The 576,716-nt window shown below is 40.4% G+C and overlaps 9 protein-coding genes across 33 annotated transcripts in view; 6 read left to right on the plus strand and 3 right to left on the minus strand.

Annotated features, from left to right (window-relative positions):
• The window catches only part of LOC105482767 (uncharacterized), a 158,058-nt gene extending 146,264 nt beyond the window's left edge, over nt 1-11,794 (minus strand). For 6 of the 8 annotated variants that reach the window (XR_011617997.1, XR_011618003.1, XR_011617934.1 and 3 more), the window contains exons 1-2: nt 11,372-11,794; nt 10,722-10,861 (exon numbers count right to left, since the gene is read on the minus strand). Coding sequence is in view for 4 of the 8 variants with exons in the window: in XM_071088200.1 (XP_070944301.1) it covers nt 10,757-10,861; nt 11,372-11,794 (528 nt within the window). In the remaining 4 variants the exon portion in view is untranslated. Of the gene's footprint in view, nt 10,512-10,721; nt 10,862-11,371 lie in introns of all 8 variants that reach the window. The other 2 variants (XR_011617964.1, XM_071088074.1) reach the window with 1 other exon arrangement.
• On the plus strand, nt 11,737-22,637 carry LOC105482764 (BCL10 immune signaling adaptor). Its single transcript, XM_011743077.3, has 3 exons — nt 11,737-11,865; nt 17,303-17,591; nt 20,240-22,637. Exons 1-3 carry the CDS (start codon nt 11,809-11,811, stop codon nt 20,593-20,595), a joined length of 702 nt encoding a protein of 233 aa, XP_011741379.1. The 5' UTR covers nt 11,737-11,808; the 3' UTR covers nt 20,596-22,637.
• Nucleotides 22,638-28,199: 5,562 nt separating this feature from the next.
• On the plus strand, nt 28,200-35,883 carry C1H1orf52 (chromosome 1 C1orf52 homolog). Of its 2 annotated transcripts, none has more exons than XM_071087980.1 (3): nt 28,200-28,779; nt 29,412-29,610; nt 33,625-33,686. In XM_071087980.1, the coding sequence occupies exons 1-3, from the start codon at nt 28,504-28,506 to the stop codon at nt 33,645-33,647; spliced, it is 498 nt and encodes a 165-aa protein (XP_070944081.1). In that variant the 5' UTR covers nt 28,200-28,503; the 3' UTR covers nt 33,648-33,686. The 2 variants fall into 2 exon arrangements, with proteins under 2 accessions (XP_070944081.1, XP_011741378.1); XM_011743076.3 differs by lacking the exon at nt 33,625-33,686 and adding an exon at nt 35,157-35,883 and having other exon boundaries at nt 28,449-28,779.
• Nucleotides 35,884-85,870: 49,987 nt separating this feature from the next.
• On the plus strand, nt 85,871-127,436 carry LOC105482762 (synapse defective Rho GTPase homolog 2). 2 transcript variants are annotated; one of them, XM_011743075.3, is made up of 8 exons: nt 85,871-87,307; nt 97,166-97,858; nt 102,091-103,193; nt 106,529-106,655; nt 115,534-115,715; nt 120,031-120,262; nt 124,967-125,010; nt 125,581-125,668. In XM_011743075.3, exons 1-7 carry the CDS (start codon nt 85,987-85,989, stop codon nt 124,975-124,977), a joined length of 3,669 nt encoding a protein of 1,222 aa, XP_011741377.2. In that variant the 5' UTR covers nt 85,871-85,986; the 3' UTR covers nt 124,978-125,010; nt 125,581-125,668. The 2 variants fall into 2 exon arrangements, with proteins under 2 accessions (XP_011741377.2, XP_011741375.2); XM_011743073.3 differs by lacking the exon at nt 124,967-125,010 and having other exon boundaries at nt 85,872-87,307; nt 125,581-127,436.
• A 24,226-nt stretch (nt 127,437-151,662) lies between these two features.
• DNAI3 (dynein axonemal intermediate chain 3) lies at nt 151,663-240,770 on the minus strand. Of its 2 annotated transcripts, none has more exons than XM_071088356.1 (23): nt 240,489-240,770; nt 216,206-216,283; nt 215,440-215,478; nt 205,735-205,916; nt 204,743-204,847; nt 202,550-202,699; nt 201,208-201,407; nt 196,677-196,793; nt 193,269-193,459; nt 192,365-192,489; nt 190,899-190,988; nt 189,303-189,389; nt 188,289-188,417; nt 184,190-184,263; nt 178,687-178,831; nt 176,780-176,867; nt 169,235-169,365; nt 165,267-165,330; nt 160,845-160,975; nt 158,333-158,537; nt 156,286-156,377; nt 154,678-154,800; nt 151,663-151,961 (listed from the first exon to the last, which is right to left on the minus strand). In XM_071088356.1, the coding sequence occupies exons 2-23, from the start codon at nt 216,267-216,269 to the stop codon at nt 151,818-151,820; spliced, it is 2,676 nt and encodes an 891-aa protein (XP_070944457.1). In that variant the 5' UTR covers nt 216,270-216,283; nt 240,489-240,770; the 3' UTR covers nt 151,663-151,817. The 2 variants fall into 2 exon arrangements, with proteins under 2 accessions (XP_070944457.1, XP_070944469.1); XM_071088368.1 differs by lacking the exon at nt 240,489-240,770 and adding an exon at nt 226,352-226,583.
• On the plus strand, nt 240,770-274,313 carry LOC105482761 (mucolipin TRP cation channel 3). Of its 5 annotated transcripts, none has more exons than XM_011743066.3 (13): nt 240,770-240,942; nt 244,751-244,980; nt 249,325-249,492; nt 256,578-256,731; nt 257,850-257,934; nt 258,014-258,110; nt 261,271-261,370; nt 264,594-264,706; nt 264,790-264,939; nt 268,487-268,588; nt 268,695-268,817; nt 269,606-269,812; nt 271,627-274,313. In XM_011743066.3, exons 2-13 carry the CDS (start codon nt 244,753-244,755, stop codon nt 271,759-271,761), a joined length of 1,662 nt encoding a protein of 553 aa, XP_011741368.1. In that variant the 5' UTR covers nt 240,770-240,942; nt 244,751-244,752; the 3' UTR covers nt 271,762-274,313. The 5 variants fall into 5 exon arrangements, with proteins under 5 accessions (XP_011741368.1, XP_011741367.1, XP_011741374.1 ...); XM_011743065.2 differs by lacking the exon at nt 240,770-240,942 and adding an exon at nt 241,106-241,156; XM_011743068.3 differs by lacking the exon at nt 240,770-240,942 and adding an exon at nt 241,758-241,774.
• Nucleotides 274,314-289,553: 15,240 nt separating this feature from the next.
• LOC139356136 (uncharacterized) lies at nt 289,554-294,055 on the minus strand. The gene is made up of 3 exons (XM_071068875.1): nt 293,965-294,055; nt 293,557-293,688; nt 289,554-293,458 (listed from the first exon to the last, which is right to left on the minus strand). The coding sequence occupies exons 1-3, from the start codon at nt 294,053-294,055 to the stop codon at nt 292,818-292,820; spliced, it is 864 nt and encodes a 287-aa protein (XP_070924976.1). The 3' UTR covers nt 289,554-292,817.
• Nucleotides 293,814-367,407, plus strand: LOC105482758 (mucolipin TRP cation channel 2). 3 transcript variants are annotated; one of them, XM_011743056.2, is made up of 14 exons: nt 293,814-294,130; nt 323,170-323,329; nt 329,873-330,046; nt 332,306-332,459; nt 339,771-339,855; nt 339,960-340,056; nt 345,442-345,541; nt 351,358-351,470; nt 352,645-352,794; nt 354,264-354,365; nt 354,473-354,595; nt 360,775-360,981; nt 362,658-362,779; nt 365,611-367,407. In XM_011743056.2, exons 1-14 carry the CDS (start codon nt 294,054-294,056, stop codon nt 365,645-365,647), a joined length of 1,701 nt encoding a protein of 566 aa, XP_011741358.2. In that variant the 5' UTR covers nt 293,814-294,053; the 3' UTR covers nt 365,648-367,407. The 3 variants fall into 3 exon arrangements, 2 of the variants coding, with proteins under 2 accessions (XP_011741358.2, XP_011741359.2); XR_987855.2 differs by lacking the exons at nt 362,658-362,779; nt 365,611-367,407 and adding an exon at nt 354,757-359,220 and having other exon boundaries at nt 293,926-294,130; nt 360,775-360,910; XM_011743057.2 differs by lacking the exons at nt 360,775-360,981; nt 362,658-362,779; nt 365,611-367,407 and adding an exon at nt 354,757-360,767 and having other exon boundaries at nt 293,926-294,130.
• Nucleotides 367,408-375,171: 7,764 nt separating this feature from the next.
• Nucleotides 375,172-482,317, plus strand: LOC105482759 (lysophosphatidic acid receptor 3). 9 transcript variants are annotated; one of them, XM_071088821.1, is made up of 5 exons: nt 393,020-393,135; nt 393,513-393,568; nt 398,116-398,216; nt 426,399-427,155; nt 479,787-482,317. In XM_071088821.1, the coding sequence occupies exons 4-5, from the start codon at nt 426,420-426,422 to the stop codon at nt 480,110-480,112; spliced, it is 1,062 nt and encodes a 353-aa protein (XP_070944922.1). In that variant the 5' UTR covers nt 393,020-393,135; nt 393,513-393,568; nt 398,116-398,216; nt 426,399-426,419; the 3' UTR covers nt 480,113-482,317. The 9 variants fall into 9 exon arrangements, with proteins under 9 accessions (XP_024648834.1, XP_070944752.1, XP_070944922.1 ...); XM_071088651.1 differs by lacking the exon at nt 398,116-398,216 and having other exon boundaries at nt 392,810-393,135; XM_011743059.2 differs by lacking the exons at nt 393,020-393,135; nt 393,513-393,568; nt 398,116-398,216 and adding exons at nt 401,675-401,948; nt 420,631-420,768.
• Nucleotides 482,318-576,716: the final 94,399 nt, after the last annotated feature.

Raw genomic sequence — 576,716 nt, forward strand, 5'->3', positions numbered from 1 at the left:
GCCAGGAGGTCGAGGCTGCAGTGAGCCTTATTCACACCACTGCACTCCAGCCTGGGTGACAGAGTGAGACCTTGTCTCAAAGAAAAATAAAAATCACTAGGCCAATCACATCACCTTCTGGTTTTGGGGGGGTTTTTTAAGAGACAGAGTCTTGCCCTGTAGCCCAGGTGGGAGTGCAGTGGCACAATCATAATCACGGTAGCCTTTAACTCCTAGGCTCAAGGAACCTTCCCGCTTCAGCCTACCAAGTAGCTAGGACTACAGGTGCAGATAGGGTCTCATTATGTTGCCAAGGCTGGTCTCAAACTCCTGGCCTCAAGTGATTCTCCTGCCTTGGCCTCCCAAAGCACTGGGATTACAGGCATGAGCCACTATGCCCAGCCAACTTCTCATTTTTTAATTACCTTCTATGACTCCCTCACCAAAAAAAAAAAAAAAAAAATACACACACACACACACATATATATACATACACACACACATACCCACACACATATATATAGAGTTTGGGTTATGCTTGCTTGAATACCTTGCAGGAAAGAAACATTACTTCCCAATGCAGCTCACTCTAGAGAAGTTTAGGTTTGGTTTGGTTTTGTTAACCTTATACTGACTCTGACATTAAATTTTTTTATAACTTAGGTGATAGGTCAACAGGTGCAGCAAACCACCATGGCACATGTTTACCTATGTAACAAACCTACACATTTGGCACATGTATCCTGGAACTTAAAATAAAATTAATTTTTAAAAAATCATTTTATATTTTCAGTTTGGGGTTATCCACAAATTAATAAAAATGCTTTCTGGATAAGTGGCTTTCAAACAATGCTCTGTAAAGCCCTTGGTGCTTTGAGGAAGTTGCTCAGAAGTACTGGGGCAAGGTGGGTGGGCAAGAGAGAAAACTTCTACCGACCCAGTAGACAGGGCCTTGAGTTTAGTTTCCACAGAGAATTTTATTGGAAGAAAGGGTTGCATAGTTAGAAAAACATTTGAAAACCCCTGTTCCAGATATTCATCCCACAAGTCACTATTATAAATGTTGAATCGAATAGAGTTGAGAGCAGAGCATTAAGATACATTTCCCTGCATGCGGATGGCAATCACTGTGTCTTGGGTATGGCAGGAAAGCCAGGTGCCAATCAATCTCATTGTTCCACATGGACCCCCAAGGCTTATGAAAGACCCTGTAAATGTCTCCCTGAAGCTGTCAGAGTGTGCCCTTTTAAGTTTCATCATTCATCGGGATCATTGCTTTTCAGCCCTGGCTCTGCATTAGAATCAACTGGGAAGTTTTAAAACTACCACTGCTCCTCAAGAAATTAAATATCGTTACCACGCAACCCAGCCATTTCACTCCTAGATATATACCCAAGAAAAATGAAAACCCAAGTTCAAATGTCTGAAGGCCACATCCCTATATACCAGCTGGTGAATACTGGGGGAGGGATTAGATGTCCCAATTTGCAAATGAATTTTTATAATATTATTCATAACAGCCATATAGCCATACGAATAGCATTATTCATAATGGCCAAAATATGTGGAAATAATCCAAATGTCTCTCAAATGATGATTGCATAAATAAAATGTGACATATTTATACAATGGAATATTATTCAGTCATAAAAAGAAATGAAGTACTGATTTGTGCTATAGCATGGATGAACCTTGAAAACATTGTTAAGTGAAAGAAGCCAGACACAAAAGGCCACATATTGTATCATTCCATTTATATTAAATGTTCAGTATGGCAAATCTATAGCAATAAAAAGTAGACTAATGGTTGTCTAGGGCTAAGAAAGATGAGAGGATTAGGGGTGGCTACAGATACAACTATCCTTTTGGAGTGATTAAATATTCTGAAATTGATTGTGGTGATGGTTGTAGAACTGTGAATATACTTAAAACCACTGAATTGTATACTTTAAATTGTATATGTATAAACATATACTTAAATTGTATGGTATGTATATTATACCTCAATAAAACTGTTACCACAAAGATAGTAACTACCACTGCTTTGGCATCCACAGAATTTTTGTTAGGTAAAGTATTTTATTAAAGAACAATTTAAATATATATAAAACAAGTGTTATGGTTTGAATAGGTAGCCTTCAAAATTCAGGTGTTGCCAATATGACAGTATTAAGAGGTGGGGCTTTTAAAAGGTGATTAGGCCATGAGGGCTCCTCACTTAGCAATAGAACTGGTGCTTTTATAGAATGGCTTCATGTAAGGAATTCATTCCTCTTGCTCTTCTACCTTCCACCATATGAAAACTTAGCATTTCTCCTCTCTGAAGAATGCTGGCAATAAGGCATCATCTTAGAAGCAGAGCGCAGCCCTCATCAGACACCAAATGCTGGTGCTTTGATCTTGGACTTCCAGCCTTCAGAACTGCTTGAAGAAATTTTCTCTGACCCCACACCCTTGGGGCTAGTCTGGAATATAGGCCTTTCCTTCATATTTCCAAGACACAGCTCTGTTTGCTTCTGTGATCTTTGAGAGTGGAGGCACCTTTTCTTATTCATATTCATATTCCATTCTTGGTCTCTCTATATACAGTGTCCCCTTGGCAGTAAATACCTCCTTTAAATAGAGGAAATTCTCTAGCACATACACTAAAATCATGGCTTCTCCCTAGTGAGAGGGATGGACTCTGGAAAGCAATAGAGACGATGGTGGAAATAACAGCTCAGTACTCCTCCCATTCACTTTGGATTTTTCCAAAGAATTGTTTTAATTGCTCTAGGTGGGACTTGGATGTCCATTCCCAAGTGATTCTATTAAATAGCCTAGACTGAGGACCACTGACTCCAGTCATGGGAATGGGAAGGGAAATGACTGATTTTGAGGGATGTCACCCGCAAAGAATATTAAAGGAGTAAGTAGCTCCTGAAAGCCTAGACGCTCCCACTCTAGGCTTTCAAGAGCTGCTCCTTCAATATTCTTTTCTGAGGCTGGGCACGGTGGCTCATGCCTGTAATCCCAGCACTTTGAGGGACCAAGGCAGATGGATCACTTGAGCCCAAGAGTTCAAGACTAGCCTGGGCAATATGGTGAAACCCCATCTCTACAAAAAATACAAAAATTAGCTGGGCATGGTGGTGCATGCCTGTAGTCCCAGCACCTTGGGAGGCTGAGGCAGGAGGATCACTTGAGCCCAGGAGGTTGAAGCTGCAGTGAGCTGATGTCATGGGGTGGGTGTCACTTCACCAGCCAGAAACCTGTGTGGCCAGTGGGGCTTTTGTCTGAGCTTTTACTCGGGCCTGCTGGGCTTGTCCCACCCAATCAGCCTGGCAGGCTGTGCACAGCTTGCACTACTGGCCTGAATCTCATGCCTGCCAAGGGGCAGCCAGGCAGGCACAGAGCAGCGAGGGGTGTGTGAGTGAGCAAGTATGGGGCCCAGCCACTGAGCACAGCCAGGCACACTGGCTGCGGTGGGGCAGGCAGCTCCAAGCACCAGCACAGGTGCCAGCTCCCTGTGAGGCTGTGATGGGACCAGGTGTACTACAGGCATTTTCCATGGCTGGCACTGAGGAATGCAGTGGCACCCGGAAGCCTGGAGATGCCAGGAACCACAGAGTCCCATAGAGGGTGTCACAGCCCTGGCTTGGGGAGCTCCTAGGTCTGGGCTCCCAGAAGGGCTGCAGCTCTTCTCTCCTTCTTGTTGCCCACAACATGGTGAGCAAGGGGCGTATTTCAGACCCATTTGTGTTACAGCTTTTTTAGCCCAGGCATTCAGCATGTCCCAAGTTCTTGTCCTGTGTCTAGGAAGAATGAGGTACACAGACAGGTGGAGGGTGAGCAAGTCAAAGAGGAGCTTTACTGAGTGACAGAACAGCTTAGAGGAAACCACAGTGGGTAGCTCCTCTCCACAGGCAGATTGTCCCAACAGTGTTCAGCTCTCAGCAGAGGAGACCCTAGAGTGGGCAGCTCCTCTCTGCAGCTGGTAGTCCCAACTTATGCCCAGCTCTCAGCAGAGAGGAAATCCTGGAGCACATAGCTCCTCTCCAAAGGTAGGTCATCTGGTCATCGGAGTCTGGCTGAATCTAGGGATTTTTATGGGCTTCAGAGGGGAGGAAGTACATGCTGATTGGTTCATGGGTGGCCATGGGCGGGCCTGAAAACAGCACCCTAAGTTCCCATTCTGGCCCATCAGCCCCACCACCAGGCTTTAGGCCATCCCTGGCTTGAAGGTGAGGCTTCACCAGGGACCTGCCCCTTTCTGCCCAGGAGCCTGTTTGCCTCCTGCCACTGCCCAAGCTATTTGTGCTGAGGGGTGCCTGCAGGCCCACGCTGAGCCACCCTCAGTGCTCCCTCAGTCTCCCTCCTATGCTCATCAGTGCCCAAAGCCTGGAGGGGAGGCAAGGCGGCAGGGGGCTGGCATCTCAGTGCTGCTCTGAGCATGCGTACACCCAGCTGGGTTGCAACAGGGCCTGGGCTTGGCCTCAACTTTGCTCTAAAATCAGAGTGGGCACCAGGAGTTGGGGAGAAGCCAGGCAGCAGGAGCAGGCACTTCTGAGCCTGCAGGGGCAGGGTCAGAAGTCATCCCCCAAGAGATGCCTGGGTCCACAGCCGTGGCTGGATGGCTGCAGCTGTGCCTGGGAGGGCAGGGGACCTGCCTGATTCTGGCCCCCAAGAGCACAGGGATGTCCAGGTTTGGAGCTGTGCCTGGGCAGCTGAAGCTGCACTGGGGGAGCAAAAGGCTCCCACCCTGCCAGCTCAGAAGTGGGCAGGGCTTCCACAGTTCCCGGCTCCTCCCAGCTCTGTCGAGCTCGCAGCCCTGGCCACGCCCCTCCCCACCCCAGCCACTGCAGCCAGTGTCATGACAGCAGTCACTCCAGATGGGCCACCCATGCCATCACTAAGATTGCAACACTGCACTCCAGCCTGGGCAACAGAGCAAGACCCTGTCTCAAAAAAAAAAAAAAAAAAAGTTATTTTCTGGAATTATGCTTGCCATCAAACCCCACCTGGAGTTTGCAAATATCATCTTCCTCTTTCTGAGACTTGCATTAGTTAACATTGCCGGTCTTCAGCTACTCTCATTGTTGCACATTGCCCTTCATGAATCCTAAGCTGGAGCAGATACACCCATTTGTGAGGCTCAGGATATAATGATTCAGAGAATGCTCAAGCATCCTAGCTTCTTCTGAATCATTATGTCCTGAAGCACTTAGCTCAGTCTACAGCTAATAATTAAGAACACTGGCCTTATTATCAAGGCTGAACTGGAATCCCAGTTCTGCTACTTGGTGGGAGAAGGAACTTGGGCAAATCTTGTTTCTAAGCTTCAGATTTCTCATCTCTAAAGTGAGGATAATAAAGCCTACCTGTAAGGACTGTTATAGGCATTAAATTCCCACCACAGATGTAAAGCGCTTGGCTCAGAGTGAATGTGAAATAAACTGCTAGTGATTATTTCTTCCCAGGGAGTTGTAAGACTGGGAGATCTAGCCCCTCCTCCAATATCCCCCTGCTGGTATATTGGTATACAACCTCCAAACATTCAGGATTCATAGCAGGTGCCTGCCTGCACTCTTCAAACTAGTCTTCTAGGGGGAAGGCAAAGGGAATGATCACTTATCTCTGGTTCCCTCATCAGCCCCAGCAATGTCCTAGTGATGGGATGCACTAGCAAATATTGTCAGAGCATTTTCTCAGGTCCACGCCCACCACCCTACACTTTCCTGGTCTTTCCTTCCTAAGCCGAGAGCCATTCCTAGAGACAGGACCCCCAGGAGTCTTCACAAAGTCCCTGTGCTGAACATCTGAATTTCACCACATAGTATCTTGCCATTAAAACCTAAGAGTGTCTGTCTCGGAATTGGCCACTTTTTTCTTCCAACCATTTACAGAAAATGGATAATCCATAATTTACAATTCCACAACCACCTGGAATAGAATTTGTTGCTCAATACAGCATCTGACATCTGACAGGAAGTATGGAATAAATAATCAACAAGCAGTTAAAGCTCCACGTGTTAAAATCCTCCCACCCAGCTTAAATACTGGGTGAACTCCTCTTTCATGTTGTTTTATCAGTCAGAATGGTTTCCTCTTCCCTACCTCTGAATTCTTATTATCACTATCTTTATTGCATACTTACTAATTGATCCAAGATCCTACAGCTAATAATCGGCAAATGTAGAATTCAGCTGTACTGACTTGAATAGCATCTCCCCAAAATTCACATCTACTGGAACCTGGAATGTGAACTTATTTCAAAATAGTCTTTGGCTGGCATGGTGGCTTATGCCTATAATCCCAGCAATTTGGGAGGCTGAGGCAGGAGGATCATTTGAGCCCAGGAATTGGAAACCAGCCTGGCCAACATAACAAGACACTGTCTCTACAAAAGTAAAAATTAAAAAAAAAAATAGCTGAGCATGGTGGCACATGTCTGTATTCTCAGCTACTTGGGAGGCTAAGGAGGAGGACTGCTTGAGCCCAGAAATTTGAGGCTTCCATGAGCCATGACTGTGCCATTGTACTCCAGTCTGGGTGACAGAGAAAGACCGTCTCAAAAGAATAAAAAAATGTGTCTTTACAGATGTAATCAAGTTAAGGTAAGGTCATACTGAATTAGGGTGGGCCCTAAATCCAGTGACTGGCGTTTTAAAAAGAAGGAAACGTGGACACAGAAACACAGGAGGAGACACAGAGAGGAAGGTCATGTGAAGATGGAGGCTGGGGTGGGAGTGATGCCACCACAAGCTGAGGAATGCCAAGGATTTCCAGAAGCCACCAGAAGTGAGGAAGAGGCAAGGAAAGAATCCTCCCTCGTGGCTTCAGAGAGAGCATGGCACTGCCAATTTTGGACTTCCAGCCTCCAGAACTGTGAGGGAATAAATATCTGTTAAGCCACCTTGTTTTTGGTAATTTGGTATGATGGCCCTAGGAAACTAATACACTGTCTGTCAGGGATCAGACATCCTCATTCTTAATGATATCTCATCTGTACCACGATGTTATGCAGCCTTATGCTTGTAGCACCTAAACCGTATCCCTCATAGCACATTTCTCAGGTGCCTTCTATTTCACAGTAGCAGGCAGATGGAGTACCTAGAAGTTGAGGTGGTATGGAGGCTGTGTTAAGGGATGAGGAAGAAGTAGGATTATTGCAAGGTAGTGGATGGGCAGGGCTGTTTTCTTGAAACTATGCCCAAACTTCATTGTTAGACAGACCCTGTGATTTAGCAGAAAGAGGAAAATTAGTTTACTAATGAAAGAATTGTGATGCATTAGAAAGCAAGAAGGATGGGGAGTTGCAAAGCCTGCCACAAACGAGCTCTGTGATTAAGCACGTGGTATTCAGATGTGGCTTTTTAAGCTAGGCAATCCATCTTGGGAACATTGACACATAGTCTGAAAAGCAAAATATTACTCTTTCAGCTATAAAAAAACTCCTGTAATCCTCATTCAGTCCCACCCAATCCCTGATCCTCATTCTGTAACTCCCAATTCTTACACAGAGCAGACACTTAACTTTTTAGTTGACTAAATAAATAAGGGAATGAATACTGAGAATAGAAAAGGGTTGGAGGTGTCAGAAATGAAATGATGGTCAAGGAAAGAGAAAGACTCAGATGTATAGTAAGGGCATGGAAGAATGTTCATGAATCAAAGATGTCTGCCACTAACATTTGATAATCAAAAGCCATAACAAGCAAATGTGGCAATATATCAATATCTGTTCAATCTTGGCAGTGAGCGTAGGGTGTTTGTAATATTCTTTATAGTTTGGTGGGCTTAAAATGTTTCCTTTAAAAAAGAACTACAGTGCAGTAGCAACCTCAAAATGAGTGCATTAAACTGGCAGCATTCAATTCACTTGCTTTGATGAGTGAACCCTCTCCTTCATCAGCAGAACTGATCTGACTGTGGTAAAAACAGTTCATTCCCACACACAGATAGACCAACACAACCCTTTTGGAGAGCACCTGCAAAAATATATACGAAAAGCCATAAAATATTCATTTCCTTGGGCTTTGTACTCCTGGTTCTGGGAACTTATGCAAAGGCAATGATAATTTGAAAGGAAAACTGATGAAAATATGTAAATTCTATGACAATTTTTTAGTAACAATGAACACTTGGGAACAATTTAAGGTGTCAGTGGGGAGTGCTCACCACTGCCCCAACCCCGGTCACGCCACCCTAAGCTGTGCCTGGATGGCTGTGTGTAAGGAACATGGCTGTGGTTTGGTCAAGGACAGGCCAAGGTAAACATCCACAGGGACTCAGCGAGTTTACAGCGCAGGCGTATAACTCCACTTGTTATCAGAGCTATGCAGTCATTACATGGGAAGGCCATCCCTTGGCTCTAAGCCACTATTGTCTGTAAAAGGTATAATTGCCCATTGACACTGTGCAGACGTGCTGGCACCCAGAGAGAGAAAGAGAGCCAGAGCTGTCCATCTTGGAGACTGACAGTGGGGAGCCAGGACACAGCTCGGCTTGCTTGTGCCCAGAGGGAGAAAGAGTTAAGCTGCTGACCCTGAAGGCAAGGGAGAGTCAGCCACGCAGCTGTGTAGGGGAGCCGCCAGACTAAGCAGCTGAGACAAGGTGGACAGTGTAGAGAGCTAGTGTAAGAAAGCTGTTGACGAGAGCTGCTGCTGAGTAAAATCATCTTTCACCTGCCTATAGTCCCCTGAGTGTTCTTTCTGCTCATCCACCCACTCCCCTTAGACCTCAGCATGGGCTGGAACCTGACCCCAAGCATGACATTTGGTGCAGTCATGAACCTGACATTGTGGTAGCCTCCACCCAGTCTCTGGTTCTGCCCTTGCCCCTGCCATCTACTCTCCACTTAGCAACCAGGGTGATCCTTTCAAAATGAAATCAAACTGCTTCCTTGCTTCATTTCAAAATGCTCCCACCACCCTCACTGCTCCACCCTGGTCTGAACCACAACCTCTGGGGCCTGGATAAAGCAATAACTCCCTAAATGGTTTTCCCTCTTCCATCTTTTTTCCCCTTAGCACAAAAGTAAAAGTGCTTCCTTTCAAATCACAAATCAGATCATGTCACTCTGCTCAGAACCTTCCAGTGGCTTCCCGTCTGACTCAGCACACTCATGACTCAGCACACAAGGAGTTCATCTCCTTCCAGTTACACTGAGCATTTTTGTTGGTTGCCGGCTGTACTCATAATGCTCTCTCCTTATATCCACACAGCTTACTCCCTCACTTCCTTTAAGCATAAATGAAATCCCTTATCTTGGTATTGACAAGCCGAGAGCAGACTCTCCCAAAGTGAGCAGTGAGGTCATGACCACTCTAGTTTAAATTTTAACCAATCCATACAGTCTCATCCTGCTTCCCTGTTTTATTTTTTCCTCTTAGCATTTATCATCTTCTAATAAATTAAATAACTTACATATAGGCAAGCATGGGGGATCACGCCTGTAATCCCAGCACTTTGGGAGGCTGAGGTGGGCAGATCACCTGAGGTCAGGAGTTTAAAACAAACTTGGCCAACGTGATGAAACCTCATCTCTACTAAAAGTACAACAATTAGCCGGATGTGGTGGCATGCGCCTGTAGTCCCAGCTACTCAAGAGGCTGAAGCAGGAGAATTGCTTGAACCCGGGAGGCAGAGGTTGCAGTAAGCCGAGATGGTGCCATTGCACTCCAGCCTGGGCAACAGAGTGAGGCTCCGTCTCAAAACAATAAATTAATTAATTTTTTAAAATAACTTAGATATAGCCGGGCGTGGTGGCACATGCCTGTAATCCCAGCTACTCGGGAGGCTGAGGCAGGAGAATCACTTGAACCTGGGAGGCAGAGGTTGCAGTGAGCCGAGATCGTGCCACTGCACTCCAGCCTGTGTGACAGAGTGAGATTCTGTCTCCAAATAAATAAATAAATAAACTTAGATAAAATTTTTCAAGTGCCTACCTCTTCTGCCCCAAACACACATACGCTAGAATATAAATTCCATGAGGAAAGGGATTTTTATTGGTTTTGTTCACAGCTGTTTTCCTAGCACCTAGAACAGTGTCTGGCACATAGTGGACATTCAAAAAACATTTGTTAAATGAAAGGATGAATGGTTAAGCAAATCAGATGGAAGATGATGAACAATTAAGCAATCAGAAAAAATACTGTCCTTGTATAATGTGTCAACATGGAAACAGGACATAATGTAAACATCAGAATCCCTGTGCTGTGATTCCAGTTTTTGTGGCTCTGGTTACATTGTGTGTGTGTGTGTGTGTGTGTGTGTGTGTGTGTGTGTGTGTGTGTGTTTTTGCTTTCCCTTTCCTTAAACATTGGCTTTCCCAAGTTTGTCCTTGGTCCTCCTGTCATTGTTATCTACTCTTGTGGCTTCAAATACCATCGAGTTTATTTATAGTTTATTTAGCATGTTGTCCAAGCGACCATCTTGGGCCCAGGGCCCTACCTGTAGCTTGTCATCCACACTTCTCAGGTTGCTTTTTACACAGCACCATAGTAGTTAGAATATGGTCTGGGGATAGTCGTGTCTTCATCAGTCTCCCCCTATAAAATGGAGGACTCATAGTATAAGTTGCCTAGAACATATTAGTGAGGACTCAATAAATGTTTGAGTAGGATGAGCCGGGTGGCTTATGCCTATAGTCCCTGCACTTTGGGAAGCCAAGGCGGGTGGATGGCTTAAGCCCAGGAGTTTGAGACCAGCCTGGGCAACATGGCGAAACTCCATCTCTATAAAAAATACAAAAAAATTACCTGGGCTGGTTGGTGGTGCACGCCTGGAGTCCCTGCTACTTGGTGGCTGAGGTGGAAGGATCGCTTGAGCCGTGGAAGCGGAGGCTGCAGTGAGCCGAGATCGCACCACTACACTCCAGGCTGGGCAACAGAGTGAGATCCTGTCTCCATAAATAAATAAATAATCAGTTGAGTGCATACTGTATGCCAACTACCTTTAAGAACTTTATATATGATCCCAGCAGCCCTAAAATGTAAGCATATCTATCTCCATTACACAGATTAACTAATGAGGAAAAATTACGTTTACAATGAACAGTGACCAAAAAGTATGCAAACATTAAACTAGGTGTTAAAGTGGTGGGATTGTAGGTGCTTTCTTTTTTTCTTTCAAAAATTTCTTTAGTAGTTAGGCTGTTTGTGTGTATGCATGTGTATGTGTATATGAGTGCGTTCGTGTGTGACCGAAACAGTAACCGGCAAACATAGCAACAGGACATTGTAGGGCAGGGTCTGGGAAAAGGGGAGGAACCCGAAGGTACTGACAAGCCCAGACCAGACTCCCCCGAAGTGAGCAGGCAGCAAAGGCTGAAAGTGCCAGCTGCCTGGGCACTCACGGACCCCACCCACGGAAACGATGCCTTATGAGGAAGCTAACCTGGGCCACTTACCGACGACCTGCGCAGGCGTGGCTTGAGGAAACGCCCATTGCGGGTGGAGCCACCCGAAAGGCTCCGATCGGAGGCGGGAACAGGATCGGCCCGCGGGCTGGCGCCAATAGGCTGCCGCAGAGACAGGGCGGGCTCTGCCAAGGGACGCGCTGCGGGGCGGTCCTGCGCCTGAGGCTCTAAGAGAGGGAAGGAACACTCCTCCGAGCTCCGCGTCGCGACGCGTAGGTTTGCGGCGCCGTCGACCCCAGGGGCGGGGCCGGAAGCGCTACGTTTTGACCCCCCGAGTCCCTCTGTTCCCGAAAGGGCTGCTGTCTTTCTCCCGACCCGCTCTGCCTCCTCTTTTCCCCCATTACCGGGAGACCGAAGCCCCCAGCCAGGGCGGGGCGGCGCAGCTCGAGCTCCCGGACCCGGAAGAAGCGCCATCTCCCGCCTCCACCATGGAGCCCACCGCGCCGTCCCTCACCGAGGAGGACCTCACTGAAGTGAAGAAGGACGTGAGTAACGCAACTGTGCCCAGGGTGGGCGGGTGCGGGCTGCAGCCCAGCGGGCGAGGGAAGCGGAAGCCTGGAGTCCGAGGACAAAGAGGATCCTCCAGGTCCGAGGAGCGGAAAGTCCTAGCACAGGAAGACTGTGGCGAGCCCTGTATCCGAGGGACCTTGGTGGCAGTGGTCCTCCAGTGACCTGTCAATCCAGGTTTTACGTCGCTAAACGCAGAGCTTGGGCTTTGTTGCCCAGTGGAGTTTTGATTCTTGCCCACTCCTCACCCATCCCCTCCTGCTTTTCCCCACACTGTGTTCTTGGAGCTGCTTCGTCATGGACCGGTGGCTCAGATTCATCCTTGAGTCAGGCTGCCTAGGCTGCTCTCTCAGCCTGGAGCGAAGGCTGTACCAGGTGAAGGATCCCAAGCAGTGGACCAAAAATGTGAAGCTCTTTTGCATAGGGGGCTTGAGGAAGCTCAACAGCTGAAAGCACAACCTGGAATTCCCCTAGTAAGCAGACGCCCACATATTTAAATTGGGGTTGGGGGAGTGAATACACGTAGCTGAGAATTAATGTACAGGTAAACGTCGAAAATACTCAGCTAAATTATGCTCTTCTCGGATGGTGCAGAACTACATAAACCTTCATATTTATTTGTAACGAATGGCTTTGTTGAGATAGGACATTCTTTTTCCTTTGCGTTTACTTGTTTTACCAGATGAGACCTGTATGAGTATCACTAAAATACTTTATGTGAATTCAAATTAAAAACAGAAACTCAACATGAAACGTGTTCTTACTGAACACTGCAGTACTTTCACAAAGTCATTTTGGTGAACTGGGCAGGATGGCAACTTTTTAAATGTTCATCCACTTCAAATCCCTTCCTCTTCCCTGTAAGCTTTATTACACTGTACTCACAATTGGTGTGACTCACCAGCAGAAGGAAACTGGATGTGACTGGGAGTTGTGCTTAGTTTCCTTATTCAACAGAGATTTATGGAGCACTTACTATATGGAAAGCACTGGCCTTGGGTCTGGAAGGATACAGAAAAATGAAGATCAGTTTCCTACTTTACATTCTAGTAGAGATAAGAATGGAACATAAATAACTACTGTAGAATAAATGTTGTCTTATTCATGGTGAGTGCCAGTAGAACCTTGAACTTCCAATAGCTAGTCCTCCTATGTTCCAGATGCTGTGTCACACAGTTTACAATGTTCCCACTTAACCTTCACAACAACCTCTAAAGAAGATAATTGCCATTCCCATTTTACAGCTAATAAAACAGGAACTGAGAAATTACAAGTGGAAGGAAATAAGATCTGTATATAAGTACAGATGTGAAGAGGGGCTTCCAGGTCTTTGTTTTTCTCTGTCAGTTCATTGATGTTATCTGTCTTCAGGATTTCATTTTACGCCTATATTAGAAATGCGTAACCTTGAGGAAACCATGGATGGGTTTCAAAAGGTCTATAAAAAAAAAACTACGTGCATGCTTTTTTCTTTGAGATTTTTTTCATGATATTTTCAAAATGTTTTCTGATCTTAGTTTTAAAATTATCCACATATTTGGACTTCTCTCTCTCTCCACTCTAGGTCCTTATTTCCAAATGTCTACCGGAAATCTACTTTTACATCCTACAGATTGCTCACCTTGTCAAAAAATTGAGTTTTTTATTATCCTTTTCCCAAAGTTGCTTGCTATTGCTGCTGCATTGCCTTTCCTGATGAATGGTGTGCTACCACCCTTCGCCTTGGGACCTCCCACTTCTTTAGTGTCTCCCCCTTCTATCTAGTTATTTGTCTCATTGTGTTGGTTGGATTTAGTTCAGTTTAATAAATATGGATTACATGCTACTGTGAAGCTGATACTGTGGTTGGTTCTAACAGTTCAAAAATTAAAAATGAAGACACAATCCTAACTTGAAAAGAGCTCAGTTTCTTGAGGGGAATCGTTTTAAATCACAAAATAAGTGCAGTGAGTTTTACATTCATCTGAAACATTAACCGCTTGGTGCTCTGGTAAGTACGGAATATACAGTGTTGGCTAAAACATACCTCGTAGCTGTCTGCTTCAGAGATGTTAGAGTTTAAAACAAATAAATATATTTGTTTTTATTATGGCAATTACTATGAAGGAATCAAACAGTGCTAAGACAATAGTAGGGGAAATCGACTTGAGATGGGATGGTCAGGAGAGGTTACATTTAAACTGATTCCTGAAAGATTTGACAGAACTGAGGGAAGAGCATTCTAGGCAGAATAGAATTTGTCAAGGACCTAAGACATACAAGACCTTGGTGACTTGGGGAAATCGGAGGAAGGCAGAGGGTAATCTGAAGTGAAGTTAGGAAGGTGGGCTAGAGCCATTTTCATGAAGAGCCTTTTAGTAAATAAAGTATTTGGCGTTCCCCCCCCCCCCCCCCCGGCCAAGTAATGTAGAGACATGTTGAAGAATTATGTTGTTTAAAGATCCCTCTGCCTGTTTCATGGACTGAGGAGAACAAGAATAAGAACAGGGAAGCCAGTGAGCAGGCTTTTGGAATCTATAGAGATGAAAGATGATGATGATTTGGATCAGGGTGAAGGTAGTGGAGATGGATGGAGCAGGAGAATTCCAGATGCAATTTCTGAACTAGAAAGGATAGGACCTGGTGATGGATTGAACGTGGGAGTTGAGGAAGAGGATATAATTAGATTAGTACATGGAAATGTCCTATCAGCAATTACATCTGCAAAGTTAAAGATCAGAAGAGAGATCTGAGCTAGAAATGTAAGTGTGGGATGGAATGATTTTACCTAGAAAGCTGAGAGCTAGAAGAGAAAAATGATTTAAAAACCTTTAAAGAAAAGAGTTTAAAAAAGTGAATTGTTAGCTTGAAAGTAGGGTAACAAAAAAGAAGAAGAGAAAGTGATTGAAAACTTGTGTCCACAGAGATAGGAAGAAAACCAGGAGAGTGTGGTATTCATGTAACAATTTTATTGTTTCAGGGAGGGAGTAGTCAACTGTGTTTATGCAGCTGAAAAATAAAATGCAGATGGAAAAGATTTGTCAATAAGGGGGTCATTGGTGACTTCAAGAATAATACTGGGGCAGGATAGAAGTATCTGGAAATGAATTTTGAGATAAGGTGAAATAAGTGGAGTCCTGGTGTATAGAAAGGTGAAATGTATACACAAGGTGCTACAAGGACAGAGGAGGGGGTGCCTAACTCATTCTGGGAAGTTAGGTAAACCTTTCCAAAGAAGATGACCGCTGACCTAAATCTTAAAGGATGAATAGGGGCTTTAGGGTCTGATAAAAGAAAAGAAGACAAAAAATACCTAAGGAAATGTAGAGAGACAGATAGTTTTAGGTAGAGTATAAATTTTCAAGACAAAGGTAATGATAGATTAAGTTGGAGAGGTAGGCAGGAGCCATATTATCAATGAACCTTGTCTTCACTAATTAGTTATTATTACTTACTGTGTACAGAGACTATGCGTGACCTTCATATATAGTATTTGCATTTAGTCCTCCTTGATGTCCTGTGAGTTAAGTTTTTAATTCTTATTTTATCAATAACATACCTGAAGCTTGGAGTGGTGAAGTAACTTGGGCCAGCTCTCACAAGGGTGAGTACTAGATTCAAGATTTGAACTGAGGTTGGTCCAACTTTAGAGCCATGCTCTTAACTTCTCTACTATTCTGCCACGTAAAGGAACTTTATCCTTTAAGACAGGGCAGAACATTATTTTTAAAATTGTTTTTAAATTAACAAAATTTCAATATTAGAATTTGCTGGGCACAGTGGTCCACCCGTGTAATCCCAACAACTCAGGAGGATAAGGTGGGAGGATCACTTAAGGCCAGGAGTTCAAGACCAGCCTAGGTAATGTAGCAAAGATCCCTCCTCTACAAAAAAATAAAAATAAAAATTAGCTGGGCATGGTAGCTCACACCTTTAGTCCTAGCTACTCAAGAGGCTGAGATGGGGATCACTTGAGTCTAGGGATTCCAGGCTGCAGTGAGCTATGATCAAGCCACTGCTCTCCAGCCTAGGTGACAGAGTGAGATCCTTAAAACAAATTTAGTAAAATTCATATAATACTCCAGATTTCCATTTTCTCTTGAAGGAGAAATGTTGAGGAGGGGGAAGGAGGTAGTAAGTGCAGCTAGGTTTCTATTGTTAATAATCCATGCCAGATATGATAAGGACCAGGTCCTGGACATAGTTATTTGCTTACTCTGTGCTTTTCCAGTATTTGACCTACAATCTTTTTTTTCTGGGCCCTGTCTCGTTGTTTTATAATTATTGCCTGTGATATTTATCGTTTTCCCACCTAGACCATGAGCCCTTTGCATGTAGGATTCAAATCTTGTTCATCTTTGTATACTCAGTGCTCAACACTCGGCATATTAGGAGTTAAGATATGTAAAATGTTTGTCATGTGAACAAACAAGTAAATGTTGAACTTCAGTAGACCAAGAACCACAGGAACCCTTCACCTAGCCTACTTTCCTGACATCATGTACTAGGGTACTTGGCCTTCCATTACCTTTGTCATCATTACTAACATATATTGATCACTTACTGTGTACCAAGCACTTTTCTAAGCACTTTGCCTATCTTTATTCCTCATATAACAGTCAGCGGAGGAAACAAGCACAGAGGAGTTAATTACCTGCCCAAGATCGTATATCTAGTCAATCGAGGAGCTCAAATACAGTCACCGATATCAAGTTATTAATGCCATTTATTGAGATCAACATGGGTTTTCTGCTAATTAAGCTCTCAGGCACTTCTCAAGTCTAGGTTTGCTTTTTTGTGGTGTCCTTTTTCTTTATTTCTTTCATTTTTCCAACACTCACTATTCCCCACACATCTTTCCATCTCCCTTCCACCAAGGCCGGTTCACTGAGTTAGAGTGTAGTCTTTCCAGCGGACTCCAAAGACAGATACATATGGGCTCTTTCAGTTTAGGGTTTTGTTTTTTGTTTTTAATAGTTTTACTCTAAGGAAATGGAGTAATTAATAACAAACATGAGAAAGTTACAGACTGTGAGACCTCTCACTAAGTTATTGGTCCTGACTAATTCTGGACTCGTTGCTAACTGATAGCTAAAATGTATAGTAGTCGTTGCCCTCATCTTTACTCCCGAAGATGGCCCTCAGCAGACCTCCCTGTTTCCAAGGACCCAGGCCCTCTAGATTCAGCCGGTCCCTCCTCACAACAGCCTGGTCTTGGTTTTTAGGTTTGAAGGTGAGATCAAAGCAGTGAGGAATGTCTAGGACCTACTTGTGTCTACTTGGACCTTCATCTTAATTAGCATGCATTTTAGAAGGCCTGAGCCGCCTGACTTTAGAACATTATCTCACACCAGTTAAGATTGCCAACTAATAGTCACCTATGTGATTTTCTTAGATGTTATAAAATAACATTGAACCATATTTTATGTCTTTTAGGCCTTAGAAAATTTACGTGTATACTTGTGTGAGAAAATCATAGCTGAGAGACATTTTGATCATCTACGTGCAAAAAAAATACTCAGTAGAGAAGACACTGAAGAAATTTCTTGTCGAACATCAAGTAGAAAAAGGGCTGGAAAATTGTTAGACTACTTACAGGAAAACCCAAAAGGTCTAGACACCCTTGTTGAATCTATTCGGCGAGAAAAAACACAGAACTTCCTGATACAGAAGATTACAGATGAAGTGCTGAAACTTAGAAATATAAAACTAGAACATCTGAAAGGTAAGATATCTTACTTATCTAAGAGTTAATTTAAATGTAACAATGCTTTTTAAAAATGCAGAGCAGGCCAGGTGCCTACATTTTAGGAGGCCAAGGCGGGAGGATTGCTTGAGGTCAGGAGTTTGAGACCAGCCTGGACAACATAGCGAGACCTTGTCTCTACAAAAAATAAAAAAAATTTGCCAGGCATGGTGGTGCATACCTGTGTTTCCAGCTACTCAGGAGGCTGAGGTGGGAGGATCACTTGAGTCTGGGACATTGAGGCTATAGTGAGCCATGATTGTGCTACTACACTCCAGTCTGGGCAACAGAGCAAGACCCTGTCTCAAAAAAGCAAAACAAAAAAAAACAGAAATGATCATTTGGCTTTCAAAGAGTTTAAACTTCAAAATTATATTCAATTTGCATTTATTTTACCTTATATGACCTTACTACATTGAAAAAGTGGAATATCTGTCAATATACTGCATTTGTATTCATTTAATACCATTTATGGAAAACGTAACTATTATGAAATCCCTGTATACATAAGGATTTGTTTCTAAAGTCAGCAGAATATAAAATTATTCAAGAGTAACCTCTGAAAATACTGTACATCGCACATAAAGAACAGTATTTAGGCAAAGTATTTTAAAAGTCCAACTCTGCTAGTTTTTCTTGTGATCACCAGTTGATCGATCACAAGATGAAGTAATTGGCACTTGTTTATAGGAATCACGTTGCATAAAATATTCGTGACTTGAAACTAGTCTGGCAGGATGTGAAAGCATGGAAACATTAAGAGAATAGCAAATTCACCTGTCCCATTTGACTCTCACTCCAGAATATACACTCATTGATTGGAATATTGTGTGGAATTGCCTACACAATTTAAATCCCCAACCCCCTCCTTTCTCTGTTCCTTGCTGTCTCTCTCTCTCTCTCCAGAACACATAAATGTGCATGTGACGTTCTACAGCTGTTCTAGGCATTAGGGATACAGAAAAGAATAATTTAGGGTTCTGCCCTTAAGGAACTCATAGTCTGTAAGTGTCCCCTTGCTGGGACACATTACAAGTTTTCCCTTTTGAGCCATATCTAAGAAAGTAGTTTCTATAGCATGGAATAGACATGCTGACTGTAAGGTTGAAAAACTAGTGGAAGAAGTGACATGTAAGTGTCCTTTATAGACTATGCAGGTTTTACCTAAAAATTGTCAACTCAGGGTTTCTGTGCCTGTAGGTTGAATATTTGCTAAGCCTAACAGAAGGGTAAATTGTATTTGTGTTTATTCTTTCAATCCTGTGGATAATGGTTAACTATACCCCTTGGATGTGATAAAATTCTTTGATGGTATCTAAGTTGTTTTCTGCTGTAGCAATACCTGAGACTGGGTAACTCATAAAGAAAAGAAATGTATTCATTTCTTACAGTTCTGGAGGCTGGTTAAGTCCAAGTCCATGGTGCCAGCATCTGGCAGGGTCATCCATGGTGGAAGGGCAGAAGATGGAAGAGTGAGGGAGGGCAAGAGTGTGAAAGGGAAGAAAAAGGAGTCGAACTCCCAAAATAAGTAACCCATTCCCATGATAATGGCATTAGTCCAGGGCAGAGCCCTCATGACCCTGTTGCCTCCCAAAGGCCTCAGCTCCTAACACTGCTGCAGTGGCAACCAAGTTTCCAACATGTGAAATTTTGGCAGATACATTCATACCATAGCTGTTGGGAACAACCACTGTCATTTGAGTAAACTATGAGGTTGAGAAACAGGACATTATCTATTGAATTGTAGTTCTCAATTTCCCACAAAGTAGTCCTGGAATGTTGGACATGACTTAACTGTCCTGTGCCTTTTTTTTTTTTTCTGTTTTTTTTTTTTTTAAAGACCGTCTTGCTCTTGTTGCCCAGGCTGGAGTGCGATGGCACGATCTAGGCTCACTGCAACCTCCACCTCCCAGGTTCAAGCGATTCTCCTGTTTCAGCCTCCAGAGTAGCTGGGATTACAGGCACCTGCCAACACGCCTGGCTAATTTTTGTATTTTTAGTAGAGACGGGGTTTCGCCGTGTTGGCCAGGCTGATCTCGAACTCCTGACCTCATGTTCCGCCCACCTCGGCCTCCCAAAGTGCTGGGATTACAACTGTGAGCCACCATGCTCCGCCCTTTTTTCTCATTTTTAATAATAAGAGACTATCCTAGGTGACCTCTGAAATTCCTTTTAGTTCTAATATCCTATTATTCAAGAACTAGCCATTGCCATTGATCAACAGATAGAATTTTAGCATCTGCCCTGTTTACATTTTGTTTTTATTGGCTAATATTTTTTGTACCAGAATACTAAAGAATATTTATTGTGAAAGCTATTTCTTATTTTATAAAAAATTTTAGATGGTTAAGTTTATATGTACACTGTACCTTAAATAAGAATTATAACATGTCGTTTAACTTCCATGAGACTATTTTCTTATCTAGAAAATGCAAATAATAGTATACTTCATGGTTGTTGAGAAAAGCAAATTAGATTTGAAATAGATTATGACAGAAATTATAAATTGCTATTTAAATTTTGATTGTGGGGTAACTAGCTTGTAATCTTTAACAAGTCACAAGATGGACAGTGACTCCATTTTTTTTAGTTACTTTTTCATTTACATATGAATAATTTTATTGTAGGACTAAAATGTAGCAGCTGTGAACCTTTTCCAGATGGAGCCACGAACAACCTCTCCAGATCAAATTCAAATGAGAGTAATTTCTCTGAAAAACTGAGGGCATCCACTGTCATGTACCATCCAGAAGGAGAATCTAGCACGACGCCCTTTTTTTCCACTAATTCTTCTCTGAATTTGCCTGTTCTAGAAGTAGGCAGAACTGAAAATACCATCTTCTCTTCAACTACACTTCCCAGACCTGGGGACCCAGGGGCTCCTCCTTTGCCGCCAGACCTGCAGTTAGAAGAAGAAGGAACTTGTGGAAACTCTAGTGAGATGTTTCTTCCCTTAAGATCACGTACTGTTTCACGACAATGACACTTTATTGCCTTTTAATTTTTAATGATGACAAAAAATGTTTTAAAAAATATGAATCTTTTTATAAAATGGCTGTAATGATTTGTTTACATTTGATACATGTCTTTTAAAATGCGATGTAAGCATACTTTGTAAATAGGATTTTTAGAATTAAAAAAGCATGCTTTTAAGATAGCTAATTGTAAATCATGTTGATCATGTACTTTTTAGTAATTTCTTTTTTTCCTTTTTAAGGTCTTTCACTATTTTTTAAAATATTTTCTATTTTAAGACTGATTTTAATAGGGAATATATCTCTATTTGAGAATAGACTCTTACTGGGAAGAACATTTTTTCCTCAGTGCATTTGTGCTTGAAATTTTCAGTCTAATAGTCTTTGCCAGTCATTCAGCAGCAAATTTTCAGCATTAAGCTGTTCCTGTTCAGTAATAAAACCAATCACTGATGGGAAAACTTCCAATATAGAAAAATAAAAATAAAAAAATCTCTTTTCCACTCCATTGTCTTATAGGCACTTAAACAGCCTTTTTTTGAGACCGGAGGAACACTTGATGGAGTATGAGCCACCTCAGATCTCAGTTTGCCAACATTCATTTCTAATTAACATTACTAATTATACTACTTTGTTAGGATTTTCACATTCTTGGTTTAATCATTTTCATTCTTAAAGACAAATATCTTGGCCTAAACCTCAGTTATTAGATGTAATTTGATGAGGTATTTTTCTCTCTCTTTTTTTTTTTTTTTCTTTTTTGAGACAGAGTCTTGCCCTATCGCCCAGGCTGGAGTGCAGTGGCTCAACCTGGGCTCACTTCAACTTCTGCCTCCCATGCTCACGTGATCCTCCCTCCTCAGCCTCTCAAGTAATATAGCTGGGACTACAAGTGCGTGCCACCATGCCTTACTAATTTTTGTGTTTTTTTATAGAGATGGGGTTTTGCCATGTTGTCCAGGCTGGTCTTGAACTCCTGGGCTCAAGAAATCTACCCAGCTTGGCCTCCCAAAGTCCTGGGATTACAGACTTGAGCCACCTCGCCTAGCCTGATGAGATTTTTAAAAAAATATTTTCTCTGTACTTTTCATTCTCTTTTAATGAGGACCAGTGTACAGTTGAAATAACTAGAATAAATTATTTTTGGTGTGTGTGACAATTCTGTTTTTAATGCTATAAGTGGGCCATTAGCCAGATTTGTCTTTTTGTTATATAACAAAATTTGACTAATTTTACACATTTATAAATCTTATGTTCTCACTGTTTTTATTTAAATTACAATTTATCTGTTTCCTGGCATCTGTCTCCTATATATTTCCATTATTAATTGCAAAAATGTAGAAATTGAAATTTTCCTATTAACAATAAAATTTTTTTAAAGTAGTGCTATTTTGGAGTTACAAATTTTCAATAGGAAGTATCTAAAAGTTTTTTTAATATGTGCCAATATTTATAGAAAACATTACTTAAGATTGTGAGATCGAGTTCTATTTCTGGATGGACTGATGAATTTATCCATCATGAAGAAGATTGGCATATTAGCTTTAAAATTTTTTAAAGATTGGGTTTTTTTAGTGTAAGCATTTTCTAAGGATTATAGAGAAATGTTTCACCTCCAATGCATAGCAAAAATAGTGGTGTTAGAAAGAAAATAGGTTACATTTAAGGAAGGTGATTTAAAAAGCAGAAGCAGACTTTAAAATTCAATTCCTGGACACCTTTTTAAAAATTGAATCAAAGATTATAATTTAGATATACAATAACACCTATATATAGATTAGTTTTAACACTGAGTTTTCTTTCAGACTGTTTTCTAACTACATAGACAATAAGATTAAGGTTGGCATAAAGCTAGGTTTGTGGGTTTTTGACTTCTACAAAATCTTCTTTTTTTCCTTTTAGCCCTGAAAACTAGCCATTGCCAAAAGTGTGTAATTTAGGATAACTGACGGGATGCAATTTGTTAACTAAGTTCATTAATGCAGCAGTGAAAAAGTTACTTTTCAGGGATACCATATTTATCATAATACAAAAATGTTATGTATATGTATATATTATTAATACTTTATTTTTGGAGCAGTTGTAGGTTTATAAAAAAGCAGAAAATACAGAGTGTTTCCAAATACCCCTTTCTCCGTCAGTTTCCCATATTATCTTGCACTGATGTGGCACATTTGTTATAATTGATGAGTCAGTCTTTTTGTTTGTTTGTTTGTTTGTTTTGGAGACGGAGTCTCACTCTGTCACCCAGGCTGGAGTGCAGTGGCGTGATCTCGGCTCACTGCAAGCTCCATCTCCCAGGTTCATGCCATTCTCCTGCCTCAGCCTCCCAAGTAGCTAGGACTACAGGCACCCGCCACCACGCCCGGCTAATTTTTTGTATTTTTAGTGGAGACAGGGTTTCACTGTGTTAGCCAGGATGGTCTCGATCTCCTGATGTCATGATCCACCCACCTCGGCCTCCCAAAGTGCTGGGATTACAGGCATGAGCCACCAATCTTTTTTTTTTTTTTTTTTTTTGAGATGGAGTCTGGCTGTCACCCAGGCTGGAGTGCAGTGGTGCAATGTCAGCTCACTGCAACCTCCACTTCCCGGGTTCAAGGGATTCTCCTGCCTTAGCCTCCAAAGTAGCTGGGATTATAGGCGTGTGCTCCCACGCCTGGCTAATTTTTGTATTTTTAGTGGAGACAGGGTTTCACCATGTTGGCCAGGCTGGTCTTGAACTCCTGACCTCAGGTGATCCACCCGCCTCAGCCTCCCAAACTGCTAGGATTACAGTTGTGTGCCACCACGCCCAGCCTGATGAGTGAATCTTGATACTATTGTTAACCCAAAGTCCATTGTTCATATTAGGGTTCACTCTTTGTGTTATACAGTCCTGTGGGTTTTGACAAATGTGTAATATCATGTATCTGCCATTATGCAGAATAATTTCACTGCCTTCAAAAGCTCATGTGCTCTGCATATTCATACCTTCCTCCCTCTCGTCTCACTCCCAACCCTGGCAACCACTGATCTTTTTATTGTCTCTGTAGTTTCATCTTTCCCAGAATGTTATACAGTTGGAATCAAAGTATGTAGCTTTTTTCAGACTGGCTTCTTTGTCTTATCAGTGTGCATCAGAATTCTTCCAGGTCTTTTCATGATGAGTTCACTTTGTTTGTTTACTTTTAAAAACTTGCCAAGTTCACTGGTGAGAGGGGGAGAAAGAGTAGAGCAAGGACTGTGACTGCCTGTGACTGAACAATCAATTGAGATAATTCACTACTTTCAGGGGAGGGAGAGTTCACTTTTGAAGAGGTGATTTGTCTTTAGTCAGCATATCACTCATTGTGTGCAATGTCAAACACTGGTAAAATACGGGCAGGCCAAGATAATGGCAGTTTTTTGTTTATTTGTTTTCATAGATAGTTTTTTATTTTAAATCCAATTTATCACATTTTTTTCTCATGGCTAGTGATTTTTGTTTCTTGTTTAAGAAATTTTTGCCATCTCAACATCCTGATAATATTCTACGCTTTCTTTTGGAAGTTGTTTTAGTTCCTCATTTAGCGCTATAATCCATTTCAAAGTAATTTTTGTGTATGGTATGAGGTAGAAGTCAAGTCTTAACAGCTACCATCTTTTTACCTAAGCAATGTAAAAAAGAGGTGGAAGTTTCACACTCTAGTATTATATTGTATCACTGGATAAATATATCCACTGTTGACTTTGGAGAAAAAGCAAACCAAGAAGCAAACTCATCTACAGTTTTTAAATGTAATCTTATGAGGGCTTTCTGAAAGGAGAACTGAATTTAAGGACAGATAATATGCAAAAAGCTTGAGTGCTGCGGCTAAAATCTTCATACTGAATTTACCATACTATTTAATTACCAGAAATAGTTCTTTATTGCAATGGCTCCCAAATTTTGTTGTCCATTTTAGAATCAACTGAGGAGCACTTAAAGATCCCAATCTCCAGCCATACCCAATAAATCACAATGTTTGGTTGTGGAAGCCAGGCATCAGATTTCCGGGTGATTTTCAGCAGGCAACAAAGTTTGGAATCCACAGCCTTACTAGATGCCAAATAATGAGTTTAGTGTTTCCACATGTGTGATCTTGTTTCTTGTTTTTTAATCCTAATAACAACCTGCAAGGAAGGTTTTATTGTCTTTTTTTTTTTTTTTTTACAGATGAGATACTCAAGATAAAGTCAATGATTTAAAATCACACAGCTCTTTAGGATTAAAATCCAGGGCTGTTTGACTCTTAAGCCTGTGTTCTTACACAACACATGTGGGAGAGTCCAAAAATAAAGAAAATGAAGATAATTCTAGTTACCATGGAGACAAAATAAGGCATGAGGTAAAAAGTAACTTGGAAGATACTTGATAATAATATTGTAGAAGGCTTCTCAGAGCAGGTGAGGCTTTGAGCAGAGACCTAACTCATAAAAAGGAGCCAGCCATGGGAAGTTCTAAAGGGAAGAGTTCCAGGCAGAAGTAACATTGAGGTCAGAAGCCCTGAGGTAGGAATGAATTAGTGAGATAATCTGGAAACATTAACATCTTATTAGCAATGAGCTCACCTAGCACCCAGACCTTGGCTTCTAAATACCATTCTCCATTAAAAGGAATCAAAGTTCCTTGGAAATGGCTAATTTCAATGCAAAGTATAAGATGAGCCTGAAACATCTTGTTTCAGGAAGCAGACCAAGTGATCAAAGAATCTTGGGGAGGACATGTCCAAAGAATGCAGAAGCCTGCTTGAAGGGGCTCCCACTGGCCAAATCAGAGAGAATTTCAACATCAAAATAAATAATAATGGATTATAACTCATTTGATAAGAAACCATTAGTTAATGCTAATATAAATAAATGAACAGACTGGGCATAGTGGCTCATGCATGTAATCCCAACGCTTTGGGAGGCTGAGGTGGGCAGATCACTTGAGCCCAGGAGTTCGAGACCAGCTTGGCCAACATGGGGAAACCCTGTCTCTACTAAAAATACAAAAATTAGCCAGGCGTGGTGGCAGGTGCCTTAATCTCAGCTACTCAAGAGGCTGAGGCACAAGAATCATTTGAACCTGGGAGGTGGAGGTTGCAGTGAGCTGAGATTGTGATACTGCACTCCAGCTGAGTGATGGAGTGATACTCTGTCTCAAGCAAAATGAATAAATAGACAAATAATTTGGAGGAGAATGTGATGTTGACAAAGTCTCTAAATACCTCACTACAAAAATACAAAGGAGGAAAAAAGTAACTACAGTGGAGAAGCCTGGGAGATACAACCTTAAACAAATCAAAGGTAAAGTCATCAGTGCCAGGACAAACTGAAATCATGTGCCTTCTGGTAGAAGGCAGTGAGAAGACCATAATACCACTTTCATAATATTCTTGCCAAAGATTCATAACCTGACTCAAATCATTAGGAAACATGAGACAAGAGGAATTGTTGGCAGCTATCTTTGTAGATATTCTGCTACAAAAATGCTAAGTTTAAGGAGCTTATGAGACATTGAAGTAGGAAACTGCATATAGGAGTTTGGTGTTCAGGAAGACTTTTGGACCAGTTATGTAAATGTGGGAGTTATTAGCATAAACTAGTATTTAAAACCTTGGAACTTGGTGAGTTTGCCTTGAAATGGAGGGTAGACAAAAAAGAGGAAGGCTCAGAAGTGAGCCTGAGATGCTTCTGCATCTAGAGGTGATACAGAGAAGACAACAGAGAAAACTGAAAAGGGCCCTGTGAAATAGGAAGAGAACTAAAGTGTATGATCTAGTGAAAGGCAAGAGAAAAGCATTTCAAGAAGGCAAGTATCTTGTTGAAAGGTCAAGTAAGAAGTGGTCTTTGGACCAAGTCTCACAGAGACCACCGATGGTTTGATAACAAGGACTCATGTTGCTCAAACTGAGTACCTCAGTCTCCGAGGCATTCAACAGTGAGTCCGTTTTAAAAGTCACTCAGAGTGTCAGTTTTACTCAGTAATAAGTAATTCTAAATATTTTTGTCTATTAAAAGAAAGCTTTATTAAACACAACCATGCAAAATTTCCATACATTTTCAAGATCTTGTATTAAAAAAAAATACATATGCCCATGGGACTTTGGGCCACAAGTATCAGCTCAGTTTCTGGAGGAACTGGAGACCCAGGTCACTCTTGGGCAATTAACTGTGTCTATATGGCCAAGCCCCAATAAAAACTCTGGACAACAAAGCTCCGGTGAGTTTCTCTGGATGGCAGTATTCCATGCATACCATCACGTGTCTCTGCCAGGAGAAGTGCATACTGTTCACAATTCCACTAGGAGAGGACAACTGGAAGCTTTGAATGTGGAACTCTGCACTATATGCCTCTTCCCTTGGCTGTTTGGTTCCCCCCCCCCCCGCCCCGTGTTCTTTTGCTGTAATAAACTGTAACCATGAGTATAATGGCTTGCAGTGAGTTCTGTGAGTCCTTCTAGTAAATTACCAAACCTGAGGGTAGTCTGAAGTTTGCAAAACCTGAAATTGGTGTCAGGAGTGAGGATGGTTTTGGGGACTCCCAAACTTTGCACTTTGAGACCATCATTTTCCTCTGCCAACATAGGAACCTGGATGAGAAAACTTGAGAAACACTTATCTAGAACCACACCATCATAAATTATTATAATCAAAAAATATTTATTAACCACCTGCTCTGTGACAAGCACTGCGCTGCGTACTAGGAATCTAAAAATGAGCAAAGCACGGTCCAGCTTCTCCCCTCAAGGAGCTCGTAGACATTGTACCACAGGAAAGAGGGAGTGAACAAGATAGTTATATAACTCTGCCCTGGAGCCTACTTCCAGGGAGGAATGGCAAGTTATGTGTACGTGTGAGTATCTAAACGGGCAGGCATCCTTAAGTGAAATCTAAATTTTTACACTGATAACTTCATTTGGGTATCATTCCTATTTAGTTCACCAGAAGGAGTCAAAGAGTTCTAGTTTCCCTGAATACTAGTCATATGGTTACACGATTTACCAAAAGAAGGAACAAAAATGCAGAGAAAAATTATATGAAAAGACAGGTTACGGTTCCAGTAAGTGGTTGTTTGAGGCCCCAGAAAGATACCATATGGAAAATTTAAGATCCACATGGTGGTCGGGTCTAGAATTTGGGTGGAAAGATTGGGGTTGAACACTCAGATTTGGGAATCATAGCATAGTTAATGCGGTGGAAAGGGATGGGCTGAGTTGCAACTTTGTAACGCCCTTTAAAATGTTAGAAGCATCACCGAAAGATAGTACAATATGTTGGGAAACACCAACATTTAAGGGCCATATGGAGCAAAGCAGGCGGAGAAGAGGCTGACAATGAGAAGCCAGAGAGTTTGGATGACCCAAGTGGTGGGCTATGATCCAAGAGTTTTATCAAAGCTGTTCAGAGCTCACTTGAATGAGGTCAAGCAGGAAAGGATTTAGTTCTTGGCTTGGGGAAGTCCACCACCCCTAGAGGTCTTCCATGACAACCTAAGGAATCACACTGAGAGTAATTTTTATTTGGAAGACGAGATGCAGTGGATCAGGAAAAAATCCTACCCTCTCTGGGCAAGGGCTAAAGTGGAGTGACAGCGAAAAGACAAAATTCTTAGCTTTTCTATGCCTTTAGTAAATGCTATCGAATGCGGGAAGTTTGGCTGGGATCCCTGGCTCATGAGCATACTTCGTCTCTTCTCAGAGCTCTTCAGAAATGAGCAAAAGCAGCCCCGCCCCTGCTTGGCAACGTGCCGGGCCCGCCTCCAGCCTCAGCCCCTTCGCTAGGAAACAGGAGCGAGGCGCAGCCGCCAGGGGGCGCAGAGAGCAGGCTTATTTGTAAGACTTGGGGCGGGGCCACGCGCTGGGCGGGCCCTGGCTTGACTTCCGGTTTCCGGCTTCCGGCGGAGTGCTGGGTCGTCGCTGGCAGCCGTCATGGCAGCGGAGGAGAAGGACCCTCTGAGTTATTTCGCGGCATACGGGAGCAGCAGCTCAGACTCCTCGGACGAGGAGGATAACATCGAGCCGGAGGAGACGAGTCGCAGAACCCCGGATCTGGCGAAGTCGGCGGGCGGCTGTAGGAACAAGGCGGAGAAGCGGCTCCCGGGACCCGACGAGCTGTTTAGGAGCGTGACTCGCCCGGCCTTTCTCTACAATCCGCTCAACAAGCAGATAGACTGGGAGAGGCACGTCGTCAAGGCGCCTGAGGAGGTGAGGTCCCCGACCCCGTTTCCCGGTCTCGGCCCCGGCCTGCGCCCCCTTCCTCCTGAGCCCTCTGCTGGGGACCTGCTGTCCGTTCCCCCACACGCAGTCACCCCCGCGGGATGCCGCACCACCCCCTTCCACCTCAAGCCCTGGGAAACCTGGCCCCCTCCCCCAGCCTGGTGGGTGTCAGACCGGACCCGCAGCCCCGCCCCCTTGTGAGGAGACCCAAACCTCCGCGCTCGGTGCCCCGACCCCGCGCGGCGAGGACTAACGGTGGTGACTCCCCCGCCCCCCCGCTGCAGCTTCTCCCTGAGACCCCTTCCCTTTGACGCCGAAGTGCCTGCGGTGCTGCCTCCAAGACAGTGTCTGCTGCAGCCTCCTGAAGGGGTCAGCCTTGGCGTAGTATCTCTGAGACTGGATTCTTCTTTGGTAACTAAAAGTTATTAGCTTTATTCATATAGGGAACCCTTTGGCTTTTCACTTAACAGTATTGTGATTTTGATGGAAAAATGTGTCTTTCAACCTTAAAGAAAAAAAAAAGCCTGAACGATAAGCGAACGGCAGGGAGTTGCATGTGCCCACGTCCATCATAGGAACCTCGGTTCGTCACAGTGCTTCTTAATGTGCTTGCTTAACAGCCTCCAAAGGAATTCAAAATATGGAAGTCAAATTATGTACCACCTCCTGAGACCTACACCACTGAGAAGAAGCCTCCTCCTCCAGAGCTTGACATGGCAATAAAATGGTCTAACATATATGAGGACAATGGTGATGATGCCCCACAGAATGCTAAGAAAGCTAGGCTTCTACCGGAAGGGGAGGAGACGTTGGAATCAGGTAAGGAAAGTCAGAATCCCGTGGTAATCTATTTTGATCCCCGTGATGGGCTTTAAAAAATGAGATATTTAATGAATGAAAATTAAATCTAGCAAATTAGCAAACTAATTTGATGGTCTTTGGATACTTCTTGCTCTTTTTTTGAGAAAGATCATATATATTTGGCTTTAACATGAAGTCTCTGATAGCTAATAGTTGCTGTGTTATTAATGAAAGATCATAATGTTCAGGCTTTAAAGTGAAATATCTGGTATCTCATCCAGTAGTCTGTGTTTTATGAGGCCTTATTATTAGAACACAAATCAATTCATGGTTTCTTGTGACTGGCTGCAAAGTGCCGAAGGCTTAATTTTCTTTCTTTTTTTTTTTTTTTTTTTTTGCGTCAGCGTTTCGCTCTTGTTGCCCAGGCTGGAGTGCAGTGTCGCGATCTCGGCTCACTGCACTCTCCACCTCCCAAGTTCAAGTGATTCTTCTGCCTCAGCCTCCAAGCAGCTAGGATTACAGGCGCCTGCCACCATTCCTGGCTTTTTTTTTTTTTTTTTTTTTTTCTGGGTGGGGGGGTTAGAGATGGGGTTTTACCATGTTGGTCAGGCTGGTCTTGAATTCCTGACTTCATGTGATCCATCTGCCTCGGCCTCCTAAAGTGTTGGGATTACAGGCGTGAGCCACCGCACCCGGCCGAAAGCTTCATTTTCTATTAAAGCAGTTGTGCTTCAGAGCTAAAATTATTATGACAAAATGAATTTAACTGAGCATTACTACATAGTAATAGGAAGATAATGACTTAGTTGTTTTACTTTAGTTCGTAACAGCATAATTTTATCTCTTACTTGGACTATCACAGTAATCTTTGCCTACACACTCTTATCCAATCTGTTCCATCCTTCACACTGCAGCTAGTGTTGAGTTTCTAAAAGTCATATCTGATTATATAACTTGCCTCCTTAAAACCCTTCAATGGGATAGAGTCAAGGCCTTCTATTGATAGGCCCTTTCTCCCTGTCCACAGTCATTTTTAATGGCCCCTTTCTAGCGCTGGAAGATCTTGAAATCCAGAACTGAATTTTATGGTTCCCTGCCTTTCAGTATATATTGCACCTTATTCTGGAGTGTTCTTTCTTATCTCTGGCTAGTAAACTCATTCATCTTTCAAAATCCAACTCAAAAGAAGAAATCTCAGGTATCACCTCTAATAATTATTTGCTCCTCTGTACCTTGTTTATGCTAATGCTGTTGATTGCCCTCATCACTTGTATGTGGTTTTTTAAAAGTCTGTCTGCTTTATGATGAGTTCCTCAAACAGCAGGATTTGAAGTGTTTATGTTTGTATCAAGTACATTGTAAGTATTCAGTAGATAATTGTTGAATCGAACTAATGTTTTGGACCATTATTTTTAAGAAAGAGTATGCCATTTTTGTTAAACAGATTTCTGATCTTCTAACAATACAGGGGCTACTTAGCCCCTTTTTACAGTCATGCAGGGAGTGATGTTTTAAGAGAAAGGAGAACTGACTAGCGGGAGTTCTTTCTTTAATTTTGATTCTACCTAACTTTTCCATTACTCTTGCTGACTTTCAATATGTATTAGAAGTCAACAATGAAGGAGCCTCTTCAGTAAGTGGCATCTTTTTGCAGACCTAAAATGATGTGAACATTTATAATACCTCACATTGTACAATCTTTTTCTTTTTCTTTTTTTTTTTTTTTTTTTTGAGAGGAGTCTCGCTTGGTCGCCCAGGCTGGAGTGCAGTGGCACTCCATCTTGGCTCACTGCAAGCTCCGCCTTCTGGGTTCACACCGTTCTCCCACCTCAGCCTCCCAAGTTGCTAGGACTATAGGCGCCCACCACCACGCCTGGCTAATTTTTTTGTATGTTTAGTGGAGACGGGGTTTCACCATGTTAGCCAGGGTGGTCTCCATCTCCTGACCTCATGATCTGTCCGCCTTGGCCTATCAAAGTGCTGGGATTACAGATGTGAGCCACCGTGCCCAGCCAATCTTTTTCATAATTAGTAAAAATATATTTGCTTAAGTAATCTGTAATTATTACAACACCTTGTGAAATAAGAGAAATGTGGAAATGATAGCTTACATCACTTGTCCAAGGTCACAAAACTAGAAAATGCCAAGTTCTAAAATACACACTTTCTCACAGTTTTCTTATTACTCCCAGCAACCTGATACAGAAGTGCTACATGACTCATTATTACTATTTTACAGATGATAGAACAATCTCAAATTAGAGAATTTTCCCAAATTCATTCACACAGCTAAAAAAGAGGCAGAGTAGTAGGCATTCAAATCCAGACCTTTAAATATAAATTATGCCTTATTAAACTGGTATTTGGTCTCCTGATGAATAGCTATTTCTCAACAGTGTTTGAGATACAGATATTCTTCTGTAGGGAGAATGGCAGTAAAGATACTAGGGTTGATACTCAAACTAGATTTCCATAGGCTGGTGCTCTCACATTTTTGTCATTATGTGGAAAAAACCAGGATTATACACCAGGGCAAGCAAGCAAGAATTATCTTTCTTCCAGCTTAGCTTTTAAGTTAGAAGGAGTTCCAAATATATGATAAGTAACACTGCTATTTACATAGATAATTTCTGTCTTTTTGATCACATGATGGTCCTTTGTCAGAAAACAAATACAGGCAACATCAAATGACAAAAAGACCCACTTTTAGAAGTGATTTTTGCCATTTCAGATTCCTATATCATAAACCCACTGTAAAATCAATTTATGTCATAATTTTTTAGCCTTTTTTTTTCATTCATAAAATATGTATCAGAAACTCTACACTCTAATCCAAATTTTAGATTATCAAGTTACTTTTTTATTTTGCTTCCCCATTCTGCCCTTTGGCCTTTTATTGCTGGTTAACATCTGTCTTCCAGTTACGTTAGAGGAAGAGCTGGGAAAGGTTCAGAACTCATCACTGAGTCTTGCTGCTTATCAGCACTTCTGGTTTTAGTGGTTGTAAAACGTAAGTAAGCAAAGCTTAGTTATTAGTTGTAGCTTTGTTGACATGTATAATTAATTGTAAAAGCATAATTAATAGTGATTTTTAGTTTACGTTTTTAGAATTTAGAAAGTTTGTTTATTGATAAGTTAAACTTACTTAACTTGAGTGATTTGAGTTCCATAATAAAAAAAACTGTTTCCTCACCAGTACATCTATACTATATGAGACGGAGTAAAAAAGCTCAGTAAAGTTGATAAATGAACATTGCTCAGATTTTTTCCCCCTACTCTAGTTTATAAAGCAATGCCTTGTCATGACACTAGATGGCATAGCACTTCTGCTCAAATCACTGATAGCCAGTTATTTTTCAACTTCAGTAGTTTGTGGTTTTGTTATTCAGTTAATTTATTTGTAATAAGTGGCAAATTAAAAGCAAAAATATCTCAGTATCTTCTAAATGTATGTTAATGCATAGTGAATATTGTAAACTTAATACTTTCCATTTCTATATTATCACTACTGAAAATCTCAAAGGACGAGCTTAGTGATAATTCACTCCAGTTAAAAAGCAAAAGGTGCTGGGTGCGGTGGCTCACGCCTGTAATCCAGCACTTTGGGAGGCCAGGGCGGGTGGATCACGAGGTCAGGAGATCGAGACCATCCTGGCTAACACGGTGAAACCCCGTCTCTACTACAAATACAAAAAATTAACTGGGCGTGATGGCAGGTACCTGTAGTCCCAGCTACTTGAGAGGCTGAGGCAGGAGAATGGCGTGAAGCTGGGAGGCGGAGCTTGCAGTGAGCCGAGATTGCGCCACTGTCCTCCAGCCTGGGCAACAGAGCGAGACTGCGTCTCAAAAAAAAAAAAGTAAAAGGTTTGGCTTGTTTTAGTGGTATACTATGTTACTTGGTTTGTAGAGCCAGTGCTTTTGTGTGAACATGATAAACTACTGATTAAAACTTTGATTTGTAAATTCCTGGGGTGCGTTGTTGATCTGAATTGTATTTTATTATTTTATTACACTGCCTACGTAAATCCATAGTGCTCTGTGAAGCATATGAATAACATCACCATGCTGTGCTTGAAGAAGAGTGAAGATGAATGGTACTGATTGTTATCTGTGTCAATAAATGAGATATTCTGATTATGGTACAGTTAGCAGAAGGGAATTAAAGGCTTAAGACTTTAAGTATATTTCCTTCAAGGAATGTGTGATTTGATGTCAGTAGTTCCCCACATTTTTTAATATGAAGGCCCCTTTCAATATCAAAATATTTTATAAATCTCCACTTGAGGACCTGTTGAACTTTTTGAGTATCTGTTGATCAAGAAAATAAAGTCAAAAGCAACAATTAATTAGTAATGTGCTCAAAATAAATTTGTATTTTATAAATCATGACATCTTTTCCATGTTACTCTGTCTATTTGGAGTTCTTAATACCACACATTTGTTTAGGGAGATGGAATTAGCAACTAGTCTGTGCTACCCTGTATTTTTTTTTAACCATGTAGTTGGATATTTTAAAACATTGGATTAAAAAAAATTTTTTATTCTATTTTAATTTTTTAAATACTAGTTTTAAATATTCGTTTTAAAATACTAATAAGATTTTGGAAAGGTGTAAAGGACATTGTTTTAATGTAAGGCTCTTCTCTAACCTCCCTCCCCTCTCCAAATTCTCCATAATATGAAGTAGGAAGATACATATTTTTCTGTTGCTGTTAGAATGTTCTGGCTGTCCTAGGAATGGGAGGGGGAGGGGGGCGGAAATTAGAACTTAGTACGTGATAAAATTCCAAATAGAGATTTGGAGAAACCTGTTTGTGAGTGCTTTTTAACCTCAAAATAAGGATTTGGGGTGGGTGGAGAAGGTGATGGGGAAAAAAGTTGTTTTTGGAGGAGAGAAAGCAGATTGAAAGGAGAAGGACAGCTGATAGCCACTTAAATAATGTCATGGTTAGATTGATACCTATTTTTTGTAAAAAGAAAACAATATGTTCCATTATTACAAAGCATTGATTGTATTTGAATATACACAATGTAAATACTATTATGTAGTGGTATCCAAGGGAGAGAATACAGTCATGAGTTCTTAGTTTCTGTTTTTGGTTTGGCCAATAAAGCCCCTTCATCATCCTCCTTTTCTGCTTATCACTAGAGACAGAAACTAAAAACCATGGCTTCAGGCTGCTAAAAGCCTAAAACAAAACAGCACAACAACAACAACAACAAATAAGGCAGGTTGGACAAGCTTGCTGAGTATTTGGGAGCCTTTTTCAAAAGTCTGATTTGGGGGAAGTCAAGTCACTTATTTTAAGCTACCTTAATATAGTGCTAAAGAGTCACTTTGTGAATTTTGTATGGCTGCAATTGAAAAAAAAAAATTGCTCACTTTCATTTGCATTTAAAAATCAGAGCTCTAAAAGTTAATTCTTGTTTTTTATTGGGAAACTCTGAGAGAAACATTAGTTGATGAGGGTAATAATTTTGGTATAAAGCCAGTGAAATTTTAATGCTTAACATGTTGGGTTTTTTTAAATTACTGATCGAAACTCTTCCTTTTCTATTTAAAGATGATGAAAAAGATGAGCATACTTCTAAAAAGCGCAAAGTAGAGCCAGGAGAACCAGCAAAGAAGAAAAAGTAGAAACAAATGACCAGAATTTCTGGACTGCTAAACTTGTTGAAATGTTTCTTTGGACAGATTAAGTTGATATTGTGGGTTATTATGCCACATCTCCATGAAAGTGCATACGTTAATGAACTAATAAGTATTGCCTCAAGAACTTTCCACTGTAGAATTCTTTTTTAATTTAAAACATGTATGTATTTAAAACTCAAATGGTGACTTGTGATTGTGAAATTGATAACACTTGGATGCATTCTTGCTCTCACAGAATTGGTGACATGCTTTTGAGAGTTTTGTCACATGTTGACATGCCAATGTTCTATAAACCTTTTATAAAGGAATATCTTTTTAAAGTAAATATATTGTAATGTACTGTGAACTTGTAGGGTGCTTTTCAACAGTCTTTGTACAGTGTAAATAGATCATGGAAATAAAATTACTTATTCAATATTACTATTACTGCATAACATTAACATTTGAATGTTTGTCTGTGACAAGTACCCTATTTGTTATGTGACATTTTAAGTTGTAATAAGTATTACCATTTAAAGAGTGCCTCCCGTGTTCCAGGTGCTTTGTGCATATGTTTTCTCTGATCCTTAAACCTAGCAAGGTATTATTAGTATTCTCATTTTTTAATAAAGAGTGCTTAAGTAGCTTGTCTAATGTTACACAGCTAGTGAGTGATTCATTTGGAATTTAACTTGGGACACTTGACCTCCAAAATCCTCACATTAAACCACCTGTCCATCAGTCAAAATGTAGTCATCTTTCAAGAATGACATCAGTTATCATCTCTTCCAGGTACCTTTCTGTTGTACCTGGAGATCTGTTAGTGGAGGTCTTTTCCTCTCCTGATTGTATGACTGTACTTGTCATCTGTGCTTTATGGTTATTCATTAATTTCTTTATTAAATTGTAAGTTTACAGGACATTCAGTTAAATTTGAATTTCAGATAATGTTTTAGTGTGTTTAGTATTCAGGACATATACAAAAAATGGGTTTATCTGAAATTCAAATTTCAGTGAACATCTTTTATTTGGTAACCCTACTTCTGCATGTTTTCTCTACCCAGCTTCTTCTATTTTAATGCTTTGAGTATAGTAATAATAAAATGAACAAGAAGTAGTTGGGAAGGTGTAATCTTTTGAGTTCCAAAATGCAGTTATCTGTAGCATTTTGAACAATAAAAAGGTTACACACTGCATCAATCTTTCCATGTATCTTAAGCCCTTAAGAGAGAAGAATTACAGAACACTGCACATTCAGTGTATAAGAACAAGACAGCCAAGCACGGTGGCTTATGCTTGTAATCCCAGCACTTTGGGAGGGCAAGGTGGGAGGATAGCTTGAGGCCAAGAGTTTGAGACCAGCCTGGACAACATGACAAGACCCCATCTCTACAAAAAATGAAAATTTAGAAAAAGAAAAATACATAATCAGTATTTTTTTAAACTGTTTTTCCCCATTGTGGAAGACAAAATTTGAACAATTGTGCAAGATTTGTTTACTTAGGCATGTGTATCAAGTAGATTAAAATTTATAAAAGTCATTAAGAGTGATTGCAGCAGTCATGGTGCTTTGTGGAATGAAGAAGGTCCGTAACAGTATGATGGCTTCCAGTACATGTTGAGTTTAGAAAAACCAATTCTATAGCTGCCCATCCTCCAGGTTTGCAAATACATGAATCGCAAAATTGAAGTAATTGCTAAAGCAAGAGTATGTTTTTTTAAGATTGTAGTCTTCGTAATGAATTTGGAAATTTGTGGTATCATACACTAGGGAGTGGCATCAAGTGATAAAGCAAGACCCTAGTATGACATGACACCAAACCAAGTTATATTTGTGAAGTTGTAATTCCCAGGCTCTGGAGAAATCTAAAATTTGGATGCATGTGTTGGTGGAGAAATATCTCAGAAGTTAACTGAAAACATTGCAAGGTTCTTAAGTTAGCATGAAAGCAAACTTCTTTCTTTCCTGGAAGACGTGCAGAGTATGTTTTATGAGGGGGAAGACAGGACTTAGGAGGGAAGAGGCTAAATATTTTGGAGCAAGTCTGATGCAGCCATTTGTATCTCCTGGTTGGAAAATGGACTTTCATATCACTCTATGTTCATCATCACATTAGAGAATAGATTATTTTCCCCTTTAGAGATGTCCTGGGAGCGTGTTTGCACAAGCGTCCCTGTGGGTACTGAGGTAAAGTTTGGTTGAGCTAGTGGAAACCTAGTGGGGAAAAGTCTTAAAAATCCATATACATAAGAAAAATCGGCCGGGCGCGGTGGCTCACGCCTGTAATCCCAGCACTTTGGGAGGCCGAGGCGGGCGGATCACAAGGTCAGGAGATCGAGACCACGGTGAAACCCCGTCTCTACTAAAAATACAAAAAAAATGAGCCGGGCGCAGTGGCGGGCACCTGTAGTCCCAGCTACTCGGGAGGCTGGGGCAGGAGAATGGCGTGAACCCAGGAGGCGGAGCTTGCAGTGAGCCAGGATCGCGCCACTGCACTCCAGCTTGGGCGACAGAGCAAGACTCCGTCTCAAAAAAAAAAAAAAAAAAAAAAGAAAAATCATCCATCCAAGTATCTTTCATTTTAGAGAATCGAGTCAGTTGCTATTTCTGATTGTTTCCTCCTGTTTAAGGAAGTTAAGCCTGGGCAACATGTTGTGATCCTGATCTGGTTTGGCTGTGTCCCCACCCAAATCTCATCTTGAATTTTAATTCCCACAATTCCCATGTGTCATGGGTGGTGACTGAATTATGGGAGTGGGTCTTTCCTGTGCTGTTCTCATGATAGTGAATAAGTCTTATGAGATCTGATGGTTTTAAAAACCATCAGCGCCGGGAGTGACCCTGCACAAGCTCTCTTTGCCTGCTGCCCTTCACGTAAGATGTGTCTTGCACCTCCTTGCCTTCTGCCATGATTGTGAGACTTCCCCAGCCACATGGAACCGTAAGTCCAATTAAACCTGTTTCTTTTGCAAAGTGCCCAGTCTCTGGTATGTCTTTATCAGCAGCATGAAAATGGACTAATACAGTTAATTGGTACCGGTAGAGTGGGGTGCTGCTGAAAAGATACCTAAAAATGTGGAAGTGACTTTAGAATTGAGTAACAGGCAGAGGTTGGAACGTTTGGAGGGCTCAGAAGAAGACAGGAAAATGTGGGACAGTTTGGAACTCCCTAGAGAATTGTTGAATGGCTTTGACCAAAATGCTGATAATGATATGGACAATGAAATCCAGGCTGAGGTGGTCTCAGATGGAGATGAGGAACTTGTTGAGAACTAGAGCAAAGATGACTCTTGTTATGTTTTAGCAAAGAGACTAGTGGCATTTTGCCCCTGCCCTAGAGATTTGTGGAACTTTGAACTTGAGAGAGATAATTTAGGGTATTTGGTGGAGGAAATTTTTAAGCAGCAAAGCATTGAAGAAGTAATTTGCATGCAGTTAAAGGCATTCAGTTTTATAAGGGAAGCAGAGCATGAAAGTTCAGAAAATTTGCAGCCTGACAATGTGATAGAAAAGAAAATCCCATTTTCTGAGAAGAAATTTAACCTGGCTGCAGAAATTTGCTTAAGTAATGAAAAGTCAAATGTTAATCCCCAAGACAATGGGGAAAATGTCTCCAGGACAGGTTAGAGGTCTTCACAGCAGCCCCTCCCATTACAGGCCCAGAGGTCTAGGAGGAAAAAGTGGTTTTGTGGGCTGGACCCAGGATTCCTGTGCTGTGTGCAGCCTAGGGACTTGGTGCCCTGTGTCCCAGCCACTCCAGCCATGGCTGAAAGGGGCCAACGTAGCACCCAGGCCATGGCTTCAGAGCGTGCAAGCCCCAAGCCTTGGCAGCTTCCACATGGTGTTGAGCCTGCAGGTACACAGAAGTCAAGAATTGGGCTTTGGGAACCTTGCCTAGATTTCAAAAGATGTATAGAAACAACTGGATTCCCAGGCAGAAGTTTGTTGCAGGGATGGGGCCCTCATGGAGAACCTCTGATAGAGCAGTGCAGAAGGGAAATGTGGAGTTGAAACCCCCACATAGAGTCCCTGCTGTGGCACCACCTAGTGGAGCTGTTAAGAAAAAGGCCACCATCCTCCAGACCCCAGAATGGTAGATCTACTGGCAGCTTGCATCATGCGCCTGGAAAAGTCACTGACAACACCAGCCTATTAAGGCAGCGGGGAGGGAGGCTGTACCCTGCAAGGCCACAGGGGCAGAGCTGCCCAAGACCATGGGAACCCACCTCTTGCATTAGCGTGACCCAAATGAGAGACATGGAGTCAAAGGAGATCATTTTGGAGCTTTAAGATTTGACTGCCTTGCTGGATTACAGACCTGCATGGGGCCTGTAGCCCCTTTGTTTTGGTCAAATCTCCCATTTGGAATGGCTGTATTTACCCAATACCTGTACACCCATTGTATCTAGGAAGTAAATAACTTGCTTTTGATTCTACAGGCTCATAGATGGAAGGGACTTGCCTTGTCTCAGATACATGGGACTGGACTTTTGGGTTAATGCTGAAGTGCGCTAACACTTTGGGGGACTGTTGGGAAGACATGACTGGTTTTGAAACGTGAGGACATGAGATTTGGGAGGGGCCAGGGGTGGAATGATATGGTTTGGCTGTGTCCCCACCCAAATTTCATCTTGAATTGTAACTCCCACAATTCCCATGTGTCATGGGAGGAACCCATTGGGAGGTGACTGAATTATGAGGGCAGATCTTTCCTGTGCTGTTCTCATTATAGTGAATGAGTCTCACGAGACCTGATGGTTTTAAAAATGGGGGTTGCCCTGCACAAGCTCTTTTTGTCTGCTGCCATCCACATAAGATGTGACTTGCTCCTTCTTGCCTTATGCTATGATTGTGAGGTTTCCCCAGCCACATGGAACTATATGGCCAATTCAACCTCTTTCTTTTGTTAATTGCCCAGTTTTGGGTATGTCTTTATCAGCAGCATGAAAATGGACTAATACAGAACTCATCTCTACAAAAAAATTTAAAAAATTAGCCAGGCATGGTGGTGCACTAGCTACTGGGAAAGGCTGAAGCAGGAGGATCGCTTGAGCCCAGGAGTTAAAGGGTGCAGTGAGCTATGATGCACCACTGTACCCTGGCATGGGTGACAGAGCAAGATCCAGTCTCTAAAAAAAAGAAATAAACTATATCAGGCATGAATGGCTTTTTGTACAGGGTAATTTGAGAAAAGAACTAAGCATATGGGGGCCATGTTTTAAAATTTGAAGTGCAAATAGCTTCATAGAGTTTTATGGGAAACATTCCAACTGGAATCAGAAAAATATTACTGAGTCAACTGCTTTGGCCAAAAAAAATTACTGAGAAAATTGGCAATGCATTTTCACCATTAAAACAGTAAGATTCTGGACTCAGTTGTAAACTTGCAACTTTCTAATCTTAAAATTTAATGCTGTGTAGTGCTTTTGAATTCACAAAGTTTAGTCACATAATATTTTAGTTTCCAAAAATCCAATTAGGTAGGTTTCATCATTTTCAAATTGTGAAATGGAAAATAGGCCCAGTGAGCTGACACAGTTTACCCATGGATGTACAGTGTGTTAGCTTCAGAGAAGAGAGGGATGGAGAAACTGGTAGTGCTTAGTTGGATATAATGGCTGAGCATGAGGCTTTCATTGCAAATTATATTTTTAAATTTAAAACATGAACAGATTAATACAGGTTTGAACATAATCTACATATAAAATATGTCACACAAGTTAGGTACAAAGCTCTACCAGAGACATTTGAAACCTCTAAGTATTTTTACAGGTCTATATAATCTGAATAAACTCCACAACTCAGTTTGATTAAGTCAAAAACTGACTAATCTGAATTCATAACTGGACTTGAAAACATATGATGGGTGGTATTTTGGATTTTTAGAATTTTTACCACACTGAACTGCTTCCCTATGTCACCCCTCCATTTCGTAATAGTACAGAAGTTTCACATATTCCTACAAAATCGTGTTAAAATTCCCATCAAATGTTTTGGAATTTTCATTACATTCTAAAGTTTTCTCTCTTCATCTTCCTCCACATAGATAATTTTCCAAATTTTTTGAAGCATTGCATTTCAATGAAAAGAGAGTGGGGAGACACCAAGAGGCACTTATGTGTTCTGTCCACAGACGAGGGACTTTTTGCCTGTTTTTTTCATTGACTAGAACAATGCCTGGCACATAGTAGGCACTCAATATGACTGCTAAATGTTGCAGGTAAGCTGAATTCCTCATGTCATTTGTCTTGGTATAATGCTATCCCCCCATCCAGAGGCTTATGTTTTCAGTTATATGGGCCAATATGTCTTATTAACAATGTAAACAAGTTTGAATTGGGTTTTCTGTCATTTTCCACTAAAACCATCAATTAGTGCAAAACTGATTTTATTCCTTTGGTTTCTTCCGGGGCTCCATGCTATTCTGGTTCTATTTTCTCTGCTTCCTTCTCTTCCAACTGCCCCTGGTTGCCAGTGTAGTCTACATTGTTATTCTTCTCATTCTCTACCCTTATTCTTGAAGATTTCAGTCAAGTTCATGGCTACCACAATCAGTAACACTTTGATGATCCCTTACACTGTATGGCTTGCCAAAGTGCTCTTATAAAGGCTAGATTTGTGTATCCAATTGTACATCTCCACTTGGGTCTTAAAGGTCCCTACCATACTGTATGTCCAAACACATTGTGTCAAAGGTCACACCATGTACCATATTTTGTTTCTGATTGATGGCATCACCATAAACCCAGAAACCTGCCCTACCTCACTTCCCATCACATAGGTTTAGTCAGTAAATCCTGTGGTTTCTACTCCCTCATTCCCATGTGCCTCTATTTTTTCTCTCTCTTTTTAAAAATCTTTGCTTTTGAATGGCAGCAGCATATGTCACATGCCTCTTAATCTAGCTCTAACGAATCATTTACAATTCCCCAGATATGCTATTTAGTTTCGTAGCTCTGTGCCTTCACTCACATCATTTGCTTGACCTGGCCCTTTTTTGTCTTCCACGTGAACTCCATGTTTTCTCCAAGAACCAGTTCGAATATTCCGTCTTTAATGCACTTTGTTTTATCTCCATATCCACTTCTACATTGCTTTCCCTCATACTCGGCACTAAATGAATAGCCAACGTTTATTGAATGCTTGCTATGTGCCTGGTATTTTTCTAGGTGCTTTACATGTATTGACTCATTTAGTTTGATGAGGTAGGTGCTATTACTAACCCTACTTCTCAGGGGAGAGAACTGGTACAGAGAGGTTAAGTAATTTGTTCAAGGCACCGGAGCTGGGAAACCCAGGCATTCTGACTCCAGGGCCAGTACACTAAGCTGGAGGAGGGAGGAATGCCTGCATTAACCAATAGATTGGCTTAGTTCTTTGTGTGTGTTTGTTTCAAAGAATGTCTTAGCCTTAGAACGCACTCAGAATACAAATATTTGGAGAATTAATGAATCCAAAACCATTTCACTAATCAGAGGAGCAGCATTGGTTGAATACACCAGAAACATCTTTTACGTGGATTAAAGTCAATATGCAAATGTTTTAGGACGATCAATACATATTTTAAGGACTTAGTAACTTATTACATATTTGGAGTATCTATAATTGAAAGCCTTAAAAGATAGTAATAGGTCTGAGAATATTACTTCTTTCCCCCAAAATATATTTTTTACCTTTTCAGTTTCTTTTAAAAATTTTTGCTGCTTATAAAGAACAGTTTTTCAACGTCTACATTTTTTAAAGCAAAATGAGTTTTAAGCTACAAATTTTGCCTCAAATTCCATTGACTATCCTCTAACATTACATTTTATGGCTCGAGTTTAGGATCATAGCACCTGGCATGGAAAGGCCTCCAGAGGTCCTCCAGTACAGCCAGCCCCAAACAGGAAAGTCTTCAGTGTGATCTTTGTCTCGCTTTTCTAGAGCCACAGACAAGCCCACAAAATGACAGGTTTACAGCCTGGATTTGAAGAGTCATTTCCTGTGTGTCTGTAATATTTTGGTATGCAGGGTCTGGAACTCCTCTTTCTTTCCCTTGTTTACCATTTTCTGAAAGGGAGAAACAGAGGATTTGGTGCATGGCATTGAAGTAAAAGTGTAGCCCTTTTCCTGGTATAATTACCTGTCTCTGTTCCTAAATGGGACCCAGATCCTAGCAACCTTCCCTCGCATAACATGCTAGGAAGTTTGCATTCACATTTTAAATTTAGAATTCCTCAGGGAAACTGCAGTGAATTAACAGAGCAATCACTTCCAACTGAGGAGGTGACTTATCTGCCAGAAAATCTCCAAACAAGCCAACTCAGAAATCACTCCTCCAAGGCCTTCCCCCGACACCCCCAGCCTAGGGGCATTTTAAGACCCTGCTGCTAGTTTTCAGTTTGGAGATATATACCGGTACACATACATACACCCTGAAGTGTTCGGTAACCATCAATAGGATATTTCCCTCATTTTTTAGCCTGTTTTGCCTTGAGGCCTTCCTTCCAACCCTATCCTTAACTACAAAAAGTGGCCTAAAAGCCTTAGCAGTAAAATTTCTTCCATAACATCTGGAATCCATATGTCAAATCTGTAAGGCATAAGCTCTTTTTTCTTTTCTTTTTATTTTGGCTTAATTATTTGAGCTCCAAATCCCCTACTCCAGCCTCTTTTCATACCAAACTAATTAGGGCAATTATCTGAGCCATCCGTGGCTACAGATCAGTTAAACCCTGTTATTGAGGTTAACAAATGAGAGGGTTAATTTTTCTTGACTGCTCCATAGTTGGTGAAGAAAGATAATAAGCCCTTATATTTGTCGGGTGCTTTTGAGTTTTCAAACTCTCTATTCTCTACACCAAGCTGCCACGCGGGAAAAGGGCTTACTTTGGGGTTCCAGACTGTCTGGAACCCTGAGGTAAATGATTTAATTCTGAATGAAGCACTGGAATTTCCTGCTCTACATGAAAGCGGCCCCTCCAGCTTTGCTGCTGCTCAATACGTAAAAAAAATTTGATGCTGTTCTAAAGAAACAGGATTGCCATTTCTTTAATGCCTCTGGCATCAACTTGGAAATGTTTACTTAAAATCTTAGACAGTAAAGTGGCTTTTTCTAGATAATAGGACAATGTCTTCTGTGTTTCTAACTTACTTAGAAGTTGCTGAATTCATCCAATTGCTCTGGCTAATTATGAACTACTTAGGTTTTTCTATTCTTTTTCCACTTTTGTTTCCATTGCAAAAGTAAGAAGACTATCCTGTCAGTCTTGCTGGGCAGCAAACCAGTCCCTAATTTAATCTTTTGCCCTGGAGGTTTATTTTAGATCATGCAGCCCAGCATTGAATGTTTTTTTTAAGCCCAGGAGAGTAGGTGAAGGAGGATTAGGGTTTCTTAGCATTACCATGATTTCAACTAGTTTTTCCAAGTGGGATTTGTGAAAATTTGGTAAACAGTGATGGAGAACAGCTTTTCAGTTGCCTCACAGAAATGCCAACGGTAAGCCATATGTCATAGAAGCACAGAAAAAAAAAAAAAAAAAAACTCTACATGCTTTTATTACTACAAATATACTTAGCCTTTTCAAGGACAGGATCAATGTTTACAACAAAAACACAGTAACAATTCATTCTACTTAAGTCACATTGTTTTAATTCTCATAACATCAGTGTTATATAGTTACATATAAGTTATTTGTAAAAGTAATACTCATTAAATTTTTTTCTGATGATGAAGATAAGATACATTCTTACTATAGAAGTTCTGAAAGAAAAATTTAAAAATAGAAATCATTATTAGTAGAGAAATCCACTGTTAACATGTTAATAGTATTTTCTTATAGTGTTTTTTTCTATGCACATGTATACATATTCTAAACAATATAGATAAGAATCAAAGGCTGGGCGCGGTGGCTCACGCCTGTAATCCCAGCACTTTGGGAGGCCGAAGCAGGTGGATCACGAGGCCAGGAGATCGAGACCATCCTGGCCAACGTGGCGAAACTCCGTCTCTACTAAAAATACAAAAAATTAGCCGGGCGTGGTGGTGCCCGCTTGTAGTCCTACCTACTCGGGGGGCTGAGGCAGGGGAATCGCTTGAACCCAGGGGTGAAGATTGCAGTGAGCCGAGATTGCACCACTGCACTCCAGCCTGGTGACAGAGTGAGACTCCGTCTCAAAAAAAAAAAAAAAAAAAAAAAAAAATTCTTGGCCGGGTATGGCGTCTCATGTCTGTAATCCCAGCACTTTAGGAGGCCGAGGTGGGCGGATCACCTCAGGTCAGGAGTTCGAGACCAGCCTGGCCAACATGGTGAAACCCCATCTCTACAAAAGTATAGAAATCAGCCGGGCATGATGGCAGGTGACTGTAATCCCAGCTATGCGAGAGGCTGAGGCGGAAGAATCACTTGAACCTGGGAGACGGCGGTCGCAGTGAGCTGAGTTCATGCCATTTCACTGCAGCCTGGTCGGGGGTGAGTGAGACTCCACCTCAAAAAAAAAAAAAAAAAAAAAGAATTCTTTAAAAACCCAATTTTTGGCCTGGCACGATGGCTCACACCTGTAATCCTAGTGCTTGGGAGGTTGAGGCAAGAAGATCCCTTGAGGCCAGGAGTTCAAGACCAGCCTGGGCAACGTAGTGAGAGCCCATTTCTACAAAAAAAAAAAAGAAAAAATTAGCCAGGTGTTGGCCAACGTGGTGAAACCCCGTCTCTACTGAAAATACAAAAAATTAGCTGGGCGTGGTGGCACGTGCCTGTAATCCCAGCTACTCGGGAGGCTGAGGCAGGACAGTAGCTTGAATCAGGGAGTCGGAGGTTGCAGTGAGCCGAGATCATGCCACTACACTCCAGCCTGGCGACAGAGCAAGAGACTATCACACACACACACACACACACACACACACACACACACACACACACAAAACAATTAGTCAGGTGTTATAGTGCTTGCCTGTAATCCCAGCTACTTAGGAGGCCGATGTGAGAGAATCACTTGTGCCTAGGACTTCGAGGGTACAGTGAGCTATGACTGTACCATTGCACTCCAGCTGGGTGACTGTGTTAGGCCTTGTTTTGTTGCTATAAAGAAATACCTGAGATTGGGTAATTTATAAAGAAGAGTTTAATTGGTTCACGGTTCTTTAAGCTCTACGGGGAGCATGGTGCTGGCATCTGCCTGGCTTTTGGGGAGGCCTCGGGAAGCCCATAATCATGGCAGAAGACAAAGTGGGAGCGGGCATGTCACATGGCAAGAGCAGGAGCAAGAGAGAGGAGGGAGGTAAAGTGCCACACACTTTTAAACAACCAGATCTCACAATAACTCCTTCATTATCATGAGGACAGCACCAAGGAGATGGTGCTAAACGATTCATGAAATATTATCCTTCATGATCCAATCACCTCCCATCAGGCCCCACCTCCAACACAGGGGATTATATTTCAATATGAGATTTGGGGGGACAAATATCCAAACTATATCAGTGACAGAATGAGACTTTGTCCTTCATAATTTTTATGCCTGTTTGACTTTATTTAATCAACAATTTATCCACTGGACATTAAAATGGTTTTCAAATTTTTCACCACTATAAATAATGTTGAGACAAACATCTTCGTAAATAAGCATTTGGATGTAGTATTTGATTATAAAACTACTTTTTGTGAGTAAGATTTCAAGATGAAGTCGTGTGCACTTAAAGTTTATCTAGTTGGCTTGACCTGCTTCTAACTTCTTGAGATCATATTTAAACAAGAACTTTCAAAACATTTCTACATATCCTTGAAGTCCGAATTGTTCAGTCCCTTGCCAGAAGCCAGCTCTTTATAACAGCAATTTGGCATTTCTAATATGTCCTCTTTTTAGCTGCTGTCAAAAACCACATTTCTTTTTAGACTGCTCCAAGAAACTACTCATCAGTGCTCAAATTGAGAACCTACTTATTTTGCCTTCTGCAAAAGGAATTTGTGGCCACAATGCACTAAAGACAAATTTGGAGGTGAAAAGAGGACTGGGACAAAAAAATAAAGCAGACTGGGCCTTTTCTCCCTCATTTATATATTATCGACAAGATTATTGCAATTAGCAGAGATACACCTTAGGTGGAGCTAAAGGCTACTGAAGCATTACACATGGTGGCCCGGCAGGCAGCCCTCTCTGATGCCCCAAAGTAGCTGGCTGGCCTCACTGTGGCAGTCACCCAGAGCCAACTATAAGGGAACACCTGCTCACCCAAAAAAGAAAAGAAGGAAAATTCCTCCTTATCTTTGCTTGTAGAATTGAGGAAATTCCACAACTGGAGTTCCCAATAAAGCATTAACCAGAGGGTTAAAAAGCAGACTCTCAAGAGATGAGCTACTGGGGAGAAGTAACATTATTCTAAGTCTCATCTTGCTACTTAATCACACTTACATTGTTAGCTCACTGCTGGGCATATTTTACCCTCCTAAGGAGATCAGGGGCTGCTGGAGAGTGCACTGGAGCCTTATATTTCTTCTGGGACTACCTCAGGGACCCAGCACAAAGCAGTAAAGTTAGAAATTGTTCAATAAGTAACAATTTGTTCAATTGAGCAAATGAACAAACACCATCTTAGAGCAAATGAGTTTTCAGGTCTTTTCCTGCCAGCTTGTTTGTGATAGGGGCACTAAGCAAACCAGCCAAGGAGAAAAGAGGCCTAAGACACAGCAGTTTGCCCATGTCTTGATTTCCTTGGGCTGGCCCTGAGCGACGCTAATCAAGGCTGGATTCTGACTCCTGTACCTCAGGTAATCCAACTAATAAAAACCTTCCATTAACCAAGATCCTCCCCTTTTCTCTATTATTAGAAAAAAAAAAAACAAGTTATGAGAAAACAATAGGGATTTTATCTTAAATAAAATGACTTCGCAGGCTTGGCCTTTAACTGGGTATAAATTCAACCCAACCTCCCAAACCTTCTCAATCAATGTTTCCCAAAATGTGTTCCAGGGAAAAAATGGAAGAGTCTCTGAGAAAAGGGTCCATTAAAGTCCAAAATTCTCCCCTCCTAGCGATCCATTTTAAAAAAAAAGAAAAGTTTTAAAAGCTTTGAGGAGTCATTAAATAAAGAAGCCTCTTTAACTTCTTGGCAAAGTGTCCCAGTGTCTCAAACTTCGTAAAATTTGCAGAACAAACTCTGAGACATGCTACTGTCCACCAATGATAATATTCTTTCCTGTGGAATGGCAATGCTCACTTGGGCTTACACAGGTGGGGATGAGAAACTGATCATTGATTATTCAAAGGGTTAGTGTCTTCTGTAGGGTGTATTTTCTTTCTTTCTTTCTCTCTTTTTTTAGAGACGATGTGTTACTCTGTCGCTCTGTCACCCAGTCTGGAGTTCAGTGGCATGGTCATGGCTCACTACAGCCTTGAATTTCTGGGCTCCAGTGATCCTACTACCTCAGTCTCCAGAGTAGCTGGGACTACAGGTGCACCACTACACCTGCCTAATTTTTTTTTTTTTTTGTACTGACAGGGTCTTGCTATGTTGCCCAGGCTGGTCTTGAACTCCTGGCCTCAAGAGATCCTCCTGTCTTGGTACTCTGGGAAGCCAAGGCAGGAGGATCCCCTGAAGGATCTCTTACAGGCATGAGCCACTGCACCTGGCTATTTTCTAAATTAGTTTTCACAATAGTTGAATCAAATATATACTTTTATGAGAAGTACAAATTAAAACTACTTATAAATGGTATTTCTTATCAACTGGGGATTAGAAAAATTCCACTTAGCAACATACTCTGTTGGTAAGGCTACGGGAACACAGCATGCCCTTACAATGTGGGTAGGAAGACAAAATAGTCCAACCCATAAAGAGAGCAATTTGACAATATCTATAGAAATTACAAATATATTGACTCTTTGATCCACCAATCTCACTTCTGGGAATGTATCCTGGAGCTATGCCTGTCCGTGTAGGATATAGGTACCAGGTTGTTAACTGAAACATTGTTTATAATAGCAAAATACTGGAAGAAATTCAAGTGTTATAGGGGACTGGTTAAATAACTATGGTACAATGGAACACTACACAGTGGGGAAAATGAGGAAAATAAAAAAGTCTCCATATGATTGTGGAAAGATATCCAGTATATACAATAAAACGAACTGAGGAAGTTGGAGAAGATATATTTACTTATACTACTCTTTGTGGAAGAAAGGGGAAGATAAGAATATATATTCATACTTGCATTTGTATTAGGAAATACTGTCACCATGAAAGAAACCAATAAAAATATTCACGTATAGAGGGCAGGAGGAGTTTGGGGTAGACACTGACAATATCAAACTTTAAGCCCTGTGCTTCCAGAAAACAATGAAGGTTAAGAAATTCCCAACCCACTAGGCGCAGTGGTTTACACCTGTAATCCCAGCACTTTGGGAGGCTGAGGCAGGCGGATCACCTGAGGTCAGAAGTTCAAGACCAGCCTGGCCAACATGGTGAAACCCTGTCTCTACTAAAAATACAAAAGTTAGCCAGGTGTAGTGGTGGGCACCTGTAGTTTCAGCTACTCGGGAGGCTGAGACAGGAGAATTGCTTGAACCCGGGAGATGGAGGTTGCAGTGAGCCGAGATCGCACCACTACACTCCAGCTTGGGTGACAGAGAGAAACTCCATCTAACGTAATAATTAAAAAAAGGAAATCCCCCATTCTTTGTGTGCCAGGAACCAGCGAAGAGCACCTGCTGTCTGAGGTGAGATCCAATTCTGTCCCTCTTGGGACTCTCATGAGCCCCATGTATGGTGATGCCCTTGCTTATCTGCCCCTTGCCTTCTCTTAGAAACATTCCTTATTGATACACATTCTCACTATTACAGTAGCCAGAATAAAATCATCTCCTTAATTGACCAGTGCATTTTCACAACAGGATTGGGAACAAGGGTGTGTTCCCCGATACACATCTCTGTGTTTATCTTTTAATATCATTTTAATTTCTATGTGAAATTAAACTATGTGACTGCATCGTCTACTTTTAAAAATTTACTTAAAAATACAAAACAAGCAAAATAATTTTCTGATTAATGGCTTTATTGAAAGTTCCATTAACCAGAAAACCTCAGTCCCAGCATCCCGGTTAACCTTGTCAGGATAAAAGCACATCCCACTTTTCAGTGCTCCTTTTCTATGGAGGGATGAAGTGCTGGCTCACTGACATGCACCAGCCTTTCCCTTCCTCGTACGTACACTTGTAATAACAGGAGGCAGACAGAAAGAAAAAAGAGGGAAAAGACATGAAGCAGTTTGTTCTGTGGTGTACATTTTTTAACCCCTGGCTGATAAAATTCTCTACTTTCAGCCCATAATATCACCTTCTACCACAAAAACAAAGGAATGTCATGTTCTCTTTTCACCATTTATTCCTGCCCTTTGGGGCTTCTTTCTCCTTCCCCCTTCCGTTTTCATTAAGGTTTTGGAAGCCTGAGCCTAGATGTACCTCGTGCACGCTCTCTTCCTGCTTCTTGCTGGCTGGAACTTGCCATGGTGGCCTCGCTTTGATGACAAAGCCCTATGAGAGGGCACAGCAATTTCCTAAAAGGAATCTCAGTCCTTGAGTGGTCATGAGGAGCAAATCTACCCTGCAGACCTAGACCATTCACACTAAAACTGAGATATAGAGGAAAAAAAAACTTCTTTTCCAGGTGGCATGGCTTAACTTCATCCTAACATAGTTTCTTTTGAAGAAAATAGAAAGAGTTGTACTACATGATCTCTAAGAAGCTTTCTAGTACCAACTTATGTGAATCAAAGCATGATATTGTCACTGTAAAGGGATAGAGAGGCTTCAAATCATAGCTTTGTTTATAGAGCATGTCACTGGTCACAGCTGTGATACATTTGCTACTCTGTGCCATAGTGGGTAAGACCTGGATCTTGGGTTCAGCCCTCTTGAATTCAATTCCTGCCCCTGTTCCTTACTACCTGTGACCTTGGGCCAATTGCTTAAGCTATCTGAACCTCATTTTCTTATCCATAACATTAAGATAATACTAGGAATAATTTCTCAGCATGAGATAATCCAGGAAAAGTCTTTGACTAATAATTAGTTCTCAATAAATTATAGTGATTTTTTTGTCACTATCATTGTTATTGTTGATACGACCTTTGTCAAAAATATAATCCCCAACTGTAATACTCTTTGTATGGACAACTTTTGTCCAATTCTGATTATATGCTTTATATCATCATTTTAGAGAATGACTGGATAAAAAACATCACAACAGATTGAAATCACCTTGAAGAATGAGTTGAATAGATGTGACAGATATATCACTTCTTGCATATATCTGGTTCTCCTCTCTTTCCTGGGAATACAGGAAGACCATATTTCCCAGCCCCTTTGCAATAAGCCAAGGCCTCATGGCTAGTTCTCATCAAGGGACAGTAAGTCAAAGAAATGTAGACAACATCTGGTGCAAAGCATTTCAGATTGGATGTGAATCTCCCTGATTTTTCTCCTCTTGAAGCCACTGGGAAACCCCATTCACCTGGGTCCTTGAATGACTAACTGGAGCAGGTGCACCTCTCAACCACCACTAATTCAAACTGGACATGTGGAATGAGAAATAAACCTTTGTTGTATTGACATTCAATATACAATGACATTATCTGTCCTTTTCTAATACAATGAGTAATGACCAAGTTACCATAATATCCAGAATATGTAAGCCTTTGAATTGACTTGAAGGACAAAGTACTCACTATCTGTCTGTTATGATGGGCCCTTGCTGGAAATTTTCATGACAAAAATCATAATAATAATAGCTAATGCTTATATAGGACTTACTATGTGTCAAGTATGTTCTAAGAGCTTTATATGTATAAATTCACTTAATCCTTTTTTAAAAATAAATTTAATTGGGAGGCCATTAGGTTGAGATAGCTCCAGTACCCTGGGTTGCTATATAAGCAAACCAAAGCCCATGCAAACAGTACAAAAAACCTAAGCTTTGAGGCAGGTGGATTACTTGAGGTCAGGAGTTCGAGATTAGCCTGGCCAACATGGTGAAAACCCATCTCTACTAAAAATGCAAAAATTAGCTGGGCGTGGTGGCTCATGCCTGTAATCCCAGCTGCTCCCAAGGCCGAGGCAGGAGAATCACTTGAACCCAGGAGGCAGAGGTTGGAGCGAGCTGAGATCGTGCCACTGCATACCAGCCTTGGTGACAGAGTGAGACTCCATCTCTAAAACAAAAAGCAAAAAAACAAAAAAAACCTAAGCTTGACTAATCAGAAACCTCTAGCCTCTAACCAGAGACATTCTATTTTAGCCGAATGCATATATACACATACATATATACATATATGCCTATTTTTATGTATGTGTGTATATATATATTTGTTGTTGTTGTTATTGTTGTTGTTGTTGTAGAGATGAGGTCTCTTTATGTTGCCCAGGCTGCTCTTGGGCTCCTGGGCTTAAACAATCCTCCCACCTCAGCCTCCCAAAGTACTGGGATTACAAGTGTAAGCCACTGTGCCCAGCCCAAAATACATTTTGTTTTGCTTCCATGAACACCTTATAAAAGTCTCCTTTCTCACCACCCCCCACCCAGTGGAGTGCTAAACTGCTTGTGGTCTGGTGCTGCCCAATCATTGACTGCTCAAACAAGTGCTTTATATTTTTAATGTATCTAAGTTTATCTTTTTAACACCTCATGACAACTCTATAAGTGAGGTGTATCAAACCATTTTGCAAATGAGGAAACTGAGGGCCAGAGAAATTAAGAAACTCACCCAAAGTAAGAAGTTAAGTCAGGATTCAAACCCAGGTAGTCGGACTGTGGAGTCAGTTAGAGTACTCTTTAACCACTATGCAATAAATATGAATTTAAAAATTGGCTGGGTGTGGTGGCTCATGCCTGTAATCCCAGCACTTTGGAAGGCTGAGACGGGTGGATCACTTGAGGGCAGGAGTCAAGACCAGCCTGACCAACATGGCAAAACTGTGTCTCTACTAAAAATACAAAAATTAGCTGGGCATGGTGGCGCACGCCTCTAACCCCAGCTACTTGGGAGGCCAAGGCAGGAGAACTGCTTGAATCCAGGAAGTGGAGGCTGCAGTGAGCCAAGATCACACCACTGCACTCCAGCCTGGGGTGACAGAGTGAGACTCCATCTCAAAAAAAAAAAAAGTCCTCTTGTCAGGCACAGTGGCACATGCCTGTAGTCCCAGCTACTCAGGAGGCTGAGGTGCGAGGGTTGTTTGAGCCCAGGAGCTCAAGGCTGCAGTGTGCTATGATCCTGGCTGTGAATAGCCACTGCACTGCAGCCTGGGCAACATAAGGAGACTCTGTCTCTTAAAAAAAAGAAAAAACAAAAACAAAAACAAATAATCTCAGTACACTCTGTAAAGAACTATAATTTCTAAAGGAAACTTCAGGCTGAACACAAATGCAAAAATCCTTAACAAAATACTAGCAAACCAAATCCAGCAGCCCATCAAAAAGTTAATACAGGTCAGAAGTGGTGGCTCAAGCCAGTAATTCCAGACTTTGGGAGGATTGCTTGAATCCAGGAGTTCAAGACCAGTCTGGGCAATATAATAAGACCTCATCTCTACAATAGATTTAAAAATTAGCCAAGCATGGTGGCATGTGCCTGTAGTCCCAGCTACTTGGATGCTTAGGTGAGAGAATCACTTGAGCCTGGGAAGTGGAGGTTGTAGTGAGTTGAAATTGCACCCCTGCACTACAGAGCAAGATCCTGTCTCAGAAAAAAAAGAAATGTTAATACGTGACAATCAAATAGGCTTTATTTCTGGAATGCAAGGCTGGTTCAACATATGTGAATCAATAAACATATGTGAATCAATAAATGTGATTCATCACATAAAATTAAAAACAAAAACCATACAGTCATCTCAATAGATGCAGAAAAAGCTTTCAATAAAATTCTACATCTCTCATGATAAAAACCATCAGCAAACTAGGCCTCAGAGGAACATACCTCAAAATAATAAGAGCCATTGTTGACAAGCCCACAGCCAGCATTGTACAAAATGGGCAAAAGCTGGAACCCTTCCCTGTGAGAACTGGAACAAGACAAAAATGCCCATTCTCACCATTCCTATTCAACATAGTACTGGAAGTCCTAGCAAGAGCAGTCAAGCAAGAGAAAGAAATAAAAGGCATCCACGTAGGAAAAGAAGTCAAACTATCTCTCTTTGCTGATGATATGATTCCTTACCTAGAAAACCTTAAGCACTCCACCAAAAGGCTACTAGAACTGATAAATGATTTTAGTAAGGTTTTAGGATACAAAATCAATATGGAAAAATCAGTAGCATTTCTATACACCAATAATGTCCAGGCTGAGAGTCAAATAAAAAACACACTCCCATTTACAATAGCCACAAAGAAAATGAAATACCTGGGAACACAGCTAACCTAGGAGGTAAAACATGTTATCTACAAGAACTACAAAACGCTTCTGAAAGAAATCAGAGATGACACAAATAAATGGAAAAACATTCCATGCTCATGTATTGGAAGAATCAGTATCATTAAAATGACCATACTGCCCAAAGCAATTTACAGATTCAATGCTACTCTTATCAAACTACCAACGTCATTCTTCACTGAATTAGAAAAACCTACTCTAAAATTCACTTTGAAAAAACAGAGCCTGAATAGCCAAAGGAATCCTAAGCAAAAAGAACAAAGCCAGAGGCATCACACTACCTGACTTCAAACTATACTACAAGGATATAGTAACTAAACAGCATTGTACTGGTACAAAAACAGACACGTAGACCAATGGAACAGAATAGAGAGCCCAGAAATAAAGCTGCACACCTACAACCATCTGATCTTTGACAATGTCTACAAAAACAAGCAATGGGGAAAGGACACTCTATTTAATAAATAGCACTGGGCTAACTGGCTAGCCATATGCAGAATGAAACTGGACCCTTATCTTTCACCATATACAAAAATTAATTCAAGATGGATTAAAGATTTAAATGTAAGACTTTAAACTATAAAATCCCTAAAAGAAAACCTAGGAAATACCCTTCTTGACATCAGCCTGGGCAAAGAATTTTTGGCAAAGTCTCCAGAGGCAATTGAGACAAAATCAGAAATTGACAGTGGGAACTAATGAAACTAAAGAGCTTATGCAAAGCAAAAGAAACTAACAATTAAGTAAACAGACAATCTACAGAATGAGAGAAAATATTTGCAAACTATGCATGTGATAAAGGTCCAACATCCAGAATCTATAAGGAACTTAAATCAACAAGCAAAAAACAGCCCTATTAACAAATAGGCAAAGGATATGAACAGACACTTCTCAATAGAAGATATACATGCGGTCAACAAGCATATGAATAAATATCCATCATCATTAATCAACAGAGAAATGCAAATCAAAGCCACAGTGAATTTCACACCACTCAGAATGGCTATTATTAAAAAGTCAAAAAAACAGGTCGGGCGCAGTGGCTCATGCCTGTAATCCCAGCACTTTGGGAGGCCAAGGTGGGCAGATCATTTAAGGTCAGGAGTTTGAGAACAGCCTGACCAACATGGTGAAACCCCATCTTTACTAAAAATACAAAAAAAATTAGCTGGGCATGTTGGCACATGCTTGTAGTCTCAGCTACTCAGGAGGCTGAGGCAGGAGAATAGTTTGAACCCTGGAGATGGAGGTTGCAGTGAGCCGAGATCGTGCCACTGCACTCCAACCTGGGCAACAGAGTGAGACTCCGTCTCAAAACAAACAAACAAAAACAAAAAACAATGGATACTGGCAAGGCTGCAGAGAAAAGGGAATGCTTAACACTGTTGGTAGGGATGTAAATTAGTTCAGCCAGTGTGAAAAGCAGTTTGGAGATTTCTCAAACAACTTTAAACAGAGATCCATTTGACCCAGCAATCCCATTACCGGGTATATACCCAAAGGAAAATAGATCATTTTACCAAAAAGACACATACACTCATATGTTCATTGTTGCACATTCAAAATATCAAAGACATGGAATCAATGTAGGTGCCCATCAATGAGGGACTGGATAAAGAAAATGTGGTACATATATACCACGGAATACTATGCAGTCATAAGAAAGAATGAAATCATGTCCTTTGCAGCAGCATGGATGGAGCTGGTGGCCATAATCCTAAGTGAATTAACACAGAAACAGAAAACCAAATACTGCATGTTCTCTCTTATAAGTAGGAGCTAAACATCGAGCATCCATGGACATAAATATGGGAACAAAAGATAGGGGTCTGAGTTAAAAAACTACTGGTTGAGTAGTATGCTCACTACCTGAGTGCAATATACCCATGTAACACATTTCCACATGTACTCCCTGTATCTAAAATAAAAACTGAAACAAAAATAAAAACAAATAAACCACTATAATTTCTTTTCGCTATAGTGAAAATAACCAGGAGCTATGATCATGCCACTGCACTCAGCTTGGGTGACAGGGCAAGAGCCTGTCTTAAGAAAATAAAAACAAAACTAAAAAGTAAAAATAATCACTAAGAAATGGAAATGGGAAAATATTTTATTTGCAGTAGTGAAATAATTATAAATTATTTCTAAATAAATTTAACATGAACAGTATGAGACCCATATGAAGAAAATGATAAGATTTTTTTGAGAGATACAAAAAAAGATCTCAACGTGTTCCAGGATGGGATAATTTAATATCACAAAAAGGTTAATTATTGTATATTAGGGCATATTCATACTAACAGTGGTTTAAACAACCTAGAAGCTTATTTTTCCCTATGTAAAAGTCTGGGTAGGCCCTTCAAGAGCTGGTAAGGTGCTCTGAATGCCACAGCCTCAGGCTTCTTTTCCCTTGATGCTTTGCCATGTCTTCACCCAGCCAGTAGGAGGAGAGACCATGCCCTTTCCCTTTAAGGATACATCTAAGGTGGGTTCCAGGGGAATAGACTCTGAGCCAGAGATTGACAGCAGGAAGTTTACTGCGAAGTGATCCTGGGATCAATATCTGGGGGAAGAGTTATTGGGCAAAGAGTTACAACAAAATTTGCAGCAAAGGCCTCAGCCAATTCCTTGAGGAGTTCTAGAAGTGTGGTAGCTCTTTAGCACTGATTTCCCTTAAAGCAAGGGGACTGGACTGACCAGTCATTGGAGGTGGGTTGATGGGCAGCCCTGGGAAGAGGAAGCAATGTTAGGCGAGGTGGCTCCCTACAGCTGATGGCAGTTCTTGAAGCAGGATGCAGCTGAGAGCCAACAGCTGAGGGAATGAGTTCAGCAGCTATGAAGTAGTGTCTGCGCAGTGCCCTAAAGCAGCACTCCCCAACCTTTTTGACATCAGGGACTGGTTTCGTGGAAGAAACCAGTCACTGGTGCCAAAAGCACCTCGGTTTTTCCATGAACCAAGGCAGGGGGTATGGTTTTGGAATAATTCAACTACATTACATTTATTGTGCACTTTATTTCTATTATTATTACATTGTAATATATAATGAAATAATTATACAAACCACCATAATGTAGAATCAGAGGGAGCCCTGAGCTTGTTTTTTTGCAACTAGACGGCTGCATCTGGGGGTGATGGGAGACAGTGACAGATCATCAGGCATTAGATTCTCATGAGGAGCCACACCTAGATCCCTCACATGCACAGTTCACAATAGGGTTCATGCTCCTATGAGAATCTAATGCCACTGCTGATCTGACAGGAGGTGGAGCTCAGGTGGCAATGTGAGTGATGGGGAGGGGCTGTAAAAACAAATGAAGCTTTGTTTGCTCACTGCTCGCCTCCTGCTGTGTGGCCCTGCTCTAAAGTATTACTATAAAGCACTTCCTGAAAGTTACATATATTAATTCTGCTAACATCTCATTGGCTAGAACTTAGTCACATGCATACTGGTACCTGAAAAGAAGGCTAGGAAATGGAGCCTTTATTCTAGTGGATTATATGCCTTGCCTAAACTTTGTTTTTGACTCCACTCTGTCATCCAGACTGGAGTTCAGTGGTGCAATTATAGCTCATTGCAGCCTTGAACTCCTCCTGGGCTCAAGCAATCTTTCTGCCTCAGCCTCTCAAAAAGCTTGTGCTAGAGGCATGCACCACCATGCCCAGCTATTTTTGAAACCTTTGTTTCAAACTCACTGTGTTACCCAGTCTGGCCTCAAACTCCTGGTCTCAAGTGATCTTCTGCCTCAGTCTCCCAAAGTGTTGAGATTACAGGCGTGAGCCACTGCAACTGGCCAAAACATTTACTGGGAAGGAAGAAGAGGAGAATAGTAAAGAGAAATTGTAGTTTCTGTAACATCTTCCAAAACTGATATAATGTTATCACAGTTTATTTACACAAGAATAGTTTATTTTGGGAGCTGGATAAACAGAACTTATAATTCACGTGTACAAACAAATGTCCAAGAACAGCCAGATAAGTTGTGAAAAAAAATAACATGTGGGACATGCTTGCTCAGACGTTAAAATACTTCAAAAATGACTGAAATTAGAAAAATATGATCGTGGCATAGGAATAGACAAGTATGTCATTGAAACAGAATAGAGAACCCAGAAATAGATTCAAGGCAGGACTGCTATCCTCTTAGTTTGCACGATATCCCTGTTGCAGTGGTTTACAGACAGCGTCTGTTCTGACTGGTCTGTGCCCATACTGTTTTAATTGTTTATATTTTGGAGGTACCCCTGGTCCCAGGACATATGGTAACTTAGTAAATGCAAAATGTCATACTTCGATTCAGTGGTTAAGAATTATTTGCTTCACATATTTAGCTGATAAATGCCTCTCTCTATAGGTTAGACTAAAAAGTGAGACTCTTACCTCATACTATATAAACAAATTTCAGATGGACTTGAGTTATAAATGTTAAAAATGTAACAATGGGGCCGGGTGTGGTGGCTCACACCTGTAATCCCAGCACTTTGGGAGGCTGAAGTGGGAGGACTGCTTGAATTTGAGACAGGAATTTGAGACCAGCCTGGGCAACATAGTGAGATCCTGTTTCTACAAAAATATAATTTAAAAATTAGCTGGGTGTGGTGGTGCATAACTATAGTCCCAGCTACTCAGGAGGCTGAGATGAGAAGATTACTTGAGCCCAGGAGCTCGAGTCTACAGTGAGCTACGATCCCACCACTGCATTCCTGGGTGGCAGAACAAGACTCTGTCTCTTTAAAAAAAAAAAAGTAACAATGAAAATTTAGCCCCACAAAATTTCAGTTAGATAGCAGGAATAAGTTCAATAAATCTATTGTACAACATGGTGACTATAGTAAATAACTGCATTATATTCTTGAGAATCACTAAGAGAGTAGATTTTAAGTATTCTGATCACAAAAAATAAAAAATATGTGAGATAATGTATATGTTAATTAGCTCAATTGAGTCATTCCATAATGTATACATATTTCAAAACATCATGTCATATGTGATAAATATATGCCATTTTTATTTGTCAGTATAAGAAAATATAAAAAAGAAAATTTGCCCTAGATGTTGGAGGGGTTTTTTTTAAGATGGAGTTTCACTCTTGTCACCCAGCTGGTGTGGAATGGTGCGATCTCGGCTCACTGCAACCTCCACCTCCCAGGTTCAAGTGATTCTCCTGCCTCAGCCTCCTGAGTAGCTGAGATTACAGGCATCCACCACCACACTCGGCTTTTATATTTTTAGTAGAGACAGTGTTTCACCATGTTGGCCAGGCTGGTCTCGAACTGCTGACCTCAAGTGATCCACCTGCCTCAGCCTCCCAAAGTGCTGGGATTACAGGAGTGAACCACCATGCCCGGCCAATGTTGGAGGGCAGGAAACCCAGAAGCTGTAAAAGTAAAACGAGAGAACTACTCAAATATAAAAAATATTATTGTGTGGAAAAAAATACCACAGACGAATTAAAAAGACAAATAACAAATTAGGAAAAATATTTGCAGTGCATGTGAAAAATAAAGGGTTAAGAGTTTTACTGTACAAAAGGCTAAGAAGGTCACATAACTAAAAAACAGTCGAAGGACGTAAACGGGCAATTCACGTGAGAGCAAGTCCAAGATGGCCTCTAAACATAGAAAAAGATGCCAAAACGATTAATCTCATGAGGAGTCAGGGAACTGCAAATTAAAGAAACAAGTGAGTTATCCCTCTACAGACATCACATTGGCAAAAATGAAAAAGGGATAACAGCTACTGCTTTCAGGAATATGTGGAAAAGGCTATTCTCACACATTGCTAATGGAAATGTGAATTGTTATAGTATTTTGGAAAGCAAAATTAAAATTGAAAAGATATATACTCTTTTGCTCAACAATCTATTCATAGGAAGAATTTTCCTGCTTATGTAAAAGCATCAGTAAGAAAAGCTATACATAGAAAGATGTTTACTGCATCCTGGTGTGCCATTGGGGAAAAAAAAAGTTAAAAAGTGTTAGGTTGAAAAACGATTAAATAGGTTATGGTTCATGCATGCAATAGAAAAATTATGCAACTATTAAAAAGAATGATTTAGAACTATCCAAGGTTTTTGGAGGGGAATCCATGACAGTTTAGATGAGAGAGGCGAAATGCCTAGAATCCCTATTACGCACAGACACACAGGAAATATATGTATGATTTCATAAGCATGTGGTAGGAAAAGAACATACTTATACCATATTTTGATATTGATTCCCAAAGATGAAGAAAACAACCAACCAAGCAATATTTTAAAAATTAAGCGCCATAATAAGAATAGCGTGCATGTTACTCTCTTTATATAAATGTGTATACGGAGATGTATGATGTATGAAAAGATGGTTGCCAAAATGTTAACAGTGGTTATCACAGGTGATGAGGTTTCAGGACATTTTTACTTTCTTTCTGTCTATAACTTGTTTTTGAATGTTTTAAAAACTCATTACTTATGTAGTCAGAAAAGCACAAAGCTGTTTACATTACTGGGGAAATAAATAAGTGAATTAAAATCCCCAATAAACTTCTTGTTAAATTAGATATTAATTTAGGAAGAAACTTGAAATGTCATGAAAATACTTAGGCAATAATGAATTGTCTCTTCATTTATTTAAACTTGATTTAAAACAATAAAAATATTTAAGCACTTTTAAGTGTTTCTTTCCAGTTTGCTACTTTAAGTAATAAAATTTAGCAAACCTCAGTTACATCTGACTAAGATTTTGTTATTGAGAGAGAAACTTTTCACTGTGATTCAAAAGAACAAAATTTGTTAAAAGGTTTATATTCTTTTGATATTTTTTATGAACTCCTTTAATTTTTTTCTTCAATGGCCCACAACCTCATATTCTGAGACATGCTATTTCATGGTTTATTCCCTCACTCTGTTTCTTTAAATCTGATAGAACTTTGTGGTTATCAACTTACTATAACAAACTTATTATTAGAACACTTTGGTTCTCTACAGCCTCAACACAGAATTTATAGTGTTTTTTGTTATTTCCTTGTGAGTCCATTCATATGTATGTGCAACTTCTTTTAAACAAGTGAAAAGCTGTTTACAAAAGAAGAGCTAAGTCATAACTGTGGAAGGAACTCTACCTCTTACACTATGAAGTGGTATTAAAGGGAAAAGACAGCAGTGAAAGCTCTAACAGCATAAACTGTGACTGGTTAGACACAGAGAGATAGGGCACTGTTTCAAGCAGCTTCGTCAGATACATAAACACATTTTTCTCTTTTCTGACTCCCCTGGGCTTCTACATTCTAGCCCTCTTGTCACTGTCTACCCACGCAGTCTTTTTCTTCTTTCTCTGACTGAAACATCTTCATGGTCTTTTTGAGTATTGTGTTCCAGTAACTTTTCTTTTATTTCACAATGAGAGGCTTACTGGTATCTAGTTTTAATAAATGTATTCTCTCTTCAGTAACCAGGTTTTTGAAAAGCAAAAAGGATAGACCCAGCAGAATTTCAAGAACATTCCATATTCCCTGAGTGAGTCACCTTAGTATGTAGCCCCGGCTCCAGAGTGCTAAACAGCTTCATTCCTCCTCTGGCTAAAAGCCTCACTTTGTTATGGGTTGTAGGTAGGGCACTCATTTGCCACTTGACCTAGACCAGTTCTGCTTTTCTAGAGGCAATAAAATTCATGCTAATGTAAAAAATGTGATCTTGCAATACCTAACCAATAGGGAAATTATGAAACAGCCATGTTTTAATAGCTCTTTCCAACCCACTGCTGAAAGAGCTGTGGAAATCCAATGTTAGTCTTGTTTTTATAGCTAGTATGACTTACTTTGCTTCAGTGATGCAATAGGTGAGCAAACAATGGTTGCTTATGATCAAGGTAAGATTCGAGATTTACATATGACACCTATTGTGTCATATGTAAAGAAGTGTCATCTATCTTTCCTTAACAAAAATCTTACTCAACTGGCTCTCTGTAATGACTGGGTATCAGCACAAATCAGATAATGTGTTTTGATGTTTTAGAAAATTCCAGTTGCTCTTGAGGCTTCATTATTGACAAGGGCTATCAGGCTTTCCAAGAGGGTCTTATCTGCAAGCAGCAGCAGTTACTGCATGAGCTGCCAAACAGGTTCAGTGGGATTACACAGCTGCCTTGGAGCTGGAGGCCAGGCTGGGTGAACTCCCTGCTTTCTCTTTTCAAGGCCTGCAGGCTTTGACCTGTAAATAGGTGCCTAAACAGGGTCTAATCTGTCACACAAATATGCCTTAGCAAAAGTGGTAATGTCCCTTATTACCTGGTTTAGCAACAATTCCAGGACATATATTTAGAGAAGTACTTGTATAAATTGCTACACTTGAAGCTATGCCTGGTGTTTCTATAAAACTCTCTTAAGAGATGATATAATGGTTCACATTTTATTTATAGCAGCCAATGGAAACAAGGCCTTTCCTATAACCCCAGCTCTCAAGAGCAGTTCTAAAATAACAAACCAACATGTGCACTTTGAAGATATGCCCTTTAGGCTGAGCTCAAGTGTTCTGTTCTTGGGGGATTGTGTTTTACCCTTTTGAGATGACTTTTCCCCTCTGCCTGCCATGATTTATGATCTTAATTTTCCATTAAAAAACAGATTTCAATTTTTAGCTTTTTCTTGATAGTTCAGAGAACTGTTTTCAATCTGTAAAAGTTAAAAAAAAAAAAACCTCCTTAAAATTGTTGTAATCTTTGACATTCACAGTTGAAAAGTAAATTCCTAGCTAAGATTTGCTGTTTTATTCCTAAAAATCAGGACAGATTGGGTAAAAAATGCAAACAGCTATTTAAATGTAAGTTATTTTGAAGGCTGTTTGGCAGGATGCTTGGAGAAAAATGTAATTAGAAGAGAGATTAGGACTTCCACTCACCAAATAATGTAAATATTTAAAATATCTCAGGCAGTTAGCACTTAATAATAACAAAAATCCTTATCAGAATAGCATTCTTCTTTTGAAGCGGGGAAGAATAACAACTGGTCATTCTGTTCTACTGTAGCAAGTCAAAACTTGTTATTGGGAATGATGTAGCCTATTAAAACATTATCTTTCTTAATGTGCATTTCATTAATTAACTTTTCAATGTTAGTATTCTATAAAGCAAAACAGAAGTTATATATACAATTATTTAAATCATATTCATAACTACTGGTTATTTAAAGCATATTTAGCATTTAATATATATGGCAAGGTACTCTTTTCTTAAGTGATATACTTTAATAGAACTGGCTCCGTGGTGGCAGACAACAGTTAAGTAGCCGATGTTAAACAATGACTTATTTTACCCTTCCTTTTTTGTTAGGATAGTCATTTTGAAGATATCATTTTGTAGCATATATTCAAGTCTGAAGAACTTTTCAACTTTATTTGCTCCCATAATTAGCTCTGTGATATGAAGGTGGCAAGAATTGCCAGGTTTTCTGATTTAAAATATTGCCACAATTTTAATGAACAACTTTGAGGCAATTTATTTTCTAACAACCTGAACTAATGTGAGGCAGAAATAATACAGGGCGGCTGCAGGAGAATAGAGAATTCCAGGCAGCAGTTTCACACGACTAGCAAAAGGAAACTGTTGAAATACCTGCAGAAGCTAGGGGCTTATAAGATCCCCAAAACTAGGATGTAGATCCAACTGGCTAAGACCCCACTGGACCCAATATGGTGCTAGATTTGACCTAAGTTTCACCTAGGACCTTATTATATACTCATAAACATGCTAAATCACCCACCAGTGCCATGACAGTTCCAGGGACACCCATATTTAATGGTTGACACAACAGTTCTGAGAAATCTCTATCTTTTTCTAGGAATCTTCATGAATATTCTACCCCTTAGTTAAAGAAAACCCTAAAGGTAGTCACCTCAAACCCCCATGCACATGACTCTCTCTTATGTATGCCTGCACTCCCCTTTCTTGAGTGTGAATTTTTTGCTTGCAGTAAATCTTCGTACTTTCACTACTTTCTGACTCATCATTGAATTCCTTCTTACCATGTTGTCAAGAACCGGCACACTAGCCAGGGTTGAGGTCCCATCAGCGTTCAGGACCTCACCTATCCCGCCAATATCAAATTGACACCCTGTTTATTTAACCTAAAGCAAATAATTACAGGGTCTATAAATGATACTATATTATTGACACCAAGGATTTTGTGGAGTATCTCAGTTTCAGAAATACTTTTTTTGCACAACCTCAGTCTGATTTACACGTCTGCTTTAAGGCCGCTGCCTTTTGCCTCACTCCTTTTCCATTCATTCATTCATTTATCCATTCATCCAGCCATCAACTACTGACTATATGCCAGGCCCTGCATATATGAAGAACAATATTTGAGCTGACACTTGAAGGATAAGTTGGGTTGTACCTGTGCTTCTTCCCTGCCCTCATGGAGTTTACATCCTAGTGGGAGAGACAGACAGTAAATAAGTAAAATATATCAACAAAGAAGATAATTACAGTTCATGATATAGGTTATGACCAGAAACTCTTTGTTACAAGGACATTTAAGCTTAGACCAGAAGGCTGAACAAGAGCCAGGAATTCTCTGCAAAAAGGAACTATTGTGCAAAGTCCCTGAGCAGGAAATCTTTGGCAGGTTTGGGAAACAAAAAGGTGATCAGCATAGTGGGAGGGTGAGGGGGAGAGTGGTATGAAGTGAATGCTATGATTTGAATATTTGTGTCCACTGCCAACCCGCCATATGTTGAAATGCTAACTCCCAAAGTGGTAGTATTAAGAGATGAGACCTTTGAATGGGATTAGTGCCCTTATAAAGGAGGCCCAAGAGAGGTCTCTTGCCCCATTTACTATGTGAGGACACAGTGAGAAGGTGCTATCTATGAACCAGAAAGTGGGCCTTCACCAGACACCAAATCTACTACCACCTTGATGTTGGACTGCCCAGCCTCCAGAACTGCAATAAATACATTTCTGTTGTTTATATGCCACTAGTTTATGGTATTTTGTTGTAGCAGCTGGAACAGACTAAGACAGTGAAGATATAAAGGCAGGTAGAAGTCACATCATGCAGGCCCTTGTAGGCTGAGGAAGGGGGTTTTGAATGTATTCTATAAGCAATAAGGCCCTGAAGGGCTTAAGCAGCTGAGAGTTGGGGATGTGAAGGGGAGCAGTGTTCAGGATCAAGTGTGTCACATGCAAAAATGTGGAGATATGAAAAAGTGTGGCTGGGAATGGTGGCTCACACCTGTAATCCCAGCACTTTGGAAGACCAAGGCAGGAGGATTGCTTGAGCCCAGAAGTTTGAGACCAGCCTGGGCAATATAGTGAGACCTCATTGTTACAAAAAATAGGAAAAAAATCAGCCACACATGGTGGCACACACCTGTAGTCTCAGCTACTTATGAGGCTGAGGCAGGAGTATTGCTTCAGCCCAAGGTTAAGGCTGAAGTGAGTCAAGATCACACCACTGCACTCCAGCCTGGGTGACAGAGCAAGATCCTATCTCTAAAAAGAGAAGGAAATAAAAACTATGGTGAAATTCTTAAAATTTAGGAAAGAGTTCCTCGTTTACAATTTTGAATGGAAATAGATATGATAAATAACTTGAGCAATTTTCTGCACTAAAATTTTGTCAGTAGTCAAAAGTTAAATGACAGCCCCTAAAGTCCAAAGCTTTAGAACATTTCACTATGCCAATGAAATTAAGCATGTTTTCTAAATGGATTTATCATGCTCTGAGGACACATTAAATGAACTAAATGAGAAACTTTGATCCATTGCTGGTCTTTCAAAGGACACAGAACAGTATCATTTCCTCCTTCCTTTTCTCTGGCCATAGGTAATCAGAAATCGTTGGTGATTCTTATTTTTATTGATTCAGAAATCACTGCCTTTCTAAAGGGTGCAGGGAAATAATTTATGGTGAAAGTGTCTATTTCTGGCCGGGCACGGTGGCTCAAGCCTGTAATCCCAGCACTTTGGGAGGCCGAGACGGGCGGATCATGAGGTCAGGAGATTGAGACCATCCTGGCTAACACAGTGAAACCCCGTCTCTACTAAAAAATACAAAAAACTAGCCAGGCGAGGTGGCGGGCGCCTGTAGTCCTAGCTACTCAGGAGGCTGAGGCAGGAGAATGACCTAAACCCGGGAAGTGGAGCTTGCAGTGAGCTGAGATCCAGCCACTGCACTCCAGCCTGGGCGACAGAGCGAGACGAGACTCCGTCTCAAAAAAAAAAAAAAAAAAAAAAAAAGAAAGTGTCTATTTCCATGAATAAGAATTACATTAACAGGATGGAATTTTATATTCATAGGATATTTGTGTTTGGGCAGAACTCCATTATGAATTTCTAAAAAAAACCTTTCATTAAATTATGAATTCAATTTCAGCCTTTGCATTTCTTGCTTATGTTGATGGCTATCTTTTCCATGTCTTCCCAAAGGGAGATTTCTGGCAGGCTCTTCCATTGGTAAGCTTTCCAGTTATAACTAATCTTTCTGATCCCTCTTTGCCTTTCCATCTTGGCCTGTAATTGACCTCATTCACGCATTTCTTTAGCATACCAAATACTCTGTGTTTCTCCAGCAGTAGTTCTGGAATGTTTACACGGAGAATTAGTTTATAGTTTGGCTTATTCGTTTGTTAACATAATGCTATGGAATGAAATCCTTGCTTTCCTTCAGCCTTGACAGGCCTTGGCAGTAACTGCTACTTCACTGTGATTTCCTTTTGGGGAAAAAGCACTCATTCCTCTTTCACACACGACCTCACCGCAGTCATTTCCCTGAATGGAATGTTAAACCTCTTCTCCCTGTTCCAAGTCTTACCTAGGAGTTGATCCCATGTTCTTATTGAAGCAGATCCCTTGCTATTCCCAAGTACACAGTGTACTTTCCCACCTCTCTGCCTTTGTTCATGCTGTTCCACAAGGGTGGATGCCTTCCCACTCATCTCTACCAGCCAACATTTGGCTCCTGCCTCCTTCACTGAATCTTTTTGGAAACCTTTAATCAAAAGTCTTTGTTTGACTTCTCAATGAGCATTTTGCCTAAGACTATGAAATGACCTGATCAGATTTTCCAAAGACAACAGCTAGAACTCAAGATTCAGTAAACAAAGGGATAAGCCTGTGGCTAGAGTGGGGCATAAAAGAACTAGGTATTTGGGGAATGAGTAAGATACAGAAGGAAACTTTTAGTTTTCAAATCAGATTTTTTTTTTCATGTGAATTCTAAAAGTCAGTTACCACTTCTGTGATCCTGGATGACTTACTTTCCCTCCCTGAGCCTGTGAAGTTGAGATAGCAAGTCCTATTTCTCAGAGTTATGAGGATAAATGAGATGATATATGATTTAGTGCTTGGCACGGGTTTGGATCTCCAGAAATGTTAGTTTTGCATCACTAGATTCTATACGGGAAGAGATCAGGGAGGGATCAGGGAGCTCTGCCCCAGTCAGCAGCTATCCAAAGAAATGGAATGCCAGTTAGTATCAAGTATATATAGTAGGTTTGAGAAAGACTGAAGTCAGCCCATAGGAACTAGTTAGAAATTCAAAGCACAGGAATTAGAAAAGTTGAATATATGTATCCTTGGCCTTGGTCTTGTGGCTTTCATTGGTCAATGGAATGCAGCAGAAATGACATGCCAGTTCCAAGCCTAAGCCTTTAGAGGCATGTCACAGGTAGCCACTGCTCCTTCAGCCAGGCAGCAGAGTGAGGCATGTGTAGCCAAGCTGACCTGTAGTCTGATAGCAGAGCTGCCCCAACTGATCTGCAGACCCATTAGCAAAAAGTACATATTCATCGTTGTATGCCCCTTATATTTTGTGGTTGCTTTTATTATACAGTTATTATTGCACCAATAGCTGACTAATTTACCTTTCTTCTTATCTGTTACTTCAATGGCATGAGGAGCCCAAAATTACCAGGTGATAGTTTCAAATTATAATTCAATGAGATATTTTTGTGTTCCTTGATGGATGCATTGTTTTCATGGGGATTAAGGCCTCTAAGCCAACAGAGCACAAAGTTTCAGGGACAGGAAGCACAAATTCTGTGAGAGAGTTGAGAGATGATAATGAGAAGAAACCTCTACCCCCTAATGCTACACTTTGATTCTGGGACTCCTATATTGTTGCTACTGTGATCCCATATCGGTTGCTGATACAAAGCACATACTGCATTTTGTAAAACAGAACATTATCCTTTCACAGGAGGTTGTCTCCCAGTTGGCACCATAACTAAGCCTTCAGGAGGTCATTCAACCATTTCTTACTTTTTTTTCCTTTTGAGACAAGGTCTCGCGCTGTTACCCAGGCTGGAGTGCAGTGGCACGATCTTGGATCACTGCAGCCTCCGCCTCTCAGGCGTAAGCAATCCTTTCCTCCTCAGCCTCCTGAGTAGCTGGGCCCACAGGCGCACACCACTGCACCCAGCTACTTTCCACCATTTCTAGCAGGTTATCTGCTTCTGGGTGATGGGATAAGTGTTAAGACCATGAAATCTGAGCACATATCCTATGCTATCTGTCTTTTATTGAATTCCTTGAACAGAATCAAAGTTATGACAGAGAATAAGGCATTCTGTAAAGTCCACAGATGATGGTACTGGCAGATGTGCTGTAGGAAAGAAAAGCAAATTTATATTATGAATATGTTTCTAGTCCAGGGAGAACAAATTCCCTCCATGTTGGAAGGGATCCAGAACCATCAACCTGCTACCAAGGTGCTAGGCTCCTCCATATGAAGGCAGCTGTTCTATAGTCTCAGTCTATGGACTATGGACTATAGTCTATGGACTAGGCTGATGGCAGATTAGACTCTCAGCAGTTGTTAACCAGGTCAGTCTTGTTAAGAAGAAAAACATGCACTTCATTCTACCAAATACTTTCACTGAAGAAATGAAGGAGGAGCAATGGAAGTGGTAAATATTTAGGTAAACATAGTAAACTAGTATTTACCTTTTAAGTTCCTCAAAATATATTTGATGGCTGACAGGAAAACTTCTGAGGCTGGGCACGGTGGCTCATGCCTGTAATCCCAGCACTTTGGGAGGCCGAGGTGGGCGGATCACCTGAAGTCAGGAGTTTGAGACCTGCCTGGACAACATGGTGAAATGCTATCTCTACTAAAAGTACAAAAATTAGCCGGGCGTGATGGTGGGTGCCTGTAATCCCAGGTATTTGGGAGGCTGAGGCAGGAGAATCACTTGAACCCAGGAGGCGGAGGTTGCAGTGAGCTGAGATTGTGCCATTGCACTCCAGCCTGGGTGGCAAGAGAGAAACTCCACCTCAAAAAAAAAAAAAAAAAAAAAAAAAGCAAAATTTTAACATTCTCTGACAGGGTTTCAATATACATAGATATAAGATAAGACTATTATAAAGCCAGGAGGGTAAGAGGACCGGTATGTTGGGAGGTTTCTATATTCTACTTGAAGTGGTAAAATACTGATTTTAAGTGGACTGTGGAAAGTTAAGTATGTATATTATTCCCCAAACTAATTTAAAAAAAAAACTGTATAAAGAGATAGAGTCCAAATTGCCATAAATCAAAATGGAGTATGAAAAATTATTCAAAAACCCCAAAGAATAGAGAAAACAGGAAACAATAACAGAGAGAGAACACACAGAAAACAAATAATAAAAGGGTAGACCTAAATCCAAACATATCAATAATTTTCTTTCTTTTTTTTTTTTTTCTTTTTTTTTTTTTTTGAGACAGAATCTTCCTCTGCTGCCCAGGCTGGAGTGAAGTGGTGTGATCAGAGCTAACTGCAGTCTCTGCCTCCTGGGCTCAACTGATCCTCCCACCTCAGCCTCCTGAGTAACTGGGGCAACAGGCACAAGCCACAATGCCCAGCTAAGTTTTGTATTTTTTGTAGAGACAGAGTTTCACCATGTTGCCCACACTGGTCTCAAACTCCTGGGCTCAAGTGATCCACCTGCCTCTGCCTCCCAAAGTGTTGGGATTACAGGCGTGAGCCACCACCCCTGGATGAAACATATCAATAATTTTACTACATTTGAACGGATTGCACACTCCAATCAAATTTATTTCTAGTGTCATTTCTCTTTTAGCTGAAGAACTTTATTTAAAGTTCTTTTAGAGCTGGTCTACTGGCAATGAATTATCTTAGTTTTCTTTCCTCTATTTTTATTTCACTTTATTCCCGAAAGAGAGCAAGGACAGTATATAATTCTGAGTTTCCAGCTCTTTTCTTTCAACATTTCCTTCCAATCTCCAAGACTCAAATCTGCAGTCATTGAAATCACTGTCCCTCTTATAGGTATGCATCATTTTTTTCTAGCTGCTTTTAAGATTATTTTTCTTCGTCTTTAGTTTTTAGTAAGTTGATTATAGTTTCTGGGCATGGATTTCTTTGGCTTTATCTTGTTCAGAGTTCACTGAATTTTTTAAAATCTCTATGTTTATGTCTTCTGCTAAACTTGTGAAGTTTTCAGTCATTATGTCTTCAAATATTTTTTCAGTACCATACTCTTTTTCCTTTTGGAACTCTAATTACATATGTTAGCCTTTGTTTTTTGTTTTGTTGTTGTTGTTGTTGCTGTTTGAGACAGGGTCTCACTCTGTCACTCAGGCTGGAGTGCAGTGGTATGATCACAGCTCACTGCAGCCTCAACCTCCAAGGCTCAAGTGATCCTCCTGCCTCCTGAGCAGCTGGGACTACAGGCACACACCACCATATCCAGCAAATATTTGTATTTTTTCTAGAGATGAGGTTTTCCATGTTGCTCAGGCTGGGAAAGTTAGACTTTTTTTTAGTAACTCACAGGTCGCTAAGGCTGCATTCATTTTTTAAAAGGTATTTTTTTCTCTGTTGTTAAGATTAAAAGCTTTCTCTCTCTCTTTTTTCTTTCTTTCTCTTTCTTTCCTTTCTTTCTTTCCTTTCTTTTTCTTTCTCTCTCTCTCTTTCCTTTATTTCTTTCTTTTCCTTTCTCTTTCTCTCTCCTTCCTTCCTTCCTTTTCTTTCTTTCTTTTCTTTCTTTCTTTCTTTTCTTTCTTTCTTTCTTTCTTTCTTTCTTTCTTTCTTTCTTTCTTTCTTTCTTTCTTTCTCTTTCTTTCTTTCTTTCTTTCTTTTCTTTCTTTCTTTCTTTCTTTCTTTCTTTCTTTCTTTCTTTCTTTCTTTCTTTTTCTTTCTTTCTTTCTCTTTCTTTTTCTCTCTTTTTGTTTTTTTTGGACAAAGGTCTCATTATGTTGCCCAGGATGGTCACAAGCTCCTGAGCTTAAATGAGCCTCCCACTTCAGCCTTCCAAAGTGCTGGAATTACAGATGTGAGTCACTGCCCAGCCCAGATTGGAAAATTTATATTGACATATCTTTAAGTTCATTGATTCTTTCCTCTGTCATTTCCATCTTTTTTTTTTTTTTTGAGCCTATTGAGTAAAGGTTTTTGTTTTGTTTTGTTTTGTTTTGTTTTGTTTTTTGGCCATTGTACTTTTCAGTTCTAATATTTTCATTTGGTTCTTCTTTATATCTTTTTTTTCCTGAGACTTTCTATTTTTCCATTTGTTTTAAGAGTGTTCACAAGTGTTTGGTAAAGCATTTATATAATAGCTGTTTTAAAGTCTGTCAGATAATTCCAACATCTGTGTTATGTTTGTATTGGTGTCTATTATCATTTCCCAGGCAAGTTAAGATTTTCCTGGTTCCTTGTACTCCAAGTAATTTTTAAATTATTATTATTTGTAGAGATGAGGTCTTGCTATGGTGCCCAGGCTAGTCTTGAACTCCTAACCTCAAGTGACCTCCCACTTAAGTCTTCCAAAGTGCTGGGATTACAGGTATGAGCCATCATGCCTGACTACCTCCAAGTAATTTTGGATTGTCTCTTGGACATACTGAATACCATATTCTGAATCTCTGGGTCTTATTTACATTCTATGGTGAATGTTGATTTTTTTTGGTTTGTTTTTTCAGCAGACAATTAACCTGGTTAGGTTAAGGCTGCAAGTTTCAACCCACTTTCTGTGAGCTGTGGTTCTAATGTCAGCTCAGCTTTTTAAGCCTCTGTTGTGCTATTCAGATCTGTCCCACATATAGGTTATCTGGTGGCCATTTTGGGCCCTGGATGGTGGCACGTTTGTTAGTTTGGTTTTCAAAGTCTTTGGTGTGCTCATTAGAATCAGATTCATGTTTGCAGAGCTCGCTGATGAGTTCAGGAATTCATAATCCATCTCCCCAGTTTCTATAGTTCTTTCCAGTCCCCTGGTGCTCCCTGTTTTTGTTTTTTGGCTACCAAGCTGAGGCTTTAGTTACCCATCTCTGCTGCACCCTCCTATAACTGTGCTTGCATACAGGGCCAAGTAGCAGAAGGATGAAGAGAGAGAAAAAAAAGGCAATGGGGGCCTGCTCCACTCTCTTGGGGCCACAGTTCCACCATTCAGAGACAAAGGTTCCCTTCTCTTAGAGTGTTGGTTCCTGCAGGCTCCTATTGTGGTCCCCACCATCACCCCTACAAGACTGCTTGAGAATTGGAACCCAAGACAGCAGAGAGAAGAAAAAACCCCGAGGACTTCTGTACTTTCTCTGAGCATTAGGAGTTCCTATCCAGCTCTGTAACAGAAACCTAGAGGGTTTCTCCTGGAGCTCTCCCTTTTTGGGCCCCAGTGCCCACTTCCAGGTTTAAGGTTGCATTGCATTCAGGTCAAGAGATACTGGAAGAAAAAGAAAAAAAGAAGTAAACTCATCATCATTTTGGTCATCCATTGACTTCTAATCTTCCACAATCCACCTGCTACTATTCACTTTCAGAGTCTTCAAACAGGTGTGGTGCTGCATGCATTATGTCCACATTTTAAAATTAGAAATGTAACACTCAAAACCCAGAACCAGAACACCCAAAACCTTGGTTTGCTTTTTGGCTTTGCAGTTATTTTATATTGTATTTGTTATGACTGCATTCTGGGGAGAAGTATCCAGACTTGTGGGTGTATGTTCGCTTTTTATTAAGAAATTTTATCTGAAAAAGAATTCTCTTGTTTCTCCTTGTCTATAATATGTGAACCAAATATAACTGTGATTCATGTATTAAATACGCATTTATTTAATTTACTTCTAGGGTAAACAGAGACATAAAACTTCTCATGCCTCGGGGCAGTCTTGACTCAGGCATTGAACTCTGTTACAAGCTTTGTTCCCTTTTTATTTGAACAATCTTCAGGCACTTAATTATGAGGTTGCTGACTGGCGTGCATGGTGAAAAAAAAGTTTTCAGGTTAGTGAGCCTATTCTACATTTAAAGAAAAACATTTACCACCAATGTAATTTCACAGAGATCCTGGTAGAAATGACATTCCTACTGGGTCATTTGATGTTTTCATTGTAAAATAAGTTTTTAACTTTTTTCTTCCTCACATGTTACATCCAATATACTAGCAAGCACCAATGCTGTTTACAATAAAATATCACACTCTAAGATAATTGTTGTGTATTACCAGAATATTATTTTAGTACTACTTATCAAGTTGAAATATTGAAAAACATGGTTTCCAGCAACTACTCTTCACATGAAGTTGAAAACAATTCCATTTTAATAATTGTGGCTGTGGGAGTGGTTACATGAGATTTTTCTTCTTGTTTATCTTTGCTTTTCTATGTTTTTAAGTTATCTTTTTTTTAAAAGAAAGCATCACTTTCATCAGAAAAAACATGCTTTACAAATGAGGATACTTGTACTAGAAGCTTGGACAACTAGGGTTGCATCCTCCTCAAACCTGAATAAACATGACTAAAATGGCTTGTCCCTTCTGGGTCTCAGCTATCTCATCTGAATGTGGTTACGATCATCTCTATTCTGCTTATTTATTTCCAAAGGTTTTAGGTAAGAATCAGACTAAGAGGTAAAGTAAAAACAGTTTACTACTCATAAAATTCTGTGCAAATATGAGGTTCCTGCTGATACTGAGATTATAATGATGAAAAATAAGGCAAGAGGGAAGTTTTATCATTACCATAGACCTTAACCCTTTTCGTAATTAGGCTAATGGTAGATTATTTAAAATTATGATATTATGCATTCCTTTCTTCTGGAAACAATTTTTGTGTGTTGTTCCCTGAAGATCAGAGGTCGAAAGCTGGCAACCAGCACGTGTGTTTGGTTGACCCACCCAGAGTTAGCCTATGTAGTATATTTTAAAATGTGAAACTCACTTCCTTAGCCAAAGTGGGGAAGAAAGGAACACAGGAAAAGGGTGAGGGAATGATTCTTTGTAGTTCTCCATTCTTTCAGCTGAGAAAGTACTTACTCTTTTTTACTAAGTCCTCTGGTTATGTCTAGATTTGAACACTCATTGACAGGACCTACCTGGCCCCAGCAGGCACTGAGTTTGGAACCCTGTTGTAGATGTGTAAAATCAAGTTGTCTTTGCATGAATTCTACATTAGATTTTTCTTTTCAGAGCAATTACTGAGCTTCTATAGGGTACTGACCTCTCCAGTGACCATCACAGTGTTGCTGATGACTCTACAGGCTCCTCTTATCTCTTAATTAAGAAGCCACTGTATTTATTTGTTTAATATGTAGACTTGAGGACTCTATTAAAAAACTAGAATATAGCAAGTGAAAGCATTTCTGACAGTGATTATGCAATGAAACATAGCTTTCAAGCTGCTCTTCTCTTGGAAAATTGTCATGTTTCTTTCTTTCTTTTTTTTTTTTTTTTCTTGAGACAGAGTCTTGCTCCGTTGCCCAGGCTGGAGTGCAGTGGTGCCAGTGCATCCAAGAACACCTGGGCTCAACTAGTGATTCCCCCAGCCACAGCCTCCCAAGTAGCTGGGACTGCAGGTGCACACCAAAATGCTAATGTGTTTGTTTGTTTGTTTTATGTTGTGTAGGGACAGAGTCTTGCTACGTTTGCTAGGCTGGTCTTGAACTCCTGGGCTCAAGCTGTCCTGCCTTGGCCTCCCAAAGTGGTGGGATTACAGGCATGAGCCACTGCACCTGGCCTATGCTTCATCTCAAATGAGTCAGAGATGGTGATTTTGTCTACTCTGATGACAAAATAGATAGTTCTATTCGTCATCTTGAATTCAGTGTTAGTGTGTGAAATAACTTTGTTAACTCTTGGATGACTTGTTTAGTAAAAATGCTAAGAAGGTGACAGGAACGTGACTCGAGACTGATGTCCAGACTTTAAAAGATAGGAAGAGGCATGCAGTGGCTGGGCCCAATGGATTCAATGAATAACACATGATGTCAGCCTTCAAGGAAAGTATACTAATGCAGAAAAGAATTTGACAATTACTGTCTTATCTTGTGATGAGTAATTGGAGGGAGAACTCTTCAGAGCAAAGAAACTATCCTAAATTCCTGATGTGATTTATCAGTATTTATCTCAAATATACAAAAAAGCGAAATCTATCACTGCTTTGATAACCTTTTAAAAACATGTTACCTTAAAAACTTGCTTGTTTTGAAAGAATATACTTTCTTTTTTTTTGAGACAGAGTCTCGCTCTGTTGCCCAGGCTGGAGTGCAATAACACAATTTTGGTTCACTGAAACCTCTGCCTCCTGGGTTCAAGTGATTCTCCTGCCTCAGCCTCCCGAGTAGCTGGGATTACAGGCGCCTGCCACCATGCCCAGCTATTTTTTTTTTATTTTTAATAGAGACGGGGTTTCACCAGGTTAGCCAGGACTGTCTTGAACTCCTGACCTAAGAATTCACTTGAAATATGTTTCTTGGAATGTACCGTTTCTACACTGAATGGACTTATCTGGCCTTGTATACACTATGTCTCACTTTCTTGTGTGTGCCATAATTGCGTGCATGCACTACACTTTAAAACAGCAACTGAGGGCCGGGCATGGTGGCTCACACCTGTAATCCCAGCACTTTGGGAGGCCGAGGCGGGCGGATCATGAGGTCAGAAGGTTGAGACCATTCTGGCTAACATGGTGAAACCCCATCTCTACTAAAAATACAAAAAATTAGCCAGGCGTGGTGGCAGGTGCCTGTAGTCCCAGCTACTCGAGAGGCTGAGGCAGGAGAATGGCGTGAACCAGTTGCAGTGAGCCGAGATCGCGCCACTGCACACCAGCCTGGACAACAGAGTGAAACTCCATCTCAAAACAAAAACAAAAACAAAAACACCAAAAAACAGCAACTGGGATAAAATCGAGGTGTTTCTACAGTAAAATTATAGAGTCATTAATAATTGTATGTGTTCTTATGAAAATGAGGCTGGTAGGAAAATAACTGATTTTTTATGGTAAAAATAATGCAGCTTCCTCTGGACCACCAAAAACAGTTAATAAATATGTGTGTACCTACAGTTCCCTCTTTACATATAATTGAATTGTTGGAAGATAATTTTAATCAGGAAAGAAGTTAACGGGTAGTTTTGGTTTGTGTTTTTCCCCTTAATTGGTTTTCTGCTATTTCTAAAATGTTACATAATATATAGCTCCTTACCCTCTACCTTAGGGAAAATTGTCCAGTAAAAGAATACAAAAGGCTAAAGATGTGTTTACTTACCTATATTTTTCAGTGTAATTATGGTTTTTCCAGGTAATTTTTTGCTTATAAGGGTAATGTTCTTTGGTTTTGTTTACATGAAAGAACCATGAGTTTCCAGCAGGAAATGAAAGTAGGCTGTTATTTCTAAATGCTGAAAAACGTTTTTGTTTTCTTGGTGGAAGTGAGAGATTGAGGGGGCCAGAAGTCTTGTTTAATTTTGTAAGTCTGTATATGAATTCTTTGGTAGTTGATAGAGAAAAGTGAACTTTAAGAAGTCATTTGTATTCATTTGTTGAGTAGATAATTGGTCCTCCATATCTGTGGGTTCTGCATCCATGAATTCAACCAACCTCAGATTTAAAATATTTTCAAAAAAATTTCCACAAAGTTCCAAAAACCAAAACTCAAATTTGCCATCCACTGAGTACTGTGTTGAATCCACTTGAATGAAGTGATACGTAGGCATTGTATTAGGTATTATAAGTAATCTGGAGATGATTTATAGTAGACAGAAGGATGTGCCTAGGTTACATGAAAATGCTATGCCATTTTATATAAGGGATTTGAGCATCTGTGAATTTTGGTATCTGAGTGGGATTCTAGAACCAATCCACCCAGGATACTGAACGAAAACTCTATAGAATCAAAGGTTTTATGAAAAACCAGCATTTGGAAATGTGACAGTATTTCTGACAACAATTACCCAATGAAGTATCTTTCAAGCTATTTGTATCTCCAATATTCTCTTAAAAGTTCCAATAAAACATTTTCTTTTTTGTTAAGATTTTCCATGAATATTAGTTGGGAGGAGAGCTAATGACAAAAAGGCAGGGAGTTTCGCCAGCCTGGCCAATGTGGTGAAACCCTGTCTCTACTACTCTACTAGAAAAATACAAAAATCGGCTGGGTGTGGTGGCAGGCGCCTATAGTCCTAGCTACTCAAGAGGTTGAAGCAGGAGAATTGCTTGAACCCTGGAGGCAGAAGTTGCAGTGAGCCGACATCGTGCCACTGCACTCCAGCCTGAGTAAGAGAGCGAGACTCCATCTCAAACTACTACTACTACTACTACTACTACTACTACTACTACTACTACTAATAATAATAATAATGCAAGAAAATAGTCCTCTTTTTAAAAATTGAGATAAAATTTGCATACTATAAAATTCACCATGTTAAAGTCTAGCATATTGACAAGTTTGTGCAATAATTATCACAATCTAATTCCAGAGCATTTTCATCACGCTAGGAAGAAACCCCATGTCCTTTAGAAATCATTCATTATTTCCTTCTTCCCCCAGCCTTGAGCAGCTACTAATCTACTTTCTGCCTCTACGGATGTGCCTATCTGGACAGTTCATATAAATGGAATCATACTATGTGATCTTTTGTGTCTGGCCTCTTTCACTTAGTGTAATGTTTTTGTTTTTTATTTTTTTGAGACAGGGTCTTGCTCTGTCATCCAGGCTGGAGGGCAGTGGCACAATCTAGCCTCACTGAAGCCTCAACCACCGACACTCAGGTGATCCTCCCACCTCAGCCTCCCGAGTAGCTGGGACTACAGGCACAGGCCATATCTCTAGCTAATTCTTTGTATTTTTTATAAAGACAGAATCCCACTATGTTGCCAAGGTTGGTCTCGAACTTCACTTGCCTTGGCCTCGAAAAATGCTGGGATTACAGGCGTGAGCCACCAGGCTTGGCTGGAACATAATGTTTTCAAGGTTCATCTACCTTGACTGTTACCTCTTTTAATTCTCTTAACAACACCCTGTGAAACAATGGCAAACCAATTTTACCATGAAGGAAATGGAAACATATATTTACTTGTTCTTGGGCACAACAATCACACTTTCATTCAACAAACATGTATGGGGCACCTATGCCTGACAGAAATATTCTGCAAAGTGAGGTTCTGGCATTTAGAAGGTGGCAATACCACAAATAAATGGACATCCAATATAATGTTAAATAGTAATAAGTATAATAAAGAAAAATAAAGCAAAATGAGGTGGATAGGAAATGCAAAGGGTATTATTTTAGATGGTGGGGGAGTCAGGGAAGGTCTCTCTGAGGAGATAACATTTGAAATGAGACCTGAATGGAAGGAGGTAGTAGGTCATGAAGAAATCATTTCAGGCAGAGGAAACAGCAGATGCAAAGGTCTTGAGGCAGGAGTGCATTTAGTGAGCAATGAGGAAGCCAGTGTGAATGGATGGCAGTGAGAGGAGAGGGGTGAGGAGAGAGGTAGAAGCAGCCAGAGATTTGGCCTCGGTTAGGGGCAGGGGCAGCCCTATTGTAACAGGGCAGCAGGCACATGGCAGAGTATCAGAGTACAGATAAAACATGCTGGTAGAGCTGGTGGTGGAAGGATAAGGAAACTCTCTCCTGAGTGTCTATCTCAGTGTAACAAGAAGAAGAGTGATAACTGAGAGTGAGGAGAGGGTGGTGGTGTCAGAAACTTGAGAAGAGAGTGAATGGACCAGGGATATTTGGTGAAGTTATCTAGCAACACCTGGGGACTCTTTGTGATGTGATTTTCTTCAGCCACATTTAAGCCTTCCAAGTGCCAATGCAGAGTATGAAGGAAAATCAGTTTCAACCAGGGCTGAGGTTGTGCCAAGTGAGTAGGACAATGGGAGAGACAACAGGCTGGGTGCAGTGGCTCACGCCTGTAATTCCAGCATTTTGGGAGGCAGAAGAGGGAGGATCACTGAGGACAGAAGTTCGAGACCAACCTGGGATATATAGTGAGACCCCATCTCTACAAAAAGGCAAAACGAAGACTTCTATCAAGAGGGACAACAGAGCATGGTGATATATGCAAGGGAGTGATTCCACAAGGACCATGCAATCTCAACAGAGAAAGCAGGGAGGAAAGGACAGAAGGGGAATGATAAAGACTGTAGGTTAGTGGGATGGAGTTAATGGAGTCTGACTGCCACAGGGAGGGAGCTGGAAAATAGGAAGTGATATTTTGAGAGTTTGTAGTTATTGGTTATGACAAAGTCTAAAGTAAGACTCTAGGACCGTGTGGCTGAGGTGGGTGGAGGTTAAGATTATTAGAGAAGAGAAACTTAAGAAAATAAGAGACCAGGGTACTGGATGGACCCTTTTGTGAATAATGAAATCACCAAGAGGATGACAAGAAAAATGGTGAAGAAAAGGAAATAATGAGGGAGACACTAGAATGAATGGAGGGAAGTTCGTGGATAACTACAAAAAGCAGATGACTATAAACAGCAAAAAGCAGTAGTATCGTTTAATGTCATGTATTTCAAAAGAGCTGCAGACTTTTAGAAAAGGGGAATAATGGTCTGGAATTAGCAAAGATGAGCAAGAGTTCATTTCCCTGATCAGTGGTTTTGGTGTATATGACTGATAAAGTTAGGATTTAAACTAGTTCTGTCTGATTTCCAGTCATTTCCATTATACCACCTCAGGTCTGGATTGGAATTATAGTTCTTGGACCTAGATTTCAACATTCTCTTACCATCTCTGCATTTGGCTGCCCTCAAAGTTGTGTTGCTTTAAACAGTTGCCAGGATCTATTATAAAAGTCTGATTCATGTTAAGATTTTAAAAATATATTCTGGAAAATTTCAAACATGTACAGAAAACAATCCCCCATGTAGCCATCACCCAATTTCAGTACTTACCAGCCCAAAACTCACCCTCATTCTTCCACATCCTCAGTCTCCTTCCTCTGCAATTACTTTGAAAAAAATCCCTGGCTTTATATCTTGTCATCCATATTTCAACATTTACCTCTAAAAGATAAAGTGCTATTTGTCAAAAAATCACATCTAAAATTACAATAATTCTTCAATATAATCAAATATCGAGTTCAAATCTTCCTGTTTTTTTTTAAACAGATGTTTGTTCAGATCAGACTCCAAATAAAGTCCATTCACTACAATTGGTTAATATGTTGAAGAAACTGCGGCCTTTGTCCTGTAGCTTCCCACAGTCTGGGTTTTGTTGATTGCATCCCCATGGTGTTATTTAACATGCTTCTTTGTTTTCTATAATTCCTGGAAATTGGTAATCAAATCTTGAGACTGGTCAGACACAGGTTTTATTTTTCTAAGAACTCTAACATGAATAAAATCATAGGTGGTGGTGTATACTTGATCAGAGGTCAGGTCAGGTTGTCTGTCTCTGTGATGTTAGAAGCCACTGGTGATTTTTGCCTAGATCCATTATTTCAAAATGGCAACCTTGTATCAATTTTTCTTCATTTATTAGATTGACAACTTTGAAACAGAGCAAGTTCCCTTCATGAACTAATTTGTTACCCTGAAGTCCAATGATGTGATTTAGGAAAGGGCAGCCTACACTTTCCCTTTTCTCACTGCCTATTTACTTTGGAAACAGGCTTATCTGAGTGCATATTTTGTCTTTAATGCATTTAAAGCTTGTCCTATGTTTAAAACCAAAGTACATTTCAGAATGCACTTTTGCACTGTGGTGTAATATGAATAGATTTATCATTAAATGGAAATAAAGGATTTAGTTCTAACACCCTTGAGTTGGACTGTACTGAGAAGCATTAAAATGTTTAACAAGCAGCTTCCCAATGTTCAGATGCATTTCACAAAAGCTCATAAACTATTAAACTCTTTTCTGAAAGGTGACCAACTAAATAATTTATAAAAACAAAGGTTCAAGCCAGTGCAAGGATTATTACATCAACTGTCTAGTCTCTTTTTCTATTCAAAGAAATAACACAGGAGTGTAGTGTCTATGGAATCAGACAGATGGGATTTGAATTCTTCTTTACTTGCTATGGTGAGCTTGGGCAAGTTACTCTATAATCCCAAATATATTAATATAATAAGAGATTCTGAAATATCAGTGACTATTCTAAAGCATACATTTCTAAAACATCAGAAATACATGTGCATTTAGCAAAAGCAAAAGTCTCTTTTTTACAACTTTGTTTTTCTTTGCATTTTGAGGCAGAGTGTTGTTCTGTCACCCAGGCTGCAGTGCAGTGGCACCATCTTGGCTCACTGCAACCTCTACCTCCTGGGCTCAAGTGAATCTCGTGACTCGCCCTCCTAAGTAGCTGGGGTTACAGGTGTGAGCCATCACGCCCAGCTAATTTTTGTAATTTTAGTAGAGATACAGTTTCTATGCTGGCCAGGCTGGTCTCGAACTCCCAGCTTCAAGTGATCCACCCACCTTAGCCTCCCAAAGAGCTGGGATTACAGGCATGAGTCACCAGACCCAGCCTATCTTTTTTATTACTTTGGTTGGGGTGGGGATGGGTTAAGCAATATTGCAAACTGCCAGATATTATTAATTATGAAACAGTAAAAATTGCTGTACTGAGAACATGTCATCCTTGATTCTCAGTGCAGTGTTAGTGTGGTCAGCTTTAGACTGAAGTACATTTTACTTCATACTAACGGAGTTGCATGGCAGACCAGGGAGGTCTACTCCAGGGCATCCCTTTAAAGCAGTTTAGGGAGAGAGTACTAGACAAATGGTAGAGCTAAATTTGCCTTTGGTTCTGCTAAGAGTATAATGGAAGACTGAACATGAGTGAGACGGATATGCACTCTAAATTGACTAGAAAACAACCATAACACAACTAAACACTTCCCTTCCATTACTGTTAAATCTAGCCCTCTGCCTCAACTTGCCCTGCTTTTTTCCCCCTTCTCCCAGATTGAGTCAGTGCTACTACATCCTTAGTTTAGATCCCTGCCTTACTGGAGCCCTGTTATCTCATAGTTGTTGTATCTTTTGTGACAGTGCCAACACATAGTTGTTAATTCATGGGGCATCAAGATGATTTCCAAGTCACTAAGAAACAAACATAAACACTGAAAAATGATTCCCATCCCCTAATTTTCATGGGAATCTATGAATTAGAAAGATATGAAAATTGAGATAAGTAGGGGAACAGTATACAAATTGTTAAAAAAGATTTTACAAAGTATAGTTTATGTTCATATCTTGTCATTACCTTAATTATATTAGGCATAATATAAGTTTTGTGGGCACTGTCTCTTTAGAATTACATTTTTACCAACTTTTTATTGATGTGTAATGCACATACAGAAAAGTGGAATTTACATTATTAAGGTCTTTAAATAGTGTCACATGGCCATGACTGCCTTATTAATTTCTGTTGTGAAACAAAATATGATTAAAATTGTGAATTCATGTGTTAGAACATTCTCAACTTTAAAGTAGCATTAAGTTCAGTTGTGGTATGCTGCATCAAACTTAGTTCTGAGTAACGCCTAGAACAATGCACAGTATTTTATATTGGCCAATAACCAATGTTTTATAACTCCTGAACAAGTGGATAAACTGAATTCAGTATGAAGTTCAATCTAGATCTTCAAGGTTATATTTTTCTACTCATATATATCTATCTGCATATAGATATATATGCAGCGAATAGTGTTCTTAACAACTATGTTAACTACAAAGAATAAAAAGATTTTGCAACAGAGTTGGAATGGAAACAATTTCTGAGATAGAGATCAAATTGTGTTTAGAGAACCATTATTGGCAACTTTGCTATCGGTCATTTCCTGTGGGAATATTTCACTGGGACATAGTTTTATGCTCTGACTATTCATTAAATAGCCTGGGGCCCATGGAATGAAAATATTGTAGAACTATAAATATCAATATATGCAAATTAGAGTGTAACATTTCATCACATTTCATTGCATTTTCTTAGGTACGAATTAAGATTATTTAACAAACTGTGTCTCTTACTCATCGCGGAAAGAATTTTAAAACAACACTAATATAGCATGGTCTAGTGGAGAGTTAGGCAATAGACTGGAACTAAAGCCACTTGTTCTAAATTAAAATTGATACTAATTCAAAAATGTTTATTCATCATGTACAATATATAAGATGCTAAATTTATACTCCTGTAAAGAATATAAAAGTCAATTATAAACAGTTTCCGCCCTTAGGGAGTTTATGAATTTTCTTGTGAAGGAGAAAGAGCATGTATACAAATTGTATAAAACAAAAAACAGTAACTATACTATGAGTGGGTGGGAGTAAAGTACTATTGAAGTTTAGAAGAACTTGAGTTCCTGTCTGGAGATCCGAGATGACTTCATAAAGAATGTGGTTGAGCCAAGTTTTATTATTTTATTTTTATTTTTTTGAGACAGAGTCTCCCTCAGTCATCCAGGCTGGAATGAAGGGGCTTGATCTCGGTTCACTACAGCTTCAACCTCACAGGTTCAAGCGATCCTCCCACCGCGGCCTCTAGAGTAGCTAGGACCAGAGGTGCACACCACCACATCTGGCCCTTTTTTTTGTTTGTTTTGTTTTTGTTTTCGTTTCTCATAGAGACCAGGTTGTGCCATGTTGTCCAGACTGGTCTTGAACTCCTGGGCTCAAGCAATCTGCCCATCTCGGCCTCTCAAAGTGCTAAGATTACAGGCATGAGCCACCCCATCTGGCCTAGAGCAGAGTTTTATAGAGTGGGTAAGATTTCTGCAAATCTTCTCTCTTATCTGCAAATCTCAGATGCAGATACAATTATTCCAGGAAGCGGAGACTAGGTACTAATAAAAGTAGTATAGTCAAAGCACATTCAGAGATTGGAGCCATTGGACAACAAAACTGACATAGGAAAATATACTGCAGCTGGAAATAAGGTAAATTAAGGCAAAATTACTTCATTTTATTCAGTAATGCAAGCATTTATTTCTTCAACAAATTTTTCTTAAGTATTTGAGTATCTACTAAGTGCAGGTACTGTGCTAGGTGTTAGTACATTTGTAACTCAGAAAAAGGCCCTTTCTACTATGTAAACACTAAAAAAAGTAACTCAAATCAGGGATGATAGCACGACTGATTCTTGTCAATCACTGAATCAATTAATCTCTGGCAATGAGGGGTACTTTAGTTTGCAACTGCTACCCAGAACCTGGAATTTAATGTTTTTGGGAGATGGCTGGTATTTCCAGATTACACTGTGTCTCAATTTCAATTCAATTGCTTCTCAACTCACTATTTAAATTAAAATGAAGTGTTAGCTTTTTTATATCAGAAAGCTGCAAACCTGATAGTCTTGTAGGTAGGGTGATGGGGGACATTATGTTCGTGGCTTCATTTTACAAGTTTTGGCTGATGTAAGAATTAATTTTGTTAGTATGCATTAATTGAAAGAAATAAGGAAAAACAGATTTAAAAGCGACATCGGTGGGTGGGTTTTGCTTTGTTTTTAATAAAAGGACTCTTATAGAAAAGGAATCGCTGCAAATTTCTTTTAAATAGCTAGCTCTCTGGGCAATTAAAATGATTGATACATTTCTAGAACACACACACCGAGATACACCTGCACTCATACTTTGTCCGTCAAAACAATCTTTGTTTTCTCTCAAGCTAGGACTTGCTATGCCTAAGACACACCTCGTGCAGGGGTGGCGGTGAAGGTGCTGGGGTGACAGCCAGGAGGGCACTTTCCCTTTCTCCGGCTCCCTAACCAAAACTTTGCAGGCACCAGCCCAGACTCATGTTCCCGCTCGTTCTTCTTTCCTCTGCCTCAACTCTCTCCGCACCCTTCGCGCTCTGTGAGCCCACCCCTGCTTCCGTCGGTCAGCTTCAGCCGACCTACTACCCACCTCCCGGCCTGCGACCTCAGCCTCCACCTGCACCACTCGCCCACCCCGGGAACCCACCTCTGCGGCCCCCGGCCTGCGCGTCCCGTCGCGGCCCGGGGCTCCGGGGCATGCGCGTTGCGGCTCCACAGCCCTCCCCCACGCCTTCCCGCGGCAGAGTTATGCCAAGTATGTGAGGAGCCGGCGAGGGCCAGCGCCGGTCATGGGGAGCCGCCGCCGCCTCCGCCTCCGCGAGCGCGGTTTTCTCCGCAGCGGGTCTCCGATCTCTCCCCACGGCTGGGGTGAGCCTCGCGGCTAAGGCAGAGGAGATGGCGGACCCTCTGAGGAGGACGCTGTCCAGGCTCCGGGGAAGGCGGGGTCCCCGCGGCGCCGGGGGGCTAGGGCTCCGGGCAGCAGCGGCAGCTGCGGTGGCGGCCTCTTCGGCAGCCGCAGGAGACGCCTGGGGTGCCGCAGACACCCCCCAACGTGAGCACGCCGGGGGAGCCGGGCCGAGCCTACAGCAGCCCCTGCCGTCACCTGCGGCGTGGGGTCCCGGCGCGCGGGTCCCCAGAGGGCACCCGGAGCAGTCGGGGGCCCTCGGCACTCGGCCGCGCTGCGGGCAGGAGGCCGCCCCCTGGAGCCATGCCTCTCTGCACGCCCCCGAGGGCTCCGAGGGCAGCGGAGAGGAGGAAGTGGACGAGGACGAAGACGACTACGACGCCGACTACTACGAAAACCTGCCCGGCGGCTCGCAGCCTGCGCCCGAGCCTGAGGGGGCGGAGGCGGAACGGCGTCCCCCGCCTCCCCCAGCGGCGGGCTCCTCCCTGGGGGCGGAGGGCGGCCGCCTGGAGACAGGCAGGCTGCGGACCCAGTTGCGAGAGGCCTATTATCTGCTGATCCAGGCCATGCACGACCTGCCCCCTGACTCGGGCGCGCGGCGGGGCGGCGGGGGCTTGGCGGATCACGGCTTCCCCGCGGGAGCCCGGGCTCCGGGCCAGCCGCCTTCCCGCGGCGCTGCGGACCGCCGAGCCTGTCCCCGAGACGGGGAGAGGCGAGGCGGCGGACGGCCTCTGCAGCAGGTGTCCCCGCCCCGGTCGCCTCAGAGGGAGTCGGGGGGAGGCCAGCTGCGGACTCCTCGGATGCGGCTGTCCTGCAGCAGAAGCCTCGAGAGCCTCCGGGTGGGTGCCAAGCCGCTTCCCTTCCAGCGGTGGCCAAGCGACAGCTGGATCAGGTGCGGCGGGCACGGGGACTGGGACGAGCCCCCGCCACGTGGAGGCAGGATGGACGGCTGGAGTGGGGACCGCGCCCGGGCGGCTGCACCCACCGGCCTCCAGCCTCCAGGCTCCAAGGACCACGGCTGCTCCTTGGGAAGCCCTTTCAGGGATCCAGCGGGGTCCTCTGTGATACGCAGCGGCAAAGGAGACCGCCGGGAAGGCCCCTCCTTCCTCAAGCCGCCTGCAGTGACAGTCAAGAAGCTGCAGAAGTGGATGTACAAAGGGCGTCTGCTGTCCCTGGGAATGAAGGGTCGTGCCCGTGGGACGGCCCCCAAAGTCACAGGAACGCAGGCAGCCTCCCCAAATGTGGGCGCTTTGAAAGTGCGTGAAAACAGTGTCCTGTCGGTGCCCCCAGACCAAAGGATTACGCTGACAGGTAGGATACTTTGCGATCAAATAGCTAGCACCGCGAGCTTTACTGTTTATCGACTGGGCTTCTGTCTTAAAAGCCAAGAAAAAGGTATGTTTTTGCAGACAGGTACGTTACCGGGCCAAAGTAAGTGTCATGTAAGTGGCAGCTTAAAGTAATTTCGAGGTTACTTAATATAATGCATTTACTCGTTTTGCTTTTTGTTTTGTTTTTTAATCAGACAGTGGCATGAAGAATTGGGGTTGTGTTTCTTCTCGAAAAACCAGTGTGCCTATTCCCTAAGTATTAGTGAATGAGTAAAGGTTAAGTTTAACACACTTTTAGTAGGTTTACAGATGGGAGGTACTGTCTTGATTTTTTATTCTTTGTAGCTCTAGGCAAATCCATAGACTTTTGTGGAGTTTGTGAATTTGAATTTGATTCAAGGTAGATTTTATAGGTTTCATAAACTGTCATTTTACTCATTACAACTTTTTTTTGGTCTGTCCCAGGCACGCACACACATGCATACATACACACAACCAAAACCCCAAACAAATCAAACAAAAAAACCCTACCATAAGTAGAATTTTTTAGTCAGGTAGTATTTCGCATACACCATCTCTCCACCTGCCTACCTTCACCAAAGAAACCCCAACAAAGTAAGTAATCTTTTTATTGTGAAAAATCAAGGACACTAACATTTTCATCAAAAGAAAAATGTCCCTCAGGTACTTTTTTTTGTTTTAAAAGCAGTCATTTGCAAACTTAAAATCTATTTATATGAGAAGTAAATTAGTTTTTTAAAAAGTATATTGATCTTATAATAGGATTATGCTCCCTATTTTGTATGTGCATGATTTTTAACTATCACTGAAGGTTTAGGTTATCAATGCTAGAAACCTGTGAATTATGTTGTAAATATCAAAATATCTTTCCTGAAAGGAGTATAATATCTTCAAAGTGAGCCAAAACAACATGGTCTTTTGAATACTCTTACATATAAAAATTTTTAGTGAGCATAAAGACTTACAAGTCAGGAATAATTTTGAAAACCTTAAATCCTGAAATGTAAAAGGTATTCACAGTACTTGGCTGTTTCTCTGTTAGTAATTACAAATCATACAGGACTGGATTTATACACATTAACTTTGTTTAACCAATAAACACACAACAGTGGGGAGAAACAAAGTTCACAAAACTTCTTATCAAACAATGAAGACAAATCAAATGATTCATTCAAAGTGTGTGCCAACTTGCAAAGTTTTTTCCTGTCTATACAGCGCTAATACATACCTGTCAAATTTTATTCTCAAGGTTAAATATTCCATTGCACTTGAACAAGAGGATAGTAGAATATAAATTCTTTAAGAGAGGTGTACTTTATACTAAGTTCATATTCAACATGCATTTCCAGGAGTAAAGTAATTTGCAATCATTTATTATATTTTATTGCCACAATATTTATACCTCCTCGACTTTGGCTTAGTTTTAACTCTTGGTACCATAGTTGAATTTCATCCATAACAAAAAAGAGTCAAATATTTTTCACCCTTTTGTTGCAGTGCTAAAACGTTTACCATGTGATGGCTTTTAATGCCCTCAGTAGTAAACATTCAAGGATTTTTAAAGTAATAAATATAGTTCCTTTAAGAATGAATTTGATTTTTGCATTAAGCAACTAAATGAAACTGCTTAGAAATTAAAATGAAACAGAATTATATGATAGTATTTTAGATATTTTATGAGAAATCTAAGCCAAAGCTACCATAATCTCTGGTTTAAACAACTCTCAGATGTTCCTTCCTTTTAAATCACTAATTCATCTTTCAGGAGAGATGAAAATAATTTGTGCAGTGTTTACGTATCTAGTATAGATTTGGAGAGCTTTTAAAAAAATTATTTTTAATAAAGTGTAGTTGGTCTTATTAAGACCATTCTGGATACATTAGGTGGTTCTCATATAATTTTTATAGCCCCAAAATGGAGATATGCTGTCATTTAATAACAACAACAAGAAAAAGAACAGAGAGATTAAGCAGTTTGCCCAAGATCACTCAATTGGTACCTGTATATGGATTCAGACTACTATGTGGATTCAAACTCAAGGTGTCATGAGTTTGAAAAAAGCCCCTATTTATATCAGATCAGAGACTCGAGAGTTCTTTAAAGGTCTGATCCAATTAATTCTATTAAATTGCTTGGATTGAGGATATGGGTGAATTTCAACAAGGCATAAGGGGTAAGTAACTTCCTCAAAGTTGCAAAGAAGATGGGAGACTCTTAGGCTAGGTTTAAGGATATTTTAAAAAGTAATTGCTGTTTCCATTTTAAACTTTTACCTTTAAATATTTACTTATTTCAAATTGATGTTACTTGACTTCTACTTTTAAATCACGTTTTCTGCAAAACTTACTTGGAGCGGTCTAGATGAACCAGTACATTCTTGTTTATGTAAAGATGTTAAATATCCGAAATGGTTTATAGCACATTTTTCTGTACAATATTATTCATAGGACATTTTCTGTCAAAATAAAATTATATTTAGAATTTGTAATACCGAATAATTATTCAGTGAAATGGAGATACTTAATCTATATAGGTATTGTGAAAATTTTTGAGACTATATGACAAATGGAAACACAAATGATTTTCTATTTTGATTTCTGGCTCCTACTAAGAACTTTTGATAGTATTATAATGCCAAATGATTTGATGCAGTTAAGTATGTAGTGTTCACAGATTGGCCGATTTGTTCTTAATTGAGATGATGATTTAAGAAATCTAAAGTCATTACACATAGTAAAAATTGTCAAGTTTCTGCAAGCCTTAAAATTACAAAGGAATCTTAATGTGTTTGCCAACTATACATCATTATAAATCTTTATAAATAAGTTTTAATTAGCATATCGTTTTCAGAAACAAATTCAAAAGCACCTTTTATTGCTTTAAAAAATAATTAGCCTACTTTGACTCCACTTTTCCTGCTACATGGTCTGTGAAAGAAAAAACTTGACTGTATAACTTAGTATTTTGTCTAAAATTTTTAGACAATTATTTTAAGGTAGTATTAATTAGTTTGGTATGATCTTTAACCATCTTAAAGTGAAGTTGACACTATGACTTGATTCCCACCTACTTTTCTCAAGTATTTGTAAACTCTGATTTTTTTATCTTTATGAATTACATAATCTTTATGAGTTTTTCCAACAACTTTTTTCTGTATTGGCCCACTTCAAGATGGGTAGCAATAGGTATATAGTTTTTTTTCAGTCTTCTAGTTTTAAATCTCTGCCTGAGAGATTCTGCTGTTGTGGTGCTAGAAAGCAAGTGCAGTTGCTTTTTTTTTTTTTTTTTTTTTTTTTCTTTCCTTTTTTCTGGAAGAGTGCCATGGAACATTGGAGTTGCTGGTGGCTGGAAAACTTTGAGAATTACAAATTCAGCAGAAAATAGTGGTGTGTTGATTTGAAAGTCCTACATTTCTAGACCAGTGGCTCCCAAGAAATGTTGTGTTTATTTTTTAAGAAGGCTGTTTGCTAGACCTTTGCCACTCAAAAATGTGGTTCACTGTTTTAGAGCAGTGCTTTTCAAACTTAGTGTCCATATGAATTCCCTGGAAATTTTGTTGAAATGCAGATTCTATAGGTGTAGGGTGGCTGAGATTCTGCTTCCAGTGTAGATGCTGCTTTCTGGTGGACAATACTTTTGAATAGTAAGCTTCTAGAGCTCTCACATCCCTGAAGTTTTTTTAAAAAAAATTCTACCTTATTCTGATACTTGGTACTTAAACTACCTCTATTAGAGCAAAGCAGTTGGGCTTTTTTTTGCTTCAGTTTTATGTATATGAGTTAATGTACTTACTACTTATATATTACAAATTTGAGCAGTTCCCTCCATATTGGTCTCATCTTGCACTAACAAATATTAGTGAGATTTTGGAATCTGCAAGAGAGGAGGCCATATAGTACAATGGTTAACAGAATAGAGATTCTGGGTTTCTGGTCAGACTCTACCACTTACCAGACTTGTGACCTTGGATAAGTTACTCAACCTTGTGTAGCCTCAGTCCTCAGGTTGCTGTGAGGATGAAAAAAGATAATCCATTTGGTACTGTACCTGGTACTTACTTATTATCAAGGGGAAGGCAACCAGGCTTTGTGAGAATGCTGCTTTGCCTCAGATCATTAGGATTCTAGATGGAGAGTGAAAAGATCGAAGTTGAGGAGTACTGCCTTAGGAGCACTGGGAATTGAGCTAGAGGACACCTTTTTGGGGTATTTATTTATTCTGCTCATCTTTTGTGCTTCTTTCTCTTGCTGCTCCCTGTTACTTTTGTGGAACTGAAAACAGTCTCAGAGTTTTCTTCTCTACTTTCCCCTCTCAAAAGCTAACACACAGCTTTTTTTTTTTTTCTTTAGGGTTTTTATTGCTAGTCACAAGGGAAGAAAAATAAAAGAAAAAAGATGTTTCTTTCCTTTTCATTCTATCCCTCTCCCCCTTTAGATTTGTCCAGGAAAGATAAAGATACACACACACATAAACACACACAGAAACTTAAGACTTAAGTTTATTCTAGTAATTTCATTTGGACTGCCAAGTTTGTAAGCAGGGGATACTTGTACTCATTTAGAAACAGGATTTTAATAAATATTAAAATGTTTAATGCTTTTAAAACATAGATTAAAACATCTAATACAGTGTTCATAAGATACTTTTATTTGGGATTTTTAAAAAGATGTAAGGAAAAGCAGGAGTTTATTTCTGCAGAATTTTTAAAATGATGAAAGTTGTCTCTAGAGAGACATCACTAGAGAGATCTAGTACCTAGAGAGACATCTTTCATCATTAAAATTTTTTTTTTTTTTTTTTTTTTTTAGATGGAGTGTAGCTCTGTCACCCAGGCTGGCGTGCAGTGGTGTGATCTTGGCTCACTGCAAGCTCCCCCTCTCGGGTTCACACCATTCTCCTGCCTCAGCCTCCCGAGTGGCAGGGACTACAGGCGCCCATCACCATGCCCAGCTAATTTTTTGTATTTTTAGTAGAGACAGGGTTTCACGGTGTTAGCCAGGATGGTCTCGATCTGCTGACCTCGTGATCCGTCCGCCTAGGCCTCCCAAGGTACTGGGATTACAGGCATGAGCCACCGTGCCTGGCCAGTACTACACATTTTCAGTGAGGGTTGAAATATACAATTTATTGGAAAATTTGCTGATGCATTTGAGCTGGGCGCACTAGTTAAATGTTCAGTAATAGTAAGTAATCTAGATTTATTATGAAATAATAGTTGAGAAAACAGATTTGACTTGGGTAGTTCACCACTGTGTGGAATATTTTTCTGAGTGAAAAACTTTTAATTGCCACTTCTGTTTTCTCTTACAGATTCAAAGTAAAACAACTTTAATTAGAATCTGAAAATTATCTCATAACATGCATAGTTGCAAGAGACTAAGGACTTTTTTGCCTTGTAACTTTGCATACTTATTTTTATATTTTTACTTGGACCTTCTTTCTTTTTTTTTTGAGACGGAGTCTCGCTCTGTCGCCCGGGCTAGAGTGCAGTGGCCGGATCTCAGCTCACTGCAAGCTCCATCTCCTGGGTTCACGCCATTCTCCTGCCTCAGCCTCCCGAGTAGCTAGGACTACAGGTGCCCGCCACCTCGCCCGGCTGGTTTTTTTTTTTGTATTTTTTAGTAGAGACGGGGTTTCACCATGTTAGCCAGGATGGTCTCGATCTCCTGACCTCGTGATCCGCCCATCTCGGCCTCCCAAAGTGCTGGGATTACAGGCTTGAGCCACGCGCCTGACTGGACCTTCTTTCAATGTGTGTGTGTGTGTGTGTGTGTGTGTGTATATAATGTATATGTTATATTTTTATATATAAAATATATTTTATTATATATTGTATATATTTTATATATAATATATAGGCAACAGTGAGACCCTGTCTCTTCAAAAAAATTTATAATTTGTAAATAATATATATTTTACATATATATGAAGCTAAAACTCCTAAATTTATGCTAATATGGTTAAACATTAATTATTGCATTAAATGGGAGGGAAGATTGCAAATAGCTTTCCATATCTATGAATTTACATTCATATGGATCCATTTAATTTAAGTGAGATAAAAATGTTTTAAATAATTTATAAATAATTGCTCAAGTAAAGTTTATTATCTTGAACAATGTGTTGATTAATTCAGTTTAATAAATTTATTTGGCCTTTGTAATATTATATATTTATAATACATAACATAAATTGTAATAACGTGCCATTTATCTATAAGTTTAAAGTTCAGCATCATTTATTTTAAAATATTCGGCAATAGCAGAGTGAATGGATTCAAGCTTTTGTGGTTTGTAATTTCATTGAAAATAGTGGCTAGACATGGTGGCTCACACCATAATTCCAGCACTTTGGAGGCGGGGAAGCAGTAGGATCACGTGAGCCTGGGAGTTCCAGACCAGCCTAGGCAACATAGTGAGACCCTGTCTCTACCAAAAGAAAAAAAATTAGTCAGTTGTGGTGGTGCAAGCCTGTAGTCCTAGCTTCTGGGGTGGCTGAGGTGGGAGGATCACTTGAACCTGGGAGGTTGAGGTTGCCGCAAGCCATAATAGTGCCACTGTGCTCCAGCGTGGGTGACAGGGTGAGACCCCATCTAGTAAAAAAAAAAAATTCCTTTTAATATTATACTTTCATTAAATGATTATATCAATGGAAGTATCAACTTGCTTAAATATGGGATACTGGTAGCTTTATTTTTCTCATTGCAGTTCCTTGCAATGTAGTAGAAGCACGTTTAAAGACTCATTTATAGTGTACGTCGGAAAACTACACTAAGATTTAAAATAATGAATGTGTCTAGCTATATAAAAATTTGGAATTTCTAAGAGATGTCTGAGAAAAAGATAAAATAAGATGTGGCTCATAGCCATTATGAGTAATGTAATTTTATACTGTTTGCTTCAAACTTAAATTGGGTCAAACTATAATATCCTGTGATGGTCTGAAATACTGTTAAGTAATACTGGATTTGAACTTAAATGTGAAATAGATTTAGATTTCAGTGCACCTGGCAAAATCATGTGATCACTGAAAACCCAGAAAGCCCAGTGATTGCTGAGTATGTTTTGATTTTTCAGTTGTTAATTTTAAGTGTAATGGAGATAGAACCAAAGAAAGACTCTTGAATTTCCCTTATAGTAGGCTAGGTATATCACCACAAACTTTGGAGTCAGAATGAGTTTGAGTGCTGCCTTTCCCATTTACCAACAAGGTGCTCTTGAACAAGTTATTTGACGTTTTTGAATAGAACTTTATAGTTTTTCAAGTGTTTTGAACATTATTTCACTTAGTCCTTACCAGCAACCACTTTAATTTATAAGATAAATTGAGATGAATACCCCCATGTTCAGAGAGGGTTGCCTGCTTCTGTACTGTTTGTGGGTAGCATGGTATGGGTAGCATGGTGTGGTTTGTGGGTAGCATGGTGAACGGAGCATGGGTTTTAAGGTTAGATAGGCTTAAATTTGAATCCTGGGCTAGCGACTTGACCGTATTTCTCATATTCTTTGAGGCTGATGATGGTAATCATACCTGTTTCATAGGATTGTTCTAGAGGTTACATGAGGTTGGGGGCCTCCTTACTGCTTTCTCTCTCATGCCTGCCGCATAATAGTCACTCATTTGTGGAGTAAATCAATGCCTGGCATAGTAGGTATTCATGGGAGCTTCTTTCCCTTCTGATTTCTAGTCTAATTCCTGCATCTGGAATTGAATGTGACTTGCAATTTGTGTTTAAGATTTATTTATTTATTTATTACAAATCTGCTTGTTTGGGTACATGTTTAGGATTTTTTTGAAAGAAAAATTAATTTTTTTTTTTTTTTTTAAGAAACAGGGTCTCACTCTGTTGCCCAGGCTAGAGCACAATCATAGCTCACAGTGGCACAATCATAGCTCACTGCAGCCTCACATTCCTGGGCTCAGGCAGTCTTCCCAACTTAGCCTGCAAAGTAGCAAGGATGACAGGTGTGTGCCACCACACCTGGCTAATTTTTAAATTTGTTGTAGAGATAGGGTCTTGCCATGTTGCCCAGGCTGGACATTCAGATTTTGCCATGTTGCCCAGGCTGGACATTTAGATTTCTTTAGAAGGGAGGTTATTGAAAACCTTGATTACACATAAATCTGATTTTTTGGTTGTTATTAAGCTCCTTGTAGCTTAGTGTGTTTTATCACTCTATTTTTAGACCATTATTATTTTTATTTTTTAATTTTTTTAAGAGATGGAGTCTCGCTGTGTTGCCCAGGCTAGAGTGCAGTGGCGCGATCTCAACTCTCTGCAAGCTTGGCCTCCCGGGTTCACGCCATTCTCCTGCCTCAGCCTCCCAAGTAGCTGGGACTACAGGTGCCCGTCACCATGCCTGGCTAATTTTTATATTTTTAAAGTAGAAATGGGGTTTCACCGTGTTAGCCAGGATGGTCTCGATCTCCTGACTTTGTGATCTGCCTACCTCGGCCTCCCAAAGTACTGGGATTGTAGGTGTGAGCCACCGCGCCCGGCCTAGACCATTATATTTTACTTGCTGTGCCAATAAGATGAGTTGACCATATAATTCCATAATTTAGAAACCTGAGATGATCTTAGATTTTTACAAATGTGGTTTTAATTATGTATGGTGAATTATTATTCTGATGATAGTTATATACTTAGCTTATGGATTGTCATTGAAGCCTGCTTTACAACTCTGGAAACACAAAATATTTTCCTCTTTATATGAAATTAATGTTATGTATACATTTGTAGAGTCTTACTTAAGATATGCATATATCTAAGCATTTGAGGTCTCCCATTGGACTATGAATTTCTTTTTTTTTTTGAGACAGAGTCTCACTCTGTTGCCCAGGCTGGAGTGCAGTGGTGGGATCTCAGCTCACCATAACCTCCGCCTCCTGGGTTCAAGCTATTCTCCTGCCTCAGCCTCCTGAGTAGCTGGGACTACAGGCGCGTGCCACCATGACCAGCTAATTTTCGTATTTTTAATAGAAACGGGGTTTCACTACGTTGGTCAGGCTGGTCTCAAACTCCTGACTTCGTGATCCACCCACCTGGGCCTCCCAAAGTGCTGGGATTACAGGCATGAGCCATCGTGCAGGGCTTGGACTGTGAATTTCTTAAGGGAAGGGATTGTTTTGTTCATTCTTATTTCCCTGCTGCTTAAGTTTGCGCCTGGCCAAAAGAAATAATAGCTGTGTAGTGCATATTGTGAGACAGCATACCTGCTTCTAATCTGGGGCCTTCTGAAGGGATTTTTGTTTTTAGTTCTGCCCTAGATATTTAGAACTTAAACCCTACATAAAGTGCTATTGTGTTATATGGATAGGAAGCCAATGTTATGTTGACATTTTAATGTCAGTAAGGCATACTTTCTTGTTAGGTTTGAAAGTTAATCTTTGTGTGAAAAGGTAGGAGGAATATTATATTTTTAAGGACTTGTGGTCCTTGTAATAATGAATGGAAACATATTCAAATATTGATTAGAGGTATGCTATGTATAAAGCATTCTATATAAGCTTTTTATAAGGTATGTTTTACTTAGGGTAAGGCTTTGTTAGCACTGTAGTTTTTAAAAAGGCAGTCTTCGAGTTTGTATATCCTTTTTCTTAGAATTCTTTGACACTTATACTAGCAGTTTGATTTCTAAATAATATAAATCATATTTATATGTAAAATTCAATTTTTTTCTAGTTCAATTTTAGTCTCTGTGATTGTTGTTACTTTTTGTTTAAAAAATTTTTTTTAAATAACTGGGCTGAAGTGACGTGTCTTTCTGATATACCAGACATTGTATTCTACCTTCTATTCTATCTTTGCAACAGATTTATTTGAAAATGCCTATGGGTCTTCAATGAAGAGAAGAGAACTTGAAGATCTGAAGGATAATATTGAATTCAGAGGTCATAAGCCACTTAACAGCATCACTGTTTCAAAGAAACGCAATTGGCTATATCAGAGTACTCTGAGATCTCTTAATCTGGAAGAAGAAAATAAGAAATGCCAAGATAGAAGTCATTTATCCATCTCACCTGTGTCTCTACCTAAACATCAGCTATCACAGTCTTTCCTCAAATCATCTAAAGAGTACTGTACATATGTGGTATGTAACGCTACAAACTCTTCATTATCGAAAAACTGTGCTTTAGATTTTAATGAGGAAAATGATGCAGATGATGAAGGAGAAATATGGTACAACCCCATTCCTGAGGATGATGACCTTGGTATGTCAAGTGCCTTGAGGTTTGGTGAGGTTGACTCTGCTGTTCTGAAGCTCCCTGCTGTCAATTTAAGCATGTTGTCTGGCAGTGACCTGATGAAAGCAGAGCAGCATACTGAAGACTCGCTGTGCTCTTCCGAACATACAGGTGATATTCAGAGCACATGGTCAAATGGAATGAATCCTATGGATCCTGCCCGTTCCACAGAATTTGTGCAGCAGTACAAGCAAAGGCTAGGACACAAGACACAAGAAGGTATAATGGTAGAGGACAGTCCTATGTTGAAATCTTTTGCAGGTAAAAATGATCATATATCTGTCTTTTCTTTCTTCTTCCATTTTTCAATTATTTGATAGTAGCTAAAACTAAATATAAAAGATGTTTGTTATACTTTTTCTTGTGAATATATTTTCATGAAAATAAAACTTAAAAAGGTTTATAAACATTTTAACGTACATGCTGGTTTAATTATTACTATCACAGACTTGATCTTTGTTTTATTTTATTTTTTAAGAAAAGGTCTCACTCTGCCACCCAGGCTAGAGTGCAGTGGCACAATCATGGCACACCGCAGCCTTGATGTCCAGGCTCAGGTGATCCTCCCACCATAGCCTCCTGAGTAGCTAGGACTATAGGTGCCTGCCACCATGCCCAGACAATTTTTGTATTCTTTTGTAGAGACAGGGTTTTGCTTTGTTGACCAGGCTGGTCTAGAACTCCTGACCTCAAGCCATCCACCCACCTTGGCCTCCCAAAGTGCTGGGATTATAAGCGTGAACCATTGTGCCTGGCCACAGACTGGACTTTATAGTCCAGTGTGCTTTAATATGCCAATCCTTTGAGATAGTAATTGCTTGTCTATTAGTTGGAAGCAAGAAATCATAGGGAGTTGAAGAAAAAGTAAGTCTTATTTTGCTTCATTCATTCATTCATTCATTCATTCATTCATTTACACCTGGCCTGGCTGCAGCTGAAAAGTTTTATTTTTAGTGTATCAGTGGTCATTAGTTTGTGTTTGTTATGCCTAAGTTTCCTCATGAGCAAAAGAAAGAGAGAAGAGAGAAAGAAATGAGAAGTAGAAGTAAGGCCCTTGCAAATAGGTGCTACAGTAGTTATGGAACTGAAAAATGAAGTAATTGAAGTTTTATGTAGATTAAGTTGACCCATGTGAAAATAAGTGCTACAGTAGTTATGGAACTGAAAAAATGAAATAATTGAAGTTTTATGTATATTAGGTTAACCCATTTGAAATTGCAGATATTCAAAAGTTTTTGATCTGCAAAAATTGCCTTTAATTTTCTGATATGCTTCTTTTAGTCCCTGACACAGTACGCAGGAAACAGAACGTAAGGCACATTTGCTTGCAAATATCAAGTGTAGAATAGAAAGCAGTTCTGTTTTATATCAAGTCATTTTAATTTACAGAATTTGAAATGATGCAGAATATTTAAAGATGTGGGGTATAGGAGATGCTGTCAGTGCTTTGTCTTATATCCCTTGGGTTTTATTACTTACTTTTTAAATGGGAGAAGCTTATTTCCAGCCACCAACATCTTCATCTCTGCTTAAGGACTTTCTCTGAAGTCTTAGAGAATCTCTCTGCAGGGCAGCCTGGGCGTGCCTCTCAACCAGTGCCTGACAAGTGCTGGTATAGAACCACCTCAGCTCCCTCAACCCTTGGGCAGAATAATTCTGAGTTCATATTCTATGTTGTTTTCCAGAGTTTTCTCATGAGGTCAAGCTCCAGTTGCCCATAGTGATAGCAGGCTTAATAATTCAGCTTGAATTTTCCGCTGAATTTTCTCAACTCCCTCGCTGTCGTTTCTGTATTTTGCAAATAAACTACTTACATTTGAAACCTTTTCTCAGGGACATAGAAAGGTAGAGTAAATGTATATTAAGAGAAAAAGCAAGTTCCAAAACAATGTGTACTATATGATGGCAATTTTGAAAGAAAAGCTGAAAGCTATCCTGGAAATGTTAAGTGTTTTTTTGTTTATTTGTTTTTATTTTTTTCTGAGTGTTGAGATTGAAGGTAATTAAATTTTTTCTTTGTGCATTTCTAATTATAGGATAATTCTCCAGAGCGAATGTGTGCTTCTTTTGTAGTCCGGACGGGGAGATAAATAAATACTATATAAAATAGTAATTTGGAATGCAGATTGTGATCCGGGTGGAGTGATAGGGAAGGCTATAGTATCACAGTGATGGATATGGAATAGTTCAGAGAAGGCAAGAGAGTGTAAGGATAAAAGCAAAGATAGAAAGTTGGTGTTCATGAAGTGACACACACCTTGATTTAAGTGACTATCCTTAAACTTTTTTTTTTTTAATGTTTGTGGCAAATTGTGAACCCGGAAAGACTAACATTTTTTAAAAAAAATATAACTTAAAAGTATGGTATATCTGCTTTTTTTACTATCTCCTTTTTTACTGTCATTCTTCTCATATATATATAATTAAAATATATTTATAATTATAAAATAAATATTATAAATATTAAATATTTCGTTTAATATTGTAAAATATATGATTATAATATATAATTAAAATATTTTTTGGTCAAAAATCCTAAATTGACCAAAGGAAATATATAGACAGTTTATTTATAAGTTGTCTTTTTTTGTTGTTTTATTTCGGTGGAAAAACCATTACCTAAAGTGATCTGTTTCTTAGCAATATTGGCAGAAAGCTCTTGAGAAATTGGCAAAGAAAATGGTTGAATTTCAAAATAATTTTTGATCAGAGAATTGGAAAGCTAATTCATCCTAATACAATTATGACTTGTTTTTTCCTGATTAACTTCCAGATATATATGGTTTTTTTTTTTTTTTTTTTTAAAGACAGGGTTTTGCCGTGTTTTGCAGGGTGGAGCACAATGGCACAATCACGGCTTGCTAGCCTCCCAGCCTGGGAAACACTGGACCTTCCCGGCTCAACCAGTCTTCCCACCTTGGCTTCCCTAGTAGCTGGGACTATAGCTCACCACCACACCTGCTAATTTTTTTGTATCTTTGGAGACGTGGGGTTTTGCCATGTTGTCCAGGCTGGTCTTGAACTCCCATCTGCCTCAGCCTCCCAAAGTAGTGGGATAACAGTGAGCCACCATGACATATATGTATCTTTTATGTAGTTGCAATCATAGTGGACTTTATTTTTTTATTTTTGCTATTTTTACATGGTACCTTCATCTTGCATTGTTACATGTAGAGTAGTATTGTTTCTCAAGCATTGTAGTACAGTATTTAGCTGGGTTGATGTGCCCTAATCTATTTGACTGTTTCCTTAATGTTAGGTGTTGATAGATTGTTTCCGGTGCTGTTGCAGTGATCTTCATAATAATATTTTTTACTTCATTCAGAACAATTACCAGGATCATTACTTGGTGTTTATGGCTGGTAATTATTATTGTTAATTTCTATATTGCATTTTCTACAAAGTTTGCCAGTTTACAAGGCAACTAACAATTGGTTATTCATTTATTCACTAAATATTGAGTTCCTGCTATGTACCAGTTACTGTTCTAGGTGCTGAAGGAGTATGCCAGTTTCACTCGACTCTAGCCTAGTTCATAAATTTATATTTAAAGATTTTTACTTTGTACCTTCTTTTTAAAGATAGTATGTGATTTGATTAGTATAGTTGTAGTTTAATTTTAAGCGACTGTGGAATTTGGTAATATTTTGGCTCTTGGGGTTTATAAAAACAAAGCATTTGGTTTTAATAAATTCAGTCTTATCTGCAGTAGAAGTTGCTATCATGTATAGTATTTCATTTTAATAATTAGTTAAGGACTTCAGTAGAAATTACTTACAATATGTTAAAAAGAGTCAAATTTTTTAATGTGATAATGTATTTAATCTAAAGCAATTTAATATATTGGATAGCTTTTCTAGGCTGTGATAAAATAGACAGATTGATGTTTATAGACTAAAGCAGGACCCTGATTAACTCTAGAATGTTTCAGACTATTAAGCCAGTAGAATTGTACTATAATTTTAGTACAAGGGGATGCTTTATCCAGTTTATCAAACACTCCATTTTCTATTATCTTCTTACTAGAAAAGCCCTGTAGGCATACTTAAAATAGGTTTTTCTCTATAAAGAAACTACTTATTTGTCATTGGGACACATAGGGGTGGAGGGAGAATATTAGTAATTTTTAAAGAAAGATCATTTGTTGATTTTTAAAATGAATAAATACTTTTTCTCATTTTAATTGTGAAATATTGTGTTACATACATTAGTTTTTGATGTGAGGTTATTAGATCTTTCTCTATAAGGAATAGACAAAGTATGAAAAATTAACTTCAATTTTAAATAATTGGGATAATGCAGTATTCTGCTTGAGTATCACGATGGAAGTTGAGCTGAACTTCTAATGAAATCTCCCCATTAAGATGAATAAGAGAAGAATTTCTGCCTATGTGGGAGCTTGTTTAGTTGATGGTTTATAAAATAAGAATAAAAGTAGAAATCAAAACATACTGCTTTATAATATATTTTTCTTTCTTTCTTTTTTTTTCAAGGTTCAGGGATTCTGGCTGCTACAAATAGTACTGAATTGGGAATTATAGAACCATCTTCTCCAAATCCGAGCCCTGTGAAAAAAGGCAGTTCAATTAATTGGTCTTTGCCAGATAAAATAAAATCTCCAAGAACTGTGAGGAAACTTTCCATGAAAATGAAAAAGTTGCCAGAATTTAGCCGAAAGCTAAGTGTTAAGGGAACATTGAATTATATAAACAGTCCAGATAACACTCCTTCTTTGTCTAAATATAACTGCCGAGAAATTCATCATACTGATGTTCTGCCCTCTGGGAACACAACCACAGCTGCTAAGAGAAATGTTATAAGCCGATACCATCTTGATACCAGTGTATCCTCCCAGCACAACTACCAGAAGAAAAACTCTATGAGTTCTAAGTATTCCTGCAAAGGTGGTTACCTTAGTGATGGAGACTCACCTGAACTTATAACTAAAGCTAGCAAACATGGATCTGAAAACAAATTTGGAAGAGGAAAAGAAATAATTTCAAATAGTTGTAGCAAGAATGAAATAGACATTGATGCTTTTAGGCATTATAGCTTTTCTGATCAACCTAAGTGTTCACAGTACATATCTGGGCTCATGAGTGTACATTTCTATGGTGCTGAGGATTTAAAACCACCTCGGATAGATTCAAAAGATGTCTTTTGTGCAATTCAGGTAGATTCAGTAAACAAAGCAAGAACAGCTTTGCTCACATGTCGAACAACATTTTTAGACATGGATCACACTTTCAACATAGAAATTGAAAATGCACAACATTTGAAACTAGTAGTATTCAGTTGGGAACCCACTCCAAGAAAAAATCGAGTTTGTTGTCATGGAACTGTTGTTCTTCCCGCCTTATTTAGAGTGACAAAGACTCATCAATTGGCTGTCAAACTTGAACCTAGAGGTCTTATTTATGTGAAAGTGACTCTTATGGAACAGTGGGAGAATTCTCTTCATGGACTAGACATAAACCAAGAACCAATAATATTTGGAGTTGATATTCAAAAAGTTGTAGAGAAAGAAAATATAGGACTGATGGTACCCCTTCTGATACAGAAATGTATTATGGAAATTGAAAAGAGAGGCTGTCAGGTATTATCTTACTATGGTTCTCTACTACTTCCTTTATTGATTGATTAATTGTAAGTCTTGGGGGAAGGAATTCAAGGTAATGTAAAAAAATCAAATTTAGATATTTTACAATTCCTATTCTTTATTCCATTACTGTTTAGGGTATAATTTTTAAGTTGACTCATGTTGTCCATTATTGAGAGCATGCTAGATGAGTCCACAAATTTATATTGCAACACAGAGCCTCATGGGTCTTATAATTAGAAATCAGGATTGCTTCAAAATGGCATTAAAAGGAAAAGTCAGAGCTGATAAACATAGGCAAAGGATATTAATATCAGGTATAAGTAATTGTTTATACTAATTTTTGTGATACATATTAAGACTAAAAATCATTACATTATTTCTGCTTTAGTACTATCCAAATTTATAATATTGGTTAAAAAGGTAAGTTAAAAGACAATGAGTAAATATTATAAAATCTGAAATATTTAATAAAATTAAGCTTAACATGGAAACTCAAGAAACAACATAAGTTAATGGAATTTTGCATTAAGATGCAGAACACCTGGATTCTGGTTTCTTCTCCATTATTACTTAGCTGTGTCATGTTGGGCAAGTCACTTAATCTCTGTGGGTCTTACTTGCTTGTATCTATAAAAATAGATGGAGTGGTCGGGCATGGTGGCTAATGCCTGTAATCCCAGCACTTTGGGAGGCTGAGGTGGATGGATCACCTGAGGTCAGGAGTTCAAGACCAGCCTGGCCAACATGGTGAAAACTGTCTCTACTAAAAATACAGAAATTAGTTTGGTATGGTGGCACATGCCTGTAATCCCAGCTACTTGGGAGGCTGATGCAGGAGAATCGTTTGAACCACTTTAAGTGCCAAGAAAACATTTTTAGCAGTACTTTTCATTTTTATTTAGAACTGTACTTTTTTTTTTTTGAGATGGAGTCTTGCTGTGTCGCCCACACTGGAGTGCAGTGGTGCAATCTCAGTTTACTGCGACCTCCACCTCCCGGGTTCAAGCAGTTCTGCCTAAGCCTCCCAGTTAGCTGGGATTACAGGTGCACGCCATCATGCCTGGCTAATTTTTGTATTTTTTTTTAGTAGAGATGGGGTTTCACCATGTTAGCCAGGCTGGTCTGAAACTCCTGACCTTGTGATCTGCCTGCCTCGGCTTCCCAAAGTGCTGGGATTACAGGTGGGAGCCATGGCTCCCGGCCTAGAACTGTACTTTTTAAAGACGTTTTTGTTTTGTCTCACCTGCTTCTTTCTCCTCCACTTGCCCTCCCCTGTCCCCTGCCCCCAGTAGAGAGAGGCTTATCGTGCATGTATAAAGACTGGCATACTGCTTAAATTTTGTTTACCCTTTTAGTCAGGAATTATTCTTCTTTTGTTGGGTTTTTATTGTAAACATGAAAATAGGCTTTGATAGTCATATGCAAAGAGTTTGTGGCATGGGTCTTTGCATCTTCCAAATGCTTTGAATGCTACTCCCACCCATCTCCTGCTTAAAATGGGAAAAATTGCTATGGAGATCATACTCATGGTCTGCCTTTCATAGAGGCATCGAGCATGTACTTCAAGGATTTGATTCAGGATCTCAGCATCTGAAAGTAGGGATATATCCTAAAATATCTTTTCCTTGAAGTACCTGTATTAGATCTTTCTTTCTTTCTTCATCTTTTAAAAAATTATATTTGTGATTTCAACTTTTGGGGGTAAAATATCCCATTAATTTATTGTGTACTAGTTAAGTAGTACTTCCTTTAAGTTGTTGTAGGCTCATCTTCTTCTCAAGTTTAAGGGATACATCGTTTTTATGGTACTTTATGACACTTACATGTGCTCACACCAGCAGGGCTATGATCAAGTTCGTTTTTTCTATTGTGGTAGCATTTCCTTTGATCCTGTTTAGTATTTTAGTTTCATTTTCTGGACTGTCTGCATTTCTACTGTGTCTTTCTTGAGATGATGTGACCAGTGTAACTCATGCTATTCTCAATGTGGATGCATCATGAATGTGGGTAAGAGTAGGAAATTTGAATTTTTTTCCTAGTGTATTTCTTGGTTTCCCATATTATCTTGATCTTTTCGAATGTAGCAGCACCTTGCATTATCATGTCTTGGAAATAGTTTTAGGTTCTTTACTATCTTTCAATTAATACATATAGCTTATCATCTCAAATATTTTAGATAATATTTCCCTGTATCTGTTTTGACACTTTCTCATATTGAGACCCACCTTATAATGTATTCTATCAGTTTTTTAATGAGTCAGAAGAGATTAGTGTCATAAGTAAACCTGGAAATTTCATTTGTATACTTCTTCCTCTAGATCATTTATTGCATTTTACAGTGATTCCTAGTTCAAATCCTGGAAGATTACTTTTACTTTCTCTCTTTAAATAGTTTCTTTCTCCATAATTCTTCCTTCAATTCAAAGTGACTGAACTTTCTAAATAATCTTAGATGTGGAAGTATGGCTGACAACCACTTATTCTCCTTAAGTTTTTTTGAAGGTTTATTCTTTCAAAGACCTTTGATAGCTTAATTGGGCGTGTTTTGTCTTCACAGAGATCATGTTTATTTCTTCTCGGTAAATTTATAGTGAATAACTTAAGACTCAATATTTAGAACCTGTATAACAGTGTTTAAAGACAAATCTTTTCAATGTAGGTTGGTGGGATGGGTAGTGTCTGTCCATCTTATATAAATTTTGAAGTAGAGGTTTTATTTTACCTTTAATATATTATTTTAAATTTCCTCCATCACTTTATAATCAATTAATTTGACAACAACAAAAAACCCTAGGTTTGCTTCTGTGTCTTCCTGAGAATCTTTTTTCTTAAAAAGCTTTATATACTAGAACCTTATTTCAACTATATTGTTATCTTAAGGATCAAAGAAACTGAGTTTTAAAGAGATTAAATAACTTGCCCAAATTCATGAAGCAAGGAGTGGGGCATTATGACTCTAAAATCCTTGTTCACTGTCTGCGCTGTACTACTTCAGTCTGGAACAAAAGTTGTGAAAGGGCGCACATTCCTGGGGCATGGAGATCTTGATTGAGCATATAAAACTGAAAAGAAGGGATTGCGTTTTGCTTAAGATAGGTAGCCAGCATTACCGAACTGACAGTGTATTGTTTGAATTTAAATGAAAGAATAGGATATTTTTATTAAACTAATCAACATAGTATATAATGAGATTTCAAAAGCTATATTTGAGGTATTTTAAATTAAATTACATCGGAACATATTTGATTGCAAAGTTCATGTGATCTATAATGTAATTATATTTTCCCTTTATCAAATTTACCATAATGTGGCCATAATTTTATTCCTAGGTAGTAGGCCTGTATCGATTATGTGGTTCGGCAGCAGTCAAGAAAGAACTGCGAGAGGCTTTTGAGAGAGATAGCAAAGCTGTTGGTCTGTGTGAAAACCTGTACCCAGATATAAATGTAATAACAGGTAATACATAGATTTTATTTTATGTACTCTTTCTGGAAAGATTACATCTGCAAGAAAGATAACTGAAATACGTTTGTAGCTGAAATTTAATTTGTTTTTCTGAAGTCTTTTCTTCCTTCACAAACATTACTTACTGTGTTATTTTCTATGGGAAGGTATTAAGCTATGGTCCCTTGCCCGCCAACAGCTGACATGATGAAGGGAAGTAAGACCTACTTTCAATTAGCTATAGTAGCTAGCAGAAAGAAAAAGGTACCTTCATAGAGGGATAAATAAAATGCCTTGGGAGTTGAGTTTGACTGGTACTTAGGTGATATAGAGGGTATTGACTCTCTGGTTAGAGAATTTAAATTTATTTACTAGCCAGAGGGGATCCATTAGAATTTTTTGAGTAGGGGAGTGATATCATTAGAAATTGTTTTCAGGAATATTAATCTGGCAACTGTATGTGATGAATTGAAATTAGAAGAGACCAGAGGAAGGAAAACCAATTAGAAAGCCTTGGCAATAGTCCAAGCAAAGAGGTAGTAAGAGCTGAAGGGGCTTGTAGCAGTAGAAATAGGAAGAAGTAGAATTGAAAGGAGGTGGAGAAAGAGGGAGCCCAGACAGACGTGGTTGATTGGGTACCATTAGCAGAAATAAGATAGCTTCAGGGAGAGCTACTGCTTTTTGTGGGGAAGTGTTGAGAAAGATTATGAATTGGGCTTTGGATATATAGAATTTGAAGTGCTAGTAGGAGATCTAAATGGGTAGATCAAGCAAAGTTGAAACTGCTCATCTGCAGCTAAGAAGAGGATGCAGTAGAATTTGAGGGATCTCTTACTTACCCAAGTGGTGATTATAATTCAGTGTATGGCAATGGAAATATACTTCTATTACCCCTGAAAAATGAGAGTGGAAAGAGAGTCATTGCATATATGTGTAGTTAAAGCGTTGCAATTGTCCATAAAGTTTGAAAAGACAAGAACTTTGGAGGTCTCCCAACTTTGGAGGCAGGCAAAGAAAGAAGAAACATCTAAAGAGATTGAGAGGAAAGGAGTCAGAAAGTTTGGGAAATAAGAGACAACAGAAATTAAGCAAAAGTGTGATACAGTCATTCTATGGAGAGGTTATATGACAAAAGAAAAGGGCCTTTGAATTTGGCCATTAAGAAATGGCTCATAACCTTACTGGTAACCTTCAGGAGCTACTGGTTTATAATAATTCCATGTTTGTTTTTGTTGTTTTACTTTTTTAATTATTGAAGTTTTCAAGTATGCGAAAGTATAGAGAATACTATGAAAAATCCTGTTTATCACCTGGTTTCCATAATATCAACACATGAATAGACTTGTCTCATTCATCTTCCCATTTGCTTTTTCTCAGCCCTTGATTATTTTGAGAAAATCTCAGACATATCCTTTAATTTATAGATGCTTCAGTGTGTATCTCTAGATCTTCTGTGTATTTTGGTAGTTCTTTCTCCTCTCTACTGACAACCACCATTTTTTTCTTGCTGTAATGGGTTTACTTTTCTCTTATAACTTGCTTTCTTATTTTTACTCACAACTAACTGTCTGGGTGAAAATTTGAGGAAAGTTCATCTTGTACATATTTAAGAGAATTTTGTTGGTGAAAATCCTTACTTTTAGGATTGAGACTTTCTGAATAATTGAGGTTCCTACCCTTTGAGTGCTGAATGACTGTATTTTCTTCAAGTATTTAATATGTAACTCTTAGATAATCAAAACTTTGATTCCAAGCATTTTAATGCTAAGATAAAACAAACTCACTTTTTTCTTATATATTTTAGCAAATCAGAAATAATGGTTCCTTTTAATTTTTATATAGGAAGAGGCATATTTCTACAAAAAATTGAGATGCCTGAAAAAAAATGAAATGTTCTTTCCTTGTTAATGTGTAATTAACAAAATCAGCCAAAGACTCATTTTATGAATCCATGAAAGAGAAAGTTTTATAAATACAAATTTCCAGCAAGTACAGTCTATAAATAGATTTTGTCTTGGTGAAACTTTGTCTTATAAATAAAAATTATGTTAAACATGTATAATTTTATAAGATGAAATGAAGGAAGAGTTCCTAGTTTTGGAAATTGGCAGCATATGCAGAAGATATGAACAATAGGTCAATGAATATTGGATTTACAGCATTCTTTCCTAAAATTGAGAGTTTCTGTAATTTGTAAATTGGATATTTCTTGGCTCTATTCTTTGTACTATTCCATTTGTGTAAAGCTGTTTTTCAGAAGAATTTAGAGCTATTTTTTTCTTGATAAAAAGGCAATGAAATGATTTAAGATTTGTCTGCAAAATAATTGCATGACACAAGGTTTTCGTGGCTAAAAATAAAGGGTATTGTTGATTTGAGGAGTTGGCCAGTGACAGTGTTGCTTCATGTGTTTGTTCCTCATGAACTCACATTTCTGAGTAAACTTTGAAAAATAGTAGTTCGGTAGGTCTAAAAAATGAGAAATTAATGAAGTGAGTGACAGATTTTGTTCACAGTTTAATGTGTTTTTAGTAGTTGGTTTATCTGGAGCATGGCATGAAATACTCCAGACAAACCAGTTTTTTAAAAATCAAGTAGAAAATTTTAGGTATAAAGTCCATTCATAATTCTTTTTTGTTTGCTTTTTGAGAGAGTCTCACGCTGTAGCCCAAGCTGGAGTGCAGTGGTGCAACCTCCGCCTCTGGGGCTCAAGCAATTCTTGTGCCTCAGCCTCCCGAATAGCTGGGACTACAGGCACACGCCACTACACCCCGTTTTTTGTATTTTAGTAGAAACAGGGTTTCACCATGTTGCCCAGGGTGGTCTTGAACTCCTGAACTCAGGAGATCCTCCCATCTCAGCCTCCCAAAGTGCTGGGATTACAGGCATAAGCCACTGCTCCCGGCCTATTCCTAATTCTTTAGAGGACTTATTAACAAGGGACAGAAGACTTTTTAAAAGTCAAATATTTATCATTTAGTGATTATTAAAAATAAGTCTTCTGAGGAACATTACATGTGTCTAGCTACCGTGAAATAGACTTCTTGTCAGTGCTACACAATCAGTATCTAGGTTCAGTGCCTGAAAGTTCATTTGACCATGCCTTTTTCTGATTTTAATCCTACCATAGTCATTTTTATCCTATTTGCCGTTTAGGGAAAACTTTATCAGAATATAACTAAATGATCTTGAAAACATTAATTTTTTTTTTGTACATACTATACATTTTTCTACCATACGTGTTATATGTTGTCTGACCTTTGGAACATTAACTTACAAATTGTTTCCATTTTCCTTTACCTAGATTGCATATAGATGTCAAAACTGTGCAAGCACCAAGGAATGCTAAATGTTGAGGAATGGTCATAGACTTAGCAACCCACATATACTGAGATTGTTTATGAGAGCCATTTGGTCTGAGTAACATGTATAGGGTATGACTAAAGTAGGTGATAAGGCCAGAAAGAGTAAGTGAGGTAAGGTGCGGGGTAGGTTAGTGGATTTAAAAAAGTAATTTGTAGCTCTACCTTCAGGAAATGTCAGTGATTCAACATTCAAATCTACCTAATCAACTGTATCTTTACTATCTGTATAAGTTTTATATGTGAGAGAATGATTCTTATGTTTGTATACGTGCATGTTCGGTCTTCTGGTTCATAGGTCCTAAATGCTTTTGTATTTATTTAGGCTTATTCTGAAGCCCAGAATATGGTTTTTGGTGGTAAATGTTCCATTTGAGCTCTTGAAAAGAATGTGTATTCTGGTGTTTTTCGACGGACTGTGCTGTAACTATCAATAAAGTCAAGTTAATTAATAATGTCCCAGTCTTCTACATCTTTGTTTTCTTTCTACTCACTGAGGGGAGTATTGAAATCTTCAACTATAATTGTGGTTTTTCTCTATTTTTTCTTCAAACTGTTTTTGTTTCCACCCCACCTACCCAATGCCACTACTTTGCCTTTGAAGATTACAATTAAGCATGTATTAGGCCACTTTACGTTATGTTACAGCTCACTGATAATGTATTTTTTTTTCCAGCTTTTCCCCCACTTTGTTTCATTTTACATTGTTTCTATTGCTCTATCTTCAAGTTATATTAGCCTTGTCTTCTGATATTAATTTCATTCATTGCATTTTTAGTTTCAGACAACCTAGTTTTCACTACTATAAGTTTGATATGGGTTTGTTTTTTCAGTATTTTCCATGTCTCTACTTAATATGTTCAGTCTTTATTCTAGCTTCTTGAACATATGAAATACAGTTATAGTAAGTGTTTTCGTGTCCTTTTCTACTGATTCTATTGTGTATGTCTTTTCTGAGTTGGTTTAAATTGATTTGACTCCTCATAGGTTATATTTGCCTCCTCCTTTATATGCCTCGTAATATTTTACTGGACATCAAATGTAAATTTTACCTTCTTGGGTGCTGGATATTTCTGCATTTCTGTATTTATAGCTGTGGTTTGGTATGCAAGTACGTTACTTGCAGAGTTTTTAGTCTTTTAAGCTTTATTAGGCAGAATGTCAACTGCTTTTAAATAAGGCTCTTCTTTGTCTATCTCTTTGATTTTCTACTGAAGCAAAACTCTTCTATATATGTGTACTTATATTAGTTTTCTATGGCTGCCATAACAAAGTACCACCAACTTGGTGGCTGAAACAACAGAAATGTCTTTTCTCACAGTTCTAGAGGCTGGAAGTTCAGAATCAAAGCATTAGCAGGGCCCTGCTCCCCTTGATACCTGCAGGGGAATCCTTCCTTGCATCTTCCTAGTTCTGGTGGTTTGCTGGCAACCTTTGACAGCCCTTTCTTTGCCTGTAGATGCATGACTCCAATACTCCATCTTCACATGGCATTTTCCCTATGTTTCTTCATATCATCTGCTCTCTCTGTGTGTCTTTTTCTGTGTCCCTCATTTTATAAGGACATGTCATATTGGAGTAAGGCCCACCCTAATGACCTCGTTTAACTTGATTACCTCTGCAAAGACTCTTTCCAAATAAGGTCATATTCTGAGGCACTAGGAGTTCAGACTCCAACATGTTTTTTTTTTGGTCAGGGGTGGGGGCCACAATTCAACATAGTGCTGTACCCAAATCCCATGAATTACGAAGTTTTCCGCTCTGGCTGCTTGGAACAAGAGTGATTGCCTGCACCATGAAAACTCCTAGAATTGTTCTTTCTAATCTGTTTGGCTGGTTCTTTCTCCAGCCTTGGGGAATTGCCCCACCTGCCTGTGCTGATTAGTACTCAGATGAACACGTGGGATTTCCAGAGTCGTCTCTAGGCAGCCCTCTACTCTCAAGTGCTCTGTCCTGCAAGGTCTAGCAGCTTTAGCCTCCTTGAATTTCTAACTCCCCTTCAACTGTCGAGCTTTACCTGGGTTTTCATTTCCTTACTGCGACCTGGAAAGTCTCTCCAAGTAGTAAGCTGTGGTTGTTGTGGGCACACTTCATTTGGTTCCCATCTCTCAGGGATCTTTGTTCTTTGCTTGATGTCCAATGTCTTGGACATAGTTTTGTCATATATTTTGTCTGGCATTTTCAGTTGTTGCAAGCAGGAAGGTAAATCTAGTCCCTATTGCTCCATCTTGCGTAGAAACACTGGTCTGCCTTTCTACTCTGTATGTGGGTTACTGATTGCAACGAGAAAAAAAAAATCAATATTGTTTGGTACCAGTATTAATCCATGTACTTCAAAGTCATTAGAAGGCTCTGAATGGTGCCTAATAATAATTGTATGTTTTCTTATCAGCTCTCTGTCTCATTCTCTGGAGTGTCTATTTAATATCTTCTCACTCCCCTCAAACCTCATTTCACCCATATCAATCTTAGCAGACGACCCTGCCTCCTAACTTCACAGAAAAACAGAAGCTATCAGATGGGAACTTGCTCTACTTCTTGTGACCTAGCCTATCAATGTGCCTTCTTTGGCATATATTCTTTCCACTTCTTTTCTGTAATAATAGAGCAATGACCTTCCTTACATCTTGGACAAATTCTAATTCCTTTATGTGTTCTCAGAAGTTTCTTCTTTCTTCTTAGGGACTTTGCTCAATCGATTATATTTCCTCTCTCCTGAACCTTGAAAACCTTTTTACTATCTCCTTTACATTAGCATTGAAATGTTTAAGTGTCTCCTGTCTTTAAAGAAAAATCTCCACTTTGATCTTGTTTCTCCCCTGCCCTCTCCTCTCCTCTATGGTTATCATCTTTTCTCAAAGCCAGATTTCTTGAACAGGTTGTGTGTATTTCTTTGTCTATTTCTTTAATGCCATTTACTTCCTAACCAGCTGCAACCTGACTTCAGTGTCCTTTATTTTCCTGAAACTGTGCTTGCCAAGGTTGCTGACTTCCTTTTCTGGTGAACATTTTTGGGTTCTTAAATTGTCTCTGGATCATTATTTTCTATGCCTGGTCACAAAACCCCATTGCCTAAACATGAGAGGAATTTGTTAAAAATACAGGGACGGGAGCTCTGACCTCTGTGGATTATGATTTAGTAGGGCTGGCATGGGGCTCCAGAATCTGATTTTTAAAAAAAGCCTCAGTGTGCAGCCAATTTTGAAAAACACTGTTCTCTGCAATATTTAACACTATTCTTACCTAACTGTTCTTTGGGTATCATTAGATATCATAGACTCTTTCTTGAAACATTTTTCCTCGACTTCCTTGGCATCACTTTTGCCACTCTCCTCTCGCCCCATCCCCACCTCCTCTCACCATACATACATCTTTTGCCATTCTTCCTTAGTCACCATTGGAAGATCCTCTTTCCTGATGACCCCTGGAAAGTTAGTGTTCTTCAGGTTATTTTCTAAACCTTCTCTTAATCACTCTGTATGCCTCCCTGATAATCATTCCCAAAATCCAATTATCTTTAAGTTGATCATTCTTAAATCTGTGTCTAAAGTCATCCCTTTCATCTCTGATTTTTATATCCAGCAGCCTTGAATGTCCCATAGACAGCTTAAGTTCCATATGTTCAAAATGAAACTCTTCTCTTTACCCCCTAAAACATGATTTTCCTCCTGTGTTCTCTATTTGAAGTAATGTCGCTAGTATCCACCTAGATGCTCAAGTTCCAAGCCTAGGAAAGAAACACTCTTATTCCTCCTTTTTCTTCAGAATTGCAAATGCATTTTTTGCTTAGCAGTCCTGTTTTAATAATGTATCCTACAGACATACCTGCATATATACAGAGCGACTATGTGCAAGGTTATTAATTGTAGCATGTTTTGGAAAAACAAAGGATAAGAAACAATTCTAGTGTCCATCTGTAAGAGACTGAATAGATAAGACTATGGGACATCCTTACATTGAACTACTGTAATGTGGCTATAAAAATGATTAAGGAAGCTCTCTATGGCCTGAAAAAATCTCAAGGATATGATGTTAAATGAAAAAGCAAGAAACAAAATAGCATATACAGGTTTCTTATTTCTGATTTCTTTGGGTTTTGGAATATTTGCATTATACTTACCAGTTTAGCATCCCTAATCCAAAAATCAAAAATCCAGAATGCTCTAATGAGCATTCCTTTGAGCATCATGTTGGCATTTTAAAAGTTTTGGATTTGAGGGCATTTTGGATTTTTAAACTAAGGATACTCAACCCTCAATGAGGGAGACAAATCATATGTATATTTGCATAAACATTAGAAGGATGCATAAGAAACTAATGAATCATGTTACTATTAAATATTTAAAACTTAGGGCCAGGCACAGTGGCTCATGCCAAGTACTCTGGGAGAATAAGGTGGGAAGATCACTTGAGGTCAGCAATTCAAGACTAACCTGGGAAGTATAGTGAGACCCTGATCTACAAAAAATAAGAAAATTAGCCAGGTGTGGTGGCAACTACCTGTAGTCCTAGCTACTTAAGAGGCTGAGGTGGGAGGATTGCTTGAGCCTAGGAGTTTGAGGTTACCAGTGTACTCCAGCCTGGGTGATTGAGTGAGACCCTGTAACAATTAAAAAAAAAAAAAAAATCAGATGCGAAGCTTCCTATAGAATCATGTTTAAGTTCAAACTAAGCTAGGCTGAGAGCATGTTCTGAATCAATGTTGTATATATTTAGGTTTTTGGTGTTAGGAAGATCTCCTGTTTTCCCTTGTGATCACATGCCAGCCTTTAGTTAGTATCTTACGTACCTTGCTTATATATAACAACCACTATTCTTTCCAGTTTCCTCTACTGTAAGTAATATCTCTTAGTTCGAAACTACATGTGGAATGTTTGCAATTGACTTTCCTCATTTCCATTATACTGACAAGTCTGATGTTTTCTGTTCTTAGCTTTTGGTTTTATTTGTTTGGTTTTAGGAATGATTTTTTCTTCCATTTGATAGTGTAGCATTAGAGATTATCCGGCTATCCAGTATATCTGTTTAAGACACTCCTCCACTGTTAAAGAGGAAATGTCTTTATTTTCAAGGGTTTTGGACAATTGGTACTCTTTTATTATCAATTTAAAGTCTAGAAACTCAAAATTTGCATAATTGGAATAATTTATAATTAACATAAATATGCCTTGCTTTCTTAATTTCTGTTTCACTTGCATTTAGAGAAGCTTTTTATAGGGGGCAGAATCAATAAGGGTATATGTATCAAGAATAGCTTACTTTATGATTAACAAACCTAACATGTATGGTAACTGAAAATTATGTGTGTGCATTTTTAGCATTCTTTCAAAACAAGTCAATTACCAAGGCAACTTAAAAGAATATAAAATGCTAGTATTTTATTATAATTCTTTTTATGTTATTGCTTTTATTGTTTTCAAAATATTGAAAGTTGGTTATAATACTTAAATTTTAAAAATTGACCATAGTTCTTTATTTCACTCTACAGTCCAATCACCAACTGTCTGCGGTTTGTTTGTTTTCTAAAGGTGTTCTTAAGGATTATTTAAGAGAACTCCCTTCTCCTCTGATAACAAAGCAACTTTATGAGGCTGTATTAGGTGCAATGGCAAAAAGTCCTTTGAAAATGTCATCAAATGGTTGTGAGAATGACCCAAGTGACTCTAAGTACACTGTTGACCTGCTGGATTGTCTGCCTGAGATTGAGAAGGTAAGCATTATAGGTATACATTTTTCCTGAAAGCCAGTTAATGAACTATATACCTAGCTCCAGAGCTACAGATAATTTTAGATATTTAACATTTGTGGCACTCATGTATTTAAAAGCTCTGCCATTACTGCCTTTAAACAGCCTAAGTCCGTAAAAGCTTCTTAAACAGAATAAATCTAGAAAACAATTTTATCTTTTCTGTATGTGATTTTAGCCTAAGCATGAATAAATACTCACTAAAGTTTTTTAATTGTATTGTTAAAATATTATTATAATATTTGTTCATTATAGTAATATTGAAAAGATACAGAAAAGAAGAATGTAAAATTGCAATCATCAATATCCAGAGGCAGCTATAATTAACATTTTGGTGTGTCTCCTTTTAGTATTTTTTTAGATATGATAACTGTTTTGGTATATATGGCTTAACTTTAAGACAAACAACACCCCCCGCCCCCCGTTTTTTTCCTCCTTATCCTTTCCATTTGCCTCCCTCTCCAAAATCTTCAGACCAGCATCCTCAGGTATGCCTGTAGGAGAGAGAGAGAAGGATAGGTAGGTCTTCAGAACCAGCCTTAGCCTAACTTTACCTGTTGTTCCTTAGAATATAAGAGAAAATAGGAGAAAGATATGACTGGGCTTATCTAGATGAGGCCAAATTTGCCTACTTTTTTTTTTTTTTTTTTTTTTTTTAATCATGTTGGGGCAGAAAGAGCAAGAATTAGTAGGTAGAAATTGTAAGTCCAGTAACTTTATTTGCAAGTTTACTGTGGTCCGCTGAATGTCCTATGCTCTGTCCAGTTGAATTAACAATTACTCCTCCTTTGGATTAGGGGAAGGGAACAGCTAAAGAGTGCAGAAGCAGAAGGGTGGGGTGAAGTTTAAGGGGGTGGGTGGAAAAAGTAGAGATACTGGTTTCCTAACACTAGGTAAAAAAAAAAAAAAAAATTTTTTTTTGAAGATGGAGTCTCACTCTGTCACTTAGGCTGGAGTGAAGTGGTGTGATCTTGGCTCACTGCAACCTCCACCTTTACAGGTTCAAGCGATTCTCCTACCTCAGCCTCCTGAGTAGCTGGGACTACAGGTGGGCACCACCATGCCCGACTTATTTTTGTATTTTTAGTAGAGATGGGGTTTCGCCATATTGGCCAGGCTGGTCTCAAACTCCTGACCTCAGGTGATCTGCCCGCCTTGGTCTCTCAAAATGCTGGGATTACAGGCATGAGCCACCATGCCCAGCACTAGGTAAAATTATAAGTGCCACTTCTAAGTGAAGAAATGAGTGTTAGAGAATTTAAATCACTTGCTGAAAGTTACATAGCTTTTGTGAATATTATAGTCTATCACATGAATTCAAGTCTTTCTGACCCTAAGGCCCTTGCTATTACCATCCTTTCTAAAAAGACTGAGTAAGCCTGGGCTGTATGGTGAAACCCTGTCTCTACAAAAATTACAAAAATTAGCTGGGCACAGTGGCACGTGCCTATGGTCCCAGCTACTTGGGAGGCTGAGGTGGAAGGATGGCTTGAGTACAGGGAGGGCTACAGTAAGCCAAGACCATGCCACTGCACTCCAGCCTGGGCGATAGAGCCAGACCTTATCTCAATCAATCAATCAGTCAATCAGTCAATAACTGTATGATATACCATTGAGTGGATGTGACAACATACTTTATCAGTATTCTCTTTTATATATTTAGATTTTGAGTGATTTGTAAATATTTGTACACAGATTTATTTTTAGTTTAGAATTATTTAGAATAGAATCTCAGAAGTGAAATTGCTTATTTAAGTAATATGAACATTTTAAGGCCCTTATATGTTTTCATACTGATTTTCTTTCTTCGTCTTTTTTTTTTTTTCTGTTTTTTTTTTTTTTTGTTTTTGAGACAGGGTCTCACTTTGTCTCTCAGGCTGGAGTGCGGTGGTACAAACGCAGCTCACTGCAGCCTCAACCTTCCCTGCTCATGTGATCCTCCTGCCTCAGCCCCCCAAGTAGCTGGGACTACGGGCGTGTGCCGTCACCCTCAACTAATTTTTTTTGTATGTTTTGTAGAGACTGGGTTTCATCGTGTTGCCCAGGCTAGTCTCGAACTCTTGAGCTCAAGCAGTCCACCTGCCTTGACCTCCCAAAGTACTGGGATTATAGGCATGAGCCACCATGCCCAGCCAGACTAGTTTTCAAAAGGAACATGACAATTACATTTTTTGGTCCATCTTATTTAGTAGACAAAAAAAATTTGCATTCCTTTGCTTGCTACTGAGATTGAACATATATTTAACCAGGTGTAGTGTGTTGTTTGTGTCTGTGTGTGTGTATGATCACAATTATTGCTGGAAATACCCTTAAGAGGCCAATGTATATGGAGTTGTGTTAGGAAATAATTATGAATTAAAAAAAGAAATATTCATATATTTAACTTGTTTTGATTTAAAATGCCATATTCTTCTCTAGCTTTCATTCTCTCTTCATTCCTTCCCTTCACAGCCAAACATTGAAAGGCTGTTTATTCCAGCTGTTATCGCTTCATCACCACTCGTTTTACTACTCAGAACATTGTAATATGGCTTCCTACCTCATCTCTCTGGACTTGTTCTTGCCACAGCTACTAAATGACCTTCTGACCAGCAAATCCATTTGTCACTTTTGGCTCCAGAAATAATGTTATTTTGATTTTTCTTTAAATAAGATTTTTTACCAGCTTAGACAACAAAGTAAGACCCTGTCTACAAAAAAAAAAAAAAAAAAAAAATGTTTTTTTTTGAGACAGAGTCTCGCTCTGTCGTCCAGGCTGCAGTGCAGTGGCATAATCTTGGCTCACTGAAACCTCTGCCTCCCGGAACAAATGATCCTCCTGCCTCAGCTTCGTGAGTAGCTGGGATTACAGGCGTGTGCCACCACACCCACCTATTTTTTTTGTATTTTCAGTACAGTCGGGGTTTCATCATGTTGACCAGGCTGGTCTCGAACTTCTGACCTCAGATGATTCACCCACCTCGGCCTCCCAAAGTGCTGGGATTACAGGCGTGAGCCACATGCCTGACCTACAAAAATTTTTTAAAAATTAATGGGTATGGTGTCGCATGCCTGTAGCCTGAGCTACTTGGGAGGCTGAGGTGGGAAGATTGCTTGAGCAGGGAAGGTTGGTGCTGCAGTGAGCTGTGATCATGCCACTGTACTCCAGCCTGGGCAACAGAGTGAGACCCTGTCTCAAAAAAAAAAAAAAAAAAAACTAAAGTTTTAAATTGGCATCAATGTCTTCAATACAATTTTGAAGAAAAAATTACTTATTTTGTTAAATGATTGATCATATGCCACTACCTCAAAAAACATCATTTCTTTCCATAATTGTTGAAACCTAAATAACCATTCTACTTTTTGAGCCAATTACCCTTACTAGTTTCTTTAAGGATTAAAAAATATTTTCAGCAATTTTTTTCTTTCATTTCTAACTGTACTATTCTTAAGGTTTATTTACTGAAAAAAATATATATATATTAGTTAAGAAGCGTATTGGCCTTTTAAAAATGTCTTTCATAATCCAAATCATTATAGAACCTGGCCATGTTCTGGAATGGTTAGCTTCCTAGATTTAAGCATGATAGTGATTACAAGTTACAACTACAGGACTTACCTGTACTTAAAAATGAACATTCTTACCCTAATCCCCTTTGCATCAGAGCCTTTGCTGTTGCCATGTTAGAAGAGACAGAGTTAATGGATGCATTTTCCCAGGGATTCCAGCTGAAATCTGGAGTGCATTCATAAGTATTTTATAAAGAATGTATATTTTAACCATTTAGTGGATTGTGTTGTTGGAACATAATTTTTTTTTTTTTTTGACAGAGTCTCGTTCAGCCACCCAGGCTGGAGTGCAGGGGTATAGTCTTGGCTCACTGCAACCACCATCTCCCGGGTTCAAGTGATTCTCCCATCTCAGCCTCCCGAGTAGCTGGGATCATAGGCAACCACCATCATGCCCGGCTAATTTTTGTATTTTCATAGAGATGGGGTTTCACCATGTTGGCCAGGCTGGTCTTGAACTCCTGACCTCAGGTGATCCTCCTACCTCGGCCCACCAAAGTGCTGGGATTACAGGCATGAGCCACTGCACCCGGCTGGAACATAATTTAGGTCCCATATAATGTTTCTATTAGAAACTATGTTGTAGGTTCCAAACATCCAATTTATAAGCAAATCTTTGAAAAAAATCTTCTTAAAAGTGACAAGATGTTCATCTGTATTTTCTGCTATAAATTGTGTCCTTGAATTTGCCCCTTTAGGACTATATTAATTGAAATTTAATTTAATTTAGGCAACCCTAAAGATGTTGTTGGATCATTTGAAATTGGTGGCTTCCTATCATGAAGTGAATAAGATGACATGCCAGAATTTGGCTGTGTGCTTTGGACCAGTGTTATTAAGTCAGAAGCAAGAGCCTTCATCACATAACAACAGAGTCTTTACTGATTCAGAAGAACTTGCAAGTGCTTTGGATTTTAAAAAACACATTGAAGTTCTTCATTACTTACTCCAACTCTGGCCAGGTAAATGATTCTATGGAAATATTTTTCACTTTCAATGATAGGGCATTTGAATTAACTAATCATTAAATATGTTCATATATGATTGAAGAAACTCTTCTAGATTTTGCTTTTTCAAAATGTGATTTGATACCTGCCCTTTAGATTTTTTTTCATTTAAATATTTTCTGCCTTTGCTGATGACATCGTAGGCATGTAGATTAATGTGCACATTTTAGATTTGGTAGATCTAGATTTAAATCCTGGTTGTACCACTTATTAGCAATCTGACCTTGGGCTGGTTTCGTAACATCTCAGAGCCTTGTATCATCTTTTGTCATATGGATTTAATAATATGTTTATAGATTTCATATTAGGATTTTAAAAAATTGTATATGTAAAGTGCTCAGCATAGCTCTTGACACATAATAGAGACTCAATAAATACTAATTTATTTACTTTTCTCATTTTTAGTTCAACTGGTATAAAGCAGAATTCATTTTTCTCCTTAAATCAGTTCTTCTTTACGTCTTTAACTGCATTCATGATCATTAGTCAAATTATCTCAGCTTGAATTGGGAATTATCTTTGACCTTTCCATCTTACCCAATCCTTATTCCAATCAATAACTAAAGACTGACAGTTGTTTTCCTAATTATCTCTGATATAGTTTCAGAGCTAAAAGAAATACGTATTTAATTAGACATTCTGTAAAGGACCCTGCATTTAAATTCCAAAATTTTCTTAGCTTTTAGTAACCCCTGCTACTCTCGCCCCACACTGCATGGGACCAAGTGTGAAGTACTTTGGTGCTTCGTGTAGAGCACACTAGTAACCATGCCTGGCCCTGGGGTCAGGCTTGGGTTCAGATCTGGATGGTGACACTTGCCGGCAGGGTGGGCTATGGCAAAAACTTTAACCTCTTCAACTCCCATTTTGCTTCTCTCTAAATAATGCCTGTCTCAGGGTTGTTGTAAAGATTGAGATAAAGCATCTAAGGCAGTGAGCAAAATGTTTAGCACAAAGTGAGCACTCAGTCAATGTCTTCGGTTACTCTTTTGTTGTATTTATATAGACAGAAAGATTAAAGTACAAGGGAATGCTTGAGTTCATCAGTTAAAGTGAATTAAAAATTAAGTTAATAAAAATTTTCCAGCATTTTGGGAGGCTGAGGCAGGTGGATCACAAGGTCAGGAGTTTGAGACCAGCCTGGCCAACATAGTGAAACCCTGCCTCCACTAAAAATACAAAAAAATTAGCGGGGCATGGTGGCGGGCACCTGTAGTCCCAACTACCTGGGAGGCTGAGGCAAGAGAATCGCTTGAACCCAGGAGGCAGAGGTTGCGGTGAGCCAAGATCGCAACACTGCACTCTAGCCTGGATGACAGAGTGAGACTCCGTCTCAAAAAAAAAAAAAAAAAAAAAAAAATCAATGTTAAAAGTTGGAAAGTTAAAGCTTTTACTTTCTTTTAAATGCAGGCTTAAAAATTATTCTAATTTATGTTTTAACTGAATTAGAATGTTATTTTAACTATTTTAAAACCCTGAATCAAGATTATCTGGGTAATTGAACTGATTTCAGCATTTGATGCCCAATATAAGGGATCTTTCAGAGTGTCAACTGTGTCTCCTTTTTCTAGAACAGCTCTAATTCTAATAAACACCAAGAATTTGGGAGAAAGCCATCTTGTCATCACCACAAATGAAAACTTGCTTTCCTGGAGATACCATTAAGTTTACTGTCAGTGTCTGAGTTCATTATTATTAATTATTAATTATTCTGTGCTAGAGGTTAAGGTCATTATATTATTTTATAATAGTAGCCACCTTAGTTTTGGGTTTGGGAGAAAAAACTTAATGTATATCTTGTGTTATAGAAAAAGCAGGTTCGGATTTCAACTTCACTGTATTCTAAAGACAACCTTAAACAGCTGTTCCTAGTGTACAGCACCTTATTCCAAAGATTTGTGTTGTTGGTTTTAAAAATAACTGCTCCTTTTTCTATAACCTGTTATTTTTCTTTAGTTGTAGTTCCTCAGACAAAGAGCAGGGCAGAAAGATGAGAAGAAACAAAAGTTTTACCCTGTCAATCACCTGCTGTTGAATTCAAGAAAAGGCAGAAATCAAGTAGATGAGGTGCACTTACTGGGCCTGAGAAAGTTGATGGTGACATAGAGAATGTGGCAAAGACTAGTAGGCGATAGCATATTAACTCAGCGAATGTCTATCCTATCTCCATGCATTCAATAGAAGGTTTTAGCTTTCCTTGCTATGCATATCTTATTTTTCCATTTGGAAATTCTCCAACTCCAGAGTTAAAAAGAGTTACCCCCTTCCTATTTATTTTCTAAACTTTTTGTTTTGTTTCATGTTATTTTTTGTTTATTAATTTTGGGCAAGAAGATAATTTGCTTTGAGATTTATATTTGAAAAGTCCTATCTTCAAAGTAGTTAGTTAGAACTCTAGCATATCAGCATTAGAAGGTAAAAATCATCCTGCCAATAGTCTTTTAGATTGTCTTCTACTGAACCCTCAGGTTCTCTGGAAGCAGCTTAGAAGCCAGATCAGCAAGGGGTGGGGGAACAAAATGGAAATACACTTCCCTGTTGACCAGAACAGCCTTTTTTAAATCTGTTTTATTATTGAGTTTTTACTAAAATATTTATTTTAGATATTCATTTTCTGTTTTAAGAATACTGAAAATTACTGCTGGTCCCCCTATCACTTTAAAGATGGAGAAATCAATTTAGAGTATAATTCCTAGATCCTTGCTATACCACATTTTCTTTCCGTTGTGGTTTTTTTTTTTTTGGGGGGGGGGGTGGTGGAGTTTCACTCTGTCGCCCAGGTTGGAGTGCACTGGCGCAATCTTGACTCACTGCAACCTCTGCCTCTTAGGTTCAAGCAGTTCTCCTACCTTAGCCTCCTGAGTGGCTGGGATTACAGGCATGTACCACTGTACCTGGCTAATTTTTGTATTTTTAGTAGAGATGGGGTTTCACCATATTGGCCAGGCTGATCTCAAACTCCTGACTTCAAGTGATCTGCCTGCCTCGGCCTCCCAAAGTGCTGGGATTACAGGCATGAGCCACAACACCTGGCCGCTATACCACATTTTCTTTGACAAATATATTTGGGGCAAGTGTTTTGGAAAATGTATCAATTTTTCTCTTATTTCTTTTTATTTCATCTTTCTTACTAGATTGTAAGTTTGGTGAGGTCGAGGATTATTTTTAACTTTATATTCCCAGGTTCTAGCAGAGTATTTGGCACTAACTAGACAGTCAGTATATTTTTGTTAAATAAGGTAATTATAGATAAAAGTATAATAAAGTAGTAATTAGAAACAAATCTACTGGTAGAAAACAAGATAAGGAAAAATTAAGTTTCTTAGTAGTTATTATATTTTGAATTCTTTTTCAGCAACCTTATAGACTGCATTTTTAATTTTATTCTCTTGAAGGTGGGTAGTCAACAGTGATGGGAAAACCAGAACTTTTGAGGTTAAAATTAGCCATTTTCACCATATATTTAGTTGTAAACCACTCCGACATCAGTAGTCTAAAAAGTCAGTGATGTTGGTTTTTCAGAAATTGAAATTTTTAGTCTAAAAGATATAAAATATCAGTTTAATTGGTTTCTTAATGTTTTCCAAGATAATATACAGAAATAATGTTTCAATATGGTCTTAGGTAAGTAACTGTAAGCAACTGGCAACAAAATGAATCTGGATTTTGTAGGCAAATGTCTGAAAATGCAGGCACAATAGGACAAGTTTTAAGACATAAAGCAAAAATACATGGTTAGATCAGACCAGATAACCTCAAGGCTAGCAGAATATTGTAATTGGTTGGTGAAAACAACAGGCATGACAGTTAAGCACTAAAAAGAACAGGAATAGCACAAAGAATGAGGGGGAAAAAGTAAGGAGATAGTGGTGATAAGTAGCTAGAGGAGGAAAAATATGAATAATTACACAGTGGAAAATTCAGATATCCATTCTGCACTTATATCCGTTGATGGTATGGACCATTCTGTATTAATACTAACATTAAAGATCAATTTAAAGTAAATAACCTTTGTTTTCTAGAAAATTTTAGATCAAGAAATTTTAGCTATCTATAGTGATACATAATAACCATCTTAAAAATGCAATAGAAATGTTAAAAACATACCTATGTACAGTTATCAAATATTTCAATAAAATCTAAATTTAAAAAAGTATGGGATCTCTGAAAAATGTTATGAATATCACTTTAAGTGTGGAAAACTAGAACCATATATATGCTTTTATAGTTTTTTAGTTGTTTTATTTTATACAACAACAAACAAGCATTCATTATATGTTGGAGAGTATAAAGTTGGTGTGTTATCACTGATTTATGTTGCTTTGTCTTAGTGAAGGGAAATAGAGATGAAGGGGCACTTATTAATGGAGAATAAACAAGCAGAAAGAGAAAGATATTATGGGTAGTCTTTAATAGCTATGTGTCAGCATTTTAAATTGTCTATTTTATATACAGAATAACCTTAGATAAATATTTTGTTCAACACACAAGAGTAAACCTTAGTTTGTAATGAAGTAATGTGTGTCTCTATGGTAATCGTCTATATGGCTAGCACAATGCATACTCTCAGAAGAAACTAGTCTTAATATGGAAAATGTTATTTGGGATTGTTAAATACCTAATCAGAATGAGAAAATAAAATATCTGTACTATTTCCAGGCAATAAATGAAGATAGTAGATAATGCTGTATAATCAAACTCAGGTAACAAGTGGTCAAATCTAGTATTTGCACATTTTATCAAAGTGAAATTTGGTGTGCTTAGTAAACTATGACTCTGCTGCTAATAGAATTGCAGAAAAGCCCACAAGGGTCAGAACTTACTAGGCTGATCACTTTAGATGCCTTTGCCTCATTTAGATGTTTGCAGATAAAGGAACTTCTTGTTATATTTTGTTTGTACACCAACATGCCTTGCCTGCTTTTTGCTGTAGCTTTTAATTTAGGAGAAGCTAGCAGCTTAGCTATTGTTTGAATTATAGCTAGATAATAATAAACTTGCACAGAAAATTGACATTGGAAATGTGATTTGTTTGGGGACGTTATGATGTAGCATGAATTAGCACCATGGAACGTTATACTGCTTCTATCCTTAATCTACATTATGTCTGGTAATACAAAAATAATTATGGAATGCTTTCTTTTGATAGAGTGCATGTTTGTGTTTCAATGCATGTTTGTAGTTGTTGATTAAATGGCTTATCTTTAACTCTGTTTTTTTTTTAAGTTCAGTTGGATTACTGTCACTAAAGCAAAATTGTTGTTTGTTTCTAGTGCAGCGTTTAACTGTCAAAAAATCAACAGACAGTTTATTCCCAGAGCAGAAGTCTTCTCTGAATTATTTGAGGCAGAAGAAAGAACGACCTCATATGTTAAATTTGAGTGGTACTGATTCATCAGGAGTACTTAGGCCAAGGCAAAACCGATTAGACAGTCCACTTAGCAATCGTTATGCGGGAGACTGGAGCAGCTGTGGGGAAAACTACTTTTTAAATACAAAAGAAAATTTAAATGATGTGGATTATGATGATGTCCCTTCAGAAGAGAGAGAAATTGGAGAAAATTATAGCAAAATGGATGGGCCAGAAGTAATGATTGAACAGCCAATTCCCATGTCCAAAGAGTGTACATTTCAGACATATTTGACAATGCAGACAATTGAGTCTACAGTGGATCGAAAAAACAATCTCAAAGATCTACAAGAAAGTATTGATACTTTGATTGGAAATCTGGAACGTGAACTCAGCAAAAACAAGCTTAATATGAGTTTTTGAGATTGAGGGTTTTTCTGTTTTTTTTTTTTTTGTAATGTCTTAAAGTTTCAAATCTGTTTTTCTTTGCTTTCTTTTCTTATACCACCCACAGTGATGTTTTCATTTTATTACTCTTGAAATCTTTAATTTCTAATAAGTGTATCTGATTCAATTAAAAACACTATTCATTAATATAATTTTTACTTATCTCCCTAGAAAACTTTTCTGGGGATCAATAAAACTTGGACATCTTGGGCTATTTTACTAAATCTTGCCAAGTCTATGGAGATAACTTTCAAATGCACTTAAGAAGGTTCACATAAGTTATTATCCCCTCAAGGTTTTTCTGCTTTATGGGAACCACTCTTCTGTAGCTGAGACAGATGTTCTTTTTTTGTTGTTTTTTGAGACGGAGTCTCACTCTGTCACCCAGGATGGAGTGCACTCGTGCGATCTCAGCTCACTGCAACCTCCACCTCCCCAGTTCAAGTGATTCTCCTGCCACAGCCTCCCGAGTAGCTGTGATGACAGGCGCCCACCACCATGCCCAGCTAATTATTGTATTTTTAGTAAAGACGGGGTTTCACCATGTTGGCCAGGCTAGTCTCAAACTCCTGACCTCAGGCGATCCGCCCACCTTGGCCTCCCGAAGTGCTGGGATTACAGGCGTGAACCACCACGCCCGGCCTTTAGATGCTCTTTTAGAGGAACATCACAGCTGCTCAGTCTGATTTGCAGTACGGGTCCTGGTACACTGCAACATCCTTTGGTCACATTTGTAATGCAAATGCTGCTATAAGAAAATCTTTTTATAAATAAAAGTGAAATTATACAAGTATTAATGTATTCTGTATTAACAGTCAGTAATTTAAGCTTATAAAAATTAAATATTTTTATAATCCTGAAACTATGTATATATTTATAAATGCATATATGTATAGATATCAGGATGGGGGAGGGGTTACTGTAGAAGCGCATGTATTTTTTAAGTATATATGTCATGAGACCAAAATTATTATCTTAAAATATTTTTTTCAGGGAGAGAACATTTGAATTAAAGGAGGAATTACATAAAAACACCTGAACAAAAATATTCTAGAAGCATCTGAATAGAAATAATAGACTTTCTTTTCTTTATTCACAGAAAGTCATGATGTCCCCTGTGAAAAGTCATCTTTTACATTTGAAATCCTCTAACTCCTTAAGGGATTAAGTGCCCAGATTTCTGCACTGGTGACTTAGATTTAATAAATCTGCTCCTGTTCTATGCATTTTTATATTCCGCTTTGTTTTAATTATTTATTTGTAGTAGTACATTTATAACATTGACTTTATAATTACCCCATTTATTTCTAAATAAATTGTCTTGCTAGCTTATTACATGTTTTTGATTTTTAAAAATTAACTTATTTTGGCTAAGTATATATACAGTGTTATAGCAATCACAGTAATGTTTGAAAATGTAAATTTAGAAGGCTTTTGTATTAAATAAAAATGTATTTTTTTAAACTTTTATATCTACAAAATATGTAATTTTAAAATTATAATTAGACTTTAAGTTACCAACTTTTAAGATATGCCAGTCATTGAAAAACTGACTTCCTGATGTTTTTCTGAATATTAAAGTACTTAAACTGTTTCTATGCAATAAATATTGATAAACAATCTTATTTAATTTGAAAACCCATTGTTAAAAAATAAATATTTTTATATGAAATTTTCATTTTTTAAAACTTTGTGTTAACAATTCAGAAGAGAATACCAAGAGAACATATATACTGAGTAAACAGTCAAAGGAAAGTACTCTTGAATATTTAATAGGAAAGCTGTCTCAGTTTCCTTCCTTTTGTTGCTATATCATGTATGAATTGAATAAATTGTTCCAGAAATGTAAAAATTTTATTAAAATATTATAATCTTCGTGTTATGCTATTAATTATAATGGTTTTAAGGATCACTTATGTTAATATTCCTTTTAAACAAAGGTGTTAAAGTTTTGGACCATCATGTATTATCTATCAATATATGTAATAACATTTATTTGTCCAAAATTTTCCAGAATCTGAAATACTCTAAGGGCCATGCTCGTATTACTGTATTACTATATTATTTGGGTGAGAATAGTTTTAAAGTTGATCTCTGCGATCTTAGAGAATTCTAATCAGTTTTTTGTTGTCTAATCACTGAGTTATAGCTATAAACTGCTTTTATGACTCTGCTGTCCCAGAAGTGTTGTATAAGTTTAGATGTCTTTACTTTAAATGGCATTTTACTTCAAATATTTTTTGAGAGTTTTTATACCTGCTTTTTATTATTTCCTAGGATCTTTCTGTAGTGTCAAATGTTGTTCCTTTCTGAGCCTGCCAGCTTTAATTTTTCTTTTCTTTTTCTTTCTTCTTCTTTTTTTTTTTTTTTTAAAAATAGAGACAAGGTCTCTGTATATTGCCCAGGCTGGTCTCAAATTCCTGGGCTCAAGTGATCCACCCACCTCAGCCTCCCAAAGTGCAAGGATTACAGGTGTGAGCCACTATGCCTAGCTTCTAATGTTTTTTAGGATTAAAAACAATTTTAATTTTAGAGCATGTACCTGAATAAAAATTCTAAACAATTCAGATGGATAGAAAATAAAAGTACAAGTGTTTCTGCCTGCCATCCACACCAATTTCACCTCTTAGAGGTAACAGCACGTTTCTTGCTGCTATTTCTTATAATTTAAGCCAAATTTGTTGTTTTATGAATGATAAGCAATTTATCTCACTTCATTCCCTCTCACCATTTTTGGTTTTAGTTCTTCATTAGTTCTCCTTTATAACTTCAGTTAATAATTTTTTTGATCCATTGATTTTAAATATATTTCCCTAACATTGAGGAAATGACCAACCTTGTACTTCCCTTCCAACTCATTACTGTCCTTTACTGCCTAACTTCTCTTACGTTATACTATTAGTTTATATAATAAGTTTTAATAGATGTATAATGTTTTCCCTTTATATTGTATATTTATTTGTATATTGTATATACCGTATACTGTATATTTATTCTAAAAACTGCAAATCAGTAACTAGCAGTCACACTATGCAAGAGTATGCACAGGTAAACCTGTGATTTATCTCCTTCTATGTATCTTATATCCTTGAGTCTGTGCTGATTTAAGCAGAATGTTTTCACACATAAACGCCAAATGGATTCTTTCATAGCAAGCCGTCAACTTCCCCAAATCATGCCATGTGTCATTTGCTACATAATTGGATCATGGCTTCTGCAGATTTTAATGGTTCCTGGAGTACGTAATTGCTTTTCTTTCTTTCTTTCTTTCTTTTTTTTTTTAATCTTCAAATAGAGACGGGGTATTGTTATGTTGCCAGGACTGGTCTCAAACTTGTAGGCTCAAGCGATCCTTTCCGCCTCGGCCTCCCAAAGTGCTGGGATTACAGTGTGAGCCACTGCATCCAGCCTGATTTTATTTCTTGACAGAAGAAAAATGCTTGCTTTACTGTAGCTTCTTTTAATCAACTATTGAATTACCAAATTTGTTCAGAGTGCTTTTAGCTCTCATCATGAGATTCCAGAACTAGATTCTCGTCTTTATTTATTTTTCTTTGACAGAATTGACAGGAAGGAAAAAAACATGTTCTCCACTCTAACCCCGAGATCATTTTATGCTTCTTAATCAGCTTCATCAAATTTGGACAAAGTGATTTTTACCTGTCATCTCGGGATGTATTTCCTTTGTACTCCTTTTGTTGTTGTTGTTTTGCCGCACTCTTTCTTGAATTTGTCTTTTCTGTTTGCTAAAGTATATTTACAGGTACCTTTTTTTCCCCTAGAAAGGATGCATGGGAGATAAACTAGGAGTCCTTGTGTGTCTGACAAGGCCTTTATTTTTTCCTCACACTTTATTTTTATTGGGCCTGCAGCTCTAGGTTCAAACTCATTTTTCTTGAGAATTTTGAGGGCATTTCACTATTACCTTCAAGCATCCAGTTTTGCAGTAATCTGGGCTAGAAAGATTCAGACCAGGATAGAAACAATAGAGATGGTGAGATATGGTTGGATTCTGAATATTTTGAAGCAAGAGCTAAAGGAATCTGCCAGTGGACTATGAAAGGAGTAGGGCCTGAGCAGCTGAATGATGGAGCTCCTTCAAATGAGATTGAAATGACTCCATGTTTTTTCAGTGAGTTCCTTCTATTGGATGTTGGTATTGTTAATACAGTAGTTATTAAAATGTCTTATAATGTCCTGTTAACGATTAGTACTAATGCTTCTGTACTTGGTGATGGTGCTCATAGAGTTACTACTAGAATAAGAAGGCCAGAAGACTTCGTATTTATCTAAGTAAAGTCCCACATAATAACTGTCTAGAAAATTCCAGATTATGTAGCTTTATATGTTGGGGGTCCCTGAAAAGAATTTAGTTTCCAGACCACAGATTGACTTTGATGGTTAGGATTTTATAAATACATCAATTTTTAGGTACTTTGGCATGATAAAGTTGTATTATGATTAATAATAGCAAGTCTTGATTCGAGGCTTACTCACCTGAGGACTTTGGTACAAAAATGCTCTTTTGCTCTTTTTCCTGACCAATTTTCATTTTGAATGCAATAAGGGCCACATTTGATAAACACTGAAATGCCACAAGTAACATTTCTTGATTGCATTCTGCCTCAGCCAGAAATGGACTTGTTAACTCAGGCAGAAATTGAATTATTGAGAAAATAGTGTATCAGAAGGAAGACTTTTGGGTGCTGAAAGTCTTTTATATTTTCGTCCAGGTGGTGGTTTCATAGGTGTTTACATATCAGGTTGCATCCTTAAGATTTGTGCCCTTTATATGTCATCCCTCTATTTTTTTAATGGGAAAGCTTGAGAAATAGACTTGGAAAATAAACAGAAACTAAGAGGGGCTAGGTCGTCAGAATGACAGCAATCAAGGCTGTGCTTGGTTACGCCGCCGCTGTTGCTGTCACTGTCACTAAGCAGCCCCACGTTCTCCCCACTGAAGTGAGTTAGAAAACATCCTCAGTCTGCGTTATTCCTGACAGAGTTCCGGACAGAAGCATGAGTTTGTACTCCAGCTTCCAGAAGGCAGAGAGGAATTAGCTTGCATCCTTTCTTAGAACTTACATAGTAAGTAGATTCTATGACTGCAGAAGGAGATTTGGATGCTGAGCTGGCAAAACAGTGACACACACAACACTTTCCTAATCTTCCATCTGAACCCTGTTGCTGCAAAATTGGAGTCTTTCTTACCCCGTCCCCCCAGTATATCCCAGCCATCAACAGGTCTGAGTGTTGTGTGTCTGAAACTGTATTGGAGTTTGTCACTGCTAACACACTAGTCCAAGCCACCATCATCCCTCAATCTCCTAGTTCTTCTCTGCTATCACTCTCCCCTCTCCACACCCACGATCCAGTCTCTTCATGGAAGCTAATGTGAAAAAGATAAACTGCATCATTTCCTAGGCCTTCTCCCTTGTTGCCCAGCTCTAGCAACACTGGGGACCCTCATTCCTGTCTGAGGCTCTCTGCTCTTGCCATTGACCCTGTCTAGAAAGCTCTTTATCCAGATGTTAGTTAGGTAGCTCCTTTTTGTCATTCGCTTCTCTGCTCAAATGTCACTTCAAAGAGCCTGCTTCTGAACAGCCTGCTCTGAGAATAAGGGGAAGAAGCAGATGGAGATTTCTGTTTCTTGTAACAAATGCTATTAATAAACACTTATGGTACTATCTGACTAAACTGCAGATATTTATCACTTTGGTAAATGTTTACATTTAAACCAGATTTAAGAAAAATATTTGAAGAACTACACCCACATCCATTGTCACTTTTTGTCATATCACCTGGGCTTATTTTCATCAAGGCTTTATCATTATCGGAAATTATCTCATTTATTTGTTTATTCATTTATTGTCTACGTCCACTCTTCTAGAATGTAATCTCCATGGCAGCAGAGACTTTGTATATCTCGTTCATTGCCATATGCCTAGAGACTATAACATAGAAGCTGTTCAATTAATTGTTAATCAGCGAATGACTGTAACAAGACTTGAGAATGGTTGTCTTTTTGTTAGGAAAAGACTAAGTATTATAATCACAATGTCTACATAATTTTAAAAATATTCGCTCCTGAGTAATAAATTATTTGTGGTTAAGAGAGTAATGTTATTTCTTTTTAAAAAACGACTTGTCTTTTTTTTGTAGTTAAAATGGTCTTGGGAAAATTAGTGACTACAAGTAGGTGGGTGGGTAAATTTGGGATGATTTTTTGTAGTATTTCTTTGCTGCAGAATGCAGTCTAAACATTTCTGTGATATGTATATGAAAATGCACATCTCACCGTAACAAAGGAATATCTTTAAGAAATATTTTGTTAAAATGCATCATTTCTTTATAGAAATCATAAAGAGCAAAATATATCCTCTTAGTTTTGACCTGATTTACTTCATATACACTTTCTCTGGAACTGGAAAAAACTATTTTTCATTTTGTTAAAATATTTTCATAAAACTTGAATGAACCCTGTAAGTAGAACTCTTCCTTATTAGAAAAAATAGCAGAGAAACCGCTTTGAGGGACAGGCACTACATTTAATGTTTTTATTTTCCTCAATGCCAAGTGTTTGTTTTAAGCAAGTGAGAAGATACGTAAACATTGGCCTTGGGTTGGGTTAACTTCATTCTTCTTTGTTTCATAAGGCCACTTGACATGCTTTTAAGTTATTTGGGTTAATCTTGCCTTTTTGCTTAATGGAGGTATAGATGTGGTAGAAACTTGGTGTTGCCCTCTATTTTCTATATACTTTGGAAATTCCACTCTTCAAAATAATTTTCCAAAGAGAGTTTAAAATTTCAGCTTCAGAAAAGTGCAATCCACATTAAATGAAGAAACAGGAAAGCCCCTCACATTCAAGACTTTTTTTGTGTGAAAGTTATGAAACAGCATGCCTGCAGCTCACATTTTTTTCACACATTGAACAGTGACCCCTTGTTCTTGACTTTTGTTCAAGAAACGAGATGCAGGTTGCCAGCCTGTTTGCGTCTGTTCTTGCCTTTTTTTCCCCCTGTGGCCATTGTAAAACCCACTCTTTAACCTAAGAGCAAGTTTGAAACCTTAGGTAAGTGAAAACCACTTGTCTCGGTTGGTAGATGAGAAATGTCAGAGCATAAAGTGCCATCTGTCGAAGGTTATAAATCTACATTTGATCTGCACTCTATATCAAACTCACCTATAAAGCCAAGGAAATATACATAAAAGAAGGCATACAGTGTCTTTTCCCTCAACATTTATGAACACTTTCAACTACATAGAAAAGTTGAAAATTTTATGGTGAATACCCATATATCTAGCATCCAGATTCTATAATTTATAAGCTTTTTGTTAATTTGCTTAATCACATATCTATCCATTATTTGTCATACTTTTTTGTACATTTCAAATTAAGTTGCAGGTATCAGGACATTTCACAGTAAGTGTCATTTTGGAAGCCAAAAAAAAAGATTCAATTATTGGTGAACTTTGTGTGATTATAATTAACCTCTAAAAGATCTGTGGTATTAATTCATCACAAATCTTAGAATTCATCACTGTTAGAAAGAACTAACATTGCTATTAATAGCCTCTAAAAAGTAATGGATATTTTGAGTATCTTGTAATTATTATTATTATTATTTTGAGTCCTGTTGTGTCACCCAGGCTGGAGTGTAGTGGTGTGATCTTGGCTCACTGCAACCTCTGCTTCCCGGGTTCAAGCAATTCTCCTGTCTCAGCCTCCCGAGTAGTTGGGATTACAGGCGCGTGCCACCACACCTGGCTAATTTTTGTATTTTTAGTAGAGCTGGAGTTTCACCATGTCGGCCAGACTGGTCTTGAACTCCTGACCTCAGGTATATCTTGTAATTCTTACCACATTACTTTTAGCTATCCTAGACTTCCATCATTCACAGACAACCTGCACAATTTCTACCATATTTAAATACCATGTGTAATATTACTTTTTATTTTCTTTAAAATTATTTTTTCAATTGAAAAAAATTGAAATGTAAAACTTCACACTGCTGCCATATGTGGAAAACCAGTATCAATTGTTATTAACGAGTTAAACAGTTTTTTCTATACACTAAAATGAATTCATAACTATTAAGATAATTAAGGTGTGAGCTCTATGTACTGTTACGTACACCTTAACATGCATACCACACTTTGGGAAATACTGAGTTATAATCTCTGCTATGGTCTGGATATGGTTGGTTTGTCCCCAGCGAATCTGTTGTCAAAATTTACTCCTCAGTGTGGTGTTTTGGGAGGTGAAAGTTGTTTGGGTAACAGGGCAGATTCCTCATGAATAGATTAATACCCTCCCTGGGAGGTGGAGTGAGTTCTCACTGTATTAGTTCCAATAGAGCCAGTTGTTAAAAATAGCCTAGCACCTCTTTGCACACTCTCCCTCCACCACCACCCCTTTCTCGCCATGTGACCTGTGCATATGCTGTCTCTCCTTCACCTTCTCCCATGAATGGAAGCAGCCAGCAGCGCTCACCCAATCTTCAACTTTCTGGCCACCAGAATCATGAGTCAAATAAACCTTTTTCCTTTATAAATTACTTAGCCTCAGGTATTCCTTTGTAGCAACACAAAATTGACTAAGATAATCTCCATCTTTTGTATCACAAATGTTGGGCACAAGAAAAGTCAAAGCTGCATTGAAAGTTGAACACATAGATAACACCAGTCTGTTTTCTTTTTAAGGGACAAAAGCACCTTGTCCAGGTAAGACACTGGACTAGCTCCCATCTGGAGCTGGCGATGGAGAGAGTGAAAGGTCTCCTAACGCAGGGTTGGGGAGGGTCTGTCTGCAGTCTGAGATTGTGTCCCAAATGGGGCCCATTCTTCATGAACCCTGTAGGTGCCACACTGGCAGGAACAGAGCCAAAGCCCAATTCTTACAGCCTGCATTTCTGCCTTGAGGACTTCTCAGTGCTGTTTCCCTGACCACATTTTTTTTTCTCATTTTGTTTCCTCTCACACTGTTAACCCTCTCCTACCAGCATATTTTCCCCTGAACTACCAACATAGGGTTGGTAGGAAATCAACAAAAACTTATCTTTCCTTCCTAAGATTAGAACCAGGGCATAGGAGCCAGACATAGAGATCAAAATACCAAATTTACTTTTGATAAAGATAAGCCAGAGAATATGGCCTGAGTCTATGGCCAAGTGGGCTTCTTCATACATCCTCTGTGATCTGATCATCCCCACCTAGTCACTGGTGGAGTTAATGAAAAAAGGCCTCTCCTGGCATGGGCAGAGCCTGTCAGCACCTTAACAGTATGTATTACCAACAGGCTGGTGTGTGGTGAAAGAATGCAGAAGGCCCCTAGCCAAGCATGCTCAAGTTCTTCTCAATTCACTACTCAGATGAGTCATTCTTTGTGACTTGGGGAATAGTAAATGAGGGGTTTAAAGAGAAGCTGGAAGTGGTTCTCTCATGCTCTTTTACCTTGAAAAGCAGCGAAATCCTCTCCCTTTTATGGAAATGGTAAAAGTACAGGATGTTATCCTCTAAAAATGACCTCCTATTGTTTCCTCTTAATAAAGGACCAAATTGTCACAAGATAAACTTTGGGACCCTTCTGTAAATGGAGCAGGAAGTGGAAAAGCTGAACTGCACATAGGCAGTCAAAAAAAAAAAAAAAAAAAACACACACATAAAGATTTTCCAGGTAATCACTAGGCAATTGCTGCCATGGGGCACCCAGTTAATTTGCAAAGTGGCCAAAACAGCATATTCTCACCTCTCTTGGTAAATCCTTTCCCCTCAGGCCCCCATGGCCATGTGCCATCTCTGGCTGCCTTGGGCCTCAGATATCCCAATCAGTCTTGCCTTTCCTTCCTGTGCCCAACAGAAACTGTCTCCTCCTTCTCTACCTCCAGGGAAATCTTGCCTTCCATTTGGTTTTATAATCTTGCCTGGAAGAATGTGGTCTTATCACCTGATTCAAATACTAACGTGTTAATGATGGATAGGGTTTATTTGTACTTTATTTTAAAACGGAAGCATATTAAACTATGCCTAAGAAAGTGCTGGGGGTACTCCTTAGGTTCTCCTGGTTCTTTTTGCTAACTGTGGGGTCCCTTGATGCTCCTGCTACAGTTCCATGTTATGTTCACCTCTGAAAGACTGTTGGCTTTTGTATTAGCCATCTCAACTTCTCAGGTCTACTTTCATCCTCAGCCAGTAGGGAACAGTACTTAAGCCATTATCAGCCATATCCTTAATGCATTTAAACAGGGCCTAGGTCACAAGGGGGTTGTTGGGCTTCTGACAAATCACCTAGTGGAAATTCTATGAAAGTCAGAATTGCATATGTAAATTTTTAAAATATACATATGCATATGAAGGACTAACCAAAACAACTTTGAAAGAGAACAAAGTTGGAGGACCAACATTATCCAATTTGAAGGTGACTTATAAAGTGACAGTAATCAAGATGGTATAGTAATGGCATCAAAATAGACAAATCAATAGAATAATAGTTCAGAAATAGATTCATACATATATAGACAACTGATTTTTGATGAGACAATTCAGTGAAGAAAGAATAGTCTTTTCAACAAATGCCACAACAGTAGCATATTTCCATGAAAAAAATGCTTTAATCCACATCTCATACCATATGTGAAAATTAACTCAAAATACATCATAGACCTAAATGTAAAGCCTAAAAGTGTAAAACTTCTAGAAGAAAACCTTGGATTATGCACAGATTTCTCACCAAAGACATGACACATAAAAAAAATTTTTTTGATAAACTGAACTTCATCAAATTTACAAACGTCTGCCCTTTGAAAGACCCTGTTGAGAGAATAAGAAGATAAACCACAGATTGGGAGTATACATTTGCATATATCTGATAATGGCTGACATCCAGGATGTATAAAAAAATTCCAAAACCTCAATAATAATTTAAAAAACACTCCCCGTGCTCCCTGCAATGAGCAAAATACATGAACAAACACTTCATGAAAGAGTGTATATGAATAGCAAATAAAGACATGAAAATTAACAACTATCATTAGTCATTAGGAAATGCAAATTAAAACTACAAAAAGATAACACCGCAGAGCAATTAGAATGGCTGAATTTTAAAAGAGCGACCCTACGGGAAGAATGTGGAGGAAATGGGACTCTCATATACTGCAGGTGGGAATGTAAAATGACACAACGACTTTGGAAAATATTTAGCAATATCTTAAAAAGTTAAAAATATACATACCACAGGATCCAGACATTCCATTCCTAGATATCTATCCAAAAGAAATGAATGCATATGTCTGTAAGGAAAACTTGTACAGAAATTATCATAGCAGACTAATTTGTAGTAGCAAGATACTCATTTGACAAAGGTCTAATATCCAGAATCTACAAGGAATTTAAACAGATTTACAAGAAAAAAAAACCATCAAAAAGTAGGCAAAGGATACGAACAGACACTTCTCAAAAGAAGACATTTATGCAGCCGTCAAACATATGAAAAAAAGCTCATCATCATCACTGATCGTCAGAGAAATGCAAATCAAAACCACAATGAGATACCATCTCACGCCAGTTGGAATAGTTATCATTAAAAAGTCAGGAAACAACAGATGCTGGAGAGGATGTGGAGAAATAGGAACACTTTTACACTGTTGGTGGGAATGTAAATTAGTTCAACCATTGTGGAAGACAGTGTAGCAATTCCTCAAGGATCTAGAACCAGAAATACCATTTGACCCAGCAATCCCATTACTGGGTATATACCCAAAGGATTATAAATCATTCTACTATAAAGATACATGCACGTGTATGTTTATTGCAGCACTATTCACAATAGTAAAGACTTGGAACCAACCCAAATGCCCATCAATGATAGACTGCACAAAGAAAATGTGGCACATATACACCATGGAATACTGTGCAGCCATAAAAAAGGATGAGTTCATGTCTTTGCAAGGAGATGAATGAAACTGGAAACCATCATTCTCAGAAAACTAACACAAGAACAGAAAACCAAACACCGCATATTCTCACTCATAAGTGGGAGTTGAATAATGAGAACACATGGACACAGGGAGGGGAGCATCACACACCAGGGGGCCGGGGGGCTAGGGGGGCTAGGGGAGGGATAGCATTAGGAGAAATACCTAATGTAGATGATGGGTTGATGGGTGCAGCAAACCACCATGACACGCGTACACCTATGTAACAAACCTGCATGTTCTGCACATGTATCCCAGGACTCAAAGTATAACAAAAAAGAAAAAGAAAGTATATTATCTGGATGCATCCATTTAAATTTAATGGGTATTAAATTTATTAAACATACCTACAAAATATAAGTAAGACATGAATTAAAAAAAAAAAAAGAACAGTGCCTGACACTGCAATAAGAAATGATAGCTATTACTATTAGGAGTGTGGCATCTATTAACAGTTTCCACCAGTAAACACAACCATTGTCAAATAATAAAGATCTGTTATAAAAATATTCAAGCAACAGAGATCTATTAAAAGTTTTATCTTTGCTTCAAAATAATCTGGAGTGAGGAGTATAGATTAAAGATTAGCCATGTACTGATCTTTATAAATGCTGGGGCTGGTAAAATCCCCTCTTTGCCTTTCACACTTCTCCCTTCTCCCATTCCATCCCTCAGAAGTAAACATAATGAACACATTGATGGCTACACTTCCAGACTTTTCTATACATATAGAGAAATGTGAATGTTGGTACAAATACACATACACAGTTTTACACAAGTGGGGTCATATTGGATATATTGTTTTGCAACTTGATTTTTCCCTTGATAATTTGTAAACCTCCTTTCTTGTTAGAATGAAGAATGTTCCTTATCACAGCTGAAGAGTAGGTACTTACTTGTCTGATGAACATATTTTGCCATTTTCCTAGTAATGGGCATGTAGATCCCTTCCACACATTACAATTTTGTTCTGGTTAATATTTTCTCTCTCTTTTTTCTATTTCTTTTTTTATCACTTCCTTCATTTTTCCTTTATCTATTTTCTCTCTTTAGTACTAGAAGTCAACACTTTTGTCAGCTTCTAGGTTAGCACTCCCCACCCACTGCTTCCTTGAATGCTCTGAAGACCAATGAATTCTTTATTCTATGAGCCCGACCTTTACAGGCCAAAAAAGAGAGAGAGAAATAGCCAAGTGAATTTCTACTACTGTCACATTTAAGTCACAGTGCAGGCTGCTTTTGCTTTCCTGAGAAAGTATGTCAAGTATTTTTTATATTCTTTTTTAAAAATTACTTTCTTTAAAACATTATTTTTTTCTTGTTCTTTCTTTTCTTTTTCTTTGCCAGCAGAAAGTGAAGGAGACACACTTTCAAGTTTGCTTTTTAATTCACAAACTCAACATTTTTTCTTTTCTGTTTACTAAGTGACACAATTTCCTTGGAGGCAGACCTTTATGTGTCCCTTTATTAATGTTTTGTCTTTTATTTTCCATATAAAGTAGTAAACTAATAAAATCTTTATTAGAATTTCTCTCCAACTTTGGAATCTTTTTATGAGGTTGTAGGAGCCTGAATAATGGTCCCAAAGCCATCTGTGCCCTAATCCCTGGAACCTGTGAATGTTACCTTATGCGGCAAAAAGGAGTTGACAGATTTAATTAAGTTAAGGATTTTGAGATGGGGAGATTTTCCTGTATTATCTAGATGGAGCCTAAATGTGGTCACAGGAGTTCTTCTGAAAGGGAGGCAAAGGGAGATTTGACTAAAGAAGAGGAGAAGGCAGTGTGCAGGTGGAAGCAGAGATTAGAGTGATGCGGCTACGAGCCAACAAATGCCCACAGCCCCGGGAAGCTGGAGAAGGCAAGGAATGGGTTCTCTCTCTCCACTGGAGCCTCCAGAAGGAACTAGCCCTGCTGGTTTCAGACTTCTGGTCTCTAGAACTGTGAGAGAACAAATTTCTGTTGTTTTAAGGTACAGAGTTCATGGTAGTCTGTTAGGAAATGAATATAGAACTCTATTCACAATGTTCTGTAATTAATTTTGCTTTTTTTTTTTTTTTCAATTTGTTGCTTGTTATTGTTCTTGTTAATTGATTTTCTTCCCAGTAGTTTGCAGACCTCAAAACAAAGTTATATATTTAAAACTGGTGATAAACAATGAGTTTATAATAGCCTTTCATAATATAAGTAGGGGCTTGTTTAACTCCTCACCTCACCTGTTTTTGCCTTCCCCACTGGCACTCTAGCTGCACCAAACTCCTAGGACTTTGCTTTGATATGGTCCTGAATCTGCAGTCCCACTCACTAGAGGTGGTTTCTGCTATTTAGAGTTTTTTTTTTCTTTTTCACCTTTATCAGTTTTTAAGACATGTAGCACTTATTTCCTGTTTTCTGTTCTAGGTATTTGAGTACACAGCTTATTGTGTCTGCTGGATTGTATGTATTAAAGGCAGGGATTTACTATACACTATACTTCCTTATCATCTTTCCTGGAACAAAGTAGAAAGAAATAAACTATTTGGGAGGTAATTTCCCAAATAATGGCCCCAAAGAGATTCATGCCGTAATCCCTGGAACCTGTGAATGTTACCTTAAAGAGCAAAAAGGATTTGATAGATTTAATTAAGCTAAGGATATGGAGAGGGGCAGATTGTCCCGGATTATCTAGATGAGCCCTAAATTTAGTCACAAGGATTCTGCTGAAAGGGAGGCAAAGGGAGATTTGACTATAGAAGAGGAAAAGGCAGTGTGCAGATGGAAGGAGTTATTGACACATTATAGGTATAATAACTAATATTTACTGCGGATCTATGTTTCAGACACTGTACTATGCATTTTATATATTCTGTCTCAGTTTATCCTCACAAGAGCCATGTGAAGTGGTTTTCCAGTTATCCATTGCTACATAGTAAATTGTCCCAAAACCTGGTGACTTAAAATAATGATAGCATTGGCCGGGGGCGGTGGCTCACACCTATAATCCCAGCACTTTGGGAGGCTGAGGTGGGCAGATCACCTGAGGTCAGGAGTTCAATATCAACCTGCTCAACATGGTGAAAACCCGTCTCTCCTTAAAAAAAAAAAAACAGCCAGGTGTGGTGGCGGGCGCCTGTAATCCCAGCTCCTCAGAAGGCTGAGGCAGGAAAATCACTTGAACGCAGGAGGCAGAGGCAGCAATGAGCCGAGATCACACCACTGCACTCCAGCCTGGTTGACAGAGCAAGGCTCCATCTCGAATATAATAATAATAATAATAATAACAACAATAAATGACAGCATTTGCTTTGCTCACCAATCTGTGTTTGGACAGGTCGAGGCAGGGAAAGCTCATCTCCGCTCCGCTCAGCGTCAGCTGGGGTAGCTCGAAGGCTCAGGCTTGGAATCAGCTGAAGGTTCATTCACTGACATGCCTGGTGGCTGACACTGGCCATGGGCCGAAACCTTATTTGGAGCTGTTGACTGGAACACCTCCATTCTCTGTCTCCATGAGCTGCCTCACAATGGTGGCTGGGTTCCCAGGGTGAGTGCCCAGTGAGAGAGCGCCAGGTGGAAGCTGTCTCACCCTTGATGACCTTGCTTCAGGTGAGATGCAGCGTCATTTCCACGGCATTTTGTTCTTTGAGGCAATCACAAAGTGCCACCCAATTTCTAGAGGAGGGGAAATGGAGTCTGTCTCTTGATGGGATGTGGCAAGAACCTGTGGAATGGGAAATGTTGCTCCACTTTTGAGAATTCCTTCTGCTGCAGCAGAAGCTTGTCATGGTTAAATGATTAAAGCTTGTACGTGGCTGAGTGCTCAACATTCTGACTGCAAAGCCCAGACTATGATTCAGATATTTCTCTTACTATGTGACTTTTAAAACTGTTAAGATCACATGATCGATTCCTTTTATAAACTCTAAACGAATTCTTATATGCACTCTTTATTATTTTTAAACAAAAATTTTTATTGATGCACATAGATGTACATAGTTTCAGGGTACATATGATCATTTAATACATTTACATAATTTGTAAAGATTAATCAGTGCATGTGGAATATCCATCACCTTAAATATTTGTCTTTATGCCCGAAACATTATTCTCTTCTAGCTATTTTGAAATCTACAATAGATTATTATTGACTATAGTCACCCCACTAATCTGTTGAACACTAGGTCTTATTTTTTCTATCAAACCATATATTTGTACCCATCAATCAACTTTTCTTCACCCATACCACCCCCTCACCTTCCTGGACTCTGGTAACAACCAATCGATTCTCTATCTTCATGAGATCCACATTTTTAGCCCCCACAGATGAACTAGAACATGTGATGTTTTTCTGTGCTTGTTTTATTTCATTTAACATAACCTCAAGTTCCATCCAAGTTGATGTAAGTGGCAAGATTTCATTCTCTTTTATGGCTAAATAATATTCCACTGTGTGTACCACATTTTCTTTATCCAGTCATCTGTCAGTAGGCACTTTGGTTGATTCCATGTTTTGGCTGTTGTGAACAGTGCTGCAATAAACATGGGAGTGCAGATGTCTCTTTGATATATTGATTTCCTTCCTTTTGAGTGTATACCCAGCAGTGGGATTGCTAGATCATATAGTGGTTCTATTTTTGGTCTTTTGAGGAACCTCCAAACTGTTCTCCATAGTGGTTGTACTAACTTACATTCCCACCAGCAGCGTATAAGAGTTCGTCTTTCTCTACCTCTTTGTCAGCATTCATTATTGCCTGTCTTTTTGATAAAAGTCACTCTAACTGGGGTGAAATGATATTTCATTGTGGTTTTGATTTGTATTATTCTGATGATTAGTGATGTTGAGCATTTTTTCATATACCTGTTGGATTTGTCTTCTTTTGAGAAATGCCTATTCAGATATTTTGCCCATTTTTTAATTCGATTGTTGTTTTGCTGTTCAGTAGTTTGAGCTCCTTATATATTCTGGTTATTAATCTTTTGTCAGATTGGTAATTTGCAAATATTTTCTCCCATTCTGTGGGTTGTCTCTTCACTTTGCTGACTGTTTTCTTTGCTGCGCAAAGCTTTTTAGCTTGATGTAATCCCATTTAGTCTGTATTTACTTTGGTTGCCTGGAGCGCTGTTCATTTTTCCATAGGAGGACTATATATGAATTATTTTTCAAATGTGTATAGATACTGTTGTGCTGCATAACATACTAATTCATAGAGCATTTTTGAATTTTTGGTAGTTTTTTATCCAGGGAAAGGGAATAGCATTTTCAAGGAAGAAGAGGTGAGAGGGTATAGCATGTGTGGAAAACAGCATGGAGTGAAATGGCTAGAGCAGAAGTAGGGGAGAGCAAGGCTGTAAGAGATGAGTTTACAAGCAAGCAGGGCCATGCCACAGGAAGGCAAAGAGCTTAGACCCAATCCCCGAGGCAAGGAGGAGCCATTGAAACGTTGTAAGCAGGGAAGTGATGGAGTTCAGGCCTGATTCGTGTGTGTGTTTTTGAGACAGTTTCACTATTGTTGCCCAGGCTGGAGTGCAATAGCTGGATCTCGGCTCACTGCAATCTCTGCCTCCCGGGTTCAAGCGATTCTCCTGCCTCAGCCTCCCAAGTAGCTGGGATTACAGGCGCACGATACCAAGCCTGGTTAATTTTTGAATTTTTAGTAGAGACAGGGTTTGATGATGTTGGCCAGGCTGCTCTCAAACTCCTGACCTCGTAATCCACCCGCCTTAGCCTCCCAAAGTGCTGGGATTACAAGCGTGAGCCACCGCGCCTGGCCTCTGATTTTTAAATGACCACTTCGGCTTCAGTGTTGAGAATTTAAAAGTATAGGATTTGGAGTGATATGTAAATCTCAATTCACCCACTTACTGCATAATTTGAATTTGTTTAGAATATTTTATGCTCTTTCACTTTGTAGACGCAGGTGATTTTCAATTCAGGAAAGGTTTTTCTTTTCTTTTGATATCTTTGGCTTTTTAATTTTCCTGGCATCTTATTAACAGTGCACAGATTTAAGTTCAAATCCTGGGTTCCAACTGAGAGTTGGGCACATCTGTTCTAGTAAGACAGAGTGCTCTCTAATCTGCCCAAGTTCATCGGGAGGGGCTTAGCTAATGGCATAACAAATAAAACCTGAAGTCTCAGTGGTTTAATATGATAAAGGGTTATCACCTGCTTGTGAAAAGTCTGATACAGAATGAGAAACTATTCTCTACTTTGTAAATTATGGCCTCTGGAACACATAGCAGGGGGAGATAAAGCTGGAAGGTTCCATGAGATGAGTTAAAGTCAGGCCTGGAGTGGCTTCTGTCACTTCCACCCACATCCTATTGGCTAGAATTCAGGCTCCAATCTGACTGCAAGGAGGCTGGCAAATGCAGAGGTGCACGGGGGATATTTGACCAGCACAAGTGGTTTCTGCCATCTTCCTCCTCATCCAGATTTTCTGTTACTCTCAATCAATTAAAATTGAGATTCTCATAGTGAACGGATGCAGTTTTTTTGTTTCAAATTCTGTCTACAGCGTATCATTTCTGAGGACTAGACGCCTCTCCAGTACTCCCTACTTACAGCCCAGGTGTTTTTCTGGAGTTTGCCCTCTCCTGATGCTAAGGTGCCTGTTAGAGAAATGCAGACAAAATTCCAACAGTCTTAAAAAATAAAGTGTACGATTGAGTGATGGCTACATGGTTCCCTGCTTGACATGGATGGGTTGAAAGGAACATACAAAGTGTCATCCTGCCTTTTAAACAGGTGGATGTCTTTTATATGACCATGTCTAATGTTTTTCCCTTATTTCTAAGTTTCAGACTTTAAGATCCATAACATTGTTTTTATTTTTTATTTTTTTCTACTCTCATCTGCTGAAGGGACCCACATAATTATTAAACTAAATTAATTAGCTACTAATACATGTAAATTATTTATCTAGTAGGGTAAGAGAATGGATATCTTGGTTAGCTGATTTTTTAGTAGGTACAAGGTTTCACCATGTTGGCCAGGCTAGTGTTGAACTCCTGACTTCAGGTGATCTGCCTGCCTTGACCACCCAAAGTGCTGGGATTACAGGCTTCAGCCACCAAGCCAGGCCAAGCTGACTGTTAATTAAACACTATCAGGAATTACAATGTAATAAAAATATACTACAATAAATATAATTAAACTTCCTTTGATAATTCAAAAGTCACCTCAGAATCCCAAAGCAGTTCAACATCTATGTAAAATATTTTAATATGTATTTTACATATTTTTAAGCACTTAGACTTTACAAAGCACTTCCATATGTTTATATCTTATTTAATCCTTATAATTCCATGCAGTGGGATTTATTATCCCCATTTGTTGAAGAAATGAATCAGAAACCCAACATTACAAAGCTTGAGACGAGCTGTCTTTATACTGATGACCATCAGTAATTATTGTCAGTCCTGCAGACATGACAATCTGGCAGAATTCTGACATGGATGGACCTTGAATTTGGTTATATACCTGATGATAATTCCTTAATAAAAAGTTGCTTGTCTTTTGTTGTCATAAGTGTTCATTACAGAACTAAAAAATAATGAAGTTCTAGCTATTGGTTGTTAGGATTCTGGATAATTGGGAGTTTATTCTGTTTTGTTTTGTTTTTGAGACAGTCTCATTCTGTCCTCCAAGCTGGAGTGCAGTGGCACAATCTCAGCTCACTGCAACCTCTGCCTCTCTGGTTCAAACGACTCTTGTGCCTCAGCCTCCTGAGTAGATGGGATTACCGGCACACACCACCATGCCTGGCTAATGTTTTTGTATTTTTAGTAGAGATGGGGTTTTGCCAAGTTGCCTGGGCTGGTCTTGGGGTTACTGGGGTGAGCCACCATGACTGGCCTCTGTTTTTTATTTGTTAAACTTAGATCCATACAAACTTCATTATAAATGAACAACTAGTACCAATTTAATTGTTAATTTAGCTTTTTTACTAAGGCTGAAATAAAGTAGACACTTTCTTTTCTTTCTTTTTTCTTTCTTTCTTTTTTTTTTTTTTTTTTTTAGACAGAGTTTTGCTCTCATGGCCTAGGCTGGAGTGCAGCGGCACAATCTCGGCTCACTCCAACCTCCGCCTCCCTGGTTCAAGCGATTCTCCTGCCTCAGCTTCCTAAGTAGCTGGGATTACAGGCGCCCATCACCAGGTCCAGCTAATTTTCTGTATTTTTAGTAGAGACAGGGATTCACCATGTTGGGCAGCTGGTCTTGAACCCCTGACCTCAGGTGATCCACCTGCCTCGGCTTCCCAAAGTGCTGGGATTATAGCTGTGAGACACCGTTCCCGGCCAAAGCAGACACTTTCTGTATTTTAGATTTTACTTAGCATTATTTTCTAGAGTTTTTTTTTTTTTCTCTAAAGGGAATTATTATTCTTAAAAATATGGTTCCTAAGAAGTACTGGAAAATGCATCTCTAGTTAACAGGGAAGAATGTGAAATCTTCTATTTTACATATTCCTTTTCCTTTTTAAGAAAAAAAGAATAAAAACATCTCAGAATTTCACATATACAGATGAGTTTGGGAAAGCTTATTTTCTGTCTTTAAGTTTGGAGCATTGGCATTGTAGAAAAACACAACCTATATTATCTGTCATATTCACCGTCTATGTTTTTTATGTCATATTTGTTAACAAGAAAGCATTCAAAAGCAATTACACAACTTTTAAAAATCCATCGTTTCCCAATAAGCTCCCAAGGCTGGTTTTGCTGGTGTGCAGGGTTCTGCTCTGACAGTGTGCGCTGTTTCACATTAGCCCGTGGCCCTCAGAGAGCTCATCAGCCATGGCAGGAGGAAATTCACCGCACAGGGGTTCATTGGCCCTTCACTAACATATTTAATTTCCGTTGTGAGGACCTTGCTCAGTTGCACAGATCTGTCCTGGCAATGGCAACCTAGCAACCCGGTGGAGCGGAACCGACCCTGGGCAGTGCTCCGAGGTAGAAGGGTGCAGGGAGACGTTAATTATTTACAGTGCTGGATTAGTGAAGCTGTGAAGAGCACCTAGGCCACCATCCACTGGAGTTAATTGCCTTTTCATCTGAAGTGCACACACACAATATGCTTATCTGAGGACCTGAAAATATGCTGGTTTAATTACCTGTTTCTTGGCGGATAAAAAGCAATTTGTAAAGCTGAATGATCATTAAATTTAATATAAATTAATCAAATATTAGAATGATCAATTTTCTGAGTAGCATTATCAGTTCTGCAAAAAAAAGAAAGCTGTTCAAATTTATTTAAAATTTATGTTAAATACTATGTCCAACACTTGTGGTCTCATATTAAAATGATCAAAGGCTAATATTAAACCAGGCATGGACAGTCACTGCTTAAGTTGCATTTGAGTCTGGGAAACATTCCTGTTATTAATAGTAGCAACAAAAAGTTAAAATCAGAGATTACTACATAGAACAAAGAGGAAACACTATAGTTTCTCTGGTGTGTGTGTGTGTGTGTGCACGCGTGTGTGTGTGTGCACCTGTGACCAAGCAAGAAAAGGCAACAACATTCATTAAGCCAACTATATTCCAGGTGCTTTAAATACATTGTCTTTGTGCTAGGTATTATTATTATCCCCACTTACAGACAAGGCATCTGAGACTTATGGGATAGTGCAGTTTGCCCAAGGTGATGAAGCTGGGATTTGGATTCGGGTCTGCCAGGACCTGAAGACCCCTGTCTTTTCACTACACTGTAGGCCAGACCAAATGACTTAAGGTCCGAAGAAGATCAGATTGGCTCACAGTGGGTGGTAGGGGAAAGGGTTGGAGCTGTGGGGATTGGAAGCAGGCACACCGGTTAACTCCACTTTCATTCACACCTGATATTCCTACATCTTCAGTGCAGGTGGTTAGCATCTTCACTTGAGCCTCAGCTGTGTTCTTTACTGGGCTTCAGCATGCCTGGCCTTGTCTGCCAAATGGAAGGTCTGGGCCAAACAAAAGGACCTTAGCTTAAGGGGTTGAGGAGCCTCGGAGAGAACTCATCCCAGAGAAGGAAGAGACATCACTATGATTTTGTCTGTTTCAAAGTCTTAGTGTCAAAGAGAGGTATCATGAATAATTAAATCATGCTGAGTGGTCTGAGATGAATCCTATCATCTTCTGTCCTTTCCTCTTTCCTTCCATAGGTACCAGACCTGCATGAGCTCTGAAGGCTCTCCCTTGCTTCTTGCACCTCTGCTTCTGCCTTGGTGTTTGCTTCTTGCTGAACTTGAACTAACCCAGAAGCACTGTCCCAGCACCTTCCCCCATGTTACAGGCCATTAGGCAGCTCTAGCATTTTTGAGAGAATGGAGCCCTGAGTGCCTGGTGGTTGTGGTCTTGAACATGTATGACTCCACCTTCATCCCAGGGGCCACTGGACACACTTGGGGGCACTCTGCAGAAGGCTAGGCTACCTGAGAAGCAAGTGGGGCAAGGTCCCATGAAACCTGGGCTATGGCTGCTTATGTGACTGCATGGTGGACACAGGTGATGAGACTCAGGAAAACCGAGGTTATAAACACACAATGAAAATACCACACCAGGTCTGGGTGTGGTAGCTCAAGCCTGTAATCCCAGCACTTTGGGAAGCCAAGGCAGGTGGATCACTTGAGGTCAGGAGTTCAAGATCTGCCTGGCCAACATGTGAAACCCTGTCTCTACTAAAAATACAAAAATTAGCTGGGCATAGTGGCACATGCCTGTAATACCAGCTACTCAGGAGGCTGTGGCAGGAGAATCACCTGGGAGGTGGAGGTTGCAGTGAGCCGACATCGCGCCATTGCACTCCAGCCTGGGTGATGGAGCAAGACTCCATCTCAAAAAAAAAGAAAAAAAGAAAAAAAAATCACACTGAATGGATAACAACTGCTATCATAACCATAAGGAGCCCCATGTTTAGTTTCTATAGCAAGAATGTTACAACCATTTTGTATTTGTAAATTAGGCAAAACATATTTGCTGCTTGCCATATGGTAGCCACTATACTAAGCTTTTTATTTGCTAACCCTAAGGCAGACACTTATTCAATATCCATTACTCCAGTCCTTTACTCTAACAACACCCTGCTTTTATTTGAGACAACAATGTGCTCAGCCTCTGGTCATGGTTTATGACACTCAGTCATGACCCTCCTGTTCTCTGTAGTCCCAGCTTCTTTTCACGAAGGGAGGGAGACTGGGTTATGGAACACACTTCTAGAACACTACAGGTGAAACCCCTCATGCCTTTCAGGACTTTGCTCAAGTGTCACCTTCCCTTACCATCCTGTTTAAAATGATAGGCCCTGGCACATAGAAGGCACTCAATATATTTTTTTAAAGTCAGGTGTGGTGGCGTGTGTCTGTAGTCCTAGCTACTCAGGAGGCTAAGGCAAGAGGATTGCTTAAGCCCAACAGCTTGAGGCTGCAGTGAGCTATGATTGCACCACTGTACTCCAGCCTGTGCAACTGAGTGAGACCCTGTCTCTAAAGACAAACCAACCATTTTTTAGAGTGAACTCATGAAAATAAAATTAGAAAAATCTCTGGAGAAGGTACTGAACAGCAAGCACAGATGCCCAGGGAGAGGAAGATGCCTGGCATGTTTGGTGAACAGGAGGCCAGCATGACTGGGATGGGGTGATGGAGGGGAGAGGAAGGAGGGATGGGACCAGGTGACAATGGAGGGCCTGCCTGCACAAGGGTTTGCAGGGCACAGAGAGGCACTGGGATCATACTCTGAGTGATCATACTATGAGGCTGAGGAAGGACTCTGTGCAGAAGGATGACAGCATCTGACAGCATCAATTTAAAATTACCATCTGGTTGTGGCTGAAAGAGACTGAAAATGACAACACAGAAGCAGGGAGAACAGGAGGCTGCTGCAAAATCCAAGTTGGTGATGATGCAGCTTAGACCATGGTGGTAGCAGTGAGGGAGAAGAGAAGTGATCAGGTTTCGCATGCATACTGAACGTGTAGTCAACAGGACTTGCGGACAGATTGGATGTGGATTGTGAAAGAAAGGAGATGAAGGATGACCTTAAGGCTTTTGCCCCAAGCAGCATCATGGCTGGGAGGACTGCTAGAGGAATGGCTTTTGGAGGGAAACATCAAGCACTCAATTTTGGACATGTTTAAGTTTGAGATGCCTATTAAACATCCAAGTGGAGATACAAAAGGTCAAACAGATACACATCTCTTGATTTTAGACAGAAGGTCAGGTCACAGAGGTAGTATTTAAAGCCTTGAGAGTGGATGAATGCACCTAGAAAGTGAGTGCAGAAAAAAGAAAGAATAAAAGAAGTTCAAGTGTAAGGATAAGCCCCGGGAAACTTCAATCATGATGACAATAATATGTGCCAGGCACAGGCCCCTTATCTGCAGGTGCTCATTTGCCCCTTACGTAAATGCTGCAAGGTAAGTTCTCTCAACCTGACTTGATGGAAGGGGAATCTGTTTCACAGAGCTGGGTCATCTGTTCAATGGCACACAGGTGGTTAAGAGCTAAAACCTACCCGACAAAGTTTTCTTTCCTCTAGCAATCTAACTGATAAACCTTGGTATTATCCTTTGTCTTCCCTTCCCCATCCAACCAGCCTTTCATTTCTACTTTCACATTAAGCTTTAGTACAGGGCATCCTAATCCTTTGCCCTGAACAATTCATCCTGCCTCCATTATAATAGGATTTCTTGCCATGAGACTCTTCCCCGCTCTAGTTCATTCCTTGTTTCCTAAAAATAAAGCTGTTCGGGTCAACTTCCTGTTTAGTCCTTCTATTCATTCCTCATAAATTCTAATCCAGCTCCTTAGCTTGGTAAACAGGAGTCTTCACAATCTGGCTCCAAGCTCTTCTGTGTCTCAGTTTCACATACTGTTTTTGCTTTTTGGTGCCTATGCTAGGCTTGACCAGCATAGGCAGAAAAAAGCAACTGCAGTACATGATGTTAGGCACCTGATGGTGTGCCCTGTGTCTTGTTCCACAACTCAGAGGAAAGCTTTCTGCTTGTCACCATGAAGTATGATGTTTGGTGTAGTATTGTTTTACACACCCTTCATCAGATTACAGGAATTCTTTCTGTAGATGCTAAGAATGTATTGTTATTATCATGAATGGATGTCAACTTTTATAAAATGTTTTTCTGCATCAGCTTGGCATCATAATTTCTCTCTTTTGATTAATCACTGATTTATTTTCTACTCTTAAATTAACCTTACCTTCCTTGGATAAACTCAACTTGGTCTTCATGTGTTAACCTCTTTAAAATATATATATATATATATTTTTTTTTTTTCTGGATTTGATTTGCTAATATTTTGTTTAGCACACGGCCCTACAGTTTGTGCAGTGACCCAGGGGAAGCACTTGTTTTGGAAAGGTGGCCAAAAGCAAGCTGATAAGTAGGAGCAGTTTGATTTCCCCTTCTGCCTGGGATGAGGACCTCTGCGTGGATGGCAAGGATTGGGATGGAGGGGACATCCAAAGTTCTCTATTATTATAGGAAAATAAAAATTTTGTTATTGAAAACATTCATTAAAAAAAACACTTTCATATTCAGTACAAAATTCGGCACATATTTGGTACAAAAACTGAAATAGATCTCATTGTTAAAATTCAAAAATTTTAATAGCAGGGAAATAAAAGTATCTAAATAAGCCTCTCTCTATATACACACACACACACACACACACACACACATATATATATATGTTCAGCTTGCCAGTTCACCTGACATAAAAAAACAAATAGAAAAAGTCCCCAAAACACCCCTTCAGGAAGCTTTTTTACATCACATCCAAGTATGACCCCTTCTCTGTGACTTTGATTAGGCCAAGGTTGATAAGAACGGTCTTTTCCAGTTCCAGATAACTCTCATAGTCCATTTTTAATTCAGCCTCCATTTGTTCTTTTGACTTCTGATATATTTTCTAGGGGGGGAAGAAAAACAAGACATCCCTATAAAACACTGATATCTAAAAATACCAAAGGATGAGAAGGGGCTGTTTGTGAATAGTTGACCTGGCTGCTGTTTTCTGGAAAGGATTGGATGGAGGGCAGGAAGGCAGGAGGGCAGGTGGGTGGGAGGCAGTCAGATGTGCTGGGAAAGGAGGGAGTGGAGGGAAACATGGTCCCCAACCACTCTCTCTCTCTCTCAAAAACAAATCCCTTTTTCCAGCCTTCTTCCCTTGTTTCCCTTATGTAGACTGGAGGGTGACTAATAGCCTAGAGGTTGCAGAATTCTTTTGAGATCCCCCTCTTCTGAGCCCCATATGAAGGGCATAGCTTGTGGATCACACGGCAATGACTACTCTTCCCAGGCTGAGTCTCCAGCTGAAATTCCAGTTAGGAAAATTCCCATTTCATATGCGATTAGAGCAGTGATTATTATTATCCTTTGAGGAGGGAGCTGTATCCAGATTATATGTTTACAAAGAGATGGATGTATGATTTTCCTGAAATCTGTGTTGAACTGTACAGCCTCATCCTGGCACCTGCTGAGCACTCATACAGGCCAGCCTTGCTGGATGAACATGCGAACACTTTCTATGTGCCAGTCATTGGCTAAGTGCTGTAAATATTTTAACTCATTTAATCCCCACTGCAATCTTCTGAGGTTGTTACTGTTTCCATTTTCCCCTTTATCAGCCATTGCTTAGAAGGAGACATTTCTGACTAACATTAGTTGTTTTTACTTAGTGACTTTTTTCTTGTTCTAAATGTAACAGAGGAACCCTTTCAAATTCATTCACATATCTACAATCTATTAATAGTTCCAGCGAAAATTTGAGAAGTGGTGGCTTTACTTAAAAGAGGGCACCATATCAAATGGAAATGAAGTAACAAGAAGTTGGGAACGTTTTGGAAATTGAAAAGTATAATACAATTTAAGGGATTATTATTATAATATTCAGGTGTTTAAAAAGTATTTCACATGCAAATTATTTTTGGATTATCCACAATTCTACTTGCTCCCATTGATGTAGATAATTAGGAGCTGTTGCTATGGTATTTAAACACTCATAATAGTCATGGATAATTGCTGGAGAAGGGGAAGGGTGGCAGATTATCTCCAATAATAGAATCTCAACAAACTAACATTTGTTAAGTGTGCAAAAGAACAAAACTAAGATCAATTTGTAGCAGTGGAATGGAAAGAAAGGTTAATAAATTGGCATTCTTTTACACTTTGTCTCCAAACATGTTTTTGAAATGAGATCCTCTGCTTTTATTGCACTAATTAGTATCTATCAATAAGTGATAATGGTAATCTATTTGCTAATGCAGCACATTACAATATTTCCACATGCTAATGCTTTTCTTTTCTTTTCTTTTCTTTTCTTTTGAGACAGAGTTTCGCTCTTGTTGCCCAGGATGGAGTGTAATGGCAAAATCTCGGCTTACTGCAACCTCGCCTCCCGGTTCAAGAGACTCTCCTGCCTCAGCCTCCCGAGTAGCTGGGATTACAGATCTGCGCCACCATGCCAGGCTTATTTTGTATTTTTAGTAGAGACAGGGTTTCTCCATGTGGGTCAGGCTGGTCTCAAACTCCTGACCTCAGGTGATCCACCCACCTCAGCCTCCCAAAGTGCTGGGATTACAGGCGTGAGCCACTGTGCCCGGCACCACATGCTAATGCTTTTGAGACTGAGGGCCTCATGTGAGTAACTGTGTTTGAGGATGTATGTATTTGGCTATACGGAACCTACAGATGGGATCAATGATGAAATGTTGGTAACAAAAGAGCAAAGGAGAGAAAGAGCAAGAGGGAAACAGAAATTGAGGTGATCTCAAGTGAGAAAGACAGAAAAGCCTAATTCACAGAATGTTTAAAAGCCCCAAATTCCAGTGGGCAAGGGAAGACCAGCAGAGTCACAGATTTCCTATCAAACAGGGAGAAGCTGAGAAAGAGGGGCACGGGGTGCTTTCGAGCTTAGGTTCTTTTTTGACAGAGTTTAGGATGGATGTGCCCTGTACCAATCTCCTCTATTTCAAGTTTCATAGCTTCAGCATATTATATACAGTAAAATTCACCTCTCTCTCCACCCCCTCATATCTATCTATCTATCTATCTATCTATCTATCTATCTATCTATCTATCTATCTATCTAATCTATTTATTATTATAATAGCTCTATTTACTGAAAGTCTATTTGTCACATTCTTTAACTGACAGCCTTACAGTAATCTTAGTTACTAGTATTCCCGTTTTCAAGATAAGAGACCTGAAGCTCAGCAAAGGTGACAGCCTTGCTCTAAATCTCACAGCTAGTAAGTGGCAGAGTTGGGATTTGAGCCCACGTGTCTTGATTCCATATTCAACTCCTTTTGCACCACCTTCTTTAATGCATTATTCACCAGATATTAAAATTCTATAATGAAAGCATTCAAATTTTGCATTAATGTACCTGTACTAAAGGACTTTGAAATTATAGAAAATTTCAGAAACTTAAATTGGACAGAATCTCACTAGTTGTCTAACTGGCAGTGAGGTAGGAAATCAAAGTAATGCACTTGACTCTCATGAGAACAAGAGAAGAATGTGAAAAAGTATAACTTTTCTACGGAAACTGTGGATTAAGCCAAACAAATATATTTCCACTGGTATTCAAGGAAAACATCTTTCATTTCTGAAATTTAACTTACAACTTTTTTCTTCGCCATTTCTTGTTCCATTTCTTTCTTTTCTTGCTCACGAATTTTTTTGCGCTGTTCTACATATTCCAGATGCTTGACTTCTCTTTCAAAGTAGTGGTTAATACTTGTCATCTGTTAGAAACAGATGCCTGTGAGAGGGTGACATGCAGGAAGCCCCCATGACCTTTACAAGGCTCTGTTAGAATTTCTGCTGCTTGTAATTAGGTAGACGACCTACCTAATTTACCTCCCTAATCTACTTGATCATTATCTAATGATCATCTACCTAATTATTATGTAGATATCTATTTTGTGATACTTTAAATCTCTTAGGTGAATATAATTTGGAAATTGTACTCACAGGTCTACTACCTGAGGAGCTGGCACAATTCAGGGGCTACTGTGCTAACGTTTAGGGCTCTGTGACTTGGAGGTTTCCAAAGTAGGGCTGGAAGGAGAGAGCTGCAATTCAGAGGTTGCTTTTCCCCCCATTTCTTCCTTCTTCCTTCTAAATCTGAGGGAAGTTTCATATCATCAATCAAACTTAGAAAACCCAGATGAGGATCTCAATGTAGATCCTAGAGGGACTGGAAGCAGAGCTGAGCTCCTGGTCCCTGGAGGGCTTCACGTATTGGCATAGAATAGAAGCAGGAAAGTCAGCAGAGACCTCGGGGCAGGCAACCAGGGGAGAGACAGCCTTTTGCCTGCCAGTAACTAGGCCGATGTTTGGACTTGCAGCAGGCTGAAATCTGTATGTTTAATGTTCATTGTATATACATTTATATATTTCTATTCATTGATCTTTTTAAAGCCTCATTGTTAACATTGTTTGAAACACTTGGGTGGTGGGTACAGGGTGGGGGGTGTAGAACACTGCCAGTTCAGCTGTGCTGCCTGCTATATTCCAACTTGGGTTGGGAACCGGTGGGGATGGGTGATGGAGAGATGCATGAACAAGTCAACTGGGCCCTCAGGGAAGGGTATCACTGAAACTGAAATCCGCATCCCACACTTCGGTTACAATAGGAAAAGTGACATTTTCTGATTATGAATCCCCAAGTCATTATTCTCTCAGAGTCTGGACTTCATTTACTTGGTTTCCTTCTGATGTCATGTTTGGGGCTTTTTTTAAAGCTTCAAACTATTAACTCATACAACAGAAATACATCCTCTTATTTACTGTATGAGTCTTTTGTTCCCTTACAGAGGAAAAATGCTGTCATTTCTTTTTTTTTTTTTTTTTTTTTTTTTGAGACGGAGTCTTGCTCTGTTGCCCAGGCTGGAGTGCAGTGGCCGGATCCCAGCTCACTGCAAGCTCCGCCTCCTGGGTTTACGCCATTCTCCTGCCTCAGCCTCCCGAGTAGCTGGGACTACAGGCGCCCGCCACCTCGCCCGGCTAGTTTTTTGTATTTTTTTTAGTAGAGACGGGGTTTCACCGTGTTAGCCAGGATGGTCTCAATCTCCTGACCTCGTGATCCGCCCGTTTCTGCCTCCCAAAGTGCTGGGATTACAGGCTTGAGCCACCGCGCCCGGCCAATGCTGTCATTTCTAACATTTTTAAAAAGACACATCTCGGCAATATCTGGTCACATTAATTCTCAAAGTCATGTTACTAACCTCATTGGCGGAAGGGCGACTTAATGTCCAAGGAATTTCTAATATATGCAGTGTTCCATAATAATCAGCTATGGCTATAAATTGCTGTTTAGCTGAAAGATTTAAAATAAATGGGAGGAAAAAATCAGCAAACAGAAAACCATCTTAAGCAGTTAAACATGAAATATGTTTTTGTTTTGTGTTCTCCCAGAGGACCTACTGTGATTCCAATGATCTTGGCATTTTCATCAGATGTTCATGGCTGGACCATGTAAACATGTACAAGTCATTTTTTCCAGCTGATGAAATGAAAGCTAAGACTGAGCCTTTGTTGGCCCCCCCTGCTGCCTCAAAACTTGTATTTCTGGTGACTGTATAAGGAATATGGCTCCTGGCTGAAGTTGACTATCTCTGTGACTGGACCCACTGGGCATACTTGAGAAGAAAGCAAGGAGAACACATAGAAAGATTTTCAAAGAAAAGTCATGAAGTTCATTTTCACCGAACACAGAAAGGGCTAAAGGGTACCATTATCCAGAAGAATTTCAAAGATGTAGCCAGAACCACAGGTCTTATTGTAAAAACAAGTAGTTTCCTTTGAACATTTAAAATGGGTATAATATGCAAAGTGTTTGAGATTTTTAATCTTCTTCTTCTCCTTCTTCTACTTTTTTTTTTTTTTTTTTTTTTTTGGAGACAGGGTCTCCCCCTGTGGCCCAACCTCCTAGGCTTAATCAATCATCCCACCTCAGTTTCCTGGGTAGCTGGGACTACAGGCTCATAGCACCATGCCCGGCTAATGTTTGTTTTATATTTTTTGTAGAGACAGGGTCTTGCCATGTTGCTCAGGCTGGCCTTGAACTCCTGGACTCAGTGATCTTCCCACCTAACTCAGCCTCCCAAAGTGCTGGGATTAAAGGTGTGAGCCACCATGCCCGGCCTGAGAATTTTAATTTTCTATCTCACTGTGTGTGTGTTCTTTTCCTTTTTAGTAAGTCTGCTTCGAATTGCAAAATCCTGGATTCATAATCCCTGTAGGTGTACAAAGCAATGTTTAACACCAAAGTGGGAAAAGATACTTGGGTGGTACATATGGCTAAGCAGTAGTCTGAATGTGACACTCAAGATGCTGAAGACTGAGTTTCCAAATCTAACATTTCTGAGAAATGGATGGCAAGAGAATTTCATGCTGTATACCTTTGCAAACAATGGAAAACTTCTTTTAAAAAAGGCAGGTGGGTTACAGTGATTCACCCCTATAATCCGAGAATTTTGGGAGGCTGAGGCAGGAGGATTGATCACACCACTGCACTTCAGCCCAGGCAACACAGCAAGATGTCATTGCAAAAAATTAAAATAAAATAAAAAGAGGCAAACATACTGGATTTACATAGAAATTACTACTTGGGTGAAACAGAAAAAAAAATGGAGACAAAAGACACATCACATTTCTATAGACACATCCTTGAATTTATGCTTGTTTTGTTATATAGTACTTTTTCCTCATAGTTGGTTCAAAGGTTAAAGCTTAATACATACATATATAACCCCAGATAATAATTTTATCTTATGAAGAGAATTGCTTGATATTAGCCAGGGGAGAACCACAAAAGTGATATAATATTAAAAATATGATTTGTAATGAAAATTAAAGAAACAAAATTTATTCCACCTGGGAAAAAAAAACAGCAAAAGATCACAAAGACCTAGGGCTCACCCTGTCTGACCCGGAGAAGAGGAGAAGGATGTTTTCCATTGTGTGGTTCAAAACCAGCCTCTGCCTGACACATGTCTCAGAAATCATTCTTGATGAGGCAACAGTGAGAAGAGCTCAGGTTGTGTCCAAGGTTTGAGAGCAAGAGAGAAGGAGAAGGAAGAGGAAAGATGGGAAGGAAAGGGAAGAGAGGAGAACGAAAAGGAAAGGAAGAGAAGGGAAGGGATAAGAAGGGATGAGCAAGAAGAAAAACAAAAAACTAAGAAATAAACATTGGAGGCTTTTCAGATGAATGTCAAGATGTTCCCGAGTTACCCAAAAATGACTTAGTTTATTTAGTTAGAATTAACATACGAGAAAAGATCCAGGGTTTGATGCAGGTGATCATAGTTATGCAAATGTTTTGAGACTGGGCTGGTTCATGGGTTTTCTCCAGAAGGTCCCAGATATCAATATATCCATCTTCTCGGCCGATATAGAAAACTCCGGGCCGAGTCAGGGACCAGTGGCCTGAGGTGTACCTTTTTGGTGCACAGCATGACTGAAGGAGAGGTCCAGTCTTTAAACAAATTTTTAAAAAGACAAAGAAGATTTTGTTATTATCTGAGGGAAATTCACCAGGATGTTCATTAAGCACAACTCAAGCTAGCTATGATCATATAACAACAAAATTATGCCCACAGGAAGTCTTACTTCTCTTTGTTGTAGGGTTTTTATATAACACCAGCTTTTCTTCCCTGTTTTCATAAGCCATTTTTAGTTGCTTTTCAGAAAAGTTTAAACATTCCAATTAAGTTGTTGAAGTTTCTAATAGTCCCGCTTCTAAACCCACTACTGCTTCTAACCTTACGACTATTTCTGTGGAAATTGGTGGACATTAGACAAGTAAAGATTATAAGGACATTCTGCTTATGCCTTTATTTTGCTGTCAGATATCTGCTTCCCATGGAAACAGCTCAGTAAACAGTAGAGAGTAAAACAAATGAAAAGTCTGCCAGTTCCAGCTGTGTACTGCATGTTGAAAATCGACAGCAGAATTAGCAAATTCTCATATAAAGTGACTTCAGATGGAAGCAGTTGATAGCCAATAAATACACTAGGAAGAGATTTTAGACCATCTAAGCATCATGCAATCATCCTCTCTTTTCTCTACCATGGGGTAATCTGTCTTCTTTGGGAGGTTTTCAAAAGTAAGAACAGAATGTGCTTTCTACCCACTTCAGGCTTCATCTACTGACCAGGGGTGCTCCTTTGCCTACTTATATCTGCAGGGACTACACTAAATCATGGAGCTGTCTCCCACCCTCCAATATATACATAAGAGACTTTCCTGTGAAGAAACAATGTCACAGATTCATGGACTCTGTGGAGGTGACATTTCAAACTTGTTCTTCTTGTCTACTTCTCCCAGCACCTTGAGTTTCTATAACCAAACTCCTGACCTGGCATAGTCTTTGGACAATCATGCCTGAATTTCCTTTTTCTTTAACTACAAAAATTACTAATCGTAGAAAAAAAAAATCAAACATACAGAAGTACATTGGCATAAAGCAGAAGTTCTTCCGTTGATGGCCATTTAAGTAGTTTCTAAATCCTTTTCAATGATAAATATACAGTTTTTGAGTATTTTTATATGTTAGAGTTTTAGAAGTAGAACTGTTAGGTTAAATATATATGTATATTTATTTAATATGTATATATATGTAACCTAACAGTTCTACTTCTACATATATATGTATACCAACTTTGAAACATATATATGTGTGTATATATATCCACATTATATGCCTATATACATACACACATATATGTCAAAGTTGGTATACATATATGCACATATACATATATAATATGGATATAATGAAATTATATGCATATAAACATATATATATATAGTTTCAGGCTTTGGTAATCTCAAATGGCTCACCAAAGAGACATGTCAACTTACAATCCCACCAAAAGTACTGATTTCCCCACACCCTTGCTTCACCGGATTTTATCAATCATTCTAGGTTTTGGCAGTTTAGCTCCTATCTGCCTAGATCCAGCCCCTCTCCTAATCCTGACCATACTCTTGCTGCCTCCCTTTAACCACTGTTTGTCTCTGGACAGGCGAGGCTCTGCCTGCTGACATACCCTCAGCTTACTCACTCCCACTTTCTGAACCTGCTAACATATTCCTGGTGCAGAGGGAAAGATGACAAACCCAGTGTTTCTCCTTGCACTTCAATCAGAATTAGGCATCGCATCTTGTATTTTCCAGGGAGGAAAAAATGCAAGTCAAGTCTAGGTGTGGTGGCTCACACCTGTAATCCCAGCACTTTGGGAGGCCGAGGCAGGTGAATCACTTGAGCCCAGAAGTTTGAGACCAGCTTGGGCAACATGGTGAAATCCCTGTTTCTACAAAAAACGCAAAAAAATAGCTGGGCTTGGTGGCGTGCACCTGTGGTCCCAGCTACTCAGGAGGCTAAGATGGGAGAGTCACCTGAGCCTGGGAAGTCGAGGCTGCAGTGAACAGAGATCACGCCACTGCATTCCAGCCTGGGCCACAAAGTGAGACCCTGGCCCCCACCCCCCCAAAAATGCCAGAGAAGTCAACTGCCCACAGTAGATATTCCAAGACTGTTAAGTTTCAGAGAACAAGGAACTTATAAACTGTTTTCTCCCCTCAGGAAGGAAAAACAAATGATTGTGTTTTCAAAAGGATTACAGTGGCTCTGCTGACAAGCTGGTGTCCCCGCCATCTGTTCTAATTTCTCCAAAAAGTGTCCCAAAGGCACTATTATGTCAGAACATAACAGTTGCTCTTGTCTTTCTCAATAACAAAGGATCACACACCCACACCTCCATTTTGCAGGCAACTTACCATAACACTTTCTTTCCATATGGCCACGTTCCAACCCCCAACCGTGAGAATAATGTCATCGTAGAAAGGTGATCTCTGAATAGTGTGGACAATTCCGTCATGAATGGTGTGGAGGTTCACTGGCTTCTTTGCTGTTGGAGTGAAAGAAGGCCATCTCATCTTTAATAACACTATTTGCATTCCTGCAGTGAAGAATGGACAGACCTCCAATGGACAGACAGGGCCCCATGAATGGGGTCTGGGAGTGGAGAACCAGAGACCAGCTGGGATGAATAGATCTGTCAGGGGATGGCTCCTTCTGTTATTATGGAATGTCCAGGGAACATCCCATCAAGGCCAGTTTTCAAGCTCAAATGAATACTTTGTGTTATTCATTTACTCATTCATTAATTCACTCAATTAGTCAATAAATATTTATAGATTGCCTATATGTAATAGCAGGTACTGTAGCTGGCTGGGTAGACAACAGTTAGTAAATAAACATGATTTTGCCCCCAAGGAGCTTGCAGTCCAGTGGGAAAGATAGAATTTCAATACACACATCTGAAAGTATACAATGTAAAAATTGTGAGAAGTGTTGTGAAGGAAAAAATATTACAAGTAAGAATAACAAGGGGATTTGTAATTTAGACTGAAGGGTCAGAAAAGGCTTCTGTGAAGATGCGTCATGTAGGCCTGAATAGCAGTTGAACATGGGAAGATTTTGGTGTGAAGGAACGTTCCAGACAGTGGAAACAACATACACCAAAGTCCTGAGGAGAGAAGTGTTTAGTGCTTTTATACACTTGAGGAAGGCACCCCGACTGCAATCTGGTCATCTTAGAGTGAGACATGAAACAAACGGGGACCAGGAGGGTCCAGGCCATGCTGGGCCTTGTAAGACAGGAATTCAGATTACATTCTAAGTGTTGTAATGAGTCCTTTAGGTCTCCAAGTGAGACAATTTGACTGACATTTCTGAAAGAGCCTCTGGCTGTTGTGGGGAGAATGGATTAGAGGCAGGTAAAAGCAGAGGAGGCTGCAGTGGCAGTTCTGGTGAGAGAGGATGGTGGCGTGGACTAAGATGCAAGGGAGAAGAAGGGATAATCAAGAAATATTTGTGAGCTAGAATTGACAGGACTTGGAGACAGCATGAATAGGAAGACAGAGATGAAATGCTGAGAATAACAGCCACGTTTCTGACAAGAGCCACAGCCCTTCCATTTGTTGCAAGTGGGAAGCCTTACAGGTTCAAACGTTAAGATCAAGAGTTCACTTTAGCCTCTGCCCCAGGTCCCAGGGTCTTCCTGCTTCTCTGGTCTCTTTACTCGGATAACAGGAGGATTCTGCTTGGATTTCCTCTCCCTGAGAGTTGGCTGCAGAACTGAATCCTCCTAATTTCTTGTTACCCACAACCCTATGCCCCAGGCATGACCATAAAAACATATGGCTGTCAAGGCCACACCACAATGTCCAGCCACTTTATACTAATGTTTTCTGAATTTTGTCATATTAATTGCTATGTGAGAGATGGGGTTTTTCCTGCACAACACTCATGGCACATTAAGCAGAAAAAGATGTACTAAATCTTGTAAGAAGCTTGTAAAGTAGGGTTTCAAACAGGTATTTTTCCACTCAAGTTCACAGTAGCATTATTAGCAATAGCCAAAATGTGGAAGGAATCCAAGTGTCCCTTGAGGGATGAATGGATAAACAAAATGTAGTATATGCATACGATGGAATAGTATTCAACCTTGAAAGAGAAGGAAATTCTGATCCATTCTACAACATGGATAAAGCTTGAGGACATTATGCTAAATGAAATAAGTCAGTCACAAGAAGACAAATACTACATGATTCTAGGGTAGTCAAATTCACAGAAATGGAAAGTAGAATGGTGTTTGCCAAGGGCTGGGGGACCAGGGACAAATGAGGAGTTAGTATTTAATAGGTATGGAGTTTCCATTTTGCAAGAAGAAAAGAATTCTGGAGATTGAGTGCATAGCAATGTGAATGTACTTAACACCACTGAACCATACTTTCGAAATTGGTTGAGATGGTAAGTTTTATGCTTATGTTTATTTTACCACAGTTAAAATTTTTTTTAAGTAAAAATAAATAAAAATTGTAGCTTTTCTGGATTAAAAAAAAAAGGCTAATTTTCCTCCAACCAAACCCCTTGCTTGAAGAGAGCACAGAAGACATACTTCTGAGGCCATCTTGAAGTGATCTAGAAGATTCCTGGTAAGGCTCAAGACCCTTGGAAACCAGCAGCTTTCTTCTTGCTGCTGCTTCTGTTTCTCAGAGCCTGGGTTTGCCCTCTGCGTTAGTGAGGCTTCCTTAGACACTACCTCACTCCAGGGAGCAGAGCCCTCTAAGAACTGAAATAATTACCAATGATAGCGATGTTGACAATCGTTAATGTCTGCACTTTAAAATAACGTTAGATGCTCTCAGCCCATAAAAACTTTTTCTTTCTTTTGTCCTTTGAAAGACCTTAGTGTCATTCAGCAATGAATGGAGCTGTCCTTAAATTATTAAATGGACTGCCAGAGCCTCCAGGCCAGGTTATTATTAAAAAATGAAAAAGCTATTTTTCAAAGCCATTATCTAATGCTAGAGGCAACATAGAGCAAACTAGCTGTGTTCAAATTCTGGTAATGCCACCTACAGTAGCTACCCACAGGGCTGCTGTGAGGACTACACAGGTTATCCATAAAAAGTGCCTAGCACATGACATGTGCCGATTTGTGAGAACAGTATATGACATGATTATGTCAACTGCCATCATTCAGCCTGCATTTATCTTGGCTTGTCACTTAGAACATCTGGAAAGTTTGTTTGGGCTTCCTTATCACACACATCTCAGTTAAGGTAATCTGTCTCTTAGAAGTTTCTTCTTAAAAACCTGTTTGTCATGGGCCCCCTCCAAAGCAGTTTAGAAGTTGGCTGTAGGATGAAGTGGTGCCCCAAGAAAATCTCTGAGGCCAGGAGGAATCAGTGTCCCCTGTGCACAACCAAGTCATGGCATCAGGTCCTCAGCTTGTGTCCCAGGGGCACGGTAAGACTGCTGTCATGTTCTATAATGCCTAGCTTGCAGTATGTGTACAATGTACACTCATTAATTGTTGAATAAATAGATACATGAGTAAGCATAAAAGAAGTTGAATGTAATTCATTATATCCAATATCTAATTTTGAGTTCAGCTTTAAATCATGAAATTGGGATTGAATGGAAAGTGGAAAATCAGTCTCTGTTGTGTGTGCACTTGGCCCTCCCTAGGATCCATCTAATCCTCTCTCAATGCCCTACTGTTGTCAACAACACACATTTGAGGTTCCAGTCAGGGAAGAAAGTGGGAGTATTTTGGCTGCAAGATTAAATGGCTACCCTGAAGGCACGGCTGATAGTCTTCTCAGATCTTATGACAGACTCTGATTTCTGGTACCACACTCAGTAGGAGTAAGGCCAGGAGGTTACAGGTGAAGACCTGAGCTCTAATAACTGTCCCCTATAGGCTGTGGCTCTGACCTCTGGCCCCTGTCAGTTACTCACACTTCCACTCACATGATTGACCAGATACCCTTCTGCAAAGAATCCAGCTGCTCTACCACACTGCTCCCTCACGGTGTTCTGAAGCCTTCTTGCCAGCCTTTGTCTGCCTAGCAGTCCCAGGAGCTACCTCTTCCTTTGCTTATGGTTATCCCAAACTGTGAAATGCATTAAAATATATTTTAATGCTATGACAAAATTCAAAGCTTTAAAATGAGTAGTTATAATTGTAGTGAACCCCAAGGCTCTGAGCTTGCTAGAGATAGGGAGCTTTGCTTATTGGGGTGCCTGTATTCCTGACAGCAATTCCTTCTCACACCTGAATGTGACCCACATGCTTCTGCTCAGCTTTTCAGAGGCCCAGGTCCTGGGAGCAGCAGACATAAAGACACAACCTGTCCTAGCCTCAAAGGAGGGTCCTGCAGTCCCTTTTCCTGTACTCTGCTGGGGTCTTCTAGATTATCATACATTTTGCTTGTAATCTAACTGACTCAGATTTTCCACATAGATGAACTATCAAGTTATTGAATTATTGAAACAGGATTTTATTTTTAAATTAAATCACTCAAGTTTCTCAGTCATTTAAGCAACATATAGGTCAGTGCTCCTCAAATTTTGGCATGAAAACAAACACCCTGGAAAATGTTATTAAAATCCAGATTCCGATTCAGTAGGCCTGGGGTAGGATCTAAGATTTGTATGTGTGTTTTCAGAAGTTCCCAGGTGATGACTATGGGGCTTATTCAAGGCCTTCACCTTATTAGTCAGTACCTTAGGAGCCCTCCCTCCCATTAGCAAGACCAGGCTGACTCTGTACTGCAAAAGATTCCTTTCGGTAGTTTAAATTAAAAGGAACATCTTATTAATAACAGGGCAATCACAAAACTTACGCATAAATCGGCCAGTTTCAGGGTCTCTTTCCATTTTCCAATCTGTGTATATCACTTCGCCTTCCTAAAAATATTACAGGTTCCTGATCAGTACAATGACAACTTAAGAGACAAAAGACCTCACACTCATGTGCTAAGATTGACTGTTAACCAAAACAACTGCAAAACAACAAGTCAATTTAATCAAGTAATTTGATCCAGTGGGGGAGAAGGAAAGCCTCAAAATAAGTACTCAATTTTATATTGAAGAAAGAATGAGTTTGTTGTGTCTTTGTCCACATATAATGATGTGGAGAACATGATAGTTCTGCAGATACTCCATCTGGGACAAGAGTCCAAACCACCGGGCATCCAAAGTTTTTGTTGTTGATCCATAAAGGGAGGGATCAGCCCATGTTATTCAGTGATTACTTTTCAGCCCATTAGAAAGTCAATTGTTAATAAATATTTGTGGAATAAGCGAGAAAGTGGGACTATGAATGCATACATGGTAGTAATTACTACTTTTCAGGTTGAGAACAGGAAACACAAAGTTCAATCTAAATAAAATAGCAAGTGATATGTATTCTTGTTCTGCCTCATGGCTGTTTTAAGGAGAGGGGAAGGCAAATGGACCTGATGTTAAGAAGAGGAAGAAACAGTCATGCAAGGGGGAAAGACAGAGAGCACCGATGAATTACAGAGGTGGGAGAAGTTTATAGAAAATAATTAGTCCCTCGCTGTTATCGGATGGATGAGGAAACTGAGACTTGGAGAGGTTAAATGACTTGCTCTAGGTCACCCCATGCAGTCTCCTAATTCTATTGTTTCTTCACTGGATGAGAAGAGAAAAACACAGGAGTTTGTATAAAATGGGGGATGGATTGGGATCTGTAGCAAGGAAGGGGAGATGACAGCACATTTGATTTATGCAAAGCGAAGGATAAACTCACTGGGGACAAGGTCACTCATTCACCCATCTGAGCTTTTATTCATCTATGCTAATTCATTTAACAAACAAGGACTGTATTTGGTGTTGGAAATTCCAAATCCAAGGACAAGCCCTTTCTCCACTAACGGTCCTCACAGTCTAAGGAAGCAGACAGATGGGTACATGTTTTGCTAATCCATGGCCATGTTGCACATCACCCTCAGGGATACCACTTCTTGAGCACTCAGTGCTTGCCAGCGTTCTTAGGAGCTTGATGGATGTGACCCTCAGCCCTCACCAGAATCCTGTAAGAGAGTTACTCATATCTCCTGGGTCTCATAGCCAGTACATGAAACAATGAAATTGAACCAAGTCAACGAGGACTAGCTGGAATCAATTTAATAAATATGTGTTGAAGTAACCTAGCTGGAAACCTTTACATCCTTCTCTAGCCACTTCTGTAATTCTATTACCCAACTCCACTTCCCCAACCCCTGTGTTGACATTCTTGGCCCCACTGCTCAGGCCCTTTTCATTTCTGGGCTGGCCCACCTGAAATCACCGCCTGCCTGGCTTCTCTCCCTCCAGGGTTCCACTCCCTTCCCTCGCCCCATGCCAGCCAGTCGAGACCCTAGAGAGGCTTCCCTGAAGATCTCTATCCAAAGTAGATGGATCAGCTGCATCACAAGTTGGTAGAACCTTCCACTGGAATGCCAACCCCACGAGGCCAGGGAATTTTGTCTGTTTGTTCACTGCTATATCCCCAGGGTCAAAAACAATGCCTGGCATATATTAAATGCATAGTGAGTATCTGTCGAGTGATGAGTAAAGAAATTCCAATTAGGGCAAGGCCTCCAAAGGCAGGCAAGAGTTTGTATTAGGAGAATGAGAAAAAAAGGCTGGGCATGGTGGCTTGCACCTGTAATCAATCCCAGCACTTTGGGAGGCCAAGGCGAGTGGATCATCTGAGGTCAGGAGTTCAAGACCAGCCTGGCTAACATGGTGAAACACTGTCTCTACTAAAAATACAGAAAAAATTAGCTGGCCGTGGTGGCACACACCTGTAATTCCAGCTGCTTGGGAGACTGAGGGAGGAGAATTGCTTGAACCTGGGAGGTGGAGGTTGCAATGAGCCGAGATAGTGCCACAGCACTCTGGCCTGGGTGACAGAGTGAGATGCCATCTCAAAAAAAAGAAAAAAGTAAAAAGCAGAGCTGCCACAGTGAGTGAGAGGGAGGTTGGTGCAGATGAGGTAGAGAGATAGGCAGCGGACAAATCTTATAGGCCATGGTGTGAAGAGTCTGGATTTTATTCATGTTGTACTGAGTTGTCACTGAAGAGTTTGAGCAGGGGGTATCATGCTTTAATTTCTGCTTTAAGATCTTGCAGTCATTGATCTTTCTAAATCTGATCTGATGGTGTCATTCCCCTGCTTTAAAAACTTTGGTGCACAAAAAGACAAATATTGTATAATTCCACTTACATGAGGTATCTAGAATAGTCACATTTGTAGATACAGAAAGTAGATGGTGGTTACCAGTGGGTGGGGAAAGAAAGGAAGGGGGAATTATTGTTTAGTGTGTACAGAGGCCCAGTTTGGGATGAGGAAAAGCTCTGGACATGGATGGTGGTGATGGCTGTACAATACGAATGTACTTTTCCAACAGATTATTGACCTTTGGGAAAGGAGTTTCTTAATACCACTGAATTGTACATTTAAAAATGGTTAAGATGATTAATTTTATGTTACATATATTTTACCACAATTAAAACAATTTTTTAAACTTTGCTGTGAAACCCAAGTTATAAAGCACATACTTATTTGGTAGTATCCCATTGCTTACTAAATGAAACTCAAATTACCTAACACAGCAGGAAAGGCCCTTCAGTATTGGATTCCAACCAAGCATTCTAGACATACCTTTATCTCTCACACCAAACTATTTCACTATCTCCAGACAAATCCTGGACTTTCATAACTCCAAAATATTGTTCAGGCTGTTATTTCTGCTTGAAATTCTACTCTCAACCCGATCTTTGAGATTCCTTCTCAACCTCCAACGTCCAACCAGCCTGTGAGTCACCTTCCCCAACTTCCTTCTTCCTATCGGAATGGCCTCTGGACTGGTGTTGGTGTTTAACATGTGTCTGCTCCTTGACTAGGCAGAAAGTGCCTTGAGGAGAGAGGGACTATGCTATTCACTTCTGATCCCCGCACCCAGTGCTATGCCTGAGACGCAATCATGTTCTCCGGAGCTTGTGGAATTGATTACTTTCCTCTTCATACCAAAGGGTGGACGTAGATTGCATTCTGGTGAGACTGAGCTATGACCTCTTCCCATGGTGACTTGACCTGGGAAAAATACTCTGTGTTTCAGGGAATGAGAGTCATGAGTGAAAAGAGCATCTCTGCCTCTGTATGACTGTAGATAAAGTTCTGAGACTCATTTCTTCATTTATAAAATGGCAATAATAATATCAACCTTACAGGATTACTGGGATTAAATGGGATATAATTTGGAAAATAACTTGGCACAGACACTGATACATAGAAAATGTCCAGTAAACGTGAGCTCACTTTGGTTATTATTACAGTATGTCCTTAGAAAATGGTAGCCATTATCATTATCATATCCAATTGTTATTTATCTTTTGAATTGAGTGAGTTTTTTACTGTCTTTGTAAAAAGACAGTAAACACAATCTCCGTAGATTGTGTTAGCCCAACAAAGCAGTATAGTTTCTTAGTAAATCTCTAACACTTAGTATGGTTTCTTCCAAATGCTAAAGGTATTTGATGAATATTTATAGATAGAACAATATATTATTAGTTTAAAAGTATGCAATTTTACAGATTTTTCCACATGTGTTCAGGAACATTTTAAAGGTGAATTTATGAGGTATCAAACTTAAAAATATTTAATGCAAACAAGCATATTAAAATATGAAAATGGTATAACTGTTATGTCTTTACATAGCAAAAATGTACAACAGATATTGTTAGAATATATTTCAGTATAAATAAGTATTAATTTTAAAAGCAGATAATCCAAATTTACCTCTGTTCCCACGAAGAACTTTGTGCAGAAGTCATCTATTGGCTTGAGAAGATTGGCCACCCCACTTTCCAGATTATGGTATGGGTTCATTTCTTCTGCCTTCGCTGTTTTGCTCTGTGCTAACATTTTGTCTTTCAGAGGAGTGTGGGTAGAAGGAGTACATACTTATAGTGAAACATCTTTTAAAATGTAGACAGTTTACATTTTCTGCCCCTTGCCACCTACATTTGCCCTATTCCTTTCCCAATGTAGTAGGCATAAGTCCAAGCATTTTTAAATTTCTAATTTAGCAAAAGAACCCTTTTTTGTTCCAAACCAAACATCAATGACTGTACCGTATTATAGCTCTAGCTATACACGCACATAGTGTAAGAGCATCGCTAATTCAGGGGCTGAAACCAAACATCATCAGCAACCTATTTCTTTTTAAAAGTATTTGATACTACTCTGTTTTAAAAGTCTTTTTGTAATCTAAAATTAATAAATGTTATTTATTTAAGCTTTGGAGAACAGAGAAAGGCGTGAGTAAAAGAACAAAATCATCCATTATTATGTCTCCCAGAGATAATATTAAAGTATTGTGACTTTTCTTGTGAATCCACTTTAAAAAAAGAAAATTGGATCATATACTATTTCAGTTTTACGTACTGCTTTTCTATTCTCTTAAAGCTATGTCCTAAACATTTTTCCAGGTAACTTACTGGTTTTTCAAAAATATGATATTCAATTCCTGGGAAAGATGGTAGAGAAATATATGCTCATAAAACCCTCCTCTCATCACACTTCTTCAATATGTCTTCTGAGTTATATTACCCAAGAGGAAACAAAAAATCATGAAACCAACCAACAAACAGGCAAGTGAAAACTAAAACAGGAGAATAAAACTTCAGCTGTACTAAAAAGACATATTACATTAAAAAAAACTTTAGCATAATTCTGGACAAAACTAAAAAATGATTTAGTTGGTATAGTCAACCAATACTTTCTTTGTTTGGGATCTACATGTTTTGAGAGGTATCTTTTCCCACTAAGACAGACATCAAAAACGAGTATCAAAATGAGCCAAACATCGAACTAGATCTTTGAATAGCTGTACTACAAAGTGTAAACCAAAATTTCAAACATGACTGGGCATATTCAATCACAGTATTCTCATTAAAATATATTATTTATAATACATGTAGGAAGAGCAAAAAGGCATTTTGTACCCATTTAATATATACAATTAAAATCATTAAAATATTTATTTCAAATTCTTCACTCTCATTCAGTATCTGTTCCTCTCTTTTTAAATCATGTACACAAATATATTAGAGAAGTAGAATATATATATCATTTATAAATACATATACATACATTGAGAATCCGTACTTAAAAATGTTAAATGAGGGGGTATAAGATTAGAAGTGTGGAGCCTTCTGGTCTCACAAGGGGAGACAAGACCCTGACCTATAGGGTTACAACTGATAATGAAAAGGAAGAGGCAAAGGTGAGATAAATGTAAAGGAAAACATGATTATCTTGAGTGAGAGACTGGAAGTGGAGGCCTGAAGAGAGAATCAGGAATGACTCAAGTTATCAATCCTGTTCTGGACACATTGACTTGGATAGGGTAGACTGGGTTCAAACCCAGGAGACAGTAAGTGTCAGATGGAGAATTCTCGGCAGAGATAAAAGTTAGACCCGTGCAGGTAGACTGTGTTACCAATGAGGAAAGCACACAGCTGAAGTTAAAGTTCAAGGTATATTCATGAGTAGATGGCAGCAAGGTGAAATAGAGCCAGGAAAGGAGATAGAGGAGGAAAAACAGAAGTAGCAGGATAGGAAAATCACAAATGCTAAGAGAAGTGTGAGCTCCAAGAAAACGGGCTGAGTTAATAGCATTTAATGTGTAGAGCAGGGGTCTGCAGCCCCTGGGCCACAGATACTGGTCCATGGCCTGGTATGAACTGGTCAGCACAGCAGGAAATGAGCAGCAGGCGGGCGAGAGAGCATTACTGCCTGAGCAGTATGTCCTGTCAGACAGCAGCAGTATTACATTCTCACAGAAGCGCGAACCTTATTGTGAACTGCACATGCAAGGGATCTAGGTTGCATGCTCCTTATGAGAATCTAATGCCTGCACCCCCACCTCCCCCTACCACCCAGTGGAAAAATTGTCTTCCACAAAACTGGTCCCTAGTGCCAAAAAGGCTGGGGATGGCTGTGGTAGAGTCAAAGAAGGTGAGGCCAGGGAAAAATGTTATTAACTACGTTTATTCAGAGTTGACAGGAATAACTTTGGATACTTAGATTCAAAATCATCCTCATAGGTCATGGATTTCCCATCCTTTGAGATAGTAATAACAACAGCAACTGACATTTATTGAATGCTCACTACATGCCAGGCACTAAAGTGTGTGCTTTATAGGAACCATTTCATTCAATCCTCACAAGCACTTCCAAGGTGGTTATGCATTGATCCTCCTCCAAGGATGAGTAAACTGAGGCTCAGAGAGATTAAGTAATTTAATCTCAGAGAGATTAAGAGATTAAGCAAGGTCTCACACATGGTAGCTAACATTTGCTGTGTGTTGACTATGTGCTATTCTGAGAGCTTCATGTATAACTCACTTCATCTTCACAATACCCTATGAGGTAGTTCTCTTTACTATTTACTCCCCTAATCTTCCTCACTCTATTTTCACATGGATTTAAAAGCAAAAAAAACCAACTAAGGTACAGAGAGGTAAGGTAATTTGACTTGGTCAAATAATATATTGTGGGTTTGGGATTTAAACCCAGACCATCAACTCCAATGTGGCTGCTATGCCACATTGCTTAGAAGAATATATGTCAGGCTGCAGTGAGCTGAGATCCGGCCACTGCACTCCAGCCTGGGCGACAGAGCGAGACTCCGTCTCAAAAAAAAAAAAAAAAAAAAAAAAAAAAAAAAAAGAATATGTCAGGCTCTAAAGGCTATTCCAACAGAGGAATTCCAAAAGCATTTAGAGCAAGGGTTTCCTTATCAGAATAAATACAGAATTTCTTAAAGTGACCACTTAGACGAGCATGGGTTGTCATGGACCTATAATGGTAGATAAAGGGTGGGTGGTCCCTGGCCACTAGATAGTGACAGGGTACCAGACACTGACATTAAGTCTCAACAGGCCTCAAGAGAAAATGGGATAGTGAGGACTTGTGATACACAGTCAAAGGAGAAACCAGTACAGGATCAAGAATCAAAATGTGATCAAGAACCTTATGAGTATATTCTAGTTAAGAGTGCCAAGTCTGGCCAGAATGGGTGGATAGTTGGCAGTGTGATCAAAGGAAATTCAAAATACCATAATTGATCTCAAAGTCTTGAAAGCTGACAATTTACACAGGAGGCAGATCATGGCCATAAAATGACCTTCCCCCTAAGATTAGGAACAAAACAGGGATGTCCATTCTCACACTTCATTTAACATTCTGGAGGCTCTACACAGTGCAATCAGGTAAGAAAAAAATAACCATCCAGATTGGAAAAGAAGTAAAACTGTCTTTATTTGCAGTGACATTATTATTTATATAGAAAACTCGGTATGTCTAAAAGAAGCCACTATAACTAGTAAGAGATTTTAGCAACATTTCAGGATACAAAATTAATATTCAAAGATAAATTATAGGCCAGGCCTGGTGGCTCACACCTGTAATCCCAGCACTTTGGGAGGCCAAGGCAGGTGGATCACCTGAGGTCAGGAGTTCAAGACCAGCCTGGCCAACATAGTGAAACCCAATCTCTACTAAAAATACAAAAATTAGCCTGGTGTGGTGGCGCATGCCTATGGTCCCAGCTACTCGGGAGGCTGAGGCAGGAGAATCGCCTGAACTCAGGAGGTGGAGGTGCAGTGAGTCGAGATCACACTACTGCATTCTAGCCCAGGTGATATAGCAAGACTCCATCTCAAAAAAAAAAAAAAAAAAAAAGATACAAATTGTAATTTTATACACTGGCAATGAACAATCGGAAATTTAAAAATTTTAAGTACCATTAACAAGAGCACCAAAAAATATGAAGAATATAGAAATAAACCTGTCAAAAGAGGTGAAAGACCTGTACACTGTAAAGTATAAAACATCTCTGAGAAATTAATGACCTAAATAAATGAAGAGATATACTGTGTTTATGGGTTAAAAGATATACTGTGTTTATGGGTTAGCATTTTGTTAGATGCTAATTCTCATAATATTGACCTACAGATTCAATATAATCCAGTTAAAATCACAGCTAGCTTCTTATGCATAATAAGCTGTTCCTAAAATTCACACAGAAAAGCAAAAAACTTACAACAGTCAAAAACTACTTTGAAAAAAAAAGGTTGGAAAATTAACACTATCTAATTTCAAGACAAATTATAAAGCTAGCATAATCAAAACAGTGTGGTATTGCTCTAAAGATAGGTCAATGGAACAGAATAGAGTTTAGAAATAGACTCACATATATATGGACAAGTGTTTTTTGACAAAGGTGCAAAGCAGTTCAGTAGAAAGAGGATGATGTATTCAACAAATAGTGTGGGAATACCATATACAAAAAAAATGGACTTTGATCCATAACATATACCAATTACAAAAATTAACTCAAAAGAAATCATAGTCCTAACTATAAAACCACAAAACTTTTAGAAAAATTGGGAGGAAACATTGTCAGCTGTGGGATAGGCAAACATTTCTTAAATTCAACACCAAAATCATGATCCATAAAAGAATAAATTGATAAACTGGACTTCCTCAAAATTAAAAACTTCTGATTTTCAAAAGACTGCTAAGAGATGAGACAACAAATCACAGACTTGCAGAAAATATTTAAAAATCACATATCACTGGTCCTGAGAAAGAACTAGTATATAAAATATATTAAGAATTCTCAGACTTCAATAATAAGAAAACAAACAGGCCAGATGTCGTGGCTCACGTTCATAATCCCAGCACTTTGGGAGGCCGATTTGGGCAGATTGCTTGAGGACAGGAGTTCGAGACCAGCCTGGCCAACATAGCAAAACCCTGTCTCTACTAAAAATACAAAAATTAGCTGGGCATGGTGGCACATGCCTATAATCCCAGGTGCTCAATTGGCTGAGGCATGAGAATCACTTGAACCCGGAGGCAGAGGTTGCAGTGTGCCGAGATCGTGCCACTGCACTCCAGCCTGGGCGGCAGAGAAAGACTGTCTCAAAAATAAAAATTAAACAAACAACCTAACTGATAAATGGGCAAAATATTTGAACAGACACTTAACCAGGGAAGATATGCGGGTGGCAAAAAAACATGTGAAAATCTGCTTGACAACTTAAGTCATTAGTTAAGTGTAAATGAGATCTGACTATGTATATTTTAGAATGGTTAAAAGGATTAACCATATCAACTGTTGGCAAGGATGTGGAGAAAATGGAACTCTCCATACATTGCTAGTGGGAATGTAAACTGGTAAAACTGGAAAATGCTTTGGCAGTTTCTGAAAAAGTAAAACATATACCTGCCATATAATACAACCATTCTATTCCTAGGGATGTACCCAGGAAAGTATGAAGGCATATGTCTATACAAAGACTTGTATGTGAATGTTTGTAGAAGCTTTATTTGTAATAGGCCTAAACTAAAAATTCAAATGTTCATCAACATATGAATGGATAAACAACTGTTGTGATCCATACAATGAAATGCCACTCTGTAATAAAAAGGATTCATTCAGACAACATGAATTAATTCTAAAATAATCATGCTAATTAAAAGAAGCCAGATTGCTGCATATGGTGGTGCATGCTTGTAGTCCTGGCTACTCAGGAGGCTAAGACAGGAGGATTGCTTGAGCCCAGGAGTTAGAGGCTGCAGTGAACTATGATTATGGCCCTGCACGCCAGCCTGGGTGACAGAGTGAGCCTCCATCTCTTAAAAAAAAAAGAGTATATACTGTATGATTTACATAAAATTCTAGATAATGAAAACTAATGTATAGTGACAGAAAGTAGATCCGTTGTGGCCTGGGAGTGAGGGAGGTGCTGGAGGGAAGCATCCCAAAGGGAATTCCTCTGTGAATAAACTTTTGGGAATGGTGAATATGTTCATTATCTTGATTATGTTGATGGTTTCACATGTGTGTACATATGTCAAAACATATCAAATTGAACACTTTGACAACATGCAGTTCATTGTATGTCAATTATACCTCAGTGTGGTTGTTAAAAATGAATAAAAACCCCTCACACTTTAAAAGAGGTAATGATATCCTTCTTATAAACTGGATAAAGGTAGTCACATCCTCTGGGCCACCTGTTTTCATTAGGTTAAAAAATAATACTAGGACACTTAATAAAGTTATCTTTTTACAAGTTACATTAACCTCTCTCAGCCTTGGTTTTCTTAATTATAAAATGGTAATGAAAATTCCCAGCTTGTAGATTGTTGTGATCATTAGCATCTGTTTTTGCTCACCATCATACCCCTGGGGCCTAGCACAAAGTAAGCAATTCATAAATATCTGTTAAATGAATGAAAGCATGTGCAATAGTAGCATGGTACCTGAACCATGGCTGGAATGCAATACATTAAAACCAATGATTGAATACAAAAGAGTAGGAAAAGAAGGAAGAGGAGGAGAGGCGGAGAAGGAGAAAATTCCCATTAGATTCCCTCAAGAATGAAGCAGGCCCTAATAGAGAAACAGCATTCAATGTTTTAATAATGCTTTGAAAATGTCTATAAAAGTTTAGTGATTCAATTTTTTTTTAGCATGGGGTTTTGGGTTATATCAATAAAACACATGACTTCAAAGTGAAATTTTGCTCAAGCTGGGCATTAGGTATGTGTAACATGTTTTTCTTAGATATCCTATCATTTAACGGAACATTGAAAAATTTATAAATGGAAATCCTTTTGATAAGGCAAATGTTTGGGAAATATTTCAATTGCTAGTTATTCTCAAACATTTTCATTATGCATTGCTCTCCAGGTGCGATATTCATGCATACCTTTATCTTAATAGTTTTGACAGCTTATATGTGCGCCCTTCAATTACTTCAACAAAGATGTGTGGGTTGAGTTGAGATAGATTTAAAAGTCAGTTTTCTTTCTTTATTCAGTTTTACCTTGGTGCCGTATAAATATTATTTTTAAAAATTATATTCTAATTGAGAATGGTAATTTGTTTCTTGATACTTCATAACTTACTTTGTTAGATTTCAGATGTGTTCCATCTTATAGCATTATTCTTTGAGCATATAACATATTCATTAAGTAGGCTTCATTTTCTTTTAATGTAATGAGTTTCTGAAGACACATAAATGTGCTCAATAAATATTTGAGAAGCTGAAATGAACTGAATCTTTTTTGTGTATAGGCGATTTTAATGTGTTGGAAATAGCTATTATTGCCATTATAAAGTTCCACATTTGAGGGTTTGATTTTCTGTATTCTTTTTACAAATTAGACTATCCTAGCGAGTAACTCACGTTAGTCATAATCAGCTACTAACACTCAAACTAGTAATTGTTTTTGTTTTTTTAAATAAGCAAAAGCAGTTACCTTGTGTTTTGCAAAGAAGATGGTCTTCATTCAGGCTTATCTTGGTTGGACAGTGGTCTAAACTTGTTTCACCCTTGGACAGCCTTAACTTTTGGGAGAACATATAGCAAAGATTATTTCCACATATCCTGAAATTATCCTTGGGTAATTTATTCTTGCCTTTCCCTTCTGCTCCCATATTGAAGGAAACCCACCGCCTTTTTTTTCTTCCTTCCCTTTCCTCCCTCAAGTTTCTAGTTTCTTTTCTCCATGGAATGCACCTAAACCACACTTCTAAACCCAGCTACAGAAAGGAGCTGGTCTGAGGACACATTTCCACATCCCAAATTCTCATGTGTCATTTTCTTTCTGAAAAATGTCTTGTATTGTATTCCATAATACATCCTTAGTAGTCTTACTATAAAATAATAACTTGTTACCCTGTTCCCTAAATCTTTCAGTTAAATGAGACTTCAGAAAGTTGTGCAGGGACCTGGCATCTGCTTGGCCACCTCCAAGTCCTCCCAAGCACACATGCACTGGAGTTCCAGAAGGCCCTGGGCCTGCACTGCATCCTGGTGGCTGGAAAGAGCAACTGTCACACTTCACAGTTTTCCCTCACAGCTCCCTCAGCCTCTTTTGCTTCAGGATGTTTGTCCACATGCTATGCAATTATTCTTAGATGAGTTTGGGGTTGTTTGTTTGAACGATTCATAGCTCAGTAGATCCTACCCCCATTCCCCCAAATTTATAATCTTCTCTTTCCAATTCTTTCCCAATTATCTCAGCAATATTCTTATTCCTCCATGTTCTCTCTTCCATTGGGAGCAAATACAAAATAATATAATTCTTGTGATATTTATAAATCAGAAGAAAAGTATTAAGTTTAAAATTAAAACTAGACATTCTGAAGAAAGAGAGCCATTAAGTTTGAAGTCTGTTTATATTTTCCACACACATCTTGTCCATAGCCATATTTTTCTCAAATTAAAACAGCTTTTCTTAAAGCTCTGCCATGTGAGATAAATACAACAACTTCTCATTCAGTTAATTTTCAGTTTTGTTTGGTCATAGGTATTATCAAGCTTTCTGTGGTCTAATATCCCTAAAACATACAGAAGGAACAATACCAGTTCCTTCTATTGATAGGCAAAATATGCAGAATTTTGGCTACAGTGGGGAGAAAAACTAGCTTTTCTGAGCTAACTTGAGTACCAACCAAGTTTCAGGCAACTGACATGCAATTGAATAATTATTACACAAACCATTTGGAAATTGTGGCTTGTTTATATATGAAATATCGATCTTGAGTTCATGATGATTTTGATTTCTGCCTGGATCTAAAGAGACATCAAAATAACTTGTGGGGGGGAGGGAAAAAAGGGGGACAAGGGTTGAAAAACTACCTATTGGGTACTATGTTCATTACTTGGGTGATGGGTTCAACAGAAGCCCAAACCCCAGCATTATACAATATGACCATGGGACAAACCTGCATGTGTACCCCCTGAATCCAAAAATAATAATTAAAAAATAATGAGAGCTTGAAGTTTTCCCAGGAACTCTGAAACCTATCATTGTTATTGGCACAGTTAGAATGACTGAAATGTTTTTCTGTTCCCTTTTTCTGTATATCGCAAACATCAGCTACGCCCGCAACCATATACTTCTTCACTGTCAACTTTTCGAAGTAAATCTATGTAAATCATTATGCAATATATACAATAACATGTATCAATTAAAAATAAAGTAAAACTAAAAGTTCTCTCAATCAAGGAATTTACTGGTTGAATAAACACAAATTGTACAGTCTTGTGTTAATTTGAGCTGCTGTACTTTCAGAGAGTGTGTGTGTGTATGTATGTCTATGAATGCAAAGTAAATAGCGTATTATGCAAACAGGATGGACTAAACCCCACATTACTTACCTTAGTGAGAGGTTTCCAGGAGAGATCTAGATGCAAAAAAGTAGATGGCACATCAAAAGGAATTTCAATACTTTCTTCCTTCTTTTTCTCTGTTGTTTGGGGGGTTAAAGGTTTCTGTGGTCTAATATCCCAAAAACATATTGTGCTAAAAAAAAGTTTATATATATATTTTTATTAAGTATAAACAAGAGGTGCAGCCTCAGGACTACCATTAATGCTGCTATATATTAGCATTGTGACCATGGCTATATTTTAATGTATCTGAAACTAAGATTTTTATGAACTGAGACAGCTTTGTACTTCATATTTTAGAGAATTAAACTGTTTGTTGGTTTGTTTAACAGCCTCCCTCATCTTGGGACTAATAACATACATAAGAATTGAGTTTGAAATTGACGCAATCTTTTAAAAATACAAGTTTTATTTAGATATAAATCATATACTACAACATTCATCCAATTAAAGTGTATAATTCAATGGCTTTCAATATATTCACAGAATTGGGAAGCCATCACCACAATCAATTTTAGAAGATTTTCGTCAGGCTCTCCCACCTCACCAAAAAACCTCACGCAGATTAGCAGTCACTTCCTATTAGCAGTTTTTACCAAGCCATCCCACCAGTCCTACACAACCACTGATCTGCTTCTTAGCTCTATAGATTTTACTATGCTGGACATTTCATACATTGAATCATACACGGTCTTTTGTGACTGCCATTTTTCCCTGAGCATGTTTTTAAGGCTCATTCGTGTTGTGGCTGGCAGCTATCAGGACTTCATTCCTCCTTACTGATGAATATTCCATTGTATGGATATACTACATTTTATGTATCCATTCATCAGTACATTTGATAAATAAATTTGAATTCCACACACCCCCACCACAGCTTTTTGTCTATTATAAATGTTGCCAGTGAACATTTGTGTATGTTTGCATTTCTCTTGGGTGTATCTAAGACTGGAATTGCTGGGTTAAATGATAACTCTGTGTTTAATCTTTTGAGGAACTGCCAGATTGTTTTCCAAAGCAACTGCACCATTTTTACATTCTATCAGCAATGCGTAATCACTCCAATTTATCCACATCTCTGCAGGTTCACCAACACTTGTTGCTCTTTGTCTTTTGATTATAGTCATTGTAGTGGGTATAAAATTGTATTTCATCAAAGGTAGTTTGGGTTCTTTTTGTGCTTTTGTTGTAATATCTAAGAAATCACCCCTCAATTCAAAGTCACGAAGATATGTGACTATGTTTTCTTCTAAGAGTTTTCTAGTTTTAGCTCTTACGTTTAGATCATTATTCCATTTTATACATTTGTATATGGGATGAGATAGGAATCCAACTTTATATTTTGCACATGGATATCCAGTGGTCCCAGCATCATTTGTTGAAAAGATTATTCTTTATGCATTGAATTGTCTTGGCGTCCTTGTTGAAAATCAGTTGGCCAAAGATGTATGGGTTCATTTCTGGACTCTCAGGTCTTTTTCATTGATCTATGTATCTATCCTTATGCTAGTTCTAGTACATCCGTCTCTATTACTATAGCTTTGTAGAAAGTTTAGAAATTTGAAGTGTGAGTCCTCCAACTTTTTTCTTCCTTGACAAGATTGTTTTGGCTATTCTAGGTCTCACTATTTGCATTCCCCTGATAACTAATGATATTGAGCATGTTTTTATGTGCTTATTGACCATTCGTGTATCTTCTTTGGGGAAATATCTACTGAGAACCTTTGTTCACTTTTTAATTGGGTCATTTGGGTTTTTATTGTTGCATGGTAAGAGTTCTTTCATATATTCTGGTACAAGTCTTTTATCAGATATATGATTTGTAAATATTTTTTCCTATTCTGTGGTTGTCTTTTCAATTTATTGGTAGTAACTTTGGAAGCTCAAAAAGTTTTAATTTTGATGAAGTACAATTTATCTATTTTTTTCTTTCGTTGCTTGCACTTTTGGTGTTTCATCAAAGTCACATAATCTTAAAAGTGATGTAGTGAAAATAACATACACAGAGTTGGATATAATGTGCTTTGTACACAGTAGGCACCCAACAAGCCAAGTGTTATTTATCCTTATTCCTTCTTCCTCACAGGTTAACTATAAAAGTCAAACGAGATAATATATCTTAAAATTTTTTTTAGAAGTTCCACACATATACAGAGTGCACTAAAAATAATACTCTGTATATGTGTGAAATTTTATAAAGAATGTTCACATACACTATCTCATTTGATTTTCATAACCAACCTGTGAGGAATATGTTTCTGGTAATGAAACTATAACACATTATAGTGATACTTGTATTAATTAAGTATATTTAATATTAATTATACTAGTCTGTGAAATTAATTATATTCTTCGTATCATTTATGTGAAAACATATAATGAAAATGGCTAAAAATATACCATATTAGCTCTATAATTTCTATCACTGAAGTTATATATAATCTGATTAATAAATTTAAGATCTATTAAATAACTTAGATGTGTAAGTTAAAGTATTAAATAGCAACTCAAGGAAGACTAACAAATTTTTAAATATAATTTAATCAATATAATTTATTCATTTAAATAATGGATAAATGGTTAAAATTAATAAAAATATTAATCATTTTTATATTGTCAAATTGAATTCTTGAGAAAACACCACAAGTGACACATTAAGATCTGTTTTTGGCCGGGCAGTGGTTCATGCCTGTAATCCCAGCACTTTGGGAGGCCGAGGCGGACGGATTACGAGGTCAAGAGATCGAAACCATCCTGGCCAACATGATGAAACCCTGTCTCTACTAAAAATACAAAACTTAGCTGGACATGGTGACGTGCACCTGTAGTCTCAGCTACTTGGGAGGTTGAGGGAGGAGAATGGCTTGAACCCAGAAGGTGGAGGTTGCAGTGAGCTGAGATCACCCCACTGTGCTCCAGCCTGGCAACAGAGCGAGACTCTGACCAAAAAAAAAAAAAAAAAAAAAATTTAAAAAAAATTTTTTAAAAAGATCTCTTTTTAAACATGCTTATAGTTGGTTTTAAATTGTTCTTCAAAATGATATAGCACTTCTTAAATCTTATAGCATTAATTAGCATCATTCATAAAATGGCTTTACTAAATACAGACAGCATCAGTTCAACTTTCTATATAAATTAGTTACACATTCTTCATTAATGGAAATTTATTTTGTTATATTCTGTGTTATAAGACTCTTAGCATGGCTGAAGTATAAAGGTTAGGACTAATGGAGTTTTCCAGGTAACTGAAAGCTTTTCTAAAAGCACAAACTTTATTTTTTTACTTTAATAATTTTTGAAGGAAATGTTTCCAGAATATCCTCATATTTATATAAATAATCATATAAATAACAATTTAACCAACCAGCCTTCTTCCTTCCTTCCAAACTCAAGAGCCATCATTATAAAGAAACAACTCAGGACCTATGTCAATATGCTTTTAAATGTTCTCCTAGTATAGCTTTACATTCTGTTGTTTACAATCAACATTATAGCACAAGTGTTTCCCTATGAAATCATAATATAATATAATTTAATTGTTCCATGATATTTCATATGGCCCTATAGGTGATGTATTGTCTTTGCCTCGGGGACAACTTCCCCCTTTTCTTTTCTTTCTTTCTTTCTTTTTTTTTTTTTTTTGAGACAGAATCTCGCTCTGTCGCCCAGGCTGGAGTGCAGTGGCTTGATCTCGGCTCACTGAAACCTCCGCCTCCTGGGTTCAAATGATTCTCCTGCCTCAGCCTCCCGAGTAGCTGGGAATACAGGCATGTACCACCACACCCAGCTAATTTTTTGTATTTTTAGTAGAGACGGTGCATTCTAGTGGTTCTTTGGGGAACCACCCTGTTCTCCATTACATGTAGTCAGGTTGGGATCGTCACTCAAGGTGCTCTGTCATTTCTTCCCTGGCTAAAGGGGTGGGTTCATGATACAGTGGGAGCCAGGCAGATCCCTTCCAGTTAATTTGAATCTTGAGCAGCGGGACACAACGATTGGCACTGATTCATTCAGAGAAAAGGGGCTGGCCATTTGTTCCTGCTACCCAGATCTCTGGGGCTATTTTCAAGGTCCAAGCCAGTTCTTCCTTTGATTCAGGAACGTCAGTACTTACTAGCTACAATATAGGACATTCAGTAGTGCTATGTATAACTCACTCTATATTTAGTCAGCTATAGGTGGAATATGAATTTGCCTTCAGAGCCTCATGTTTTCTTTTCCTTTTTCTTTTTTTGAGACAGAGTTTTGCTCTTGTTGCCCAGGCTGGAGTGCAATGGCGCAATATCACTCCTCATGTTTTCTATCTGTAAATATTTTTCAGGGTTGTTGCAAATATAAAGATAGTTAACCTATTAAAGCACCCAGTAGAGTATTGGCATAAATATCCAATACATTTATTTCCAATAAACTTATTTCTTTCCCTTAAGTTAGCCACAGTAAGTTCTCATTGCCTGTTGTCACAGAATCTTCCCCAATACGTGCTCACAGGATTAATCACGTCTCCCTCATCCCTGGCCCGTGGCTGCTGCTAACATCACTTGTTCCTTCTCCCGTCACTCCACAACTTCTTCTGTGGCGTATGATGTCGTTGTTTCCACTGGAGTCAAAGCTGTTTGGAATGGGAAAGTTTGTCCAGTATTTGGATGCTAGATAAATGATATTATTCTTCATATTTCCTGTTTCATTTTGAATTCTTAGTTCTATAAACTGGGAGATGTAATTTTATTTAAGTAAATCTTCTTCAACGTAGCTACCGAGTTGTTTGTAAGAATACTTTTTATAAATATACAATAAAAATGTAAAAACTTTTCTACTTTTAAAAAGAAGCTTTCCCAATTAAATGTTGTAATCTTCAAAATTCCTAGATAAAATTGAATATAAATAACATATATTACAAATTTACAAATATGAGAATGTGAAGAAGGAGAACTATGGATAATACTATACAACATTATCAACCACAAAGCTTAGTTAATTCTTCTTTACATAACATATTTACCTCTATAAAACAATTTTTAAGCCAGCAACAATCCATAACATTCTTTCATTTTGTTATATTAGATTTAATTGCTACAATAAATATTAAGGAGAAGACGACACTGATTTTAGGAGCACCTAAGAAAAAACAACATGTATGAAAACACATTAGGAAATGTTTGGGCCGGGCGCGGTGGCTCAAGCCTGTAATCCCAGCACTTTGAGTGGCCGAAACGGGCGGATCACGAGGTCAGGAGATCGAGACCATCCTGGCTAACACGGTGAAACCCTGTCTCTACTAAAAAATACAAAAAACTAGCCAGGCGAGGTGGCGGGTGCCTGTAGTCTCAGTTACTCGGGAGGCTGAGGAAGGAGAATGGTGTAAACCCGGGAGGCGGAGCTTGCAGTGAGCTGAGATCCGGCCACTGCACTCCAGCCTGGGAGACAGAGAGACTCTGTCTCAAAAAAAAAAAAAAAAAAAAAAAAAAAAGGAAATGTTTGAAACAAGACTTACCAATCTGCTGAACATGTAACAAGTTGACAGCATATTCCACTTCGATTCTCAAAGACGGAGCCCATTCTGTTAATCTATTTTTCAAACATGAAAGAGAAATAAAATTGTTTTTCTCATAGCTATTTACCTTTTAAATTCTTCTCTTTTTTGGTTTAAATGTTAATAAAAGAACATACTGGCCGGGCTTGGCGGCTCATGCCTGTAATCCCAGTATTCTGGGAGGCTGAGGCGGGGTGGATCACGAGGTCAGGAGATCGAGACCATCCTGGCTAACATGGTGAAACCCGTTTCTACTAAAAACGCAAAAAATTAGCCGGGTGTGGTGGCAGGTGCCTGGAGTCCCAGCTACTTAGGAGGCTGAGGCAGGAGAATGGCGTGAACCAGGGAGGCAGAGCTTGTAGTAAGCCGAGATCGCGCCACTGCACTCCAGCCTGGGCAACAGAGCGAGACTCTGTATCAAAAAAAAAAAAAGAACATACCACTATCTCAGAAGTTTGGGAAATAGTTTTTAAAATTAAATACTGTTCTGCAATATATTCTCGTCTAGTCTTTTGTCACAGAAACATTTTTACATAGTTGTAATTAGAATGCATATAAATTTTTATACTGAGATTTTTCACTCCACATAATTTGAACATTTACCTGTATATTCATAAATTATATATATATATATATATATATATATATATATATATATATATCTAACTATACAGTATTATTTTCAGAAAGCATCTCACTCTGTGCCCCAGGCTGGAGTGCAGTGGCACAATCTCAGCTCACTGCAACCTCAACCTCCCAGGTTCAAGTGATTCTCCTGCGTCAGCCTCCTGAGTAGCTGGGATTACCAGCATGTGCCCACCACGCCCAGCCAATTTTTGTATTTTTAGTAGAGACAGGGTTTCGCCATGTTGGCCAGGCTGGTTTGGAACTCCTGGCCTCAAATGATCCACCCACCTCAGCCTCTGAAAGTGCTGGGATTACAGGCATGAGCCATGCGCCCAGCCTCATAAATTATTCTAATCCTTTTATAATATACGGATGATATACCACCATTTCATTATCCATTATTATTAGAAATGTAGGCTCTGACAATTTTTCACTGAATCGTACAGTAGAACATAGGTGCTTTTATGAGGTTGCTAAGCAGGTAAGATCAATGGGAAAGAGGCTAAATGTTAAATGAGACACCAAATAAAAGTGTGCCATGACTGTTGTAAGACCTGACTTTTTTGTAATTACGGGCATAACTGCATGCACACAGAGGATTCACAGGAGGGTTTATGGTTCCTCAGGTCCTAGAAGGTCCAAAATTCCAACCCACTAGCTCTCAAAGAAGGCAGCAGGCTTTGAGACAACCTGTGAAGATGCCACTCTGGAATTGAGAGGGAAACACATGACTTTCCCCAGTGCTCTAACCTCCTGATAAAGCTGATGAGCAAAATAATAAACAGAGGTGGGGCTTCTAGCAGCAAATGAAGTTAGGTAAAAACAGGGGTGGGGAAGGTATAGGTGGTGCCCAGGTCATGTCTGCAGGCATCCAGAAGCCAGGCAACCACAAACCTGATGGACATCTCTGTGGCCTGAACTACCAACTTCCACTCATTCCAGAACCTGCATGGTGTTACCTCTCTCTCTACTGAGGCTTTTCTGCGATAATGAAGTCAGAGACCCCAGAGATGTGCTTGCTCTGGGGTTTTATGTTTTAATGACTAAAACTCCAAAAACATAACAGTATTATAGAAGTTTGGAAAACAGAATATTTTAGAATCATATATAATTCTGCCTTACAATCTCTTCCAGTCTTCTTTCATGGAAACACTTTGACATGATTTTTCAAGGTATGCATATAATTTTGTATCTAGATATACAAATTGGATCATTTCTTAGTATGAATTCTCTAAAACTGGAATTACTGGTCAAACAATTTGAAAATCTGGATGACTTAAGAACCACCTTGACTAACTGCATTCCAAAAGTTTTATGTTGAAATCAGCAATGTGTTCTGGTTTCACCACTTTATTCTTTTTTAATATATTAATCAAATTTTTCATTTAAAAATTAAATAAATCCAAAATGGCACATTATTGTTGCCTTACTATTAATTTCTTTGATATTAGAATGGCTGAATGATTTTCATGTTGATTTATTGTTTTATTTTTTAAGTCTTTTGCTTATTTATCAAAAATTTTTATATTTACCATATTTGGTACAAATATTTTCCTCCATTTTGTTATTTGTTCTTTACTTTTTATTTTTTATTGATGTATAGCAGATGGACATATTTTGGGGGTATATATGATATACTGATACATTCATAAAATGTTTAAAGATGAAATCAGGGTATTTGGCCTATCCATTACCTTAAATATTAATATTTTTTTTTCTTTATACTAGGAACAATCAAATTATTCTCTTCTAGCTATTTTGTAATGTATAATAGATTATTGTTAATTATGGTCACCCTACTAATCTATCAAACACTGGGTCTTATTTCTTCTATCTAACTGTATATTTGTACACCCATTAATTAACCTCTCTTTATCCCTCTCATTATTTAATTTTTTTTTTTTTTTTTTAACTTAGAGATGGGGTTTAGCCATGTTGCCCAGGCTGGTCTTAAACTCCAAGTCATCCTCCTGCCTCAGCCTCCCAGTGTTGGGATTATAGGCGTGGATGAGCCACCATGCCCGGCCTCTCATTATTTTTTAACTTAGAAATTTATATTTGTATATTTTGAATCTGTCAATCATTCCTTTCTGATTTCTTTCAACATTAATTATCTTTGAAAACTATCTTCATTCCAGAGTCTGATATTCTATTTTGATTTACTGTATTTTTATATGATTTGTTATTTTCTTTTGTTTTCTTTTTTTTTGTTTTCTTTTTTTCTTTTTTTTTTTGAGACGGAGTCTGGAGTCTGCCTCCGCTGCCCAGGCTGGAGTGCAGTGATGCAATCTCGGCTCACTGCAAGCTCCACCTCCTAGGTTCACGCCATTCTCCCGCCTCAGCCTCCCGAGTCGCTGGGACTACAGAAGTCCGCCACCACGCCCGGCTAATTTTATTTTTGTATTTTTAGTAGAAACGGGGTTTCATCGTGTTAGCCAGGATGGTCTTGATCACCTGACCTCATGATCCCCCCACCTCCGACTCCCAAAGCGCTGGGATTGCAGGCATGAGCCACTGTGCCCGGCCTGTTATTTTCATTTAAATTTAAAATCATCTCAATGAAATTGCATGCATGGTGTGCATTGAAATGGAAGTGATATGAAGTTCCTTTACTTGTATTACAACTCCCATTATTACATGTAAACTTTTAATATATCACAGAAACTATATGTGGGCTATTTATTTTGGTTCATTATGACTTTTAAAAGTATCATTGCTTTGCATCATCCATTTGAATACCTCTTACAACTGGTATAATGATAATCACCTCTTACAACTCTAATTTCTCAGAATATTCTTGATATTTCACCTGTTAATTCTTCAAAGTACATAGTAGATCTTTAATGCCCTTGAGGGAAACATTTGGGGAACTTGCCAGTTTCCAAATTTATAGACCCCATCCTTTGTGAGGTTATAGTCAAGTAAGTATACAACCATAAAGACAAACGCCAATGCAGAAGCTGGGCAGTCAGCTGGGCTCATGGACTGCACAACTAGTTTTCACCCACCAGCCTCTCTGCACACTCAATTCCAGATTGTGCCCAGCAAAATTACATGGTATGTCACAGATCTTTAGGGTTCCCTTCCCCCAAATATCTGAGATCATAAATCTTAAATTCATACATGCTAAGGGTGTAAAATATTTGCAGTTCATTTCTACACATCAAGCCCTCATTTTCTCCACCATTGTCTTTTTCAGTGTTGACACCATCCACATTTTTTAGTTAGAAGCCAATTGAGTTGAAAGATTGGCCTTATTCTTACTCCAGCTCAGATACCAGTCTGGCAACAGTAACCCAATTTTTTGATGCTTAGTTCCTGGTTATTTCACAATTTAAGTGTAAATGAATTGTTGACTTGAAACATCTTCTTTGCATAAAATCTGAAAATGTATAATTCAGCAGGAGAAAGGTATAAGGCCATCAAGTCTCACCTCAAATGTGTCAGACAGCCAGTGTATATCTGTAATTACTCTCTTATGTCCATTTTCTATTGAAGAGACTGCACAGTGTCTGATATACATTGCTTCTTTATTACTCTCCGGTTCAAGGAGAAACATAGGCTGAAAAATATTAAAAGAAAGTTAAGTGCTAATTTCAGAGGGCTGATGAATGAACTCATACTTTACTCATCATCCCAATTAAAATTAACAATTTAGAGATATACTAGTTCAAGGAAAATCATAAATTAGTGTCTCTATATATCATATATTTAGGGAATAGGATTATCTACTTTCCCCTTCAGTTTGGTCTAAGACTGTATCTCTAAACTTAGCAAGTATTATTGACCTACTCCATAAAGAATCAATGAGACATCTCATTCTAGAGGGAGTACTTCTTTGTGCCTATAGAAGGCCGCATCTCACCATTCTTTGGTAAGAGACTTGTTGATGTTAAGGCTAAAGAATTGAGCTGGAGTAGATGTGTAATATGGTTGGTAGGTATGGAGTTGGGAGCTGAGGAATCTTCTCAACCCTCTTAACAGAATCCATAGCCCCACAAAACCATGGTGTATTATCATCAAATATGATGTAACCCCTTCATTTTATACATGAGAAAAGCTATCCTGCTGAGGTGAGGTGGCACGTCCAAACTCATAGGACTACGGTCCACAGCCTGGGTATCTGCTCTTCTGTCCAGTGCTCTTTCAATCACTTCACTTTAGGCAAGTCACATGGTCCCTTCATTTCGTTTAACAATAACAACCAGACAGAACTTCATATCCTTGGGTAGATGGTGCAACTCGATTCATTGTGTTTTAATCAAGGGCCCACATAAAAGTGATTCAGAGCGTGTTCACAAGCACAGGTGAAGGCTTGGGAAATAACATTCTTTTATTTTTTCCTTTTTTCTCTTGAGTTTTTATTAGCCTTGGCAACTATATTATATACTTTTCCATAAACTCTTAAATGGAAAAACTTGCAAATGAAATGTTCTAAAAAGCTTACCTTCAGTGTGGCTTTTTTACTTCTACTACCACCTCCCTTAATGTTTTCTATGCGATCTGCATGTGCGGTGATATCCCACATGACAATCTAAAACAGAAATAAATGTTATCATAACCTTTTCAGAAAATATCTAATTGAGTCTTAATTTTCTTTTAACTATTGGTTTGTAGCCTGATAAGTCAATCACCGTAGGGGATAATCAAATTTAGCTTGTATCTTAAGTAAGTCAGCAATTTTTAAAGCTAGTATAAAAATGTTTTCTTCTCTGTAAAAGTATCTTTAGCATTTTCATTTTTGTGCTCACATTAATAAATGCCAGTATTTTTTAAAAATCCAAAATAAATGTCATGCAATTTCCCTTTGCTTTGGGAAAAGTTCTTCCTCTGTTTTTGGAAATGTGCTGTGATTGTAAGGACCGTTGCTTTGGACCCAGGAAAAAACAGCCCATACTCCAGAATTGAGTACAAACACCCGACTGTCCAAAGAAGACTTGGAAGTGATGATTTCGATTTAATTGAATGGCCAACTCTGAATTCTTATGTATCTAGATGGCCATTTTTTTAAAAAAAGTCAGGATAAGGTAGAAATGTAACACTAAATTAGGTTTCCAATGACTAAAAGGTATTTCAGTACACTAAAGTTTTAACAAAATGTTAGGAGTACAGAATTGTAAGTGATTTTATTTTCATCATGTGCTTTTCTGAATATTCTAAAATAAAGTCACGTTACCTTTGTAATGAGTGAAAAAGGCATTTCAGGATTTGCAGGGCTTGGAGGATGGGCTCTGAGTCATTATGACCCTCAGTTATTGTTGAACAAAACTGAGGGAGAAAAAATTGTTTTCCTGGTTATTTTGGTTCTGGATAAATGGACATGGAAGCTGCAGGCATTTACATTTTAACCGCAAGAAAGTTTTTCAAGCCACACACACAAAAATCATATACGCTTTTAATGGTCAAACCCACTCAGTCACAATGAATTTAAACTTTGACCATAAAACAGCTTTACGATTGTTTTGCTTCACTAGAGAAACAGGATATTGGAGGATAGGATCTAAATTTGATATTAGATAACTTAAAAAGAAGATAAAAGCAAATAGTATCTATCTATCTATCTACATATAATCTATCTATCTATCTATCTATCTATCTATCTATCTATCTATCTATCTATCTATAAATTCAGTGATGTATGTATGCTTTCTAGTGAATTTCTGTTTAAGTTCTGGATCACCCCCTAACTCCTACTCCCAAGGAAATTTCAGAAGAGGCCTTTTTTTCCAAGAGGTAGTAATGCTTGTAGCTTTTGTTCTTCCATGGAATCTTATACAATATGTGGTTCGGTCCCAGCAACACAAATAGATTTCACCCAGTTCTGTTTCAGTTTTGAAGCTCAGTTACCCCGTGAACACCTCAGGAGTTGATACCATGTGTAACACGTCTCTATACCCTGCTTCCTGGTGTGGTGTCTGGCACACAATTGGCATGCCTTCCTTCTGCTGAATTGAATCCTTAAGTCCAAGGAACTGCCAAATCAAAACTTATTACCAAAGTTTGTCTACATTAATACATAGCTGAAAAAATTCCATTTAAGTACCTGCCCATTGATACAGCCTCCAGCAATGATATTAGGATCACTCGGACAGAACTTGAAGCAGAAGATGTCATCTGGGCTCTCCAGCATTAACTAAAGTAAACCCAGCAAATTCATGAAATAATGAGAAAACAGATTAAGATCATGGCTAGAAAATAATATTAAGGCAGTTAAAAGTCTAATTTTATAGCTATCTATAAGCAAGGTATGTAGAGAGTCTATTTTCAGAGTTCTGCCTCTGAACTAAAAGCTGCTTTTGCTGAATTTTATTGTGCACATTGGCCATATGAGGGACGGTGAGTATGTTCTCAAGGGGACCCAGGTATCCCCCAACCCACCCCTCTAGAAACAAACTGTAGTTATTTTGGGAGCATGTTACAATGTTTATAAACAAAAAGACTATGAAATTCGTGTTCCTGAAAACCATGGAAAGGAAGCTCTGTGAGGACAGGATCTGTGTCTGTTTTGTTGCTTGCTGAATAGTGAGCCAGGCACTCCTGGAGTGGAGAGGAGATCTACAGGGTAGAAAGGTTAGAAAACGCTAGTGAGAGAGTGGCATTGTTTTTGTGGCTGATAAGAAAGGGCTAGAGATCTTTTATTTTGATCTCTGGGTCTATAATAATTAAAGTATTTAGAATCTATTACAGTAAAACTACCTTAATTCAAATGAATTGGGAAAAAGGAAGAAGGGGAGGCCAGGGTTTATTAGGGAAAGTCTTGATTATGCAATACTTTTTAGAAACAAAATATTACTATATTTAAAACATTGAAATAACTTAATCTAACACTATATACCACCCACCCACTAAGCAGATGTCTTATTGAGCAGACCATGAAAACTAGAACCCTGTGTAGCAAACCCACCCTTCAGCCTCATTTTATTTGAATTGCTATGTGTTTTGGTTGGTTTGAGTGGGGTTTCTGTGTGTTTTGGTTTGGTTTTAGTTGAGCTATTTAAAATTGGGCGATTGCATACAAAATTCCAAATTTCTCAATTCTCTTAACAATGGGATCACCTGGCAACAAGAGGGCAGCCAGCCTAGAGACAGGTAATGCACTCTCCAAGGCCGCAGTCCATACCACTCCCCAGTGCTCTCCCACACACTCACTTTTATTTATTATCCAGTGATCCTTGGAATTGAGGAAACTCATGTGAAACTAAAATCTATTTGCATTTGACCAACTGGTATTTAAGTAAAGTCCATAAAAGAGTTTGTTTTAAAAATAGTTTAAACATTCTTCTTACAACCTTTGAAAAAAATAGCATGTTGATTTGTTCAATAAACAAATTGTAAACTTTAGTTTTGCTCAAACTGAATGATGACAAGTTCTGCATTGAAGAAAGCCTAACTTTATAAATGTTTACAACATTACATGATTATAAAGTACTTTGCAATAAAAACTGCTAAAGGTATACATGAAAGTAGTATTTGAAAATTTAGGCTATATGGGCAACTCTTCCTAATTACCTGAGGATGTATAGGATCAGAGAAGCTCCAGAAAAGAATCAGTGATGGCTGCAGCAATAATTTACCAGAAAAGTGAACTCTGTCTTCAAAAGAAAGTCGCACGGCCACCGACACAGCTATTAGCCCTGATTGAAACACAGGTAGAAATTAAAGTTGGCAACAACTATATATGGAGAGATGTCTCTAGCTTTTGCTTTTCTACACAGCCACTCTTCATTTTCACTTTGTCCATAGGAGACCAAGAGTTTTCTTAGAGCTCTGTTGGCTAATGTGGTTGCCACTAGTTACATGTCACTTATTTAGCACTTGAAATCTGGCTGGTCCAAACTGACATGTACTGTTAGTATAAGATATACAGGGGACTCAGAAGATTTTGGAAGAAAAGAAAATCTTGTTTTGTTTCTTTTTTGTGAGGAAAGGGCCAGTGGAGGGTGAAAGGAGGAAGAAAGAGGACAAATATCTCTCTTTCCATGTTTCCACCTTTGCACAACCCTACCTACCTCCCTTGGCTGCTGAGCTCTTTAAAGGAGGCACATTTCCTCTCTTGTCTAGTCGTCAGAAAGGCAGTGTTAGGAGGAAGAAATTTAGCTTTGGGAGAGCAACAGGCCCAAGCCAAACCCAGACTCTGCATATGCCACCTGGGTGACCTGGGCAAGTCACTTCCCTGAGTTGAGCTTGGGTCCTTTTGTTGTGAAACAGAGATGATGACAGGTGTGTGTCCTACAGGGTTGTTGGGAGGACACCTGGCAGTGAAGGTGTGGAAAGCACGTGGCAGGTACCTAATGAGCACAGAGCAAATGGAAGGTGTCTTATTGACATTGAGCTAGTTTGCAATTTTACATATGAAAGCAACAGACAATTTCAGTGTTATCACAAAAGGGGATACCCATCATTTCCATCTCACCATAGATAGTTGGATGCCACGAGACACAGGTAATCATTTTCTCCGTTGGGCTATGAAGGTCGGTAAAGGACTGGTACTCTTTCAGGTGGGTATCAGTCTTGTCCCCAAAGGTGCCTTCTTCTTCTGCGAGGTGTTTCCAGTCATCAATAAATGTGTTCGTGATTTCATTTTGCTGCAGGGCTATTTCAACACTAATTTGTAAAAATAAAAAGCAATTAAGATATTGGATTTTAGTATCCAATAATGTGACTATCTTAGCAACTCCTCCTCCTTCATTTATACTGAACAAAAAATAATAATTCTCAATTATACTTGGCAATAATGATTAACCTTATTTGAAATAAATGACTTAAGAGAAAAAAAATCATGGTGGCATGTTACTCAGAACTTCGAGCAACTTCATGATTTGCCTCAGTTTCCAAGCCAAGGCTGTACTCTCTCCAGGTCAATGCCTGAGCATGCAGCTGCAGGGATGGCTGGGCCTGGCCAGTCCTCCTTGTGCAGCGCTCCCACAGCAGGCGTCTTTGCTCTGGAGCTCCTGCTGGGTAGGCTGAGAATTTGTCTGATGCTCTACCTTCCTGGTCCTGTCTCCTACTCCTCTATTTTTCACAGTGTAATCCTCAGTAAACTTCTGCCTCTAACTTGATGTCATTTGCTTCCTGGAAAGCCCTAACTGTCACAAATGGCAATTTTCTTAGGCATATTCTGTACTAAATGATCACTTATCCTAAACAGGATAGCCCCAATACATACATAATTCAAAACAACAAATAAGAGATTCCGAACAAGGGAAGAATTGGAGTTTAGAAGTGTGTGCATGTGTGTCTGTGTGTGTGTTTGTAGTTTTAGTTGTCACAATGCCTGGGAGGTGCTACTGTGTTTAATTCCATTACCAAACCTCCTGCAATGCATGAGACAGTCCCCAAAATGAAAAACTATCCTGCTAAAAATACTAATATTGTTCCTTTAAGATACCATCTGAGTGCTAGGATCATTTGCTAATAGTTAAGGATCTTGGTTTGACAGGCTCCTGCCTTAAAATAGTTCCTATGATAATGATTGTCCCTCTTTATGCTTAGGTCTGAAAGCTCTGCATTCTCCCAAAGTTGATAAGAGCCTCCCACAATTAGAATGCCACCCAAGGTTTTGCCCTAATGATCAAAATTGTAAACTTCTTGGTTTTATATAGGTGTGATAAGCTGAAAAAGTGATTCTCAATTATGAATTTCTTAAAATAAGAAAAAAACCTTTTAGATAATTCAATATAAACAGTAAAAATAGATACTCCTAAAATATAAAAAAAGGGAACCATTTGATACCCCTGTCATTGATCATTACACTGATCATTGCCTAATTGAGTCCTCTCTTGGTTAAATTCTTCTTGTACTTCATCTTTCAAAATAGACCCCTTTCCTAAGACCTGGCCACTTAAAGTGTGGTCCAGTGACCACCAACATGACCTGGGGCTGTTAGAAATGCAGAGTCACAGGCTCCACCCCAGACTTACTGAGTCAGAGCCTGCATTTTAACAAGAGTCCTCAGATGATTCATAAGCACATTGAACACTGAATAACCCTGTGTAGAGGACTATCGAGACTTAAAAAGTTTCCAGTAGAAGCATTAGTAAGCATTTTCCAAATCATATTTCTTTCTGGTTAAGCCTAAATGAGAAAGGAATTCTCATGAGAAAAGTTAAAGACGTGGCTTTCGCTCTGGTTTCCTGATTCTACCTCCTCAGCCAGAATGGGGAAGTAATTCAAACAGAAGAAGTGAAAACACATCTTTCTTCTGGTTTCCGGTTTCTTGCTTTCCTGGAACCATGTGGCTCCTGAGAGTAACAAATTGGAGGCTGGTAAAACTGTTGTCTAGGAATTTTAACTCTGAAAGGAAGGTTTCTTAGTTGTTTTGTGAAGCCCCCTGAAGTTCCTCTCTCTCATTTCATATCATTGTCTTCTTTTGCAAATAATGCTTCCCTTAAGTTTGTTTTAGATAAAATTCTATGAGAAAGAAATTTCCCATTTCTAAAAGGGCTTTCTTCCAGAACAAAATCAGGCTTACCTTAATTAAAAACTACTGAATAAACCTTAAGCAGTTTTAAAGCTGGAAGTTACATTTGCAGTGATGTAAACATGGGTTTCTTATTTACTCTTGGCCAGTACTATTATAATTCCTGTGCCAATTTTCCTCTTTCTTCTTATAGATCTGGCTTCTCCTTCCCACATCTCAGGGAGGGAATCATAAAGCTGTCCACTATTCTTTTCTTTATAAGCATGGCAATTCAGAGGGAAGAATAAAAGTCCAGGTCTAAAGATAATATACAGTGTGGATTTATTTTGAACATTTTTTTTATTACCTCAATATCTAGTTTTCTCTGGATATTGATTATATGTAAACAAACTTCTCATTTTTATTATTCTTACAGGAAAAATTGTAATGACTACTAAATTTTGATAAGGGGAGGGGGAAACTCAGGTTTTCTTATTTCTACCTCATTGCCCATATAGGAAAAATTATAGCATCCTTCCTGTGAATGAGTGGCAAATAATGTTCTCTCTGAATCATTAACTGAATTTTTGAGCCAGAGTCTCCCTCGGTATAGGTAACAACTTTGAAAGTTGTTGGAATTTTCAGGATATTTAATGCAGTCTGAAAGAACCAATGACATTTCTTAAAAATAAAAAAGCTTAACTTGGGCTATATATGAACTTGACTACCAAGTTTTTCATTTTGGAAAGAAACAGAAACCAGCCTATCGAATATAACAGACAGACTTGTCCTCCATTGGATCCACTTCTCTAAACTCTAGTATCAGCTTGATGAGAACTTGTCAAGTTGTTTCTCTGGTTTAGAAGCCCCAGAACTCTACCCAGGGTCCTACTAACAGCTTAGGGTACATTTTGAAGATGCTTCTCTTTCAAAGCCAGTAAGAGTGCAGGAACACAGGAATTGGTGATAAGAGGGAAATGTCCAAAAGACATTTGAATTAAATTCAGGTTCTCATCTACAAAGATACTTTTGCAAATACTTATCATCATCATAACGTCCACAGCATTCTCCTCATCCTACAAAAAGTTAATGAAGAAGAGGAGTTAGGAGTGGAGAAAAAGACTTACATAAAAGTAACCATGGTAAATATAAGTAATTGTTAATTTGCAATTAGGAAAACATCCTCACACACTTAACTCTTCACACTGTTTGATGTGGCCTTAGCTTGAGAGGGCTAAGATGTTGCATAGCAATAGAAAGGAAAGAAATACCGAGAATCTGTAGAATGTGTCATACCTGACAACTGTCTTCATACTTTTTATCTAGATACCATATATGAGATTGTTTATTTAAACCTGTTATTCTATGTAAACATATACATTTTATGTTTTATTTTTAAAATTTATAATACAAAATTTTTACCTTATGGATGCATTGTTAAGAAAATCAACCAAAGGCTTCGATTGTTTGAGTGTCTCTTTTTCCTCTTCTGAGAATTCTCTTGGATAATATTGTGTAGTAGCATTTTTAGGATATGTCCTAATATATTAAAAGAAAATTCAATACCAAAGATTAGGTCAAAGAAGAGCAAATATGGGCCACAACAGGTCAAAAGTGTGTCTTTGTGACAATGATGTTAGGATATTATCTTATTTTATATTTAAATTATGTACATTGAATTATCTTTATCCTAGACAACTGATATTGACCACTATTCAAAGTCTGCATGAATTTTTCTCCAACATAATCAAAAAGATCTTATTTTTGTAAAATTTTTATTTAGAAATCATTTCAAACTTACAGAAAAGTTGTAAGAAGGGTATAAAGAATTCCCATACACTCTTTACCCAGATTCATCAATTATTAATGTTTTGCTATCTTTATCGTTCTCTCTATCTCTTCATTAAGTCAGTGTCCACCTCACCCCCTCGTGGGACATTTGGCAATGTCGAGAAACACTTTTGGTTGTCACAACCTAGACATGTTACTGGTGTCTAGTGCATAGAGCCCAGGAATGCTGTTAAACACCATAGAAAGCACAAGACAGCCTTCCCTCAAAGAGAATTATCCAGCCCCAAATGTCAATTGTGTTGAGGTTGAGAAACTCTGCTCTAAACATACAAAACCAGGAATAAGATACATTTCAGCAGTGATGGTGGCAGGAAGGCTTGCTCTAAACATACAAAACCAGGAATAAGATACATTTCAGCAGTGATGGTGGCAGGAAGGCTTGCTCCATCTAGTATGCTCTTAGTGGCCTCTGTATGTGAACACGTCATATGGCATTGTATCTCTGGGCTTTATTGTCAGTCTCAAGTACTAGACTGGGTGAGCCCTTGATCTCGGCATGTGGAACTTGGAAAAGTCACATGGCACAATCATTAAGAGTGTGGACTCTGGTGATTGGCTGCCTGGCTTTGAAGCCTGGTTCTATCATTTACTAGCTATGTGACCCCGAGCTAATTATCTAACCTTCTGTACCTGTTTTCTCATCTATAAATGAAATTCTTAAAGTAGCTAGTTCTTAGTGTCCTTGTAAGGATTGAATGTGTTGATACATGCAAAACTTTAAAAACAGTGCCTACCACATTTTAAGTGCTCAACAAAATACTATGTAGTATTTGTGTTTGTTGAACAAATGTCAGTACAACGCAGAATGTCTCTGTGAGAGGTAATATATCAAATGGAGAGTAATCAGACAAAGCGGTAAAGGGAGTTTTGAGTATGTTTACTAGAATAATTCATTTTTTTCCCCTTGTTTAGGTCAGTATCCACAGCAGAAGGAAGAGTGGTAGAAAGAAATAATATTAGTATTGGAACCAGAGAGACCTGGGTTCAAATCTCAGCTTCACCTTTTAATTTCTACTCTCTAGACAGGGTTAACTAAAAAAAAAAAAACAAAGCCAGGTGCGGTGGCTCACGCCTGTAATCCCAGCACTTTGGGAGGCCGAGATGGGCGGATCACGAGGTCAGGAGATCCAGACCATCCTGGCTAACATGGTGAAACCCCGTCTCTAATAAAAGATACAAAAAATTAGCCAGGCATGGTGGTGGGCGCCTGTAGTCTCAGTTACTCGGGAGGCTGAGGCAGGAGAATGGCATGAACCTGGGAGGCGGGGCTTGCAGTGAGCCAAGATCGCGCCACTGCACTCCAACCTGGGCAACAGAGTGAGACTCTGTCTCAAAAAAAAAAAAAAGATATTTTTTTGGTGGTTTTATCAAAGTAGCAACATGCCTAAGAGTCACTCTTATTTTCAAAATATGATTTGTTTTGTTTTTTTTCAGCTAAACTATTCATTATTGCTTCAGGTTTAAATCATGCCCAAAACATTGGGCTTTCATTTTTAACCTCTTTTTGCTTCAGTTTCTCTATTTGTAAAATGGGGATAGTGCCTACCTCAGACAGCAGTTGTGAGGATTGAGTTGATGTGTGTAAAGCACTTAGAAGAATGCCTGGTATGTGGTGGGAACACTAGGCATTTGCTTTCACTGTCATTATTCTTCGAACTTCATCTTTGATTTTTCTTGACTCCCTCCAATATAATCACATATCCTACCTTCTCCACCTCATACCAGCTACCCTTCCTAATTTCCTGCTTGAAGTACCAGCCTTCTCCCAGTCATCTAGGTTTAAACCATTTGAGTTCCTTTTAATTCTTCGAAAAAATTTTTTTTCATTTTGTGGGTCAAGACCTCCCTTATTTCTCATCTGTTTACTCCTTCTACGTAGGAACACTGCCACTATTATTATTATCCATCTGTATTCTGAGTCTACCTACTGAGTCTACCCTGGCTGACTCATTCTTGGGACTTGTCTGTACCCTAGTAGGAACATAAAATAAATCTCTGGCTGGCTTGACTTAGAAATTTGTCTCAAAATTCAAGTTCCTTTGGTACTAATATATCACCTCTCTCCTTCCTCTCTTGCACTCACTTCTTGATATTTATGGATGTCTGATGTCCTCCTTCCCTGCCAGGACTTGACTACCAATTCTTGCCTTTCTCTTTACCTCCTCTTGTTTTGGCCTGTCTGTTCATCTTCTTCTCTTGTTTCTGACTCATTTCTTGGCCCAACCTTTGGAGTCCGTATATATGTGCCCTGACTTTAACATTGCATTTTCATGGTTTTTAACCTGTTAGTTCACACAGATCTGGAAAGTATCTTCTGTATTGCATTCCATGTTGCTGAGCCCTGCTTCTCCTCGTCATGACCTGTCTCATTGTATATTTCATAGCTCTTCACTTAACAGTGAATTCAAGTCTGTCATCATTCTGTACATTCTTCCTTACCTATATCCTTTTCTTCCTGTTTTCCCTCCTCCATTCCTTTTTCCCCACCATTTAATAAATATATGCCAGGAACTGTCCTAGGAGTTGGGAACATAGCAGTAAACAAAATATACAAAGTTTTTATCTCACAGAGCTTAAATTCCAAGGGCAGAGTGAGGAGAAGAGAGACAATAAAAAACACAAATCAAGTGATTATAGCACAATGGAGAAAAATAGAGTAAGGGGATAGATGGTAATGGAGTTGTTACTTTTTTTTTTTTTTTTGAGATGGAGTCTCGCTCTGTTGCCAGGCTAGAGTGTAGTGGCACGATCTCGGTTCACTGCAACCTCTGCCTCGCGGGTTCAAGCAATTCTCCTGCCTCAGCCTCCCAAGTAGCTGGGATTACAGGCACACGCCACCACACCTGGCTAATTTTTGTATTTTTAGTAGAGACGGGGTTTCACCATGTTGGTCAGGATGGTCTCGATCTCTTGACCTCATGATCCGCCCACCTCAGCCTCCTAAAGTGTTGGGATTACAGGTGTGAGCGACGGCGCCCAGCTGAGTTGTTGCTTTTATATAGGAGTGTCAGGGAATGCCTCATTTGAGCAGAGATCTGAATGAAGGAGGGAATAAACACAAGGGAAGAGCATTCTATGTAAGGACTTGTAAGCGTAAACACATCATGTATGAGTATGCATGGTAAATCAAGGAATGAAGAAGTCAGTGTGGTTGGATGGATGAGCAGGGAGAACTGTGGGAAATTAGGACAGAGGGGTAAAAGGATCTAGATCATATGAAGCCTCGTAGGTTCCTTTGGGATGACAGGTCATTGGAAGGTTTTGATCAATGACATGATCTGACTTGCATTTTAATAGGATTACCAGGGCTTCTCTATGGAAAACAGAATGCAGGAGAGAAAGGATGGATAGAGGAAGTCCACTTAGAAGGAATTACAGTAATCCAAGCAGGAGATGATGAATGGTCTAAGGTAATAGCAGTGGGTAAATTTTGAAGATAGACCCAACAAAATCCAAAGTTTTGGTCTGAGTAATTAGAAGAGTATCATTACCATTTACAGAGAGGAGGCAGATTCAGCATGGGCAAAGGCAGGAAGAGGTGGAACCGCAGGTATTCTGGGAATTGGAAATCCTCATAGGGCTGGCACACAAAGAGCTTGTTTAGGAACAAGGGATGATGGGGCTGGAGAGGCAGACAGTGTCTCGTCATGGAGGAAGGAGAACCTCATATGCCATCCTAAGGGCTCTGGATGGATGTATTTTTTAAGTGATGGAAGCCAGAGAAGAAACCTAGACAACGAAGTAACACCATCTGATTTGATGTTTAAGAATGATGACTTAGGAGGTAGAACAGAGCAATGAGGGACAACTGTAATATGCCAGATGACAGATGACCAGCACTGTCATGATTAACAGCATCACTCATTTTCCTACTCCAGTCTTTACAATCTTCTATACTTGTATCTCATTTTCCTGTTACGATTTTTAAAGGCATTATTGAATATAATTAGATCTTCCTGAATTGAATTACTCTGTGGAGATCTATGTGTCATCATCATTAATCCATTTCTATTTATTATAAAGAGCTCTCAAAATAATAATGGAAGTTATCAGATTTTACTGTAACTGGCTATAAAATTACATACACCCATCACATACTTACCATTTTGTCTGAGTGCTTATGTCCTTTATTTGGGGGATTACTTGCATGCCAACATCTTTTTCAAGTTGTTTAAGGGTAAAATTTTTATCTGGGTAGGCTGTACATTCAATATAGGCATCTTTTACACTGGAAGCATTCTGGTCACTAAACTTAATTGGTGCACCAAATTCACTTCGTTTTCGAGAAATCATATATGTAATCTGTAACACATGTAAACAGTAAAGGTAACACAATGAAGTCCCTGAAGAAAAATTGACGTGTAGGCAATGTTAGTACTCTGCCCAGATCCGCTCAGAGCCCTTTGTGTACTTTCTGTGAGCGCCTCCAGCTCTGTGTGCTTTCCATTCGCACAAGCAGCACCTGCTCCTCCTCTTTGGAGGGCTGCTCTAGGGCTATTAGGACCACTTTGCCAGCAGGTGCAAAGAACAGGAAGTAACTAGTAGTTTCATCTTGACTAATGGTAGACTGGCAGGAGGGATACATAAACCCCTCTCCTTGCCTTCTGTTTGGAACAACTCTGAGGTGTAATTTACACTCCAGAGTTCTTCTCCGGGTTTGGCTGAAGCGTTCCCTCTGCAGACTTTTGCCTGAGAGTGCAGCCTGGCAGGGTTTCCTCCATATCCCTGTTCAGCTGCTTGTCGTGTTCTCTTCTGGAGCACTTTCCTAATAAACCACTCACACACAATTCCCCCTCACAGGAGTTCCTTTGAGAGGGAATGCCACTATATTGGCTTCCTACAGCTGCCATAACCAAGTACTACAAATAGGGTGGCCTAAAACAACAGAAACTTACTCTCTTACAGTTGTGGAGGCTAGAAGTTTGAAATTGAAGTGTTTGAGGGTTGTTTCCTTCTGAAGGCTCTGAGGAAGAATCTGTTCCCTGTTTCTCTCCTGGCTTCTGGTGACAGCCAGCAATCCTTGTGTTCCTTGATTTGTGTATCCATCTTTCGAGCCTCTGCCTGCCTCTTTACATGCCATTCTCCCTCTTTGTCATTCCCCTGGCCATCTTATCACAAGGACACCAGTCGTACTGGATTGGGGCCTACCCTACTCTAGTATGACCTCATCTTAAATAGTTATACCTGCAATGACCCTATTTCCAGATGGAATCACATTCTGAGGTGCTGGAGGTTAGAAGTTCAATATACCATTTTTTGGAGACAAAATTCAACCCATAACACCCACTTAAGACAATGACCATTCTTCTATAAAAGCAAACCAAAACAGCACACCAAAAACTATGCCTCCACAGCAAACACAGTAAACCTTATGAATTTCTCAGGAATAAGGGTTGTTCAGCTACAGGGAGGTAATGATTACAGATCATATTTAACCCTCTAACCTGCTTTGTAGATTCCGTAACTGATTCTTCCTCAATTTCTTTTTCACTGCCCAAAGAAACCCATGGTTTAGAGACAGGTGGTTTATAAATATACACATCTTCAGGAATATATTCTTTATATTCCTCTTGTTCTTCTGATACTTCTGGGGGCTAAAGTAAAATAAATAGCATTCTACAATATATGCCCAAGTTTAGGTTATAGCTATATGTACATATTTTGCAACAAACTTTACTTTAATATAAATTCATTAAGCACTTTCTTACTTTTGTCAATTCATACTTTTGAATTACGAAAAGGAAACAAAGCAAAAGAAAGGAAAAAGAAAAAAGAAAGAGATCTCAAGAATATAGAAAGAAGAAAAAGACAGTAGACAAGAAGATATATATATATATACACACACACATCTCTATATATAGATGTGTATATATATACATACACACACACACTGCTGCTTTATTTGTAATAGTAAAAAAAAAATCAACCAAATGAATATCAATAGAGGAATGGATTGATGACACTGTGGTAAAACCATAAAATAAAATTCCATAGAGCAGTTATAATGAACAAATTTTATCTACATATATATGGTATCTAAATGTACTGATACTTATAGATCCTAGATTTTATAATTTGGTGAAAAATGAAGTTGCAGACTGAGTATAAAAATGACACAATTTTTATGTGAATGTTAAGTTAATAAGACTATAAAATCCATTATTTGTGGAACATAAATATATGGTAAAAGTATAAAACCACAGACAAGAACAGTATGTAACAATTTAGAATAATGGTTCCTCATAGGGAGGAGTGAAGAAAACGGAATTAGGGAGGATACGAGAGGGAGTGGAATATTGTCTGTAATTTTTATTTATTTTGTTAAAAAGTTTCAAAGTAAATATAATAAAAATTAATGTTTTAAAATTCTGGATAATGAAGTGTAGATATTTGTTATACTACTCTCTAGTTTTTTCTATACATTTAAAATATTTCATAACAATAAGAAATTAAAAACAGAACAGCAATCATAAAAATAAAATTGAAAATGTTAAGGCTAAATGAAAGATGATTTTTAATTGTAAACCGTTAGTTTTTATTTATTTTTTTTCTTTCTGAGACAGGGTCTCGCTCTGTCACCCAGGCTGGAGTGCAGAGGCATGATCATGGCTCACTGCAACCTCCACCTTTCCGGCCCAAGTGATCCACCCATCTCAGCTTCCCAAGTAGCTGGGACTACAGGCACAAGCTACCATGCCTGGCTAATATTTTTATATTTTGTGGTGGTAGGATCTTGCTTTGTTACTCAGGCTCATCTGGAACTCCAGGTCTCAAGTGATCCCGCCTCAGCCTCCCAAAGTGCTAGGATTACAGGCATGAGCCAGTGTGCCCAGCCTAGATATTTTTTAATTATATGGCTTCCCTTTATTCTTATTGCTTATTGGACAGCCACACAAACCTCTCTGTCATTCTCAAACAATTTAACCAAACCTCCCAAATTGCTTCCTTCAATTTGACCAAACAGGGATGGAAGATCAGAAAGAGAGTCTCATACATCTGTTACCTTTCTTGCACACCTTGAACAAAGGGCTTTACCTATATGAATCCTCATGAAAGCCCAGGAAATGTGCAATAATGGTGTCACCATTTTACAGATGAGAGGCTCAGTAACTTACTCAAAGTTGTGGAGATGGCAAGAAGAGAACTAGGAAAGCGGTACTCCAGATTCACTGTTTCCTCTCTCACGATGTCAATGAAGGGCAAATCTGTTACCCTGAGATACTTGATTTAGTTCATCCCCCATTTACTACTTACTTATTCTAGGTGCCAGAACCTGATCTGGGTCCCAAAGAAACCAAACTAAACAAGAATAATAATCACTATATTTAGGGATCCTTCAGAGGTACTGCTTCCGCTTCCTTCTGCTAATCAACAAATTGCCCAGCCTGGGCAACATAGTGAGACCTCATCTCTACAAAAAATAAACAAAATTAGCTGGACGTGGTGGTGCACGCCTGTAGTCCCAGCTACTTGGGGGGCTCAGGTGGGAGGATCGCTTGGGCCTGGGAGGTTCACGTTGCAGTGACCATGATTGTGCCACTGCACTCCAGCCTGGGTGACAGAGCAAGAGCCTGTATCAAAAACAAACACAACCACAACAAAAACAAACAAATTACAAGGCCTTGGGGTTTGCTCACATTTAAATAGTTTTCTTTGCCCTCTTCAGTTCCAATAAGATAAAAGTTAAGTCCATATTTGAAGTCTTTGTCATAAACAAGCAGAAGCTCATTTCCAGGATATTCCTACAAAAATATAATTGAGAGAGGAAGTTAATGTTCAGTGGTCACTTGGTTTATTTTGACACTAACACAAAATTCATATTTCTCTAATCAACCAATTATAGAAGATAACCGTTGCGCTAATCTATGGCTGATAACATCAAATTGCAAAATTATTTTATTAACTTTAAAAAGCTCTTAAAAATATAACGCATCCAGGGAAATTTACATGCACTTTTACTTCTAACAGGAAAAAAAAAAAAGCAGTTTTTGTTTGGTATTGTGCTCTGTAGCATGCTTAGAGATAAATCAGAACCAAAATTATGAATTAATTAAAGCGGAAAATAAGGATAGATTCATATTCTAGTTAAAACTGGGCAAAGGCGGAGCATGGTGGCTCATGCCTGCAATCCCAGCATTTTGGAAGGCCAAGGCGTGCAGATCACTTGAGCTCAGGAGTTCAACACCAGCCTGGGCAACGAGGCAAAACCCTGTCTCGACAAAAACAACAATTAGTCGGGCATGGTGGCCTGTGCCTGTGGTCCCAGTTACTCAGGAGGCTGAGATGTGAGGATTGCTTGAGCCTGGGAGGCGGAGGTTGCAGTGAACCATGATTGCGTCTTTAGCCTGGGAGACAGGGGTGAAACCCTGTCTCAAAAACCAAAACAAAACAAAACAAAAACTGGGCAAGGATGACTTTTTCTGGGTGTGGGATTAGATAACAAGTCATTGATGGAATTTTGCTTTTCACAGAGGATCATCAAACAGGATTCCCACGCAGGGGTGGGCAAGCTAGCACTTGCCCAAAGCAACGGGGTCAGATTTGAACCAACAACCTCTCCAACTTTTGTTATTATGTACCAGGAACTTCTTGAGGTAGGACTGAAAATGAAGAGGGATGTTGTGCTTACCTGGACAATTTTTTTGACTGGGTGGAAATCAGATACTGCAGCTCTGTTGCGCAGGTCCTCAAAAATATCCTCTTTATTGATAAGCTTATAAGGTTGTTCATCTGTGATATCTTCATCTATTCGGCAGTTAAATATTTCCTGGGTCTTGGTGGTTAATACTAAAGGATAAATTTCTGGATGACCTAGGAAAGACAAAGTGGAATGTGAACATTAAATATGACCACTTAAAATATTAGCATTAGAAAACATGCAATTGCTTGGTTTTAATAATGATCTTGGTTAAAATTTTAAGACTTTAAAATTATTATTCTTGTATTTAAAGTAAATATATCCCTTATTTTTTAAATGCCAAAAACATTTTTTAAAAAATAAGAAAATAACAATGGCCCATAATACTACCTCTCAAGAAGCAAAACCTCTATTAATATTTTGCTTCGTTTGACTGGATATGAAATTCTGGGTTGAAAATTCTTTTCTAATTGGCTAGCCATAAGTAGAAAGCTGAAACTGGATCCTTTTCTTACTCCTTATACAAAAATTAATTCAAAATGGATTAGACACTTAAATGTTAGACCTAAAACCATAAAAACCCTAGAAGAAAACCTAGGTAATACCATTCAGGACATAGGCATGGGCAGGGACTTCATGTCTAAAACACCAAAAGCAATGGCAACAAAAGCCAAAATTGACAAATGGGATCTAATTAAACTAAAGAGCTTCTGCACAGCAAAAGAAACTACCATCAGAGTGAACAGGCAACCTACAGAATGGGAGAAAATTTTTGCAATCTACTCATCTGACAAAGGGCTAATATCCAAAACCTACAAAGAACTCAAACAAATTTATGAGAAAAAAACAACCCCATCAAAAAGTGGGCAAAGGATATGAACAGACATTTCTCAAAAGAAGACATGCATACAGCCAACAGACACATGAAAAAATGCTCATAATCACTCGCCATCAGAGAAATGCAAATCAAACCACAATGAGATACCATCTCACACCAGTTAGAATGGCAATCATTAAAAAGTCAGGACACAACAGGTGCTGGAGAGGATGTGGAGAAATAGGAACACTTTTACATGGTTGGTGGGATTGTAAACTGGTTCAACCATTGTGGAAAACAGTATGGCGATTCCTCAAGGATCTAGAACTAGAAATACTATATGACCCAGCCATCCCATTACTGGGGATATACCCAAAGGATTATAAATCATGCTGCTATAAAGACACACGCACATGTATGTTTATTGTGGCACTATTCACAATAGCAAAGACTTGGAATCAACCCAAATGTCCATCAGTGACAGACTGGATTAAGAAAATGTGGCACATATACACCATGGAATACTATGCAGCCATGAAAAAGGATGAGTTCATGTCCTTTGTAGGGACATGGATGCAGCTGGAAACCATCATTCTCAGCAAACTATCACAAGAACAGAAAACCAAACACTGCATGTTCTCATTCATAAGTGGGAATTGAACAATGAGATCACTTGGACTCTGGAAGGGGAACATCACACACCAGGGCCTATTATGGGGAGGGGGGAGGGTGGAGGGATGGCATTGGGGGTTACACCTGATGTAAATGACAAGTTGATGGGTGCTGACAAGTTGATGGGTGCAGCACACCAACACGGCACAAGTATACCTATGTAACAAACCTGCACGTTGTGCACATGTACCCTAGAACTTAAAGTATAATAAAAAATATATATATATTTTTTGCTTTATTTTCTTCTAGTCACTCCATATATACCTCATATGAACTTCTAAATACTGCTTTTAATATTTACCATTATGTCACAAGTATTTTACAATGACATTAAGTAATCTGTCTAAAACATTATTTTAGATGAATTGAGTTCTATAGCATAATTTTAAACCATTCTCTTGTTGGTAAGCATTCTAATTTCTTTTCTAATTTACAATAGAATTATTGTAAATAATTCTACAAACAAATATCTAGTTTATAAATTTTTATTGCATTTCAAATTATTTTCTTGGGATAGATTTAAAAAGTGAAATTATTGGTTGGAAGGTATGACCACTTGTTTAGGCTTTTAGCCTGTATTGCTTTCCTAAAACACCCCAACCTCACCCTCTCCCCTGCTGCTCTCTCTTACCAGGTGACTGGCTTTCTATTTCACAGAGAAAACAGGGTCTGAATAGCACTGAATCCTGCCGGGTCCTGCAGCCCTGCCCACCTGCTAATTAAAATGGGCACCACCTTTCTGCCCTTATGCACTCAGAGGACCTGCCCTCCTCAGCCGCCAGGGCCCCATAATCTATTCCTTTCCTTTCAGCTTTTCTTACTTCCATGCCACTTTCCCTCAGCATGCAGATTTGCTCAATGGTCTCTCATTTTGAAGAAACCTTCCCTTAGGGCTGATCAAGGCAGGTGGATCACGAGGTCAGGAGCTCGAGACCATCCTGGCTAACACAGTGAAACCCCATCTCTACTAAAAATACAAAAAATTAGCCAGGCATGGTGGCATGTGCCTGTAGTCCAGCTACTCGGGAGGCTGAGGCAGGAGAATGGCGTGAACCTGGGAGGTGGAGGTTGCAGTGAGCCGAGATCACACCACTGCACTCCAGCCTGGGTGATAGAGCGAGACTCTGTCGAAAAGAGAAGGGAAGGGAAAGGAAGGGGAGGGGAGGGGAGGGGAGGGGAGGGGAGGGGAGGGGAGGGGAGGGGAGGGAGGGGAGGGAAGGGAAAAGAAACCTTCCCTTGAGCCTTGAGCCTATATAGGGATCTCTGTTCTTTAGGGCTTCTCTTTTTCACAGTCAAACTTACTGTTACTCAATTCCTCACATTTTTCAAATAGTGACTTCTCGGTTGTATTAATAAACCCTTGGACACAGGAAAGTGGGCAGGGAATCCCTTTCCTCCCATCTGGCTGCCAGTCCCAGTATTGCTCTCAGAAGAGGAGAGAGGAGAGGTTCAAGAGGCTTCCATCCCTGGTCTTCCCATGCTTTCTTCGCACCCCAGGCCAGTCCTCAGCAGCAGCATGCCCCAGGAGGGTGGACACTAGAGGACAAAGGAGCATTTTGCCTGCTGCCCTTCCCTTTCTCAAGCCTTCTTCCTGTTTTCTTACCTTTCGTATCACTATCATCAGCCACACAGTCTCAGCGCTGCATCTGCCCCCAGGACTCTCTCCCCAGCTCCCAGGATCCACTCCCATCTCCTCCAGCACCCACGCCCCTGGATGTCAGGCCATCCTCCATCCAACTGCTCAACAGATGTTCCAGCAAGGGGAAAAGTGTATGTGGCCTCTCATGTTGGAATTTTGAGCTTATTTTCAAATAGAAATATTTTCCACCACCCCAGGGGTTCTATGGTACAATAATTCAGGTAATTTGGAGGTTTTAAATAACTGTATGCATAACACTGATTATATGTGAAAGTATATTTCTAACTGCAGTCAGTTCGCCTGACATTGGGAATTCAAGTTGTTCATGAATGAAGGACAAATTATACACTTTTATCTCTCTCAAAAGACTAACCATAACACCTGGCACCTATGAGATGCTCAGTAAGTAACTGTTGACTTGATTCAAATCAAGTGCTCCTCTGCAAACAGACTGCATTTGTGTGTCGAATGTGTAATAAAAGTTCTATAGTTCTGCCTGAGAAAACCACAAGGTGGGACTGTGAGACTCACACTGTGCTAGTGTAGAAAAGAAGGCAGCTGTCCCTCATAAACAGAGGCATTCAGGAAGACCAGAAAGCTTTCTACCATCCACGACACTGGAAAGACAGCACCAAAGATTGTTTTCTGTGTTATCTGCCCCTACTAAACACACACTTCAAATTCTCCTGGCTTGATATATTTCACACACACAAAAAATGATCCTTTCACACCAATTGGACTTTTTCAAGGCAAGTCTACTATAGGATCTAACATTCCTTTATCTAGAAGTCAGTAAAACTAGTGGACTGTTTCTGGTTCAAGTTGGCAATCAGTGATAACTGCAGATAACTGGCAGCCAACAGATCACACAAAACTTCTATAGTCCAATACCATAACGCTCCATCACCATGAGAACCCAACCAGGGCAAGGCCTGATGCTTCTGGCCACCCCACAGGATCACCAGCCAAATACTATAAAACAACTGCTATTGGGTAGGCTTTGAGGCACACACTGAGGACAGCACCATAGGCTACAGCAATGAGGCTACTGTGATCAGCAAGGAGATGGGCTCACTGGAGGCTTGAGAAGAGTGGGAGGCTGGTTGCTCCAAGGAGTGTGAGACAAGTGTTGGTGCAGAGAAGGCCCCTTCAGGGCCTTCTGAAGCTGACTGAGGCCAGGAGTGCCAATCACAAGGACAATGTCTGCAAGGGCACTTCTATGGTGCACCTACTGCTGCCAGGCACAGTTTTAAGCACTTTATGTGTATTATTAACTCATTTAGTCTTCACAACAACATTCAGAGGTGGTTACTATAATTGTCTCCATTTTTTTTAGCCAAGAAAACTGAGGGCCACAGAGTTCAATAACATGACCGAGGTCAGCCTCTGGGAGTTGAAAGTGGTGGTACTGGGATCAAAACCAAGGTCCCTGAACTCTACTATGTTATGCTTTCTCTCTATGTGGACACAAAAGAGCCATGGAGAGGGTCCTGCTTCTCCACACATAGACAAGGAGGGAACAGAGATGACGTTCCATAGGATCCAGTGAATGGCAGTTATTCACCTAGCAGGAACCAAAGGCAGACTCAAGCTCTACACAATTCATGCCTCAGAATCTTATTGTGTGCACACAATAGAAGATTATGCAATATAAATCATAGGTTACACATATATTGTCCTACATAATGAATGTTATTTAAAATAACCCTCATGCATTTCAACTATGCATTCTTTTTTTTTAAACATCTTGGTTGCTATCTAGTTTTTTTTAAAAACAGCTTTGCTGAGTTATAATTGACAAATGATAAACTGCATACAATATGTACAATTTGATAAATATCTGCACATACCCCATGAAGCCATTACCACAATCAAGATAAAGAACATATCCATAAGACCCAAATGTTTCCTCCTGCCCCTGCCTTCCAATACACCTCCTTCACCCCCAAGTAACCCCAAGTAACCACTAAGCTGTTTTCTTGTCACTATAGATTAGTTTGCTTTTTTCTGGAATATTTATAAATGTACCCTTTTTGTTTATCTTCTTTCACTTAGCATAATTATTTTTGAGATTCATTCGTATTGTTGAATGTAGCAATGGTTCATTCCATTGCTGGCAAGTATTCCATAAAAGAAAAAAATCTTTAAGATTTTAAAAAAGAAAATCTTAAGAAAGCTTTAAGATTTCTTGGGATTTTGGCTGTGGGTGTCATATCTGGGAAATCTTTGCCAACTCCAAGGTCACAAAGATTTTCTCCTATGTTTTCTTCTAGAAGTTTTAGAATATTTGGTTTTACTTTTAGGTCTATGATTCATTTTGAGTTAATTTTTGTATATGGTGTGATGTATGGATTGAGTTCACTTTCTTACTTATAACTATCTAACTGTTCTAGCATCATTTGTTGGAAAGACTATCCCTTCTCCACTGAATTACCTTTGCATCTTTGATGAAAATCAACTGACCATGAACATGTGATCTATTTTTGGACTCTATTCTCATGGATTAATCTATTTATCTGTCTTTATAGTATCTTTTTATAGTAAAAAGAGTTAACATAAACATACTTTGTGACAGTCCTATGTAAGGAAATGTGCATGTACTAGTAATTTAATTTCCACATCAATCTTTTGAGGTAGATAGTCCATCTTGCTTTTCAGATGAAGAAGCAGAGGCTCAGGGAGGTGAAGTCATCTGTGGCCATAGAGTCACTAAATGACTTTAAGTAATAAGTTTATGACTTAAACCAGGTCTGTCTAATTTCAAAGCCTGTGCTATTAACCACTTGTGGCAAACAGAATAATGTCCCCCTAATATTTTCATGTCTAATTCCTGAAACGTGTTAATATGGTTTTGTATGTCCCCACCCAAATCTCATCTTGAATAATTCCCATGTGCAGTGGGAGGGGCCCAGTGGGAGGTAATTGAATCATGGGGGCAGGACTTCCCTGTGCTGTTCTCATGATAGTGAATAAGTCTCACGAGACCTGATGGTTTTATAAAGGGAAGTTTTCCTATACATGCTGTCTTGCCTGCTGCCATGTAAGATGTGACTTTGCTCCTCATTCACCTTCCACGATGATTGTGAAGCCTCCCCAGCCATGTAGAACTGTGAGTCAATTAAACCTCTTTTTTCAAATAAATTACCCAGTCTCAGATATGTCTTTATTAGAAGCATGAGAACAGACTAATACACTTCTGTATTGTTACCTTACATAAGAAAAGGGACTTGTAGATATAATTATGTTAAGGATCTTTACTTTGTGTTGTTTTTGTTTTTATGTTCTTTTTATTTATTTATTTTTCATTTTTTTAAACATTTATCCCAGATGTTGAAGGTTAAGGATTTTGAGGTGGGGAGATGATTGGGCCTTTGAGATTGGCCCAGTGTAATCCCAGGGGGCCTTATAAGAGGGCGACAGGAGGATCAAAGTCAAGGAAGGAGATGTGACAAGAGAAACAGACGTCATAGAGAATGATTCAAAGATGCTATGCTGCTGGTTTTGAAGAGGAAGGAAGGGGCCAGGAGTCAATAAATACAGTGGCCTCTATAAGCTGAAAAAGACAAGGAAACATATTCACCCCTCAGGGCCTCCAGAGATAATCAGCCCTGCTGACACCTTGACATTAGCCCAGTGAAAGTAATTTCGGACTCTTGATTTCCAGAACTGTTAAATAATAAATTTATATTGTTTAAGCCACTAAGTTTGTGGCAATTTGTTACAGCAGCAATAGGCAACTCGTATACCACTAAGTCGTATTATAATTTGGACAGATTATTTAATATTTGGGAGTCACAGAGCACCTTCATGTCTGTAATGGCCACGATAATGCCTACTTTATAGAGCTAAGGCAATGAGAAGAGTGGGCCTGGCACAAAGTCATTGCTCCACAAATATTAGCTATGTGTAAAAATTATATTTATTCTCCAGAAACCTCTGGGCATTGCCCTGTTAGGCCCTTAGGACTGACAGTTTTTTAATTAGCTTATTGATACTTTGGTTCCTTCTTAGAAAAAGAGATCTCAGTTTCTTGGAGCATGACAGCCATCAGCCCTGAGTAACAGTTGGCAAAGTCAGGGCCCCACCATGAGGAAGTCAGAGGGGTCCTGACGCTACCTGAGGGGAGTCTGGGAGTAGAGACAGGCTTGAGGAGAAGGGGATGCTAACTCAAAACCTACACTTGTCTCACCATAAAGTTCTGAGGTTAGTTTTTTCTTTCCCTTAAGCAAACATATTCCTATTTTTCAGTTTATTTACTTTCAATGAATACATCTCAAACCGTGCCCCTTTATCAGGTTCATAGATTTTCTTACCAGTCAATGCATTTAGTCAAGAAATATTTACTGAGCACCCACTATGTGAAGAGCATGGTGCTACTGCCAGGGTATCCAGTCTAGACAGAGAGACAGATATTAAATAATAAAGTACACTCATAGATACAAATTGTGGGCTGGGCATGGTAGCTCACACCTGTAATCCCAAAACTTTGGGAGGCCAAGGCAAGAGGATCCCCTTGAGCCCAGGAGTTCAAGACAGCCTGGGCAACATAATGAGAACCCATCTCTATGGAAAAAGAAGAAAAAAAAATAAAAAACAAAAATAAATAAAAACAAATTGTGATAAGTGCTATTTGGGAGAAAACAGGGTGAGAGATGGAACTAAGAAGGGTAGCTGTGGTGGTCTATTTAGACAGGAACAAGAGACAACACAATTCATTCACTCATTCATTTATTCAGTAATGAGTTATAGTGCTGTTTGCCATGATTTGGCCATGAGTTCAGTGTTAGGGATCAACAGTATACATTAAATAAGGAGTATTTAAACAGAAATACACATAAGACAAGGTTATGTATTGACTAGTTAATGAAAATGTGACCAGAGGCTCACAGGAACCTAACCCTGTGTTTCCCCTAGGGGTAACAGTTCAGTATTGGCTAATTCAGTATTCAAAGGGACTGTATAGATTCCAGGAACAAGAATTGACTGTACTTTAACTTCAGAATTTTAAGTGCTATGAAAGCAATTAAACAAGGTAATAGGTGACACAGAGGTCAAGGAACATCTCTTCAGGAAGTGAGATAGTGGTCTAGATCTCAACGATAAGAAAGAGAAAATTGCATAAGGGGAAGATCTAGCTAGGCATCAGGGGCAGCAAAAGCAATGGCCTTGAGGCTGGAATAAATTTGGAACATTCTGTGCTAAGCAGGGCTGATGGGCTGTAGGTTGGCAAAGAGGAGGAGGAAACAAGGTCAGGACCACTTGAGCACAGGAGTCAGGACCACTGTAAGGTGTGTCCAATGGCAAAGAAAGACCATGGGGGAGTTTAAGCAAGAAACACGAGTTTAAGCAACAAACACGAGTTTAAGCATGGTCAGGCTGCTGTGTGCCCAGTGGACTGAAGGAGACTGAGTGGAAGCAGTGATATCAATTAGAAACCTCGGGAACTAACCGATGTGAGGAGTGCAGAGGTTTGGACTAAGGTTGTAGATGGGAAGATAATGCGAAGCACATGGGTTTGAGATATATTTTAAAAGAGGTGGAATTCACAGAAGTTGGGGTGGTTTGGAAGGGGTAGGGAGGTGTGGAGGGAGAGAGAGAAAGAAATTAAAGACGACTCCCATGTTTCACTAACTCAATAAATACTTATTGGGCAGCATATTCTGCCACAGGCACTGTGCTGGGTGCTGATAACAGAGCCACTGACATTAGCTGACATTCTCTCACTTTTTCCCTGCCTCCACACTCCACACCTCTGCCCCTCTCTACCGCCCTGACCCAGGTCATTACCATCTTTTCCCTGGATTGTTGGGAAAACTTCCTAACTAGTCTCTCTGCTTCAGTCCTTGCTCCTGCAGTTTGCTTCACAGTAGCCAGGACGACCTGACCCTTTAAAAACATGTCAGATGGAGTCACTCGTTGATTAAATACTACCAATATTTCCTCATCCCATATGATTAAAAGACAAAATCTTTACAGTGGCCTACAGAGCTTTTAAGTCTTCCTCCTTGCCCCCCTCATTGTCTCCTTTCTTTTTTAAAAATGAAGTGTGTCATCTAAGTCAACTCGGAGAGAGAGGTTCCCCCTCCATCCCACCAAAAGAAGTCTTGTTGTAATAAGATTACTTAGCCTTTACATGTAGGAACAACATTAGGTTAGTTGTCTAAGTTCTAGTTATTTGCTTAAAAACCAGCCTCTTTCCTTGAAATAGTGGCATCTTAGCGTGAAATACAGATAACTACCTATGAGCAAAAGTTTGAAAAAATACTTACCTGATAAAAGTCTTAAGTTGCAGACTTATAACACTTTATAGTTATAAAAGGCCTTCCAATAATCATATAATGAATTTTTAATGAACTGCTTGGTCCAAGTTTGTTTCTCAGTTTGAAATTCTCTACTCTTATTTTTTCTTTAAAAAATTTTTCATTTTATATTTTAATTAGAATAGTATCATTTTAGCCCATGTACATTTTGATTGATCACTTCAGTTTGTAGTATTCCTGCTTGCTTACTGCATAATTAAAATATTATAAAATTGAGGACGTAAGTTGCAAATTATATTTCCACTTACCCATGCTCTCCATATTTACTGGTTCCATGTCTTCACTAGCTAGAATATAATAAAAGGAAGTCAAATTTACATTTTTGAATCAAATACATCTCAGTTTATTATAGTCTTGTTTTCTTTTTCTTTTGAGATGGACTCTTGCTCTGTCGCCCAGGCTGACGTGCAGTGGCACGATCTCGGCTCACTGCAACCTCTGCCTCTGGGGTTCAAGTGATTCTCCTGCCTCAGCCTCCTGAGTAGCTGGGATTACGGGTGTGCGCCACCACGCCTGGCTAATTTTTGTTTTTTTAATAGAGACGGGGTTTCACCATGTTGGTCAGGTTGGTCTCGAACTCCTGACCTCATGATCCACCTGCCTCAGCCTCCCAAAGTGCTGGGATTACAGGCGTGAACCACTGTGCCCGGCCAGTTTATTATAATCTTTACCAAACCTCAAAACACAAAATATAAGTGCAAATATACAATGAAGAGTTAAACTATCTTGTGAATAATTAGAGAAAATCTGAATAATTGTCTTTCACACTGTTATCTCTTAGTGATATGTTTACTACAGCATTCATTATATGGCATTTAATTGGTATCATAATGAAATTAGTCAAAAGACTAATCCGTAAGAATGAATCTCCATATATCTTATTCCTCATTCATTTGACTTTATGACACAGGAATATTTTATTTAATTTGATATGTAAAACCATAATCATTTTGCTTCTAATATATATACAAATACTCCACAAAAAAATCCCATTCAATGAAGAAATAATCCTACCAGCTAATATTGGTTTTGGGCTTTTTTTGCGACGTGATGACTTTTTCTTTCGTTTTGGAGCCATGGTTCTGGCTTGGGCTGCATAAAGAGATGATATTATTAGTAAATTATTACAGTTTGCAAACAACTTACAATTTCAAATACTAAACATTATCATTTAATAAACATAAGAATATGTTTTCTAAGTTTTACCCTGGGCTAAATCAACCTGTATCTTCCTAGAACGGGCGATCTGTGACAAAGGTCTATTGCAACAACAATCTTACTGATGAGATCTTACTGTTCCGGTGGAGCCATTCAGCTGAAGCACACTGTGGTGACCTGCCAGAGCAAAGTCTCAGCCACAGGTCCTGCCATGGAAGCACAACAGAGGACTTGGCTTCCCTGCATCTCACTGAAATTCCCATCCCAGGTAGCTGCTCTGTGCTACCTTTTGCTGGGCTTTCCAACAGGTAGTCCAGCTACAAAGACAAGATAGGCCACTGGGAGTGATAGGCCCACAACATGCATATGCATATCTAATTTTTAAATTAACGTAATTGAGATCATACTTTTGTCTTAGGATGTGAACACATAACCACTAAGGCCTTATTTGGGCTATCAGAGAGAATGCCTCCAAAAGTTTTCCATGGAACTGCTCATCAATTTTGACAGGATACAACACTGGCCAAGGTCACCACCATGACATCAAATCCTTGTCATCTCCGCCATGCTCACCTTTGTCCCGTTCTCTTTAAATGGTTAGGAGTGTGACTGCAGGAGCCTGGTCAGCAGAGTTTTTAAACAGGCTCTACTTTTTCCAGCTGAGTGACCATGGGCAAATTACTTACCTTCTCTAAGTCTCAGTTTATTCATCTATTTAATGGCGATAATAATAAAATCCACCCCACAAGGTGACTGTGAAGACTTAATGAAATGAAGTGTCATCAGTCAACTCAATCATCTCTGACTGGTTTGTATCACTTTAACAGATCAACACAGACTATTATTTCACAGCCTATGGTCAAAATATCAAAGTTTTATTTTATTCCTAGATACTCAATCACAAAATCTTGTCCAAAGTGTGGATGTGAGTGTGTCTGTGTTTTTGTGTAAACATCTTTGCTTTAGATTTTCTCATATGTATTTTTTAAATAATAAAAATAATAGCTCACATTCGTGAAGTGCTTACTATGTGCCAAGCACAGTTCCAAGTACTTTATATGTATTTTTAATTTAATCTTAACCACATTAAAACATTTTTATTGACATATAATAGTTGTACATATTTGGGGGTACATGCGATATTTTGATACATGTATACAATGTATAATGGTCAAATCGGCATAACTGGGATTATCCATCATCTGAAACATTTATCTTTGTGTTCGGAACATTACAATTCTTCTAGCAATTTTGAAATATGCAATGAATTATTTCCTACTGTACTACTAAATACTAGATAACCACATTTTATTATTACTATTATCTTCGTCTCCATTTTATAATGAGAAAACGGGGCCCCAAGAGGTTCAGGTGACTCTCCTGAAGGGACACAGAGCTCAATGGGCACTGGTGTCAGGCTGTGAGCCCAAGCAGCCTGGCTCTAATAGCCACATTCTTACCCTCTGTACTAGATGATCCCTTGGATTTCAATGATAACTAACTGCTGTGCTTCATTGCAAATGAAACTATTTTAAATCATTGTCTTTACCCAGGAAGGCAGGATTTTTTTTTTTTTTTTTTGAGACAGAGTCTCACTCTGTCGCCCAGGCTGGAGTGCAGCGGTGCGGACTCAGCTCACTGCAACCTCTGCTTCCTGGGTTCAAGCAATTCTCCTGCCTCAGCCTCCCAAGTAGCTGGGACTAAAGGCGCGTGCCAGCATGCCCGGCTAATTTTTGTATTTTTAGTAGAGATGGGGTTTCACCATATTGGCCAGGCTGGTCTCGAACTCCTGACCTGGTGATCCACCAGCCTCGGCCTCCCAAAGTGCTGGGATTACAGGCACGAGCCACTGCGCCCAGCTAAAACGCAGGATTTTATTATCTAATCAATATTTTATGATTCTGACAATTTCTATTTTTAAGATATTCTGCAATGAATGGATCTGATTTAACTCTTTAGGCTATCAAATGTCCTCCATATCACTTCCCAGTCTTAGTATATTTCAAATCTTTCATCTATTCCTTTTTTCAGAAGATTCCTTATCAATGTACTCCTTCTCCATATGCTATCCCAGCTGCGTTTTAGTTTGATGTAAAATACTGGAAAAAACTTTCTTTTTTTTCTCCCCCAAGACGCCTACTCTGTCGCCCAGGCTGGAGTGCTGTGGTGCACTCACAGCTGTAATCCCAGCACTTTGGGAGGCCGAGGTGGGTGGATCACAAGGTCAGGAGTTTGAGATCAGCCTGGTCAACATGGTGAAAAACTCTTAACACCACTTAGCCTAACCTATGCACACACCATCACCACCACCACTATTTATTCCACATATATACATTGAGTGACTATGCTGCACCAGATGCTATCCTAGGTGTTAGGGATACAGCAGTGAACAAAATAGGCAAAAACCCTTGCGCAAGCTTACAATCTAGGGGAAGAAAGATGAACAAATAAAGGAGGAAAATATAATTAGTATTTTAAGTGGTGAGAACTACTAAGGAGAAAAATAAGGTAAAAAAAGGAATTGGACATTGGAGCAAAGACTTGAGAAAGGAGAAAGCAAGAAACACAGATATCTGGGAGAGGAAGAGTATTTTCAGGTGGAGGGAACAGTATGTCTAAAGGTTCTGCGGCAGGATCATGCCTGGCATATTTAAGAAAACAGCAAGAAGGTCATGATGGCTGGAGCAGAGTCAGGGAAAGACTACAGGCAAAGCTGGTCAGAAAGGTGATAGGGATATATTAGTCAGCTTTGCTGCACTAACAAATGACCCCTACATCTCAGTGACATACAATAACAAAAATTTATTTCTTCTCATGCTATGCACTGTAGTGTGGATGAGCTGCTGCAAGTCTTCTTATTCCGGGACCCAGGCTGAAGAAGCAGGCCCTATTTCACATGTACCACTTTCACAGCAGAGAAAAAAGCAGGAGAGCTAACGGAACTACATAATGCTTCCTAACTTTCTCCTTGGCACTGACATATTGTGCCTCCTGCTGACATTCTATTGGCCCAAGCAAGTAAGTCAATCCTGATAATGGGGGAGGGATTCTCTGCCTGATTGGCAGTAGGTGGGAATGTATGATCCTCTTACAGGTACGGGAGGTAATGGCTGGGAAGGATATAATTGGAAACAACTATATAATATGCCACCAAGGTCTAGGTCATGTATTAGGACCTTGGCTTTCACTCTGAATGAGGTGGAGAGGTACTGGATGGCTTTGAGCTGAGAAGTTACTTTACTCCCTCTGTCCCACAATTTAAGGATCAATATGGCTGCTGTGTTGAAAAAAGACTGCAACAAGGAAAAGGCTGAAGCAGGAAATCCAGTTGAGAGACATTTAAAAATCCATGGAAGAGATGAGAGTGCTTAGATCAGAGAGGTGAAAGTGAGATGGGAAAAGTGATCGGATTCTGGGTATGTTTTGTTAAGTAGACCCAATAAGATTCACTGGTGACTTGAACATATCACTTATGAGAAGGATAACATCAATGAATTTTGCCTAAGAAATTGAAAGCATGGAGTTGCTATTTATTGAGATGGAGATCCCATGGAAAGCAGATTTGAAAGAGAAGTTCAGAAGTTCAATTGAAGGTATATGAAGTTAGATTGCAAACTAGACTATAAACTCTGTTAGCATGGGGATTATATTTTCTTTCCAATTTTTGTAACCCCTGTAACTAGCACAGTGAACATACTAAAAAAAAAAAAAAAAAAAAAAAAAAAAACCCTTAGATTTATAACTCCTTGGTCCTCTTTCCCTTCTGCCATGCTTAGCCTACGAATTTCCAGTCTAAACGAAAGGCTTCTGCCTAATGGTCTGTGGAATAATCTGTATGCATGCTGTATTACTTTTCTCTTAATGCTGTAACAAATTACCACAAATTTTGTGACTTAAAACTACACAAATCTACTATCTTACAGCTTTGTAGTTCAGATGTCTGACACAGGTCTCACTGGCTTAAACCAGGGAGTCAGCAGGGCTGCATTCCTTTCTTTCCAGAGCCTCTAAGAGAGAATCTGCTTTTCTGCCTTTTCCAATCTCTAGAGCCCACCAGCATTTCTTGGTTTGTGGCTCCATCTTCCAACTTCAGAGTCAGAAGGGAGAGTTAAGTCCTTCTTACATAGCATACTCTGACCTCTCATTTCTTTTTCACTTTTAAGGACCCTTGTGACTACATTGGACCTACCTAGATAATCCAGGATAATCTCCCTATGTTAAGGTCCACGATCTTAATTTCATCTGTGACTTTACTTCTTTGCCATGTATGGTAACATATTCACAGGTTCCAGGAATTAGGAAGCGCTGCCTTAGAATTAAACTTGAATATAGGTATCAGTTTACAATCATCCCCCAAATAATCAAAGTAAACAAGTGTCCTGTTCTTTTCAAACGCTGCTATTAAACGCTCTGTAGATAATTTGAGTTTCCAGTTTTCAGGGAAAACCAAAGTCAAATTTTCGGCAACAAATTAGGCACCAAAATTGGAACGTGCATTAACGCGTGCTGCCTTACCTGAACTGCTCATTTACTACTTTCACAAACGTTAATTGATTACTGTCTAAATTACTGACTGGTGACTAAGGGCAAAGTGACCTAGTGACTGGTGACCAGGTACTAGTGACCAGGTTGTTCTAAAGGCTTTTAGGGGTCTTAATTCTTCTTCATTAAAAAGCATAATATCTCCATTTCTAGGCACCACAGACAGAAACATTCATAAGCGGAAGTGAGCCAGGTGAATATAGTCTGAACTGAAAGGAAAATGGTTACTTTGGGAGTAGCCACCTTATATTGTATTTCAGTTTCAGGCAAAATTTTGCAGTTTATTTTAGTAATTGTAAATAATAAAAATCCTACCAACATTATGTATGGAAAATAAATCACTTTCAATTGGGGGTATCGAAACCAAATGAATAATATACTCTATAACTTCAATAAACACATTTATTCAAGGTTTATTTTTTATGTAGATCTTTCTTTTTAAAAACAAATTCCCAATAAAAGATATTACTTTCAAATTATAGCAGGACTTACTGAAGTTTTTTTCATAAAATTAATTGAATATTTCATGAATGTGTTACATTTAACAAACCTTTTTCTATTGAGTTGCTTATTAAAAGATTATGAAAAAATTTTCAATACCCAATCCTACTTTACTAAGATTACTTTGAAATGTGCATAACATTTTTTCTGTTCCCAGCTGAAATCAATTTGTAATTATTAAGAGCAGCAGAAGAGGAGAGGCGTGGTGGTTCATGCCTGTAATCCCAGCACTTTGGGAGGCTGAGGCGGGCGGATCATGAGGTCAGGAGATCAAGACCATCCTGGCTAACACAGTGAAACCCCCGTCTCTTTTAAAAATACAAAAAAAAAAAATTATCCAGTCATGGTGGTGGGCGCCTATAGTCTCAGCTACTAGAAGGCTGAAACAGGAGAATGGTGTGAACCCAGGAGGTGGATGGAGCTTGCGGTGAGCCAAGATCACGCCACTGCACTCCAGCCTGGGTGACAGAGTGAGATTCCAATTCAAAAAATATATATATATATATTTCATCTACTCCTAAAATAAAGGTTGTGCCTAACCCAGTGGCTTGTGTTTTGACTGGTTTTCAAACCACTAGAGCTGAGTGGATTTCAAAATAGAAATTTTGGAAGGTAACACTTAGAAATGTTTAAGCATTTTTATTAAAAATATTTTTGATATTAAAACTACTTATTTTCTTTGTAAATTAATTTACGCATTTCAGAACACCTTTTGCCATCAATGCACAAAGGTCACATTTTCTAGATTCTATGTTAACAGCAAGAGACATTAGAGGTTGACAAGTGTATATTTGGTAAGTCCCCTGCATAACAGATCAAAACCTGTGATGGTGCACCACTTGATTACGAGGACCACTGCATTCACAGCTGTCTACGATCTGCTTCCAAACTAACTCTCCAACTTGCCCATGACTGTATCCTCTTATGATGCTTCTATTATTCAGGAGGTTAACTACTATAGATGAAGGCATAAGTAACATAAATTAAATTGTCATAATACAGTGATTTAAACAGCTATTAATTGCCTCTCTTCACTTTATTCATGTAATGCATTGTGAAAGTTGTCAGAATCAGCATGGAGCCACTTGTGTTAAAAACCCTGACAAACAGAGCTAGGGAAGGCCATGAAGGGAGTGTATGTCACAAATGCTAGATAACAAGAACTATCACAAAAGACTATACAAAACCACAACCTTGCATAAAGGTCATTGCCACTCTACACACACACACAAAATACTACTGCTAGGATATCTGCCCAGGAACTGCCTGTCCAACCTCAGACTGGTGCCACCCTTGTCACTGATTCTGTAGCCAAGGATAACTATCTGAAGACAATGATATAATCCTCCTCATTTTTCCTTTAAAAACCTTTGTCTTCTTTTATCTCCCTGAATATGCATATAGTTTACCACTGCATGTGTCTTCCCATTGTAATGCATATTCCCAAATAAACATTTTATTTTAGAGAGTCCCCCTCTCTGTTTGCTATCTAGGTTGACAACACACACCTGTTTACATACTCTCATTTGTTGCCTGTGTGTATGTGTGGCTTATTCCCAGCCAAGAGATCTTGATTATGAAAGGCCTTGTAGCACTGGCACCTTCTCTTTAACTGGGGTCTTCCTTAAAAAGTCTTATCTTCTCAGATCTTCTTCAATTAGCTGACCTCATCTAGGTGGTCATCATCCTCTTTCCTCTTCCCAAATAATTTACAAGCTCATCATGCTGGCCTTCCATTTTTCTATATTTATTCATGTATTTATTTATTTATTTTAATTGAGACGGAGTCTCGCTTTGTTACCCAGGCTGGAGTGTAATGGCGTAATCTTGGCTCACTGTAACCTCCGCCTCCTGGGTTCAAGTGATTCTCCTGCCTCAGCCTCCCAAGTAGTTGGGATTACGAGCACCCACCACCATGCCCATTTTTTAAATCTATTTTTTTAGTATTTATTTATTTATTTATTTTATGAGACAAAGTCTCGCTCTGTCGCCCAGGCTGGAGTGCAGTGGAGCGATCTCGGCTCCCTGCAAGCTCCTCCTCCCGGGTTCACGCCATTCTCCTGCCTCAGCCTCCCGAGTAGCTGGGAGTACAGGCGCCTGCCACCACGCCCAGCTAATTTTTTGTATTTTTAGTACAGACGGGGTTTCACCGTGTTAGTCAGGATGGTCTCGATCTCCTGACCTTGTGATCTGCCCGCCTCGGCCTCCCAAAGTGCTGGGATTACAGGCGTGAGCCACTGCGTCCGCCCAATGTTTTATTTTTTAGTAGAGACGGGGTTTCACCATCTTGGTCAGGCTGGTCTTGAACTCCTGATCTCAGGTGATCTGCCTGCCTTGGCCTCCCAAAGTGCTGGGATTATAGGCATGAGCCACTGCACCCTATCTTTTATTTTATTTTTAAGAGATGAGGTCTGGCTTCATCCCCAGGCTGGTCTAGAACTCTTAGCCTCAAGCAATCCTCCTGCCTTGGCCTCCCAAAATGCTGGAATTATAGGTGTGAGGTACCTCTCCAGCGATATCTTTTAAAACAAACAAACAAACAAACAAAGATTTAGAATAAAACCCAAGACTAACATCTTGGGTCTCTGGTAAATGTGTCTCCAAGAACTACTGATTCTCAGTAAATCTTCACTAAGACCCTGGTTAAGCTTCAAGATTCTCCTGGGCCCTTCAGCCATATTTTGGCAAGTATACAACATCCACCCCTAGAGACAACTATTCCTGCAATGTCTATTAGTCTATTCTCTCATTTCTTTCCCTCCATAACTATTTCCACTACTTTCCAAGATTGAATACTCACTTATTTGAGTAGATCCTATCCTATTACTTCTCCCTTCCAAATATGTCCCGAATTCCAAGCCCTCCTCTCCCACAGCCTCCTCTGGTTCAGGTCATTAACACATCCTCCAAAACTGGAGCTCCAACCCTGTTTTGTGCCATGAACCTTTGGCAGCCTGGTGAAGCCCATGCATCAAATAAAAACATGGAATTACAAAGAAGACAGATTATATGGAAATATAGGCATTAAAATATTTAAAAAATCATGATATAATAATTTGTACTTCTTTATTAACACATTAAATAACAAAATCTAGCAGTGGTTCTAATAACTACCTTAATTGTGAGGTAATGATGAGGATAAATAATATATTTACAATCTCTATAATGTAATATGAAAAGAGTTGGCGGCAAAATCACAGGCCTGTGAATACTACTGTGGTTTGTTACCAATTGCATACATTTCAATCGGTGGTTAGTGAAAATAAATATGTAATTTTATTTTATTTTATTTTATTTTTTTTTTTTTTTTTTGAGACAGAGTCTCGCTCTGTCGCCCAGGCTGGAGTGCAGTGGCCACATCTCAGCTCACTGCAAGCTCCGCCTCCCGGGTCTACGCCATTGCCATTCTCCTGCCTCAGCCTCCCGAGTAGCTGGGACTACAGGCGCCCGCCACCTCACCCGGCTAGTTTTTTTTTTTGTATTTTTTAGTAGAGACGGGGTTTCACCGTATTAGCCAGGCTGGTCTCGATCTCCTGACCTTGTGATCCGCCCGTCTCGGCCTCCCAAAGTGCTGGGATTACAGGCTTGAGCCACCGCGCCCGGCCCCCTAAATATGTAATTTTAAAAATCCACAGATTCTCCTCCCTGGATCCCCTGCCCTAGATCATGGACACTTAACTGGCCTCTCTGCCTCTGTTCTGACCAGAACAACTACTCAAGAGGCCAACCTCAGAGCACTCCAAAAATGCATCTCTTATCAAGTCTCTTCCCTGTATAATGACTTTTGTGGGTCCCTATCATTCACAGTAGTATTCTCTTCCAGATTGTAGAAATGGAGCTCATTTGAAATGCATTCCTGGACCTCCTTTGATTTTGGAGGTCTGGGGTGAGCCTGGGACTCTGTATTTTTAAAAGCACTGTGAGACAGTCTTGCACTGGTGGTCTACACACCAGACTTTGCAAAACAAAATAGAGTCCGAACTCATGTAAGTATGGCCTTCGATACCTTCACAGTTTGCCTCACCATGTCAACCCTTCCAGTTCTATTCCAGCCTCGTACGGTTTCCATTCATTCCCAAACAGTTCAGGACTTTCCCACCTCCCTCTCTGGAGAATGGTCTTCCCTCCCACCCCTCCTGCTGCTTCTTGTCCACACCATACAGGCATCTCTCTGCTTGCTTCAATCTTACTCATCATTCAAGGTCAATAGGAAGGTTTTCCCCAAAGCCTGAATTCTCCCTGACTTCGTCACTCAGGCTGAAACAATCTTGTTCTCCCTGACACTTTCCAATCATACTATGTGTAATTATGTCAGGTCTCTGCAAAGGCAGGGGCTTCAAACTCAGAGCTTCCTAAAAGATTGCTGTGAATTCGTTTAGCATTCACCATACACAAGAAGAAGGAGAAAGTATTGAGCAGCAATTTAGGTACTAGGTAAACTAGTCACTAGGGGAATAAGACAATGTCCTTACTTTCAAAGCGTTTGTGTTCCCTGTTCATCTTCCTCACTGTTTATCTACTCCAGCCCTTTCTAAATAGTCCTGAAGTAATCTATTTCAGCCCACATTAATCTTTTATTCTTTGACCCCCGCCCCTAGACGGATAATCAGAATCAGGCTATTTTGGCATTCATTCATTCATTCACCCACTCAATCATGGTTTATTGAGCTCCTACTATGTGCTAGGCAGTATGATAGTCACTGGGTATATGTAACATGGGAACAAGACAGTAATGCCCTCAAAGTTCTTAGAGTGTCGTTAACCGCTCTCTCGTTGCTATTTTTGTCTCCCTCTCTAGGCTGGAAGCTCTTTGAAAGCAAGGAAAGACTTGTATTTTTTGTAGTCTTCACTGCCACTAACCTAGCACATTGCTGACACAGCGAGTGTTCAAATACCCTTGAAAGAGTGAGTAAAATACTTCTTTTCCACGCCGCCTTTCCCATTCAGAGCTTCCCTTACCTGATACTGCTGATCTGAAGGAAAAGGAGCCTCTATGCAGTGCCCTCGGGAAAAGCTCCTTCGAGAGCTGGAGGTGGGAGTTTGACTCTCCTCTCTCAGAATAACAAATCGCAAGGGCACAAACCGCAGCAACTCTGCCGACTGTTGCTAGGACGCATCCGTCGCTAAGAGAAAAGAGGCGATTCTTCTGCGAGATTGACAGAGAACCTCTACCAATACAGTGTCCTCTTCCTAACAGTCTCTTTCAAAGCAGGCTTGTGATTGGATGGCACGATGTGACGTCACTTAACGCTAACGGGTAAGGCCAGCAGCTTTCCACTACTAAGGAAAGAGTTCTGTGGCTTAGGTATATTGATAACAGTGGCCCGGTCCGACCCCAGGTCTGACGGTCTCGGTCCATGCCTCGCACCCACCGCAATCTCACCCAGAGAAGAATATTTTTGGGGTGTGGACCCTAGGAACCAGGAGAGGAGATGTTAAGAAGTCTGCCCACTCAGAATCCTTTCGGGCAGCTTTCCTGCCCATCCTGGAGCTGGGCCCTCCTAGGGAGTGGAGAGGAAGCTGCGCTCCACTGAGTGTCGTGGGCGCCCCAGAACCCTGATGGATTACATTTCCCTCTTGTCAGAATAACTTTTGTTTATAATTTGATTCAAGCTTAAGTATGAGTCTCCGGGGAAGAAACTTGAATCCGTGAGTAACCCAAGGTTCATTTTAACTGTGATTAGAAGTCCTGTGGGATTCATACAGTGAAGCTTAACTCTCTGAACACTGTTCTCCTCCTTTCCCTTAAAAAAACTTATAACTGCCTAATTTGTACAGTGGCAGAATTTAATAAAGTAATTTAATTGGCTGCTGTAATTGGTCTAAATTAATTTTTACACTCAATTTAAATAAAATATTTAATTGAGAAGAGGCTGATCATTTATGACATATGAGACTTTGGGGGCTGGTGCGGTGGCTCACGCCTGTAATCCCAGCACTTTGGGAGGCCGACGTGGGCAGATCACGATATCAGGAAATCAAGACCATCCTGATTAACACAGTGAAACCCCGTCTCTACTAAAAATACAAAAAATTAGGTGGGCATGGTGGTGCGCGCCTGTCAGTCCCAGCTACTCCGGAGGCTGAGGCAGGAGAATTGCTTGAACTCGGGAGGTGGCGGTTGCAATGAGCCAAGATCCGTCTTAAAATAAATAAAGAAATAATAATAATAACTTCCTAATTTGTAAACTGGCAGAATTTAATAAAGCAATGTAATTGACTGCTGTAATTGGTCTAAATTAATTTTTACACCCAATTTAAATAAATCTTTAATTGGGAAAAGGCTGATCATTTATAACATATGAGACTTTAAGGATCCTGAATGAAGATTTTTACATAATGTGCAGAAAGATCATATAGATTCTTTCAAATTTCTGAAAAATTTGTGTTCACAAAATTCAACCAAATTTTACAATACAAATTATGAAGAAAAAAAAAAACGGAAAAAGAGGTATTATCTAAACATTCTGACAACTTTTTTCCAGCTTGTCCACTCCCAGGCACTGGAAGATTTGTTTTCCCCTGGGCTCAGTCTTGAGTCTTCTTTTTTTAATCATCGCACTCTCCTGGTGGCATCAGCATCATATATTCCCCTTAGCTTCAGCCATCACCACTAAACACGCCAGACTTTCATTTCTACATTCTCAGCCTAACATATCTCTTAAATTCCAGACCTGAATTTCCTCTAGCTACTGGACATTTCCAACTACCTCTCTAGTTCAGTTCATGTTGTTTAATAGATGCTAAATAAAGATTAAATGGGCCGGGCGCGGTGGCTCAAGCCTGTAATCCCAGCACTTTGGGAGGCCGAGACGGGTGGATCACGAGGTCAGGAGATCGAGACCATCCTGGCGAACACCATGAAACCCCGTCTCTACTAAAAAATACAAAAAACTAGCCGGGCGAGGTGGCGGGCGCCTGTAGTCCCAGCTACTCGGGAGGCTGAGGCAGGAGAATGGCGTAAACCTGGGAGGTGGAGCTTGCAGTGAGCTGAGATCCGGCCACTGCACTCCAGCCCGGGCTACAGAGCGAGACTCCGCCTCAAAAAAAAAAAAAAAAAAAAAAAAAAAAAGATTAAATGTAGTGAATGAATGAATTGCCATAGCACCACAACTTAGCAAAGCCAAAGTCAACTCATCTTCTTTCAGGAAACTGTTTTTCCTTCTTTATTTCCTACCCTAGGTAATAGCGTCATTGTCCATCAGTTGCAAAACGAAATCTGAAAGTCATCCTTGACTCCTCTTCTACTACCCACAGTCAATATATCATTAAGTCCTGTCATTTTTCTTTCTTAACTGTCTCTCAAATAATCTATTTTCTCTTAGCCATCCTCTGCCTCTGCCTTATTTCAGATATGCCTTGTCTCTCACCTAGACGGCAGCAATAGTCTTTTGACTTGTTCTCTTTGCCTCTAATTTATATGCCAAGTTGCCACAGAATTTTCCAAATCATAGTTTGAATTTGACATCACCCTGCTTAAATATGCTCAAGCTGGCATATGAAACTCTGTATAAACAGGGTTCTGCAAGACACTGGAAATAAATCTGAAAGGTAATTAGTTATTTTTCTAACCTCATTTCCTGCTTCCATCCCCAGCCCAACCCACATTTTAGTCCACTGCTTCTTAATTGAAGACCCGTAACAGCCAAGGAGCAGGAAATCACAGGGACCAGGAGTGAGTAGTAGGTTGATGGAAAGAAGGTCTATAACATGACATAGACTCCTACAACTGAGATATATTTGTTTCATATAAAGAATTTATGAAGTTTTTGCACTTGGCTCTGTGACGAATTCATGTTTGTTTCCATTTTTTAGAAAATGTCTAAAGCTGCTATTAACTAAAATTGACAGAAAATTGAATAAACACAAAGAAACCTTAGGCAACTGTGACATGCTCATCCTTTGCACAGCCCCTGACATACTGCTGTGCAGGTCCAGGAGTGTGTGGGTCTCAGGTTGAGAGTCAGAGCTCTGGTTACACAGCTCCCGACTGGTCCCCTGTGCTGTGCTGGGTTACAACTGTGTGTCTGCTTATCCTGCTGCCTCCATTTCTGCCTCTACCTCCATCTGCAATGCCTTTCTTCATCCTCATTACTTGGTAAATGACTATTTATTTTTCAAGACCCAACTCAAATGTCACCTTCTCTGTCCAGCCATACAGGCACTCAGTAGAATTAGACACTCTTTCCTCTGTTTTTCCATCATAGCAAGTATTACATTGTGTTGCAATAGCTTGTTTACATAGATGTCTCCCCCTCTAGACTTTAAGGCAGGGATGGTGTCTCATTACTTTATATTTCCTTTACATCCTTTATATCACATTGTGATATAGTGTCAAACATAGATTTTGGTTTGTTGTTGTTGTTTAGAGAGGGGATCTCACTATGTTGCCCAGACTGGTTTTGAACTTCTGGGCCCAAGCCTTGTTGTCCCAAAGTACTGGGATTATAGGTGTGAGCCGCCATGGCCGACTGGACATAGCTATTTAATGAAGCATATATTTAATTATGTAATTGATTTACTATTCTTGGAAGTAAATCTAAAAGAAGTTCTCTAACAGAAGCTTCTTTGTATTTTTCTAAATAATTTGCTCTCCATAAAAAAAAATCATAATCCTTCACGGTCAGATTTAAGGAAGAATTATAACCTTGTGATCTGGCTGAGAAAAGCCCTTCTGTCATCTTTTCTTTAGAGACATGCCAAGGGGATGTCCATTTGATGGAATGAGTCATAAGTCACAATACCAAGAAAGTTAAAAGTTAAATTGGAAATGTTTAGAAATTTCTTCATGTTATAAATTCATGATTGATTGACTACCTATTCTTTCATGGGAGTGGTCAGAAATGAAATATCATCATGGTAGCTAGTGAGTATGTCCATGCTCTTCCAGGGGAGGTTGAACTGAATTTCCCTGAAACTTGAAGATATGTAAAAATTAATTTTAGCTTTATTGATTGAGCGAACATCTAAAGAGTCAAGAAGTCATAATTGAAAATATTTCCCTGATTCTTTAAGGACATCTTGATAAGTTTCAGATTGGGTTTACAAAAGGATCATCTGATAAATTGACATGAGGTAGATTTTTACTACTTACTATTTTGGTGAGTGACTCATCCTTTTTGTGGATTATTTTTTAAAGAGTTAGCTCAGTAACTAGGCGTGGAGGACCCTATTTTATGCCTGGGAGCGAGAAGTTTCCTTGTTTGAGTCCTAAACTGCTGGGATTACTACATATTTTCCAAGCGCTTGGGGAAACTACCACAACCTATTGCATGAGGAAGCGAGAAGCATTTGAAGAGTACTCAGCTTCAGAAAGGAGAAAGAGACAAAAAAGCCTGACCCTGGGACGAAGATTTAGTTGTTGGAAGAAAGGGCCAATTTTTGCAATTCTAGAAAAAAATGGACTAGAACATTAATGAGAAATTAGGATCTATTCAACATTAAAGTCAGGAGAAAGGCATTCTTAACTGCACAGAATGGCTTGAGTCTACTGGAGACTAAGGAGGACACAGGCCCCACGTGGCTCCAGAATTGCTGGCCCTTCCCATAAGAGAAGGCAGGGCTCCAGCACTCACCTGCAGTCTGCAGGCAGCAGGTATCTCCAGAAGGGCCAAAGAGAGAGCTGTGGAGGTAAAAACAGGGCCACGTGGTAGCAGAGTGAACTTACTTGTCAATATGGCTGAGACTTAACTCCCTACACCTAGAAATAGTTGGTGGTGGGAGAGTCATTGTATGGTAGTGATAGACCTACAATATCATAAAGCATTAAAAGTCAGTGAATATCAGTTTTACATGTACAATTTTTATTGTCATTAGAACACTTAAATATTGTTTAAAGTGAAGTCACTCAACTATTGTATTTAAATAAGGAAATTATGTTGAAGCCTAAATTTGTCACTTTCTGCATAGGTGGCATTAAACAAGTTATTAAACTCTCTAAATCTCATCTGCAAAATTTGGGATGATAATGCTTTCATCAGAGACAGGCCAGATAAAGGGCAAGAGCAACCACATTGAGTAACCAAGGGTGAGGGCAACCAATGCTGCCCTAAGGGGCATTCTTCAAAAGATACCAAACTTCCCTATAGTGAATTGCGAATAGGTTGTCAGTTAGTTTGGGTTTCCAAAGGGAAATTTTTACAAGCCAGGAGAGACATAAATGTATTCTTCTCTCAACCAAATAGCTTCAGATTTGAAATAAAATCTATGTTGAAAAATTTTGCCATTAAAGGTACCAATCATGAGGGTCAACCAAAAGGCAATACTCCCATTCCTGAGTCCAGCCTGCTTTGATACCTACATTTTGATTTAATTTTTAATTTTTTCGAGATGGAGTCTTGCTTTGTCACCCAGGCTGGAGAGCAGTGGCATGACCTTGGCTCACTGCAACCTCAGCCTCCCAGGTTCAAATGATTCTTGTGCCTCAGCCTCCTGAGTAGCTGGGATTACAGGTGTGTGCCACCACATTCAGCTAATTTTTTTGTATTTTTAGTAGAGATGGGGTTTCACCATTTTGGCCAGCCTGGTCTTGAACTCCTGACCTCAAGTGATCTGCCTGCCTTGGCTTCCCAAAGTGATGGGATTATGGGCATGAGCCACTGCGCCCGGCCTGATACCTATATTTTGAATAGTTTGGCACTCTCCCCAAAAGTTGTCTAGTTTGGAAAAGTGTGTTTTTAATAAGTTATTTCAAATGTAAAGAAAGGATATATATGTTTATTAACAGAAATCAATTTTTCCCTATTTCCACTAGAAAAACGGTGAACACATTTTTAAGGGGTATTAGTATGAATGGATGCCAAATTACTAGCCTGTCCAGATTGCCCACAGATTTTAATCTGTCCCTTCCTCATAGCATTGCCATGAAAAACCAGATAGTGCCTCATATGTGGCATATTCTCAATGAATAGTTGTGGAACCAGAATTAATCAAAATTCTGTTCCAAATGAATGTATAGACATTACCTCTGTCCTTTAGTGACTATTAAAAGTAGATTTGAATATCCAACTGTCTACAAGACATTTCCACTTGGATGTTTAATACATAGTTATCTAAAGCCTGGCCTTTCCTTCAATGCCAGCCAGGAAATATTTGCTACTAGACCACTAGTTTATGAAATAATTGTTACCCATCTGCAGTAAAAGTAGTACTGAAATTGGGAGTTTAAAAACTTTTTAGCAAATTGACACAGTAACTTCATGTTACGTATGAACAAAATTGAGGTTTGTATTTCAAACGTCCTTATTTCATTATTTTAGCAATTTATTTATGTTGTAATTTTACAGAATTATTAGTCTGTGAAAGAAATGAAAACAAAACCAAGTCAACTAACCCTTTAACAGATAGTCTGAGAAGCACTTTTTAGACATCTCAAAAACACATTAAAAACTGAACTGCTGGTTCTCCCCAGATACCTGCTCTTCCTGCCCTCTTCTTCATCTTAGCTGATGGCAATTTCATCTTCAGGGTCACTGCACAAACTTAAGAGTCATCCTTCACACCTTTTCTTCCATCCTTCACACTTTTAGGATATATTTTCAACATTGCAGTCAGAGGGATGCACTTTTAAAACAAGTCATATCATATCAGTCTTCTGCTCACTACCCTCCAACAGCTCCAATTTCACTCCATTTAAAAGCTAAGGTCCTCACAATGGCCAAGGTCCAGCATAACCTGGCTCCTGTTATTTGCTTCATTTCCTACCATTACTCCCTGCAGCTCACACCACTGCAGACATACTGGTGTCCTTAAGGTTACTCAAACACATCTCCTCTTTCGCATTGGTAGGCATCTCCTCTTTCGCATTGGCTGTTCCCTCTGCCTAGAGAACTTAAACAAGATATCCTTCAAGTTTTTGCTAAAATGTTAACTTCTCAGTGAGGCCTACTCTCCACTCTTTTTAAAATGCCAACTTCTCAGCACTCCTCATTCTCCTTTCTCTGCTTTATTTTTACTCATACTATTTATCACCTTCTAACACACTGTGTACTTATGTTTGACTGTTTTTGTCCACTAAAATGTAAACTCTACAAGGGCAGGGATTTTTGCCATGCTTACTTCTCCTGTCCCAGTGTCTAAGTCTATGTTGGCATACACAAGGTATGCCACAAATGTTCATTAAAGTATTTGGAACAAACACCTTGGAGAGTAATTTGACAGTTTATATTAACTAAAAATGAATACCTCCTATAATCTAGCAATTCTACTTCTGGATATTTACCCTAGAGAAAATTTTACAGACGTGCATAAGAAAATGATTCATGGATGTTCACTGCTGAATTTTTTTGTTTTTTGTAATGGCAAAAGATGGCAGCAACCTAAATGTCCATCAGTAGTGAAATGTATAGAATGATATGGTATAATCAATAAAATAGCATACAGCTGCTAAAATAAACTTGAATGAATATAGCTTAAGACAAAATGGTAAGTGTAGTATTAAAGATTAGGTACAGAGCAATGCTATCTTTGTAAACAAACACATGCATGAATGATTCCTATATATAATGGGAACACATATTCAAGAAAAGTATTACAAATGTACTGAAATGATTCACACCAATTCATGATAGAAGGTTACACTTGGGGAGGGTTGGTGTATTAGTCCAGTCTCACACTGCTATAAAAACACTACCTGAGACTGCGTAATTTATAAACACAGGAAGTTTAATTGACTCACAGTTTCACATAGCTGGGGAGGCCTCAGGAAACTTATAATCATGGCAGAAGAAGAAGCATCATCTTCACAAGGCGGCAGGAGAGAGTGTGAGTGTGTGAAGGAGGAGCTGTCAAATACTTATAAAACCATCGGATCTCCTGAGAACTCACTATCATGAGAACAGCCTAGGGGAAACCGCCCACATGGTCCAATCACCTCCCACAGGGTCTCTCTGTCTACAGGTGGGGATTATGGGGATTACAATTCAAGATGAGATTTGGGTGGAGACACAGTCAAACCATATCAGTTGGTTAACTTTATAATGCTTTATTCCTCATAAATTAGGAAGGCCAAAAACAAAAGAAAATGTAAAATGTGTTCAATTTGGGGGGTTGTGGGTATTGAATAGCATTAATGTATTGTTATTTTTGTACTTTTCTGTATTTAAAATTTTCTCAAAATTAAAAAAAATCATCTTCTAGACTGTAAGATCCTTAAGAACAGCAACTATATTTTATTAATATTTTCATTGACAGTATCTAATACCATTACTGGAAAATAGGAGTCCTCAATAAATACTTGCTGAATATGTATGTGTTAAATAAATAAAAATTTTATTGAGAAAAAAAGAAGAAATTAAGGGGAGAAAGATAAATGGTACAGATGTAAGAAGACAGAAAGGTGAAAACTATTTTGGGTTTACAAATGTGTGATTTAATACCCACGCCTCCTGACACTTTCAGCTGAGCTACCTTACTCTAAAACAGATAGGAATTTTGAATACGAAGATAAGGATATGAAAAAAGCTCCCTTTCATCCAGCAGATATGAAGAATGTCATAGGGATCTACTGGCTTGAGATTCAGGAGCAAAAAATTGGAATTCTTGAAATCATAAGTCACTTTGTAGTTTTCATAACACTTTACATGTTTTAAAAACATAATGAGTAACCATAATAATAAACTGAATCTTTTCTGTACTTGGATTATACTAAAAGTTTCAGAGGTTTCTTTTGGTTTAAAAAAGATAATAAAAGCATGATTTATTATTATTATCAGCCAACATACTGAAGAAGAGTATGTATTTGATTATATATGATAATGATCACTACCTGTCATAGATATTTCATAGTAAAAATCATTAAAAGAAGGAAGCATTAATGCAAAATAAATTCCAAATTAAAAATTCTAAATTTTAATTAAAAATAATTCTTCAAATGACAATTTAAAACATATAAAACAATTTCCTTATCTGATATATTTCATCTTTGCTTTGTGACAGATATTCCAGATGAGAGAAAATTTCTCTCATTTTGCACTTGATGTCAGTTCACTTGTTAAACGTGCTTCCAAAGTATTATCAGATTGGACATTGGAGTATCTGTTGCTTTATATAAGCTCATTTACTTTTTTAACAATAAAAATATTTTGTTTTACAGAGAACGATACCCTTTAGTGAATATTCAAACTCTGGAAAATGCAGAAAACGAGATTGCGTATTCAAATACAGTCACGCAGAGCTTAATGATAGGGATACATCCTAACAAATGCATTGTTAGGTAATTTTGTCATTGTATGAACATCATAGAGTGTACTTACACAAACCTAGATGGGATAGCTTTCTATATACCTAGGCTATGTAGCGTAGCCTATTATTCCCAGGCTACAAACCTGAACAGTATGCTACTTTACTGAATACTGTAGGCATCTGGAACACAGTGTTTAGTATTTGTGTATGTTAGCATGTTAGCATATCTAAACATAGAAAAAAATAAAACATGCAGTCAAAATATGATATAAAAGATTAAAAATGGGGGCTGGGCGCGGTGGCTCATGCCTGTAATCCCAGCACTTTGGGAGGCCGAGGCAGGCGGATTGCAAAGTCAGGAGATCGAAACCATCCTGGTTAACATGGTGAAACCCCGTCTCTACTAAAAATACAAAAAATTAGTCAGTCTTGGTGGCCAGCGCCTGTAGTCCTAGCTACTTGGGAGGCTGAGGCAGGAGAATGGCATGAACCCGGGAGGCGGAGCGTGCAGTGAGCCAGGCTTGGTGGTGGGTGCCTGTAGTCTCAGGTACTCGGGAGGCTGAGGCAGGAGAATGGCATGAACCTGGGAGGTGGGGTGTGCAGTGAGCCGAGATCACACCACTGCACACCAGCCTGGGCAACAGAACGAGACTCCATCTCAAAAAAAAAAAAAAAAAAAAAAAGATTAAAAATGGTACACCTGTATAGGGGACTTACCATGAATGAAACTTGCAGAAGTGGAAGTTGCTCTGGGTAAGTCGGTAGGTAAGCAGTGAGTGAATGTGAGGGCCTAGGTCATTATTGTACACTACCTTAAATTATAAACACATAGACCACACTAAATTTATTTCAAACATTTTTCTTCCTTTAATAATAAGTTAATGTTAGCTTACTGTAAGTTTTTTATTTTATAAACTTTTATTTATTTTTGAGACAGGGTCTTGCTCTGTTGCCCAGGCTAGAGTGCAGTGGCATAATCACGGCTCACTGTAGCCTCCACCTCCTGGACTCAGTGATTCTCCCATCTCAGTCTCTGGAGTAGCTGGGACTACAGGAACATGCCATTATCCCTGGCTAATTTTTAAAAATTTTTGTAGAGATGAGGTCTCCCAGTGTTGCTCAGGCTGGTCTCAATCTCCTGGACTCAAGCAGGCCTCCCGCCTTGGCCTCTCAAGTGCTGGAATAAACAGGCATGAGCCACCTCTCCTGGCCTAAAAATTTAAATTATTTATTCATTTATTTATTTTTCATTGCACAATGGAAATGGTATGAACTTTTATTTATTTATTTTACTTTTTTTTTTTTTGAGAGGGATCTCCCTCTGTCACCCGGGCTGGAGTACAGTGGTGTAATCTCAGCTCACTGCAACCTCCGCCTCCCGGGTTCAAGTGATTCTCCTGCCTCAGCCTCCTGAGTAGCTGGGTCTACAGGCGACCGCCACCAAGCCCGGCTAATTTTTGTATTTTTAGTAGAGACAGGGTTTCACCATATTGGCCAGGCTGGTCTCAAACTCCTGACCTTGTGATCCACCCACCTTGGCCTCCCAAAGTGCTGGGATTAACAGGCGTAAGCCACAGTGCCCGGTCAAACTTTTAAAATGATTAAACTCTCCTTTGTAATAACACAGCTTAAAACACGAACACATTGTACAGCTATACAAAAATATTTATATCCTTATTCTACAAGCTTTTTTCTATTTTTCAAAACTATTTTTTTTGTTAAAAAATAAGACAAAAACACACACATTAGCATAGGCTTACACAAGGTCAGGATTAACAATATCACTGTCTTCTACCTCTGCATCTTATCTCACTGGAAGATGTCCGGGGTAATAACAGGCATGGAACTGTCATCTACGATAACACCATCTTCTTCTGGAATACATCCTGAGGCTATTTGACAGCTGGCTTTTTTTTTTTTTTTCAAGTAGAAGTATACTCTAAAATAATGATAACAGTATAGTAAATATGTAAGCCAATCACATGGTTGTTTATTATCATTGTCAAGTATTATGTACTGCACACAACTATATGTGCTACACTCTTATAGACTGGCAGTGCAGTAGGAGTTTATTTACACCAGCATCCCCACGAATAGGTAGATAACGCATTGCTCTACAACGTTATTGTGGTGACATTACCACATCACTAGGCGACAGGAATTTTTCAGCTCTGCTATAATCTTATGAGAGGTGTTGTGTACGTAGTCGGTTGTCCACCAAAATGTGTTATAATAGTAATATACCATTTGGATATTCTAGCAACATCAAGAGCATCACATAGAATCATATGTTGAGGCCAGGTGCGGTGGTTCATGCCTATAATCCCAGCACTTTGGGAGGCTAAGGTGGGCGGATCACCTGAGGTCATGAGTTCAAGATCAGCCTGGCCAACATGGTGAAACCACATCTCTACTAAAAATACAAAAATTAGCTGAGCGTGGTGGCATGTGCCTGAAATCCCAGCTACTCGGGAGGCTGAGGCAGGAGAATCACTTGAGCCCGGGAGGCAGAGGTTGCAGTGAGCTGAGATCGAGCAACTGCACTCCAGCCTGGGCAACACAGCTAGACCTTGTTTCAAAAAAAAAAAAAAAAAAAAGAATCATATGTTGAAATTAGCAATGTAGGGACTTGTTTGCTTCCAACACTTATTTCTTGCAATACCATTAATTGGATTAACACAATATATTCTATGAGTATAAATGTATTGATGTTTATCTACAAGAATGACTCACTGACAAGTCCAGAAACACACACAACATTGTAAAAGTTAAAAGCAAGATTGACTGATAAGACCTTAACTGCTTCTCTTTTATGCACTCCTCTCCTGCTTTCCAGGAATGTTTATGTAAACCTTTCATGTCAGCTTTCCTGTCTTTCTTTTGACTTGGTGTCAATATATTCCTTTAAGCCAGTAAAATCATTATGTTGATTGTTAACGTTTAATATTCTCCTTTACATTGTTTTAACATCTTTGTCAGAAATCAATTGACCATATATGTGTGAATCTATTTCCAGATTCTATTTTGTTCCATTGCCTATGTGTAGTCTATATGTCTCTCTTCATCAGTACCAAGTTGTCTAGCTTAAATAGCTTTATAGATATAGGTAGGATAAATCCTCCAGTTTTATCTTTCTTTTAAAAAATTGCTTTGTTTATTCTTGATTCTTTGCATTTGCTTCCATAAGAATTTTAGAATCAAGTTGTCAATTTCTACAAAACAGTTTGCTAGAATTTTCATTGAGATTGGGTTGAATCTATAAATGAACTTGGTGAAAACTGACATTTTAATAATATTGATTCTTGTAATTTATGAACATGGTTGATATTTTCATTAAGTCTTCCAATAAAAAGGGGGAGTCAGCATTTATAAGCACATCACATATGCTTGATACAGTAATGGGTGCTTTACATGTATCATATTAATTGAAAATCACCATTCCTTTTATTAGCTAGATTGTGTTAGGGACAAGCTGCCCCCAAAAAGCTTCTTGGTACTGCCAACACCCCCACCCCCACCCCCTCAAACCTCTCCGTGTCACCCCTCCCCTTCCCCCAAACCTTTTTACATTTCTAAGCCCTTATCTAGGCACCGCGGTGAAGCCAGCAGACTTTTACCTATCAGGCCTTGCTGCTCTAAAGCAAACCCAATTACAAACCATCTGGACCGCACAGTGGGAGGTCGTGGGAAGCATAAACAAATTTTACCTACACCCTCCGGTACCATAAACGTCACGAGGTGATATGTGGCAGAGTAAACCAACAAACAATCTCAGGGTCTCTCTCCCCCATATAAACCCCTCATTTTGTAAGCTCAGGGCTGCCTCTCTCTGTAATGGAGCAGCCGGGAGGTTGAATAAAGGCTTGCCTGAACTTGTCTGTCTCTCTCTGTCTCTCTCTCTCTCTCTCTCTCTCTCTTACTCACTCTCACTCTCTCTCTCGTTCTTTCTCTCGGCTAACCTTACAGATTGCACACAAAAGGAAAAGGGGTTGAGAGAAGGTAAGTAACTCCCTAGAGAGCAATAAGTGGCACAGAAGGTTATTTGGGCCCTCATCTGCCTGAGTTCAAACCCTGGCTTTTTCTATTCACCGGTCCTTATAACTCAGCTAAAACGAGGGTTAAGCAAGGGCCATCATTTATGACTGTGAACCTCTACAAAGTTCAGATTGTTCCTGAACAATCAAGCATTTCAAACTCTTACCGTCAAGTAAGGAGATAGCGTTACATCGTGTGTAGGCATATGGGGATTAAAGATTACATTGTATTTCCCAAATTGCACTTGAGAATTGTGCCAATTATATCCTTTCTGTTCTTGTTCACGGTATGCGGGATCTACCTTGTTCACGGTATGTGGGATCCAGGTTAATCAACAGCATAACATTCTTGTACCCTGTTGCAAAAATTTATTAGTAATTCATGCATACTGGTTTAGGATTTGAAAACAGGTTTTATAAAAGGTTTGCCAGGTATCGACCTAATTTCAGGAATACCCTAGTAGGGAAATTCAGTGACCTTTACCAACTTACCCGTGGCCAAAAAAATAAATAAGTAAAAATAAATCAGAACGAATCCAAAGTAATTATAATTAAAATTAACCAAAGTTTCTGATCCAATCCTGATAAGGGGTATTAGGTTTAATATTTAAGGATAATTTATGAAGAAAAAGATTACGGTTCAAAGTCCACTTTAGGTATTTCTATTTACATTTCTTGGAAAAGCTTCCCAGGGCTCTTTCTGCCCCAGCCCCCAATCTACAGAGGAGTCTAGTCGACTGTCCACTCATTTCACGGCACTTATCTGAAACTAGAAGACCCAGGGAGGGAACAAGGTTCAGGCTTGAAACTCTAAGACATTCAAGATTTCACTTTGTATGCAAACATCACAATGGGAGGCTGCAGCGGTGCCTCATACTCACCGGCGCTAGGAGCTATAGATCCCGCACCTGCGGAGCCGGGCAACCACCTGAGGGGCCTCGGCCGGGAGCGGGTGGCCCCCCCGGCAGCTCCTGAGCAAAGCGGGCAAACCTGAGCAAGGCGGAACGGGTTGCTCAGGGAGAAAATCAAGGGAGTGATAGGGTGGGGGTGGCAGAGAACGGGCACAACGCCGGCTTCCTCCGGACGGCCTCCTGCGTCCCACCTGTGCTCTTGAAAGGCGGCCCCCGCGACAGGGCGCGGCGGGAACCGGAGCCGGGAGTAGGGTCACGAGTTAAAGCGGCGGGGGCGGGAGGATGCCCGGGCGGCGGACGGGGCGCTCTCCTCCCTTCTGACCCTGGGCGGAGCGGGGCTCGAGGTTGCTGGAGCCACTCGCTGACTCTCCCTACGCTCTTGCCGCGGACACCGGAGCTGCGGCCGCTCCCCGCTGTCCCCCAGGTGAGCCCGCCGGGCGCCGCCCTGGGGCGTCGAGTGTCGCAGGAACGGCGCCCGCAGCGCACAGGGAGGGGCCCGGGAGGCCGGGAGGCAGCAAGCCGTCGGGGACGCCGCGGGAGGGCCGGGTCGGGCCGGGCAGTCGGCGCCATGGAGGGCAGGCGGGCTGGAGCTGGGCGCGAGATGCAGCTGTTCCGCGCCGCCCCCACACCGCCCGCAGGTCAGTGGAGGTGCGTGCCTGCCAGGCCTGCCCGGGGCTGGGCGGGTGGGGGTGCTCTGCTCTTCAGTCCCCCTCCAGGCCGCCGCCCACCTGTGGCCAGGGCTCAGAAGGCTGGAAGCCACCTCTGCCCGGAGCCCCTGCGCTGGAAGGCTTTGATACCGGCCGAGACTCCAGATGGCCTTGAGGCGGCTCGGCCGGCCCCTCTCAAGGCGGACTGTCCCCCTGTTAGAGGTGGGGGCGGCTGGAAGTGGGGGCTCAAGCCCGGGTCGCTGCGCTGGCTGAAAGCAGCCGCCAGCCGGACTGCGGCCGTCTGAGCTCAAGGGCAGTGCCCGGGGATGGCAGCGACCGCTCTGGGACATCGCTGCAACCCTCCGGCTCTTTCTCGCACAGATTACCCGACATAAGTGTCAACCCTTGTTTGTTTGTTTAAAAAAAGAAAAAAAGAGAAAGACTGGTGAGACCAAAGTTTTGTGTCTGATGAAGTGGGAAAGCGCTTCTGAAAAAACGAGGTTGCGTAACTTTGTCGCCAACTGCGAGGCCTTTCCTATTTATACAGTCCCGGGCTTTCTCCAATTTTCTACAGCTTACTCCAATCAAGCCTCTGACCGCCAGGAATAGGTAACCTGTGTGTGTCCGTTTGCTCCTTCTAAGAGCATGCCTGATAGATACTTCGGTGGCCTCTCCGGATGGCCCCTTCGTCGGGTAGCCTCTCCTGCTGGGGCCCTTCGCCCACCTTGCCTCCCGTGCCGGTGCTCCGGGTGAATGTCAAAGGTGGCTGGCTGCGAATATCTCCTTCAGCTGCTGGGGTTTCCGACAGTTTGCAGTTTTTAAAAGTGCACCCTCGGAAGTGCTTTTCAGACTGGGTAAAGCTACCATTTCCAAGGTCAGCAGCCGGTCCTGGTGAATGAAATGTCTTCCGGGACAACTCCTTGTGATGTGCTGAATAGATGCTGGTTGGCTTGTTTTCTCTTTGTTCCTGTGGGTTACTGTTACATGGTGTGTGGCTAGTTTGTTTAAAATTTAATTTTCCCTGTATCAAAGTGGAAAGGGCTTAGTGTCAATATACAATTCACCAACATGCTTGATTATTAACAGCTTCATCATTATGTTGGTGTTCATATGCGAGCTTTGGTGAACATGAAATCATCTGTGTTTTAAGTCCTATAGATAAAGTCTCCTTAAATGCTGGTTAAAATATCCTGCCTTCACAAAAAAATGCTTATCATTACTCGCCATCAGAGAAATGCAAATCAAAACCACAATGAGATACCATCTCACACCAGTTAGAATGGCAATCATTAAAAAGTCAGGACACAACAGGTGCTGGAGAGGATGTGGAGAAATAGGGACACTTTTACACTGTTGGTGGGACTGTAAACTAGTTCAACCATTGTGGAAAACAGTGTGGCGATTCCTCAAGGATCTAGAACTAGAAATACCATTTGACCCAGCCATCCCATTACTGGGGATATACCCAAAAGATTATAAATCATGCTGCTATAAAGACACATGCACACATACGTTTATTGCAGCACTATTCACAATAGCAAAGACTTGGAATCAGCCCAAATGTCCATCAGTGACAGACTGGATTAAGAAAATGTGGCACATATACACCATGAAATTCTATGCAGCCATAAAAAAGGATGAGTTCATGCCCTTTGTAGGGACAGGGATGCAGCTGGAAACCATCATTCTCAGCAAACTATTGCAAGAACAGAAAACCAAACACTGCATGTTCTCACTCATAGGTGGAAATTGAACAATGAGATCACTTGGACACAGGAAGGGGAACATCACACACCGGGACCTATTGTGGGGAGCGGGGAGGGATAGCATTAGGAGATATACCTCATGTAAATGACGAGTTAATGGGTGCAGCACACTAACATGGCACATGTATACATATGTAAAAAACCTGCACGTTGTGCACATGTACCCTAGAACTTAAAGTATTAAAAAACCCAAAAAAACCTGCCTTTTTGAAGGAAGTAAAACTGTTGAGTGAAAATCCTAATTTATTAATAATTTTCTTTCCTTTATGCCTTTACCTAAGAATTACTGCATTTACGCTTTGACGGGCATTTTAACACACACACACAAGCCACACTTTAATGAGTTATATCATAATTATTTCATTTTGAAGGTACTGCATATGCCATACAGTAAATATGTTTTATGGTTTATTCATCCAGCAGTATCCTTATTAATCTCTTCGTTAATCGAGAGTTTAAAAACCTTCCTCATGGCTATTCTTTATAGCCAGTATCTATTGTTCGGAGATGTTGGGCTTGCTAAGAATGCTTGAATTGGAATCAAAAGTGGGGTTCTAGACTTGGAAAGCAGCATGGTATCTAACCAGTGACTTGTAAGAAATTGTATGAATGCAGGTTGCAATTTTCCTCCTTCATTGCTGAGTACAAGTTATTATTAAAATGTCAAATAAAGCCTGCCTTTCTTTTCTGTATGGAAGAACCCTACTCATGGTTTGGGGTATTTTACTTTGAACAGGTTTCCATAGTATAATATCAGTCTTAGTCTGAGGGAAAATCCAAGATCCATCCCAGTCTCTAGAGTGACTTCTCCGTCACTTTGAAAAAGCTGATTCTGAAGACAATAAAACCAGCCCAACCCAGCCCTTTTCAAACGCACCGGCCTCCCCAAATAGATATGAAGTACTTTGAAAATATGCTATAAATATAAGGCCTTCAATTAAAAAGTCCTTACAAGTGATGCCACAGACTGGGAATTAGGCTTACATTGAGGGCCTACTTTCCCCTTTGTACAACAGTTATGTTTCCTGAGGCACATACTGCCCCTTAAAGAACCTTTCTAGGAAGCCGCTCTGTCTGCTGTGGGTGTTAGGCAGGTGAGTCTGCTTAGCGCTAGACCCTATGCAAAGGCTTTGCTGTTTTATATAATGGTCACTACAGTCATAACTATTTAATTCTGGCTACAATCGTAGAAGGGTAGGTGTTGTTATTCCCATTTTGCTGGAGAGGAAACTGAGGCTCAGAAGGGCTAAATGATTTCCTTGAGATTGCAGAAATGTCAAGTTATAGAACCAGGATTAGAAACCAAACTGAATCTTGGTTCTTTACACTACACCCTGCTATCTTTAACTCAGTGGTTTTAAACATTTTTTGATAATCTGTGAAAGTTTTAGTTACTTCCCAGGAAAAAGTGTCCACAGCCACATATATGAAAGTTTTCATATAACTTCAAGGCCCACATACCCTCTGAAGTCCTTCCCCGTGGTCCTCAGGTCTCTGATCCTGCTCTAACTATACTGAGTGAGGCAGAAAACATATACATCCTATATATATGTACATATAATCTTTTACTGTTGGGAGCAGCCCTTGAATTTGGTAACTTTGAACTATGTGAAAATTCACTTTGTAATTAAAACAAATAAAAAAGTGATGTCTTACATTAGAACTGATTCTGTAAACATCTAAAATGCAGTTTAGAGCAGTGGTGCTTATTTGAAACCAGAACTTCTATTTGGGCTTCTTCCTGCAGTATCAAAGAATATGGACTTGTGTCTTTACTCACTAAATGGAAATGTTGGTTGTTGTTTTTTTTTTCCTCTAGAGATGGCAAATCCTGAGGTAGTTATAAGTAGCTGCAGCTCTCATGAAGAGGAAAATCGCTGCAATTTTAACCAGCATACATCTCCATCTGAGGAGCTTCTATTAGAAGACCAGATGAGGCGAAAACTCAAATTTTTTTTCATGAATCCCTGTGAGAAGTTCTGGGCTCGAGGTAGAAAACCATGGAAACTTGCCATACAAATTCTAAAAATTGCAATGGTGACTATCCAGGTAAGTATCTCAGATCATGGGTTTGGTGAAAGCCTCTTTTAATAACAAAGAGAACTATGGACAGTGTTTTTGTTTTTTTAATATATATAACTTTTAACTACATGCATAATGTAGAACAGTAACAGATAAGAAAACATACAATCTTAGACCCTTCTGTCTTCAACATTTGTGAAAGAGTTTGGCTTCTTTTTTCTTAGTTTTTTTCTTCTCATCTTTCCCTTGGTTATAATTTTAGTCACATAATCTAATTAGTTTTCAGCAAAGGAAAACTAATATTTGGCTTCCAATGAAGAGGTTCAGCTGGTTTCTAAATAAGCCATGGAAACTAGTGTTGTCCAATATTAGGACTTTCTTTTCCTTCCTAGTTAGTTTCCTGGGAATTTCTCTCTTCAGAAACTTAAAGGGCTCTTGCTACAGGCAAATTCTTAGGTTCTCACAACCCTGTGATCATGAGACCCGTGCAATGGAAGAATGTGAAGTTAACTAAGAGAAGAGGAGTGGCAGGAGCTAGAGAAACACAGGACCTCTTTTTAGTTCAAAGGGAGCTTTTAAATCTTATTTCCTTGGCTTCTTTTAATATTTTTATGGAGGAAGGAGGAACCATATTTTGTGATTCTTAATATATACTGGTTGTGATTTACTCTTACGAAAATATGTTTTCCCGTTGGTGAGAGTAATTATCTCTTGCTAAAAGCAAAGGGCAAAATAAAAGCAGATTTTAATGAGAAAAATCGATGTGATAGGTTTATTTTTATTATTACTTATTCTTCCTAAGTTGGTGAAAAATGCTTAATTAAATAAACAATTGGTATTGAAGGAGAGATTAAAAAAACAGGACATTACTAATTTTAACTGCTTATTGAGAACAAATGCTTATGATTGTTAGGGAACCAAAGCAATTTCTACAATCATATGAAGTTGGTAGAATTCTTGCTTGTTTCTAATGCTAGATGTTGTATCAAGGGAAACAAACATTTGGTGACTACCCTGTTCCAGTACATTATTTCATTTAATTCTAACACTCCTACTGGCTCATTTTACAGAAGAGGAAGCTGACATTCATAGAGCTCTTTTAAAGTCACATGGCTTGGCCAGGCAGGGTGGCTCATGCCTATAATTGCAGCACTGTGGGATGCTGAGGTGGGTGGATTGCTTAAGCTAAGGAGTTCCAGACCAGCCTGGGTAACGTGGTGAAAACCCGTTTCTACAAAAAATACAAAAATTAGCCAGGTGTAGTGATCACACCACTGTGCTCCAGCCTGGGTGACAGAGTGAGACCCTGTCTCAAAAAAAAAAAAAAAAAAAAAAAAAAAAAATCACATGGCTCGTCAGTGGCAATGTCAAGACTTTGAAGGCAGGCATTCTCTCTATTATACACACTGAAAATGGATGTTCAATCCTCAGCCAAATATTTGGCAAGTTGAAATTGAAATTCTTAACTTCTGAGTGATAATATGGTGTGTCACAACACAATAGTGAAAAGTTTATGTCTATTGTTTCTTATAAAAGGGAAAAGCCTGTAACAATTGAACATGAATATTTTCTACTTAGAATAATAATAGGCACCACTTGAGTGTTTGCTCTGTACCAGGCTAAATATTTTATAGGTGTCATCATGTTCAATTCTTTTTTTTCTGAGATGGAGTCCCACTGTGTGGCCCAGGCTAGAGTACAGTGGCACCATCTCAGCTCACTGCAACCTCTGCCTCCTGGGTTCAAGCGATTCTCCTGCCTCAACCTCTTGAATAGCTGGGATTACAGGCGCATGCCACCGCGCCTGGCTAACTTTTGTATTTTTAGTAGAGACGGGGTTTCACCATGTTGGCCAGGCTGCTCTTGAACTCCTGACCTCAGGTGATCCATCCACCTAGGCCTCCCAAAGTGCTGGGATTACAGGGTGAGCCACTGTGCCCGGCCCATACTCAATTCTTAAAACAAGTTGGAGGGTAGGTAGTGGTATCCTCATTTCACAGAGGAGAACGATGAGGGGCTTGGTAAGGAAAAGGACCCTGTCATAGTCAGGAAACTAGAAGAGTAGAACTGATATTCAAACTCAGATTTATTTTCTCTAAGATTTATTTTCTCTAAGATTTTCTCTAAGATTTATGTTCGTAATTCTTAATTCTTAATTTTTAATTCTTAGGGAGCTCATCTAACCTTCCTATGTTTACTAGGGTGATCAAAGGAAAACTGGCCAATGGTTTAAGATACTAAAGCTGCTAGTAATAAGCATGTAAAAGGTTTAGGTAAGTTTTTAAAAGGAACTGAGGGTTTCTTAATTGTGATGTTTCCTTAATTTATATCAGAGCAATCAAACAAATAGTAGATAAAGACAGCTTTGTAATTGGGCAAATGAGGTGAGCAAATGGTGACAGATTCTCTCAGGGAAAAGGAGGTGGTCCTTCGGTTAAATTTGAGATTTTGTGTCTGCAGCAGCAAAAGAAAGATGTTTACAATGGTGGACATCCTATTTCTCTTTTCCCACTGCCTGGCTTACTCTGAATGACAGCAGTTTTCTCTCAGCCATTGTTATTCCTGTCTGCCACTAAACCTTTGAGGGCAGGGACCAATGTCTTCTCATTGTATCCTCAGTCGCTAGCTCACTGCTGACACATGAGAGTCAGGTGTGGTGGCTCCATTACCCAGCCTCAGCCATCACTATGATGAAAGATTAAAATTAATAACTATGACCCTGGGTGTAAGTAGTCATTAAGTCCTCAGAGCTGAAAGTATACTTTCAGGGCTCCTTAACAAATAATGAGAATATTAACTTTTCAGAGTTTGTGCAGCAACCAAGACCTAAAAATTCACTTGAAAGTAAGGCCTTTATGTCATACATGACAATGATTTTACTGTGACATTGACTAACTGCCAAACAAAAAACAAGCTTGTTTTTCATATAGGTGAATACTGTATTTTTCTGAGTTTGTAATATATATTTTTGCCATAATTGTATTTGTATTTTTGCCATAATTGTATTTGAATGACTGGTAAGAATATCTTTGAGCATTCTTTGGGGCTGTTTGGTCATCAGCTTCAACAGATGCAAAATCCCCAGAATATCAAGATATAGTCTTATTGAGGATAATTAAAGAAGCTCTGCAGAAATGAGAGTTAGGTGCAGAGTGATGATATGTGTGGGGTGCAGACCATATATCATATGTGGAAGGGAGAGGGGAAAAGATTGTCTGCTCTGTTTTTTTCTGATGAAACCCTGAATTACTTTGTGTAGCATGACAGGGTGGATAGAACCTAGATTTAGTCTGTCAGACATGGGTTTCAATTTTGACTGTATCAACTGGCTAGTTATGTGACTTGAAAAAATTATGTAACTTCTCTAGGCCTCACCTCTAAAATTGGTGTATTAGGAATATAAGGCAGGATTAGTATGAGGAAAGTTCCCGGAATAGTGTATGGCACATAGGTGGTCAACACTGTTCCTGCCTTCCATATAAAATATACTCTGCCTCACTCTGGGATTTAAGTAAGAGTGTAGTTTCTCAACTTACAGCATGTATAGCATGTGGGGGGTGTGTGTGCATGTGTGTGCCTGTGTGTGGAAGTGTGTAAGAGAGAGAGAGAGATAGAGGTTTGGGTGAGAGGGAAGAGAAGACGAAAGAGACACTTAGAGTATGGTAAGCTTTTTTTTTTTTTTGACACGTAGTTTCACTCTTGCTGCCTAGGCTGGAGTGCAATGGCGCAATCTCAGCTCATAGCAACCTCTGCCTTCCGGGTTCAAGCGATTCTTCTGCCTCAGCCTCCTGAGTAGCTGGGATTACAGGCATGTGCCACCATGCCCGGCTAACTGTTTTTATTTGTAGTAGAGATGGGGTTTCACCATGTTGGTCAGGCTGGTCTTGAACTCCTGACCTCAAGTAATCCACCTGCCTCTGCCTCCCAAAGTGTTTGGATTACAGGTATGAGCCACTGCGCCCGGCTATATTGTAAGCTTTTAGGTATAATTGAAAGGCCTTAGGTTAACATGTCAACAGTGCAGTGAAACTTTTTGTGTGTGTGAACAACTGAGTTTCATTTAAAACACTTAGGTCAATCCTGCATGACTATTAAGGACACATTATGTTAATATACTTTAAACATGAGTTGAAAAGGTATTTTCTATTTTTGGTCTTACTGTCATGGTTTTGGTGATTAGATCTAGGAATATAGTGTGGTCATAGGACTTGTACTTTCTTAAATTATTATCCACCTGCTGCAAAACCTTCTTGATGTCCCAGAGAATTCATTTTAAACTCTTCTATTTGTTGTTCAAGCCCCTGTACCTTCTGCTCTGCTTTTTCTGCCCATATTTGCCACCCTCTTACCTTTTCTTTTTTTTCTTTTAAGCTGGTCTTATTTGGGCTAAGTAACCAGATGGTGGTAGCTTTCAAGGAAGAGAATACTATAGCATTCAAACACCTTTTCCTAAAAGGATATATGGACCGAATGGATGACACATATGCAGTGTACACACAAAGTGACGTGTATGATCAGATAATCTTCGCAGTGAACCAGGTAAATCAAGTGTGTGCCTTATTTACTTGGGAAAAAGAACAGACTGGAAAAATGGTGGCAATGTATGTAACAGAAACTGACATTCAAGTGGAGAAGGGTGAACATTTCTGCTTAGAAATGACACATACAAAATTATTTTTAATTTTTAAAAAATACTGTCAACAAATTTTTATAAAACCAGAAGTTGAGAAAAGCTTTTGTTTAGTAACAGAAAGGCAGAAACTTTAAAGATTTAATTAAAAGAATCAGAGTTAGGGCTTGGCATGGGAGTCTCAAAGATTAAAATTAGTAACTATGACCCTGGGTGTAAGTAGTCATTAAGTCCTCAGAGCTGAAAGTATACTTTCAGGGCCCCTTAACAAATAATGAGAATATTAACTTTTCAGAGTTTGTACAGCAACCAAGACCTAAAAATTCACTTGAAAGTAAGTAAGGCCTTTATGTCATACATGACAATGATTTTATTGTGACATTGACTAACTGCCAAACAAAAAACAAGCTTGTTTATCATGTAGATGAATACTGTATTTTATTCTGAGTTTGTAATATATATTTTTGCCATAAATAATACTTTTCAAGACCCCGAATTTTTAAATTTTTAGGTGTCATTGAAAGCATCCTTGAAGTCAGCATTCCCAGACTGGGTTAGTTTGCAGAACACATTTCAAAATTATTACAATTCTTCAGAAAATTATTATAGTGTAATCGTGGCTATTCATTTTCTAGAGACAATCTATGCACAGTAAGATGTAAACTGCTAGGATAAAATACATATTTATAGCATGAAGTCTTTCTGTTAGCACTGGGGTTGGGAAAATGAGCCAGAAATCTAAAGTAATAGAAATAAGTTACATAAACTGTTAAACAGAACTATGTCCTACAACTTTTTTTTTTTTTTTTTTTTTTTTTTTTTTTTTTTTTTTTTTGAGACGGAGTCTCGCTCTGCCGCCCAGGCTGGAGTGCAGTGGCCGGATCTCAGCTCACTGCAAGCTCCGCCTCCCGGGTTCACGCCATTCTCTTGCCTCAGCCTCCCGAGTAGCTGGGACTACAGGCGCCCGCCACCGCGCCCGGCTAGTTTTTTGTATTTTTTAGTAGAGACGGGGTTTCACCGTGTTAGCCAGGATGGTCTTGATCTCCTGACCTCGTGATCCGCCCGTCTCGGCCTCCCAAAGTGCTGGGATTACAGGCTTGAGCCACCGCGCCCCGCCTATGTCCTACAACTTATAGGGGGGAAAAGGCATAATGATGGAGATACTCAGTTTTTAGAATTTTAAGTATATTAAGTTTCTCTAAAGCTAGTCTGATCTAAACTGGTAGTTTGGTGTTTTTGGAGGGGGTGGCGGGGAGCAGGATAGAGGCAAGAGGTAAACAGTTCATTAAATTTTTTTTATTGAGACAGGATCTCACTCTGTCACCCAGGCTGCAGTGCAGTGGTGCAGTCACAGCTCTCTGCAGATTCAACCTCCTGGGCACAAGTGATCTTCCCACCTTAGCCTCTCAAGCAGCTTGAGGCCACAGGCATGCACCACTATACCTAGCTAATTAAAAAAAAAATTTTTTTTTTTTTTTTGTAGAGACAGGGTCTCCCTATGTTGCCCAGGTTGCTCAAACTCCTGGCCTCAAGTGATCCTCCCACCTCAGCCTCCCAAAGTACATTAAATTCCTTATAAATCATCTTAACCTTTATTTGTAAACCTAGACTCAGTCTTCAAAATGTAGTATTTGGCACTTAGGCCATTCTGCTTTTCAGATTTCCACATTCCTTCTGGAAATGCATGTACCTGCTTTATTCTAGTTGTCTTGGTCTGTTCCTTCTGCTACAACAAAATACCTGGGACTAGATAACAGACAAACAACAGAAATTTCTGCCTAATAATTCTGGAGCCGGGGAAGTCCAAGATCAAGCTGCTGGCAGGTTTGGTGTCTGGTAAGGGCTTGCACCTTCTTGCTGTGTTCTTACATGGTGGAACGCAGAAGGACAAAAGGGCCTGGCTAATTTCTCCCAGCCTTTTATAAGGCCAGTAGTCCTATTCATCATTGTTGGCCTCCTAAATACTTCACCTCTTAAGACTATCATATTGGGGTTTAATTTCCAACATAAGAACTTTGGAGGGACACATACATTCCATGTATGACTCCCTACTATTGATTCCCTACTGTTTTCTAAGGTGACTTACTGTTTTTCTAAGCAGCAGTATGTACTTTTAACTGAAGATAAAAAGTGTCTTGATCAACATTTTTATGAATAAGTAGGGTTTTGAGTGTGAGTACAGTTCTCATTCATGCTTCTGAGAAATGAATAGAAAAAAATGTGAATATTTTCTATTTTTTATTTTATTTTTAATTTTTGAGACAGGGTCTCACTCTGTCACCCAGGCTGGAGTACAGTGGCGCAATCTCGGCTCACTGCAACCTCTGCCTCCTGGGCTCAAGCGATTCTCCCACCTCAGCCTCATGAGTAGCTGGGATTACAGGCTCCCATCACCATGCCCAGCTAATTTTTTTTTGTATTTTTAGTAGAGGCAAGGTTTCACCATGTTGGCCGGGCTGGTCTCGAACTCCTGATCTCAAGTGATCTGCCCGCCTTGGCCTCCCAAAGTGCAGGGATTACAGGCATGAGCCACCGCACCTGGCCAAAATATAAATTATTTTTAAAACGGGAAGGATCTTTGTTTTCTGTAAAGAAAGAATTTCCTTAATAGTTGAGGTGATTGTTACTGAGAGGAACTGACAAATAGGGCAGTGGCATCTCAATTCTTAGAAGCATATCCATAACTATTAGCTATCCCCAAGGGTTTATTCCCAAGATGTCATCCTACTGGATAATCTCCAGGGCTCATTCTGATCCAATACTGTGATTATAACAGCACTGCTGTTTATTATATACGCTTCTATATTTGAATGTGAGAGACCTACTTATTTTCTTTTTAGGCTGTCTCCTGGCTTTCCTCTTATTTCTTCAATAATTTTGGGGTCAGTTTTATTGGTTCTTTTTCTTTCATCTGCCTCTTAAATTTGAGCAGTCCTCAAAGCTTGGTCCTTTTCCTGCAGAAACGACCTCCACTACCCAGCCTCAGCCATCACTATGATGAAGGGACTCCCAAGTAGTTGCCCACACTGCCAGACACTTACCCCACAAGCACTTCAGAACTGCCCATCACAGTCTCCTCCCACCCACTCCCTAGGCTGTTTCTCCTTTCTGGTCTTCTGGCTTAGGTTGAAAGGCCTCAGGGTCTTCCTGGAATCGTTTATTCTTGCAGCTCAAACATAGTTTATAACTTCCTGTTTCTGGATGGCTTCCTTTCTTTCCTACCCCCCTGCCCTACCACCTCTTGCTTTTGGTGCCACAGCATTTAGCTAAGGACATTGAACGTGTTTTTATATTATCCCCCAAAGGCTGACCTGGGACCCATGGATCTGACTGAAAACTTCTTCTCTCAAGGCAGAACTGCAGAGACCAGGAGGGACGGATGCCCAGTCTAGTTAAAGCTCCACCAAGACCTCAGGCACTTGGCTGCTCTGTGCTGTCTCACCATCGTTAGTTCCAACCATCATCTCATACTACATTTCTGTCCCATAACCCTCTGTCTTAGGCTCTAGAGCTGCCCTCTAGCTGGACACAGCCATGCTGCTTCCCTGGATTACCCAGTTCTTGCCAGATACTCAGACCTACACAAAGAGCCATATGAAGAGCTCAAGGAAGTCTGGCTATAGCATATGTAGTTAATGTATATATTATATAATGTAACTGTGGTGTATATAGGTATAATGTTAACAGGTACCTGCAGCCATGGGCCTCAGACCTTTCACAGTTCAAGACCTTGAAAGGTTTAAGACATAAGATTCTGTGGTCAGGAGTTTCAGCCATTTAGGGGATTCCTGTGGGGACTGCCCCACAATTACACCTGGACTCTGGGAGCGTTGTAGGGCCCCATCGCAGCTATGACTGCGCTTCGTGACCCCTGCTTGCCTTTCCCGATTTACCTCCCATTACACATCATATGTTCTAGGCACACTGGTCTACTGGGTACCTTAAATGGAAAACAAAAATCTCAAAACTGAGTATCTCTAGCATTATTCTACTTTACCCCATATGCCAAACGTGATGTTGTTTACTAGCTTAGGAAGCTTGCTTCTATTACTGTAGATTCTGGCTCACTTTCCCAATCCTAATGCTAACAGAAAGCTTGGTGCCATAATCATCTATCTTATCCTGTTTACCAACTCACTGTGCACAGATTAGCTCTAGTAATGAAGAGCTCCATCGCATTATTGTAATTTTTCACCTCACCATTCACTTGACAAATATTTGAGCACCTACTGTGTGCCTGCAGGGCTGGTGTTAGAGCAGTGGATTGATAAATTCCCTGTCCTGTGGAACTTGCATTCTAATGGGGGAGATAGATTTTAAACAAGTTTAACTAAAATCTTTTGGTTTAGGGTAATGATGAGTGCTATGAAGAAAAATAAACCAGCATAAGGCAATAACAGTAGTCTCAGAGTGGTCAGAAAAGGCCTTTCTGAAGACTTGAAATCTTGGGGAGAATATTTCAAGCTGAACGTGTGGCAACAGCAAAGGCCCTGAAGCTGGAAAGCGTTTGGTATGTTTGAGAAAATGCAAGGGAGGCAAGTATGAGGGGGCAGAGTTAGGGCCAGAGGAGCTGGGGGCCAGGTCTCTCAGGACATGTAAAGGAGCTCTGAATTTTATTCTGAGAGACAGGAAGCCATGGAAGGGCTTTTGATAGGGGAGAGACAATGATAACATACATAAGCAAAATCTAACATGTATTCACTCAAATATTTATTAGATAGTATCTATTGGCTGGGCACAGTGGCTCACGTCTGTAATCCCAGCACTTTGGGAGGTCGAGGTGGGTAGATCACGAGGCCAGGAAATCGAGACCATCCTGACTAACACGGTAAAACCCTGTCTCTACTAAAAAGTACAAAAAAATTAGCTGGGCATGGTAGCACGCACCTGTAACCCCAGCTACTCAGGAGGTTGAAGCAGGAGAATCGGTCAAACCTGGGAGGCAGAGATTGCAGTGAGCTGAGATTATGCCACTGCACTCCAGCCTGGGTGACAAAGTGAGACTCCGTCTCAAAAACAAAAACAAACAAAAAATAGTATCTATTATGTATCAGGCACTTTTTTTGTGTGCAGGGGTACTGCAGTGAACAAATAAAGTCAAGGAGGTAATATTCTCATTGGAAGAGCCAGGCAATAAATAACTATGTAAGAGCATCTTCTGTCAGTTTGTAATAAGTATTGTGAAATATAAAATAAAGCCAGCAAAGTGAATAGCTGGAGGTGGTTGGAGAAGGTCTCTTCAACAAGGTGACATGTAAACAGACAGCAGACTAAAGAGAGGGCATGCAGCCTGTGTCTATCTCAAGGAAGAACCTTTCAGATAGGAAGAATAGCAAAAACAAGAGTCTTGAGCAGGTGTATTTTGGATATCACTGTTCTAAGGGCTGTACATGCATGAATTCATTCATTCCTTATAGCAATCCTATGAGTTCTAGATGGAGACTAGACTAAGGTGAGAGGGAAGATTGGAGAGGCAGAGGCTTAATTTGTCCAGGGGAGAGAGGATGGTGGTTTGGACTAAGGCCGTATCAGTGAAGGTGATGAGAGACAGTCCTATTTGTGGTGAGGAGGCTCAGATTTTTAAGTGATTCTTGTGCGGAGATAATTTGAAAGTCATGTATGACTTTCAGATGGACTGGAAGTACAGTATAAGAGGAATTGACAAAAGGATCTTTCCTAAGTTTTGGCCTGAACAACTGACTGACTTACAGAATAATTTATTGAGAAGGGAATTATTGTGGAAGAAGGAGGTGTTTCTGTGTGCACATTTACTAGAGATTCCTCTTAGACATCATAGGCATCATGTAGGCAGATTGCCATCCATGTGTGGTATTCAGTGGAAAAGTCAGAGCTGGAGATGCAAATTTGGAAGCTGTCAGCATAGAAGTGGTATTTGAAACATGGGACTGGTTGAAGTCAGTTGTGGAGAGAATGTGGATAGAGGTCATGGCCTGAATCCAAAGATACGCCAAAATATAGAGGTCAGCAGTGGGAGGATTCAGCAACGGAGACCAAGAACAAACAATCAGTGTCCCAGAAGTCAAGTAAAGAAAGTATTCCATGTAGGAGGAGCATTCAACTGCATCAGATACTATGGAGATATTAAGTTACAGGAGCACTGAGAACTAGGCATCAGATTTGGTAATATGCTGCTCATTAGTGACCTTGACAAGGTCCAACTCAAAATCTATCCCATATTAGAAATTATTGTCTTCATTTGTTATAGTATGCTTCACACATATCTTTTAGCAGAATTATTTTCGATGTGTCGATCACACAAAGTTGTTAATTTCAAGAATGACAGAATGACCAATTGTACCAGACATATTGCTCCAAAAACACTTCGTTTTGGAAACATGTCTGCAGATATCCATTAAGAATTTAAGATGACAGTTATTCCAAGGCACCATAAGATTCTTACTTGTAAAAGTAATTTTTTTTTAAATGTAGAGGACCTGTTAGGATAGGCAATATTGCTATAAAGGTGATTAAATTATAATCTTGCAAAGATAAAGGTTAAACCAATACTTTCTTAAAAAAAAGTTCTGCTGGCTAGCCTATAATAATTGTACCCCACTTCTTATACTACAGTGTTAAAGTAGAACTGTGACCTTACAGGATATAATTTAAAGATAAATAAAATATGTATTTACATTGAATGTCAGAGTCAGTTCCTAAACATAATTCTTTAAGGGAGGAAAGAAACGCAAAGATTAAGTGGCTTCAGACTTTAACTTTGCAGATAAGGAACTAGAAGGTCAGAAAGTTTGTCACAGAAATGAGGCTTGAATCTAGACTAACTCTAATTTGTGATAGCCCTTTGCCTTCCTAGTGCACAGCAGCAAGTCACTTACCCTGTTTGTCAAGGTGAATGTCTCTATCTCAAGGGGGAGGTGGGAACCTGCCAGTATCAGAGGTGGGGAGGGAGAGGAGTTATGGCTTCACTTCTGCCCTGGCTGGCATTCCCATTTTCTGTTTCTCGTTTTGGTTGAAGTACTTGCAGCTATACAATGTCTCCGTTGGGAATCATGCTTATGAGAACAAAGGTATCGAGCAGTCTGCTATGGCAATCTGTCAGCACTTCTACAAGCGAGGACACATCTACCCTGGAAATGATACCTTTGACATCGATCCAGAAATTGAAACTGGTGATGTTCTTCTATAACGTAGAACTTCAATTTTTAATGCCTCAATTTATATTTAAAATTAGTAATTTCATCTTTGAAAACATTGATTTGGTCTGTGCTATTAGGACATAGTAAGAATGATATGGGAGTTATTATGTGTCATGTACTGTTCTGAGCCCTTTACTGTAACTCAAGAATCCTCAAGAAAACCCAGCAAGTCAAGGATTATTATTATCCCCTTTTATAGAAGGCTAAAGTATGGCTCAGAGAGTTAAATGGTCTACCCAAGATCGAGCTAGAAGAGGCAGTGCTGAAATTTGGCCCAGGCTGTTTGTGCTCTTAGCTACCATATTACACCATCTCTTGTGCAGGACATGCCAGTGAAGTATTAATAGATAGATATTATGCTTGTAAAACATTATGCTTGCAAACTCTTGATGTATAACTCTTGCCCCAATACCGCTTCACTATCATGCATCTTTTGGGGCAGATTGAAGGGGAGGAATGAGAATCAGAACATGGAATAGCATGGCTTATTCTTCTTAGCAAAGTTCTATTTGCAATTATACCTAAAATATTAGCTTAGGTCATTGAGTTAAAAAATAAGTATTCAAATACTTTTAACAACAGCCACTAGGATTCTTTTTTCCGAGAGGTAATACTGATAATAGTACCGACTAGTGAAAACTTTCTAAAATGCTGTCTTCCCTTTTTGGTGTGTGTGTGGGGGGTGTGTATTAAAGGAACCTTGTTAGCACATAATGTTTTAAAAATAGATCCTTCAAACTGCTTAGAAAATATTACTGTAATTACTGCAAGTGCTTCAAATTCTATGCTTAGGAAACAAAAATGGGGAGGGACTCAAAGTTTAGGCTTAAAAATGAAGACAGCATTTATATAACATTAACAATATAGAGTTCAGATCTTTGTCTAGCCTCCATCCACTCCAGAAATGTTGTAGCCATGTAGGTCTTCAAAACAAATGAGTCATGTGTTATCAATGTTTATTTAGCTTTTAAAATTTTAATTCAGAAAAATAATAGAATCTGAATAACTGGTCTTAAATGTAAGCCTTTCGAAATGCAGTCTTATTTATTATTTTAAGTACTGTATCATGTTTTTGTTCCTTTCTATGGCAGAGTGTTTCTTTGTAGAGCCAGATGAACCTTTCCACACTGGGACACCAGCAGAAAATAAACTGAACTTAACACTGGACTTCCACAGGTGAGGGGAGCAGATAGGAGTGTAACTTATGTTTGTATGTATATATTGCCACAGAACTAAAATTGCCTCTGTTTTCTAGACTCCTAACAGTGGAGCTTCAGTTTAAACTGAAAGCCATTAATCTGCAGACAGTTCGTCATCAAGAACTCCCTGACTGTTATGACTTTACTCTGACTGTAAGTGTGGGCCAGGCTGAATTTGGTTCCAATCTGGAGAAAAATTGTTTTATCTGATTATGTTTCATATCCTTGGATTATGCTGTGATAAAAAATATAGGATGTTTTCACTTGAATGTGCATAAGGGAAACATTGATACATCTAGCTCTATTTTGCTATAATAATAAGTTTACTTGTTAATTATGTCTCCTGCACCTCTGTATAAGTTCTGGGAGAGCAGACACCTTGTTTTCACTGTACTATTTCCAGTACCATGAACAGTGCCTCGTATAGATTTTCAAACACAAAAGGAATAGGTGTTTTTAGGTTCTGTGTGGTTGGCTCTCAGCAGTCTATGGCTGGCTGTCAGCTAAAGGTTACTGCCAAGGGTTCTTGTTACTTAGTTTCCTCACCATGGATGTTTCCATGTTTGGGGTTTGTAGTATTCACCTTTAACTTATTACAGTCTACCTTCAAGTTATACCACTGCATACAGTGTAAGAACCTTATGACAATGTACTTCCATTTCTCCCATCTTGGCCCTTGTGCTATTGTGGCCATATAATGTATTTCTACATGTGTTATAAACCCACAATATATGTTATTATTTTTTCTTTAAACAGTCAATTAAAAAGTGATTTAAATAATAATAAAAACATCTTTATATTTGTCCATGTAGCTACCATTTCCAGTGTGCTTCATTCTGTGTAGCTCCCAGTTTGCATCTGGTATTATTTTCCTTCTGCCTGAAGGGCTTCCTGTAACATTTCTTACAGTGCAGGTCTGCACTTTCAGCTTTTGTATGTTTAAAAAAGTATTTTGCCTTCCTTTTTAAAGTTCTTATTAGCATCTTTTAAATAAAACTTTTACGAATACATATTTATGGGGTACAGGTGATATTTTGATGCAAGCATTCAGTGTGTAATGATGAAATAAGGGTAATTGGGACAACATTCACCACCTCAAATATTTATCACTTCTTTATGTTGGGAATATTCCAAATCTACTCCTTTATTTATATTGAAATATAAAATAAATTATTAACTATAGTTGCCATATTGTGCTACTAAACACTAGATCTTATTTCTTCTATCTCACTGTATCTTTTTTTTTTTTTTTGAGATGGATTCTCACTCTGTTGCCAGGCTGGAGTGCAGTGGCGTGATCTCGGCTCACTGTAACCTCTGCCTCCCAGGTTCAAGCGATTCTCCTGCCTCAGCCTCCCAAATACCTGAGACTACAGGCACGCACCACCACACCCAGCTAGTTTTTGTATTTTTAGTAGAGACGGGGTTTCACCATGTTGGCCAGGATGGTCTCGATCTCTTGACCTCGTGATCCACCTGCCTCGGCCTCCCAAAGTGCTGGAATTACAGGCATAAGCCACCACGCCTGGCCCTCACTGTGTCTTTGTACCCATTAACTAACCCTTATTTATCCCTCACGCCTCCCCAGCGCCCTTTCTAGCCTCTGGTAATCATTATTCTATTCCAAGCCTTCCTTTGCTAAAGGTAGTGCCCCTGGCTATAGAATTCTATCTAGGTTGACTGTTTTTTTCTTCAGCACTTTAAAGATGTTGTTCTTCTAGCTTGCATTGTTTCTGATGAGAAATCTGCTGTCATCTTTATCCTTGTTCTTCTCTATGGGATATTTTTTCCCATCTGTTGGCTTTTAAATTTTTCCTTTATCTCTGATTTTAAACAATTTGATTGTGAAATGCTTTGGTGTTGTTTTCTTAATGTTTCCTGTGTTTAGGTTTCACTGAGCATCTTGGATCTGTAGGTTTATAGTTGTCATTATATTTTATATTCAGCATTATTTCTTGAAATATTTTTGTCACTCGCCCCCACCTTTTCAGAGATTCAGAGACAAATACATCTGTATATGATTACTTGGAGTTGTCCTATAGCTCACTAACGATCTGTTTGTTTTATGTTTCAGTTTTTTTCAGTGTGTTTCATTTTTGATAGTTTCTGTTGCTGTATTTTCAAACTCACTATTTTTCCTTCTGTGCTATCTAATCTTTTCTAATCCCATCCATTATTTTTCTTCTTTGTTTGGGATTCAGCTTACTGAGATGTGATTGACATTAAGCCCCAGTTTTTTACTCAATAGATATTTAGTGAGCACCTATTATTTGTACAAGCCAGAGGCCCTTTGTGTAGGAAAAGCATGGCTTCTCCGTGGCAAGGATTTCTGACTCAATCAAATAACACTGAGCGTCCTCCTTGCATGAGGCCATAGGCTGGGTCTTGCAGCCATTAGGGATATGGGCAGACACTGACTATGCCCTCAGTTGCTTGTCAAAGAAAGAAGTTTACAATCCCTCGTGAGGAGAAATACAGTGATTGAACTTTTAAAAGTCATTTGAAATCTTGTATTTGAAGTGTTTCTGATTACCCCATATGGAGAAGCTTCAGTACAATTTATTTAAATGACAGAGTTTTCAAAGAACTTTTTTTCTTCAGGACTTGAGAGAAAGAGAAGAGGCAGAAATGAAACGGAATGATTTTCTTGCCTTGCCTTCCCTGTCCTTGCATAAGGAGGACAGTAGAACTATGGAAGGTGTTCTGGCCTAGCTTTGTCCTCCTTGGCCCCTGGTGTCCTGAAGTGGTTATTCTTGAAGCAAGATGTGACTGCTGACTCCCTGTCACCAAACCGTTTATAATACGTGTGGTGCCAACATGACTAAGAAATCTAGACCCAGAATAAAAATCAAAAAAGCTCCACTTGAAATGTCTCAAAGCGAAATAATGAGCCCTTGTATTAGAAAAAATTATAGCAGCACTGAAAATCTACCCCCAGCTGAGGTCCTGCCGGAATTTGGGAGAAAGCACAGTTGTACCAGCTCTTGCTCATATGAAGAAGGTATCTAGAGGTACTTAGAGTGGAGAGCAAGAGGAAGTGCCCTTGTTATATAAGTTCTTTGGAGTGGAAATGCTGTCCTAGACATATAACGTTTTAGAGACTACAGAGTCTCTGTCGAAGATCTAGTTCATCCTTCTCATTTCACAGAGAAACGAAAGGAACTTCCCATGGTTGAACGGAGTTAGCAACAGATTGGAGATGAGAATCTGGGTCTCCTGTCCCCTTGAAAGAATTGTTTCCTAAATAACGTGTAGATGTTTCTTGGTTTCAAAAACTTTAAGTATGTTTTTGACTGTTTTCCTGTCTTCACAGATAACATTTGACAACAAGGCCCATAGTGGAAGAATTAAAATAAGTTTAGATAATGACATTTCCATCAGAGAATGTAAAGACTGGCATGTATCTGGATCAAGTAAGTGATGAGCATTACTAGTTTTCAGAATGGTTATTAAATAATGGAAAATGGTTATTAAAACACCACCCTCTGGATATGTAGAACAGCAAATAGAAGATTAGACCATTTTCAAGTCCCTAAACCTCTACTGATGTTTCAGGCAATATGTGAGTCATTAATAACTGAAATGGCCTTCCTCTCCTTGTGCCCTCACTTGCCCACTCCTGACCGAGAATGTACTCACAGTCCCATGCCACCAAAACCCTACATACACCTTCCCAGACCAACACTTACTGAGTGCATGCTGTATACCTACTTACACCTTAATTTTCTTCATTTTAATATTTTAAAATGCCCTTAAGATAGGCAGAATCCTTATTTTTACAGATGAAGAAACTAAGGCTCAGAAGCCAGGGGCAAGTCAGGTAGGATGTGACCCTGAAGCATCCCACATATTACGATTGTCTTCAGTCCATTTAAAAGTATACTAGGCCAGGCGCGGTGGCTCAAGCCTGTAATCCCAGCACTTTGGGAGGCCGAGACGGGCGGATCATGAGGTCGGGAGATCAAGACCATCCTGGCTAACATGGTGAAACCCCGTCTCTACTAAAAAGAAAAAATACAAAAAAAGTAGCCAGGCGAGGTGGCGGCGCCTGTAGTCCCAGCTACTCGGGAGGCTGAGGCAGGAGAATGGCCTGAACCCAGGAGGCAGAGCTTGCAGTGAGCTGAGATCCGGCCACTGCACTCCAGCCTGGGTGACAGAGCAAGACTCCATCTCAAAAAAAAAAAAAAAAAAAAGTATACTAAAAGAGGAAAGGATCTATTCTTAGAAATATGGACAAGAATTCAGGTATAGACCAAATACTGTCAAGAATTTTGGAGCTGAACTGGAGAAATTGCCTGAAAAGAATTTATGTAATTTTCTAGTCCCTCATAAGTAACATAATGGTACATTGTACTGGACTTAATGGTCACTAGATGAGGAGTTCTCAGATTCTAATCAGCAGAAGAATCATCCTGGGTACCTGCTATGATGCAGTTTCCCCAGCTGTATGCAAGCCAGTAGGTCTGGGGTCTAGAAATGTATAAATGGGCCTTATTCAGGCTATACTTGGATAATCACAGTTCTAAAGTTTCTTACTAATTGATTTGCCAAGTTCAGACGTAATAATGAGATACAGTACATAAAATGAAATGTTGCCATCATAGTATTTTTTTCACTAATAGGTGACTTCAAATATATGAGGCTTTTGAGTCACATTTGAAACACAAGCCTGTTTTGTCATCTGTATACTTCGTAATGCTTCTCTACAAACACCAGAATAAGGAAAATGAGAGCATACACAAGTGTCTGGTACCTAGGCATTCTCTCAAATGTTTGTTTCTTAATTTTTAAGTTTCTCTAAAATCAATTTAGACATTTATGTAGTAATTATGCTCCTTGGCAGATATTAATGGGATGCTTCATCACAGAACTAGTCTTAAGTACTTTCTTTTGTTGTCAGCAGAGGGCAGTCTAACTTGTTAAATAGAGACAAGCTCTGTGGCAGAGTGTGTACAATGGCTGACACCTCTACCCACCTCTCTCCATTGGCTCCACGCATGCTGGCCAGGACTTCACACTTTCGATTCTCCAAAATCTCTATAAGGGTGGCTCTTTCTTACCACTCAGGTTTCAGCTAAAACCCCCTGCTCCCTCAGTGAGGCCTTCCTTTACTACGCAATATAAATCAACCTCTCTGCTTCCACATTGCCCCACACTAACCTCCCTCATATAGAGCAGTAATTCTCAAACTTTAGCATCACCTGGAGGGCTTGCAGAAACCCAGTTTCTGATTCAGTGGGTCTGGAGTAGGACCTGAGAATGTGCATCTCTAACAAGCTCCCAAAAAATGCTAAGAACCACTGACATAGAGTGATGGACACTGGAAACAAACTGCACAGATTTTCCCCCAACTCTTCCACTGACTAGCCCTGCAACTGTGGGGAAATCGTGTGACCTCTCTGTGCTTCAGGTTTCTCACCTGCAAAGTGGGGATAATCATGCTTATCTCATTGGAGTTGCTGTGAAGATCAAACAGGTTAACACATATAAAGTGTTTAGAGCTATGTTTGGCAAGAAATGTGCTCAATACATGTAAGCTATTGTGATTTATCTTCTTTCTATTACTTACTTCTATTTGAAAGTATTTCATTATGTGTTTGTTTACTTCTTTGTAGTAGAATAGAAGTTCCAGAAGATCAAGGACCTTGTCTATCTTGTTCACCACTGTATCCTAACATCTAGAAAAATGTCTGGCACATAGTGAATGCATAATAAATGTTTTATACCTAGATAAGTATGAATAGAATAGAATATGCAGGGAGGTGCGCCTGGGCATGGTGGCTCATGTCTGTAATCTCAGCACTTGGGTGGCTGAGGTAAGAGGATCACTTGAGACCAGGAGTTCGTGACCAGCCATGGCAACAAAGTGAAACCTTGTCTCTACAAAAAAACTTAAAAATTAGCCCAGTATGGTGGCACATACCTATAGTTCCAGCTATGAGGGAGGCTGAGGTGGGAGGATTGCCCTCACCTGGGAGGCTGAGGCTGCAGTGAGCTTGATTGTGCTACTGCATTCCAGCCTGGGCAACAGAGTGAAACCCGATCTCAGGAAAAAAAAAAAAAAAATGCAGGGAAGTAATTGTATCAAGAACAAAAGACCACAGGCTTATAATTAAAGATCTTGGAATGATCTTTAATTGTGTGGTGATTTTTTTTTTTTTTTTTGAGACAGAGTCTTACTCTGTCGCCCAGACTGGAGTGCAGTGGCACGTTCTTGGCTCATTGCAAGCTCTGCCTCCCGGGTTCACGCCATTCTCCTGCCTCAGCCTCTCAAGTAGCTGGGACTACAGGCGCCCGCCACCACGCCCGACTAATTTTTTTGTATTGTTAGTAGAGACGGGGTTTCACTTTGTTAGCCAGGATGGTCTTGATCTCCTGACCTTGTGATCCTCCCACCTCGGCCTCCCAAAGTGCTAGGATTACAGGCGTGAGCACCGCGCCTGGCCCCAGTTGTGGTAATTTTTTAAAAGAAGGACTTTTACCCTTCTTTAAATACTAATTGGAAGAACATTTATCAGGGCTTCTTTGTTGTCTTACCAGAAAGAATGCTTGAATTATTTAAATGATTCTAAAAAGAAGATGTCACCTTATTAATGTCCCACCACATAAGCATTATGTAATCCTCTTTGCTTTCAGTGCAGAAGAACACTCATTACATGATGATCTTTGATGCCTTTGTTATTCTGACTTGCTTGGTTTCGTTAATCCTCTGCCTTAGATCTGTGATTAGAGGACTTCAGCTTCAGCAGGTAGGGACTATTGCTTTCTAGGAATGCTACTGACATTTTCACTGACAGAGACATTCACTGTGCCTCCCCTCTTTTCCCTAAAGGAGTTTGTCAATTTTTTCCTCCTCCATTATAAGAAGGAAGTTTCTGTTTCTGATCAAATGGAATTTGTCAATGGATGGTACATTATGATTATTATTAGTGACATATTAACAATCATTGGATCAATTCTAAAAATGGAAATCCAAGCTAAGGTAATTTTTTTTCCTAATCATGCTATTGTTAGTATCAGATTTGCATTAATGGTAATATATTTTTCCAAAATATGAGAATTTTCAGAATGAATTGTTTTTTCCAAACTGTGTATCAAGTAGACTTGAAATTGATAATGGTAATTTTCTTAAATCTAGTCAGAAGGTCTCTTAGGCAGAGTTTTTCAAAGTGTGATCCACAAACCATTGCATCAGAATCATTGGGTGGCTGGTAAAAATGTACCATGTTAGACCTACTGAGTTCAGACTCTTTGGCGGGGCCTGTGAATTCTTACACACACCAAAATTCATACACAACCAAAGTAACTAAGGTAAGAGTTTAAAAAAAAAAAAATCTTACAAGAAATGCTCGAATCTTTAACAAAAATGAGTGGGGCTGTAGGGGAAAGTGAGGTCAAGGCACTATGGTGTGCATGCTTGCGTTTGTTTCCTCCGTCCATTCAAGGTGAGAATGCTCCCATTTTCTTACTTTCCCATTGATGTGCTACAAGCTTATCCATTTTAAGACTAACTTAGCCTAAAAATCAACTGTCCCACAAAATAAAAGTCAAATTAAAAAACTAATAGTGTTCAAACTAATCTTGCTCAAACTTATGTTTCCCTAGTCTTGATGCAACTGATTGAGTCACCTGGGGAGTTGGTTATAAACCCGGGCAGAGACCCCAAATGCAATGGCTCAGAGAAGATAGGAGCTTATTTCTCTCTTATGTAATAGTCAGGATGGGTTTTACAGATTGGTGAGTAGCTCAACGTCTCACAGTCATTCAGGCGCCCACGCTCCTCCCATTTTGTTTCTCTGCCACCCCTTAAGGACTTGCCCTGACTGCATGATTACTGCTGTGTTGCCTCAAACAGGTTGCAGCTTATGGGAAGCAAAAACACGGTATGGTGGAAGCTCTCCCATAAAGCGATGGCTTGGCTCAAGAGTGGCCAACTTTATTTCTGTACATATCCCACTGGATAGAATTTAGTCAATCCTAACTGCAGAGGGAGCCAGGGAACACAGCCCCTCAGGCATGTGCCTAGGAAGGGGAGAATGGGTTTAGGTCGACACTTAGCAGCTGCCACTATATGTGGCTATAGTATACATTATTGGAATAGATGTTTAACTTTAGGGACAAATAAAGAAAAAACCAAAACAACAAAAAAGAGGAGTAAGGGGAGAGATGTGCAGCAAATCTTTATTTTTTACCAACCTAAATTATCATTAATTTCAGTGAACCCTGAATGGTGTCCAACAAAATATCTTTCTATATTTTTCTAGACTATTCACTGTCTCTGCCTCACAGATGATCATATCATGTTTTCTTCTCTTCTGAAACCTCGAATACCCTTGTTCTATCCTCATTCTAAGCTGCTGACCTTACTTCCTATTTCACAAAAATAATAGAAAAAAACAGAATTTCCACAAACCCCCACCTAATTTATCTGCCTCCTGCCATCAGTGCCCATATCCTGTGCTTTTTTTCTGTGGATATATTATTTAGGCCACTATTCAGGGCCAGCCCCTCCCACCTGCCTACTAGAGGCCATCACCACTTGTTTATTCACGGGCACAGCTCCAGCTAGTTTTCCTTCTCTTGGGGATCATCAGTTTCCCTCTCTCTACGAGGTCATTCCCATTAGCATGTTTTTGCCCCTTTTCTTAAGAGATAATATCTCAACCCTAATTCCTCCCCCTAACTTACTACACTCATTTATTTGGCAAAATATCTTTAAAAAAAGTAGTTAATCTTGTTTCTAATTCTGCTTCTCCCCTCCCCCACCCGTTTTTTTAAAGAGATAGGGTTTCACTCTATTGTGCAGGCTAGAGTGCAGCGGCGCGATTATAGCTCACTGCAGCCTCAAACTCCTGGGCTCAAGCAATCCTCCCACCTCACAGGCCCCCAAAATCTCATTCTTTCTATGTCTGTTCCAATCAGGCTGCCCTGCCACTCCAAGGAAAGTGTTCTTTTCAGCATCCTCTCATGCTGATAAGTCCAATAACCAACTATATACCCTCATCCTGACCTAGCAGCAGCTTCGAACACTGCCGAGCACATGCTTTCACTGGACTATCACCTGGTTTTCCTCCTGAGTCACTGGCTGGTCTTCTGACTTGCCTTTGCTGGTTCCCTCTCATCTCACCAACCTATTAAGGTGATAATGCTTCAAGGCATAGTGCTTGGACATCTTCTCTTTCTACCACTGTCTTGGTAATCTCATCATGTCCCATAGCTTAGTATCTATCTGCCAATGATTCCCAAATCTATACCCCCACTTAGAATTCTTCCCTGAACTCCAGATTTGCATATCCACCATCTAGTCTATATCTCCACTTGGATGTCTGCTTTTCCTTTCAAATTTAACACACCTAAAACAGAACATCTAAAGCCCCCACCTCTGCAGTCAAAACCTGCTTCTCCCATAGCCTTTCTAATTTCAGTTAATGGTAACTCTCATCAGTTACTCAAGCCAAAAATCATGGATTCATCACAGACTCCTCTCTTTCACTAATCTCCTCTTTGCCATATCTAATCCAAGAGGAAATCCTATTGTCCTACCTTCATTGGCCAGGCACTGTGGCTCATATAATTCCAGCACTTTTGAGAGGCTGAGGCGGGAGAATGGCTTGAGCACAGGAGTTCCAGACCAGCCTGGGAAACACAGTGAGACCCCATCTCTATGAAAAATAAAAAACATTAGCTGTCAAGGTGGCATGTGTCTGTAATCCAAGCTACTTGGGAGGCTGAGGTGGGAGGCTTTCTTGAGCCCGGGAAGTCAAGGCTGCATTGAGCCATGGTTGTGACACTGCACTCCAGCCTGGGTGACACAGTGAGACCCCTGTGTCAAAAAAAAAAAAAAATCACCTCATCAATTCCACTATTACCAGCCTGGTCGAAGCTACCATCTCTCATTTATATTATTGCAATAGTTTCCTCACTCCTCCAACAACCTGCTCTCAACCACAGCAGCCAACATCTGATCATGTCACCTCTGTTTGTGGTTCTCAAATCTCCCCAGTTGAGTTAGAGGAAAAGACAAACTTGGTGAGTGCCACCTTATCTCTGTAACTGTATACTTTTTCTATTGCTCACTCCAGCCAGATGCACTATCTTGCCAAGCACCCTCCTGTCTCAGGGCCTTTGCACTTGCCAGTCTCTGTGCCTGGAAGTCTTCTCCCCTAGATTTTCCCCTGATTTGCTCCCTCCCTCCCTTCAGATCTTTGCTCAAATGCCTCCTTTTTAGTGAGACCTTCTCTGGTCACTGTATTTAAAATGACAAACCCATATCCATTCCTTATCCCCTCCTCTGAATTTTCTCTTCAGCAATTATCAGCAGCAAATGTCCCAAAGTTTCTATTAACTTATTTCTATTGTCTCTCTCTTCCCTCCACTAGAATGTAAGCTTTATGACAGCAGAGAATTTTGTTTGTTCACTGCTTTATCCTTAGCACCTAGAACAGTGCCTGACTCATAGTTACCTCAATATTTATTGCCAAATGAATTTCTGCTTTATAATCTGATTACATTTTTCCACTTTGTCTTAGAGTCTAACTAGTTATGATGTCTGTAGCATACTTCTTGGGACTTCTACCATGCTTGTGTGGCTTGGAGTCATCCGATACCTCGGTTTCTTTGCAAAGTACAATGTAAGGAATTCCACGGATCTCCATGCTGTTGGTACTTCTCTCAAAGTTATTGCACTGCTTTGGCTAAAGGACAAAGCGATTCTAATGGCCTCTCTTACTTTCCCAGCTCCTCATTTTGACCCTTCAGGCAGCACTGCCCAATGTCATCAGGTTCTGCTGCTGTGCAGCTATGATTTACTTAGGCTACTGCTTCTGTGGATGGATCGTGCTGGGGCCTTACCATGACAAGGTACTGATAAACAACTTTTTTCCTATTACTGTTAAGCCGTTAGCATAGTGCCAGTGGCTTGTTATCCTTTTTCAATGAACTCCTTTTATTTTGTGATTCAGCTTAAAATGTTGAAGGTAGTATATCTAGTGCCATATTTATAAAGTGATAGGGTGTGACCAGCTTGAGAGAATATTTGATGTACTCAACTGTCTCAAATTCTTTCTTGCAATATATCAGGTAATCAAGTTCCGTTTACCACCAGTGAAGTCAAATTTAGTCAGTTTGATTCATCGATATATCCAAGAGCAGTCTATTCAGATATGCCTTCTCAAAATGTGACTTTATTTAAAAAGTAGCATAGGGGGAAACTTGTAGAAATATTTGAAAATTTTGTTACCACAGCTATAGTTTGGAATATTATGCCCTTAAATGAAATAAACTTTAAAATGAAATGTATGAGCATGCATGGTTGGGACCTGGGTATCTCTGCACAGGCATTTCAAGGTCTCTTTAAGGTAAAGGGCAGATGCAAGGCTTGATTCAGAAGAGCACTGAGGGTGCAGACCAGCTCCTGCATTTGATTCAGGCTACTCCAAGAGAAAGCTGCTTGTCCCAGGAAAAAAATAGTAGGCTTATATATGTTATATGCATCACAAAGCAAATGTGTGTGGTTACCTCAGGTTATTTGTTTGAAAATGGTAACTTGGGTTATCTGGTCCCACTATCTTTAATATGATGTCATGAACAAAGGTCTCCAATGGGAAGGAACATGGAATAAAGTGAACTTTTCTCTTTTCTTTTTCCAGTTTCGTTCTCTGAACATGGTCTCTGAGTGCCTTTTCTCTCTGATAAATGGAGACGATATGTTTGCCACGTTTGCAAAAATGCAGCAAAAAAGTTACTTGGTCTGGCTGTTTAGTAGAATTTACCTCTATTCATTCATCAGCCTCTTCATATATATGATTTTAAGTCTTTTCATTGCACTGATCACTGATACATATGAAACAATTAAGGTAGGTTTATCAAGAGCCTTAAGTAGTAGCATTGTCCTATAACTTGTAGAGTAGCAGTAAAATTCAGTACCTAATGGCAGAAGAAAAGTTGATGGAATGTTACTTTCTTCAGGATAGCAAAAAAAGACCTTATTTTTAGAGACTGATAAACAGAAATAGAGGAAAAATTGAATGTTGAAAGTCTTAGTCTCTATGTAGTTATGCTTTCTCATACAAGCTTTCTAACCTTTTATTAGAATTATAAGGGTCGTTAGAAGTCTGGGGGGTAAAGAGTGAAAAACTAAATAAAGAATGAAAAGGGTTAGTAGATATTGAGTGAATAAAACATATGGCATTTCAGCAAGCCAAAATATTGTGGGGAACACAAAAAATCCAATTTTCATAAAGAAAAATTGACCCCTTTGTTTGGACTGTACTGTAACTATGCCCATTGCTCTTTGCAAGGCCCTGCAGGGCACAAGCCCAGGGTCCAGCCTCCAGAATAGCAAAAGGATTAATGGGTCCAGTACTAGCATGTAGCTTTATACAGTCAGATACCTGAACTGAAAAACTATTGTCATTCATGTAAGATCTTTTAAAAATCAATTTGAGCCCATTGAAATATGGAAAGGCAGAATAATTATCCACATATGTTTACATTTCCGATAACCTTATATTGTTAGGTGTATCTGTGGCATAGACACTTCCACTTGGGGACTTTTCTTTCTGGGTATGAGAGGGGTAAAGAAACATGAAGCCATGTGATTGGCCCTAGGGATAAAGAGAATGCCTTGGTTTGGAGCTGATAATGATGAATACTTTGCTCATGAAGCCAGGGCTGTGACTTCATCCTTACTGAACAAGATTTCAGGGACCAAATGTCCTCCTTGCTCTCTCATCTGCTCAGCAGATGTGTCCTTCGGATCACCAAGGCAACTGGGAAAGAATGTAGTTGTAACTTCAGATCCTTCCAAATGGTGCTCTAAAAGTTCACTGCCTCCAACTCTGCATGCAGAGAACTATGTGTTATTCGAGGGTGACATCTGAGAGCTCTAAGGGTAACATGAGTTTTCACCTTTGATGACATAAGCCTGAAACTCATATTTTAGATGCTAACCTCTCTCTGTGGGCTCAGGGCCCTTGCCAAATGGGCAAGCTAAGTTACTTTTGATCCTTTCTAATCATGGCATGTCCTAGAAATTTTAGGTCCCAAACTGATATAAATATGAGGCCCTTAAACAAACTTGTCTGCCTGGAAGACTGACTCCAAAAGGGTGTGCAGATTGGAAAGTTCCCTTACAGCATTCGGACCTTTGTCCAGACACCTGGGCCAGCTCAGGAGAGTCCAAGACTGTGATGAGGTCTTCTGGGTGAGGTCAGGGATTTCCATCTCTTAGCCTGCTAGAAAACCTTGTTAATTTAGATCCACTGGGCTTCTTGTGGCCTGAACCATATTCCTTCGAAAATGCCTGCATCACACTGGTCTAGAAGTCACAGGCCTACAGGGCAGAGTAGTGACAGAGGTTCTCTGACTTGGGATGGGGCTGACTCAATTCTCCCTGGAAGGACAACTAAGACTTAGACTCAGTGTGCCCATTTGGGTTTCAGTGGACCCAGAAAGAGAGCTCAGGTAGGCAGCTGCAGAATCCCAGGCCCACTTTACCTCCGCCAAACCTGAGTGACTCTAGAGGCTACATCTCCTTGCAGGTACTCGGAAGTAACTATACTCTCTCTGTAGAAAACCCCCTCCCTTGCCAAATGATCCATTTTGAATTTGGAATGAAGCTGTTTTCGAGGGGCTTATTAATGAAAGCTTTTAACATTCTTCTGTTTAGCATTACCAACAAGATGGTTTCCCAGAGACTGAACTTCGTACATTTATATCAGAGTGCAAAGATCTACCCAACTCCGGAAAATACAGATTAGAAGATGACCCTCCAGTATCTTTATTCTGCTGTTGTAAAAAGTAGCTATCAGGTTTATCTGTACTTTAGAGGAAAACATAATGTGTAGCAGAGTTGGAAGACTATATGGATATTCTGAGATCAGATGTAGTATGTTTGAAGACTGTTATTTTGAGCTAATTGAGATCTATAATTTACCAATAACTGTTTATATTTTTAAAAAGCAATATTTAATGTCTTTGCAGTTTTATGCTGGGCTTGTTTTTAAAAATAACTTCAATGAGGAAAGCTATTGGATTATTATTATTTCTTGTTTATTTTGCCATGGCTTTAGAATGTATTCTCTGTGCCTCTCTTTTGCTCTGAAACTCTTGCTTCCCGCTATTCTGACTGTGTGGACTGTATAATCAGTGGAAAACAATCCCTGGTCTGACTGTGACTTTGGACAACTCAGTAACCCTGGCTTGGACCACTCTCAGGAGTCCATCCTTGAGAGACTGGGGGTCATTACCATATATACAGTAATCATTGCATTTTAAAATCTTCTGTTAAAAGGAAGAATAAGAGTGCACCAGAATGAGAATGTGCCAGCTAACAATGTGATACAGCCATGTGTCACTTAGGATAGAGATACAGTCTGAGAAATGTGTTGTTAGGTGATTTTGTCATTAAACATCATAGCAGGTACTTCCATAAAACTAGATGGTACAGCTTACTACACACTAGGCTATTTGGTATAGCCTGTTGGTCCTAGGGTACAAATCTGTACAACATGTTACTGTATTGAATACAGTAGGCAATTGTAACACAATGGTAAGTATCTACACATAGAAAAGGGACAGTAAAAATATGGCTTTATAATCTTCTGGGACCACCATTGTACATGCGGTACATCGTTGACCAAAACATTGTTATCCAGCATATGACTGCATTTGGTTATGAAAGGCAACTGTTATTTGATTCTGCTTTTAGTTCTTAAGAGGATCAGGTTTTTAAATACTCATTTACAAGTTTTCTATCCTCCTTGAGTGTTAAAGTAGAAAGTAAAAAGAGTATCTTATATATGCATGAAATTAAAGCATATACCAAATGCATTTTTGATCAAGTAGTGATTATTTTATTAGTACTTGAGCAGCCTGTTAAAACTAGTGATGTACTATACCTTTCATAGGCACATTATGTCTCACAGCAAAGTGTTTTGGGGTGAGAGGCTGTGGTTTCATGGGGCAAGGTTCTATAACTCACATTACAAATATTTCGGGGCTGGGCACAGTGGTTCATGCCTGTAATCCCTGCACTTTGAGAGGCCAAGGCAGGAGGATTGCTAGAGCCCAGGAGTTCAAGACCAGCCTAGGCAACATAGTGAGACTCATCTCTACAAAAAATAGAAAAAACTAGCTGGCATGGTGGTGCATGCCTGTAGTCCCAGCTACTTGGGAGGCTAAGGCAGGAGGATTGCTTGAGCCCAGGAAGTCGACTGCAGTGAGCTATGATCATGCCACTGCACTCCAGCCTGGGTGACAGAGTGAGACTCTGTCTCAAATATGTATACACACACATATACGTGAAAACAATTATGCTTAAAATTTTAAAATAAGAGAAATGTGTGCTGTAAAAAGACATAGAAATAGTCTCCTTATAGACTGCCTTATAGACTGCTAATTGAGAACTGCATGGATTTTCAACACATGAATATTTATTGTGTTTACTGTTTATTCAAGTAGAAGTGAATTCAATTATATGCAGCAAAGATCTCAAAGCAAACTTTTTTAAAAAAACACTGATTTTTAAATTTCTAACTTTGTTTTACTGAGATTTTATTATTTAATCATAATGACAGTCATAATAATGACTCCAGGTGTTGAAATGGGAGGTTTTATAACAGGTGTAAGTTGTTTCTGAAGTACCTGAGGCTTTAAAAAATAAAAAAATCTAAATATCTAAGTGACTGTTTTGGGGACAGTTCTAATATTTATAATACTATCATTTTTAGAAATTACTAGAATTCTATGTGAGTTTTGAAATAATGTTTATTATGTGATAAATCCTTTTCTTTACACCTTGTGAGATTTTTAGACTAACAGTACTTCAATGGAAACATGAAACCACTGACCCAGTGTTCAGCCTGGAGTTTTGCTTTGCTCTGAAGTCATTATGTTTCTTCTGTAGAATCACAGCCAGTGACTTGGTGCCTTCACATCTCTCTCCTGATTCTCCAGGCTCTCTTATTGTGGTAGGAGTCCCTGATAAATTCCAAGGCTTAATTTTTAGTAATGATGTCCATGAGAGAATAGCTCTTCTGTCTACTGAAAGAAATAGCACTGACTGACTTTTTTGAACTGTCCTCAAACCAGTACAAAGGCTTGATCTCGGTAGGCAGATAAATTATGGGCCAGTCATTTTAGAGTTATCCTTACATGTATATATGTACCATAGAGAATGCCAAGGCAGTTGTAAGAAAGAACATAGAATTGAAGTCATGTTTTTCTTCCAGGCTTCTAGTCTCCTTAGCCCAGGAAATCAGGGCTGGATTTTTGTCGATGATACCCCCTTTTTCAGGAAGTCAGATTCTCTGTCCCCTCCTCCTGCCATAATGATTTTCAGGGTTGTAAGCATAAGGGGATTTTTTTTTTTTTTTTTTTTTTTTTTTTTTTTTTTTGAGATAGAGTGTTGCTCTGTTTCCCAAGCTAGAGGCTGGAGTATAGTGGAGCAATCTCACCTCACTTCAACCTGTGCCTCCCAGGTTCAAGCGATTCTTGTGCCTTAGCCTCCAGAGTCGCTGAAACTACAAGCACACACCACCACACGTGGCTATTTTGTTTTGTATTTTTAGTACAGACAGGGTTTCGCTATGTTGGCCAGGCTGGTCTTGAACTCCTGTCCTCAAGTGATCTGCCCGCATCAGCCTCCCAAAGTGCTGGAATTATAGGTGTGAGCCACCGCGCCCAGCCCACTGGGGGATCTTGTTAAAATTATGAATGTACAGGTAATACCAGCAGAGATATTCGTTCTCTCTCTCGCTCTCTCCCCTCTTTCTTTCTTTCTCTCTTTTCTTTCTCTCTTTTCTTTCTCTTTCTCTTTATCAAAGCCTAAGCATAAATTCTTATTCATCATGTCCTGGGGGAGGCCAGGAATCTGCCATTTTTAGCCGGCACACAAAGTGATTCCGATACAAGTGGTTTGTGGTGGCTGCAGGGTCCAGAGCTTGACCAGGAACAGATAAATCCCTTTGTTGGGGCTACAAATAAGAAGTTGTTTATAAGTCTCAGGATTCAGAATGGTCTTCTATCACTCAAGAGAGAAACCACAGTAGTCAAGAAAGAAACCCCAAGAAAATGGGTCTATAGATATCAATGTGGATATTTTAGTATTTGTGTCTGTAAAAATCAGTTTTGTGCAGACATTGATTTTCCTGATGCTACATTTTTTTAAACAATTCAGGTGCCATTTTCTTTTTTCACTCAATAAAGTTTTAAATTATCTAATACATATTGAGTTTTAACTTTTTTATCCCACCACACTATTTTCAAATTAATACATACAAATAGGTGTATGGATTAGAACAAAAAAGGTAAAACTCATTATTTGCAGATATTATGATCTACATAGAAAGTCTAATAGAATCTAAATAACACATGGGTCAAAGAAGAAATATCCAGAGGCTGAGGCAGGAGGATCACTTGAGCCCAGGAAGTCGAGGCTGCAGTAAGCCACGATTGTGCCACTGCACTCCAGCCTGGGCAACAGAGTGAGACCTTGTCTCAAAAAAAAGAAAGAAATCTTGAGAAATTACAAATTATTTTGAACGAAATACAAACTCAAACAAAAATGGTAAAGAATTGTGGAAAACAGTAAAAGCAGTGCCTAGAGGAAAATTTATAGCATTGAATGCATATATTAGAAAAGAGGAAAGATGTAAAAATCAATCTCCTAAGCTTCTACCTTAGAAAATGGACAAAGAGCAAGTTAAATCCAAAGGAAGTAGAAAAAAATAAAAATTATAGCAGAAATTAATGAAGTTGAAAACAGGAAATCAGTGGAGAAAATCAACAAAACCAAAAGCTGGTTCTTTGAAAAGACAGATAAAATCAGTAAGCCTATAGCCAAGCTAACTAAGAAAAAACAGGGAAGATGCAAATGACTAATACTAGACATGAAAGAGGGGGCATCACTACCTATCCCACAGGCCATTCAATGGATAATAAAAGAATATTATGAACAAATCTATGCCTGCAAATTTGAAAACGTGGATGATATGGACCAATTCCTTCAAAGACACAATTGCCAACTGACAAAACTAACACAAGAATAAACAAACAATATGAATAAGACTCTAGTAAAGAAATGGAATCAATAATGAATAACCCTCCAAAACAGAAAGCACTGGGCCCAGATGGTTTTACTGGTGAATTCTACTAAACATTTAAGGAACAAATTATACCAATTCTGTATCATTTCTTCCAGAAGACAGAATTAGAATACATCCTAATTCATTCTGTGAGACCAGCATTAACATAATATCAAAACCAGAGAGATATTATAAGAAAAGAAAACTAAAGAACAACATGTCTTATGAACATAGATGCAAAAATCCTCAACAAAAATATTAGCAAATCAAATTCAACAATGTATGAAAAAATTATATACTATAAGTATATATATAGTATATATATAAGTGGGATTTATTCTAGGTAGCAAGGCTGATTCAACATTCAAACCTCAATTAATGTAATCCATCACATCAACAGGCTGAAGAAAATATATCATGATCATGTCAACACATACACAAAAAGCATTTTTAAAAAATCGAACATCCATTCATGACAAAGCCCTCAGCAAACTAGGAAAAAGGGGGAACATCTTCAACTTCATAAAGAACATCTACAAAAAATAACTAGGGTTAACATCACACTTAATGGTGAGAAACTTAAGAAGTTTTCATGCTAAGACCAGCGACAAGGCAAGGATGTCCCCTCTTAACACTCTTTTTCAACATCATACTAGAAGTTCTAGCTAATGCAATAAAATACGAAAAGGAAATAAAAGGTATTCACATTGGGAAAGAAGAAATAAAACTGTCTTTGAGATGACATGATTATCTATGTAGGAAATCTGAGAGAATTAAAAAAATCTCCTGGAACTAATAAGTAATTATAACAAGATTGTAGGATACAAGGTTAATATACAAAAGTCAATCACTTTCTTATATATCAGCAATGAACAATTAGAATTTTAAATTAAAAACACAATACCATTTGTAGAAGTATCCCCCAAAATGAAACACTTGGCTATAAATCTAACATTATGTAGAAGTTCTATATGAAGAAAATTGTAAAACTCTGATGAAAGAAATCAAAGAACTAAATAGGTGGAGAGATATTTCATGTTTATGAATAAGAAGGCTCAATATTGTCAAGATGTCAGTTCTTCCTAACTTGATCTATAAATCAACACGACCCCAATTAAGATGCAAGGGAGTTATTTTGTGAATATCAAACAACTGATTTTAAAGTTTATATGGAGAGTCAAAAGACCCAGAATAGACAACACAATTTTGAAGGAGAGGAACAAAACAAAACAAAACAAACAAAAACACTGCCTGATGTGAAGACTTACTAGTAAACTACAGTAATCGGCTGAGCACAATGGCTCACGCCTGTAATCCCACCACTTTGGGAGGCCAAGGCGGGTGGATCACCTGAGGTCAGGAGTTTGAAACCAACCTGGCCAACATGGTGAAACCCTGTCTCTACTAAAAATAGAAAAAAATTAACTGGGCATGGTGGCAGGTGCTTGTAATCCCAGCTACTTGGGAGGGTGAGGCAGGAGAATGACTTGAACCTGGGAGGTAGAGGTTGCAGTGAGCTGAGATCATGCCATTGCTCTCCAGTTTAGGTGACAAGAGCGAAACTCCGTCTCAAAAAAAATAAATAAATAAAAAATTAAAAACAAAAACCAAAAAACTACAATAATCAAGGTACTGGTGAAAGAATAGATAAGATAAATGCAACAGAATAGAGAGCCCAGGGGCCAGGGCGGTGGCCCACGCCTGTAATCCTAACACTTTGGGATGCCAAGGTGGGTGGATTGCTTTGAGCCCAGGAGTTTGAGAACAGTCTGGGCTACATGGCTAAACCTTGTCTCTATAAAAAATACAAAAATTAGCTGGGTGTGGTGGTGTGTGCCTGTAGTCCCAGCTACTTGAGAGGCTGACATGGGAAGGTTGCTTGAGCCCAGGAGTTCCAGGCTGCAGTGAGTCGAGGTCATGCCACTGCACTCCAGCCTCCAGCCTGGGCATCAGAGTGAGAACCTGTTTTTAAAAAAAGAATAGAGAGCCCAGAAATATATCCACATTAATATAGTCACCTGATCTTTGACAAAGGAGTAAAGATAATAAAATGGAGAAGATAGTCTCTTTAACAAATGGTATGTTAATAACTGGACATCCACATGTAAAAAATCACGAACCTAGACACAGACCTTTCACCCTTTACAAATATTAGGTCAAAATAAATCATAGATGTAAATGAAAGGGGAAAAGTAAAAACTCCTAGATAATAACACAGGAGGAAATCTATATGACCTTGGGTTTGGCAATTATGTTTTTTTTTCTTTTTCTTTTCTTTTTTTTGGGGGGTGGTGGGGGACAGAGTCTTGCTCTGTCACCCAGGCTGGAGTGCAGTGGCGCGATCTCGGCTCACTGCAAGCTCCACCTCCAGGGTTCACACCATTCTCCTTCCTCAGCCTCCCGAGTAGCTGGGACTACAGGCGCCCGCTACCACGTCCGGCTAATTTTTTGTATTTTTAATAGAGACGGGGTTTCACCGTGTTAGTCAGGATGGTCTCGATCTCCTGACCTCGTGATCCGCCCACCTCAGCCTCCCAAAGTGCTAGGATTACAGGCGTGAGCCACCGTGCCAGCCACCTTTTTTTTTTGTTGTTCTTAAAAAGAGTTTATTCAAGCCACTATTTGAATATTTCTTTTTTTTCCACCTTTTAATATTTCAATAGCTTTCTGGGGAACAGATAGTGTTTGATTACATGGATAATTTCTTTAGTGGTGATTTCTGAGATTGGGTGCACCCACCACTCGAGCAGTGTGCACTCTACCCAATGTGTAGTCTTTCATCCCTCACCACCTCCCACCCATCTTCCTGAGTCCCCAAATCCATTGTATCATTCTTATGCCTTTGTGCCCTCACAGCTTAGCTCCCACTTATTAGAGAGAACATATGACATTTTGTTTTCCATTCCTGAGTTACTTCATTTAGAATAATGGTCTCCAACGCCATCCAGGTGGCTGTAAATGCCATTATTTCTTTCCTTTTTATGGCCGAGTAGTATTCTATTGTATATAGATCACATTTTTTTATTCACTCATTGATTGATGGGCATTTCAGCTGGTTCCATATTTTTGCAATTGTGAATTGTTCTGCTATAAACATCCATGTACAAGTGCCTTTTTCGTATAATGACTTTTCCTCTGGTTAGATACCCAGTAATGGAATTGCTGAATCAAATGGTAGATCTGCTTTTAGTTCTTTAAGGAATTCGGACTGGGCGTGGTGGCTCACACACTTTGGGAAGCTGAGGTGGGTGGATCACTTGAGGTCAGGAGTTCAAGACCAGCCTTGTCAAAATGGCGGAAACCCCATCTCTACTAAAAATACAAAACAAAAAAAAAATTAGCCGGACGTGGTGGCATGTGCCTGTAATTCCAGCTACCTGGGAGGCTGAGGTGGAGGAATAGCTTGAAACCGTGAGGCAGAGGTTGCAGTGAGCTGAGATGACTCTACTACACTGCAGCCTGGGTGACAAAGCAAAATCCTGTCTCCGAAAAGAAAAGAAAAAAAAAAAGGAATTCCCATACTGTTTTCCCATAGTGGTTGTACTAGTTTACATTCCCACCAGCAGTGTAAAAGTGTTCCCTTTTCACCAAATCCACGTCAACATCTATTATTTTTTGATTATGGCCATTTTTGCAGGAGTAAGTTGGTATCGCATTGTGGTTTTGATTTGTATTTCCCTAATAATTTGTGATGTTGAGCATTTTTTCATATGTTTGTTGGCCATTTGTTCTCAATTCTTTTGAGAATTGTCTAGTCATGTCCTCAGCTCAATTTTTGATAGGATTATTTGTTTTCTTACTGATCTGTCTGAGTTTCTTGTAGAGTCTGGGTATTAGTCCTTTGTCAGATGCACAGCTTGCAAAGATTTTCTCCCACTCTGTGGGTTGTCTGTTTGCTCTGCTGATTGTTTCTTTCACTGTGTAGAAGCTTTTTAGTTTACTTAAGTCCCATCCATTTATCTTTGTTTCTGTTGCTTTTGTTTTGGGTTCTTGGTCATGAAGTCTTTGCCTAAGCCAATGTCTAGAAGCATTTTTCCAATGTTTCTTCTATAATTTTTACGGTTTCAAGTCTTAGATTTAAGCCTTTGACCCACCTTGAGTTGATTTTTATATAAGGTGAGAGAAGAGAATCCAGTTTCATTCTTCTACATGTGGCTTGCCAATTATCCCAGCACCATTTGTTGAACAGAGTATCCTTTCCTCACTTTCTGGTTTTGTTTCCTTTGTTGAAGATCAGCTGGCTATAACTATTTGGCTTTATTTCTGGGTTTTCTATTCTGTTCCATCAGTCTATGTACCTATTTTTATATCAGTATCATGTAGTTTAGATGACTGTAGCCTTAGAGTTTGAAGTTGGGTAATAAGATGCTTCCAGATTTGTTCTTTTTGCTTAGTCTTGCTTTGGCTATGTAGGATCTTTTTTGGTTCCATATTAATTTTAGGATTTTTTTCTAGTTCTGTAAAGAATAATGGTGGTATTTTGACAGGAATAACATTGAATCTTTAGATTGCTTTTGGCAGTATGGTCATTTTCACAATATTGATTCTACCCATCCATGAGCATGGGATGTGTTTCCATTTGTTTGTGTCATCTATGATTTCTTTTAGCAGTGTTTTGTAGTTTTCCTTGTAGAGGTCTTTCACCTCCTTGGTTAAGTATATTCCTAACTTTTAAAAATTTTTTGCAGCTATTGTAAAAGGGGTTGAGTTCTTTATTTGATTCTCAGCTTGGTCACTGTTGTATAGCAGTGTTATTGATTTGTGCACATTGATTTTGTATCCTGAAATTTTAATGAATTCATTTATTAGATCTAGGAGCTTTTTCGATGAGTCTTTAGGGTTTTCTAAGTATATGATCATATCATCAGTGAACAGTGACAGTTTGACTTCCTCTTTGCCAATTTGGATGCCCTTTTATTTCTTTCTCTTGTCTGATTGCTCTGGCTAGGAATTCCAGAACTATGTTGAATAGAAGTGTTGAAAGTGGGAATCCTTGTCTTGCTCCAGTTCTGTCAACTTTCCCCATTCAGTATAACGTTGGCTGTGGATTTGTCATACATGGCTTTTATTACCTTAAGGTTTGTCCCTTCTATGCTGATTCTGCTGAGGGTTTTAATCCTAAAGGGATGCTGGATTTTGTCAAATGCTTTTTCTTTATCTATTGAGATGATCATTTGATTTTTGTTTTTAATTCTGTTTATGTGGTGTATCACATTTATTGACTTGCTTATGTTAAACCATCTCTGCATCCCTGGTATGAAACCCACTTGATTATGGTGGATTACTTTTTGATATGCTATTTGATATGGTTTAGCTGTGTCCCCAACCAAATCTCATCTTGAATTCCCACGTGTTGTGGAAGGGACCTGGTTGGGGGTAGTTGAATCATGGGGGCAGGTCTTTTCCATGCTGTTCTGGTTATAGTGAGTAAGTCTCATGAGATCTGATAGCTTTATAAGGGGAAGTTTCCCTGCACAAGCTGTCTCTGTGCCTGCTGCCATCCATGTAAGATGGGACTTCCTCCTCCTTGCCTTCCGCCATCATTGTGAAGCTTCCCCAGCCACATGGAACTGTAAGTCCGTTAAACCACTTTTTTTTTTTTTTTTTTTTTTTTTTTTTTTTTTTTTTTTTTTTTTTTTGAGACAGAGTTTCACTCTTGTCACCCAGTCTGGAATGCAGTGATCTTGGCTCACCACAACCTCTGCCTCCCGGGTTCAAGTGATTCTCCTGCTTCAGCCTCCCAAGTAGCTGGGGTTACAGGCACCCACCACTATGCCTGGCTAATTTTTTGTATTTTTTCTTTTTAGTAAAGACGGGGTTTCACCATGTTGGCCAGGCTGGTCTAAAACTCCTAACCTCAGGTGATCTGCCTGCCTTGGCCTCCAAAAGTGTTGGAATTACAGGCATGAGCCACCATGCCTGGCCCATTAAATCTCTTCCTTTTGTAAATTGCCCAGTCTTAGTTATGTCTTTGTCAGCAGCATGAAAACAGACTAATACAGTAAATTGGTACCAGTAGAGTGGGACACCAGAAAATGTGGAAGCAACTTTGGAACTGGATAACTGGCAGAGGCTGGAAGAGTTTGGGGGGCTGAGAAGAAGACAGGAAAATATGGGACAGTTTGGAACTTCCTAGAGACTTGTTGAATGGTTTTGACCAAAATGCTGATAAATATGGACAATGAAATCCTGGCTGAGGTGATCTCAGAGGGAGATGATGAACTTGTTGGGAACTGGAGTAAAGGTGACTCTTGTTATGTTTTAGCAAAGAAACCGGTGGCATTTTGCCCCTGCACTAGAGGTTTGTGAAACTTTGAACTTGAGAGAGATTATGTAGGGTATCCAGTGGAAGGAATTTCTAAGCAGCAAAACATTCAAGAGTGACCTGGGTGCTGTTAAAGGCATTCAGTTTTTATAGGGAAACAGAGCATAAAAGTTTGGAAAATGTGCAGCCTGACAATGCGATAGAGAAGAAAGTCCCATTTTCTGAGAAGAAATTCAAGCTGGCTTCAGAAATTTGAATAAGTAACAAGGAGTCAAATGTCAATCCCCAGGACAATGGGGAAAATGTCTCCAGGGCAAGTCAGAGGCCTTTGAGGCAGCCCCTCCCATTACAGGCCCAGAGATCTAGGAGGAAAAAGTGGTTTCGTGGGCTGGGCCCAGGGTTCCTCTGCTGTGTGCAGTCTAGGGACTTGGTGTTCTATATCCCAGCTGCTCTAGTGTGGCTTAAAGGGGCCAACATAGAGCTCGGGCTGTTGCTTCAGAGGATGGAAGCCGCAAGTCTTGGTGGCTTCCACATGATATTCAGCCTGCAGGTGCACAGAAGTTAAGAACTGAGGCTTGGGAACCTCCGTCTAGATTTTAGAGGATGTATGGAAATGCCTGGATGCCCAGGTAGAAGTTTGCTGCCAGGGTGGGGCCCTCATGGAGAATCTCCGTGAGGGCAGTGTGGAAGGGAAGTGTGGCATCCGAGCCCCCACACAGCATCCCTACTGGGGCACCTCCTAATGGAGCTGTGAGAAGAGGATCATCATCCTCCAGACTCCAGAATGCTAGATCCACTGACAGCTTGCACCATGTACCTGGAAAAGCCACAGACACTCGATGTCAGCTTGTGAAAGAAGCTGGGAGGGAGGCTGTACCCTGCAAAGCCACAGGGGCAGAGCTGCCCAAGACCATGGGAACCCATCTCTTGCATCAGTATAACCTGGATGTGAGACATGGAGTCAGAGCAGATCATTTTGGAGCTTTAAGATTTGACTGCCCCCTGGACTTGCATGGGGCCTGTAGCCCCTTTGTTTTGGCCAATTTCTCCCATTTGGAATAGCTGCATTTACCCAATGCCTGTAACCCCACCATATCTAGGAAGTATCTACTTTGCCTTTGATTTTACAGGCTTATAGGCGAAAAGGACTTGCCTTGTCTCAGATGAGACTTCGGACTTTGGACTTTTGAATAAATGCTGAAATGAGTTAAGACTTTAGGGGACTGTTGGGAAGGCATGACTGGTTTTGAAATGTGAGGACATGAGATTTGCGAGGGACCATGGGTGGAATGATATGGTTTGGCTGTGTCCCCACCCAAATCTCATCTTGAATTCCCAGGTGTTGTGGGAGGGTCCTGGTGGGGGATAGTTGAATCATGGGGCAGGCTTTTCCCATGCTCTTCTCATGATAGTGAATAAGTCTCACTAGATCTGATGGTTTTATAATGGAGAGTTTCCCTACAGAAGCTCTCTCTTTTCCTGCTACCATCCATGTAAGATATGACTTGCTCCTCCTTGCCTTCTGCCATGATTGTGAGGCTTCCCCAGCCACATGGAATTGTAAGCACATTAAACCTTATGCTTTTGTAAATTTCCCAGCTCGGTTATGTCTTTATCAGCAGTGTGAAAATGGACTAATACACTGCTGTATTCAGTTAGTTAGTATTTTGAGAATTTTTGCATCTATGTTCATCAGGGATACTGGTCTGTAGTTTCCTTTTCTTGGTATGTCCTTTCTTGGTTTTGGTATTAGGATGATACTGGCTTCATAGAATAATTAGGGAGGATTTCCTCTCTGTATTTTTTGAAATAGTTTAAATAAGATTGATACCAATTCTTCGAATATCTGATAGAATTCAGCGGTGAATCCATCTGGTCCTTGACTTTTTTTTGTTGGCAATTTTAAATTTACCATTTCAATCTTGCTGTCTGTTATTGGTCTTTTTGGAGTTTCTATTTCTTCCTGGTTTAATCTAGGATGGTTTTGTGTGTGTATATGTGTGTGTATATGTATACGTATACACACACACGTATATATGTATATATACATATATGTATGCATATGTATATGTATATCTGTATAATACACATGCGTGTGCATATATATACACATACACACATATATATATTTTATATATATATATATATATTTTTTTTTTTTTTTTTTTTTTTGAGACAGAGTCTCACTCTGTTGCCCAGGCTGGAGTGCAGTGGCGCGATCTCGGCTCACGGCAACCTCTGCCTCCTGGGTTCAAGTGGTTCTCCTGCCTCAGTCTCCTGAGTAGCTAGGATTACAGGTGCACACCATGATGCCCAGCTAATTTTTGTATTTTTAGTAGAGATGAGATTTCACCATGTTGGTCAGGCTTGTCTTGAACTCCTGACCTCAAGTGATCCACCCACATTGGCCTCTCAAAGTGCTGGGATTACAGGCGTGAGCCACTGTGCCTGGCCCTTCTAGGAGGGTTGTATATTTCCAGGAATTGATCCATCTCCTCTAGGTTTTCTAGTTTGTGCACATAAATGTGTTCATAGTAGCCTTGAATGATCTTTTGTATTTCTGTGGTATTAGTTGTAATATCTTCCATTTCATTTCTAATTGAGCTTATTTGAATCTTCTCTCTTCTTTTCTTGGTTAATCTCATTAATGGTCTATCAATTTTATCTTTTGAAAGAATCAGCTTTTTGTTTCATTTACCTTTTGTATTTTTTTGGTTTCAATTTCATTTAGTTCTGCTCTGATCTTTGCTATTTCCTTTCCTCTGGTGGGTTTGGGTTTGGCTTGTTCTTGTTTCTCTACTTCCTTGAGGTGAGACCTTAGATTGTCTATTTGTGCTTTTTCAGACTTCTTAATGTACGCATTTAATGCTATGAACTTTCCTCTTAGCACTGCTTTTGCTGTATCCCAGAGGTTTTGATAGGTTGTGTTACTATTATTGCTCAGTTCAAATATTTTTTTAATTTCCATCTTGATTTCAACCCAACAATCATGCAGGCACAGATTATTTAATTTCCATGTATTTGCATGGTTTTGTGAGTTCCTTTTGAAGTTGATTTCCAATTTTATTCCAATGTGGTCTGAGAAGGTACTTGATATAATTTTTATTTTCTTAAATTTATTGAGACTTGTTTTGTGGTCTATCATATGATCTATCTTGGAGAATATTCTATATGCTGATGAAAATGTATATTCTGCAATTGTTGGGTAGAATGTTTTGTAATATCTGTTAAGTCCATTTGTTCTAGGGTATAGTTTACATCCATTGTTTCTTTGTTGGCTTTCTGTCTTAATGACCTGTCTAGTGCTGTCAGTGGAATACTGAAGTCCCACACTATTATTGTGTTGCTGTCTATCTCATTTCTTAGGTCCAATAGTAATTGTTTCATAAATTTGGGAGCTCCAGCGTTAGGTACATACATATTTAGGATTGTGATATTTTCCTGTTGGACTAGACTTTTTATCATTATATAATGTCACACTTTTTTAAGTGTTGTTGCTTTAAAGTCTGTTTTGTCTGATATAAGAATACCTAGTCCTGCTTACTTTTGGTGTCCATTTGCATGATATATCTTTCTACCCCTTTATCTTAAGTTTACATGAGTCCTTATGTGTTAGGTGAATCTCTTGATGACAGCAGATACTTGGTTGGTGAATTCTTATCCATTCAGCCATTCTGTATCTTTTAAGTGGAGCAGTTAGGCCATTTACATTCAACATTATTGAAATGTGAGGTACTATTCTATTCATCGTGCTAGTTGTTGCCCATATACCTTTTTTTCATTGTTATTGTTTTATATGTCTTTTGAGATTTATGCTTTAAGGAGATTCTATTTTGGTGTATTCTGAGGTTTTGTTTTAAGATTTAGAACTTCTTTTAGCAGTTCTTGTAGTGCTGTCTTGGTAGTGGTTAATTCTCTCAGCATTTGTTTGTCTGATACATACTTTATGTTTCCTTCATTTATGAAGCTTAGTTTTGCTGGATACAAAATTCTTGGCTGATAATTGTTTTGTTTGAGGAGGCTAAAGATAGGACCCCAATCCCTTCTAACTTGTAGGGTTTCTGCTGAGAAATCTGGGGTTAATCTAATAGGTTTTTTTTTATAGGTTACTTGATGCTTTTGTCTCACAGCTCTTAAGATTCTTTCCTTCATCCTGGCTTTCAATAACCTGATGACTATGTGCCTAGTTGATGATCTTTTTGTGATGAATTTCTCGGGTGTTCTTTGAGCTTCTTGTGTTTGGATGTCTAGATCTCTAGCAAGGCCAGGAAGGTTTCCCTTAATTACTGCCTCAAATAAGTTTTCCAAACTTTTAGATTTCTCTTCTTTCTCAGGAACACCAATTATTCTTAGGTTTGGTTGTTTAACACAATCCCAAACTTCTTGGAGGCTTTGTTCATTTTTTATTTCCTTTTTCTTTGTCTTTGTCAGATTGGGTGAATTTGAAAGCCTTGTTTTCAACCTCTGGAGTTCCTTCTTCTACGTATTTGATTCTATTGTTGAAACTTTCCAGTGTAGCTTGCATTTCTCTAAGTCTGTCTTTCATTTCCAGAAGTTGTAATTGTTTTTTATTTGTGTTATTTTTTCTGGAGATTTTTTGGTCCATACTCTGTATGATTGTTTAAATTTCTTTAAGTTGGTTTTCACCTTTTTCTGGTGCTTCCTTGAGTAGCTTAACAACTGACCTTCTGAATTTTTTCTCTGGAAATTCAGAGATTTCTTCTTGGTTTGGATCCATTGCTGGTGAGCTAGTGTGATATTTTGAGAGTGTTGAAGAACCTTGCTTTGTCATATTACCAGAATTGTTTTTCTGGTTCCTTCTCATTTGGGTAGACTATGTCAGAAGAAAGATCTGGGGCTCAAGGGCTGCTGTTCAGATTATTTTGTCCCATGGGGTGATCCCTTGATGTAGTACTCTCCCCCTTCCTCTAGGGATGGGGCTTCCTGAGAGCTGGACAGTGATTGTTTTTGCTGTTGTGGGTCTAGCCACCTAATGGAGCTTGGGTTCCGGGCTGGTACTGGGGAGTGTCTGCAGAGTCCTGTGATGTGATCTGTCTTCAGGTCTCTCAGCCATGGATACCAGCACCTGCTCCAGTAGAGGTAGTATATGAGTGAAGCGGACTCTGTGAGGGTCCTTGGTTGTAGTTTTGTTTAGTGCACTGGTTTTCTCAAATGCTTTCTCCAGTCTTTTCTTATATGGGTGCTAGGGCACTAATTGCCCCAGGCTACAAGCCTCCCCACTGAGAAAGCCAGCAGGGCTTTCAGGCCCCACCCCTCACAGCCTGCCACTGCTTCTGTGGTCCTATCTGTACTTTCCGTCCATCTCCCTCCCCTGGATTCTGCCCAGGAAAATTCACACTTGGTCAAAATTATTACAAAGCTCAACTGGAAGTTTCCTTCTCCCTGTGGTCCTTCCCCAATTCCATTGGCAGTTCTCCCCAAGGACCCCAGTGAGATAAAGTCAGAAATGGCTTCCCTGGTGACTGGGAGCACCTAGAGGGCTCTTCCCACCGCGGCTTCTACTTTTATATTTTGCTCAGCTGTCTAAATTCATTTTAGTTCTAGGTAAGGTTAAATCCTTCTCCCATGATCTGGATTTTCAGGTTCACCAGTGAGGATGTGTGTTCGGAGGTAGACTTTCCCCATTCACACTTTGGGCACTCACCATTTTTCAGCTGTCTCACAGAGTTTGCAGCCACAAGCCACTTTTTCAAAGGGTCTGTGAATCCTTTCAGTGTTCCTGATATGTTCCTGTGGTAGTTCTTGAAGCAAAAGCTCATGATGTCAGTCTCCACATGCTGTTCTGTTCATCTGAGTGGGAGCTGCAAGTTAGTCCTGCCTCCTATCTGCCATTTTTTTTTCCTGGAGCCTGACTTTTTAAACACAACACTGAAAGCATGATCCATGAAATAAATAATTGATAAATTGGTCTTCATTATAATTAAAAACTTCTACTCTGTAAAAGATATCATCAAGAGAAAGAGAATACAAGCTGCAGACAAGGAGAAAAATACTTGCAAAAGACATAGCTAAAAAAAGGATTGTTATTCAAAATATATAAAGAACTCATATATCTTTCTTGTTGAGATGAGGTTTTGTTCTATTGCTCACACTGGACTGCAGCCTTGAACTCCTAGGTTCAAGCAATCCTCCCGCCTCAGCCTCCCGAGTAGCTAGGACCACAGGTGCGTACCACCAAACCCAGATAATTAAAAGAAAATTTCTTTCATAGAGACAGGATCTCTCTTTGTTGCTCAGGCTGGTGTTGAACTCCTGGCCTCAAGCGATCCTCCCATCTCAACCTCCCAAGGTGTTGAGATTACCGGCATGAGCCACCAGGCCCAGCCTAAAGAACCCTTAAAACTCAACAATAAGAAAATAAACAGCCCCATTAAAAAATAAGCAAAAGACCTGAAGAGATACCTCAGTAAAGAAGACGTACAGATGAAAAACAAATATATGAAAACATACTCAACATCATATGTCATTAGGGAATTGCAAATTAAAACAAGATACCACTACACACCTATTAGAATGGCCAAAACTTGTAACACTGAAAATTCCGAATACTGGCAAGTATGTGGAGCAATAGGAACTCTCATTCATTGCTGGTGCAAATGTAAAATAATACAGCCACTGTGGAAGATAGGCAGTTTCTTACAAAGCTATACTTTTACCAGACAATCCAGCTATTGTACTCCGTGGTATTTAAAAAAAGGTACACAAAAACCTGCACACAGATGTTGAAAACAGCTTTATTTATAATTGCCAAAACTTGGAAAAAACCAAATGTCCTTTCGTAGGTGAATGAACAAATACACTGTGATATATTCATTCAATGGAACATTATTCAGTGCTAAAAAGAATTGACCTATCAAGCCACATGAAGACAAAGAAGAAGCTTAAATGCAAAAATGCCAAATGCTTAAATGAAAAAAAAAGCCAATATGAAAAGGCTATATACTGTATGATTCCAACTATCTGAAAAGGAAAAACTATTGTGAAAGTAAAAAGATGAGTGGTTGCCAGGGGTTGGAGGGAGGGATGGATAGATGGAGCACAAAGGATTAGGTAGTGTTTTCATCAGTTTGGGCTGCTATTACAGAATACTACAGCCAGGGCGGCTTAAACAACAGAAATTGATTTCTCATAGTTCTAGAGGCCACAGAATCCAAGATCAAGGCGCTAGCACACCTCGTGTCTGGTGAGGGTGCTCTTCCTGGTTTGCAGACAGCCATCTTCTCGTTATATCCTCATATGGTGGAGAGAGAGAGATCATCTCTCTCCTGTCTTTTCTTATATGGGTGCTAGGGCGCTAATTGCATTCATGAGGACTCGACCCTCAAGACCTAATTACCTCCTAAACGCCCCATCCCCAAATATCATCACATTAGGGATTTAGGTTGCAACATATACATTTTGGTGGGGGAGGGGGATTGGTAAAGTGGGGACAAACATTCAGCCCACAGCAGGCAGTGAAACTATTCTGTATGATACTCTGGTGGTAGATATGTGTCATTATACATTTGTCAAAACTTACAGCCTGCACACAAGAGTGAACCCTAAAGTATGGACTTTGAGTGATGATTTGTCAATGCATATTCGTCAATTATAACAAATGTACTACTCTGGTGTAGGATTTTAATAGTGTGGGAGAGGCTATGCGTATGTGGAAGCAGGGAATATATAGGAACTTTGTACTTTCTGTAAAATTTTGCAATAAGCCTAAAACTGATCTAAAAATAGTCTATTTAAAAAAAATTAAAAGAAGAATAAATATTTCATAATACATGGAACACAGCCACTCTCTTCTTTACATACTGTGTATGATTATGTTTACACTAGATAGTTAAATAGTTGTAAAGGAGAAAGTACAATCCACGAACCCTACATATTTATATCTGACCTTTACAGAAAAAAAAATAGCCAACCCTGAATTATAAGATAGCTTGCTGAAAACTGGCTTACTTGATGTTGAAAAATCGAGGTGCATTAATATCTCCCACCACATGCAAAGTTGAAGTACAATGGAATTTGATATGAAGGATAAAACTATTACAGAAAATACAGAAGAATGATGAATTAAGAGTAGAGAACAACTTCTTTAAAAAGATCATAAAAGCACAAGCTATAAGGATTAATATCCTTAATTTTGATTTCCTATACCAAAATTAAGGACTTTCATCCAAGGAAGAACACATGGACAAAAAGATAGATGACAACTGGAAGAAAATATTTATAATGTTTAAAACTGGCAAGGAATTAATATCTACAACATACAGAACACTACTTGCAACATTTTGGAAAGCATGAAAGTAGGTAAAAAAAAAAAAAGGCATCATTTTTCTCTTATTTTATCATATTCTCCTTCCCCATATTCTTCACAATAAATATTTTTTGTCTGCCCATCCTAGAAAATTAAAATTGTTGCATTTCTACTAGCCTGTCTCACATTTCCTTTTCTTTTCTTTTTTTTCTTTTCCTTTCTGAGACTGGGTCTCTGTTGCCCAGGCTGGAGTGCAGTGGCGCAATCTTGGCTCACTGCAACCGACCTCCCAGGCTCAGGCAAGCCTCCCAAGCAGCTGGAACCACAGGCGTGGGCCACTATGCTGAGCTAATTTTTGTATTTTTAGTAGAGACGGGGTTTCGCTGTGTTGCCCACTCTAGTCTTGCACTCCTGGGCTCCAGCAATCCACCTTCCTTGGCCTCCCAAAGTGCTGGTATTACAGGTGCGAGCCACTGTGTCCGGCCTAGCTCACACTTCTTTAGACTACTTTTTAAAAATTTCCTTTTTAACACTAAATCAGTGAAACGTCCACATGAAGACAAACTGCTAGAGAAATTTAAGACCTTTAGGTTGTAAAATTAAAATGTCATATTATAAAACACTGCTGAGCAAAAGATTCTTGTGTTATTTGGTTACTGGTCATTACAAATTTGAGTCAGGGCACAAAACTTTTTGTGCTATGATATTCAGAACAGAACACAGATGCCTGAAAGAATTAACACAGCACAAAACAATGTCTATTACTACCTACTGAAAAATGAGCCACGATCTTTACCACAAACAAGTGACTTTTTGAAAGTTAAAAACTTAATGCCTACTGAGAATTAAATTTACTAATTGAGAACGATTAGATTTGATGGCTGAAAACTTCAGTATGTGTTATATTTATAATAAATCCTTCAGTCATCTGACTCCAGTAATTTTCCACTCAGTCTTCTCCCCCTCAATTCCTGCACACACTCAGATTAAATATTTCTGAGATCCTGGCTACTTACAGAGTGGGAGCAGCAGCAGTAGCATCTTCTTGCTAGAAGTGCAAAACCTCAGGTCCTACTAAATCAATCTGCTTCAATAAAAGCTCTCGTGACTCATGTGCACATTAATGTTTGAGATCCCCAGATCTCCTTTTTGAAACTATTTCTCCCTCTACAGGGGTCCCCGAAACCCGGGCTCCAGACTGGTACAGGTCTGTGGCCCTCTAATAACCAAGCCGCACTGCAGGAGGTGAGCATTGAGCAAGAGAACAGCGGTTTCCATTAGATTCTCAAAGGGGCACAAAGGGGCAGAAGCCCTACTGTGAACTGCGCATGTGAGGGATCTAAGTTGCAGGTTGTGTGCTCCTTGTAAGACTCTAATGCCTATTGATCTGAGGTGCAACAGTTTCATCCCGAAAACATCGTCCCCTCAACCCCCCGCCTTCCGTGGAAAAAAATCACCAGTCCCTGGTGCCAAAAGGTTGGGGTCTTACTATGTTGCCCAGGCTGGAGTGCAGTTGCTATTCACAGGCTGGATGATTGCACACCTCCGATGAAAGCGGCTCAAAACTAAGGCATTTTTGCCTAATAACCCCTTGAAAGTGACTTAAAAGAGGGTCAATTATGTATGCTTTTATGTACATAGTCTGTCCAATTGCTTCTACCTGGACAAGCATATTAAAATTATTACCTGGCAGAATATTATTTGCCTGAGCTAAACCCGGAGATCTTTTAAACGCTTGCAGACTCACAGAGCCTGGCACTGCGGACTTTGCTGCTGCTACCTCGTGAAAAGAAGGGGTACCAGCTCTAGGAGGCTGTCGGCCACGTCCAAACTATCAAGCCAACATCACTAGAAGCCGAACACGGCTTTCGGTCATGTACTGCCGACTCTCATCTCTAAGATTCACGAACCGCGACCGATTGTCTGTTCGGTTTCCCACAGGCGACTTCCTTTCATGCACAAAGAGGGAAGAGCAGCGGTGGCTGCGGCAGGGCCCTGGGGTTGCGAGTCCAGCCCTGGGGCCGTGCACCCTCCCTCGGCGCCCGCCGGGCCACTCTGACGCTCCCTCCGGGCTCCCTCCCTTTCATCCCGACGCGGGCGCAGGGCGACTCGCTTCTCCTCTTCCTTGCGCACCCATCGCACTTTCTAACATCTCAGAAACATGGCCCTTGTCACAGACTTTCGTGATCGCGCACTTCAAAGAAAAGCCAGAATGAATGAACTTGTCAGTTTAATGTGACGTCTTAGAGGGAAAGGGCCATGTCTTTGTCATCCCAGACACCACAGTACCCGACGGTCGGCTTGGCGCTCAGTGTTTCCCTAAGCATCAAAACAGGAACAACCAAAGCAACGGACAAATGAATGCATGTGGAAACAAGAAAAGAATGCATAAAAGAGTGAAGAAAAGAGGGGGCCAGGCATAGTGGCTTAACCTGTAATCCTAGCACTTTGGCAGGCCAAGGCAGGAGGATCACTTGAGTCCAGGAGTTCAAGGTTGCAGTGAGCCGTGATCGCAGCTCAGGCGACAAGTGAGACCCGGTCTCCCCACCCTTTCCCCCCTCCCCCCAAAAAAGGCAGGAGCCCCACAGGGCCAGGAGTGCCAGGTGCGGCCGCCCGGGGGCGGTGTGGGGGGTGCGTGGGCCACTTTGCCTCAGCGACCACCGCCCGGGTCCCTCTGTGAAGCGCTTCTCAGGCAGACACCCCGAGCCAAAGCGGGCCGCACTGCAGCGCTGGGCACTTGGGTGGAGAGCGTGGGGGCCGCGGGCCCGCGCCCAGACAGGTGTAGCCGTCCCATGCTCGGCGTCCTGCCGCTCCCGGACGGCGCCATGCCTCCAGGCATGGAGGTGCTGGACCTGCCGCTGTGGAACCGCTTCTCGGGCCTGTCCTGGGGGCCGCACCACAGGTCAGTGCCCCCGGGCGCCCCTTGGCGCGCTCCACGCCTCCCTGGGGGCCCCACCGCCGCCCCCTTTCGGGACTACTTACTTCTTCGGTTCTTCTCGCGCGCGCCTTGGCTCCATCCCCTACGGCCCCCACCCCGCCTCCGCGTCGCCGACCCCCTTCTCCGGGAGCGCGAGGAGGCTGGTCCGCTGACGCGTGGAATAAGTGCCCCAGGACCTCAAGTGGGGAAGCTCCGGTCCCTGGTGGGAGGCGGTGGGGTGGGGCGGAGCGGGACGGGGCGGGGCAGTCCCTTGGGGGCGGGGCGGGAGCGCCTGGCCACGCGCCGCATCCTGCGGCGAGAGCACAGAGCAGCCTTTCAGCCGCCCGAGCAGGGCCAGCCGCACCCAGCTACCTTCGCGCTTGCCCTAGGGCCGGGGTCTGCGCGCACCGCGCGGCCGGCAGGAAGGGTAAGAGAAGGGGACCCCGCTTAGCAGGGCTCCAACTTCAGCGGACGCGTTCCGGCGACGGCGCACTGAGTCTGCCGTGAACAATTTTTCCTGTTATGAATCCCGAGAGCCCTGCAAAGTTTTGAAGGAGGAGGCATGGCCCGTCAGCCTTATCGTTTTCCCCAGGCAAGGATTCCAGAGAAAGGATCAGGTGTTTTCAGGTTAACCGTCAGGTGAGGAGTCTGGGCTGCATCTTTCAGGATGCTAGACTAGAGAAATCTTCCTGAAGTCGATGGCTTTACTTCCGTAGACTAGAGCTTGCCTACTGCCTTGGGAATGCTTATATTAACTGCTTGCAGTTAGTTAAATAAGGCTGGGCTGTGCCTTCCAGAACAAACAGGCCTTTCCCTCAGGTGGGAGGGTTGTAGTGTGGCTAACCCCAGTTCTCTGCCTTTATGAAAAGGCGCACAGTTCAGCCGCTTGGCGCTGCCAGCGGGCCCCTCCTGCGTGGTCAAAGCTCCAGCCACCCCAGCACATTTGAACCGAGGGTGTGAATACAAACAGGCCTTGGCTCCCCCGTTCCCTGCTCTCCAAACAGATATATATGTATGTATCTGAAATATATGTGTATGTGTGAGTGTGTGTGTGTGTCTCTGGTTGTACAGTACTTGTGGGAAACAAAATTGTGTGTCATTGTAAATTGAGAATGGAAGAAAAGGTTAGTAAGAGAGAGGTGGGAGAGGTTTCTTATGGGTGTCAGGATGTAGACTCTGATATTTTATGTAGAAGGAACCAACTACGTAGTTCTCCCCAGAAATGGGATGTGGGTTTCACACTCAGGAGCGGCTCATCACCTCTGTGATGTGCTAACCAAAATCGCACAAGTTTTGGGAAATTTGATAGCTTTCCCCTATTGAGTCAAAGTTTCTTGAGACTTTAGCCTGTCTTCCTCTTCATACCTTAAGAAGAGTCAAACTCCCTTTGCTGTGAACTTTCCACAGGCATACCCTTCTCCTTTAGAAAGCCCTTTATAGGTCAGTTTCTGTGGCCAGAACTCTAAAAACGACACATTTTCCATACAGAGGCCATCATAATACCAATTTTATTTAACCTCCTGTAATAAAAAATGAGTGAATCCTATTAAAGTGTTTGAGGTAGCCACATTCTTTTCTGTGAAGGAGGAACATAACAAAAGTGTTTTTTTTTTCTTTAATAGAGTAATAAATGTAAAATATTTTAATGAAGCAAGTGAGAAGAACTGAGAGGCGTAGTTTGAGCAGAGGGGCACAAAATACAGAACTGAAAGTCAAGAATGATCATATTCACAAGCTGATCTCTTTGTCTAGATCCCTGTCAGTGAAGTGAAACCTAGAACAAGACAATTTGAAAACCGGCGGAAAAAGAGATGGCTTCTTGTGACTGTAGCTTTCAAAGTAAAAATAGTGGCCAAAGAAAACTCTTCTGGCCGTAAAATTAAAAGTGGACTTTCCCGAAGCTGGACTGTTTTCTTTAAGGCCTAAAGTCTAAGTTCCATATGTCAGTTCTGAAGAATTAAATCACTCTTTAGTGAGCTCTTGTGTCACATGTTAAGGGGTTCATAGAAAAAAGTGCAGGCATACCTTGTTTTACTGTGCTTTGCTTTATTGCACTTTGCAGATACTGCTTTTTTTTTTTTTTTTTTTTAAACAAATTGAAGGTTTGTGGTAACCCTTTGTCCAGCAAGTCTATTGGTGCCATTTTTCCAACAGCGGGTGCTCACTTTGTGTCTCTGTGTCACATTTTGGCAATTCTCTCAATATTTCAAACTTTTTCATCATTATTATTATATCTGTTATGGTGATCTGTGACCAATAATCTTTGATGTTACTACTGTAATTGTCTTGGGGTGCCATGAACTGTGCCCATATAAGACAGGGAACTCAATTAACAAATGTTGTATGTGTTCTGACTACTCCACCAACCAGCCTTTCTTCTATCTCTTTTCCTCTCCCCAACCTCTCTATTCCCTGAGATACCACAATATTGAAATTAGCCCAATTAATAACCCTACAGTGGTCTCTAAGTGTTTGAGTGCAAGGGACAATCACAGGTCTCTCACTTTAAAGGTAGAAATGATTAAGCTTAGTAAGGAAGGTATGTTGAAAGCTGAGACAGACCAAAAGCTAGGCATTTTGTGCCATTTGGCCAAGTTTTGAATGCATATGAGATATTCTTGAAGGAAATTATAAGTACCACTCCAGTGAAAACACAAATGATTAGGAAGCAAAACAGCCTTATTGCTGTTATGGAGAAAGTTTTTGTGGTCTGGATAGAAGATCAAACCAGCCCCAACATTTGCTAAAGCTAAAGCATAATCTAGAGCAAGGCCCAAACTCTCTTCAATTCTGTGAAGGCTGAGAGAGGTGATGAAGCTGCAGAAGAAAAGTTTCAAGCTAGCAGAGGTTGGTTCATAAGCTTTAAGAAAGGAAGCCATCTCTCTAACACGTAAGTGCAAGGTGAAGCAGAAAGTGCTGATATAGAAGCTGCAGCAAGTTAGTTGGAAGATCTAACTAAGATCATTGATGAAGGAGGCTACTCTAAACAACAGATTTTCAGTGTAGACAAAACAGCCTTCTATTGGAAGGAGATGCCATCTCGGACTTTCCTAGGTAGAGAGGACAAGTCAGTGTCTGATTTCAAAGGTGCAAAGGACAGGATGGCTCTCTAGTTAGGAACTAGTACAGCTGGTGACTTTTAAGTTGAAGCCAGTGCTCATTTACCATTCCAAAAATCCTAGGGCACTTAAGAATTATGTTAATCTTCTCTGCCTCTGCTTTGTAAATGGAACAACAAAGCCTAGATGACAGTACATTTGTTTACAGCATGATTTACTGAATATTTTAAGCTCATGGTTGAGACCTACTGCTCGGAAAAAAAGATTTCTTTCAAAATATTACTGCTCATTGATAATATCTCTGGTCACTGAAAAGTTCTGATGGAGTTGTACAAGGAGATGAATGTTGTTTTCATATATGTTATTCTGCAGCCCATGGATCAAGGAGTAATTTCAACTTTCAAGACTTATTATTTAAGAACTACATTTTGTAAGGTTATATGTTGCCATAGAAAATCATTCCTCTGATGAATCTGGACAAAGTAAACCCTTCTGGAAAGGATTCATCATTCTGGATGCATTAAGAACATTCATGATTTATGGGAAGAGGTCAAAATATTAACATTAACAGGAAGTTTGGAAGAAGTTGATTTTAAGCCTCACGGATGACTTTCAAGGGGTCCAGACTTCAGTAGAGGAAGTATTAGGTCAGTGCAAAAGTAATTGTGGGTTTTGCCGTTACTTTTAATGGCAAAAAAACCATAATTACTTTTACACCAATCTGCTAATCACAGATATGGTGGAAATACTCAGAGAACTAGAAGAGAAGCCTGAAGATGTGACTGAATTACTGCAATCTCATGATCAAACTAGAATGGATGAGGAGTTGTTTGTTATGGCTGAGCAAAGAAAGTAGTTTCTTGAGATAGAATCTGCTCCTAGTGAAGATGCTATGAACATTGTTGAAATGACAACACATAATTTAGCATATTCCGTAAACATAGTTGATAAAACAGCAGGAAGGTTTGAGAAGACTGACTCCAATTTTGAAAGAAGTTCTACTGTGGGTAAAATGCAATCAAACAGCATTGCATGCAACAGAGAAATGTTTTGTGACAGGAAGAGTTAATTGATAGATCAGACTTCGTTGTTGTCTTCTTTTAAGAAATTGCCCCAAACACCCCAGCCTTCAGCAACCACCACCCTGATCAGTCAGCAGCCATCAACAAGGAGGCAAGAGTACCCTCCACCAGCAAAAAGAGTACAGCTTGCTGAAGGTTCAGATGATTGTTAGCATTTTTTAGTAATGAAGTACTTTTAAATTAAGGTGTGTTTTTAGACATAATGCTGTTACAGACTTCATAGACTATAGTATAGTGTAAACATAACTTTTATATGCACTGGGAAACAAAAAAAAAATTGTATGACTTGCTTTACTGCAGTATTTGCTTTATTGTGGTGATCTGGAACCAGACTTTCAATATCTCTGAGGTATGCCTGTAATTTTATTTCCAGACTTCATTTTATCAAACTGCAATGTTCTGTTCAGTATTAAGTGTTTAAAGTCATGTTTTTGGTTTGTTTATTTGTTTGCTTTGGCAATCATCTGAATTTTTTTTTCTTCCCACTCTTCTCTGCCTGCCTATAGCTGAGTTTTCTACTCTGTTTTGAGCTTGGTCCTCAGCCCCTTTTTTCCTGGTATGAGAGACTGTGTCCAGGGAATGTTGTCCATATTCCTTTTCCCTCAGCTGGGTGGACTGTTTCCTTCCTTCTCTTTTGAGGGTTGTGTTTTGTTTTCTCCCCTTGAATACATCTCTGTAGTTTCAGCCTAAAACATCTGCCAGGCAATAATTGATAACTCATGAGGCAGAAGATTCTTGAAAATAGTCTTTGGTGTATTTCTAGAAGACCCATAGTTTAAATGGTGGCCTTAAAAAAATATCATACTATGGCCAGGCGCAGTGGCTCACGCCTGTAATCCCAGCACTTTGGGAGACCGAGGCGGGCGGATCACGAGGTCAGGAGATCGAGACCGTCCTGGCTAACACGGTGAAATCCTGTCTCTACTGAAAATACAGAAAAAAAAAAAAAAAAAAAAATTAGCCGAGCATGGTGGCACTCGCCTGTTGTCCCAGCTACTTGGGAGGCTGAGGTAGGAGAATCACTTGAACCTGGGAGGCAGAGCTTGCAGTGAGTGGAGATCATGCCACTGCACTCCAGCCTGGGTGAGAGAGCAAGACTCTGTCTCAAAAAAAAAAAAAAAAAAAAAAAAAAAATCATACTACTTATGCCAACTACAGGAATTTGCTAGAGATACATAGAATGTAGGGATTCACCAACATGACACTGAGGTGGGCTTGTCCAAAATTAAGGTAACCTCAATGCTTTGAGGAAAAAATGATTATTTCTTTATAACTTCTTTTCTTTAGGGAGAGTCATCAGCATGACTCTGTTAAGTTGGGCTCTTACTGAAAATATTGGAGAAAGAAAAATGTTAGGAAATGTCATAATTCCAGTCATCTCCCTCAGTTTTAACTGCATGTGGAATCCTTTATTGCTGAGAAATGAATTTCCCTTTCTTTATCTCTTCCTCAGAGAACTGTTTCTTCAAGTTTCCAAAGGAGTGTGGCTTGTTTAGAAAAAGCACATTAAAAATATGCAGCCCTAGTTCTGCTTTCCTGGTGTTCAGAGGCAGCAAAGTGGGGATCGGAGGTGATTTTTGGGAATTTGGTGGCACGGTTGTCTGTAGGGAAACTCCTGAAAGGTTAGCATGTTCATCTTTCATGAGTGGTTCTAATGGAAAATGAAAAGCCCCTCCGGCCTTCCTTCAGGGTGCTTCTTAGGGTTAGAATGACCATGTCATTTATGTTCTGAGAACTGTGTTGAGAAGGGAACCAAAGTTTTCTTCTTTGCCTTTTTTCCTCTCAACTTCATTTAATTGACACCGACCTACCCTACCCAGCTACCTCAAAACCTCAGTTGGCTAGACATTTTTCTTTCTTCCTCTTTTGCAAGACTAGCAGATCATGAGAAAATTTGTTCATCGTAGGAATTGGAGTGAAAAAATGACGTGCAAGTTGTTAGGAATGGTCTAAAGTATTTCATCTGTTGGACTGCCTCCGATATCATCCTGGGGCCAACACAGTCATTACTGTAGAAACATTGAATTTTAGTCTCCGTATCTACCACTCCTTCCACCCTCTACCCCAAACCAATCACACACAAACTAAGCAGGGAAATACTTGACTATCTGATACATATCAGACTCTTTCTTTTTGAAATAGCGCATTTTAACTCATAATAATGATTCAGGAATTCACACGTTAATCACCAAAAATGAACAAAAAAGGAAAACTTAATGAAGAAAATTAAAATTACCTGTAATACTACTTCACAGAGATTATAAAAATATGGAGGCTTTTTTGGCTGGTTCATGTGCTTCTAGACTTTAAAATCTCTATATGCACATATAAATGCTGGCTTTTTTTTTCCAGCCTGGGTGTTGTTCTGTCACCCAGGCTGGGGTGCAGTGGCATAATGACAGCTTACTGCAGCCTCAAACTTCAAGTCTCAAGTGATCCTCCTGCCTCAGCCCCCCAAGTAGCTGGGACTACAGGTGCCTGCCACCACTCCTGGCTAGCTTATTATTATTAATTATTATTATTTCTAGAGATGGGGGTCTCCCTATGTTGCCCAAGCTGGTCTCAAACTCCTGGGCCCAAGGGATCCTCCTGCCTCAGCTTCCCAAAGCTCTGGGATTACAGGCCTAAGCCACCATGCCCAGTTTATGCTGACGTTTTTTGAAAAATGAGATCTCAATATATCTATTCTGTAACTTTAAGAAAATTACAATATGTCATAGACATCTTCAAGTCAGTGCAAAGTTACAAATAGGGCTGCAATTAACATTTTTGTAACTAACTTATTGTTTTAAAGTTTGCATTATAAATCCATAGAAGTTTGATTTTTTTTTTTTTTTTTTTGAGATGGAGTCTCGTTCTGTTGCCCAAGCTGGAGTGCAATGGCATGATCGGCTCACTGCAACCTCTGCCTCGCAGGTTTACATGATTCTCCTGCCTCAGCCTCCCAAGTAGCTGGGATTACAGGTGCACACCACCACGTCTGGCTAATTTTTTTTTTATTTTTAGTAGAGACGAGGTTTCACTATGTTGTCCAGATTGGTCTCAAACTCCTGACCTTGTGATCTGCCTGCGTCGGCCTCCCAACGTGCTGGGATTACAGGTGTGAGCCACCGTGCCCAGCCCAGAAGTTTGATTCTTAAGTCACTTTTATAGATATTGCCCAAGTGCCAATCAAAATTTACATTTCTTTTAATAGTTTTAAAATCATTCTTCATAAATAAAAATTAAGATAGGTTTTTACCAACCTGATTGTTAGTAAGTTTTTATTGTTAAATGTTCACTGGCTTGTTCAGATCCATTGCCTGTTATATTGGATTGTCTTTTTCTTATTAATAGTCTGGAGCTCTTTACAGGTCATAATAGATGGTTAACTTTTCCTGTGTAAATATATTGCACATTTTTCTCCAAATCTCTTTGTATTTTAACTTTTTGAAGTCTTACATTTTTATGTTAAGATCTGTCAGTCATTTTTACATCTTCTAAATTTTTTTGTACTTAAAAAGGCATGTTAAATTGTTTTAAAAATCCTGATCTTATACTACTATCAATTTTATTTTTAAAATGTGTCTAAATTTTATTTTTGCATTCAGTTTGAGAGAGTACTCTAACTTTCTCTTTCCAAAATGGATAGCAAATTATTATTATAACAACTCATTGAATAATTTATTCTTTGGAAAGACTAAGAATAATGAGTAAAACAAAGTAAGGTTTCTATCATCAGCAAACCAGGCAACTAAATTACCTACAACTTGCTAATGTATCTTGACTAAGCAAGACTTACTTTTAAATATATTTTTAATTCACTTTTTAATATTAATATTTTAGACTTTCTATTATTTTAATGTTATTAATATTGTTGTTATTATTATTTGATCACAAAAGGTATTAACTAAGGAAAAGTTCATGTAGTCAAGGTTGATGTCTCATTATTGATTCATTACTTTTTTCCAACAGATTTTCATTGAACACCTATTATGTATTAGATACTATGCTGTATGCTGGGCTGTATGGTAATAAGCAAGACCCACCCTTCATGAAGTCCGTTGTAGGGGAAACCAATAAAGATTGTGATTGCAATTATGAAGGAAATAAAGTGATGATAGAGGCAGTGGGGAAGGCCACATTAATAGAGTGGCCAGAGAGCCCTCTCTACCGAGGTGTCATTTGTGCTGAGAGATGAAGGGTGACAGGAAGAAACCAGACGCACAAAGAACTGGGGGAACAGCAGTAGGGTGGATGAAATGGTGAGTGAAATGTGCAGAGGGGGGACTGTCCACAGCCAGGAAAGAAGCCATTGTGTAGTGAGGAAGGGGAAGAGGGTATGGGAGGAGTGGGCAGGAGTCTTTTAGCAGTGGTAGGAGGTTTCGATTTTACTCTGAGAGAGGGAGAAAGCCCCTAAAGAAAGCCCCTAAAGCAAAGAAGTGATGTCTGACTTATGCTTTTAAAATTACCCCTTTGGCTACCATGTGGAGAATTGAGAGGCTATTGCAGTTGGGTAAGAGATGACAGTGCTTGGACCAGGGAGGCTGCAGTGCATACAGAGAGATGGAGACCATTCCTTGATGTGTTTTGAAGGAAGACTTGATAAATTGAATGTGAGAATTGAATACAAAGGGAACTCAAAGCATACTTTAGAGCAGTGGTTCCCATACTTTGGTACACATTAGAATCACCTGAGTAACTTTAAAAATCCTGATGCCCAGTTCACTCCTCCTACTAATTAAATCAGAATGTCTTGGGACTGAGAGACAAGCGCTGAAATCTTTTAAAAATCCTCAGGTGGGCTGGACACTGTGGCTCACACCTGTAATCCCAGCACTTTGGGAGGCTGAGGTGGGAGGATCACTTGAGTCCAAGAGTTCAAGACCAGCCTGGGCAACATAGCAAAACCTGTCTCCATTTTAAAAAGCAAAAATTAAAATTAAAAAAATCCTCAGATGATTCTGCTCTGCACCCAAGATGGAGAATGGACTAAGGATTGCAGCTAGGCCACTGAATACACTAAGGATTCCAACTGAAGCATTTTTTTTTAAATGCTAAGAGCAATGCATTTATTTTTTAAAAACTATTTCAGTAGTTTTTGGGGAACAGGTGGCGTTTGGTTACATGAAAAAGTTCTTTAGTGGTGATTTCGGAGATTTTTGTGCACCTATCCCCCAAGCAGTGTTCACTGTACCCAATGTGTATTCTTTTATCTTTTACCCCATTCCAACCCTTTCCCCTGAGTTGCCAAAGTCCATAGTATGATTCTTATGTCTTTGCATCCTCATAGCTCAGCTTACACCTGTAAGTGAGAATATATGATGTTTGGTTTTCCATTCCTGAGTTACTTCACTTAGAATAATGGTCTTCAGATCCATCCAGGTTGCTGTGAATGCCATTATTTTGTTCCTTTTTATAGCTGAGTAGCATTCAATGGTGTATACAAACACACACACACACACACACACACACATACACATATCACCTTTTCTTTATCCACTCATTTATTAATGGGCATCTGGGCTGGTTTTATATTTTTGCAGTTACAAATTGTGCTGCTATAAACATGCATGTACAAGTATCTTTTTCATATAATGACTTATTTTCCTCTGGGTAGATACCCAGTAGTGGGATTGCTGGATCAAATAGTAGTTCTACTTTTAGTCCTTTGAGGAATCTCCACACTGTTTTCCATAGTGGTTGTAAGAGTTTACATTCCCAGCAGCAGTTTAAAAGTGTTGTCTTTTCACCCCATCCACACCAACATCTATTTTTTGATTTTTTGATTATGGCTATTCTTGCAAGAGTGAGGTGGTATCACATTGTGGTTTTGATCTGCATTTCCCTCATCATTAGTGATGTTGAGCAGTTTTTCATATGTTTGTTTGCCATTTGTATATCTTCTTTTGAGAATTGTCTATTCATGTCTTTAGCCCACGTTTTGATGGGATTGTTTTTTTTCCTTGCTGATTTGAGTTCCTTGTAGATTCTGGATATTAGTCCTTTGTGAGATGTATAGATTGTGAAGATTTTCTCTCACTCATTGGGTTGTCTGTTTATTCTGCTGATTGTTTCTTTTGCTGTGCAGAAGCTTTTTTTTTTTTTTTGAGATGGAGTTTTGATCTTGTTACCCAGGCTGGAGTGCAATGGTGCTATCTTGGCTCTCTGCAACCTCCACCTCCTGGGTTCAAGTAATTCTCCTGCCTCAGCCTCCTGAGTAGCTGGGATTACAGGCATGCACCACCAACATGCCCGGCTAATTTTGTATGTTTAGTAGAGACGGGGTTTCTGCATGTTGGTCAGGCTGGTCTTGAACTCCCGACCTCAGGTGACCCACCCACCTCGGTCTCCCAAAGTGATGGGATTATAGGTGTGAACCACCACTCCTGGCCCAGTTTTATTCTTCTACATGTGGCCTGCCAATTATTCCAGCACCATTTGTTTAATAGGGTATCCTTTCCCCACTTTATGGTTTTGTTTGCTTTGTTGAACATTAGTTGGCTGTAAGTATTTGGCTTTATTTCTGGGTTCTCTGTTCTGTTCCATTGGTTTATATGCCTATTTTTATATCAGTACCATGCTGTTTTGGTGACTGTGGCCTTAGAGTATAGTTTGAAGTCAGGTAATGTGATGCCTCCAGATTTGTTCTTTTTGCTTAGTCTTGCTTTGGCTATGCAGGCTCTTTTTTTGGTTCCATATGAATTTTAGGATTTTTTGCCTAGTTCTGTGAAGAATGATGGTGGTATTTTGATGGGAATTGCATTGGATTTGCAGATTGCTTTTGGCAGTATGGTCATTTTCACAATATTGATTCTACCCATCCATGAGCATGGAATGTGTTTCCATTTGTTTGTGTCATATATGATTTCTTTTAGCAGTATTTTGTAGTTTTCCTTGTAGAGGTCTTTCACCTCCTTGGTTAAGTATATTCCTAATTTTAAATTTTGTGGTGTTTTTGTTTTTGTTTTTGCAACTGTTGTGAAAGGGGTTGAGTTCTTTATTTGATTCTCAGCTTGGTCAGCAGCTGAAGCATTTGAATGAATGTGTACAGATCGCTGCTTTGAGCAGATGGGTGGAGGAGCAGGTGGAGGGTGGGTTTGAGAGACCAATTAGACCTGTGGGTGAAGTTTCATAAAAAAGGTTGGATAAGGAAGTCTGCTCAAGAGAGAGATTTGCTGGAGATGCAAATATGGAAACCCACATCATGTAGAGAGTATTTAAAGTCATAGGATTGGACAAGCTGTTTTAGAATAGAGGATAGAGACTGGAAGAATCCATACTGTGCCTCAAGGCACTCTGGCATCAAGAGGAGGGGGTTGTCCTGGAAACTGACAGAAGAGGTTGTCCCAAGGAGGTAGTGGTCAGCTGTATCAAATGCTGCAGAGCCAATAAGCCTGAAAAGTGTTGTTAGAATCTATAGCAAGAGATGGTTTACCCTGAGCATTTTAATGAAGTAATAGAAATGGGAACCCAGTGTTTGTTCTAGAGAATCTGTACCACAAAGTCAGCTTGAGGAGGTAAGTGCTGGGTTCATTCCATTAGATGGCTTTACTTTTTTTTTTTCTCATTTTGATAATATGACCATGTAGAAGTTTCTTGAGTGTATGGACTAGGATGGCTATTTGCCAAAATGTCACACATTTTTTATTTTATTTCAATTTTTCTTTTTGAGACAGGGTCTTTCTCTGTTGCAGACTGGAGTATACTGGTATGATCATGGCTCACTGCAGCCTCGACCTCCCTGGGCTCAAGCAATCCTCCCACCTTAGCCTCCCAAGTAGCTGGGACTACAGGCACAAGCCAGCATGCCCAGCGAACTTTTTGTATTTTTAGTACAGACGGGTTTTGCCATGTTGCCCAGGCTGTTCTCGAACTCCTGAGCTCAAGTGATCCACCACCACGGTCTCCCAAAGTGCTGAGATTACAGGCATGAACCACCACACTTGGCCATATTGAGTTATTTTATCCTTTGGTATTAATATATTGCTTGCTTTCAACAAAACAGGAAGAAGAGAGGAATGGATACTGGGCAGGCAACTAGTAGTGTCTGTCACAGGAAGTCTAACAATTTACTTTTCAGGCTTCCTTTCCCAGGAAGGGATTGAAGGATATTCTCCACAAAATGAGAGAGTAAAGAAAGAAGCAGACATGGGATCCAAGAGATGGGGGTTCCAATTTAGGAAGGTGGTGAAAGTTATGGCCTTGAAAAGCGATTAGAAAGCAACCAGGTAGATTTGAGCAAAAGGATGAGGGCTGTAGGCATTGGTGTCTCTCCATGGAAGAAAGAAATTGACAGGGTACCTGGCTTGTGTGTATTTAAGGGTGGTGTCAGATTCAGCCAGAGTTTAGTGATAAAGTTATAATTGGTATACAGAAAACTAGACAAATGGGGAAAAGGGCAATTAACTCCAGGAAAATAGTTCGAGTGAGGAAGAATATAACATTACAGTATGTTAATAGCTCAACTCTGAAGAGTTTTTACATAGTCACTTCATAAAATCAGATGTTAATTTATCCAAAATTTGCATTAAAACTTGGTTGGGAAGATGAGTAGGGAGGTGAAATGTATGTTGGGGAGAAGATATAAGAGCTAAATCCGTATTTTCCAAGGGAGGATTCAAATTGATAATATCTAAAATGAAAAAATAGTGGCATAAGTATTATTTAGAAATTTTAAAGTAGGGCCAGGCACGGTGGCTCACGCTTGTAATCCCAGCACTTTGGGAGGCCGAGGCGGGTGGATCACGAGTTCAGGAGATCGAGACCAGCCTGACCAACATGGTGAAACCCCGTCTCTACTAAAAATACAAAAATTAGCTGAGCGTGGAGGTGCGCCTGTAATCCCAGCTACTCAGGAGGCTGAGGCAGGAGAATCACTTGAACCCGGGAGGCAGAGGTTGCAGTGAGCCAAGATCGTGCCATTGCACTCCAGCCTGGGCAACAGGGCGAGACTCTGTCTCAAAAAAAAAATTAAAAGTAAATGACTTTTAAAAAGACTGATAAAAGCAGTTGCACCTAAGGAACAGAAATCAGAGGTGTGGTTTATTAATAATTCATTTAAAATCATGTACAGGCCAGGGGCAGTGTCTCACACCTGTAATCCCAGCACTTTGGGAGGCCAGGGGGAAGGATCATCTGCATCCAGGAGTTTGAGACCAGCCTGGGCAATGTGGCAAGCCCCCGTCTCTACAAAAAATTGAAAAATAAGCTGAGCATGGCTGTACATACCTATGGTCCTAGCTACTCTGGAAGCTGAGGCAAAAGGATTGCTTGAGCTCAGGAAGTTAAGGCTGCAATGAGCCATGATTGCATCACTGCACTCCAGCCTGGGTGACAGAGTGAGATCCTATCTCAAAAAAAGAAAAAAACAAAAAGAAAAGAAAAGAAAAGAAAAATACAGTTATATCATTATTAAATTTTGGGGAAATAAAGGTGGTGGGGAGTTAGGTGAGGCCAGATCATGCGGAACCACACAGATTTGGGTTGCTGGTGTGGGGACCGAGGAGGCTGATTTTACCACTCACTGTGATGAGTATAAAAATGAAGGATAGATTTGGGAAGTGATTTGCCCTGCCTACCCCGCCCCATCCCCTGAGACTGGTAAGATATACTTGTGAATTAAAAAAAAAAAAATTCTGTCGGGGCTCAGTGGCTCATGCCTGTAATCCCAACACTTTGAGAGGCCAGGGTGGGTGGATCACCTGAAGTCAGGAGTTCGAGACCAACCTGGCCAATATAGTGAAACCCTGTCACTACTAAAAATAAAAAATAGTAATAAAAAAATTAGCTGCGCATGGTAGCAGGCACCTGTAGTCCCAGCTACTCTGGAGGCTGAGGCAGGATAATTGCTTAAACCCGTGAGGTGGAGGTTGCAGTGAGTCAAGATTGCACCACTGCACTCCAGCCTAGGTGACAGAAAGAGGCTCCATCTCAAAAAAAAAAAAAAAAAAAAAAATGTTGTGTACTGCTATACCAATATATGATACCTAAACAGATCTGGTAAGAAACATGATGCCTATTAGGATTATTTTCTGTATTTTCTGTTTGTTTGTTGGGGCCAGGGGAACAAACATCAATTTCTTTAAAGCTAACAAGTTTATAATAGCAGTTGGGACAACAAAGAACAACCACAGCTAAGGTGTGGTTGGCGCTCTGAAACAATAAGGAAGTAGTTCCATATATTTTTTATAACTTGTTTCCAACAGTTAAAAGAACATCTACCCTCTCTAAATATGTATTCATTTACATAGCATATGCCAAACCATATGTATATTATGAAATAGATAAAATTAACATTTTAAGGGATGGGATAGATGAGGATATTAAAAATGAATTGCCAGGCTGGACACGGTGGCTCGTTGCCTGTAATCCTAGTGCTTTGGGAGGCCAAGGCTGGAGGCTTGCTTGAGGCCAGGAGTTCAAGACCAACCTGGCCAACATAGTGAGACCCCATCTCTATTTTTTTATTTTAAAAAATTAAAATAGAAAAAAAAAATGAATTGCCAACTGCAGCAACTTTATGTTATGACTTCATAGTGTCATTAGCAAATATCTTATGGTACTATATATTTAAAGCCATGCACCTCATTTAGCAATAGTAGATTTACCCAATATTTTAAATAGTTTTCTTGATAAATCTGCTTCCCCCCACCCCAGCTTCTTTTCAGATCAGATATGCTTTTCATCTTTTTTTTTAAACCCATGGCTTACAACATTTAGAGTGTTAGCTCTCCTATTTTTTTTATATTAATTTAGGCTTACATTAGTTTTACAATGAACCTAATTTTTTGCAAGAATTTTTTATCTTTTATTTTTAATTTTGTGGGTACATTGTAGGTATAATATTTATGGGATACATCAGATGTTTTGATACAGGCATGCAATGCATTATAATCACATCATGGAGAAGGGGGTATTCATTCCCCCAAGCATTTATCCTTTGTATTACAGACAGTCCAATGACACTCTTTAATTATTTTAAAATATACAATTATTATTGACTAGAGTCACCTTGGTGTGCTATCAAATACTGGGTCTTATTCATTCTTCCTTTTTGTTTGTACCTATTAACCCATCCCTACTGCCCCTTCACCCCCGATCTCTCTGTCACACTGTTCTTCCCAGCCTCTGGTAACCATCCTTCTACTCTCTCTGTCCATGAATTTAATTGTTTTGATTTTTAGATCCCACAAATAAGTGAGAACATACAATATTTGTCTTTCTGTGCCTGACTTATTTCACTTAACATAATGATCGCCAGTTCCATCCATGTTGTTGCAAATGACAGGATCTCATTTTTTATGGCTGAATAATACTCCATTGTGTGTTTATACCACATTTTCTTTATCCATTCATCTGCTAATGGACATATAGATTGCTTCCAAATCTTAGCTATTGTGATCTGGTCTGCAACAAACATGAGAGCGCAGATATCTCTTTGATATTACTGATTTCTTTTCTTTTGGGCATATACCCAGCAGTGGGATTGCTAGATCATATGGTAGCTCTATTTTTAGTCTTTTGAGGAACCTCCAAACTGTTCTCCATAGTGATTGTACTGATTTACAGCCCCACCAACAGTGTACGAGAGTTCCCCTTTCTCAACGTCCTCACCAGCATTTGTTATTGCTTGTCTTTTGGATACAAGCCATTTTAACTGGGGTGAGATGATATCTCATTGTAGTTTTGATTTGCATTTCTCTAATGATCAGTGATGTTGAGCACCTTTTCATATCCCTTTTTGTGATTTGTATGTCTTCTTTTGAGACATACAAAGTCTATTCAAGTCTTTTGCCCATTTTTTGATCAGATTATTAGGTTATTTTTTATAGAATTGTTTGAACTCCTTATATGTTCTGGCTATTAATCCCCAGTTTGCAAATATTTTCTCCCTTTCTATGGGTTGTCTTTTCACTTTGTTGATTGTTTCCTTTGCTGTGCAGAAGCTTTTAAACTTGATTTGATCCCATTTATTCATGTTTGCTTTGGTTGCCTGTGCTTGTGGGGTATTGCTCAATAAATTTTTGTCCTGGAGATTTTCCCCAGTGTTTTCTTGTAGTAGTTTCATAATTTGAGGTCTTAAAGTCTTTAATCCATTTTGATTTGATTTTTGTATATGGTGATAGATAGGGGCTTAGTTTCATTCTTTTGCATGTGGATATCCAGTTTCCCCAATACCATTTATTGAAGAGACGGTCTTTTCCCAAGTTTATGTTCTTGTCACCTTTGTCGAAAATGAGTTCACTGTAGGTGTGTGGATTTGTTTCTGGGTTCTCTATTCTGTTTCATTGGTCTGTGTATCTGTTTTTGTGTTTTGTATCTGTGTAATACCATGCTGTTTTGGTTAGTATAGCTATGTAGTATAATTTGAAGTCAGATAATGTGATTCCTCCAGTTGTGTTCTTTTTGCTTAGGATAACTTTGACTATTCTGGGTTCTTTGTGGTTCCATATCAATTTTAGGATTTTTTTTTCTATTTCTATGAAGAACGTCATAGATATTTTGATAGGGATTGCAATGAGTCTGTAGATTGCTTTGGAGTGTGGACATTTTAACAATATTGATTATTCCAATTGATGAACATGAAATATCTCCATTTTTGGTGTCCTCTTCAATTTCTTTCATCAGTGTTTTATAGTTTTCATTATAGAGATATTTCACTTCTTTGGATGAGTTAATTTCTAGGTATTTTATTTGTGGCTATTGTAAATGGGATTACTTTTTAATTTTCTTTTTCAGATTGTTTACTCTTGCACATAGAAATGCTACTGATTTTTGTATGTTGATACTGTATCCTGCAACTTTACTAAAATTGTTTATCAGTTCTAATTGTTTTTTAGTGGAGTCTCTAGTTTTTTTCCAAATATAAGATCATCTCATCTACAAACAAGGATAATATGACTTCTTCATTTCCAGTTTGGATATCCTTTATATCTTTCTCTTTTCTGATTGCTATAGCTAGAACTTCCAGTAGTATGTTGAATAACAGTGGTGAAAGTGGGCATCCTTGTTGTGTTCCAGATCTGAGAGGAAAGCCTTTCAGTTTTTCCCCATTCAGTATTATACTAGCTGTGGGTATGTTGTATATGGTATTTATTATGTTGAGGTATATTCCTTCTATATCCAGTTTATTAAGGGTTTTTATCATGAAGCAATGTTGAGTTTTATCAAATGCTTTTTCAGTATCACTTGAAATGATCATATTGTTTTTATTTTTCATTCTGTTAATATGATGCATCACATTGATTGATTTGCATGTGTTGAACCATCCTTGCATCCCAGTGATAAACCCCACTTGCTCATGATGAATGATCTTTCTAATGTATGGTTGAATTTGGTTTGCTAGTATTTTGGTTGAGGAGCTTTGTATTAATATTCATTAGAGATATTGGCCTGTAATTTTTTTTATGTGTCTTATGGTTTTAGTATCAGGGTAATACTGGCCTCATAGGATGAGTTTGGAAGTATTTTTTCAGAAAAGTTTAAGTAGGATTGGTATTAGTTCTTCTTTAAATGTTTGGTAGAATTCAACAGTGAAGCTGTGATGGTTAATATGAGTGTCAACTTGATTGGATTGAAGGATACAAAGTATTGATCCTGGGTGTGTCTGTGAGGATGTTAAGGAGATTAACATTTGAGTCAGTGGTCTGGGAAAGGCACACCCACCCTTATTCTGGGCGGACACAATCTAATCAGCTGCCAGCATGGCTAGAATATAAGCAGGCAGAAAATGTGAAAAGAGAGACTGGCCTAGTCTCCCAGCCTATGTCTTTCTCCCATGCTGGATGCTTCCTGCCCTCAAACATCGGACTCCAAGTTCTTCAGTTTTAGTACTCGGATTGGCTCTCCTTGCTCCTCAACCTGCAGATGGCTTATTGTAGGACCTTGTGATTGTGTGAGTTAATACTTAATAAATATATATATATATAAAAAAAATATATGTGTGTGTGTGTGTGTATATACACACACATATACATTCCATTAGTTCTGTCCCTCTAGAGAACCTGACTAATACCGAAACCATCAGGTCCTGGGTTTTTCTTTGCTGGGAGACTTCCTATTACAGCTTCAATCTCATTACTTGTTATTGGTCTCTTCAGGTTTTGGATTTCATCCTGGTTCAATCTTGGTAGGTTGTGTGTGTCCATTTTTTCTATATTTTCCAATTTATTGGTATATAGTTGCTTAGTATCCAATAATGATGTGAATTTCTGTAGTATCAGTTGTAATGTCTCCCTTTTTCATTTCTGATTTTATTTATTGGATCTTCTCTCTTTTTTAGTCTGGCTACAGTTTTGTCAATTTTTTTTTTTTAGCTTTTTGAAAAACCAACTTTTTTTCCATTGATCTTTTGTATTATTTTATTTCAATTTCATTTATTTCTGCTCTGATCTTTATTTATGTTTCTACTAATTTTGGATTTAGTTTGCTCTTGCTTTTGTAGTTCTTTAAGATGTATCATTAGATTGTTTATTTGAAGTTTTTCCTTGTTTTTTTTTTTTTTTTTGATGTAGGCACCTAAAGCTATAAAATACCGTTTTAGTACTGCTTTTGCTGCATCCCATAGATTTTGGTAGGTTGTGTTTCCATTATCATTTGTTTCAATAAATTTTTAAATTTCTGTCTTAATTTCTTTATTGACCCACTGGTCATTCAGGAGCATTTTATTCAATTTCCATACATTTGTATAGTTTCCAAAATTCCTTTTGTTATTTCTAATTTTATGCTGTTGTGGTCAGAAAAGATACTTGAAATTATTTCAGTTTTTTTTTTTTTAATGTTTTAAGACTTGTCTTGTGACTTAATATATGGTCTGTCTTTGAGAATGATCCATGTGCTGAGAAAAAAACTGTGTATTCTGTAGCCATTGGATGAAATGTCCTGTAAATATGTATTAGATCCATTTGGTCTACAGTGCAGATTAAGTCCAGTGTTTCTTTGTTGATTTTCTATTTGGAAGATCTATCTAATGCTGAAAGTGGGGTGTTTTAAGTCTCCAGCTGTTATTTTATTGGCGCCTATCTCTCTCATTAGCTCTAATAATATTTTCTTTATATATCTGGGTGCTCCAATGTTGGGTGCATATATATTTAAAATTGTTATATTCTCTTGCTGAATTGACCCCTTTTCATTACATAGTGAACTTTTTTGTCTCTTCGTATAGTTTTTGTCTTAAAATCTGTTTTGTCTGATATAAGCATAGCTACTCCTGCTCTTTTTTGGTTTCTTTCTCCATCCCTTTATTTTCAGTCTATGTGTGTCTTTATAGGTGAAGTGTATTTTTTGTAGGCAACAGATTAGTGGGTTTTTTTTTTCATCCATTTAGCCAGTCTGTGTCTTTTGATTGGAGAGTTTAGTCCATTTACATTCAATGTTATTGATAATTAAGGACCTACTCCTGCCACTTGGTTATTTATTTTCTGATTGTTTTGTTTTATGGTCTTCTTTCTCTCCTTCTTTCTTGTCTTCCTTTAATGACGGTGATTTTCTCTGGTGATATGATTTAGTTTCTTGCTCTTTACTCTTTGTGTATCTGTTGTCTGTTTTTTGGTCTGAGATTACCATGAGGCTTGCACATACTATCTTATAAACCATTATTTTGAGTTGATAACAACCTAACCCTATTTGTATAAGCAAACAAGCAAAAACAAAACAAAACAAAACAAAAACCTAACAAAAACTATATGCCTTAACGTCGTCTCCCCAACTTTTAAGCTTTTTATTGTTTATATCTTATTGTACTGTCTGTGTCTTGAAAAGTTGTTGTAGTTATTATTTTTTATTGGTTTGCCAATTTAGTCTTTCTACTTAGGATGAGAGTAGTTTACACAAGGCAGTTACAGGGTTATAATTTTTTTGTTTTTCTGTGTACTTTCTAATACCAGTGAGTAAAATCTTTTTTTTTTTTTTTTTTTTTTTGAGATGGAGTCTCAGTCTATCACCCAGGCTGGAGTGCAATGGCACGATCTCGGCTCACTGCAACCTCCGCCTCCTGAGTTCAAGCGATTCTCCTGCCTCAGCCTCCCCAGCAGCTGGGATTACAGGCATGCGCCACCATGCCTGGCTAATTTTTGTATTTTTAGTAGAGACAGGGTTTCGCCATGTTGGTCAGGCTTGTCTCGAACTCCTGACATCGTGACCTGCCCGCCTTGGCCTCCCAAAGTGCTGGGATTACAGGTGTGAGCCACCGTGCCAGGCCTTCTCTGGGAAAATCTTTATTTCTTCTTCATGTTTAAAGAATATTTTCACCAGACATACTATTCTAGAGTAAAAGTTCTTCTCCTTCAGCACTTTCAATATGTCATGCCCCTCTCTCCTGGCCTTTAAGGTTTCCACTGAAAAGTCTACTGCCAGATGTATTGATGCTTCATTGTATGTTGTTTCTTTTCTCTTGCTGCTTTTAGGATCCATTATTTAACCTTGATCTTTAGGAGTTTGATTATTAAATGCCTTGCAGTAGTCTTCTTTGGATTAAATCTGCTTGGTGTTCTATAACCTTCTTGTATTTGGATATTGATATCTTTCTCTAAACTTGGGAAGTTCTTTGTTATTATCCCTTTGAATAACTTTCTACTCCTGTATCTTTCTCTACCTCCAAATTTGCCATTTTGAGGCTATTTCTTGGATCCTGTAGGCATGCTTCACTGTTTTTTATTCTTTATTGTTTTGTCTCCTCTGACTGTGTATTTTTAAATAGCCTGTCTTTGAGCTCACTAATTCTTTCTTCTGCTTGATCATTTCTGCATTAAGAGACTCTGATACATTCTTCAGTATGCCAATTGCATTTTTTCAGCTCCAGAATTTCTTTTTGATTCTTTTTAATTATGTCAATCTCTTTGTTAAATTTATCTGATAGAATTTTGAATTTTCTGTCTTATCTTAAATTTCTTTGAGTTTCCTCAAAAGAGCTATTCTGAATTATCTGTCTGAAAGGTCACCTGTCTCTGTTTCTCCAAGATTATGTCCTTAGTGCCTTATTAATTTATTTGGTGAGGCCATGTTTTCCTGGATTATCTTGATACTTGTAGATGTTCATCTGTGTCTGGGCATTGAAAAGTTAGGAATTTATTGTCATCTTCACTGTCTGGGCTTTTATTATCTGTCCTTCTTGAGAAGGCTTTCCAGATATATGAAAGGACTTGGGCATTGTGATCTAAGTTGCATCTGCTTTGGAGGGCACCCCAAGCCTAGTAATGCTGTGGTTCTTTTTTTTTTTTTTTTTTTTTTTTTTTTGAGACGGAGTCTCGCTCTGTCACCCAGGCTGGAGTGCAGTGGCGCGATCTCGGCTCACTGCAAGCTCCGCCTCCCGGTGTGGTTCTTATAGACTCATGGAGTTACCACTTTGAACAAGATCTAGGAGAATTCTCTGGATTACCAGGCAGAGACTCTTGTTCTCTACCCTTTTTATCTCCCTAACACATGGTGTCTCTCTCTCAGTCCTGAGCCATCTAAAGCTAGGGATGGAGTGACACAAGCACCCCTGCGGCTACTACCTCTGTGACTACACTGGGTCAGGCCTGAAGACAGCACAGCACTGGGTCTTGCCTAAGGCCAGCTGTAACTACTCCCTGGCTACTTCCTATGTCCACTCAAGGCTCTGGGGCTCTCTAGTTAGCAGGCAGCAAAGCCAACCAGGCCTGTGTTCTTCCCTCCAGGATGGTTGAGTGCCCCCAGCACTCTGCTGGGTCCAGAGGTACTGTCCAGGAGTCAGGGACTAGAATAAAACACTTTAGAAGTCTACCTAGTGTTCTGTTGTGTCGCGCCTGAGCTGGCACTCAAATTATAAGATGCAGTTCTTCCCGTTGTTCCCTCCCCTCCTTCAAAAGCAGAGGAGCCCTTCCCCATGGTCATCACCACCAGAGGCCCATGGACAGTACTGCCAGACTACCACTGATGTTCTCATAAGACCCAAGGTCTCTTAAGTCAGCTTGTCATGAAGGTTGTCTGGCCTGGGACTCATCCTTCAGGGCAGTGGGCTCCCTTCTGGTCCAGGGGAGGTCCAGAAATGCCATCCAAGAGTCAGCTTTAGAATTGGGGACTCCAGGAGCCCACTTGTTGCTCCACCCCCCATAGCCAAGATAAACCTGAAGCCAACAAGTCTCAGAGGCTCACCCAAGGCCCTAGATGTAGTACCTGGGTATCACTGCTGATTATTCAGTGCCCAAGGGCTCTTCAGTTTGCAGGTGATGAATGCTGCCAGGACTGGGTTCTTCCCTTCAAGGTAGTGGATTCCCTTCTGGCCCAGGGTGTGCCTAGAAGTGTTGCCCAGGAGCTAGGGCCTGGAACAGAGGCCTTATGACTCTGACCCATGCCCTATCATGCTGTGGCTGAGCCAGTATCCAAGATGCAAGACAAAGTCCTCCCCACTCTTCTTTCTCCTCTCCTCAAGCAGAAGCAAGGGGTCTTTTTGGAGCCACTAGTTGTGCAGCCTGGGGTTAGGGGAGAGGTGACATCACCACTCCTTTAGCCGTCCTGGTAGTTTAGTAGATTGCATGCCCCTCCAGTCCACTGTCTCTGGGCCCAGTTCAGCACTAGGACTCGCCTAACAGTTGCAGTCCTTGTGGCCTAAATTGCCTTTCAAATTCACTTAGAGACCCAGAGCACTTTAGCCTGCAGTGATGAAGTTTGTGGGAACTCAAATTCCAATCACAAGGACCTGTGATTCCTCTCTGGCTAGGAATGGTTTAAATGTTCCCTCTGTGGGTGGGCCTCAGCTGAATTTGGTCCAGTTTTCCTTTCTGCTCTAACTGGACAGCACCAAGTTTACTGCCTCACAATTGTTGTGCTTTCCCTCCCCCAGCAAGCAGAGGCACTCTCCGCTCCAGGTGGCCGCTGCTGGGGCTGGGGGAAGGGTGGTGTCAGTGATTCAGGACTGTTTTTTCTACCTCTTCAGTGCCTCTTTTAGCAATACAGAGTTAAAAGCAGGTAGTGCGAGTGTTCACCTGATTTTTGGTTCTTATGAAAGTGCTTTCTTTACATAGCTAGCTGTTAAATTGATGTCCTCTTGTGAGGGGATGATCAGTGGAGGCTTCTCTTCTGCCATCTTGCTCTACCTCCTGGGCTTTTGCAAGAACCTTTATGTCCTTTGCCTATTTCGCAAGGGTTATTTCCACGAAAACTAAATGATACATTCTAAAAATGCTTAAATAGGTCCACATAAACCATAACTGGTGGGAATATGCTGAAAATCAATGGGGGCACCACCATGAACCCCTTAATTTGGGAAACTTGGACAGTTTCCCCAAGATGCCTCACATACCTAGGTGAAACACAGGCAACTGATGTTTTGTTTTGTTTTATTTACTTGAGACAGGATCTCGTTCTGTTGTCCAGGCTGGAGTGGTGCGGCAAAATCATACCTCACTGCAGCCTTGAACTCCTATGCTTAAGCGAATCTAGTGCCTCTGCCTCCCAAGTAGCTGGGACTGTAGGCATGCACCACCACACTGGGCTGATTTTTAAAAGTCTTTGTAGAGACAGAGTCTCACTATATTATCCAGGCTGGTCTTGAACTCTTGGCCTCAAGTGATCCTCCTGCCTCAGTCTCCCAAAGTGTTGAGATTACAGACGTGAGCCACTGTGCCAGTGCCATCAGATGTTACTGACCAAGTGAGGGCACCTTAGGTGTGATAGGTAACAATTCATATATTAACTCTTGGGAATTCTTAACTTCTCTATTTTCTAAGTTAACACAATTAGAAGCCCTAACACTTTCTTCTCACATACCAGTGAATGGTCTTGCATACGTCCTTGTGTGTGAGGACCCCACTTTGGAGACCACTGCAGCAGGGGATAAAAACAACTTTCATGCCCCTTGTCAAGTAGCGTAAGGATCACATAAGCCAAAGGCAATAGCAGTCTGGGCTGGTTAGCTTATTTGCTGACAAAGTATCATCACTGAAACTGGCGTGTGCATTTTCCTGAGGCAAAGGTCAAGAGCCTTGTTGTGTTCTCATAGGGGTTTATAACTCCAATAAGGTTAAGAATCACTGGTATCGGTTTTGTTTTGTTTCAAAACTTCAGGCTTCCATAGACTCTTTGTCATTGTTTTGATAAAGCTGAAATTGCCCTTGATCATATGATAGCCTTAAACTTAGCCAGTGTCACACAGTCCTGATTATCTCTGGAGAGAGTAGGTTTTCTTAATGCCAACCTCATAGTCCTGATTATCTGTGGAGAGAGTTGGTTTTCTTAATACCTGACAGTAGCTTTGTTGTGCCTTCCTCCTGTTTTCTTATCACAGTACCAGTCTCAGCCTTCTTTTCTTTCATTTTCTATTCCAGCATCTCTGGCTTTTATTTAGCCCACTGTGTGGGTGGCTTTCTATTCTATTCTATTCCAAATCTTATTTTTATGCCTTCAAATACTATGCTTTTTTTCTTTGATATTTTGGTCTTTAGTGATGCCAGTATTAAGCTTGTAAAAATCCAGATCATGCATTTCCTATGGTTTAATGAAATATAAATAATTCATAAGAGCTGTGATTGCTCTTATTTATTTCATGCAATTTCAATTGCATGACAGCCCTGTAGCTGATGGGTCAGTGTAATTTAGATCTTCATTGATTTTGGTTCCTTAAGCGGTTTTATGGTACAGTTACTTTCACTTCTGACTTCATTACCACAAGTTAGCAGCTCTATGCTTTTCTTAAATTGTTGGTGATTTTCATTTGTGATGGAAGTTGCAGTATTTCTCCTGTCTGCTGACTTAGTTTTTTTGTTTGTTTGTTGTTGTTGTTGTTGTTGTTGTTTGTTTTTGTCCCCCAGGCTGGAGTCCAGTGGCATATTCTCAGCTCACTGCAACCTGCCTCCTGGGTTCCAAGTGATTCTTGTGCCTCAGCCTCCTAAGTAGCTGGGATTACAGGTTTGTGCTACCATGCCGAGCTAATTTTGTATTTTTGGTAAAGACGGGGTTTCACCACGTTGGCCAGGCTGGTCTTGAACTCCTGTCCTCAAGTGATCTGCCTGCCTTGGCCTCCGAAAGTGCTGGGATTACAGGCATAAGCCACCGCGCCTGGCCTCTGCTGACCCAATTCTTGGTTATGAAGCTGTGGTTGTAGTTTAAGCTTCCTGTAAGACACCCAGCCAGGTGTTCAGCATCGCAAGGTATGTAGGGTAAATATGTGTTAAATAAAATAATGTTTTATTCCTATGATATTGTGTTGTCTCGTCTCTCTCTTTCTCTGTTTTAAAATTTTTTTCTCTCTTCACTTTGCACCATTTTTATACCATTTAATTTTTGTTATAGCAATAAGATATCGTGTTGTGTGTGTGTGTGTGTGTTTAATACCCTTCATCTACCAGGACAAACCTACAAATGGGGAAGAGGGAGGCAATAAAGAGCCCTCAGAAAAGTAAACTTTAGAAAGTTTATACATTTATATTTTCCTTGAAATATCAGAATTTTTAAATTAAAATTTCAATATCTTTTCCTCCCAAATGTACATATTATTTTAAAACTTAAGTTAGGTTTATTAAAAAACAGCTATCTCATCATGCACCTTTATTATTCATTATCAACTTTTTCTGCTACATGTCTATCATTTTATCATCAGTTGACTAATACTAGCCTATATTTCACCAGTTGGCTCATGTACTTTTGAGGGAAATGTTTTTCCTGCTAGTTTTTTCATTTTTCATCTTTCATGTTGCTAAAAGTATTACAACTGCTCTGTAAATACCCAGATGAAACAATTTTGGAAGGATAGATAGCATAAATAGTGTAATACAATGAGTGATCTCATAGTCATTATCTGCTACTTTGACCTTTTTCTTTTCTTTTTGCCTGAGACTTCTTAATAAAGTTTCTAAGGGCAATGCTCACATCAGTTATCATTTCTTTTCTTTTCTTTTTTTTTAATTGTACTTTAAGTTCTAGGGTACATGTGTATAACGTGCAGGTTTGTTACATATGTATACTTGTGCCATGTTGGTGTGCTGCACCCATCAACTTGTCAGCACCCATCAACTCATCATTTACAGTTACCATTTCTTGAACACTTAGTGGCCGCTCAGTCAAAGGAACCCAGCAGTCAGAAGAATTATTTGAAGCCTCTTGAAGCAATTGGGCTGTATCAAGCACTCTCTCTTTGCAGGACACTCAGATAATATTTCCAATATAACCCTTAACTCATGGTATCATACTTTTATCTATTCACATTTGCTCCTGGAAGGCAGGAAAATGTCTCCAGTAGAGCATGACCCACAAGGTATTCTTTTATTTATATTTATTATATATTTATTATATAAATAATATATGTTTATTATATATATTTATATATTTATGACACTGCGTCTTGCTCTGTCATCCAGGCTGAAGTGCAGTGGTGCAGTCTTAGCTCACTGCAACCTCTACCTCCTGAGTTCAAGCTATTCTCATGCCTCAGCTACCTGAGTAGTTGGTATTGCAGGCATGTGCCACCACACAGGCCTATAATTTTTTTTTAAATTTTTTTTATTTTTAGTAGAGATGGGGTTTCACCACGTTGTCCAGGCTGATCTTAAACTCCTGGACTCTAGTGATCCACCCACCTTGCTCTCCCAAATACTGGGATTACAGGCATAAGCCACCATGCCTGGCCAGTATTCTTTAAGTATTTGATTAAATGCCTTGTTTTGCGCCACTGTTTTGAGAAAACAACCTCTTTGTCCCTTTTCTTTTCTTTGATTTGGAACCACTCTGGCCTTCTCTGTAGTCCTATAAATTTGAGGACAGGCAGTTTTGATGCCTTTGGGCCTAGAATCTTGGCTCTCTTGTTCCCCTTTCCTGAGGCCACAGAACGGAAGCTGAGTGTACTTGAATGGTGGCAATTGGCTGTTACTCATGTAGGTATCCGCCAAGATTGACCCAGTTCTTGCTCTCCTTAACTCTTCAGTCTTTTAAAGGTACTTCTTTACCCTCCTCAAGAAGTATGTATTGTATCTAGGATTTTTCTTATATCTAATTCTTTTTTTTTTTTTTGAGACGGAGTCTCGCTCTGTCACCCAGGCTGGAGTGCAGTGGCGCAATCTCGGCTCACTGCAAGCTCCGCCTCCCGGGTTCACGCCATTCTCCGGCCTCAGCCTCCCGAGTAGCTGGGACTACAGGCGCCCGCCACTGCGCCCGGCTAATTTTTTTTCTATTTTTAGTAGAGACGGGGTTTCACCATGGTCTCGATCTCCTGACCTTGTGATCCGCCCGCCTCGGCCTTCCAAAGTGCTGGGATTACAGGCGTGAGCCACCGCGCCCGGCCGGATTTTTCTTTTCCTTCCTTCCCTCCCTCCCTCTCTCCTTCTCTCCCTTCTTCCTTCCCTCCATCCCCTACTTTCTCTCTCCTCCCTCCCTTACTTTCTCTCTCCTCCCTCCCTTACTTTCTCTCTCCTCCCTCCCTCTCTCTTTTTCCTTCCTTCCCTCCCTCCCACTTTCCCTCCCTCCCTCTCTCCCTTCTTCCTTCCCCCTCCCGCTACTTTCTCTCTCCTCCCTCCCTCTCTCCTTTTTCTCCTTACTTCCCTTCCTCCCTCCCTCCCTCCCTCTCTCCTTCTCTCCTTCCTTCCCTCCTTCCTTCCCTTCACTTCCTCTCTCCTTCTTTCCTTGCTTTCTCTCTTTCTTTCCTCTTTTCCTTGCTTTCCAGCAGGATAATTCTGAATAACTTAATAACTTAGCCCTCTAATCCTAGAAACAAGATATTTAAAAATCTATTTAGAAATAGTAAATTATTAACAACTGACAATAAGCCTTAAAATGGGCATCCCCTTTTAGGATTCTTTTAGATTTGTCAGTCAAGGCAGATAACATAGATCATCAGTCAGTATAAAAATATGTCACTTACATATTTCCAGTAAAAAGATCCTTAAAAATGACCCACAATTATAAAACCTTTCCAAGAAATGAGTAACTCTAATAATTAGCATAACTTACTAGAATTTATTCTTTACACTTACCATCAATATACTTCCTAAGGCAAGAAGTCAAACTCAAACTGGCTTAAGCTATAAAGGGTATTTGTTGACTCAGATGGAAAGACTTGGGATGGATTACTTCAGGAACAGCTAGATCCAGGAATTCAAGTATTGTTATTAGGCATAGTGTCTGTCTGCCTGATCTTCTGTGTTAGCTGCAGTCTCTGATAAGCTCTCCTTTGGTGGTGAGATAGATTTTAGGAACTCCGGACTCACAGTCTGTGCTTGAAGTCAATGATCTCCAAACTTTGTTGATTATGTACCTAACAGTAAAAGTTGAGCAGAATAGTCCCAACATGTATGTATTTCTTTATATATGATATGCTACTAGATACTACTTTTGTGTGTTATATAATGTATATTCTTTGTTATGGTATACATATGCTGTAAGTTATATTGCTGTGTTGTATGTATATTCTATGTTATACTAATTATGGAGTTCAATTTTTAGTTTTTAATGTAAATAATAAAATAAAAATACTAATTTTTTTTATACTCCCAATGGATTGTTTTCTGCACCCCACTTTGGGGACTACAATAACAGTCCTGTGAACCATCTCTCATTGGTTCTTTTTGGCCTACCCTGAGTCATGTGCCCATTCCTGAGTCCAGAGTCCTTGAAATAGTAAAAGCAAATTTTTATTAATGTAAAGTGACAAATATCTGACTAGGCTTAAATTGAGAGATGCTATTTATCTTTGTGAAGCTATTTATATTCTGGAATCACTGATACTTTATCCAAAAAAAGGGTCATAGTCCTTCTCTCAGTACAGAGTTACAGAACAAAGATTCTCTTCTTCCATAACAATCTAATTCCATTCGTTTATACTAAATTTCTGTAATGTCATACCTGGAGTATCATGAAAATGTCCTGTCTGGTTTTTGTTCATATACCCACTCACATACAATTCGTACATACACACTCACACAAACATAAACACACATACTTTCTCTAGTGACAGGTGAACGCTCTATGTTAAGAAGTAGGAATTGATGAGTCTTGTAAGTAAAATCCAATTTTTATAATTCTTGAGATTGGCTGTTTTTTTAATTTTGTTTTTAATTTTTAATTTTTTGAGAGAGAGTCTCACTCTGTCACCCAGGCTGGAGTACAGTGGCGTGATCTTGGCTCACTGCAACCTCCACCTCCTAAGTTCAAGCAATTCTTCTGTCTCCACCTCCCTAGTAACTGAGATTACAGGGGCCCACCACCACACCCAGCTAATTTTTGTATTTTTAGTAGAGATGGGGTTTCACCATGTTGGTTAGGCTGGTCTCAAACTCCTGACCTCAAATGATCTGCCCGCCTCAGTCTCCTAAAGTGCTGGGATTACAGGTGTGAGCCGCCATGCCTGGCTGAGATTGGCCATTTTGAACAAGATTGGTGGCTGTGTGGAAAAGTAGGAGGTAGAGGGTCTGGAATAATTTTTCATGTAGTTTTAGAAATGGGAGATGGTCCCTGCCATAACTAGAGTTCTTTTTTATTCTGTGTTCATAAAGAGGCTTTTCAGTGTATGACATGCCATATGTACCAGCTCAAGTTTAGGGAAAGCAAGTTACTTCTAAAGGAGCTGAAGGAGAGGCTTTCCTGGGTATTTAAAATTAATCTTCTGTGGCAGAAATGCAATGGCACGTCATGATTCTGAGATGAAAGAAGAATGTCTAAGGGAAGACCTGAAGTTTTACTTCATGAGCCCTTGTGAAAAATACCGAGCCAGATGCCAGATTCCGTGGAAACTGGGTTTGCAGATTTTGAAGATAGTCATGGTCACCACACAGGTAACTTACATTATTATTTCATTTGATTTTTCCCTTACCCCAAGACAAAACTCTTTCCATGTGTTCTGTACTTGACTTTTGTTCTGAAAAGCCCAGACTCAAGTTCCTAAAACTAAAATTATGTTGACTCTGGAGAGCAGAGGGTAGGTTGAAGTTCTGTTTAGAAGACAATCTTAGTAAGAGATCCTGTGGTCCTCTCTGTACAGGTTCTGTAAATGCTGAATCAATGTCGATCTGTGGTGAGGGGTTTCTATGTCTGAGTGACACACATTTGTGTTCTGGAACTCTCTTTATTAAACACAGCTTATTCAAATATACTTTCAAAATCTGCATTTTTTTGTCTTCAGACTTACAGAATCCTAAGTTTTCCTTGTATCATATCAATGTGCTCTATCTAAGTAAACACTGATCCCAGGCACTATCAGGATTATACAAAAGCTGCATTTAGACCTTTTGTTCAAGTTCATATTGTTGAGCTCTTTATTACCGGTATCAAAACAGCCATCAGAGTTTTCCTCTAGTTTTGGGGCCTGTATTGCTGAACCAGTATTGGGGAGGCTTCTCTATAGGTCAAGGGTCCCCAATCCCTGGGCCATGGACCTGTTAGGAACCAGGCTGCACAGCAGGAAGTGAGTGGTAGGCAAGGGAGTAAAGCTTTATCTGTTTTTATAGCTGCTTCCCATGGCTTGCAGACTGCCTGAGCTCTGCCTCCTGTCAGATCAGTGGTGGCATTAGATTCTCATAGGAGCGCAAACCCAGTTGTTAACTGCACATTCAAAGGATCTAGGTTGCACACTCCTTATAAGAATCGAATGCCTGATGATCTGTCACTGTTTCCCACCACCCTGGATGGGACCTTCTACTTGCAGGAAAAAAAGCTCAGGGCCCCCACTGATTCTACATTATGGTGAGTTGTATAATTGTTTCATTATATATTACAATGTAGTAATAATAGAAATAAAATGCACAACTAATGTAATGCATTTGAATCATCCTGAAACCACTACCCACCCACCCCCACCCCCACCCGCTCCAGTCCCTGGAAAAATTGTCTTCCGCAAAACCAGTCCCTGGTGCCAACAAGGTTGGGAATCATTGCCGTAGTTAACTATATTTGAAACACATGCCCTTTTAAACGGATTAGAGATATGTGGCTCTATTGGCAAATAATCATTCTGTTATCAGTGTAGAGGTGTGTAAAGATGTTATTTCTGGGACATAAAAATAAATACTTAAAAATACCTTTATGTAGTTTTAGAAATGGGAGAAGGTCCCTGCCATAACTAGAGTTACTTCTTTATTCTGTGTTCATAAAGAGGCTTTTCAGTGTATGATATGCCATATGTACCAGCTCAAGTTTAGGGAAAGCAAATTACTTCCAAAGAAACAACAAGGTTGAGATGCAAAGACATTGTTAAATGTGTATGCGTATTGTTAGCTTATTTTCATTCTCATTCTTGGTTTTGAAGTTTTAGTCTTGGCAACCAATAATATATCTATTCTGGTCCTGTCCTCAGAATTTGCAGTGTAGGAATATAGATCAGTTAATTAGGCTACTTCTGGCTTTGTCTTATGCCTACCTTTCTTATCCATATACATTCAATGCTAGTATCACCTTAATTTTTCGTAGAATAGCCTTTATTGTGTCACTCTCCTGTTCAAAACCCTACTTCCTGTAATCCCAGCATTTTGGGAGGCCGAGGTGGGCGGATCACGAGGTCAGGAGATTGAGACCATCCTGGCTAACACGGTGAAACCCCGTTTCTACTAAAAATACAAAAAATTAGCTGGGCGTGGTGGCGGGCACCTGTAATCCCAGCTACTGGGGAGGCTGAGGCAGGAGAATGGCGTGAACCTGGGAGGCGGAGCTTGCAGTGAGCTGAGATCCGGCCACTGCACTCCAGCCTGGGCGACAGAGTGAGACTCGTCTCAAAAAAACAAAAAACAAAACAAAACAAAACAAAAACCCCTACTTCCCAAGAAGAAAATTTCACCTCTCTAGCCTGGAATTCAAAGAGTTCCAGTCTCCTTCAACTTGTCTTTCCAACAAGTTTTCATCTGCTGTTTCCTACCCAAATCCCAGTCAGACAGGCCAACCCAATGATTCTCTTCCACATCCTGTTTGTTCCTCCAAATCCAGGGTGACTCTTTCTCCCTCACCTTTCAGGTACTATTTGAAGTCCCATCTCCCCCACTGGGCCTTGCCTGACCATCCAGCACATGGTTTTCTTTAGTACTTCTTCGTGTCTACATGACTGATTTTATTTTTTATTATTTTTTCAAGGTGGGGTCTCTCTGTGTCACCCAGGCTGGAGTGCAGTGGCACAATCATAGCTTACTGCAACCTCGAACTCCTGGGCTCAAGAGATCTTCCCACCTCAGCCTTTTAAACAGCTGACTAAAGGCACATGCCACTGCACCTGGCTTTTTATTTTATTTTTGTAGAGATGGGGTCTTGCTTTGTTGCCCAGACTGTATTTGAACTTGTGGTTTCAAATAGTCCTCTCGCCTTGGCCTCCCAATGAGCTGGGATTACAGGCATGAGCCACTGTGCCCGGCCTACTAATTTTACTTTAAATAACAAAATATTTCTGGGAACTATACTTTACTTTTCATATGGGCATACCCTGTTTCCCCTAATAAAATTGGGAAGGATTAAACTTTTGTTTCCATATAGGATCATTCTAACAAATTTTGCTATTTGGGTGATATCTAATTGGAGCAGATTTCTTGTTTACCATTCCTTGCATAATATCTCACTTTTCCCTCCCTCTCTTTTTCTGTTTTTTTTTTTTTTCTTTTTTTCTTTTTTTCTTTTTTTTTTTTTTTGTGCTCCATCCTCAAGTCTAATGGGATGGGTATGAGGGCTGATGAGAAAGAAAAAACTTTTTAAAATTCTTACTCTGAATTCTGCAGTAATTTATAATCTTGAGGGAGGTGTCTACATTCTTTTGCTAGTTCTACTCTTTCTCTCCCATTTCTTTTGTACATAATTAGAGCAGTATCTTGTTTTTACCTGGTACAGAATATTTTATCCTACATTGATTTCATAATGAGGCCTTAAATTCACAATCTTTGCCAGACTACACTTATAAGTAATTATTTTTCTGTCTTGTATCATACTCTCAGCAAATCTTAATGTCTAATTAGTGGGACTAGGATGCATTTTGCTGTCAACGCCTTTAAAAAAAAAACCCAGTCATTTGGACAATACCATCTTCCCTTACTCTTACTCTGCAGTGAGTGTTTGGTTCTGTCATAACAAGAAAGGGACTTCGCAGTTTCCTTCCCAGGATTTGTCTCCTTTAAGAGATGATTTGAAAATCCCAACCTTCCCCAGTGCTGGGCCATGCATTTTGATCTTGGCTTGTTCTATGAATAGAATGGAGGAAATTTCTTGCTCCTGATGCCAGATAGGTTAGGTTCCAAGCAGAGATTACAACAGAGTCCTCTCATCCCCAAAGCTGAGTTTTGATGAGCTTTAAGTTTAAGGTTGTGGCTTCAAATATCAGCAAACTGTATACCACTTTCATGGTCAATTTGTTCATTCCCTAGTTCACATTTTTTTGTTGTTGATTCTTTAGCTTCACTATTAATGTGGGAGGAATGGGTCGAGTATCCCTGCCTCTAGAGTTAAATTGGCAGCATTTCAGTTTAAGAGGTTGTGGGGCCAAGAGGTTGAGAGAACAAACAGACTCTAGAATCAAACAGACCTGGGTCCAGATCCTTACTCTAACATTTTCTGGATATTCCAACCTGGATAAATTACTTGACTTCAGATGTATCAAATGGGATTATATTCATCAGCTGATTCAGTGTTTGACGTTGTGATGGGCATTATTTCATTTCCTGAGTATATGATAGTAGGGGAAAAGGAAAAACATTCCTGTCCTTGCAGAGCACAGTGCAATAGCTCACTCATAGGGTATTGAGAATTAAATGAAAAATAATAAATTTTAGCACAATGCCTGGTTCTCAACAGATAGGAGTTGTTATTCAGTACCATGCAGTGTTGTTCTTTTCCACATTGTATCCCAGCTTGGCTCAGAGTAAGCACTCAGCAAACTTTGATTGAAGAACTTCATTCATGTGTGGTGTGTATACCAGTTTTTTCATATGTGTCAGTAGTTTTAATAAAACTTCGAAGCAATCGTGTGTGTTGTTTCCCTGGTTTACATTTTACCTTTCAAGAGCAACATGACCTTTTCTGGCTTCTCCTACAGGCACCATTGACCGAAATCACATGCTTAGAAGAACTTATAACCTTCTGTTGCTTAATTTTCAGCACAAGTTAGATGATGTGGGACTTCTTATCTGATGTTTTCCTTAGAATAGCTGAGTTTTAGCAGTTGCACAGTCCTTTGACATGGCATTTGAGGAATGTGACATGGTGAGTCTCAAATGCTGAACAGTAGCATCTGTGTACATTCTCAAGTGATAGTTGCCTTTCCTAATTTTGAAAAGCTAGCACTTAAATTCGTTAGAAGAAGCATCCCAAAAAACTTTTTCAGCAGAAGGAAGTTGTTTTTGTAGCATAACACAGATGACGTTGGAATTAGACTTGGCTTCCATTCTGGTTAGGTGACTTAGGCAATTTAATGAAGCTAAATCTCAGGTTCCACATACGTAAAATGGAATAACAGTAGTAACATTTCATAGACCACTTGGAGTAAAGGAGACACTGCATGTAAAGCGGTTAGCACAGTACCTGGCATATAATAATTGCTGAAAATGGTGACTATTTTTCCTAATTGTTTAGTATTTTTTAAAACGACAAAATATAAAAGCTAAAAAATGTAAACCATGAAAAAAACCTTATGCCTATATGTTGTTTGCATATGCAAATTAATATTAGCTATTTTACTTTATTTTTTTAGAGACAGGTCTTGCTATATTGCCAAGGCTAGCCTTGAACTCCTGGGCTTAAGTGATCCTCCCACCTCGGCCTCCCAAGCAGCTGGGACTACAGCCACAGACCACCTCACCCTGCTAAATTAACATTAGTTTTATCTGAATTGTTCAGAATTGTGTCTTGTATATTATTGTTTAGATGTATCATATTGAACCATGGAATGACAACAAATAACAGAACTGTCAGTGTCATCTAGTTACACTTGCTAATTTTACATATGAAGAAAACAGTCCCAAAATTTGGTGGCTTAGTTGAGTGAGGACTTGGGGCAAACCTTCTAGTCTCATTGTTTTATAAGGCAGCTGAAGAGATCACTTAGGGAGGTGGGGAGAGGTGTGTGGGACAGGGCTTATAGAGATTTGACTACCAGCACTGCCTGTGTGTGTATGTAAGAGAGACAGAGGAGACACGAATAAGAGTGCATGCATGTGAGAGAGTGTGAATGTACGCTTGTGCATGTGGGAGTGCGTGCATGATGGGGTATTTGTGTAGCTGTGTGTGTAGTTTCCTAGGTTTTTTGTAAACTTTTGGTGTTAATTTCCTCCATTTTTGGGTTCCAAGAAGAAAACTTTCACTTCTGGTGAAGAGAACCCTTGGGTGCCTAAATTCTGCCAGAATACAATGACAATGAAAGGGAGAATAAGTGGGCATTTTTCAGGAGTAGGTGGATGCTTGGTGACAGTGAATGGGTTTGACATCATACAAGTAAAGCATGCTCTGTTATTCTTTCATGTGCTTTGATACTGTAGAATTTGGTGAGGGAAACTCTCAGGTGTAAATTTTATACAAGAATTCTTACAGAGCTGAATTAATTGAATTCTTTTGACAACTATTACCTCCTAGCTGAAGTAAGTATTTATGTAGGCTACTTTTCAAAAAACACTTTTAAAAGACATATGTAAAACATAGCTGTGATTTTAAAAAATACTACAATTTCTAAATCTTTTTTTTTTTTTTTTGAGACGGAGTCTCGCTCTGTCGCCCCGGCTGGAGTGCAGTGGCCGGATCTCAGCTCACTGCAAGCTCCACCTCCCGAGTTTAAGCCATTCTCCTGGCTCAGCCTCCTGAGTAGCTGGGACTACAGGTGCCCGCCACCTCGCCCAGCTAGTTTTTTGTATTTTTTAGTAGAGACAGGGTTTCACCATGTTAGCCAGGATGGTGTTGATCTCCTGACCTCGTGATCCGCCTGCCTCGGCCTCCCAAAGTGCTGGGATTACAGGCTTGAGCCACCGCACCCAGCCAATTTCTAAATCTCAAATCAATACGATGAGTTACTGCTTTACTAAGTAATCGATTTTGAAAACAATTAACTTGAAATCCAAGTATGAGAAAAATGGATTGAGACTTAGCTGATTTGGATTCTTTCTTTCTTAATTAAAGGCCAGTAGGGTCACTAGTCATTGGGAGCAGTAATCTCTTCCAATTTTATGCTACTTTGAATTGCTGGTGTAGCTTGATGAGGTTATTCTTCTGTGGGACTTGTGTTTTGACATTGGTGCTATTAGTATAAACCAAAAAAATTGATATTCTTTTCTGATGTTTATAGGTAATTGTTGATGATAGTGAGAAGGCATTTGCCTCCCCTGATAAATGGTATATTTCATGTATTTCTATTTTATTTTATTTTTTAGCTTATTCGTTTTGGTTTAAGTAACCAGCTGGTGGTTGCTTTCAAAGAAGATAACACTGTTGCTTTTAAGCACTTGTTTTTGAAAGGATATTCTGGTACAGATGAAGATGACTACAGCTGCAGTGTATATACTCAGGAGGATGCCTATGAGAGCATCTTTTTTGCTATTAATCAGGCAAGTGTTTTGTTGTGAATGACCTATACTTTAACAATGTATTGATACGTGGCCTTGTCTTAGCAAACAAACAAAAATTATACATATGTTAAAATATTCTAATGTAAGTTTTGCAGTCTGCCAAAAAATGTTTATTGCTATTTCTGAAGCTACATTTCTTTTTTTTTTTTTTTTGAGACAGAGTCTCCCTCTGTTGCCGAGGCTGGAGTGCACTACAAGCTCCGCCTCCAGGGTTCACGTCATTCTCCTGCCTCAGCCTCCCGAGTAGCTGGGACTACAGGCGCCCGCCACCACGCCCAGCTAATTTTTTGTATATTTAGTAGAGACGGGGTTTCACTGTGTTAGCCAGGATGGTCTTGATCTCCTGACCTCATGATCCGCCCACCTTGGCCTCCCAAAGTGCTGGGATTACAGGCCTCTGAAGCTACATTTCTACACAAAAGAGTTTCCTATTTTGACTTTTAAAAAAAGATTTATCTTTTTAATTTATCACTTCATACCTACTGCTTTTGGAAAATTACCCCAGATCAAATAGCAAGAGTAGATTTTTAATCTCAGAAGGCTTGATGAAAGCTTAGTAATAAAATCAAAGATTCCAGCCTGGCGTGGTGACTCATGCCTGTAATCCCAGCACTCTGGGAGGCTAAAGTGGGTTGATCCTTTGAGTCCAGGAGTTTGAGACCAGTCTGGGCAACATTGTGAAACCCCATCTCTACAGAAATAAATACATAAATAAATAATAAAATAAATAAATAAACAATCAGGGATTCTGTGGCCTTAATTGTGATGTTTTAGCATTAATAACCCTAGCTGAATCTCAAGAATATGGAACATAAAATAGTTGTATGTAGACAGGTCTGAGAAAGCAGATTTGTAGACTTGAAGAAATAATTTAGGAAAGAGAAACTGTTCCTGTTCTTTTCCGTTCATTCAAAAAATATTGAAGTATCTAATATGTAGCAGGTGTTATTCCAGACATTGAGGATGCAGCAGTGAATAACACAGACAAAACACCTTCCTTTATAGAGCTTGATTCTAGAAGGAAGAGTTAGACAAAAAGAAGTGAAATGTATAATATCAAATGCTGGCTCCCTGAGAACACCACACAAAAAACATGTTGATGAGCAAAGCTGAGCTTATTACTTAGAGTGGTAAGGGAGATGCTGTATTGATCAGATGCCATATTGCCTTTGGTAAGGAGGGAGTTCTTTAATGTGAGGGGAGCTTGATTAGAATTAGGTAAGGATGATGATATAATAATTTAGGACTGATGAACATGGCAAGGTGAGGATTGGGGAGGCAGTTTCAAACAATCTTGGAGTTGTTTTCAGACAAAATCTTCCAATCGATACCTATTTCAATGAGTTTTTTTGGATGTTCCTGAAATAATACAGGGACTTTTATGGTCCAGGGCAAAAATTTTCAGCAATAGTAAAATCATATTAATGAAGACAGAACTAGTAAAGCCCTATTAGTGCAGATAGCCAACAGTAAAGCCATGTTAACATAAGCTCAGGTAAGCTAATGTTGGTTCATGTTAGTCATTGATGTAAGCTGTGGAGTATGGATGGCTCATGTCCTCAGTAGATGTTAGAAAGTAATAACTGCTAAGGAGTAAAGCAGGGAAGGAGATGTGAAGTGCCTGGGTGTGGTGATAGATGTTTGTGATTTTCTTTCTTTATTTATTTTTTACTGCATTTATTTTATTTTTATTTGACAGGGCATAATTGTACCCAGTTTATAGTTATGGGGTACAATGTGATGTTTTGATGTATGTTTGCAATTTTCCTTGGCTTAGGGAGGGAAGGCCTCATTGAGGTGTGGAATTGAGAGCTGAAGGAGTGAGTAAACCCAGTGGCTATGTACATGGGTCTCCAGGCAGAGGGAACAACAAAGGCCAGAGGCAAAAATAGGCATGTGAGCTCCAGGAAGTGCCTGGAGGCCAGTGCAGCTTTGCGGCAGGGCCGGGGAGCCAAGGAACTGGAGTAGGAGATGAGGTCCTAGAGATAAGGCAGGACCTTGGCTTTGGTTGAGTGAGGTGGGAGCCGTCCATCACCATGTTTAGTTTCGAGTTCTGTGAGGCAGTGTCTTGCTGAACAACCTGAGAAGATTTCTTTGTAGTATTTTAAATCGGGAAGTTCTATTGAGGGACATGATGTAAGCAATACAAAGTAACTAAAAGTACATTCTATATGCTATAACCTCTGATCAAAGTTTTAAAAGGTCATATGTGGTTTTTATTTGACTATTTTTTAATAGTATCATCAGCTAAAGGACATTACCCTGGGGACCCTTGGTTATGGAGAAAATGAAGACAATAGAATTGGCTTAAAAGTCTGTAAGCAGCATTACAAGAAAGGGACCATGTTTCCTTCTAATGAGACACTGAATATTGACAACGACATTGAGCTCGGTAATGCAGTGATAATTTCATGATGTGCCTTTATCGTCTTGTGGTAAGAGCAAAAATGCCCTCATGTGCTAGCAACCCAGATGGAACAACGTTGCTTTAGTGACAGCTAACCTGTCAGGGGCTGACACTCCAACATTGGCCTGCAGAGGGGCTTTGGCTCAGGAAACTGTGGGGTTGTGGCGATGGGACAGGGACAGCATTTGTGGATCTATTTGGAGCAACTCAAAGATAGTTGGTTTTGGGGTATATTCACAGGTCCTGTTTTTGGGGTTTTTTCCCCTAGGAGGGGATGATTAGGCTTTTTGAAAAAATGGTCTGTATGTGTTAAATGAAATAATATATGTAAAGATGCTTTGCACACTTGTTTTTATTATTTGTAAAATACAGAAATGCTCTTCAAAGGTGAATTGTGATTAATAACTCATTTTCTCTCTTAGGAGATCCCTGGCAACAAGTTAATGGCTAATCAAGTCGAATTGTTTTGTGCTATTTTGTTAAGCATTTAAGAGCATACTGTATGTAAATGCGAGGTGTTTGGCTTAAGACTTTTTGGTTTTTTTTTTAATATTGTTTTATTATTTTATTGTTTTGTTATTCACTCAACAAACCTCTGGTGTGTAGTCATCATGTCCAGAGCACTCAGTTTTATGTGCTGGGGTTGCAAAGATTAATCAGTTGTGGCTCCTCAAGTACTAACAGTTCAGGAGTAGGGATTCTAACAGCAGTTTAAATTTAGAATACTTTTATTAAAATTAGAGTTTCACATTGTTGAGTTCATTTGATCGTACTTCCTATAATCTGATCTTAAGGTGCCTTGATGACACAACAGGAGAATACCCTATGAGACAGAGGTTTTAATGTTTCTATAGGCTGCCCACTCAGAATCTCTTCGTGAGTAAATGTGTCATGTGCTCTTGACTCTGAAAGAACCAGCCCATAAGCCAGCACATGTGGTATCTGGCTCCCACGGTGCTTTCAGAGACCATCTAGAGGAGAGTTACCTGGTTCTGTAGCTGGCAACATTGAAATGTCACTTGTCACTTGTCTTATCTCCCTGGAAGCTTCTGCTAACTTGAGATCTATTTGGTAGTCCACCTACAGGGGCTAATCCTGTTTTAATCTTTTACCTGGGTGGTCAGCTATGCTCTTCCCTGTAGGTGATTCCAGTAACTGTGACAGGAGGACTTGTCCTGTTACCCTCTGTTTCAAGTAAGCCATCTGTCCCTTGTCCTTTTAAAAATATGTGACTCTAATTGGATGTACCATACAGTGGTTTCCCAGTGATTCATATACTGTTTTTCTCAATTGATTTTTCTTGGCAAATTGATTAAAGAAATGTGACCAAAGTCATACCAGTGGCTAGATAGCACTGGCAATGCTGGAAAGCAGGATTTATTTCCTGCCCATTGGGCAGTCTTTCCCTTGTTCATTTCATTGCGCTCAGAATATGGACTATGTTTAACTAAATGGACAGAGGTTGGTTATTAATGAGTTTATTTTAACAGAAATTGCTTAAATATGTTAATTGTATTCTTTGACTTATTAAATATAACTTGTCAAAGAGAATCTTCTGACATACCCAAAAGGTATAATGAAGATTCTTCAAATATGTGATACTAGATTTTAGGCCTTCTTTCCTTGGATATGTTGAAGGAAGCCTGCAGATACAAATAAGATTGAGTTTGACTTCATTCATTTGGCACTGTAGTTGATGTAGGTGAATTAGCAGAAGCTGTTCCAGATTAACTACTTATGAATTTTGCACTATCTTTACTATTATGGGAATCATCCTTCAGTGTTCTAAACACAGATATTTGCCTACACGCCCAGCTTTCCTGGCAGGCTTATATTTAGCTGCACAGCTGATTGTGTAGATCAAGATTAGTGTTTCCCTTAATTTATACTAATGGGTATATCCCTCCTGGTTCTGCCTCGAGAACTACAGCTTTCCAGGTCAGCCTCATTGGGAGGACTGTTATGAATCCTGTCAAAAAAAATGTTTGGCTGGGCGCAGTGGCTCACGCCCTTAATCCCAGCACTTTGGGAGGCCAAGGCGGGCGGATTACCTGAGGTCGGGAGTTCGAGACCAGCCTGACCAACATGGAGGCACCCCATCTCTACTAAAATTACAAAATTATCCAGGCGTGGTGGCACATGCCTGTAATCCCAGCTACTCGGGAGGCTGAGGCAGGAGAATTGCTTGAACCCAGGAGGCAGAGGCTGCGGTGAGCCAAGATTGCACCATCCATCGCACTCCAGCCTGGGCAACAAGAGCGAAATTCCTTCTCGAAAAAAAAAAAAATAACATTTGAGTAACTAACATTTTAATATAGTGTTTCATTTTCTGTAATACAATTTTTGAGTGTCTTATATTCTTTTCCACATGTTCTTAGCATGAGACATTATGACCATTTCATCATTTTTCCTGCTGTTTTAGGAACAGCAGGAATCTACCCTCGCCCTGAAAGGATTATTTCTTTGGCTGGAGTATTCTGTGAGATTCATATTCATTTGAGTTATGAGGCTGTTACTGTAGATATCAGTTTATTCTGCTTGAAGTTTGATGTTTTACTTAGGGCTTTTGCTATCTTGAAAAAACAACACAAAACGAACAAACTCAGTTTTGTTGCTACCACGTGCTTGGCGGCCTCGGCAGCAATGGCTATAAGTGGAAAGTCAGCCAGACTTCAGAGAGTTCTGAATGAATATTTAAACAAAGTGTAACCCTATAATTACAAAATCACACAAAATTTGAACAACCAAACAGACTTTTATAAGGCAAATTTTACGAATAGTGTAAAATTAACTAACAGAATTCTGTTCAGTTTCTGTGAATCTAAGATACCATTTTTTTGAAAGACTCATCTGCTTTAGAGATGCTTAAAAGCAAAAAAAGTTGCATCTTAGAATAAATGAAATACAGGAGAAAAAGGCCTACGACAGTGTGTGGCACAGAGAGCTTGAACATGTTTCTTCTTTCAGAATATAGTTGTTTACTCAGATCAGTTTAACTTTTTTTTTTTTTAAACTTCACCTTAGAATAAGAATGTTAGAGGTAGGAGGACCTTAAATATCATCATTTTGACCTTTACAGTTGAGGAAACTGATGCTCAGTCAAGGTAAGCAACTAAGTCATGTAATGATTTAGTGACAGTAGGTCTTTCCTACTGAAAACCCAGCAACATGGGCATCAGCTGGGAGTTTATGAGAAATGCAGAATCTCAGGCCATGCCCTAGAGTCTCTGAATCCAAAAGTGCTTCTTAGCAGCAAGCTCCCCAAGTGGTTCACACACGTTAAATGTTTGAAGCACTGGTTCAGTGATCTCCAACTAAAGATCTTTGACTTCACCTAGACATCTTTTTTACTGACTTCATCCAATTCTTCACTGTCCATCACCATCTCCTGCCTTCAGTGCCTTCTGGATCCTACTTCAAAATCTTTGTGCATCAATATCACATTACAAATCTGTCAGAATGCTTGCCTCTCCTCCCTTCTCAACTGGGTCCACTCAATCACCATTAGTCCCCAGCCTCTTCCATCCCTGTGTCCAGCTGATGCTTCCTGGAGAAGTGTGCCAGATAGAAAGAACACCCTCATCTTCTTGCCATCATGTCTTCAAAGCTTCTTGCATAACTTCCTTCCACTTCTTTTCACCCTTGTGTTACAAAGGAGTACAGAGGTGAGGCCACAGTTAAAACCCTCACCAGAGCAGCGGGACACACTCCTTTCAGTTTCTGGGGAGTTGTGCCCTTTCTCTAGAAAGGTGTACCCAAATTTGCATCTCAAATCCAAACTTCCCTGAGCTCCACGCTCCTCATATATCCAACTGACTATCTGACAACTCCGCTGTGTTGCCTAATAGGAATTTCAAAACTGCTGTGTCTAAAACAGAACACTTTTAGCCTCCCCCATCTCCCTACCTACCCTGTGGCCCAAGCTGTTTCTTTCTTAGACTTCCCGATTTTGAAAATGATACCAACATTTTCATATCATACTGTAATAACCTTGGTTATTCAAGCCCTGTACTTGAAGTTGTCAGTTTCCCCATTTTCACTGCCACCATTGTCATCCAAGCCACTACTTGCTTAGATGGTCTCCCTGCTTCTGGTCTTGCCTCCACCAGCCTCTTCCCTGCCCTGCAGAAACTGCAGTGGTAAATCAGGTCATACCTCTTCCAGGCTTAAAAATCATTAGTGGCTTCCCATCCCATTTAGAATAAAATCCACAAGTCCTTTTAGAAACTAACCTCCTGCCTGCCTCTCCAGACCCCTGTCCTCACATTTCTGTTGTAGCATCCTTTCTGTTTGTTGAGCAAGCCAGGCTCTTTCTTGCTTGGAGGCCTTAGTGCTTGATTTTTTTTTTTTTTTTTTTTTTCCTATTTGGATCTGTGCATAGCTGGTTCTTTTTCCTTTTAGGAAAAAGGTTTCAGTTCAAACATCTTTTGCACCTTTAAAGTCATTCCCTAACTATCTTTCCTAAGGTGGACTCTCCCTCTGTATTAGTCTGTTCTCATGCTGCTAATAAAGACATACCCAAGACTGGGTAATTTATAAAGGAAAGAGGTTTAATTGACTCACAGTTCTGCAGGGCTGGGGAGGCCTCAGGAAACTCACAGTCATGGTGGAAGGGGAAGCAAACACATCCTTCTTCACATGGTGGCAGGAGGGAGAAGTGCAGAGCAAAGTGAGGAAAGCCTCTTATAAAACCATCAGATCTCATGAGAACTCACCCATTATCACAAGAATAGCAGCATGGGGGTAACTGCCCCCATGATTCAATTACCTCCTACTGGGTCCCTCCCACGACATGTGGGGATTATGGAAACTACAATTCAAGACGAGATTTGGTTGGGGACACAGCCAATCCATATCACCCTTTTAGTTATTCTTGTTCACTTTATCTTCAAAGTACTTCTCACACTGTGAAATTATCTTGTATATATTTTTGCTTATTGTTATTTCCCCCACTAGAATGTGAGCTCCATGAAGATGGTGACCGTGTCTGTCTTGTTCATTGCTTTAGCTTCAGTGCCTAGCACAGTGCCTGGCTTTCAGCAAATATTTACCGAATAAATGAATGAGTTGAGTACGGAGCCTGGGTCTTTGATATTCTTCTAAAATATGTGCTCAGAGGTCAACCTCCTCAGTGCACTGGTAGAGCTCAGGCTCTAGAACCAAGCACAAGTAGATTTAACTTTTGGATAGCGAGTAGCTACCTGTATGACCTTGAGGAAGTTTCTTGGCCTCTCTGGACCTTGGTTTGTTCATTTGTGAAATAACAGTAATAGTGCCTATCACACAAGATTGCTTTGAAGATTAAATAGGATGATGCATTAATTGAGATAATATATAAAGTCCAACACAGTGTCTGGTATGGAGTTAAGTGCCCAATATGTTTTTGCTATTTCTATCATCAGTCTTTTCCTCCCTAAAAACAAGTTTCTTTTGACCAACTGCCCTCACTGTACTCATTAAGGTCTAATCAGGAAAACCAACATTGAATTGTTTTCTGACACTAATACTCCATCTGCCAAACACAGGGAGACATACTGTCTGCAAATGTCTTTTAAAATATTATCTCTATTGAGTTGTCTGTTCAGCTCTGGGCCCTGTTTTTGGCTCAGGACATCTAATTTTCAGTAAACATAAGTGTATCCCGTGTATCAGGACATATTTTGAGTGCCAGCTAGATGCTAGGCAGTGGGTGTTTAGCAAGGTGCAACAAAGTTGTGCTCTTGATCTCAAAGACCTTATACTCTAGTTGGAAGGATAAATAGGCAAATGAAGAGTTGCAGTTGTGGAATAACGCTTTTAAAGAATCAGCCAGTGAGTTTTCCAAGATTCATGGACACCTACTAGGTGCCAGGCACTGCACAAGGCCCCAACTGCACAAGGCCCCGACTTTTCCATTTCAAAGTCAGCATGGAAGGGGCAGCAACAGCCTGGGCGAGGGTCACCCATGCTGGTTTCATACCAATTCTGTCACTAGGTTTCTGTGGCCTTGAAAGGTGCTTGTCTTTAGAGCTCCTTGTTTCCTGCTTTGTAAAACAAGGGTGTTAGCCTACACAATAATGAGACTAATTTTTATGTGAGGTTCTTGGACTCATTCTTCTATCATTTACAGCTCATAATTTGTTTTTACTTGAATACAACCTGTGTTCTTTTTCTTTCTCTTTATTTTTTTTACTTTGAAAAAGTGCCATACTTACCAGAAAAGTTACAAAATAGCACAAAAATTGCCTGTGTACCCTTCATCCAGATTTCCCCAATACTAACTTTTTTTTTTTTTTTTTTGGAGATGGAGTTTTGCTCTTGTCACCCAGGCTGGAGTGCAGTGGTGTGATCTCGGCTCACTGTAACCTCCGCCTCCCAGGTTCAAGCAATTCTCCTGCCTCAGCCTCTTGAGTAGCTGGGATTACAGGCGCCCACCACCATGCCCAGCTAATTTCTGTATGTTTAGAGAGACAGGGTTTCACCATGTTGGTCAGACTAGTCTCGAACTCCTAACCTCATGATTTGCCCACCCTGGCCTCCCAAAGAGCTGGGATTATAGGCGTGAGCCACCGCACCTAGCCAGTACTAACGTTTTATCACATTTGCTTGATCATTCTTTCTATGCATAAACATTTCTCCTGGAGGTGCAGACATGCTTTTCCTTTGCCCCTAAATACTTCAATGTGCATTTCCCCAAAAAGAGAACATTCTCCTGCACAACCACTATACAGTCCTCAAAATAATGAGTTAACATTAGTACAATACTATAATCTATAAACCCTATTCACATTTCATAAATTTTCCTAATGTTCTTTATCATAAAATGCAAACTGCACTCAACTCCAGGATCCTATTCAGGATAACATCTGGCATTTAGTTGTCATGTCGAGTCTTTTTAGTCTAAAGTTTCTTGGATTTTGTTTGTTTAACTTTTATGATATTGATACATTTAAAGAGTAGAACGTCTCTCACATTGGGTTTTTCTGTTTCTTCATGACTAGATTGGGGTTATACATTTTTTGGCAGGAATACCACACAAGTGATGTCATGCTTCTCAGTTCATTGTATCAGGAGGTACATGTCTGTTTATCTCATTATTGTGATGTAACTTTGATCACTTGGTGATCAAAGTTGTGGTGCCTGCCAGGTTCTCCACTGTGAGGTTACTCTCATTTTTCCTGAATAATTGGTAACTATTTTCTAGGGAGATACTTTGAAACTCCCTAAGTAATCTGCTTCTTGTCACACTTTTGCCCACTAGTTTTAGCACCCAATTCCTGCCTGAAACAACCATTTCTTGTTCTTTCATTGCCCTAGATTGTGTTCACTTAGACCTTCAGGACCTTTCCAAGGACCCTCCGGACTGGAAGAACTCATCATTCTTCAGACTGGAATTTTATCGGTAAATACATTTTAAAGCGTTATTCCCCAAGAGATGAGGGTGGGAGAAGGATAATAGTATAGTAAGATTATGACAATTTATACCTTTCAATATATTTTATTCAGGCTCTTACAGGTTGAAATCTCCTTTCGTCTTAAAGGCATTGACCTACAAACAATTCATTCCCGTGAGTTACCAGACTGTTATGTCTTTCAGAATACGGCAAGTATCTTTGTTTTACTATCCACTTCCTTTTATTTTTCCCTACACTTTTTGTTGATGCAGGGTATAAAACGCAGCAGCCTACAGATGTGTTAAATGCAGTCGTGTTTAAAACAGATGTAGTGATACAATATGGTACTTTTTTTTTTTTTTTCCAGAGACATAGTCTCGCTCTGTCACACAGGCTGGAGTGCAGTGGCAAGATCTCAGCTCACTACAATCTCTGCCTTCCAGATTCAAACAGTTTTCATGCCTCAGCCTCCCGAGTAGGTGGGATTACAGGCATGTGCCACCACACCTGGCTAACTTTTTTGTATTTGTATTAATAGTAAAGACAGGACAGAGTTTTGCCACATTGGCCAGGCTGGTCTCGAACTTCTGGCCTCAAGTGATCTGCCCACCTAGGCCTCCCAAAGTGCTGGGATTACAGGCATGAGCCATCATGCCCAGCCTCATTATGGTATTGTTGATCCAGAGACCATTACTTCTGAAGATGAAGCAAGCCCTTTTCAACTTTTAAAAACTAAGTTTCTACATTGAAAAGAAGAGCTTAAACAATTGGCTTTGACTTTCTACTCTCCTAATACATTTTTAAAATTGTTTATGCCGGGTGCAGTGGGTCATGCCTGTAATCCCAGCACTTTGGGAGGCCGAGAGGTGAATCACGAGGTCAGGAGATGGAGACCAGCCTGGCTAACACGGTGAAATCCCGTCTCTACTAAAAATACAAAAAAATTAGCTGGGCGTGGTGGTGGGCGCCTGTAGTCCCAGCTACTAGGGAGGCTGAGGCGGGAGAATGGCGTTATCCCGGGAGGCGGAACTTGCAGTGAGCCAAGATCGCGCCACTGCATTCCAGCCTGGGTGACAGAGCAAGATTCCGTCTCAAAAAAAAAAAAAAAAAAAAATTGTTTATGAAGGTGTTTTAAATGTCTATAGTACTCTTCCCAGCTTTAGAGGAAGGTCTTTGCAAGTGTTGTAGCAAATGTTTTCAAACCTCGAGGCATAAACTGCTCCACTGATGGGAAGACCAGTCTGCAAAGTAGCAGTTGTTTCTCTTTTTATTTTGGGAGGGGGTATGTATGTATAGTAGAAGAGATGGTGCACTTTTATGGGGAAGTAAGCTGCCTTCTCATTTTCATAGACTTTCTTTCTTTGTCCTTCTCTCCTTCCTTCTTCTTCTCCCTCCCTCCCTTTCCTGTTCCTTAAGGGACTAAACTGAATGCCTAGCTGAAAGTTGTATATACTGTCCTTTAGCAATTCAGAAGAGTGTTTCATTCAACTATCAATAAATACTTAATGAGTCCTTACTATGCACCAGGCATTTTGCTATGCCCTAGAGGCACAGTGGCCCTCAGGAAAGCTTACAGCCTAGTGGGGGAAACAGAAAAACAAGTAAATGAAATAAAAGTAACTACTGATTGTGATATGTGATAAGGAAGAATGTCTCCAGCTGCAAGCTCTCTGGGGTGGGTGGGCCAGAGGAGCACTGGGAGCATCTGCAGGGATGAGGGAAGGGCAGGAGAGGAGCATGGAGTTTGGTCTGCAAGGATGAGGTCATTGATGACTTTGTCATGATATGGTCAGAAGTGTGGGTTTAAAAATATTGGCTTTTCATTTTTATTTTGTTCTTTGGACTTCTATCTGCTTTGAGAAAAGCATTTTAGGGGCCCTCCTGGAGGAAACAGAGACCTTGAGTGCCAGTGCTAGTGAAGGTTTAGTTATAACTTACAGGTATAGAAATGAAGATGGTATGGTTTAATTCTCAAACCTCTGGTTTGAGTGTGTGATCTTCTTGGGTAGACTTGGCTTGTGTTCAGAGACAGGCAGGTGCATGTGGATTTGATCATCTACATATCCGCTCTCCAAGCTCTGCCAGTGAACTTTTTGGTTTTCTTAACGTGTTCACCCTAATAAGTACTTGGCATATATCACTTATAAACTGTAAATGATTTAAATGATTGATTTAAATTTCATAAGGTAGAAGATTGAGGGCATTTGGACATCTTAAGTTCAGCCTGCAGTCTTGGAGCAATCTTTGTTCTTTCTGAAAGCATTATATGTAGCTCTTGAAACAAATAGAAAAATAATTTCTAGCCTAACAAAAACTAGAATTTCATACCCAAAGAACTAAATTGAAGGAAATGTTTTTAAATTCAATTCAGAATAATAAATGAGATCATTGTGTTCTTTCAAAGATTAGTTAATTTTGGTTTTTATTCCTAGGACTGTTTGTCTGTTTTGCTCTAGGATTTCTCTGAACCAGATATCTGATATCCTGTATTTAATAAAACTTCACATATTAGCCCTTTTAATCATATTTGTTTCATTAATAACAGAAAGTTGTGAAGAAATCCTGTGATGTGAACATTTTCATTGGTATAATTCTCTTTGTTGCCTTAATTTATGTCTTTATTGTGAGTTCCTTAGCCTCTAATTGTACTTGTGTTTGTTTTTTACAATTTTGACTTAAAACCTTCATACTAGAGGACTGAGAGATTTATATAGCACCATTCCAATACTGGGGTATTCTGAATTTGATTATAAACTTACCTGTACTGTTGAGTTTTATGCTTTCACATGTTTTCATGATCACAATTATTGTTTGTTTCCAGTTTTAGTGCTCCCTCAAGCATTTCTTGAAAGGCTAGTCTAGTGGTGAAAATTCCCTCAGCTTTTGCTTGTTTGGGGAGGGCTTTATTTCTTCTTCATTTCTGAAGGATGGCTTTGCTGGATATAGTATTCTTGACGACAGGTTTTTTTTTTTTTTTTTCTTTAAACCCTTTGAATATATCATCTCATTCTCTCCTGGCCTGATGTTTTTCTCTTGCAGCTTTTTTTTTTTTTTTTTTTTTGAGACAGAGTCTCCATCTGCCATCCAGGCTGGAGTACAGTGGCACCATCTCTGCTCACTGCAAACTCTGCCTCCTAGGTTCACGCCATTCTCCTGCCTCAGCCTCCCGAGTAGCTGGGACTACAGGCACCCGCCACCATGCCCGGCTAATTTTTTTGTATTTTTAGTAGAGATGAGGTTTCACCATGTTGGCCAGGATGGCCTCCATCTCCTGACCTTGTGATCTTCCTGCCTCGGCCTCCCAAAGTGCTGGAATTACAGGCATCAGCCACTGCGCCCAGCCTACTTGCAGCTTTTAGAATTATCTCTGTCTTTGACTTTTGACAGATTGATTATAATGGGCCTTGGAGAGAATCTTTTTGGGGTGAATCTAATTGGGGATCTTTGAGCTTCCTAGATCTGGATGTTCATATCTCTCCCAAGACTTGAGAAGTTTTCAGCTGGGTTATTTGAAAAGACCCGTCATCAATTTCAGAAATTCTTTTTATTTTATTAATTTATTTGTTTTGAGACAGAGTCTCAATCTATTGCCGAGGCTGAAGTGCAGTGGTGTGAGCTCAGCTCACTGCAACCTCCACCTCCTAGATTCAAGTGATTCTCATGCCTCAGCCTCCCCAGTAGCTGGGATTACAGGCACCTGGAACCGCACCCAGCTAATTTTGTATTTTCTATTAGAGGTGCTGTTTCACCATGTTGGCCAGGCTGGTCTCAAACTCCTGACCTCAAATGATCCACCTGCCTTGGCCTTCCAAAGTGCTGGGATTACAGGCTTGGCCACTGTACCCGGTCAGAAATTCATTTTTCTTTGCTCGATGTAGTCTGTTGTTGAAGTTCTCAATTGTAATTTTTTTCTTTCACTCATTGAGTTATTCAGCTCCAAGATTTCTGTTTGGTTCTTTTTTATGCTATGTCTCTCTGTTGAATTTCTCAATCAAATCATAAATTATTTTCCTGGTTTTATTGAATTGCTTGTATTCTCTTATATCTCACTCAGCTTTCTTAAGATCATTATTTTGAATTTTTCAGGCATTTTCTTTGGGTCCTGCTACTTGAGAATTATTATATTCCTTTGGGTGTCCTGTTTTCTTGCCTTTTCATGTTTCTTGTGTCCCTACATTGTTATCTATGCATCTAGTGAAATAGTTGCTTTTTCCAATTTTATGGAATAGCTTTCCTAGGGATAGACTTTTTCCTGTAGATGGGCCCTAGAGTGTTGGTTGACTATAGTGCATTGGCTTTGGTTCTGGGCATACTCAGTAGTGTGGTGTCCATGCAGTTTGTTCAGTTGTGCTCCTTGTCAGTGATGTCTGTGATTGGCTCAGTGGCCTAGGCTGAGGGAGTTTTTAATAGCAATGGCACAGTTTTGCTGGAGGCAGGGATGCCAGATTGGTTGCTGGGCTGGACATGTGCATACATAATAAGCAGCAGGCTGTGTGGCAGGCTCTTCAACTGGGTAGGGGCAATTGCTGCCCAGCTGGCTGTCAGGTCAGGTGTGCATGGTTGTGGTGGGCCAGTAGGCTGTGAGGCAGGCTCTTTAGAGATGTGAGGTCACTGCTGAACTGGCTGTCAGGCCTGTGTGGGGTGTGGAGAGATAGCCAACTGTGTGGCCCAAGTGTGCACAAGCACAGCACACCAGCCAGCTGTTTGGTAGCTTCCTGCTGTGCAGTTCTGCCTGTTCCCAGGGTCAGGGGCAGGAATGGGTACTGCATGGATTCAGATGTCAGGGTCTCAGATGTTCCATCAGGTCTAGGCTCTGGGCAGCCAGGGTCATGGTGTTGCATGCACCTGTGTAAACATGGTGGAATAATGGCAGGACTTCAGGCATGGAGAGAGACAATGAGTACTGGCCCCCAGGGCAGAACACACTCTGTTTGCGATCTGGTCTCTAAATGGCGTCATGCCATAGCAGCTTAGGTCACAGAAGTGAAGAGTGCTCACAATGTGTGCTTCCACTCTGGGGCAACATGGCTGCATGAACTCCCAGCACCTCTCCAAACCGGATTCAAAGCCTGTGAGGACTGGAGGGCTCTCCTGCAGCAATGACTGCTGGCATTCTGTGGCCGTAATGAGGACCACTGGAGTCTCTAGCCTAACGTTTTCCTGTCCAAAGAGATCCCCCTGGCTCTAAGCTGATCCTGGCTGGGGAGACAGTGTGGCAGAGGCCAGGTGCCTTGCTCCCCTTCCTGTGTTGCTGTCCTGGGCTTTCATGCTCCATAGGATTTTGCTGCTACCCTGGTGCTCTCCAGTGTACTTCTTCAGTGATTTCAGTCAAAATATAGTTGTTTATTCTTTATCTTGGTCCCTTTGTGTGTGTGTGTGTGTGTGTGTGTGTGTGTGTGTGTGTGTGTGTGATGGGGGTGGGGTGCAGGAAATGAATGTCAAGTAATTCTAGTCAGCCATTTTGCTGGCCTGTGTAATTCTCCTTGGATCAGCACACTATTTGGATGCCAGTGATTTTTTTTTTTAAGCAGAGTTGATCTAACATGTTATACTTTCTTCTATGTTGTAATCTTTCTATACATTTGTGTCTCCAGATTATCTTTGACAATAAAGCTCACAGTGGCAAAATCAAAATCTATTTTGACAGTGATGCCAAAATTGAAGAATGTAAAGACTTGAACATATTTGGATCTAGTAAGTATGCTATATACTTGCCCATAGGGATTATAGATGATTTTTAACACTTTATTTTGGGGCTTGGGTATTTAAATGGTTTGTTTGCATGGTAATAGGAAGAAAACCACGTCTTGAGCATTAGATTCTGTAAAAAATATCCCAAAGCCTTGTATTTTTGTTTAATTCAGCAAATGTTTACTATACACCTCTTAGAAGAGGTAGCATGACTGAGTGGTTAGGAGCTTAGCTCTGGAGCCAGATTGCCTGGGTTTCAGTTCCAGTTCTATTTACTGTGCCTGTGATCTTGGACAAATTACTTAACCTGTCTGTCTCAGTATCTTTCTGTGTAAAATGAGAGTAATAGTATAGGTTGAGCATCCCAAATCGGAAAAATCTGAAATCACAATCCTCTGAAATTTGAGACATATGAGCACTGACATGACCAAAGCTCAAAGGAAATGCTTATTGGAGCATTTTGGATTCTGAATTTTTGGATTTGGGATGCTCAACCTGTAAGTATGAGGCAAGTATTCCAAAATCAAAAGAAATCTGAGATATTTTTGGTCCCAAATCATTCTGGATAAGGCATACTCAGCCTAAACTTACCTTTCAGGATATTGAATATTAAATGAATTAGTATATAAAGCAAAGTACTGAACACAAGAGTTGGCACATATTAATTGCTAGGCATTATGGGAAAAGGAAGAAAATGCCTGAGTGAGGGAGACTGACATGCTAATAAAATCTGTGATGTGTTATGGAGAGAAATAAGGGTATACATACAAAAAGCATGAGGAGAAAAAAAACAAAGGTTAAGTTTGAGTGGGGCAGAGTGGGAAAAGAAATGATTCTTGGAGAAGATATGCTTTGATCTGAGCCTTGGACAGTGGGGAAGGATCAGGGCCTCCAGAGCCCAGAGAGCAACCGCTGCAAATGCTGAGTCATTTACTCAGTCATCGCTGGGAAAATATCACTTAATCCACATGTTTAAAATGGGCTACTGCTGAGCATGGGGGCTCACACCTGTAATCCCAGCACTTTGGGAGGCCTAGGCAGATGGATCACTTGATGTCAGGAGTTCAAGATCAGCCTGGTCAACATGACAAAACCCTGTCTCTACTAAAATTACAGAAATTAGCCGGGCATGGTGGCACACGCACCTGTAATCCTAGCTACTTGGGAGGCTAAGGCAGGAGAATTGTTTGAACCTGAGAGGCAGAGGCTGCAGTGAGCCGAGATCACACCACTGCACTCCAGCCTGGGCAACAGAGTGAGACTTTGTCTCAAAAATAAGTAAAATAAATTTAAAAAATTAAAATAAAATAAAATATAATGGGCTACCTATGGAACCTGTTCCGTTTGCTCAGTAAAGAATTGGGATGATGTTAATGATGGATGCTCAGTACTTTTTATTTTGCAAATTTTGTTTAAATGACTTTCCTTTTGACCAGGTTATCAGAATGAAAGAAAATGTAAAATACCTGTGGCTCCTGTTTTAGAGTTGTTTTAAGTTATATTTGATCTGTCGCCTGCTGCTTTTCAGATGTATGATATGTCCTGATGATTTGAAGTTTTGGTTTCAATAATTTCACCGACTGACTTAAGCCTCCGATTATAGTTTTGGTTTCTGTTAAAAAGTGGTTACTATTCCCCAGCATACACCACTCTCTTACAGACACGCAGAGATCAAGGGCATATTTTCTAATTAGGTCCAAGTATAGGTTGCAGTTTTCTGTGAAAAGAAACTAACCTTTGTCAAATATATGATTTGGAACATCATTATAAAGATCAAAATGATGGAAATGTCCAAACTAGGCAGTCAAATACATTTCCAGAACAGTGAGTTTTTCACTTCTGCCTACAGCCCTCCTTGCAACATTAGGGGTTTTCCTAGATTGTGCTCAGAAGAGAGTATCTCTAGCCCCCTCCTGTGGCCAATGGGGAGAAACACAAGCCTCCTAGACGATTGGGTAAAAGTTCTTTAAGATTTACATATTCTTCTAGAGCTGTGTCTTAAGAAACCAGGTTCTATCACTAGGAGAATGTGAATTTAAAATAAGATGATGTGATGTGAAAGCGTTGAAAAAATTATGTTTGGAAACCATCTTAGGAAATGGACTTTTTCAACCCTATATGAAGCTGTCTGGTGGATTGAGATTGCCTTGGCTTTGGGGGAAGTGGACAAGGACAAGGGTGACATCTGGTGGGACACTTACACTATTTCTAAAAGTTCAGAGGCTCATTCACACCCACACGCTAACCCCCAGGCTCCTCTCTCCTTTGTCATTACCCATATTGAAGCAAATGCAGGTGAATGTCCTTTTTCACATACAAACCTCGTGCTGCCTTTTGTGACTCCCAAGTCCCCTTTCTAAATGTGCCATGTCTTCATTTAACTTGGTTTCATAAACACAGGAATTTGGAGATGAGGAGCTTGGGGAGGAATTAGCGGGATTCCTCTTTGGCGGGATTCCCCAATGATGGGTGATACAGATTGTGGTTTTTTTTGAGATGGAGTCTTGCTCTGTCACCCAGGCTGGAGTGCAGTGGCACAATCTCGTCTCACTGCAACCTCCACCTCCTGGGTTCAAGCGATTCTTCTGCCTCAGCCTCCCAAGTAGCTGGGACTACAAGCACACACCACCACACCTGACTATTTTTTGTATTTTTAGTAGAGATGGAGTTTTATCATATTGGCCAGGCTGGTCTCGAACTCCTGACCTTGTGACCCGCCCACCTCGGCCTCCCAAAGCACTGGGATTACAGGCGTGAGCCACCACGCCCGGCCAAGATGTTCATAAAATACATATTTTTAGCATACCAAACCAGTCTTCTCAGTAATTCAAAGAAAAACAGAATCCTATACTGGATTCTGTTAGGAGGAATGGTTTCTGTTTCTAAGCCTGCTTGTTTTCCCATCTGTAAACAAGGTCCAATACAAGCTGCCTTGGAGATTTGTGTTCTAGTTATATGTCAGAAAGGAAAGTACTAGATGCTGTCCTTGCATTTCATAAGATTTTCAGTTTTATCTTCCCAAGAGCTGCCTATGTTTCCTCTGCTCCATTCCATGGATCCAAGGGAAAGAAAAATCTTGCATTATGCTAGAGCTAAGTTGTTTTCTTACCTACCCATTAGATGATACCTCAAGATAACTTTCTTGACTGTAAATGGCTAAAGGTAAATGTAAGTGCTAGGCACTGGGCACTATTCTAACAAGCCCTTCACATAGACAGTTCTACCTGGTTCTCATGACAGCCTCAGGAACGGGTACACTTGCCCTTCCCATTTTGTAGGTGGCACATCTGAAGCTTAGTAAGATGAAATCATTTGCTCATGCCAGTATCACTCACATCTTTGCATTATTAAGTCCATAGACAGTCTGGCATTTCTCTTCAACACTGTCTCTGCAGAGGTTTCCGTGGAGGACTCTGACCGCAGTCTCTCCTCTGAAGGTCACCTGTCCCTGGTTTTATTTGCTTCTCCTCTGGCCTTTCTGCTCCATCCCATTCCTGAGCTCATCTCCTTTTCTAATTCTCAAACGTCGCTCCCCATCCCTGACCGCTGTCCTTCCCAGTGGTCTCTCTGAGGGGCCATCACTCCCATGGCTTTAACTGCCACTGAATAGTCCTCTCTTGTCATGAATATCCAGAGTAAACTCGGTTTACCCAAGACAGGGAACCAGGAATCATTCTTGGTTGTCCTTCTTCCTTATTCCCCAACTTCAGTTAGAGACCAGGCCATGACTCTCTCCATCTCTTATGATTCTGTGCCCTCTTTTGCTCTGCCCCAACTTAGCTCAGACCATCATAAGTTCTAACTTAGATTATTCAGTGGTCTTATGTTCTGCTCGATTCTCTTCATTTATTTGTAAGTATACTGAAGCATTATACTAGCCACAGGTGCTGTATTCAACACTACTGTCTTAGTCTGTTTTCTGTTACTTATAACAGAATGCCTGAAACTGGCTAATTTATAAAGAAAAGAAATGCATTCTTTCAGTTCTGGAACCTGAGAAGTCTAAAGTCGGAGGACCACTTCTGGTGAGGACCTTCTTACTGGTTGGGAGTCTCAGTGGAGTCCCAAGGCAGTGCAGGGCATCACATGGTGAGGAGGGGGAGCATACTAGCTCAAGTCTCTCTTCCTCTTCTTATGAAGCCACCAGAGCCATTCCCTTGATAACCCATTAATCTATGAGTGGATTAATCCATTTATGAGGGCAGAGGCCTCATGACCCAATCACCTCTTAAAGGCCCACCCTCTCAATCCTGTCATATTGGGGATTAAATTTCAACACGAGTTTTGGAGGAGACAGATAATTCAAACCATAGCAACTACCTGTGGGCCCTGCTTTACAGATCCTGTCACTTGATGGGGAAGATGGACACTGAATCATAAAATAAGTAACCGCTGTGAATGTTTGCTATTGTTATTTTCCTTGGCTGTTTCATGGGCTCTTTGTATATGAACTTGCATAATTTTCACGTTTTCTTTCCCAATTTTCATAATGTTCTTGCCCATTCTACACTGTCTCTGTGCTCTGTGCTGTGCTGCCTTTGCAGATGTAATGAAAGGTCAGTGTTTGTTGTGCAGAGGAAAGTAAAGGAGCTCTGGGTATGTGTAGTAACCAAAAACCATGAAAGTATATAGGAGGGGGCTAATAGAGATGAGAATTTAAGGAATTATTTTCTGAGATGGGAGATTTTTCATTTGGAACTTGAGCCTGAAAATAAATAAGCTGAGCTGTGTGTGTGGAGAAGTGCTGTTCCAGGCAGATGGATCAGCATGTGCAAAGTCCCTGAGGCGAGAGCAGGAGAGAAGGAAGACCAGTGTGACTGCAGGGTGGAGAAGGCGGGGGGCAGGCAGGAGAGAGCCGGGCTGGGATCGGAGACACTACTGTGAAGTCTGAGAGAAACTAAGGTTGGATTCATCTCCTTCCCGTACATTCTTCTTGCTGCTGTGTGCTCCAAACCAAAAATCTGATTACCACTCCCCTCCTTGCTTCTGTTCCAAGAAGCAATTTTCTCTCCGTATGGAGAAGGCTTATAAGATTGGCACTATGTCCTGGGAAAGTGCACAGTGAGGTTGAGAAGCAGAAGTGGGGATGCTCAGTGGTGGTGGTTTAATTTGTTTGATCTCTTATTAATGGTGAACTGGATGTCTCTGCTTTTATGTGAAAGAACTCAGAGTATGTCAGCAGTTTTGCCTTTTTTTGAATGGAGCCCAAATGGATCACTTTCCGTTGAATTCTATTCTACAGTAAATATTTATATATCAATTTGAGTGCATTTATTAGCAGCTCACTTTTTTTTTTTTTTTTTTTTTTTTTTGAGACGGAGTCTCGCTCTGTCACCCGGGCTGGAGTGTAGTGGTACGATCTCAGCTCACTGCAAACTCTGACTCCCAGGTTCACGCCATTCTCCTGCCTTGGCCTCTTGAGTAGCTGGGACTACAGGCACCCACCACCATGCCCGGCTAATTTTTTTTGTATTTTTAGTAGAGACGGGGTTTCACTGTGTTAGCCAGGATGGTCTCGATCTCCTGACCTCATGATCCACCCACCTCGGCCTCCCAAAGTGCTGGGATTACAGGCGTGAGCCACCGCGCCTGGCCCAGCTCACATGTTTTTAAATGTATAGCTTTATATCAGGGAATGTTTTGCCTTATATATGTACTTCTGAATGAATGCAGTGTGATTTGTTTCTGATATTTACCATTTTGTTTTAACAATAGACAAAACATTTATTGTTTGAACTTCTTTTCACACTGCCATTTTGTTTGGAAATTATTCTCTGGTAAGGCGTGTTTAACATTTGAATTCTGTTTTTATTCCTCAGCTCAGAAAAACACTCAGTATGTCCTGGTGTTTGATGCGTTTGTCATTGTGATTTGCTTGGCATCTCTTATTCTGTGTACAAGATCCATTGTTCTTGCTCTAAGGTTACGGAAGGTAAGAGCGTGTTCACATTCTCTTCCTGCCCTCTTGGCCTGCACCCTCAGTTTGCTCAAGCAGTGGACCACCGATGTTGTGCCACCTGCCTTTTCTGGAGACTTTTGACTAAATTAGATTCCTCTGAGTAGTTGCCCCCTGTGAGGCATTTATCAGCCCGAGGTGTAGGAAGTGAGTAAAGGCTCTGAGTATGTCAGGTGGCATCAGATAATTATCCTGCTTAAAACTGAGCTGATATGTACAGACGCACAGTGGTGAACTCTCAGGCTTTTGAATGTTTCCAGAATAACGAGGCCCTCTTCAATTCAGGAGTGATCTGAAGAACAGAGTAATAGCATGTGTGGGTTTCATCTTTTGTCTTCAAATCAGAGTTCATTTTGACAGGGAGGCATGGTAAATGGATTATAATGAAGCATAAAATACTTTATTCTGTTTTTCAAATAGTTTTAAAATTCTCCCTTGAGTTTCATTTTGCCTTTTTACCCTCAGGGCTCTTATGAATATATACTTCTGCTCCCCACATATCTTATTCTGACTGTGGCATGTGTACAAATGCACACTGGGGGCGGGGAAATCGGAAGTCCACAGAGTACCATTTGTGGAGCAGGGACGTAGTCTGCATTTGATTTTGCCTAATCCTGACCTTTGTCAATGTCCTTTGTAAATATCCACCTCTCTTACATGCTCCCCGATCTCCTTGATATTATGAATGCAAAGTTAAGGTCCTGTCCCTGCCAAGGTGATGGGGCTCATATTTGAGCACACACTCTGGAGCCGGCCTGCCTGGACACGGATCCTGGCTTAGCCTCTCGGTGCCTCAGTTCCCTTCTCTGGGTGATAGACCTGCTAGTACCTGGTTCATTGGGTTGTCATCGGAATGGATGTGTTGGTAATATGAAAAGTATTTGGAACATACTTTATGTTAGCTATGACAAGAGCCTGCCGGAGTTACCATGTACGTATTTCATATTTGAGGTAACTTCACAGACAATTGAATGCTTACTCAGATTACGGGGGAAAGTGTGTGCTATAACCTCCACTTTCGAGGTGGATCTGGCAAGTTGGAAAGGCAAGCCATGTCCTTTTACAGGTGAGAGCACTGTTTTGCACTTGCCTTCTCCTTCCAGAAGGCAGTGTGGTTTATAAGAAACACTTCTTTAAATGTTTGCCTTAGAGATTTCTAAATTTCTTCCTGGAGAAGTACAAGCGGCCTGTGTGTGACACTGACCAGTGGAAGTTCGTCAACGGCTGGTATGTCCTGGTGATTATCAGCGACCTAATGACAATCATTGGCTCCATATTAAAAATGGAAATCAAAGCAAAGGTGAGGGAAGCCCATTTAAAGTCTCTGTTCTTCATCTTCTCCTGGACGGCCACAAGCATCTTAAGACATATGATCCTTTGGAGACAACTTTGATTCTCGTGTCTTCCCTTTTCTGACACTGGCACGAGTGAGGCCTCCCCTGACTTGGTTCCTCGTGAAGGAAAAGTAAGGAAGCCGATGTTCCATGGAACGAAACTTGGCAACAGCTCTAGAATAATGACAAAGCTTGAGAAGATTGATTATTTGGGCCTCATTTTTCTTTTTAAGTTGCAAAAGGAGCAGCTTATCCATAAACCAGTCCTTTCCCTGAACCTGCATGTCAAGAGCTTGTGGGGAGGATCTGTGACCATTGGGTGCTCTGACAGATGGGGTGAGGGCAGGAATGTCGGACTGCCTGCTAAAGCCTGACCCTTTGTATAACTTAGTTGATTTGATCTCCTACCTAAGCCTCAACTCCTCCTTCACCACACTGTTCTCCTGTCCACTCTCTGCTGTTGGTCAGAGGTCCCACCAGCCATACCTCCTAACCCTGACACGCCTACTCCTCCCCTATCCTGGCTCCCTCTGGCTTTCTTCAGGCTTTTTCTTCTCTGGTCAACTGTGACAGCAGTCTCCTCACCAGCTTTCCCATCTTCTGCTTCATACCTCTGAGATCCATTCACACAGCTGTCAGAGGGACTTTTCTGAAAGTGTCTATCCGGCTGTTACCATCCTTTCTACCTCTTGGGGCCTACTTTGGGATGAAGCAGCTTCCCTTGGCAGCATGGCCTCTGGGGTCATCATCATCCAGCTCTGCCTCTTGCTCCTGCCCCTGCTCTGACCCTGCCCCTCTAGGATGTCTTGTCAGCTTTGTACCTTTGTTCAGCCTTTGTCCACTTATCTGTGGCGCTTCCTCCCAGCCTGTCCTGCAGGCCCGTCTTTGCTCTGGGGTCGTGTCTGTGGTGTCCCTCTGTGATGAGCTAGGCATTGTGTCTTTCACTGCATTTAGCATATTGTATGAGAATCATGTTTGTGTGTTTGTCTTTTCAACTAGCCCTAGAATTTCCTGAGAGCTGGAGCTGTGTTAGCAAATCATGTGGGAGTTTTCTTTCAAAAGCGGCTGAATTGTATTGTTTGGTACTTAACAAACACCATTAATTTATATCCTCGAATGCCTAGGTCAGTGATAAATGCAATTTCTATTTGAGAGTATTATTTGGAAAAAAATTGAGTTCAACCTAAATGTAATTTCTATTTGAGTGTATTATTTGGAAAAAAAATTAGTTCAACCAGTTGAAATACTAAAAGAAAATGAGAAATATATTTGGAATTATATCTGTTTTCTTTTTTTCTTTAAAAAAAACCTCTCACTATCACCTATAGGAAGGCAGATAGTTCTTTTTTTATTAATTGGTTTAATGTAAGGTTAATAAGCTAAGTGGAGTCAAATATTTTACTCATTTCTCTCTCTCTCTTTTTTCATTCCTTAGAATCTCACAAACTATGATCTGTGCAGCATTTTGCTTGGAACCTCTACGCTCTTGGTTTGGGTTGGAGTCATCAGATACCTGGGTTATTTCCAGGCGTATAATGTAAGGATGTGGCACTGGGTAGTGCCACTGCAGTTGAGACTCATTTATTCTTTGGGTTCTAATAGCTACGTTTTCATTTCACCCATTCTGTTCATTCTTTTTTTCAGGTGCTGATTTTAACAATGCAGGCCTCACTGCCAAAAGTTCTTCGGTTTTGTGCTTGTGCTGGTATGATTTATCTGGGTTACACATTCTGTGGCTGGATTGTCTTAGGACCATACCATGACAAGGTGTGTAGCACACATTCCTCCTTCTGCACATGGGGCACGTGGGACCCGTGAACATGGGTTTCTAGCATTTACTTGCTTCCTGGTCTTCTCTAGCACGTACCCTTGACATCAGTAAGCATGTATCTTTGTATCCATTTTCTTTTTCCTTTTTTCCTTTTCAGGATATAGAAGTGACTACAGGATATTGAAACAAGAACTGTACAAGACTGGAAAGCATGTATTATAGTTGTCTGGGACTGGCTTAAGGGGTCACATGGTTACCCGGTGATCATCAAATGGGAAATGTTTAGACATGAGATCACTATATTAAAAATGAAAATTAGGAAAATTATTATAAAAAATTTCCAATTTAAAGTATTATGTTTTTCGTCCAAGTTAATTGAGAAGAATGAAGATGGGCAGAGACTGCCTAAAACGACCATAATAGGTTTATGATAGAAATGGTGACACGTCTTGTCTCTGCAGATGGTTTTGATTATAGCATCATCTTTGTGCCTTATTAAAGATCAGTATCTGAATTCTAAACTATTACCAAACTTCAGTTAGCATTATGATCTCAGGGACATCAAAGTTGTGCTAGGATGTTTTTGTTATAAAATCATGCATTTGATTAGTAGATGCATCAGGAAATGAAACTAGGTAAGCCTTGTTTTTAACCCAGAAAATTAAAAGGAGTTATTTTATCTTATGACTTTTCCTCCATTGGGCCTGTGGCAGTTGGAACAACAGAAAAAACAAAAATAGCAGCAGCTAACACTTACTGCTTGTGTGTTAGACACTCTGCTGGGTATTTCGGTGCTCTTTCTTATTTACTCCCCACAACAACCCAGGGTACTGTTAGCCTCACTTAGGTGCTCTGCAAGGAGAAAAGAAGTTAAAAATGGTAGGCATTCCTTCCAAGTTTGTATACCAGTTCAGCCTTAAGTTTTGACCTTGTTAGTTGCATTAACCAAAAAATGTGATCAAATCTGGTTTACAAACTGTTATACATGAATCTTAAACCTCTGTGCTGTCCTACCAGAATAACACCGAGTAACCTGGCACACTCAGACTTTCTCCTTTTTAGGTGTCACATTTAATATGTCTAGAGAGAATTACTGTTTTTCCTATTTGAGATAATATATAATTAACAAAGTGACAACCTCTGGGTTGGTAGTAAATCTTGATAATATTGCTCTTCAAATTTTCTGTCACTGCTTTAAAGGTGACTCATAAGAAAAAATTATTCTTTGTTATGATCTCTCTGATTTGGAGAACTTACTGTCTTAGAGCCTGGGAAAATGTATTTTTCTTCCTTGCTTTATGCTCTGAAAGCTTTTCCACATCTATGTCACTAGAGGGCAGTGTTGGACTGTGTGGAATAAATACTGTGCCTGAGGATTCAGCTTTAATTCACTGACCCCAAGGTCACTGGACAAGTGGTCCCATCTCTTTTGTACCCCACCCCCGTCTCCCCTACCTCATCATTATTCTGGAAGGTGCTCAGATAAGGTTGCTTGAATTTTACTAGATGGCTACCATTCTCAACTGCTGTCTGCTAGGCATGGTGCCCAAGATTCTTTATCTCCCTTGCTGTGTTAACCCTTCCCTCCCCTTCTCTGTGAAGAAATCCAATTGTCCTTTTACAGAGAATAGACACCTTCATATATTAAATAATATTCCTGAGATTACCCAGCTAGAAAGTGGCAGAGATAGGATTCAAACCCAGGTCAGCCTGACTGCGGTACCTGTGCTTTGACCCATACCCTGTAGGGCTTTTCTTGGTGTTATCTAAAACAGATCATTGCAAGAGAGCATATAGTCTGACAAGAAACAGTCTTGTACTTGGAGATCAACCGTGAGAGGACAGCCATGTAATTGGTCTCATTCTCTCAATGGTGTCAAGGTCACCTCATGGAAAATGAGGTTATTTGTTTTGTGAGCCTGACTGCATTTCCATATGTTCAATTTGTCCTTTCAAAGGATCCAGGTGAAACTGGGATGCTCTGAGCCAGCACTGTCCAAGAAAAATACAATTTGGGCTACAATTGAGAACCTTGCCTATACTGTAAAATTTTCTAGTAGCCACATTAAGAAATACAAACCAGATGAAATTAATTTTAATTACGTATTTTAAGCCTAATATACCCAAAATATTATTTCAGCATGTATTCAGTATAAAATATTGAAATATTTTACATTCCTTCATACTAGTCTTTTTGATGTGGTGGATATTTTGTCCACACAGCACATCTCAATTTGGACTAGCTACCTGTTGGATGCTGGCTATTCACACATTCCTGGTGACTACCATTATGGACACTGCAGCTCTAGACTTATGTCTTTCACTTAATATCAGCTTTCCCTTTATACCCCTGGAGGAGGGGAGGGATAAGGGATGTCTATAGGGTTGCTCGCAGGTTATGGCATCTCTCACCAGGCTGATATATTGGGGAAATGCACAGCTGAGTTAATTCACTGAATTGTACAAGTCAGTTGGGGAAGAGAACATCAGTCTGGTTTTGGAATTTTGTCCTTTTCTTCCCCATATTGCTACCTCTTTGAATCTGAAGTTAGAATATTTTATTGCCCCTTGCATCCTTTCCCCTAAATTAATCCAAGCTGTCAGCAAGTTCAGGTTCTGCCAGTATCTGAATCAGAGGACTTTCAGGTTACCCGAAGCCTTGAAAAGCTAAGCATTCAAAGCGGTCATTTTTGTAGGATTTTTAGAATCACAGCAACCTTGATTGTGAAAGCTAATTCTTTCTTTAAAACAAAACAACTGAAAAGGAGACATCAGGAAAACCATTTGACTGATAACTGGGGTCCCATAACACTTCAGCTTCCTGTCTTCCTGTTAGGCATCTGATTTCAGGGGCTCAATGGAAAGGGAGTCAAGATGCAAAAAGGATCCTGCTGATGTGTGTTCCCGGCACTAATGGACTTTGGCGCAATGCCCTTTCAAAATGCCTGGGCACAGAGGGCGAGAGACTGTTGATGTTCTTCCAAACCTCATCTTGAATTATTAAACATTACTCTAATGTGGCTTTTACATTTCCAGAGGACTTTTTTTTTTTTTCTGTAAGGAATAAATCATAGCCTTGCGATGTCCCCGTTTTACAAATGAGAAGACCAAGGCTTGAAAAGTTATTGGACTTCGCTGATGCATGGGTCAAAGTTCAGCAGACTCTGCATTACATTTTCCTCCTCCCAAGGCCTCTGGTTTTAGCTATGTACCTCTCAGCTAAAACATTTTGCCTAAAGTTTGCATGAGATTCTTGGCACCAGCTCTTAAAGCAAATATTTATGTTGTTCTCTGACATAAGCCATTGCAGGTTATGGTTTCATTGAAATGAAAGGTTTCTGGCCCAACTGCAAACTTATCATTTGTGAAATGAATGGTTGGGTTCTCACTGTGGGGCCAGAGAACCTATGGGGACTCTTTATGGAAATACCCATTTAATACGTATTAAATGTCTACTGTGCACCCAACATTGCTAGGTTCTTACAGACCAAGTTCTTGGAGGGGAGGAACTATGGTTTGTTCCTCTTTACATTCCCAGTGTCCAGCACAGCACATAGACCATGGTAGGTGCCCAGAAAGTTTGTTGAACGAACAAGAAGCAGAGAGAGAGTAGTACCTGCTTTCCAGGGGCTTATGATTGCTCAAGATCCAAAGGAATGCCCTACAAATGTGGTCCTTCTAGACTGGAAGCACATTAGGACCTTGAGTATTTTTAAGCTCACTTTTGCTATGAATTTGGCCACTGAAACAGACTCTGGTTCACAGCCACTTCTTGTACAAAATGGCAGGGTGTTACCAAACACCTAAAATTGACTGGGTCTCTGTTTTAACTCTTTAGTGTGTTAAAATAATTCTCATGTTCACAAGAGGAGGGGGTGGTAAAATAATGTTAATGTTGAGACAGATATTGTATGTAGCCTGATAAGTGACTAAACAGAAAATTAAGAAACGAATGTGACATGTACTGATCAACTAGCTATTTGCAGTTGAAACCTGAAGCGTGGACAGTTGTGCTTGGACTTAGAGGTTCTTGAAACTAGAGAAAGGAATTCACTGGATTCCAAAAGAAACTGAGAAATATGAATTATTAATGGTGCTCAGAGTTGTAATTGACATCTATAGAAACCAACTTTAATGTCAGTGTTTTCAGCTTTAACTTCAATGTTTTAAGGCTAGTGTTGGGTTTAGAAAATATTTACTCTGGCAACCGCCTGTTTTACTGTTAAATAATCTACATATTGTTAAGTGATCTGTTCATTTGGATATTTCTTCTAGGTCTTTTTGGAGAAGGACTTTAGTTCATCAGAGTTTTTGCTGATGCAGCAAAGCCATGGGTGGGATCCTTGTTTGGGGTGCATTTGTAGACCTTCCCCCTTGGCCACCAACTTTACCTTGCCTGGTCCAGCCATGTGGCTGGAAAGTAAGGCATGGTGTTTGTATCTAGTTGGAGCGTGTGTGTAAAAACAATTAGAAGACCATAGTTCATTCTGTGATTCTTACCGATATGGAGTGCAGAGAAAGGACTAGAGCTGCCAGGGCACTCGGTCTTGAAGTACACTCTGAAATAACCCTTGAACGTTGGTTTAATTGGACGCAGAGAAGAGAAAGAAGAATATAGCAGGTGAGGAGAATAAATTCCATGAGGGAAAAATGTAGGGATGGGCCTGGTGTTGGAGGAGAAGATAAGCACAGCATGTTAATACTGTCAAGGAGGAGATGTAATGAGACCACATGAAGGAGGAACTTAACACAACCTTCTTGGTTTAGATTTTTATTTTGCATTCAAACTTTGTATAATCTCACAAGGGAGAAATGACCTGAAAGCCTTCTTCTTAAAGTATAGGTTTTATTGCAGCTTTGACTGGGGAGGGTGAAGAGATTGGAGTAAAAGAGACTTCCTTGGAAGTTTCTGTAATAATTCAGAAATTCGTGTTGACATCACAGTAGAGTAGAAAGGGTGAATCGGACAAACGTGATAGGAACAGACAGGACTTAGAAGACTGAAAATGGGGAAGAGTAATCAGTTCAACACAGAGTTTTAAGGACTTAATTATTTCAGAGTAAATGTTTCTTTGGCAGGAGATTAGAATCACTGATAGAAACAGGGCAATTTAGAAAAAAAGCTCATTTTTTCTGGTTAGGGTGGTAGAAAGTTTTGTTTTGTTGGCATTTTCAAGGAATGGTCTGTTATATAACAAATGCCAGCTGGGCACAGTGGCTCATGCCTGTAATCCAAGCACTTTAGGAGGCTGAGGTGGGCGGATCACCTGAGGAGTTCAAGACCAGCCTGGCCAACATGGTGAAACACCATCTCTACAAAAAATAAAAAAATTAGCCAGGCTTGGTGGCAGGCACCTGTAATCTCATCTATTTGGGAGGCTGAGGCATGAGAATTGCTTGAACACTGGAGGCAGAGGTTGCAGTGAACTGGGATTGCAACTGCCTTCCAGCCTGGGTGGCAGAGTAAGACTCTGTCACAAACAAACAGACAAACAAACAAAACCTACAAATGCTCTCTAAGTGTAGAAAACATAAGAAGATGCTTATGTTAATCAGGAGAAAAACCAGGATCTAAACTTGTTAGATCCTGGTTTTAGATATGTAAAAACTACATAGGGAGAAACTGTGGGAATTGTTAAGAGATTAACTTTGAGAGTATGGAGGGGTGTGTGTGTGTGTGTGTGTGTGTGTGTGTGTGTGTGTGTGTGTGTGTTTTAAAGATACATGGTCTTGCTCTGTCCCCCAGGCTGCAGTGCAGTGGCAGAACCGTGGCTCACTGCACCCTGAACCTCCCGGACTCAAGAGATTCTCCCACCCCACCCTCCTGAATAGCTGGGACTATAGGTGCACCACCATGCCCAGATAATTTCTGTATTTTTTGTAGAGATGGGGTCTTGTAGTCTTTCCCAGATTGGTCGCAAACTCCTGGGCTCAAGTGATCCTCCAACCTTGGCCTCCCAAAGTGCTGGGATTATAAGCATGAACCACTGTACCTGGCCCAGAGGGGGTTTTTGAATAATGTTTTCCTACTTCTCATGGTGTTCTAGCATCTTAATATAAGTAAGTTACCACTATTACTAATGACAAAAACAATGTTAACAAAACAAGCTAACTAGATACCCTCTGCTTTTTAGAATACTCTATTTCAGAAACTAATTTTTATCCCCCCCTACAGTTTGAAAATCTGAACACAGTTGCTGAGTGTCTGTTTTCTCTGGTCAATGGTGATGACATGTTTGCAACCTTTGCCCAAATCCAGCAGAAGAGCATCTTGGTGTGGCTGTTCAGTCGTCTGTATTTATATTCCTTCATCAGCCTTTTCATATATATGATTCTCAGCCTTTTTATTGCACTTATTACAGATTCTTATGACACCATTAAGGTAAGTAATTATCAATATTTGCAGCCAAAAAATCACTGCAAATTCTGTATAGATTATAGGAAAATACCACATTTTAAAAACTTAAAATATTGCAGTTCAGATTTTGAGGTTTTGTGGACAAACTTTTTAGACACTGGAGATGAGTTTTAGGACATTGTCCCTGTTACCCACAGCAGGGTGGATCGGTTTGGAGGGGTGGTAGGAAAGGAAAGGGAAATGGGGTCAGGATGGGTTGAATGGGGTAAGTCAGGTAGTCGGGCTGCTGGTCTTAGCCCTGACAGATTACACCTGCCAGTGTGGCTGCCTGGAATTTAGGATTGAGTGATAAGTTTCAGGGATGAGAGGTGACCGGCATCCTGACAACTCTGAGATATTGCTACAACTCACACTGGATAATACAGCTACTGGCATGGTGCAGTCTTCCTTTAAATTATGAAAACTAAGGCTTTTGTGACTGTTTAGCTTCCTACTTTCTTAAGCAACCTGATGGATTCTGTATCCTTTCAAACTGGGCCCATTTAACTGATTTGTGACTTGAAGGAAGTTCACTTCCTTCTTCACAGCAGATGGTCATGCTTAGAAAATCCTGCTTCAGGGTCAGTGACTGAAAAGCCAGGGGTGCCATGCCAGTGCCTTTGTCAGGGCTGTTTTCTGCTTAACTGCTTTCTCAGAATAACGCAGAAGAAAGCCAGTCCATTACCTTTTGAGCATGTGGGGAGATAAGTAAGTGTTCAGGTGGGAATGGTAGTTGGCTCTCACATCAGGGCTTGCATGGAGAAGGAAGAGGTGCACACTCCTGCCACAGAGGTTCATGTCTTTGATGTGGCAGTGTCCCTGCATGGTGGGGGCCAAGCCTCAGTGTTAAAGTGAGTTGTCTCATTAAGCATGAAGGGAGGGAGTCTTTGTGTCTGCTTGGAAAAAATCTGTCTTCTGTTCCACTAGGTGACCAACTTCCATAAAAGTAGAGGAAATAATGATTACTTCCCAAGCAGAGTCTACATTGCCAATGTGTGTGTGGAGTGGGAGATCTTATCTAGTCTTACTGTTAGCATTAAAGATTTAGACTTTTTTTTTTTTAAAGAGAGAGGGTCTTGCTCTGTTGCCCAGGCTAGAGGACAGTGGTATGATCCTACCTCATTATAGCCTCCAAGTCCTGGGCTCAGTCGATCCTCCTGCCTCAGCCTCCAGAGTAGCTGGGACTACAGGTGCACACCACCATGGCCAGATAATTTTTGTATTTTTTGTAGAGATGGGGTCTCACCATCTTGGCCAGGCTGGTCTCAAACTCCTGGTCTCAAGTGATCCTCCTTGGTCTCCCAAAGTGCTGGGATTACAGGCATGAGCCATCGTACCCAGACTAAACATTTGACTTTTGATTATTTCCTTCATTACCAATTTTTTTTTTTTTTTTTTTTTTTTTTTTTGACAAACCTCTCCCTGGCTCTCCTCTGCTTTCTTTCTGAAGTTTTTCTTTGGATTGTTCTCTGTTCCCACAGTGGCCCTGGCTTGGTGTTCTGGGACTGACAGATTGATTCATCATTGTTAACATCAGTTCTTGGATCTGAGCTAGCAATGTGGGAGAGCTTTATTTTAGCAAAGGTGGACTTGGTTTGTTGACAAAAGAGCAATTTCTCATGCTTTATAAATAAGGTAACAACATTGTATACTTTCTAAAGAAATTCCAACAGAATGGGTTTCCTGAAACGGATTTGCAGGAATTCCTGAAGGAATGCAGTAGCAAAGAAGAGTATCAGAAAGAGTCCTCAGCCTTCCTGTCCTGCATCTGCTGTCGGAGGAGGTCAGTATCATGTTTATTCGCCATGTTCCTGAGATGGGTTGCTCTGTTGCCTTAAGGAAGAGCCCCTCCAAGATTACCATTACATTCAGAGATCAGCTTATCGTGGGAAATAATTCACCTTTCTTTTCTTTCCTCCCACTGAAATTGGCTTTAGAAATGAATTATTTCTTCTAAAACAGGGTTATGTAGAAAGCTACATGACGTGATTAGAATATCTTAGGAATACTATGAAACTCTTAAGAGAAGGCATAAATTATGTCCTTAAAGTCAAGAGGCTGAACTCTTAAGTGGACCAAGTAAGAGGTCAAAGCTCTTATTTTTAGAGGTGGAACTCTGGGAATGTCAGAGTCATTTTGCCTTTTCACAGTATGTGGTACAAGCAACCTTTCTTGATCAGAGCAGGAAACCTCTTTGCGAGGAGGCTGTCCAAGTGCTTGCTTAGCAGTAAAACACCAGTAGCTCTTCCTTGCCCCGCTGTGCTTTGCCTGCTGTTCATCAGGACATGTAGGGAAACGGTCTAGACTTCAGTGGACAAAGCATATTACATAGTGATTTGTGGACTAGAATGGGGTCATGTGAAGACAAATTTTTTTTAATGTGCCTGTGTTTGCTTTCATCTGAAGTCAGGGGTGCCAGTTTGTAACTAAAAGTATACTCTATACATGTTTTTTCTTTTTGGAAGGACTCTCTAACCCAAATTCCTGAAGGAAGCTAGGAGAACATAATTGCTATTTAAAACCACAGGATGCATTTTTCTGTTAATCAATTCATACAGTATCTTGGGACTTACAATGATATGATTGAGCAGATCCAGAGAATGTCTGGTAAATAGAAAATGAGATCTGAGAAGAGTTGTTTTCAGAATCACACCTTTTTTTCTCAGAGCATTAAATTGTCGCTATGAAAGCTGGGATAAAGGAAATTAATTTTCTTAATAGGCAGCTGCCTCCTAAGAGGCACCATGTATAAGGAAAGTCTCTCAAAATCTCTTTTTTACTATAAGGGGGAAAAACTTCATTGGAAAATGTAGTCATGAATTCTAAAAAGTAAATGATAGGTCTTTGGTGTTTGGACCTTGGTTTGTGCCACACAAAGTCCTGGGAGGTTGTTAAATGTTTTGTCATGCAGCCCTATGGAACAAGTGAAAGATTTAAGGCGTGGACCCCAAGATGTTTGGGTAAGATTGGGTGTGAGTGGTGAGACGCAAGGAGCAACAGCAGCAGACTGTTTGCCCTAAGGTATGCTGAGGGTTGTTGAGAAGATGCATGGTGAGACGGAGGGTCTGCCCCTCATGAAGAGTGAAAGAATTCGAGGGAACAAGAGAATCCACCAAGGAGATCAACTAAAGAACTAGGATGATGAAAGTTTTGAAAAAGAGGATATCAAAAAATAAAGACAGGTAGCTGTAACTATGTTTGGCCAAACGATGGTCCCGAGTGAAGTCAGCTATGGCAATTTCAGTGGAATCATCAGACCAAAGCCTAGATCCCAGGGTGCTCGTATGGACCCTGCAGAGTGAATGAAGGGCCTAGGCCCGGATGGAAGGAAATGGATTGTAATGGGGCCTTAAGAACAAGTAATGGCTTTGACTCCATCTAAAATTAAGTATAGCTTGGTGTGTTTAAAAGCTAGGAATGGAGCTGGTTACGGTGGCTCATGCCTGTAATGCCGGCACTTTGGGAGGCCAGGGCAGAAGGATCTCTTGAACCCAGGATTTTGAGACCAGCATGGGCAATGTAGTGAGACCCTGACTCTTAAAAAATAAAATAAAAGCTAGGAACAGGAGAATGGACTAAAATTGAGGAAGGCTGTGAATGGAGGCTAAAGATGAACATAAAGATTCAGCTCTGCAAAGATTGGTTTCTGTCTGGTGACCATGACAGGTGACACCTGCTATCCCAATGCTGCTTCCTGCAGAGCATGGCTGTGGTCACTCTTCAACAAAGCAGTCCAACAACCAGCACACATTTGATTCTCCTTTGAGTTTTTGACAGAGCCTCTAGCCTGAGCATCAGAACACCTGGGTTTTCTTTTTGGACACTGCCATTAACCAAGTGTGTCCTGTGACCTCTCCTAAACCTCTTGGATGGATCAGATGACCTCTGAAACCTCTTCCAGTTCTAAAGTGATGTGGTTCTTTGGAGAGAGATGCTTGGTTGAAGAGACACAGAGTTAACCTTTACCTTCCTCTATTGTAGTGAAGGAGGAAAATTGACTGTTCTAGTAATTGATAAGGCCTTGTTAGTGAAGGGACACAGAGGTTCTTTTTTTTTTTTTCTTCCCAGAAGCAAACTAATATATTTATTGAGTAAAACATAAATGTGACATATATTTTTCTTTTTTAAAATTTTACTTAACGTTCTGGGATACATGTGCTGAATGTGCAGGTTCCATAGGTATACATGCGCCATGGTGGTTTGCTGCACCTATCAACCCATCATCTAGGTTTTCAGCTCTGCATACATTAGGTATTTGTCCTAATGCTCTCCCTCCCCTTTCCCCCCACCCCCCAACAAGTCCCAGTGTGCGATGTTCCCCTCCCTGAGGGCATGGAAGTTCTTAAGAGACAGGTGACTCCTCACAGTGTTTCCAAAAGCATCTGCTCAAACCTCAAACAGTGGACATTGCCCTTCTTTATTTGTTTACTTTTTATTCTGAACGTTGGTAAATAATCAGAACACCTTGCCTGTCTTAATTTTTCTTCCTCTTACATGTTTCACTCAACATGTCCATAATCTATGTGGTCCTGGAATATAGAGTATTCCTACTGCTCCTCAAAGATTTTAAATTATTGTGTCTTTTCTCTTTTCTTCTTTCCCTTTCTGTTATAGGAAAAGAAGTGATGATCACTTGATACCTATTAACTAAAGTTCTTCTGCTAAAGATGATTAAAGTTCAGGCATCCTTATCCAGCAGCTGGACAGAGGAACCCCAAATGACTTGGACCAGCAGTTCCAAAATGACTCTCTTATTTACTTGTGGAGTGGGAAAGAGGATTAACAGTTAGCCAGCTGACCATGACTGAAATTCCAGCTTTACTTTTTATAAACTTGAATGATAAAGAATAGACCACAGGCTACTGCTGGGCATTAGTGCAATTGAACAGTGATAATAAAATTCTCTATTAGTCTGTTAATTTATGACATGATCTCAGAATGGAAAAAGATCACATTTCAGAGTGTGCAAAATAGTCTTTAAAGCCATGTATTTAAATATGTGTGTTTATTGTCAAATAAGGGTTTGTTTTAAAGGTGATTCTTGGTTTGAAGACATTCGTTAATTCATGGTCTATATAGAAATGAAGTTGGTTGCAGTACCAATCTAGAGAGTCCAAGCTGGCGAACTACTAAGCTGTTTAAAGATCACCCTTGGCCTGGCACAGTGACTCACACCTGTAATCCCAGCACTTTGGGAGGCCTAGGCAGGCAGACCACTTGCGCTCAGGAACTTGAGACCAGCCTGCGCAACATGGCAAAAACTCATCTCTACAAAAAATATAAAAATTAGCTGGGCATGATGGCAGGCATCTGTAGTCCCAGCTACTTGGGAAACTGAAATGGGAGGATCACCTGAGCCCTGGAGGCAGAGGATGCCATGAGCCGTGATCGTGCCATTACACTCCAGCCTGGGTAACAGACAGACCCTGTCTCAAAAAAAAAAAAAAAAAAAAGATCACCGTTAAATCAACAAAAAGACCTCATGCTCATGCAGTGGACATTTCTTGGCCTGTTTTCCTGTGGGTTTTTCTTCAGCATGATATGAAGCAACTGTTGGCATAGCCAGTGGGATGAATAAGAAATGGAATCATTTGTCTGCCTCATCACTTGTGCTAATGGTTGGTTGTACACACAGGACGTGTGGAAGTGACCTGTATCTGTGGTCACTCATTTTAACAATTGAACTCTGCTGTGTTAGTCGTTTACCTTTGTCTAGCAAAGAAATATGGTATATTTTCTCTAAATAAATTTATTTTTATCATTCCATATGGCACTTACTATTTTATGCATTGTCTCTAAACAACTACCTAGTGAAACATTCAGATCACATCTCTCTTAAGCACTTGGTCTCCAAAAGGGATTTCCCAATTGCTTAAAAGCAGTGAAGGATACACAGGGGCTAGGATACAGAAGTTATTCAATAAATATTTATGATGATAGCTTGAGAGATGAAGATCACTTCAGGCATAGACTTATTTCATACTTGAGCTATCTTAGTGGTCAACTATTTTAAAGTTACTGGTGAAGAGGAGAATTTGAATTAAGCAGGACCCACCCTCCTTCCAGGGCTCTTCCTCTTTTTCCTTGGCCTCAGTCGCCCTCCCCACAATCCCCTACCCAATTTTCCTTCTCATGTCACCTTCTCCCTCCTTGCTCTGACTCCATCTTCATATGCCTGCACCAAATCTAGGCAGGGAAAATCATGCAGTTAATACTATTAAAGTTATTAAGAGAGTAGATGACTCATGTCTACACACAGGATACTTTGCTAAAATTATCATTTTAAACTTTCTTTTTTACAAAATATGTGAAGAGTTATGTTTGATTTTTAAACTAAGACACCATTAAAGTGGTGGTTCTGGGGTCATTTGCTGAATCAGAGATGTAATTTGACCACTTGTTAACTTCTGAGTATATTGTCATATACTTAGTTTTGTCTCTGAAAAGAATTGCTATTTTTTTCTTTTTATTTATTTATTTTTTTAGACAGATTCTTGCCCTGTTGCCACACTGGAGTGCAGTAGCACGATCTTGGCTCACTGCATCCTTTACCTCCCAGGTTCGAGTAATTCCCCTGCCTCAGCCTCCCGAGTAGCTGGGACTACAGGCACGTGCCACCACATCCGGCTAATTTTTGTATTTTTTTTTAGTAGAGATGGGGTTTCACCATACTGGCCCAGATGGTCTTGATCTCTTGACCTCGTGATCCACCTGCCGTGGCCTGCCAAAGTGTTGGGATTACAGATGTGAGCCACCGCGCCCGGCCCAAGAATTGCCATTAACATGGTGAAACCCCATCTCTACTAAAAATACAAAAATTAGCTGGGTGTGGTGGCAGGCGCTTGTATTCCCAGATACTCGGGAGGCTGAGGCAGGAAAATCGCTTGAATCTGGGAGGCAGAGGTTGCAGTGAGCCAAGATCCCGCCACTGCACTCTAGTCTGGGTGACAAAGCAAGACTCCGTCTCAGGAAAAAAGAAAAAAAGCCTTTCACTTATTCTACAGCTGTGACTGCTGTTTGAATAGAAGATTAATGATGGGTTTTCATGCTCATATTATTCTTCTATTGGCTTTCATGTTTTCTTTTATTTCTTTTCCCTCCAGCTGGACGAAATAGTTATAGAAAGAAAAATGTTTTTCAGGGTTAGTTCACATCTATAGAAACATGGTTTTCTCCCTTTTTAATAATGTTGAACAAGTGTCACTCTACCAACTGTATTGTCTATTTGGATTTTATTGAACAATGTTGTCTCATAATTCTGCTAATAGATGCATCTGGGATAAATCATTTTCTCTCTTATCACAGGCCTCCACTTAGAGAGTTCCCTGTGAAAGTTAGGAGACACATTCTTTCCGCCTACTGGTTTCATTCCGGGATCTCCAACCCTTGAATTTAACTGCTTGGCTTGTGGTGACACAGTCAAAACCATATGCAACATTTTAAAGCTTTTTCACTTGGGCTGGGAGTAGAGAGTGTGGGCATAAGAGCCATCTAGACAGACTTGAGTTAAAATTCCAGGTTAACCTAACTTTAAGACCCTGAACAAGTTACTTTCTTCCTCTAAGTGATGATTAACCTCAACCAAGACTAGCACTTAAGTCGCATAATTTATGCAGAACCTGGTATTGAATTCATTCCTGAGCTGCTATTTCCCTTTGATTCTCTACCATGTTTGCAATAGTTTCCATGGGACCATGGAATAATGCAGACACAACTTTGCTTCTGCAACCTGTCTGCCTCAGCTGTCCTCTTCCTACTGCTACCCGAGTCTCCTTGGATAGGTCACACCATGCATCGATTTCCTCATCCATAAAATGGGGGGATTATGAGGATTAAGTGAGTCAAATGTAAAGTACATAGACTAGGGCGTGACTCCTAAATGCTCAGTGACTATTAGCTCTTAAAAAAAAAAAAAAAAAAAAGTCTTACTAACATGGTCTACAAATGTACAAATCTATTCATCTGGGCCAGCCAGGAAGATTTTTATTTTATAATGAGCTCACCACACACTTCTGGTGGACTTTGTTCTAGTTAGAAGTTTAAGTGTGCAAAAGTCCCCCATCCAGCTCTGTCCTGGAAGCAATGATCAGTTCAGTTCTAAGAAGCTCACACCTAGCTATACAGGAGCAGCAAGGAGAAGCAGCCTAAATGGCTGGGGCACAGCTGTCAGTCCTGATGGAAGAGAAAAGGTCCAGGAGGTGCACAAGCTGTCACAAAGCCTCAGTCCTTCACCCCGGTGAGACCCTCAGTCATCTACTAGGACTACCCCCTTAACCAAACTTGTCAGAATGTATGAAATTCAGGCCCACTTGCTTCTCAACCCATTGAAGATTCAAAGTGGTGAATGCAAAAGAGTGAGAGAGAGTAGTTAGGAAAAGCTCTTCATATGATTCGAAGCACTGTCCCCTACTCCTGCTGAGGACCTACACTCCAACAATTGTAAGAAGGGTACACTGATCCAGTGGAAGCCCAGGCTTGGAATCTTGGGTTTACAAAAAGCACAACAGCCCAGTCTTTTAATCTAGGAGTAGCCAGTCACCCTCTTGTCCCTGTGGACCTTCATGTAAAAATAGTCCAGCACGGTATTGATGTTCAGGGGCCTTTCTAAAGTCACTGGGAAGGTATATTCAGTAAACTACCACCGTGGTCTTGGCCACAGAGTTGTTTCCTGACAATATCAAGGGCTGTGATGCTTACAGGTATGATTCCAGATACCTGAACAATTCACTTGTGACAGCCACATATTGCAGTAACATTAAATGAATAGACCTCATTTTACTGCTAATCAGTTCCATCTTTATTTTCTTGTAATTTGGACAAATTTTATTTTGCTTTGCTTCACTTGAAGTTTGAACATTTTAACCATGTAGTCCCTCCTCGTTCACAGAGAATATGTTTCAGGACCCCCAGCAGAGGTGCAAAACCCCAAACAGTACTGAATCCCATACAGGTTGAGCATCCCTAATTCGAAAATCCAAAAGCTGAAATGCTCCAAAATCTGAAACTTTTGCTGACATGACTCCACAAGTGGAAAGCTTCACAGCTGACATCATGTGATGGGTTGCGGTCAAAACTTTGTTTCATACACGAAATTATTTAAAATATTGTATGAAATTACCTTTAAGCTATGTATATAAGGTATATATGAAACATAAATGAATTTCATGTTTAGACTTGGATCCCACCCCCAAGATATCTTATTATGTATATGTTAATATTCCAAAAGCTGAAAAATCCAAAAGCTGGAACACTTCTGGTCCCAAGCATTTTGGATAAGGGATACTCAACCTTTTTATATTATGTTTTTTCCTATACGTACATACCTATGATAAAGTGTAATTTATAAATTAGGCACAGTAAGAGGTTAACAACAATAACAATAAAATAGAACAATTATAATAATATACTGTATTAACAATGATGATAAAATAGAACAATTATAATAATATACTGTATTAATAAAATAGAACAATTATAACAACACTATACTGTAATAAGTTATATGAATGCGGTCTCACAGAATGTCTTACTATACTTATTCACCCTTCTTATGATATGAAATGATAAAACGTGTAAGTGATGAAGTGAGGTGAGTGATACAAGCATTGTGATGTAACATTAGGCCACTACTGACCTTCCGATGATACGTCAGAAGGGGGTCCCAGATCACTGAGCCATGGTGATGTCAACGGTTAGATGTCAGGAGCAGACAGTGTTGATGACTAATGGATGAGGAGCATCTCAGCATGGACACACTGGGCAAAGGGAGGATGCACGTGCCAGGATGGATGGGATGGGACACACGAGATTTCATGACACCACTCCGAATGGCAAGCAATTTAAAGTTTATCAAGTATTTATTTCTGGAATTTTCCATTCAATATTTTCAGACCGTGGTTGATCTCTAGTAACTGAAACCACAGAAAGTGGATAAGGGTAGCCTACTATATTGCAATGAGGTTGAGTCTTTCTCTACCAAATAGCTAGAATTTCACACAGTTCGTAAAGCATGCATGAAGTAGCTCTTGCATGAGGAGTGATGAGGACCTCACAGGCTAAACCCTAAGCACAGCATTCTGGTATCAGGCACTTGAGGAAGGACAAGAGGCACAGGAACAAGAAACCGCTGGTCCTGTGTCTTGATGGAGGTGTTGACTGAGCACCTCTACTTTTCCTTCCTACACTTGAGATGTTCCAGGCTCTGGATACTGCTGACATGCAGAGCCAGCTTTGTGGCTGTGTAATCCATACATTCTCAAAGAACCTTGTGCTTGGCTTAATGGTCCTCCATCAGTCTTGAAATTCTTAATATTTCTTGAACAAGGGACCCCACGTTTTCAGTTTTCAGTAGGCCGCACAAGTTATGTAGCTAATCTTGATGATAGGATTATATAACTCAATGATTAAAGCATGGTTTTTTTAAAAAAAAGGCTAGGAACCCAGGAATGTACTTTTAAATTTAATAAATTTAATAAAAGAAAAGCATGAACCTGAATTGGAATTGCTTTTTGAAAAAACGGACTTTTTTAAGAGCAATTTTTGGTTTACAGCAAAATTGAGAGGCAGGTACAGAGAGTTCTCATATCCCTCCTGCCCACACATGTGCACAGCCTCTGCCATTATCATCATCCCACACCAGAGTGGTATATTAGCTACAATCCAACCAATGAAACTGCACTGGCACATCATTACCACCCAAAGTCCATAGTTTACATTACGGTCATTCTTGGTGTTGTACACTCTGGATTTGGACACATGTATAACATGTATCCACCATTATAGTATCATACAGAGTCACTCCACTGCTCTACAAATCCTCTCCTCTGCCTAGCCATTCCTCCCTCACCACCACCCCACACCTGAACTCCTGGCAACCACTGGTCTTTTTACTGTCCCTGCAGTTTTTCCTTTTCCAGAATGTCATATAGTTGAAATCCTATAGTATGTCACCTCTCCAGAGAGCCTTCTTTCACTTAGTGATATACATTTAAGTTTCTGCCACATCTTTTCATGGATTTGCTTTTTAACAGGCATTTGGGTGCACCGTTTTCCTCTGTCCTCACAAATAAGTGGCTGTGGAGCCACTTCCTGCCTTACAAAGATGGAGATTAAACTTCTGTGTTTGGTGATATTGATCAAGGTTCCCACATTGTGCCTGCAGGCTGGGTGCTGAGCTGTTCTCCTTTGTCCCATGCCCCACCCTCCACCAGTGAAAACCCTCATTTTCTGGCTTTCCATTTAATGTTTTCCCCTTAATGGAGACTTGGTTTAGAGTGGTTCACATTCTAAACTCAAGCATGTTTGCCCAGTTGCCATATGACCCCCAGCCTTGTTAGGAAAAACTACAACTCATGATTGTTTTATTACGGGCTTATTTACAGCAAGTGCTACTGCAAACCAGTGCATGAAAAAGATGGCAAACGTTTCTCTTGCCATCTGTCTCTGCCAGAGAACCGGGGAGTGAACATGAAGCTAAACGAGTTACAGACAATCATTTCCACACCAACTTACATAACAAGGACAGCAAAACTTTGACTTCTTAAAGACCTCCGGGAGCTATTGGCTATGGTGAATGGGGGAGAGAATTTATTAGGGTGATGTATGTTTCTTAGTTTCTAATGATACATAAATTATCCCATGAGCCATAATACATATGGCTTAAAGAGAATTTTAAATGAAAGCAATTTTTTTTTTCTAGCACCACTAATTGCCTAGCAGCAGTAAATTACTCATCCCCCACGGCCTATGGGCTGTGGTCATTACTCTCTCCTCGAGGTTGAGCAGATGTCCCCCAAGAGGAACGTTTGCTCTAAAACAGTGAATTTACATCCTCACTTGTGAGCCCGCCATGCTAGGTCTACAGAGGGAGCAGGAATTAATCATGCCTTTCGGACATAGCACTGTGTTTGTGCCCTCCAACATGTGTTATTTATGATAGCAGGACAGTGGGTTGAGTCTTAGCTCTTGGTTTGCCTTTGAGGGAAAATCAGAGTGCTGCTATCAATAATTAATCTCCTCTGGCTGGTTGGGGGGAAGGGAGGCATGGTTTGAAAGACAGACTTAGCTAATAAGCATGGAAGTTTCCTAGGTGACAAGTTAAACAAGGGAAGTGATAAGCATCACTAGTTTTGGGAAACACTAGATAACTACATGATACGTAGAAGGAAAATGATGGTGCTATCAAAGACCATTAATTCAGCACATTTTTGTTGATTTGCACTACTGTGATAAGTACTAAGGATGCAGGGAATGAATGAGAAGATCCCTGCCGTCACCAAGTTTGATGTCTAGTGGGAGAGAGAATCACAGAAAAAAACAAAGATAATACAAGGTCAGCCCAAGGTCATTCTACTATATGAGAGCAGAATGAAGATAGCTTCTGCCTGCCTGTTGAGGAGACTAGACAATGCTAGAGCTTAGATTTGAAGAATACGTTGTATTTGACCAGATGGCCATGGTGTGGGATGGAGGAAGGACTTTCTGGATGAGGGTAACAATGGCAAAGTCCTGGACATCAGAGAACCTGGTCAGTTAGGAAAACGATGCTTTGGCGTGGTCAGCATATAGGCTGTATACAGGGGAAAATGATAGAAGACAGGACTAGAGAAGGGATGAGGCAAGGCCACAGGAGTATGTATGCCTTGGGAGGGAGGGCTTCAGACTTGAGAACTGCATGACCAAAGAGGGCAGAACTGTGGAGGATGGGTTGAGGTGGAGGGAGGCAAGCAGGGAAATCAGTCACAAAGCTGCTGCAATCATCCAGATTAAAGAGAGAGAGAGAGAAATGCCATTACGCTGTAATTAAACACAATCACAAACACGAGAAATTTGCCTTAAAATTATCTCTCAGAAATACACCAGATTGGTGTGTGTGTGTGTGTGTGTGCATATATATATATAATGTATTATACATCATATGTGTATGTACTGTATATGCATATGTATATGTGTGTGTGTATACATATGTTTTATCTATCTGTATATACTGTTATCCCCTGGTATCCATGGAGGATTGATTCCAGGACCCCTGTGGAAACTAAAATCCAAGAATATTTAAGTCCCTAATATAAAATATTTGCACCTAACCTACACATATTTTCTCATATACTTTAAACCATCTCTAGATGACTTATAATACCTAATACAATGTAAATGCTAAGTGAATAGTTGTTATACTGTATTCAGGCAATAATGACAAGGAAAAAAATTCTCTACCTGTTTGGTACAGATGCAACCATGCATTTTTTTCTGCTGGGTGAATTCACAGATATGGAACCCATGGATCTGGAGGATCAACTGTATATTTTTGTTTCTCACAAGACTTTTCTGCTAATTACCCTGTCATTTTCTTAAGGGTTCATGGTTTTGAACTATGCATTTGGAGGGGAGGGTCTCCCTTCGTAGCTTCTATTATTGGGAAATATATATTTGTTAGGATGAATGGGTTGAATGCATATTTCCATCACATGCATATTGCTGCTTCTCACAATTTTAAGAAAAGAAGCTATCCAAGCCTTTGTTTCTGCATCATCCCTTCCCCATTACCCCTATACCCACACACTCTGACACGCTCTGACCTTGGCCAGCAGCAGCTTTGTGTCTATTAAGGTGTCAAGACTTGGTGTCACCACTAACAAAATCTGTATTCTGTATTCTGATGCCTACAAACTGCATAGGGACTTTATAAGGACTCCATCCTACCCTCAGCCTCCCACCTGACCACAGTCAAGATTTGGGAGTGGGATCATAAAGTCTTATGAGGCTGCCTGGGAAAGCAGGGCGTTGCAAGTAAATGCCAGGAGGTGCTTTGCCTCTGCTTCCCTTAGGCCAGGGTGGTGTGTGGGGGTGGGCATGAGGAGACTGAAGGGGAGGGGAAGGGAGAGTGAACTGATGGGAGGAACACTGAGATGGGATTGCTTTGTGCCCACTCCTACAACTGCCTTCATTTGGAAAGTAGTAATAAATACAGTCATGTTGGAGGAATGTTTCTGGGCCAAGATAGACCGAGACTGGGGGAACAGGGCAAGGAGATTGGCATGGCCCCCATCTCACAAGAAGAAAAAATGGAGTTGTATAAATGCCTGAGTGCCTGTGGTGCTGATGATCTGCCTCCTTCCATCTAGACCCTGCAGAGATGGTCAGCAGTTTGTGTTGAAACCAATCTCAGTGATGCTCCTTCCGACTCTACCAGCTCCAGCGACTGCACCCCATGAGGATTAGAGGTGGTAAGCTAATAACATTTCCTTAATTAAAACCCATTTATGCTGGAGGTTGCAATTTTTTGAATTTTTGCATGAGTGAAAAATCAGACCTTGGCAATGACCTTGAGCAGTAGGATATAAATAACTCCCACATGCTTAGTGTTCCAATAGTGGAACACTAGGCATAAATAAGTTTAATGTATGGACCATATGGGGTGCAAGAACAGAAAAACATCCATCAGGAATTTCCTCATTTCCTCAAGCCAGGTCAGGGGAGCCAGGCTGGACGTTGGTGTTGAGGGAGAACTCTCGCCGCCCTGTGAGAGAGTTACTATGAAGCAGGACACCCATCTCCAGCCCTGAGGGGCACAGAGGGCAGCCCAGCATAGACCCTGTAAGGTTCCACTCTCAACAGCGTGCTCAGAGGGCTAAGCCACAGCCTTAAGGTGATCCACTCCAGCACAGTGACCCTGCATGACCAGTGAGGCACTGTGAGGGGAAATCATCATTGTCCAAAGTCATTTCTGAACAATGAGCCACCAAGTCCTGGTTTGATCTCTGGGGAAAATGCATTGCAGCCTCAAGCCAGAATAACACAGAGACTGCTTCCTGTATCTTATCTCTTGACAGCCAAGTTTCTTGAACAGCTTTTAAGGAACCGTAGTAACAGTTGGAGGAAGGGGTGAGTGGATCAGTGATGATCCTTTTACTAGACTTTTATCTCCCTTGCATAAATGGCTCCATGGTCCACCTGGAAAAGGTAAGCGTAAGGAGAAAAGATGACAGGCAGATAGGGGTTTAACCTAGGTGATGGGCAGATAAGTTTAGGGTGGGGAGTTGACCGGCAATGACGTGACTGCACCCCCCTCCCTCTTTTCTCCAGGATGAGGGAGGTTCTGACCTTTAGCCTTTATGCAAAATACTGTTGTCAAAGTTTCCATTTATGTGATTGAGACAAAAGAGCCAACATTTATTATCCTACATTAAAACCGAAGCAACTAAATGGGATGAAACCCGCAGATATATATTTCTTCCCCATTGGCCTTTTCAAAAACGGCAATCAATTTTCATAGCAGGCAGCTTAGAAGGTCAACTTACTGGGACAAAAATGGGTGAAAGCCAACTGAAACAGTATCATCAACCGGTGTCATCCACATAATATTCAGCACCTTATGACCATGTAGCCAGATAAATTCCGATAGATTACAGATTTAAATGTGAAAAATTAAGCCTATAAAAGGACTAGAAAAAAAATGCAGATAAATATTGATCTGATCTCAGAAGTCAAGAATGGCTTTCTGAGTTTAAAGCTGCACAGGCTGGACCTGGTGGCTCATGCCTGTAATCCCAGCACTTTGGGAGGCTGAGGCGGGTGCATCATCTGAGGTCAAGAGTTAGAGACCAGCCTGACCAACATGGCGAAACCCCATCTCTACTAAAAATACAAAACAATTAGCCCGGCATGATGGCAGGAGCCTATAATCCCAGATACTTGGGACAGTGAGACAGGAAAATCGCATGAACCCGGGAGGCAGAAGTTGCATGGAGCCGAGATGGCTCCACTGCACTCCAGCCTGAGGGATGGGTGAGATTCCATCTCCGAAAAAAAAAAAAAAAAGCTGCACAAAACCATAAAATAACCAAATACATTTTATTATATGAAAGCAAAACATTTTAGAAAAGTAAGAATGTAAACACAATTTAAAAAGCACACTGAGAGGCTGGGTGTAGTATTTCATGCCTATAATCCTAGCACTTTGGGAGGCCGAGGCAGGAGGATCGCTTGAACTCATGAGTTCAAGACCACCCTGGGCAAGATGGTGAGACCCCCCTTCTCTACAAAAAAATAAAATAGAAATTAGCCGGGCATGGTGGCCCACACCTGTAATCCCAGCTACTGAGAGCTGTGACCGTGTCACTGAACTCCAGCCTGGCTGACAGAGTGAGATCTTGTCTCTTAAAATAAATACATGCCTAAAGCCAAAAAGCACACCAAGGAAAAAACCATTGTAGCATATATGGCTGGCTTAGTATGCTAACTGTATTACTAGGCCGAGCATGGTGGCTCACGCCTGTAATCCCAGCATTTTGGGAGGCCGAGGCGGGCAGATCATGAGGTCAGGAGTTTGAGACCAGCCTGGCCAACATGGTGAAAACCCTTCTCTACTAAAAATACAACAATTAGCTGGGTGTGGTGGTGGGTGCCTGTAATCTCAGCTACTTGGGAGGCTGAGGCAGGAGAATTGCTTACACCTGGGAGGCAGAGGTTGCAGTGAGCCAAGATAGTGCCGCTGCACTCCAGCCTGGGTGACACAGCAAGAATCTGTCTTGAGAAAAAAAAAAAAAAAAGAACCATTAGTAATTCCTGGAGCCCCCTCCGCAAGGACTGTTTTCTGTCTCTGTGATTCATGTGCCTAGCAAGGTTCCTGGTGAATAGTAGGCAATCAACAAATAACTTATTTTTAAAAAGCTATATTTGGTTGAATGTACACTATATCCATCTATTGTTGCCACTCATCTCAGCAAACATACAGATTACATTAACAGGATCTCCATTTTACCAAAGAGAAAACTGAGCACAGAGTAAGTAGAGAAACTGGATTCAAATCCAAAGCTTCTGACTCCAAAGCCTTCTCCATTTTTCCCTTTCTGCTGCCTGCCTTCTAAATGAATGCTTATTGAATAGAACTGAATGGCAGAAAAAAATGTTTAGCCTACTTAATGAGAAATGTGACTTCTATTTTCAAACAACACCTTGTTAAGCAACATTCCTTGAACTCAAATAATGCTGGTGTTCAATGGAAAATAATTTTTACCTTGGTGGGGGAGTCGAAAACCCATAGAAGCTCCCAGCTCTAACACTAAATTGCTTAGAGATTTAGACAAGTTGTTAAGCTGCTCCAAGTCTCAGAATCCTTATCTGTAATACAGGGATAATAAAATTGAGAGTGCAGAAAGGTTATGTAATTTGTCCAAGGTTACATAGTAGTAACCGCCTGAGTGGACAGCTTGTCTTTACAGCTGCGTAGTTCACAAGGTTGGTGTAATATCTATGAGTAAATGAATGTGAACAAGCTTTGAAAAGGATTAACTGGACCCATTGGGTGAATGGAGAGAAAACTTAAAGTAATAAGCCTGTTTTTTGTGCAAGAATTATGAAAATTAGTTTGATATGAACATTTCAAATATCTGGGTGTGTTCTTCTTGACCTACTATCTATTTTTAAATTTCTATAGCTGAAAATATATACTAGTAGCTGATTATCCCCTCCTTTCTGCCCCCTTTACCGTAAACCAGTGTGGCAGTACTGATTAAGGAATCCAAGTCAGCTTGCCCACAATTATAATCTTATCTAACTAGCTTTTTTAAAAAAAAGATAATTGCATCCACTGGGGTGGCCTTTCTGGCATGTGCAATAATGAATCACCAAATCGTGATTTTTAAAAGATAGTTATCTCAAAATCTGGACTCAGCACCTTTTTCATTTCACTGGCTAGAAACTAAGAGAGTCCGTGTTAATAACGTGTCTTAATAACACTCATGTACTTTTCATGTCTCGATGCAGTATTTGATCATTGATGAAGTCAGCAGTTGGACATGCATCTCAATTACCGTACTTTTCAGAAGATGCCCTTCATATTATCTCTCTAATTTAGAGAATTTATTTTATTAAACTATTCAAGAGAAGGTTGCATATACTACTACTACGAAAGGGGTATAATACAAATATTATAAGGCATAAAGGGCATAAAAGTTGCATAAATATGCAACTTTGGTACATATTTCCTAAGAACAAGAATAATCTCTTATGTAATCACAACACAATGTTCTAATTCAGGAAATTTAATATTGATGCAATGCTTTCATCAAATCTGCAGCCCATAATCCAGCTCATCAATTGTCCCAACAATTCTCTTTATAGTATTCTTTCCCTGCTCACACAGGATCCAATCCAGGTCACTATTGAATTTAGTTGTCGCACCTCTTTTGTTTCCTTTCATCTGGAAGAGTCTCTCAGCCTTTCTTTGTCTTTCATGACAATGAGATTTTTGAAGAATACTGATCATTATTTTATGGATAGCCCCTTAATCTGGATCTCGTGATTAGATTCAGGATATGCATTTTCGGCGGGAATATCACAGAAGCAGTGTGGTGTCATATTATATCCAGAGATCCACGCATTGGTCTGCCCCTCATTAGTGACATTTATTTTCATCCCAGTCATGGTGTTGTCTGGCTTCTCCATTGCTGTTGTGGTTATAGAAAGGCACTGCCCTGATCTCCTGTTATGAGGAGCGTAATTGATACTATGTCCTGGCTGATGCACTCAGACTCCTTCTGCATGGGGACCATGCTTCCCACTGACTTCTGGCCAATGGCTCTATTAGTGTCCCAATTACTTTCTTTTATTTTGTTTTATATTTTCTAACTCATGTCAGCCACCTCAAGAATTCAGAATAAGGCCCTGTGCAGTGGCTCATGCCTATAATCTCAGAAATTTGGGAGGCTGAGGTGGGAGGATTGCTCGAGCTCAGGAGTTTTAGACTAGCCCGGGCAACAGGCAAAACCCCATCTCTACCAAAAGTACATAAATTAGCCAGCTGTGGTGGTGCATGCCTGTAGTCCTAGCTCCTTGGGGGCTGAGGTGCTAGGATGGCTGGAGCAGGGGAAGTAGAGGCTGCAGTGAGCTGAGATCACGCCACTGCACTCCAGGCTGGGCAACAGAATGAGACTCTGTCTAAAACCATAGCAAGGCATGGCAAGACATTCTGGTCTCATGCTTGCAGGAGCTCCAAAACCCATTACTAAGAAAAAACATTTTTTACACTGAACACTTATACTGGGTTTTCTTCATTTTGGATATATATGTAGCATGTTCAGTGCTAGAAAGGTGAATGGTGAGAACTCTTTTACCATTACTATTTACTTATGTAAATGTATAAATGATGGTAGTTACACTAGTTAGACAAAGTGTACAATAACAGATAAGTGAAATATTACAGGCATGTTTAAGAAGTGGTGGGTAAAGCTTTTAATACTAACAATCCATCATAGGAGCATGGGTTCAAAATAAGAATAACACCATACATTTACACAGTACTAAAAGGTTTGTGAAGGGCTTTCACATGTATTATTTAGTTTTATCCTCACAATAGCCCTGAGCTAGGTAGAGCAGGTATTGTTATCCCTGCTTTATCTATGGGACAATCATATTATTTCAAAAACAGAAAAAGTAAAGAAAGAAAGCTAATTGAAATGCCCGTGGATTATAAAATATGTATTTGAAATCTGGCATAAGAAACACCTACTCTGTTTCTGAAACTACCTACCCTTAAGCCTGGAAATTTTTCTTTTATAATATTTAATGTAATTGCTAATACACGAGAATCAGTGTTCTCAACCTGCAGAGAACCCTCACTTAAATCTGTAATTCCTTTTGCTGCTCTTTGCAATCAGTATTTAATAAATAAAATAACACAAGTACTGAACATGAATCCTTTTCCTTTGATATTACTGAACATTTTAAGCTGCTTTTAGATTGCTATGGGGTTAATTAAAAAAGAAAGATGAGAACAAAACTTAGGAATTTTAGATGTGATTTACTTGGGAGGTGGGATAAGAAGGTGTTGTTATTTTTTTTCCCTAGTAATAATACTTCTCTAAAGGTTGCAATGAAAGTTGTGTGATAATGGTTTTATAGACAAAATCTTGCTTTTTAGCAAAGTAACTTTTTGAAGAATTTATTCTATTTGTGGTGACCCTCTTTGTCCCAAATAACATGTTTTGTCTTAAGGCCTCTTTTGATGGATACTAGTAGAGTTACACAGGCTTTCTTCTAATTAGTATTTGTTTAGTATATATTTTTTATTATGATAATTTAAATGTACTTCATTCAAGTAGCATGTAGCTGAATTTGTTGGTTTAATTGCAATATCTCTATTTGAACCCAATTATTTATTTTGCTTACATTTATTGTGATTACTGATATATTTGGATTTATTTCTATAAACCTAATTTGTGTTTTGCATAAACCATGCTTTTTTTCTTATTTATTTGCCCCCATCCTTTCCTTCTATTGGATTAATGGAGTTTATTTCCTTCTATTCCTTTTATTTAGTATTTACTCTTAACCTCTTTATTTTTTCCTTTAGAAAAATCCAAAATTAATAAAAACTCTCTTTGCTACTCTTCAATAATATAGGAACTTTAGACTTTATGCCTTAGGCCATCTCCAATCTCCGTTCGCGCTCTCTTATATGTTTTTCTTGCCTAGTATTTTAGTTCCTTTTTTCATCTCTTTCCCTGATCGTTATTTTTACTTATTGTCTGGTATAGACAATGTTTATTCAAATTTACCTATCTTTTATAGCTTATAAAAGTGAAAATTTTAAAACCCTAATTTATTCATGTTGGTACCATTTACAATAGGAAAATGCTTTTTGCACACACTATTTCTTTTTAGGTTTGATGTTATTCTTTCTTTAGTAGCTCTCTGAGGCTTAGTCTTCATCTCAAAATCCTTCCTTAACCTTCAGTTTTCAGTAATTCTTTAGCTGAAAATTCAGTTCTAGGTTGCCCAATATTTTCCTTCAACTCTTTGGTAATTATATTCCATATTCTACCTGGTCTCTTTTGAGAAGTCTGTTATCAGTCTAAGTAATTTGTCTTTTCTTACTGGTTGCTTTGAAGACTTACTTATACTTCAGTATATGTGTGTGTTAAATTTAATCGTTTGAGATACTGTAGTTGTGCTTCCTGAATCTAAACATTCATGTCTTTCTTCAATTTGGAAAAATACCGAGTCATTTATTTCTGGAAAATATTATTTATTTCGGCCCATTCTCTCTTGTCTCCCTTTCTGAAACATGTTGACCTTCTCTTTATCTTTTCCGTATCTCTTCATCGCTCCTTCATATTTTTCATCCCCTTTTCTCTCCATTCTCATGAATTTCTTTAGATTTATATTTCAATTCGTTAACTCTCTGTTTTGGCTGTTTTTAAACTTTTAAGTGGTTTTTTTTTTAATTTCAGTTACTCAATTTTTTATTTCTAGAAGTTCTTTTTGTTTCGTTTTATTTCTTCTAAAAAAAATGTGATACATATGCAGAACGTGCAGGTTTGTTACACAGGTATATGTGTGCCATGGTGGTTTGCTGCACCTATTGACCTGTCCTCTAAGTTCCCTCCCCTCACCCCCCCACCCCCCGACAGACCCTGGTGTGTGTTGTTCCCCTCTCTGTGTCCATGTGTTATTAATGTTCAACTACCACTTATGAGTGAGAATATGCGGTGTCTGGTTTTCTGTTTCTGTGTTAGTTTGCTGAGGATGATGGCTTCCAGCTTCATCCATATCCTGTAAAGAACATGAACTCATTCCTTTTTATGGCTGCATAGTATTCCATGTATATATGTACCACATTTTCTTTATCCAGTCCATCATTGACGGGCATTTGGGTTGGTTCTATGTCTTTGCTATTGTAAACAGTCTTGCAATAAACATACATGTGCATGTGTCTTTATAGTAGAATGATTTATATACCTTTGGATATATACCCAGTAATGGGATTGCTGGGACAAATTGTATTTCTGACTCTAGATCCTTGAGGAATCACCATACTGTCTTCCACAGTGGTTGAACTAATTTACATTCCTCCCAAGAGTATCAGAGCGTTCCTATTTCTTTGCAGCCTCGCCAGAAATTATTGTTTCTTGACTTTTTAATAATTGCCTTTCTGACTGGCATGAGGTGGTATTTCATTGTGGTTTTGATTTGCAGTTCTCTGATGATAAGTGATGTTGAGCTTTTTAAAATATGTTTGTTGGCTGCGTAAATGTCTTCTTTTGAGAAGTGTCTGTTCATATTCTTTCCCCACTTCTTGATAGGGTTGTTTGTATTTTTCTTGTAAATGTGTTTCAGTTCCTTGTAAATTCTGGATATTAGACCTTTGTCAGGTGGGTAGATTGAAAAAATTTTCTCCCATTCTGTAGATTGCCTGTTCACTCTGATGATAGTTTCTTTTGCTGTGCAGAAGCTCTTTAGCTTAACTAGATCCCATTTGTCAATTTTGGCTTCTGTTGCAGTTGCTTTTGGTGTTTTTGTCATGAAGTCTCTGCCCATGCCTATATCCTGGATGGTACTGCCTAGGTTTTCTTCTAGGGTTTTTACAGTTTTGGGTTTTACACTTCAGTCTTTAATCCATCTTGAGTTAATTTTTGTATAAGGTGTAAGGAAGGGGTCCAGTTTCAGTTTTCTGCATATGGCTAGCCAGTTTTCCCAGCACCATTTACTGAATAGGAGTTCTGTTTTTATACTGACCTATTTTATTTTTAAAGTGTCTTCCTATATTTTTAGTTTTTTTTTTTTTTTAACAAGATGAACTCACATGTGAACAGAAGATACAAATACAGTATTTCCCAAACTACCCATTTAAACCTAATATATAGTCTGGCCTTTTACCTACCTTTTGGGTGAAATCTTGGACAGCTCTCATAAATATTCTAATTGTTATTAGATAACTAGGCATCTTGTGATGATTTTTAGACAAAGAACAGTGTTGTTTCAGTAACTATAATGACCTACCTGGCATAACAATTAAATTTCTGAATTTCCTTCAAAGTTAAACCTTCTCTCCTTCCAAAGTTTGAGTTTTTCAAGTCAGGAAACTGAAATGGAAGAGGGGAGTCTGGTTGTCTTTCATTTTCTTCTCCTCGTCCGTGTCCCTGTAGTCAGTAGCCTTAGTTTCTAATCTCTCCATGGTCTAACCCAGGAGGTTAGAGGAACAGGAGAAAGGGCATATTCGTATAAGGCTGATACTGTCTGTCAGTACAGGGACTCAATTGCTGTCTCTTTTTCTCACAGGATGCTTTTCTGGGTTTCTCAGAGATAACACTCCTTCCCTCCCCCGACAAGTGGAATAAATTCCCATGAGTCAGCAATGCCTTCCTTGTAGTTATTTCCACACTTCTCCAGTCTTGACCCTAGTCTCTTGTATTTTCCCCCTATGAATCACGTTGCTCTCAAGGAGGCCTCTGCAGCAAAGTCCCCTTAAATCCAGCCTCAGGCTGATGGCACGCTATGTGATTTTTTGGCTCATGAAAACACGAACAGCCCTGTGCTGCCATGAATGAAAGAGCAGCGTGCTCCCAGTGTGGCCTTTTTCTCCTCTCTGCTCGGCCATCTCAGGGCAACTTGGCACAGCTCCTCATTCTGATCCTTATGCTCACCTAAACTCTAGGGCAGTGCCTCCCAAACTTTAATGCCCATACCAGTCACCTGGGGAATACTGTTAAAATGCAGATTCTGATTCAGCAAGTCTAGGTTGGGGACTGAGATTCTGCATTTCTAACAAGCAACTAGGTGATGCCTATGCTGCTGCTCCATGCACCACACTTTGAGTAGCAAGGCTCTGGGGGATAGACGTCAGGTTTATCGAATGTTATGTTGTTCTCATTTGCTTGAGATCTAGGGGAAGCACCCTTCTCTTCTGCTTGGGCGTGGGGGAGATAAAGCACCTATTTCATTTATATTTTTCAGAGAAATCCCCTTGCTTGACCTCTTCCACTTGCATTTTTTTAATAGACGGGAGGGGAGAGATTGCCAGTGCTGAAAGAAACAGTTTTATCACACTTGTGCAAGTGGGGTCTACAGGTCATCTAGCAGGTCATTTATTTATCACACTGGTGCAAGTGGGGTCTAGCAGGTCATTTAAGAATACAGAGTCCTGCTATCTATTTTATTCTAGGCCTTTGGGACTTCATCCACAACTGAAATGGAAAAAAGCCATTAAAATAACTAATTAGAATTATTTTATATTTTATAATTTTCACAAAATTTTATTACAGAAATGAAAAATACACCCCAAAGTAGAGAGAATCATAATAAATACCAATTTTTAGTGGGAAGATCAATGATTTTGAAAAAAATAATAATATAGAACATTTTCATCACCCCCAGAAGTTGTATTGTGACTCTTTTCAGTGAATCCCTGTCACTCTGATTTCTCTCATTATACTTTAGTTTTGTTTGTTCTAGAACTTCATATAATAGAATAACACTCTATGCACTCTTTTATGTCTGTCTTCTTTCATTCATCCTAATGCTTTTGATACTTGTCCCAACTATTGTGGTATCCATAGTTCATTACTTCTTTTTTAATAGAGTAGCATTCCATTGTGTAGATGTACAATTTATTTATCCATTCCCCTGTTGATGGACATTTGTGTTGTTTCCAGGTTTTACCTATTACAAATAGAGCTGCTATGAATTGTTACTACACAAGTCTTTTTATGAACATGTGTTTTCATTTCCCTTGAGTAAACAATTATGAGTAGAGTTACTAAGTCATAGAGTAGGACTATGGTTACATTTGTAAGAAACTGCCAAATAGGTTTTCAAAATGGTTGTACCATTTTTTACCCCCGTTGATAATGTATGAGACTCCTAGTTGGTTTACTTTTCACCAACATTTGACATGCTTAATCTTTTCAATTTTAGTCATTACAGTATATGCGAAGTGATATCTCTTGGAAGTTTTAATTTGTATTTCCCTGGTGCCTTTTGATAATCTTTTCATGGGTCTATTAGCCATTCATTTACATTCTTTCTGCAAAGTGCCAGTTCAAGTATTTTGCTCACTTTTAAATTGGGTTATCTTTTTATTACTAATTTTTAGGAGATCTCTGTGTATTCCAGATACAAATCCTTTATCAAACACATGTAGAACAAATATTTTTTCCCAATCTATGAATTGCATTTTCATTTTTTGATGGTATCTTCTGAAGACCAGACGTTTATAATTTTGATTTATTAATTTTTTTTATTTTAGTGTTGTTTCTTGTCTCATAATTTTTTGCCTATCTCGTTATAGTCTCCTATAACCTTTCTTCTGGAAACTTTATAATTTTACATTTTATGCATAGGTCTATGATTTGTCTCTAAATAATTTTGGTATGAAATTGAGGTGGAGGTTCATGTAATTTTTCCATATAGATACCTAGTTGTTTTGGTACCATTTGTTGAAAGACTATGCTTTCTCTATTGAATTACCTTGGCTCCTTTGTTGAAAATCAATTGACTGTATATGTGGAAGCCTATTACTGGACTCTATTCTGTCCCATCAATCTACTTAACTAACCCTGCCTCAATATCACACTGTCTTGATTACTGTAATTTTATGGCCTTGAAATCAAGTAGTAGAAATCCTCCAACTTTGATTTCTTTTTCAAAAATTTTTTGATCATTTTAGATCCTTTGCTTGCTTTCTTAGTTTCTTTCTCTCTTTCTCTCTCTTTCTCTTTTTTTCTTTCTTTCTTCCTTCCTTCCTTCTCTCTCTCTCTCTCTCTCGAAAAAGTATTTTGCTTTTTCGAGAAAAAAGCATGGAATAAAGAAGCTTTTTAAAATTTTTATTTTATTTTATTAAACTTATTATTATCATTTTAAAATTTTACTTTAAGTTCTGGGATAAATGTGCTGAATGTACAGGTTTGTTACATAGGATTACATGTGCCATGGTGGTTTGCTGCACCTACCAACCTGTCATCTACGTTTTAAGCCCCACATGCATTAGGTATTTGTCCTAATGCTCTCCCTCCTCTTGCCCCCAACCTCCCAACAGGCCACTCTGTGTGATGTTTCCCTCCCTGTGTCCATGTGTTCTCATTGTTCAACTCCCACTTATGAGTGAGAACACAAGGTGTTTGGTTTTCTGTTCCTGTGTTAGTTTGCTGAGGATGATGGTTTCTAGCTTCATCCATGCTCCTGCATAGGGTCCTTTGCTTTCTTATATAAAATTAGAATCAGTTTGTCAATTTCTACAAAAAGGCCTGGTGGAGTTGTGATTGGATAGCATTGATTCTACAGATTGAATTGGGGAGAATTAAAATCTTAACCCATCAACATGGTATAGCTCTTTATGTATTGCCAATCTGGATGACTTTTTATTTCATTTGACTGCTTTTTTACACAGGTAAAATTTCCTGTAGAATGTCAAATAGAAGGAGTAAAAATAAACATCCTGGATTTGTTCCTAATCTTACATATAAAGCGTTCAATATTTTGCCATTAGCCATGCTGTTAGTGGCAGGTCTTTTATAGATGCCCTTTATCAAATTGAGCAAATTTCCTTCTACTTCTAATTTGCTAAGTTTCATTTTTTACTTTTTTGAGACAAGGTCTTGCTCTGTTGCCCAAGCTGGAATGCAGTAGCATGATCTTGGCTCACCGCAACCTCTACCTCCTGAACCCAAGTGATCCTCCCACCTTACCCTCCTGAGTAGCTGGGACTATAGGCATGTGCCACCACACCACACCTGGCTAATTTTCTGTATGTTTTGTAGAGATGGGGTCTTGCCACATTGCCCAGACTGGTCTTGAACATCTGGACTCAAGCAATTCACCGCCTCAGCCTCCCAAAGTGTTGGGATTATAGGTAACTGTAAGCCACTGTGTTCAGCTGGCTTTTTTTTTTTTTAATCAAAAATGGGGCCAGGTGTGGTGGCTCATGCCTGTGATCCTAGCACTTTGGGAGGCTGAGGCAGGTGGATCACCTGAGGTCAGGAGTTCAAGACCAATCTGGTCAACATGGTGAAACCCCGTCTCTACTAAAAATACAAAAATCAGCCAGGCATGGTGGTGGGTGCCTGTCATCCCAGCTACTTGGGAGGCTGAGGCAGGAGAATCACTTGAATCTGGGAGGTGGAGGTTGCAGTGAGCCAAGATCTGCTACTGCGCTCCATCCTGGGTGACAGAGTGAGACTCAGTCTCAAAAAACAAAACAAAACAAAACCAAAAAAAACCCACAGGTGCTAGCTTTTGCCAACTGTATTTTCTGCGTAAATTGAAATTATGATATAATTTTTATTCTTATTTCATTAATCTGGTGAATTACTGAACTTTGATTTTTCAAATGTTGAAACAACCATACATTAATGAGTTAAATCTCAGTCAAGCTATATTATCTGCATACGTTGCTACATTTTATTTGCTAATTTTTTGGAGAATCTGTTTTATATGTTCATAAATGATATTACTCTATAATTTTCCTCTTTTATAATCTTCTTGTCAGGTTTTCATGTTAAAGCTATCTGAGCCTCATGAAATAGGTAGAGAAATTTTCCTTCCTATATTTTCTCAGAGAGTTTTTATAAGATAAATATTATTTTCTTCTTAAATATTTGATAGAATTCATGAGTGAAGCCATCTGGACCTAGAGTTCTGTTCATGAGGTTTTTCATTACATATTCAATTTCTTTGATAAGCATCATGCTAGTCAGACATCTTACTGCTTTTTCTATCAGTTTTGGTAAGTCATGTTGTGTCTGGAAGGTATTCCTTCCGTTGGGTTCTTGGTCTTGCTGTCTTCAAGAATAAAGGCGCAGACCCTCGCGGTGAGTGTTACAGCTCTTATAGATGGTGTGTCTGGAGTTTGTTCCTTCAGATGTGTCCAGAGTTTCTTCCTTCCCGTGGGTTTGTGGTCTCGCTGACTTCAGGAGTGAAGCCTCAGACCTTCCCAGTGACTGTTATAGTTCTTAAAGGTGGCGAGTCCGGAGTTGTTTGTTCCTCCTGGTTGGTTTGTGGTCTCGCTGACTTCAGGAATGAAGCCGCAGACCCTTGCAGTGAGTGTTACAGCTCATAAAGGTAGTGCAGACCCAAAGAGTGAGCAGCAGCAAGATGTATTGTGAAGAGCAAAACAACTAAGCTTCCACAGCATGGACTGGGACCAGAGCACCGTTGGGGCTGCTGGCTGGGGTGGCCAGCTTTTAGTCCCTTATTTGACCCCGCCCACATCCTGCTGATTGGTCCATTTTACAGAGCACTGATTGGTCCATTTTACAGAGTGCTGATTGGTCCATTTTTACAGAGTGCCGATGGTTGCGTTTTTACAGAGTGCTGATTGGTGTGTTTACAATCCGTTAGCTAGACACAGAGCACTGATTGGTGCATTTTTACAGAGTGCTGATTGGTGCGTTTACAATATTTTAGCTAGACACAAAAGTTCTCCAAGTCCCCACCGGACCCAGAAGCTCAACTGGCTTCACCTCTCAATGTTTTTAAAGGAATTTGTCCTTTTCATCAACTTGTCAAATTTATCTAATATTATTTTTTAACTTTTTGATGTGTGTAAGAACAATAGTGATGTCCCCCTTTCGTTACTGGTTTGACAATTTGTGGGGTTTTCTTCCTTATCTTGACCAATCTACTATGAGAATATCAGTTCTATCAATCTCTTCAACAGAACAACTCTTGGTTTCCTTGGTTTTCCCTACCATTTGTTTTCTCTTTCATTGCTTTCCCTTCTTGTTTTTTTATTTTTGTTTTCTACTTTCTTTGGGTTGATTTTGCCCTTCTTTTTTTCTAGCTTTTTAAGGCAGATGTTTAGATCATTAATTTTTCACTTTATTTTTTTCTAATACAGGTGGTACCTATGGCTTGACTTACTTTTTTTACTTTAAAATTGGTCTATCTGGACATAACCTCATCATAAGTAGAGAAACATCTGTATAACCAATTAAAACTATAAACATTCTTTTAAGTACTGCTTTGGCTGCAGCACATAAATTTTGATATGTAATGTTTTCATTATTATTCTGTTTTAAATTTCTAAATTCTCCTGTGATTCCTTCTTTGATCCATGGGTTATTTATATTTGTGTCACCTGATTTCCAAATATTTGGGGATTTTAAAGATATCTTTTTGTTGTTGGCATCTAATTTACTATCATTTTGGCCAGAGAATAATTTCAATTATTTTAGATTTATTGAAACTTGTTTTATGATTCAAAATATGGTCTATCTTCACAGTGGAGTTCGGGGATTCAGGGGGAAAGGGTAGGAAGGGGGTGAGGGATAAAAGACTACAAATTGGATTCAATGTATACTGTTCAAGAGAAAGGTGCACCAAAATCTCAAAAATCACCACTAAATGACTTACTCATGTAACCGAATACCACCTGTTCCCCAAAAACCTATGGAAAGAAAAAATTTTAAAAAATATGGTCTACCTTGGGGAATATTACGTGTGTACTTGAAAACATGTATTTTGTAGTTGATGGGTGTAATGTTTATAAACACCAATCAGGTAAGTTAGTTGACGGTGTTGTTCAAATCTTCTGTAACCTTATTTTTTTGTCTACCTGTCCTATCAACTACTGAGAAGTGTTAAAATCTCCAACTATAATTAGAGATTTGTCTATTTCTCCCTTTAGCTCTGATAATTTTTATTTCATATACTTTGAAGATTCATTATTTGATGAGTTGACCATTTTATCATCATGAAATAATTGTTTTTTTTTCAGGTAATAAGCTCATTTAAAAAATTACTACAGTATATTGTATCTTTTTAATTTCCACTGCATTTGGAGGTAGGTAGTATTATTCCATTTATAATTGTAGAGACTGAGTGAAATTGGCCAAAGTTGTATAACTAGTAAATACGGTAGAACGCATAAAAGTTTTCAAACTTGAAGGCTGGGTGCGGTGGCTCAGGCCTGCAATCCCAGCACTTTGGGAGGACGAGGTGGGCAGATCACGAGATCAAGAGATTGAGACCATCCTGGCCAACATGGTCAAACCCCGTCTCTACTAAAAATACAAAAATTAGCTGGGTGTGGTGATGCACGCCTGTAGTCCCAGCTACTCAGGAGACTGAGGCAGGAGAATCCCGGCTTGAAGCCAGGAGGCAGAGGTTGCAGTGAGCCGAGATTGCACCATTGGACTCCAGCCTGGTGACAGAGCGAGTCTCCGTCTCAAAAAAAAAAGTTTTCAAACTTGACAGTGAGTCTTAAAAGTCATGGGCATTTTAATTAAGTCCTATAACATGTTTTAGTTTTATGCTTTTGTTTCTCACAACTTTTTACTTACATGCTTTCTACACACATTGGTCATTATTTTCCTCACTCGTATTTATACTTTGTACCCGTCATTGTTATTTGCCTTTACTGTACTAGTTCTATCACAATATGGCATAATGAAAGTAAGCCATGTCCAAGTAATTAAAAAACCTAATATTGAACCTCCTAGAAAGTCTTCTATTATAGCAAGATCATTTATCATGACATATTTTCTTGCTGGTAAGTAATAACTAAATTCTTTCAAAGTGAAGTATAAAATTATGTGATTTGCTTGTTTTAATATGTTTCTTTCGTAATATTATAGAATGCTATTAAATCTTATATATTTTTTATTTCAAACTGTATGACATTAAAGGCTGAAAACTTCTTGGCCCTTGATCTTCCATTTTAAAGGCATCAACCCTCTGTTTTAGAGGAACTAAAGGTTAAAGCTCTGATTTTTTTATAGTGCATTCACATTATCTTAGTCTACTGTGTTAGTATTCAAATTACACAAAAACATTAAATATTAATCTGGCCAGTGCCCCTCAAATCCAATTGAAAAAAAAATCAATCCCGGAGATGAGAATGTTAGTGTCATGTTACAGCTTTCTTTTGCAAAACAAGGAAAAAAGTTTAGTGCATAGAATGCAGAAAATTCTGGCAGGATTTATTTACAACTATTTCCTTTTTCTTTTTTAAGTTTACTAGAATAAATATTTGTGCAGCTGAATGTGTTGCTAGAAGCAGGTCCTTGATGGCTGCCTTAGGCAAAGCCAATATCTAGGCATAGCATGGACATCAGGCTTGTGAGAAGGTAGCCTATTATACAAACTGCTATCATTGTCCACACATGACTTCATCTTTGCCTGGGTGGACCCTCAGCATTCCACAGTTGTTGAACGCATGGAGTCTCCGTAATGTTCTCTTAAAGTATCTTGGTGAAGTGTGTATACATATCTCAGGCTGCAAACTTAGGCAGACAAACATACAACTATTTTTGTAAAAGTGGATCTGAATTCTATTTTGAACTCCCTATTTCTTTCTTTTTCTTTTTTTTTTCTTTTTTTCTTTTTTTGTCCGAGACTGAGTCTCATTCTGTCGCCAGGCTGGAGTCCAGTGGTGTGACCTTGGTTCACTGCAACCTCTGCCTCCCAGCTTCAAGCGATTCTCCTGCCTCAGCCTCCTGAGTAGCTGGGACTACAGGTGCCTGCCACCATGTCCAGCTAATTTTTGTATTTTTAGTAGAGACAGGGTTTCACCATGTTGGCCAGGATGGTCTCGTTCTCTTGACCTCTTGATCTTGTGATCTGCCCGCCTTGGCCTCCCAAAGTGCTGGGATTACAGGCGTGAGCTACCATGCCTGGCTGAACCCCCTATTTCTATCACTGACTGAAGAATTTAGTCTTATGACTTTCTAGGTAAACTCAGGCAAATGCAGCTATCTCAGTCATTTTAAGTTTATATTTAGGCTTCTGCCCCTTTCTTTTTTTTTTTTTTTTGAGATGGAGTCTTGCTCTGTAGCCCGGGCTGGAGTGCAGTGGCCGGATCTCAGCTCACTGCAAGCTCCGCCTCCCGGGTTTAGGCCATTCTCCTGCCTCAGCCTCCGGAGTAGCTGGGACTACAGGCGCCCGCCACCTCGCCCGGCTAGTTTTTTGTATTTTTAGTAGAGACGGGGTTTCACGGTGTTAGCCAGGATGGTCTCGATCTCCTGACCTCGTGATCCGCCCATCTCGGCCTCCCAAAGTGCTGGGATTACAGGCTTGAGCCACCGCGCCCGGCCGCTTCTGCCCCTTTCATTTTCTCCCTGTGTGGCATCTAGGTTCTGAAGAAACTTTAAGGTGTTTTGGTGTTGGGGTAGAGTGGCTGTGTGATAAACACCTGGCACACTACATTCCTTTTAGGGGTGATTCTCCCTCCTAATATTTGTATGCTGGCCTCTGTCCCTGCTGCATTCATCACCCAGGTTTCCTTTTAGGTATTTAGCAGCAAAGAACTGACTTGAGTGCTATTCTCCATCACTCTGGGGCTCACAGGAAACTGTGGATTCAGTCCCTCCCGTGTCTATTTCTGCCATGTCACCACTTCAGTACTGCTGCTCCCCATATCAGGTTGGTATGAAGCACTTCCATTAATATTTTCTATCCAAGTCTCAGATGGAAAGCAGGTCACAGTACAATATTTCAGGGGTCCCTGACCCCAGGACCACAGACCAGTACCAGTCCTTGGTCTGTTAGGTACAGGACCACACAGCAGGAGGTGAGCAGTGGGCCAGTGAGTAAAGTGCCATCTGTATTAACAGCCACTCCCCATCACTCGAATTACTGCCTGAGCTCCGCCTCCTGTGAGATTAGCAGTGACATTATTATAGATTCTCATAGGAGCACAAACCCTATTGTGAACTGCACATGTGAGGGATCTAGGTTGCAGGCTCCTTATGAGGATCTAACGCCTGATGATGTGTCACTGTCTCTCATCACCCCCATAGGAGACCGTCTAGTTGCAGGAAAAGAAGCTCAGGGTTCCCACTGATTCTACATTATGGTAAGATGTATAATTATTTCATTATATATTATATGGTAATAATAATAGAAATAAAGTGCACAATGAATGCAATGTGCTTGAATCATCCCCAAACCATCCCCTCTCCCCTGTCTATGGAAAAATTGTCTTCCACAAAACCGGTCCCTGGTGCCAAAAAGGTTGGGGACCTCTTCTCTATTTGTATCAGTCAGGGTAGTCTGCGTTATGCTGTGGTAACAAATGCTCCCCAAATCTCAGTGGCTTAGAAAGACTAAGGTTTATTTTTCACTCACCTGGCCTTCCTGGGTCAGCCATGGTATTTCTCCCTGCCTTGTTCTCTCCTAGATCTAGGCTGGTGGAGCTGATATTGCTGTTACTAGGGTAGAGGAAAAAGAGAATCAAATGAACCTTGTGCTGGCTAGAAAAGCTCACACTTTATCAGCCGAAGCAAGTCAAATGGATAAGCTTGACATCAATAAGGCAGAGAAGTTGAATTCTCCTCTAGAAAGGGGCAGCTTTTATTTATTTATTTATTTATTTATTTATTTATTTATTTAGAGACAGAGTCTCGTTCTGTCATCCAGGCTAGAGTGCAGTGGCGTAATCTCGGCTCAGTGCAAGCTCTGCCTCCCGGGTTCACACCATTCTCCTGCCTCAGCCTCCCAAATAGCTGGAAGTACAGGCACCCGCCACCACACCCAGCTATTTTTTTTTTTTTTTTTCTGTATTTTTAGTAGAGACGGGGTTTCACCATGTTAGCCAGGATGGTCTCAATCTCCTGACCTCATGATCCACTTGCCTTGGCCTCCCAAAGTGCTGGGATTACAGGCGCAAGCCACCGTGCCTGGCCAGGGGCAGCTTATATTTTAAAATAATAATGCAATCTACCACTTTATTCCTGGGTCCCTAAACTTAAGGGGAGACCTTAGTGTCCCTAATAACTTAGCCTGAGGAGTGGTGAGGGGTCACAAACACCATGCTCATGGCTTTCAGCGCTATCTCTTTTTCAGTTGAAATTCTCCTTCCAGGTCAGGAAACCCTATCTAACCTCCAGGGAGGGTGGTCTGTTTCTTAATCTGCTCTATTCTAATTGACTGTTTATGGACAAAACATTCATGTTTCACTTCTTTCTGCACTTAGCCCTTTGAAACTCCAGAGAACCCATCTTTTTGCAAAATCATAAACTCTGGTGTTTAAGATTTTTCTGCTATGATTTTAAGAAGACCTATTTACAAGCTGAGAATTGATTTCTTTTATTATTTTTCTTTTCTTACTTTTTTTTTTTTGGAGACAGGGTCTTGCTCTGTCACCCAGGCTGGAGTACAGTAGTATAATCATGGCTCCTTGAAGCCTCTACCTCCTGAGCTCAAGCAATCCTCCCACCTCAGCCTCCTGAGTAGCTGGGACCACAGGTGCACATCACCATGCATGGCTAATTTTTGTAGTTTTTGTAGAGACGGGGTTTTGCCATGTTGCCCAGGTTGGTCTTGAACTCCTGGGGTCAAGTGATCTACCCACCTTGGCCTCCCAAAATGCTGAGGTTACAGACATGTCAGGTGTGCTTTCTGTTTTTTCTTTTAAAAATTTGTTGGGGTTTTTTTTTTTGTGGTTGTTTTGTTGTTTTTGTGTCCACCCTTGATAAGTGCTCTCAGAAAAACAGATTCCCTTGACTCAGTGCTGAGGAGTCATGAGGGCAACAAGGAATAGTAGTAAAAGAAAACCTCAATTATTGTCTCCAGATAGAATTTCCTCAAAACTGAAAGGTAGGTAAAGTAGTTGTGAAAATAAAGGCTGCTTGGATGGGAGCTTTAGGGCGTTGTTGTCCTGAGTGACCGTTCTAAAGCATGCTTACTGTAGTAGTGGTGGATAATCATTTTCCATCCCATAATCTCCAATGCTTTTTATAAAGGATCCGTAAAAGATTTACAATGCTAGCTTCCTATTTTCTGCTTGAAACTTCCCTTTGAGAATTACAGTATTTGCCTACAGTATCGCACTAGCCAAGCTCACAGGTATGCTAAAGTAATACTCAAGTGAACGTACATGAAATTACAATGAACAGAAACTGAGTAAAACAGGGAGCTTACCTTAGATTCTGTTTTTTCAACATATGTTGATTTTTAGTTTTGATTTCTTTTATTTGTGGACTATTTCCATGATTTTCAATTGAAGTTACTGATATGCTACTGAGAGATATTCCACAGGGCCACCTACTGTTCTTGTACTCTCTTTGCCAGTGGTTTCTATGGAGTTAACTGTTTGCTCAGTCTTTTCTCAGAACTGTTATTTCAGGTACCACTGTCATCTCTCACTTTATAGCTCCCATTCCACTTTCCCACACCATTCACCTGCTGTAGGCTAATTAGTATAGATTAGCAAAATTCAGCAGAGATTCAGTTCAGATATTTCCCAAAGTTAAGAACAACACATCTGTGAATTCCTGCCCATATGATTGAAGCCCCAAGGTGAATTGGGGACAGAGGAACATGGCCTCTTTCCATAAATCCAGAGAGGAAGAAGCCTTGCCTGAGTCCCACATTGCTTCTCACTGTGGCAGGAGGCAGGCAGTTTTGTGTGTTTTTTAAAAATTTGTTTTGTTTTTTGGGACAGAGTCTCACTTTGTCACCCAGGCTGGAGATCAGTGGTGCAATCTCAGCTCACTGCAACCTCTGCCTTCCGGGTTCGAGCGATTCTCCTGCCTCAGCCTCCTGAGTGGCTGGGATTACAGGTGCATGCCCAGCTAATTTTTTGTATTTTTAGTAGAGATGGGGTTTCACCATGTTGGCCAGGCTACTCTTGAACTCCTGGCCTTAAAGTGGTCCACCAAACTTGGCCTCCCAAAGACCTGGGATTACAGGCGTGAGCCACCACATCCACTCCCAATTGTTCTTTCAGCCATCACAATTTCATTCTATCAAGCACTGTGGAATGACCCTTTTACCTCCTTATAGAAACAATGTTATAACTTTTTGTGTTTCCAGGAACACAAAGCACAACACTTATATACATGAAGCTGACCAGCAAATGTGTGTTGAAAGTTTTGAATTACTTTCCAGTCAGTGATCTCTAAGACAAAATATACCCTCAGCCTTCATGCTTGCCATTTTGATGTTAATTTTAATTTGGCTTTGCTAATAAAAACATTTTGGTAGAGAAGTGAGACACCACAGGCCAAACAAGGATTTGTAGGAGGTTCTGCTGGATAGTCCCTGGGCTACCTTCTAAAAAGTAGGATTTGGGGGCCACATCTTTCTTTTTAGTTGTCCTTTGCCTCTTGTCTTTTCTTTCCTGCTTCTGCCCATAGGTATCTTTTTATTTTTATTTTTATTTTTTTTTTAAATTTTAATCACTGCTTTTCCTCTCTGAATCTGTTTCTCTGTGTCACCTTCTGGTCTTCCCCTCACATCTGACCCACATTTGTTTAAAACCATCTAGCTGGAAAGTCTCTTTCCTTTTGCAACACAGCTCCCCATGCCCTCTTCACTTTCCTCCTTTTTTAAGGATTCAGATTGAACTCTGTGGGATTGCTGTTCTGCTTTGCAATTACCTCAAGTTCAGGAAGTTCCCAAGGTACAACATAATGCAACATAATGTGTTTCCAAAGTGCCTTTGTTAGTAAGTTGTTTGGATTCAGAACAGATTTTCCCAGCACAAGAAGGCTCTTAGTGGTGTTTACAGTCTAGCCTACAACATCTTACTCAACATACTACACATTTGTTGCATCAAGTATTCACTAAATGCTGGTTGTTGAGTATTTCGGTGTTTTCCAGGTTGCCCTTCAGCACTGTTTGAGCTGAGCTGTTTACTCCCTTGACCGAGCTCTTTCTTTTTTTTTTTTTTTTTTTGAGACGGAGTCTTGCTCTGTCGCCCAGGCTGGAGTGCAGTGGCACGGTCTTGGCTCACTGCAACCTCCGCCTCCCAGGTTCAAGAGATTCTCCTGCCTCAGCCTCCACAGTAGCTGGGATTACAGGCGTGTGCCACCACGCCCGGCTAACTTTTTGTATTTTTAGTAGAGACGGGTTTTCACCATGTTTGCTACTGAGCTATTTTTATTGTGTGCAAGGCTTCTGCTTGTTCTGGTAAACACATGATCTTTCCTTAGCCCTAGCTTCACAAGTTGTACTTCTCTCTACACAGTTCAACTGCAAGACACCGCAATAATTTTCTGAACACTCAGATGAAATAATACTTTTCACATACTGATGAAAATTTAGCCGTAGCCCTGGGGAGGTTTGAGGCACACTAGGCTATTATGGTCTACAGGATGAGACCCACTGAGTAAGGGATGTCACCTTATTAAAACATCCTCTGCAGAGAGAACAGAATCTCTTTGATGGTAGGGGGCAGATTATCTAACAGGTTGTTTGCAAGGATGAGGTTCCTAGCTGGCACACAGAACGGCCCAGTATTAATGTTGAATGCAAGATGAATGAATGAACGGATGGATGGAGGGCAAAGGGTCACAGGAAGACATGTGGGCACACAACTCTCATTGCTTCACAAGGGCTTGAAGCCTGAGTGGGAAGGACTTCACCTCACACAGTATTTCCTTTTTGTAAGGTCACCAGGAAAGCACAACTTTTCTGTGACTTCGTTATTGCTTTGCAGAATTCAGAGAGAACAACGCCTTCAAGACATTTGTTTTACTTTGCATCTTTCTTTACTAAAGGTAGGTCAGTGGTTTTATATCTCAGCTTTGAAAAACAAAGTATCCACAACTATTTGCCCCAGGAGACCAAGAAGCCTCTTACAAGAACCTTAAATATTTTTGGTTGCTTCTGGGGGCTGTCCGCACCCTCGGGTAGCTTTGGGGTTGAGTTTTCCAGCGTTAGGTCGGGTTTGGAGTAGAGCCTGCCTCCCACGGGTGGTGGGTGTGGGCTGCACTTCCCGCAACCACTTCAAACAGATCTCTGAGGCCAGAGGGACAGAGGGACTGCGTTCTAATACAGAGCTCCGAGGTATGGCTCCGTGAGGCTTGTGGGTACTAGCGGTCCTTTAGTGGGCGCCTTTCCCCATCGGGGCCGACCACCCACCTGGGGACTATCCCAGGCAGGTACGCATCTGCAAGAGCGCTGCCCTTTGCGCGCAGCTCGCGGCCTTGCCGGTTGGGGGCGCTCTCCCGTGGGAACGTCGGACTCAATGGGCGGGCCAGGACAAGGCGGGCCAGGACAGGGCGGGCCAGGACAGGGCGGGGCAGGGCGGGGCCGCTACCCCTCGGTCCCTCCCCCGCACTGCCAAACTTGCCTACGGCTCTGGGCGCGCCGCTGCGGTAGCTGGAGAGGAGGGGTTCCGTCGCCCACCCGCCCGCCGCGTCCTTGGCTGCTTGTCCGCACCTAGCTGGAGCCCGGCGCCCGGTCGCCCCGTCGCGCTCGGCCCCGAGGGCATGCGGCAGCTGCAGGAGCCCCCGCTCCCTGGCTCGGCGGCGCGGGTGAACGTGAGCGGTGAGTGAGGGTCAGGGAGCGGGAAGGGTACCCTGAGCCGCTGTCATCCGGGCGCGCGTCGTGGGGAGGCCGGGGCGCAGGGCCGCCCGCGGGGCCCCAGTCGGCGGCTTTTCGGGGTTGCCTGGCTTGCAAGCCTGGGCTCCAGACCCACTACAAACCTCTGGGACAGGACTGTCCCGGCGGGTGTATGGCACAACTCGCTTTTTTCCCACCTTTTTCCCCGCTAGGAGCAAAAAGCAATCTAGATGCAAAACCGGCGTTGCGTCCGCTGCTGAGGGCTGGCGGGCTGGGCGCAGCGGCGGGGAGAGCACGGCACAGGTTGCCTCTGCCTTTGCACGTGTGGTTCTTTCTAAACCCAGTCTCACTGCTGTCGATGGTAATTAGGAAGCTGAGGTTCTCTCGTGAAGCCTAGGGATATAACATTTCTCAGCCTCCAGTTACATCTGGTACTGTGGTGTGTCAGTTGGGGAACAGCTTGAACCATGTGCAGGCTTCTAAAGATTCGGGAACTAGTAACTAGCAACACTGTCGGGGTGGGTATGCCCCCTCACCACCATGAGACAAAAGTGCTTTTGTTCTGTAGCAGAGTTACTTTATTGCTTTCCGTCAACAAGTTGCAGCTACACAAAATTGCTTAGAAATTCCTAACGCGTGTAATTTGAGGAGTGACTGTGAATATTGGAAACAATTTAGTCTTATTAAGGTAATCATTAAAATAGCCCTGAAAAGCATTTGTAGGTCAGTATTCATTTGTTTATTTATTTATTTTTGAAACAGTCTCGCACTATCTTCTGGGCTGGAGTGCAGTGGCGCGATCTCGGCCTACTGCAACCTCCACCTCCCAGGTTCGAGCGATTCTTCTTCCTTAGCCTCCCGAGTAGCTGGAATTGCAGGCACCCACCACCACGCCAGGCTAACTTTTTGTATTTTTAGTAGAGATGGAATTTCACTGTGTTTACCAGGCTGATCTCGAATGCTTGACCTCGTGATCCGCCCGCCTCGGCCTCCCAAAGTGTTGGGATTACAGGCGTGAGCCACCGCGCGCAGCCACGTCATTTTTTTAAAACTGAGTTATTTCCATAAAATGTTTTCCCCGTAATTTGTTACTGTCATTACAACGCTTTTCTTCCTCCTGCTTTTCCTCCAAAAGTAGCATTACCTGGTCTTGAGATGTCATTTAGAAATAAAGGGCCTTCTCACGGTTCCGACTTAGTCTGTATCAGAGAATAAAGTAAATGTCAATTACAGACAGTCTCCTCTTTACAAATTTCATGTACCGCACAACGTTTCATTAATGCATGGACTTTTGTATTGCTAAGAAGAGTTGTTGGGTTTTCCAGCGATCCAGCAACAGTTGCTAACCCTGCTTCCCATGGACAGTGGATCCGATATTGTTTAGTGGTCTGAGTCCAGTAAACAGAGTTTTCCTCTTTTGGGGACAGAAGCGATACAGTTAGAAACACACACCTTGGCTCTGTTAATCCCAAGCTTGTCTAAACAAACTGGACTGTTTTAAAAAGACTAGCAAGCAAACCCTGCCAGTGAGAGTTGTGTACTTGAGATAAGCTTCCAGAGTTGTCTTTTGTGCCTGTGCCTTGAGACGGCAAGGACCTAGTTATCCTGTGGAGATCTGGACATCTAGCCATTTGGACAACATTTATATTGATTGTCACTACCATATAACTAGGAAAATAGGTCACTTTGGCAAAAATTTTTTCTCTTTAGAATTCAAAATTTTGAGGTTTTGATTTAATTATATATGACACTCCTCTTGTCTAAGCATTTCAAATGCAGTTATCAACTACTACTCTTTTTTTTTTTTTATCAGATCAGATCTATTTTAGATATCTTGCTGTTCTGCAAGATATTTGTTAGAACAGGCCTGCATATGTTTTCTGTGAATGGAGACTGAATTGAAACATTTAAGTATGAGATTATTTTTCATGTGTGTTCGCTGGAATCTATTTGAGAAACTACAACATGTTAGCTGTCCATCTCATTTTTCAAAAACACACATGCACAGTGGAAAAAATGCACACACAGCATTGTAGCCAGGCAGCACCCAGACACACACTGTCAACATCACTTGTACACACATGCCTAAGGCTGGCTGCTTCTCCTCCAAGTTTCTCAGCCTGCTGCTGAGGAGCAGCAGCGCACAATAACTTAAGACCAGCCTCTTATTTCTTTGGGCTGGGGCAAGGGGAATCACTGTAACTCAAATGGGAATTACTATAACTCAGATTATCCATTAGCCATTCTCCTTGGAGTATACATTAGTTCAAATGCTTTCTGGCCTGTGATTATACCCAACAGAGTGGTTAAGTCTGATTGCAAGCTTCTAAATGACAGAGACCAAGCCCAAGGCATTGTTAATGTGGTGTAAAGGGAAGACCAAGGCTTTGCAGTCAGACCAGCTTTTGTTCCAGTCCAGGCTTTGTGACCTTGGGCACATAGTTTCACCTCTCTAAGCCTTAATTTCCTCATCTGTAAAAATGAAGATTATATCCATCTCCCAAGATTAAAAGAGAAAGCACTGAGCATGGTCTCTCATATACAGGAAGTACTCCTTAAATGCTGGTTGCCCTCTTTTCGTCCTAGATAAAAATTTAAGTATTATGCTTGTGTAAACATGTGTGCAAATGTATATTCTGGTAAAAGTGCAAAGATAGATTTCTAAGCCTTAGGTGACTTAGAGATGTTATACACACTTTTCTTACTTGCTTTCTCTTTTCCTGGCCATGGTCCTTTTGCTCCTCCCTTTGTCATTCCTCCTGCAGGTACTGAGAGCCTCCCCCTTTCCGGCCTTGATGATCCTTTGTTCCTCATCCTGGATTCTGTATTTGTGGAGGAGTCACCCGGAACTCAGTCCTGCTATGGATGGCAGAGGTGGTGGTGGGGCTGGGGAGCTGTCTGCATAAGTGCAGAGACTTTGTGCCTTTACAAACGGTGGACTAGAGGTACTTGGAGTCCAGGGTTCTGTGTTTGAATCCTGGTCTCACTTTTGTGAGTTCTTGTGACCCTGAATAGATTGTCATCTTTGAATAAGTTTTTTTCATTTATATAATGGGGATAATAATTACTTTTCTACCTGTCTGCATGGGTTGTTGTTGGGTTCCATTAACTTATGTATGTGAAAGAGCTTTGTACCCTGTGAAGAGCATATAAATGTTGGAAATAAAGAGGCAGAGCATTCAGATGTGGGCCGCCCCAGGCAGGCCCACTCAGCTCTGGCTATTGGGGTTGGCAGTATCTCCACGAGCGTGTTTTGAGTGCTAAGGAGGCACTGCTGCAGTTCCTCCATATTTCTCTCTCCTGTCCTCTGACATCATACTGGACTTTGAGGAGGAAATAGCATCAAAGGTTGAGAAACTGCTCTGTGGGGAATATGACAGGAAGATAAATTTCAGGGCTGAGGTTACCTAATACTACATGATCGAAGGCATAGGAAAAGTTCCAAAGAAACTTTAATTTCATGTTGGAATTACCTGTACTGTCTGCGCATCTCAGTTTTTAGTGGACAAACACAAACAGCTGGCCACCTACCCCACAGGTCGGGAGGAGAGTGCTGATGGCAATGTTGGACAATGTACAGGGTCCACCTATACCATCCTCACTCGCCTGTGCCTTCAGGCTGACTTGGGTGTCTTGTTTACTCTGCAAAGTTCTAAACTGACCCAAGGCAGTGCCCCCCACCCCCAAATTAAGCTAATGATTTAATTCAGTCTGAAATATATTTGTTGCTCTCTACCTGTCCAGGCAAGCCGGTGGGGGGACGGAGGGGGTTAGTACCCATTGAGAGGAAGGTTCTGACATCCTGGGTTGTACCCAAGCCCCTCTTCATCACCCCCAGTCTTGTCCTCCTCTTTATTCCTCTTCCTTGGCTTGCCTCTTGTCCTGTCTGTCTATAGCGTTGAACTCCTCCCTTGCCTATGACCCCTGATACTGCCCTACTCTCATGATCCTGTCATCCCTTTTCAGATGTGAATCATTTGTATACCTCAGACTGGGCCAGACTGGGTGTCACTCTGGAAAGCAACCTGCCCAGCGCAGCCTGCCCCACCCCTTCCTGAGGATGTTCATCAGCCCCCCTAATTACTCATCAGCTCGTCCTGTGTCTGCATTGTTCCCTGGGACATTAAGCTGGAGCTTCTACTAGCCCTGGCCTTGACTAACCTATATGCAGATTGACCAGGATGTTATCAAGGGATGGCTTGGCAGGTGGCAGGGCTGGGTTGGAGGGCACATTAGCCCCTCCATAAGCACACTAGTTTGTCCAAAGGCCTTCCAAGCAAACATGCAGTCTAAATAAAAGCAGTGTACTTGCTTTATAAATGCAGCTTTAAGGCAAGCCCCTGGTCTCCTCTTTTAAGCCAAGCTGTGCCGAAGCACATCCTCTGTAGAAATTCTGGAGCTGCCCCCAGACAGACTCAGACCATGTAATTCAAAGATGGGCAGTGGAGTCTGTCAGCAGCATTCACTCCCCAAGGAGGTAGAAAGCCAGAGTTAAGGCTCAGAGCCATTGGCAGTGACTAGTTATAGAACACCAAAGCAAGGGATCAGATATAGAGTTTATTGGGAACACATCAGTGAATCATTTACCTCCTGCCCTGCTTGATTTTTAATAAGTCATTTCTTTGAATGGGGGTAAGGAAGGCCTTTCTCTGGACCAAAACTATCACATGGGTCTGGTGAAGAGAAAATAAGTAGTATAATCTTCTTCTATATCTCCATGGCATTAGGATTGAAGTCTCAATCTCTCCCTCTCTCTCCCTCCCTCCTTCTCTCTGTCTCTGCCTCTCTCTCTCTATATATATACACATATATAGACGTATATATGTGTATACATATGTATATATGTGTATTATATATACATTATATATATTATATTATATGTGTAATATACATCAGTCTTTATTCTGAGAGGAAGTCATAGACGTTATTCTCCATCACTCTTAAAAACACTCCAGCATAGGCTGGGTGCGGTGGCTCACGCCTGTAATCCCAGCACTTTGGGAGGCCGAAGCGGGTGGATCACGAGGTCAGGAGATCGAGACCATCCTGGCTAACACGGTGAAACCCCGTCTCTACTAAAAATATAAAAAAATTAGCCGGGCATGGTGGTGGGCGCCTGTAGTCCCAGCTACTTGGGAGGCTGAGGCAGGAGAATGGCATGAACCCGGGAGGTGGAGCTTGCAGTGAGCCGAGATCGTGCCACTGCACTCCAGCCTGGGCGACAAAGCAAGACTCCGTCTCAAAAAAAAAAAAAACAAAAAAACAAAAAACACACTCCAGCATTAAAAAAAAAAAAGAAAAAAGAGCAAGCACTCTGTCCTCCTATATAACCAGCATACACCCATCAAATCAGAAAGTGGACATTGGTACAAAACACTAGCATCCAATCCACAGAGCCCATTCCTGTCTCATCAGTTATTCCCCAAATGTTTCGTCTACCTGTCTGATCTAGAATTCATGTTACATGTAGTTACCATGTCTCTTCTGGAATGGTTCCTCAGACTTTCCCTGTTCCTAAAGTGCTTGTAGTTGTATAGATCCTACATGCTGTAGGATGACTCCCAACCTGGGTGTATTGGGTATTTCTTCACAACCTGACTGAGGCCATGTGTTCTTGGCAGGAATCCTTCAGAAATGAAACTTGGCTCTTCTTAGCTTCTCACAACAGAAGGCACATGGTGCCAACCCATCCCACCACTGGGATATTGACCTCAATCACCTGGTTATGTTGGTGTCCGCCAGATTTCTCCACCTTAAATTTTTCCTTTGAAATGTATTGGTATTTGTGGGGAAGTATTCTAAGGTTATGCAAATAGTCTGTTCCTCGTTAAACCTCTACCTACAGACTTACCATATATTGATGATGTCTGCCTGAATCAGCCACTTCTATGAATGTTGCCAAATGGTGATTCTTTTTTTTTTTTTTTTTTTAAGACAAGGTCTCACTCTGTTGCCTAGGCTGGGGTGCAGTGGCATGATCTTGGCTCACTGCAGCCTCAACCTCCTGGGCTCTAGTGATCCTCCTGCCTCAGCCCCCCAAGTTGATGGAACTACAGGTGCACACCACCACACCTGGCTTTTTTTTTTTTTTTTTTTTGTATTTTTTGTAGAGATGGGGTTCACCATGGTTCCCAAGCTGGTCTCGAACTCCTGAGCTCAAGTAGTCTGCCTGCCTTGGCCTCCCAAAGTGCTGGGAGAGAGTGAGAGCCCCCACTCTCAGCCTCAAATGGCGATTCTTTATTGCCATCACTCTTTCTACGTTTGTGAGTTGGCATTCTACTATAAGGAAGAACTTCCTTTTTCTGTCATGTTTTTATTAAGAAGTGTTCATGGATTCCTTATGTATTCAATAAGCTGAAGTCTCCCGATTGTTTTTTATTTTAATGCTCAAGTTGTGCTCAGTTTGGCCAGTGGGGACCCCTTGGAGCCGGCTCCTGTGTCCTTTTAACACATCCCTGTCATTCATTGAGCATTTCATTATTTTCTGGCTCCACCAGATGACCTGGGCTCATCCTGTACTTTCCTTGACCTAGTTAGGCCTCCCTTTTAGTAGAGAATGGTACTTTTGTCTTATTTATATTTTATATATTTAAGGCATACAACATGATATTTTCATGTATTTATCTTGATAAACATAGATATAATGAAGTGATTACTACAGTTAAGCAAATTGACATGCCCATCATCTCATATAGTTACCTTTCTTGTGTTTGTGATAAGAGTACTTAAAATCTACTCTCTTGGCAAATTAGCTGAATACAACATTTGTAATTTTAATTTTTTTATAGACAGAGTCTTGCTCTGTCCTACAGGCTGGAGTGCAGTGGCGTGATCATAGCTCTCTGTTGCCTCGGCTGGAGCAGTCCTCCTGCCTCAGCCTCCCAAGTAGCTAGGACTCCAGGTGCTCACCACCATTCCCAGCTAATTTAAAAATGTTTTTTAGAGAAGGGATCTTGCTGTGTTGCCCAGGCTGGCCTTCAACTCCAGCCTCGAATCATCCTCCTGCCTTGGCATCCCAAGTGCTGGGATTACAGGTGTGAGCTACCACACTCGGCCTCAATACAGTATTAGTAACTGTAGTCCTTGTGTTTTACATTAGTGGAAGCAGGGAAAAAGGGAAGATGTAGATTAAAAGGTACAAAGTTGCAGTTATGTAGGATGAATAAGTCTTGAGATCTAATATACAATATGAGAATTGTATTTAGATACCAATACATGGAAGGTTGATGTGCCCATTGTTACTGGGGTATTATTGCTTCTAGATCTTTCAGAGGACAGAGCTAGGAAATATATGTGTATATGTGTACACACATTTATAAATTTTTCTATATTAGGCTGTGTATTATAAAATCATGATTCATACTTATACCTACAATTTCAATCTAACACCCAAAGAGCTTTCTGTTCTTCACCCTTTATATATTTGTACATATCTTCTCTGGCAGTTAGAAAACCTGACTCTCATTATCTTCAATATTTTTGCTTATTTGCTTAAAGTAACCAGTCTTCCAAATGTGAAGGTCATCCTGCCTCCTCTGTGCCCACCACCTTTGCCACTGCCTCTTGTCCTTGGCTGCCAGGCCTGCTAGCCTGTGTCTCTATGTAGCTTAATCGTCAGTCGCCAGTCCCTCTAGCTCACAGCTCTGTGTGGCTTCCCAGCCATAGCTCATGCCTCTGTCCTCACCAAAGTCCCCGGCCTCACGTTGCATTCCCAGCTACATGCCGATTGCTCAGTTCTGGGGAAGGAAGAAAAGAGAAGGGAAAGGAAGAGAGAAGATAGGAATGGAAGGAAAGCAAAGATAGGAATAGTGTATATATTTTAAACTCTTTTATTATACATTGCCAAATTGCCTTCCCCCAAAGTTCTATTGGTTTACATTCTCACCAACATGTTATGAGGGTACTATTTTCCCCACATTCTTGCCAATACTGAGTAATAGCCACTTGTTTAAATGTTGTCAATCTGATAGCACTCCACTTTTAGCTCTGTTACAGCTCTGCCACACTTAACCCTGTATTATATGTCTCATCTCACCCTCTAGGTCAGGATTTCTCAACCTTAGAACTACTGACATTTTGGACTGGATACGTCTCTATTATGGAGAGCTGGCCTGTGCATTGTAGCATGTGCAGCAGCATTCCTGGCCTCTGCCTAGTAGATGCCAATAGTACCCACCCCCCAAAGTCATAACTAATGCAGATGTCTCCAGATATTGCCAGGAATCCCTGGGAGGTTGAGAGGATTGGCCCTGGCTGCTCTAGATAATGAGTTTCCTGGGGGAATTCTGCATCTTTATACATGTCTTCATGCACCTCTGTCTTTGACTTACATATGGTGAGCAGTGAGGGAACGTTAGCTGGACAGGGATGAGGGGAATAAAAGGTTAGGTAGAATCCACTACAACAGGACCAGTGGAACTTGTTCATTGCAAGTATGCAACTCTCCACAAATGCAAATTCCAGGAACATCCAACAGAGGGAAGTGAAGAGGAATGTCAGCAAGGTTAACTTTCCATGGATTGCTATCAGGTGATTACTTGTCTTTCTGAGTTCATTTTCGCCCCTGTTTCGTATAGACAATGAGGTCTGTGTCCTATTTCAGCTGATGTACTCTATTTTGCTGAGGGGGAGAGTAGAATGCTTTAGGAGAAGGTGTTAATTAACGTCATTTAACGTTGTAGAGGTAAACTGAGTTTCTTTAGAGCTTTCTCTGAAGCAGGCAAACTGACTAATGGTTGCTAATTTCTGTGATGTATTTAGAGTTTTACTCTGATATTTTCATTTGATTATATGGAATTTCCTCCATAAACGCTTATCAAAAATTCTAAGGAGAGATGTGCTTCAAGATTTTTATTGACATTTACCACAGTCATTATGTTAGAAATGCAAAATGCTTGTTCCCCAGTGCCACAAAGAAATAGCACTTGAACATAAATTTAATTCTCTTAGCAAGGCAATTTTTACTTTCTGCAGAAAGGGTACACTCACCAGCAGTCTTGCCATAAGAGTACACCGAACAAAGAAAAAGCAGACATATTTATTCCTTACACATTTGGGTTGTCCTCACTGCTGTGTCCTGCCTGCATCCATTGGCTAGAGCTGAACCTCACAGTCTAAGCCGATACCCGATTTGCTAACAACCTAAAACTTTTTTAAATAGGTAAAGGCAAGGGAGAGCAAAGGAAAAGAGGAAGTTGCTTATGAAAGATTTAAAGAAGTAATAACATTTCCAAATAAGAAAGGGGCATAGGCTGTGAGCTGGAACATGCCTGTGAGCATGTCCAACAGCTACATAGGACAGGGCTTAACAAAGAGTTATTAACACAAAGCAAGGAGGCTTGAAGAAAGTTTTTAAAAGAAACTATTATTTCTAACATTTATGATTTATTCTTTAACAAGAAGGGAAACTTTGAAAGGAAACTTTATACTTTCTGCAATTGTATTTCTTCTAGTTTCAGTAAATGTTTGCAAAAGGCATTAATGTTGTTATGGAGAACAAATCTACATCTTTCGTTTCTCTGGGGGTCAGGTGACAGAGGCTTTGCTTCCAAAAAGAGGCTCCAATGGTCAGTATTGTTTAAAAAAAAAAAAAAAAAAAAAAGCCCTGGGCCAGAAGGATGAGAGCTGGTCAGGGTGAATCAGTCGCCGATTTCTAGATTTCTTCTCTGTTAAATGGAGAATGCGTTCACTGGTATATCAGTGAATGTGTTTTGATGGATTACTCCAAGATCCTGATGGAGTGGTTGAGAGGAAGTGTGGTAATATAGTAAGAATGTTAAACATTAGGTTTTCAACCCAGCTGGCTAAACCCCACTTTCCTGATTGTACATATTCATCTGGGACTCTGGGACTAAAAGATAGTGAAAAACACCAGCTAGTGACTCTGTGGTAGAGGAGAGAAGACTTTGGCTTTGGGGTGTTATTGTGGTGACCCACCCATTGTGACGGAAAGGATTCTTCCTGTGATCTCCCCTTCCCAGTATTCTCTCTTGGGGTCCCTTTTCCCCAACCTTTTGGGAATAAGCTCACCCTGGAGCTCAGTGGACTTTCTCTGACTCCTCTAGACCTTGGAGTGGACTGGGGCTTTCCATTTGCTATGTCATTCACTTTGTCCTAATAATCTGACAAGTTAGATCTTGTCTTTCTTTTACAAAAAAGGAAATTGAGGCTCCATTTTTCAGGTCCCACTGATAATAACAATAATTAAATTAGAACTGTTTGTTAGGGGCTATTCCAAGCACCTTCTTTAAATCTCCTAATAGCCTTAGGAAGAAGTTATTGTCCCCGTTTTGTAGATGAGGAAATTAAGATAGAGAAGATAACTAACTTATTGGTAAGCAAGGCTTTAAAGTCAGGCTGGCTGGCTCCAGGGCCATGCCCTTTTGCATGTGAATATCCACTTTTCTCTAGCACTATTTTTTTTTATTATTATTATACTTTAAGTTCTAGGGGACATGTGCACAACGTGCAGGTTTGTTATATATGCATAGCACCATTTGTCGAAGAGACTATCTTTTCTCCATTGTAAATTCTTGGCGCTCTTGTCGAAGATCGGTTGATTATGCATGTGTGGGTTTATTTTTGGGCTCTGTAGTCTTTTCCATTGGTCTATATGTCAGACTTTATGCCAGTACCATACTACCGTACATAGCTTTGTAGTATGCTTTAAAATCAGGAAGTGTGAGGCCTCCAGCTTTGTTCTTCTTTCTTATGATTGTTTTAGCTATTCAGGGACCTTTGTGGTTCCAGATGAATTTTAGGATTTTTTTTTATATTTCTGTAAAAAATGTCATTCTGATTTTTATAGGGATTGCATTGAATCTATAGAATGCTTTGGGTAGTATGGACATTTTCACATTATTGAGTCTTCTAATTCATGAACATGAAATGTATTTACCTTTATTTGTGTCTTTAAAAATTTCCTTATCAGTGTTTTATAGTTTTCAGTGTATAAGTCTTTTGCCCTTCTGAATAAGTTTATTTCTCAGAGTTTTATTCTTTTTAATGCTATTGTGAATTGGATTGTTTTCATAATTTCCTTTTTTGGATTGTTTGTTGTTAGCGCATAGAAATAAATGCAACTGATTTTTGTATGTGCATTTTATGTCCTGCAACTTTACTGAATTAGTTTATTAGATCTAGTGGATGTTTTGGTAGAGTCTTTGGTGATTTCTTCATATAAGATCATGTTGTCGATGAACAGAGATAATTTTACTTCTTCCTTTCCAATCTGTATGACTTCTATTTATTTTTCTTGCCGAATTGCTCTGGCTGGGACTTCCAATACTGTGTCAAATAGAAGTGGTAAGAGTGGGCATCCTTGCCTTGTTCCTCATCTTGGAGCAAAAGCTTTCAGGTTTTCACTGTTGAGTATATTGTTAGCTGTGGGGGCCATGCTCTTTAAATACTCCGCTCACCTGCTTATCTACTAGTGTTTGGACCTAAATCCTGTGTTCTGCTGCACTGCATTGCTCTCCTCTCCTCGCCCTCCCCTTCCCCCTTTCCACTCCTGCCTCCCTGCTTTGTTTCCAGCAATAGCAGAGTGAACATGGCGTTGTCTTAAGCTTAGTCGCTGCAGCAATGAGCCCGTATTCAGGCAGGGGGATATTCTTTCTTGGACTATAGTTATTTTAGTGTAGTTACAGGATGACTTTGTCACCATTTCTTGTTAAATTGAGGTGTTAGGCATGAACAGTTAATCTCCCAGAATGCCAGTTGTATGTTTCACTGAATTTTTTAGAAATTTTGAGTTATCTAACCTTGGGAAGTGCTATCTGCCGTTTATTGAGTGCGTCCTATGTACTAAGCATTTCCTTAAGCGCTCTAGAAATAATTGCTTTAATGTAGTCCATCCAGCAATCCTATACAGTTGTCATCATGATTATGCCAGGTTTAGCAAAGTAAAAGGTTCTGGCCAGATCGGCAGCGTGCCAGGTGAGAACCACGGCTAAAAGTGATGTGCCTGCATCTGACCCAGGTCCAGCTGATGCTGAAGCTTTCCCTTCCCTCCCCTCACCGCCCTGCCCCCGCTGTGCCTCCCAGCCTGCCATGCTTTCCTTTAGCGCTCAGGTGACCCCAGAACTCCACAGGTCTGGCTGTCCCTTCTTTAACCTCCATTTTAAATACTCACTCTAAAATGTCCTTTCTGTTCTTTGTTCTGACAAACATCCACTATACAGTGGACGAGTAGAAACAAGAAAACCACAATAAAACCTCCCATTCAGAAGAATTGAAGACATGTAACAGGGGCCTAAAAATGATGAAACCCTGCTGGGCAGGAATGATTAAGACCTCCCTGTCCTGGCAGTGGAGTCAGTTTCGTGGCTGGTCCATGCTTCCGCTCTCTGGGCGGGGCCTCCCAGAAGCCCTGACTTTGTCTTTGTCCCCTGGGAAGTCCTTCCTTGTTCTGTACCCTCTCTAGCCACATCTGAAGGGTGTGGAAAGTGTGTACTCCTTGGGGGAGAATGAACGTGGGCCTTTCCGGGCCAAACTGTGGCTTCCCTGGCACTACAATTCCTTATAAACTTGATAGACTTCTAGTCAGTTCCACAGGTCAGTTACCGCATCCAAATCCCACTCTGGGTCAAGCTCTTAAGCATGACTTATTTTCCAGCTTCTGTGCTTGGCTCATCTCTCTGCCTCTCTTCAGTAGTGTGTATTCTGAGGTCCTCTGAAGGATGGACTTGGGTGGGAAGATGCACCAATACTCTGATCATTACTACAGACCTGCCTGGCATTGTCCCTTGCAACAGTTTACTGAGAGGCCTTTGAGTTAGGCTGAGAGTGGTAATACTATTTTCTGCTCTTTGGACCTACACGTGCAATTGACTTTTCTGATTCTCCAAGGCCCTCCGTTTCTGGACACTGTCCATTCCTTTCCACCTTTGCTTACATACTTGCAAACAAGTCTTGCCTGAGCTCATCTCTTTCTTGTCTAGCTTGCTAAAAGCTGCAAGGAGCAGCCAGAACAAGCTCATGTTCTGTTTCTGTTCAAGCAATTCTCCTGCCTCAGCGTACCAAGTAGCTGACATTACAGGCATGTGCCACCACGCCCAGCTAATTTTGGAAGATGGGGTTTCTCCGTGTTGGTCAGGCTGGTCTCGAACTCCCGACCTCAGACAGTCCTCCCGCCTTGGCCTCCCAAAGTGCTGGGATTACAGGCATGAGCCACCGCGCCCAGCCCATGGTGATGTTTTGATACGTGTATTATATAGTGATCAGATTGATCAGATCAGAGTAATTAAATTGCTATAAACATTTCTGAGTGTTTATTCTGAATTTCCATACTTATTTTCTTCTTGATGGAAACTAGTCCATGGACTACGTGGATTTAGGCTGCCCAAAGGCTTTTCCCTGCTGAGTGTTCAAAGTGGATCACAGGCCTGTTTATGTTCCAACTTGCAGGTAGGGAAAGGAGTACAGAGGAGGGCACCTTCATCGTTTTGGGGCCGACCTGGCAGCAGCATACTTCATTTATGCTCACGTTCCAGTGGCAAGAACCTAGTCACACAGCCACCTTAGCTGCAAGGAGGCTGGAAAACCGAGTGTCCAGTTGGGCATCCTGGTGCCCAGCTTATAAAACCCATTACTCTGTAAGAAAAGGAAAACGTGGGCTGGGCGCAGCGGCTCACACCTGTAATCCCAGCATTTTGGGAGGCTGACGCGGGTGGATCACAAGGCCAGGAGTTTGAGACCATCCTGGCTAACACGGTGAAACCCCGTCTCTATGAAAAATACAAAAAATTAGCCGGGTGTGGTGGCGGGTGCCTGTAGTCCCAGCTACTCGGGAGACTGAGGCAGGAGAATGGCATGAACCCAGGAGGCGGAGCTTGCAGTGAGCCATGATCACGCCACTGCACTGCAGCCTGCGTGACAGAGCAAGACTCCATCTCACAAAAAAAAAAAGAAAAGAAAAAGAAAATGTGATTTAGCAGTGTATCCTGCAGAATATAAAGTGAAATAATAATACATAGAAGTAATTACAAAAGAAGTCACAGGGCAATATGCAATTATGGGCAAATGAGTTAGAACAGCTGTGAGTTTAGTGTCATACCATCCATTGCAGGAACTTCTTAGAAATGGAGCCTGAGGTCCTGCAGCTTCTTTCATGTAGCCTGAGGGTTGAGGCCAGAGGTTAACCATGCAAAGTTCAAGTGAGAAGAGGCTAAGAACCATTCTCAGTGGGAAAGTTCAGAAACCAAATACCTAGGTTTAGAGCCAAGTTTGAATTCACAAAGCTATGTCCAGAGTGATTGGTCAGGAGCAGATTCAAAGGCTGGGAATGCTATAGTAGTCAGGACTTAAATGGGGCCTTAGGGAAAGTGGCTTCAGCAGTCTACCCTGAGCCCAAGAGAAACACCAGAGAGAGGGAGAGCGAAGGGTCCTAGCCAGTGTAGTTTGGACGGAGGCTTTCCAGTTCCAAACCATCCTGCCAACTTGCCAATGCTTTATTACAAACAACCCCGGGGTCCTGAAGTCACCATGATTTTATCCTCTATGTTAAAATCCTGGTGTTTAAAGTTGAAACTTTTTTCCTTATGGTGGCCCCACTATCTTCCAACAGCTGAGCTGAGGTAGGTTGAAAATTCATTTGAGAGTGCATACATGCCGCCCTCATGGTGCCTTTCTTCTTGTTTTAGCTCCAAGGCACACTGGGTTCCTGACATGCAAGTGGTAGCTTAGCATGAAAGAGAGGGCGTGAGAGGTGTCAGGGCTTGTGGTGGTTATTTGGGGTCATCCATATAGAGGAAATAATTTAAGCATTAATATTTTTGGTAGAAGAGAATTTAAAGGGAAAAGAAGAGAGGGCTGAGAACTAAGTCTAGAAGTGTCTACTATTCAAGTCTGGTGGAAGAACCGGAGACAGGAATACTGAGGACATTGGGAAAAACCAAGAGAGGCAAGTCACTGAGGCAGCAGGAGGGGAGTTTGAAGAAGGGAATAACTGTTGTCAACTTCCACAGTGAAACCAAAGAAAAAAAGGCTGTAAACAGAAGATTTAGGAATTATTCAATCAAATTGAATATTTAAAAAAAATTTTATGTCAGATTCTGTTTGTGGTTCAAAAATCAGAGAGACAGAAGGATACCAGCCCTGTTCCTAACAGGGGTTTAGAAGTGAGTTTAGAAGTGAGTTAAGTCAAATATTTAATAAAATATGTTGAATGTCATGTGAGGTCATAAGTATTTCTCAGCCTTTTTTTTTTTTTTTTCAAGAATACCCTATACTTGGCTTACTTTTTCTATATCATCCTAACATTGTTCAACACAATTGTCATCAGGTTTCCAAATCCCCTTATAACCAACTAACTGAAAGTAACCAACTAACTAACACATGGACTAGAGATTTGTTGTGCATCTACTTACTGCATGCCACTGTACTGGACATGAGGGGCACAATCGTGAGTAAGAAACTGTTCTTTTCCTTAAGAAGCTCATGGTCTGGTGATAAAGGCTGACACGCAGGCAGAGAATGTGTATACAGTGCAACATCAGGGGACTCCCCACCCCACCCCATGGCTGAGAGTCTGAATCTAGTAAATAAAAATCCCCTTTAGGAGCATCAATGTAATGTGTAAAAATTCCAGTTGTGAAGATTAGAGAGGTTCCAAAGTTGAGGATTGCCTCTGATCTTCCCCAAGCATGTTTGTATTCAGATTGGGAGGAGCAGATGAAGGAGCAGAGGTTAAGAATGCTACAATGAGATGAGGCTGTGGAATATGGAAGAGCTTATTCCTGAGCCCCCTTCTCTGTGCTCTGAGACCCCAAGCTGCTTTGTCTACTTAGGGACTATGTCTGACTTATGTCCCCAGGGTCTAAAGATCATCTGCTGTGATAGTAGTTCCTCTAAGGCTGCAGGCAACAGAGCTTTTCTGAGAGCAACACTTACCCAGCATCCCCCATGGCTGGCCAGTCACTGGATGGTGTAGGATGAACCATCGTGCACACCCAAGTGCAGCTCTGTAGCTACATTTGCATTGCTTTTGCCTTGCATCTGGCTGCAGCGTCCTCTTGGGCTCAGGTTGTCATTACCTTACCCCTTGCCAGACATCATAAGAAAAGTCTATTGCTTCCTTCTCTGTAGTGTCTAAATTCAAATCTGGCTAATCCTTAGAGTTAAAATGTAAAAAATTAAAATGTAAAAGCATGTATGAAATTTCCATGGTGCACAAGGCCGGAATACAGTTAGAGTTGGAACTGATTCTTATTGACACTGAAGGACATTTGTGAGGGAGACTCCAGTATGCAGTAAACCATGGGTAGATCACTCATTTATTGAATCGCTTACTATCTGCAGAGAAATGTACTAGGGTTTTGGTATTTGTAAGGGACATTGAGGACATCAAAAGAATTGTGCTACTGGTCCATGCCCTTGGGAATGGGATGTATTCACCTTTCTTTCTCTGAGAGTTGTTTTATTTGTAATTAGGAAATATGTACTACATCATTCTAAAATATTTAAGTAAATCCGTAACATGTATGACTTTTCAAATGGCAGTTTTCATTGTTACTACAATGTACTTTAAAAGACAACTGTAGAGTTCTGCAGAAAAGCAGTGATATAGTCAACCTGGTAACTGGAGTGACGGGGAGGGGATACTATTTACAGAGTGAGGGCAGAGATCGTAGAAACCAACAAGAGATGGTACAGTGTCCCCAAGCTGGAAATAGCAAGGAGTAGTTAACACCTCTCAACCTGAAAGCTAGAGGAGGGAGAAGGGGAGTCTACCCTTATATAGAGGGATGCTTGACAGTGGTTAACCCAGCCAACCTACAGCAACCTGGAGGGGAGGAGGCAGGAAAAATCAACCTCACTCTCCTCCCACCTTCCAATCTCTTGCTGTGCCTGTCATTGGCAGAAGCTGGAAAGCAAGGAAGCAGTCTCTAAGGGCCAGCCCTGTAGGATACAGGGTAGGGAAGGGAGCTGGAGGATGCATGTGTTGAGATTAGGCACCGCATTCAAATGTGCATTATATTCATTTACATGACCTGGCTACCTTTACTACCAGACAGACATGGGGTAGGAGAGGGAGGCAGGCAGGAGAGGAGGAGTATGAGGTATGAGCCTTCCTCTCCAGTGATGGATGCTGCTTCCTGACCAAGGCATAGCATTCTCAAGGAGCCCCTCTGGCTTGTTTGTTTAGCAGTAACAGTGCTCTTCTGTAGTATCTTTGAAGCTTTGATTAGAAGAACTGTTTCCCACTACAGCTGTAAGCTTTAAAAATATTATTTTCCTTCCTATGTAGAGTTTGAGGATTCAGACAGGCACTAACCTAGGTGTGTATGATCTCCAGAAGCAAGAAGGAGTTGCTGTAGGTCACTGTGAACCTGTTGCTGGCAACAGGATTATTTGGAACAAACCATGTGGAGCAAGAGACTCCTGAGTATCCTTCTTAGGACAGGAGATGGGAGACAGGTCATGAAATGGAGTGAGAAAGGGAATACGGTACCACAGTTGGATTAGGACAGACAATTTAAACCAAAATTTTGTCTGTTGTGAATTTTACAATGTAAAGAAATAGAATTTCCTTTTCATGGGAATTTGCCTTAGTTCATTTTCTGATGCTATAAAACAGAATACCAAAGACTGGGTAATTTATAAAGAAAAGTAATGTATTTCTCAGAGTCTGGAGACAGGGAAGTCCAAGAGCCTGGCACTGGCATCTGGCAAGGGCCATCCCATGGTGGAAGGGTGGAAGGGAAAAGTGAGCATGCGAGACAGAGAGGAAATCTGGCCAAACTCATTCTTTTTAATCAGGAGCCCACTCCTGTGATAACAAATCCACTCTCACAGTAACAGTGTTAATCCATTAATCCGCCTCTTAAAAGTCCTACCTCTCAACACTGCTGCACTGGGGATTAAGTTTCCAGCACATGAACTCTGGGGGACATATTTATACCATAGTGGAAGTCATTGGTATAAACAAGCACTTTGAAATGTCTCAAAATATGTTTTTGCGTATGACAAGGTCCTTTGTATAAGAAGAATATCTCTTTCAGCTATGAATGTTCACACTTTAAAATCTGACATTCTCGGCCAAGCATGATGGCTCACGTCTGTAATCCCAGCACTTTGGGAGGCCAAGACAGGTGGATCATCTGAGATCAGGAGTTTGAGACCAATCTGGCCAACATATGAAACCCCATCTCTGCTAAAAATGCAAAACCTAGCCAGGCGTGGTGGCGGGTGCCTGTAGTCCCAGCCACTTAGGAGGCTGAGGCAGGAGAATAGCTTGAACCCGGGAGACGGAGGTTGCAGTGAGCCGATATTGCACCACTGCACTCCAGCCTGGGTGACAGAGTAAGACTCCATCTTAACAACAACAACAACAACAACAACAACAGCAACAACAACAAAAATTGATATTCTCAACCCCTTCAAACAGTAAAGCTACTGAAATGTGATTATACAATGGTCTAAGCATTATTTGCTGTATAACAGACCATGTCCAGTTATATTATGTATAAATAATATTAATTTTAAGCATTTTGATTAGCATATTTTACTTTTCCTGTCCTTTTATGAGTCAAGGGACAAAATGTATTGGTCACCTTTCTAGCCTAATGAGTTAGACAAATATTAAAATTTTATAATATATAAAGCAAACACAAGTAAATATTTGTGTTACGTTTGGATAAACTAAGTCAAGGAATTTGCTGATCACATAAAATTCATCTGTCACCTCTTTTATTTAGTTCAATTCTGTATGTTTTCATGTTTCCTTTCCTGTTTAATGAAGATGCTTAAGACAGTCTTCAGCCATCAGGAACATCAGGGGAACAATATCTTTGATTCTAGTTGTTTATTAAACAAGTCCTAGAGTAGAAGCTGTGTATATATACCAAGGCCTTCTGTAAACCCCACTTGATTGGGAGAGAACAGGAGGTGAGCCCCCTGACGTGCCACAAACTGTCCTCCCTGCCTACAGGGCTCCGAAACTTGCACTGACACAAGAACCTGCTTATTTCTGCTAAGCTCAGGCTGCAGTTTTCCCTGCGTGTCACCGTCTCTAAACTGAAGATGACCTGAGATGCTTAAGCTTTGCATTTGTATTAAGTATTTTTCCAAGCACACCCATTGTATGCTTGCCTCTTTGTGGCTTCTCCTCTTGGAACCTCTGCTGACTATGGAGACTTTGTTGCTACATGAAACAGGATCTAGATCAGAGCAACTTTAGGTGTCCGAGTTTAAGATTTGTTCTAAAGAGGCCTGGCGCCATGGCTCATGCCTGTAATGCCAGCACTTTGGGAGGCTGAGGCGGGCAGATCACTTGAGGTCAGGAGTTCTAGACCAATCTGGCCAACATGGTGAAACCCCGTCTCTACTAAAAATACAAGAATTAGCTGAGCGTGGTGGCAGGCGCCTGTAATCCCAGCTACTCCAGAGGCTGAAGCAGGAGAATCACTTGAACCCGGGAGGTGGAGGCTGCAGTGAGCAGAGATCCTGCCGCTGCACTCCAGCTGGGTGACAGAGCAGAGACTTGTCTCAAAAAAAAAAAAAATGTTCAAAAGAAACAGAGTAACCAAAGTTTAGCAACAGCTTTCTCAAGAGAAATGATCTAGAGAATAAAGATACATAAACTGAGTTGTAACCCTACCCTCAACAAGCACCCCTAAAATAAACATATTCGCTTTATCCAAGAATATCAGAGGCATCTCATTCTCAGTTACAGACAATATCTGTTTAAATTTAATCTTGAACAAATTGCCACTCCTCTGTTTATTTTACCATATCAAAGAGTAAAGTAACTGCTCATGAAACATAGGGGCTTTATTTATTTTAAAATTACTGTAGTGTTGTAGAGTCAACCACATGCCTCCTCTTGAAAAATTATTTTTAATATTTGTTTATTTACAGAGCAGTCTTCTGTATATGGAAAAATTGGATAGTACAGAGAGTTCCTTTATTATACCCCCTCCCACACACAGTGTCCCTTATTATTAAATCTTACATTACTGTGGTATATTTGTTACAATTAATGAACTGATAGGGATATGTTACTGTTAACTAAAATCTGTACTTTAGATTTCCTTAGTTCTTACCCCTGTCCTTTCGGTGTTCCAGGATCCCACCCAGGATACATATTCTATTTAATCATTATGTCTCCTTAGGCTCCTCTTGGCTGTGACGATTTTTCAGATTTTCCTTGTTTTTAATGATCTTGGTAGTTTTGAGGAGTACTGGTCAGAAATGTTGTAGAATGTTCCCCAACTGCGATTTATCTGATGTTTTTCTCATGATTAGCCTGGGGTTATGGGTTTTTGAGAGGAAGATCACAGTAAACTGTGATTTACTCTCTCATCTTCATCATGAAGTAACACATCTTATCAAGATTACAGACTAGCAACATGACTTAGCACTGTTGATGTTGACGTTGATCATCTGGCTGAAGTAGTGTTTGTCAAGTTTCTCTGCTGAGACGTCACTAACCCCGCTATCCCCTGCCCCGTTTCCATATTGTGCTCTTTGGAAGTAGGTCCCTATGTACAGCCTACATATAAAGGAGCTATGCTCCCCTCCTTTACAGTGGAATATCTATATTATTTATTTGGTATTCTTCTGCCTGGGAGATTTGTCTCATCTTTCCATTTATTATTTTATTCAATCATTTATTTATGTCAGTGTGGACTCATGGATGTTTATTTATACTTGGGGTTATAATCTGATACTACTTTATTTCGTTGCTTGGATTGTTCTAGCTTTGGCCATTGGATTCCTTTTTTGAAGTATTATTCAAAGAGGAGTCTTTGTTTCTGGTGTTCATACTAATAGGGAGAGGTCTCTGTTGTGAGACTGTCCTTCAGAATGACCCTGACTGGTCTGCTTAGGTGAGCTGCTTTTCTGGAGGTAGGGAACCCACTCCTTATACCTCTCAGCTTGCAGGACTTGGAGCCAAGTATACCCAGAGGAATGAATGGGTTGTGAAACCCAAATTGGAGAATATACAGAAGCATAAAGTAATAATACTCAATTTGGGTAAAGGTTAGGGGGCGTATAGGCATGAGTGCACAAGCATACTTCATTTAATTCTACATTTAAGAAGTATTTACTGAGTGCCTAATGTGTGCTGGGCATTGTTGCAGGCACCATAACAACATACATTGTCTGCCTTCCTAAGCATACCTTCATCAGAAACAAGGAAAATCTGAAAACCTGTCACACCCAAGAGGAGCCTAAGGAGACATAATGACTAAATATAGAAGTTGGGGGAGATAGACTGTAACCCAAGTAGATAGTTGAGGTAGGGAGAAATGCTGTGGAGAAAAATAAAGCAGGGTAAATGGCTTAAGGGCAGCAGCGGGTGGAGGCATGGGGTGGTCTTTAGAGAGTGGCAGGGAAGGGATCTCTGAGGAAATGAATCTGAGCAGGAATGAGGTAGAGAAATGAGCCCCCTGGGTAGCTTGGGGAAATGGCTTCTGGGCAGAGGGAATGGCAAGTGCAAAGGCCTTGAAACTAATGGCTAAAATGAACCTCCAGGATTTCATGTGGATTTAAATCTTCCATGCTATCCTGATTTTGCCGTTAACATGAATTATTAAAAGGAATTCAGTGAACAGATGTGATTGCTTACTCAGGATTGGTTGCTAGAGTACCAACTAACCTAACATCCAACTCCCATCTGGATAGGGTTTCCCAAGAGGAGAGGACTGGTCTGCATTTGTGAACCATAGAGAAAGAAGATATGCACAGTATTGACTGACCATGTCTTTGATGTAGCATACTTCTTCCTAGGAGGAAGAAGAGATTGTTATCTCTTCTTGTCTGGTAAGATGTAGCTAGAAATAAAAGCTGCTTGAGTGGTTTTCAAATGTCTTAATTTTCATAATTGTTTCCACATTCTGGGCTGGCTGGACATTTTTTCAGGGAAGCAAGTTTGGAGGAGTCTAAATGAAAGCTTTGCTCATGAAGTTTTCATTTGGATTCCACATATAGACTTTCTAAACCATCATTTTATGAAGTCTTAAATTACTGAAGTTTGAAGTTGTGGTAATTGCTCCAAAGTTTAGCATCTTTTGTTTCTAGGTTAGAACTATCAAACCCTCTAAACCTTTAGTATAAAAACAAACAAACAAAAAACAGCTTGGGATTTGACAGAAGTAAAGTTGAGCAATGCTAACCTCATCCTGAAATTGACCATATTGTATCCTACTTACCATAAAAGTTGAAAACATATTTTCAGAAAAGTGTCTTTTCTACCCTTCTTAGGGTTATTTAAGAAAAAAAAAAGAAAAGGCCAAAGGCTATTTAGAATGCCCTCTGTTTTTTATAGTATGGGGCAGTCTTTTAATGTGATTTGATCAGATCATTCTATTTTGGTAATTCTATAACTCTTGTAAGTATAAATATAGTCCTTGGTTCTGTCTAGCGTTTCACATGCCTGTGGAGAGAAAGTATAGTGTTGCAGATAAGAATGAAGGCTGTAGAATGAGGCTGCCTGAATGGAATCCAGGGTCTCCCACTCCTAGTTGTGTGACCTTAAGCAAGGGTGCTTCAGTTTTCTCAAACGCATAATGGGTGTAATAATAGTATCTACATCTTTGTTAGAAGGATACCATGAGATAATCCATGTAAAATGCTTAGTTCAGCACCTGCCACCGATAAGCACTCAAATATTAATAATGAAAAATAGTAATAATAAAGTAGAGATATTATGTACCTGAAAACACTTAGTTAATAGGCAACAGAGCTCGCTAATTGTCATATTTAGTGATTGATGTATAGGTCAGCAAAGGCATTTCACAGAACCTTTTCATTTTAGACGTGGAAAAAGATAGTGTAGGACAGAGATTCATTCATTCATTCAATAAATACTGATCTCGTAGATATGAGCATAATAGGCAGGTTCCCTGCTCTGCTGGAGTGGAACGGTCTAGGGGTGGGAGATGGACAATAAATTCTTAAACACAAAAGAAAATACTGGGTCACAAGCAACTGGGTAGCTCTGATGGAGGTAAACAAGGGCGCTCTGAGAATGAGAGCTATGGAGCTATCTTGAATTGGTCAGAAAAGTATCTTTGCGGAGGGGACATTTAGGCTAGGACTGAAGTAACTGATTAATTTGTTGAAAATCACAGAATCATGTTTTAAAGGTTAAGGGAGGCCAAGAGATAATAATAAATCAGTCATTTGTTATAAGCTTGCTAAAAGTTTTTGGTAATTTCTAGCTAAGACAAGATGGTAATCTGTAGATGATATGTGCTGGGGAGATCTGTGGTGATGGCATTAGGAAATATTTTATAGGAGAATTGGTGAAAGCTATATCCTGGTATGGTCAGGGTTTAGCAAGTCAAGTTTTGGTTATGCGAAGATTAAGTAGAAAACTATTTTATTTTTGTTGTCACTGAAACACCCTAAAGTGTTCTGGGCTCGTAAGAATAAACTGAACATATGCAAATCTTTGAGGCTTTTCCTTTGAACATTAATTTTCATTTTTCAAAGCTATAATTGTAGAAGGAAGATAGAATACATTAAGTAGAATATATGCTCCTAATTAAAAGTCTTGATTTACTTATTACAGAAAATGTGGTAAGAATTTTTTTAAAATGACTTGCAGTTCCACCATTCTTGACTATTTACATTTCGAGATTTTTTCATTATCTTTTTCTATATAGTCAACACACATACATTTTTGTTACGTGTATTGTGTAGTAAAGTAATGGCATGGGCTTTTTCTTGTATTACCACAACTTCATAATGGGTATGTTTTCGTGGACTGTATAGTATTCCATCCTGTGGAATCTTTTTCACCAATTTCCTATATGAAGTTTTTTTTGTCTCATTGCCTGTTTCTCTCAAAAGTAGGATCTGGAGCCAGGGTACAGTGCTCCTTAGTGGGAGTTCTGGCTAATCATAGTTTTTCTGTGATATCTCAGCTTTGTAAGACAAAATTGCTTTGCAGTCTCAGGGCAATTTTCACTAAAAACATGTCTTAAACTGTTTTGGTTTTGACAAGGGACAGTTGAATTTGAAGATTTTTGAAGTGAAAATCATTGAGGTTTTAGTGGTTGATATAATTAAAAATTTGACCACATGTAAGAAATAAAACTAAAATTGTAAGATCCTTCAAAATAAAATTAGGAAAATTTGAGCAGTATTTTTGTAGTGTCTTAATTCCACTGTCTTTGTGACATATTCATCTTTATATTTCTAATAAATTAGTCAAAGATAATATAACTTTTAAATTAGAAATATGTATGTAACATAGTAACATGTAGCAAAGTAAAAACATACATTACTTTTAATTAGAAAAGACACATAATAATTGTATTATTAAAATTTCGCATGTGGTGTCTTAGTCTATTCCTGTTGCAATAAAAATACTTTAGGTAATTAATAAATAACAGAGATTTATTGCTCAGTATTCTGGAAGATAGGAGGTCCAAGATCAAAGCATCAGCAGATTTGGTGTCTGGTGAGGGCCTGGTCTCTCATTCCAGAAGGAGGCAAATGCTGTGTCCTTGAATGGTAGTGTGGCAAAAAGGGTCTCACGAGTTCCCTCAGGCCTCTAATAAGGGCACTAATCTCATTCACTTCCCAATTACTATCTATTAATAACTAATTATATTATATATCATAACTATTAATTATAGATTATATAATATATAACATATAATTATATATTATAACTATTATTATATATGATTTTATGTAATATACAATATATCATTATATATTATAATTATTAATTATATATGATTATATAATATACAATATAATATGTAATTGTATATTATAATTGTTATATATGATAATATATAATATATAATATAATATATCATTATATCATTATATATCATAATTAATTACTATATATTATTATATAATATATAATTATAATTATATAACATAATGTTATATTATTATACTATATATCTATTAATACCTAATAACTATTAATGTCACTGCAGTTGGGGTTAGGTATCAACATGAATTTTGGAGGCACACAAACATTCAGACCATAGCAAGTGGTTCTCGGATTGTCTTGAATTTCTGTATACTTTCAACATGGTTGAAAGCTGTATTTCTCTTTAAATATTTAAATTGTATTTCACTAGATTAACACCTTGTATTTAACGCTCATATGCTGCTGGTAAAATTAAAAATACAATCTCTCAGGCTGGGTGTGGTGGCTTATGCTCATAATCTCAGCACTTTGGGAGGCCGAGGTGGGCGGATCACCTGAGATCAGGAGTTCGAGACTAGCCTGGCTAACATGGTGAAACCCCATCTCTACTAAAAACACAAAAATTAGCCGGGCACATTGGCACACACTTGTAGTCCCAGCTCCTCAGGAGGCTGAGGCAGGAGAATTGCTTGAACCCGGGAGGCAGAGGTTGCAGTGAGCTGAGATTACACCACTGCACTCCAGCCTGGGTAACAGAGCGAGACTCCGTCTTGGAAAAAAAAAAAATACTATCTCTCTGAAGTGCAGTTTGACAAGATATATCAGAAGCCCTTAAATAGATTTATATCCTTTACTTCAATTTGAAATCTATGGGTTATTCCTAAAGAAACAGTTGTCTAGGTATATAAAGATTAATGCATAAGAATGCAGCCTTGCTTATAAAAGTGAAATACAGGAAGCAACCCTAATGTCCAGTATTTAGGATTAGTTAAATAAGGTGTGGCCTATTCACATAATAGAATATTTTGAAGCTATTAAAATTGTACTATCTGTATTTTTAATTTGGGAAAATTATGATATAGTATAAATATGTGATATATGAATTTATTTGATATTTACAGTTAAATATTGGTGACTGTCTGCCAAAGAGAGTAATTTTTATTTCATCATTATGAAAATTGAGTCTTCCTTTCTTGTAATTGAAAGATACTGGAACCATTTGTCTCTTGAGACTACTCCCAGTTTTTTTTTTTAAGCATATAAAATGATATTTGCCTCCCATTTGCTATGGCCGAAAAGCAATATCTAATTTTTATGTAAAAGTATCATTATACCATTAAAATATAAGTTTAAAAGAAGACTGAGATACATTTCTATTTTGTACTACTTAATATTGTTATCTGGTCTTCTTGATTCTGGTTGTGGTATCAGGTTTCAGAATTTTCAGGAACTTTAAAATCTGGGGACTTCTACTAAGCTTTTACTGTCACAGCTCCCAGAGGGCTGCTCAGTCCCTCTGCCGACTAAATCTCTGGTTCTCCAGGGAGTAAGCTGCAGCCTCATTCTCAGTGAGGGAGCAGATGGTCATTCTTCCCAGAAGCTAGAACCCTGACGAAGCCCAGTCTTCTTCCGTAGGACCGTTCATGGCTGTGACCAGACCACTGTGAGGCAGAACACGTGGTTTTCCCCACCACGTGTAGACAGATGGGCATCCGTGGGGCCTCCACCCAGTCCTTCCTTGGCCAGGATCCCTCACTTTTGGGATTCAAGAGATCTTTTACTGAGAGGATTAGTGTCTTCCCTATCTGCCTGATGTCCCAGATTGGGGTCTTCATTCAGACAAGTGTCCCAAGGACATGTCCTCACTTAATGGATTATGTTCTTACATCCACATTGAGTTGGAGATCTGCCCCAATTCCAAATCTCAGTCTTGCCTGTGGAAGCCTGATCCTCCACCACCTGCCGTGTTGAGGAATACTGGAAAATCCAGTGAGCAAGTTCACATTGGTACAGTTTGGGTTAGGAGACTATAAGGAAGAAGTGAACAAAAGGTAAGGAAGGGGGGTACTGGGACCAAAGTGTCCATCCCTGCATCATATAGCTAATACGTGAATATCAGAGTTGTTTCTTGAAACCGAAAGATGGCAAAAGGAGGATCAGGAGTGGAATCAGAAGTTGTAGAAAATTGGTCTTTTGGGGAATCTATTTGGTTATGTGAATGGTAATTCAACTCCTATTATCTTGGGAAGAATGTACCTGGAATTACCAATCTGCCATTGATTAATGAACATATCCATAAATAACTAATGAACTGGGAGCCAGGAGAAGGCATTAATGTAATGTGTTGTCATTGTTACCAGTGCAGAGTGGATATTACAGGGCTCAGCACATTTGCCCTGTTGATGCCTCCATGATCATTCGTTCATTCATTCATTCAGCCAGCCAGCCAGCCAACCCATCAATAATTACCCGCCATGAGGCAGACAAAGCAACTGAATCCTAGGGTTATAATGGTGAACAAAATAGAGATACGCCGTCCTAACCTGAACTGCCTAGTCTGGAAAACAAACAATTAAAATGTGAGCTAAATGCTGTGGTAGGAGGTCAGGGGCTATGTCCTGGAGCAAAGGACATTTGCACTGAGACCTGACACTTCAGGTCTTCAACTCCCTTGATGGGAGTTAGCCAGAAGGGGCTTAGAAATAGCAATTGATGGTTTAGTGACTGATTTTACAAATGATATTTGTTTCTTCTTTAAATTTCTTTCTAGGATGTTCACTTCTTCTCCACAATGAATGAGTGTCACTATGATAAGCACATGGACTTTTTTTATAATAGGAGCAACACTGATACTGTCGATGACTGGACAGGAACAAAGCTTGTGATTGTTTTGTGTGTGGGGTCGTTTTTCTGCCTGTTTATTTTTTTTTCTAATTCTCTGGTCATTGCGGCAGTGATCAAAAACAGAAAGTTTCATTTCCCCTTCTACTACCTGTTGGCTAATTTAGCTGCTGCAGATTTCTTCGCTGGAATTGCCTATGTATTCCTGATGTTTAACACAGGCCCAGTTTCAAAAACTTTGACTGTCAACCGCTGGTTTCTCCGCCAGGGGCTTCTGGACACTAGCTTGACTGCTTCCTTGACCAACTTGCTGGTTATTGCCGTGGAGAGGCACGTGTCGATCATGAGGATGCGGGTCCATAGCAACCTGACCAAAAAGAGGGTGACGCTGCTCATTTTGCTTGTCTGGGCCATCGCCATTTTTATGGGGTCGGTCCCCACACTGGGCTGGAATTGCCTCTGCAACATCTCTGCCTGCTCTTCCCTGGCCCCCATTTACAGCAGGAGTTACCTTGTTTTCTGGACAGTGTCCAACCTCATGGCCTTCTTCATCATGGTTGTGGTGTACCTGCGGATCTACATGTATGTCAAGAGGAAAACCAATGTCTTGTCTCCACATACAAGTGGGTCCATCAGCCGCCGGAGGACACCGGTGAAGCTAATGAAGACGGTGATGACTGTCTTAGGTGGGTAAGAAAAAGCCATCATTCCCATTCATTCAGCAAATCTTTACTGAGCATCTACGGTGTACCAGGCACTTACTAGGCAGTAAGAATGCAGCAGTGAACAAGAGCGGACATAAATCGCCACCCACCTGGAGCTTACACTCTAATAAGGAAAGACAAAATAAGTATTCTAATGGGGGTAAACAAAATAAGTAAAATAAGATGAGTCTCCTATGGAAAAATGAATCAGGGAAGGAAGGAAAACTAAAGCAGGGAAGGGAGCTGAGGAGTGCTAAGCTAAGCAGGTATCATTTGCACTTTAAAAAAGTGTGGTGAGCGATGCCTGGAAGATGGCTTTTGAGCAGAGGTGTGAAGGCAGTCAGGGGGTGAACCATACTGGTGTCTGGGGAAGAGTGTTCCAGGTGGGAGAAGCAGTAGGCACAGGAGCCCTGACCAGCAAGGAAGCCACTGTGGTTGCATGGATCAAGCAGGGGGAGTAGGAGAAGATGAGATCAGGGAGCTGGTGAGGTAGGGGGTGGACTACTCAGATAATGTAGGGTCACGTGGTTATAAGGACTTAAGCTTTTCATTTTTTTTCTTTTTTCTTTTTTTTGCCAGAGCCTTACTCACTCTGTCACCCAGGCTGGAGTGCAGTGGCGCCATCTCAGCTCACTGCAACCTCCACCTTCCGGGTTCAAGCGATTCTCCTGCCTCAGCCTCCCAAGTAGCTGGGATTACAGGGAGCGCACCATCATGCCCGGCTAAATTTTGTATTTTTAGTAGAGATGGGGTTTCTCCATGTTGGCCGGGCTGGTCTCAAGTGAGATGAGAAGCTATGGGAAGGTTTTAAACAAGGGAGTGACATGATCTGACTTATATTTTAATGGTATCTCCCTGGCTACTGTTTTAAGAAACTGCTATAGTGAGGCAATAGCAAAAACAGGAAAACTGTTTAACCTACTTATGCCTGGTGTTCCATTATTGGAATGCTAAGCTTGTGGGAGTTATTTATATCCTACTGCTCAAAGTCATTGCCAAGTTCTGATTTTTCACAAAAAAAAATTTGCAACCTCTGGCATAAATGGGTTAATAGAGGATTTCAGTACTTGGAAGAGATCACCATTGCCAGATGGTAGTTGAAGGTGATGGTCAGATTCTGTTTTTTTGTTTTTTGTTTGAGACAGGGCCTGGCTCTGTCATCCAGGCTATAGTGCGGTGGCACGATCTCAACTCCCTGCAACCTCTGCTTCCTGGCCTCAAGTGATCCTTCTACCTCAGCCTCCCAAGTAGCTGGGATTACAGGCCTGTGCCACCAGGCCCGGCTAATTTTTGTAATTTTTGTAGAGACAGGGTTTCACCATGTTGCCCAGGCTAGTGTCGAACTCCTGAGCTCAAGCCATCCGCCTGCCTCAGCCTCCCACAGTGCTGGGATTACAGGTGTGAGCCACCGCACCTGGCCAGATTCTGGATATTTTTTAAAGGATTTACTGATGGGTAAGGTAGAAGGGAAGATGAGAGGTGGAGGAGAAGATGAGGAATGGCATTAACCAAGATGAGGAAGACTGAAGAGGAGGAGGTTTTGGGGGAAGATCAGGAGTTTGGTTTTGGACAAGCTAAATTTAGGAACCTATTAGACATCCAAGGGGTGTGGCAATTTTATTGAGTGGACAGTTGGATGTATGACTCAGGAATTCAAGATTTAGGTCTGGGCTGGAGACGTACATTTGAGAGTCCTGGGGGGAAAGTGGTATTTTAAATCACAGGATTGCATGAGCTCACCGTGAATGTGAATGTGGATATGAAGGAGAGGAGGACCAAGGATGGAGCCATAGGGCAGGCCCTCCAGTGTAAGGAGGTCAGGAGGTAAGGGGCAGCCAGCAAAGGAGCCCTAGAAGAGGTGGAAACCCCAGGAGACTGTGGGGAACTAGAAGCAAGAGAAGAAGGCAATTGAGGAGAGGAAGCATTAGCAGTGTACTGACACTGAGTGTACCTCTGAGAGGTGGCGTAAGACCAGGTGTTGCTGGCCTTACTAAAGTGGTGGACTTGTGCTGATCTTGAGATCATCAAATTTGGTATAGCCAAGAGCCTGATTGGAGTAAAATTAAGAAAGAAAGAGCCTGGGCAACATGGCGAAACCCTATCTCTACAAAAAATACTAAAATTAGCTGGCCATGGTGGTGCGTGCCTGTAGTCCCAGCTACTTGGGGAGCTGAGGTGGGAGAATCACTTGAACCCGGGAGGCTGAGGTTGAATGAGCTGTAATCGCACCATTGCACTCCAACCTGAACAACAGAGCAACAGCCTGTCTTTAAGACAAACAAAAACAAAACCAAAAAAAGAAAAGAAAAAAAAAAGGGAGGAGAGAAAGGCTGTGAGCCCTGTACCAAGAAGACATGTGGTTTCGTAGAATTTTCCCTTTGTTTTATTTTTTCTGAAGTAGGGGGCTATTGCCCCACCTCCCCAGTTCTGATTCTGGGTTACAGGTAGAATTTGTAATGCGCGGGCAAGCGAGAACTTCTGTGGTTTCACAGACCTTGTCTTGTAAGGCATAGAGGGCATTTCTCACTGTGTGTGTGGCTGCAGCCATGGGGACTGTTGCTGAGAGAGGTTCGGGAGTACATTTCTGTCTCTGCTCCTTATAAGAAGGAATTATAAAACGAATTATCAGGTGGCAGTTCATAGTGGAGGATACAGAGTGTGTGTGGTGTAGTATATAAACCTTCACGGTGCCTCTAGGTCCTGAAACTGCTGGTAAGATTTGGAGGTCAGCAGACACAGAGTGTGATTGTTAAAATAATTTCAAACTGAGGATTTATTTAACAAATATTTATATAGTGCTTAATATGTGCCATGCATTGTCCTAAGTGGTTTTACAAACATTAACTTATTTAATTCTCATGGAAACCCTGTGAGATAGGTGCTACTATTATACCCGTTTACCAGATGGAAAAACTGAGAGTTTAAGCAGTGTGTCCGGTCTCTCAGCTGTTAACCAACTCACTGTGCAGCTGGCTTCCAGAGTTCACATGTTTACCACCATGCTCTGTGGCTACTTTTGGTTTATTTGGACTTCTTACTGCTCATCTTTTTGTCCTGTTTTCTGCTTTAACACCGTTGACACTTTGGTAAGAAAATGGACAAGACCAAGAAAGAGAGGGTTCACATTATTCGGCATTTCCACTCGAGCTGGAGAAGATACTGATGTTTTTGATAAAGAATGGACTTTGGTATTTACAGATAGTGTCAATGAACTGTGCTGCTGTTCTTGCTTAACTTGTAGGCATAATCATTTGCTTGGCTATGTGTCTTGAGAAATTACCTGCCTGCTTAAAGAGAAAACTTTCTTTTCTCATCATATTATAATATAGTACACAGCATGACAGAGACAAGGATTCCAAAACCCTAGGTGAAGAGAACAGGACCCTTTGTGAGATAGTCATGGTTACTGGCTTCAGTTTTGTATGTAATTTTGTCTGCAACAGATATGGAAGGGGTTAAAAGAAAGGAGCTGGGAGGTTTTGGCAGGTGTGGTATTGGCTAAGAGAAAAACCAGAATCAACAATGAAATTTCCAGGTAGGATAAGAGAAGTCGTGCGATTGAGATAAGACAACATTGGAGATTTGGTTAATGGAAGGAAGACAGTTTGGTGTCAAGGACCTCAGAAGTTCCTTAATGGTAAGACGGAGGAACCTGGTGGAAGACAGGAAGTTCAGGGACAAGGGAAATGAAACTCAAGAGCTAGGTGGTGTAAGGCTTAAGCCTTCTAGCTCCTGATTTCTCTGGATAACAGAAAGATTTGGGTTTTAGCCCCAATTCTTTCATTTTCTACAAGGATGATCTGCAGCACATCGGCTCATCTTTTCTTGGTTACATTCCCTCATCAGGTGGCATAGACCATCTTGAAGTTCTTTACAAGTTACGAAGTTCAGTTATCCTTTATAACAGTTAGTAACCAAAGGTGGGAATGAAAAGGAAGAGCGGAGGGAGAGAGAGGGAGAGATTGAGAGAGAGAATATGAATCTTGTGGGGCAACAGCAAACACAGTTCTGTGGATCCAAGCACAGAGCCTCTTTCCTTGACAGCAGCACCTACCACAGTATCTTTCTAGGGAGAAAGCCCCCAGTTCCCTATCTACTACATGTAAGAATTCAATTGCCTAAAACAAGCATCTCCCAAATGATAGTTAGTATATTAGAAAAATCAACAGTGCTGGCATTAACCATCATATAATCACTGGTTCTGATTATGTGGAGATGAATAGCTTAATACTCATGTCTTTAATAATTGCAGGATTAAATGTCTTTATGATAAAATGTTAAACCTTTCCATTTACTCCTTGATACATATTTTGTAGGAAAGGTTCATTTAAGATTAAATCCGTCCGGGTGTGGTGGCTCACGCCTGTAATCTCAGCAGTTTGGGAGGCCAAGGCGGGTGGATCACTTGAGGTCACTTGAGGTCAGGAGTTTGAGACCATCCTGGCCAAAATGATGAAGCCCCATCTCAACTAAAAGTACAAAAATTAGCTGGGTGTATTGGTTAGCTACTCAGGAAGCTGAGGCAGGAGAATTGGTTGAACCCAGGAGGCAGAGGTTGCAGTGAGCCGAGATGGCGCCCTGCCCCACCAGCCTGGGTGGCAGAGTGAGACTCTTTATCAAAATAAATAAATAAATAAATAATCCCAAAATTTCTTCCAAACACTCTTCTTTTACGTATTAGAAAGTCAGTATCTAAGTACATTTTAACTGTCTGTTAAACAGTATCTAAGAGGCACATGGTTGCGTGAATTCAGTGAGCTTAATCTTATTTCAGAAGAGGAAAGGATGGACGGGGGCTGTTGAATGTGGAGATGGCTTCTTAGTGGGCTCAGATGCAATCTGGAAGGATAGATGGGATTTGCATGGGCTGGAGGAAGAGACATTCTAAGAGGGAGAAATGGTATACTCGGAAGTGTGATGGTAGAAACATTTAAAGCTTGTGCATTAACATGAGGAAGTTCCCACAGAGCACAAATACTTTGCGGTGGCGCAGTGGAAAATAGCTCACTTGTGAACCAGCGAAGTTTAGTTGGTTATCTTCTTTGGAAGGAGAATAGATCAGATGACCTTTGTGTTCCTTTCCAGCTTTAGGATTTTGGTTGAACACAGAAGCTAACAGCATGGGGATTCAGACTCTTTCCTTGAGCGTAGTGGTGGTAGTAATGATGGTGATGTGAGTTTTCAATCTGTGTGTGCATGATTGATTGGAAAGGCATCTAGGCATCATGTTCTCGTTTCAGCAGCCCTGAGGCAAAATGCTTGCTCACTTCTAGGTTAGAGTGTGTGATGGGGCCCTTTATGTGAAAAAAGTTGCTTATTGAATGTTCTCGTTGAAAAGACATTGGAGACATATGATCCTGCTTTCCAAAGAGCGCCAAGGCCCTGCCTAAGAAAGGGTTTTGAAATCTTACTTGTCAACAAGCCTAATCAGCTACGGCAACTAAACACACAAGAAACCCCATATGGAAACGTCTCATTTATTGTCAAACAACACACCATGTGAACTGTGCGCACAGAAATGTGTTGTTGTTTCCAGAAAATGGGCTGGACTTTCCTCTATTTTGCAGTGTCTTAAAATACAAGAGAAAAGAAAGAGTGAAGGGATTTGCAAACCATTCTTTTGAAGGCTTCCATGAACCTTCCTGTCTTTTAGTGATGGTTTTCAAACTGTAAGTTTTGATGCACTGATGAGATCGTAAGCAACATTTTTTAAAATGACATAAAAAGAAGAGAAAATGTCAGAGTGTGTTGCTTTTAACAGGTGTCAGTGTTGTTTTATAACCTTTCTTTGTGTGCCTGTGTGTGTGCTGGGTTGTGATATAAAATGTATTTCCTATCATGAGTTATTGTCAAGAACGTTTGGAAAACCATGAGGGTGAAGGTTTCTTTTTCTGCCAGAAATCACTGAACTCTTTTAAAATATGAAACATTATCATTGTTAGGGGACTTAGAACAGGGACTTAGGGCTTGGGGTAATTAAAACAGGGAGCTGGTTGTTTTTCTTCTCACTTCTTCCTCCCTCCTCTCCACTTAGAATGATACTAAATCTTCCTCTTCTCTTAGGGGAGAGAGGAAGAAGGCAAAGTAGCAGTAAGCAAAGAAACAATAGCTCAAGTTCTCATGCTAGGAGAAAATAGGTGAAAATTAAATACCATAAAGAGCCTTGGTAGAGTACTAATAATAATCACACATGATGTTTCTGCAGTACTGTGTCTTTTTCAGTTTTAATACACTGTTCTCTTTGATCTCGTGGAAATCCTGCCAAGCAAGTGGTTAAGGTATTATTATCTGATTTTCCTGCAACTCCCCTGGATGTATCCTATACTCAAGCTATAATGAATTATTTGTGCTTCCCCCATTTTGACTCTAAACCTTTGCAGATCTTGAGATACCTTTCCCCTAGTTCTGCCTGGGAAACTCCCATTCATCTTGAAAGACCTAACTCAAAGGTCTATCTTCTTTGAATCTCCCTTTGCCCTGTTGGAGTAAATCTGATTACTGCCACCCTTGGGCCGCCTGTCAGTCTTGTCCATACAACAATCAATGTACTTAATTGTTTACATGCCTTTATTTTGCACTAGAGTATACACCCTTTGAAGTCAGGGACTGTACCTTATTTATCTGTCTTTACATATCTAACAGCGAGTACTCTCAGCTAGCACCCTATCTGGCACACACTTGTTGAGAGGTACTACAATGAATAAATGAGGAAATTGAGGCTGAGGGGAAAGTAAGTGGCTTTTCAAATGCTGGAGCTAAAAGCAGAACCCAGGTTTCCTCACTTCCACCTTCGCCTTAGATGGGCTCTGGCTGAGACATGCCTGTGAGGTAGACAAGGGCAGGGGAATAGGCGAGAATCATGTTCTTTGTTTTTTTTTCTGAGACGGTCTCACCCTGTCGCCCAGGCTGGAGTTTCAGGGGTGTGATCTCAGCTCACTGCAACCTCCACCTCCTGCGTTCAAGTGATTCTTGTGCCTCAGCCTCCTGAATAGTTGGGATTATAGGCGTGTGGCACCATGCCCAGCTACTTTTCTTATGTTTTTAGTAGAGATAGGGTTTCACCATGTTGCCCAGGCTGGTCTCAAACTCCTGGCCTCAAGTGATCTGCCCACCTCGGCCTCCCAAAGTGCTGGGATTGCAGGCATGAACCACCATGGCTGGCCCTTGTTTTATTTTATAATTTTGTAATATGAGAAACTGAGGTCTCTGAAGGTTAAGTGATAGTATTATCTTGAGAAGGAGGAAATAAATGAGCATTTTTTGAATGCTTATGATGAGGTCAGCGTGTTCCATGCTTTTAGGATTTTATTTCACTTAACCCTCATAACAACTCTATGCAGATCTGTTTTTTTTTTTTGTTTGTTTGTTTTGTTTTTTTTGAGACGGAGTCTCGCTCTGTCGCCCAGGCTGGAGTGCAGTGGCCGGATCTCAGCTCACTGCAAGCTCCGCCTCCCGGGTTTACGCCATTCTCCTGCCTCAGCCTCCCGAGTAGCTGGGACCACAGGCGCCGCCACCTCGCCCGGCTAATTTTTTGTGTTTTTAGTAGAGACGGGGTTTCGCCGTGTTAGCCAGGATGGTCTCCATCTCCTGACCTTGTGATCCGCCCGTCTCGGCCTCCCAAAGTGCTGGGATTACAGGCTTGAGCCACCGCGCCCGGCCTGCAGATCTGTTTTTAAGACAAGGAAATTCAAGTGGACTTAGCCTCTTGCCCACAGACGCATATTGATAAAATTATTAATAGTTAATATTCGTTGTGGGGTATACTAATATTTATATGTTTTATTTCATTTAGTATTCATGACAACCCTGAGGGAAGTTCTGTTATTACCAGATGAGGAAACTGAGGCCCGAAAAGGTTCAATGTCTTGGTTGAGGTTAGTAGCAGAGCTGAGATTCCAACCCCAGGAGATTGGCTCCATACTCTACTCTTCAGAGTCAGTTAATAGCCTCTTGGAAGTGAGGGACTGGAACGATGTGGACCCAAGTCATGAGATTTATAACTTGTATCTCCCTTTGTTTCTATAAAGTTTATTTCTATAAAGTCACATGCTCTGTCAACATTTAGCTCGCCCTTGATCCAAATGTTTTGCAGCATGCTATTGACAGCTATGAAAACATCTCCTGGAAAATGACAGCTCTATACTCTTCAAACTTTATGCTTATTAAAATCCTTGGTAAGAGTAGGGGCTTTGGAGTCGGGGGGAACTGGATTTAAATCCTAGCTTTGTCAATTCCAAGTTGTGTGACCTTGAGCAATTCATCTAACCTGTCTGTGCCTTAGTTTTTTCATCTGTAAGAAAGGGATAATAGTATCTTTGGCATGGTGAGGTTTTGGGGATTCAATGAGATAATGCACATAAAGCACCTAGCATAATGTTTGGTACATAGTAAGTACTGAGTAAGTATTAGCTATTCTTCGACCTCAGTTTGACTCTAAAGAGCCATACCCTGTATTCAAGCAGAATGCCCTTTTATGTCCAGTTCTATCACCAAGTAACTTGGACACAGGGACTAGAAGCCTACTGTTGGTGCCATCATGATGGAAGATTTTATAAAATGGACAAGTAGCCAGGAGGAAGCTGACTGGGTGTGCTTTGCAGAGGCTGTCTTGACAGATGGCAAATGGTACCAGCTCTGTTACTGGAAACCCAGGACAGTCTGAACACATGGTCACCACAGAACTGAAAAGCTCTGTGCTTGCATTGCTAGTCCCTATAAACCACCCTCTCCCCCATGAAATTCTGTTAATGATTCCTGCCTCTGACAGATGATCTTTCCATTAATAATTCATTTCACTTTTGCGACATTTATGAATAAAACATTATAAATGAGACCCTGGCCACCAAGCATTAGCTTGACAAGAGTCCTGTGATACAGCACCAACATCTTGTGTATAGAGCTCTATTATAGGATGGTCCTCATAAGAAACTGTCCCCCTCTTGCTGACAAATCCTTCTAGAGTAGCTAGTTCATCAGCTGCTATTGTCACCTTTGCTAGGACTGGAAAGTTTGCCCTGTGACTGAAAAGACTTGGGACCAAAACACAGGCCTTTTTATACTGTTCATAAGCTGCATCAATGAACTGTCCTTACTCCATTAAAAGAGAGAGAGAGAGAAAGAAAACAGTACATTTGCCTAATTTCGTGAGGAATTCTGAAACATTTGTTTTCAGCTTCTGTGGCCTTGTAGTTGCTTCTGCAACACAGAAGCCTGCTTTCAATGTTTACTGCCTGCATGCCTTAGTAATCAAATATCTGTTAAAAAAAAAAAAAAACAGTTAAAGCTTTGCCTTAAGAAATGCTGAGTGAAATGAACAGATTGTTGGCACAAAGGAGCTCTCTTGTTGCTGTGCAGAGAGTCATATCAGACGGAGAATGGTTCTTTTCAGAGTATCCAGGCACCAGTACTCAGTTCATTGAGTCCGGGGTGTTCATACTTTTGTCTTGAAATGGCGAGTCCCAGGAGCACCTTTGTCACAGATGATTTCCTGTGTGCGTCATGGCATTGCTACAGAGGCCTATTGGAGGGAAGCATTTGCTCTCAGGGCAGGCTGTCAGTCGGTGGGTGCAAAAATGCAGTTGCCACTCAGTTGCTGCCCCTACGCTGCTGTTTGACACATCCCCTCTTGTTCTGAGGGGGAATGTGGGGACTGAGACGACCTCAATGTCTGATGCTAGAAGGAAGACAGCTTCAAATGAAAAAAGAAAATCCCTCATATGGCGCTCCATCCCACTTGTTCAAATGCCATCTTGACACCTCTTCCAACACCACATTTCTAGGAGTCTGTCTTCTTTCTTCTGTCTCTGCCATATGTAGCCATTTGTTTCCTCAAGTCTGGCTTAGTTCTTTCTTTTCCGCCCATGCCACTGTTTCAGACACCTCCCTTTGCAGTCAGTTCAGAAGTGCTTTTCTCAAATCAGTGTTCTTGTTTCCAATGTAACCGCTGCCCTGCCCTCTTACTTCTTCCACTTCCTCCGGTCCAGACCCCTTCAGTTCTGTTACACCAGATGCACTTGGCTTCTTTTATTCCCCTCTCATGCCCCCTTCTTCAGAACTTCTGTCTGGCTTTTCTTCTTTTTAAAAACCTGAAACCTTCCTCTTAAGCTGAAACAAACAATTATTGAATATTTTCTGAGTGCAAGCTACAGAAACATTTCTCATATTTGACCTCTTTGAAAAGAAGGTTTGGGGAGAAGTTCCAGTACCCAGCTACATCCAACCCTTCTGCCAACACCCAGCCTCCTGGAAGGTTTCATGTTCCAGAACTCAGGAACGCCCTCTCTTAGGGCTTTGATTTCTGCCAAAGGAGAAATGTGGTCATCGTCTGTGACTCAGGCGTCACATCACCAGGCTAATTTAACATCTGGAATAGTATGGTGTGTGCTGGCCAATGGTAGAATTTTATCAAATTCCATGTTAACATTGTTTGTACTTTGAAAATTTCAGCTGGGGACTACTATGTTCAGTGTGTAGCTATGGCAAACATGTTGGGTGGGAATTGGGAGTAAAGGGTGTTTGCTGGAATTATGCCCTGTCATGGACCTAGGGATCAACACAGAAGCTGGGATAAGGGGTAAGGGAACCAAGAGTTATTGGCAGGAGTCATCTTCCCTCCTGCACTGACAGGTGTCCCTCCAGCCCAGCCACCTGCTCTCCCTCACCACCAGATTGTTGTTAACTCTGCAGAGTATGTGGTGGAAAGATCCCATTACCGCAAAGAATATCTGCTGAGAGATTTGACCAAGTTCACCTTGTAAGTTCCTGCAGCATTGTGGCTGCAGCTCTGGACCTTCTAGTTCCTGCTTCTCCTAGTGGGTCCCAACTTCTTGCCTTGGCAAACTATATCTGTCCTCGGATGCCTGAGTGACAGTGAACCACAACAGGGGTTGTTTGTTTTCATCAAGTCAGAGAATTTACTGCTCCGTGGTGAACCTATTTTATTCTTTATGTTTTTTCTGCATTTTATATTTTGTCATCGTAAACGTTTATTGACTACCTTCCTAGGTTTCAGGCAGTGTTTGAGACATGGCCTCTACCCCAAAGGCACTGTGAATCTGTGCTTACTCTAGTGTTTTATGGTTGTCAGGAAATGACCAAGATTTATGAGTCAATGGTTGTGTCACATGAGAGATAGATGACGTGGAGGTAGACCTGTTCTGTATGGCTTTTCCTGTGTATGACTAATAGAGAACCCTATTTCCAGGCTTATTTGAGGAAATGAGAAACTTACTCAAAAAAGATAACTGAAGGCACAAAGAAATATACACAAGGGCCAAATGAGGGGGCCCAGGCTGGAAAATGCTGTGGGCTTGGATGGTCCATGGAGGCCTCTTCGAGGAGGTACAATGTAAGCCTGATTTCAATGTAACAGGTGGAGAGGAAAGGGCAAGGCATTGCAGATAGGAGGAAAGGCAGGGTGGGAGACAGGTATACATATGTCTAGGGAGGCCATGCCAGGGTCGTGGGTAGAAAGGAGAGACTGGGCAGACTGATTTCTGGAATAAGGAGTTTGTATAGTAATGCCATTCTAGTTTGAGAGACATACTGGAGCCAGAGAATGGAAGGCCTTGGATCCTAGGGTTCTGTGGACTTCATTGTCAAATATCTAACAGAGACCAGGCAGATAACATGGGTATGTGAGTTGGGTCTGGAGTGGATATAAGGAAATAGGGAGGGGTGGTGCCTGTGGCTAACTAGACAGATCATGCCCTGTGTAAAGACAATCAGTTTCATTTTTTTGTTAAAAGACCATGCAGGACAAATTAAATAGGCCTATGGCCAGTCTTCAGCCCACAGCTGAACTACCTCATCTGGCAAGAAAGAGCCCATGTAGGATCTTGAGGGTTGAGAAGGTGGGAGTTGCGAAATGCAAAGCAGGGTTTTAGAAAGATGAGAGGTGGGTTGGAGAGGGAGAGATCACTTAGGAGACAATAGGAGGGTCCCCAGGATCTGGGGATGGGAGGTAGCTCAGATGCTGGAGAGAGGCGGAGCTGGTCCATCATGGTAGATGCTGTAGGAAGGCACGTTTGTCAGCAGTAGCTAGAAGGCTCATCAGGGGCTGCAGGGGAGGAAAAGAGAAGCAGGCCAGTGGAGTGTGAGCTTATGGAAATCTGGCAGGAGGCAGAGATAGAAGAAGAAGGAAGAGGGATCCATCATGGGAACTAAAATTCAGAGGCAGGGTCAGGCAAGAGCAAGACCTAATCAAGCCTTGCCACTTTCCCCAAGGTCTTTGAGCTTTGCCCTCTCTCATTCTCCAGTTGACCTCCCGATCTTTGTTTTCTTCATCTGACATGAACTCCCTTAATTTCCCTCCCTTCATATCTCAGTCCACCTGCACAGGTCACATCCTTACCGTCCTGGCTTTTCACTGGGGCCTGTTCCTTCCAGCCAGGAGCTGGGGGAGCCACGAGCCTACTCTTGTCCTTCTTCTTGCTTTCCTATGAGCTTGATCATTCAAAAACGTAAGCCCTGACCTTAACTCCCCTTCTAACTACTGCCCTGTCTCTCCTTCCCTTCATTACCAGACTTTTGTTCTTGTCTTTTTTTTTTTTTTTCTTTTCTTATTTAGAGATGGGGTCTCCCTATGTTGCCCAGGCTGGTCTCAAACTCCTGGGCTCAAGCGATTCTTCCGCCTCAGTCTCCCAAAGTACTGGGATGATAGGCACAAGCCAATGTGCCCAGCCGATTTTTTTACTCTTATTTATTCTCTTTTCTTAATACTTCAAACCATAGTAAGCTAGCTTCTTCCTATAATATTCTAATACAACTGTGTTTGATTAATCCACCATTGTCTTCCTAGTTGCCAAATTTAATGATCTACCTCGACCTTCCTGTTACGCGCCTGCTTGCTTCATGCTCGCTTTGATGGTATCTTCCTCCTTCTGTTCTTTCTCTGCTGCTTGTGTAGTCTCTCCCATTTCTGACCATCTCTGAAATGCCCTTTGTTCCTTCTCCTTTGGGGCCCCAAGTTCTTTCCAGGTGATTTTACTCCTGCAGCTTGAATCAGCCCCTCCATGTGAATGTCTCTCAAAGCAGCCTCTCCATCCTCAGCCTCTCAGGAGATCCCAATCTCTGTTTCCAGCTGCTTTCAGGTGCACACCTGGATGTCCTGGAGGCACCACAAGCTTCAGCTGCCCTGCAGACCTGCTCTACCTGTTATATAGGATCTCTGCAAGGGGTTCCATCTGCCTTGCCTTCCAAGCTGGAAAGCTTGGTAGGACCATCTCTCTCACCACCTATAACCAATTAATCACCAAATCTAAAATTAGTCACCAAATCGGCCGGGCATGGTGGCCTATGCCTGTAATCCTAGCACTTTGGGAGGCTGAGGCGGGCAGATCATGAGATCAACAGATCGAGTCCATCCTGACCAATATGGTGAAACCCCGTCTCTACTAAAAATACAAAAATTACCTGGGTGTGGTGGTGCATGCTTGTAGTCCCAACTACTCGGGAGGCTGAGGCAAGGAGAATCTCTTGGGCCTGGGAGGCAGAGGTTGCAGTGAGCTGGGATCGCGCCACTGCACTCCAGCCTGGTGACAAAGTAAGACTCCATCTCAAAAAAAAAAAAATTAGTCACCAAATTTACCTCAGTGGTGTCTCAGATCCTACTACATGCCTTTAGACCAAGACTTGCTGTGTGTTGCAAGATCATCTCCGTCTGGATTCCCTCCTCCAGCATTTTCTTGCTCCAGGCCTTCCCCTACCACCAGGTGAGGCATTTTCCTAAAAAGCACAGTTAGCTCTGATCTTTTCTTGTCTATTCTTGCAAACTGGATAAAGCCCAAATTAGTTGGGATTACAAGGCTGCTTTCCCAGTCCTGTTCCCAGCCTCCTTTTCCATACACTCCCCCGACACAGCCCCTGCTTCTGTCATGCCAAGCTTCTCACTGTCCTGCACATGTGCAGTGACTGCCTCAGTCTCCTCGAAGTTTTCTGTAGCATGGCAAACCCTTGTCCATCTTTCAAGATCCAACTCAAGAGTCGGCCTTCTCTATGATATTTTCTCTGACTCCCCAAGGCAGTTAATTATCCAGTGCTTCTGTAGTATACTATTTATATATTAAAAGAATTAACTCATAAAAGTAACCCACTCTATTAAAATGTATTTGCTAAGTGCCTCTCTTACCAGACTGTGAGCTTCTCAGGGACAGGACTGTGTGCATGTGTGTTTTCACTTGTGCAGTGCCTGGCACACAGTAGGCATTCAGTAAATGTTTATATAATGAGCCAACAAACATGCTTATTGGGTGGGAGCTGGCATGGGAACTGGCAGTTAGTGGAGGAGTCTGGTCACAAGAACAAAGGTTAAGAGGGACTGGGAAGGAGAATGTGGAAGAGAATCGACATTTATGAAGCACTTTGAATTGCCAGGCATTTTTATGTATAATTGTCTCATTTCTAATAACAGCTCGTTTGTAATAACAGCCCTATGAAAAAAAAGGGATTTAAAAAAATTGATCACCAGTTTGTGCCGGGCATTTATATATACTCTGTTTAATCCTCTTGGAAGGTGTTGCTGCCATTATTTTAAATATGAGGAAATGGAGGGTCAGAGAGATGGAAACCTGCCCCAGGTCATATATCAAGGTTCGGTGAAGGCTCCCCCTGCCCCAGGGCATACCCTCCTCACAGTGCTGGGAGCCACCATCTCTGCAGCCCACAGCGGGTGGGAGAGGCAGCCTCGGTGACAGTGGTTCTGGGCCGGTCCACCCAGACTGACTCAACCTGGGTCCTTGTGCTGATCATAACTACAGGGACTGGTTCTGCGTCGCCTGGGACCCCTCTTACTAACTGTGCATCAGCCATGAATTGTTTCCTGGAATGGAGGCCTTCTGTGTCCTGGTTCTCTCCAGTGGTTATCTTGACCTGAGCTGGGGGAATCTGTGATACTGAGTTAGCCTGGGTCTGGAATTGACTTTTGTGAGTGATCCAAAGGCATGAAAGATTTCTTTGGTTAGGGTTGGGACTAGAGGTTGGGGGATCTCCAGAGTCCCTGGTGATTGTTAGTTTTGTTTCTTTTTTCCCTTTCAAGGCAACATCTGGCTCTGTCACCCAGGCTGGAGTGCAGTAGCACGATCTTGGATCACTGCAACCTTTGCACCCACCAGGTTCAAACGATCCTCCCACCTCAGCCTCCTGAGCAGATGGGAGTACAGGCGCACGCCACCATGTCCAGCTATGTGTTTTTTTTTTTTTTTGTAGAGACAGGGTTTCACCATGTTGTCCAGGCTGGTCTCAGTCTCCTGGTCTCAAGCGATTTTCCTGCGTCAGCCTCCCAAAGTGCTGGGATACAGGCGTGCCACCGCGTCCGGCTTGTTTGTTAGTCTTTAACTCTCTCCTTTGCATGGTGGCCGGTTACATGGGAGGGGGTTCCATCAGGACTGCTGACAGCCTGCTACATAATTTGTGGGTCTTTTGTTCAAAAGACAGGGAGATGTGCCACTGAAGGTACTAAAATATAAAGCGCTCTCTCTTCTTCCGCCTGTCTCCTCTGCTCACCCTCGTGCTCCTCTGGCTCCCTTACAAAATACAAGTTCAGAGAGAAAATTGTTGAAGATTTCAAGAGCGTGACAGCAGAGCTGTCAACCAAGTGCAGGCTCTTCTGAGCACAGACCTGCGTGATCACACAGGGCTGCCCATCCGAGAGGCTGGCCCTGGAATGCTTGGCCTTAACTAGCCTCGGACCAACCCTACTGTGATCCAGGGAGCTTCAGGAGACTTAGGTGTCATTAAATTAGCTCTCCTGGGATCATGAGGGTTAGAGGATTAGCTGTGTACCTTGCCTCTGATCATCCTCCTTGGTGTTGAGAAGTATTTGCCTTGAGGCCTCTTTGTCTTTTCTAGGGCTGGTATCTTTCCCCAGGGTGAGACTCCTTATCACCAGCCTCAAGCACTGGCAGAAGGGACACTGGTGCTATGTGGCAGAGACCTTCTTCCAGTTATCTTAGCAACTGGTGAGTCTCAGGGACTTCCCTTAGAGTTTCTACATTACTGCGCTTTCAGAACTGGACTCACCAATGAGTCAGGGAGACAGGGTTCCTGCTGTCTATCTGTGCTGAGTCTGCCTATCTGGGCCCTTGACAAGGCTTATTATATAAGTGTTGTGTCCAGAACAGTCTTCCTCGTGACTCAGTTTACAGCCTCAGAATCCTATAAATGGGCCCCAGACCAAAGGACTTTTCTTTCTTTCCTTTTTTTTTTTTTTTTTTTGAGATAAGTCTCCCTCTGTCACCAGGCTAGAGTGCAGTGGCACAATCTCGGCTCACTGCAACCTCTGCCTCCCAGGTTCAAGCGATTCTCCTGCCTCAGCCTCCCAAGTAGCTGGGACTACAGGTGCATGCCACCACGCCCAGCTAATTTTTGGATTTTTAGTAGAGGCGGGGTTTCACCATTTTGGCCAGGTTGGTCTTGATCTCTTGACCTTGTGATCCGCCCGCCTCGGCCTCCCAAAATGCTGGGAGCCACCGTGCCCAGCCAGAACTTTTCATACCAATTAAATAACTCTTCCCTTGGAAGGTCAGTGTTTTCCTCCCCAGGATATGTTCCAAGCTTCTTGGATTCTAGGGCGTCTTACAATTAGGCCTGATGTTCCATTGAGGGTTCTCTAGACATTGTACTGTTCTGTTGAAGGATGCTCCAGAGACATCATACTGAGTATACTTCTGAGGGTCCATATGTTGCAAAACATGTATCAGAGTTCCTAGGATCTGCATGACTGCTTAGACATCCCTCTGTGACTCCTGACATGTGGCAAACTTACGAATGCTGTGTCAGAGTGGAGCTCTGTGCTTTCTGCTGGGACTGGGAGAACTAGTGAAGATGCTAAGGTGACACAGCAAACCCAGGTTGTTCTGGAGGCTCTACCTGAATCTGCATGCAGCTTAGAAACTAAAATCATATGTTCTCAGTTGCATGGAGTGAACTCTCAGAAGGACATAGAGATTGTCTTACAAGAGGTTAATGCTCATTTATGGGGTGATAACTGGACCCTTCTTCATTTGTTCCAACTTGGAAAGGAAATATTGTGTCTCTGGTCTAAGGCAACTTGCAGCTCAGGGAGGGTAGCTTTTGGGTGAGCCTGGAGAATATTTTGGCTTCTCGACTCTTGGCCTCTGCATGACAGGGATCACACAGGGCTTCCTGACTCAGGGAGGCTCTCTAAATGTGGTCCACAGGGACAGTGCCAAGAACCAGCCGCGGATTCTGTACTTTTGTCATTTGGGAGGGAAAGTGGGCAGCCTCAGGGCCCAGCAGGGGCATTCTGGGGTTCTTAAGTCGAAGGCTTTCTTGGCGGGACCTGCATTTAAGGCAAAGAAAGCCATATAAGATGGTGGCTGGCCACATCCAGATGGACAACACTAGTCCCTTCCAGTAGCCACTGTCTGAGCTCTGCAGTGGGTGGAAGGCTCAGGTGACTGGCAGGCTATGGCCAGGCTTGTTGGACAATTCAGTAGAGGGAAGAAACTGGCTAGATCTGAGTAGACTCGCAAAGGCCCATGCCTGCTGTTCAATGTGGTGTTAAGGGAGTGCTGCAGACAGACCAGTGTTAAGTGGCAGCTCCTAGATGACAGGCCAAAACTGTAGTTCCCACAGAAACATGGGCCCTAGAATAGTGCCCAGGAGCCACCAAGGAAGGGGTGGGACCTCGGCAGGAGATTCGGGGACCACAGATGCTACTTCCTTTAACAATCAGGTGCTTAAATCCACTTTGGGCTCTGTAGTTGGAAGTCAGGGTCAGAGAAACCTGGCAGCAGTTAATGAGGCCTGGCCATGGATGTGGGCCAGGTTGGGAATCAGGAAGGGTAGATGCATCCGCTGGAGTGATGATACGTCTCTGAAAGACTGACAGGAGTTGAGGAAGACCCTGGCATCAGCAGAGCTAGAGTAGCAGTCAGGCTACCCTGGAGACCCCAAGTAGTAGAGCTAGGATATAAAGCAGACGCCCAGGTCCCAATTAGCAGGCATAGCTAAGGACTGGGGGTCTTCAGATTCCCTGATAGGAAATGGACTTGCTTCCTGGGCCTGTTGATGGACTCCAACTGGCTCCAGGCACTTGGGTTTGGAAGTTTGCCAAAACAGGGCTGGCCCAGACAATTCTTCATAGAAATGTGGGTTTCAGGAGGTGGCGTGGTGCTTTGTATCAACATCACCAGGGCAACTTGCCCAGCATATGCATGAACTCTCCCTCCACTCCCACACACACGCTGGTTTCTCATCCAGTGATCCACTAGTACAGCCCTGACATCCCTGTTTTGAAGAAACTACTGAGGTATTCTGAAGGCCCTTACCCCAGGCACAAACCTTTCAGAAGCAAGTTACTGTGAAAGCAGTGAGAAAACAAAAGGAAGAATGGATTTAAAATACATTAAAATGATAGAAGCTTCAGGAGGTGGTGACACATTGAGGCTGAGGGGAGTAGCAAAAGGATGAATCCAGCTTCAGAGCTTTAAATTTGAATGACTAAAAGAACAAAGAAGATGGGTTAGAAATGGAGGAAACTCAGTGAAATAGAGAAGTCCAAAGTGGAATCTGTGATATTGCCAGGGAACATAAGATATAATTTTTTGTAAAACCTTTGGAAAATACCTCATACCCTCCCATTTCTAGGAGAATAAACTACAGAGTAGCCCCCTCCAAAATTTACAGATAGCACATTAAAACTCTTGTAGGACCTATTTTAAAAATACATTTCTTCTCTTCTGCTTGTATGTCATAAAAAGACTTTACAATTTTTTTGTCATTGTCTTGTTCTTCTAGTTATTAGAAATAAACTATTTTATTAGGTTGAAATTAGCCAGTTTGAATTTGGATGAGATCTCATTTGCTCTGACACAAATAACCCCTTTGTGGGTAATGAAAACAATTTAATGGTGTGGTCTGAAGGAGAAAACAATATTACTCAAGCTATTAACACCAGGAGACTTCCCACTGACCTCTTACAGTGACCTGCAAACTCTGCTTCCAGTATTACTGCACTCTTGAGGAAGCATAGAATGAAGTTTCGCCAAAAATATTTTAGAGAATGCTTCATGTGGAAAGTCATAAAGAAAAGCAGATAAATATAAGCAGCTATAAATGAGAGGGGAGAAGGGACTTGTAAAATTAGCCTGATGACAAGGTTTACTAGTTTCAAGCAGAATGTCACCAATCTGAATTGGGCACAGGAGCCTATCACTGTAGCATCATGAAAATAAAAAATTGTATTATTGTGTTTTAAGACTCTCTAATAAGGCTAGAACTTTCAAGGAAACACAAATTAAGCATTTCCAACTTTAATTGGAGCAGTGTGATTCGTACTTCTCTACTATCCCTTTATGTAGCTGAAACATCTTTAAAATGGCTTTTTTAACATGAGAATTTGCCTGGAAAGTCTTTTTGACATATTTTATGATCAATAAACTTACAATCTTGAATTTGTTTGTTTTCTTACTGGACCTGTGGTACTGGGAAATTGATTATGTTTTGTAATATCAGACCAAAAATTGGTGCCTACCCACCTTATTTAGAAATGAGCCCTCTTATATGAAGCTTTGGTAAGAGTAATGACTTCGGATTGTGGCCATGTGGAATTGGTAGAATGTGTCCTGTCGCTGTGTTTATATACCTTGTTTGTATATATTGCTAGTATTCCTGTAACAAGCAAACTCACAGAAACCTCCCAGTGGATAAAGTATCCTTTTCACAGCTTGGTGAATTCACTTGCCCCTACTTTTTTCTAAAAATCTCATTTTTCCTCAAGTAAACACATGTTGAGTTTATCAAAGCCTAAATTTTCTTTTCTTTTTATAAAACCATATTCTGGAGAGGTTTTCCTAAACTTCTGATTTCTAGTTTGGAGTGCATAAAAAGGTTTGAGCATAATTAAAAAGATTAATTGGTTTTGGTAATGATGGACCAACACAGTGCAGGATAAGAAACATACAGTTTTTTTCACTGTACTTTTATTTTCTTTTCTAGTTCAAAAGGTGCTTATTACTGCTCCTGACTATAATCCTAGTCCCTTTCATGTTTGACAGATTTATAGTTTACAGGGCCTGTATACCTACCTGCTCTCTGAGTAGTGTGGGAGATGGAAGTGAAATGAAGTGTGGGATAAAGTTTGAGTGTTTGATTGTAGTTCTGCTTTCCAAGCAAGAAATTCAATTTCTCTACACCTCAGTTTCCTCATCTGTAAAAGTCATAACACAAATCCCTCCTAGAGTATATTGTGAGTCAATGAAATACAGGTAGAATGCTAACAAGAAGCTTAAACAATGTATATAATGGCCACTTGGAATTAATTTAGTGATTTAAAAATGCTTTTCAATGTTCTTCCCGTTGATTTGATTTAGCCATCCAATAACCCTAAGCAGTAGAAGGAAAAGCATTTTGAGCCTCATTTTATGGATCAGGAATAAATAAAGCCTGGAGAAGTTACCAGATTTGTTAATGTGAACATTGGGCCCAGAGCTCAGAATTTAAATAGTTTTATAAATATTGACATACTTTGGCACCAGAATTTAAATGAAGTTTAAAAATCTTAATTGTTTTTGTTATTGTGAATGTAATTTGCTTGTTTCTAAAATGTACACATTGTAGAATATATGATTTAGAAAGTGGAAGTCCCCCTTAGTTCTCTCTTTAGAGATTTTAGAACCACTGTTAACAGGTTAATATGCTGGCTTGCAGACACTTTCCCTGCAAATAATAAAAGACTGTGGCAGGGGTCGGGGGTATGTGTGTGTACAGTACTCTCAGAGTAATGATTTTTTGTATAGAAATGTGTTCTTAATAGTCATAATAGTTCTCCATCTTTTTTTCACTTGACAACATACGAATATTTTTTCATGTCTCTATAAACGTATGTCTAATTCTCTTCAGTGGCTATATAAGGCTACATTGTATTACATACTGATTGATGATATTTTATGAGCTATTTCCAATTTTTTGCCATTAAAATGTCCCTGCAATGAGGGTCCTTTTATATACATCTCCAAGCATTCCTGGGTCTATTTTTGTGAATTGTATTTATTCAAGTAGGTCAAGAAAATGCATGTTTAAAATTTTGTTAAGCTATCTCCACAATTGTCCTCCAACAGATTGCATCAATCTCCACTCCCACAAACAGTGCAATAAATCTTTCTCCTTAAGCTTCCAATCAACATCAGGTTTTTATAATTCACACACCTTTAAATGAAACATTGCTGCAGCACAAGACATTTGAAAAGACCAGAACTATCTATCTGTCTGTCAGTGCCTGTCAGCAAACCAAGGGCAGGAAGCATGGAAGAGTAAATTAAAGCTGACAGGGCAGTGAGCACATGTTAAGCTAGAAATTGAGGTATTTGGCCACCATTCTTATTCATTCATTCATATAACATTTGCTGAGGTCTGCAGTGGGCCAAGCCCTCTTTAGGTTCTGGGAACAGAGTGATGAGCAAGACAAAGTCCCTGGCTTCATGAGCTTGCATTGTAGTGCAGGTGAACCATCAGCAAATAAATTAGAACAGAATGTCAAGAATTGTTAAGACCTCTGATAACAAAGTGGGGAGAGGGATAAGGGTGGTAGGACGCAGGTAGGGAGGCTGCTTTAGACTGGGTGGTCATGGACTTCTTAAATAGAAACCTAAATGCAGGGTAGACTGAGCCCACTGGCGACCTGGGAGAGCCCATCCAGGCAGAGCTGGCAACAGCAGATGCAAAAGGCCTGAGAAAGGAGCCAGCTTGGTGGGTTCCAGGCATAGCCCCAAAGCTGCACTGACTTTCGATTTACCGGAGAGGATAATTGGGCTACTTACTTTCTTTATAGAATGCCATCTTTGGGCAAATGAACTTGTGAAGCACTTAGATCTCTTTAGAAAAGTGATGTTATTAGCATAGGGTAGGATTTTAACCGCTAAAATCCATCAGCAAGTCTCTGCCAATACCCAGCAGGTATGGCGTTTCACACAGCCCCTCTCCCTAGCTCAAGACTGTCCCTGTTGAAACCTATACCAGTGCAGAATAGACCCACTGCACCTTGGAAAAGTCTGCAGCTTGGAAAAGTCTAGACCAACACACTTTCATGACTGACAGACCCTTCATCCGCTGCCTTGCCTCGTAAGAACCCAGTTCATTAAATGTGTTTTAATACCACTGGGAGAGAAGAAATCACAGTTGAAAAAAGAGGTTTGTTGGAAGGTGGTCACAAAGAGAAACTTCCACTTACCAAGCCTGGGAAGTTTCTTGGGTGTCTAAAAATAGTACACCACCCCCTACTCGGAATTCCAGTATTGGCTGAGAGCAGGTGATGAGGCGTAGCTTTGTGGAGGGCAAAAGAGGACAGGGTAAAAGAAGAAAGGGAGTTTTAAATGTGAAGGTGAAGACGGGAGTTAGAGTTTCTGCAGGCCAGAGCCTCCACAGGCATTGCACTTGTGGCTCAGCCCTGTCCCCACCCCAGGCTTGATGGACTTTTAAGCAGCATGAAGACCAAGGCAGGAGCTCACTTTCTCTTCAGTACTTGGTCCTCCTCCTTTCAGCCTCATCTTTTAAGGGGAGGATTGAAATTGCCTTGACAGAATGCTTCCAGAGACTGAAGCACTGCTTATTGGGTGGCTTTCATTTCCTGCACTCTAATTCTTCCATGTCTCAACATGTAGGGAATCTTTTTTTTTTTCTTCTTCTTTGCTCTCCTGCAACAGTCTTATGCAAGAGAGCTCAAACAAGAAAAACCTCCTTGTGAACAAAACAGCACCCCTGGAAGACTTTGAAATCCATGCCAAATGTGATCTTGAACTTGAAGTTCAAACATAGGACTGTTATGATTATCTTCTACTTCTGAAAAGAACTCCCGAGTCTACCCTCATTTACCTACATAAAGAAAAAAATGTGCTTACTCGTAAGTACTTTAGCAGATAAATTTTTTCAGAAGACCATTTTTAAGAGTGCTATGAATAAGCAGACTGGTGAAGTTTATAATTTGCACTAATACTTTTTATTTTATCAAAATGAAAACTAATCTACTTAAGTGCATTTCTTTTAAAACATATTTTCAAACCTATAACTTATGGAGCTAAAGGAAATGTAAGGAAAATGATTTCTGCTCATTCATTTGCGTGATTAAAATTCACCTTGCATAACCATACATTATAGGTTTGTTTCAAACCCTGGGAACTTTTTGGCTTTTGACCAGTGACTGAATTTCTTTTGTTTGGGACTCTAGAATTATAGCAAATGATTGATCCGATAATGGTGGTTATGACTTATCTGGAAGGAACTGTGTGTTTCAATTTCTTGCCCCGTACTTAAACGTAGAATTCCATTCAATGTATTAACTATACTTTTGATTGCAAAAACAGGAACCAACTCATGTGAGCTTAAGTGAAAATGGAGAGAACACTAGTGTCTCTATAACCCAAGGGTGTGGAGATTACCATGCCTAAGGAACAGCCTGGAACCAGGTGTTGGAAAGCTCTGTGTTACTCAGGAAATTCTTTCTATTCACTTCTCATCTGAGTGTCTTTCCTTGAGCTAATTTTATTCTTCCTCTACAAACTTTTCTTTTTTCTGTCCTGCTTCTTCTGCTTATGTTGTACCAAACATGGCAGCCAGTAGCTCCTAAGTCTATAAATCGAGGTCTCTCTCTTTCTCTCATTTGCAAATTTTCTGGGAACGGACTCCACTGCTCCAGCCTGGAATCAGATGCCAACCCTTAGATCATTCAAGTCTGGCCAGAGCTGGGGTCCAGGGAGGGACTTATGATCAGTCCAGTCTGCCTCAGGTGCTTTGAAGCTAACAATTTTGGTCAGGAGTGAAATCAGGTTTGTCAGGAGCCTCACCTGTGTAACCATATGAATGGAGGATATGTGGTTGTGTAGCCGCACACCAGAGAGTTTGATTGAGAGGAGTGTGCAGGTAGAAGCAGTTACCATAGAAGAGGGAATCTTTGACTTGTAGGTGTCTATTTTATTTATTTACTTATTTAGTTTTTCTGGTATAACATTGAATAGAAGGTGTCAATTTTAATCTCAAAACATGAAGTTGTAACATTAAATGACCTGAAAGTATAGACGTAAAAGCTTGGAGACTGACAGGAACCACTGAATTTCCTAGGCTCTCATGGGGGTTTCATTCATTTTTCTTTTCCTCCAAAGGACAAACTCCACAGCGAAATCCAGGGACTCTCCAGATTTTTCGTTGTAATGGGTCTTTTGTTTCAAAATGTTTTTAATAATGAGTAAAGCAAACCTTACTTGTCAAAAGGGGCCATTGGTTGTCCTTGTAAGGACCTCTTAAGTGAGTAAAAATGTTCATGATTATGCTGTGTTTTTTTTTTTTTTTTTTTTTTGAGACGGAGTCTCGCTTTGTCGCCCAGGCTGGAGTGCAGTGGCCGGATTTCAGCTCACTGCAAGCTCCGCCTCCCGGGTTTACGCCATTCTCCTGCCTCAGCCTCCCGAGTAGCTGGGACTACAGGCGCCTACCACCTCGCCCGGCTATTTTTTTGTATTTTTTTAGTAGAGACGGTGTTTCACCATATTAGCCAGGATGGTCTCGATCTCCTGACCTCGTGATCCGCCCGTCTCGGCCTCCCAAAGTGCTGGGATTACAGGCTTGAGCCACCGCGCCCGGCCGGCTATGCTGTGTTTTTAAAGTAGGATTTAATATGTATCACAAAAATGGGAAATGGAGTTTCAGGAACTCATTTTTGATCTGTGATCTAGGGAGGATCCCTCAATGAATATATATTATTTTCATTCCCAAAGCCTGGATAACTTGAAAACTGAAGGACTGGTTACCATTTGAGGTAAAAGTTCTGGTAACTGTTTCACAAGGAAATTCCAGTGAGCATTTCAGTATGTTGTAGACGTGAGGATCAAGACTTTGGCTTGCTCAGAAGAAGGTCTACAATGAATAAAATTTTTCTGTATTTCTGTATCTTCTTTGGTAAAAACCGGCCACTGTTTTCAGGAAATGGGGTTTCCATTCCATTAATCTTTGAGCAAAAGACTGTGTCCCTGACAAGGGATGCAATATTTAATTACACTATAAAATCCTGGCACAATGTTGACTCCTTTGATTGTATCTTTTCTTAAACACAATTATTGTTTTAAAGAGACATCTGCTTCACTTTGAAGAATACAAAACTTAATCCCATCAAAGTCTGAGGATGCAATTTTTTTTCAGTGTTGGTTACCAAATTGTTCAGAAAGATTTCCTCATAAAATGGCGTTTCTTTGGTCCTAAACATTCTCAAAATCTGAGGAAACATTTCCTTGTAACTTTATTATAAATTTGGTCCTTATGCATAAAAGTTTATTGTTTGTATGAGTAAGTGGGCTCTGAATGATACTTCTGGATTGTTTCCTCTTTAGGGTTTGCAAGGAGCCTACTCATTCATCTGCTGTTGTTGGTTTTTGTTTTTATTAAAAGTCTTCTGTAAGATTTTTTGAAGGAATTCTTAATCTAGATATTTGACGCTTTGTAATGGGATGATGATACTGAATTCTAGGACCAGCACATATCTGACAATTGTCAGTTTATCTTTGTCAGTTCCTCTTGCCTGTGAAATTGTGCTAATGATATTCATTTAGTTTTACAAGTGCTTTTGGTTTCTTCATTTTCACTAATGCTAATAAAGGCAAGCACTGGTCAGGCATGGCGGCTCATACATGTAATTCCAGCACTTTGGGAGGCCAAGGCAGGACAACTGCCTGAGCCCAGGAGTTTGAAACTAGCTGGGCAACACAGTGAGACCCCCCATCTCTACAAATAAATAAATAAGTAAGCCAGGCATGGTGGCACACACCTGTGGTCCCCACTACTTGGGAGACTGAGGTGGGAGGAGTGCTTGAACCAGGAGTTCAACGCTGCAGTGAGCTGTGATTTTGCCACTGTGTTTCAGCCTGGGCGACAAAGTGGCACCCTGTTTGAAAAATGAAAGCAAACACTTACATAGTTGTATTTGCCAGGAACTTAAGCACTCTATGAATATTTACTTATTTAATTCTTATATGAAGTATGTATTGTCACCATTCCTGTTCTAAGCAGAGAAATTAAATAACTTGCCCAAGGTCACACAGTAATTGGAAGAGCTAAGATTTGAGTGCACTTTGGTCCTAGGATGTGTACCTAACCCTTACATCATATTGCATCGTGTTGTCATCATTTATTTTATTTTATTATTATATTTTATTTTATTTTGTTTTATGTATTTATTTATTTAGAGACGGAGTCTTGCTCTGTCATCCAGGCTGGAGTACAGTGATCATAGCTCACTGTAACCTTGAATTCCTGGGCTCAAGTGATCCTCCTACCTCAACTTCTCAAGTAGCTAGGACTACAGATGTGCACCATGCCCAGCTAATTTTTTCTACTTTTTGCAGAGACAGTTCTCATTATGTTGCCCAGGCTGGTCTTGAACCCCTGGCCTCAAGAGATCCTCCACCTTTGGCCTCCCAAAGTGCTGGGATTACAGGAATGAGCTGTCGTACCTAGTCCACGTTTATTAACTCAGCAAACACTTATTGAGCTTAATCTAGGAGACCATAAAAAATCAGACATGTCTTTTCCCTTAAGAACCTACAGTCTGTGGTGCAAGAAATTGGAAAAACATATCATTATGAAAACACATAATTCTCATTTTTTGTTTTTTTTTTTTGTTTTTTGAGACAGAGTCTCGCTCTTTGGCCCAGGCTGGAGTGCAGTGGCGCGATCTCGGCTCACTGCAAGCTCCGCCTCCTGGGTTTACGCCATTCTCCTGCCTCAGCCTCCTGAGTAGCTGGGACTACAGGCGCCCGCCACCGCGCCCGGCTAATTTTTTGTATTTTTAGTAGAGACGGGGTTTCACCGTGGTCTCGATCTCCTGACCTTGTGATCCGCCCGCCTCGGCCTCCCAAAGTGCTGGGATTACAGGCGTGAGCCACCGCGCCCGGCCTAATTCTCATTTTTATAATAAACCGTGGGAGCTCGGGAACACATAGAAGATGCATGTGATCCAGGCCTGAACATCATTCACTTGGTTTCCACACCAAATGCTATCTAAATGGTGCCAGTTTCTTAATCTATGAAGAGACCATGATAATACCTATCTCAAAGGGTTGATATGAGGATTAAATGGCAGAATGTATAAAAATGGTTTGAATGGAACCCTGCCCAGTAAGTGTAAGCTACCATTTTCATGAAACAGAGCACTGAAACCTGTGGTGGTGTGTGAGGACCTGGATTGTGGACCTGTAAGGCATGTTGAAGGCAAAGGTAGCTGCAGGGACAAAGCCCAGAAATGAAAGATGGCATGACCAGTCCGGGGCACTGCAAATTCCAAGACAGGAACAAGGGATTAAAAGAGAGGTTAGTCAGAAGAGCAGGGAGGTGGATGGGTCAGTTGGGGAGAAGTCATAAACCCTTGCCTGTCTGGCTGTGTCCTTTGGCCCTTATCTGGAAGACTTTGAAGCAAGGAGATAACTTACCTTATATTTAATATTGAAGACCATTGACCACACTATGGAGAATGAATTAGAGAGGCTGAGACTAGAGGCAAGAAAGCCATTTGGCTATTAAAGTAATTCAGACTTGAGATGATAGTGGTCTGATGTAACCACCATCAGAGGGATAGGATAGTTAGAAAGAAATGGATGGATTAGGGAGATAACTGAGGAGGCAGAGTCAGTGGTACTTACTGATTGTTCACATGTTGGGGTGGGGAGAGGGAAGTCAAGGATGACACACAAGTTTCTATCCTGGACAACTGGGTGCACAGTGATACTGTTCACTGTAACTCAAGGTATGTAGCCCATATGAAGAGATGGTGGAGTATGCCATGCAAGAGGGAGATCTGTGAAAGAATCCACCATGGATCCCCGTGTCAATGCTGGCTGGCACAGATGTCTTAGCATTCATGCCGAGAGACTAATGGCTAGAGTATTGACACAGGGCTGTTGGCAACAGCGATCCTCACCCTCAGATACCTTTTGCCCCAAGGATCCCCTGCTTGTCCCCAGCTCCCAAGGACTGCGTTTGTGGGAGGTGAGTACAGCTTGTATCTCCAGGAGCTGGCCTGTGCTCTTTGTGCCCCAATACATGCTAGAACTGTGTTTTGCAGAGCTCTAGTGTTCTAAGGAGATGTTTTAATCACATCACATTATACCAGTAGGAACCATAGGAGTCATCTAGTTAAACATCCCCAGGATATTTCACAAGTAGGTGTCCTAGAAATGAATTATGTATAATCTAAGGATACCATTTCTGAATTGTATCATTTTTCTTCTAGCTCCAAATAGCAGATACCCTGGTTTTGTGCAAATAGGAACATACATTTTTTTTCAGAGATGGAAACCATATACCCTTTGATTTTGCAATGGTCCAGAAAAGAAGTGGTATATAAAAGAAAGTGAAGTTTGATTACAACCTGCACAAACTCTTCTAGCCTTACCACCCTTCTGTTTCTTTATCTCATTACCATCGTTAGCATTTCAGACTCTCTTTTCAGTGTCAACAAACTTATGAATATTATTTGTGTGTGGGTGTGTAATAACATGTAATAAAGACTTTGCTTATGCACTGTGTTTCCATGTTTTATAATGAGAAACTTCTGCCTAAGTTTGGCAGTGTATACACTCCTCTGTTGACTGCATCTGAGGTGATGTTGTCTTCTTTTGTTTCCATAGTGGGAAAAGACTCCAAATTCTTGCTGGCCCCAGACTGGCTTAGAACCTGCAGGGAAGCATACCTGCTGACTATGTGGGATCAGCCTAGGGGAATTTTCTTTCTTTAAATAATTAAACCGTGATATTTATATCAAGTGTGGTTTTTAAAAATCAAAGTGGCCTGGAGCGGTGGCTCATGCCTGTAATCCCAGCACTTTGGGAGGCCGAGGCGGGTGGATCACGAGGTCGGGAGATCGAGACCATCCTGGCTGACATGGTGAAACCCCGTCTCTACTAAAAATACAAAAAATTAGCTGGGTGTGGTGGCACGTGCCTGTAGTCCCAGCTGCTCAGGAGGCTGAGGCAGGAAAATCACTTGAATGTGGGATGCAGAGGTTGCAGTGAGCCGTTGCGCCATTGCACTCCAGCCTGGGTGACAGCGAGACTCTGTCTCAATAAAAAACAAAAACAAAAACAAATTAAAGTGATAAAGTAAGGTTTTTTCCTTTAGTGATAGAATTATTTTTTTCTTAAGAATATAAGGCTTTTGGATATATTAACTACACTGATTGGATCATTATACAATGTATATATGTATCAAAACATCCAACTATAAACCGTAAATATGTACAATTACAATGTATCAATTTAAAACAAACATAAATAATATAGAGCTTTTAATTTGCAGGATAAGATTGGCTTTCATTATATTATTTGCTAATATTTACTTAGCCTCAGTCTTCTCATCTATAAAATGAGGCAATTAGAAAGGACAGAAATAACTGTTAAATTTGAGAACAGTGGTTTCGTTTTGTTTTGATTTTCCTAAAAGGCCATTTCAGCTTCAGAGAGAACTATGATTTTAAGATTTTGTTCTAATTTTCTAAATTAAATTCCAAATAAGTTATTATAATTGACTGAAAATGAAATAAGTTATTCTTCCCCAGGACATGGTGTATATTTGAGAAAAAAGGAACATGTCAGTTTTAAAGAGTAGAACTTTAAATTTCATTTTCTAACCACGTTCAGAAGATTGGAAATATTTTATAAATGAGTGGTTTTATATTAGACATGAATTTATATTGGTTAACTATTTTAATGGTTGATGACAAATTGCATATGCTCAGCAAAATTGCAGAATGGGTTTGTTTTTGTTTTTGTTTTTTTAAAGACAGGGTCTCATTGTATCACCCAGGTTGGAGTGCAGTGTTGCAATGATGACTCACTGAGGCCCTGACATCCTGGGCTCAAGCAATCCTCCCAGCTTAGCCTCCTGAGTGGCTGGAACTCCAGGCGTGTGCCACCATGCCCAGCCAATTTTTGTATTTTTTTGTAGGGACAGAGTTTTGCCATGTTGCCCAGGCTGGTCTTGAACTCCTGGGTTCAAGCAATCTGCCTGCCTTGGCCTCCCAAAGTGCTGGGATTACAGGTGTGAGCCACCACACCCAGCCATGTAGAATGAGTTTCTAAGTTGAAAAAAAAAAAAAAAAGTGGCATTCATACCACATCAGGTAAATTAAACAACTCAATTTACATTTTGTGATAAGGTTGCTAGTTAAATAAAGAAAATGCTCTAGAAAGTATGTAGTATATGGATATCCAGAAGGCCTTTGATAATTGGACACAATATTCTATTGACCAAGAAGTGTGGGCAGGGTGCTAGAACAGTTAGGAGATTCATCAATAACTGAACAGTTACACCTGAAATTTGGTGATTAAGATAAGATTGATGTCAATCTAGCAAGAATCTCAAGAAGTGCTAGAGAAATCTGCACTTGGTCTGTATTTCTTGAGCAAAATAGTAATATTGGACTTGTAGAAGATATTTTAAAAATTGCATGTAAGTGGCAAAATGTGTTGGAAGAATAGCTAATATGTTAAGTAGGAGGTTCCAGATCTACATAGCCATCAACAGAGTAGAATGTTATGCCAAAACAAGAACAGCATTTTAAGAGACTAGATATGCTCATTGTTTAGATAAAACACACACATGTACACACACAAACACACATTTGCAAATCGCAAATATGCAAAGATGAGTAAGACCGTCTTGATAACAATGCATGTTCAAGGAAAGCGAAAGACAAGGGTTTCTATGAACCAGATATGCTGTGGGGTAGATGACGTCATGCCCACCTGGTTCTCCAAAAAGGGACATGCAATTGCAGGCACATTAATCAAAGGTGTAGAATCCAGAGTTGGAGAACAAATTGTTTTGCTTTCTTTGGACACAAGTCAGTCCATGGTGCATCTTAAGGCCAAATCTGGCCATCACATTTTAAGAGGAATTTAGTCAGCGTAGTAAGCACCTGTAGGAAGATACCTGGAGTTTTGAAGGATCCAGAACAGATGAAGGAGTTGGGGGAATGTCACCAAAGAAAAGAAGAAATGACATAGCAATTCTCTTAAAACATTTTAAGAATTGTTACCTGAAAAAAGAATTTTAGTTCAGAGGTCTGGAAGTTAAAACTAGGACCAAGTAGAAGTTACAGGAAGAGTATTTTAACTCATTGTCAGAAGACTTTTCTAAAAATCAGAACTCCTCTCCAGTGGAGCTGGCAGCTTGGTGCAGTGAGGTGAAGACCTGTGGGAAGTGTTAGGCGGATGTTGATGACCCTTGTGTGTAGTGCTGTTTAGGAGATTCCTTCATAGAGTGGGAGGATAGATAGACACTCTGTAAGAATTCTTGCAAGTCTCAGAGTCTGTGATTCTACCAAAAAAAAAAAAAAAAAAGATTTATTGCTGAGACTTTATATAAGAATGGGCTGATGACCTGATCTCATTTTAACTAGGCACAAATGTTAAATACTTCAATTGCATGGGTATGTGTTATGAATCATCGTACACACACATACAAAGAAAAGGAAACAAGCAGTCTTGCCAAAGGCCCCATGAAACACATTTCTGGCTGGACTAACTGGAATTGCCAAGCAAACAAGATGATTCATAATTAAACCTCTGTTCAGTAAAATGGACCCATAGGAACTGTAAAATTGATTTTCCAGGGTATGGTAACATCACTTCTGTTCATCTATCTTCTCATTTGCTGTCGGCTCCAACCTGGTTATATAAGGGTCAAATTCTACTCTTATTAGTATGCAAAGATCTTCTTGCACTTTGGCAAATAGCTACCTGTATCTTCAGATTATTCATTTATGCGCTCATTTGATCATTTGCTCATTAGTAAATATTGATTAAATGCCTGCCTTATGACAGGCACTGTGCTACACACTGGAAATATGAAAGTAAATGGTACCAATATATAGTCCCAATCCCTGATATCTATATGATCTAGTTGAGAAAGTGGACATGAACTTTTTTAAAAAAAAATTTGCAGCATGGCTAGGCTTTAATAGAGGCATGGTTAATGGCTCAGTCTCGGCACACTACTTCTACCACTCGGGTCTTTTTCACTTAGCTCCATCTGGGCAGCTTTGTTCTAAATGACTAAATTTATTTTTGAAAAGTCAACACCCCTCTGGAATTACTTAGAAAAGAATAGCTAGTTTCTGTATCTCACTTAGCTCTGGTTTCTAAGCATTTTTCCAGCTCTTCCCAGATTCTTGAGTTTGAGTCTGACCATCTTTAAAGCTGGAGAGCAGTGTCAACAGCAAGAATGGCTGACACATAGAGCCTTACTCCGCGCCAAGCACTGTTGTGGGCACTTTAGGTATCATAAGTCATTTAGCCCTTACAGCCACCCCTGCAGCTGGGTGTTCTTATCCCCGTGTGACAGATAAGGTAATGAGGTACAGATGGGCTAACAGGTTAAATACACCTTGCCTAAGGTTACCCATAAGGAAGTGATAGATTTGGGATTTGAATCCAGCAGTCTGGCTCTAGAAACCATGCTGCTAAAACACTGTGCCATGTTGCCCCTCTGACCAATGCCGTTCTAAGTTTTCAAATATCAGACCCCACGAGGCCTTTCCTGGAGTAATAAAGCAAGCTAATGATCATGATGACGACCCAATATTAGATGGCTTATATCCATTCTCTCACTCAGTCCTTACCAATCCCAGGAGGGGGATTTATTGTCTCTGTTTTACAGATGAGGAAACAAGGCTTGGGGAGTATTACCCAAGTTTACCTAACTAGTAAATGTTTCAGTGTATCTATATCATTGGTAAAAATGCCAAATGAGTCATTGTTTACAATAATAAACACATTTGTTTCAGGAAAATAAAAAGGAATATGTTGAAACAGGAAGTTCTAATGTTTTTCCTAGGGGGCAGCGGAAAAGCCTAAAGGACATGAATATGAGCTTTTTGTTATTTGAGGGTCATGGTGTCTTTAGTTCCACAGTTTAAGAGAGATGGTATACCACATTCCTGTTACTGAACTTAGGGTGTTTGATTTCTCCCGTATCCTGAACCAAAGCAGACAATCTCTAATTCAAAGAAAGAACCATTTAAACTTTAATCGTTCTCAGCCTCTATATTTATGTGGTTTAGAAGTTTCTTCAATGATTAACAATTTACAAAATATTTATTGTTGTTTACACATTTTGACTTACTCATCTCATTTGATTACTAGGATAGTAAAAGTAACTTTTTAAATAGAGGATTCTTTCAAACTATGACATAATGTGGTTTCAGTATATTTGATTTACCCAAATGTGGAAGCTCATGGCCTGTAAGAAGAGCCTCACACTCTTCTGTTCTAGGTTATAATAAACCATTCAAAATTAAAGGAGAACCCCTAGCTGCCCAGCCACCTGTGATAACAGTTTCTTTGGGCGAAACGTGCACTGGAAGGTGACCCAGTTTGTTGTTATTACAGCACCAAGGGATGGTACCTGATCACGAAGGCGTTTGGTGTATTTATATGTTACATATTTGGCCAGAGGGGTAGAGGGACAAATTGAGAGTACTCCTTTTCCCTAGTAATTCAATTCCTGCAACTCCTTTGTGACCCTGCCCCTAAACCCTATCTTCTGCATCACGTCGTCTTCAGTTACCTCAACCTGTGATATCTTCTCTAAGTTCCTAACTCATTCACCTATTCCATTTATATAATATGTGTCATTTACTGCCTGTGACAGTTATTTCTATGTGTGTGCACATTTTGACTTACTGGGGGCAAACAGTTGGAGGAAAGGTATTGTCTTTCAAACCATCTTGACTTCCCAACACTTATTACAGAGATTTATAAGTGAGTTGATGATTGTAGGAAGAAACAAGAAAAGGCACATTAGAATTTTGTATCAGTGCTCCTAGATGGGGAGGGGGCCTGTTTATGGCTCACAATACAGATTGTAGCTGTGACTGTCCTTTCGGGGGGATCGTGGTGGATCGGCAGTATAGCACTGTTCATGCGGGTGGTCCTTGTATTTGAGCTTGCTGCATGCTTTCCAGAACAAAATGATAGAAACTCACTTCAGTCAAATTTTCAGTAGGAGCAATGTCTTAATAGGGAACTGGGTTTCCACCCAAGAGCCTGGAATGTTCAGTATTTCTCTAATGGGAGTTTTTATCAATACTCTATTTTATTGACTCTGAATTACCTATATATAACATAAAGCAAACCTGTATCTTTGAAGTATGTGTGTGTATGTGCGTGCGTGTGTGTGTGTGTGTGTGTGTATATATATATATCATACAGTGTAAAGAGGGTAATCAGTTATATGTTTTAAGTTGTAATTTAGCTTATTTTATTTTTTTTTTAGAGATGGAGTCCTGCTCTGTCACCCATGTGGGAATGCAGTGGCACAATCATAGCTCCCTACAGCTTCATACTCCTGGGCTCAAACCATCCTCTCACCTCAGCCTCCGGAGTAGCTAGAACTACAGGTGTGAGCCACTGCACCAGGCCAGCTTATTTTCAAATACAGAGATGTGAGAAATATCAGGAATGGTGGGAAGGACTGAGGGGTCTTGGAGAAATAACCAAAAAAACAGAGACAGACCAATTCTACTCCTTGCAGGAACTGGCAGGGTCTCACACAAGGTGAGGTTCACTGTTTGAGAGGAGACTGTTGAAACTGCTTCTGAATATTAGCAAGGGTAAAAAAAGGGTTAACTGGCCAAGAATTTAAAAAAAAAAAAAACTACAAATTAAATTGCTGTAAGTCTGGAATTGCCTATAAAGTAATCAACTATATATAGGGGAAATAGGCTTTCTTGAGTGACCTATGAGCCACGTGTGTCAGTGTGCTCATGACAGTGTCTTTTAAATTCCAAACAACCAACTTGCAAAGCTTGGGAACAGAATTGGCTATTGAGTAAATCCGTAAGGTGGGTCTCCTGTGGTGCTGTAGCCTCGCACTTACCCGGGGATAAGGTAAAAGTGATTAGGGTCGATTGCTTGAGAAACGTTCCGTCTGAAAACAGTAGAATGGAATGAGTCATTCTACATGAAATCCTGGCAGGGAGCACATTTAATTTTCCATTGCATTCCCTCTGTGTTTCCTCTCTGACATTTCAGCTTTCCTTTGCTGCCTCTCTGAAAGTTGAACACCTACTAAGCATCTGGTCTGATCAGGTGTGGAAAATCCAAGCTGAAAATGGCAGTGTTTCTGCCCTTGAAGGTGCTCTCAGTCTAGCTGACCAGATGGATAATCCACTGATGGTGTCTGATTTGACAATAAGTGTGTAGAGTGTGCTGTGGAATGGGGAACATTGGACTCAACCTAGAGGAGAGTGACTGGAGAAAGATTCCCACACAGGTGACAAAGTGAACTGGCTTTCAAAGAATGAGGAGGCGGTCACCAGGCACTAACAGTGGCAGGGGGAAGAACATGAATGAGGGATGGAGGTCCCAGCTAATTTGCCTGTTTCCTCCCTTTGGCTTGCCCTGTCTCTGGATAGTCTGTTTATGTATCTAATTAACTAGAATGCGGACATGTTTATTTGGACAGAGGAAATATAATTACCAAGGAGTTCAGATACTGAATACTTGGCAAGTCCAGTTACAAACAGGTTGCCTTTTGAAGAGAATCAGAACAAGAGAGAACTAGCAGAACTAGCTATGAGAACAGGCTGATCTTGACCAAGAAGTTTTCTCTCTGGGAATTGCATAGGGTCCTTCTAGACAACCCTGGTTCTGGTGACATTCTTTTTTCTGAGATGTCATTGCCTTCAGTCAGATTTCAGTAAAGGTTTTACAGGTGTGGTACTACAATATCTCTGCATGGTGACTTTGGTTTAGGGCTTAACTCAAAGAGCAGCCTTTCTTCTCTCTTCAGGTTTTTATGGGATACCTTAATGGCATCGCCCTGTACCACTTGCCCTGTCTGTCGCTTGCTTTCCTTCCCTTGCTGTCTCTTACACATATTCTATTTATGTCCTCTGCCTTACTTGGCCGCTTTCTGCTTTGCTCCTTACTCTACTCCCATTCCCTCATATTCCTTCTATTAAACTTTGAAAGTTTGCTCAGTACAAACTAAGAAAACATTTCCAAAGAATGTTTCTTTTTCTTTTTTCTGGATGCATATTTTCATCATTATAGTACATTATTAACCAAATTGTGCCTTACCATTAATTTTTTTCTTGAGCACGAGCCTGACTGACCTGATCTTTTATAAGTTCCTATAGGCCCATGCCGTTCATTATTACCAAGTGACATTTCCCAGGAGCCTCCAGAATGTATCTTTCCAGGAGAAGGATCCCCCAATGGGATGGAAGCAGATGTGGTCATCAAACTTTCGGATTGGCAGATGAGTTAGAGATCTGGGTTTGTATAAACTCCAGCACCTCCCACTTACAGCTGAGCATGGAAATCCCTTGGGGGAATTTAGTAGACATTCAAATTCTTGGGCCCCATTCCAGATTCATGGAATTGGAATCTCTAGAGGGGAACTAGATAGCACCTTATACATGGAAGGTACCTGCAGATGAATTAAATGGGCAAAGTTCCCACTGTCAAGTTTACTTTCCAACTAGGGTAATGACAACAAGCAAATCAATCTATCCACCAATCAACCAATAAGCAAAAAAAAACAAAAAAACAAACAAAAAAAAAAACACAGAGAGGGATACAAGGAAGTCAAACAGAATAATATTTTAGGGAATGGCTGGGCTGGGTATTAATTTATATGGCACAAAGAAAAACCTCTCCAAAGATATCCCCTTGGAGCTGAGACCTGAACTATGAGAAGGAGCCGAGGAAGTCAGGAGCTAGGGAAGAGCTCATGTCCATCTTGTTTACCTGTGTCCTGAGTATTAGCACTAACGTTGGCTCCTGGTGGGGGCTTAATAAATACTTGTTGGATGATGCATAAAGTCCTTGGACAGCAATGTCGTACCCATAATCTGAACAATGGAATCAATGGAGTGCTCTTGAAGTTCGAAGGGGTTACTAAATTAAGAGAGGTTGCTATCACAAATAGAATATTTACAGAATATCTGAGGAAATTCTGCAAGAAGCAGAATTCCCGAGGAAAAAGAGAAAATGAAGAAAAGTGTGTAAAGGAGAACATGTGAGACAAGAGGCCTGGAGGACCATGGGACAGCCAAGGAGCTAAGAAACAAGGAGAGGAAGAAAACAAGTCCATGTTCCACCTGTGGCCTATGACCTGCCAGTTCAAAGGGTCATCGGTAATTAGTGCCATATTCTTGGGATTCTTACTAACGTTGCTTTGTATATGACAAAGTAAACTTTTAAAAAGCCTTTAGAAAACAAAGATGGTGTTATATTACATCCCTTTGAAGAAAATTAAAGTAAATACCAATTCTAACAAGCTTAAGGAAAAGTTAGATATGATCAGAAGTCGCAAGTGGAAGGTATTTCGATAGAATTTGAATGTTGCTCTGAATCAGACCCCTGCCAATTTAAAACTATAAATGATTGCCATTTGAATTTTTTTCCCCTCCTGGCAGCAAAAAGCATAAAAAAGCAAAATACATTATTGGAGAAGCTGAGTATTTAAGAATTATCGGTGTACACTCACAGTAGCATATCTCTACATCTGTGTGTGTGTCCAAGGCTCACTTATCCTGCTTTTAGTGAGGGCCTGGAATAGAGGAAAAAAAAAAAAGAGAGAGACAGAGAGAGATGAATGTGTTTTCCTGGGTCCTAGTGCCAGTGTCCAGGTCTCAGATGAAACTTGGTAACTAAGCTATAAATACTTGCTAAATAATTATTTCTTCGTCTCTTTACCCCTCCACCCCCTCCTCTTCTTCTTTTGGTTTAGCTGTTTTTTGTTTGTTTGGATTTTCAGTAATCACAATGATGGAGTGTTGTCCATCTTTCATGAGAAAGAATGAACTCTTAAAATTAGCCCATGTGGATATGAATTGTGTGTTCTTGGTGTCCCTGGACTTATTTAATCTATAAAACAATCTTCTGGTACCTACACCCATGGTAGAAAATGTCTTCTGAACACAAATAGTTGTCTCAAAGCCTTTCAAAGTGCTTTATGCATGATGCCATTCTTCAGAGCTCTGTTGACTTTATTTAGTTGCAGTTCTTACCAGATGTGGTTATCTGCATTCTAAGTCGACCGTAAATTAGCAAACTGAATGGTCAGCAGTGCCTAGTAGGGGCACAGGGAACACGGGTATGGCTCTATTGTGAGGGCACAAGTGAAGGGCAACTCTACAGTCATATCGCCCACTCTGAGGGTAACATGCTCATGGTGATGACAGTTTGTCAAGAAAAGACAGAGGTGTGATCAGTAGGCTCCACTTCTCAAGGAGGGGAGGGTATGCTTCTATTTTAAAGGTTTTTAAGCTTTGGTTATCTGGAAGATGGAGTTGTCGACCTTCGTCCTCTGATAATAAATGAAAGAATTTAACAACCCCTACCCCCATAATACATAATCTGTAGTGACTTCCATCTCCCCCAGCCCCTGTTTTCTGATGGGGACCAGCCAGAGGTGTGCTCTTCGAGAGAAGGGGAAAACGATCATTTGTGACTTTTGGCTCAGTGTACAGTACAGTATGTTTCCCTGTGCTTTTTGTGACTTAATGTACAACTAATAGAACAAATTTTAAATTAATACTGCAATAACAAAGCACACATTGTATGCAATTGATTTTTATTGGTTCCACTTCAAGGATTATGTTGTGGTTTTACCATTGAATGACTCCCTCATATAAAATGCATTGCGGTGCATTTTTCTGTTTAGTAAATTGTAGATAAAATTAAGTGAAACTGCCATTAAAAGATTAATTGGGAAAGTCAGTCATGACTTCTGAGTTTCTTAACTTATATCAATCTTATAGTGTTTCTTGCCGTAGAAATCTAGTGCATGCAAATGTATTTGTTCCCAAAATGGAAACAGGCGTACTTTTAGTGAGGATGTATTACTTAAAAGAAAGACATGCTCATGGCAAAAAATTAAGACAATAATGAAAGATGTAAGGAAGAAGTAAAAATAATTTGGATCATGTTGCCTAAAGATTATATGTGCTAGGATTTTGGGGTATCTGTTTCAGGATTTTTTTTAAGCACACACATGCACAAATGCCTGGTTAATTTATCCATAAGTTTATTTAATGAATTAATTAATCTAGTCAGAATGGAATCATACTATGCGTAGTGTTTTGGAACCTTTTTTTGGTTAAAAACGATATATAATAAACATCTTTCATATCGATATTATTATTTTTAATAGCTGCATAGTATGCCACTGTTTGGATGAATCATGATTTTCAGGGGTGTTAGCTTCATTATAAAATTCCTAAATGTAGCTGAGTTTATGAAATGTAAAGACCTAAAGATTTTACAGTTTACTAAATTTAAGATTTAAAAAAAAAAAGCCCTGGCAACCATTCAGAGAAAATGTCAGCTAGAAAGGAAACATAATCTTGAAAACCTATAGTATTTCCAGAGTATCTGTGACCTCAAAACTTAAAGTTCTTTTTGAATTTTTCTGATATGATTTCATCAAAATGACAAATACTAGCATGATGAAATGACTGAAATTCTTCAGACTGTCTATACAAATCACATCTATCCTTTAAGATATAGCTGTTGAGCGCTACTGACCTATAATACATATTATATGTTGCTATTTTATATAATTCAAAAATATATGTAAAATAACTCTTGAACTCTAGAGTAGTGACGTTTCTTCACACTGCACAACTCCACAAGGCACCGTTATCATTATATTTTCTAGTGCACACCCAGCAAGACCTTACACTTAGGAAAGTCATGTCCATATGGTGCTTTTATACTGGTTTTCACATCATTTATATAGCCTGAAGGGTTCATTAGTACTTAGTGTGATTGCTCTGTAACTTTGGAATATTGTTTATACATTTGTTCTTCTGTTCATTGTCAGATTTTCTGAGTACCCACAGTAAGCGGGGACTGAGATCCTCAGGGTTTGCCCACCGTATTGGTGACCAAGACAGGCTAGTAGGCCCTGCCTCCTGGGCCTTTCTCTGTTTGAGTTAGGAACTTCTTACCATCATCATCAAACCTGGCAACATTTTGTTTAATGGTGCATTTTTAAACAGAGGGAGCTTAGAAACATGGTGTAGCACTCATAGATTTGTGACTAGAATAGAAGAGCAGAGAGAGAAAGTACAGTCCTGGAGACCTGGAGAAAGAGCAGATGTTCAGTGAGCCCCTTTGCATCACCTTTATCCATAATGCCCAACCAGAGGGATTCTTAACATTCCTGTCCATTTAAAAACACAGAACATGGTGGCTTGCAGAGAACATTAAATTCAGCCCTTGTGAAGACAGTTAGGCAGTGTGCCCTTACATCATCTTGGGTATATCTTGCCTGGAATCATTTATTCCTCTGTCTCTTATCTTGCTATTCCCAGCGATGAGCACAGTGCCTGACACTTAACAAATGCCCATTGCGTGTTAGATATTGAATATCTGAGAGCATTCCTGTATTCCATCAAGATCTCAGTTTTTGCTGGAGTCAGGTGACAGGTGTCTTAAGTTTCACCACAAGATTCTCTCACATTGTACAATGCAGAGCATCCATGTTTGCCTTTCTCCTTAGTTCCTAGCACTGCGTGTTGGCTGTGACTAAAGGACGCTATGAGAGAATCCCACAACCATCAAATGTAACAGCAGACAGGACCCTTACAGGGCATTCTCGTCCAATCCCAGTAACATATAGATGGAGATACTGGGAGCAGAGAAATAGAATGGCCTTTTAAAACTCACACTGTAGTCCAGGATCTGGACTTGAATCAAGACTCCTTACTCCTTCATTCAGCAAACATTTATTAAGCACCACTAGGTGTGTGGCATTTGGCGAAGCACTGGGTAATCTAAGTTGAATAAGACACAAAAGAGATCTCCCCCGAGGGTCTCAGTCTAGCAGGACAGCCAGATGGATACAGAAACAGGGCAGAGTGTGAGAAATTGTGTGTGCACACACGTGTGGGCACACAGCAGCAACTGAAACACTCTCCCAGATCTGCTTATAAGTTGGCTAAGAAGGACAGCAGAGGAAGTAACCAACACTATCTGGGTAGTCAGAACTAATATTTTCTGAGTGCTTTCTGTGTTGGACACTTTCCACATATTATCTCGTTAAATTTTCACAAAAATCCTATTGGGTCATATCATCATGCTCATTCCATAGTTAAGAAATGGAGGCCCAGGAAGGTGAGCTGATTTGCCCTTAATCCTAACCAGGATTTCAATTCAGGGTCTGCTTAATTTCAACCCTATGCTCATTTTACTCTAATGGGGATAAGGAGGTTTCATTTCAAGGCTGATTCTATTTGATTGCCAGAGACTGCTTGGAGCATTGTGCTGCAAGAGATTCTAGGTCATATCTGAGCCCGGAAACAAATAGTGTCATGGTTTATCAACCATGAGTGGAGGATGGAAAGTGGTAGCCTGTGTCAGGACCATGTCATTCCTGAGCTATAGTTCTTCCAGGCCCATCTGTCTGTAAGGCAGCATGGTTTCAACCACTCCCCCAGTGCCTGCCACTTCATTCATACTCCTTTCCTCTGAACTCCGAATGATTTTTGTGCCATCTGTTATGTCCAGAATCTTGTGTCCTAGGTAGGTCAAGGTTCTTGTGCAATGTCCAGTGCTGTAGTCCTTTCACAATGTTTCAACCCCATCAGAGATATCTCTTATACATTCCCCCAGGGCCCTGTTCTGTACTAATGACAGTTTATGTGATTAAATATTACATGCCCATAGCCTAATATGTTAGCATTTCTAGGTGAGTTGCCACAGAGGACTTCTGAATCCAAAGGAGTGACTTCAGTAGGAAGAATGTCCAATCCTTGGGAAGGTTAGTTGGGATCTGTCATTCTTTAAGATTATAGCAGGCAAATAGCTGCTGCTCTGTCAGTACACACAGCTGACCTCACCTTTTTTAGCTGCCACAGAGCCCTTGATATAATAGCTAGTGAAGTACTGAGGCATTGCTGTTTAGAACACATAACACTTAAAGTGGAATCTGGAGGTGGAGATGGTGTTTTCTTACACGGTTTATGACTTCCAGCTGTTGCCTGTAGTTAAACACTAGAATTAGGTCTAGGCAGTGATTCTAGCTGGTATGCCTCTGCTTTAAATTTTATCTTTTATTGCCCTTGGTATCAAGATTTTCAGTTTTCAAAGCTGGAAAACTGGCCACAAGTTTAAAACAAGTATCTAAAACCAGTTGTTAGAGTCAAAATATCCAACAGTAGTAACAATAGTGTTAAATGAATCATTTATGGAATGTTTAACTGCTCATCATCGATTTGAAGCCTCTTAGTGTCCTTTTTTCTACAATAAAAATGTAAGTCAGATTTACTAAAGGTATATATTTTCATTCCTTTCATATATGTGGCAATCTATTTTCTGAGTTATTGGACTTCTGAAATGCTGTGGGTAAATGAATGTGAATTGGACTGCATACCACATCTGAAAGTGTTATTTTTAAATTGTTAATCAAATTCTTTAATGTCGTAAGAGCATTTTCACTTGAATATTCTGTTAATATGTGACTTATACATTATAATGCTTCTAACCAAAAGTAGATGCTTACTTTGAAATTCTACTTTAACAATTCCTTTTCAAATAAGAAGAATGCCTCCCTAGGATGAGGTCCACAAACCTGACTTTTATGTAGAGTTATAATTTTCTATTTTAGTAAATCAGATGGCCCTGCGGCTTACTAGGTTAGTATTATTGCTTGTGCCCTGCTGCTTTTTCCTAGACTAAAAACAAAGAATAAGAGAGTGAACAGATTTAAAATATATCCTCCCTTTTGATGAAATTAGTAGTCCATGTGGCAAAGTGAGAGTATTCTGCGTGATTGTTTGTATCGTTATGGATGTTTTATTTGTGTGCCACTCATATGTCAACATTCTTTGATTAACTGCCTGTGTGAATTTTTAAACAGATGGAAATATGGCTGCAAGTCTAAATAGAAGGAATAGAAAAGTTTGAGTATTGAACAGGCCTTGTGTAAACTGAGACCTTGTCCATCACGAAAACCCCAGGAATGCTGAACCATCTGAAATATGTTCCAGTGGAGGGTGCTTCTCCGACGGGAGGGTGCTCTCCCTTCTTATTTCCTATAATGTGGCGATGAGGTATTAACCAAGGTACTGTTTGAGGTGTTTTGTGAACTTCCAAATTTGGGTGTGGGGGTTGTTATCGAGTATCTAAACAATAATGTTGACTAGGGACTTTGCAAGATCTTTTACTTCGCTTGTCACCAATATAATTATACCTTCCAAAGTGTTAGACATTCCTTAATTTGATGTTTCTGATTACCTTAAATTGCAGTCATTAAGATATCATCTCAGTGCTGTAATTGAATATTCTAGCATACTATTCACTAAACTTTAACATTGGACTCATGTTATTGATTTTTGAGTACAGCTCTCAAACTAGTTTATTTAATTACTAGAGGAAAGCTTATTTATAGTCTAATCGAACTATTAGTGAGTCTCTTAAACGGGTACTGAAGGAATGTAGAGCATCATTAAAATTTAAAAAAAAAATTGCTTCTTATCAATATAACTGACCTGTCACTTGGCCACAGAAGGAAATAGGTTTGTTATACAAACTTAGTCATCATAAAGGCATTCACTGGCACATGGTAGGTAATTGCTTAGTAAATATTTATTAATAGAAGGACATTTGCCTCAGTTACCACCTACTGCTGATGACTCCCAAATCAGCATTTCAGTTTGGAGCTCTCAGAGTTCTGACCCACGCTCCTGGCTGCCTTCTACACATCTCCAACCGGAGAAGCCACAGACGTTCTAAGTGCCCGACGCCTAAAACTGAACACTGTCTCCTCCTCTTAAACCTGTCCCTCCTGTCTCCCTGCTTAGTTATCATAGCCACATGCTACCCACTCACCCTGGAGTCTTTCCTCCCCTCACTTCCTAGATCCAAATATTCATCAGGTCTCACATTTCCTTCCCCCTTACAACTTCTCTGATCATCTCCACAACCATTGCTTTTTCTTTTTTTTTTTTTTTCTTGGTGGATTTATTTTTTTTTCTTTTTTTTTTTTAATTTTTTTTTTTTATTATTATACTTTAAGTTCTAGGGTGTATGTGCATAATGTGCAGGTTTGTTACATATGTATACTTGTGCCATGTTGCTGTGCTGCACCCATCGACTCGTCAGCACCCATCAACTCCTCCTTTACATCAGGTATAACTCCCAATGCAATCCCTCCCCTCGCCCCCCTCCCCATAATAGGCCCCGGTGTGTGATGTTCCCCTTCCCGAGTCCAAGTGATCTCATTGTTCAGTTCCCACCTATGAGTGAGAACATGCGGTGTTTGGTTTTCTGTTCTTGCGATAGTTTGCTGAGAATGATGGTTTCCAGCTGCATCCATGTCCCTACAAAGGACACAAACTCATCCCTTTTCATGGCTGCATAGTATTCCATGGTGTATATGTGCCACATTTTCTTTTTCTTTTTTTTTTTTTTTTGAGACGGAGTCTCGCTCTGTAGCCCAGGCTGGAGTGCAGTGGCCAGATCTCAGCTCACTGCAAGCTCCGCCTCCCGGGTTCACGCCATTCTCCGGCCTCAGCCTCCCGAGTAGCTGGGACTACAGGCGCCTGCCACCTCGCCCGGCTAGTTTTTTGTATTTCTTAGTAGAGACGGGGTTTCACCGTGTTAGCCAGGATGGTCTCGATCTCCTGACCTCGTGATCCGCCCGTCTCGGCCTCCCAAAGTGCTGGGATTACAGGCTTGAGCCACCGCGCCCGGCCGTGCCACATTTTCTTAATCCAGTCTGTCACTGATGGACATTTGGGTTATCCTAATAGTTTCACCTGGATTTTAGCTAGTCTTCAAATGACTCTCCCTTCGTAGGCCAGCAGTACTCAAACTTTACTATGCAAAAGCATTCCCCAGGGAGATGGCTAACATGGAGGTGCCTAGATCACACCTTCCTCACTTTCTCATTTAGCAGGACTAGGTTTTAAGAAATCGGAATTTTAAGCAGGCAGCTCAGATGATTCTGATGCAGATTGGAACTGACTTCTAGTTCCACAAATACCTCTAGTCTGTCCCGAGCACTCAGATAAAGGTTTACTCTAAAATACAGTATTTGTTCACATCCCTGATTCAAAATCTTCAAAGAACTACCATTCTATAACAGTGTTTTTAAAGTAGTGGTCAGTAGAGTTGCCAAGAGTCCCTCAGAGGGGCCTCGGTGTGCGGACGTGTATGGGGAGAGGCTGTTTGGAGTATGAAGATGACAGCCCATTCTGCTACGCAATGAGTCAGAGCCGCTCTGATTTTGAAGTTTAACGAGATATTTCCTTTAGGAAAAGTATTCCTCTACTAAAAAAAAAAAAAAAAAGTGGTTTGAAAACCACTGATGTATTGAAGTGGATTTCAAACTTTAAAAAAAAAATATTCAGGACCCACAGTAAGAAATAATGTACATTTTGTATCACAGCCCAGTTCACACACTTATTTTTCTGTGTAATTGAAACAAGTTTTATGAAACATGCCCTTACTATACTTGATGCACTCTGATGTTTTCTGTTTCTATTTCATTTTTTTTAAAAATTGCTGGTTGCAACTCACTAAATTGACTTCACAACCCACTGAATTGCTACTTTGTCTGGAAAAACTTTGATCTAGACTTTCTCAATGGGGTTCCTTTATGAACCGTGGAACATAGAAATATTTTTTTAAATCTTTTCAAGGATGGCACATAACTCACACCATTCTAGATGTTTAGAAGTTAGTTCATTACATACAATGGGTGCCTAAGGGCATTCAGACTTTATTTTCTGCATGAAATCCTGGTTGAAAAAGGCTTATTACTGTCTGATCTGTAATAAATCCAAACTCTTGATTATTACACACAGGGCCCTTCTGAATCTAGCCCTGTGTTCACCTCTCAGACTTTATCTTACTCCTCAATCATCTTCCTGGGTTAAAACCATCCTGAGCCACTTGGAATTGCCCAGATGCATCACGTTGTTTCTCACCAGTGCAGAGTCATTCTTGCCCTTCAGCACCAGCTCAACTGAGTGTCACTTCGACTGAGACCCTCATTAACAGGAGTTAGAGTCATCAGGTCCAGGTTCCATCCCTGTCAATCCCTGAAGGGATGAATAAATTTCAGTCACATTCACCTGGCTCATCTCCTGTGCTACTGAGTGTGGGGCTCGATACTTAGTTCTAAGAATACAAACACATGAGGCACAGCGTACATGCTTAGGGAGCTTAGAACACACCTGAGACACAAGACATATGTATTATAAACTACCTCTAGTATAGTTCAGTGCTCAAGAGTTTGCATGTGGAAGTCAGGCCTGAGTTCAAATGATAACTTCTATTTTTTGGCTTGTGCACCTAGGACAAACTGTTGAGCTACTCTAAATTTCAGATTTATTGTATGTTAGTCTAGGATAATAATAAAAGTAGCAACTTTGTAGGACTGTGAGTTTTACAGGGGAAGTGCATGTAAAGCCCTGAGCACACTGCCTGACCCAGAGCTCTCAGGAAATGCTAGAGAGGAATTAAGCAGGTAATGTGCCCGGTGCCACGTGAATGCTATAGGTAGAAAGTGCTACAGGAGTTGAGAGGAGGAAATGGACACTGTGGTGGGAGAGATGGGAGAGCTCCAGTGGAGAAGGCAGAGTATGCACTAAGCTTAGAAAGAAAAGCAGGCCTCAGATTAGGAAGTGAGAAGGCATTCCTGGCACGGCGAGCCAAAGAGCAGCAGAGTAGGACTGTGGATGCCTTGCCTATAGACTACTTTTGCTGCCACTCTTTGTGTATTTATTTTTGCATATGTGCTCAAACATTTTCCCAAGTGCAAGTTGAAGCTATTCATCTCTAGAGATGCTTATTTTCTCGTTTGAAAAAACTCTGCTCCCTCTCTCTTTTCCATGGCTTTTTGCTAAGTCTATATGGCATCTACGGTTTTGCTTATGGAGTCAGCTTGATTAAACCATTGTGGGTCAGCATGGGGAAACAGGTTACAAAACTGGCTGTGCATCATGATCACCCAGGGAACTTTTTAGTCCTGCAGATTTCTGTGTCCCACCCGAGATTCTGACTATTGGGTCTGATGTGGGACCAGGGAATATGCATTATTTTAAAAGTTCCTTCCTTTTCCATTTGGCTTGGTCAAAAGTTTGAAAAACACTAGTAATCTTTAAGGCCCCATCCAGCTGCAGTGATCTGTATTTCCCATAACAGAGTAACACTTTTATTCTCTCTGCTATTCCCAAGAGAGGGTTACTGTGTTGTCAAGAGAGAAAAACTAAACAAGCCAGACATCAAAAGCTATGACTACCAACTTTGATGTGAAGAGTCCTTTCTATATGAAATTGTATAATTCCAAAAAATCCAGGTGGCAGTGTTCCAAAGTCCTTATGTTGACGGGAAGGAAGAACAAACACTGGCCAACTTTATACTTTGTTAAACATGTAAGTCAAAATGTAATAGAGTCTATAACTTCCAAACCAATGGAAGGGGGAAAATGAAACCAAAGGAAATGAAAAAAAAAAAAAATCTCAATACAAAAAAAGAGGGGGAAAAAAACGAAACATAGAAAAAAATGAAACAAATAACAAAATAAGATGTTAGAAGTGAATTCCAATGCATTGATAACCAAAATCAATGTAAATCATGGAACAGTTGAAAAACAGATCAATCTAAACAATATGATGTCTAACATTACATCCATATATTGGAAAACCATGAGAAAAAGCAAGAAGATGATTAGCCCAAAATGTATGATATGTTTTTTTTTTTTTTTTTTTTTTTTTTTTTTTTTCTTTTTTTTTGAGACGGAGTCTCGCTGTGTTGCCCAGGCTGGAGTGCAGTGGCCAGATCTCAGCTCACTGCAAGCTCCACCCCCGGGTTCACGCCATTCTCCTGGCTCAGCCTCCCGAGTAGCTGGGACTACAGGCGCCCGCCACCTCGCCCGGCTAGTTTTTTGTATTTTTTTTTTTTTTTTAGTAGAGACAGGGTTTCACCGTGTTAGCCAGGATGGTCTCGATCTCCTGACCTCGTGATCCGCCTGTCTCGGCCTCCCAAAGTGCTGGGATTACAGGCTTGAGCCACCGCGCCCGGCCTGATATGTTTATCTCAGCAGGAGAGAGGGCTACTGGGGTGGGCACCCAGGAGGCTCTAAAGATACAATAGTGTTCTTTTAAGTTTCTTTAAGTTATTTAACTTGGGTGGTAAATAAACAGGTATTCTTATTTTTTATTCTTTTAAGCATTGTTTTTTAAAGTTCACAATTTTTTTGTAGTTTTGTTTGAATAATAGAGTACACCCCTCTTGCAAGTGTGCATCGCACACACGCACACTCAAAAAAGGATAAAAATACATTGCCAATGTTTTCCTAAAACCCCACGCTCATATTATTAGTTGTGAATTTTTTAATGTGATTTTTAAATTTTTTAATGATGTGATTTTTTTATCATGAAAGTTTTCTCCCCAGCACAAAACTCTGTTTTGAATTAATCACGTGACCCAACACTCCAAATAAGTCTTCACATTGATGCTGTTTGCCGTATGGTAATTCTACATATTTTCCCTTTTCATTGAATTACATAAAATAATTCATTCAGTTAAAACCTTATAAACTTTTTATTGAGCAATGATTTTGTGTCAGGTGCTGTTTTAATCATTGTATATGAATCAATCCATTTGATTTTTATAAATCCCTTGGGAATAGTACTAATACTGCCCTCATTTTAAACCTGAGGTAACTACAGCACAGATAAGTTAGGTGATGTGGTCAAAGGCACACAACTGATCAGTGGAAGAGCCAGGATTTGAACCCAGGCAGCCTGGCACCAGAGCCATGTTCCTGTCTTTATGCTAGGCTGCTTGACTGTGGGCCATAAAGCATCTTATTACTAAAGAGAGTGAAGGAGAGGTGGGAGGGTACCTCTGGACTTAAGGCCCCCTCTGTAGTATGTCGTGTCTGACCATGAAGCTGCATATATCACAATTACATCATTCTTTGGTTTGTTAAAGGAAAGATTTTTTATTTTTTTTGGCAAGGAAAGGAAGAAAGGGAGGGAGGGATGGAGGAGGAAGGAGGGAAGGAATCCAGCAAAAATATTGGCTGATCAGCTGGCCGTGGTATCAGAAGAGAAATAAAAACTTGCCGATCTTATGTTTATACTGTTTCCAGTGAACAACAAAAGGCAAATCTTCTTTGACAGAACAGCCCAAACATACTAGATAGCTAAACTAGAGAACAGGTGCTTCAGAGATGTTGCCTTGAGCTGATGCTCCCCGGCAGTGACCCTGGGAAACACAGTTGTTCCAAGCCTCCTCCACCTGGAGGCCAAGATCTCTCTCCAAACACATCTCAGAAGAGATGCACAGTTTATCCAACAGTTCATTCTTTGGGGGGTTTTGCTCTATGTCAGCAGTTAAATATAAGACCTCCCCACACACCCCCATACCCTGAGCTCTGTAGTCTTGGAGAATTCATAGAGAATGTGGAGATGTCAGGAACGTTCAAACAGGTAACTGGACTAATGCTTAAAAGTGAGGGGAGGGCGTGTGTGTGTGTGTGTGTGTGTGTGTGTGTGTGTGTGTGTGTGAGATAAATCCTGGAAAATATGTATCAGTCAGTTGCCTACCAATCTGCACAAATTCCATAAGAAAAAACTAAAAGGAATGTCTTTTGAGTATTTAGTCTCAATGCTCAGTCTATGACTGCTGGGAACCAGCAGGGTTCAAAGAAGAGTTTGTGTGAAGCCCAGATTACTTTAAAAAAAAAAAAAACCTCGGCATTAACAAATATGAATGAGTCCAGAGGTATCCATCTGGGAACCAGTAGATAAAATTATGTATGTGTCTCCTGGAGAAAAGGCTAAAGAAAGACACGAAGCATTAACTGTCTTCAAAAACCTGAAGGGCATCACATAGAGAAAGCACAGACTTTTCCTGGGCTATTGCAGAAGATCACACAAAACAAATGGAAGAGTATAACAGGCAGAGTTTGGATGCAATCCTTTTCAAGTAAATGAAGGTATTTATATATTTTTTTAGTTTATACTTTTTTGGAGATGGAGTCTTGCTCTATTGCCCAGGCTGGAGTGCAGTGGCATGATCTCGGCTCACTGCAACTTCCGCCTCCTGGGTTCAAACGATCCTCCTGCCTCAGCCTTCCAGGCAGCTCGGACTACAGGCACCTGCCACCACACCCGGCTAATTTTTGCATTTTAGTAGAGACACAATTTCACCATGTTGGCCAGGCTGTTCTCAAACACCTGACCTGGGTGATCCACCCACCTCAACCTCCCAAAGTGCTGGAATTATAAGTGTGAGCCACCGCGCCCGGCCTAAATGAAGGCATTTAAGAGAAGCAACCATTGTTCAGCAGGTGAAGAGCCTCCCTTGACCAGGGCATTTCCTTTGCCTGGATTGTCCTGAGATGTATGAAGGGAAGGCCTTTTTCCTATGAATGAAAGATAGGGCTAAGCCGCTTCTGAACTCTTTTCCAAGTAGGAAACTGCTGAATTCTGTGAAACTATGGCTTTTAATTCTCCATAAAACTCAAACAAATTTGACTTGTTTCTCAGACACAATTATCAGGTGGTATGGCTAAAAACTTACTAAAATGAATTCTCAAGCTGGTAGTTCCAAACTTGGCTTCCCATCCAATTCTTTCATTTGTTTCAAACCAGTCTGAATAAAACAAAACACCAGTCTGAACCTGTCACATTGACTGCACACCCACTAACGAGTTCTGCCCCACCACTAGAAAAACTCACACCTAGCCTAAAGTCAGTCCTTAGTTTACAGCTGAGGAAGCCGAGCCCAGGGCGATGACATGGGTCTCCCAGAGTTGTACAGTAAGTGAAGAATTAGGACCCAAATCTCTGATCTCTTATCTCCAAGTCCAGTTCTTTATTCACATATATCAGCCAGACCAAAAATAATAATACAGGGTGGAGAAAAAAGGGAACCACTGCTGAACTGTAATTATGAAATAAGGAATTCAACCCCCCTGCTAGCTACTAAACCTATAGATATTTTTTGTGGAAACAAAGCACCTCATGATAACTGCTGCTTAGTGAACCCACCACAGTGTTGGGTACCACTTTCCGTGACCTCTGATCCTCACAACCACTACCTCACATAGTTGGGTTTATTAGCTTCATTATATAAAGGAGGGAATGGAGGCTGAGAAAAGTAAAGTAATTCTCATAATTCGGGTCGCTCATAGGTTGAGCTGTGCATATGTGTCTGACCCCAAAGCTCGTGCCTGTTCCCTCCCTTACACTGCCTCTCTATAATCCTTGGCTTACCCTGCTTAGTATTATATCTCTTAGAAGGAAGATAAAGCAACAAGAGAAATGCTGTGCAGAACTAATTCTAACCAGGAGAGTAGTTGGTGATATCATCTATAGACTTGCTTGTTTGTCGTCTCCTCTGTTGGTATTTTAGCTCCCTGAGTGCATGGCCTTCACCTCACTCACTGTCTAGTACAGCTTCTGGCACATTGTAAGCTTCAGATGAATATTTATGAATGGACAAGCAAGTGCATTTAGATGACAAGGACGTTCGACAAAAGCAACCACATCATACTATAGAGGCGGGTCATATAGTGGCCCAGAGCACAGCCCATGGAGAAAGATGGCCTCTGTTCAAAATCATGTCTCTTAAGAGTTATTTGATCATAGACAAGTTACTTAACTTCTCTTGTGCCTCAGTTTCCTGGGGATAATAATAATGCCAGTGTCATAGTGTGGTCCTGTGAGTTAATCAACAAAAGCATTTGCCCCAGTGCCTCGCCTATATAAGTGCTGTATAAAGATTAGTCATTATTGCTATCTGAGGTTATGATAATAGTAGGGAAACAGTAGATCCATGTCTTATAGGAGAAAAATATCGTGAAATTTAGACGTAAGGTAAGTATGATCCTGTGGCTAGAGACTCAAAACAGACTACTGTTCATGTTCAATTACAGAGTCTGAAAAGCAGATTTTTAACTATCTCATCATGAAAGATTTATTTCTGACCAAAAAATCTAAATGTAGAGCAGACGATTATGCAGATGGCCCATGAATATATCAAAAAGAATATAGTGCTTACTAAGCATCCACATGAATTTATGAAGAATGAAATTTATGAGTAGGTGACTTAGTTAAACCACTAGGAGGATGTCATAGACTCATTGTGTCTTATTTTCAAGTGCACATTTAGAAAATCTGATTTCTAGAACAGCAGAATGTAGGGTGAAGTGTGGGAGCCCTGGAGTCAGAGAGTTCTCCCCTCATCTCCCCCTAGAATTGGACCTTGGTTTTCTTGTCTGTCCAATGTGGGTAATGAGTGCAACAGCCTCCTAGTGTGGTTCAGAGAACTAACGGAGATCATGCATGTGCAATGCCTCCTAAGCAGAATGTAAATGTGAGCCTCTCATAATCACAAGACCTGGGTAAGCAGAAAAGAAAGTGAAAGAAATGTGACTGATAGTCAAGGAGGTTCCCAGCTATTTGCCTGTACCAAGCGCAGGTCTCAAATGCTCAGATGGTAGGTGGAAGTTTGCCTTGCAGTTGTCAGAACAAATCATGAGGGCCCCTTGATGCCACTGGCTGAAGGCTGGGAGAGAAGAAAACCTGAATAAGCACCCTAAGGTCTGAGCGTCTGTTGCTTCCTCTTCTCTCCTTGCAGGGGCATTCGTGGTGTGCTGGACCCCAGGCCTGGTGGTTCTGCTCCTCGATGGCCTGAATTGCAGGCAGTGTGGTGTGCAGCACGTGAAAAGGTGGTTCCTGCTGCTGGCGCTGCTCAACTCCGTCATGAACCCCATCATCTACTCCTACAAGGACGAGGACATGTACGGCACCATGAAGAAGATGATCTGCTGCTTCTCTCAGGAGAACCCAGAGAGGCGTCCCTCTCGCGTCCCCTCCACGGTCCTCAGCAGGAGTGACACAGGCAGCCAGTACATAGAGGATAGTATTAGCCAAGGCACAGTCTGCAATAAAAGCAGCTCCTAAACTCTGGACGCCTCTCTGCCCACCCAGGCCTCCTCTGGGAAAAGAGCTGTTAAGAATGGTTACCTGTCTCTTAACAAAGCCCATGTACAGTGTTATTTGAGGTCTCCATTAATCACTGCTAGATTTCTTTTAAAATTTGTTTTTCATAGTTTAAAAGCATGGGCAGTAAAGAGAGGACCTGGTGCATTTAGAGAAAGCACAGAAACGGGAGAGGTACGGCGGGTCCCTACTTGTCCTGTGAACTGCTCAGGGCTCCTGTCAGTCCGGCTGGGCCTTCTGGGCTCTGGCACCATTTCGTAGCCATTCTCTTTGTATTTTAAAAGGATGTTATGAAAGGGCTTAGACCAAAATAAATAATAACGTTACTTGAGCCGCCTTATATAGCTGCTTGGAAAGTCCATGTAGTCCTTTCTGCACGCATTAACAATGTTTAGAAATGCTTCAGCAATGGTATTTTTTTCCTCAAAGAAACCATGGCCAGTAGGTAGGTGTTCAGTAGGAATCAAAGAAAAATCTACGTAAGAGCTCCAGATTAAACCTGATTTTTAACTAAAGGAACATTCTGAGGAAAAATACTTACTTAAAAGTAACAAAAAAGGTCAATGTGAAAATCCTTTTTGACCTGAAAAAGACCTTGGTATGGTCCTCCGTGCATGTGTGTATATATGCATGTGTGTGTGTGTGTATATATATGTATTTCCTGTTTTTACTGATTTTTATTGATTTTATTCAAAGATATCTGGGGATGGGATTGGGGAATGCTTAGTTTGACTATTGAAAGAAACATGGATCCCTAGAGTATTTCAGATACAGGGTTACCGCCCCAGACTGCCTCCCACCAGCCCACATTATTTCTCGTTTTCCCTCATGATGGTGAAAAACAGTGGAGAGCTAGTAAAGGGTTTAATGCAGAAAACAAGGAGAAGAGAATGTGAAGTTTGAAGTGCCTATGAAACATCCAGTTGATACTCCTGCCGTAAGAGAAAAAGAAGCCAAGAGAACACCAATGTTTAAGGAGCAGGTAGAGAAAACTCAGCAAAGGGGCAGGGGAATAAGAGGACCAAAGAACAGTGTGAAGAATCAAGAAGAGAGGTCAGGCACGCTGGCTCATGCCTGTAATCCCAGCACTTTGGGAGGGTGAGGCAGGTGGATCACTTGAGGCCAGCCTGGGCAACGTGGTGAAACCACATCTTTACTAAAAATACAAAAAACTAGCCAGGCATGGTGGCACATGCCTGTAGTACCAGCTACTTGGGAAGCTGAGGCACAAGAATCACTTGAACTCGGGAGGTGGAGGTTGCAGAGTGAGCCAAGATCGCATCTCTGCACTCTAGTCTGGGTGACAGAGCGAGACTCTGTCTCAAAAAAAAAAAAAAAAAAAAAAAAAGAGAATGTCAGGGAGTGCATGTGTGTATTTAAACAACTTCACTTTGCATTTAAAGACTCAAAGGACAGCGAAGGCAAAATCAATTCCCAGGCCACCTAGACTTTCCACTCTAGGACTAGAGCTGTAGCAATGATCTGTTGTGCTGTACCAGAAAAGAGAAAGAGGTGTTCATTTGAAAACAGATGTTTCTATACATCAGAGTAAAAGCTGTATTGATAAGCAGGCTGAATCCCTTCCACATAGAATGAAATATGAGCTTGACTCCAGTCCTTATCTTCAGTTACCTCCATACAAACTGGTGGCATGTTGGATTGAGCATGTAGAATAATTTTATATCTCTTATTTTTCCCAAGGTTAACGGCATCCTTCTGGTATCTGGCTTACATGTGAACTAAATTTTGATCTGGGTTCTATTTTGAATTTTTCTCCTTTAGAGACGTAAGTAGGCAACATGAAAGACAAGTCAGTAAGAAAGAAAAAATAATGTTTCATACACATAGGCTACCAACCAGAGTTTTCTATGTAAAATATTTAGAGTGTATTCTGATTTAAAATGAGAATAACTTCAAGACAGATATTATAGTATTTATGTAGTTTGCAAAAGAAGTTTACATTTTTTTTGCTATTATGATATAACATTTATGTGCAAGAACTACTTGTAATAACAGGATTTGAGAAGTCATGCTTCTAAATATAATAGCCTAAAATAGAGAATATTATGATTTGAAAGTGTAGATTTCACAAACTCTGTATAGTATGTGGGTCTATCTGAAGCTTTTATCAAAGCTACCTATAAAATAAAATTTTGAAAGATCTGTTCTCTCTTGTTGAGGTGCATTATTGCTTTGTGTATTTTCTAAGTAAAAATATAGTTTGTGGTAACTACAGCACAAATTTCTATTGCAGAAGAAAAATCAAATTTGCCATGAAGTACATACTCTCAATGTTTTATGTAAGCATTTTGAATCTATAGCTGGCCAAAGGGTAGAGAATTGAAATTGAATTCCAGTCCCCAAATAGCTACTAAGGGATCTTTAAAGGTTTTATTTTGAGGAAAGAACCATTTTTAGTACCCTGCAGCAGAGTGTCATATTCAGAATGGTGTCTGGAGGGGGTCCAAAGTGTGGAAACTCAGGGTAGAAATATATAGCTTTTGTTTGTATGCACACACACGTCTCAGCAAGGGCACAAGAGTAGGGAAGTCGGGAATATTTAGAAATGAGGAGCGGCACGGGTCACAGAGCTCACCAAGGACCCTTGACAGACCCTGGCCCTTTCTGTGTGTTTGTGTGTCCTCAGATTCTAGGATCCAAGCTTATCTGCAAGCCATCAAGATGGTGGTCCTGAAAATTTCATCTAGACCTAGTCAGACCAGCCCTTGACTTAAGGCAGAGGCTACTCCCTAGCTAAAGGATACTTAATTTTCTTCTTAGATTTGTAGCACTGTCCAAGGTGTTCTGATAAATCTGTACTGGTGAAAGAATTTAGTACTTCATGAAGACAGCTTGCTTGGAAAGAAGTAATCCTTTGGAAATAAATTGTTGAATTTTGTGGTGAATTTTTTTGAAGTGAATAGTAAACCTGGAACCAGTTTGTGACCTTGAGAAGCCCTCAGCACGGAAATGATGATCGCACTACCCTGCCCCCATTCATGTAATTCCAAATAAAAACAATACCAAACCTTGAAATAAATGTAAGCCTCCAACAAAGTTCTAATTTTCCTCACACTCAGCATCTTGATGCTTTTTATAAATACTAATTAAAATTTAGAAATTCTGGTGCCTCAGCTTCATCGGCACGTGGAGCACGCGCTCGGCCCCGGTTGGATGGACCAAGACCAAGGACCCGATGGAGTTGACCGAGGCGGCATCAGGCGCTGCAGGGGGTGCGGTTCTCTTCATCTGCAGATGTCACCCCTCGCAGACCACAGAGCCTGCCATGCTCCGTGTTTGTAGACTAGTGTTTCTCCTGAGCTTGAGAGTGTTTTGTTTAGCTCATTAATCCTCTAATCATTCTGGGAAGGGGGTTAATAAGATTACTTGGCTCTCTTTTTTAGTTGGTTGAACAGACATAATGAAGGTGAGGCCTGTGAAGATGCCCGTGAAGGTGACTTAGTGACAAACTCCGGCCCTGTTAGCGCCTGGAGTAAAAACACGTGATGATGCATCTCACTGTATGCTAAAAGGAATTAAAAACATGCAAAAGCAGATCTGACTTCTAGGAGACTTACCAGAGAATTATATCCCTTTCTGGACCACGAAATGTGGTGGTAAATTGGAAACCCCTAGGGCTCCCTCCAGTTTTACACATTGTCTTTCAGGCATGGGAGTAAAGACAGGAAGAGTGTTTCAAGTCAGGGAAGCTGCGTTTTTTTGTGAGGGATGCCCTCCTGAACACATCACATGGTTTAACATATTCACAATTTAAGGCTAGTTTTCACAGATACATAGACATTCGATGGGCGATGCTGTTGGTGTGGGTTATTTTCTTTTTTTGGCCCTAATGCCATATTTTATCTTTACACCCTTCTCTTCAGTGCCTTCTGGTGTGCTCGCTCCTAAATTAACAGATGGTAAGCTACTAATGGCAGTTGTTAAAGGTTCAGAATGTTATGTTATCTATAACTTCTGAGTTCAAGGTTGATAGTGCAGGCTGAGCATGGTGGCTCATGCCTGTAATCCCAGCACTTTGGGAGCCTGAGGCAGGCAGATCACTTGAGCTCAGGAGTTCAAGACCAGCCTAGCCAACATGGAGAAACCCACCCTGTCTCTACTAAAAATACAAAGATTAGCCGGGCGTGATGGTGCACACCTGTAATCCCAGCTACTCGGCAGGCTGAGGCAGAAGAATCACTTGAACCCAGGAGGTGGAGGTTGCAGTGAGCTGAGATTGTCCTGCCACACTCCAGCCTGGGTGACAGAGTGAGACTTTGTCTCAAAAATAAATTAATTAAATTAAGTACAAGTTTATTGTGCAAATAATAGCAAACGGTCACTGGAATCACATGCAGGCAGGTTCCAGGGTACATCAACAAAAGTGTGGGTCACATCCTACTAATGTAATGCAGCGCCTCTGCATGACACTCCATGAACAGGGTTTGCAATTCACTGCACTAGCCCATTTTAGAATTTGCAGTTCTTGGCAGCTGTTTAGGAAGTTGCAATTTTATGCAGCAAAGCTTTGTAATATTTTTCTGTATCAGCAATTGCAACTTCGTATAATTCAAATTTTCTTAAAATGCATCTGTATTGTATTTTCTTATTGAGATTAGAGCCTCCACACTATATTAATAAGATACCTGAAAGAAAAAGGGAGGGCTGCCTGCCACAAGCCCATGTTACATCTTTTTGCATATTAGAAAAATGACAGCTCTTCTTCGAGACGCTTGCATCTGTTGGAAAGACTTTACTGCTACCAGCCAGAAAACTCTGCTAATACATGTGCCTGTCCACAGTACTGCTGACACATGGAGATAACACATTGGACTGAAATTCAGAATACCTGTGTTCTGATTTCTGTTCTGCCCTAAACTGCCAAAGAAACTCTAGATAGAATTGCTGATCTTCTAAATGAGAGGCTTAAATTAAATGATTTATAAGGACCTTTTCAGCTCCAAAATTCACTTTCTGTGCATCATCTCCCAAATGCGAATCCTAGAAAAGAGACCCAAGTCTTTGGATTCTGTGCATTTCACTCTTGGCATAGAGATTTCAAAGAAAAGGAGCTCTGTTTTCATTTACTGCAGTGGTTCTCAAGCTTTAGTGTGCAACAGAATTACCTAGGGAGACAACCTAAAATCTATGCGCTTTAGGCAGGTGCGAGATATGTCATCATAAATTCATCAGCAGGGGAAAAAGGATTTTCAAAATACAATGGAACTGCTATCCCATATGGAAAACCAAAGAGCTTGATGATTTCCTTATGTTTCCTGAGCGAACTTAATTTGATATGTGTGCGCTGCTGTTTACTCCATCAAGCCAAATAGAAAACCACATATTTATTTTACATTTAATTTAACCAACATTTTTAGAACATTTCCTAGGTGATGGAGACCCATTCCCAAAAAAACCTGCTCTTAAAAGAATAAACAGGCCGGGCGCGGTGGCTCAAGCCTGTAATCCCAGCACTTTGGGAGGCCGAGGCGGGTGGATCACGAGGTCAGGAGATCGAGACCATCCTGGCTAACATGGTGAAACCCCGTCTCTACTAAAAATACAAAAAAAAACTAGCCGGGCGTGGTGGCGGGCGCCTGTAGTCCCAGCTACTCGGAGGCTGAGGCAGGAGAATGGCGTGAACCTGGGAGGCGGAGCTTGCAGTGAGCCGAGATCGCGCCACTGCACTCCAGCCTAGGTGACACAGCGTGAGACTCCGTCTCAAAAAAAAAAAAAAAAGAATAAACAAAAATCATAAATCAAGCATATGCACAAATACAGAAATAAGAGAACTAAAGTGAAAGGGAGGTGAAAATATGAAGGATGGACATGTTTCTATTGCTTTAGCCATCCTCAAGGCATTACACTGGAACACTGGTGATATTGGCTGTTGGCATTGAGGTTTTTAGATTGGGCCTCTGTAATGTGATATAGAATTATCTGAGACCTAGAGGAATAAAATCATATAAGCAGGCTTCTTTTTTTCTTTTTTCTTTTTCTTTTTTTTTTTTTTTTTTTTTTTTTTGTTTTTTGAGGCAGAGTCTCACTCTGTCACCCAGGCTGGAGTACAGTGACACAATCTCAGCTCACTTCAACCTCTGCCTCCCAAGCTTAGCAATCCTCCTATCTCAGCCCCCTGAGTAGCTGGGACTACAAGTGTATGCCATCACGCCTGGCTAATTTTTGTGGGTTTTGTGGAGATGGAGTTTTGCCATCTTGCCCAAGCTGGTCGTGAGCTCCTGAGCTCAAGCAATGCACCCATTCACCTCGGCCTCCCAAAGTGCTGGGATTACAGGTGTGAGCCACTGCACCCCACTAAATAGGCTTCTTTTTGAGTTAAAGACATTTTACAGTTTATGGTTTGGAGATCTGATACTGATCATGTAAACTAGACTTATTTGTTTGTTCTGTTTTATCTTGCTTAGGTGGATGTCTGACCACAGGTTTATATAAGTCTTAAAGATGGGACGTATCAGTCAGTATTCAGTCAGAAAAACAGAAACCATTCTGGGTATTTGAAGCAGGAAGGTATTGAAAACAGACAGATGCTTATAAAACAGTTGGAAAGGCTAGAGGGAACAAAGGCAAAGGAAGCCCATAGTTAGCTCTCAGGTTTGCAGCTAACTTTTAGGGAATTATTGCCACACAGGTCAGAAACTTCTGGAAAGTGGCCCCTGAGGCTGTGACTTGTGGAAGGACACCACAGGCCACTCCAAACTCTCAGATCTGCCACTAGTAGAAGAATATGGCTTCTGCTTCCCTCTGCCCTCTTCATCTCTTGTAATTGTCTGGTGCTGGTGGAATCTAAACTGAGATATTTACTGGGTGTGTATTCTGGGAAATATAGTTCCCAGGCTTCCAGCCTTTCTGATACAGGGGACAGCATAGAAAGGAACAGCAATAAAATTGACTGTCAGCAGACAAGCCAGCATACAGAGAAGGAAACAAATGAAGGGGAGATGGGTCTTCTTGGCTCCTGCAACTTTCTCCTTTCTAAGAACAACTGTATTCGTTTTTTATGACTGAGGGAAGAAGATAATATAACAGTTTTAGAGTAAGGTGAAAATTTTCTTAAAAATAAAATGCTGGGGCCAGGCGTGGTGGCTCACACCTATAATCCCAGCACTTTGAGAGGCCAAGGTGGGCGGATCACAAGGTCAGGAGTTCAAGACCAGCCTGGCCAACATGGTGAAACCCCATCTCTACTAAAAATACAAAAGTTAGCTGGGCATGGTAGCAGATTCCTGTAACCTCAGCTATTCAGGAGGCTGAGGCAGGAGAATCGTTTGAACCTGGGAGGCGGAGGTTGCAGTGAGTTGAGATCGTGCCATTGCACTCCAGCCTGGGCGACAGGGTGAAACTCCATCTCAAAAAAATAAAAATAAATTTAAAAAAAATGATATATTGGTGCATACAACATAGGAGTTCCACATTGTAGTATAGGGATCATCCAAAGACTGAACGGAAAAAAGCCTAAAAAGAATATAACATCAGGCCAGGCGCAGTGACCCACACCTATAATTCCAGCACTTTGGGAGGCTGAGTGTGGGGAAAAGAAAGAGATCAGCCTGTTACTGTGTCTATATAGAAAGAAGTAGACCTAAGAGACTCCATTTTGTTCTGTATTTGAGGTTGTAAATTTACAGGCATCTGAGCTGCTGGAAGAGGAGTTGGCCATCGTGGTTTAGACTCTGATGGCTCTGCTAATTCTGGATTTTTTTCTTCCAATTTTAACGTTTCAGGATATACTACCTCCTGTAATTGATTATCGTCAACATTTTGCGTTGACCGAGCCATAGCCGGCTCTGATACACATTCACAGTGTGAACTTTCCTTTCCTTTCCGGGATTCTATCCCTGCCTCTTTTTCACAATCTACTGCACAGCTTTTAGGGACATCAGAAATTAGAACGCTATCTTCTTCTGTTTGAAATGGTTCTAAAGCTACTTTAATAATGACCCAATCATTCCATACTGTGAGCGGAATGTTTTTACCTTCCCTACTTGCTTGTTTTAATTCTTTGCCAATTTTTTCCCAATCTTTTAGATCTAAAGTTCCCTGTTCCGGAAACCATGGACAAAACTGCTCTATTGTTTGAAATAGCGTAATTAGATTTTTGGTAGAGACTTTAACTCCCCCTCTTTTTAAGAGAATTTTAATAAAGCTGTGATAAGAGGCATATTTACTCTTAGTTTGCCCCATTGTTACCCTAGGTTCTTCCGAGCACACAAGCTTACCGCAAGGCTGACTGTAGACGTACTCGGGAGTCTCTCGTCGACTTGTCCTCAGTGACCACGCTCCAGCGTACCTTCACCTTAGAGAAAAGCCCCACGTTGGGCGCCAGATGAAGGGGTGGCCTGCCCCTCCACACCTGTGGGTGTTTCTCGTAAGGTGGAACGAGAGACTTGAGAAAAGAAATAAGACACAGAGACAAAGTATAGAGAAAGAAAAGCGGGGGCCCAGGGGACCGGCGCTCAGCTTACAGAGGACCCACGCCGGCCCCGGTCTCTGAGTTCCCTTAGTATTTATTGATAATTATCTTTACCATCTTAAAGACAGGGGAGTGGCAGGACAATAGGATCAAAGAAAAAAGAGGAAATCGGCAGTAAGACATATGAACAAAAACCTCTGTGACATGAATAAGTTCAAAGGACAATGCTGTGCCTTGAGATGCATATGCAAACATCTCCATAAACCTTTTGGCAGCATAGTTTCAGTCTATCACATGGGGAGAAACCTTAGACAATACCTAGCTTATCTAGGAACAAAGTCACACGCTGCACGCCCAAAATCCATTAAACCTTGAGTTACCACAGCACATGTCTCTTGCAAGGACAAGGTTGGGGGTAGGGTCACAGATTAACAGCATCTCAAATACAGAACAAAATGGAGTCTCTTATGTCTACTTCTTTCTATATAGACACAGTAACAGGCTGATCTCTTTCTTTTCCCCACACTGAGGCAGGCAGATTACGAGGCCAGGAGATGGACACCGTCCTGGCCAACATGGTGAAACCTCATCTCTACTGAAAATACAAAAATTATCAGGGCGTGGTGGTGCATGCCTGTAATCCCAGCTACTCAGGAGGCTGAGGCAGGAGACTCGCTTGAACCAGGGAGGCAGAGGTTGCAGTGAGCTGAGATGTCGCTACTGTACTCCAACCTGACAACAGAGTGAGACTCCACCTCAAAAAAAAAAATCATAGTTCACTTATCATTAGCTATTCGATATCCAAATCTGTGATATCGAAGTTGAGTTTAGAGCATGAGAAATAAAATGTGTGTGGTCATAGTTGATATAAAACCATGGCAAATACATCAATACATAGTCTTTCCTTCAGCTTTCCAGATGGTGAGTAGAATAGGGTCTTGAAACAATAATGAATGAGCAAAGGGAGGTGTAAAATATGGATATGCAAAGTCACTTTAAAAGTCAGACTCAGTGTTCCTATGATCTTAAAAGATGCAATGGATCAAAACCTTCTTAGGGTGGAACAATAACAGATTGAAGTTTCAGGGTTTGTGGGAAATAAGACAAACTTTTTAACATAGAAATAAGAGTCTGATTAATGCATCTTGGGGGAAGTTGTGATTTAGGGATTATCTTGATTTTGCAGATGAAGAAAATAAAAGACTGGAAGATTGAATGAGTAGGATACATAGTGATCAAATCAAGGATCAAACTTTGCTCTCTAAGCTCTACTTTAGGTCTTCTCTATTCAGAAAAAAAAAAAAACAACCTAGTTTCTGAATAACTGGATATAAATTCAGATTTCAAAGAGCCAATGTTTACTAAGAATTAGCCTATTTTAGGGATTAAGAATGTTTGTGCTTTTTGAGTAATTCAGCTCCCGAGAATGTATGTTGAAGAAATTGTTCTAAATTAGGAAAAGGCTTTGTACACAAAGGTGGCTAAAATGACATGATTTATAGCAACTGGAAACTTCTAAACAATCTAAATATTTAAGTACAGGGTAAATATGAAGCACTGTAGTCAAGTACGTGGACTCTGGAACCAAATTGCTTAGATTTTCATCTTAACTCTTTTACTGACTAGCTTTGTGTCTTTGGGCAAGTTCCTCTGTGCCTCAGTTTGTATTGTAAAATGGGAATAGCAGTCTTACCTATCTCACAGAGTTTTTGTGGAGATTACGTTTTATGTAAAGCACTTAGAATAGTGCTGGGCACTGTGTATTTGCAGTTATTGTTATTGATGGATTCTATATAGCAATTTAAAGTTATAGGTGTGAATAATCTAATAATATTGAAAAACACATATAATGTAGAATTTGTTGATGGATTGGCTACGGTATCAAGAAATGTGTTTTAAGGATGACTTCAAACATTTTGGTCCAAACAACCACAAAAGTGGAATTGCTTTTTCCTAAGATAGAGAAAATGCTAGGAGCAGCAGATTTGGGAGTGGGTGGGAATCAGGAATTCCATTTCAGATGTGTGACATTGAATGTCACCGAGACACAACCAGGTGGACATGTCAAGAAGGCCACCAGATAAATATAAAGCTCAGGGAAGAGGTCCACACAGGAGATATCAATCACCAGTATATGGATGCTGTTTAAGGTCATGAGGTTAGACAAAATCGCTTGAACAGTGAGTGTTGATAGAGATTACAACAGGTCTGAGGGTTTCCAGTGTTTGAAGTCAGATAAATGAGGAGTCGGTAAGGAGACTGAGAAGGCGAAGCCAGTGGTATAGGAAGAGAGCTAGAAGTCAGTGGAGACCCAGGAGAGAACAACCATGTCAGATACTGCAAGTCAAGGCTTGAGAAATGACTGTCCATTTGGCCTTGGAGGTTATTGGTGACCCTGACAAAACTGTTACAGTGGAGTGAAAAGGGTGAAAGCCTAACTGGAAGGAGTTCAAGGGAGAATGAAAGGAGAGGACTGGAGACAGTGAGGACAGGCTACTTTTGAGGTTTTTGTTTGTTTTTCCCTGACAAGGGACCAGAGATATGGGGTAATAGCTAAAGGGGCATATGAGGTCAAGGGAGGGGTTTAAGGTGGGAATTATTATAGCTTATTAGCTCTTGGTGGGAATGACCCAGTGTAGGACATATACAGGTGGAATAAGTGATAACTCAGGTGAGCGGTGACAATTGATGGAAGGAGTGGGCTTTAGGATATAGGTGGAGGAGTCTGGTATTCGACCTGAACAGGGACATTCCATCCATAGTAAGAAGAGGAAGACAGGGTATGAATGCAGGGAGTTAGAAGACAGGGTGAGAGCATTCACTTTTTTTTTCTCCTGTCGTATCAGTGAGTGCCCCAGAGCATTAGCAGAGGGTAATGGTAAAGGAGGAGGTTTGAGGAGAGGAGAAGGTAAGAAATCACGCTCCTGAGGAATAGGGCAGTGAGTGGACCAGGAGACTCAGTAGGGCTGCTAGACCAAGGCCCCCTCAGTGAGGCTAGGGGGCACAGATTTAAGGTGCTACCATTCAGAACGGCCATGTGTCCTTTGCAGCCCATCTAGCTGCCTGGCTGTAGTTATGCTGTAGACAGAGTTGAATTATTTTTTCAGGCAATGTCTGGGCTCCACTAATTGAATCAAAATCTCTGGGGCTTGGACCCAGCCATAGATACACCCAAAGTGATTGTCATGTGCAGCCAGGGTTGAGAACCATGGATTAAAGCAAGAGGGTGAAGGGGAGGTACAGTGAAGAGCCTGAGCTCCAGGAAATACAGCTGTGAAAAATTCAGTATATGTTTAATTACGTAAGCATGAGCTATAAATTTAACTGCTATTGTAATTCAGAGAACAGGAGTCAAGGAGGAGGAACCAACATTGACTGAGTACCTACAATGGGTTAGGAATTGTGTTAAACACTGTATATGCTTAGTCTTGAAACAACTGTTGGAGATAAGAATTTTAACCTCTACTTTAGAGTAAATATGCTGAGACTGAGAATGAGGATGTGAGTTACCCACAGGTCCACAACTAATAAGGAGTAAAGCCAGGATTTGAATCCAGAAGCAATTTACTCTAAGATTATTGCTTAAGATTTTGTGGAAGATGTGTGACTTCAGTTGTGTGTTAAAGGAGCAGTAGAATTTTTATTTTGGAGATGTAAGAGGGTTTCCTAGCTAGAGGTAAAAAAAAAAAAAAAAAAAAGTCTGGAGGCAAAAAAGAACATGAGGAATTCAGGGAATATTCAGGGAGAAGGATGCCTCCCAGGGCCAAATGGGTTGAAATAAATGAAAGAACGAATGATCTAACCAACCAACCAAGGAATAAATGAATTAGGAGAGTGTCTGTCCTCAATGGCCAGTTGGCTGGGCAGCTGACAGTGTACTCAGGGCCCAAGGAAGTTGCATTGCAGAATAGCTAAGTGAATGTTCCCTGCATTGTTTATACAATTCATTATTTTTCAAAAAATGATAGCTGTTGGACTCCATTGAGATCAAAGATGGCCCCTGAGTATGAGCTCATTATCATCTGTCACCATGGCTTGGGAGCTTTATGTGTCCACAGAATCTTAGAATCCTATTTCCCCAGCTTTAATCTCAGGGTCGATATCCCAACACAGCACTGCTCATAATAAATAGCTAGTATTAAATGATAAAGTAGGCTACTGTGTTTTATTTTATTTGGCTTTCAGGCCAATCAGTTTTATAGCTGTCTGTCTGAATGCTGAAAAAAAATTCTAGAGACAGCTAAGAATCATAAGAAAAACTACAATATACTGACAAAATGAACCTTTATCTTCTCCACTTCTCCCACAGAAAGAGGCCCTAGGTAGACTGTTGATGATACATCTAATAAGCTGGATGCTTATGGAAATGGTCCTTTTGATTGGTTTGCAGAGTAACTCTATTTTATGCCCCTTTGGCCTGTGGATACAGCTTCTCATCTGCACCTGTGTGATGTGCTCAGTGACAACATTGGTTTGCTTGCCTTCTCACAGAGATATTTTTTGCTTTGATAATATGGAAAATCGTAATTCCTGAATTAGAGCATGAGAAATAAAATCTGTGTGGTCACAGTTGATATAAAATCATGGCAAAAAAAAATGGTGTATGAAAAATAAAGTAGCATCTGTCCTCATCAGCGCTGCTGATTAGAAAGCTGCATTTCTCCTTTCTTTGCCTAGGTATTCCTTTGGGAAATATATGTGGTTCAAATATCTTGCCTGTCCTTGGCCAGAAAGCATTCACTTTTGAGTTTTTTTGTTTTCGTTGTTGTTGTTATAGAAAGAAGGACTACGAATGACCCAACCAGAAAGTATGCAATAAATTTAACATAAAAGGCAACTTCTAAGAATAATTGTTATGCTTGTCTGAGTTTCAGTTTCTGTCCCAAGAAAGTCTTTTTAGTTTAAGTCACTCATTGATGCAGCTTGCACTATTCAGCCATTCACAGAGCAAACTTGTATGAAGTATCTATCATGGGCTAAACAGTGTACTGGGAACCAAGAAAGATAGTGAGAGAAATAAAATGGACCCTGAGCTCAAAAAGCACTTACATTAATGACTAAGGCTCTTCCAGTAAATACTGTGAAGCAACAGGCCGGGCGTGGTGACTCACACCTGTAATGCCAGCACTTTGGGAGGCTGAGGTGGGCAGATTGCCTGAGCTCAGGAGTTCGCCGCCAGCCTGGGCAACGCGGTGAAACCCTGTCTCTACTAAAATACAAAAAATGGGCTGGGCTTAGCGCCATGCGCCTGTAGTCCCAGCTACTCGGGAGGCCAAGGCAGGAGAATAGCTTGAACCCAGCGGGCAGAGGTTGCAGTGAGCCAAGATTGTGCCACTGCGCTCCAGCCTGGGCGACGGAGTGAGACTCTGTCTCAAAAAAAAAAGAAAAAAAAAATACTGTGAAGCAAGAAAGGAGCAACATACTCACTGATTGCCTATGCTATCTCTCACCAGATTTATGACTATCAAAAAGTGCCATTTGGATTGCCTTTATACATGTTGCAGCATATGATATAAAACTCATTGCTATGGAACCAACTATAATTTTCCAAAGAACCAATGACTTCAAGGACATTTGTGTATGAGATACACATGTTCTGTAGATTATATAAATGAATTACAGACATACTTTAAAAATTATTATTGCTACCCTGAAGCATATTCCATGATTTTTGTTTCCATTATTATTTTTTAATTATTAAAATCCATTTGGTTCCCTTGCAGAAGAATGCAGAAAGGCAAAATACGTTTAGCTAGAGAGGAAGTGTGAAGGGTAACTGGGAGTGCTAGGACTGGTGTCACCTGAACTGCTAAGGGGTTGACTCCATTGTCATCCCATGGAGGAAATTCCCAGAGTTAAATGCAGACTCTTGCACCAAAGAGGACACAGCTCATTGGCTTCCAGGACACCATATTCTCTTGGTTGCCCCTTCCAAGTCTCTTTTACTGGTTTTTACTCTTCTCCCTGGCTTGTAAATGCTGGAGGGCACTGCCACTTGTCCAGTTCTTTTTTCTATCTACCCTCACTCTCTTCATGATCTGATCCAATCATATGGCTCTAAATAACATAATAACATCTATCTGTGGACAACTCCCAAATTTCTATCTATGGCCAAGACCTCTCCCTCTCAAACTCCAAACTCATGTAGAAAATTTCACTTAAACAGCTCGCATACATTCCCTCCTGCCCCCAAACAACTCTACCCACAGTCCTTCCCATCCCAGTTGATGGTAACACGATTCTTTAGATTGCTCCGGTCAAAAATCTTAGACTCCTCTTTCACTTCTCTTTTTCTCACACTCTTCGTCCAATATGTCAACAAACTGCCTTGTTTCTTTTTAATGTAAAACCAGAATCTGACCACTTCTCGCCACCCCCTGTGCTATTTCTTGGACTGTGCTACCTTGATCTCTTGCCTGGATTCCTGCATACCCTCTCATTGGTCTTCCAGCCCCTACCCTTCTTCTTCTACATCTATTCTCCACACTGCAGCCAGAATGATCCTTTTACAATTCGAGTCAAGTCATGTCACTTCCCTGTTCTGAACTTTGCAATGGCTTCCCATCTTATTAAAGTGATGTCAGCGACCTTCATGATTTACCCCTGTCACCTCTTTACCTCTCCTCCTTCTACTCTCCCCCTCACTCACACCATTCCCATTATATCATCCTCTTGCTTGTCCTTGAACATGCCAGGGATGCTACTGCCTCAGGGCCCTTGTGCTGTTGGTTCCTCTCCCATATATCTGCACATGGCTTACTTCCTCAGCTCCTTCAAGTCTGTATCCAAATGTCTCCTTCTACATGAGACTTTCCCCAACCATCGTATCTAAATTGTAACCCACCCCACTCCTGGTTGTGACCTTCCCCCTTCCTCTGCTCCATTTTTTTCATGGTACTTATCATCTTCGAAAATGCTCCCCCTACTAGAACCTAAGCTCCATGAGGCAGGAATTATTGCCTCTTATGTTCAGTGATCTAACTCAAGCACTTAGTACAGCCTGGCAGATAGTAGGTGTTCTGTAAATATTTGGATATAAATAATAATGAATGAATGTATAATATGCAGGAGGAAACCTCCTTTTAAGGAAATTTCCATCTGCTGAGTTTGTTTTTTAAGCTTTGCTAAGGTATAATTGACACAAACAATTGCACATGTTTAATGCATATATTTGATGAGTTTGGACATATGCATACACCTGTAATACCATCATCACAATCAAATTACTAAACATATCCATAACCTCCAAAGATTTCCTGGTGTTCTTTGTCTGTCTCTGTGTGTGCATGTGTGTGTGGTAAGAACACTTAACATGAGATCTATCCTCTTAACATATTTTAAAGTGTGCAATACTGTATTGTTTCTTTCCATTGAATTTGTGTTCATATAGTCCCTAAGAGAGCATGGGAACACTCTTCTGAACAACTACTCTAGGCACACAAGTTCGAGTCCAAGTATTCTTTAGTTTTGGTTTGTTTTGTTTTTTGTTTTTTGAGATGGAGTCTCGCTCTGTCACCTAGGCTGGAGTGTACTGGTGCCATGTCGGCTCACTGCAACCTCTGCCTCCCAGGTTCAAGCGATTCTCCTGCCTAGCCCTCCTGAGTAGCTGGATTACAGGCACCTGCCACCTTGCCCGGCTAGTTTTGGTTTTGGTTTTTTTTTTGTTTGTTTGTTTGTTTTTGTATTTTTAGTTGAGACGGGGTTTCACCTGTTGGCCAGGCTGGTCTTGAACTCTTGAACTTGGGTGATCCACCTGCCTCAGCCTCCCAGCGTGAGCCACCACAGCTGGCCAAATTCAAGTATTCTAATCACTAACACTTATTGTGTGCTTATACGTTGAGCACTGTGGGAAGCAGTCTGCATGCACCATTTCTTTAAATTCTCACAACCCAATGAAGTAACTTGGAGTGATGTTACTTCCATTGTATAGACAGGAGTACACCAGTACACCAGATCAGAAAGTTTAAGTGATTTCCCCAAACCACACAGCATATATATGTATATATAAATTTCTTTCTCTCTTTCTTTCTTTCTCTCTCCCTCTCTCTCTCCCTGCCTCCCTCCCTCCTGTTCCCTCCCTCTTCCTTTCCTTTCCTGTCCTGTCCTGTCCTTTCCTTTCTTTCCAGGGTCTCACTGTATCACCCAGGTTGCAGTGCAGTGGCATGATCATAGCTCATTCGAACTCTTGGGCTCCAGTCATCTTCCTGCCTTAGCCTCCTGAGAAGGTAGGACTACAGATGCGGGCCACCATGCCTGACTAACCTTTTTTTTTTTTTTTTTCTTTTTAGAAATGGGAGTCTTGCTATTTCCTTCCTTCCTTCCTTCCTTCCTCCCTCCCTCCCTCCCTCCCTCCCTCCCTTTCTTTCTGTCTCACTGTATCACCCAGGCTGGAGTGCAGTGGTGTGATCATAGCTCACTGCAGCCTTGAACTCTTGGGCTTAAGCCATCCTCCTGCCTTAGCCTCCTGAGGAGGTAGGACTATAGGTGTGGGCCACCATGACTAATCTTTTTTTATTTTTTAGAAATGGGGGTCTTGCTGTGTTATTCAGGCTGGTCTCAAACTTCTAATCTTAAGCGAACCTCTTGTCTTGGCCTCTCGAAGTGCTGTGATTGAGTTTCTTTATCACTCTACAATTCTGCCTCCTTTAAGTAAAGACCTATTGTCAGGATTGGTTCTTTGGTATTCCTTTTCCAACAGTTGCCCAAAGACCTAAAAGAATTCTTACCCAGCTGTTTGAAACAGTGGAAAGACCTCAGAAGTGTGACCAACGAGTCAGGCAAAGCCGTAAGAGAGCTGCCAGAATTCAACTGGATGTCATTTTAATAAGCCTAACAATTAATTATCCTAACAGATTCAAAGAATGCAGGATTCTATCTATCAAGTTCAAATGTCTTTGGAGAGAACCAGAAAAAAATATACATATATATATACACACGCATATATATATGTATACCTATATACACAAATATACATCTATCTATCTATCTATCTATCTATCTATCTATCTATCTATCTATCTGCAAAACCTAATTGGATGAAGTATGCAGTCCAGGGGAGTGGGGTGGGGGTGCTGCAGGCTTCTGTGAAGAGATGAAGAAACTCGGTAAAGTAGAATGTGAACTTGGGGACATGGACTGTGAGACACATCATCTGAAGGGCATTGATAGCGCCGCTATAAATAGAACTAAGCATGTTCCAGCAGCATTGCTGGCAGGAAGGCAGTCAGCATCCCAGACACCACCTCTGGGCGTTACCATGACTCATGGGAATGACAGTTAGCTCTTTTGTGGGTGCAGTGGGTTGAATGGTGGCCCCTAAAAAATTTACCTCCAAATCCCTGGAACTTGTGCATGTTACTTTATTTGGAAAATTGATCTTTGCAGATGTAATGAAGTTAAGAATCTTAATATAAGATTATCCTGGAATACCTGACTGGGCCCTAAATCCAATGACAACTGTCCTTATAAGAAAAGCAGAGACTCGTGGAGGCAAAGGTGCTGTGAACATGAAGCTAGAGATAGCAGTGATGTGGCCACAAGCCAAGGAAGCCCGGGAATGCCAACAGCCACCAAAAGCTGGAAGAGGCAGGGAGGGATTCCCCTCTAGAGACTCCTGAGGGTCATGGCCCTGCTGACACCTTGATTTCGGACTCCCAGCCTCCAAAACGGTAAGCGAATAAATTTCTGTTGTTTGAAGCCACCTGGTTTATGATGATTTGTTACAGCAGCCCAGAGAAACTAATACAGTACAGTGGGTAAGTATCACTCAACCCTAGGCTGATTTCAGTTCAAGTATGGATGTGTAATTTCCTTAAAATTAACCTGTTGTATATTAATACTTTATGTGAGGTAGAAGCACATATTTGGTATCTCACATGCACGCAATGTTTAAGATATTTGGCCTAATATTAAAATGAACAGATTTTAGATTCCAATTTATAGTGTGTGAATAATTGATTTAGATTTAAAGTTATAATTTTACTAAGTTTATATAGATCATTGAAAATATTTAAAGGAACTTAAAGTTAACCCTATTCATGAGTTTGATGGATAGGTATTCTCTGTTAAGTACTCAGAAAGATTATGTTAGTTTAATCAGAAAATTGAAGTAATTTTAAAAGAAATGGAATATATTGATTTATAAATTCAGTTTAAAATGCTTGAGGATGTTAAATTAGCTAAGCTTATAAATAGGATCACATATTATTCAAAGGCCCTTAACACAGTTCTTGAAAATGTGACAGACCATATACAATATACAAGAAACAATAAGATTTTATGCAGAACATAAAAGCTTTAGGAAAAATAGGGCTTCTTAATCTGTAACTTTAATAAATTTAATATTAACTTTTAAAAAGCAACATTAACCTCTGAATGGTATTTTCTGCCCTCAAAACCACTCGAGGGCACCAAAAAAGCTCATATTGAATAGAAGCAACATAAAAGAAACTTTCTAATTATTCCATCCTTCAGGAACAGGGCCAAGGGAGGTGGTCGGGAGAAATGAAGCACTGTCCGGACAGTGTGAAGGTGATCTATGCTGTGGTCAGAACAGCAGAAGGCCATGAACTTTGTGGTGAATGCCTTTGTTTTGAGTCAAATGTTCCTTGGCACATGAAGGAACATCAGGTCCAAAGGCTTGTAGTGACTGAACAGATAACGTGAATTCCATCAAAGCTTGACTTCTGCTCATCCCTGCCTCTCCTCCCGAAGATAGTACGGTGAGTGTGGCATCCAGGCAAACATCTGATTTTCTGTTTCTTCTGTTCAGTTGAGGAACCAACTCTGTTCCTACAGAGATAACCACAGAATGATTATTTTGAAATGGTAGCCATTTCTGGCTTTAGTACTTTAGTTCCCATTTATTGCTGTCTGTATCCTTGGTTTCCTTCTGTGTGGTTGCTGGTCCTAAAATCTCCATTTGCTCCCAAGTTGGTCGATTGATTGGTCGATTCTCCCTTGTATGTGGCCAGTCTGTGACTTTAATTTCAACTAATACAATACGCCAAACGTGATAGGATGTCCGTTCTGGGTTGTATTACCCAAGACAGAAGCTTACAGAACTTAAATGTTCACCTTGCTGGGAGACCCCGTGCCATATTGTGAGCACAGAGAGGAAAGTTGGCAAGGAATTGAGAGTAGCCAACAGCTGACAGCCAGGAAGAATCTGAGGCCACAAGGTGCTGAATGCTGTCAACAACCACATGAGCTTGGAAGCATATTCTTCCCCAGGCAAGCTGAGGAATGAGAACCCAGCCATGACTGGCACTTGATTGCAGCTTGCTGGTGAGACCCTGACACACAGGACCCAGCTAAACATACCTGGACTCCTAACCCACTGAAACTGTGAGGAAATAAATGCATATTCTTTTAAGCTGCTGATTAAGTTGTTATGCAGCAATAGATAATTAATACTTAATTATCTAATTAATAAGTATTAATATTTTGGCAACATACACTATGTTCCTAAGGTACCTTGGAAAACCCTCAGAACTATGTGTTGCAAATGGCAACGCTGTGGTACAATGGAGTCTCCTAAACACTGATAATGGGTGATGCTATCACTTTGCAAAACAATTTGACAAGAGCTAGTACAGGTGAGACTGCTCGTCTCCTGTGACTCCTAGAAATATGCCCTAGGAAAACTCTTGCACATGGTACCAGGTAACAAATTGGAGGCAGCATTTTATTAACAACAAACTGAACACAGCCCAAGTGTTCACCAACTGGAGAATGGACAAATCAATTGTGATTCTTCATAAAACAGCTATAGCACTGCAAATGAAGCCCTCTTCATTAGGAGAGACTTTGAAGCCACTGACCATGTCTTATTCATCTCTGAGTTTTCTCATCTGCAAAATAGGATAATAATAGTGCCTACTGCTTAGGGCTACAAATTACACTTTAAGTCATGAGCTTAACACTGTGCCTGACATTTAGTAAGTAAGTGCTCATTAAATGCTACCTTTAAATCTCCAGGACTTCACACAGTACCTGGCACATACTTTATAAATATTAATTGGATAAATGATTAAATGCAAGGATTGATGCAGAAGGCCAGTACATCAACACCTCATGTCAAAAGAAAAAGTGTCCAAAGTTATCATCCCTCAAGGTCTACCAAACATGTAGAAAACAGACCTTCCAGGATGACAGAGCAAACCCAGGCAGAAGCTGGCCTCTTTAAGGGTGTGTCTGCTAGAGGCTGCTTCTTGGTTCTGCCCACTCTGGGCACCAGATACTTGACTGGAATAGATAATAGATATGCGGATTTTGGCCAAGTGCAGTGGCTCACACCTGTAATCCCAGCACTTTGGGAGGCCGAGATGGGCAGATCACTTGAGGTCAGGAGTTCGCAACCAGCCTGGCCGACATGGTGAAACCTTGTCTCTACTCAAAATACAAAAATTAGCTGGGCGTGATGGTGCATGCCTGTAATCCCAGCCACTCAGGAGGCTCACTTGAACCTGGAGGGAAGAGATTGCAGTGAGATGAGATCACCCCATTGCACTCCAGCCTGGGCAACAGAGCAAGACTCCATCTCAAAAGAAAAAGAAAAGAAAAGAAAAAGTTATGTGGATTTCACCCAGGGTTCCTTAAATCCGGGGCTTTATAAACCCATACCTTGTGTTAAGAACAATAAACAATGTACATACCTATAGACAATGAAAAATATTCAATAATCGGCAGATCCTGATATGACTTTTTGGTTCCATCGTTTGAAGGATCAGATAATGATAATAACATTCAATGCTGCATTTGCTCTTTCTCTCATTCACTATGGCTTCATACATTCTACCCACAAAGATTTATTGAGGACAATCCTATGCCAGTCACTGGGTTAAGACCTGGAATACCGCAGTGAGCTCAACAGGCCTGTTCACTCTCCTCGGGCTTGCTTAAAGACAGACCTGGTCTGAACCTCTTCTGCATGTACTGAGCAGACCATACCCTCCCTGCTAGCTGTTTGTGCTCTGCTGGAATGTCTTGCTGTTGTTGCTGGGTCCCTATATCCTTGGCAAAGTCTTTATCCTTTGCTTGTGTACTTGCTTCGAAAAGATTCTTTAGGTCTTGAGCATTGACATCAAGTACATTTTGAGAAAGGCTTTTCTCCCTCCAGGGAGCTCCTTCCCATGGGGCTGGCAAGTGATTTTGCAACTAATTGCCTCTTTCACCTGGGTGTTCATGTTTTCTTTTCTGATGTTTTCTCTGAGGGATGTGAGCTGGGCAGGTAGGAGGGACTTTTGTGGTTAAAAGGTCTTTTATGGCTTGGAATGCGAGCTTAAACTGGATCCCACAATGAATAACACCCCCCACTTGCAGACACTGTGAAAGGTAGATGGTGGGTATCTGACCGAGCGTATTCCATCAGCAGCTCCTGAGTATTAGAGTGGGGTGAGCTGATCGCCAACACAGCACAGAGAGATAGAAGAAAGCCCAGCTACAAACCATTTGACATATCCCCACATGGCCAGGGATGATCAGCTACTGACACTCCAGTCTAATCTACAGCTACTGCTTACTTTTTCAGCAAAAGCTTTGGATCCACCAAGTGGAATGATAAACTATGAGATTTGCTTTAATGTTTTTTTTTTAAATAAAATAATACAATGAGCAGCCATGAACCTACCACCCAACATAAGAAATAGAATATTATAAATATCACTGAAGCTCTCTCTGAGTCGGGTTGCCAGATTTAGCCAAAAACAAACAACAACAGTGGGAAAAGATGCCCAACTAACTTTGAATTTCAGATAAACAATGCATAATTGTTTAGTATAAGTATGCTCCATGCAATATCTGGGACATACTTATACTAAAAAATGTATTCATTGTTTAAATTCAAAGTTTACCTGGGCCTCCTGTATATTATCAGGCAACATTACCTGTGAGACCCTCACGAGTCGCAGCCCAGTGGTTCCTTCCTGACAGACAACCGTTACCCTAAAGTTGGCTTTACCATTCCTTTGCTGTTGTTGATAGTCTTACACATTTATATGTGTCAATAAACAAAATATTGTATTCCTTACTTGTTTTCCAAGCTTATTAAAATATCATATTTCATGAATTTTCCTCTCAACATTTTATATCTGACATTCCATTTCACTGCTGATTCATTTATTTTCACTGCTATAGCTGTTTTATGAAGAATCACATTGATTTGTCCATTCTTTAGTTGGTGAACACTTGGGTTGTGTTCAGTTTATTGTTAATATGGTGCTGCCTCCAACTTGTTACCTGGTACTCATGTGCAAGAGTTTTCCTAGGGCGTATGCCTAGGAGTCATAGGAGACACGCAGTCTCAGCTATACTAGCTCATGTCAAATTGTTTTGCAAAGTGATTTCTTCACCCATTATCACTGTTTAGGAGCCCTTGTTGTACCACAAACTTGCCAACACTTAAAACTGTCAGGTTTTTAATTTGTACCAATCTGGTGGGCATAAAACTATCTCTCACTGTGGTTTCATTTTTCTTTTTCTTGGTTACTTATGAAATTAAGATACATTTTGTATATTGATTTGCCATTTATGTTTTCTTTGCTGTGAAAAATCTTTTCATTCCTATTGGCCATTTTCTACTGGGTTGTTTGTATTTTTTTCTTGCTAATTTTTAGGAATTCTTTATGGATTCTCAATACTAATCTTTCATTAATTATATACATGGAAAATATGCCGTCTAGATTTTTGGCTGGTCTTTTACTTTCTTTATGGTGCCTTTAGATAAAAATTAGAAATCTTTTATTTGAATTTCTTTAATTTATCAATATTTTCTTTTATGGTTTGTATTTTCTGAGTGTTGTTTAGAAAATACTCTCTTAGCCAAAGTCACAAAAATATTCTCCTATATTGACATTTAAACATGTTAAAGTTTTTCCTTTTACATTTAAGTCTTCATTTTACCTGGACTTCATTTTATAAATGGTATAAGGGAGAAATCCAGTATCATTTTTTCCAATATGGATAAACTCTTTTTCCCCTACTATGTATTGAACGGTTCATTCTCTATCACGCTTTCTACCCCAGTCCCACACCTCAGCCACTATGCAATGCCTCTAGATAAGTCTTCATATATTCATGGATTCATTTTGGGGGTCACTATTCTTTCCTCTGGTCTATTTGTTTATCCCTCTTCCAATACCACATTATCTTATTTACATATATTTATCATGACTCACATGAATTACATAGATTTGCTACAAATTGCAGGTCAACCCCTACCTCTACCCCATCTCTCTCTCTCTCTCTCTCTCTCTCTCTCTCTCTCTCTCTCACACACACACACACACACACACACACACACACACGCACACACACATACCTTGTTGTTATTCCTCAAAAGCATCTTGACTATTTGTAGGCTTTTACTCTTCCATGTAAATTTCAGAATCAGATAATAAGGTTCATGATAAACAATTGAGATATTGAATGGAATTGCATTGTATTTAGGGAGAATTGGCATATTTATGAAATTGGATCTCTCTACCTAGGAACAGTATATCTCTCCATTAGTTTAGGTCTTCTTTAATGTTTTTCAATAACATTTTTCTCCATAAAGGTCTTGCTTTTATTTTATTATAGTGTTGTTTCTATTGTAATGGTATTTTTAAAAATTATATTACTACAATTTTTATGGCTGCCTTATGGAAGTGCAATTGGTTTTTGTATACCCAGCAACCTTGCGACACTTAAATTCTCTTTTTAACTCTAATAATTTAACTATAGATTTTAAAAAATATACTCCACGGGCAATCGTATTATCTACTAATAATGATTATTTTATTTTTTCTTTCCAATTTATATACCTTTTTATTTTCCTTTTCAAAATTTTACTAACAAGAATAATGTTAAATAGAATGATAATATTGAGCATCCTCAACTTGTTTCTGATTTTAAAGGAAATCATTGTAGGTGTTATTATTAAGAATGACTGTCTGCCATAAATTTTTGGTTTTGACCTTTATCCTGTTAAAGGAGTTACCTTCTTAATTATAATTTTCAGTGTTTGTATCACAAATTAGGTTGCTTTTTCTCAAATGCTTTTTGCCATATATTAAAATGATAAAATTGTCAGCTGGGTGTGGTGGTTCACACCTGTAATCCCAGCATTTTGGGAGGCTGAGGCTGGCAGATCACCTGAGGTCAGGAATCTGAGACAAGCCTGGTCAACATGGTGAAATCCCATCTCTACTAAAAATACAAAAATTAGCTTGATGTGATGGTGCACCTCTGTAATCCCAGCTACTCAGGAGGCTGACGCAGGAGAATCACTTGAGCCCAGGACGCAGAGGTTGCAGTGAGCAGAGATCATGTGACTGCACTCCAGCCTGGGTAACAGAGACAGGCTGTCTAAAAAAAAAAAAAAAGAAAGAAATGATAAAATTGTCTTCCTTCTCTAATCTGTTAATATAAGGAATTGCATTAATTAATTTTATAATGTTAACCCAGCTTTGCATTCCTGGGATAAACCCAACTTAGTGTGATGGATTTTTTTTTTTCATACCCTTCTGTATTTGGTTGATAATAGTTTGCTTAGAATTTTGGCAACTTTGCCTATGAATAAGATTGGCCAATAATTTTCCTTTCTAGTACTATTTAATTTGATTTTAGGATAATGTTATACTGATCTCAGGATGAAAAGGAAGAATTTAAGAATGATGTAAAAGGATGTTAAATTAAGTTTCAATCGAAGCACCAAGATTCAAAAAATATAAACTTCTAAAGTGAAATGTTAGACCAAGATTGCCTTTCCAAAGGAAATATCCAGGAATCATTCCTTCACACTAACAACTTCTTGCCCTCTCAAGCAAATTAATGTCTATAAAGTTGAGTTTAATGGAGATTTGAAGAGGATTTCTTTGGAAAGCATTGCTAGTATTAACTGAGCCAACTAAGAAGGGATTCAATTTTTCCCCACGGAAAGCTCCACATGTGTCCTCTCCACCTAGGCAGGTCAGCGGACTTGTGTCCAGCTCCCATCTAGAACACAGAAGGCAAGAAAAGGATGGGCTAGTTGGTTTGGTGATGGATTGAAAGAAAGATGCTGCTGGGCTTGAATCAGCTTGTAATCCCCAAATTTGCCTGGACAAAGCAGTATGATGGTTTCCTTGGCTCATATGTGGCTAGATATGCACAAAAAGCCGGGAATTGGGTCATCATAGATGAACTCAGAGTCAGGTCAGTTGGAGAGGTGAACGGATTTCATTACAGCATGAGCTAGAGCTGGATACTGCTTTCCTTGGCAGTAAGGGGTAGTAAGTAAGCAACTTCCAGAACACAGTGCATTCATTCAGATCAAAGAAAATCAGCAGTGATAGGGTAAGAAAATAGGTTATCCAAAGTACACATGAAAGCATTCCATGAGAGAAAGAATCAGCTTCAAATACCTTGCTGATCCAGAGAGAGCAAGGCACTCATACCAGTATCAGTTAAGTGAGGACTTTCTGCCTCTCTTCCTTCCCCATCTCCCAAACCTGAAGAGGATCAGAAACAGCAGTAAATGGATGGGGATGTATGAGTTATTAATTGTCTTTCAGCTCATCCACCCTTTTATTCCCTGCTTTTTGGTGCTCAGGCAGGAACCCTGGAAATCATTTTTCTGCTTTGCCAGCTATTCTCTGTTGGTCTCTGCCAATTGGGGTGCTAGAGGGAAACTCAAAGGCTGGAGGAGCAGAAGGAATGTGCTCCTCCTGGTTGCTTCCTGTGGACTTCCTTTCTGCTCATAGTTCTTGTGAGTGTCACTCCAGCACTGCACCTTCACTGCATTGGTGGTAGTTCCTTCCATAGCAGCAGCTGATCCAGTTTGCCGTTTCTACCAAACTTGCAGGACCAGACTTGTCACATTCACCCCTTTAACCTGAGACATGACTATGTGCTGGACGGTGCCTCCTCTTCAGAGTCCCGGCCCCAGCCTCCCCAGGCTGCTCTTCTGAGTTGAGACAGTCAATCATCACCCCTTCCTCAGGGTCAGGGTTTCAGCTCACCAGGATCCTTTGTCTCAGCTTTTAGATTTCAAGAATTCCAATCTCTTCCTTTTATTTCTTCAACCCTGGGAAGGATAGTCATTTCCTCAAATGATTGCTTATGACACCTTAGCATTCTCTTCTTCTCTCTTGTATTACCTGTTTAGTAGCTTTACATCTAGTTAATAATTCTTTATATTAAATTTTTTCTCAAATAACTGGTGTGTTTTTTGTCCCCTGACTAGTATAGGGGAGGGTGATTGACAAGGTGAGAGAGAAAAATGGAAGACATGTATTTTATGTCTTTCCGCCAAACAGGTGGCCTCCCTGCCACAGCCCTTAGCTGGGGGAAAAGAAGGTAGCGTGAAGAGAAGTCTTAACTTTTAAATTGAAAGCCTGGCTTTTTGGGAGTTGAACAATGAGAACACATGGACACAGGAAGGGGAACATCACACACTGGGGCCTGTTAGGGGGTGGGGGGCTAGGGGAGGGATTGCCTTAGGAGAAATACCTAATGCAGATGACAGGTTGATGGGTGCAGCAAACCAGCTGCACGTTCTGCACATGTATCCCAGAACTTAAAGTATAATTAAACAAAAAAAAAGAGAGAGAGAAAGAAAGCCTGTCTTTTTATGTCAAGTTACTAATTTAAGTCTGGGTTTGTGTCTGAAAGTGAATAAAGGCATTTCCATTACTCAATAACAACTATAAAAGTGAATATTTTATAGTTATTTTATATAGGGCTTGTCTGAGTTTTCATCCAATGGCAGGGGAAGGATTGCCTTCAATGAGAAGAATTCAAGGGGCCATAGAGACAAAACTAATAACTTTCTGGATTATATCCCATGAATCCTGCTTCTTTAACATACTGGTATAATCTTCAGTAATTGAAATGCCTTGTAAAACTCGCAAATAAAACTCTCTAAGCTTAGGATTTATTTTGTAGGAAGATTTTTACCACTGATTATGCAGGCTTTCTATTTCTTTTTTGGTCAGTTTTGGCAAATTATATTTTTCTAGGAATTTGTCCATTTAATGAACATTTTCAAACTTATTAGATAAGGTTTTTCATTTTATATTTCTATTATCTTTTTGATCATTTGTATTCTACTTTCCCTGCTAATATTATTTGTGCCTTATCTCTTTACATATATTTTTAGTTTCCTTATAGTCTTTCCAGAAGTTAGTCTCTTCAAAGTGTTAATTTTTGGCTTTGTTGATTGTCCTTATTGTATCTGTTATCTAATTTAAGGTTATTTCCTTCTTTTTATTTTCTTTGGGAATTTTCTGTTTTAGTTCTACTTTCTTAGGTTTGATGCTTAGCTTATTAATTTTAAGTTTAAAGTAGCATTTTTCCCCAAATAAACATTCAAACCTATACATTTGTATTTATACATACTTAGGAGAACCCATTGCTGTCCTCTACCACAGCTGATTTCTCACCTGCATCCCTTGGTCTGAATAAATGCACTGTAAACTGCACATTTTTAGTGTAGTTGTCATACAGTTCTTAGTTTTTTATATTTTGCTGTACAACTTCTTTTTGACCCGTGAGTTAAGTAATATGTTTTCTTTTAATTTTAAAACCCTCTATTTGAAGCATAATATAGAAAATGTAAATACACACATTTAATACAGAAAAGTGTACGTGTTATAAGTGAATAGTTTGAAAAACTTTTATAAACTATACATACCTGTGTATTCACACATTAGAATTTAAACACAGAGGTCGGGCACGGTGGCTCATGCCTGTAATCCCAGCACTTTGGGAGACCGAGGTGGGTGGATCACAAAGTCAGAAGTTGGAGACCAGCCTGGCTAACATGATGAACCCCGTCCCTACTAAAAATACAAAAGTTAGCCGGACATGGTGGTGCACACTTGTAATCCCAGCTACTCAGGAGGCTGAGGCAGGAGAATCGCTTGAACCCAGGAGGCGGCGGTTGCAGTGAGCTGAGATCATGCTACTGTACTCCAGCCTGGGTGATAGAGAGAGACTCCATGTAAAAAAAAAAAAAAAAAAAAAAAAAAGGAGTTTAAACACAGAGATATGAGCGCTTTTGTTTTTGTTCAGGTGAAATTTACATTTAAGTCTTCATTTTACCTGGACTTTATTTTATAAATGGTATAAGGGAGAAATCCAGTATCATAGTACATAGCATAAAGTTAATCGTATTAGAATATATAATTCATACTTTAGTGGCATTTAGTACATTCACAATGTTATGTAACTACCACCTCTATCTAGTTCTAACACATTTTCATCACGCCAAAAGAAAACCCTCTACTCATTAAGCAGTAATTCCCCTCTCCTCCCAGCCCCTTGTAACCACCAGTCTGCTTTCTGTCTATATGGATTTTTAAGTGATGTGTTTTAAATTTCTAAATATAAGAAGATTTTTAATTATAATTTTAACTTGTTTCTAACTTAATTGTGTTGTGGTCTCATGATACTTATTCTGTGAATTTGTTGAGATTTGATATTTGCTTTATGCCCTAATTCACAATTAGTTTTTGTAAAGGTAACGTGATTTTCAAAAGAATGTTTATTCCTCAGTGGTTGAGTGCAGTGCTCTACATAAGTCTTTTATATCAAACTTGTTAATAATCTTGTTCAAATCTTTATAACTTTACTGAATTTTTTGGCTGTTCGATCTATCAATTACTAAGAAAGACAAGTTAAAGCTCCCACTCTGATCACAAATTTGTCAATTACTACTTGAAGTACTGTCAGTTTTTGCTTAGTGATAGACTTTTCAGATAACATGGAGGGGCGCTAATCAAAGCAGAAACTTCAGGTGTGCTAAACGTGCAACAAGACCATCAGCTGTGTCAGTTTCTTTCTGCCGCATTAGCCTAGTTTGGTCAAAGTCTTCCCAGAATAAGGAAGCCCCAGTCCTTGCACTCTCTCCCCTTCTCTTTTCCTTCTTCCCGTTCCAGAAACGCATATGAGTGAAATCAAAAGAATGGTCTCAGAAGATGCTGAATAAAAATACTCTAGATCCTTGGAATTTCCTTATTTTATTTCAGCAGTGGGGCTGAAAATATCTTTAAATTATTGTTTCACTAATTACCATAGAACTTCATAATTTCCCATTTTCCACAAGGGTCACTGTGCACCAATGGTGGTGCTGAACTGAGCATAGGCTGAATACGGTTGGCATCTCATGTTTGCTATGCTGCCTCTTCATCAGGCAGTGAATGATGAATTGAGACTCAGTCCACCGGCGGGGAAAGGCTCTTATCATCCCACAGCTGAATTCACTCTGTTTACTGCTACTTTAGCTAGAACAAGAAAGAGAAGCATATGTGGTGAGTTATTGAACTTAGTTCAGCATCTTTATTCCTCATTACTTTCTACATCTAATTCAGTTGCTAATTGAAATAATTATTGTCTTTACCTGGTAGCAAAATTCTATTGCTTGTAAGACAAGCTGACTGATGTGCTTTGAAAAAGCAGCAAAACATCTTTCGCCGTGCTTGGATTCATTTCCCTTAGCAGATGATCTCAGTAACTTCACATCATTTTTCATCTGGCAAGTCAACAGAAGCCAAGTTTTGAGATAAATAAAGCTTGTTCCTTGGAGTGGAACAATGCCATGGAAGGTGAAACAACTTCATTTTCCATGCAGACATGCAGGCCCGTCTCGTACTTGCAGAGAGGTGCCTGGATTTGCTCGAATCAACTTGTGGTGCTCATACTAATTGGTTGTTTGAAATGGGCTGTCCAGCTGGCAGCTTTCAGGGCCACTGGAATGGCCCTGGGGTTGCTGATTCATTTCTCTCCCCAAGACTGAATGGCCTATTATTTGACCGCGGGGAAGAAGCCAATGTAGTCTGCCCCAACTTGTTGCAAGTTATACCCAAGAAGGGGGCCGGCTTTCCAGGGCCTCTCCTGACCTTTGGAAGAGTCATATGCACCTTAGCACAATAAATGCCGGGGGAACCGGTGCTGCATCTGGAACCCTGGAGCCTGGAGGTCAGAGAAGTTCATGAGGTTTCCTGGGCCAGTGTATAGCGGGAAGCACAGATCCAGTGATTAGCTGGGGTGTGTGAACCAGTCAGACAGCATAGTCTACAGTCCTTTGGGCTCATTACCCACCTCATGAACCTATGTCTTGCCCGTTTTCCTGATGCGGTGGCAAAGACGAGGACTGTGGGGCAGATTATCACTTGCCAAGTATTGTGGTGATTAACACTTTAATACTTATAGAGCCCTTCTAACATTGAGTCAATCTATATCTATTTATTGAATATCTATGACATACTAGAAATAGTGCTGGATTCTTTGAAGGATATAAACATACAAATCTAACAAGATCCCTGCCTTCAAAGTCCTAACAGTCTAATTAGGGAGCCAAGATATAAACGCAAAACATGAAAGAATAATACCAAAGTAATTAACATTAAAAACTGCCAAATTCATTTCTCACAGTAGATAAATTTCTCTCTATCCTCAGAGGTATAAATAACATGAATCTTTGGCAGAACTATCCTGTTAATCATAATGAACATAGACAATATTATTGAGAACTTACTATACAGGTAGGGCACTTTTAAGCACTTTACTCATTATTTTATTCAATCTTCAGAAAAATTAAAATGTAGCAGAAATCTCAAAGAGTGAGGCATGATCCAGGTTTAAAACTAGACATTACAATAGACACCCCTCTTTTGAATGTCAGCCTTGGCCTACCTTGTGCCCAAGCCTGAAGTTGATTCTTTCCTGTGCTGTAACATGTTGCTTACTGCATTTCAGAAGTTGATCCAGGATGTCATATTATGATACTAGTCCATAAGTGTACAAATAGGACTGGGTACTGGGATGTGCAGAGGTGTGTTCATGATGGTAAGAGTGCACTGTAGCAGTTAAGGGCAGGAGGTGGGAATAAACTCTTGTTTGTAGGCAAGGTTTGTGGAGAAAGCTTTTCAATAGAATTCAAAAGGTCTGTTTACAGATTAGGAACTAAGGTAGAGACTGAACATTTCACCCTGTAAACTGTCAACCAAGTATCTCAAGATTAGCTGTCTAGTTAGCCCGTTTGTTGGCTGAAGGAGCACCATGGTTATAATCTGGCTGGTATGAGACTGTGATCTTAGAGGGCAACTCTGAAGAGTTCTCAGGAGGCTTCCTTAGGGTAGTGGAATAATGAGCAAAGAAGATGTGAAGCTGACTATGTCACTCTTTTGCTTCAAACTCTTGTAGGGTAAGGTCTTATAAATTAAGAGCCTGGCACTCAAGGCCCTCCTCAGCTTCGGGCTTCAGACCCTCTTCAGTTCCATCAACCCCCACAGGCCAGCATTTGTGCACTAGTAGCACTGACTGCTGGCTACCTGCTCCATCCATCAGTTCAGTGTGTGTGCTGACCACCTACTGTGCGCCAAGCACTGTGCTCACCTTGGAAGCTCGTGCCACAGTGTCCCATGCCCACCACTCTCCAGTCCTGGGGAACCTGCCACATGTCTGCCAAGGCCAACCTCAGGCTTCCTTCCTTTCCAGGAAGCCTAGGCTGAGTTCCAGCCCCCTCTGTACTTCCATTTGTTGGAATAATGCCTCTGGGTGTGACTTACTCCCTAGTCTGCTCCTTAAGAGTGGAAACATGTCTTTTTCATTTTGGATCCCCAGCACCTGGCATAGGGCTTGGCACATAGTAGGTGTTCAATAGACGTTTGTTGAACTGAGCTGAAGAGGAAAATTTGGTTGGGGTCATAGGAGAGGGTCATGTATGCAAGGTCCCCTGGGAGAGGTGGGGGTGGGGTAAGATGGGGCAGGATAAGTGTTAAGTGACTTAAGTGTTTGTTCCCTGGGGAGGAGGGAGAGACACAGATTACCTGGCTTCCCTTTTCTGGTCAGAAGAAACTTGGCTTCCTGTGGGCTCATGTCCATGCCCACCAGAGACATGTCCTACTGGAGAGGGTGTATGTGGACTCAGGCCCAGCCCCTCCCTCCCACATCGAGGGGAGAGTAAAAGTGAGACCTGTGTCTACCAAAGATAAGGATGTGGACATAGGACAGAGGGAAGTTTGAGTCACAACCCAAGATGCTATGGCTGGTCGTGTGACGAATTGGTTAGTGATCATTGTCAGGAAGCTCCGTGTGAAAAATGGAGGGGTAAACACCCCCCAAAACCGGATGGCCCACTATCTGCCAGTAGCTAGCACTAACAATCACAATGAGAATGATAGAACACTGCCTCCTGTTCTAAGTGCTTTATGTATACATTTAACAGGAATTGCAAGGGAAGGATTGGTCCACGTCTATGAAAGGAGGCCTCTGAAACATGCTGACTTCACAGAGGAGAAGGAATGAGCTCAATTTCAGGCACCTCCTGGGGGCGGTCAAGAGCAGAATGAAGGAGAACAGGTATGGCCCTAGGTTGGCCTTAAAGAATTAGAGAAGTCGCTGGTGCCCCGCCCCCAACCTGGCCCAACAGCAGAGCCTCCGCTAGGGGGAGCCGTGGAGATCTGATTTCCTCTATGCGGCCTTTGCTCCTGTATACTCCAGGGAGCTCCCGGCAGGCCCCTGTGGAATGGCCCCGCCGAGCCGTCGCCCCTGGAATTTGCCATTCAGGATTATGCTCCCTGCTGGGAGAAGTATAAATATGGATGGAGCATGGCATCTTTAAACATGGCACAAGAGTACAGGAACAACCAAGTCCAAATGATAATATTTTGAAACGCCACAGGGAGCCTCTGCTGCTGTTCAGTTAGAATTGCTTCTCTTTCATGTGATTAAAGAAGCCCTTGTGGGTTTTTTCTTTTCCTTAGAGACATACCATGGTTTCTCCCCTCCCACTACAGCACTGAACGATTTTTGAGGTTTCTAAGTGCACTCCATTTACATTTCCTACTCATTCTCTAAATGAAAGGCAAGCTAAAACACATTAATGAGCTTCCTGATTACTGCAACCCTTGAGAAATTAATTAATGACAATGCAGCCACACTTAACATTCCTCCTCCTTTCTGAGTTTGGAGAGCGGGAGGAGCTGCAGTTTAATTCACGCCCAACCAAGAGCCACTATGTGTCTTTAGCCAAGGAGTCGATTTGCCAGGACACATTTCAGATTGCCTTGCCTAGAGAAAAGCCATTCCCTGAATAATTAAGTGGCAGCATCTTTTTCATCGTCTGGAATTTTTTTACCCTAAATTAGGTGGTTTAAGCTGGGAGATGTTGGGTATGTCTTGTTTCTTTTCTTTTCTCTTTTTAAAGGAAGCAAGTGTCAAGCACTAGCATTTACCTGGCCCTTCCCTAATAATAATAATAGTCAACACTTTAATGTTGCTTGTCACGGACTGTTCCAACTGCTCTCTCTTTCCCTCTCTCTGTGTGTCTATATTATTAAATCTCACAATAACCCTGGGGTAGGTGGTATTATTATCCCCAGGTTACAAAGAGTGAAGAAGAGGAACAAGACATATCCGAGGATCTACCAGCTAAAACTACCTAATTTGGGACTTTAAAAAATTCCTAAGCCATGAAAAAAGATGCTGTCACTAAAGATCATACAGTGAGAAAGTGGCAGAGCCACGATCTGAACTCAAAGGGATTGGCTCAGAATCCATGCCTTAGCCAGTGATTTACATCTACAGCTACCCATATGTACATTTGTATCTTGAGTTGTTTTTATTTTTTAATCTGTGTTTATTTTATTATTTATTTTCTATTGTATATATTTAAGGTATACAACATGATATTTTGATATACATAGTGAAACGATTATTACAGGTAAGCAAATTAACATATTCATCATCTTCCCCCCGTTTTTAGTAAGAGCACCTAAATTCTAGTCTCTTCACAACTTTTCAATATACAACATAGTATTATTAATTATAGTCCTCCTGCTGTATGTTGGATTTTTAGATTTATCCTTCCCACATAGCTTTGTACCTTTTGACAAACTCCCCATTTCTTTCCCCTCCCCATCCTTGGTAACCACTGTTCTCCTCTGTTTCTATGTATTAGACTTTTTGTTAGATTCCACATACAAGTGAGATCGTGCAGTTATTTTCTTTCTGTATCTGGCTTACTTTTTAGCGTAAAGTACTCCAGGTTCATTCATGTTGTAGCAAATAGCAGAATGTCCTTTTTAAAGGCTGAATAGTATTCCATTGTAGGTGTATTGTAATACATACATATGTACATGTATATATATCACAATTTATTTATCCATTCATTCATCAATGGGCACTTAGGTTGTTTCCACATCTTCGCTATCATGAATAGTGCTGTGTTTACTGAGATGTTTCCCACTCATCTTCATTCCACATGCCTTCAGTGCTGCTTCTGCCTGCAGAGATGCCCTCCAATCACCGTACTTTGCTTCCGGTAGGCTGGCTGAGGACAGAGAATAGTCAACATACACAACCACTGTTAGAGCATGGGTAAATCCCAGAGTGATTTTACAGCATGCAGGCATTTCACATCCAGCAGACAGGCACTGGGCTTTGCACGATGCAGTTCATCTTGTTTCCTCCTCTCTTCTAGGGAGAATATGCTCCTTTGCAAGAAGCATATTCTCATGGGGGGTGTCATCGCCACTGTAAACAGTGGACGGAGGTTAGCAAGACTGCTCCTATTGTTACAATGAGGACCCTGAGGCTTGGCGGACTGCTGACTTATTTGCTCAGGATTGTGCAGTTTGGTTTCTTTGTCTTCTTGTTTTTGTTTTGTTTTTTACCGGACTCTGCAAATGTGTAAACTGACTGATTCCAAACTGCTGTTCTTTCTTCTGCACCACACTGTGCCCATGTGGTTCTGGGGATGAAGCAGGCACCGAGGTGGCTACCCTTGGAGAGTCCTTTCTGGTCTCAGAGCTGACATAAGAATGAAGCAGCCTTACAAGTGTGGGTTCCCAGTGCCAGGGCCTTGAAAGAATTGCACAACTTTTTGGCAGCCCCAGGAAGCCCTGAAATAAAGCTGGGGACCCAAGCAGACTTTGTGGGCATCCTGGTGGCAACAGCATTCACCACATAAAACAGTGAATCCACAAAGACTCAGGAAGCCACCCAGAGGAGCAGCTTTGGCTGGACAATGTTTCCAAGCAAGAGAGAGAACACAGTCACAAAAGAAAGTGGGTTTTCATGATGAGCAAAGCTTCTTCCAGGCAAACTAGGTCTTAAAAGTATCCTTTCCTCCACACGAAGTGCTGTGGGCCTGTGAGCACTCTCCCACTACAGCACAGGGGAGCAGCAGGTCTTGGAGGAGGTTGGGAACAGGGGGTTTTGGACACAGACTAGATGCAGGCTCAAGTCTCAGCTCCGCCATTTCCTAACTCTGCGACAGGGGTGTCCAATCTTTTGGCTTCCCTGGGCCACCTTGGAAGAAGAAGAATTATTTAGGGCCACACATAACATATACTAACGATAGCTGATGAGTTAAAAAAACAAAATCGCAAAATAATCTCATAATGTCTTAAAATTTACGAATTTGTGTTGGGCTGCATTCAAAATCGTCCTGGGCTGCTAGTTAGACAAACTTGCTCTGAGGCAGACTAGGTTATCTTTCAGCCTCTGTTTCATCATCTATAAAATGGGAACTGTTGGATTTATGTCACAGGACTGTTGTAATAGTTAAATGAGACCATGTTTGTATGGAGCGTAAGAGGCGTGCAAAGTGCTTAATACATAGTAAGCACTTAATAGATAGCAGCTGCTTTTTTAGACCTCACAGTGCTCCCTGCCAGATTCTTCTTTCTGCTAAGCACTGGCCCAGCAGCTTCCTCTGAGATGCTCTGCCCCAGGCAGCCCCAAGGCTTGCACCCTCTAAAGTCAGGACTCTCTGCTCAAAGGTTGGCTCTCCAGAGACTGACCCTGACCGCCTGACCCAGAGCAGCTCCCATCCTTCTACCCCACTCTGCATGTTGGCGTCTCTCACTATGGGGAGCTGTGCTGTAGATTACTGTGTTTGTTTATTGTCTATCTCCTTCCCCTAGAACAGCAGTCACCATTCTTTTTGGCACCAGTGACTGGTTTTGTGGCAGACAATTTTTCTATGGACCCAGTGGGGTTGGGGAGGGATGGTTTGAGGATGATTCAAACAAATTACACTTATCGTGCACTTTATTTCTATTATTATTACATTGTAATATATAATGAAATAATTATACAACTCACCATAATGTAGAATCAGTGGGACCCCTGAGTTTTTATTCCTGCAACTAGATGGTTCCATGTGGGGGTGTTGGGAGACAGTGACAGATCATCAGGCATTAGATTCTCATAAGGAGTGCACAACCTAGATTGCTCGCAGGCGCAGATCACAATAAGGTTTGCGCTTCTATGAGAATCTAATGCTATCACTGATCTGACAGGAGATGGAGCTCAGGTGGTAACGCGAGCAATGAGGAACAGCTATAAACACACATGAAGGTTTGCTTGCTCACCCACCACTCACCTCCTGCTATGTGGCCTGGTTCCTAACAGGCCATGGGCCAGCAATGGTCCATGGCCCAGGGGTCAGGGATCCCTGCCCTAGAACATTAGCCCCATAATGATAGCAACTGTGTTGTGTTCACTACTGGATCCTTGGTGACTAAGACAAGTGTCTGGCCTAGGAGAGCCAAGTAAATCGTTACTGAACACATGTGAATACTTGGCATCCCTCCTATATACATTGTGAGTCCCTACAATGGCACAGTGTAAAACTGTTCATCAGTTACAGAAGCTCTTGCAGATCTGGGAAGGCCTTGGGCTTCAGAGCCACCAGCGTAGTGACCAAGGTGGCTTGGTCACTTGGTGCTGAGCTGTGCTCCATAAGCCCTACAGCCCTGAAGGGCAAAGCAATCACTGCATCAGGCTGGAGGGGGTCTGAAATGGCTCAGCAGTTTTCTTTGTTAGGAAAGTTATAGCCTGAAGTGACTACACGCAGGCGCTCCCCACCCTGTGTGCTTCCCAGACTTTGCCTCTTCACCCTCCCTCCAAGATTCCTTATTAGGTAATGCCCCTTTCTCAAGGACAAAAAGCAGGTCTTAAAACTAACCTGTGACAGCGGATAGTTTACAACTTTTAAACTTGGTTGTTATTATTATTATTATTATTATTATTATTATTATTATTATTTGAGATGGAGTCTCACTCTGTCACCCAGGCTAGACGCAGTGGTGCAATCTTGGCTCACTGCAACCTCTGCCTCCTGGGTTCAAGCGATTCTCCTGTCTTAGCCTCCCAAGTAGCTGGGATTACAGGCGCCCACTACCACGCCCAACTAATTTTTTTTAATTTATATTTTTAGTAGATACAGGGTTTCACCATGTTGGCCAGGCTGGTCTTAAACTCCTGACCTCAAGTGATCTACCCGCCTCAGCCTCCCAAAGTGCTGGGGTTACAGTTGTGGGCCACCACACCTGGCTTTGGAAATTATTTTTAAATGCACCACCTAGCTTATCTTATGATTTTCAATAAGACAAAGCAAAAGTGAGATTTGCCCCTGGCCCTACCTGGCTGCCATCGTGGAGGCGCACCAGCCTGTGCTCACATGTCACAGCCCCATGGATGGCACCTAGTAGATGGAGACGAGGCAGCTCCGTGAACAAACAGCTGCCTCTCTACTGCTGCTGCCTGGTGAAGGCCAGAGTAACTGAGGGTCAGTGAGTGCTAAACACCCTGGCACTGCCCTGCTAAAGCTCCTGGTCTCACACACTCCATTAAGATCCAGATCAAGGGCGAAGAAAATAAAGAGTTTGATTTGAGCTGCAGCATAAGCACCTGAGTGCCACCAGTGGAGATGGATTTACAGGCCCTTCTGAAGGGCATGGAGTTTCTCCAAAATGGAAGCCTTGGATATTGCAAGTACTTTCAGAGGTTGCAATAGGCACATGTGTGGCTTCCCAAAGCCCTCACAGATCAGAGAAATTGAGCAAGAGATAAAAATACATAAAATAAAATAACAAATAGCAGAAAGGAAAGAAAACATGTTCTATGACCTCTGGCATGGCCCAGCAATTGCCATAATTCAAGTTAGAAGTTTGTTTCTCTATATCTACCACGAGCAATGAAATCAGCAAGGCAAGCTGAACTGCCTTTGGTCCTCGGCTGTCAATTAGTATCTATGCTGTAGGAATCCTAGGCAGCAATGCCGTGTCATTTCCATGTTAATATATGAGACATATAAAAGGTAACTCTGGCAGTAACTCTGCTGGAAAAGGCTCATGAAAGGATGCAATTATTAAGAGCTATAAAACCTGAATCATGCATTTGGGCGTAGAGAGAACCACAATTGCCATGATGGCGTGGCGGGGTAGGCCTGCCAATGTGCAGTAAAAGCATTTTCCCTTAGCCATCCCACGTAAAATCACACGTCTGTGGTCTCACTAGACAAACCTAGCAAGATTTCCTGGGCAATATTCAGGTCTCTGGCTGTGGATGGATGGTTTCTTCCTTTTCTTTTATTCTCCTTTTTTCTCCCCAACTTAGAGAGTTTCCTAGATAAACATAGCTCTTATTGAAGCAAACCTCTATTTGGGGTTTCCTGGGCAGGGTTGTGCTCCAGAAGGAGTGGCCTCTGTCCAGGCGGTTATACCCTCCCATGCACAAATATAGCTCCCATTGTGGACAAGTAAGGTACTGACAATCTCTTGTCCTACCCATCTCCTGGGAGCTTGGATAACTTGGCCCACCCCCCAGATGCTGGTCCAACCAGATGGGCAGGCAGACAACACAATGCCTGGCACGCAGATCTAAGAGTACACGTAAGAACTGCGTGTTAACTTTTACCCCCAAAACAACTCCAGATGTTAGGTGTTGGGCGGCTTCCCTGGCCCCATCACCCTCAGTTCAACTCTCTGCCCGTGTAGGAAATGACTTCTTCCTACTCTGCTCTCATGGAGCCTAATACTTAAGCCTACCATAGCACCTGCATCATTTTGTACTTTTCTTTTCATATCTGAAGGCCCCTTGAGGATCCACAGGAGACACTGAGTCTCGCACAGTGCCGGGAGTATAGTAGATACTGAATAAATGCTTGTTGAATGAATGAACATTCATGTATTTGTCTGAGGACCTTCCTCTTGAGGGTGGTAAGGAGTTATGCACAGGAAACAGCCTCTGCCTTGTCAATAAAATGCAGAGAACTGCATGATGGATCTGAACATGAAATGTGGCCAGATGGGTAAAGAAGCTTGACATGACAGCTTGCGTCAGGAATCCTTACAAAAATTACCTTATCCAATCCCAAAGGCCAGGATGCCTTGAGTAGCTGGGATTCAGCTTAGCCTAAACAATGGAATGTGCTTTCTTCTCTTGCAGGGTTCTTCATGGAGTCCTTGGAAACAGAAACTTAGTCCCTGGTCTCAGCTGGTTTATAGCAAGTTCCCATTTGACAGTGATTTAAGGCCCCTCAGGACCCAAATCATGTTCAGTTTCTAACCTCTTGGCAATAATCATGGTGTGGAAATACACACAGCTCATGTGCTGCAGACGTCCGGCCTCTTGGGGTTTCCTTACTAAAGGAATGTGTGGTGATGGCAGCAAAGAAAGGAGCAACCTCCCAGAAGAAAGCCCAGGCAACTTGGAGTGTAACCACTGGGTTCTTTTTATTATCAGACATCTCGGTGCATCAGAACCAGGACCTGTAAAGGGTGATACTTCGTTAACTCAAAGAGCCAGACGGGAGCAGGGTGGACCCTTGTGTGAACCAAGCATTTCTCCCGCTGAGAGGTGGCGCTATGGAGAGGATGGAAAGGGCTTGCCCTGAGGCACTGACTGGAAGTTGAACCACATGCTCCTCCACTGCTATGAAACTTGGCTTAGGTCATTCCTCACTCCTGAGTTGCCTGCCAGGCAGGGGAGGTGCATGTGTTGATGGAGAAATACCATCATCACCAAGAGCCAGGCCCGGGCCTTTCCTGTGGAGGGTTTATGGCCTGCCTGCAGAGCTTAAGGAATTCCTCCCTAGCAGCAAGTCAACCGCACCTCCTTTACCTGGGATTTTGGCAGTGTCGATGCTTTTTAAAAGGGCAGATTTTATTTCATTGTAAACAAAAGAGGCATTCAGGCTCCAGGGCCGTCTGCTCCCTGGCAGCATCCTCCCAGGCCTGGTGAGAACGCTCCCTGCAGACCCTCAGGGCAGGCCACACTGCCTCTCAGATGGAGAGGAAGATGGATGGACTGCTGCGGGCAAGCCTTTTCTGTGGGAACGTAAAGCCCAGCATCTGCTCAGGGCAGAAGCCCCAGGGTGCCCCATGAGAAAGCCGTCAGGGCCCTTGGTGTGCAGTCAGGGGAAGCTGATGGGCTGGGCAGCCGCTGCCAGTCAGAGAACACAGAATGTTCCTTCACAGTACAGCGAGTCCATCTGGGCAGGAGCCCTCCACAGCCGGCCTCTCTGGGAATGTGCCTTTGCTGTTTGGAAGGTCAAGAGCCATCATCGTTCATTCAGACGCCCCCTGTGAGGCCAAGGAGGCTGGTCCATTGTTCCTGCCTCTCCATTCCCTCCGACCTCCCACCCACAGCCTGGGGTGCACCTCTCCTCCTGCTGCTACCTGTCAGTTGTGCAAGGCAGACCTCTTAGAAGTCTCTCTTGGAACTGCCCAGAAGAAGATAGGCATGTTTTAATGGGTATGTAGGCGTCTGATGTGTTTACTGATGTTTCCTGGTCAATCTCTTGTCAAAGGTTGAGCCTTTCTGTGTCTCAGAAAGGGAGAAACACATGTGTGGGTATACACGTTGCCGCGAGAGCAGGCAGAAAGCTGCTGCCAGCCCATCAGTTTCATCCTCATCATCAGAAAGCATCTTCAAAGCACCTGATTGCCCATCACACCAAATAAAGAGGAAGACTTGAGTGGGAGGCCGCTGAACTTGAAAGGAGGAGGTGTGGATTCCTATCCCTGCTCTGCTGCTAAGCAGATCTGTGCCTTTTCATTTGGCATGGCTTTCCTTGCTCCAATTCCACAGTGCTATCCCAGATACAGCCCTTGCCCTCTGCATTCCCCAGCCTCTGCCCACGGCAGACATGGCTAATCAATCATGTTCCCATGATGCCTTAAAGCATGGCCTCAGAGACATTAACACAGAGCTCCCAACAGCCACTGCTCACTGATTTGAAGGGCCCTCAAGATCCTCAAGATTAAACCTATTTGCTATCACTTCCCTAAAGGAATTTATCACCTGGGAATGAAATTCTATACCAAAAACAGTCCAGGTCACTGGAAAACAAAAGGTTACAAATCAAGAAAGCAATAAGCCCACCTGAACAATCTGGACTGAACAGGTAAGTCATACTTTGGCAAAGACAGATATCCTTGCTTAATCATTTTACTTGGACAGATTCAAGGTTAGAGAAAGTGAAATACACCCTAAATCAGAAATGCCCTTTCTTTCACATATGGAGTTCTGGGAGGAAACGTACCTTACTCCTACCCCCATCACTTCCTAGATGAGGAGGGGGGAGGCCTCAGTGGTTGTGACTTCCCAGGCCCCTCAGTTTGGTGGTGACCTCGTCAAACAAGAGCTCAGGGTTTTTGGTCCCCAGCCCAGTGCTCCTTCCACCCACTGACACCCATTGTCTTGCTAGGCAAGGAAAAAACTCCATACTGCTATTTAAAGTACAGGCAATTAATGGTTTTCAATAGTGTTTGTGATGAAAATTAATGAACTATGAACCAAAGGTCCCTCACTGAGACCATAAAAACAAATGCCCAAACACTGCGTGATTGAACGAGAGAGTCAGAGTTCCCTCATGTTATTGTAACTCCACCACTCCCTTTGGTTATCTGGAGAGTCACTGAACCTGTTTTCGAACCTTGGTTTTCTTGCCTGTACAATGGGCATCAACCATGCTGCCTGTGCTTGCCTCACCAGGACATAGAAACCAAAAGCAAATGACGTGGAACTTCCAGATCCAGATTAACAGTAGTCTTCCCATGAGCGGAGTGACGTGATATCCACTATTAGGTAGTTAGCTGCAATTCCGGGATCACTGGCAACTTTTGACAAATTCCAGCGTATGTGGGGTAAGTGCTCCACAGCCCAGATGATTCCAACTCTGAGGGTCATGCAGGCTTCAGAAGCGGTTTTTATTTAGATAGGAGTGTCAGGGGAGGAACCTAGAAAGACCTCCCATCGGATGAAGGATTTCTTCAGATCAGCAGGACACCCGAGGGGTCCCCTGCCTCTTTTCGCTTCAGATATCTGGAGGAGGGTTCTGACAGCAGGGCTGAGGCCCAGGATGAAGGTGCCGCATGCATGCCTAATGACTGTTAACCAGGGAGCAGCTGAAAGCATTAAGGATCAGTGTGCAACAGGTCAGCGTACAGGGAGTAAGCCAAACACATCTCTTCTGGGTGGCATTTATCAGGGCACCTTGCTGGGTGTTCTTGACATCAGGAACCTGGCTTTGTAACCACATGCCCACCGCACTAAGGCCTTTGCCATAAGGAATGGCAGTGTGTTCACATAGCATATCTTTCTAGGACATGAATTAAACATGTGTTCCTCCCAGGTCTGGCAGTTTGCCACAGTCCTGCAAAGGGCTGAAATGGCTTTGTTCTCTTGCTCCAGCTGAGGTGGGACCTGAACTCAAAAGGGAGAAAAAGGGCCTCTGAGTTCACCACTAGGTGGCGCAAGAGCTCTACCGGTGAGACTGGCTGGTCCAAGGCCCTGGGAAATTCTGCAAAGGAATTTGAAGCTTCCAAGGATTTCAAAGCAGCATAGGGCCTTAGAGGTCATCTAGTCCAACCCTATCATTTTAAAGTCAGGAAAGTAGAGCTCAGAGAGATGAAAGATCTTGCCTGGTGTAAACAACTGGTTAAGTGCAAAACTCTAGTACTTTAGCCAAGACTAGAAACCAGTCTCCTCCTTCCAATCTCATTCCATCAAGCCACCAGGTTTTCCCCTCTTGAGGCATATTTGTCTTGGATTCTTAACTGCAACTGAAGCAGGAGTTGGGTTTGGTGTTGCGAATTAAACGCAGAAAGGGAGCAAAGTTGCCAGGACTACTTCCCAGCAGTGTGGACAGGGCCTCTCAGATGACACACAGGCATGGGCCACAAGGTACAGAGAATCCTCCTGTGGCCCTGTCCATCTGGGCTTAGTCTCTCGGGATGCTGTTGTCCTACCCTGAGATTTACTTGGTCAGATCGTGAGGGCCAAAAAAGGTTGGGGATCCGGCCAGGAAATCTTGATTCCAGCTCCACTCTGCCCACCACTGGCCAAATGCAAGTTGCTCATGTCCCTAAGCCTTGGTTCTTTGGTTTATTAAAGCAACAGGCAAAGAGAGGGTGAACCCCACCATCAAGTTCCAGCCAAAGGCCATGGGGATCCAAAAAGTGAACCTGCAGTTATTTTTGTTCTATTTCATTTTTCTATATTTGTTATTATTTTATATATGTTCTACCATGTTCCATAAAGGAATTAAGTACAACTGGACTCTACAGAAATTTCATAAAGACCAAGAAATGTCTAAGGATAATGATGATTCTCTCAACAAAATCTATCTAAAAATATTTATTGGATGCCAAGTTTGTTTTCATAGACAAGTCTACTTTATCGGACACTCCATCAACCAGAAATCACATTTATCTGGCACATTTGCACATTTTCTGCCAAATAGTAATTCATATTTATAATAAATGAGGCATTTACACTAGTGGAGAGGTTAAGAGTACAGAATCTGCCCTGGTTTGAATCTGCCCTGGTTTGAGCTTTTTGTCTGTCAGTTCTGAGTTGTGTAATGTTGGGCAGTCGGGTACCCTCACTAATCTCCACAATTTTCATCCTAAAACTGAAATATATTTTGATTCCAAATTATCTTGTAATGATAAATAATGCCACATAGTACCCAGATCTTATTTTCTAATATATTCTTCAATAGAAAAAACCAGGGGTCCTTTGGATAAGCACTGAGACAGAAAATATCCAAGATGAGCCTGGAGACTGTGGTGATACCAGAAAGTAAGGAAGTACCCCAAAAAGGATGATGACATCTCGGACGAGCATGGGAACTTACCTGAAAGAGCTTCAAGTGGCCAGAACAGGAACAATTCATGCAGCAAAATAAATAACTATAGCATTGGATTATAATTTATAGAGTAAAATTAATATCTATGAATCAATAATTATATAAATAAATAATAGAATAAAATAAACAGCAGAGGAAAGACAAATCTTCCTTTCTGAAGAATTGCAATTAAAAAACAAGGAATGAGAAACATATAAAATCACCTTTAGAATACCAAAAGCAAGATCCACAGATGGATGCTAATATTAGTGGGCAGAAGTTTGAAGGGAAATAGAATATTTGAATAGCCTCAAAGTATCTCCCCTAAGACCCTTACTAATTACAAAGGGAAAAAGTAATGACTTTGCAGTGGGAAAACCAGCAGACTGGGTCTGCTGCTGACCCACTGCTCAGGGTCAACATCACCGTAATAAGACATATTGCCCTCATGTACCCCTGCCACGATGAGCTGATAAGAGTGCATCACTTTCATGGCATTCCTGCCAAAAATGCATGATCTCAATCTAATCATGAGAAAACATCAGACAAACCCAATTTGAGAGACATTCTACAAAAATACCTGGACAGTACTCTTCAAAAGTATCAATGTCATAAAAGACTAGGAAAGATTGAGGATGTCACAGATTGGAGAAGACAGGAGATATGACAAGAAAATGCAGTGTGGGATCCTGGATTAGACCTTGGGGGAGAAAAAGACATTCATTTTTCTGGAGGAGGGGATAGCAAGAGAAAAAGACCATGGAGTCAGGATATGGACCCTTCAGCCTCTGCCAGGAGGGAGCCCAGATCAGCCAGCCTCTGCTACCCCCATGCTGCATGAATATTATCACTTTTAACATATGCCACAATGGGAAAGAAGTTGAACAGCACCAAAGCTGAGAACCAGATGACAGAAAACTATCCACTCCCCCTCCTGCTTCCATCTTGCAGATTGGCAAAGGGCCAAGAGTAGCCTCTGAAATTAGTGACTCCAACCAGGCCAGAGCTGGTATGTTCTGGGCATAGCTCCCATCTTGTGGGCTCCAATTTTTCAGAGATGGTTTAAATACAGGATAATAGAGAAAACCCTAGAATAAAACATACCAAAGTTTAAGTTTCACTCTCAGCTATGATCTTGGGCAACTTACTTAACCTCTCTGATCTTTGGTTTCCTCACCTATAAAAAGGGGATTAATAACGGCACCTCATAGAGATGTTGGTTGGAAGGATTAAACAAGGCACAATAAAGGCTCAGTTAACAGGTTGTTTGCCTCTTTCTTGTTAGCATCTTTGATGGTGTTGGCAAATTAACAGCAGGTGACCCTGGAGGCGTTAGACTTCTGTTTAAGTTAAGAGTACAGCCTCATTGGGTGGAGTTGTTCAGTCTGTCTGGTTGAAGAGCATCACTAACAATGCCACAAATGGCCAATCCATGCAGAGAATAAATAATAAACATTAAAAGCAAAACACTGATTTAAGGAAGAACTCAAACCCAAACAGATCAAAAGTCACAACTTAGATGGGTCTTGGTGGTGAAACAGGGCAAGCAGAGTAAAGATGGGGTAAGCATATGCCTGTTGTTTCTATGTAATATTTATTCTCCCCGGCTTCCTTAGTAATGAGCTACAGTTATGCATGGTGACGCCACACCCAGCAGAGATACTACGTCTCCTACCTTCCCTTGCATATAGTTCTCATAGACTAAATTTGGGCCAATGAAATATAAATGGATGTTGTTGAGTGGGACTTCCAGGAAGGCTCTTTAAAGAGGGAAAAATAGTTAAAATATGATCTTTTTCTCTTCCTTCCCCTCCCCCTGTTTTTTTGCTCCGTATGTGTAAGGTAGGTTTAATGACTGGAGTTATTGTAGCCATATTTGAGACATGAGGCTGGCTTGAGAATGGAAATCATATGCTAAAAGAGAGAGATCGAAGCACTTGAGTTCCTGATGACACTGCAGAACTGCCAAACCTTCGCTATCTACCTCCACGCTATACACTTACTACACATTTTTTCAATCTGTTATTAGCAGCCAATAGAAATTCCTAACTGATACAGGAGTATGGAAAGATATGACAGAGTGAATTGATGACTGACCCTGATCATCACAGTGTAAATCTCTTTATCTTGAACTGCAAAATTTCTATGCATAAGGAAGAAAGAAACTTTGGAGGTAAGAATGGACTGAAAACATACACACATGCACACATACACAAACACACACCCACACCCACACACACACATACACACACAAATATACACACACATGCACACACATACATGCATACACACACACAGACACACACATATACACACATATGCACACACACACACACCATGGCTCATTTGCAAAGATGAGGGATATCAGGCTACACAGGAAAAAAACAAGTGCTATTGCCTAAGCTAATTGATCAATAGCTTGAAAGCATGTTATGAGTATTTGCGTTGATCCTTAATCCTTGATTCAACATCTGTCTCCGAATTTAGCAACTTCTTTTGCAAATGAGAGAATAACTATAGTCACTTGGAAATTGGATTATCTCGTCCAGCAGAAACCTCAACAGAAGTTGGTTATTGGCAACAATTTTGTGTGTGTGTGGCCCTGATAGTATAATGAAAACATCATCACTTTTTCTTTGCAGTAAGCAATTTTCTTAAAGCTCCTCTGTGCAAGTCATCTGCTTCCTCTTGGAAAAAGAAAGTCACATTATATAAAAGACTTACAGCATATTTAGACATTTCATCAAAATAATAGACAACTGGCTCATGCTGGGCTGGGAGAACACTGGATTGTATTCTTTGCCCAGATAGGAATCTCCCTGGATAGCCTATAAAACATCATCGGTTAGGGTTTCAAGGTCAGAAGTACCAGATTCCCATAAAAGTCTGACTTTGCTTTTCATCATGTGTGTGTGTTATATAGAGCAAGAGGCTACCAGGCCTGACGCTAGGTAAGAAGGGATTCTGCAGTGGCTCTGGGGTTAGTTCACTTGTCTGTCTGTCCCACCCATTCATCCATTCACCCAATCACCCCCAGAACACCAACGGAGGGCACTCTATGAGCTAGGCACAGAGTTCATTGATGCATAAGACTCAGCGTCTGGTCTTGAGAAATTCCTGTTCTGTAAACCCAAACAAGGATATGACTATTCAGCAAGTGCAGTTGAACCTATGAGACTTCACCTCATTTTTCAGCACAAGCATAAATTGATGAGCTAGTGAGGTTGAAAAGTAGGACGTTAACCAGCAAATAATACTATAATCCCAGCACTTTGGGAGGCTGAGACAGGAGAATCACTTGAGCCCGGGAGTTCAAGACCAGCCTGAGCAACATAGTGAGACTCCACCTCTACAAAAAAATACAATAGCCAGGTGTGGTGAAGCATGCCTGTGGTCCCAGCTACTCAGGAGACTGAGGAGGGAGGATCACTTGAGCCCAAGAGTTCAAGGCCGTAGTGAGCTTTGATCTTACTACTATACTCCAGCTGGGGTGACAGAGCAAAAACCCTGTCTCTAAAAAATAAAATAGGCCAGGCGCAGTGGCTCAAGCCTGTAATCCCAACACTTTGGGAGGCTGAGGTGGGTGGATCACGAGGTCAGGAGTTCAAGACCAACCTTGCCAAGATGCTGAAATCCCGTCTCTACTAAAAATAAAAAAAAATAGCCGGACGTGGTGGCTGGCGCCTGTAATCCCAGCTACTAGGGAGGCTGAGGCAGAGAATTGCTTGAACCTGGGAGGCAGAGGTTACAGTGAGAGGAGATCGCACCACTGCACTCCAGCCTAGGTGACGGAGTGAGACTCTGTTTAAAAACAAAAAACAAAAACAACAAAAAAGGTAAAATAAAATAAAATAGACAATTATGAGCCTGGGAGGTCAAGGCTTCAGTGAACTATATTGTGCCACTGCACTCCAACTTGGATGACAGAACAAGACCTATCTCAAAAGAAAAAAAGCAAATAACAGTATCTTAATTTTCCCCAGGTATTAATAATAAGAATTATAGGTTATTGTTTATTGAAATAATAGCTTTGTACCAGGCACTTGATATGCACGATCTGAGTTCTTCTTTCTCCTGATATCAGAATTTGTATTGGTTAGAATGGTTAAGAATGGTTAAGACTCAAGAATCTGAACACTCAGGCAATAGTGACCTAAATCGTAGAGTCATTTAATCTTCTCCCCTAACAAAGAGGTGAGCAGTTCCAGGGTAGTTTAGCAGCCAGGACACGAGTTGGGCATCTCTACATTCTCTTGGCTTTGTCTTCATGGTGACATGGTTATGGAAGCCCCAAATATCACATTCTCTCTTGACACCCTCCAAAGCGGGAGAGAGAAAAGTAACAGAAAGAGGAATCTCCTCCTATGCCTCTGATTATGGAGGAAAATGTTTCCCCAGAGTCCCCAGCAGATGTCCACTTTCAGCCCATTGGTAGAACTGGGTGGCAGGGCTACCCCTAGCTGCAAGGGAGAAGACACACCAAAGAGTGTGTGTCTGCTGCATTCAAGGCAAGGAAGAGGCTTTGGGCACAGCTGCTGGGTAGGCAACCACTCGCCTTCTGCTGCGTTTATATTGTTATCTCCCTTTTACAGACAAGGAGTCTGAGACATGGAGAGGTTCTATTTCTATTTCCCCAAGTCACATACTTGAAAATGGCAGAATTAGGATTACCCTTCATGGAAGTCTGACTTGAGCCCAGATTCAATCACCACCATATACTTTTCTCATCTGCTGTACAAGGCTACATCAAGTTTAACAGCTTGCCCATTAATTGTACTTCCCTGCTCTTTCCATTAACCTTAGATTGAGGTCCCAATGTTGTAAATTCTTTCTATATGGCAAAGAGGCACATTCCATGTCTCTATAGCATAGTGAGGTAACTGAAGCGACCATTGAAATAATAAAATCCCTAGGAAGGGAATGATTTAGCAGAGCAATAATAGAGGGATGAATGTGGGCCAGGCGATGCAGTGAAATAGTAAGTTCATCACAGTCACTGGAAAACCACCATTCAGACAAGGCCAGCTGATGCATGTCTGCTGTTCAGCACCACTTTTGCTGCAGAAATGAAGGGGAAGGTGAAGGGCATGTCTCAGCCACCCAACAAACCTAGCATATAATGGACCTTGAGCACAGTACAATTTTAGTGATTTCTCTTTGTGATTATTAATGCTGTTTTTGCTGGAAAGTGTATTTTAATTTCTGACAGGTTATGCCAGGACTCAAGCACGCCTTGTGTCACTGATTCAAGGACTGCTTCTAGCAAGTGGATGAGGAAGAGAGGACAGGGGAAATAGTTTATTAACTCTCTACATCTGCCAAGCCCTAGGGAGAAGGCCAACTTGAGGCACAGCCGGGAAGTGTTATGCCTTGGGGGCCCTAACTCATGGGTATGTGCAGAGGGGTCTACACTCCTGGTGAACTGTCCATCTAGAAGGTGGCAGAAGTGTGAGGCTGTCTCAGGAGTTGCAGTATTTGAGGCAGATGAGATCAGTGGATGAAGTGGCAAGCTCAAGTAAATGCCAGCCACACCATCCATCTGGTAAAGAAATGCCAGCCATGCCATCCCTGGTCCCATCTGACTCACCTTCACTGTGGCTGTGGAGCTCCAGCCCTGGGACAGCCTAATGCTTCTGACACCCTGGCTGCTGAGACTGTAGGAAGATGTGTGGTGGGCAGAATCATGGCCCCCGAAGACGTCCATGTCCTAAACCCTGGATCCGGTGAATATGTTACCTTACGTGACAGAAGGGGCTTTACTGATGCGATTGAGATTTTAAGATACAGAAATTGTCCCGGTGGGCTCAGTGTAATCACAGGGGTCTTTATAAAAGCAAAAGGGAGGCAGGAAGGTCAGAGAGAGGTTTGAAGATGCTACATGACTGACTTTGAAGATGGAGGAAGGAGCCATGAGCCAAGGAATGTCGGCGGTGTCTAGGAGCTGGAAAAGTCAAGGTAATGAGTTGTCTCCTAGAGCCTCCCGAATGGACGAAACCCTGCCAACAACCTTGATTTTAGCCAAATGAGACCCATTTTGGACTTCTGACCTCCAGAACTGTGAGAGAATAATTGTGCTTTGTTTTAAGCCACTCAGTGTATGGAAGTTTGTTACAGCAGCATAGGAAACTAATTCAAGGGGCCAAGGGGGAGGCAGGTGCCCCGTTGATGCCCACAGACAAGGCTGAGATGGTCAGGGGACGTGCACACAGGGAGAGGGGTGTCTGGGTGAGGACACAGCCCCAGCTGCCCTGCACCCTCCCTCATCCCCCTGTGCTGCAGGCTAGAGTCGCAAACTCTCCTCACCTCCCCGTACGCCTTCCCAAAGTACATGGAGACCCCTGTTTGCAACTAATCACCTGCCAGCAGTCTCTGTGCTGGAAATACACTACATAACTTGTTTCAGGGCCAAAGGGCTGACGGCCGGTTCCTCAGTTTCAGAGTTCCTGCCTATGTTGTGTTCCTGCCCATACTACATTGTTCCGAAGTGCTTTCCTTGCTCTAGTTTTAAATGATCCGGCTGATGGGACTGCTTTCTCTCGCTTCCCTGGGAGGCTTGGTTCATTACGTCCATTAGCACTTCCCCATTTCTCCCCAGCAGGAGATTTTAAAAAGCATCAATTCAAATGGCAGCTGCCTCCCCTCCAGCAGAGCATTGGCATCCAAGCTCTGTTCTGTTCCCTCCCTTGTCCCTTGGCAGTGGAGATATCCCAGGCAGCCCCTCACACTGGGAGGCATGTTGCTGGTTAGAGAAACCTGTGTGCCCCTGGGCTTTACAAGGATTGCATTCCTTTGCAGTGGTTCTTCCCTGATTGGGAAGATAATAACTTTCAGAGCCTATGGAGAAAGTGGAAAAAAAAAAAAAAAACCCAAAGGGAATAAAACCTGCTTTTAGCCTCAGCTAAAAAGAGGGAGGTTTCCTTCTTTTACCTGAGTTGACTTTGATCACAGGACACTGCGTGGCCGCCTGACTTGCATTAGAAAGAAACCTCATTAGGAGTTGCCTGTACAGAGTCAAGAGACCTGGCTTGAGCTTCAGGCACGAATTTCTCTGTTGTGGGCACCCAAATAAGGATAGGAAGAGGTATATTTAGTCTTTTGCAAGAGCATTTTGCTCTCCAAATAGCTGTATGAAAATCAGACCGTGCTTCATTGTTAAGCATCCAGAACATGTTATTAATGGAATGTGGAGACAGCATTAGGCAGGATTAGTTATGCAGACAATCAGCAGCATTCTGGGCTCAGAGCATAGAAAACAAATTTCCAAATAATTAAACCTTAATCATTCCAAATATCAATGGAAGGTATTAATACAGCTGCTTTTTAAAAGATTTTATCTTTGCTTATTATTTACCAGAGCTATGCATGATAGGAACTTTTATACAAGTGCAAGCCTGCAAGCATATATAGGCCAAATGTGGATGAAGTCAATGAGGACAACACACAGATGAATAACTGTAGCAACCAACAGCATATTATACTGACAGAAAAAAAATCATAAACAAGCTGGGCGCAGTGGTTCACATGTGTAATCCAGTGTTTTGGGAGGCCAAGGGAAGAAGATTGCTTGAGGCCAGGAGTTCAAGACCAGCCTTGGCAACGTAGTAAGACCCTGTCCCTACAAAAAATTTTTAAAATAATTAGCCGGGCACAGTGGTGTGCACCTGTGGTCCTAGCTACTCAGGAGGCTGAAGTGGGAAGATTGCTTGAGCCCAGGAGTTCAAGGCTGCAGTGAGCTATGATCTTACCACTGTACTCCAGCCTGGGTGACAGCAAAAACTCTGTCTCTAAAAAATAAAATGAACCAAAATAAAATAGACAATTAGATTATATTAACAACCACAAAAAATATGTGTCCTTTGGAAGTATCCGGTGAAAGGATGGAAAATGGCATGCATGTTGTCATTCCCTCCTCTGACTGCAATAGACATCATGAATCAATCACCATGCTTTTCCTGGTATACCAAAATGTTGCATTAAAATCCTACTTTGCATTGTGCTCCAGCTAGCTGTTATCAATTGACAGGGTTTGGCATACAAGATAAAACTCTGGTCTGCAAATTAGAGTCATCTATTAGCAATTTCATTCAAAATCACTTCATGATCTAAGGATTTGCCTTACGAGGATGCCTGCATGTCTAAGACAATGTGCTAGGTCCTGGAAGAAAAGGAACACAATGGATGTTTTGTTGAGCTAAGTGGAACAAATGTGAGTGTAAGTTAGGGGTAATCTTATCAAGAAAGATAATATTTGAGTTGGACCTATAAGAAGAAGAGTGAGTACAGCCCTTCAGGAAATGGGCAAGATCATGAGAAACAGTCAACAGGATGAAAGTACACTTTTGGGGCTCTCGCCTGTAATCCCAGAACTTTGGGAGGCTGAGGCGGGCGGATCACTTGAGATCTGGAGTTTGAGATCAGCCTGGCCAACATGGTGAAACCCCGTCTCTACTAAAAATACAAAAAAATTAGCTGGGCGTGGTGGCACGTATCTGTAATCCCAGCTACTTGAGAGGCTGAGCCAGGAGAATAGCTTGAACCCGGGAGGCAGAAGTTACAGTGAGCCCCGATCATGCCACTGCACTCCAGCCTGGGCAACAGAGCAAGCCTCTGTCTCAAGAAAACAACAAACAAAAAACCCCCACTACACTTCTGAGATATTCTGGGATACAAAAGGATGAGATGGGGCATGAGGCTAGAAAGATAGGCTGAAGTCGCTGTGTGAGGTGCCCTGAATGCTGTGCTGGGACTTGCCTATGGTGAATGGAGAGCCAGTGATTTGTTGTTGAAGAGCAACCCAAAGCTATCCACGTTTTAGAACAGAACTCTGTCAGCAGCTTGCAGGGGGGTTTGCACAAAGGGGCCTCGAGAAAGGAAGATGTAATTCTTTCATCTCCCTTCCTCTTGCTGACATTGCAGAGCTGCTTGGTCAGTTCATTTCTGGGCTGCTAAATTGTTTGAGGTGCCTTTTCTGAGTTGTAAGAATCCCTCTTCTGCTTCCGCTTCCCAAAAGTCAGGGGATGTTGAGCCCTCCAGTGACCTGGCCCACTCGAGACTGAGCACTAGATTGCAAGCTCCCTGAGGGCAGAGACCAGATCTTCTGTCATTCTAGTACCAGCCCATGCCTGCCACACAGCAGGCACCCACAGAAGTTTGTTGAGCTAATAAGCGTAGGGTTTCTGATGACAGGCAGACCAAACCATCATGCCAGAGCACAGGCTTCATGAACCTATGGGGTTTGGGCCTACTGTGCACTCATTATAATGACCCTGTCTTAGAGAAAAGGTTTGCTGCCTAATTTTCCCCTAAAGGCTCTGTTAGCTCAGACTCATGAAGTGTCCTAGCTGGAAGCAAATGGATGGTGGGGAAAACTGAAGCCCTATGTTACCCATCTTGTGAGCAGCAGAGTCAGAATTAATACTGGGTCTTCTGAACTTGAGTGCCCTTCACCCTCTACAAAAGCTCACAGCTGCCCATTCTATTCGTTGAGTGCATGATCTGTGAACTTTCAGCAAATAGTTGAATTAATGGAGGTGGCAACTCTGTATAGATTACTGACTTCGAAAGAAGTAACATTTTTCAAAGAAAATCAATTTTACACTACAATGGCATAGAACATGAATTTTAGGGAGTGGTGGTTCTTCAGAAGGCATCTGGCAATCTCATGGTGTTTACAGAAAGCCCAGTTGATATCACTGTATCTGGCAAATGGAATTAATACAGGTTGCTGCTGGACCAGCACAGTTAGTAGACAGAACTGACTGAGGTAACAGCTGTAAAACCTACCACAGGGCCGGGCGCGGTGACTCACGCCTGTAATCCCAGCACTTTGGGAGGCCGAGGCGGGTGGATCACAAGGTCAGGAGATCAAGACCATCCTGGGTAACACGGTGAAACCCTGTCTCTACTAAAAATACAAAAAATTAGCTGGGCATGGTGGCGGGGACCTGTAGTCCCAGCTACTCGGGAGGCTGAGTCGGGAGAATGGTGTGAACCTGGGAGACGGAGCTTGCAGTGAGCCGAGATTGCACCACTGCACTCCAACCTGGGCGACAAAGTGAGACTCTGTCTCAAAAATAAAATAAAATTAAATTAAATTAAATTAAATTAAATAAATAAAACCTACCACAGGGTTGGCCCACACTTAAGTCTCAAAAGTGGTCATTTTGTTGTTCTTATTGTTGGTGGTGGTATTTCCAGATGCTGCAGCTGAAGCCTAAGATGTTACCAATTAATCCCTTAGAAAATCCCAGAGAAACTGTGGGAAGGGCTGTACCAATGGTTTTAGGAAACAGCCACCATTTATTAAGTCCCAGCTCAAAGCCAGGGACAGTGCCCAAAACTTCTATATGTTATTTATTCCTCTCGAAACCAACAAGGCAGGTGTTGTCCCTCAGGTGGACTTCCTGATGCTGCTAGTACCTCAGAGCCTGGTTGTCAGTTACATGCTAGTGTTGCAAAATTGTATTTTGTGTTTATTTATTCATCTTTGCATTATGCACACTGTTTAAAAGCATAAATTGTTTGCATTAATGGGTTTCCTTTCTGTGGAAAGGGTTAATAACAATTACTATTTCATAGTGTGGTCATAAGGATTACATGACTTCATGCATATACAATACTCAGAACAGTGCCTTCCACAGGGCATCCACTCTAGTTTCTTTATAAAATGGCACTACTGTGATGATGATGATTGATATTGTTTTGGTTTATTTTTACTTCTTACTAGCATACTCTTCAGCCCTGAGACTCGTAAGACAAATGTTACATGTTTGCTTCCTTTTCCAAATGAAGCTAATTTTTTTCTAATAATAAAAGCAATACACTAAAAACAAAAAATAGAGACTAGCAATAAATAATATTAAACATGATTAATACCTTGAATAGATTATTTTATTAAATTAATATAACTTATTTTTAGAGCAGTTTTAGGTTCACAGCAAAATTAAAGCAGAAGATACAGAAAATTCCCAAATACCCACTGCACCACATATGCACAGCCTCCCCATTATCAACATCCTCCCCAGAAGGGTGCATGTGTTACAATCAGTGAACCCACATTGAGACATCATTATCACCCAGAGTCTATAGCCTACATTGCAGTTCACTCTTGGTGCTGTACATTCTATAGACAATTTTAGCTCCTTTTTATATACTTATATGCACACACACACACACACACACACAACCATGTGTTCCCAAAACACATTTTAAGCTATCAAGAATTTAACCCAGAAAACAGTCATTCATTTAACCACCAATTTACTTATCCAACAGAAATTACCAAGAATTTATGATGTGCCCAGCACCGCCTGGCCTGAATAAGTGGTGAGCAAGGCTGTGCTGCCTTTTTGGGGCTTAGGGGTGCTCTTCACAGCTTGAAGTGAGTGACTTTGGGAACGTGCAGGATTTCCAGAGGAAAAACAAACCTCACCTCCAGGACAGACCTGGAGGCTCCTTCACTGGACTGTTTTCCTCAAGAGCCACGAAGCCATTCTGACCCTGCTCCTCTCCCTTCTGCACAAACTCCGGCCTCAGCCCTCCCTTCCACGCCTGCACATGTACACATTGGTCAAGGGGGTGGGCCATCCATTGCTCCAATAGACTTTGCAAGAAGCTTTTTGGATTGTATGAAAACAAATATCTTAATTTTCTAGGGAAACATGATTTTTTTTTTCAGGGAAAAGCTGATTAAGTATTCACTGATTAAATATGAGAAAAAGCATTATTTATGGTTGACAATTAATCAGACTTAATCCATCTGGTGGCCAAGACCAGCCCTTGTACTCAGCCATGTTCAGGGAACAATTGGGGCACTTTGAGCCACAAGGACTGCCGGCAAGCTGTGCCCAGATTGCTGGGGAAGGAGTAGTGGGTGTGTATTATTTATGTTCCCCTTTCAAAACAAACCCATCAAAAGAACAAAGCCTCCGTTCTGTTGGCAGCGTCGGCAGCTCTGACATATGGCGCTCCCCGGTTCTTGCTGCCGAGGAGTGGGCGTCGGGGCTGCGTGAAGGTACTGCCTGCAGCCATCTGCTGGGTGCCAGTTCCTTCCACTCCGAGCTGCATTCTAATTGTGAAACAGGGCCACGGGAAGGAGGTGGGGAGGGTGCTGGGATACAAGACACAGTTCTGTGACAGAGGAAATGTGCCTGTCCAGATTGTCATTTCTTATGCGCATGGTCCAAGTCCATTCCCCAGGAGGAGCGTGAGATCCTGTGTGTGAGAAAAAAGAAGGTGAAGGGCAGAGGTATGGAGCGAAGAGGGGAACCAGAGAACAGGGGGCGGAGACACTAAAGGGAAGCTATTTATAGGTCCTGACCACAGTTTATCTCAAAATGATATTTTGATATTTCTAGCCTCTCTTGCAGATGCCTGTGAAAACAGTCACAAAGAAAGCACCCACAGTGGGTGATAACTGTGTCTTCAGGAGCTATTTGGGTCACAGAATGAATGTTTAGTAAAATGTGATATGACCATAATCCTTTTTTACTCGGGAGTTTCTAAATGGAAGACAGGGAGAATCCAGGCATGGCTTGTAGCATTAGTTTGGCTTTTTTGTGTGCAGTAAACTTTGCTCTGTGTCCCTGTAATCTGACAAATAGGGTAGGAGGCAGTGGCAGAAGTCACACAGCACTGAGCTGGGGTGTGTATGTGTGTGTGTGTGTGTGTGTGTGTGTAATGCCTTGAAGCAATTAAACATACCATGTGTGATTCTTCATGTCACATACTGCATGCTGTTATCCACAGATGACTTGCCCGTGTCTAGGCACCCTGCCGCAGGAAAGATGCAAACACATATAGATACACATTTATAAAACCAACTGGAAACACATATTTGTCCTTGGGGAGAATGAAATCCTCCAAAGACTGTTGTTCTGACTTGAGCCGTGGAATTTATGACATTAAGCTACCATTAACTGGGTTATGCCAGGGTTTTCTTCTGTTTTATTTTTCTTTCTAAGACCCAGGAATCACACTGACATTACTGAAACCATCACCTCACACCTGGGAGAATCACAAGACCAGTCATTTTCTTCTTGCCCCCGGCATGCCTGGAGACCAAAGTCTTTCAAGGGTTGCTAATCCCTCAGCAAAGGCAGAACAGGTGGAGATGGCATTTCTCTAAGCTAAGGATTTTCCCCCCCCAGACTTAGAGGGAAAAACGTAGGAGAAAAAAATTGAGAAAACTATGAACACTTTTGTTTCCAAGGGCATTTCTCTTTTAGGGTAAAAATAACATAATGGTCCCTGGCCTGTGCATCTACCCTCAAGAGACGATGGCCTCACCTCTACCATCTTCCCTGGTGGAACCCGTAAGAATGGCCCAGAGCTCACTGGGCCTTGTTTGTGGCATTGACCTAAGGGGAGGTCTGGGTGCCTTCGAAATGTGCCCTGTTTCTGCTATTTACGTAGTGAAGCGCATGGAGTTGTCGTTCTCCCTAGCCAGTGAATAAAATCTGAAAGTATAAAATTTAATTTGTAAGACTGAGAAGTACGAAATCCGATATTTGTATATCCCAGCAAGCATTACCTAACACTAGATCAAGGACGATTTCCAGAGACTGTCAGTATCTAGGAGGCTCTACCCTGGCCACAGTAAAGCAGTTTTAATATCGAGTCATTTTCATTAAGTCTTCATGAGAAAATGAAGTGTGCTTCAGCTCCCAGAACCTCAGAGCTGGGAAACAGCAGCTCCTTAGAGCAGGGGTTGGCAAAGTTTTTCTGTAAAGGAGCACATAGTTGACATTTTAGGCTTTGTGGGTGGAGGCAAAATTGAGCAACTATTCTCACTGAAAGGCTTTTTAAAATTTTACAATTTCAGTTTCAAATGTAAAAACTATTCTTAGCTCTCAGGCTGTACAAAATTTGCGGCGGTCTGGATTTGACCGGCAGTTGGACATCCAAAGTCCCTCTGCAGTGTTCTCATAGGTAGCTGTCTGTACTTAGCTTACATTCCTCTAAGCCACAGAAAGCTCACCACCTCCCAAGGTCACTAAATCTGCTTTAAAGGAGGCTAAAATGGCTAGAAAACACTTTTTTATATTGAATTAGAATTTGCCTACTGCATCTTATAACTGAAGAATTACTTTAAGAACTGATTTAAATCATTTTAAGAACTGATTCAAATTACTAGAAATAGTTATTGATGGAAAACATTCTCTATTCCCTATTATCCTGCCTAGCAGCCATGTTGTAAAGTTGTCTTCTTGCGTTGCAGTCATTATGAAAATAAATTATTGTGCTGTGCTGTAATGCAAAGAAGCCCTCGAGACCATTGGGGTTTACAAAGCTATTTGCCTTTGTACTAAATGTCTCCACACTGCAATGCTCCAGGAATTCTTTTCTTTCCTTCCTACCTTCCTTCTCTCCCTTCCTCCCTCCCTCCCTGCCCCCCTCCCTCCCTCCTTTCTTTCTTTCTTTCTTTCTTTCTTTCTTTCTTTCTTTCTTTCTTTCTTTCTTTCTTTCTTTCTTTCTTTCTTTCTTTCTTTCTTTCTTTCTTTCTTTCTTTCTTTCTTTCTTTTCTTTCTCTTCCTTCCTTCCTGTCTTTTCTTTCTTTCTCTCTCTTTCTTTTCCTTCCTTCCTTCCCTCCCTCCCTCCCTCCCTCCCTCCCTCCCTCCCTTCCTTCCTCCCTCCCTCCCTCCCTCCCTCCCTCCCTCCCTCCCTCCCTCCCTTCCTTCCTTCCTTCCTTCCTTCCTTCCTTCCTTCCTTCCTTCCTTCCTTCCTTCCTTCCTTCCTTTCATTTTTCTACCTGATTACTTATTACAGGGATGTTATCGTGTCTCTTCTTGTTGTCTGTGTGCCTACTGAAACAGTTACTGAAACTCCTCCGAATTAAATGTTTCTAATCTTCCCTGGGCTAAAAGTAGTTCTCCATGGGAAAAGATCCCAGGAGCCCTGGGGCCTTTGGTATTTGACTTGAGAACTTTCATCAATACAGTATTTAAACCACCTGGAGGCTCCTGCTCGCACGCTCGCTCGCTCTCTCTCTCTCTCTCTCTCTCTCTCTTTTTCTCACCCCCTCAATACTAGATAGGCTTTTGAGGAAATGTGAAAGTTTTCTAAAAGTCATTATTACCATCTGTGAAGTTTGCTGACTATAAATTCCTCGAGGACAAGTGACTTTCTTTCTGAACTTCACAGCCTTAGATCCTAGTCCAGTGCTTCATGTACAGTAGAAGTTCAATAAATGGTTCTGAAAGACAGAAAGAATAAGAGGTTTGAGGGTCGTGCTAGGTTGATTTGTCTCAGCATATCTCAATTTTTAGTGGAGGTTTATTGTGTTTGTTTTATTAACACTAACCTTAGGGCTATTAAATAATATCGCTTAGAAACCAAAAGAAATTAACCCTCAGGGGTATAATTTGATATAAATAGAGGTAGGCAATTTCCAGTATGCACTCTATTTCTATAGACCCAACATGTGCTCTCGTGAAACCTGGATCTGTGGGGTTTATGTAAATGTGAACAGGCTGCACCGGGCTCACAGACTGGCTGTGTAGAAGTGGTCTCTGTTTGTTGTTCAGATGTTGGGAGGTAACAGTGAGCTTTAACTAATTACACCTCAAATCACCCCCAGGAGGTAGGTAATGATTATAGATGTACTTGGCTGAAGTAACTCAGAATGTCTTAATAATCACTTAATAGAATCTTATCATGAGAAGCAAATTGCATTAAATGGGCAAATGAAGTTGACTGTGAGAAGCAGAGTTAGGAAATAAAATGCTATGGGGGGTTTTATATGGGAAAAATCCAATTAACACCTTTTTAAAAGAGTTGGCCTCATGGCTTCTTTCATATCTCTCACAGTGCCTATCACAGGGTTATGCCCTGAATAAAGACTGTCTCAATGGATGCTAAAGAAATTATAGGTAAAAATGAAGGGTGTGAAAAGATACATTGTAGGGGGAGGAAGTGGGAGGTGCACCTGGAAGCCAACATTACAATTCTACTTAGAAGCAAATGGCAAAATAATTTCATTGTGAAGCTACTGTGCAAGCTTTGCAACGATGATCCATTTCTTTCTTATTCTTGAGCAAAATGGCCATCATCGTGTAATAAACACAAAATGCCAACCAGATAGATTGCACATATACACATGAATGTGCTCTCGACTTACCCAAATTTGGGAAACCCTAGGGCTGAAAGAGCCAAGCCCAGGTGTTAAGGCAGCAAGATGACAAGAAGCTTGGCCAAAAGAGTTTGCTGGTAGAAGACACACTAGGAATTTTGTGTCCCATCCAAAGATAAGGAGACATCATGGAAGCTGCTGGAGACTTGTGACACTGGGTGGGGTAAAGGAATGGGTGGATTTTCCTCGGGTGAAATGATTTTGGGAGCTTGGGGTCACTGTCAAAGCTGTGTTTTTCCAGAAAACCGAAGAGCGGCAAGAACATGAAGAAAATCCAGACTGTCCATTCGTGATGCACAGATCCAACAGGCAGGGCCCAGGGGATAGGGTGTAGGGAGGTCAGTGGAAGGTGCTGGGGAGTGGGAGGACGTCAGATTCTGGGACGGGCCAAAGCAGCACTGACCAAAAAGTCGTGTGCCTGAGACTCAAACTGGACCAAAGTCGAAAGAACAGTCAAGACTGCACTCTAGAAACAGCACGAGATAATTACATCGTTAAGTGGAATTTTACGCCTAAATTGAATACATGTACGTGTACAGATGTATATGTACACATATATATTTATAAATGTGTATGTGTATCTCACACATACACACACAAAACTTTCACTTTCACACTTTCACAGTTCCCTGTCATATGACCTTTTTTCTTACATAAGGGACATGCATCAGATATAACAGCGAACACATATTTACTATTTTTAAAAAATAGGATGAGCGGGGTGGGGAGTGGAGTGGAAGCACATGCCGCTGGCAGAATGGGCACCGGGGCTTCTGTCTTCGCTGGGAGAAATTGCCTCCATTTTTATATGAAGGACCAGATGGACCCTAAAGCAAATAATAATGTTTAGGAGAGTGCTGGGATCTATTTTTTCTTGCAATGTAAAGATATTTTGCCCTAGCTTTCCTCCTGGGTTAGCTCTATAAATATTAGGAGCCTTTCTGCAACCATTGTTTGTCTGCACTTCCTTTACTTAACACCTCCATTTGCTGCCATTTGCCTACCGCGGCGATGGTGTCGGGCATTGGCGGCGTCACTAAATCACCCTCATTTCCCCGGCCCTGGGACTGAAGCAGGCCCTGGCCATTATCGCCTAATGGCGTGTTCTGCTGCTGCGGCTCTTCTCAAATCCGCGATGGACAGGCCTCGGGATGCATTTTAGCGTCATTGTAATTGAGCGCGGAACGCTCTGGCTTTTTTAGACCTGTTTTCCGGTCTTGTAAGGGTGACTGACGTGAGAAAGCAAGCAGGTGCGATGGGCAGTGGGGGGTCACCTTTTCACACCGAGGACAGCAGCAGCAGAAAACGATTCGCTGGGGGACCCAGGAAATGAGAAGCTAGGGCAGGCTTTTGAGCATCACCTAAAGACTTGAGTTGTCAAATGCAGCGCCCCCGCCAATGCTGATTCAGTCCACAGCGGCTCTGCAGTACTAACCTAATGGGTTTCCAAAACCTCCTCAGGGGTGCTCAGATGTGAGTCACCGACTTCCAGAATGCATGCTGTCTCTCAGTGGCACAGATTCCTGCTGGCCCCCTGGGGAATTTTAATAACATGTCATTTAACAAATTAGAAGGTGAAGCAAATTAAATACAGTAAATCAAAGTAAAGCTTGAAAAACAACGTAGAAGCAAGCAGGCCTTTTCAAAGCAGGCAGATTTGAAAAATGTAAGGTTTCCAAATGGTTAGCCAAAAAAGGGAAAAGTTACCATAGCAACTCCTAAAGTCTGCCTAGCTAGTGGCCACATGTTTTCAAGTGTCCTGCTCTATAGTGGGAGATATTTGAGGGCAGTTTCTAGATTTTTTTTTAATTAAGGAAATGAATAAACAAGCTTAGTGGATTAGTATCCCCCTTAAAATTCAAGAATCAGCCTGAGATTTCTGACAAGGAACAGCTGCTGTGGGTAATGCAGACTGACCACTTGGTGTCGCTGTTGTTCCGCTGCTGGGTTCTGCAGCTCTGTCCCTCGCTGGTGAGATGTCCTCCCTTTCAAGCAGATGCTTTCTGTGAGCCGCCCTAACATGCATTTATTCAAAATGTATTTATAGTGTCTGCCATGTGCCAGAAACCATGCGAGTCTCTGGGGATAGGCTGGTGAACAGTTTGTGGAGTTCACAGTCTAGCAAGAGAGACAACCAAACAAATGAAGTAATTACACGTTGTGATTAGGTCTATGAAAGAAAAGATCAGACTCCTAGGATGGAGACTAAGGTGGCAACAGCTTTTTTGCAAAGTCGTCAGGGAAGACCTTTATGACGATTTATTAGGCTGAGACCTGAAGAATAAGAAGGGCCGTGGACCTGGAAGGGATAGGTGAAGAGTGTACCAAGAAGAGAGACAGGGAAGCCCACCAGGGCTGCTGCACAGTGAGGGAAGAGGCTGTGGCCAGGGATGAGCAGGTAGGGACCGCGTCATGCAGAAACCTTTAGGCCAGGGTCACGCTTCTGTTAAGATGTTATTCCTGGCCAAAGGAAGGGTCTTGAAGATGATTCTATTATTATTATTTATTTAAATAATTTCCTTTTCACACCGTATTGTGATTCCCACTGTGTCACCTGTTGCTTTAGACCTATGTGAACACTTAGAAAATGCATATTCAATATTATAACAATTTAATTTTTTAACACAGCTATTGTTTTCCTAATACAAACTATAGGATACAAAGCTTAACAAAATCTTTGCTGGTGGGGCAGAGCTTAAGAAGTCTGAGAGGCCGGGCTCGCTGGCTCACGCCTGTAATCCCAGCACTTTGGGAGGCCAAGGCGGGTGGATCATGAGGTCAGGAGTTCAAGACCAGCCTGGCCAGCATGATGAAACCCCATCGTCTCTACTAAAAATACAAAAATTAGCCAGGCGTGTTGGCGGGCACCTGTAATCCCAGCTACTCGGGAGGCTGAGGCAGAGAGTTACTTGAACCTGGGAGTCAGAGGTTGCAGTGAGCCGAGATCACACCACTGTGCTCCAGCCTGGGCAACAGGGCAAGACTCTGTCTTAAAAAAAAAAAAAAGAAAAATTTGAGAGGAGCAGACAAAAAGCATACGATGAGAGAGCACTGGACTGTGACATGAGTTGGGAGACACAGGTCACAGCCCCCCTTACAGTGCTTCTCACACTGTGGTCATTACTCCCTCACTTGTCTTCTGCCTCACTAGACTTGGGATCTAGAGGCAGGGACTGCCCTACCCACCTTAGTAACCACCACGATTAGCATAGGAACACAGTAGGTTCTCAGTAAGTGCTGGATGGGAGGATGGATGCATGGGAAAAGGGGCAGGCACAGGGTAAGAGGTGGCTTATGCTTGTAATCCCAGCACTTTGGGAGGCTGAGGTGGGAGGGTCACTTGAGGCCAGGAGTTTGAGACCAGCCTGGGCAACATAGACTCTTCTCGAAAAAAAGAAGAAGGAGGGAAAAGGAGAAGGGTAAGAAGAAGGTAAGATATGTGGAAATACCAATGCTGATAAGTGAGCCTCCTGCAGAATCCTAGTGACAGCATCTCAAAGACAAATCATTCTCAAGTTCCGAGAACAGGTGGCCCTTCATATCCATGGGCTCCACATCCATGAATTTAATCAACCTCGGGTCAAAAAATATTTTTAAGAATGAAATAAAAACTATACAACAATAAAAAATAATACAAATAAAAAACCCATACAGTATAACCACTATTGATATAGCCTTTACATTATATGTGGTATACAGTAATCTAGAGATGATTTAAAGTATATGGAAGGATATGCACAGGTGAGATGCAAATATGACACCATTTTATTTTGTTTTTATATATTTAGGGGTTATAAATGCCATTTTGTTACATGAATACGTTGTGTAGTGCTGAAGTCTGGGTTTTTAGCGACATTGTACCCATTAAGTAAATCCTCATCCTTCATGTACTCCCACCCTCCCACCCCTCTAAGTCTTTAATATCTAATATTCCCCTCTCTGTATCCACGTGCACACATTATTTTACTGACCATTTTATATAAGGGACTTGAGCATCTGAGGATTTGGGTGTCTGCAAGGTGGTGATGGGGAGGAGGGTGGTTCCTGGAACCAATTCTCCATTGATATAGAGGGATAATGTAATAAGACAAAGCATTTCTCTAGCCTCTTTGTGTATGTCCTAAATGTTGATTGAGCACCTCATATGTGCAAGGCATGTGCTAGTCACAGGGATACAAAAATGAGTAGGACATCCTCACAGTCCTGATGCTACTAACAGGCAATAAAGGAAAAAAGCTGAAAGCATAGTTTAGAAAGTGTTATGTACTCAAGGTAAGTAATAAATTATATGCTCTAGGGGTTAAGAAGAAAGAGGACTTTCATCTGTAAGGGTCAAGGAAAGTAGACCCTTACAGGACCCGTCAAGGAAAGTGATGGTGACATTTGCATTTTCTCTCGAAGGATGGGAGATTTCCTCCTGGATGACAGAGCTCTATGAGCCTCCCCTCCAAGCTAAGAGAGGTGGCTTGTTCCTGAACACCACGCTAAAGGAGAAGGGATTCAAAACCATCTCCCATCCCTTCTCCTCATTTTGTGAGCCGCCATAGTGCATCCAGACAGCCCTGCATCCCAGATCAGGAGCTGCAGGCCACCCCTGATGAGCACATTCTGGGTGTGAATTTGACCACAACATTCCCAAACCTTCCAAGCAGTCTTTGTGGCTTCCTGTTAGAGTCTTTAGTTTAGGGTCACTCTTTTTTTTTTTTTTTTTTTGAGCGGAGTTTCACTCTGTCTCCCAGGCTGGAGTGCAGTGGCGCGATCTCGGGTCACTGCAAGCTCCGCCTCCGGGGTTCACACCATTCTCCTGCCTCAGCCTCCCGAGTAGCTGGGACTACAGGCGCCTGCAACCACACGCCCGGCTAATTTTTTGTATTTTTAGTAGAGACAGGGTTTCACCGTGTTAGCCAGGATGGTCTCCATCTCCTGACCTTGTGATCTGCCCGCCTGGGCCTCCCAAAGTGCTGGGATTACAGGCGTGAGCCACCGCGCCCAGCCACTCTTCATTTTTCTACTGCAGTGTTTTTCCAACTACAGATCACAGTCCATTAGTGGGTCAGGTAATCAATATAGTGAATGTGACCAGCATTTTTGAAAAATGGACTAGAAGAGAATGGAAACAATTAAGATGCATTGCATAGTAAGGGAAAGCTTTTATAGGTTAAGCATTATGTGTGCAATAGTGGCAGCCCTGCTGGGTGATCCTTCTCTGAGAGGCTTCAGAGGACAAGCTTCCTTGCCAGAGTATTGGTGCCATACTCCCATGGCAATTCCGAGCTTTGATAGAATTGAAGAGAAAGCTCTTAATTTAAACTTGGATATCCTCTAAGGTCCATGAATATGATTCCGTGGAATACATTTTTGTGCTAAACATAAACATTTTTTGAAAGCAGATGTCTTTTTTGGAGTGGCACTAACACATTCTCTATTCTCCATCCCATTATGCGTGTGCGCACACGTCCTCCCACGACTGGCCAAAGGAAGTTTATGTCAACACTCTGAATAATATGTCTCATCAGACAGGAAAATACAAGTCAAAGTGCCACGGAATGTTTGTGCCAGGGAGTCACCCAGAGCCTCACAAAGCTGTGGAGCCTTTTAAAGTCCCTCCAGGTCATTTTGTTAGGGTTTTTTGCAAATATGTACTTCTGCCACTAACAGATTTTAGTTTGATTCAATAAACCACTGTTTTCTACTTCCCTAGTGTCTCATAGAAGCCTTTACATTATTGATGGAATGTAAGGCATGCCTCAGATTTTCACTTCCAAAGGCAGATTGTGAAACCGTGGAAGCATGATTAAATTTGATAGAACCGAGTAATGCCCAGTTGTCATTTGTTGATTAATTCTTTCATTCAATAAACATTTACAAGCACCCAGTAAGTGCAAAGAATGTTGGTAGCTGCTGGGGATGCAATGATAGACAAGCATAGTCTCTGCTGTCAGTAAGTTCAAATTGCACTGAGCATTCAGCAAGTCATTGTGACATTTTTGCTTTTGGGGATGGAATTATGGAGAATAATACATTTGGGGAAAAAGGAATGAACCTCAACCCTTTCTAAACAAATGAAGACATTTTAATGATTGTATCACAGCAGCAGTGCAGGTGATCTGTGGCTGTTATAAGGTCGTTACCCTCCTTTACACAAGATCCAAACCAATCTCAAGAATTAAGCAAAAGCACACATATGCTGTCTGAACATGTTAGGAGAACTTGGAATGCAGGTGAGGCTCAGGCAAGCGTATGCAGAAATGGCTTCAAGTCCCTCTTCTCCCTATAGTTCTCATGTTGTTCACACAAATCCAGGCAACCTGCTGCCAGTAAGATTCTAAAGGGAAGGAGTCAACATTCATCTTGATGCTTTCAGTATCAGCTGTCATAAAGTGGCAACTAACAAGTTGGTAAGTGCATTCAGGTTAACAATCACTCACTTCTTCACATTTTCACATTTCTTAGAAATTTTGCTGATTCCGGCCAGGTGCGATGGCTCCCACCTGTAATCCCAGCACTTTGAGAGGCTGAAGCAGGCGGATCACGAGGTCAGGAGGTCAAGATCATTCTGGCTAACATGGCAAAACCCTGTCTCTACTAAAAAATACAAAAAAAAAAAAATTAGCCAGGCGTGGTGGCGGGCGTCTGTAGTCCCAGCTACTCGGGAGGCTGAGGCAGAAGAACGGTGTGAACCCGGGTGGCGGAGCTTGCAGTGAACTGAGATCGCGCCACTGCACTCCAGCCTGGGGACAGAGCAAGACTCCATCTCAAAAAAAAGAAAGAAATTTTGCTGATTCCAGATATACCAGTGATAATTTTCTAATGTTATAGTTCCTGTTTGACAGCCTTCCCTGGAGAAGGGGAGAGTGTGAACTCATGTAGCTAGAGGGAGTGGCCCACAAGGATGTGGTCATGTCCAGGGCTTGAGGGCTGGGAAGATCCATAGATGCCAGCCTGTGTCAACCTATCTTGAAGACTATGACCCCATCATCAACCAAGGCTTCCTCTGTTCCAAGACCCCTGAATCTTTCTGTGGAAGATTCAAAGAACAGTTTATTTTAAACACTGGGATCTTAGCAAATGCTGGCATCACTGAGCTTGGTCATAAAAAAAAATCTCTGATCCAACTGCTCACTGTCCCCAGAGTTCTCAGGAGCAGAGCCGACCTGGAGATGACCCACTCTGGTGTCACTGCCTTAAGTCTCTGTCGGGATCAGTCCAGATGCGTATCCATGGGGTGTATTAGAAGCCCACTGTTCCCAGAAGATAAGGCGACCTGACACCATACTGCATTGAACCAATAGGATAGGAAAGGTGATTGTGAGAGGTGACGAAGTCTGCGTTCTCCTGCCTCATGTAAGTAAAGACTTGCTTGTCTGTAATGAGGAGGATTGCCAATGTAAATATTCCAGAGTGAAACTACAGATTACCAAGTAGAGCCGATCTGCCTGACAACAGCCTTATCCATGACTGTGACCAACTCACAAAATTTCCATTACACTTATGGAAAGTATAATGTCCAACTTTACTCTCAGCAAAGTCCAAACATTTTTGTTACAAAATTTAAGCTGATGAAAACCTGGATTTTGCAGTGTGTGGTGGGAGTTAACATGTGGGTGTTCACTTTAACTCTTCTTTGAAATTCAGCCTTTAAAATCTATAATTGGAATTTAAGATGTTAATATGTTATCAAAGGACCGAGTGGCTCTGGGAAAGGGTAGGGCGAGGGCAGCACTGAGATTTCAGACATTGGTGGTAGTTAGGGCACTTCCCGAAGGCTTGCTTAGCTTTTACCACCGGGTGTGAAAAGACAGGTGTTTTCTGTATAAGCGCTGTGAGCACACTCTCATCTTTTTCTCTCCTCTTCACGTTGTCAGCACTGTGTAGACAGAGGATCTGCAGCCTTTGTTTCAGAGGCCGTAGTCAAGGGTCCTTCCCCATAGGTCCGGGTGCCTACAGATAGCAGCTACTGACGGTATCAGTGCTCCCTAGAGCAGGCTGCAGGGGGCGACAGGGGGTACCACCTACCTGAATCGGACTCACTAGAGTTGCACATCAGACCAGCAGATTCCAGATTCCACTTCAGACTTGCTGACTGGAATCTGGAGAAAGGGGCAGTTCAAGGGCGGGGCCAGCGGGTGCCTGCCTTCTGGTGCCTAATGTTCACCCGCAGTGATTCTTATTCCAAAAGACATTTCAACAACATTGCCTGGTGCGAACAGCAACCCTGAGTGCACATCTGAATCATTTGGGGAACTTTGAAAACACCTCTCACAGACCAATTCCTGGGGCTGGGCATGGTGGCTGATGCCTGTAATCCCAGAACTTTGGGAGGCCGAGGCTGGTGAATCACCTGAGGTCAGGAGTTCGAAACCAGCCTAGCCAACATGATGAAACTCCATCTCTACTAAAAATACAAAAATTAGCTGGGCGTGGTGGTGGGCATGGAGGCTGAGGCAGGGGAATCGCTTGAAACCAGGAGGTGGAGGTTGCAGCGAGCTGAGATCACGCCATTGTACTCTGGCATGAGTGACAGGAATGAGACTCCATCCAAAAAAAAAAAAAAATTCCTTTAGTCACATTTGAATATAATAGCTCTCCTCCAGGTGATTCTAATTTGCAGCCATGGCTGAGAACTAAGCGACTCATTAAAACAAACTTAATAACAGTTTTCCAGGTCCCTTAGTGAATAAGTCTGTGTGGCATCTTAAGGTCTTGTGCTAGGACCTCTCCTGTGCCCTGAGGCAGGCCCTACGCTCCTTTTGGATGTTAAGTGAAGCCAAACCAGGGATTATAGGATATAACCATAAGATTCCTTTGTCTCACTTCTTACTTGGTCTGGCTAGGACTTTCCCAGCTCCTGTGGGCTTTCTTACATGTGAGGAGAGGAAACTTGACAAGACTCTTAACTTCATATGCCTGTAGAGCGAGGGCACCAGTGAGCATTAAGGACCTGGGAAGATGTGTAAACTCAGCCTAGATAATGATATTGGGATACAGAATTTACTTTTTTTTAGAGAGAGAGAGAAACAAGGTCTCGTGCTATCATCTAGGCTGGAGTTCCGTGGCACAGTTGTAGCTGGCTGCAGCCTTGACATCCTGGGCTCAAGCAGTCCTCCCACCTCAGCCTCCAGAGTAGCTGGGACCACAGGCGTGAACCACCATGGCCTGCTAATTTTTTTTTTAATTTTTAATTTTTTTTGTAGAGATGAGGTCTCACTATGTAGCCCCGGCTGGTCTGACTCCTGGCCTCAAGCCATCTTCCCATCTCGGCCTCCCAAAGTGCTAGGATTACATGCGTGAACCATCTCTCCCTGCCCAGGATTTACTTTTAATTGACATAATTTTTTTCTTCTGCCTTTCCTGCCTGGAGTAAAGTAGAAATAAATGGTTTTCATATAAGGAAAAGAAAAACAATTTGATCTTAAAAGAAAGTAACCGGCCGGGTGCGCTGGCTCATGCCTGTAATCCCAGCACTTTGGGAGGCGGAGGCGGGACGATCACGAGGTCAGGAGATCGAGACCATCCTGGCTAACACGGTGAAACCCCGTCTCTACTAAAAAATACAAAAAATTAGCCGGGCATGGTGGCAGGCGCCTGTAGTCCCAGCTACTCGGGAGGCTGAGGCAGGAGAATGGTGTGAACCCGGGAGGCGGAGCTTGCAGTGAGCTGAGATCATGCCACTGCACTCCATCCTGGGGGACAGCGTGAGACTCCGCCTAAAAAAAAAAGTAATTAAGTATAAGTGATAAACATTAACTGTCAATCTCAAAGAGACTCATTTTTGGATTTATTACCTTTTTTCAATCATTACTTTTGATATTTGAAACCATTGTATTCTGATGATAAGAATTCATATCATCCAACATTGATTGGCTTACATGAGGTGCTTCTATAATACAATTCTTTCAATATCTCTATAGTTATTACCCAGCAGATATTTTTTAAGCACTGACCATATGCTAGATACTATGGACACTATGCCAGGATAAGAGTATAAAATGAGCAAGACAAACTCTCTAAGGAGGTGGGAGAGGTAGGTAAGTTTATAAGTAAATACAAAGCAAAATAATATTAACATTTATCATGAATAAATATTGGGTGCTATTGGAGTTGAAGGACTATGTATAAATTGCTGTCTGAATCAGCCATTTTGAACTGGGTTTTGAGGGATGAATAGGAGTTTTCCAAGTGAACCAAACAGAGCACTCCAGGCAGAGAAAATGATACATGTAGAAAATGTAGATAAGCAAGTCACCATTAACAACAACAAAAAAAAAAACAACTGTGTGAATTTGTTTTCTATTGCTGCTATAGAAAATTACCATAAATTTAATACCATAAAATAATACAAATGTATTATCTTACAGCTCTTGAGGTCAAAAGCCCAACATGAGCTAAAATCAGGGTATTGGCAGGGCTGCACTACTTTCTAGAAACTCTAGGGAAGAATATATTTCTTTGCCTTTTTCAGCTTCTAGAGACCACCACATCCTTGGCTCATGGTCCCCTTCCTCCATTATCAAAATCAGCTATGAAGGTCAAATTCTTCTACATTCTGTCTCTCTAACCCTTCTCTCATGATGTTATCTCTCACTGATCACAACCAGAAATGGTTTTCTGCTTTTAATGACTCATGTGATTAGATTGGTACCACCTGAATAACCCAGGATAATCTCCCTTTCTCTGAGTCCATCACTCAATCACATCTGCAGTCTATTTTGCCATGTGAGGTAACATATTCTCTGGTTCCAGGGATTAGGACACAGACATCTTGGGGGCCCATTATTCTGCCTGCCATACTACGAGTCAGTCTGCTGAGTGATTTCTTTGTGCCAGCATGATTAGAAAGGACGAGTTGTAGCCAGATCATAAAAGGCCCTTAAATGTCAGATTAAAGAGTATTCAATTTATCATATAGGTGAATAGGAGCCACTGAAGGTTTTGAGCCTAGAGTTTTCTTTTTCGAACTGCCTTTGGCTATACTGGCTCCTCATAAGAATCAATAGGAGGTGCTTATTACTAAGACTGACATGAAGGCTTGGGGATTGTGATTTAGTAGGTTCAGGGTGAGCACACAGGAACTTGCTTATGATCAGTCAGCTAACAGACATACCACTAGAGAATACAGCAAGGCTGGAGGTAGAGAGACAAGTGAGAAAGCTTATGCCATCAGTCCAGGTGAGAATTAATGACAGCGTACACTAAGGTAGCAAATGGCCTATGGAGGGAAGGAAGTAGGTGGATTTCAGCCAAGACTTAGGCAAATTTGGCAGAACTGTTGGTGCTCTATTGGATGCAGCTCCATGTGATATAAAATGCATATGCTTTAGAACCAGAGAAATGTGGGTTTGCGTCCTGACCCCAACTGCCACCTACCTGCAGGTGAACCTTGAGAAAATAATATCTCTGAACCTCAGGCTCTTTGACTTATAACATGAGGATAATAGTACAAATTTTGCAGAATTTGTAAGGGTTTGCAATAATATATCTAAGACGCTTAGAATGTAATAGGTACTCAAAAAAGGGTTGCCACTATTATTCATTGTCATGGCGATGGATGTTACATAGATGTAAAGAATGATGGTAGGAGACAGGACAAGAAAGAAAAGAATGAGGCTGACTCCCCAAATTTTGCTGAATGGGTGGAAGGGCAATTTACCCAGGTACAAAATAGAGGAGGAAGAGCAAGCTGGGAATGAAAGGGGCTGAGTTTCGATTTTGAACAAGTCACATAGGAGGGTGGGATGGGGCTCGTGGGTTGAGTGTCCGGAAAGCAGTAACATATGCAGATTTGGAGTCAGGAAAAAAAAAAGGATGGGTAACAGATATTACAGCTTTCCCATGAATCTGAATACTTTTAAGAGATGTCTTTGAACATGAGCCACAAAACTATAGAAATGAAAAGAACTACTAATTCATCAAAGCCCTTTTTACCGCTGAAATCACTTTGTGTATTGTAATGATGCACGAGTAATTATAGTGCTCCTGTTTAATTAATAATACCCTGACCATTGAAAGGTGTGCTTAGAGAACCACCAGGCCCTAAACATTCATTTCGAGCCCTCACAGAGCTTGTCAGTTTGTGGTTCTCCCAGTTTCCTGGAAGTGAGGTCAGGAGGAAGTTAATATATTGGGCTGTATGTGTTTCTTCTGGGATCATTGGCAGAAGCCTGAGTCCAGGTCTCTGCTTCCTGCTCTATCATTTCATTCATTTTCTTGCTTTGTTAACCCAAGACTGGACCCTCCCTCGAAAGCATTCCCTGCATCTTGTAGTGTGTCCTCTTTGGGATCTGCTAATATGATTCTCCTTCATGCTAGAGCTCTAAAGTGTCAAGTTCCTTCCATCTATAGATCACTGGACTTGAGAAGGGGTCAGTGTAGTGTTTCTCATCAGTACCTGCTGGCCTCAGGATGAAGCACTGGTGCTCTTGGGTCCATTGGCTCTCCCAGGCATGTTGATTCATGGGACTTGTCCTTCTTATGTAGGCCCTTCCTTTCCTGCTCAAAGATTCCATAGTCCAGTAGTTATTACCTGATCATCTAACAGATGGCCTGATTTATTCCCCCTTCCAGTCCCCCTGGCCCTCCACCAGAAGAGTCCAGGACTGGGAGTCAGGATTCCTAGGGAATAAGTCCCTGTCCTCTCACCTTATAGCTGGGTGAGCTGGAACAAGACACTGAACTTCTCTGTGCACCGAGTTGTGCTCATTTGTTGTTTTCATTTTATCTTAAATACAAAATACCTTATTCAAATGAAACCTGAAGTGGAAGCCCAGAACACGAAACAGGTAACAAGGCCGGGGTCCTGGGGAAGTGAGGATGAGAGTCCCAGGGCCTGTTCACTTGCCCTGACTCAGCCACATCTGAGGGGTCCATGGGAGAATATGTTTCCTTGCTTTTTCCAGAGCTGGAGTTGGCCCCCTTTCTCCGTCTTCAAAGCCAGAATGTTGCATCTCTCTGTGCCTTTCTTCTGTGGTCACATCTCCCTCAAATGCTTTTTTTGACCCCCTCTTTCACTTTTAAGGACCCTTATGATGACATCAGTCCCACTCAGGTAACCCAAGCTAATCTCCTCACTTCAACATCCTTAATTCAATCATGTCTGCAAAGTCATCTAACACAATCACAGATTTCAGGGCTTAGGACAACTTTGGGGGCCATTACTCTGTCTCCCCAGGCAGCCATAGGCATCCTTACAGAGAGCGCCCCTGGTCTTCCTTTCTGAAATTCTGTTTCTTATGTGACTCCACCCTTGAACTTTTCAGTGACTTTCCATGGCTCAAAGATAGCGATTCAACTCATTCATCTCTCATGTAAGGCTCCCCACAGTCTGACTCAAACTGATCTTCCCGACTTTAAATTCCATTATGCCCGCCGCAGCAACCCTCTGGCCTAATGACTGTCCCTAAATCATACTTAGATTTTCCTGTCTTTGGACTCAGCTCTTCTCTCCCTGATTTACACCCTGTATTAGTTTTCCACTGCTGCTGTAACAAATTACCATAAACGTAGTGGCTTTTAAACACAGATTTATTAGTTACAGTTCTGGAGGTCAAAAGTCCAACGGGAGCCTCTCAGGGCTAAAATTTAGGTGTCACAGGGCTGGTTTCCCTTCTGCGGGGTCCATGGGAGAATCTGTTTCCTTGCCTTTTCTAGGGCTGAAGTTGGCCCCCCTTCCTCCATCCCCAAAGCCAGCAATGTTGCATCTCTCTGTGCCTTTCTTCTGAAGTCACATCTCCCTCAAATGCTTTTTTTCGGCTTCCCCTTCCACTTTCAGGGACCCTTATGATGACATGGGGCCCACCCAGGTAATCCAGGGTAATCTCTCCACTTCAAGAGCCTTAATTTAATCACACCTGTAAAGCCATCTAACATAATCACCGGTTCCAGGGCTTAGGACAAATTTGGGAGCTATCATTCTGTCTACCACACACTCCAATACCCATTCACCCAAGTCATGGGTATGAGTAGCAGACTTTACTGCAGGGCGGGGAAGATTTTGGGAAGGAGGGGTGCTTCTTTGCACCACACAGCTACTTCAAGCAGACTCTCAGACAGCAACCTTTTGGCCATTCCACCACTGAGGGTGGTTTCCTGGCCATTTCACCCTGTGTAGCATCCGAGCCTCTTTTTACTTCTCTTCTCTATCCTCCAACTCCTTCCGCCTTGGCCTCTCTACTTGCCTCTTCGTCTCATCCCCCACAATTTTGCACAGAGAATTCCTAATTCTTCTCAGTCTGTTATGCAGATTAATTAAGCTTACTGCAGTTCCTGTGTCTAAACTCAGCTCCCAGGAAAGAGCTCTGCTGCAAAGACTTTTCACGTAACAAGTACCATCCTCCTTAGAAAGTGATTATGGCTGTAAATCACAATGCTTTCCTTCATTGTCAAATGGCCACATGCAGACTTGCCCATGAACGTGGGGCCACTACTGAGTGGGTGCCACGTTTCTGCATTTGCTCTTTTTCAGACAAACATACCTCAGGAAAATGTTTCATGGATATAGCTGGCTGGAGCAAGAGGATGGAAATTTAAGTTCATGCTTTCACTTCTCATAATCTTAAAGAAGAGACTGATGCTCACATGAGTGATGGGTCTAGATACAAATGTGGAATTTGAAAAGATCAGTAAAAAGTTCTATATTGCATCACTTCACAGTGGTCAAGTACTCACCCTCACCAGAAAATGTAGAACTTTGAAGTTGGGGACCACATTTTGTTCATGTCTCCAACACCCTAGCATGGTATCTATACTAAACAGATTCTTAATTCATTTTGATTGATAAAATTAATAAATACAGTATAGGCCAGGCATGATGGCTCACACCTATAATCCCAGCACTTTGGGAGCCTGAGGGGGGAGAATCACTTGAGACCAGGAGTTCAAGAGTTCAAGACCAGCCTGGGCAACAAAGTAAGATCCCGTTTCCACAAAAAATCAAAAGATTAGCAGGTTGCGCTATTGCACACCTGTGGTCCCAGCTATGTGGGAGGCTGAGGCAGGAGGATCACTTGAGCCCAGGAGGTTGAGACTGCAGTGAGTCACTATGACACCACTGCATTCCAGCCTGAGTGACAGAGTGAGACTTCGTCTCAAAAAAAAAATACAGTGTAAAAATCAATTATTTATAAATATAGATACATATACATTTTCCCCTTCACAAGTGTAGCCTTCTTTTTCTAACTCAGAAGAGAGACTGCTTTCTTCTTGCATTCTAGCACATTCAAAGGTGGACTGTGTTTCTTGCTGTCAGGTAAGGCTTTGTATTAAGGGGGTGAGTAATATAATGGACAATGCCCTCCCTGGGGGATATTGGACTGGAACATTGGTGTAGTGGAGGAAGTGTTTTAAAGCCACAAATTAGTATTAACATCTGCACAAAACAAGCTTTCAAACTGTGAGCCAACAGGATTTACAGCAGACTATTCATTCTGTTTCTGAGTTAGAGAGATGCTTATTCCCAATAGTGAATCACACATAGACATGAGCTACAAAAAGCAGCAATCTGCAACCCTTAGAGAAACACAGAGGAGACAACTGAAAGTTAATTCTCACTTTTGTAATTAAATATAACATTTTGCATTTTATTTCATATAGTTGCCAAATAGAATCTTCTTCCCACATACAGTTTTTAAGCAAAATTTGAAGCTTTTCCTTCTATAGTGGGTCCCAGCAGGAGAGGCTTTCGGTGGGAATGTGAGTTCTATGCCTCTTACAGTAAGATATGTAGTGATTCTGAGAGCAGGAAAGCAGTAACTGTGTGAATGACAAAAGCTTTCATTTCTGAGCTAGCTTAGCTAACTCTTCATTATTTGTGCTGATAGAGAAGGGTGAAACACGGGTAAATTTCCCAACTTTACAAATTAGTCTCATACTGCTATAGACTGAGTATTTATGTTGCCCAGATTCACAGGCTGCACCCTAATCCCTAGTGCACTGGCATTAGGACATGGCACCTTTGGGAAGTGATGTTGGGCACATGATCTGCTTCTGCCAATCCTATTGTCCCAGGGCCTTAGGTTCCTGCAGCTCCACTCTGCGTAGCCCCTTGAGAATTCTAACAGCAGGAAGACTTTTTGTCTCATCCACTCCCAGTCCTATCAGTGTCAGTGCAAGAACTCCAGCAGAGGGGTCTGGTGGTTTTAGTTCTGGTCTTAACCTCTGATTTTCATGCCATACACTCTAAGTCAGAATCTGAAATATCCCCCCGGCCCCGGACTTCATCGGTGACTTCACCATGCACCTCCTCTTCATAACACCTCAGCTCCAAGATGAAGCTGAGTCTCTGAACAGGAACATTCCAGCAGCAAGATATATCTGAATTTATAAACCAGTCTGTGCACTGAAACATCCTGCTGCTTCTCTGGTAGAACCATGATGAATTCCTATGACAACTGAGTATGCGTGGGAGGTTCATCTGTGTTGTCATGCAAAGCTGTTCGTTTTCACTCTTGTTTAGTGTTCCATGTTGTGAACATACTACAGTTCATTCATTCTTCAGGTGATAGTACATTTGAATTGTTTCAATCTGGAGCTCTTAAAAATAATGCTGCTCTGAGAATTTGTGCACCTGCCATTTGGCTTACCATGTCAAATACCTGTGGCATGTCCTGGAGTGGAGTAGATGGCTCATAAGGCATCGGTATATTAAGCTTTCGTAGATGCATATGTCAGAGGGTTTTCTAAAGTGATTTTTTTCACTGATTTAAAAACTATTAGGAGCAATGTATGAGAGCTTCTGTGCCCTCAACCAACATTCGGAATTGGTAGGCTTAAATTTTTGCTAATCTGATGAGTGAGGTTTTTCACTGGGGTTTTAATTTTTACTCCCTTGAATTAAACTCTTTCAAGTGCTCATTGACCATTGGGACTTCTCTTATGTGCAGTGACCATTCGAGGTATTTTTTGCCATTTTTAAATTAATTTGATTGAATTCTTCATGTATTTTATGTACCAGTCCTGTGTGTTGCAAATATTTTCTCCCATTTTGTGGCTTCCTTTTTCATTCTTTAAGGTGACTTTTAATGAATACAATCTTTTAATTTTAATGTAGTCTAGTTCAGTGCTTCTCAAACTATCTTCAATAAACACTTGTTTTTTATTTTTTTGTTTTAAGAATTTCAGTCACTGACTGATATGTATGTAAAATACAATAAAAATTAAAATAAAAATTAAATTTAAAATTTCTTTCCTCCTTTAAACATGAATATATCTTAAACATATTTTAACATATTATCTTAAACATATATCTTAAACATATTTTAACATATTAAAAATAAATATATTTAAAAAATATATTAAATATATTTTAATATATTAAGAGTAGATTTTAATATATTAAAAATAAAAAATTAAAATAAAATATAATTTAAAATATATTTTAATGTATTAAAATATTATGGTTAAGAAAGCCATAAAATATTATAATAAATAATAAAGAGACTAAAATTTTATATATGAGAGGAATGAGTATGTATTTAAAAGAAGAAGAAAGAGAAATAAGGGATATAAATGTTCCAAAACCAAGTGAGTGGTTTCAAGCTCCCTCATAATTCCCTTTGTAATTTCTTTTGTCCATATTCTAACCTACAACCTAGGGGCACAGTGGACTATCATCAGCCAAGGCCAAGCCAGTCTACTGTGGCTCTCCAGCCTCCTGTGCTGCCCTGGCCCTTCTGCTGAGCTTCCCGCATCCACAATGGCTCTGCCATCAGTGGGCCTGGACCTTGCCATGTAGCATCACTCAAGCCTCCTCGCCACAGCACTCCTTTATTTGGGTTGAAAGTATTGTCCAACCTTGAATCCCATGAGAGTTCTCAGCAGATTTTGGTTGTGTGACGATTTCAGCCTTAAGCAGGATAGTGTGATTAGTGATTGTAAACATACATCCTCCTGGGAGAAAGGAAGAGGTGGAGCAAGGATGTTTTACGGCCTCAGAGAAGCCTGCCTTTATACCTTCCACCTCTTTCTTGATGGGCTTCTGGTGAGAGAGTGTGTTTCTTAGACAGTTGTAAAGATAAAAGGAAAGCATAGAGGCAATTATTGTCAAAATTAAGCCTGTCCTCTCTATTGCCTCCACTCCCTAAACACGATTTAAGCACAGGCCTGGAGAACTGAAATGCACGCAGTCATTTCCCATAACCAGGACAAATCACTACTAGATGAACAACATTATTTGAATTGTAAAGTAAAGTTCCAGAGTGAACATGAGAAGCTATTTCTTCACGGCCCACGCAAAGAAACGAAGGCCCAGAAGGTTTCAATCATGTCATTACATCAACAGTAACTTTTAATAACTTTTTATTGTGAAATAAAACAAAAACACAGAAGACCACATAAAATAACTATATAGGTTAGTGAAGTATTATCAGCCAAACACCCTTGTAATCACCACCCAGATGTAGGGAAAAGAACTTTGTCAACCACTCTAGAAATCCCTCCACGTGCTGTGACTTAAAAATAGTAAGAACTTCCTTCTTCTCCCATTGCAGTTATCATCATCACTAAAGGTCGCACTATCTTTGTTTTTGACTAGTGGGAACCTTTGCAAGTTGGCTCCGAGTCTTTCTGACATGGTCCTACAGGCTTTGACAGCTTTCTTGCCATCTGCAATCATGACATGTTTCAGGTTCATTTTGGACATTTCCTGCTCCATACCTGAAAATCCAGTTCTACAAAAACAAGAAGCCCTAGGTTTTTTTTAAATAGGTAATAATATTTCAAGATCACAATCTGGGCATTAGGGGTGTTCGTGGGTACTTCGGTAGTTCATTGTGCCTGAAACTTTTCAGTGTTTAGATACACACACACATTTGTTTCTTAAAAATAAAATACTTTAGTATTCATACTGATATTTTACATTCAAATATCAAGACTACAGATTTCAAACCTCCTTTCTTCCCTGGCAAGATATGTGGTTCTCAAACATGATAGAATTAGAAAATGCCATGCTTATTCATTTGCTTTATCCCACATTACATACACAGCAGCCTCAGAATGACAGTACTAACACTATCACTACTCATTATGATTACTGAAAACAGTTAAACTTTTTTTATATCTGTTATCCCTATTCTTCTTTCTTTCTTTATATTATATAAAGTTGTTCTGTATCTACACTATCAGAGAATACAGCCATGATATACGATGCTCTCTCCCTCTTAGCTCTCCTTTAGTCTTAATTCTACACCTTCAGTGCTCACCACAAGTCATGTGTTGATACTTCTCAGATCATTTAGGCTGTCTAACACACATCGAGTTAATTCCTCAGTAAGAGCTCAGGGGAACAGTATTCTGTGGGATTTTTGTATGTTCGTAACAGCTTGTGCCTTTTATACTGAAATTTGTTTTGCTGAATATTAAATTCTTGACTTACATGTCTTTCTTTTTTTACCTTAAATATGTTACTCAATTTTCTTATGGCATGAAATGTTGATATTGAAAGGTCTGAAAATAATCAAATTTCCTTTACTTTATAAGGCACTTCCTCTTTTTTGCTTGGATGTCCAAAGGATTTTTTCTTTTACTTTAAAATCCAGTAATTTTACTGGGGCATGCCATGCTGGTCATCTTGGATTGATATTCTCAGGTAAATGGTGTGCTTTTTCATTATATACTTTTAAATCATTTCTTATTTCAAGATTTTTTTTTCTTGAATTACAGTTTTTGTTAATTGTTCTCTTCTCTTGCATTGGTTCTCTTCTTCAGTGGCCCCCATTATATGTACAGACCTGTTTCTGCTTCTCATCAGTAGTATTTGTACTTTCCTTTATAGCTTTTGATTTTTAACATTTTTCTCTTTCTCACCTTCTGCTTCTTTTAAGACATTATTTATTGTGTTTATTTGCTGATGTCCTTCCTATAAACTTCATATCTAAAATATTTTTTTCTTGCATTCCTTGTATTGATTTCTTGAGTTCTGTCATCTCATTTCTGTGTTTTGCTAATTCTGATTTATCCTGTTCTCTCATGTCTTATATTATTTTCTTAATGTATTTTAGCTTGTTTTGAAATAACGGCTTTGATTTATTTTAAAGGCACTGTCTTTCTTGTCTGCTTTATTTACTGCAGGTGTAATTCTGTTACTTACTGTCTTTGTATTTATAATAACTTTGTATGGTGTTTGATCTTGATTCTTTTCTATTGCTCATTTTTATTTGAAATAAGTTAAAGAGAGCTTTTCTAACATCACAGAGATGCTTCTTCTGTTTGTGCGTTCATTTTTTCATGTAGAGTTTAGAAAACATGATGGATTGCTTCTTGAGATTTCTTAGCTCTGTTTCCTGCCACTGCTTTTATTTGTAGCTAACTTTCCTTTATCTGTGTTGTTCCTGTCTTGCTCCACTTTGATTCCACTCCCCACAATTTCTCCTCAGTATGAGTCCCTGTCCATTTACTCTGAGTAATCTGAGAAACCACTGAAGAGTTTTAAGCAAAGAAGTGATACAATCTAACTTATGCCTTAAAAGGATCACTCTGGCCTCTCTGTTGAGCAAAGAATGCAGGAGAGAAGACAGAAGGAAACAGGGAGATGGGTTAGGAAACAATTGTAGTATTGGTACTGATAGATCGTATACATGAGAGAACTGAGGCAGATGGTTAAATCACCTTCTCTAGCCACCCAACTGGTAAGTGATGGAGACAGCATTCAAATCTAGGCATTCAACTTCAGAATCTGGAGTAAATATCCACCATTTGAGGATGTTCAACACATTTTATTTATTTATTTATTTATTTATTTATTTATTTATTTATTTATTTTCAGAGACAAGGTCTTATTCTGTGGCACAGGTTGGAGTGCAGTGACACCACCATAGCTCACTGCAGCTTCCAACTCCTGGGCACAAGTGATTCTCCTGCTTCGTGCTCCCTGGTAATTAGGTCTACAGACACATACCACCACACCCAGCTAATTTTTGTTTGTTTTTTGTAGAGATGGGGTCTCACTTTGTTGCCCAGACTGGTCTTGAACTCTTGGCTTCAAGTGATCCACCTCAGCCTCCCAAAGTGCTGGGATTACAGGCTGAACGCATTTTATACAGTCTCTCCACATTTCAAAATTTTACCACACTGGGATTCCAGCAGCAACATTTCCCAGAGTCCCTTGCAGCTAGAATGTGGAGATATGTAATGACTTTCACCAATCAGATGCATCCAGGTTTCAATAATAACACAGGAAGAAAAATGTTTTATTCATATATATTTTTAATTAATATATAATTCACATACTATAAAATTCACCAATTTAAAGTGTACCATGCAGTGGTTTTCAGTATACTTACAAAGTTGTGCAGCCATCACCATTATCTAATTCCAGAATACTTTATCACCCCAAAAAGAAACCCTATACCCCTACACTCTATACCTCATTCTCTCCTTCCTCCAGCCCCTGACCACACTAAGATGTTTTCTGTCTTCATGAATTTGCCTATTCTGGACATTTCATATAAATGAAATCATTCTATATGTGACCTTTTAGGTCTGGCTTATTTCACTTAGTATAACGTTTTTAAGTTTCACTCATGTTACCGTATGAATCAGTACTTCATTATTTCCTATGGCTGATAATATTCCATTTTATCATAAGACAATTTTTATATGTCAATGTGACTAGATTAGAGAGTGGCCAGATATTTCTGGGTATGTCTGTGGGGATTTTCCAAATGAGTTTAGCATTTGGGTCAGTGGACTCAGTAAAGGAGATGGCCCTCCCCAGTGTGAGTGGTCATCATCTAATCCCTTGAGGCCTGAATAGAACAAAAAGGTGGAGGAAGGAGGAATTTCCTCCTTTTTTCTGCCTTATTGCTTGAGCTGGGACATCTCATCTCAACTTCTCCTGCCCTTGGACTAAAAGATACATGACTGGCTCCCCTAGTTTTCAGGCCTTTGGACTTGGACTGAATTGTATGCCCAGCTTTCCTGGGCTCCAGCTTGCAGATGGCAGATCATGGGATCTTGCAACCTCCTTAATTGCATGAGTCAATTATTCTTCATAATAAGTCTGCATATGCATATACATTTTACGTCTATTGGTTCTGTTGTTCTGGAAAATCCTGATTAATATATATGAGTAGAACACATTTTGCTTATCCATTCATCAGTTGACAGACATTTGGATTGTTTCCACCTTTTGGCTATTATGCTTAACACTACTATGAACACTCATGTACAAGTTTTTGTGTGAACACGTGCTTTTTATTCTCGTGGGTAAGTTAAATTTTAATTTCAGATAAACAATGAATAATATTTCATTCATAATATTAATAACAAGATGTACTTATTAGTAGGTCTAAACTACTGCATAGGACAATTATATTTTAAACTATTTGTTGCTTATCTAAAATTCAATTTTAACTGGAAATTCTTTATTTTATCTGGCAACACTATCCAGGTGAGACTTGGATGTAAAAGGGAGAAATATGAGGCATTCTATCAAATATTTAAGGAAGAAATAATATTCACTTCACACAATCTTGTCCAGAAAATGCAAGAGGAAGGAACATTTCCCAACTCATTGTATAAAGTCAGCATCATCCAGGCAAAGACATTCCAAAGACACCATGGACCAATATCCCTGATAAGGCCAGGTGTGGTGGCTCATACCTGTAATCCTAGCACTTTGGGAGGCCGAAGTGGGCTGATCACTTGAGTCCACCAGTTTGAGACTAGCCTGGCCAACATGGCAAAACCCTATCTGTACTAAAAATACAAAAATCATCCAGGTGTAGTGGTCCATGCCTGTACTCCCAGCTCCTTGGGAGGCTGAGGTGGGAGAATCTCTTGAACCCAGGAGGTGGAGGTTGCAGTGAGCTAAGATTGTGCCACTGCACTCCAGCCTGGGCAACAGAGTGAGACTCCATCAAAAAAAAAAAAAAAATCCCTGATAAGTATAGATGAAAAAAATCCTCAACAAAAAATATTAGCAAATTGAATCTAGAAATGTATTAATGAGATAACAGATGATAACAACAGCCTAGATTCTTCAGGCTGAGCCTTGCTCCCAAAACCAGGGCAGCCCTAGAAGCATCCTCTGAAATTCAAGAGTCTCTAAGATGTACAATTTTAAAAGAAAAACAATTCTAGAGTCAAATTTTGCCCCTAGATTAAGCTTTAGAGAGTAATATACATTTTGCTGCCTTGAAGAATATTTTTCTGCAGAATTGACCCACTTTAAGATACCCTATCATAAGCAGTGGTGTGAAAATCATGAATGTGCATATTTCAGTAGGAATATTATGATGTATATTATCCATAACATTTCATATCTTTAGGAAATTCAAAATCAAGTAAAACTGTTCTTCTATAGAACACTTCTTTTCCCTTTTACTTAATCTTATGGAAAATTCTGAATCCTGTAACTGATTGGGTTTCTCACTTTCCTTTGACCACTAGAAATATTGGAACCAAAGCCAAAACAAAAAACAAGCAGAAATACTGGAGCCAAAATTGTGGTCACCTCTAGCAAATGTATAAAAATATGTGGGTTTCATTTTGTTTGCTAATCTTACCTCTGATTTTATTTTCCCCCTACCCTTAAGAGTGTCCTATTTTTTTGTAGGGAACCCCTGTGAAATACTATACAAAAAGACCATCCCCAAGACACATAGTTATCAGATTCTCTAAGGTTGAAATGAAAGAAAAATGTTAAAGGCAGCTAGAGAGGAGGAGTAAGTTACCTACAAAGGGAACCCCATTAGGCTAACAGCAGATATTTCAGCAGAAACCTAATAATCCAGAAGAGATTGGGGAAAAATTATTCGGCATTCTTAAAAAAAAAAAGAATTTCCAGCTGGGTGCGGTGGCTCATGCCTGTAATCCCAGCACTTTGGGAGGCTGAGGCGGGAGGATCCTGAGGTCAGAAGATCAAGACAATCCTGGCTAACATGGTAAGACCCCGTCTCTACTAAAAATACAAGAAAATTAGCCAGGCGTGATGGTGGGCACCTGTAGTCCCACCTACTCGGGAGGCTGAGGCAGGAGAATGGTGTGAACCCAGCAAGTGGAGCTTGCAGTGAGCTGAGATCATGCCAATGCACTCCAGCCTGGGCGACAGAGCAAGACTCTGTCTCAAAAAAGGAAAAAAAAAAAAAAAAAGAATTTCAGCAAAGATTTCATATCCAGCTAAACTAAGCTTCATTATAAAAGAGAAATAAGATCCTTTTCAGACAAGCAAATGCTAGAAGATTGTGTTACCACTAGACTTGCCTTACAGGAGGTCCTAAAGGGAATGCTAAATACCAGCCACTACAAAAACACATATAAGTACATAGACCAGTGGACTATAAAGCAACCACACAAACATGTCTTCATAATAATCAGCTAGCAACATATGACAAGAACAAATCCACACATATCAATACCAACCTCACATGTAAATGGGCTAAATATCCCCAAATAAGAGGCACAGAGAAGCAGGTTGGATAAAGAAGCAAGACCAAATGTTATGCTGTCTTTAAGAGACCCATCTCACTTGCAGTGAGATAGGCTTGAAGTAAAGGGATGGAGAAACACTTACCAAGCAAATGAAAAACAGGAAAAAGTAGGAGTTGTTATTCTAATTTTAGACAGAACATACTTTAAACCAACAAAGATAAAAAAAAAGACAAAGAAGAGCATTACATAATGGTAAAGGACTCACTTCAACAAGAAGAACTAACTACCCTAAATATACATGCACCCAACACAGGAGCACCCAGATTCATAAAGCAAGTTCTTAGAGACCTACAAAGAGACTTAGATAACCACACAATAATAGTGGGAGACTCTAATACCCCACTGACAGATCATCAAGACAGAAAACTAACAAAGATATTCAGGATCTGAACTTGACACATGACCAAATGGACCTAATGCATATCTACAGAACACTCCACCTAAAGACAACAGAATATACATTCTTCTTATCTGCACATGGCACATGCTCTAAAATTGACCACACAATCAGACATAAAACAATCCTCAGCAAATTAAAACAAAACAAAACAAAACAAAATCACACCAACCACAATCTCAGACCATCATTCAATAAAAATGGAAATCAATACTAAGAAAACCACTCAAAACCATATTCCATGGAAATTAAACAACCTGCTCCTGAATGGCTTTTGGGTAAATAATGAAATTAAGGCAGGAATCAAGAAATTCTTTGAAACTAATGAGTACAAAGATACAACATACCAGAATCTCTGGGACACAGCTAAGGCAGTGTTAAGAGGGAAGTCTGTAGCACAAATGCCCACATCAAAAAGATAGAAATATGTCAAATTAACAGCCTAATATCACTAGATGAACTAGAGAGGACTAGAGGAACTAGAGAAACAAGAACAAACCAACCCAAAGCTAGAAGAAGAAAAGAAATAACCAAAATCAAAGCTGAACTAAAAGAAATTGAGATGTGAAAAAACATTCAAAACATCAACAAATCCGGGAGGGTTTTTTTTAAATTTAATAAAATATATAGACTACCAGCTAGACTAATAAAGAAAAAAAGGAGAGACAATCCAAATAAAAACAATCAGCAATGACAAAGACGATGTTACCACTGACCCAACGGAAATACAAAAAACCTTCAGAGACTACTATGGACACTTCTGTGCACACAAGCTAGAAAACCTAGAAGAAATGAATAAATTCCTGGACACATAAAACCTCCTAAGACTGAACCAGGAAGAAATTGAATCCCTCAACAGATCAATAATGGGTTCCAAAATTGAATCAGTAATACAAAGCCTGCCAACCAAAGAAAGCACAGGACCAGACAGATTCACAACCAAACACTACCAGATGTATAAAGAAGAGCTGGTACCAATCCTACTGAAACTATTTTAAAAAATTGAAAAAGAAAGACTCCTCCCTAACTAATTTCATGAGGCCAGCATCATCCTGATACCAAAACCTGGCAGAGACACAATAAAACAAAATACTAGAAAACCAAATCCAGGCAGGGAGTGGGTGGCTCATGCCTGTAATCCTAGCACTTTGGGAGGCTGAGGCAGGTGGATCAGCTGAGGTCAGGAGGTTGAGACCAGCCTGGCCAACACGGCAAACCGTGTCTCTACTAAAAATACAAAAATTAGCTGGGTGTGGTGGCAGGTGTCTATAATCCCAGCTACTCGGGAGGCTGAGGCAGAATTGCTTGAACCCAGGGGACAGAGGTTGCAAACACTGACTCCAGAAGCACACTAAAAAGCTAATCCACTGCAATCAAGTAGGCTTTATCCCTGCAATGCAAGGTTGGTTCAACATATACAAATAAATAGATGTGAAGCATCACATAAATAGAACTAAAAACAAAAATTACATGATTATCTCAATACGTGCAGAAAAGACTTTTGAGAAAATTCATCATCCCTTCATGTTAAAAATGCTCAACAAGCTACGCATTGAAGGAGCATACCTCATAATAATAACCATGTGTGACAAACCTATAGTCAACATCATATTGAATGGGCAAAAGCTGGAAGCATTCCCCTTGAAAGCCAAAACAAGACAAGGATGCCCTCTCTCACCAGTCCTATTCAGTATAGTACTGGAAGTCCTGGCCAGAGACTTCAGGTAAGAGAAAGAATAAAAGCCATTTGAATAGGAAGAGAGTAAATCAAACTATTCCTGTTTGCAGATGATACGATTCTATACCTAGAAAACCCCATAGTCTCTGCCCCAAAGCTCCTTGATCTGATAAACAACTTCAGCAAAATTTCAAGATATAAAATCAATGTACAAAAATCATAGCACTCCTATACAACAACATCCAAGCTGAGAACCAAATAAAGAAAGCAATCTCATTCACAATAGCCACAAAAGAATAAAATACCTAGGAATACAGCTAACCAGGTAGGTAAAAGACCTCTACAGTGAGAATTACAAAATACTGCTCAAAGAAACAAGAGATACAAAACAAATGAAAAAACATTCCATGCTCCTGAATAATATTGTTAAAATCAATACTGCCAAAAGCAACTTATAGATTCAATGCTATTCCTATCAAACTACCAATGGCATTCTTCACAGAATTAGAAAAAACTATTTTAAACTCTGTATGGAACCAAAAAAAAGAGCCGGAATAGATGGGGCAATGCTAAGCAAAAAGAACAGAGCTGGAGGCATCACATTACCTGACCTAAAACTATACTACAAGGCTAGTAACCCAAACAGTGTGGTACTGGTACAAAAACAGATGCATAGGCCAATTGAACATGAAAGCACAGAAATAATGCTGCACACCTCCAACCATCTAATCTTCAGCAAAGCTGATAAAAACAAACAATAAGGAAAGGACTTCCTATTCAATAAACGGTTCTGGGAAAACTGGCTAGCCATATGCAGAAGATTGAAACTGGACCTGTTCCTTACACCATATACAAAAATTAACTCAAGATGGATTAAAGACTTAAATATGAAACCCCAAACTGTAAAGACCCTGGAAAGCAGCCCAGGCAATATCATTCTGGTCATAGAAACGGGCAAAGATTTCACAATGAAGATGCCAAAAGCAACTGCAACAAAAGCAAAAATTGACAAATGGGGCCCAATTAAAAGTAAGAGTTTCTGGACAGTAAAAGAAATTATCAGCAAAATAAACAGACAACCTACAGAATGAGAGATAATGTTTACAAACTATGTTGCAAACTTAAATTTACAAGAAAAACAAGACCCCATTAAAAGTGGACAAAGGACACAAACAGACACTTTTCAAAAGAAAACATACATGCAGCCAGCAAGCATATGAAAAAAATGCTCACCATCACTAACCATTAGAGAAATGCAAATCAAAACCACAAGGAGATGCCATCTCACACCAATAAGACTGGCTGCTATTAAAAAGTCAAAAAATAATGGATGCTGGCAAGGTTGTGGAGAAAAGTGGGTGCTTATACACTGCTGGTGGGAATGTAAATTCGTTCAGCCATTGTGGAAAACAGTTTGGTGATTTCTGTCAGAACAGAACTTAAAACAGAGTTACTATTTGACCCAGCAATCCCATTATTGAATATATACATAAAAGAATATAAATAATTCTACCATAAAGACACATGTAAACCAATGTTCATTGTAGCACTATTCACAATAGCAAAGACATGGAATCAGCCTAAATGCCCATCAACAGTAGACTGGATAAAGAAAATGTGGTCCAAATACATTATGGAATACTTCATCGCCACAAAAAAGAATGAGATCATCTTTGTAGCAACATGGATGAAGCTGGAGGCTATTATCCTAAGCAAACTAACACAGAAACAGAAAACCAAATACCACATGTTCTTACTTATAAGTGGGAGCTAAATATCAAGTATCTATGTACACAAAGAAGGGAATAATAGACACTGGGGCCTACTTGAGAGTGAAGAGTGGAAGGAGGATGAGGATTGGAAAATTACCTATTATGTATCATGCTTATTACCTGGTTGACGAAATAGTCTACACACCAAACCCCTGCGATGCACAATTTACCTATATAATAAATCTGCATGTGTACCCCGAACCAAAACAGAAGTTTAAAAAAAAGAGTGTCCTATTTAAAATTTTTTTCATATCATAAATATTTTTGTAAGATGTCCCAAATCCTTTGTAGAATAGGTGGGATTTGAAAGATGTTTGAATACATGATTATGCTTCTTTGGGTAAACTAGCCAGATCATATACTAATGACAAAAACTCCCAGGATACTTGAGAGCTCAGATGCAGAAAACTGTATGATAATTTAAGGTACTATTTTGACAGGGAAAATGGAGGTGTGGTACTGAATTTCTCAATTAGAATGTCAGGCCTCTGGCACAGAATTAAATCTTAGAGCACCCTGCTGTATTGCATAGTGAATATTCTTACTCTTAGTTTGTAACAATTTAAAACTCTGGTCTTTCTGGAATTTTAGGGAAATTTTGGCAAGGTTTGAGGTGAGCAGGGAATTTCAATAAATGCAGTTTTTACTGGCACTTTCAGGAATCTCTGTTAACTTTCCTTAAAGTGAGGAGTGACATAATTATTATTAAGAGGTAGCTATGAGTTTTAGATATTGTTTTCATTCTTAAGGAGAGAAAATGAATAATTCCAGGGATTTGGCAAGGCTGCAAATGTACATTCCATTTGTCCCTGAGTCAGTCTGCCCTAAAAAATAAACAAAGATAGTTCATTTTATGTGTCAGCTCAGAAGGTGTTTTTGGAGAAGATTAACATTTAAATCAGTGAACTTTGAATAAGCAGAGCACCCTCCATATGTGGGTGGGCCTCATCTGGTCAGATGAGGGCCTGAGTAGAATAAAAAGACCAGCCACCCCAACCAAGAGGAAATTCTCAAGGTTCCTGGAACTGCAACATTGGCTCTTCTGGGTCTCCACCTTGCTGGCCCACAGTGTAGATTTTAGACTTGCCAGACTCCATGATTGCATGAGCCAATTCTTTATAATAAATCTCCTATATACATCCATGTTCTATTTGTTCTGTTTCTCTGGAGAATCCTGACTAATCCAAACCCATAAACAAAAACAAAGCAGTATGATCCACTTTAGATATATTAGACTATCAATTCTACTTTATGTCAACAAAACTGTGAGATACAGGAAATATGGATCTGTTTTTCATTTTGATAGAGAAGAAAAATAACAAATTTGCCCCAAATATTTGTAAGTCTCAAAGGAGGGAAAACTCAACATGCTTCAGAATCATCTCACAGAAATATTACTTGAAATACCACTGTGAGGATAACATGCAAGTTTTGTTGAAATAGCTTATTCCAACTGGGGCCAGAACAAAGGATCCATATAGCCATCAGGGACTTGGGCTCAGTGCCCTACCAGCCTCAGCATGTGGCTTTCAGGCTCACAGCCACACCCTGGTAAGTGACAGCAGTTCCACTTCTACCATAGTGTTATTAGGCAGTTTTCGCATTGCTATAAAGAACTACCTGAGACTGGGCCATTTATAAAGAAAATAAGTTTAATTGACTTACAGTTATGCAGATTGTACAGGAAGCGCGACTGAGGAGGCCTCAGGAAACTTACAATCATGGCAGAAGGTGAAGGGGAAGCAGGCACGGCCTACATGGCTGGAGAAGGAGGAAGAGAGACAGAAGGGAAAGGTGAACGTGCTACACACTTTTACACAACCAGATCTCATGAGAACTCACTCACTATCACAAGAACAGCAAGGGGGAAGTCCACCCCCATGATCCAATCACCTGCCACCAGGCCCCGCCTCCAACATTGGGAATTACAATTCAATGTGAGATTTGGGCAGGGACATAAATCCAAACCATATCATATGGCCTCCACATGCCAAAGAAGGTGTAGGGCGAAGGGCAAAAACTTCCTAAACCTAAGCCCTTTAAAGAGCTTTCCAGAAGCCCTGATCATAATAAAGCTTGTAATAAATGATGATTACAAGCAGCACTGCTTGTAACCCTAGACTAAGGCTAAAACCCTGTACTATAGTCAGCGTTAGCTACAAGGGAAATATAGTTGAGTACATTGTTATCTTGAACAAAATGGAGAATCTCTTAGTAATGAAGAATAGATACTACTAGGTAGGCTGCTAGCAGTGTCTGCCACTCATAAGCTGGAGAACGATGAGATAGTTTCTTGGACTTGATTTGTCTGGTGTCTTTGTGCCCTCTGAGGATAGGGGAAGGGAATTAGCAAAAAGAAAAGCTCCACTTTTGCCAATTCTCTGGTTACCTACCTTTGCACACATCAGTCCTGAGAGGACTCCTTTGGGGTATGAAAGTTCACTCTAAAGCAGAGGTGTCCAGTTTTTTGGCTTCCCTGTTCTACATTTGTAGAATACATAAAATAACACTAACAATAGCTGATTAGCTTTTTTAAAGTCACAAAAAAAGTTTCATAATGTTTTTTGGCTTCCCTGTTCTACATTTGTAGAACACATAAAATAACACTAACAATAGCTGATTAGCTTTTTTAAAGTCACAAAAAAAGTTTCATAATGTTTTTAGAAAGTTTATGATTTGTGTTGGGCCACATTCAAAGCCGTCCTGGGCCTCCTGCGGCTCACGGGCAGTGAGTTGGACAAGCTTGCTCTAAACCATGGTTGTATGAGTTCTCCACCTCTTGCTTCAGGAGTGCCCAGCAGGAGATGGCTGGGAGTCAAATGCTGTGGGGTGGAGTGAGGTTCACCTCCTCGAATACAGGGTCAATCTTGGGGCCATGGGTATATTCTGGGTGACCCCTGAATTCTCCACATTTTTTTCCATCTTCATTTTAATAGTAATGTAAAAGGAAATTATTTTATGTACTGTATGTAAATAAAACTTCTCTTTTCCCATAATAGCTACTTGATGCATACTTTAACTGATTTAGGGGTTAAATATTTCTCTCTTGGAGTTTGCAGGCACGTTCCTGGGGATTGTAGGGGATGCACCGTACTGAAGTTGAGCAACCTGCTCCAGTGTCTTTGAGCAAGGACCTTTGGAAAGGGTCTGATCTGCGTTGCTGTTGCCTTTTGGCAGCACACACTGTGAGCAGTGTCCTAGGAGGTGATGCTGAAACTCCCAGCCCTGACCCTAAAGAGTAATCGATTTGTTAAAGTGCAGAGTCAACAGGTGCCTCAAGAGAACTGCTGACAGGAACAGGCCCTGGGACCAGGGGTTTGGGAAGCTGCTACCATTAACAGAGCGCTGCTGGGAGCGTCGTCTGCTCCCAGTGTCCGCTGTTGCAAAAGGGAACAGCCAGAGGGCGCAATTCTGCCAGTCTGAGCTAAACACCCCAAGCGCAGTAGGTGCAGCCAGGCTGGGTGGAAGGGAACCCACAGGGAGGTTAATGAGGGTGTGGACTGTGCTCTTAATTTATTCCTGAATTCCCAATACCTAGGCCATTGCCTTGCAACACGACAGCATCTTAATTTTTTTTTTTTTAAGAAAGCAAAAAGAATGAACAAATGAATGAATTGGGACCAGACAAAATTGCTTACTATTTGAATTTTCGCACTATCTACTAGCCCATACCCCAGGTTTTTGCATGCTTAACTTCTCTTCTTCCTGCTATAGTGAATTTGATTTCTGCCTTTTCTTTCTCCGCTCTCTCCACCCACTGAGGGAATTTCTGTTGTTGATGAACTTGTTCTTTGGACTTTTGTGGTGGAAAATAGGAAGAGAGGGATGGAATTGAAAGATTAGCTAGTGGGTGAGAAGGGGAGGGAATTTGATTTATTGGTACTTCACTGGTACTTGTCTTAAGTGCAATTCCCTTCGCTCTTCATGGACCTTCCCCGCCTCCCCATCAGCATCCTCTGGGAGCTCAATGTTGATTCCTTGGCCAAGCCTAGATCTCTTTGGGAGTTGCCCCACCTCTTGTCATATATTTGCATAGTAATAAATAATGAGTGCTGCAGTAAGAGCTTAAAAGCATAGAGATAATATTGTGCTACAGGATAGAGGCATTTTAAGGGTTAGTTTGAGGAGAGAGCCACTGGAGCCATAGTGGGGTGGGGGTAGTGAGAAGTGGCTTGAAGAGGTGTTAATGTCTGTTAGGGTTCATTTAAGGTTCTCAGAGAAATTCCAAAAACAGTGGAATTCCCCCTGGCTGTGCTTCTTGAACACGCGGCTGTTAGGATACTGAGCCATATTAACCTCTGGGTTTACAAGCCTTACACTTCTTACATTTCTTCTTTACGTTTCTTACACAGTAAGAAATGAAGGAACAAAAAGAATAAATGAATGATAATGTATCTGGTCCTCTCTTACATTCTAGTGAGTCACCCTCGACATAAGGAGAAAAGTGGAGACTGTTAGATCTATTTCCTGAGAGAGAGAATAATTTTCTACTAGGTCACTAAACCCAGAGGAAGCCTAGAGCCCAAGAAACTTTGGGAGAGATTCAAGCCAGTGGTTACAATCTTGAATTACAATCCAGCCCTTCTCTCCAACAAAGGGTATGCATGGGGAAAGAGATATATCAAACTTTTTAGCCAAACTTTTAAAGAAAACCTGGGACAATGGAATGGCTAAGGTGAAAACATACAAAAGGACACTTAAAATATATATTTTTAAATTATACTTCCATGCCAGGAACTTGTTAATATCTCCGTCAACCTCCCTTCTCCCTTATATTAGGGTTCTCCAGAGAAACAGAACCAATGGGCTGAAAAGAGAGAGACATTTATTTTAAGGAATTGCCTCACACAATCGTGGGAGTTGGCTAGTCTGAAATCTATAGGATGTAGGCCATACAGATTTCATCCTGTATGTCAGTAGGATGAAGACTCAGGGAAGAGTTGATGCTGCAAGCTTGAGTCCGAAGGCAATCTGGAAGCAGAATTCCTTCTTCCTCGGACTTCTGTCATTTCTCTTCAAAGCCTTCAAGTGATTGGATGAGGCTCACCACATTATGGAGTAAGCTGCTTTACTCAAAGTCTACTGGTTTAAATGTTAACCACATCTAAAAAAAAATACTTTCATAACAACATCTAGATTGGTATTTGACCAGAAAATTGGCCACCATATCTTATCCAAGTTGATAAAATTAACCATCACACCCCATCCCTCCCAAAGCTTAATATAGTAACAATCAAAACGATAAATAACCACTATTTCAATGAGGAATTATCAACCCCACAAAAACAGAGAGCCATGTGGTTATTTAATGGTGGCAAAAGAAGAGGGGATAATTGAGTATGAATTGGGGGAAGTAGTTGTGATCAAATCCTGACTCTTGTTAGGAAAAGGGTATGACATGAAGAAGAGGAGCATGTTCTTGGCTCTTAAAATGAAGAGTTTGGAAATGCTGGTACAGAAGGAGAGCTGAATATTACCTTTGAACAGTCAAGGGGTAGACTAAAGTCAGCATTATTTGGGTTTGTGATCACCTAGCATCTTTTCACCCACTGTTCGTAGAATTTCCATACTGATTTCCTCTTCCTCAAATTATTCTTCCTTGCAGCTAAGGTATAGGCATGTGACCCTGATTCAGCCCTATCTGCTATGAAAGGAAAATAAATCTTGGTACCCCAAAATCACTAAGCCAAAGGGAACAGTGAAGCTGGAGCTACTTAGGGCAAACCTGCCTTCCATTCTATCCCTAATAAAGATAACTACTAAGATAAAAAAGCTACAGACCTCCCTCACAATTCGTCCACAAGGAACTTCCTTGTTGACAAAAGACAGACAGAACTCAAAGTCATCCCTTCTGCTCACTGAGATAAATACATATCTGATTGCTTCCTTTGGAGAAGCTAATCAGAAACTCAGAAGAATGCAACCATTTGTCTCTCATCTACCTATGACCTGGAAGCCCCCTCCCCACTTCGAGTTTTCCCACCTTTCTGGTCTGAACCAATGTACATCCTACATATGTTGATTGATGTCTCATGTCTCCCCGAAATGTATAAAACCAAGCTGTGCCCTGACCTTGGGCACATGTTGTCAGGATCTCCTGGGGCTGTGTCATGGGTGCATTCTGAACCTTGGTAAATAAACTTCCTAACATTGACCGAGACTTATCTCAGATATTTGGGGTTCACATTGTGCACACCTCTTATTTAGAAGTGAATAAAATGAAATCTAGGTACAGCGAAGAAAGGATCTATTGGTGAAGGTAGGATTGGAAACATCCCATGTTTAAAGAGCAGTCATGGCAGAGCTCTTGGCATCCAGTCCTATCCCTGTTAGTATGAGCTATGGGGTCTTCTCCAGAGTAGCCCCTATCGTGTGGTTTGAGCTTTGCTTCTGACTCTACAAGGATAGCCTCCACTACTGACCCTCTGCACTACCTACTATCCTTCAATATCCTTTGTCAAATAACGTGCATTGGATTTGAGGCTATAATTAGCTCACCTTTTATTATTAACCCTTTGTACAGTGTTACCTAAGAATTACTGAGTTTGATCTGTAGATGAGGCCCTGGGACTTTGAGGCAGAGGGCCTGATTTGAGGGAGACAAGAAGACTCTGAGTCAGCAAACCTCTCTTCTATCAGAAAGTCTGGTTTCTATTGGTGCAGACTGAATCATGGTTCCTGATGACTTACAAATACCACAGTGAGGTATTTTGTGGCTCGTAGTTGAAGAAATTGTTTCTTTCTTCATTTTTACCACTTCTCATGTAGATTTGCACAGACATAGCTTTTATCACAAAAATGTGGTTTAAATAGAAGTGTAGTGTGTAAAATAGGGTTCATCCTTATACTGTAACTGCTGGTTAAGTATTTGAGAAAGGGTATTTCTTCTTATTTCTCTTTTATATATACCTTTTTTAAAGTCACCAATCTCCACATGGGAGCTCATCTGAATACCCACTTTATTTAGATTTCATATGGAAATAGCTTTGACCCCTTAACTGTTCTGTAAATAATAAAATTATGCCATAGGAAAAGAACAGAAAACAACCCAGCAACTTCTGTAAGTGAACCTTTCTTTTTAGCCAATGATCTGATTCAGCTGGCAGTGGGCCCTGTAATTATTACTAATTAATAAAAATTTAACAAAGAGAGTTTCAGCTTTTGATTTTGGATGAAAAAATACAGGATATGTGAGGGAAAAAATGTAACATCGAATAGTTACTTTCAGTGAACTAGAAATTGTGGATATGCATGACACTGTGAACTAAGGAGAACACCTGGCCTTTTGGTCCCGAACTGTTAGATTACAATTAGTGCTTTTTTTTTAGTCTTTAACTTGGGTTAAGAACTGCAAGTTCAAAGAGATGTTTGTTTTGAGGAGGGAGTTTCCAATGGGTGTAAAGTGTAATCCATTCTGAGCATATGCTAGTTTAGAAAGTGCCTTGGTGGTGGCAATGTTTTCAGCTGTGGCAGCAGAATTTCCTTATCTTTGTTGCTCACTAGATTTGCGTTAGAATGATACTTTTAAAATTCATTAGACCAGTAATAATGCAGTGGCATTTAACCTGATACTCAGATGGCACAAAGCACTCTCACCACCGTGCTTCATTTGCACAGTTACACATTAATAAAAGGCCTTTTCATTCCACTCTCTGCCTGTTCAGCTGAAAGCCACTATTAATGCTTTTTTTTCTTAATCACATGTTTTCTGATGACACATTTCTTAGCCCATAATAACTAATGTTTCTGGCCAGAATATTTAATAGTTTAATGGTTTTTCAAATTCGTTTCCATAGACTGGTCAAGTTGGATTGGGAAACAAGCCCAAAATATATTTAAGAAGAA

This window comes from Macaca nemestrina, chromosome 1 (genome assembly GCF_043159975.1).
Source record: "Macaca nemestrina isolate mMacNem1 chromosome 1, mMacNem.hap1, whole genome shotgun sequence".
NCBI lineage: Eukaryota > Metazoa > Chordata > Mammalia > Primates > Cercopithecidae > Macaca > Macaca nemestrina.

Coding starts and splice junctions, on each gene's coding strand:
- C1H1orf52 (XM_011743076.3), top strand. CDS start 28,504: ATGGCAGCGGAGGAGAAGGACCCTCTGAGTTATTTCGCGGCATACGGG. Junction 28,780..29,411: donor TCGTCAAGGCGCCTGAGGAG/GTGAGGTCCCCG, acceptor CTTGCTTAACAG/CCTCCAAAGGAATTCAAAAT. Junction 29,611..35,156: donor GGAGGAGACGTTGGAATCAG/GTAAGGAAAGTC, acceptor TTCTATTTAAAG/ATGATGAAAAAGATGAGCAT.
- LOC105482761 (XM_011743065.2), top strand. CDS start 241,120: ATGCAGCTGTTCCGCGCCGCCCCCACACCGCCCGCAG. Junction 257,935..258,013: donor TTAACACTGGACTTCCACAG/GTGAGGGGAGCA, acceptor TCTGTTTTCTAG/ACTCCTAACAGTGGAGCTTC. Junction 258,111..261,270: donor GTTATGACTTTACTCTGACT/GTAAGTGTGGGC, acceptor CTGTCTTCACAG/ATAACATTTGACAACAAGGC.
- LOC105482762 (XM_011743073.3), top strand. CDS start 85,987: ATGGCGGACCCTCTGAGGAGGACGCTGTCCAGGCTCCGGGGAAGGCGG. Junction 115,716..120,030: donor GTCTGCCTGAGATTGAGAAG/GTAAGCATTATA, acceptor AATTTAATTTAG/GCAACCCTAAAGATGTTGTT. Junction 120,263..125,580: donor CTTACTCCAACTCTGGCCAG/GTAAATGATTCT, acceptor GTTTGTTTCTAG/TGCAGCGTTTAACTGTCAAA.
- LOC105482764 (XM_011743077.3), top strand. CDS start 11,809: ATGGAGCCCACCGCGCCGTCCCTCACCGAGGAGGACCTCACTGAAGTG. Junction 11,866..17,302: donor TCACTGAAGTGAAGAAGGAC/GTGAGTAACGCA, acceptor TATGTCTTTTAG/GCCTTAGAAAATTTACGTGT. Junction 17,592..20,239: donor AAAACTAGAACATCTGAAAG/GTAAGATATCTT, acceptor ATTTTATTGTAG/GACTAAAATGTAGCAGCTGT.
- LOC105482759 (XM_071088582.1), top strand. CDS start 397,977: ATGAATGAACGGATGGATGGAGGGCAAAGGGTCACAGGAAGACATGTG. Junction 398,217..426,398: donor TGCATCTTTCTTTACTAAAG/GTAGGTCAGTGG, acceptor ATTTCTTTCTAG/GATGTTCACTTCTTCTCCAC. Junction 427,156..479,786: donor GACGGTGATGACTGTCTTAG/GTGGGTAAGAAA, acceptor CTCTCCTTGCAG/GGGCATTCGTGGTGTGCTGG.
- LOC105482758 (XM_011743056.2), top strand. CDS start 294,054: ATGGCCCGTCAGCCTTATCGTTTTCCCCAGGCAAGGATTCCAGAGAAA. Junction 323,330..329,872: donor TAGTCATGGTCACCACACAG/GTAACTTACATT, acceptor TTTATTTTTTAG/CTTATTCGTTTTGGTTTAAG. Junction 339,856..339,959: donor TTCAGACTGGAATTTTATCG/GTAAATACATTT, acceptor TATTTTATTCAG/GCTCTTACAGGTTGAAATCT.
- DNAI3 (XM_071088356.1), bottom strand. CDS start 216,269: ATGGCTCCAAAACGAAAGAAAAAGTCATCACGTCGCAAAAAAAGCCCA. Junction 205,917..215,439: donor AGTAAATATGGAGAGCATGG/GTAAGTGGAAAT, acceptor TGTCTTTCCTAG/GTCATCCAGAAATTTATCCT. Junction 154,801..156,285: donor GTCGCCCTTCCGCCAATGAG/GTTAGTAACATG, acceptor TGTTTCTAACAG/ATGACAAGTATTAACCACTA.
- LOC139356136 (XM_071068875.1), bottom strand. CDS start 294,055: ATGCCTCCTCCTTCAAAACTTTGCAGGGCTCTCGGGATTCATAACAGG. Junction 293,689..293,964: donor GTGCGCCGTCGCCGGAACGC/GTCCGCTGAAGT, acceptor TCCCCACTTGAG/GTCCTGGGGCACTTATTCCA. Junction 293,459..293,556: donor GCGCGAGAAGAACCGAAGAA/GTAAGTAGTCCC, acceptor TGCGGCCCCCAG/GACAGGCCCGAGAAGCGGTT.